The sequence below is a fragment of the Rutilus rutilus genome, assembly GCF_951802725.1.
Source record: "Rutilus rutilus genome assembly, chromosome: 15".
Classification (NCBI taxonomy): domain Eukaryota; kingdom Metazoa; phylum Chordata; class Actinopteri; order Cypriniformes; family Leuciscidae; genus Rutilus; species Rutilus rutilus.
Genome location: NC_140220.1, coordinates 12,962,659 through 13,372,658, shown reverse-complemented (window position 1 = coordinate 13,372,658; position 410,000 = coordinate 12,962,659). Strand labels below are relative to the sequence as shown.

The 410,000-nt window shown below is 38.2% G+C and overlaps 15 protein-coding genes and 4 long non-coding RNA genes across 31 annotated transcripts in view; 13 read left to right on the top strand and 6 right to left on the bottom strand.

Annotated features, from left to right (window-relative positions):
* Positions 1–81,290: 81,290 nt before the first annotated feature.
* On the top strand, positions 81,291–84,087 carry LOC311304463 (uncharacterized protein; the record flags this gene model as incomplete). The annotated part of the gene is made up of 3 exons (XM_084431458.1): positions 81,291–81,372; positions 82,429–83,013; positions 83,212–84,087. The coding sequence occupies 3 exons, from the start codon at positions 81,291–81,293 to the stop codon at positions 84,009–84,011; spliced, it is 1,467 nt and encodes a 488-aa protein (XP_084287584.1). The 3' UTR covers positions 84,012–84,087.
* A 7,441-nt stretch (positions 84,088–91,528) lies between these two features.
* LOC311305034 lies at positions 91,529–94,675 on the top strand. Its single transcript, XR_014629970.1, has 3 exons — positions 91,529–91,896; positions 92,299–92,454; positions 94,487–94,675. It is a non-coding gene; the product is annotated as an uncharacterized lncRNA (long non-coding RNA).
* A 25,003-nt stretch (positions 94,676–119,678) lies between these two features.
* Positions 119,679–129,889, top strand: LOC311305033. 2 transcript variants are annotated; one of them, XR_014629969.1, is made up of 5 exons: positions 119,679–119,764; positions 120,115–120,283; positions 122,436–122,520; positions 123,598–123,654; positions 129,498–129,868. It is a non-coding gene; the product is annotated as an uncharacterized lncRNA (long non-coding RNA). The 2 variants fall into 2 exon arrangements; XR_014629968.1 differs by lacking the exon at positions 122,436–122,520 and having other exon boundaries at positions 129,498–129,889.
* Positions 129,890–133,720: 3,831 nt separating this feature from the next.
* Positions 133,721–178,755, bottom strand: rock2b (rho-associated, coiled-coil containing protein kinase 2b). 3 transcript variants are annotated; one of them, XM_084432807.1, is made up of 33 exons: positions 178,143–178,755; positions 174,811–174,892; positions 171,424–171,524; positions 170,816–170,953; positions 169,799–170,059; positions 168,512–168,656; positions 168,274–168,412; positions 166,731–166,822; positions 164,887–165,049; positions 163,765–163,849; positions 163,336–163,409; positions 163,014–163,062; positions 162,772–162,907; positions 160,770–160,861; positions 159,704–159,950; positions 156,040–156,146; positions 155,768–155,927; positions 155,228–155,388; positions 154,206–154,390; positions 153,500–153,569; positions 153,276–153,379; positions 152,875–153,061; positions 149,986–150,079; positions 149,784–149,878; positions 149,452–149,634; positions 149,164–149,335; positions 145,033–145,100; positions 144,856–144,944; positions 142,253–142,331; positions 141,894–142,158; positions 136,662–136,938; positions 134,844–134,939; positions 133,721–134,457 (listed from the first exon to the last, which is right to left on the bottom strand). In XM_084432807.1, exons 1-32 carry the CDS (start codon positions 178,239–178,241, stop codon positions 134,861–134,863), a joined length of 4,278 nt encoding a protein of 1,425 aa, XP_084288933.1. In that variant the 5' UTR covers positions 178,242–178,755; the 3' UTR covers positions 133,721–134,457; positions 134,844–134,860. The 3 variants fall into 3 exon arrangements, with proteins under 3 accessions (XP_084288933.1, XP_084288932.1, XP_084288934.1); XM_084432806.1 differs by having other exon boundaries at positions 134,858–134,939; XM_084432808.1 differs by lacking the exon at positions 134,844–134,939.
* A 1,539-nt stretch (positions 178,756–180,294) lies between these two features.
* On the top strand, positions 180,295–201,884 carry ak9 (adenylate kinase 9). Its single transcript, XM_084432805.1, has 36 exons — positions 180,295–180,417; positions 180,566–180,629; positions 180,716–180,768; positions 180,868–180,964; positions 181,067–181,179; positions 181,587–181,754; positions 184,373–184,495; positions 184,575–184,649; positions 188,263–188,364; positions 188,441–188,580; positions 188,659–188,981; positions 189,106–189,150; positions 190,456–190,586; positions 190,667–190,817; positions 190,979–191,096; positions 191,445–191,524; positions 191,681–191,728; positions 191,865–192,059; positions 192,172–192,299; positions 193,338–193,541; positions 193,827–194,132; positions 194,211–194,332; positions 195,730–195,949; positions 196,091–196,183; positions 196,262–196,489; positions 196,647–196,865; positions 196,977–197,190; positions 197,924–198,125; positions 198,214–198,360; positions 199,379–199,596; positions 199,729–199,925; positions 200,006–200,175; positions 200,371–200,469; positions 201,058–201,160; positions 201,291–201,405; positions 201,507–201,884. The coding sequence occupies exons 1-36, from the start codon at positions 180,298–180,300 to the stop codon at positions 201,728–201,730; spliced, it is 5,355 nt and encodes a 1,784-aa protein (XP_084288931.1). The 5' UTR covers positions 180,295–180,297; the 3' UTR covers positions 201,731–201,884.
* A 2,862-nt stretch (positions 201,885–204,746) lies between these two features.
* On the top strand, positions 204,747–206,756 carry ppil6 (peptidylprolyl isomerase (cyclophilin)-like 6; the record flags this gene model as incomplete). Its single annotated transcript, XM_084431453.1, has 8 exons — positions 204,747–204,824; positions 204,945–205,040; positions 205,141–205,329; positions 205,489–205,551; positions 205,651–205,798; positions 205,967–206,026; positions 206,174–206,309; positions 206,447–206,756. 8 exons carry the CDS (start codon positions 204,747–204,749, stop codon positions 206,556–206,558), a joined length of 882 nt encoding a protein of 293 aa, XP_084287579.1. The 3' UTR covers positions 206,559–206,756.
* A 3,109-nt stretch (positions 206,757–209,865) lies between these two features.
* On the top strand, positions 209,866–215,403 carry henmt1 (HEN methyltransferase 1). The gene is made up of 6 exons (XM_084433227.1): positions 209,866–210,660; positions 210,793–210,908; positions 211,068–211,202; positions 211,312–211,494; positions 212,052–212,232; positions 214,738–215,403. The coding sequence occupies exons 1-6, from the start codon at positions 210,577–210,579 to the stop codon at positions 215,227–215,229; spliced, it is 1,191 nt and encodes a 396-aa protein (XP_084289353.1). The 5' UTR covers positions 209,866–210,576; the 3' UTR covers positions 215,230–215,403.
* fam102bb (family with sequence similarity 102 member Bb) lies at positions 215,392–238,749 on the bottom strand. 2 transcript variants are annotated; one of them, XM_084433228.1, is made up of 11 exons: positions 237,966–238,747; positions 230,761–230,881; positions 230,636–230,665; positions 229,861–229,977; positions 225,926–225,972; positions 225,322–225,425; positions 222,216–222,311; positions 219,408–219,603; positions 219,173–219,309; positions 218,292–218,361; positions 215,392–217,750 (listed from the first exon to the last, which is right to left on the bottom strand). In XM_084433228.1, the coding sequence occupies exons 1-11, from the start codon at positions 238,097–238,099 to the stop codon at positions 217,708–217,710; spliced, it is 1,095 nt and encodes a 364-aa protein (XP_084289354.1). In that variant the 5' UTR covers positions 238,100–238,747; the 3' UTR covers positions 215,392–217,707. The 2 variants fall into 2 exon arrangements, with proteins under 2 accessions (XP_084289354.1, XP_084289355.1); XM_084433229.1 differs by lacking the exon at positions 222,216–222,311 and having other exon boundaries at positions 237,966–238,749.
* A 1,862-nt stretch (positions 238,750–240,611) lies between these two features.
* LOC311305343 lies at positions 240,612–243,985 on the top strand. 2 transcript variants are annotated; one of them, XR_014630000.1, is made up of 5 exons: positions 240,612–240,901; positions 242,035–242,108; positions 242,170–242,304; positions 242,431–242,533; positions 243,356–243,985. It is a non-coding gene; the product is annotated as an uncharacterized lncRNA (long non-coding RNA). The 2 variants fall into 2 exon arrangements; XR_014629999.1 differs by lacking the exon at positions 242,170–242,304.
* Positions 243,986–254,626: 10,641 nt separating this feature from the next.
* Positions 254,627–260,990, top strand: olfml2ba (olfactomedin-like 2Ba). Of its 2 annotated transcripts, none has more exons than XM_084432802.1 (8): positions 254,627–255,306; positions 256,162–256,425; positions 256,537–256,644; positions 256,718–256,882; positions 257,856–258,039; positions 258,383–259,396; positions 259,587–259,763; positions 259,846–260,990. In XM_084432802.1, the coding sequence occupies exons 1-8, from the start codon at positions 255,151–255,153 to the stop codon at positions 260,463–260,465; spliced, it is 2,688 nt and encodes an 895-aa protein (XP_084288928.1). In that variant the 5' UTR covers positions 254,627–255,150; the 3' UTR covers positions 260,466–260,990. The 2 variants fall into 2 exon arrangements, with proteins under 2 accessions (XP_084288928.1, XP_084288929.1); XM_084432803.1 differs by having other exon boundaries at positions 254,929–255,306; positions 258,386–259,396.
* atf6 (activating transcription factor 6) lies at positions 260,991–312,944 on the bottom strand. Its single transcript, XM_084432804.1, has 16 exons — positions 312,580–312,944; positions 311,883–311,962; positions 311,613–311,676; positions 311,304–311,401; positions 309,916–310,042; positions 309,613–309,816; positions 307,192–307,373; positions 284,249–284,434; positions 283,342–283,433; positions 282,952–283,092; positions 281,155–281,265; positions 277,318–277,417; positions 275,059–275,129; positions 273,674–273,785; positions 269,785–269,869; positions 260,991–263,251 (listed from the first exon to the last, which is right to left on the bottom strand). The coding sequence occupies exons 1-16, from the start codon at positions 312,668–312,670 to the stop codon at positions 263,049–263,051; spliced, it is 1,947 nt and encodes a 648-aa protein (XP_084288930.1). The 5' UTR covers positions 312,671–312,944; the 3' UTR covers positions 260,991–263,048.
* Positions 312,945–317,374: 4,430 nt separating this feature from the next.
* On the top strand, positions 317,375–342,569 carry rxrgb (retinoid X receptor, gamma b). Its single transcript, XM_084432247.1, has 10 exons — positions 317,375–317,566; positions 336,319–336,551; positions 338,451–338,595; positions 338,705–338,884; positions 339,567–339,727; positions 339,872–340,001; positions 340,568–340,700; positions 340,799–340,890; positions 341,882–341,987; positions 342,080–342,569. The coding sequence occupies exons 1-10, from the start codon at positions 317,536–317,538 to the stop codon at positions 342,225–342,227; spliced, it is 1,359 nt and encodes a 452-aa protein (XP_084288373.1). The 5' UTR covers positions 317,375–317,535; the 3' UTR covers positions 342,228–342,569.
* A 2,411-nt stretch (positions 342,570–344,980) lies between these two features.
* On the top strand, positions 344,981–355,054 carry lmx1a (LIM homeobox transcription factor 1, alpha). Of its 2 annotated transcripts, XM_084433291.1 has the most exons (8): positions 344,981–345,041; positions 345,604–345,784; positions 351,434–351,651; positions 352,504–352,685; positions 352,992–353,069; positions 353,392–353,476; positions 354,432–354,590; positions 354,693–355,054. In XM_084433291.1, exons 2-8 carry the CDS (start codon positions 345,606–345,608, stop codon positions 354,827–354,829), a joined length of 1,038 nt encoding a protein of 345 aa, XP_084289417.1. In that variant the 5' UTR covers positions 344,981–345,041; positions 345,604–345,605; the 3' UTR covers positions 354,830–355,054. The 2 variants fall into 2 exon arrangements, with proteins under 2 accessions (XP_084289417.1, XP_084289418.1); XM_084433292.1 differs by lacking the exons at positions 344,981–345,041; positions 345,604–345,784 and adding an exon at positions 350,824–350,878 and having other exon boundaries at positions 354,432–355,054.
* Positions 355,055–358,071: 3,017 nt separating this feature from the next.
* On the bottom strand, positions 358,072–377,906 carry selp (selectin P). The gene is made up of 20 exons (XM_084431573.1): positions 377,815–377,906; positions 377,496–377,562; positions 376,982–377,350; positions 376,637–376,744; positions 376,367–376,552; positions 372,466–372,654; positions 371,904–372,089; positions 365,603–365,791; positions 365,041–365,226; positions 363,184–363,372; positions 362,622–362,807; positions 362,268–362,453; positions 361,969–362,157; positions 361,611–361,796; positions 361,039–361,224; positions 360,614–360,799; positions 360,220–360,405; positions 359,674–359,877; positions 358,877–358,999; positions 358,072–358,222 (listed from the first exon to the last, which is right to left on the bottom strand). Exons 2-20 carry the CDS (start codon positions 377,560–377,562, stop codon positions 358,158–358,160), a joined length of 3,366 nt encoding a protein of 1,121 aa, XP_084287699.1. The 5' UTR covers positions 377,815–377,906; the 3' UTR covers positions 358,072–358,157.
* A 199-nt stretch (positions 377,907–378,105) lies between these two features.
* On the bottom strand, positions 378,106–382,582 carry LOC311304518 (P-selectin). 4 transcript variants are annotated; one of them, XM_084431577.1, is made up of 10 exons: positions 382,207–382,582; positions 381,577–381,667; positions 381,067–381,130; positions 380,611–380,976; positions 380,369–380,473; positions 379,977–380,162; positions 379,695–379,874; positions 378,541–378,618; positions 378,403–378,424; positions 378,106–378,299 (listed from the first exon to the last, which is right to left on the bottom strand). In XM_084431577.1, the coding sequence occupies exons 2-10, from the start codon at positions 381,634–381,636 to the stop codon at positions 378,224–378,226; spliced, it is 1,137 nt and encodes a 378-aa protein (XP_084287703.1). In that variant the 5' UTR covers positions 381,637–381,667; positions 382,207–382,582; the 3' UTR covers positions 378,106–378,223. The 4 variants fall into 4 exon arrangements, with proteins under 4 accessions (XP_084287703.1, XP_084287701.1, XP_084287702.1 ...); XM_084431575.1 differs by lacking the exon at positions 378,403–378,424 and having other exon boundaries at positions 378,106–378,313; positions 378,530–378,618; positions 382,207–382,373; XM_084431576.1 differs by lacking the exon at positions 382,207–382,582 and having other exon boundaries at positions 381,577–381,969.
* Positions 382,583–383,275: 693 nt separating this feature from the next.
* sele (selectin E) lies at positions 383,276–389,703 on the bottom strand. The gene is made up of 22 exons (XM_084431572.1): positions 389,498–389,703; positions 389,349–389,406; positions 388,867–389,253; positions 388,609–388,719; positions 388,326–388,517; positions 388,044–388,235; positions 387,750–387,938; positions 387,466–387,657; positions 387,172–387,360; positions 386,888–387,079; positions 386,594–386,782; positions 386,312–386,503; positions 386,018–386,206; positions 385,734–385,925; positions 385,440–385,628; positions 385,156–385,347; positions 384,695–384,871; positions 384,271–384,450; positions 384,049–384,171; positions 383,880–383,901; positions 383,685–383,758; positions 383,276–383,578 (listed from the first exon to the last, which is right to left on the bottom strand). Exons 1-21 carry the CDS (start codon positions 389,498–389,500, stop codon positions 383,701–383,703), a joined length of 3,408 nt encoding a protein of 1,135 aa, XP_084287698.1. The 5' UTR covers positions 389,501–389,703; the 3' UTR covers positions 383,276–383,578; positions 383,685–383,700.
* A 3,677-nt stretch (positions 389,704–393,380) lies between these two features.
* LOC311304474 (14 kDa phosphohistidine phosphatase) lies at positions 393,381–394,705 on the top strand. 2 transcript variants are annotated; one of them, XM_084431474.1, is made up of 4 exons: positions 393,381–393,604; positions 394,002–394,126; positions 394,421–394,533; positions 394,659–394,705. In XM_084431474.1, the coding sequence occupies exons 1-3, from the start codon at positions 393,463–393,465 to the stop codon at positions 394,499–394,501; spliced, it is 348 nt and encodes a 115-aa protein (XP_084287600.1). In that variant the 5' UTR covers positions 393,381–393,462; the 3' UTR covers positions 394,502–394,533; positions 394,659–394,705. The 2 variants fall into 2 exon arrangements, with proteins under 2 accessions (XP_084287600.1, XP_084287599.1); XM_084431473.1 differs by having other exon boundaries at positions 393,401–393,604; positions 394,421–394,705.
* Positions 394,706–399,249: 4,544 nt separating this feature from the next.
* On the top strand, positions 399,250–399,909 carry LOC311304475. The gene is made up of 4 exons (XR_014629930.1): positions 399,250–399,374; positions 399,503–399,616; positions 399,684–399,775; positions 399,863–399,909. It is a non-coding gene; the product is annotated as an uncharacterized lncRNA (long non-coding RNA).
* Positions 399,910–401,164: 1,255 nt separating this feature from the next.
* Positions 401,165–410,000, top strand: part of firrm (fignl1 interacting regulator of recombination and mitosis) — a 27,770-nt gene continuing 18,934 nt past the window's right edge. The window contains exons 1-8 of one of the 2 annotated variants that reach the window (XM_084431470.1): positions 401,165–401,271; positions 401,362–401,456; positions 401,665–401,753; positions 402,402–402,506; positions 402,599–402,739; positions 404,774–404,936; positions 405,059–405,143; positions 405,618–405,756. In XM_084431470.1, coding sequence (XP_084287596.1) covers positions 401,411–401,456; positions 401,665–401,753; positions 402,402–402,506; positions 402,599–402,739; positions 404,774–404,936; positions 405,059–405,143; positions 405,618–405,756 — 768 coding nt within the window. In that variant the 5' untranslated portion in view covers positions 401,165–401,271; positions 401,362–401,410. Of the gene's footprint in view, positions 401,457–401,664; positions 401,754–402,401; positions 402,507–402,598; positions 402,740–404,773; positions 404,937–405,058; positions 405,144–405,617; positions 405,757–410,000 lie in introns of both variants that reach the window. The other variant, XM_084431469.1, reaches the window with a different exon arrangement.

The window sequence follows — 410,000 nt, the reverse complement described above, 5'->3', positions numbered from 1 at the left end:
TTTGATGTTATTTATTGAGTTGTTATTAATCAGTTGATGTTACACATACCAAAAAATTAAATGATGCATAATTTTGAGCTAGGATTGTTTTTATTTGTTCATCTAATGTTTTAGTGAAATCAAAGTCACATTTCAACAGAAAAATATTAAGAATATAACAATTATATTTAATTTGATGTTTAAGAATATGTGGGAACACTAAATTATTTACATACTATTTACACATTATACATTATTTACATACAAAACATTAATTCATTCACTCTTCAAAACAAAAAGGTCCTTGATAATTTGCCAAAACACAGCAGTTAAGCCAGATCTGATTCACACTGCCAATCAGTGTGAGCGGCACGGGAGAGTCCCAGATGTGAAAGGACTTTACCCTACCGATCACTCTCTCCACTATAATGCGTGGTGGGCTGGGATCTTGGCAGCCTTCCTCACCTGCCCTCTGTGCTTTGGTCCAGTACACCAGTCTAAGGGCAGAGGGTGCAATCGACTCCCAAAAAATAGTAAAAAATCCTCAAAAGTAATTAAATACATGTAATTAAAATAGGGGAGAGCGGAGCACAACCTAACACAGGGCCAGTTGTAACACACTTGTTTTAAATACTTCCACACATGCTAGTATGATGAAACTTGGTGTATTTACTAGCTGCCACATCAATAAATTGTTTCATTATTTAAAAAGAAATTACATTATTTTATATGAACACTTAATAATTGTATTTTATTGAGAAAATATTTGAAGATTTCTTGTGTATTTTTTTTATTAGATCAGATTACATTTTAAACTGTTATATGGTCATGGTATAAAATTAATTTGGGGAAAAATAAATACTCTGAACCCAAAGTAGGTTTACAAAAATGGAGAAAGTCAAAAAGCGTTAGGTTGTGCCTTACTGCCCATCTCTGGCCCCTTACAGCTAGACAGCATAAGACTATGTTACAGATGTAGGCTAACGTTAGTTGAATTTCGTGAACAGCTTATATTATAAACATTAATTTGTTCAGGTAGAAATGCATTTATCCAATAACGGTACACATAGTTGACTAGCGTTAACTAAACACATTATGAACAATCTTACCTGCAGGTGGGTGTAGTCGTGACCATGTCGCTATCTTCACAGCATAGCGGTATAGACTGACGTTTGAAGGTTCTGTCATATACTGACTCCCTTCTCAAAGGAGCAGTAAAGTTGTTCCAAGGGAATAGGCTCGGGACAACACCACTCTTCAGGCGACGAACGACGCAGCCACCACTGTAATCATCCGGAGCGAAGTGCCGGCTGCAGACATAGGTGCTACCTGTTTTTACATTAAAACTATGCCCTTCCTCTCTTCGGATCGCCTGTATCCATTTGGGTTTCAGGTTTGTATCCACAGGAAAAGAATGAAATGAAAGGTAGGGTTGTTTTTGATTGGAAGACGAACAGCCTGGAACACAACAGAAACTGCGACTCTTCGACTCTGCCATTTTTCGTATCTGCCGCTATGATAACAGGAAGTTCTAATACACTTAATTGACGTATTTCCGGTCGAAAAATGCGGAAGTGCGTAAAAGGTCTATTCAATTCTGCATCCTCCGAAGTCCGTATTCGAAGGCCGGTTGTGTCATCGCTGCGCGACGAAGGCTAAAGCGACGCCAAATGCACCCTTCGTTTTCCTGTGAAAGGAAGGATACATAAATGGACACTTAGCGGACTATCTTACCAGAGCCCGTCTACGGAGAGCCTGCCCACTCCCTATTAAGTCCTATTGTACCGAATTTTGGTTGTAGTTCCACCAGAGTTCCACTGGGGGCGATCGCCCATGAGTGCAGAATGAATGGGAGTCTATGGGGCTAGATGGCTAAATTTGTCTCTTTCACCCGATTGCCGTTGAGAAATCTCAGATTCGATAGTAGGTTTTGCAAGTTCAACATGGGTTATAGGTCGAAAGTTGAATGAACGAGTACTTATGTCCTTTCGATTTCTTACAGGTTGAGTTGTTGTTGCCCATAACACGCTAGCATTCTGCTAATGAACGCTGATTGGTCAGTGAAGGACTGATTACGACCAGAGATACCGCTTGATGGCATCGTGGCATCCGAAGCGGGACCAGAAACAAACAAAACAAAAACTCGTCTAGCACGTGTATTTACCTGTGTTAGCTGTGTTGTCAATGCCTCAAGAGAAAAGAAAGTGCAGAGCGCAAAAGCACCAAAGTGACTGAAGGATTTCCGTAAAGCAGTATCTCTGGTCGTACGATGTGTATGACGTCATTGACACTTTAAAAGACTTTTTAAAGCAAATAAGTGACTCTAAAAAATCTAACACCCAGCAATGTGTAATTTCTTTGCATCTCCTTTCGAATACAATATTCAAATTACTTGACAAAAAATTATATCCTGAGAAAAGTGGATTTTGATGGGTATACTGCCATAGACCTCCATTCATTCTGCACTCGTCCTGTGAGCGCCCTCATACGGAATCAAAGTGGAACTGCAACCATTTCAGAAGCCGGAAGTGTACTGAGAGTGAAACCTCTCGCCTTATTAGACATTGGCCGTTTCTCAATATGCGTTCTTGTCTGTACTTGTGTTCTTGTGGACTTGTGAAACATCATCAGTCGCTGCCCAAGTACTGTTCCAATTCAAAGTTCACATCTAGCCAAGTCCAGTTCAAATCCCCAGATGTGTTCTTGATCCGCCCCTTTTACCGAGGATGCATCGAGAGGTGACTTGTGCGGACTTGAGGCAGCCAGGTATCCCAGAATGCATCTCACACCAAGAGAGAAACCCGCGTAATTTAAAAATACTGCTGTTATTGTGTCACGAAATGTAGTTTTAAGAGTATTTCAGGCGAGAATGTAGTTGTTTAAAGCTCAAATCTTTGGTTTATTTATAAAGATAGCGCCTATTTGAAAATTTGATCTGACGTTTTCGGAGTTGTGAGATCCAGGCAATCGGACGCTCGGCGCTCATGTACCCCGCCGAGAACAGCCTTTCCTCGGCTAGTGCTGCTGACGTTTAGCCTGACTTCTTACTTCCGCTCAATTTCATTTCGCTTCTGTACTCAGTCTGAGACAGCGTAATAGATTTCCGTTTTCCTCCGGCCTGAAAACAGCCGGCCAATCAACGAACAGAGGGCGGGCTGAGAGCCGTGATGTAGACACTGATTGTACAGTGGATGCTAGATTTACTTCACATAATCTGCAAAAGTCGTTCACAGCCATGTTCACTCCGGTATTTCGCTCGATGGTTTTGTTTTCGCATCATACTACATGTGTTTACAGTGGAAGTTAGATGCGGCTGAGCATGCGCATAACACACGCCATAACCAAACGTTATGTGATTGGCTTACGGGAACCAATGATTTTAAACTTCAGACAAGCCCCTCCCCTCGAGAAAGAAAACGCTTTTCAATTATGCCATGCCAGACTCTGTCTACAAAGCAAAGAAAAGTAGCAGAGTTTGGTATTACCAGGCTAGCTGACGTTTGCCGCTGGCTCGGATGTCTCTAGTCTAGTGGTTTAACATGAGATATAAATCGTCTTGTGTATATCTAACGGGCGATTTATTTATTTATTTTATTTGTCTCATTAATCTATAATTTGTTCCATGGCAAAACGTTTTGGCTGAGGGCAAAGTGAAGTTTCATAGCTTTATATATTTAGTCTATTTAACTTTAACGTTGTAGCCTAGAGAGCTGACTTATGTTTGACTGAATCGTTGCTATAGCTTCTTATACCTTTTAGGCTACTTATACTTTTATAATGGCTATTATTGATCATTAAAACTGACATTTAACAAAAAAGGTTATGTCATTTTATGTTATATATTGTAGTAAACCTTTCTTTTTCTTTAAAGAGGTTTAACCAAATGTTATGGAGGACAGAGGGTACATCGCACACCAGACTTTATGGAAAGATCACTTCATTAACAAGTTCATTTAGAAAAATATACTCATGATGTAAAGCAGCATTTAAAGAAGTTTAACAAACATTTACTCAGTACGCTCCCACCAGGACAAACGGCGATACACAAGTGAAACTCCAAAACGTCACTACACTGCACTCCAGTGGTTATCCTCAGCCCCACACGGCACAATAGAAATCGTGATCAAACAGCAATCAGTTTATCAAGTGGGAAAATCAGCACGTCCCTAGTCCAGCGTACCCAAAGTACAAATGTCCATATAACTTCTAAAACTCAAAACCACAACATCACACTCACTCACTCACACATACACCACACATGAAAGAATTAAAATATAAAACACTTCCCCGTTTCCAGACCCCATCCCGGGGTCTAGGGAAAGGAATCAGCCGTGCCGAACTTATCCACAGAGAAAGCACGCGCTCTTCTACGCGTTATTCCCGTCCCCGCAGTCACAGCGATTAATCACAATGGAACTGGCATTGATTTGTCCTCTTTGCGCAGCACGCTTCTCTTTGGGAATCACAATGTCTCTTTGAGCAACATAGCTCTTAAAACCGCTCCTGGAACCTGTGGCCAGCGCTCCTACACACCCCGTCCCAGCTATTATCTAACTACACCGATACGATATATCTATCTAGCTATCTTCGTTGCCGGACAAACCCTAGCGGTCTCGAGCAACACCAAGCGTCCCCATTTATTTGCCGAGCGCGGAAAAGCCAGTCACGTTCACCACTGTCGAGACCCCATTCTCTCTTAAATGTCCTCCACTCCAGGGGAAATCAATTATCCCTGCCTTCAGTCAATACAATGACAAAGTGCTGCAGAAAGGTTCAGATGGGCGGAATCAAAGCCATACAAAAAGATAAATCCCCGCATTCATCACAATATAAAACATATAAAATATTTTATTATACATGTTGCCTACATTCTCTTCACTGTATGTATAATAAAATAAAATAAAATGACACAACCCTGTCTCTTTTTGCTAAATGTCAGTTTTAATGATCAATATTATAATGTTTTTTATGTATCATATTTTAAAAATGAAAACAAAAAGAGTTTTATACAGGATTGTGTTTTATATTTCGTGTTGTTATAGCCTACATATATGCAGTGACGATAATCAATTGCGTTGCCTGAACCACATTTGTGTGGCCATTAATATGTTTAAGATTTTTTTAAATGAAAATGAAAAGAGGCAGAGTGGTGGTTTATAATATATTTTGTTTTATTGTAGCCTAATATATATAAAGAGATAACCAGAGTAGCCAGAGCGAGTTGAGTGACGCTATCAAGTAGGCTACGCCGCTGTTCCATTTGCAGAATTATCGGACTTGCGTCCTCCCGTCCTCGGGAGTTCGTTCTCCTGAGTCGAACTTGTCAAGTCCGAACTACCAAGGTGGACGGTGGTGGACGAAGTTTGCGTACTTGGTTTTGAGAAACGGCCATTCTCTGATCTTACCCTATTCTACCCCATAAGTCATCGCGCGCCCGGTGACGACAGCATTTTTATTTATTTTAAAAAAATGACGGCCTAGACATTAACACCGCCGGTGGTGGACGACAAATTCACATTTAAATGTAAGTATTATGTTTTCATTTACTCAAATAGCTAGTGAAACCTGAGTTAAAAGCCACAAGGTTTTCTTTCTTAAAACTTCATCTTAACTCCTTCGTCACCAGTGGCTTCTCATTTGTCAGGTGGTCTGAGGCAAAACTTGTGCTAATGTTAGTTTAATAATTGTTTCAGGGAGCAGACAGCCCAATTTATTAAATTGCAATTAAAAAAATGAATAAATAAACTAAATAAATTTAATTAAAATTTATTGTAATATTTGCACTAGTCTGTCTAACTTGTGTAAATAAGAAATATCACTCACCCTATAAAGCCCACAAACATAAAAGCAGTAGATATGGCAATGGGGTTTCACTTTTATGTGTTTTTGTAGTGCTGTCATGCAAGCTATGTCTACAAAGGTTTTAACCAAATTTGAGTATTCATAAATATGATTTCTGAATATGAATATGATTTTAAAAATACAAAGTAAGAAAGTTGAGATCACATCTTTGCTGAAATGTATTTTGCTGTTGTTGTTAACAAGCCATGGTTAATTTGCTCTGCCTTAGGATTGCACATGTCCTGGGACAGGTGAGGGTGTGAGTGGGAACCCACTGCTGAAACTTGGCCCTGGTTTGTCCTCATGGATGAGGTGTTGGGACAAGAGGCATTGCACCAACCCCCTGTCCTCATTGCCTCAATCCTTGAGGACAGACCAGGGCCGAGTTCAGCAGTGTGTGACCAAGAAGAGGAAGAGCCAGGGGCAACACCAGCACCTGCACCCGCACCAGCACCACGAAGAAGGCGAGACAGAGAGGACGAGTTTTTGGACTTGATTAGAGAAGACATGGGACTGCAGAGGCAAGGAGAGCACAGGAGAGTAGGGAGATAATGGACAGGCTGTTTTCTCTTCTTGAAAGAATGATTGAGAAATATATATATACAGTATATATTCTTGTTTAACTTTTTTTCACTTATATTTTTTAAAAGGAAAAAAAAAATCTGTACATTCATTTATTTTTATGCAACTTTAAATGTGTAAATGAAAGAGAATTCATTGCTCTGGACATTGTTTATTTTTGTAATGACAGTCATAATTTCTACATGAAACAAATTCTTCTACCTTTTTTCCCCCAACTATTTACAACATACGTTAAACATCTCAAAATCAACATAAACATTTAAATTTACAGTACATAAAATAAGAAAAAATGATGTAGACTTTTATTCAGCTGAGTGGGAGACCCTGGTGTGCTGCTGGACCAGGATGGGCTCCACAATAGAGACCCTGGTAAGGCCTCCTGCTGGTGGGACATCATCTGGGATGGTCTTCAGAGTGTTTGACTGCATATTTTCACTATCCACTAAGTTGTCTACCAACAGGTTTGCAGGGCTAACTCATGGAATAAATATTGAGATACTTTATTACACTAAAGTACTTTTAATAACCACTAATACCACATTGGGGAAAAACTACTAGTCATATATTTAAAACCTTAGTTAAGCAAAATTATCTTGCATACTCTAATGTACTTAAGGCATCAAGAGTAAAAGTAAAGGAATTCTGCAGGAAAAAAAAACCTTGTCAGGGTTTTTATGATGGTTCTGCTTTTATATTACTGCATATGTTGCATTTTACTTCTGAATATTTTCAAGGTTGATACATTTAAACTATATACTTTTGTGTAGTTTAATGTAAAACAATGCATCATATTGTAAAATAACAATTTTGTAGTGTTGCTGTCCTGTGTGGGAAAATTACTTCGAGTATTAACGAAGTATGTAGTTCCTTACATATCACCACTGGTTATTTTGAAAATTAAAGTAACAAAATGTAGGCCTATTGTCACAATATTAACAAATTGTTGCTAACTACAGCTCCGTCCCATTTCAAAGGGCGCATCTGAAGCGCTCGGACCGTCTAGCCCAGTGGTTCCCAATTCCAGTCCTCGTGACCCACTGCTCTGCACATTTTGTATGTCTCCTTTATTTAACACACCTGAACCAGATCATCAGCTCATTAGGAGAGACTCCATGAACTGAACTGAGTGTGTCAGATAAGAGAGACCTACAAAATGTGCAGAGCAGTGGGTCACGAGGACTGGAATTGGGAACCACTAGCCTATGGAGGAATGTTCTTGTCGCCTAGCAACAGTGACTGACAGCTGCCAATTATGGAGCTTAAAATATGACAAAATGATTTGAATTTGAATTGTGTAAATTTGAATTATTTACAAGTGAAATCTAACAAAATTGAATTTTAGGTGGTAGTTTAAATAGTTCTGAATTTGATTTTTTTAAACGAATATTGAACATTTGAAATTGAACAAATTGAAATGTTTTTATGGCTGAATTTTATAGACATGTATTTTCAAACAGCTAGTTTTTTTGTTCTGAATTCTTATACTGCAAATATTCAGTTTTAAGAAATACAGATTCAAGTTTTCAAGATGAAGAAATTCGGAACTTCAAATTCAGTTTTCTAAAATTCAATCTCAAAAATTCAAACTCAAAAATTCAGATCTTACAGAAAGTAGGTCACAGGTCATCCAGTAAAGGATCTCAGAAAAGTCGAACGGAGCATTTTGGCTGCACTGCAGTAGTTTTCTGCCGTAAACGCGGTGGTGGTTCAACAGAATTCGTGTATCTTTCGTTCAGTCGTTTTTTTAAATTTAATATTAAGAGTAGAAAAATGAGAAAACAGCTTGAGTATTAGATTTCTAATATTCTAGTAATAATAGTCCACTGCTGCAGTTGCACGGAGCTTACAAAACTTAACTATTGCAACTATAGGCTACATTTAATTTTCTCATCAAACAACTAGACTAACGAATGGCTCGGCACAACAGAAGAGCCTAGACAGGGCTTTCTCTCTGTGTTGATCAGCAGTTGGTCTGAATTTGCTATAACCTATACTGTAGCCTATTTTCCGGACTGTAAGTCACGTTTTATCATGAAACACACTGTGATTTATTCCAAAGTGACTCAGGCATATATAATGCATTTAACGTTAAATAATCTAAATGTTGACTTTCAAAAGTAGGCGCGCCAAGAAGGCTATTCTCTGTATTTTAGTTAATTTTTGGTGTGCGCCAGAAAGATCTAAAGAGACCGAGACGCGCTAAAGCAGCGCATCATGTTGTTTTATTTATTTTTCAATGGCATGATATTTTGTAGTCATTTTGAATGTACACAAATAAAAATATACATTTACTGTTTCGAATGATGTCATATTATCTGTATGACTATAAATAACAGAGTATTAAGTTATTTCCCAGCAGTGGAACAAATCCAAGTGATGGCGCAGGCGCATCGCGCTCTCACACAACATAGTATCAGTTCTGGCGTTGCTTCATATCGCAGACTGTTCATTATCAAAATGAAACACAGTCAACCAAACATATAAAAAGTCATTCTGCCTAATTGAATTGGTCTGTTGTACAATATAAAGGGCAAGCTGTGCCGCACACAGTCCTACTTGTTATTCCAAACATTTCCCTTGCTGGGAAGACGCTGATTTAGCCTATACATGTATATTGGGACTCGACTGAAGTATGACGCCTTCTTTATATTAATAGTTAGCATCCACATGTAACATTGCAAATCTGAAAATGTTTGACTAATGAGAGATGCGCGACCGTTTCGATTTAAATAAATTTGTTTAGGCTTGGCGTTTAAAATAGGCTAAATGTTGTTTGTAATAAAGGGCACAATATGGGCTATTTTTATAGGCTATGTTGCCTATATATTATTTTATTATACATGGCTACTTATTTTTCATTCTTGTTGTTTTCTGCATTCATTTAAGGATTTGTCAAACAGTAAGGGAAAGTAAAATAGGCAACATATAGCCTACATGTTAATAGTGTTTATCATCTAAATTTTGTATTTTATTTACAGTTCTTTACACTATTGCTGAATAGGCTAATATTAAAATGCGTTTTTTTTATGACGATTTGACGCGCGCGTTTCTCTCTCAACATGATCCGGTGTGACTTGCACTCAGGTGCATGCGACTTATTTTCTGGCAAATACGGTCAGTTAAAAAATGTTGCTGTATTATTACAAAATGCATAGAGTGGAGACCATTTGAGCAAAAAAAATAAAAATAAAACATATTGTGTTCATTACCCCCACCGACATTTGGGCTTAATCACTGTTATTATTAGGGGGTCCTTGGAAATGTATTTAGGTGTACTGTAGACAAAATCAGTTATGTTTATTCATAAATATGAACGTACCTCGCATCTCCCGGACACTAGCCGTTAGTCTACTTCTTTGGCCTATTTTTTTTAGCTGGCCAATTCTCAAAATCTGTGTGGAAAAGCTGCGGAGGGCGGAGAGAACGCAAAATGGCTTTGCTTTGGAAGTTTTTGTTTTATTTTTGTTTTTTTATTATTATTTATTTTGGAAGTTTAGTTGCCAGAGAAAATAACACACAGTTTTGTTTGACATCAATTGATACCCAATATTAATGAAATAAATAAATGTAATGTCAGAGAATGCACAAAGCGCATCCTTTTGAGATGTAAATTATAATACATTTTAATTTAAATAAAACACACAAGGCCTACATCATAAAACTCAGAAGATTATGTATTTTAATATATTATATTATAATACAAATAAAAAGGTATAACTTCAGTCGAGTCCCAATATACACGTATAGGCTAAATCAGCGTCTTCACAGCAAGGGAAATGTTTGGAATAACAAGTAGGACTGTGTGCGGCACAGCTTGCCCTTTATATTGTACAACAGACCAATTAAATTAGGCAGAATGACTTTTTATATGTTTGGTAGCCTTCTTGGCGCGCCTACTTTTGAAAGTCAACATTTAGATTATTTAACGTTAAATGCATTATATATGCCTGAGTCACTTTGGAATAAATCACAGTGTGTTTCATGATAAAACGTGACTTACAGTCCGGAAAATAGGCTACAGTATAGGTTATAGCAAATTCAGACCAACTGCTGATCAACACAGAGAGAAAGCCCTGTCTAGGCTCTTCTGTTGTGCCAAGCCATTCGTTAGTCTAGTTGTTTGATGAGAAAATTAAATGTAGCCTATAGTTGCAATACACGCGTTAAGTTTTGTAAGTCCTGCTGCAGCGGACTATTATTACTAGAATATTAGAAATCTAATACTCAAGCTGTTTTCTCATTTTTCTACTCTTAATATTAACCCTCTGATGGTTTACGGGGTCTTTTTGACCCCAAATGACTTTTGCTCAAATTAAAAAAAAAATTCCCTCTGTCCAAATGGTATGAAACCTTCTACGGCTCTCAACACTTTCTAGATCTACAAAAAAAAAAAAAAAATTGGAATGATATCTGTTTTTATGTTAGCGTGACAAAACTTGTGACACAATCAAAATAGACAAAATTCATCATCAAAATCAGAAACAACGCATAATACATCGACAGAAATGACAGAAATAAAGTGGCACACTTCCACCAATTCAAAAAGCATCCACAATGCTAAATTATTTTGCCCACCCCAGGTGTAAAAAAGTGCCTAGATGTGCTTAGATGCTAAAAATGTGTTATTATTGATCATTATATCACACTACAATTAAACATAATGAAACATTCATTTGAATTGAAATTGTTTTATTAGCTTAGCTAATATTATTTATTAGCTTTTTCTAGAGATTGCAGTCATGCATGACATGGTGAAAAATGACTTGAAATAATACTGAAAATAGGGTAAGATGAATGTTAAAGGTGTGCCCCCTAAAAGCACAAGTGGCCCCTGCCTGCCCCATCATAAAACTGCAATTTAAATATATTATTTCTATAGGTTATACAAAAAAAGGACAAAATAAATAGGCTGAATTAGCTGATCTATAGCATGTTAAATGGTGGTAGTCTAGTCCAGTGGTTCCCAATTCCAGTCCTCGTGACCCACTGCTCTGCACATTTTGTATGTCTCCCTTATTTAACACACCTGAACCAGATCATCAGCTCATTAGGAGAGACTCCATGGACTGAACTGAGTGTGTCAGATAAGAGAGACCTACAAAATGTGCAGAGCAGTGGGTCACGAGGACTGGAATTGGGAACCACTGGTCTAGTCTATGAACGGTACACCCCCCTAAGCTCACAGAAATGGTTAGACCCAAGTCTTCAGCAGCCAATGATACTGACGCGTTCAAACTGATTTTTAACGCGTATTTCACGCGTATTGTACGTGTATTTCACGCGTGAAATACGCGTTGAATACGCGTATTTAACGCGCTAATTTGTCACGCGTAAACAACACGTATTTAACGCGTATTTGACGCGTATTTAATATGGCGAGTACTCCGTGCCAAAATCAAACATCCGAACGACCGACCGACCGATAGAACGTCTATCCGAACATCTATCCGAACGTCTTGAACTTTCAAACGGGTGGCCCACGTGACGACCTGACGTGACGCCATCGTCTTGAAATTTGCAGCTTTTTAACCATACAAGTATACAAGCTGATCTGTAAAAGCTATAAATGGACATGATAGGCAATACATATAAATATTGTACCCCAAAAACAACTTTCCTGAATCCTGTGCTTGTGGGGCTATGTGTTTTACTTTCAAAGAGCAGAAATACTGCCTATAGGCTACAGACATTCAATAGTCTTGACCAGTATAATCATTTTAACCATTTTTTATTGTTAATTTTATTGCCCAATGTACAAAGTTCCCACAGTCCATAAAAACACTCAAAATCAATGTAGTCTAATGTAGTTTTATTTTTTACTTTTTGATCCAGAAGGTTTTCATATTAGATTTATATATTTGGACTGAAAGATCTAATGAATGCTCTGTAGTGTTTATGATATTGAGCTGTGTGTATGATCTGAAAGCATTGTTTGATTTTGAGCACAGATAAAATGGTTTTGAGTAAATTTCTTTATTTTGACAAGCATCAGATGTTCTCTGGATGTAGTTTGAAGATTTGGTTTTGTGTTTAAGGTTTTGAGAAAGTGGGTGATGGTTCCAAGAAATGTATTTTTAGCAATTCAGGAAAACTGTATAGATTAAAAACATGCATTATTTTTTTTATACATAACAAATAAAGTAATAAAAAGTAAATCTAATTAAGCATCATTTTTTGTTTCAAGAACTTAGAGATCTCAACCCTTACTCAATCTTAATAAAATTACTAAATTATCATAATCTTTCACAAATAGGCCTAAACATCATAATTTTAAAGTGGAAAGGTTTATTAAAAAATATAATAGTTCTAATATTACATTTAGACAAGATCAGCTGAATATACTTTACTTTGTAATTAAGGTTAGTTGATTTTCATGTCTGCCACATATAAACAATGAGTCAAAAAAAAATGTAATGATCATTTAAATAAAATCATATGTAACACGTTCCTACATGTGCTTACGTGTTGTTAACGCGTTCCCATGGCGACCGGTCGGAAGTGCGAGTAACTGATCGTCTTCACAACGTGTTGTTTATGTGTGAAGACACGTTGCAACACGTTTTTTTTTTTTTTTTTTTTTTTACCTTAGTTTAACTTCTTATTCTTCAGTTGTATCCTCTAACAACTTGTCCACATTTGATTACTGCAATGGCTGATTTAGAAAGTTATGTACGGTGTATTATTAAAGTTAAATGAGGCTAAATATTATTGACAAACCTGACATGCTTAAACGGTTATTTTGGAAAAGCACGATATTCTACATAATTTTTCTCCATCTCCCATTAAATCGGGAATAGATCTAATTTCTGAATGTGTCTTATTGAATAGATATAAATATAAAAATAATAGGAAATGAATTATATAGTAGGCTACATAAAATATGCTGACCATTTATCAGACAAATTGACATTTCAAATACAAAGCTGGCCTACATGTCTACTTTATGATACAGAGTGTAATGTAACCCAGACTTAATTTCAGGAGTCTCTCGTCTCAGGGGGACATGAGGGAGGAAATCATGGTAATTCGAAAATCCTACAGGTTTTCTAATAATACAAAGCTTAATGCTAAATCCTGAAGTATCCCTTTAACTATCAACAAAAAAGGTTCTTAATATGACAGTTTTTTTCTACTTGTTACATTTGTTAGAAAATTATTTTTATTGTTTGATTATGTTATAACATTTTCAGTAACAATAATTAATATTGTAGTAGCCTAGATTTTTTTTCCCTGAAATATCCTGTAATTGGACCACTAGGAGGTGCTCTACAATTCATTCACAGGTGACCCCCAAAACAGAAACCCTTATTCTCAGCATAACATAACACTTACTAACAAATGACTGTTTTTATTCACCTCACAAAACAATACAAAAACAAAACAGAGATGCATAAATAGGTCTTAAGGTCAACATTACACTTTAATGTTAATGCAATCTTACAGAAATCTTTATGTAGGCCTATTAACAAGGATTTGGGACGATTATAATGCCATGCTGCAAACCACTTTATGCCCCTTTAGCACTTTATTCAATAATATGTTTACAAGATGAAAACACGAGAGAGTGAAAATGCATGTTAGAAACAGTGTTTACATGACCTCTCTCTATGACAGAATTTATATATCAAAGTTCATCAGAGTAAAAAAAAAACATCAACATCTTGTTATGTTAGAGGAACTCACTGTCTTGCAGCCCAAGAGTCAGCGGAGTCAGCAAAGTAAATTTCAGAATGAAGATGAAATCATGGTAAAAATGAACAAAGTAGCCTATAGGCAATAGATTATATTGGATAATCTTAACTGCGTCTTTCTCAATGTGTTACTACCATGAAAAGTCAATGGGCAACTAATGACAACATGGTCCATGGCATTGAAAACTTTGAAATTAAAACCCTTTATCTTATAACTTTTAACTCTTACTTGTAAAACAACATATCAGACAATATACAATTAATCCGTTTGACAGATAAAAAAAAGGAAAAATACAACAACATTAATTAAAAGCCTACCACTGTAGCCTATACAGTTACAATAGGTGAGTCTGGTGTTTGAAACATTAGAGTCATGAAATACACAGAAAGTCATGATATAGCCTACAGGTGGTAACTTGTTCAGTTCATCACTTAGAATAGCCTACAACACTAGATAGGCTTATTCAGGGAAGTGCAGGAAATGGTTGAGTATTATTTTAGGTATAACATCTGTAGGCCTATTTAGTGCCTATCATATCCATTTATAGTCTTTACGCATCAGCTTGTATACTTGTATGGTTAAAAAGCTGCAAATTTCAAGACGCTGACGTCACGTCAGGTCGTCACGTGGGTCACCCGTTTGAAAGTTCAAGACGTTCGGATAGACGTTCGGATAGACGTTCGATCGGTCGGTCGGTCGTTCGGATGTTTGATTTTGGCACGGAGTACCCGCCATAATTTAACGTGTGAAATGCGCGTTAAATACGCGTCAAAAACGCGTTAAAATTCACGTGTTTTTGGCCCTAAAGGCTTTCCATATTCGCGACCGTTGGCGACTGGATGGGGCGTGTCTGGCGACGCGACAAAGTTGAGAAATGTTTAACTTTATGCAAATGAAGAGCGACTTTCGGGAGCGACAACCAATAGGAGTGAAGTCAGTGGAGCACCCGTGATCCGTCACTCTTCAGTGCTGCGTCAGGCCGAGGCAAGATGAATGAGAAGTTTATTTTAGCAGTCCGAAACTGTCCAATAATGTATGATATGTCTCCGTGTACAGTGGTACTCGCCGTGCTGACTCCGAGCCTGAATGGTTTCGTGAACTCAGAAAGACCAGTATTTGCCCATTTGCTGCAGTTAAATAGCCGCGATAGCACAGGGCACTCGCTGTTTCTCATTCATCTTTAATATTATGCATTTAATGTACTGATTCCATTTATATTTAGACTTTTCCTTCAAAATGTTAGCTTGTAGAGGCAAGAAAACAGATTTGTTGTCTACAACATGGAGTAACATCCGTGAATGTCACTCACAAACATTACTAGGCAACCAGTAGTGGGAACGCCCACTAACGACCTCACCGCCAGCCACTGGCGACATGCAGCGACAAAGTCGCTTGTAGTGTGAACGGGGCTTTACTCAGGGAACTGAAGAGTTATTCATAAAACGGCAGCTTGTGGTTATTTTTCGCGGTCATTTCGTACTAGCCTACTGTAGCCTATTTAAATTTACAGTAACACCAATGTCCCAAACTACATTGAAACCTAGAGTAGCCTATTGTACACAGCTTATAGTAAAATGTTGAGAATAAATTAAATTAAATATCTAAATCCTGGTCATAATCTCTAAATCATTTTAAAGTTATTAGCTAGAATCCATGCATACAAATATTAAGATTTATTACTTACCATATCTGACGAAGTTCCAGGTCGGCAGAAACGACAGGTCTATCGATGTACTGACACAATAGAAAAACTCATTCAAATGCGCTCTCATGCACCCCCCACTGACAGAAATTAAGACTGTTAATGGTCACCCAGTCCTGAAAATGTTTTATGTAAGGATAACGTTAGTAGGCTAGCAATTTTACTTGTGGAATTGTGAAGTGGTGTTTTTCGCGGTCAATTTGCACTGCTGTATTTAGATTTACAGTAACTAATAATTTCCCAGAATGCATTGAAAATCTACAGTAACATACTGTCAACTGTGTGCACAGTACATAACTGTTGAAAATACAAAATAATACTGTGAAAGCAACAAAATCTACAATAACATACTGTACATAGGTTATACAGCAAGAAACTGTTGAGAAAAACAGTATAATGCTGTGAAAACAACAGAAATCATTTACAGTGTAGGCTGCATCATTTGAAGTCCGCGGCCTTTGAAGGAGGCAGCCTTTAACCTGTTAAGCTGCAACCCCACTTTTGAAAAATCCCCAGAAATGACATACCCAAACTGAAACAGATACAGTTCAAGAACCCTTTGTACTAAAAGCACAAGTATGATCTCATTTGAAAGCTGACACCTGGCAGTTTATTGTAAATGTAGAATTAAGTATTGTCATAATGAAAAAAATTGTTATAAATAGCGTTTTGTAAAGTTATTAGACATTTATTTTTATGAAACATCCTCATGAAAATAAAATTGAAGTTGGCACTGTAGCAATCTAGAAATGCACTACAGCTAAAGCCATATGTCTTGACCATGTTATATGTAAAATCTGGAGATGATAAGTCTAAAACTCTGTATTTAGTTAAATGTTTTTCAAGATCATGTCATGTGACTTTTTTAGAGTCTTATCAAAATATGCAACTGATGTTTGTCATCATCTAAGCATCCATTCAGTCTATTGTCTCTATTTTTTTGTGGTGCAAACGAGCCCCATTCAGTCTCAGTCTCCCCATGCACACATTCACACCTCTCCAGCCTGGTTATGGCTCTAAATATGCATTTCTTTTGTCTGCATTATAGTTACTAACGACTGGCTATTCACATGCTATTCATAGGGTTTCAATCCCTAATTTCTTTTATCAAAGTTCTCAATTCAAATGCCCTTCTTGAATAAAGAAACATTTCAGTAAGCATTGCTATTTAGAAAAAAATCATAAAAGAATAACTGCTAACTTAGGTGGCAGGTGCACCTGGGCTAGCTAGCATGTTAGCTTAGCACACCATCAATACACAACCATTTATGAGATTAAAACCATGTTTGTGCTCCAAACTTCCATTATAACGCAAGTCAAGTGTTTTAAATAATCTTCTGTGATCTAATTTGGCTTCAGATAAAAAAAAATCAGACAAAAAATATATTAGTTTATAGTATTCTGCACAATGATAAAGTCTATATCGATTAGCATTACATTATAAATATAATCTATTATTATGAAAAAACCTGGCATGGCTTGAAGAACACAGGCAAATCAAATATCATTGCAATCATGTTTATTGTCTTCAAAACGTCTTTATCTGCATGTTACAGCGATCTGTGTTAGCTGTGTGTGTATCAGTGACGTCCTGTCATATGATCATGGCTCTTAAGAGTTCTTCATGTTCCATATATGGACTATTATTGTGCATATAGCGCCCTCAGGCTGCTGGTATGGATTGAAAACACAATAGATCAGAGTATGAAAGAGCTCATAATGATTACATCGACGCATTTGGGTATAAATTCAGTAAATATTATTCCATCCATCCATCCATCCATCCATCTTCTACCGCTTATCCGGGGCCGGGTCGCGGGGGCAGCAGTCTAAGCAGGGATGCCCAGACTTCCCTCTCCCTAGACACTTCCTCCAGCTCTTCCGGGGGGACACCGAGGCGTTCCCAGGCCAGCCGGGAGACATAGTCTCTCCAGCGTGTCCTAGGTCTTCCCCGGGGTCTCCTCCCGGTGGGACATGCCCGGAACACCTTCCCGGGAAGGCGTCCAGGAGGCATCCGGAAAAGATGCCCGAGCCACCTCAACTGACCCCTCTCGATGTGGAGGAGCAGCGGCTCTACTCTGAGCTCCTCCCGAGTGACCGAGCTTCTCACCCTATCTCTAAGGGATCGCCCAGCCACCCTGCGGAGAAAGCTCATTTCGGCCGCTTGTATCCGGGATCTTGTCCTTTCGGTCATGACCCACAGCTCATGACCATAGGTGAGAGTAGGAACGTAGATTGACTGGTAAATCGAGAGCTTCGCCTCCTTCTTCACCACGACAGACCGGTACAGGGACCGCATTACTGCAGAAGCTGCACCGATCCGCCTGTCAATCTCCCGTTCCATCCTTCCCTCACTCGTGAACAAGACCCCAAGATACTTGAACTCCTCCACTTGAGGCAGGAGCTCTCCACCAACCTGAAGCGGGCAAACCACCCTTTTCCGACTGAGAACCATGGCCTCGGACTTGGAGGTGCTGATTTTCATCCTAGCCGCTTCACACTCGGCTGCAAACCGTCCCAGTGCATGCTGGAGGTCCTGGTCTGATGAGGCCAACACGACAACATCATCCGCAAAGAGCAGAGATGAAATCGTGTGGTCCCCAAACCCGACCCCCTCCGGCCCCTGGCTGCGCCTAGAAATTCTGTCCATAAAAATTATGAACAGAACCGGCGACAAAGGGCAGCCCTGCCGGAGTCCAACACGCACCGGGAACAAGTCTGACTTACTGCTGGCAATACGAACCAAGCTCCTGCTCCGGTCGTACAGGGACCGGATAGCCCTTAACAAAGGGCCCCGGACCCCATACTCCCGGAGCACCCTCCACAGGCCGCCGCGAGGGACACAGTCGAATGCCTTCTCCAAATCCACAAAGCACATGTAGATTGGTTGGGCAAACTCCCATGAGCCCTCCAGCACCCTGTAGAGGGTATAGAGCTGGTCCAGTGTTCCACGACCAGGACGAAAACCACACTGTTCCTCCTGAATCCGAGGTTCTACTATCGGCCGGATTCTCCTCTCCAGTACCCTGGCATAGACTTTCCCAGGGAGGCTGAGAAGTGTGATCCCCCTATAGTTGGAGCACACCCTCCGATCCCCCTTCTTGAAAAGAGGGACCACCACCCCGGTCTGCCAGTCCAAAGGTACTGTCCCCAACCGCCACGCGATGTTGCAGAGGCGTGTCAGCCAAGACAGCCCCACAACATCCAGAGACTTGAGGTACTCAGGGCGGATCTCATCCACCCCCGGTGCCTTGCCACCGAGGAGTTTCTTGACTACCTCGGTGACTTCAGCTTGGGTGATGGACGAGTCCGCCTCCGAGCCCTCAGCCTCTGCTTCCTCAATGGAAGACGTGACGGCGGGATTGAGGAGATCCTCGAAGTATTCCTTCCACCGTCCGGTGATATCCCCAGTCGAGGTCAACAGCTGCCCACCTCCACTGTAAACAGCATTGGTAGGGCACTGCTTCCCCCTCCTGAGGCGCCGGACGGTTTGCCAGAATCTCTTCGAGGCCGACCGATAGTCCTTCTCCATGGCCTCACCGAACTCCTCCCAGGCCCGAGTTTTTGCCTCCACAACCACCCGGGCTGCAGTCCGCTTGGCCCGTCGGTACCCATCAGCTGCCTCAGGAGTCCCACAAGCCAGCCAGGCCCGATAGGACTCCTTCTTCAGCTTGACGGTATCCCTTACTTCCGGTGTCCACCACCGGGTTCGGGGATTGCCGCCTCGACAGGCACCGGAAACCTTACGGCCACAGCTCCGAGTGGCCGCGTTGACAATGGAGGTGGAGAACATGGTCCACTCGGACTCAATATCTCCAGACTCCCTCGGGATCTGGTCGAAGCTCTGCCGGAGGTGGGAGTTGAAGATCTCTCTGACAGGAGATTCGGCCAAACGTTCCCAACATACGTTTGGGTCTGCCGAGTCTGTCCAGCTTCCTCCCCCGCCATCGGATCCAACTCACCACCAGGTGGTGATCAGTTGACAGCTCCGCCCCTCTCTTCGCCCGAGTGTCCAAGACATACGGCCGGAGGTCGGATGAAACGACCACAAAGTCGATCATCGACCTCCGGCCTAGGGTGTCCTGGTGCCATGTGCACTTATGGACACCCTTATGCTTGAACATGGTGTTCGTTATGGACAAGCTGTAACTAGCACAGAAGTCCAATAACAGAACACCACTCGGGTTCAGATCAGGGGGGCCGTTCACGCCCCTCCAGGTGTCACTGTCGCTGCCCACGTGGGCGTTGAAGTCCCCCAGTAAAACGATGGAGTCCCCAGTCGGAGCACTTTCCAGCACCCCTCCCAGAGACTCCAAGAAGGCCGGGTACTCTGCACTGCCGTTCGGCCCGTAAGCACAAACGACAGTGAGAGACCTATCCCCGACCCGAAGGCGTAGGGAAGCGACCCTCTCGTTCACCGGGGTGAACTCCAACACATGGCGGCTGAGCTGGGGGGCTATAAGCAAACCCACACCAGCCCGCCGCCTCTCACCATGGGCAACTCCAGAGTGGTGAAGAGTCCATCCTCTCTCGAGGATTGTGGTTCCAGAGCCCAAGCCGTGCGTAGAGGTGATCCCAACTATCTCTAGTCGGAATCTCTGAACCTCACGCACAACCTCAGGCTCCTTCCCCGCCAGAGAGGTGACATTCCATGTCCCTAGAGCTAGATTCCGCGTCCAGGGATCGGGTTGTCTAGGCCCCCGCCTTCGACTGCCGCCCGATCCACTTAGCACCGGCCCCTTACGGTCCCTCCTGCAGGTGGTGGGTCCACGGGAGGGTGGCCCCACGTCACTCCTTCGGGCTGAGCCCGGCCGGACCCCATGGGGGGAGGCCCGACCACCAGGCGCTCGCATACGAGCCCCAACCCCGGGCCTGGCTCCAGGGTGGGGCCCCGGCTGCGCCATACCGGGCGACGTCACGGTCCTCCTTTTTTTGGGCATCATAAGGGGTTTTGAACCGCTCTTAGTCTGACCCGTCGCCTAGGACCTGTTTGCCTTGGGAGACCCTACCAGGGGCATATAGCCCCAGACAACATAGCTCCTAGGTTCATTCGGGTACTCAAACCCCTCCACCACGGTAAGGTGGCAGTTCAAGGAGGGGTGCGTAACGGTGCGTGTCCACTGGCACGGTGCGAGCAGAGCGGAGCGAGCGTTTTCAATTCATTCCTATGGAAGTCGAGCTTCACGCTCGCGCAATGCATTTTGGGATTGACAGCGGACCGGAGAAAGCGTTGAGAGCGACCGAGAGCGTCAAAAGGTTGGGCAATTCTAGACTTTATGCAAATATCAAGCGTAAAACGCGGTCGGCAGCCAATTGCTGTGAGGTTCGGGATGTGACGTCTGTCTTGAGAGTTTAAACATATGCAAATTGTGCCGGTGTTATTGCTGAATTTAGTACGTAAATCGTTTTGTTTACGAATTAGAGGCTTTGCAGTTGTTATATGTTAAATATTTCATTTTGGATGTGTTATATTGGCTGGTTTTATAAAAGTGTATACAATTGAAAGGATATCTTTGCTTGGTGCATTTGGAAACAAAGCTGGTCTATTTCTAATGTAATCCCGTGAATCTCTAATGATTATACTGTGTGTGTGTTGTAAAAAAACTTAGATTAAACACACTCGTAACAGACACACCCCAAAGCGGACGCGTTATAGCGTTGCCAGCGGCACTGAGCGGAGTTTTGCCGCTGTAGTGGACTCTCACCGTAAGCCGCTTGTCCACCAGCGTCTCGATTTCTGACGCGACGCCAAAGCCCATTCATTTCCTATGGAACTACGTCGGCAGCAAAAACGCCCCCGCAAAGCATGATGGGTCGCGTCGCGTCGATTTGGTCAACAGCGGCGCTGCAAAAAAGTGGGTGTTTCTCAATATGCGTTCTTCAGCGATCTTGCGTCCTTGTGTTCTCGTTTTACGTCATCATTAACCGTCGAAGTTCAGACCCAATTCTCAAGAACGCAAGTACAGAGGACGCATGAAAGAACCCGGATGTGTTCTTGATACCTGTGCTGCGTTCCAGTCCAAAACTGTCATGCCCTTCACTCGCAAATTTCCCTCCGTCTCGTTCACTCGGATGTACGTCATTGCGAGTGCCCACTACTGGCGGAAACTGCAATGGGCTGAACTGGAACGTCCTAAGCCCTTGATCACTTGGAATCAGCTGTGGAGTTGATTTATTATTTACATTTTTTTTTCCTTTAAGAATTTGTTTAATGCAGCATCCAAATGTTTATGTGTGTTTGGGTTGTTTTAAACAAAAAATATATATAATTAATATATCATAGAGTTGTCTGTTGTGGTGGTGATTAGATGAGATATGTGGTGACGTCACAATCGTACTGCATTGTGGGACATATAGGTGCCTGAAGTGTACATTTGAAGCAGGCTCGCTCCCTCTGTCAAAATCGAGGGAACGAGGGTCTGTCCATATAAACTTCCCTCATCCACTTCACGAAGTGGAACGCACTTCAAAATGGCGGCAGGGATTCCCCCAAGGGGAAGTGCTTAGGGAAGTTCGCAAGTGCGTGTCTAAAAGTGGACTGGAACGCAGCACGAGGATGCATCGAATGCAGACTTGAGCTAGTACTCGCCTGGTGTCCCAGAAGTCATTGCGGCCAGTTCCGAGTTCGTTCTTCCAAGGAAGCTTGGCAAGACCGGTCTCCACGAGAACACAAGTCCGTTCTCTGCGTTCTTGGAATTGAGAAACAGCCACTAGGCTTGTTTGAGATGCGCCTTGCCTCGCCTGAAATGTAGTCGAGAGTAGGCGGCTGCAGTGAGAGGAGGAGTGAAAAAAGCGCAGGCAAGCCGGACAGATCTCTCTTCTCGTAGTGGATCTGACACCTGCGAGATCAAAGATGGATATCGCGGGATTCACGCTCGTGCACAGTGTTGCTAATAAACTGGATGTAATTCAATTTATGTTGCTTTTATATGAAAATAAATAAAATGAACAAGACACCCAAAGTACTTGTTATTTAATTCCATTCCAAATACATGTTTATCAATATTTTTTTCTTTAATACAGACATATGTGTTTTTATTTATTTATTTTTTATAAAAATTAAATTGCATAACCCATAGAGATCGCACTGTTAGATAGTTTGGGAATATTCACACATAACGTATACACATAAAACATGATATCAGAGTTTTAAAATCAAACATTTTAAAAGAGAACAATACATCACGGTTGTTTAAACCAATGAACATTAAGCTGTGTCGTCAGCAAGTCGTTTCCCATCATGCTTTTGATCAGCGCAGTCGGTGGAGAGCAACTGCGCTCGACTGCAAAATCCGACAGGTGTGCCTTGCGCTCGCGAGAGATTTTTGACATACGTCGGCATGACATCAGAGCAAGGCGGACCGCACTCGGACACATTTCTAACCGGCATGCATCTCGCGCTGATCACCGGTGATCGATTCTGCGCAGATTTTGCTCATCTCAAACAAGCCTAATTTCAGTCTCGCGCGAGAACTGCGGTCTTACGCACGCGGGATTTTGCGCTATTTCCTTATCACTTCTCGCGTGTGTTTGGTTGCGAAACGTAGTTTGCGGACCAGACAGAAGTTGTCGGCGATTCTTCCTCCTGAAAGTCATGCAGTGTGAAACCTCCTGTCGCCGATGCATCGTGCAGTGTGAACACACCAGAAACTGAATGTTACCCCAGATAGTCACGCAGTGTGAAAAGAACAGTGACCCGACTACTTTGAAAATCGTGCAGTCTGAACTCGGCTTAAATTGCGTTCTTTTTAACGCGTTAATTCCCCCAGCCCTAATATATATATATATGTATATATATACACACACACACATTTATATATATACATTTATATATATATATATATATATATAGGCCTATATATAGCACACATTTATATGAATATACAATTATACAAATAGTTATTTAGTTAATGTAGGCTAATATGTATTCCTTCATTTTATGGAATATTCTTTAATTTTAGAGTTTAGACACATATCTTTTCAAAATGTATACTTTTGCTCTTAATTTCACGTTATCCTCTCCATAATGTACTGTATAAACTAAATCTAACCAAACATTCTTGCTTTCTCCAAAAAAACAATTATTGCTTTAAAAGCTGTAATTCTCAGCATTCTAAATAAATAAGCATAAGTCATCTTTGTTAAGTAGCTTATCCTAAACCCAAACCTATATTTTGTATCTTTATTATATTTGGTTTCTTAAAAAATTCTTTCCTGAATTACTTCTGTTAATTTTTATTATTATTTTAAGTATAAAATATATGAGTGTAATGAGCTATAAGTTCACTGCAACTTATCCAACATCCTAAAGATAAATTATTATAATTAGAAGATATTTCTGGTGTTATAAAATATCGCATAGCCTATTAATTTTCCAAGCAAAATGTATAGGCTATATTGGTCAGAATTATTGCGCTCCTATTTGGCGCGCATTCGCGCAGCAGCGCTCGTTCAATGTGAAGTTTAGCAGCAAAATGGAAATATTTGCACGACTTTCTAAGATTTACAGATGGAGAATATTCCTGTGAAATGTAAGTTTTGCAAACACCATGTCTCAAACGCATAAAACAGCACAAAATATACGCTGTTTGATGGTGGATCGATTTGATCTATGATCGACCTCTAGGGCTGCTTAAGAAACGCATGCACACGCAGTTATCTAGACTAGAGAAACCTGGATCAAATTAGTGGGATTGCGTGAACTTGAATTACCTTTTACCAAACTAATCACTATACTGATTAATCAACGCTCTGGGTTAAGGGAATTACACGATAGCATGTTTCAGGGGCTGAGTCCCAATTCGCATACTATCCGTCCTAAATAGTATGCGAAACTAGAATTAGTATACGTCCCAAATCGCAGTATGTTGAAATTAGTATTCCAAAGATACGGATGGTCTACTATTTGCGGTTAGAATTCGAAGTGCAGATCAATGCACACTCTAACGGCTAATATTGCCCACAACCCATTGCGTGAGGGAGGGAGGAGCTTTGTGGTGATGGTGGTGATGTAAACATGGCAGCCGGATACAGCAGCGGAGATGTGCCCTCAGTTTTTAAGTGTAAGAATTCAAATTAAATTTAACCCTAATTAAAGTTATATTTAACCACACTGACTTATTTGTAGTAATACTGTGGCTGTACAAATGTTAACTTTATCAGTCCAACCAAAGAAACATGGTTACTACACTTTTACTATAGTAAAAGCATGGTTCATTTTCATCTGGGTATTTTTGAGTATTATACATAAGTAGAAAATTAAGTATAAAATACGTTAAACAATAGTTATACTATAAACTTTAAATATTTTAACTCAGAAAATGAGTAGCTTTCGTTACACACATTGCACATGAACGTCAGAACCAGCCGCCTCACAAACGACCTGCGTTTGGTTGATCTACGACGCCCTGCTTCACTCCTCAATTTGGTAGAACACATTGTATTGTGGAAAAAACCATGAGGAAAAAAAGATGGGAATAGTAAATAAAATTATACATATAAGAATGAATGAAATGTAAAATGTTTTGTTAACAGTCGCGGTGTGCGTAACTAGGCAACCACGTTCTCGTTCACATTGCATGACGTTATCGAAGTATGTCCCAGAACGTGTACTCTTTTGCTACACACTCAAAAGTATTGTTATACTTTTTTAACAAATAAGGGTACCTTATTTGGTACCAGGAGTGGGGTTCCATTGCTAGTTTCGGTAGGATAGCACTAAAACATAGACAACGGTAGTGGGGGAAACGGGTCGTGTGCCGGGGCCAGAGAGGTCGACGACGTGAAGTGTGACGTGCCTGGAGGGCCTGCGGAGAAGCAAGGGACCAGCTTTGGGGAACGCAGGAGGGTGTCTAATCGTCGGCAAGGAGACTGCAAAGAATCGCCCTTTCAGGTTGACCTGCATTGACTGTGACTGTTTCTGACTGTTTCAAGAACATGGACCACGACGACGATGTGCCAGCTGCTCGGGCTGGAGCCAGCCGTGATGTGGACAATGCTGGGCCTGCGGTCCATGATGATGAAGGTAATCCTGTGGCAGAATTGCAGTCACAAATTCTGTTAGGTCGAAGACACGACCAAGTAATGTCAACCCTGGCTACTATGAATAATGCTACTTGGTCGTATGTTTATATTCCAAGGGAACGTCAAATTGTGCCATTTAGTGGTGATCATGTTAAAGATGATCAATCTGTAGATGAGTTCATCGATGAGGTTGAACTCGGGTAAGGGGTTTGAACACTGATGACCAATTGGATTTCATACTTTCCCATTTAAGAGGGAAGCTTAGACGAAGTCAAGCTGTGTATGGGGGGGGGAGACCAAACAACCCAGTGATCTGTTTTCATATTTGAGGGGGGCCTTTAGGGAGAAACGTACTACCCCACAGTTCAAGTCAAGTCAAGTCATCTTCATTTATATAGCGCTTTTAACAATGTAGATTGTTTCAAAGCAGCTTTACAGAGATAAACGTATCATTTAAGGTAACAGAGATTGTTTTGGCTTTGGATTGTTTGGCAGACAGTTGTTGCATGCTTTCTATGCGCGTAGACGGTTAGAGGGGGAAGACCTCCGTGAATTTTCCCATGCTCTCTCCCAACTTCTTAATTTTGCTCTCCAGCAATCCCATAACGCTGTGTCTGACCCCCAGCTCGCATTGAGAGATCAGTTCATCGAAGGCATAAGAGATGCAACCCTGCGTAGGGAGCTGCGCAAACTTGTTAGAGAAAAGCCTCAGTCTACCCTGTTTAATGTCCGTGAAGAGGCCATGATGTGGGTTGTGGAGGACAGACCTCGTGGAGCTAATGTGGCCAGGAGTCGAAACATCATGAGTACATGTTCGGAAGGGATGTCAGAACCTTCAAATCCGGTCAGTACTGCACAAAGTGACATGGTTGTGGCTGTAGTGGCAATTTTTCATTAAACAATCATCAACTGCGTAAGAGACACTCTGAAATTCATTTGATCATTAAAAAGTATTTTATTCTTGCAAGAAGGCCCAGTTGCCACACAGAAGTCATTAGTACAGTCTGTGGAACAAGTGCGACAACGAGGGAGGAAGAAACAGAGCCTTTATATCTTTTCCAAGGTCTCTTACAGGCCGTCTCTTATCTATAGAAGGACAGGTTTTCTAGTGATCTAATTCTTCTGAGTTTATTCCTACAAACTCAGAAGTCCCAAATGGGACCACCTCTGATCCCAAGGGGTCAGAGGTTCCCTTTTCAGCTGTCTCTCCCCCTTTGTCTCACAGTGTTCACATTAGTTCAGAAACACAAGTCAGCTATAATATTATTTCAAAGTCTTACTGCAAATGGAGATTCATACTGCAGTCAATGAAAATAAAAAATTTCCATTACAATTCCCCCTTTTTATCATTCACTGATAAACAAAACAATAATACTAATACTACAACTCTGATCACTCTTCTTAAACTTGCAGGAACAGAAAAAGATTAAAATGAAATAAGCTTAGGCTGTTTTGTAAGGATAGGCCCTTAATTTTATAGCAAGCAAGTAAAGGTTTATATAAAGCCGGGCTAGGTGGATAAGCACTGTTATCGCACCCCCAACACAAGGTCGGACCCTCAGTCACCTCAATATAAACAAGAAATAGTATAGATTATATTTAGAAAGAAAAACATCATTAGGAAAAGATAAAAGTAAGATAAAAGTCCCTCATTTCAAACTCTGTCCTTGTACGCCACCTCGTGACACGGATGGCTGCTGTTTTTAACCCTCTTTACACATCATCGTCCTTAAAAATAAAACATACGAAAATAAGACAATAAGGAAATAGGAAAAAATAAGAAAATAAAGAAAAACACTCCCATCTACCACATGTTACTGTAGCTTCTGTTACTTGTATCGTCTGCCTAATTTTGTTCATCCTTGGGATAGGCTGTCATTTTTACCAATTGAACATTCATTCCTGCACTCACCAGTCTCTGTACTGAGCTGGAAACACATTTCAAATCATTAGATTTATATCAATACTAAGCCCTAGTTTGATTCAATCAAATAAAATCATCAAAAACCGTCACAAAACAAATTATTCTGCTAAACTTAAACCATTAGTTGGTCCACACCCTCCTCCAGGTGTGTTGATCATCTCGTTCGCCCCATGGACATTCCGTCTTCACCAGGGTGACTCTTTGCGAACCGTTGCAATGGGCTTTCCCTCGCTGGCAAGGGAGGTACGTTAGTAGCACGTCCTTGATCCCTCACTGCCCTTGATCCCTCACGGGTTGCTGAGGTTGGTTGGTGTAGTCTAAGGTGAGAGGCGTGGACCCAGGTGTCACCCTCTCCGAACATTTTTCCGATCCTTACGGGATTTTCCCTCAGATCCCGACTGCACCTCCACTGGAATGAACCATTCCCTGTCTGCTGTCACCTGTGAATGCAGACCCTAGCTATTTTGTTAGTGACCGTTTGTCTAGCCGGTCGTCCCTTTTGGTGTGACGTGTGGAATCAACAGCCTGAAACATATTGTCACCAGATAATTTTGCTCACTGTATAGCACTCAGGGTCCTTGTTTTCCCTGAAAAACACTCAACCCACTTTGCTCATGTCAACAAAACAATATTTATACATTTGGAACAGAATCAGTTCTGTTCGACACAATCCATCCTGACATTCTGCAAAAGGAAAATTTTAAGTTATGCGCTGCGCAAGGTGTGGCCTTTCATTCTGCCCTGTATCAAAAGTCTGCATGCTCTGTAAAGAAAAACAAATGTCGAGGTTATTGTCAGATAATAAAGTACGTAGTTTCTTTTGTCTGCTGTGCTGCCGCGGCCTTCGCTGCCGAATCTGCCCTGGCATTCCCTGTTGAAACGGTCCTTGTTATAAGCACTTACAGACAGCAAATTTTGTTAGGGAGAAGAACGACTTCTTGCAGGGCTTTTATCCAGTTAAACCCAGTGTCCTCCCAACATTTATCGTCCCACCTGTGCAATGGTTTTTCAGCAAATGTGAACCCCTTGGTAAACCATATTTGGCAATTGTTACCATCCCCCTTTTGATGCATGATGCACAACTCGTGCATCAATTTAACAATAGTGTTTGGGTAAACAAAGTTTTCAACTAACCCAAATGTTGTCCTTCAACCAAATTCCCCCCCCAGACATCTTTCTCTGCCTCTGAAACAAAACATTATGTAAGCCACAATCTCATCTTCTTATCTAATAATTTGAAGGGCACTGGCCCTGAGTCTCACTGCTTTTCAGGCCTGTTATTTGGTCCCTTAAGTCAGTCATCTACAAACATTTTCCAATGTCAAAGTCATCAATTGTTTCTATCAGGTCAGGTCGTGGTGTACAGACTTGGTCAGTATCAGTCAAACAACATTCTCCTCCCTTTGTTCACAATAATCTACAGAGCTTGATGACCAAATTTCTTTCAAATTTGTCATTTGCCTTAACCCATCTGTAATGATAAAACTCTCGTTCCAGAGGTTAACCCTCTGAGGTGTTTTGCTGGATTTTCTTGACATTGTAGAACTATAAACTTAAATTACTCCGTCATTTATGGTCATACAGAAAAAAGAAATATAAAAAAAGAATCTGTGATATTTCTACTTTTGTATATGTCCACTTACAATCAAATCAAAACATTGTGCTTTTGTAAAATAAAGAAAATAAACAGGGTGTGCGTTCTGCCTCTCCGTCGCGGTGAACTTTTTTTTCTTGAGCACGTCTATAAACTGAAACAAAACTCAGCGAATACTTGTCACACATTTATGAGCCATATACCTTTATAAACATTTAAGTGTGTACTTTTAAATGATCGGATTCAAACTGAAAACAAATATTCTCTGTTTAAGTAATTTGTATAAAACCAACAAGATGTCCAGCTTCTCAAACGCTTCCTAATTAGTTTTAATTTGACCACGCCTACTCGCGCAAAAGATATTCACATGCAAATCTCCACATGGAACGCGAACGCGCTCATTACCTCAAAAACAAAACACTTCATCAGTCTCTGCTTTTCGTCGAGTTTGAAAGACATGCTGTGAGCTTACATTGGCTTTACCCCAGAAGAAGAACGCGATTTGAAGACAAGAAAGATAAGGTAAGAAATTCTTACGTATTAGTTTTTTTATTGTTGCATAAATTTCACATTGCAGTTGAACTGTTGCTAGATATATGGTGAATATTATAATATTTAGACCCGTGTTTACTGTTACTGTGTTTGTGGATATCTGCTCAAACGTAGATATGTATATGGTAACCATAATGTTTTGTATTTGAGCGCGATCGCGTTTGAATGTATCATATTTTGGAAAAGCAAAACGCTCCAAACGGCTTTATGTTTTTACTATTATCTCATTTCATATCATCATAACGAATGGAAACATTTGAAGTAACATGATAATCATATTTTTCTCTAGCTTAGTTGTTACTGAAATATTTGGAAGATTTATATAGGCTGCTATATTGTTATTATTTTATGCAGCACTGCGCATAGCCTATGCCTACAAGGCACAACAAACCTGGTGTTCATTATATAATATATTGTTGGAAACATTTGTGTGAGTGTGTGTGTATTCTGTGAATTTTAAAAAGCAATTTTAACCAGAAAAATCTAAAATGTATTCCCAAAATCGTGCAGGCCTTTCTCATGATATCAGTATGTTCACCTTTTCTTTTTTTTTTAAGGGGCCAAATGTCACTGAGTCCTGCTGACTTCAACATTCACAGTACATGTCTCTGTACATGAACATGGTAAAGTGAAAATCAAAATCCTTGGAAATGAAAGGTATGTACAATGTTTTTAGGAATGGCACAAAGGTCTCTTTCTTTGGATCATTGTTATCAATAAGTGCTTTTTTGTTGTGTATCTTTGGATTATGTTGTGTTGTAAATAAATCCAAACAATCTAAAAGCCATTCTTTTTTAAATCTCCTCATTCTTTGTGCAAGGTTGCTCAGAATGATGGGCCCTGATAAGCTCCTAATAGGGCCATTAGGGAGTGTCTTTGTCTTTCTCAGGTGTGGAAATCTTACATATTAATGAGGTGATCCGCCCCTCCCGCATAAAGCTTTATCACACAAAACACGTCGTAAAATTTTTAAATCAATTTATTGTCTTCTCTGAATGAGCAGTCAGGATGATTTTCACATAGTTTTAGAGCAAATATTCTAGGCTACGTCATACAATTTTCAAAAGTCTTGTGAAGAAATAATCAGTATGGGTTTCATGACCTTATTTCAGTGAGAATTTTTTTTTGTATTTTCACAAACCACGCATAAATGTCATTATCTCAAAACTACAAACTTTTACACACATGCTGCTGATATATTATTGTAGCAGAGTTTGTGCTGAATACAGTGTAATTAGACTTTAGCCATGAAAATGTCACAAGTAACAGAAATAAGCACAAATGTCAGAGCAGGTCAGAACACCTCCAGGGCCCAGAAAACAGCTCAGACCCCAGAGGGTTAATCACCTAAATTCATTAAACATCTTCAGATCAGCAAAATCGCAATACTGAGCTTATACTCTGTGAATTTAGATCAACCGTCCATTCAGTGTACATCTGCATCTGTAGCCGGAGCCCTGTTTCATGGTGGAGGCTAAAATGAGACAAAGAAGTTACTGGTCCTAAAATAAACTAGTCAAAACGTAACCTTCTATCATTTAAGGTCATTATTATTTTAAAAACTTCAAATAATCTTTCAGTTTTACTTTTAAAACATTTACAAATTGTCCTCTAAATATAAAATCCTGTAACATTCTTTCTTTTAACATCTCCATGTCTATGATTTTCAACTGAAACACTGTGCCTTACTATATTATGACACAGGCTCAGATAACAGCCTTTAGCTGACATTGAATGAGAGAGACTCTGAGGCATTCAGGACTGGTACACTGCACTCTCATAAACTTCTAAAATCAAACTTTATCTACCATCTTTTAACTCTACTCCAGCGTAAGGCATCTTTGCCAGAAATGACATGCGTTTTGAAATAAACATAATTTTTATATTTGTCTTTTGCCCACATCAGGGAATTTAGACATTACACATTTCCACTCAGATCGTGTCTCTGTCGCACTGGCCGTTTCAGCCACAGCACACACCAGATTCAGATAAGCAAACTGTTTCAGCCAATCACAAGCTTATCTTTTGAAAACAAAACATCAGCTCCTAGTTCTTTCATGGTCAACACTATCCTCCACGTTCAAAACACTAACAAACTGTTTGTTTAATCAGATGCCTTTCTACATATTTTACATTTATCAACTATTAATCCAGTAATACTGCTTCTACTTATTTGATCACATTTCATCTAAATTTTAGTTGTCAATTACTTCAATGTTTTTTTTCTAGGAGTTTATCAATCTGCAATTAGGATTCACACTAACTTTGAAAGAGGATTAGTCTCTTTATATAATCTAAACCCTTTTAAAGTGTTCCATTAAAACACAATCATCCCTTTACTTTTATGTATTTTGCAACTCATATTTTGTCATTATCTGTAATTTTACATCAACCTGTATTCATCAATTCACTAGCTCTTTCCTTCAAAAGGATTCCCTTAAGACTTAAATCTTTCAACCTTCTTTTCTTACGACTTCCATTTATCAACTTTCCTTTAACCTCTATCAAATGGTTAGTCTGCAAATTCAACTTAATGTTATCATTATTTTCTCAGTCCCACTTATCTCGGCTGTTTCACAAAAATATTATTACTCATATCTCAATTCCTAAATCGCACAGACAGCCATTATAGCTGCTTGCTCCTTCAACTCTTGTTATGAAAATTCTCTAGACATCATTATTTCACCACTAAAATATAATTGTTCCCCATTCTGCTTAATAAAACTTTTGTTCATTCCTCATCTTTATGTCACTTAATTTGACTTAACAGGCGTTCATAAATAGTTCCATAAATTCTATCAGAAATGTTATTTTCATAACATACATTTTACTATATTTCTTCTCATCTTTCCCTACATGCTAGTTCCTTCTGCATCCTTTTCCCTTCTTTTCGCTCTACCTCATCTAACCAGTACACGATTGTTTGCTTACAATCCACACACACGTCTCTCACACAACAACCTTTTGTTGTTTTTTTCACTTCCCTCTTCCATCGAGTCTCTCACCGCTGTCAGCCTAGTGACACTTAACATTCCCTCCCTGGGAAAATCATGGTGCTTAATCTTTCCCATGTCTTTTATGCCCTTTTTCCCATGATGTTTTTTCATTGCACAGTATACTGGTGTGCAATATTTACTGTTAGATGCTCCCATAATGGCTGTTTTCTTTCTTTCACTACGGCCTGTGGCTTTTCAATTTTCAGCGCGCTTTAACTGACTTTTCACCCAAAATCAGAAGGGTTGAAATTAATTTCCGCTTACTCTCAATGTCTTTCCCTGGATGTTACTCAGTTTCGGCCTGGAAATCTCTTGACCTGCGAGGTCTTTATTTCCTGCCCTTCTTAAAAACTTCGTTCCAGTGATCAATTATTTCAGCTCCTTGAATTAATTTCTAATAACGAGTACTCGGCTTCGGTCTGGACATTATCTTGACCTTTTGTGGTCTCAATTTCCGTGCCCTCTTTAAAAGCCTCCTTTTCCTCGTACCACAGCTTTAGTTTCAGTTTTCAAATACAGCCATTATGGGTCACCCATAACATTTTCTTTTCAAAATAAATTCTCTTTTCAAATCCCCAAAAGTAAATGAATTTACTGTCTCTTACCAGAGATTTTCTGTCGCCACTTGGGTTCTTTTTTGAGTTCCCTCTGGAAGTCCTCCCGGGCCTGAAGCGGCTGGTTCTCCTTCTCTCAATGTCTACGAGGTGAGACTGAAGCCTGTTGCGTCAGGGCGATCTCCTCCACCGTCCGCTGATCAGACCCGGAAAGCCCTCAAGACCCCAAAGCCCACTCATCCCATACTCTGACACCAAAATTGTAGTGGCAATTTTTCATTAAACAATCATCAACTGCGTAAGAGACACTCTGAAATTCATTTGATCATTAAAAAGTATTTTATTCTTGCAAGAAGGCTCAGTTGCCACACAGAAGTCATTAGTACAGTCTGTGGAACAAGTGCGACAACGAGGGAGGAAGAAACAGAGCCTTTATATATTTTCCAAGGTCTCTTACAGGCCGGCTCTTATCTATAGAAGGACAGGTTTTCTAGTGATCTAATTCTTCTGAGTTTATTCCTACAAACTCAGAAGTCCCAAATGGGACCACCTCTGATCCCAAGGGGTCAGAGGTTCCCTTTTCAGCTGTCTCCCCCTTTGTCTCACAGTGTTCACATTAGTTCAGAAACACAAGTCAGCTATAATATTATTTCAAAGTCTTACTGCAAATGGAGATTCATACTGCAGTCAATGAAAATCAAAAATTTCCATTACATGGCTCTGCAGGAGGTAGTAAAGATAATCACTCAGCAGGGTAAAGCTATTGGAGAGCTTACTAATGCGGTTCGTGAACTCACCGTACAGAAGGTTGGTTCAAGTGGTACCCAGATTGGCAATCCCAAAGTTAAGCCCAAGTATACAGATGATGGCCAACCCATCTGTCTGAGGTGTGAAGGAGTGGGACATACAGCTAGCCAGTGTCCTGTACCTCATAGTTTCCAAGGCCAGCCCACTGCCACCACAAGTTCTACGGTAAAGGGAAACGGGGTCCCTCCGTTGCTGTGAGCCGAGCAATGCGAGGAAAACCAGAAGGCTCGGGATACAGTACATTAATAAAATAACGGTATCATAGGCATGAATATCACCCTGAGATGGAGAGAGTTAGCACTGACGGAGTTTGACACCACATTAGGAGGAAAGTTGGACTCTGTGTGGCTAGAAGCCTTCACCCGTGTACAGGAAGATGAGCTAAGGAAGACAATGTCAACAGCCAGAGTTAGTTGTCGGGGCAAAACCCATATTCCAGCATCCTCTGTAGCCACCGTTTATGCCAGAGTAAACAAGAGAGCCACTGGTGCCAATGCTTGACTATTGCTGGAACCAGGAAGCACCCCATTACCAGGCGGATTGATCCCCATGCCCACCTTAGTGTCGTCCAGAAGTCGAGTGTTTCCAGTTCAAATGGTCAACTTCTCCCAAGAAGATGTCTGGCTGCCACCTAAAGTTCAGCTTGGAATACTTACCCACTGTCAGTGTGTTGAGAGTGAAGCTTGTCAGGTGAGATTCCAGCGTATCTTTGCCGATCACAAAGAAGTGAGAGTCGATCAGAAGGATAAACCAGAGTCTGGTACTGACCCAAGTAATCTGTTGAGTAGACTGCATATAGGAGGTACACCGGAACAGCAAGCAAGGCTTGGAGTGCTACTTTTGAACTATGCAGATGTGTTTGCAGCCAGATATGAAGACCTGGGATATACAGATCGGGTGAAACATGAGATCCACTTGACGGATGAGACTCCCGTCGCTCAGCCATATCGCAGAATACCGCCGACTCAATTTGACGAGGTCAAGGAGCATATCTCGGGTTTACTCAGGAAGGGTGTCATCCAGGAAAGCTCGAGTTCCTATGCTTCACCCATCGTTCTTGTGCGCAAGTCTGATGGAAGTCTGAGGCTGTGCGTGGATTATAGGAGACTAAACTCGAAGACTAAACGTGACGCTTTTCCATTGCCACGCATTGATGAGAGCTTGGATGCGTTGGGCGGAGCACAAGTTTTCTTAACAATAGACCTTGCTAGCAGTTACCATCAAGTGGCGGTCCATGATAAGGACAGACCGAAGACGGCTTTTATCACACCGTTTGGCCTATATGAATACCGACGGATGCCTTTCGGGCTATGCAATGCAACATTCCAGAGGCTCATGCAGGCCATCATGAGTGACTTGGTGTTCCAGATTGTGCTCATCTACTTGGATGACTTGTTGGTGTACTCGTCCACCTTTCACACACACCTGGTGCGACTGGAAACTGTGTTTGGAAGGTTAAGGGAAACTGGACTGAAGATTAAAATAGAGAAGTGTCATTTCCTACAGCCTGAAGTGAGATTCCTGGGCCATCAAGCTTCACCCCAAGGCATGAGTACAGACCCCGATAAGATAAGTGCAGTTCGGGAGTGGCCAGTCCCTAGTACTCTCAAGGAACTCCGATCGTTCTTGGGGTTTTGTAGTTATTACCGGAGATTCATCGAGGGTTTCTCCCAGATAGCCGGACCGTTGCATGATGTGGTGAACGTGTGCCTTAGAGAGACAAGCCACGTCAAGGCAGTTCAGTTGTATAAGAGTGTTTGGACTTCTCAGTGTCAAACGGCATTTGAACATCTTAAAGACAGACTTACCAGTGCACCCACGCTCGGTTATGCTGATTTCACGCTTCCCTTTGTGATTGAGACTGATGCAAGCAACCAGGGGTTGGGAGCGGTCTTGTATCAGCAACAAAAGGGTAAGAAGGTCGCTTATGCCAGTAGGAAGTTAACCCTCTGAGGTTGGCAAACGCGCGGGCGCGTTTTGCTGGATTTTCTCCACATTGTAGCACTATAAACTTAAATTACTCCGTCATTTATGGTCATACAGAAAAAAAGAAATATAAAAAAAGAATCTGTGATATTTCTACTTTTGTATGTGTCGACTTACAATCAAATCAAAACATTGTGCTTTTGTAAAATAAAGAAAATAAACAGGGTGTGCGTTCTGCCTCTCCGTCGCGGTGAACTTTTTTTTCTTGAGCACGTCTATAAACTGAAACAAAACTCAGCGAATACTTGTCACACATTTATGAGCCATACACCTTTATAAATATTTAAGTGTGTACTTTTAAATGATCGGGTTCAAAACGAAAACAAATATTTTCTGTTTAAGTAATTTGTATAAAACCAACAAGATGTCCAGCTTCTAAAACGCTTGCTCATTACAGTTAATTTGGCCACGCCCACTCGCGCAAAAGATATTCACATGCAAATCTCCACATGGAACGCGAACGCGCTCGTTACCTCAACAACAAAACACCAAAACACTTCACTTCACTTTTCGTCGAGTTTGAAAGACGCGCCTGAGCTTACATTGGATTTAGGCTACCTCAGAAGAAGAACGCGATTTGAAGACAAGAAAGATTTAAGGTAAGAAATTCTTACATATTAGTTTGTTATTGTTGCATAAATGTCACATTGCAGTTGAACTGTTGCTAGATATATGGGGAATATTATAATATTTAGACCCGTGTTTACTGTTAGGCCTACTGTGTTTGTGGATATCTGGTCAAACGTAGATATGTATGGTAACCATAATGTTTTATATTTGAGCGCGATCGCGTTTGAATGTATCATTTGAAAATTTGAAAAGCAAAACACACCAAACGGCTTCATGTTTTTACTATTATCTCATTTCATATCATCATAACGAATGGAAACATTTGAAGTAACATGATAATCAATATATTTTTCTCTAGCTTGGTTGTTACTGAAATATTTTGGAAGATTTATACTGCTATCTATTGTTATTATTATTTTACCCAGCACTGCGCATAGCTTATGCCTACAAGGCACAACAAACCTGGTGTTCATTATATTATATATTGTTGGAAACATTTGTGTGTGTGTGTGTGTGTGTGTGTGTGTGTGTGTGTGTGTGTGTGTGTATTTTGTGAATTTTAAAAAGCAATTTTAACCAGAAAAATCTAATATTTATTTCCAAAATCGTGCAGGCCTTTCTCTTGATATCAGTATGTTCACTTTTTTTTCAGGGCCCAGATGCCACTGAGTCCTGCCGACTTCAACATTCACATGAGTCTCTGGAACATGAACATGGTAAAGTGAAAATCAAACACCTTGGAAATGAAAGGTGTACAATGTTTTTAGGAATGGCACAAAGGTCTCTGTCTTTCAATAAGTGCTTTTTTGCAATTTGTTGTGTCTATTTGGATTATGTTGTGTAAATAAATCCAAACAATCTAAAAGCCATTCTTTTTTAAATCTCCTCATTTACAGTATTGTGCAAGGTTGCTCAGAATGACAGGAGCCTGATAGCTCCTAATAGGGCCGTTAGGGGAGTGTCTTTGTCTTTCTCAGGTGAGAAAAGCTTACATATTAATGAGCTCCCGCATTGCGCTTTCTCACACAAAACACGTCGTAAAAATTTTAAATCAATATATTGTCTTCTCTGAATGAGCAGTCAGGGTGATTTTCACATAGTTTTAGAGCAAATATTCTAGGCTATGTCATACAATTTTCAAAAGTCTTGTGAAGAAGTCTTATTTCAGTGAGAATTTTTTTTTGTATTTTCACAAACCACGCATAAATGTCATTATCTCAAAACTACAAACTTTTACATACATGCTGTTGATATATTATTGTAGCAGAGTTTGTGCTGAATACAGTGTAATCAGACTTTAGCCATGAAAATGTCACAAGTAACAGAAATAACCAGAAATGTCAGAGCATGTCAGAACACCTCCAGGGCCCAGAAAACAGCTCAGACCTCAGAGGGTTAAGTGGGGCTGAGAAAAATGATCGAAACTACAGCAGCATGAAGCTGGAACTGTTAGCACTAAAGTGGGCAGTCACTGAAAAGTTCAGAGGTTATTTGCTGGGGTCCAAATTCACCATCATAACAGACAACAACCCCCTCTGCCACCTCGCGACTGCCAAATTAGGAGCCATCAAACAACGTTGGGCTGCCCAGCTCGCTGTGTTTGATTTTGAAGTCAAGTACCGCCCTGGACGGTGTAACACTGTTGCTGATGCTCTTTCGAGGAGACCAGGATCTGATGAACCGGACTCTGCAAGCGAAGACGAGTATGATGGCTGTGTGGCGATCTGTAACTTGCTCAGGACAGGAACAGCTCTAGGACCAGACCTGTTAGCAGCAGGAGTTGAGTGCAGCAAAGTTAGGCAGTTACAGGCAGCCTCGGCAAGAGAAGAGGATATCGAGTGTGAGAATACCCCCACTCTGCCCGGGTATTCAAAGTCGGAACTTCGGCAGTTCCAGGAGTCTGATCCAATACTCAGTGTGTTCAAGAAGTTCTGGAGCAGGCAAAGGAAACCTACCAAGCAAGAGAGGATAGGTTTGCCCAGAGCTGTGCGATCCCTGTTGAAGCAGTGGCCAAAGATAAGAGAAAAGGATGGTCTGTTATACCGTGTGATCAATGATGTCCACACTGGAGAATGTCATCAGTTGTTGTTACCTACCTGTTTGACAGATCAAGTCTTAAAGAATGTCCACGATCAGATGGGTCATCAGGGTATTGAGAGGACCTTAGGCCTGTTGAGACAGAGATGTTTCTGGGGAGGAATGTATGAGGATGTGGAACGGTGGGTAAAGCGATGTCAGCGTTGCGTGTTAGAGAAGATGCCGCAACCAAAAGTTAAGGCACCTTGGGCTTCATTCTTGGCCACACGTCCATTGGAGGTTGTAGCAGTAGACTTTACAATTCTCAAACCAGCCACAGATGGGCAAGAAAATGTTCTAGTAGTGACGGACGTGTTCACAAAGTTCAGTCGAGCATTTCCCACCCGTGATCAGAAGGCAGAGACCACTGCCAAGATCCTCCTCAGAGAATGGTTCCTGAAATATGGAGTGCCACAACGCTTGCACTCTGATCAGGGCCGGAATTTTGAAAGTGCTGTGATTGCGGAGCTCTGCAAGTTGTATGGAGTCAAGAAAACGCGCACAACACCGCATCACCGCCAGGGCAATCCTCAATGTGAGAGGTTCAATAGAACCCTTCATGACCTCTTGAAGTCCCTCCCACCCGAAAGGAAGCGCAGGTGGCCTGAACACTTATCAGAGCTCGTCTACGCATATAATGTGACGCCACACTCATCCACAGGGTACTCACCGTACTATCTGTTGTTTGGGATCCAGCCGCATCTGCCAGTTGATGCTTTGTTGGGCCAGGAGCCTGTAACCGATGACAAACCTGACTGGTTAAAAGTACACCAGGAACGACTCCGAGATGCCCATGTTCAAGCAAAGGAAGGCTGTGGAAAGAGCAGCGCGGCATGAGGAGAAGGTATTTTGCCCTGCTGTAGAGATTGGACAACATGTGTACCTACGACACCGACCACTAGGAAGAAACAAGATTCAGGACGCATGGTCTTCAACAATGTACAAGGTGTTAGAGGTTCAAGGGACGACCTACACCGTGGAGCCTGTCGAAGGAGGTACAGTGAAGAGGGTGCACAGATCCAACCTCAGACCCTGCAATAATCCAGCCCCAGTGCCCATGCCAAGGCGTCGGCAAACTTCTGTGGAGGAGGTACCTACCCCAGATTCTGAGTCAGAGATTACCTCATTGGAGGCTGAGTGTGTTCTAGTGGAGGAAGTTCTGTGTCTCAAGGAGAAACTGACAGTAGCACCAGCATCTGAGCGTCAAAAACAGCCAGTTCCTGAGCGCAGAGACCGTTTCAAGGATCAGACAGAGGAATCTGATAGGAGAGGTTATTGCTCGGAACCGGAGCGCAATGAGACCCCTGACGATACCCTGGGAGTAATGCCAGTATTTCTGGAGCCAGAAACAGAAAGTGTCCACTTACCTGCTGAGAATCCAGCAATGAGACCGGTGCCTACACCTAGAAAGAAAAGAGAAGAGTGTGTTAAGCCAGAAGTGCCTTGTCCTGCTGTGCGTAAAACACAAAGGACAACTGCAGGAGTGCATAGTAACCCAAACCGATTGCCCAAGTCGACGTGCAATGCAGTGTCTTTTAGTCCTGATGTGCTCTCCCAGGTGCTAGCTGGAATGGTCCTCTATACCACAGGGAAGTTTCAAGGGGGGCAAGATGATTAAGGTTGGTAGTCACCGGGGACGTCGACTATCAGCAGGGGAGAGTGTAACCAGGTCAAAAGTTACCAAACTAATCACTGTACTGATTAATCAATGCTCTGGGTTAAGGGAATTACACGATAGCATGTTTCAGGGCTCTCACTCATTGACGTAAAAATACACTAGCCCTTTAAGAAACGTGACTTTGTGACGTTCTGGAAGTGTCGCCGAAGAGGGCAGAGGGTGAAGCAACAGAGTGAGTGTTAGAGAGAGAATATAGGGCGGCTTCTGTCACTTTGAGTGATTTATTGCCCTTAAGCCCCGCCCCCTTTTGACCGTGGGAATATTCCCACGCTTGCCCCGCCCCCTCCCTCCCACCTCCGGACAGGTCACGTGACCGTGGGAATTTTCCCACGGTACCCTTCCCTACAAACATCCCCACCCATATTTTTCCATGCTTCGTTGCATCTTTGTGGAGTATCAAACTCGCGAGAGGAATATTTTACTGGATTATTTTAAATACTGGAATATTTTTCCATGCTTCGTTGCATCTTTGTGGAGTATCAAACTCTTTCCTGTAGCTCAAACAGTAGAGCGTTGGTGCTTGCAATGCCAAGGTCATGGGTTCGATTCCCAGGGAAAGCAAGGATTGATAAGAATGTAAATGTGTGTCTTGAAATGCAATGTAAGTCGCTTTGGATAAAAGCGTCTGCCAAATGCATAAATGTAAATGTAAATGTATGTAAATTATAAACTCGCGAGAGGAATATTTTACTGGATGAAGCATACGTTTTTGGGAATTTGTCAGGATGTAAACAGAGAACTTCATAATGATCTTTTAAACACTTGAGGAGAATCGAGAAATGCGTCCTGGACAACAGTTAATAGGTAACATTAACTCTTTTTTAAATGAACGTTTGAATGTTATCCAGATTATTAATGGAAAGACATGAAGCATTCATGAGAAGTTATGTTACATCTCATAATTACTGATTTCTTTTTATTCATTTGATTGTTATTATTTTATAATCATTTGACTGTTATTTTAGCGTTTTTACTTGAAAGTTATGAATATGTGTTATGAATATGTGTAGTTTTTAATGTAGGATACACTATTTTTTATTTCTGTTACGTTTTGTTGTTGTTATTTGTATTACTCCTATGGCTGTTGTTATCCGTAGTCATTAGCAAACCCCTTAAGTGTTACCCAAATCCGTTACATATTTAAAACAGTAGCCTAATATCCTATACTAAACCTAAACTAATCTTGACAAACTATATATCATTTGAAAGCTTACAATCTTTAGTTTTCATATTTGGTGACTGGTTTCTTTTTTATTCATTTGATTGTTATAATTTTTTATTCATTTGACTGTCATTGTTATTTTTATTACTGCTTTGGGTTGTTGTTATCATTAATATTGTTTATGAATGGTAGCGTGTTGGAGTATTCATTTGTAGTTTACTAGTAACACATAAAAAAAAAAAGAAAAAAAAAAAAGTCTTCTAAAAGATGCTACACTGCAGTCAGACAGTCAGACTCAGATGAAGACGTAGAACATGTAAGATCAAGGCGTCAGAGTACTAATGAACAATTACGTCTTTTAATACGTGAACAACTAGGGATGCTAAACACAAGTGAACTTTCCACATCCGAAAGATTACAAAATATTCTAGCCGAACAACGAGCATGGTTAGAAACGCCTGAACGTGATGATAATGAAAATGTACAGTCCGGTAATGGGTTTTCGAATTATAATCACCAACTCCCTAATATGGGTCTTAGTCAGGACGAAATTCATACACTAAGGACTGAAGGAGGGCGTGTAGGCAACTTTGTAATAACTCCTCGACCACGTTTCAATGGACTAGAAATCCATAGGACACTGAATCTCCGTGAAATAGATACAAACGACTTGGCAGATTTTAATATTCATCTACACAATATTTTAGATGAGATTGTGCATTTTTCTCAACTGACGGCAGGTGATACGGGCTATATTAATATAGCTCTAAATGGTACCAGCTTACCCACATCTATAAATACAGTATTAACGCCTGAGAGCAACCACGACGCATCATTATTCATTGATCAAATTGAACGTGCTGCACAAAGCAACAGAGACGTGTCAACAGATAACTCTTTATCTCTAAGAGTTTCGGTTGCTATGGACCACCAGGGAGGGGGAGGACCGCGTAGGAAAATCACAGACATTGCCATCAGTGAAGTTATAAAACGAAATAAAATGCATTTATTTTGTCCAACGAATCTGAACGATAATATGTGTCTTAGTTATTGTCTGGCATATTTTTTTAACCCGACATTCACCGATCAAGAGTTGCAAAAAACAGCAAAAGACATACACACAGTCTGTGGTTTTACACGCTATGATAAAATAGGATTTCGTGATCTGAACATTTTCGAAAGAAATTTAAATGTAAAAATTGTAGTTTTTCACAGAGACTGCTCAGGGAAACTGCAGGTTTACAAAAACACGGATGGAATACATCCAAAGACCGTAAATTTATATATTCATGAAGAACATTATTATTTGATCAAAAATTTGAAACGTTTCTTAGGCACGAGTTATGTGTGCGAATTTTGCTGTCGTGGATTCAACGACAAGAGACTCCATAAATGCAAATATGTTTGTAATATTTGTAACACATCCGAATGCCGCACACGCCCAACGTCCGGTAGACAATGTCCAGACTGTCTCAGATACTGCAGAAACGCCTTCTGCTACGAAACACATAAACAAGAGCGCACATCTACTGAGAAATCGCAGTGTGACACTTTAAAATACTGCACTAAATGCCAACGATTAAATAGGGTTGCAAGATCTGCTGATAAAATCAAACCGCACAAGTGCTCTCCAGAGTGCTGTGTACATTGCAACGAGATTTTGACAAGTGAAGGTAGTCACGAATGCTACATCCAACCTCTAAAGTCTGAAACAAATGATGAAAAATACATCTATTATGACTTTGAGACAATGTATCAGAATGATAAACATGTGGCTAATTTTGTATGTGCAATGACACAGGCAGGTGAGACGTTTGAAGCTGGGGGAACAGATTGTGTGGCACGTCTGATTAAACATTTCAGACGCCCAAAATACAGTGATTACACATTCATAGCGCACAACGCATCGGGATTTGATTCCTACATCCTGTTAGAGTATCTTAGCAATGAAGGAATAAGTCCAAAGATTATTATGCAGGGATGTAGAATATTACATATGTATGACACAGCGTTTAGACAGCGATTTATAGACAGTTTTCAATTTATCCCTTTTTCACTAGGCAAGGTACCGGTTGCGTTAAACCTAAGCGTGAGCGAAAAGGTATTTTTCCCACATCATTTCAACAGATTGGAGAATGCAAATTATGTGGGTCCCTATCCGGCAAAAGAGTTTTACGGTTATGAGGCAATGAGTGAAACCGAGCGTATCAGATTCGATACATGGTACACAGGTGTGTCAGGCAGTGTCTTTGACTTTAAAAAGGAGCTCGCTTTTTACTGTCGGAATGACGTGGTTATCTTACGACAGGCGTGTATAAAATATCGTGAAGAATTCCTCGAATGTACAAACATTGATCCGTTTAAATCTGTGACATTGGCAGGAACATGCATGAAAGTATTCAAAACTAATTTTTTGAGTCGAGATACAGTGGCACTTACACATAGTCATGCGTATGTTAATCAACACAAGACGTTTTCAAACGCATCCATTCAATGGCTCGAATATATTAAAAATAGCCAAAACATTGATGTACAGCATGCCTTAAACCACGGAGAGCAAGCCTTTGGACCTTATCATGTTGATGGGTATTATGAGTCTGGTGAAGGGGAAAAAACAGCCTTGGAATTCTTGGGGTGTTTTTACCATGGACACAATTGTCGATTTAAGCCAGAAGAAATTCAGCCTTTATCAAAAGTGTCTTTTGATACTCTCAGAAGGCAGTCGGATGAAAAGATAGAAACACTTCGTAAAGTGTATTCCTTACGAGTGATTTCAATTTGGGAATGTGAATGGGATCTAGCAAAACAAACAGATCCTGATGTCATTCGGTTCATGTCATCTTACGAAGCACCTGAGAGGCTGAGACCTCGGGATGCATTATTTGGTGGACGCACAAACGCGTATAAATTGTACCACAAAACAGCTGATGATGAACGAGTGGATTATTATGATTTCACATCGCTATACCCGTTCGTTCAGTCAAGTAAAACGTATCCTATCGGTCATCCTAAAAGAATTTTTAAGGATTTTGAACCGGTGGAGAATTATTTTGGTCTCGTCAAAGCGACCGTGTTACCACCACGTAAACTCTTTCACCCTGTTCTACCTTACAGATGCTCAGGTAAATTAATGTTCCCTTTGTGCAGGACTTGTGCAGAGAATCAGATTCAGGACCCTCAATGCAGCCACCCAGAGGTTGAGAGATGTATTACAGCTACATGGGTCAGCGTTGAATTACATCGAGCTATTCAGCACGGTTATCAGGTGGTTAAAATTCACGAGGTGTGGCATTTTCCACAAAGCTCTGACAGTCTGTTTACCGATTATGTCAAAACATTCCTAAAATTCAAACAGGAGGCATCTGGCTTTCCCTCGCATGTAGTGACAGAGGATGATAAACAAGCGTACGTTGACGATTATCTCGATAAGCAGTGTGTTCAGCTAGACATCACTAAAATAATGCATAATTCGGCAAAAAGATCCATAAGTAAACTAATTTTGAATACTTTATGGGGTCGTTTCTCTTTGCGTACCCATTTGCCTACCACAGAGCTTTTGACAGAGCCTGAAGAATTCACACAATGTCTTTTTGGTGGTGCTGGTCGGATTATAAAACACTTTTCGTTTGTATCTGATTCAGTGGCTTTGATTCAGTGGTCATATTCAGAACATGACCCGTGCCCCACACGGGACGTTAACGTTTTTATTGGTGCTTTCACCACTGCTTACGCGCGACTCGAGCTGTATAATCTTTTGGACAAAGTAGGCGAACGTGTGATTTATGCCGATGCAGACAGCGTGATCTTTGTATCAAAAAACGATGATTGGATTCCTGAGACAGGATCTTATCTCGGACAGCTCACGAGCGAATTAGTTCCAGATGATTTCATAACAGAATTTTGCTCGTCAGGACCAAAATCTTATGGGTATCAGACAGCAAAAGGCTATACATGTCTCAAAGCGAAGGGTATTACACTCAATGCAGAGAATGCACAAATAGTCACATTGCATAGTCTGATAGGGCTAGTGCGTGCGTATGTGGAATCACGTGACACGATGCAACTGTTTCCCCGCACAGAGACCATTACACGTAATAAGAGGGGATTCACATTGCACAATAGATCAATCGTGAAAAGTTTCAGACTTGTGTACAATAAGCGAGTACTCCAACCAGATTATACACCTTACCTTGCGGGTTTTAACAATATTTTGAAAATGTGTGAAACAGATGTTTTTGACTGCAGAATGCAGCACCCATTCTCGGCTGTCGTTGCCGGTCCAAGTAATAGTGGGAAGACTTTTTTTGTGAAGACTCTAATGTATAATTCAGACAAAATGTGTTCTGTCAAGTTTGACAATTTTGTGTACGTGTATACATCCTGGCAGCCAATGTATGATCAAATGTTACATGCTTTTGATATTAAATTCATTGAAGGCATACCACAGAAATTGGATGATGACTCATTATTCCCTCCTGGTAAAAGATCGCTCCTTATCTTGGACGATGTTATGAGTCAAGCTGCTTCTAACGGTGAAGTCGAGAAGATTTTTACACAATACATACATCACAATAAGATTAGCTGTTTGCTATTAATACAGAATCTGTTTTTCCAGGGTAAATCTACCAGAATGATAGGTCTTAATACAAATTATTTAATAATATTTAAAAACCCTCGCGATAAGCAGCAGATTGGTATTTTGGGATGTCAGATGTACCCGGGGAATACAACGTTTTTTATCGAAGCGTACCAGGATGCAACTGAACGTCCTTACAGTTACTTGTTAATAGATTATAAACCACAGACCCCTGAAAAATTCCGGCTCAGAACAGATTTACTGTCAGACTATCCGGTGGTGTATGTCCAGAAGTAACAATGAGCACGAGGCTTTCCAGAAATCTCTACCTCTTAAAGTTATTATACAAGAGCACACCCAAGCAGCGACATGTTATTCTGCAATCTTCACCCGACGAGTTAATATTGGCTCTATGTGAAGTGGCTCTCAATATTCTACATGGCAAAATCCCCCTAACTGCGAAACAGCACGGGTCTTTAAAAAGACGGAAAAAGGAGATAAAGTATGTTGCTAATAAAAAGATTAATATCAGCAGGAAGAGACGTATGATTAATCAAAAAGGGGGTTTTCTGCTTCCCGTTAAGCGTAGCGCTTCCTTTCATAACCAGGACTGCACCGACTCGTGAGAATATCCATACGGTCGTGGAGAATGACTTGGATTCATCTATTAGAAATATACTGCAGAGGCATGATTTGAGCACTTACGAAAAATCCAAGCTTTACACAAATGTTTTACAACGATTCTTAAGCGTGGTAAAACACAGTGAAATGGAAAGTAACACTCTAACTCTTACATTACCGGAACAAGAGACACCTCCCCCCTCCCACACCCCCGATGTTAGGAATGATGACGTCAGTGATGACCCAATCGTCTCAGAAGTTTTAAACAATATTCCTCAGAGAAGCTTAAAAAATGTAAAATATATTATGGATGAAATGTCCAAAGCCAAACACGTGTCTTCATGGACAGTTGATGGAGAATTTGTTTATAAAGGGAGAATCATTCCAGGGTCTCATATATTTGATCTGGTAAAGAGTGTAACTTCACCGCAGATGATGCAAGACAACCGACAACTGGTATGAGTTTCTGGATGCATTTGCGGGGTTAAAGATTCCTTATTCGACTGTAACCAATCATAATGTAAGACGGATGATTGAATCGTTTAAAAGAAAAACACACGCGGATGACTTTGGTACTGTACCTACTAAGTCTTTGAAAAAACGCCACACACACACACGACTCTGATGAAAATGTATTTAACTCACCCAGTGTAGATGCAAAACAATGGATGGATTTTTAACAATTATATGTAATGACATAGCTATGTTTTTTTTTTTTTTTTTTTTTTACAAAATATTATCATGCGTGAGATTTTGTATCTGTGTTTTAGTTTTAGTTTTTTAACTATGTATGTTATTGTACAACATATTGTGTTATTGTTTTTGATGTCAAATAAAAGAAAGAAAACTAAATTATTCACCTGTTTATGAGTCGTTTATTCATTACATATTCTTTATTTATTCGTTACACAGGAATTAATAAGACTGGAACATTTTACCAGACTGTACACACTGGATACATTTAAATATTTTACTATCACAGACAATGGGTTTCAATTTTTTCACAAAAAGAGACACCATAGTATCATTTCTTAATAGATTATCGTTATGGTAAAATTTCATTATATCTTCATACTCAACACCCCGTGAAATATGATACAGAAAAAAGACACAATGCTGTCCACACGTGACTGATGTAAAATCTTGGACTTGTCTGGTAGAATAATGAACTTGTGTAGTATTGTTTTTTAGAAAGTCGAGAAAAAAATCTGAATCCGGAGGATTCCCGAAGCTGTCAAAAAAACATCCGAGGCCGTTTCGATCTATGTATATGGCTAACCAGTGCCGGCCCGGTTCATCCGATCGATCCGTATTACAAATTAATAGAGCTGGGACGTCTATCAATGGTTCTTTGGGAAGATGGTCGGAAGGGAGTACTCCTAAAAAATTTATATTACACGCGATGTTATCCATAATTCCCGTTAGCTGCACAGTGTTCATTTCAACCCCCTTCAGTAGTGTTCTGCCAACACCTGCCTCCGATTTGATATTTCAAGAAGAGAATCGTACGTTGCGTAAATTAAAATGTTTACGGTGTGTTCTAGAGGCTCTCTAAAACGTGCTTCTAACCTAATATTTCCTGATCTAATCAGCGACACATGCTGCGAGCACTCTTCGTCCGGAGTAAGGTTAAAGGCAAAAAGTGTGTAGCCGTTGAGAAAATCCTCCCTGTCTATGGCCAGAGACTGATTCTTCAGATGTCTCCCCGTGGCGGTAACCAGCTGATAAAATTCTCTTACAGCGTTTCCTAAATTAAATTGTGGCTGAAATGGGCGTGTCGGGATGTGCAGTCCGTCAGAGGTGAGATTTAAATATTCAAGATTAAAATGTTTGAACGCAAATGGGTTTTTATCGTATGTAGGCTTGGGTATCGAGTATCGAGTATCGATTGGAACCGGGACTAGTTTTGCGATTTTCCCGGAATCGTTCAAAAGTTTAAATTTCGATTCCTAGTTTCGATTCACAGTCCGCCGACCGGAAGAAGAAACCGCTGTCTAAGTTACCAATTTGATCATTTCTAGCCTTATTCTGAACTTAAGTAACTACCTAATCGATTTCAAACTGCCAAATGTTAACTCACTGAACACTGACAGCTGTAGCCTACTTCCCCACATTAGTTAAACCAGTGGTTCCCAATTCCAGTCCTCGTGACCCACTGCTCTGCACATTTTGTATGTCTCCCTTATTTAACACACCTGAACCAGATCATCAGCTCATTAGGAGAGACTCCATGGACTGAACTGAGTGTGTCAGATAAGAGAGACCTACAAAATGTGCAGAGCAGTGGGTCACGAGGACTGGAATTGGGAACCACTGAGTTAAACATTTGTAAACTGTAACGTACACACGGCATGGTAAATGCGTGTATTACTAGCACAGGTGTAAGCGTATGGATTGTTATGCTAAATGGCGCAGCTAAACTGCGTTCCCTTATTAACTCACAGCGTCTCATAAAATGTATTCAGAGCAAACAACCCTGACGTTAACCCTTAAAAACGTACTTATATGATGTTTTCTTATTCTTCGGTATCTTGCAAGTTACAACCATATTCTCTCGTCCTCTGCTCGTCCGTTTGAAAACTGCGCGCGATGCCGGCGAACGTAAAACAAAAAATTCATGAAAACACATTTACACATGAGTGTAAACAACCTTATTTGGCCTATTTTACCTGATAGCCCATTTTAGCTGTGAAAATAGCAATTGATGGAGAAGGTCAGACTATTTCCTTCAGAAAGACCGTTGGGTAGCTAGCTCATTTAAAATATCCTAAAAAAAAAAGTTTAAAATAGATTTGATATTTACATTGTAGTTGAAAACAGCCCTGTGATAAATTCATAGTAAAGTTAATAAAAAGTAAAACGTTCATAGAATTAAAATTAATCTAAACTTTTTTGACCCTGCCTCTTAAAAGAATCGGAATCGAGAATCGTTAGGAACCGGAATCGAAACAAGGAATTGGAATCGGAATCGGAATCGTTCAAATTCAAACGATACCCAACCCTAATCGTATGCGCCAGTAAAAGCATCATTATCGGTCATTGCTATAATGATGGATTTTAGTAAAGTCCCGAGGAAGAGATTTTCATGGTTTGAGACGCGCGCACCTGCTGGTATAGAAAAGTTTTTCACGCATACCCTGTCAAAAGGGTACTTTGCTGTGGCCGACAGTAAAGCTTGGGCGTGGCCCAAACGAAGAGAAGGGGAGACAGACAGAGAAGCAGAGATTATTTTTAGTTTATAATCGATCGCGTCCCCGCGCATAAGACAGATCGCGTCTTTTGCTCTAGTTAAACGAATACGAATATCTACACCGTTCAATAGTAATTTCGGCTGAAAAAATATATCGCTATGTATCGGAGCCAGTAGCTCGACAACATTGCTCCCATCTGTAAATGCAGCTCTTTTTGTCAGTCCTGCATTCGCACCTGCCGGATCCGTAGTGTCCATATGACCAGCAGTATCTTTGTAAAACAATCCTGCTGAAAAGTTATTCTCTAGGGTGTCTTTTCCATAATTAATGAGCATCTCCAAAATACACCTGTACGGATACGTGCTGGATGATTGTGACACTAGCCGATCTCCTAGAGACACATCCACTTGCGAGAAAATACTAGAACCCGGGTAATTAATCAGCCCCACCGGAGCTCCTTCCGGCGCGTCATCTCCGTTTGGGAGAGTTATTTTCACACGAGTATATAATAATGTGTTTTTCAGATCAGTGTAATCTTCACAAGTCCCTGCGATGAAAAATTCAATCGGAGAAGCATCATTAATCGCTGACACAGGCGGGATTTCCACATAAGTGTTTTTCTCAATAGCTGTTTGAGTTAAAGGAAGGGTAAAAATATCCAGTTCGGATTTAATACATTCGTCTGACATACAAAGAATCAGCGACATGATTTAGAAGATAGTGTTGCTTCGTCTTTTCAAACTTGTAGATCTTTTTACACGTTTCGTCCGGCTTCTTCGTCTGCTTTTTGCAACTGGGCGTTTCTTAGTGACGTGCGTACTCTTCTTTACGCTGTGACCACGCCCCCTCCTCATACGGGTCCCAGGTGGCTTTAACCCTCTACGCATGACCATAAGTCCGTGACCGTTCTGTCCCTCAGTGTTATTATTAAATGACTTTGACAAGGCACTGGTAACTACATCACTTACTATATTTTTTGCCGCAGCTTTTATGTGCGGCTTTGCTATACTGAAACCCCTTCTTAGAAACGGTATTGCCATACGATATAATCCACGAAATAGACCCCCGATTCCTGATGCAAAACCGGAACCGTACATATCACCGCTTCCGGCATAGCCCGGCATCCCATGTCCTGTTTGGGCCTGATAATATGATATGTTGCGGTGGGGGTCTTCTTGGTACGGTGTGAGATAAGCCATTTTTTAAAACAAATGTTTTCTCACTGGTCTAAAGTGCAGCTTCGTCACAACTTTGCCGTAGGTGAATCGTACCTCTTTATTATCGTCGCCTTTAATTTCGATCCCAATGTCTGTTATGATGTTTTTATTAAGACGCACGTAATGAGACTTGTCGTACCTGACACTCACTGCTTTGTTACTTGTCGGTTCAATGTGCACAGTCTCTAATAAGGGAACATATGCGTCACCTACTGCTTGATATTCTATTATATCTATGTATACAAATAGAGTATAAAATCCTCCACTTATATCAGCCTGGTGTGGTGCGTATGTGCGTCTTCGTGTTCATCCGAACTGTTTACATTTTCTATAGGAACACCGGGTTTTAATCCTAGAATAACGGCTAGCTTTCCGTAAAACGTTATGGGTTATGCTCTCTGATTTGTTTTCAGAGATATCTTATTCTTTATATTATCGTACCTGAGCTGCACCCGCGGTGGAAGAGTTGCGTTTATTTCCTTGAGTAATACTGAAATATCCTCAAAATAGCCATATTTTATATGATTCGTAGATATTTTTAGGCCTTTCCGAAAAGTTTGAATATTATCCCCTCGCACTTTGCTACGTTCATCGTCGTTCAAACATTGTTCGCATTCAATAATAAAAGCAGCGTCTTCCTCGTTGAAAGTATGCCAAGTTTTTGGATAGTGAAACTCAACCAAGGCCACTTCCTATAATCCTTTTAAATGTATTGCTCTTGCCAGTCTAGTTCTGTAATTAGATATGGTATTCTCAGGGTAAACATGGCTAGATGCGTTGCACGGGAGCGTGACGTAGAACCCCTCCTCCTCTGACATCTCAGATGTTTTTGTATAAATGAGAACGTGTGCGACTTTCGCTATGGTTTTAAAGGAGTGTGCAGATCAATCATCTGTTTTTCAGGAATCCAACTATTGAATTTTGAAGGCCATCCAAACCATTTCACCAAAACGTACATGGCTTTTCCACGTCGTTGTTTATCCAAAAATTTTTTGACCTTAAACGATTTATCATCACTCACAATAATTTTTTGGAGTTCTTGCTCATAAAAACAGCCATCTACTAATTCACCATCATAGTCCTGTATCCTGTATACGACTGGATTTCGAGATATACACGCACTTATAGTAAAGTATTCTTCAGTATAATTCTGTTCATAGCCTTTGGCAAATATATTCCGGACTTTAGATACCCTGACGATATCTCCTACGGCAAATTTAAAACGACTTGCTAAAAACGTCTATAACGGTAATTATAAACTTGATATTGTCGTTCTCTTTCGAGTATACAGACATATCAACTAGATCTGCCTGGAACTGGTGGTCTTTCCCATACACCACTACACGGTTCCGCTTATAATTTATTGGTGCAGTTCGATGGAGAGTGTATGTGTCTTGGCTGGACAGCCAATCACTCACGTCTTTATCAGATAATCTTACACCGTATTCCTGTAACACAGCCTGTTTTAATCTGTTTTTACCCCCCAAAGCACCAGAATTCGCTGGGTCATAGACTATAGTAGATTTTTTTCATTAGTTCAGACATGTCGTCGCTGTGAGTTTTCAGACAATAATGAGCCAAGTTACAATGTTGTTGCGTTTTTATTTTACAAGCATACAAGGCATATATGAACAAACAATGACAGATTTTTTTATTTTTATTTTTATATATATATATATATATATATATATATATATGTTTTATTTCAGAATAGAAAAAAAGTACAGGGTTACAAACAAACACGGATGAATTATATTTTTCATCCAAACATCAAAATAAAATGTATACACATTTCAAAATTTCTCTCCAGGATGTGTTCAATCAGTAAATCAATAATTTTACAAACATCCTGGTGCTCTTTTCTTAACAGTTTGCAGACATCAGTTACATATGTACAAAGACATACAATATTTCCTATTCTAAGAGAGTTCTGGCACTCAAGCATTAGATCGAGAATGTTTTTGACAGTCGTACATGCTGTGAAGTTATGGCTGACAGGTATGTTTACCATATTATTCCAGTCTTTCGATAATTTCCGCACAGTGTTCATTTGAATCATTAATTTCGTTAGACGTGTATCATCCACAGTCATGTTAGTATTTGATGCATGATTATCATCGATAATCTTGTGGAGTAGGTTTGATTTGATTTCACATTTAACATACGATTTAAAGAAATATTTGGTAATCCAGACGGTGCAGCAGTTCCCCATTTTCACACTTGGGTAATCTCAGGGTTTTCAGATGCGGCGAGTTTCCATTGGTCCACGGCCGAGTAAATTATCTCCTCGCAAGATTCATCAATGAGCTTGTCCCTGATCGAGGTCAGTTGTTCCACTATGTACATCTCATCTCTGAGCTCGTATAAAATTGCCTCAACAGCCCCCAGAATCCTCTGTAGATTTGGTCTGCCTCCGTACTGACTCAAGGCCTGAGCTAATATGTTTTTTAACTCAGGTGTGAGGATTTTCAGTCTGATCTCTTCAAAACATCCATAAAAATAATATGCAGTAGGTTCAAACAAGCAGCTGTGTCTTGTTTGAGAAGGATGGTCAACGGTACAGCCGTCGCAATTCTTTTTCATCCGTTTGTCGATCAAAAATTCCAAAATGACAGCCAAAATAGCCTTGATAATCCGGTGACCTGTGCCCCCGAGACATCCGTCCACCTCATCCTCGGTTGTGCCATGGGCCTCGGCGACTGCGGCAGGTGTTGCAACTCCATAGCTTGTGAGGAACGCCAGATTGTGATATCCGAGATCTGTACAAAATTTATTTAGCCATTCGATGCTTTTCTGCGGATACCCATTTGCTGCATCCGGTAATCCATTTGGTATGTATCCGTCAGTAGTTCCCAGGGGTTGGAATGATGATGAAGAAGAGTCAGTTCCTTGAGACATGATGCGTGAATGAGGTAAGCTTTCAAGAGGAGTGTGTTTTAATGTTTGTAGATCGTAGGCGGGGCTATATGAACAACCCCTCCTACTGTCCTGTGCGAAGCGTGGGAACTGTTTGTCGTCTTTTCCCACGCCTCTTCACCACCTGACGTAGGAGGGTCTTGGTGTGGGAGGAGTCTAGGGGGTGGAGCCTAGGTCTGGCTCCTGTGCAGCGGTAGCTATTGTCAGTCTTGAATCCTTTCTCCTGTGTTCGGACGTGTTTCATTGAGCTCCCAGGAGATTACTTTACACAAAGTTGGATAACCTTTGTTCTTCTTTCAACAAACGGAATTGTAAAAAAAACGTAAGTCAGTTTTTTAAATGTACGTATGTGTTTATGCGTTTGATATGTTTTAATATTTGTTTAATGTCTTAATACTAATACATTTTGATAGCTTTAAGATAATGCAATTTAAACTTTTAACGTTTTAACATTTTACAAATGTATGAACGCTAAAGACGTGTATTTTAACTTTATACAACGTTTTATACACCTTTAAACACTATGTAATTGTGAATGTACAACTTTTCTTCAAATGTATTAGAAAATAGAACTATTTGCTCGATATAATTTTAATACATGTTGTTTTAACGTTTTAATGTGGAACGTGGGAAAATTTTCCCACGGTCACATGACCTGTCCAGAAGTGGGGTGGGGATGTTTGTCACGTGACCTGTCCGGAGGTGGGAGGGAGGGGGTAGAAAGGGGCGGGGCAAGCGTGGGAACCTTTTTATAGGGGGTGTTATTAACTAATCAATTCTACAAAAAAAATGTTTATTACTCATAACTCATAAAAAGTGTGTTTTATTGTAGCCAGTAGATTGTTACAGTTGTTCTGGTGTCATGTGTTCCAAATGTTAAGAAATAGTGTTGTATTGTGTCTATTACTGTCTACACAGGGAAATGAAGTTCATCATTCGCTGTGAAAGTGTGTACATGCTATAGAGGGTGGTGATGAACAGTAAGTTTAAATCATTTGATTTTTGTACAAGTGTTAATTCACTGTGATTGAGATTGAGTGAATATTAGCCGGTGTAATGTTTGGAATGTATCAATGTTAAATATATATATATATAATTTAACATAAATTTATATAATTTAATATAAATATATATACACACACACACACACACACATACATATATATATATATATATATATATATATATTCATTACAATTTCCAGGTATTTATTTTATTTTATTCCACAGATGATGTGTGCAGTTTATTTAGCTTGCTTAAAAATAATTGTCTCTTGTTTAATAAAAATTTTCTGATTGCAGCCTTTTTATAATGCCATTGTTTTCATTGGATTTGCTTCTCAGTTCCTTGCAATTTTAAGATTTTCTTGGTTCATTCCATGTTTTATAGGCAACCTCTGTCATGCTAATTCAGATTAACACAGTTGGTTTTAAATTAATCTGGTTTATTTTAGTTCAGGACTCTATAGTCCAGGTGTAACTAATCTGTGCTTAATCTGTGTTACAGAAAGCCATTTTTTAAAACACGATTAACTAATCTAGATTAAGGCTTAATCCTGTCTTAATTTAAACCCTGTCAGGGAAACCGCCCCCAAATGTATAAATTCAAATTTTGACAGTTGGAGAGGCTCATTAGACCCCATCAGCTGCCATTCTATGTACTATTTCTAATTCTTTGAGACTTTCTTTCTTTCTTTCTTTCTTTCTTTCTTTCTTTCTTTCTTTCTTTCTTTCTTTCTCGCTCTTTTTCTTTCTTTCTCTTTTTTCTTTCTTTCTTTCTTTCTTTCTTTCTTTCTAACCTATCTATCTATCTATCTTATATTTCTTTCTTTCTTTCTTTCTTTCTTTCTTTCTTTCTTTCTTTCTTTCTAACTCCAAACTAAATTCAAATTTTGACAGTTGGAGAGGCTCATTAGACTCCATCAGCTTCTTTCTTTCTTTCTTTCTTTCTTTCTTTCTTTCTTTCTTTCTAGTCTATCTATCTCATATTTCTTTCTTTCTTTCTTTCTTTCTTTCTTTCTTTCTTTCTTTCTTTCTTTCTCCAAACTAAATTAAAATTTTGACAGTTGGAGAGGCTCATTAGACTCCATCAGCTGCCTTTCTATGTACTATTTCTAATTCATTGAGACTCATTTAAGCTTTCTTTCTTTCTTTCTTTCTTTCTTCCTAACTAATCTATCTATCTATCTATCTATCTATCTATCTATCTATCTATCTATCTATCTATATATCTATATATCTTATATTTCTTTCTTTCTAACTTCAAACTAAATTCAAATTTTGACAGTTGACATTTTTGACAGACTCATTAGACTCCATCAGCTGCCTTTCTATGTAGGCCTACTATTTGTAATTCATTGAGACTCATTTAAGCTTTCTTTCTTTCTTCCTAACTAGTTATCTATCTATCTATCTATCTATCTATCTATCTATCTATCTATATATCTATCTATCTTTCTTTCTTTCTTTCTTTCTTTCTAACTTCAAACTAAATTCAAATTTTGACCGTTGGAGAGGCTAGACTCCATCAGCTGCCTTTCTATGTACTATTTCTAATTCATTGAGACTCATTTAAGCTTTCTTTCTTTCTTTTCTTTTTTTCTTTCTTCCTAACTAATCTATCTATCTATCTATCTATCTGTCTATCTATCTTTCTTTCTTTCTTTCTGACAGTTGGAGAGGCTCATTAGACTCTATCAGCTGCCTTTCTATGTACTATTTCTAATTCACTGAGACTCATTTAAGCTTTCTTTCTTTCTTTCTTGCTCTCTTTTTCTTTCTTTCTTTCTTTCTCTCTTTTCTTTCTTTCTTTCTTTCTTTCTAACCTATCTATCTATCTATCTATCTTATATTTCTTTCTTTCTCTCTTTTATTGTAACTCTAAACTAAATTCAAATTTTGACAGTTGGAGAGGCTCATCAGACTTCATTAGCTGCCGCTCTACAGTATGTACTATTTCTAATTCATCCAGACTCATTTTCCATTCTATCTAATATTTCTAATCTATCTATCTCATAACAACCACCCAGAACACAATGGCAACCACCTTGCAACCACCCAGAACACAATGGCAACCACCTAGCAACCACCCAGAACAATTATTTGATAATTTGATCGTTTTTCATGTGACGGCAACAAAATATTTTTAACTGTTATAAAAGGATCGAGAAAGACAAAATCAAGTAATAATGTAATATTTCAAACTACTTTAAACTTCTCGTCCAAACTTTTCCAAGCCAACTTAAAGTTTGTCTCTACGAACTTTCGCATCTAGTTATTAATTATTATTTTAGCACCAGTGGCTTGACACCAGAAGCTCACTTAAGGCAAGCCTAAAAATAATAATAATAGTAACAAATAATAATGTCTAATACAATTTGTAATTACACAAAAAAAGTATGAATATCTGTAGCCATTAAAACTGTAACAAAAAATAAATGATAAACTACACATTTTGTACTGTAATAAAATATATGTGCCTATATTATTTATGATGTAATTATATCATGGAATAGCACAATGAACTTATATGGGAGCAAATGGGAGACCATCTAGGGCAAATACAATTATTATATTATTTTCACCATGTTGAAAGAAAAAAAATCCACAAGGGCCATTGAGTTGCCGTGATTTTTCAATGTGAGGATAAATAGAGAGAGGTGGATTATGGCATAAAATAATAATAACAACAATAAATAGCCTACTTTGTATAATAAAATTGAAATGACATACATTTCTGATCAGTTTGAAAAGGATGTTGCTGTAACAAACTAATTATAAACTACATATTGTACTAATACAATGTTACAATTACATGTTGTTTCATGGTCATGATCAAGTAAGTCTAGCTCCTCTGATGGTCTTTATTTGTAGTGACACTCGTGGTCTTCGGGGTCTTTTGGACCCCAGACAATAACATTTAATTTTGTAACAGAACAATAGTTTTGTTTTGTTTTTTTACAAATATAATTTTACTCTGTTTATTAATGTTTTAATCAACATTTGTGCAGTTTTTGGAGGATTTGTGATATCTTTTAAATTTCTATAAATTAATAAATAAATATTTATTTAAATAGGCTTTTTACAACAACCAAAAAACAGCATTGTATGTAAAATTCACTTTATAAAAGACCCAGATTTCTAACTTTCATTCATGGGGAAACCATGGATAATTTTAAGGTGTAATGTAAGATTTTTGCCCATTTTTTGGAAAACAGTTTAAAAAATTTAATAAATCACTTTATTGATATATTCTGTGTGTGTGCATATTCCTCTGTGTGTGTGTGTGTGTGTGTGTGTGTGTGTGGTGACCATGATAATTTTGGATTGTGGATGTTTTTTGGATTGTTGGAAGTGTGCCACTTTATTTCTGTCTATGTGTTCTGAATTGTTTCTGATATCATAAATCCTCCCAAAGCTGCACAAATGTTGACTAAAACATTAATAAACAGAGTAAAATTATAATTGTAAAAAAATATATTGTTCTGTTGTAACAGGCTGATCTCATGAAATGGCGTATGTATGACACGCCAATTCGATTTCCATTTTTGGCGTGCTATCAACACGCATAATCGCTTTTCAGCGTGTTTATCAACGCCGTTGACTTAACGTTACATTATAAATATGACCTACCCCAACTCCGTCCCTAAACCTACCCGTCACTGGGGTTAATACCATGTATAGATTATAAATGTAAGATCCCTTAACTGTACTCCCACACCTAAACATACCCATTTTATGGACAATATTAAAATGTATAATCACAATAATTAACCTTACAACACAACATCGATTCACAAAATACACCAATTTTATTAGCTTGATGTAATCCAAACCTTCAGAATCCATTATTTGCAAGAAAAAGATCCAAACTCAGCCCTTTATCCAGTAATCGTCATCTTGACCGTAAACGTCAAACCCCGCGCTTGTTATGAATTCAAATTCAAAAATTGCGCCCTCAAGAAGCGTTACGACAGGTTACTATGGTTACGGCAGTAATATCAAACGCTCATTGGCTCTCGCCTCGCCTGCTTCGTCACAGATTGCGTCATGCACATTCACATTTGAAATGAAGCGCGCACTGCCGCGCAGGCGGCAGCCCTCAGAGCGAACCGAACCGAAGACGGATTAACATTTTCATGGATTTGAATTAATAAGTTAAATTCTGCTCTGTTACCTCATACAAAACCACTGCCAGAGAGGACACATCGTCACGTGAACAACTTTTGGTACCGATTTTGACATTTTCTCATTAAATAAATTATTGTGATTATATTTGTCTGTCTGTTGTTTTTCTTTATAATTGTAGCCAACGTAGTTTTAAGAAATGGTTATGATTAGATGGTAGGATTAGCAAACGTCCGGGGATAATGGTACGTGTAAGATTCACGTCTGAGGCTCAGGCTGTTAAAGTCCCCGTGAAATCAAAATTGACTATATTCACTTTGTTCGCCTAAATTGATCGTTTTGTGCTGAACAATTCATCCATGCGAGTCAATCCACACAAAAAAATTTTTTGGCTTCATAATCTTTAATCAAAATCTGAAAATGCCCCTCCCCTCTGCATTGGAGGACCTTCACTGATGACGTAGGCGTGAGGAATTTGGCGTCTCCTTAATCCGTAACCACGCCCCTCCAACTGACAGTAGACAGGCTGCCTGTGTGTTTGACAGCGCGTGAAAGGAGAGATGGCGAGGAGGTGCATTTTTGGTTGTGGAACTCACGGAACACTTTTCCCTTTCCCTAAAATTCCCTCGTTACGGTCCAGATGGCTCGATTTTTTTACATTTCGAGGAAGGAGGGATAACAGAGTGTTCACGGATGTGCTCGAAGCACTTCACGCGCGAATGCTTCAAAAATAGGACAGAACACAGTTGTGGTTTAATCGTGGTAAGCTAAATTATCTGTCAATTATAGATGAAGGCAACTATTCTAGACAAGGTACAAGATTCAAAAACATAAAACGCACATTACTATCATTGGTTGCAGCAGTAATAGCAAATAAAAATAGTTTTATAATTACAATTAGTATTACCATTGGGACACATCGAGATGCTCGCGAGTGTGAACTTGCTCCTGAGCCGCCACGTCCAGGTGACCATTTGAACTCTCCGCATGTAACGGCTCAAACATGTAAGGTCTGATTCCCGTGACGAAATGATCCTCCGTGTGTTCCTGTTCTTCTTCATCTTCCTCCTCCTCCTGCTGCAAACTAAATTGCGGTGATTCAGGTGGCGAGTAATCCTCAACAACCGATTGTAAACTTGCGTTTAGATCTGCCTCCATTTTTTGAATTAAACACCTACTTATCTAGATCCAATCAGGTGCTAGTTGGAAAATAAGCCACGCCCACTATTTTCCTCATTTATTATTCCGTTTCTCTCGGAAATGCGTCACTACACTGGAGAAAAGTCGTTTGCAACTTCCGGTTCACGGGGACTTTAAACTGTGACATCTACACGGTTTCCAAAGGGGACCAACATGATTAATTTCACGTATATTTTGCTCCGTTTCGCTCGGACATTTAACGGCGTAGACATACACGCGGAAGATGACGGTTCGTTTCGGCGTGAACATACACGCAGATAGCTCAAAATGCGTATAAATAACACGCCACTTTTGACTTGAAAGTGGCGTGTATGTTTACGCAAAGTCATGATGTCATGTTGGTTGTAAAGACCCCGAAGACCACGAGTGTCACTATTTGTGTCACGCCTACATAAAAACAGATAACATTCCTTTTTTTTTTTCTTTTTTTTTTTGTAGATCTAGAAAGTGTTGAGAGCCGTAAGAAGTTTCATACCATTTGGAAAAGGAGAAAACATTTAAAATTTTTAGCAAAAGTCATTTGGGGTCCCCGAAGACCATCAGAGGGCTTGTCAAGTTGTTAAGTTTTTGTTTATTTTGTATTTGTTCATGTTTTTGTTAAATAAATCTACAACTGAAGTTACACCAAAACATTTCACTTTTAGTATAAGCCTATTTCTTATTATAAAAAGTGCCATACTACTACTAATAATTATAATAATAATAATAATAATAATTATTATTATTATTATTATTATATCCCATCCAAATGGACTTTGCTTAATAATTATATAACAACAAAAAAGAGAAATTATTATTATTATTAGGGGTTCAAGCATGAAATGCTGAAACCCTATTGTAATTGTAAGGATTTGTAAAACACATCGTGCAGGCCAAACCGTAAGGCCTAGAGACTTGAAACCTGGCCAGATGGTAGGCCTCAATTTGGGGATAACCTATCAGAGTATGACCCCGAATGGCCCATCCAGTACATGATGATTTAGGGGTGCCACCGCACATCTGTTTTTATTGAATAAAGTGCTTAACAGTGCTCAATGGTCACAATGGAGATCTGAGGTAAACAATACTACAGCTCAATAAAACTGAGGTAATCTTTCTGTTTGAGGTGATCTTTCTGTGTTGGGTATGTATTATTACACATTACTATCATATCTGTAATTGTGTCTTTGTATACTTATTTATTATAAGTCATATTTATAGGTATTTGGTGCTCATTACATCTAGCAGCCATGTCACCCTGTAGCCTAAGACTGGTTGCCCACTGAAGCTAAGCAGGGCTGAGCCTGGTTAGTACCTGGATAGGAGACCTCCTGAGAAAACCAGGTTGCTGCTGGAAGAGGTGTTAGTGAGGCCAGCAGGGGGCGCTCACCCTGTGGTCTGTGTGGGTCCTAATGCCCCAGTATAGTGACGGGGACACTATACTGTCAAAGAGCCTTCGGATGAGACGTTAAACCGAGGTCCTGACTCTCTGTGGTCATTAAAAATCCCAGGATGTCTTTCGAAAGAGTAGGGGTGTAACACCGGCATCCTGGCCAAATTTGCCCCTTGGCCTCTGTCCATCATGGCCTCCTAATCATCCCCATATATACTGATTGGCTTCATCACTGTCTCCTCTCCACCAGTAAGCTGGTGTGTGGTGGGCGTTCTGGTGCAATATGGCTGCCGTCGCATCATCCAGGTGGATGCTGCACATTGGTGGTGGTTGAGGAGATTCCCCCCTTCTATGAAAAAGCGCTTTGAGTGCAGAGAAAAGCGCTATATAAATGTAATGAATTATTATTATTATTATTATTATTATTAGCTAACGTTAGCTAGCAACAGTTTGCTAACCAGTTAGCTATCTATGTTAACTAAGCTATTAAGCTTAACATCAACAGTATTCTAGAGTGGACACTGTCATATTCAGAGTATACAGTGGGGAGAACAAGTATTTGATACACTGCTGATTTTGCAGGTTTTCCCACTTACAAAGCATGTAGAGGTCTGTAATTTTTATCATAGGTACACTTCAACTGTGAGAGACAGAATCTAAAACAAAAATTCAGAACCTGTATAAAAGACACCCGTCCACACGCTCAATCAAACAGACTCCAACCTCTCCACAATGGCCAAGACCAGAGAGCTGTGTAAGGACATAAGGGATAAAATTGTAGACCTGCACAAGGCTGGGATGGGCTACAGGACAATAGGCAAGCAGCTTGGTGAGAAGGCAAAAACTGTTGGTGCAATTATTAGAAAATGGAATAAAGTTCTAGGTGACGGTCAATCTCCCTCGGTCTGGGGCACCATGCAAGATCTCACCTTGTGGGGCATCAATGATCAAGAGGAAGGTGAGGGATCAGCCCAGAACTACACGGCATGACCTGGTCAATGACCTGAAGAGAGCTGGACCACTGTCTCAAAGAAAACCATAAGTAACACACTACGCCGTCATGGATTAAAATCCTGCAGCACATACAAGGTCCCCCTGCTCAAGCCAGCGCATGTCCAGGCCCATCTGAAGTTTGCCAATGACCATCTGGATGATCCAGAGGAGGAATGGGAGAAGGTCATGTGGTCTGATGAGACAAAAATAGAGCTTTTTGCTCTAATCTCCACTCGCCGTGTTTGGAGGAAGAAGAAGGATGAGTACAACCCCAAAAACACCATCCCAACCGTGAAGCATGGAGGTGGAAACATAATTTTTTGGGGATGCTTTTCTGCAAAGGGGACAGGACGACTGCACCGTATTGAGGGGAGGATGGATGGGGCCGTGTATCGCAAGATCTTGGCCAACAACCTCCTTCCCTCAGTAAGAGCATTGAAGATGGGTAGTGGCTGGGTCTTATATATATATATATATTACATATATATAAACGTTACTATTTCACACCAAGTGCAAAGACCGCGAAAGAACCAGAGGGTATATAAGCAAGGGATATGTGCCCATCGCGCGCACAGCCGGACTCCCCTTTGAATGAGAGGTCATCGCAGGACTGTGATTTTTACTGAGGTAAAGTATTTTTTGTATATATAAGTATAAAATGGACGGACTTTATTTTAAACGTTCACATATACTGTTCTCATAAACAATGGCTTTCTGCCTATTTGTGGCTTTTTTCCCATATGGTAACTTACACTATTCAGGGCCGCTAACTTAATTACCGTTAATACCGTTATATCTGTCTGACGTCATTCACACTAGCAGCTAGGCTATATGGAGCAGATTTGCTAGGACTGCGAAAAACTATTTCGTTTCAGATTCATGTTGGTAATGTGTTTTTTTTTTTTATAATTTAAACAATTAAACGATAATTTCGGACTCAGTGTGCACGGGCCTCTCTCAGGAGCGCGTGAACTCTCTCACGCACTCTGAGCACGAGCGCACTCTCACGCACGCTGAACGTAGGATTGCGAAAACCTATTTAGTTTCAGATTCATGTTGGTATAGGTAATGTTAGTTTTTTTTTTAAGTAATTTTACAATTAAAAATATTTTACTCGAATACTCTCTCAAGAGCGCGTGAACTCCTCTCTCACGTAATCTGAGCGCGAGCGCTCTCTCTGTTTACATTTTTTTATTGAGAGAGTGAGTGAGATACATATGGAGCTTAAAATATGACAATATGATTTGAATTTGAATTGTGTAAATTTGAATTATTTACAAGTGAAATCTAACAAAATTGAATTTTAGGTGGTAGTTTAAATAGTTCTGAATTCGTTTTTTTTTAAACGAATATTGAACATTTGAAATTTAACAAATTGAAATGTTTTTATGGCTGAATTTTATTGACATGTATTTTCAAACAGCTAGTTTTTTTGTTCTGAATTCTTATACTGCAAATATTCAGTTTAAAAAAATACAGATTCAAGTTTTCAAGATGAAGAAATTCGGAACTTCAAATTCAGTTTTCCAAAATTCAATCTCAAAAATTCAAACTCAAAAATTCAGATCTTACAGAAAGTAGGTCACAGGTCATCCACAGGGAAGAGTAAAGGATCTCAGAAAAGTCGAACGGAGCATTTTGGCTGCACTGCAGTAGTTTTCTGCCGTAAACGCGGTGGTGGTTCAAGAGAATCCGTGTATCTTTCGCTCAGTCGTTTTTTTATTTAATATTAAGAGTAGAAAAATGAGAAAACAGCTTGAGTATTAGATTTCTAATATTCTAGTAATAATAGTCCGCTGCAGCAGGACTTACAAAACTTAACGCGTGTATTGCAACTATAGGCTACATTTAATTTTCTCATCAAACAACTAGACTAACGAATGGCTCGGCACAACAGAAGAGCCTAGACAGGGCTTTCTCTCTGTGTTGATCAGCAGTTGGTCTGAATTTGCTATAACCTATACTGTAGCCTATTTTCCGGACTGTAAGTCACGTTTTATCATGAAACACACTGTGATTTATTCCAAAGTGACTCAGGCAGGGCCGTGCACAGACCTTTTGAGGGGCATGTGCTGAAACAAAAAAAAGGGCACCCCACCTCCCATTTTCAATAACACAAAATAATAGTCTCAAAAGCTTTAGATTTATTCAAGATTAATAACAACCATAATAATAATAATATAGATAACATAGATAAACATGTTTTAAGGGCTTCTTTAAACCTAACAGCAACCTTCTGTGAGCCAGGGATGTTGGTCTCTTGAAGGTCTCTTATTCACTACACTTTCTCTAAAATAAGCCAGCAATAAAAAAATAAAATAAAAAATAGTGTGAGAGGTAGGCCTACAGTTGCAGTGAAAAGCATTTCTGAAGGATCACGTGACACTGAAGAGTACTGAACTGGAGTAATGATGCTGAAAATGCAGCTTTGATCACAGAAATAAATTACATTTTAAAATATATTAAAATAGAAAACAGTTATTTTAAATTGTAAAAATATTTCACAATATTACTGTTTTTGCTGTATTTTGGATCAAATAAATGAAGCCTTGGGATGAATTAAATCATGAATTACATTGTGCATGATACAATATAAAGATTTCACAGTGATCTTCTGTAATGTTTTTTTTAAGTCACTACTACAATATTACTGTAGTAAAACCATGTGAGGACGAGCGGAGAGTATAGAATAGGCTATAGATTAAAAAATTAGAGATAATACGTGCATATTAACAGCCTTGAATTAACCATAACATGATTAGTCTAAATGTTAATAAATTAAGTGTATCAGCAATCATAAATCAAAGAAGAAATGTCTTACGTCTTAGAAATATATGTTACCTAGGTGACGAGGATCACTCGTAGCTTTGTGTAAGTTCCAGTACGAAACAGCGCGGGGGCGCACCTGTTATTTTTCCGATGGTAAAAACAAATATATGTTGTTGTATTACTTATAATCAGTATATAGTTTTTGACCAGCGAATGTGTGCAAATGTGCATTTTTTGTCCGTCATTAAAACGGCGCCGGCGGTATCACATTACATTTTCATCAACAGGTTACAAACTAGTTTGTTGTACCTATCTGGGCGCTCAGTTTTTCCAGCTGTAAAATAAATTTGGCCAAAATCGCATTTTATAAAAGATGAAATGCTACTGTATGCACAGGCTATTTAAGTGTCTATGTATTGGCTATGACTAGATGGCAAATGCTAGCCGTACCTCTCAGTCTCAGGCGACGTCCCACATGTCTCAGTGAGTCAGACATCAAATAAATAAAATACTAGCCTTTATAGACATAGTGTTTAGTAGTAGCCTACTTATTCAAACAACAAGATATTTATTTACCCTTCGTAAAACTTCGTTCAGCTGCTGTCTACTGTGCGGCTGCTGTGGAACTTCAGGATTCAGTGAATATAGAGGGGGCGGAGTTATCAGCTGACAGCTTGAGGATCGAATACGATTTACACAAGTTCATTTTAAGAACTTTCATTGGCTAAATATTTGTAAAACAGACAGACAGACGTAAATGGTAACCAATAGCATTGATAAAAAAAATAAAATAAAAAAAAAACACCACCCAAAAAAGGGCACTTCGGAGTGTAAGGGCAAAAAGGGCATGTGCTCTGCACAGGTTGAGCCCGGTTGAGCCCCTACCTGTGCACGTGCCTGGACTCAGGCATATATAATGCATTTAACGTTAAATAATCTAAATGTTGACTTTCAAAAGTAGGCGCGCCAAGAAGGCTACCAAACATATAAAAAGTCATTCTGCCTAATTTAATTGGTCTGTTGTACAATATAAAGGGCAAGCTGTGCCGCACACAGTCCTACTTGTTATTCCAAACATTTCCCTTGCTGTGAAGACGCTGATTTAGCCTATACGTGTATATTGGGACTCGACTGAAGTATGACGCCTTTTTATTTGTATTATAATATAATATATTAAAATACATAATCTTCTGAGTTTTATGATGTGTGTTTTATTTTAATTAAAATTTATTATAATTTACATTGCGCTTTGTGCATTCTCTGACATTACATTTATTTATTTCATTAATATTGAGTATCAATTGATGTCAAACAAAACTGTGTGTTATTTTCTCTGGCAACTAAACTTCCAAAATAAATAATAATAAAAAAAACAAAAATAAAACAAAAACTTCCAAAGCAAAGCCATTGTGCGTTCTCTCCGCGCTCCGCAGCTTTTCCACACAGATTTTGAGAATTGGCCAGCTAAAAAAAATAGGCCAAAGAAGTAGACTAACGGCTAGTGTCCGGGAGATGCGAGGTACGTTCATATTTATGAAATAAACATAACTGATTTTGTCTACACCTAAATACATTTCCAAGGACCCCCTAATAATAACAGTGATTAAGCCCAAATGTGGGTGGGGGTAATGAACACAATATGTTGTTTTTTTTTTTTTTTTTTTTGCCCAAATGGTCTCCACTCTATGCATTTTGTAATAATACAGCAACATTTTTTAACTGACCGTATTTGCCAGAAAATAAGTCGCATGCACCTGAGTGCAAGTCACACCGGATCATGTTGAGAGAGAAACGCGCGCGTGTCAAATCGTCATAAAAAAACGCATTTTAATATTAGCCTATTCAGCAATAGTGTAAAAGACCTGTAAATAAAATACAAAATTTAGATGATAAACACTATTAACATGTAGGCTATGTGTTGCCTATTTTACTTTCCCTTACTGTTTGACAAATCCTTAAATGAATGTGTAGTACCCTCACCGCCTGATGAGGGGAGATATATGTAGCCTATATATTAACACAGGACACGGAGCTGCTGCTGCTTCACTTATCAGAGTCTGTATTGTTTTTTTTATACAATGTAAAACATGTTCAATCACTCTTATGTCAATCAATGACAGTGCATCATTTCAAGAGTAGTAATCACGAAATATAGAACAGAATTACATATACATACAGTATTTTCCCTTTACTGCTGTGTCTACAGATTAAGCATTATGTACTATGAAATATTCACTGATAACATTTATGACATTTTCCATGTGAATAAATCCTAAAAATGTGTTCATGTTTGCCAGAATTATTCTTTCTGATACACTTTTTAGTGCAGGCACTCATTTTCACAGTTATTTGGCACTTACAACTTACTCATTGTATTATTTCACCAAAACACATGTTATTTGTGGACTTTACTCTCATATTGCGTATTTTCTCTGAGACCGCATGGTCTCCATCACTAGCATGAAAATGTGTAACTAGCACGCGTGACGCAGCACACAGACGTGACTTGAAGCGAACTTTTACATGTCCGTCATAACAGTAAACTTAAACACTTTAAACAATGTAGTTAACATTTCTTAAACTCTTACATGTCAAAAAACATACTCTCATTGCTTTTATGTAATTCATACCTGATGAGGGGAGATATATGTATATATTAACACAGGACACGGAGCTGCTGCTGCTTCACTTATCAGAGTCTGTAGCTGTGTCCCAATGTTGAAGGCTGCATCCTTCGAAGGACGCAGACTTCAAGGATGCAGCCTATGCGTCCTCTGAAGGACGCATCATGTAGCCTTCCTAGGATTTCCTAATTGTGCAACCAGGTGTTCCCGATCACCGCTCCTGGCGCCAAGCAACGGTGCGAGAGGACAGCTGCTATCCTGATCATTCATTTTGATAACTGAGTCCAGCGGGCCAGTGGCGGACCACCGGTGGCAAAGTTGGCGGCCCACTGGCGGGCGCCGCCGGCGGATCACTGGCGTTTTGCTCATCGTTATTCCAGCGGACCACCAGCGGCAGTCGCCGCTTTCCCGACGGTGGTCCGCTATCGTGCCGCTGGTTTATAATGAGTGTTTTCTGGCGGACCACGGTCGGTCCACGGGTCATATTATGATTTTTTTTTTTTCATTACTGGATAATTATAATACTTATAATTAGATCCAATGTAGGCTAATATTAATCTTTTACGAATTAAGTAATCAAAATCAAAAAGTACACAACTGCTAATCATTTTAAATATATTCATTTTATTGGTAAGAAGACACATAACATACTCAAAATAAACACATGTAAATAAACATAAAATAACTATATAACCATTATGATAAATATTCAAAATATATTCAAAATATGTAGGCTACTTTTGTTAATATATCAGAATATCTTATTATTTTATTATTATTATAAATAATATTGTTTATAACATTTTACTATATACCATACATAAATATATATATATATATATATATATATATATATATATATATAGATAGATATATATTACATATATAATATATATTATACATAAATAATATTATTTGACTTATTAACAGGATATATAAGATCATAAGATTATATTATAGTACATATTATTATTATATTGTTTATAACATTGTACTATACTATAAAGAAACATATATATTTATAAATAACATAAATAAATAAATATATTTATATATTAAAAACAATATATATATTTGAGCCCCTTCAGTTTTCCTGCCGTTGTTTCCTGCCCCCTTCTCTGTCAGCAGCTCCCTTCAAAAATTTTGAAACCACTTCTTGGAGGCTGCCTTCTGTTGTCTCTCTTGTAGCGGGGTTCTTTCTTATCGCTCCTGAAATCACAGAAAACTTGTCATTAGTTTTTTAGTTCATAATTTGCCTTTCTTCATATATATAGGCCTACAGTATAGGCTACCTGTCAAAAGAAACATGTAAAAAAAAAAAAACATTAAAAAAAATTAAATAAACAGGTGCCCTGTTTCAAAGTCAAAATTGTCTCAAGAGGTAAAATGTGTTTCCAGAAATGTATTTAATTATAATAACTTAATGGCTAATAATAATAACTTACTGTGAACAATGTCTTTCAGTGCTAGCTGGCTGAAAGAGATTTTCTGTCCCAAGCCTGTCCAGTTACACAGCCTGGACAGGTCATTGGAAAACATGCAGGCAAGCATCCTTCCTATGGAGTCCTTTATTGTTTTCCCCCCTTTTGGAGCCAAAAACTTCACCTGTAACATAAACTGACATAGTTATTGATCTTTGACTTCATAAGCATGAACAATATAATAGGGCCTATACACATGTACAGAATCTCCATTTTGATTCATCCCAGACAAAGCTCTTAATATTTTTATGAAGTCGTCTAATATCTCTATAGCTTCATGTATAAACATTGTGTACACAGAAGTAGGCCTACACAAAAGACAAAACGTACTAATGCAGCATAGTTCTCAAGGTCTTTCAATCAGTAACTAATGAGATTCATGTTAAAAAATTATGTTCTTGCCAAATTACCAATTTCTCCTGAAGCTCAACACTATTAGTGAGCCGATGCTCAAGCTCCTCTAGCATCAGCCTGTTCTTCAGAGGCAGCACAGTGTCTTCTGGCAGAGCCATGTCCTCTTGCGAGCCTCTGGTCAGCTGCATCAGAAGGCTGTGGTTTACTGTGCTCTGGTACTGCAGCTCTCTGACATCCTCTGTCAGTTTCCTCAAGTGCTGAAGAATCAGTCTATGAAAATCTTAAAACATAACTTGGAGTGAATAACAAGATAAAAACCTTCACAAAAATAGAATTCAAGACACCATATATCTGTTAAAATCGCAGTTACCTTCAGACTGATGACCAGGAGGGCCCAGGGAAGATTGAGCTGTTTGGGATGAAATATAGAACATTTTGTTAAAATTTTAATTTTAAAATTACATTCAGTGTAAATGCATTTATGCCACTTAAGAGAGGCTTTAAACAGACGCTAAAGCTAAATGCTATTCATATTTTATTCAGACTTGTTTTAGCTTTAGCTGGGTAAAAAAAAAAAAAGTTTAATAAAAAATAATAACATTAAATAAAAACACTACAGGAAATACAAAATTAATCCCAGCAGTTCCTGACCAGGGCTTGACATTAACCCTTGTCATGTGTGCTTGTCCTTAATTTGAACAAGTAAAAGCGATCATTCTTGTCAGAGTAACATATGTTTTGTGTTGTAACTATTTAAGTATATATGTTTGATATTTACCCGGCCCAAGGGCATTTTTTCTTACCCTTATATAGGCCATTTTTTCCTTGATCTTATTAAATGTATGCTTCATCTGTCATTTTAAATTCTTAAATGTGATCAATAAATTCAATTACATTAATAAGACACAAGGCTATATGGCTGTTACCAATCAAATTAAATCATTTACACTGAAAATTACAACTGTATTATAATATGTTATATATTATTTATATGTTATGACATATATGTCATGTTATGAGAATGATTTGAATATTTTTTTAATATACATAATGAATGTTGGAAAGAATGATACTATAAACCGCCAGTAGGGGGTGGCAAGTGACCCTCTTAATGAGCGAGTCATTGAGTCATTTGTTCAAATGGCTGATTTGTTCAGGAATGAGGCAGTTGTCTATGAATGGGTCATTGAATCTTTAACTCAACCGATTCGTTCAAATTCTGAATCATTCAGTAATGAAAACACGTGTTCCTGTGAGATGCGTTATGGTTCTGCTGTGATCTTTGTTTGGAAGGATTGTCGCTGCTGAAACAGAACAAAAAGTCAATATTGCGTCTAAAATGTAAGTGACTTAATATTAATTACTTGTTTATTGAACTGTTGTATGAAATCAATGCCATATTTTGACCTCAGTATGTTAACTTCAAAGTTATGCCTCTTCAAAAAAATGCTGACTGACTAACGTTATATATTTAGCATAAAAGCGAAACAACTATCCTTTTCACCATTAGGCCTATTACCTGTATTTTACTAGAAGACCACAGATAAACAGTCAGTTTTCAGTTTTCTACATAACTTGCTTCATAAGACCTCAATATATGGCCAGGAGATTCATTTTGTGCTTCAGTGTCAGTTTTTTTTTTACTTGTAACGGACGCCAACGGTTGACTTGAATCTTCTACTGAAAAAAGAAAAACACCAACATTGATTGCCTGTGGGTGAGTAAATTAACAGCAATTTAAAAATTTTGGGTGAACTATTAATTTATTTAGGTATTTTCATGTGAATGTTTATATTATAACATTGCGGTTCAAATATCAATATGACATGATAATAATGCAATATTATTATTAGGTCACATTGTGCAGTATGAGTCATGATTTTCGATTAGTTTATTTTATTATATAATATTGAATAGGTAGGCTAAGGCTACATATATTATTATTATATGCCTATATACGCAGAGTTTCGGTTAATTTTCGTGCAATGGTGATCGTCAGCGCCTTAAGTCCTGATTATTGTCTGCTATATATTTGCTTATTTTTTAAATCCAGGCATATGATTGATGAAACATTGATTCAAATTAAGATAAAATGTATACAAAACGAAAACAGACATCAATAATCAGCATATGAATATGTTTCAAATGTGCTAAATAAATAGTTAAAGCACACAGAGAAAAACTAATTTTAAAGAATCAAGAGCCCAAATAAAGCTGACTCTAATCACGAAGTCAAATGAAACATTCAATGAATCAACACCAAAACAACAACATTTATTTATTTTAATGTATTATTTTATTTATTTTTATGGGATACCATAAAATATACTTGTAATTTTTTCATAAACACAAAATGCCCACCCAGTGCTATTCTATCCAGAGTTACATTTTAACAGACAGTGTGTGTTAAAAATCTATACGTGTCACAATACCATCAACACATGCCAGTGGCGGTGGTTCTAGACAAATTTTACTAGGGGGGCCAAGGAGGGGCCAGTACGGTGACCGGGAGGGGACATGTGCGGTTCACTTAGTTTTGTCGTGGCCACAACATATAAACTCGTGGGAACGGGATAATATCGTGTGGCCACGAGATATTAATTCGTGGGAACGTCATATTAAGTCGTGGGAACGTGATAATAAATCGTGGCCTCGAGATAATTTTGTTGAGGTAACGACATCCGACATCTATTTCTCGTGGCCACGAGTTTAGGGAACCGTACCGGTCTGTAACCAAGCCTACAGCAGTCGAAGATGGAGATGACTGATGAAACAACATTTTACTTTGAATTAGGAATGTCATGATAGCATAAATAAATGGCCATAACCTGCAATAGAGTCATGACATTTTGTCCGTGGTAAATTCATGGTTATTATATTTGACAGTCAGATTTTCCTAATTTACCCGTATAACATTGCGTCGCATTAGTTCCCCTTTTGGCGCTCAAAATATTAAAAAAATATATAATAAATTAATTTATTGACATTGACATGTCTACAGGGGCACGGGTCTCCCTAGGCCCCCATGTAGAACCGCCACTGACACATGCTGTTTTTTAACATCTCTCTTTTTAGAGTGAGTGGTCAAAATCATGTCTGACCAAATCCAAATGTCCTCCGATAATGTCCCCCGATCTTATGATCCTAACTTACTCATGCTCTTCACTTTTCATAGAATCAACATAGATTAAATAAGAAAATAACATTATATTATTATATATATATTATATTATATTACTTTATATTATTTAAACATACAAATGAAACATATTTTTAAGTTTTAAGTTATATTCAATAAATATAAGTGCAGTGATACAATGGAAAACTTTAAATTACCTTGATTTGCAGCCAGAAAATCTGAAGAGGGTCTTGATGCTTCTGATTCTGCATTAAAACACAATGCTTGGTTAAAAACAATGTTAACCCTTGTGTGTTGTTCAAAAACCTATAACACCTGTGATGTTCCCGGTCAAAATTGACCGGCCTATAAAAAATAGCTTCTAAATCACTTGTTATGCTATATTATCACCCAATATTGGATTCAATCTTTTTTTTCCTTTTTACATTTAAGATATTATGATGGACGTACCTTCAGGCCGGTAAACGGTGAGCCTCTGGGATAAAGAAGAGGACTGGGGTTCTGTTCAGATCAAAGTAAAGCACATTTATTTGTCTTATACATCAGAGTTCACACATCATTTTACTTCCAAAGTACTTCCAGGAATACTTGCAAACATTTAAAGGACTGCCACAGTGCAGTGCTTCACTGTATTGATAGATACATGCTATTAACCTTGTATTGCTGCCTTATTGGCACTGTAGGCTGCTTTACATCCTGCTCCTGTTTTTAAAAATACAATAGTACATAATTAATTATTTAGCAAAATGCTGTGATAGCTAAACTTTGTTATTCAACTTAAATCAAGGGGCACTTACCCCCAGCAGAGAGGGATGAAGAGGGATGGGAGGATGCTCTTGGGGATGCTATTGCAAATTGAGCAAATAACAATTAACAAAATGTAAATGTGTACTGTTCGTGAAAATTAAAATGAATATTTGCACATACTTTTTTTAGCTTTACAAAAATCCTTTTTTGAGGCAAATTTGGGGGGCTTTGGTGGTTGAGGGAACTGATTATTGTCAGCATCATCAGACTCCTCAAAATCAATTTCATTAAATTTAGGATTTCGTCTGGGAATAAAAGCAAGCATGAAGTAATTAGAGGCTAAATTGTAGTGTTGCGGTTCCATATATCTCAAACAATAAATCTTACTTTCTCTTTCTTTGATTTGACTCTGGCTCTGTTTCAATGCCAGAACCCTTTTCAGCCCGAATCAGGCATTCATGGGCCTTCTCATATGTATCTGAAATTATTTTATTTTTATTAATTGCTTTACGTTTGCAAAGTATACATTTATTATTTGAAATAAATTTAAAACACTCACTTTTCTTTTTTAGTAGATCAAATGGGTGTATCTGCCATGTGTCAGTGTTTGGCTTTTCGTGAAACATCACTGCCTTCTTTAACCTCTCTTGGCTCTTATATGGAGGCCAATAACATCCCTCCTTGGTGCACCAGTTTTCTGGGATGACAGCTAAACTGTCCTCTTCATTAGGAAAATTTACTACAGCATACATTGAACTGTGAACAAAAAAGTGAAATGGGTCAATCAATTTCACAAAATATTTCACAAACTCAATTTCAACATATATTATAATAGGGCTGGGCGATATGGCTGAAAACTGTATCACGATATAAGTGTTTCATATCGGTCAATATCGATAATTATTGTGACCTATTTAAAATAAGTACCAGGAGAAAAATATATTACATTTAAACATTTTTATTTTAAACTAAAAGGATTAGTTCACCTCAAAATGAAAATTTCCTAATCATTTATTCACCCCAATGCCATCCAAGATATCCATGTCTTTCTTTCTTCAGTTGAAAAGAAATTAAGTTTTTTGAGGAAACAATAGCAATAGCAAATTAATTGAAGTCCATTATGTGGAGAAAAAATACTTCATATTGACAAAAAAGCAGGAAAATATAAGGCGCACATATCATGACGCGGCAACAGCACGTGTGATTACCCCTGTAACGGTACTTAGGACATCGAACAAGATTTGTGTCAACACAGAAAACATTTCATCACTGGATTGGTTTTGTTCATTTATTTAAAGTGTGGTTTAAATAGTGTGGAGAATATAAGGCAACGTTTGTTATTTTAGTAGAATTCACACCCAAGCGGCAACATTCTAATCTGAAAAACGAAGCCTACCCGGAAGTGCGAAAAACTGCAATACATCGAAAATTCGCTAGGGGCAGGTCCCAAAAGGGAGCAAATGTCCATAGACCCCCTTGTTAAAATGTCCGATTTCACAGCATAAATTCATGTTTTTACAGGTTGGTCCCATGGACTTTTATTGTATTTTTTGATAGGTTCCGAGTGCCTGACAACTGTGAGGGGGGTGAATTTTTCTCTAACTCGTTAGTTTAGATCATATTTAGATATAAAATGTATGACAAATAAGGGCGTTGTTAACTTTTTTATTGATATTGATTACATGTCTATCGCGATACATATCGTTATCATTTTATCGCTCAGCTCTATCTTAAAAAATACAAACCTTTTTACAGATAATTGTAGGAGCTATACTTTATTTGTAGTAGTTCAACTTTTTACAGAGCTTTTTTTTTTCTTTCTTTTTTTTTACAGGTGCCACATCCTACAAATGGAGTAATGGCAGACCAGCAAAGTCCTCTTTGCATGGAAGAAGCACAAACTTGCGTAGCACATTTGTGGCTTGGGTGAAAAGGAGTTCATCCTTCAGTCCAGAGAGAAGGAAAATGTCTAGCTGTGATGATGGCAGGGGATAGACAAAAAGATCGGTCTTGTTCCTGAATGTGGTGTACACAATGAAAGTTTCTCCATGTTCCTCGACCACCAGGTTTTGCACTACGACAACATCCTTGTTTTTCAGCTGGACACAGTTATTCCCAGTGCACGTCTGCACAGAGAAGTGACTGAACTGCATTTTTGCATATTGTGCTTTCACATTTAGACCATTTGGGACTGGGCCTTTGTCATGTGGTTTTTGCAGAGTTTTCTCTGGATCTGACTGCATTGTTCGCATAGCCTCTCTTTCTGACAGTCTTCTTACGACTTGTTCTAAAGGCTTGTTTGGTTTTCTTATCATTCTTTTAATTTGGCCAAGGAAATTCTCAAAGGGAAAGCAAGAAATGTTGTCAAGTACACCAAATGCATGTACGTCGTGAATCAAATGAGTTAAGCAATGCATGTTGTAAGTTATGGTTTCTTTCCCATACAAGCAGCTGCAGTGGTTCACAAACAAAACCAGGAGGTTTCCAGCATAGTCTGCATAGTCTGCACACAAGGATGGACTGAGAAAGATGGTCATAGCAACTGCAAGCAGCATGAAGTTTTCATACATTGCCTTAGGAATGTTTCCTTTTAAGCAGACAGGTGCAGTGTACAAGAGAAATGTACGGAATTCTGTAGCCTTCCAGCGGTCTGACTCGAATAGTGATCTCGGTTTTCTGTTCATTTCTGATGGAGCATGAGGCCGTAGCTCTGTCAGTTGTGCAGAAACGCTTCTGACAAACGTTGGGCCTAAACGAGTCTTCAGTGGCCCTTTCTGCCATAGAGATAATATTTTGCGTGTAACCCCCAAACATACAAGGTGCATGTAGTCGAGAGGAAATGATGTCACCAAACCAATGGACAGTGATTCTAAAGGTGTTTTCCCACTGTAGTGTGAGTCCTCAGAAAAAGACTCAAAATGGTCATGGTTGGACCTCAGACAGGCTGTTGTTTCTGGGAAGGTCATACAGTTATTATAGTAAACTCCCTTTTGACTGCATTTGTCACATCCATAGTAACCATTGTGACCTTTAGAATTTCTGATAAAGGCCCTTGCTGGTGCGTCGCAAACAATGGCAGAGATCTGGACTTTAATATTGCTGTCTTCAAAAAAGAAACCTTCTTTTTCAAGATGCTGCATTTCCTCAACAAAGTCTTGTAAGTAATCAAGACTGGCCGGTTTCTTTCCCCCAAAAAACATCCCAATGACAAATGGTAACTTGTTTGTCTGGACCCCGTCTTTGTAGTTTTCTACTAGGCCTAAAATAGGCCAGAATTGAGAGTTTGAGCTCTTGTATAGAGGAAGGCCATCTATATTGACTTGCAGGGACATGGACTCGGACCACATTTGATGATTTAATGTCGTGAGTTGAGACAACAGACCATGTTCAATTCCAGCATGAAAATAAGTCCCCCCAGAGACTTCTCTGATTTCCACCACTGATTTTGTTTTCAGCAAAGGCCTAATTCAGGTAGTTTGGTACACAAAATCCTGAGTAGATCAGTCAATGATGAATGTGGAATTTGTTTTCTGACTGCCCAATCAGAAAGCAATGCTCTGATATCATCCTCCTCCTCATCTATGCTTTCATCATTGCTCTCCTCTGTGTTCTCAGCAAAGCTCTCACTAGCTCTTCCGTCACTGCTGCTTAGTGTGTAATCATCCACTCTATTGTTGTACTCTGGAGTTGTAAGAGCCACTTGCTCAAAATTGCTTATGATACAACAGTCAAGTCTCTCAGTTTTTTCATCTGTTTCTATAGATGCCGATTTCAGATTTTGCAAGTCTTGCTCAACTCCTCTTTGAATTTTTCTTCGTTTACTCCAGTAACTGGACATGTTACATGGAGATAAACTTCTGAATAAATCTGTAAAGTAAATCAAATTATAGCATCAACAATACTGGGATGCTATCCTTCCTCTCTGCATATAAGGTGATTGCTATATTCTAGGATTCATTTTGAATCTTGAAGTGCGTTTTATTATTATTAGTTAAAAAAAAATTTTTTTTGTGATAGACAGCATGTGCTGACTGGAAGCGCCGGATCTGTTTTGATTCCCGCCTAAATAAGGTGAGTCAATTTTAATTCTTAACGGTTTAATAATTGTGATACTAAACTAATCTGTTCGAATTTTAATCCTGAATAATGGATTGGTTGCAGTTTTTGCACGATAGTAGCCGTTCAGTGGCATCGAGTGATTGTATTTTAAATGTATGAATTTGTTCCGCTCTAGGACTAATATTGAATTTAAAGTTTGCTTCATTAATGTTAAATATAAGTGAATTTGTCCTTTATTAACTCCTTCACTATTGTTATTGTGTTTTCTTTAATTATAATGAACTATAAATTAAGCATTCGTTTTAAAGTAAGGGGAAAATCCAAAGACCTTTTGTGTTACAACTCGGGTAGAGGTCGACCGATAGTGGATTTTACCGATATTTAGGTTTGATCGTACTTGACGATAACAGATTATTCAACTGCTATTTTTTTTAAATGGATACTGGGATTAAAAACAAACATGACACTCCGGGGCGGTTTCCCGGACCGAGATTAAGCCTAATCCTAGACTAAAATTGCCCTTTAAACCAGATTAACAGAAATCTGCTTTCTCAGTGAAGGCTTTAAATAGTTCTAGATTTAGTTTAGTCCAGAGTTTAATAAGCTGATTTCCTGGAGGAAGACTAGAGTTACTCCAGGACTAAATCGAGGCTTAAATTAAACCTACCAGGAGGCAGGTTTAACTTCAGATTAACATTGTGTTTCAAAGTGGACACGTGTATTACTTGGATACACACACACACACACACAATTTAATGTATGTGTGTGTGTATATATATATATATATATATATATATATATATATATATATATATATATATATATATATATATGAAGAGAGGTTAATAGTTCAGATGCAAAAGCCTCTAAGTGCCATCTGAAATTTTCTTCTAGAATGATCATTTTTATCAAGCTTGTATATTTAATTTCAGTAATTTCACTTAAATTACATTTAATAGGTCATTTTCACTGCCATTTAGGTGAAATTACTGAAATTAAATATACAAGCTTGATAAAAATGATCATTCTAGAAGAAAATTTCAGACGGCACTTAGAGGCTTTTGCATTTGAACTCTTCATATATATATATATATATATATATATATATATATATACTACCATTCAAAAGTTTGGGGTCAGTAAGAATTTTAATGTTTTTAAAAGAAGTCTCTTCTGCTCACCAAGGCTGCATTTATTTGATTAAAAAAAAAAAGTAATATTGTGAAATATCCATATTTCTATGTGAATATACAGTAAAATGTAATTTATTCCTGTGATCAAAGCTGTATTTTCAGCATCATTACTCCAGTATTCAGTGTCACATGATACTTCACAAATCACTCTAATATGATGATTTGATGCTCAAGAAACATTCATTATTATTATCAATGTTGAAAACAGTTGTGTACAAATTTTTTTCAAAATTCTTTGATGAATAGAAAGTTCAAAAGAACAGTATTTATCTAAAATCTAAAGCTTTTGTAACATTAAACACTACCGTTCAAAAGTTTGGGGTCAGTAAGAATTTTAATTTTATTTTTTGGGGAAAGAAATACAAATAAATCAATACTTTTATTCATCAAGGATGAGTTAAACTGATCAAAAGTTACAGTAAAGACATTTATAATGTTAGAAAATATTATATTTTAAATAAATGCTGTTCTTTTGAACTTTCTATTCATTTTTTTTAATAATTTTGAAAATTTGTACACAACTGTTTTCAACATTGATAATAATAATGAATGTTTCTTGAGCATCAAATCATCATATTAGAATGACTTCTGAAGGATCATGTGACACTGAAGACTGGAGTAATGATGCTGAAAATTCAGCTTTGATCACAGGAATAAATTACAGTTTAAATATATATTAAAATAGAAAACAGTCATTTTAAATTGTCATAATATTTCACAATATTACAGTTTTTTTATTGTTTTTTATCAAATAAATGCAGCCTTGGTGAGCAGAAGATACTTCTTTTAAAAACATTAACAATCTTACTGACCCCAAACTTTTGAAAACTAGCCGCGTTCGTCAAGCGCATCATCTTACCCTTCACAGTGCGCTGTCATTTCTCCCTAAACCTAAACTTACCGTCAGAATCAGCACTGAGCACATTCTCCTGAGTCGGAATGGCAAGTCCAAACTTTGCGTAGACCTACTTGGCATTGAGAAAAGGCTAACGTCTACGCTTGTCTTCTTGTGACAAACATGCCGAGAAGCAAGACCAAGATCTGCTGTATGTCATCCATTGTAGTTTACTATGTTCTTCTTCGCGCGAAAATTACGTCGATTGAAACACCACGCCTATCAAGTAATGGTACTGTTGTCAGTGGAAACGCTATCGAGATCATGGTTAAACCGACCCGTACTGTACTGTACTGGACCGTACTGCTCAGTGGAAACGAGCCATTACACTATCACACTAAACTGCATTTGAGTGTGTTGAATGTTGTAAGTTAGTTTGTTGGCTGTATGAGAATAGCAGTAAGCTAGATCAACATTAAAATAACATGTAGATCGTATTCTAACATTTAATCACATTGAACTAAATAACATTGTTTAGTATTATAGCCTAAGCTATTCAATTAAAGCCCATGTTGCAGGTTTTTTTCTAATGTGAATACATCTATAAGCTAACACTGTTCTCTCGCCCTGTTCTCCTCACACCACAACTCACCGTTGTTCTGTCTAACCCTGGCCTGTCCTGCTCACTTGGCTTCATATCAGGCTCATGATTATATGATATCATCATATATATCAATTATATGAATTATATATATCATACGAGTAAACATTTAGGCTACAATTCCCCCAGCTTTCCGAGCTGTCATTGCGATCCATTGCTTTCCTATTGTTTACTTTGACCGCTCTCCCTCATGTTACGTCACTTCTGGTTCGACGGTTTTCAAATGCGGAAGTAAAATTTTACTCACAAAAACGACTCCAGAAGCCTAAATTGCGTTTTATAAGTATATGTTTATATTTAAATCTAGTTCCTACAATATTTTTCTATACATTGGCTTACTGGGTACTCTAACCTGCAACATGCCCTTTAATTTATTTTGAATATTTCCAGGCTTCAGTCAGCGCTGCTGTGGCAGCTGAAGCAGCAAGAGAGGGTCAGGAAGAGATGTAGAGAGTGTAGAGAGAGATGTAGGAGAGGAGGAGGAGGACTGCAGCCAACATGCTGCTGTGGGAGAGCCAGCTAGGGCTGAAGCAACAGGTGAGATTAACAGCAAACACAGAGACCTCTAGAAGCAGGGCAGGTCAGAAAAGTAGATTTTGATTTCATTTTCTTTGATTGCTCTGTTTTTTAGGAATGTTTTGTCGACTATGCAGACACCCAGATATACAGAGATATATTTAACCCTTTTGTTGTGACTGCGTAAGCCGGTGAGTTGCGAGGCCCATTTTCCCCCGTCTCTCACAGGTTGTTCTGCCCTGGACGTGCCATCAGTGGAGGAGGAAACAGAGGAAAGGAAGCGCGAGAGAGACAGAGCATGTGTTGGCCACTTTGTGGAAAGCTGTTGAAATTGTGTTTTCATAGCTTTTGATTTTGAAATCTGTGAAGGTAGAGTCATTGATAAAGTTTTTTTTTTCTCTCCCTCATTTTCAGATTTAACCTAAGAACAAACTGCCTGAGTCATGAACACTGTTGGAATTTATTTTTGATATATTAAAAGTTAGTTAAGGAGAAGGTCTTGTATTTTCTTTTGCTTTATTTGGTCCGGTATGATATTTAGTTTCTGTAGTGTTTTTTTTATTTTGGCCTGGCCTAGCCCTGAAATTACTTTTTACTTCTTTTTTATTGTTTTGAACTGGTCACAGTAAGTATTAGGTAGTGTTCTGGTAAAGAAACTGAATAATCAAATGTAAAATAAATTTAACTGCATACTCTTTGCTGTATAAATTAAATATAGATCAATCCTCGTTTACAAAAAGCTATAAAAGTTATTTAGTCAAGAGCAGTAGGCTAAGTGATTTTTTTTTTTTTTTTTTTTTGGTTGTTTGATTAACATTAATGACCGACAGCAGCAGGTTTATAAGGTTGCTGTCAGTTTAATACCTAATCCAATATCGTCCTGAGACCCATAACAAAAAAAAGTTTTGTGAATGTCATATATATATATTATTTGGAGTAGAAACACATGGCGGGATTTTTTTATTTAAATTTTTTTTATTAAAATTGTATCTCCTGTAGTGACCAGGACTCCGTAAATAAGAAAATGAAAACAAAACCAAAATTATTTTTTTTTCTTTAAGAGTAATATGTGACTCCTTTTGCATCTTTTTGGTCTCCGAATTCAACAATATTGCTTCAGAAGACAATATCCCACTGTTCTCCTTCTCCTCGCTAACCGAGGAAGAAGTATCTACACTTCTCCTCTCCAGTCATCCTACCACCTGCCCTCTAGACCCCATCCCATCACACCTTCTACAAGCCATCTCTCCGACACTTCTACCATCACTCACACACATAATCAACTCATCCCTCCATACTGGCACCTTCCCTACAGCATTCAAGCAGGCTCGGGTCACTCCACTGCTTAAAAAACCAACACTAAACACATCATCTGTAGAGAATTACAGACCTATCTCCCTCCTACCATTCATTGCGAAGACACTTGAAAGAGCTGTTTTCAACCAAATAACATCCTTTTTGTCTCTAAACAACCAGCTGGATGTCAACCAATCTGGCTTCAAGAAAGGGCATTCAACAGAAACTGCATTACTGTCAGTCACAGAAGCCCTACGGATCGCTAAAGCTGCTTCCAAGTCCTCAGTCCTCATTCTCCTGGATCTGTCTGCTGCCTTCGACACTGTGAATCATCAGATCCTTATGTCCAGCCTCTCATCACTGGGCATCACAGGAACTTCACTCCACTGGTTTGAGTCCTATCTCACAGGTAGGTCCTTCAAGGTCGCATGGAGAGGTGAGGTATCCAGAGCACATCAACTGACCACAGGGGTTCCCCAGGGTTCAGTTCTTGGTCCCCTCCTCTTCTCCATCTACACTACATCACTGGGACACATCATACAGGCACACGGCTTCTCCTACCACTGCTATGCTGATGACACACAGCTCTTCCTCTCGTTTCAACCAGATGATCCCACAGTAGCTGCACGGGTCTCAAGCTGTCTGGCGGACATCTCCACATGGATGAAGGAACATCACCTGCAGCTCAACCTGGCAAAGACTGAGCTTCTCATCCTCCCTGCCAATCCGTCTATACAACACGACTTCACCATCCAGCTAGAGTCATCATCAATCACCCCATCAAGGTCGGTCAGAAATCTCGGAGTAACGCTTGATGACCAGCTGTCCTTCACAGATCACATTTCAAAGACAGCTCGATCATGCAGGTTTGCACTGCACAACATCAGGAAGATCAGGCCTTTCCTAACTGAGCATGCAACACAACTTCTGGTCCAGGCCCTGGTCATTTCTAGGCTTGACTACTGTAATGCTCTTTTGGCCGGACTTCCAGCATGTGCAACAAAACCTCTACAGATGATCCAAAATGCTGCAGCTCGTCTTGTCTTCAACGAGCCCAAGAGGGCCCACGTCACTCCTCTGTTCATCTCTCTGCACTGGCTACCTCTCGCTGCTCGCATCAAGTTCAAGGCATTGACGCTTGCCTACAGATCTATCACAGGCTCAGCTCCCTACTATTTTCACTCACTCCTACGAGTCTACATCCCTACCAGACGCCTACGATCGATCAACGAGCGACGTCTCGTGGTTCCATCACAGAGAGCCACAAAATCACTTTCCAGAACATTCTCATTCACAGCTCCATGCTGGTGGAACGCTCTCCCCGGCCTCATCCGGAATGCAGAATCACTGGCAACATTCAAAAAACAGCTGAAAACCCATCTCTTCCGTGAGCACTTAACCTCATAAAAAAAAAAAATAAAAAAAAATAAAAAAAAAAAATTAAAAATCCTTTGAAACATCACTTATCAGACTTATGCTACTCTGAATAATGCCTGAACTTGTATTCTGAGCACTTCTTGCGTTGTTGTTGTTTTTGCCTCTTCATGATGACTCGCTTTATTTAGTCCTAATTTGTCAAGTCAAGTCATTTTCATTTATATAGCGCTTTTAACAATGTAGATTGTCTCAAAGCAGCTTTACAGAGATAAATGTATAATTTAACGTAAGATTGTTTGGCTTTATAGCGGTTCTTTAATAAAGTTATTTTCCAGCTAAAGTTAGTTTTGATTGATTCGCTTCCGTCGCAACGATCATTTGTTTTTAAATTAGGGCCGCCAAGACGACACCATTCTCTCTACACAGACTTTAAACGCGAACCTGTGAGAAACGCTGATGGCGTTCACATGCGCATTAAGAACGGGTTCTATAGTTATGTGCGTTTGAATATATGTGTGCAGGTTTGGAATTCCCTGCAAACCAAGCCTAAACAAATTACTGGTGTTTCCTTATAGTTTTGATTCAGAATTTTATTTTATCAATTCGGGGTAGATACGCAAATTGAGTTTTCCCGACGACGCGTTATCTGTAGAGTGGGAAAGGGATCCTCCATAGGGAGAGACTAGTTGGCACTTCAGCACTGCGTTGACATCGGGTCCAGGCGAAGGTCCTTCATCAGATCTGGAAACGGCCTGGATCCGGCAGGCTGCGGGAAAACCTTGGGATAAACAAAGACACTAAAATTAGCGTAGATGCCATTCTTCTCATGATGTAACAAGTACATCAGGATTTATGGGAAGTGTTCCCGGTTCCAGCTGACCTAATCTATGCAGCCTAATATTGAATTATAGAAGTCTATAATGTATTATGTGAACGCTATGTCAAAGAGATGTGTCTTTAATCTAGATTTGAACTGACAGAGTGTGTCTGCTTCCCGGACAATGGTAGGAAGGCTGTTCCAAAGTTTTGGTGCTAAATAGGAAAAGGATCTACCGCCAGCAGTCGATTTAGATATTCTAGGTATTATCAACTGGCCGGAATTTTGAGATCGCAATAGGCGTGAAGGAGTATAATGCGTTAAGAGCTCGCTCAAGTACTGCGGAGCTAAACCATTTAGTGCTTTGTAAGTAATCAGCAATATTTTAAAATTGATGCGATGTTTAATAGGGAGCCAATGCAGTTTTGACAGAACCGGGCTAATATGGTCATACTTCCTGGTTCTGGTAAGAACTCGAGCTGCTGCATTTGTAAGTCGCTTTGGATAAAAGCGTCTGCTAAATGACTAAATGTAAATGTAAAATGTGACCGACAGCAGCAGGTTTAAAAGGTTGCTGTCAGTTTAAGACCTAATCCAATATCCAATACCAATTTTTTTTTTTTTTTTTTTTCTTAACTCCAAACATTTGGCATCTCTGAAAATCAAAAAACAAATGTCCTCTACAAAGGAAACCTCCATTGCTGGGTCTCAGGAGGATATAATGATAACATGGGCACAGATTTATGTTTCTGCCCACACGCGCCGAGACCCGCTGTGATATCCACCGGTTAAAATAAATGGAGAATATCTCGTATTTTTCCGTGAGTGTTCGGCCATTTCCGTGGGTGCTTGAGGCGAGCGCTCATTCACGCGCAAGTGGGCGCGCTTCAGGAGTATGTAACAAATTCAGTTTCCTTTCGCATCTGTGAGGATTTGACTAGTTTTTTTTTATATTTTATGGTTGTTATCAATATTAAGTAGGGCCAAACGTTAACATGAGAGACACTAAAGAGTTTCTTTCATTCTGATTAGCTCCTTTAGCGCAAGTGACGTCACAGATTTAATGGTAACAGGTTTTTTGGCCTTGTTACTAATAATTTAATTCGATTGTAGAATTGACTATTCATTTTTAAACTGTCATTGATATTTGTATTTATAATTTGTAAAGTAATTTAAACAAATTCAATAAATAAAGTACTTACCTCAGAAAACTCAAAGTCCGTGTAATCAGTCCTGTCAGCAGGGAGTCGGCAGTTGGGATGTGGGTACGCGCTTGGCACAGACTTCAGCTTTTATACCCGCTGCCAAGTTCTTTCGCGGGCTTGGCACGCGAGTAATAATTTAAGTCTGGCAGCAAAGTTTAAATATTTTTATATTTATTATTAATATATATATATGTGTGTGTGTCATTATTCATCTTGGCATAAAATTAATATTAATACAATAAAACTGCCGTGATGGGTTAGAGGAGCTGAAGGAGAAACTGTAATTTTGACATGTTTTACTTCTGATCTGTTATAGTCCACCTCTATTTTCTTTACTTGTAGGCCTATTGAAAAATCTTGAGAACGATTTGCTCTGCTGTGTCCCAGGCCTGTTAAAATGTTTGTGTTAAAGGGCCTATTTCAGTAGCCTACTGGCAGCGGTTTCACGATTCACTAGAAGACAATTGCAATTTACTGCTATATGCACTGAAAAAAAATTAATCTGAGTGGATGTAAATAAGTAATTGTAAGTAATTGTAAATAATGGATGTAAATAAGTAAATAAGTAATTAAATAAGTAATTAAAATGTGTGATATCAACAATAAAATGTTAAGTTTGTATCTTTACATTAATATTTCTAGTTTTGAATTAATCTGCATTTGTTCAAAACACAAGACAATGTGCATTTTTTTTCCTTTACAAAATTAATCTAAGTAATCCCAGCCAAGCTTTTTAGGTACACACACACACACAACAAACAATACCTTGTTTTATTTACTCGGTACAAAAAACACCTCCCCTTCCTGTTTCGTTGGTCTGGAAACCCCTTGCAAGTTGCATTCCAAACGAAGACGATTCGGCTGAGTCCCAATTCGCCTACTTATACTACGACCTAAAAGTATGTACTTTTTTTGTGAGGAAAAAGTACATACTTTTGAGTGTGTAGCAAAAGAGTATGCACGTTCTGGGACATACTTCGATGACGTCATGCAACGTGAACGAGAACGTGGTTGCTTAGTTACGCACACCATTACTGTTAACAAAACATTTTACATTTCATTAATTCTTATATGTCATATATAAATGTATTTACTATTCCCATCTTTTTTTCCAAAATACATGTACAATGTGTCCTACCAAATTGAGGAGTGAAGCAGGATGTTGTCGTAGATCAACCAAACGCAGGTCGTTTGTGAGGCGGCTGGTTCTGACGTTCATACGTGCAATGTGTGTAACGAAAGCTAAAATATTTAAAGTTTATAGTATAACTATTGTTTAACGTATTTTATACTTATGTATAATACTCAAAAATACCCTGATGAAAATGAACCATGCTTTTACTATAGTAAAAGTGTAGTAACCATGTTTCTTTGGTTGGATTGATAAAGTTAACATTTGTACAGCCACAGTATTACTACAAATAAGTCAGTGTGGTTAAACTATGGTTAGTGTAGTAAAAGGTGTTTATTTTCATAAGGGTTTATAGTAAGGTAACTTATAAATCTAAGACAGAAACATCAGAAGAAATACATTTAAAAAAGACACTTGCATGACACTGTACTTTTTATTTCATCTTACCCTACAAGATAAACACGGTACTTTTTGGCACAACATAACCCCATTAATATTACGAGACAATAAAATATAACTTTAATAAGAGTTAAACATTTGAATTCTTACACTTAAAAACTGAGGGCGAATCTCCGCGGCTGCATCCGGCTGCCATGTTTACATCACCATAGATACCACCATCACCACAAAGCTTCTCCCTCCCGCACGCAATGGGTTGTGGGCAATATTAGCCGTTAGAGTGTGCATTGATCTGCACTTCGAATTCTAACCGGAAATAGTAGACCATCCGGGTATCTTTGGAATACTCTTTTCAACATACTACGATTTGGGACGTACTAATTCTTGTTTCGCATACTATTTAGGACGGATAGTATGCGAATTGGGACTCAGTCATCGACGATCACGCGGACTGAACTTAAAGCCCATGTTGCAGGGTTTTTTTTTTTTTTTTTTATTAATATAACCTTGTATGAAAATACCATATGAAAAGTAAATGCAGGATTAAAAATTGTTTTGCAAGACATAAGGGCACAAATTTAATAGAAAACGTGACCATTTCCTTGACCGTGTTGAAAAAGCGCTTTTTTTCACCATCGCGTCATATGACGTCACATGAGGTAGTCGTTTGGCTCTGCGTTCGCGCTCAGTGCAGAGATAGGTTGGTAGTCAGTTGGAGCGGTCATGATTCAGTGTGTTTTCTGTGCTTATTGTATTTCAATGAATCATCGTCGTGGTAAATGATTGTGAATTATGGCCTGTCAGGACATCGAGTCCACAGGTTTCCGAATAAGAAAAAGGACGGTGCAATCTTCCGTGCCAGTGTGCGTTTTGTGCCGGGTAAGAGACGGGACTTCACTTCTGCTTCTGCTTTGAAAAACGCGGTAGTGTGGACCGAATGATTATAATCCCGGCGATATGTGCACACTGTCCCAGCTCCTTCATCGGGTCGCCCGGTGACGGTCCGCCATCAGCATGTGGTTCGGCCGCCAGCGGGAAACATGACGCTCACGGATCCGTCAGAGATCACTTATTGTACATCTGTTTTACAAAATGTGCCTTGTCTTAATTTAATTTATTAACATATCCTACATAAACTTGTAATGTAATGCATTTATGTGTTTGTTATTAGTCTGCAGCCGACACTATTATTATTATTATAAATATAATATATTATGTTCTATAATTCATTTTCAATCTGTACAAACCGACTTTAATGTTTGTGTTGGCTGTTTCTACATATAAAGTTTTTATACAGTAAGACAGTTGTGATTGTGATCATTTATTTTATTCATCGTCACCAAATGGGTCAATTCAAAGCCTTTATAAAGTCCCTCTTCCTCTGGAAACTGTCTCCTAATGGCTGACACACACAACACATGCAGGTAAGGGTCTAAGTACTAGCTTTGCTATTGCCTGATACATGATGATAATAATCTGTACAGTATTGTGATCTGAGCATAGTGTTATACATATCGTCGGCTAACGTGAATACATCTAAGTTAGCTATAAGCTAACACTGTTCTCTCGCCCTGTTCTCCTCACACCACAACTCACCGTTGTTCTGTCTAACCCTGGCCTGTCCTGCTCACTTGGCTTCATATCAGGCTCAAAATTATATGATATCATCATATATATCAATTATAAATGAATTATATATATATCATACGAGTAAACATTTAGGCTACAATTCCCTTTCCGAGCTTTCATCCATTGCTTTCCTATTCGCTAGTTGATTTACTTTGATCGCTCTACCTCATGTTACGTCACTTCAGGTTCGGCGGTTTAAGCGATTTTCAAATGCGGAAGTAAAAATTTCTCACAAAAACGACCCCAGAAGCCTAAATAGCGTTTTATAAGTATATGTTTATATTTAAATCTAGTTCCTACATTATTTTTCTATACATTGGCTTACTGGGTAGGGTACTCTAACCTGCAACATGGGCTTTAAAGTCCCCGTGAACCGGAAGTTGCAAACGACTTTTCTCCAGTGTAGTGACGCATTTCCGAGAGAAACGGAATAATAAATGAGGAAAATAGTGGGCGTGGCTTATTTTCCAACTAGCACCTGATTGGATCTAGATAAGTAGGTGTTTAATTCAAAAAATGGAGGCAGATCTAAACGCAAGTTTACAATCGGTTGTTGAGGATTACTCGCCACCTGAATCACCGCAATTTAGTTTGCAGCAGGAGGAGGAGGAAGATGAAGAAGAACAGGAACACACGGAGGATCATTTCGTCACGGGAATCAGACCTTACATGTTTGAGCCGTTACATGCGGAGAGTTCAAATGGTCACCTGGACGTGGCGGCTCAGGAGCAAGTTCACACTCGCGAGCATCTCGATGTGTCCCAATGGTAATACTAATTGTAATTATAAAACTATTTTTATTTGCTATTACTGCTGCAACCAATGATAGTAACGTGCGTTTTATGTTTTTGAATCTTGTACCTTGTCTAGAATAGTTGCCTTCATCTATAATTGACAGATAATTTAGCTTACCACGATTAAACCACAACTGTGTTCTGTCCTATTTTTGAAGCATTCGCGCGTGAAGTGCTTCGAGCACATCCGTGACCACTCTGTTATCCCTCCTTCCTCGAAATGTAAAAAAATCGAGCCATCTGGACCGTAACGAGGGAATTTTAGGGAAAGGGAAAAGTGTTCCGTGAGTTCCACAACCAAACGTGTTATGGGCAACAACAACTCAACCTGTAAGAAATCAAAACGACATAAGTACTCGTTCATTCAACTTTCGACCTAAAACCCATGTTGAACTTGCAAAATCTACAATCACATCTGAGATTTCTCAACGGCAATCGGGTGAAAGAGACTAATTTAGCCGTCTAGCCCCATTGACTCCCATTCATTTTGCACTCATGGCGAGCGCCCCCAGTGGAACTCTGGTGGTACTACAACCAAAATTCGGTACAATAGGGCTTAATAGGGAGTGGACAGGCTCTCCGTAGACGGGCTCTGGAGACGCCAAATTCCTCACGCCTACGTCATCAGTGAAGGTCCTCCAATGCAGAGGGGAGGGGCATTTTCAGATTTTGATTAAAGATTATGAAGCCAAAAAATTTTTTTGTGTGGATTGACTCGCATGGATGAATTGTTCAGCACAAAACGATCAATTTAGGCGAACAAAGTGAATATAGTCAATTTTGATTTCACGGGGACTTTAAGGTAAGAATAAAGTTAGCAAATTAACAGTTAATGTTACTTGAATTGGTACATTCTTTACAGATTTCGAATTGTTGTACAAAAACGAGGCTTCAAATGTAATTTGAAGATGTACGTGGATTTTCTAATTAGCATTAGGCCGTGTGGTTACGCTGGTAGGTTTTGCTTGTAAGGGTAATTGAAACTTTGCAACTGGCGATAATAGTTCGTTCTAGTGTAATTTGAAGCTCACATTAGAATACAGCCATAAAATAAGGCATGTAAGTTAGTATAAGCACGTGGATTTTCAGAACATCCATGAATAATGTAAGGTAAATTAACGTCATTTCTTTTAAATCTGGGTCTTATTTTATTCTTAAAAAAAATGTTTTTGTGTTTAATTAAGTGACTGATGGGAACAACAATCTTTTAAATCGGTCCATTAGGCTATGCAAGACCGGAGGCGAAAAAATTAACAGTTGGCCTACGTTAATGGGCAACTGCGTATCTTTAATTTACATCCACAAAACAAAATCTGTTTATTCGCCACTGACATGCTCAGATTATTATTCTAAGTGTCTGACAACATTATGGAAAGGTAGAAGTCGACATGTTTGTTATAGAGTAAGATCCTTTTTATTTAACTCGTCCAAACTTGCGCGCATTTGTAGAAATATCGATTTAGTTTTCAAACTATTTCGTCATACAGAATGCATACTCCATTTTACCACTGAATTATGCGAGCTGAAAGAACGCCCACAGCGCGCTCTGTCTGTTTCTCTTCGTGGTTTGCGTTAGGAGGACGGTAGATTTTACGTCTATAGTTAGAGCGCTCATTAGAGGTTTACAGCTGTCAATCATCTGTAAATTATGTGACCATAATCCTGCCTTCTGTTCCCTGTACTCTTTTCTCATCTGAGCTCCGAGGGAAAACAAACACAAAGAAACATTTGATATGAAACTGAAGACAATTAGCTGTCTGATCGGCAGGTCAGCTACCTGCAGTGTTTGTGGAGAGAAAAAAACGTGGAACTATTTTTAATTATAGTTATAGTTAAATGATTTGCTATGATTTGGGTTTCTTGCATTGGTCAGTTACTAACCATAACACTGTGTCCTTACTAGGTGATTCTCGTGACAAGTAGGCTACATTGGATAAAGGTATGTAACTTTCAATATATTATATTTAAATTCTATAATAAATGTAGTGAGGAAACTAGGGGTGAAGTTATAATGGGCCAGACAAAAAGTTCCAGTTGTCCTGTTTGTTTGTTTTTTGTTTGTTTTTTGCATTTCACAGAACAATTTATAGTCCTGTGACTTGTTAACGTGTATGCACCATATGTTGCTGGCTGCTCAAAGTCTGCCATTGCATTAGTTGCATTGCATTGCATGGTAATCTATTTTTGTCTTTCCAGACATGAGGCCACCTAAATGTCGTTCTTAGTGTATTTCTAGGGTTACTTTTTCTAGTTGGTATTCTGTTTCTCTTTCCCTGTGTCTCTAATTCTTTTCTTTCAGTATCTCATGATGTCTCTCCATCTCTCTTGGTCTCTTTCTCAGATCGAGGAGGAATTTCGGAGGATCACACTGAAGCCACTACAGTCCACATTCTTTGGGAAGTTGGACGAATACACGCCTAAATTGTTGAGACTCTACAGGAGGACGGGAGGAGCTGTAGGGAAGAAACTTGATGAGACCCTTGAAATCATGAATGAGGCATGTACTTTTAAAATTGTAGCAGTTACTTTAATGTTGTAGCATTCCGATATCTGTACTTAAAGGGTCACACAAAATTTTAATTTCTGTAATTCATTTCTTACCCTCATTTCGTTCCAAAACCGTAAGACCTTCTTTCATCTTCGGAACACAAATTAAGATATTTTTGATCAAATCTGACAACTTTCTGACCCTCCATAGACCGCAACGTCATTGCAACTTTTAAGGTCCAGAAAGGCGGTCAAAACATCGTTAAAATAGTCTATGTGACTCCAGTGGCTCAAACTTAATGCCATGAAGCGGCGAGAATACTTTTTCTGCACACAAAAATAATGACATTATTCAACTATTTAATCTCTTCTATGTCAGTCTCCTACGCTGTTCACGTAGTAAACACAGCGTTGCCTTTCCGTGTTCTACTTCAAAACGCCGGCTCAGTATTGGCCTCTGGTTGGCCAGCTCCTGCGTCAGCATCACATGCATGCATCATTGTGCTTACGTGAACCGCATCGGCCAGTAGTAAGCCGTTGTTGAAGCACAACTCTGTGTTTACTACATAAACAGTGTAGGAGACTGACACCGTAGAGACGAAATTGTTAAATAAAGTCGTTCTTTTTGTGTGTTTTTTTTGCAGACAAAACAAAATACTCGCCGCTTCATCACATTAAGGTTGAGCCACTGAAGTCATGAACTATTTTAACGATACTTCCTTTCTGGGCCTTGAAAGTGGTTATAACGTTGCTGTCTATGAAGGAGTGAGACAGCTCTCAGATTTCATCAGAAATATCTTAATTTGTGTAATCTTATGGGTTTAGAACATAATGAGGATGAGTAATTGACAGAATTTTAACTTAAAGGGTCAGTTCACCTGGAAATGAAAATTCTGTCAGTAATTACTCACCCTCATGTCGTTCCAAACCTGTAAGACTTTCGTTCATCTTCGGAACACAAATTAAGATGAACATTTTTTTTGATGAAATCTGAGAGCTGTCTCACTCCTCCATAGGCTGATTGGCAATTGCATCTATCAAGACCCAGAAAGTTAGTAAAGACATCGTTAAAATAGTCCAAGTGACTGCAGTGGCTCAACCTTAACTTTTTGAAGCGACAATAATACTTTTTGTGTGAAAAAAAACACAAAAATAACGACTTTATTCCGATGTTTATTTTCTTCCGTGTGGGACTCTGACGTGAGTTCATGAGAGCATCACAACGCATGTGCGAGAACGCAGATGACGTCCTGACATAGCCGAAAGCACTTCACTGTCTGTTTACAAGCAGGGGATATACTGTGTATGTAAGCTATTTGAATTCAGCGTTGTTTATGCTTTAGGTCTCAATGTAGTGTTTAAAATGGTTCTAAAGTGTTTGAAATCTGCAGACATATTTACAAAGACAGTTTTATGTATTTGTAACCAGACAGTGAAGTGCTTCTGGCTATGAGGTCGTCATCTTCAGCATCTTCTCAGTTCTCGCACATGCGTTGTGATGCTCTCATGAACTCACGTCAGAGTCCCACACTGAAGAAAATAAATAGCTGAATATGGTAGTTATTTTTGTTTGTTTTTAGCACACAAAAAGTATTCTCGTCGCTTCATAAAGTTAAGGTTGAGCCACTGTAGTCACTTGGACTATTTTAACAATAACAACTTACTTCCTTTCTGGGCCTTGAAAGTGGTCATGATGAGCTCTCAGATTTCATCAAAAATATCTTAATTTGTGTTCCGAAGATGAACGAAAGTCTTGCGTTCAAATCCATGTGAAAAAAAATTGGCTTAAATCACAACACCGCTCAAAACTACCACAGCAACCACATAATCCCACCCAAATCCCGACAACACGCAGCACATTCTTCGAGTGACTTTCGGGCACAAATTGTACATAAGTATATAGATCAAAACTACCACAGCAACCACGTAATCCCACCCAGATTTCTGTTCAGAGGGAGAGCAAAGAGCTAAATGCATGCTAAATGCATTCTTCACATTAGCAAACAAAAAGTAGGTTAAATTCTCTCTGGTATATTTCACAGGTTTGTGATGACGATGATGCTGCAGCCATCCAAGAGGCCATCACTTCATTTGTGCTCGACATCTTTGTGGTCAGCAAAGCCAGGGATGGTGGTCTCGAGAAGCAAGCTGGAATAGCCATCGAGGGAGCAGAGGTCCTAGCACATGCTTGCACCTACCTTATGGGCCTTATTTATGCCTTGGAACTAAGCTATCCAAAGAAACTGAAATACACCTTTGAGGTATTTCAGAAGATCTTCATGTCCTCCAAATGTCTCCAAAAATCCATGACCTCAAGATCAGCTTACTGGCCTTAAAACCATGCAGACATTGTTGAAGGTAGAGGGTTTGAGTTGGGTCCCTCTGGTAAAGTTTTAAAGTGTATTTCTCAGGTTATTTCAATGCACTTTCTCAAGTTACACCAATACTATTTTATATAGTGACCATGTTTGTGAGTCTGTTAATGTTTAAGGTGCAGTTGAAGGAAAGATGACCGTTAAGAAGTCAGAAACGTTACTCAGCGAAAATATATTGCACAATGTGAGTTTATTTCAATAGAAACCCAAAGAAACTGAAATGTAGGTTTCTTAGAAGATTGTGTGAGCGTGTTTTAAAGTCTTAGAGTATGTTACTGTACAGGACTGAAAAACACAATTTTATAGAAAATATTCTGTAAAGTCTTTTTTTTCTGAAGACAATAAAGCCTGTCAACTTTCACTTAATGAGTTTTCCTCTAGCACCACCATGAAGCACAATTTTCTATTGTACACAATGTCTCAACCTGTGAGGTGGATATATTTTATTATACTTTTTTTTTTATACTGACCGTGTCAGTTTTTACTATCAAATGGCCAAAATGTCAGCTTTATGTAATGTAATAACTAGATTTTCATATTTGATGAGTACATTCTACTGGCATTCTGTTTATAAGTACCAGCGTTGAACTTTTACTATAGTAGTAAAAACTGTACTATTTGCATTTATACTTTAAGTAGAAATACTCAGTTGCTAATTGTAAAATTTGAGCACTTGTAACTTTAAAATACACTAACAAATTCTTTAAACAGTAGATCCCACTTGAAATTTGTAATCTGGAAATGTAAAAATTAAGTTGGATTCAATCAAAAATACACATTTAGAACTCTTAAAGTTATGTACACACACACAAAAATGACTAGAGCAATGCTAAAATTAAGTTAACTTTATGTGCAAATTTTATTTCAACAAACAGAAAAATTAAGTAGTTTGTACAAAGACTAGTCTTGTTGGATCTACGTAATAAAATTATGCAAAAGAATTCATCATATTTTTTAAGTAAATCAAGCAGAGAATTTTTATCAGTGTGGCACAACCTTAAAGCATAATTAAAGCAAATTGAGTTTACTTAATTCATGCCGCAATGCACTATGGGTGCCATGGGTGAGCATCCTGAAAATAGGGATAATTTTATATTAATGATTTATTAATAATTTGACATTTTATAAATGTAAAGAATTGTACAATAAACATTGAGGAAATAAATTTAAATCTCGTTTAATTATTTAATGATTAACTCATTCAAGTCAGTGAGTCAAGGTGGATATGTCAAATTTTAAGACTATCAGTTTTTGAACTGAAAAGGTTCTGTTAGTGGTGTCAAATTGTGGAATACACTAAATAATGAGTTAAAGCAATGTGCAAACATATTACATTTTAAAAAGCTGTGTAAAGAAATTAAATTCCAGAGGTAGGCCTATAATAGTGTTAACAATAACTTGAGCTTATATGGAATAACTTGTAGTGTATAAATATTGCTGTGTATGTATAATATACACTCACCTAAAGGATTATTAGGAACACCTGTTCAATTTCTCATTAATGCAATTATCTAATCAACCAATCACATGGCAGTTGCTTCAATGCATTTAGGGGTGTGGTCCTGGTCAAGACAATCTCCTGAACTCCAAACTGAATGTCAGAATGGGAAAGAAAGGTGATTTAAGCAATTTTGAGCGTGGCATGGTTGTTGGTGCCAGACGGGCTGGTCTGAGTATTTCACAATCTGCTCAGTTACTGGGATTTTCACTCACAACCATTTCTAGGGTTTACAAAGAATGGTGTGAAAAGGGAAAAACATCCAGTATGCGGCAGTCCTGTGGGCGAAAATGCCTTGTTGATGCTAGAGGTCAGAGGAGAATGGGCCGACTGATTCAAGCTGATAGAAGAGCAACTTTGACTGAAATAACCACTCGTTACAACCGAGGTATGCAGCAAAGCATTTGTGAAGCCACAACACGCACAACCTTGAGGCGAATGGGCTACAACAGCAGAAGACCCCACCGGGTACCACTCATCTCCACTACAAATAGGAAAAAGAGGCTACAATTTGCACGAGCTCACCAAAATTGGACAGTTGAAGACTGGAAAAATGTTGCCTGGTCTGATGAGTCTCGATTTCTGTTGAGACATTCAGATGGTAGAGTCAGAATTTGGCGTAAACAGAATGAGAACATGGATCCATCATGCCTTGTTACCACTGTGCAGGCTGGTGGTGGTGGTGTAATGGTGTGGGGGATGTTTTCTTGGCACACTTTAGGCCCCTTAGTGCCAATTGGGCATCGTTTAAATGCCACGGCCTACCTGAGCATTGTTTCTGACCATGTCCATCCCTTTATGACCACCATGTACCCATCCTCTGATGGCTACTTCCAGCAGGATAATGCACCATGTCACAAAGCTCGAATCATTTCAAATTGGTTTCTTGAACATGACAATAAGTTCACTATACTAAAATGGCCCCCACAGTCACCAGATCTCAACCCAATAGAGCATCTTTGGGATGTGGTGGAACGGGAGCTTCGTGCCCTGGATGTGCATCCCACAAATCTCCATCAACTGCAAGATGCTATCCTATCAATATGGGCCAACATTTCTAAAGAATGCTTTCAGCACCTTGTTGAATCAATGCCACGTAGAATTAAGGCAGTTCTGAAGGCGAAAGGGGGTCAAACACAGTATTAGTATGGTGTTCCTAATAATCCTTTAGGTGAGTGTATGTATGTGAATAGAACTTTTGAATACATATTTTCATAGATTATAGATTTTATTATCTCTATCTTTTATTTTATAGCCATTGCCTTAAATATAGTAGTAGAGGGGTATAAAGGGGAGTACATACGTTTTACTTCTTCCTATTCCCTTTTTGTATAGGCTAAATAGTTTTTTTTTTTTTTTTTTTACTATTATACATATTTTTTTCCTCTGATTTTTTATTTTATTTACATGTTCAAAATAAAGATATCAAGTCATAGATGCAAAAATGCCACCTGCACCATGATAAAAGAACACCCTTTTTAATTTGAGATTTTTGTATTGTTTTTTACATTCAACTGATTTTTATTTGATTATGTGCTTCCAGACTCTTTTACACTAAATTCTAATTCGTTAACTCCTTCAAAAAAAGAATGCAAAGTGATGGCTTTAAACATTTTTATTAAGTTGAGCTAAATGCAACTTCAAATTTCAGTTGTATTTAGTTAAACATCTTGTTAAAACAATGCAAACTGTTTGCCTTAAAATGACTTTTACATTATATTTATATTTACATTTATTCAGCAGACGCTTTTATCCAAAGCGACTTACAAATGAGAACAATAGAAGGTAGGACAACAGTATAGGACAACATGCAAGTGCTATGACCCTTCTCAGTTTAATCTTATAGGCCTATAATAAAAAAAACAGAATAGAAGATAAAGTGTTAAAGCCTTTCAAAACGTCTTTACCCCAGTAACTTGAGCGCTTCACACATCCATTATAAATCAATAAGGTTCCATATAAAAATACACAATTTACGGTAGTTAATAGGCCTTATATAAATGCTCAACAATCGGCATGCCGGCGGTGTGCCGACGGAGGACCAACCATGGTCCATCAGATTGGTCGGGTTGCCGATGGTGGGCCGCCGGAGGTCCGACCGTGTCAAGCCGCTGGTGGCGTGCCACCCAAAAAACGCTGGCAGACCGACGGCATTTTCAGATTGGTCGGGTGGCCGATGGTGGGCCGCCGGAGGTCCGACCGCGGCAAGCTGCTGGTGGCGTGCCACCGAAAAAACGCTGGTGGACCGACGGCATTTTCAGATTGGTCGGGTTGCCGATGGTGTGCCGCCGGAGGTCCGACCGTGTCAAGCCGCTGACTTTGTGCCGCCCAAAAAACGCTGGTGGACCGCCAGGTCATTGTTAGCTGGGTGAGTAAACAGCTATGGAGCCAGAATTGGCTATTGTCATTTTTATGTTTTATATTTTACTGGAGGTCATGGTGTGCCCCGGCGCTGCCGGATCATGTATTTTCGGTTTAGCCCTGTTTGAATACAAAACCCAATTTAATATAAAAAGTCCAGTATTTATCGCGCTCGTCATCTGCAGCTGTCACGGTTGCCAGGCGACAAGAACAATCCTTCGTAGGCTAGACCGGTCCGAGCGCTTCAGATGCGCCCTTTGATATGGGACGCTGCTGTAGTTAGCAACAATTTGTTAATATTGTGACAATAAACCTACATTTTGTTACTTTCATTTTCGGAACTGCATATTTCGCTAAGTATTCACCATAGACTGTAAAAAATAGGTATTCACTTACAAATGTGAAGTAACCTGAAGTACTTTTTTCCCTCACATCACAATGTGATTACATTACACTACACAAAAGTATATGTAACAACCAGATATTACTGTATATTGAAAATATATAGAAGTAAAATGCAACATAGCCTACGCAGTAATGCAGTAGTAGCCTAATATAAATGCAGTAGTTATTAAAAGTACTTTTTTCAGAAAGCCATCGATTGAATCAGCCCTGCAAACCTGTTGGTAGACAACTTAGTGGATAGTGGAAATATGCACTTTAACACTCTGGAGACCATCCCAGATGATGTCCCACCAGCAGGAGGCATTACCAGGGGCAGCCCATCCCGGTCCAGCAGCTCAGCTCAATAGAGTCTACATCATTTTTTTCTTATTTTATGTATTGTAAAATTAAATGTTTATGTTGATTTTGATATGTTTAACGTATTTTGTAAATAGTTGGAAAAAGTACTTTAATGTAGCCTAAAGAACAAATGATTTTCATTTACCAATTTTATTTGAAAAAATAAAAAGGTATATAATTTGTTTCATGCAGAAAGTATTACTGTCATTACAAAAATAAACAATGTCCAGAACAATTCATTCTCTTTTATTTACACAATTAAAGTTGCATAAAAATAAATGTACATAATTTTTCTTAAAAAAAATAAAAGTGAAAAAAGTTAAACAAGAATATGTAGAAAATATATATATATTTTCAATCATTCTCTCAAGAAGAGAAAACAGCCTGTCCATCCTCTCCCTTCTTTCCTGTGCACTCCACGCCTCTGCCTCCCTCTGTAGTTGCATTTCTTCTCTGATCAAGTCCAAAAACTCGTCCTGTCTCGCCGCCTTTGTGCTGGTGCTGCTGCCCCTGGCTCCTCCTCACCGTGGGCACCCACTACTGAACTCGGCCCTGGTGTGTCCTCAGGGATTGAGGCGATGAGGACAGGGGGGTTGGTGCAATGCATCTGTCCCAACACCTCATCCATGAGGACAAACCAGGGCCAAGCTTCAGCAGTGGGTTTCCCACTCACACCCTCTCCTGTCCCAGGACACTTGCAATCCTAAAGGCAGAGCAAATGAACCATGGCTTGTTAACAACAACAGGACAATACATTTCAGCAAAGATGTGTGTACTACTTCTCTTTATATATATATATATATATATATATATATATAGACCCATTTTTTCCTGAATTGTTCTAAAAAAGCAGAAAAGGGTACATAACACAGAGGAGCAATCTTAAGTGCATTGTTAACACTGCAAAATATGACACATCAAGACATGCATACAAAATACTTAAGAAATCATATTTCTGTATACTAAAATTTGGTTAAAACCACATACCTTGCATGACAGCACTACAAAAACACATAAAAGTGAAACCCCATTGCCTTATCTACTGCTTTTCTTATTGTTTTGGGCTTTATTGGGTGAGTGATATTTCTTATAATACACAAGTGCAAATATTACAAATAGGTCGTTAAACTAATAACGTTATTACCACAAGTTTTGCCTAAAACTACCTGATAAATGAAGCCACGCAATGGTGACGATGGAGTTAAGAAGAAGTTTATAAGAAAATTTAACTCTGGTTTCGCTAGCTATTTGAGTAAATGAAAACATAATACTTACATTTAAATGTGAATTTGCTGTCCACCACGGATCTCTAGTCTCGGCCGCCTTTAAAAATAAATAAATAAATGCTGTCGTCAACGGCGCGCAATGACTTATGGGGTAGAATAGGCCGCTAAGTGTCCATTTATGTATCCTTCTTTTCACGGGGAAACGAAGGGTGCATTTGGCGTCGCTTTTGAATCAGGGAAGCCTTCGTCGCGGCGCGATGACGCAACCGGCCTTCGAATACGGCCTTCGAAGGATGGAGAATTGATTTTGGACAGCCTTCATCGAGCCGCGGTGACGCAATCGGCCTTCAAATGCGACCTTCCAAGGATGCAGCCTTTGAATTGGGACATCCTTCGTCGCGCCGCGGTGACGCAATCGGCCTTCAAATACGGCCATCCGGCCTTCAAATACGGCCTTCGAAGGACGCAGCCTTCACTTTGGGACACAGCAGGTGTTTCTCAATGTCAAGGATACTTCCTTGGCAGGACTGGTCCTTCCAAGTCACTTCCTTCAGAGGCTAGGCGAGGCTCCTCTTTAGCATTCGGAGAACACATAAATGGAACAGGCTAGCAAGTGCACGTTAGTGCGTCATTACGTCAGTGAAAATGAAAAACAGAGCGTTGCTATGGACGCAGTTCTGTTCACTCAGGCAATATAATCGTTTTTAAATCAATAAACTCCCTTTTAATCATATTGATTATTTGACTGTTAAGTGTGTTTAAACAGTGCGGGTCAATTTGACCCAATGGATGTAATTATTTTTTAAAACAAATGTTTGGTAACGTAAATATATTTACATTTGAAAGCATATTGATCCGTTAACGCTCCGACTCCGTTAACGTCCAACATTTTGAATTTTTTGAACAAGATGGCAAAGCTGCGCGCATAGGATTGTGGGTGATTTGAGAGCACGAAGAGCGCGAAGGCTACACATATGCATCCTTTCCTGTATATGGGATATTTTTCGAACGAAGGACTCAGTCCTTGGTGGAAATTCCGAGGATCCTCGACATTGGAACAGTCCTTCGACGGATGTTGATGACGTAGCATCCTCGAAATTCTGGCTTCCGAGGATCCTTCCTTGACATTGAGAAACGCCTAGCTTGTATTGTTTGAGCAGCGCGCGCGCGCCCCGCCCCCTCCCCAAGCAGGCGAACACTCCCAAAAGGTGAAAGCAATCAAATCATAGAACGATTGAGCAGGGAACATCAATCAACGAAATAAACACATTTAAGGAATAAATTCGCTTGTCATCCATCTATCTTACATATAACATATTTACTACTATTTACTTATTTATTTACAAATGCTTATATACTTTTGTAACCACCACACTCTCCCCCTCAAAATAAGATGTCGTCCCGACATCATTAAGTAATCAGTTAGGCTACAGCAATGCTCAATTTACAATATTTAACTCCACCCAGCAGTTGTTTTATGTAACATCAGATTTCAGAACACTGTTACCAACATTTTCTTGCACAACATTCTTTTTTTTTCACAAGCAATCATTTGACCATACAAGAGTCCATATTACTTAATAGTCCAGAGGCACTTGTTCGTAAAAGTCCCATGGTTTAGTGTCAAAAAAGAAAGTTCTTTTAAAACCACAGAGTCTCTTTTAGGGAGGAAAAAACAGTCCATTAATTTGCCCCGGCAAAAATGGCATAAAGTCCTTAAAGCAAGAAAAAAAAAGATTCAAAAAGTGTCAACAAGAAAGTCTCAAAGTGACTCAAAGTGTCCACAGTTTCAAGACCGCACAACAGTCCATTTTCTTAATATTTGGTAACAGTCCATTGTTTTTCTGTTTGCTCTTTTTTTTCAATAATTTCACACTATGGGCAATAAACAGTCTCTGGGTAGTGTGGTGTATAGCGGTACTTCACCTTCAACACAGACCATACTGTAACTAGTGACGTGGGGGTTTCATGTGGTAGTGCATTTCAGAGTTAACCCTCATAAGTTCTTCGTTTCCTGTTTACAAATCTGGTCTTTGGGGTCTATATGACCCCAACAATTGATAGAGAAATTGTACAAAAAATATACATTTTTAATTATACAAATAATATATGTTTTTTTTTTGTTTACTTCTCATCTATTCATTAATGCTGTGTTTTGGGGGATATGAAGTACTTTTTTACCTATTTACTGCAAAATTCCTCAACTACACCATTAGCATACATATGAAATATACAATTTTTATGAAAAAAAACACATTAAAGGAACACTTCGACTTTTTGGGACTTTAGCTTATTCACCGTATCCCCCAGAGTTAGATAAGTCCATACATCCCTTTTTCATCTCCATGCGTGCTGTAAGTCTGTTTGACGCACCCACCGCTAGCCTAGCTTAGCACAAAGACTGGATGTAAATGGCTACAGCTAGCATACTAATCCCAATAAGTGACTAAATAACGCTAACATTTTCCTATTTACATGTTGTGATTTGTATAGTCACAGTGTGTACAAATAACAAGGTCATATGAGACACAGCCATTTTTTAAACGTTTAAATACTGGGAACTATTTTCTCAAAAGGCGAAGCACTAATACTTGGGCGGAGTGATTAGCGCAGCACCCGAGAAGCGCCGTTCTGTCAACAAAACCAACGTAACTAACTAGTAGCGAACGTGATTCGTGATCATGGCTGACTTTGAGGAATTGTCAGAGGATTTTTATTTGGTATCAAACCAAGATCCAGAACCATATTGTTTTGAGCCAGAATACACAGACGAGGAGTTACAAACTTTGGAAGCTGATAGACAAGATGCCGAACAGACTGAGGTCGAGGGGAGAATCAGAACGGGAGTAGCCTGCTATTTCACAAACAAGGTCACTGTTTCTCAAAAATTAAAACTACCCTCCAATTCATTAGCAAGTTGAACGTTTCAGTCCTGAAAGTTACCTTTAGCGACGCTTATTTGTTACTGGGGCGATAGAGCGCGTTTGTGACAACACAATACTAACATTACAGGGGATACATGGAGCCCGGGAACAACTGTAATGGAGGATAAACTGATAATCGCTGTTGCTGGGTTTCCTATCATTTATGATATGACATTATTTTCATATAGGGACCAGTTACAAAAGAGAGAGAGCTCCGGCCGCGCGCGCGCGCACTTACCTTCACCGTTTTCAAACAACACGTCTTGCTCTCTCTCCCTCGCGCATATAATCAAAATATTTTTTTTCCCGACCAAATCGGTTATAAAAATGCTGTCATTATAAAAGGTTTCTAGTGTCAATATATTCCTTGTTTTTCTATTTACATTTCATGGTGTGACACAGACTTCAGAGCGGCCAAAGCGTCAACAAGCTTCCCCGTACTTTTTGACAAGCGTCCTTGACAGGGCGGCCAGAGCTTCTTTGCAGCTCAAGTCGGCGGCGATGTGAACGTACAGTAATAGTAGTGAGCACCCTGTTCATGTAATAGTGTCACTAAGGTTACATTACATCTAGCTAATGGCACTGTAACAGTAGGCTAGTCATCTAAAAACATAACGGAACACTTACCGCAGCCGCAGGTGATCCACTTTGTCCTGTCTTTACTATCGATGGGATGGCCGTATCCTTCAGCACACGTTTCATGGCAAATTCCATTTTTTTCAAAATAGTCGTCCTCAGTGAAATGTTCTGAGCAAACGCGATAGTCCTTCCTTGATGATGTCTACAGGTGTGTTTGGATCTATTTCCAGAGCCAGTGATTTATCAGGTCAGCGTTTTTGGTTGTAATTCTATGAAACTTCATGGTATTACCTGGTCTCCCATGTTTATTGTTGCAGCTCTTTACAATACAGTAAATACTCATGATTGTAAACTTTGCATTTACTATCAATTACTGACTCTATTACTCCAACTCTGAGCGAACTCTCTGCTCCTCACCACGGCGCTTCTCGGGTGCTGCGCTCATCACTCCGCCCAAGTAGCAGTGCTTCGCCTTGAGAAAATAGTTCCCAGTATTTAAACGTTTAAAAAATGACTGTCTCATATGACCTTGTTATTTGTACACACTGTGACTATACAAATCACAACATGTAAATATGAAAATGTTGGCGTTATTTTGTCACTTATTGGGATTAGTATGCTAGCTGTAGCCATTTACATCCAGTCTTTGTGCTAAGCTAGGCTAGCGGCGGGTGCGTCAAACAGACTTACAGCACGCACGGAGATGAAAAAGGTATGTATGGACTTATCTAACTCTGGGGGATACGGTGAATAAGCTAAAGTCCCAAAAAGTCGAAGTGTTCCTTTAATGATGATCAAATTTATGAGTTGTTTCTGGATATTGATCTAGGTGTTAGATGCATAATTCTGCCATCTGCTGGTTAGATGTTTTTTTGTAGATAATATAGTTTTAGCTAGAAAGTGTAATTACCATATACTTCCAGCAGAGGCCCCATAGAGATCCATTCATTTTTCTGGATGTGACTTAATGCTCTTATAATAGCTTTTTTATGAATTACATATTTAAACATTTTAAAATACATTAAATCAGTATTTTGTCAAAGTATAGAATTATTTTTTGTTGTTGTTTGAGGTCTTTTGAAGTGTCTTGTTATTGCAATAATGCTATATAAATTTGCAATAATATCTTTATTGTTTGTTTGTGTTTGTCTCTTTGTGTGTATTTGATCTGTGTGTAGTCATGTTCTTTCCACGTTGCATTTGTGCTCTCATACCATACCTTCATTTATGTGTGAATTTTTTTAGATTTATGCAGAAATTATTGATTTTATTTCACAATTTCAGTAAAAATGCTCTCTATTGCAGTCACACCCTATCTCTGTCTATGTGTGTATTTGTGTCTGTGTCTGTGTGGGCGCATATGTGTCTGTGATAATGTTCATTCCACATTACATTAGTGCTCTAGTACCAGGCCTTCATTTATGTGTGAGAATTTTCAGATTTATGCTGGAATTATTGATTTTATTTGTCAATTTCTATAAAAATGCTTTCTTTTGGAGTCAGACCTGTGTGTGTGTTTGTGTGCGTGAACATGTGTGTGTGCAAGTGGTCATGTTTGTTCCACATTTAATTTGTGCTCTAGTACCAGGACTTCATTGTGGTATTGAAATTTTCAGATTTATTCTGGATTTATAGATTTTTTTTGACAAATGAAAAATAAAAAACATTTTTTCTTCGATTTTCCCATTCATTTCAATGTGGGGTCATATTGACCCCAAGGGACAGAAGTGTGACTTTTTTTTTTACATACCTTTAGAACGACCGAATCAAGCCCAGTTTTTTTCTGTGTGTATAGATAGGTAATGTAGAAAAAGTCACCAAATTTAATTCCACTGAGATGAAGGGAACCATTTTTTTTTATTAAAGAAAAGTCGCTTGGGGTCATATAGACCCCAAAGCCCAATTGAGGGTTAATAGCACATATATGAGGGCTGGGGGTAACAAAGTGGCGTTGCTAACCAGGGTGTCGCAGCAGTCATTCCACTAGAGGCATAGTGTGGGTAGTGGTTATTTCCCACCATTTGCACGTTGTAGCATGATGGGACCCCAAAATTGTCATATGTAAACTTTTTGGGTGGCCGTTGCTTCCTCCTGGTGAATTGGTGCTCGTTGTCCTCCTCTGAGGTCCTGTACCTGGACTCAAGCGCTACAGTTGTTTCGTCAACAGGTAAGTCTCGTTCCATTAGGTCCACAGCTGGTTCGTTTTCATGACACTCTTGTCTTATTACAGGTGCAAGGGCTGGCTCTTGAAGATTTATTTCTGACTTGACCGAAGGTGACTGTGGGCATGGTTCTGACACTGGAAAGCTAGATAGCGGCTTACAAGGTACGGATTGTGGTAACGGATCCCTGTTTCCTTGGATATCACTGCTTTCTTGTGGTCTTTTCTCATAAGGCTCCACTCTGAAGTAGTACTCATCCTCTTCACTTTCATTATCACACTCTGGCTCACTTTCTCTCTCTCTGGTGGGCTGAGTTCTGCTTTTTCTTGGTTGATGTCCTTGCTTTGGTTTGACACTTTGAGGTGGTGTGATGTTAAGAGGTAGATGGTCACAGGAAAGAAGAAGATTGCGATGTAAAACTCTTGATCTACCTTTACTCTGCTCAGGTTTAACTTCGTAGATTGGTGCATCATCTGCCACCTGGCGTGTGACAACGTGAACTTCATCCTCCCAGTAATTCCGCAGTTTCCCGGTCCCACCTCTTGGAGTCAAGTTTTTCACGAGGACCCTGCTTCCTGGGAACAGGTCTGTGCACCTCACTTTTTGGTCGTAATTCCTTTTGTTCCTTTCAGCACACTTGGTTGCCTGTTCTCTCGCTATCTCACAAGCTTCTTGCATCCCTTTCGTCCATCGTTCCATGTACTCACTGTAACTTTGAGAGTTGTTGTCGGTGTTGAGTCCGAAAAGAGCGTCGATGGGCAGCCTTGGCGAACGTCCGAACAGCAGATGGAAAGGGGAAAAGCCAGTCACGTCACATCGAGTACAGTTGTAGGAAAATATTAATTTGTTGAGTGCATCCTTCCAATTCGACTTTTGTCTTTCAGTCAGGGTTTTCAGCATCTGCAGTAATGTCCGGTTAAATCTTTCCACCTGCCCATTTCCTTGGGGGTGGTAGGGGGTGGTCCTTGAGCCGGCGACACCACTATACTTTTTGAGTTGGGTGAGCAGCTGATTTTCAAATTCCCCTCCTTGGTCGTGGTGAATTCTGGACGGAAACCCAAACTTGAGGGCGAAATCATTGAATAATCGGTCAGCCACTGTTTTTGCTGATTTTGAGGTGGTGGCATAGGCCTGTGCAAATCGGGTGAAGTGATCAACAATAACCAAAATATATTCATAGCCCCCCTTGCATTTATCTAAATGAAGAAAGTCAATGGATACTAATTCGAAAGGTTGGGTCGTTTTGATACTTTTAAGGGGTGCTCTTGTCTCACGGCATGGCTTTTTTTGTTTGATGCAGGAGCAGGTTCTCAGGACATAGTCCTCAATGTCTTTCTGCATGTAGGGCCAGAAGAATCGATCCCTGATGAGGCTTGTGGTGCGGTCGAGACCCTGATGACCCATCTCATCATGCATCTCTCTCAGAACAGTTCTTTTGAATTGTGTTGGTAACACCAGCTGTTTTCTTTGTGACGTCTGGCGGAACAGGATACCATGTTCATCTAGCTTCAGCTTCTCCCACTCTCTCAGAAGAACTTTGGCAGGGGAGTTGACTGAACGCCACTGCTGAGGAGGCCTGGATCCTGCTTGTAAGTGTTCAATGATTACTCCAATGTCCTTGTCATCCTTTTGTGCTTGTCTAATTTCTTCTTTTGACAGGGGTTTGAGGAGTCCATCATCTTCCTCCACACATACTGGAGCACTCTGAAAGGCCACAGCAAGGGACACATCTGGATCACGCTGAATCTCCACTGCTTGTACTACCGCTCCCACACAGTCAGATGAGAATTCCTCGGTACATTCTCTCATTGTCGTTTCCAGGTCGACTGGCATCCTGGAGAGTGAGTCTGCATCTATGTTTTCTCTACCGGGACGGTAGCGTATGGTAAAGTGGAAATCTGCGAGCTCTGATACCCATCTACACCCGGTGGCGTTTAACTTTGCCGAGGTCAGGACATAGGTCAATGGGTTGTTGTCGCTAAACACTGTAAAGGTTGGTGCATAATACAGATAGTCTCTGAATTTTTCTGTTACAGCCCATTTCAGAGCTAAAAATTCAAATTTCCCACTGTGCAGGTGGTAATTTTTCTCTGCTGCTGTCAATGTTCGGGAGCCATAGGCAATTACTCTCAGCTTTCCCTTCTGATTCTGATATAAAATTGCTCCTAAACCTAGGTTGGATGCGTCCGTATGGAGTATGAATGGTTGGGAGAAGTCTGGAAACCCTAGAACTGGAGGCTGAACCAGGCAATCAATCAATTTCTCAAGTACCTCCTGATGGTGTTCTGTCCACTCAATCGATTTACTTGATAGTACCACATGATTCCGTTTGTTATTTCTTATGTTGTGCTTTCCTTTCCTCTGTGGCTCACCGTCAGTGTTAGCTTTTAGCAGATCATAGAGGGGACTGGCAATCCGGGAGAAGTCTTTGAGGTATTGGCGATAATAGCTGAGCAGGCCAAGAATCTTGCGCAGCTCTCCTACTGTGCTCGGTTTCTTTTCCTTAAGTGCCGTTACAGCGACTGTGTCCGCGGGATCCATACTACTGCCTTCAGCTGAGACAATTCTTCCCAGGTAACGCACCTCCTTCCTAAAGAGCTCACATTTTTTAGGTTTTAACTTGACTCCATGGGATTGCAACCTTTTAAGCACTCTCCGTAACGCTTCCACCTGATCGTCGAAGGACTCAGTGAAGACCAGGATGTCATCTAAATAGGGTATGCAAATTTTATCTCTCAATCCTTCTAGGCATTCCTCCATAAACCGTTGGAACGCTGCAGGCGCATTCATAAGGCCGAAGGGGATACGGATCCATTCGTAGAGGCCCCATGGTGTGGTGAATCCAGTCAGATACCTGCTCTCTGGGGACATGAACCCTTGGTGGTATGCTTTTCCCTGGTCCAGTAGAGAGAACCATGCATTGCCCCCCAAGCCATCGAGGATATCCTGCACCCTGGGTATTGGCTGGCGATCAGGGATTGTTTTGCTGTTCAGGCCCCTATAGTCAATACACAGCCTGAGACTGCCATCTTTCTTTCGAACGCAGACAATTGGGGACGAGTAAGGGGAATGAGACTTGGTCACCCATCCTTGAGCAATCAGATCGTGTAAGTAGTCTTTCATTTCTTGGTATAATGGTTTAGGGACTGATGTGTATGTGCGGGCAACAGGAGTGTTATCGTTTAAATCAATGCTCAGTTGTAAACCTGGAACACAGCCAATATCATCATCTGACTTTGAGAAGGCATGACATTCCTCACGCAACATCTGCTTCACTTGATGTTGTTGGGGCAGAGTTAAATGGCTCACATCAACTGGAGGGTCCCATGAATCCTGGTTGCCATCTCCACTAGTTGATTCTGGTGGAACCTGGACAACAGAGGCTGTGGCTGCACATGGTGGGTTTGCCGTTGGTAAGACAGACTTAACCGGCTGCAATGTTCCTAGCTCTGTTCGGCCGCTGAGTGTGATGTCATGGTCTGTTCCATTCTGCACACTGATTGTAATCACCGGGCGACCACCCCTTTTCAGAGTGAGGAGGGTATCAAAAAGTTCAAGGCCATCAGGATATGGTGGGTTGACATGTGGTTCAAACAGCAGCACACTATCTCGCTTCACATGAGGCACTTTAACTTGGCACTGAATCTGCATAACAGTGTGCTTCAATATGTTCACAGGCTCCTTCGTGGTTCTTACTGTGTACTCGCTGAGGCCCTCTGCAGTCACCAGATTGATGAAGGTATTTACTCTATTTTTCTTTATGCTAGGGAAAGCCTTCCTGACAGTTCTGTACAAACATACATTAGTCACATCATGAGATCCATTTGTTTCACTCCGTCTCATTATTTGTTCTATCACGTTATACCCGATGATAGGTCTGGACAATTCTTGGTCCTTCAAGACAAGCACAGGAATGAGTAGCTGTTTCACATTCATTACAGGGGATGCTAGTTTAAAGGTAATCTCCACCCATCCGCTGTATGGCATGTTCGTTCCATTGGCTGCCACCAGATGCAGACTATCTGGTGCTTCCGTTGCCTCTGAAATGTTTCTAAGTGTCACTTCCGGTGCGTATCTGGCTTTCCACTGCTCATCGATAATGCATACTTGAGAGCCGGTGTCCCATAATGCTTCAGTCTTTTGCCCCTTCAAGTAACAGGTCACAAGACACTGTTTGCCCACTATAGACGTGACTGCAGAATGCTGGTTAACTTGACAAGGGGCTGTTACAATACTATCAAGGGACTGGAACTCAAGCGGTCTCTGGTGGCTAATACTACGTCTGTCATGTTTTTGGGACTTCTCTACTGCTCGGATCACACCCTGTCCCGTGGGGGCAACCCGCTCCGGTTTAACGGAGGTCCTGGCTGAGGCCTGGTGCCTTTGCTCCTACAGCCAGCTGAGAAGTGCTCACTGCTGCCACAGTGGTAACAATGGGTGCAAGGTTCCTCTGCTTTACGCTGTTGGCAATGGAAACATTGTCTGGCCCGTGACGGACAGGGCTGGCGGAACTGATAAGGGTGCTGTTGTGGTGGCACCATATACTGCTGGGGATAATGCTGTGATGTTGCAAAACTTGAAGGATGAGTTGCATAATTGATGGACATGGGATGCTGCGGAGGAGAAGGATACACATATGGCTGTCCGTGGTGAGTCTCTGGTACTGTATAATGCTGGCTTGACTGGAGATAGTGTTCTTGTGGAACAGGTGGACACTGAGCTGGGTTTGCAGGTGTAAGCATTATGTTCTGTTCCCTCACCTGTTTCTGACTTTGTGAGAACTGGTGTGGAGGCATGTATGGACCTGCCTGCTGTGAACATGTAGCTGTATCCGGTTTCCAGGTCTGATGCTCTTGGACTGTCCATCCTGATGTCTGTCGGGAACCCTGAGATGAGAGCTGATGCTGTGGGGACACTGCTGCTGTTGGTTCCTTATTATAGACTGAAAAACACTGCTGAGGAACAGATAATGGTTGTTGCATTGTTTCTTTAATCTGCATGATATCATCACTCAGGCTTTTCAGTTGCGACATTAAATCGAGCTTAGATGGTTTGGGCTGGACTTTTTGTTCAGGGACAGGCTCGCTTAGCTGTACAGCATGAACAGTACCACTTTTTTCAGATTTTCGTTTGTTTTGTCTTTCAGATTCATTCGAGCAAGCGATATTGAGTTTTTCCAGCAACACCTCGTCTGGAACAGTGGGATCTGAGAGGCATGTTTGAAGGTCACTTTGGACGCGATCATTTTGCAATCCGGTCAAGACTGTGTGCAAAAACATATTCTGGACCAAAGCAGGATCATATTTTAAGCCTGAATCATCCTCCTGAGAAGCAAACAGAATTTTCTGTCTAAGATCAAGGGCTCGTATTAGGAAGCTTTGTGGCGTTTCTCTACTGCGCTGAGCTTCGGTAGTGAGTTGCTTATATAGCTCAGTAGCATTTTTCTCCTGATAATGAGACCGAAGTATGCGTCTCAGCATGGGGAGAGTCAGCCCTGCCTTTCCCTCCAGATAGCTCCGCAGCTGAAGCCCTGGTGTGATAGCTCTGATGACAGAATCTATTATTTCCTGTTCTGAATAGCCCTTATTGAGTCCGCTTTCTATCTGCCTTGCCAGACTGGAAAATGAGAGACGATCCTTCTGTCCTGGATCTCCTATTAGACCAGAAATTTTGAAGTCTTTGTGCCAGGCTGAGTTAATTTGTCTCTGTGATGTATACGGAGAATAAACTGGGCCATGGTCTACATATGTCTGTCTGTTTCTTGCATTTTGTACTGTGGTAGGACTAATGTGCATGGCAGAAACCAACTCAGCTGCACTTCTTCCACTTTCTGGTATTTCTCTTTGGACTGTATGGACCTCTCCAGGTTTATTTTTCTCTCCCTCGGCCCCTGGGTCAGACTCATTAACTGTGATTCCCATGAGCTGACTCAGATTGTCATTAATGGTCAGAAGTTCAGCCATTCCGCCATCCTCTAACTCATCTAGCTCTGGTCTCAGAAGATGGTTACTAAGGCCGCCCAAAAGGGACAAACGAGTCACATTTGTCTCCTCTTCTCGTATTAGGTGAAGAGAGACACTGAGTTTTGCCAGCTTTTCACATGATAGCATGCATATTTTCTCACTAATTTCATCCTGAAGACGTTTAAGCTCATCCATTTTATTTTTTTTATTTTTTTTCTGCGGTGTAGACAGGCTTTTGAGGGTGTTTACCTTACTGACTTGACCTTGTGACAACTGTGCACACACTGCTCAATCAGTCTTTACCACCACTCATCTGGAATATCTCACACTGCTGCTCATCTGGGTCACTAAGAACGGGACGATGTTGCAAAATGGGCTCTACCGGTCAGGGAGTCACTCCATCGAACATCAAATCCCAGCGGTGCCTCCAAAATGTAGTACCCTCACCGCCTGATGAGGGGAGATATATGTATATATTAACATATGTCATAAATATGTATTGTTCCGCCCTTTGGCGTTTAGTTTGTTTCCTAGTCGGACCCGTTTTAGTGACGGACCTAGTGTTCGCCGAGCAACAGCGCTGAAATCACCCACGAGTCTGCGTCATTACAGAGTTTGGTCAAATCTTTGTCTGTAAGTAATTTTTCGTCAGAATTGTGGTTTCTGTATGATGTATATGTTTACATTAAGTAATGTGTGTTATTACGTTCGTGATTCTTATCATTTTTAGCGCATATATGCTCTAGATTGAAGCCTTTGTTTTTTTGACTCACTGATTTATCCGCTCAGCAACGAGCCTCTGCGCTTCGCCTCAGAATTATTAGTTGATTTATTTACATCTGTAGTTTATTGTGTAAAGTGTTGACATATAATAGCCTACTGTTTATCCATATTGAGTTACTGGGTAACTTTATATTTGATTGTGTAAGAAAGACAACAGACTTTACACTTTTGTAATGTTTATTTTCTGTTTACTCTTTCAGTCTTACAGACTTAAATGGGGAAAAAACATGAGAAATAAAACTGAGGAAGAAAAGAGACAAAAAGATAAAACATCAATCCTCAACAAGACTTCTGGAGTTTCTCTTCATTGCTGTTAACTATCTGTCTAGCTGTACAAATCAGACGTCGTACATGCGAGGGCAGAATAGTAAGAAGACAGTAATACGCCAAGTTCATCACGAAGCAGTTCAACACTGATTCAGCGTTGCTGACCCATCGTCATCCAAGCTACCACGATGGATGAACGGAGTAACAACGAAGAAATGTATCAGTCCTTGGTGACTAGATCCATCGCCCAATCAAGTAGAAAATCTTCAACAACAAGCTCTGCTGCACTCAGAGCTCGAGCCAGGGCCGAAGCTGCCCGTATGCAGGTTTCATTCGCTCAGAAAGAAGCAGAGATGATGGTCGAAGAAGCAACATTAAAGGCAAAAATGCACATTCTAAAGATAGAAAAGGAGGCAGCTACAGCCACAGCCGAAGAAGCAGTGTTTGTGGCTGCTGTGGAAAATGCAGATATAGATTCTCATCATGACATTGACTTACCACTCTCGCCATCCAACGCTGCACAACGGACAAGTGAGTACGTTTTGCAACACAGCAGTAGTGCATCAGAACCCATACCTATGCACAAATCTTCACAACCTGTAGTAGAGACAGTCAAACAAGAAATGAGTAGTCTCAAAATTGACAATGAAGATACTCACCTACAAACAACTCCTAAAAATGTGAAATCTCAACATTCAGCGAACGCCACACTACATACTCCTGGAAATGTTCCTTCTGTGCAGACACAGAAAAAGAGACATTTTGATCCATGTGTAAATGCAACTTACCTGAGACAGCCTGCACAGCGGAGGTGGGACTCTGACAACTCTGTAAAGCACACAGCAACCACGCCAGATATCGCAAAATACCTAATGAGAAGAGAAGTGGTTACATCTGGTTTAATGGAGTTCGATGACCACCCGGAAAGCTATTGGGCGTGGAAAACTTCCTTTCAAAGCGTCATTGAGGAACTCACCTTAACTCCAAGAGAAGAGTTAGACCTCCTGATTAAATGGCTCGGGCCAGCGTCTAAGGAACAAGCAAAAAGAATCCGAGCCATACACAGCCACAACTCAGCTGCAGGGCTAAACATGGTTTGGCAAAGACTAGAGGAGACCTTTGGAACCCCAGAGGCAGTTGAACATTCACTCCTGAAGAGGATAGAGGAATTTCCCAGAATCTTGAACAGAGACAATGTGAGATTAAGAGAGCTTGGAGACCTTTTGCTTGAACTCGAATATGCAAAAGAAGGAGGATACCTCCCTGGTCTAGCTTATCTTGATACGTCACGTGGAGTGAACCCCATTTTAGAAAAGCTCCCATTTAGTCTCCAAGAAAAGTGGATTTCCCAAGGGTCAAAGTACAAAGAAAACTATCATGTCTCATATCCACCTTTCGCCTTCTTTTCACAATTCATTCGTTCTGAAGCCAAAACCAGAAACGACCCTAGCTTTATGATATCTCAAGCTCTCTACTCAGGTCCAACAAAGTCGGAGAGACCCACAAAATACAACAACAAAGTACCAGTGTCTGTGAGGAAGACTGGCGTGTTTCCTGAAGCCAAAGCAGCTCCTACCGGTTCTGTTGAAAAAGGAGCTACAGATCCAGATCGACTATGCCCGTTGCATAACAAACCTCACGCACTCAGAAAATGCCGTACCTTCCGCAGCAAGCCAATAGAGGAGCGTAAAACCTACCTCAGGGAGAAGAACATCTGCTTCAGGTGCTGTGGTTCGACCAAACATAGAGCAAAAGACTGTGATAAAGAAATAGTATGCCGAGAATGTGGCAGTAAGACTCACACATCAGCTTTACATCCTGGTCCAGCACCCTGGTTCTCAGAAGTTCCAGCAGATCAAGGCGAGGAGGAAGAGACTCACGAGACTCCTCCTGGAACTCTCCCTGCAGTAACGTCAAAATGTACAGAGGTTTGTGGGGGAAACACCAACGCCAAATCCTGCTGTAAAATATGTTTGGTTAAAGTCTACCCAGAAGATCATCCAGGAAGGGTAATTCAGACCTATGCAGTGTTAGATGACCAGAGCAATCGCTCACTTGCTCGCCCTGAGTTCTTCAACCACTTTGGCCTCTATGAAAAAGCATCTCCCTATACATTAAAAACTTGCTCTGGTGTTATGGAAACCTCAGGGAGGAGAGCAACAAACTTTGTGGTGGAATCATATGATGGAAAGATCCAAATCAAGCTTCCAACTCTTATTGAGTGTGAAATGATGCCAGACGACCGAAACGAAATTCCCACACCCGAAATTGCTCGCTGTTTCCCCCATCTGAGACATGTAGCAGACAAGATACCACCACTCAATGAAAATGCTCAGATCCTTATCCTGCTAGGAAGAGACATTTTGCGAGTGCATAAAGTGAGGCAGCAGTATAACGGAGACCATGAAGACCCCTACGCTCAACGTCTTGATCTCGGGTGGGTTATCGTAGGAGATGTTTGTCTAGACCGGGCTCACAAACCACCCAGTGTCAGAGTGTACAAGACACACACACTGCCTAATGGACGGACATCCATGTTAAGTCTCTGTCCTAACAAAATTCAAGTGAAAGAGACACTTAACAGAAAAAACACTCACCAACCAAGAAGTCTGGACTGCGCATTCCAAGGTGAGGAGACAGAAAAACTTGGAGCCACAGTCTTCGACAGCCACCCTGATGATGAAAAAGTAGCTCTGTCAGTAGACGATCAAACATTCCTGGACATCATGGACAAAGAGGTTTATGTTGATCAAGCGAACAGCTGGGTAGCACCGCTGCCGTTCTGCAAACCCCGCCGTCGTCTTCCAAACAACAGAGAGATGGCTCTGCGACGACTCGTATCTCTCCGACGAACTCTAGACAGACGCACAGACATGAAAGAACACTTCCTGGAGTTCATGAAAAAGGTATTTGAGAATGACCACGCAGAACTAGCACCCAAGATCGAGGAACATCAAGAAAGGTGGTACTTGCCTCTGTTCGGGGTCTATCATCCTCAAAAACCAAATCAAATAAGAGTTGTTTTTGATTCAAGTGCCAAACATGACGGTGTGTCGCTGAATGACGTGCTGCTCAGTGGGCCAGACTTAAACAATGCCCTGCTGGGTGTCTTAATCCGCTTCAGGAAAGAGAACATCGCAGTCACCGCTGATATTCAGCAGATGTTCTACGCGTTTGTTGTTCGAGAGGATCATCGTGATTATTTGCGGTTCCTTTGGTACAAGGATAACGACTTGAGCAATAACATCACTGAATACAGAATGAAGGTGCACATATTTGGCAACAGCCCCTCACCATCAGTTGCCATTTATGGTCTAAGGAGAGCTGCACAAGAGCATCAGGATGAGTACGGCACAGACAGCAAGGAGTTCGTCATGAGGAACTTCTACGTGGACGATGGATTGACGTCGGTTCCGACAGAAGAGGAAGCTATCGATCTTCTACAGAGGACTCAAAAAATGTTAGCAGCATCGAACTTAAAACTCCACAAAATCGCTTCCAATAGCAGCAAAGTCATGACAGCATTTGCCCCCGAGGACCTTGCAAAAGACTTAAAAGACCTCGACTTTAGTGCGGATCCTCTCCCACTTCAGCGGAGCCTTGGACTGATATGGAATCTGGAGAGTGACAGTTTCGGTTTCCAAGTATCCCACGAAGAGAAACCGTTCACAAAGAGAGGCATCTTGTCAACAGTTCAGAGCCTCTATGATCCACTGGGCTTCGTGGCTCCCATCACTGTTCAAGGAAAAGCCCTCATCAGAGAACTGTCGTCCAAAGAATGTGATTGGGATGATCCTCTCCCTTCAGACAAGCAAGTGTCCTGGAAGTTGTGGAAAGAGTCTCTTCTGGAACTAGAGAAGCTACACATCAAGAGAAGGTATGTGCCTATCCCTCTTGTCTCATCTCAAAGTCGAGAACTCTGTTTATTCTCTGATGCTTCCACTCAGGCTATCGCTGCAGTAGCCTACCTGCGTGTCACCAATGATGGAAACCAGTGCCACGTAGGATTCATTATGGGCAAAGCGAAATTGGCACCACATCCAGCCCATACAGTTCCACGTTTAGAGTTGTGCGCCGCTGTCCTGGCAGCTGAAATGGCGGACACAATCTGCTGTGAGATGGATATTGAGATGCATGCTGTGAGATTTTTCACTGATAGTAGGAGGATTGTTCTCGGGTACATCCATAACACCTCAAGAAGATTTCATGTGTATGTTGCCAACCGAGTCAATCGCATCAGGAAATCAAGTCATTCACAACAATGGCAGTATGTTGCCACTGAACAGAATCCGGCAGATCACGCCACCAGACCCACGTCTGTAGACATCCTCAGAGCCTCTAACTGGTTCTCAGGCCCTGAATTCTTGAAAAGCAGCAGTGAGCCTCCACAAAGCGAGAGCTTTGATCTTGTTGACCCAGAACTTGATGTTGAAGTTCGAGCCCAAGTTGCTGTCAACTACACCAAAGCTACAGAAGGTCTGTTCAGCTCAGCACGCTTTGAACGTTTTTCTAGCTGGACGAGACTACTGCAAGCCATCACAAAACTTATTCAAGTAACAAGAACATACTCCAAGACTCAGAAAGTGGACGCAGTTGATGCACGTTGGCAAGCTAAAACAGTCGTCATTCGTTGTGTCCAGCAAGAGTTCTATGGAGAAGAGTTAAAATGTTTGGGAGATGGGATTCAGCTCTCAAAAAAGAGTCCACTGAGAAAGTTAAATCCCTTCATCGACGAGGATGGACTCCTTCGGATTGGAGGACGCCTTACCAACGCTGACTTACCCAGAGACGAGAGACATCCTGTCATACTGCCCAAAACTCATCACATCGCAACTCTAATAGTGAGACATTACCATGAGGATGTTTTCCATCAAGGTCGTCATTTGACTGAAGGTGCCGTCCGGTCAGCAGGAGTGTGGATAGTGGGAAGTAAACGGCTGGTGTCAAGTGTCATCTATAACTGTGTGACCTGCAAAAAACTGAGAGGGAGGTTTATGGAGCAGAAAATGGCACCACTACCAGCTGACAGACTCACCTCAGAACCCCCTTTTACCCATGTCGGTCTGGATGTCTTCGGACCATGGAGCATTGTCACTCGGCGCACTCGTGGAGGTAGTGCTGAAAGTAAGCGATGGGCAGTGTTATTCACATGCATGAGCACAAGAGCAACACACATTGAAGTGTTAGAATCCATGTCCACTTCAAGTTTTATAAATGCCTTACGCCGATTCTTTGCTATCCGTGGGCCATCCAAACAGCTTCGCTCCGACAGAGGCACAAACTTTATAGGAGCGTGCAAAGAGTTAAAATTCAACACCAGTGATCCAGAACTGACAAGTTTCCTTGACAAGCAGGGATGCTCGTGAACTTTCAACTCCCCCCATTCGTCCCATATGGGAGGTTGTTGGGAAAGACTGATAGGAGTAGCGCGTCGCATTCTGGAAGGGATGTTGCTGCGGTCTGACACGAAACACCTCACCCATGAAGTGTTGACAACACTGATGGCAGAAGTCATGGCCATTCTTAATGCCAGGCCATTGATCCCAGTGTCAACTGACCCTGACAATCCTTCAATATTGACACCTGCAATGATTCTCACTCAAAAGATAACTCCAGTGACAGCGCCTCCAGGTGACTTTGATCATAAGGACCTTCACAAAAATCAGTGGAAACAAGTGCAGTGTCTGGCAGAGAGCTTCTGGAAACGTTGGAGACAGGAGTATCTGGTGACTCTCCAGAAACGTCACAAGTGGACTGATGACAAGCCAAACATACAAGTAGATGATGTAGTTCTGATGAAAGACAGTCAGGCTAAACGGAACGACTGGCCAATTGGACTTGTGGTAAAGACATTGCCTAGCAAAGACAACAAAGTCCGCAAGGTTGAAGTTAAAGTTGTGAGGCAAGGAACAACAAAAACTTACATCAGACCCATCTCAGAGCTTGTTTTTCTTATGTCTAAGGCAGGGGTGTCCAAACTCGGTCCTGGAGGGCCACTGTCCTGCAGAGTTTAGCTCCAACCCCAATTAAAAACACCTGAACCAGATAATCAAGATCTTACTAGGACTTGATTATCTGGTTCAGGTGTGTTTAATTGGGGTTGGAGCTAAACTCTGCAGGACAGTGGCCCTCCAGGACCGAGTTTGGACACCCCTGGTCTAAGGACTGATAAAGTGATGGACATTCTGATAAGTAATAATACTGTTCATAAATGTAATTAGTGATTGATTGTATATTTGTTTGGTTGATTAATCTTTGAGTAATTAAGATGTTGATAGTGGTATAATAATATACCAGGCGAGGAGTGTTCCGCCCTTTGGCGTTTAGTTTGTTTCCTAGTCGGACCCGTTTTAGTGACGGACCTAGTGTTCGCCGAGCAACAGCGCTGAAATCACCCACGAGTCTGCGTCATTACAGAGTTTGGTCAAATCTTTGTCTGTAAGTAATTTTTCGTCAGAATTGTGGTTTCTGTATGATGTATATGTTTACATTAAGTAATGTGTGTTATTACGTTCGTGATTCTTATCATTTTTAGCGCATATATGCTCTAGATTGAAGCCTTTGTTTTTTTGACTCACTGATTTATCCGCTCAGCAACGAGCCTCGGCGCTTCGCCTCAGAATTATTAGTTGATTTATTTACATCTGTAGTTTATTGTGTAAAGTGTTGACATATAATAGCCTACTGTTTATCCATATTGAGTTACTGGGTAACTTTATATTTGATTGTGTAAGAAAGACAACAGACTTTACACTTTTGTAATGTTTATTTTCTGTTTACTCTTTCAGTCTTACAGACTTAAATGGGGAAAAAACATGAGAAATAAAACTGAGGAAGAAAAGAGACAAAAAGATAAAACATCAATCCTCAACAAGACTTCTGGAGTTTCTCTTCATTGCTGTTAACTATCTGTCTAGCTGTACAAATCAGACGTCGTACATGCGAGGGCAGAATACGGTATGTATATATTAATTTTTTTTTATACAATGTAAAACATGTTTAATCACTCTTATGTCAATCAATGACAGTGCATCATTTCAAGAGTAGTAATCACGAAATATAGAACAGAATTACATACAGTATTTTCCCTTTACTGCTGTGTCTACAGATTAAGCATTATGTACTATGAAATATTCACTGATAACATTTATGACCTTTTCCATGTGAATAAATCCTAAAAATGTGTTCATGTTTGCCAGAATTATTCTTTCTGATACACTTTTTAGTACAGGCACTCATTTTCACAGTTATTTGGCACTTACAACTTACTCATTGTATTATGTCACCAAAACACATGTTATTTGTGGACTTTACTCTCATATTGCGTATTTTCTCTGAGACCGCATGGTCTCCATCACTAGCATGAAAATGTGTAACTAGCACGCGTGACGCAGCACATACGTGACTTGAAGCGAACTTTTACATGTCCGTCATAACAGTAAACTTAAACACTTTAAACAATGTAGTTAACATTTCTTAAACTCTTACATGTCAAAAAACATACTCTCATTGCTTTTATGTAATTCATACCTGATGAGGGGAGATATATGTATATATTAACACAGGACACGGAGCTGCTGCTGCTTCACTTATCAGAGTCTGTATTGTTTGAGCAGCGCGCGCGCGCCCCGCCCATCACTTGGATTTGTTCCACTGCTGGGAAATAACTTAATACTCTGTTATTTATAGTCATACAGATAATGACATCATTCGAAACAGTAAATGTATATTTTTATTTGTGTACATTCAAAATGACTACAAAATATCATGCCATTGAAAAATAAATAAAACAACATGATGCGCTGCTTTAGCGCGTCTCGGTCTCTTTAGATCTTTCTGGCGCACACCAAAAATTAACTAAAATACAGAGAATAGCCTTCTTGGCGCGCCTACTTTTGAAAGTCAACATTTAGATTATTTAACGTTAAATGCATTATATATGCCTGAGTCACTTTGGAATAAATCACAGTGTGTTTCATGATAAAACGTGACTTACAGTCCGGAAAATAGGCTACAGTATAGGTTATAGCAAATTCAGACCAACTGCTGATCAACACAGAGAGAAAGCCCTGTCTAGGCTCTTCTGTTGTGCCGAGCCATTCGTTAGTCTAGTTGTTTGATGAGAAAATTAAATGTAGCCTATAGTTGCAATAGTTAAGTTTTGTAAGCTCCGTGCAACTGCAGCAGTGGACTATTATTACTAGAATATTAGAAATCGAATACTCAAGCTGTTTTCTCATTTTTCTACTCTTAATATTAAATTTAAAAAAACGACTGAACGAAAGATACACGAATTCTGTTGAACCACCACCGCGTTTACGGCAGAAAACTACTGCAGTGCAGCCAAAATGCTCCGTTCGACTTTTCTGAGATCCTTTACTCTTCCCTGTGGATGACCTGTGACCTACTTTCTGTAAGATCTGGGCCCGTATCCCTAAAGATTCTGAGAATCCTCTCAGAGAGCTCCTAACTTAACCTAAAAATTCCTTGCCAGGAGTTTTAGCTTAGAAGTGATTCCAGAACATTTTCAGTGAACTCTGAGCAAGGAATGGATGGAAAATCCTATCTTAGTGAGGAGGTGTGGTTGACCCCGTTGCTAGGTATGAGTCATCATTTCAAAAGCCGTGATTGGTTGATCCTACAAGTTTGATGAAAATGAACTTTTGGTGATAATGAGCAAAGGATGTACCCTCAAATCAATAAACATAATTATACACTCTAATCTTATGCAGACTATAATTGTAAATAATATTTCACATTCAAGAAAATATCTGGAAAATGAATAGTAAGCTGTAGGGGTTATAGCCTAACATTAGAATCTAAAATATGTGAAAACTTAAGCTCATTACACCCTGTTCAAATAATGATTCGTGTCTTATTTGCTCATATTAATATCCTAGCTGGCATATTTTGTACTTTCACTCCCATATGGACCCCATTGAAAACAAGATGGCCTATCTCAAGGGGCTGTCCTTAATGAAGTAGAAATTGCAACGTTACAACTCAGTGTGGTCTTAACGAGGGTAACACGGCTCAGCTTTTATCAATGTCTGTGATTGCTGGCTGGTCTATTTATGAAGGCTTGTTAACAAATATCCTACAAACACAGAAAATGGAGAAAAAAAGGAATCGCAAGCCGAACTGGACTGAGGAGCAAGGTTTGTTGCTGGCCCAGTTGGTGAACGAACATAAAGGTATGTTACGAGGAAAATTTGGCACTCCTAAGCCACTAAAAGTCCTCTTCCCTGCTCTTAGCAGATCTCGCCTTAGGAGCCCTTTTAAGCGCTAGGAATCTTGAGGAATAGCTTTTATATTAACTGGGATTTTCGTGTCACTTTTAGGGGAAGTTCTAAGAAAACGTCATGACTCTGAGAATTTTCTTAGAATTTGGCCGCTAGGAGCCACTTTTTGCACAAAAATTCTTTAGGGATACGGGCCCTGAATTTTTGAGTTTGAACTTTCCGAAACTTCCGAATTTCTTCATCTTGAAAACTTGAATCTGTATTTTTTTAAACTGAATATTTGCAGTATAAGAATTCAGAACAAAAAAACTAGCTGTTTGAAAATACATGTCTATAAAATTCAGCCATAAAAACATTTCAATTTGTTCAATTTCAAATGTTCAATATTCGTTTAAAAAAATCAAATTCAGAACTATTTAAACTACCACCTAAAATTCAATTTTGTTAGATTTCACTTGTAAATAATTCAAATTTACACAATTCAAATTCAAATCATATTGTCATATTTTAAGCTCCATAGATACAGAAATGACTAAGCATACAGGATCCTATACCCGTGTGAGATTATAATATTAATAATAATTGCACTTTTTATATAATAAAAAAATAAAGTAAGGGTACAACATTTATACAACCAGGAAAAAATATTAATCATATTCAAGTAAAATTATAAATATTTTCAAAAATGAAAATACGTTGCATTGTGACTTACTATTCCTTTTATTTGTTAGAGTTTCTTTAATACATTTTCAGATATTTTTGTATATTCATAAATAACAGCTTTTATTGATTTTATGGTGTATGGCATTTTTAGTGTCAATTTTCATCTGATTGTTGTAAGTGATCAATCTAGCAGTCATCTGCATGTATGATTTGCCAAGTTCTTGAAAAATTGATTAGTCAGTGATCATTGATGAACAATCAATACATTCTGATTTGTAAATGCAATATTTCTGAATCAAATTCAGTGTTTTTCTTTTTCTCACCTTTTCCTTGCCTTGTTTTTTTTCTTTTGTTTTTTGTCAATAGCTGTTACATACACCCAAAGGTTCTTTAGTCAAGGTCATCTGGAAAGTGTTCATCCATGTAAGTAATTAAATCTTAAATGTTGCTATAGATTAGACGTGTAAATATACAGTTTCTTTTAGGATACTGAAATCAGACTGGTACATATTTTCTTTAGATTCATTTTGTTGCACTGTTTAATTGGTCAAGTAGGACCAGTGGTACTCACATATTTATACTATCTTTACATATATTAAAACAATATTAGTATCATGCTTTTACCTATTAAGATTTGTTCCTGACATCATGATAATATAACAGAAAAATAATGCAAGTAAACCTTTTTAAAGTGCTATCAACTTTTAATTTTCAGGCATTGGAATGTTTAAATAAATAAACATTTAAAATAAATAAAACATCCAACATAAACACAATTTAACACATCACATCTGCATTTTCTCTATAATATATTTTATATAAAAAAAATGAAAGTTGGTGGTGTTATTTTTTTACAGTTTTTACCATCCTTTGGCCATAATGACTGAACGTAGGCCTGTCATGATAACAAATTTTGCTGGACGATAAATTGTCCAAGAAATTATCGCGATAAACGATAATATTGTCGATCTGAGACCATTTTCATCTAGAATAATGATAATGGCATAATAATGCACATTCACCTTTCAAAATTAAATAAACGTTTATTTCCAAAAACTATTTAACACTGAAAATGGAAAACATTTTAAATATCCACAATAACAATGAACAAAACAACCAAAAACAATAAAAGCAATGGACTCTCAGTCTCTGTTAACAAAAAATGCACTTGAATAAATACCAAAAACAATAAATAAAATGGATGTAAACAAAATTGCACTTCAAAAAATATTAAACAATAGGCTCAACATGCATTCCATAACAGGCAAAACTGCCTGTTAGGACCTTTGTAAACAAACAAACAAACAAACAAACAAAAAAGCCTCAAGCCATATGCAAAAAACTTTTGAAAAATAATTTCTCCAGCAAAAAAAGTGAATTGCAGTCTATGTACACCAAGGATGAGAGAGAGAGATAGAGATTTTATGGCAGATTCCGAGCAAGAAATAGCAACATGTTGACTTTGTGTGGCTTAAGGCAGGATCTCTCAGGAGTAGCAATGTTGCCAGCTGTGCTAAACATTCTCTCAGAGCTGGTGCTTGTAGCACAAATGCACATGTATTTTTGGGCCAACTTGGCCATCAAAGGATATCTTCTTTGATTGTCATGCCACCACACCAAGGGATCACAAGATGCATCAATTGCATCCTCTTGGAGGAACTTAGTCAGCTCCATATCAGCCTGCACTCTTTTTGGAAATGCAGCCTGGGCCTGACTGAGATTACGAGCTCTTCTGTTTTGAAGAAGGTCACTCAGCCTCTTCTTCTTGGTGAGTGCGGCAGCAGTAGGTTCATCCTCGTTTCCTCCAGTGGCTTTGCTGCAGCTCTCACCACTTGTACCTTCTCCACTTTCTTCTGGTCCTAAGTCCAGTAGCTCTTGCACAAGCTGATGTTTGACATCATCCAATGCACCTGCCTCCTCCATGCTGCTATGATACCTTGGATCCAAGATGGTGGCCTTTCTAAGTAGGACATTGATTGCAGGTGAGCTGTATTTTTCAGTCAGTACCTGCACATGTTTTGTTTAATACTGGCTGTCAGTGCAGTGTCATCAGGGCCTGGAGAGAGAAGGTCGTCTTTAATCAGTTCCAACACAGGCTTAACCGAGGAGACCGTGACGTATTTTTCCCCTGAGAGGATGTCTGTGAAGTCAGCCAGTGGTTTCATTGCTGCGTTGATAGACTCCAACACAGCAACATCCTGCCAGGTTGGGTTGAGGTGGCTATGTTTTTTGTCTTCAACCAGGACACGTCTTATGTCTGGGAGTTGCTCCAGCACCCTCTCTACCATCTTCTGCTTAGTGCCCCATCGTGTGACAACATCCTGTGTGAAAGATAATATTGTTCTTGTTCATTAGTTTGTCTATCAACATTCTTAAATAAAATAACTTCTTTTTACATGTCCATTATTTTTATTAATGCTCATATTGACCAAACGAAAGTAAACATTTTGACCGATTATAATACTATGTTAAAGTTTTTTTTTTTTTTTTTTGCTGCATGGTAATATATAAAATATATAGGCTATATATATATATATATATTATATATATATATATATATATATATATATATATATATATATATATATATATATATATATATATATATATATATATATATATATATATATATATATATAGAGTTTTTTTCAATAAAAACTAGACAAGCTGTGGATTAAGGTAGGCCTGCTATTTTTATTTGATGAAAAAAAATGCCGTTTTTTTCCCCCAAAGCTTCAAATTGATTCAGTGTTTTCTTTTTGTCATCATAATTTGTTAATTATTTAAGTTAATAAAATATATTTATTGTAGGCCTATCTTAAGTTTTTTATTTATATTATTTTATTTTATTTTTTCTGTTGTCACTGTCAGAAATGCTGCAGGTGCGTGAAAATTTTATGTGAATCCAGGTTCTGTTGTTGATCTGTTCTGCATGTTTGCACGTTAAAATAAACACGTGATTTTTATTTTTAACGGGTCACAGACACGTCAATTTTATTTTTTACAATTCAATATTATAATCTTATAATATTAACGGATAAAAATCGGATAACGAGCGGCGGTTGTCGGTCGGGAAAATTAACCGAAATGAGCATCCCTCATACTAAAAGACTAGATGGGTTATTCTACAGGCTACTATAAAAATAAAAACTCTTTAAATATTTTATTTATGAATTAAACACCACTCACCAGTATTAGACTGTGTTGGGGGAGATTAGCCTCACTCTGTGCCTTCCTCAGGTCTCTCCTCTTAAGCCAGCTCAGGTTGAATGTGTTGACCAAACCTTTACAGAGTCCTATGGCACGCGCTGTCCGATCTTTGTTGCTGTCCAGACCATGGGACACAGCGAGATGGAGGTTGTTGTGACCAAAGCAATTAACCATGGCCAGCCAAGATCCCTTATTGCAGCAACAATGTTAGCACCATTATCTGTAGTGATGCAAACTAGTTTGTGCTCATCCAGTCCCCAGTCTGCTACAGCAGACTTCAGGTTTTCTCCAAGGGTGTCAGCAGTATGGTTATCTGGGACATACCTGGTCTCTAAACACTTGGAGTGCAGGCTCCAGTCAGCACTTATATAGTGTATAGTCAAGCTCATATAGGGGGTCATGTTTGAACTTGACCACATATCCATAGTGGCAGAAAAAAATTGGATGTCTTTGATCTCGTTTAGTATGTCATCTTTAATGCTGTTGTACAGTTGTGGAATTGCCGTTTGTGACACGTATGTTCTCCCAGGCAATTCATACTGGCTGTCAAATGTTTGCAGCATTCGTCGAAATGCCGGCTTTTCGACGATACTAAAGGGCAGCATCTCTTTAGCAATTAAGCGAACTACACTGTCGGTGAGTGAGTGCACACTGCACACCATTTTGCACTGTCCTGTTTGTACTTTGTTTGTCGACTAAACGCCCCAGTTATGGTGCACTGTCGGGAAGACGAAGACTGTGTGTCTGTTGTAGTTGTTTTTTTTCCCAGCTGGGAAAACTGCAACGGATGATTGTGTTTTAGGTGCATGTGCATGTTTGTTGTGTTACCGCCTTTAGTCGATACTGTTTTACAACAAATGCGACATACCGGCTCGCTCAGGTTAAGTGGTTCACCACGGTCATTCGGTTTGAATCCGAAGTGCTCCCACACTGCAGCTGTCGCGTTTGGCTTTGAAACCAATTCCATGTCTCAACTTGCGTCTCGTCTTTTCGCTCTTCTCGGCAGTCGCCTCAAGCACTCCCGCCTTCCCACACAAAGTCCATGTGACTGACAAGCGCCGCCTCCCCACACAAAAGACAATGCAACTGACAAGAGGGTTCACTTCTCCTAGGAAACGAGAGTTGTCATTCAGTCGCGGATAACAAACAAGCATGCAAATGAAATTATCGCGGCCGGAAAAATTATCGAGGTCTTTTTTTTTTATCGTGCGATTAATTGATTTATCGACTATCGCGACAGGCCTAACTGAACGTTACTCTGAGTACATTTAGAACTCAAATAGCTACAGCCAAGACACATCTAGATTCACTCTACACACGTCTCGATAGATGAAGCTACTGATCCTACTGAAAGACAACTTCTTGAGTTTGTTGAACAAATTGCTGAGTGTAGTGGTCAAGTTGCTGATTGTGGTGATGGAGCTGAATTTGATGATCTTAGTGAGCAGGATTTGGACACAACCATGGAAACTGAATGCACAGCAGAGGCTTATCCTTCGACAGTGGGTGATGAAGGAAATGGGGATGAGAGTGAGGACGAGCAAATTGAACAGCCAACTATAACTACTAGCTTGATGAACTGGGCCTTAGAGTATAGTATCACTTTGGTTGCACTGACTGCCTTGTTGTCAATATTAAGGTATCACCACCCATCCCTGCCAAAAGATGCCAAGACACTCCTCCATACAAGCAGAAATTACACTATCAAGCAAGTTGCAGGTGGTGCATACTTTTACTTTGGAATTGTAAATTCTCTGTCACGTTTCTTGAGTAATGCTTGGTGTAAAATTCCAGACAGGCACACAATAAAGTTACAACTAAATTTTGATGGGCTTCCTCTTTACAAGAGTTCATGTGTCCAGTTATGGCCAGTTTTGGGGTTAGTTCAAGGATTTTCCATGAAACAAAAACCTTGCTTGATTGCCCTGTTTGGTGGAAGGTCAAAACCACATCCTCTGGGAGACTACTTAAGAGATCTAGTGACGGAGATAAAACACTTAGCAGCTGGATTTGCATTTAAAGGTAAAACATTGTTCATAAAAATAACATCAGTAATGTGTGATGCCCCTGCACGAGCATACATAAAAGCCATAAAGTATCACACAGGATATGCAGGTTGTGACAAGTGCACATCACATGGGTTTCATTTAGACAGTCAAATTACTTTTCCAGACAGCAAATGCCCTGCTAGAACAGATGAGAGTTTTAGACTTCAGATAGATGAGGAACATCACAGAGACATCTCCCCATTACTGAGACAGATATTGGAATGGTTTCCATGTTTCCGCATGATTATATGCATCTTGTTTGCCTTGGAGTCACAAGGAAGCTCCTGGAGATGTGGGCAGGCACACTGTAAAAAATAATTCTGTGGCTTAGTAAATATTACAGAAATGTTTAACTTTATTAACTTAATAAAATCTCTGAATATCGTTTACTTGATTGTTTGAGTTAAACATACCAAAATAATTGAGTAAAAATCCAAGTTAATTTGACCTAAAATTTACAGATATATTTATTTTCAATAAAATGATTTAGTATTTTACAAACCAATTATTTCTTTATAATATACTTAATATATTTGTGACATTTCTATCAAAATATTTGAGAATGTTGAATTAAACTGATCTGTTTCAAGAAACAAAAATAATTACTTTATTCAAATCAATATTATTAATATATTTAACACTCTTAAGAAATTGAGTAAGTTTACTCAATTAATTAAGGTTGCGTGAGCGCGGGCTGTTTGAACTCTCCAGTCCAGAACAACAGTCCTCTTCTCAGCGTCGCAGATTTGGTGCATTTCCTCTGTGAAATTCAGGTTTGTGTATATTTTATTTTTATCTATAAAATCATTACTGTGCTTTAAATCATTTTATTTCATGCAAAACAACATACAGGGGCGTAATTCGACACCTAAACGAGAGTCGCGCCTGTCTTTTCGCGTGATTGAAACGCCTTGCATAACCGCACGACTTTATTCCTAATGATAATGAATATAATTAATTTGGATGATAAAATGTCCTCAGAACTGTGCACTGTTTGTTTATTGGCAGGTTATGGAGTCAGTCGCTAGCAGTATCTTTCTGCTGTGAGTGAAACGCAGGACGGCGGTATGAAGTTCAAAGTTCACCCGCTGAGCGCGAGTCCATCTCCGGCTCGAGAACCAGCACTGATCCGGTGGAAATTGGATAACAGATCTATTGATTACACTTGAATTAGGCTACCTGAATGTTTAAATGTTTCATTTTTACTTCTAAAATGTTTTTTTAAATGAGTTTAAATGCAATATTGTATGTGTTAAACACAGTGTAAAATGTGCTGTATTGCTGTACTCATCAACAATAAAGGCCAAGTCATGTAACGTAGGCTATACTGGTTGTTGTATGGAATAGGCTACTATTTTACAAAGGTTTAGAGGAAATAAAAAAAAGTTGATATTACTCATAAATAAAAACTGTTAATATTACTCATATTGTTTTTTAAATGTTTAAATGTTAAATTATTTCTACTCATTTTTATTTGTTAATGTACCAGATGCAGTTACTCAGATTTACTTAATTTTTTTTACTTGAATTTACTCAATTCATACAGTATATTTCATTGATTTCACAGCTTTAAAATTTACTCAATATTTTTAAGTGTAAAAATGTTTCACCAATAAAATTAAGTTTATCCCAGTAATAGTTTTTAGAGTGCAGCAGTGGCCAACTTAGGTATCGCTTGCCATCCAAGAAGGTTACACAGTTGACAGAAACACTTTTGTCTTTCAAATGTCACATTCCCAGTGAATTTGCTAGAAAACCCAGATCTGTTGCAGAGAGGCATAGATGGAAGGCAACTGAATATAGACAATTTTTGTTGTATACTGGGCCAGTTGCACTAGTTGGTGTTCTCATTAATGAACACAGCTAGTTTCTTATCAGACTGAGCTGCCTCAGTTGGGAGAAAATCTTCAGGTCATCAGATGTTAATTAGCTTAAATTGCTGAAGCGGGCACTGAGGTATGTAGGGTGAAGTTAATGTAAAGACAAATTACTCTGACCTCATCGGATCTTAAGACACGTCTGCATTTTCCTGGGTGCAAAACACCACTACCAGCAAAGCAGCTCAGTATCCCTGCAACTGTTAGAAAATAATAGCTGTTCATATCTATAACAAGACGCAGCAGAAATAAGGATCCTGGTAGAACTTATTTGTCATGCAGAATTGGTTCTGCTTTTATAACCTGAATGATCGATCACATTTTACATTTGTCAACATGGAAACAAGGATTTTCCAAGTCCACATCTGGTACAAACTCTTGTTCAACAGTGGACTTTTATTAATCAATTCTTGTGACTCGTTTACTACAAAAAGCATGCTTTTTTACCCCTTAGTAGATGACCTGTATAAATAAATTAATGTATAATTGCTTTAAATGGGTAATCGGATGCCCATTTTCCACAAGTTGGTATAATTCTTTAGGGTCTTCATGTAAAGTTTGTAACATACTTTGGTTAAAATTCCTCAATGGTTGTGTAAAACAACACCCTTTTACCTCCTCAAAAACAGCTCTGTTCACAGCGACCCGTTTCGGTGCATGTCTCTTTAAATTATAATGTGCAACTGCTCACAAGACGCATAAAGTGCTGCCTTGGTGGACAGTATACAAATGGCTGAGGGAGGAAATATCATAGACAGTAAAAGAAATGGACACAGCGACCCCATTGGAACTCAATTGAGACAAGTGAAGCCCATTTTTAGCGATTTCTTAGCACTTCCTTTCCTGACGCGCAGACTCAAACCGTGCAAAGCGTTACACGGACCACGTGAGCATCCCGTCTGTCTTCTAGTAGCTGTGCCAAGAGAAATCGGAATCATTCCCTTCCGAATCTTGCAGAGACGGAGAGTGTGAGTAGGAGCTGTCCATGAGCTTGGAGCAGGAGCAACTTTTGCTAGGTATTCTGATTAATTATATTGTCATTTTGCCTCCACGTCCCCCCGATTGCCCGCGAGCTTCTCCTCCCGTCCATACGGTAATCTCTCTACTGTGCGACAGAGAGTCGCGTGGTTATGACGCAACCGTTAGCCTATTTTTACAAAAACTGCTTCTACGGGGCCATAACATAAGCTACAAGGTAATGGAGCATTTTATACATTGTCGTGTTTCTTTAGAAATAAATAATGGACAAATGGAGTCTTTAAACACCTCAGATGTAAAGTTATTCGCTGTCAAAGTGACGCCAAAATGAATGGGAGTCAATGGGATGCTAACTGCAGGTGAAGTTCTGCTACAAGATGGCGGCACGCGGCCGACTTCAACTTCCGGTCGAATTCCTTCCCCCCTGGGAAATATGCTAATATACATAGTTCCCACATGACGTCACAACATACGGGCATTTGCCGACCCAGCGCCATTTCTGAGGGCAGAACACAACATTCTTACAATGCAGAACATGAGAAGAAGAAGCTGAAACGGAAATTTTGTGATTAAAAAGTGAAAATGGTCATCTCCTGCTGGGTCAATGGATGTTCCAATCGTGCCGGAGGTTCAGTTAAATTTAGTTTTTTAGCATTTGCCGACCCGGCGCCATTTCTGTGGACAGAACAATAGTAGAAGAAGCTGAAGCGAGTTAATTTCGTGATAAAAAGTGAAAATGGTGATCTCCTGCTGGGTCAATGGATGTTTAAATCGTGTCGGAGGTTCAGTTAAATTTGGATTTTACAGTATACCCGTCATTAGACTTTGTGAATGTGAGAAGACTAAGCTTTTGTCAGAACAACGACGGAGGTTATGGCTGGCGAGGATAAACAGGAAAGAAACTCCCTCAAAACACGCAAGAATTTGTTGTTTTTTATTGCGAGTGTACACAAATATAAGTTAACACTTTGCAGTTTGAATTATGTCCTGTATGAACAAAATTACGAGATATTAAAAACATACAAAAACAACATTGTTTCCACTGTTCGATCGCGCCCGCGACTCTCTCACACACACACACACACACACACACACACATTCCAGCACGGCAATCTCAGATTATGTCCCTAAAGAACCCGCGTATAAAGTAGTTCCGCATTACATTAATTAATTTGCATGCGAGTTTTATTTATTTTCATACCGTGTATATTCATATTCATGCACATATTTCCAGGCTCGGAATTGCTCACATGTATTAATACTCCTAGCCAATACCAGATAATGATACACATGATAATACTGTATCTGAGGCAAAGCTGCATAATCAGTGCTCAGTGCTTCCTTTGTTAGCGCATACGGATCCACACCATTTATGACTGAAATGTTCGCATTGTAACTGTTACCTCTCTCTGTCTTGTGTTAATAGAGTCTCTTTATAATCTCTGTCACTTTGTCTCTTCATGATTTTCGTAACATTATAAATGGAAAGAAATATTCGAAATTTGCTTGTAAAACTCATAGACAGTATGGTAAAACATTGTAAACACAGCAGCTTTTGCCCTCAAAGATGGCGTCTCCGGGGAGGTCACGTGACATTAATTGGCCTGTGGGAACTATGTATTGGACAGTCCGTCAGTGGTTGTTGGTGGAGCATGAGCAATATGACATCATATTGCTCAGAAAATCTAAACGGCTTAATTATTGAGAGTGTTTAGGCTTTTTGAGGATAAAAAAAATGGAGTGAATGGATATTTTTCATTGTATGGTGGCTGTGTCCACACACTGCAAAGACACATTTAAATGCAAACACCATATAATTTTGCATCCGATGACCCCTTTAAGTTCTTATGAACAAGTAATGACAATTATGCTAAATGAAGACATTAATGCAATGTTTATGTTAACCTTTCCTGTTTCTGTTTCCTAACCGTGGTTGGGAGACACAGGGGAGATCCGTCTTCTCCAGGGCCGGAAGTTCTCCTCCCGGGGTTAACTCCCTAAACTTCACGCTACTTAGTGTGATGGTAGCATATAAAAACAAAGAGGCCGTCTTGCCGAAGAGTTTAGGTGCTTTATTTTGCTGGCTACACTGAAATACGCTGCACACAGCTAACTACCTGCACCGGTCACCGTATCACTCTTACACCACTCTCATCCGCTGCTTCACGGGGATCAGACAGGGGGGAGGGGCGCGCCTCGGACACGCGCACTCACTCACTCTCATTCACACACACACACACACACGCACAGCCTAGTCCACTCCAGTGGTGATGTCTGCATAGTTTTGTATCCTAGAAACATGTGTTCTATATAAATAAATATATCTATATAAATATTACAGATGATTTTGGATCATCACACACAGAGAGTCAGAGGTTTTCGATCAAATAAAGCTTTTTTATTAACAATTTCTCAACAGTTTGTCGGTGGCAACATGACAAAAAATACAGAAAATGTTTGGACTGGATGTCATCATGTTCCACTATGCATACAGTTGTGTCTAATTTTTGTTACAGCATTTAATAAAATGAACTACAAATAGCATCTTTGCATCATGTCTTCAATAATGCATATATTTTGAGCAGATAGTTCTGACAATAAGTAATGCACCTTGAAAAGCAGTGTCCTTTTATATAATGCCTGATCAAAAATATAATCTGTTCCACTAAATGTCTTTTTCCTAACAAAAAATAGATATAATACTTGAGTATATAAATTCAGATGATCATATAACTGCAGAACCTAAGTATATTCTGTTTCAATCACACACAGCCAAACAGACACACTTACTGACAACCTTGTAAGGAAGGAGATAAAAATAACCTCTGAACTTTAAAATGCTTTTACTTTAAAAAACTTTTTTTATTTTTTATTGTATAAATCTACAAAGACATGAAACACTAAAATTAACTTAAAATTGAAACTACACCCTTTAGAGAATTTATGGTTTGAGCTGTATTAATATTAGACCTACTCAGTCATTTATACTTGTGGAGTTTGGCACTTGGAAGTCCTGCGATTTGCACACAAAAAAAAAAAGAACACACAATGACATTCTCTGCTTTCAAAGTTCCCAGATTGATCATCATCTATCCAGCCTTCACCAATGTTAGCTGAAATTAAGAGAAAGGAGAGAGAGAGAGAGAGCATTGAGTAAAAAAATATAAAAAATCAATTATGGCAGACATACAGTATTGCATCCCATTTTCTTTTCAACCACAAGCAACAGTTGACATTGCCACAACACCATCAGTTTTCAAATCCACCTTGTTCAAAGTAAGCAAGATGTTTTTAATTGAGCCAAACATGTACACACAAACATGCCAACGCAGATAAGTACATCAAACACATTTGCAATATCGAAAAACTTGCCCTAGTTATAGTCCCTCAAGGGGAACAAAACACACTATTAATACCACACTTAAAAAAAATATACTTTTAAGCAATAGCATGAACAACACACAGACACAAATACATGCTAAGGCTTCACTGCGGTTACCCCACAAACTCAACTCCTCAGAAGTCTAATACATCGTCATCATCCATTTCAACATCAAAAGACCAACCCCAGTCCTTCAGGCCCAACTCAAGCAATCTGGAACAAAGAGGAGTCATTCGGCCTCATGTACAAATGTCATTAAAGAAGTCAACATTAAAAAAAATGATGGCCACCCATGTTTAACTGGAAGAATATCGTTTTTAAGTGTTTTCTTTAAGCTCTAAAAAGACGTGGGGGTGACAGATGCTGCCCTTCATATACAGATTATTGTAATGTAAAATAAAATTTTACCATGGCAATATTTGGCAGATATTTCCCCCCCAAAAAAACCTCATGATATTAGTTTTTTTCTTATTGGAAAAGTATGGGATATTGGGTTGAAAATGTCACAGTTCAGTTAGAATAATATTCCAATATTATTGAATTAAAAGAAAGATTGCATCGTTAGTGGATGTTTTTTTATGTGTTGACACTCAAGCAAAGAGGATTTCTGTTTCAGATACATATAGAGAAGAGTACAGACAGCCACACATCTGAAGGCGAGGTTTTATTTAGAGCTGCACAGGCAAGCAGAAAACCTGGTCGATAAGCAGTGATGCAGTGTACTTACTGTCCACACATATGCACAAGTGGGGAAGGTGAAATGTCAAATGTGAACAGGTCAGTGAAGAATGATACGGAGCATGGGGCCAGGGCTATAAAAGTTTAGCAGTATAATGTAAGCAATTGAGAACCTGCACAACTTCATAGCCAAGTCTAAACCAGGTCAACATATAACAGCACTAAAAACAGCAGAATCTACATTTACCTCGATTAAAGCAGTAGGTCACCCAAAAATGAAAATGCTGCCATTATTTATTCTCGCTCTCTTTTTGCTCCAAACTGGTATGTTATTTTGTCCCCATTGTAACAATTTTTTTTTTTTTACGAATTTTACGCTGTAACCACAACTGCCTAGCTCTAAAGGCCTGTTCACACCAAGAACGAGAACTATAAAGAAACAATAATTAAATGAGTATCCACTCCAGCAGACTGACTGTTCTAAGCACGCACTGCAGGTTTGCTGTCTGACACTTTAAATGCTCAAACTCTTAAAGCAGGGTGGATTCTGACTGGCTGTCAATGTTCTTATCGTTCATCAGCTGGAAAAAATACTTCTGAAAGTGATACCAATTGTTTTTCTGTGCCATTAACGTTATAGTTGTATATGAACTCTGGCTGCTATTCTTTTTCCTTTAGAACAATTTTTAGAACTACATATTTATCGTTATCATTATATTTACCGTCCTTAGGCGATAACTATAACGATAAAAATGGACAAAAAACACCATAAGATTACTGCAAGTAGTCTATTCATTCAGTTCATTTTTGGGTGAACTTTTTCACTCATTTAGCAAATGCTGATATATAAAGCAAAAATAAGGAACTATACAAATATAAGTGATTCGTTATAAGAAGCAACATCATTAGCAATGCTGAAATACACATTTTGAAAAGATGAGCAGAAGAGTTCAAGCTAATACAGAAGTGTAAGTAGGAAACAGTAAAGCAGATTTTAAAGATTATAGAAAAAGCCTTTGTATAAATGGTTATGAATTATGCATTCAGATGTTCATGGAAGAGCTGTCATCAAACACTGATAAAAGATCAGCCTATTCAGACAAAATTGTTGTTTAAAAAATGGCATGGATTTGGCCCCTACATTATATCATATTAACAGAACTGTATAATATGTTACATTACAGTGTACCTTCATGTAACAGAACTCTGCCTCAAGCTCCTTTTAATGAACCTGTTGATCTGTCAAGTGGTTCTCACCTGGTCTTGGTTGAGGGCTGCTGTCTGGTGGAATGCACTTTGACGGCTCCTCTGTGTGAAAGCCTGGGAGATGAATGGGAGGACAGAGGAGGAGAGGGCACAGGGGACAGGCCAGTTGGTGACGCCTCAGGGGCGGGAGAGGCTATAGCTATGCTTGAGGAGTGGGCTATAGGTTTACGCGGGACCCGCTTGAGTAATCGGTTGACCCATTTCTGCTGCTCTTCTGTGGAGTTGGCCAGCAGCAGCAGCTCTTTCGCAGTGGACATATCATAGTTCACTGGAGAGAGAAAAAGGCCAAACAAAACAGGTTAGTTTCAACCCAAAGTACACAATGGGGATGTACAAAATTCCATGTTTAAATAAATAAACTTTCTACAAAATTATTAAGCAGCACAATTGTTTTCAACATTGACAATAATAAGAAATGTTTCTTAAGCACCAAATCAGCATATTAGAATGATTTCTGAAGGATCATGTGACACTGAAGACTGGAGTAATGATGCTGATTTTTTTTGCCATCATAAGAATAAATTACATTTACAACAAAATATATTAAAAATAGTAAACAACAATTGTAGTTTATTTCAATAACATTTTCAGTGAATATTACAGTTTTTACTGTATTTTTGATCAAATAAATGCAGCCTTGGTGAGCATAATAGACTTCTACTCATCTACTAAATCTTACTTTTGAACGATAGAGTAAATAAATAAATACATAAACAATAAAAAAAAAAAATTTTTTGAATAAATAGTATAAAAATATTTTATAGCCATAATCTTTATCTATAATGCAGTTATAATATACTGTGTGTATATATATATATATATATATATACTCAGCTGTCGCTGAGAAACACGGAGTTTGAGCTCCCTCCAAAGATTCTCTATTGGGTTTAGGTCTGGAGACTGGCTAGGCCACGCCAGAACCTTGATATGCTTTTTACAGAGCCACTCCTTGGTTATCCTGGCTGTGTGCTTCGGGTCATTGTCATGTTGAAAGACCCAGCCTCGACCCATCTTCAATGCTCTAACTGAGGGAAGGAGGTTGTTCCCCAAAATCTCGCAATACATGGCCCCGGTCATCCTCTCCTTAATACAGTGCAGTCGCCCTGTCCCATGTGCAGAAAAACACCCCCAAAGCATGATGCTACCACCCACATGCTTCACAGTAGGGATGGTGTTCTTGGGATGGTACTCATCATTCTTCTTCCTCCAAACACGTTTAGTGGAATTATGACCAAAAAGTTCTATTTTGGTCTCATCTGACCACATGACTTTCTCCCATGACTCCTCTGGATCATCCAAATGGTCATTGGCAAACTTAACCCTCTGGGGTCTGGGGTGTTTTTGGGGTCCTTGAGATGTTCTGACATGCCCTGACATTTGTGCTTTTTTCAGTTGCTTATAAACATATTAATGGCAAAGGTGTAAATTCACTCTATATAGCACAAACAGGACTACCATAATATGTGAGCCACATGTATGTACATGTTTTCATTTTTGAGAGAATAATGTTTATGCATGGTTATCGAAAAAACTAAAAATTAAAGTTTCTGAAATAAGGCCACAAAACACATACTAAATATGTGGCAATAAGACTTTTGACTAATGGATGTCGTCGCCTAGAGTTTTTTCTTCAAATGATGTGAAAATCATCCTGCCTAATCATTCACATAAAACGATACATTGATTTAAGTTTTGTGAAACACTTTTAGTTTGGAAAGCCAATATGCGGATGGGGCGTAAACGCTCCAACAGCATTATGCATATTTAGTAGTTCACACCTGGTGAGACAATGCCCCTGCATACTTAATGAGCCATTCATTCAGGTGTGTCACCTATAGCTAACTTAAATATACAAGCTTCATAAAAATGATCATTCTAGGAGAAAATTTCAGATGGCATTTAGAGGCTTTTGCATCTGAACTCTTCATATATACACACACATATATATATATATATATGCATGCACATACATACTTTATAATCTTTTCAAAACTAGTCAACGTCTTTCAAAACTAAAGTATACATTTTATCATACGTATTTCAAAGTAAAGGATTCATTAGTTAGTTGATGACTTTATTTTTGACAAAACACATACAGTATATATTCCTCATCTCAGTATAGCAATAGAGTTTGCTAAAAGCTGTTCATTCAATACAGCAGTATTTGAAAATCGATCATATTTTGTAAAATTACATTTATATTTGCATTTATGTCAAAACCTAGACACTTTTAAACATCAAAAGGAAATTTATTAATATGTATTCGTGTCAAAATGACAAATAAACAGATTTTCCTATTCAATTTTGCATGGAAACGCTTCCAAGATGCTTGCGTGTCGCGTGAAAAATAGGCGTCGGTTCTATTTCTAGCATGCACACGTTTTCCACGCGGCTCGTGCCGCGCCTGAGACGCACGTCTCACACAGGCAGTGTGCAAACTCTAAACTGTTAACATGGGAGCCGAAATAAAAACGGACACGCCACGCAGCTGAGTCGCTTACGCCACGCATCCAGTGTGTCACCGGCCTTATCCAGCGGATGTGGGCGTTTCACAGGTTTGTATGGATCGCCTCACATTTGCGTTTGTATAGCGCGGTCTCCGTAGGCGGAGTCACATTAAAACTTAATTAGCTGAGATGAGAACGACTGACATCTCTCTCTTTACATACATATTATATAAACTGTGAATATTTGTTTTTTATAAAAAATACTTCATTTAAAAGAAGAGAATTCAAGCTTCATGCCTGTGTGACTATATGCCTGTTTGACTGAGTATTCGCTGAGTTACAGTTCATTTTCGGACGCGTTTCAGAATTGACTTCACTGACGGAGAGTAGGCAGAACTCGCATCATGTTTATTTTTCTTTATTTGGCGAAAAGCACAACACTTTGTTTTTATTATGAGCATACACAAAAAAAATACACACTAAACAGGATCGATTGATGTATAACACAAGCATATAAGATCAAAATTTATATTTTTTTTGTATTTTATTTTTGCACTCATACGGAAAAAAACGAGCCTATCGCGCCGGCGCGATAGCCAACCCCAGGGGGTTAAGACGGGCCTTGACATGTGCTGGTTTAAGCAGGGGAACCTTCCGTGCCATGCATGATTTCAAACCATGACGTCTTAGTGTATTACCAACAGTAACCTTGGAAACGGTGGTCCCAGCTCTTTTCAGGTCATTGACCAGCTCCTCCCGTGTAGTTCTGGGCTGATTTCTCACCTTTCTTAGGATCATTGAGACGCCACGAGGTGAGATCTTGCATGGAGCCCCAGTCCAAGGGAGATTGACAGTCATGGTTAGCTTCTTCCATTTTCTAATGATTGCTCCAACAGTGGACCTTTTTTCACCAAGCTGCTTCGCAATTTCCCCGTAGTCCTTTCCAGCCTTGTGGAGGTGTACAATTTTGTCTCTAGTGTCTTTGGACAGCTCTTTGGTCTTGGCCATGTTAGTAGTTGGATTCTTACTGATTGTATGGGGTGGACAGGTGTCTTTATGCAGCTAACGACCTCAAACAGGTGCATCTAATTTAGGATAATAAATGGAGTGGAGGTGGACATTTTAAAGGCAGACTAACAGGTCTTTGAGGGTCAGAATTCTAGCTGATAGACAGGTGTTCAAATACTTATTTGCAGCTGTATCATACAAATAAATAGTTAAAAAATCATATATTGTGATTTCTGGATTTTTTTTTTTAGATTATGTCTCTCACAGTGGACATGCACCTACGATGACAATTTCAGACCCCTCCATGATTTCCAAGTGGGAGAACTTGCAAAATAGCAGGGTGTTCAAATACTTATTTTCCTCACTGTATATATATATATATATATATATATACACACACACACTCACCTAAAGGATTATTAGGAACACCATACTAATACTGTGTTTGACCCCCTTTCGCCTTCAGAACTGCCTTAATTCTACGTGGCATTGATTCAACAAGGTGCTGAAAACATTCTTTAGAAATGTTGGCCCATATTGATAGGATAGCATCTTGCAGTTGATGGAGATTTGTGGGATGCACATCCAGGGCACGAAGCTCCCGTTCCACCACATCCCAAAGATGCTCTATTGGGTTGAGATCTGGTGACTGTGGGGGCCATTTTAGTACAGTGAACTCATTGTCATGTTCAAGAAACCAATTTGAAATGATTCGAGCTTTGTGACATGGTGCATTATCCTGCTGGAAGTAGCCATCAGAGGATGGGTATATGGTGGTCATAAAGGGATGGACATGGTCAGAAACAATGCTCAGGTAGGCTGTGGCATTTAAACGATGCCCAATTGGCACTAAGGGGCCTAAAGTGTGCCAAGAAAACATCCCCCACACCATTACACCACCACCACCAGCCTGCACAGTGGTAACAAGGCATGATGGATCCATGTTCTCATTCTGTTTACGCCAAATTCTGACTCTACCATCTGAATGTCTCAACAGAAATCGAGACTCATCAGACCAGGCAACATTTTTCCAGTCTTCAACTGTCCAATTTTGGTGAGCTCGTGCAAATTGTAGCCTCTTTTTCCTATTTGTAGTGGAGATGAGTGGTACCCGGTGGGGTCTTCTGCTGTTGTAGCCCATCCGCCTCAAGGTTGTGCGTGTTGTGGCTTCACAAATGCTTTGCTGCATACCTCGGTTGTAACGAGTGGTTATTTCAGTCAAAGTTGCTCTTCTATCAGCTTGAATCAGTCGGCCCATTCTCCTCTGACCTCTAGCATCAACAAGGCATTTTCGCCCACAGGACTGCCGCATACTGGATGTTTTTCCCCTTTCACACCATTCTTTGTAAACCCTAGAAATGGTTGTGCGTGAAAATCCCAGTAACTGAGCAGATTGTGAAATACTCAGACCGGCCCGTCTGGCACCAACAACCATGCCACGCTCAAAATTGCTTGAATCACCTTTCTTTCCCATTCTGACATTCAGTTTGGAGTTCAGGAGATTGTCTTGACCAGGACCACACCCCTAAATGCATTGAAGCAACTGCCATGTGATTGGTTGATTAGATAATTGCATTAATGAGAAATTGAACAGGTGTTCCTAATAATCCTTTAGGTGAGTGTATATATGTAGTATAACATTGAAAAATTACAAATATAATATGAAAAAATTATATATATTAATTATAATTATTGTATAGCAGAGCAAATTATTAAATATTCTAATGTTTAAAAAGCTACAGTGAGTGTGAGAGTGTGACCTCCTGACCTCTGCAAGGAGCAAGGACCTCTTCCTTGCGATCTATGTGGTCTTTATGGCATTTAACTCGGCAGCGCCTGCACTCCAGGGCTGGTGGGGGTTTGAAGACGTGCCACAGAGGCCTTGGACATGCTTCACAGCTAGAGGGGAAGTGGTAAAGGGTGAGCACGAACTCGTGACCTTTGTGTGGGATATAGGACGTCCTTTCAGCTGCTAATAAGGGTTCCACAGCAAGCTCCTCTTTCTTGCTCTCCCCCTCATTAGCATATAATATCTACAGACAGAACAGAAGATGAAAACTAAGGTTTAATAAGGTTCATATCAAAGCATGCTACAACATTTCTTGTAGGACAAATGAAACATGTTACCTGGAAGATGCGTGGGATTTCTCTGGGATCTGCACGGTACACGTCTGTCTGAGTGACAGGTCTCACATGGAAGAGTTTGCTAAGAGGGTAAAAGGAGACATTAAAAATAAAGGCATATGGTGTGCAAGAGAGCAGTAAATGTGTGTACTCAAAAATATTTAGGCCTAAATTTAATATTTATGTAATTGAATCACGTATAAAATTTCCATCCATTTGGATTACACAGATGTTAACATAAACAACAGATTTTCACATAAACAAACTATTAGAGTGGTGCAGGGATGATGTATTTTTGTAGGCCAAAACCTGGAAACTTCGTCCTGAAGTCAATAGGATTTTTGAATGGGTTTTTGGTTAAATGCTTTAAATAAGGACTGAGGAGAACACAAGCTCAAGATATTTTCACGTTTTATTCTACAATATGACATACATCAGTAATACCCTCTTGTGATTTTTTTAAAGCCTTTAGTTGTCTTGTAAAAGGCAGTTGCTAACAAGTGGCTAAATGGAACAACAGAGATTGTCGGGGATGTTAAACATCATCACGCCGAACAGGTAAACTCATCTAAAAAGTTAAGTTTATTTGACCATCACTTGATTTAAATACACAATAACCAAGTTTATATATTTATATACTTACTTTCAATCTCATACATTTTTACTAACAGAATATTGCTTGTTCCACAGCTAGCCATAACAGTTTTAAGCTGATTCGTTTGAATAAATGCAGTTTGAAAATATGATTTAAATATCAATATACAGTGAGGAAAATAAGTATTTGAACACCTGCTATTTTGCAAGTTCTCCCACTTAGAAATCATGGAGGGGTCTGAAATTGTCATCATAGGTGCATGTCCACTGTGAGAGACATAATCAAAAAAAAAAAAAATCCAGAAATCATAATGTATGATTTTTTAACTATTTATTTGTATGATACAGCTGCAAATAAGTATTTGAACACCTGAGAAAATCAATGTTAATATTTGGTACAGTAGCCTTTGTTTGCAATTACAGAGGTCAAACGTTTCCTGTAGTTTTTCACCAGGTTTGCACACACTGCAGGAGGGATTTTGGCCCACTCCTCCACACAGATCTTCTCTAGATCAGTCAGGTTTCTGGGCTGTCGCTGAGAAACACGGAGTTTGAGCTCCCTCCAAAGATTCTCTATTGGGTTTAGGTCTGGAGACTGGCTAGGCCACGCCAGAACCTTGATATGCTTTTTACAGAGCCACTCCTTGGTTATCCTGGCTGTGTGCTTCGGGTCATTGTCATGTTGGAAGACCCAGCCTCGACCCATCTTCAATGCTCTAACTGAGGGAAGGAGGTTGTTCCCCAAAATCTCACAATACATGGCCCCGGTCATCCTCTCCTTAATACAGTGCAGTCGCCCTGTCCCATGTGCAGAAAAACACCCCCAAAGCATGATGCTACCACCCACATGCTTCACAGTAGGGATGGTGTTCTTGGGATGGTACTCATCATTCTTCTTCCTCCAAACACGTTTAGTGGAATTATGACCAAAAAGTTCTATTTTGGTCTCATCTGACCACATGACTTTCTCCCATGACTCCTCTGGATCATCCAAATGGTCATTGGCAAACTTAAGACGGGCCTTGACATGTGCTGGTTTAAGCAGGGGAACCTTCCGTGCCATGCATGATTTCAAACCATGATGTCTTAGTGTATTACCAACAGTAACCTTGGAAACGGTGGTCCCAGCTCTTTTCAGGTCATTGACCAGCTCCTCCCATGTAGTTCTGGGCTGATTTCTCACCTTTCTTAGGATCATTGAGACCCCACGAGGTGAGATCTTGCATGGAGCCCCAGTCCGAGGGAGATTGACAGTCATGTTTAGCTTATTCCATTTTCTAATGATTGCTCCAACAGTGGACCTTTTTTCACCAAGCTACTTGGCAATTTCCCCGTAGCCCTTTCCAGCCTTGTGGAGGTGTACAATTTTGTCTCTAGTGTCTTTGGACAGCTCTTTGGTCTTGGCCATGTTAGTAGTTGGATTCTTACTGATTGTATGGGGTGGACAGGTGTCTTTATGCAGCTAACGACCTCAAACAGGTGCATCTAATTTAGGATAATAAATGGAGTGGAGGTGGACATTTTAAAGGCAGACTAACAGGTCTTTGAGGGTCAGAATTCTAGCTGATAGACAGGTGTTCAAATACTTATTTGCAGCTGTATCATACAAATAAATAGTTAAAAAATCATATATTGTGATTTCTGGATTTTTTTTTTTTGATTATGTCTCTCACAGTGGACATGCACCTACGATGACAATTTCAGACCCCTCCATGATTTCCAAGTGGGAGAACTTGCAAAATAGCAGGGTGTTCAAATACTTATTTTCCTTGATATATCGATATTTTAAATATCATCAAATAGATGCAAATTGTTAATAAACCAAATATGCCTTTTTTGAGTGCAGATATCTTGCTCGTTTCATTGATGACTGATAAATATGCATCACATTAAGTTTATGTGTAAACTGTGTAATGCAAATGAATGGACATTTTGTTATGCAATTTAAATACATAAATCGTAAATTTAGGCCAAGATATTTTTTGATTGCAAGTAGCATTTTCCAAACTCACTCTATGTCCAGAATCATGAAGGGGCTGGCCTGCTCTCTCTCTTGCTCTGAGTCATAAAACAGGATCTTCTTGCTGCTGACCACCACATACTGCAATTTACACAGAGATGCATGCAAAGATGATCAGATAGGGTTTGTTGATGTGGTGTGATGTGAGTGTGTATGTTTAAACCTTTACCTTCTTTTCCCATCCAAACCGTTTGGTGTTTTTGGTAGGCATTGAGAGCCATCCCTCAAGACTAGAATCTGTGGTTTAAAAAACAACAACAGAAGAGTATTTTATACATTAGAGAGCCACACAGGTTTGAATATGACAAGCAGAGCAAATCTTTCTTAAAGCAATTTCAAAACCTTCAGAAACATCTTTCCCAGGTGCAGAATGCAACCTGTACTAGAAGTCTCTTGGAATAAAAAGGTTTTGCTTTCCGGAGTGTTAAAAGTGCAGTATGTGATTTCTGAGAAATGCTGTTGAAAGTGGATCAGAACGTGCACCACAACACACTTATGATGGGGGAGGAGAGAGCAAGCAAGAGGGAGATTTGAAGAAAGACTTAAAAAAAGAGATGGCTGTCAAATGTCTTTGACATTACCAAAGAGAAAAGGTCAGAGGAATATCACTGGGCTATGAAGGGCTATGATCAGGCATAAGCTTTTGGACCAGCGTTAATATTAGAAAAGCTTTCCAAAGTTGGAGAGACCTAAGCGGGAAGGCCTGAAAACGGACGCAGAGATTGCGTTATTTCTGCTCCATACCTGAGTAACATTGGTTTTACTGTGTTTCATTGTCTGGAGCTGGTGTGCCGTTGGCGACTAACAACAAACTCTTACTTGTATATACTCTTGTGTACTGTATGTTCAATTTTTGTTCTTTCTTTGTAGTTCGTTAGTTATCTTCGCTTTATTTTCCGCAAAGCATTATTTGCTTCACTTCAGCTATGATAGAGACATCCACTCTTGCATTGCGTGTTTATGCATTTTGGGGGTGGAGCAATGAAGGAAGCAGTGTATTTGTTTGGGTTGATTTCAGACATCAAAACTGTTTCTCAGAAATCGCTGACTGCACCTTTAATGGACTGTTTTAAAACACGCAAGGTGAGTAGTGTGATTATGTGCAAAATGTCACAACTAATGAGCATCACACCATGTTGGAAAGTGTGGCTGTGGTTCAAAACATAGTGCAGTGGTTCCCAACCTCTGCCTTAAGCCACGTTTCCACCGCAGGAACTTACCCTAGAAACTAGATACTTTGGGGTGGTCCTCGGTGTGTTTCGACCGCAGGAACCAGGGTCTAAATTAAGTTCCGGGTAAAAATTCCCCCTCAGAAAGTGGTAGCCTGCTTACGAGGTAGTACTTTTTCAAAGTTCAGGAACTTTCAGGGGTGGGAGTTGGGTGCTGAACATGCGGATTGGTTGAGTTCATGCCGCATTTTGATTGGTTGACTCCACGCAGCATTTCATTTCAACCACCATTTTAAAAAATCTGTTGCGATGCGTGCAGTCCTACTTCACCGGACTAATTTGCCTAATCTTCACGGTACTTTAGACCACGGTGGGAACACAGAAAGCAACAGGTCTGGGGGAAAAAAAGTTCCTGGGACAAATTGTTCTGGGTAATTTCGGTGGAAACGCGGCTTTGCATATTCCAACAACCCCATTAGGGCTTCATCATCATGGAGGATATATTCTGCTACGAGCGTCATCTACACAATTAACTCAACTTAATATCTAAACTATTTTTGGTAACATTATTTTGCAGTGTTCTTGTTACATATGTTACATGTACTTACTGTAGAAATAACAGTAAATTATGCTAACGCTAAACTAAACCCTTTTCTTAACCCTAACCTTATAGTAAGACCTATTATGCCCTTTTTCAAAGACTTAAATTTGTTTTGTGGGGTCTACTAGAATAAGTAATAATGTTTGATTGTTCAAAAAACACATTCTTTTTCACACATTTTACAGCAAGCTCTTTTAATTTGCAGCCTGTCAGTAACGCTCTATTTAGTTCCAGTCTCTATGAAGCCCCTTCTTCCGAAAAGCACAAAGTGCTCTAATTGGTCGGCTGGACCAGTGTGTTGTGACTGGCCACGCCCCTTACACAACAGCAAGTTTCAACACACTACTAACGTGTCAACCAGGCCTTGCCCCTTTTATTTTGTATGCCTTGGGTGGGAATTATTTTATTGAGGAATATTGTGACATGTTTGTTCCTAGAAGAAAACTCAAGACTACAATTGAGGGGTTTCAGGGAGTTCAGGAACAGTGCTTTCTGATATAGAGAATAACTCCCTTTGGAGTAACTTTGTGCTTTGTAACTTTGCAGACCTTTTTCATGTTTAAACGACAACATTACACACTGAAGAAAGTCGAAAATGCAAAAAAGCATAGGTCCTCTTTAAATTTCTCAGCATGTTATGCCATTAAATACATAAATTAATCAATAAATAAATATTGTTGTTAATTTTTTGACATACCTAATAATTTTTAAGTCATTTTATATAGGTTGAACAAAGCAATTATAGGTTATAGGTTAAATAAAGCAAAAGATAAATATTTCCAAGTACTTCTAGAAACCTGCTTGGGGTATGTGTAAACCTGGTTGGAAATCACTGACCTAGTGAGCTGCCTACCAAGTCAGCATTTTTTGGCATCATAGGCTCATTTGAACCTTCACTACGCCCAAAAATGCTGTCTAGGTGTTTAGTATTCAAACTCCACACTGCATAAAAGTAAACGAGAGCAAGGGGCAGGGCAGTATGCGTGCTAATTTGTTTCCATGCAGGGTCACCTGCAGTCTCTTGCTCAATAGGCTTCTCATATGTCAGGGCAGGCCTTTGCCTCCACTCGTCTTCCTCATCCTCCTCTTCCTCTGAGTCGGAGGGGAAGCAAGAAGTGATCTGGCATGGCCGGGTATCAATACACACTGACTTGGAGCTCCGTTGGTACGTGAAGGACATAGACTCTGAGGTGTGTGAGTGTGTGATGCGCACTACACCGGCATCAAGGTGAGTGGGAAGGAATGAAAGAAGAATGAGGTAAAGAAGCAAAAGGATGCATCAATTTAGAAGTGAAACAGAGTGAAAAGGAAAACAGGAAAAAGAAGAAAACCAAGTAGGAGTTATGTGTATTGATTATGTTATGTGTTCTAGGTTCAGTGGATATTTGTGGATATGAAATCAGACCTGTGTGAATTTGTATGGGGACAACCTTAATAAGACATTACATTTAATTTAAATGAAGTTAATTAATGAAATAAATGAAAGAAAGGAGATATATATATATATATATATAAACAGATAGATGGATAGATAAATGGCCAGTGATGAGAATCTTTTGTGATTGATTCGCCAGGTGTTTTTAAGTTTGTTGTAAGTTTGTTTTGAAGTAAAAGTTAATTTATGAAATTAATTAACTTTACCTCTGTAAATTTGTATAGGAACAGCCTAAATAAAACTATTCAAAAAAGCTTAAATAAAGTTAATGAATGAATCAAAGAATGTATAAATAGATAAATAAATAAAATTAATGAAATTTTTTGTGATTGATTCGCCAAGTGTTTTAAAGTTTGTTTAGAAATAAATAGTTAATTAAATCAAGCGTAGTATCAGTTCTGGCAGGTCATTTTAGTCAAGCTCGCATCAGCTGACTCTCAGCTGATCCACGTCTACTGGAAATACGACGCCTATCACTGCATCCATATAAACTTCCATACTTTCAGTATTATCAACAGCTATCGCATTGCTCAAGAGCTAATTACCCTCCTCCATCCCCAGCTCCTCTCGTCCAGTCACGATTTGGCATTCTGATTCCTCTTTGAATCAGACTAAATTATTGAATTATGTTGTACAGTAAAATATTGAATTAATTATATATCTGCAATACATTCATGTTGGTTCTGTTCGGGTTACTCTAAGGGAGGTTATTGCTGCTCCTATCCATGCTAGGCTGCATGGATGCGCAGGGAGTTCTTGCCTAGAAAAGAACCCTACCGAAATGAAAGGATGAATAAATAAATGACTCTTGATTTGCTGGGTGTTTTGAAGTTTGTTTTGAAGTTACAGTGGGTGCTTCTAAAAAAAACAGTGAAGTATTGAGTCATTATATACTAAAATTATACATTTATATTGTCTGGTTTGTAATAACAGTATATATTTTATGGTTCTAAATGAAAAGACAAAAATGACTATTCAGGGCTTTACTAAAAGCATTTGGGGCTTAAGCTCACCATAGCACCAATTATGGCACATGAATGATAATAAACACATTAGGCAGTCCTGTGCTTGATGGGACGTAACCTGGATAGTTACCTGGATAAGCATCTTCACCCTCCAGGTCGTTTCCCGTGCTACTGATGCTGGTGGTGTCCAAAGAATGGATGCTCAGAGAAGTGATCTGACAGCGCAGACGCTCAATATCACTGTCTTTACTGTCCAGGGCCATCTGCATCTCCAGTCGGACCTGAGACTCCTCTGCTATCATCTGCAAAGAGAACACCACTTCTTCTGTGCTTTGTTTATTTAAGTATTGTACGTAGACCGGTGAATAGGTTTTCTAGTGGTTACGTTTCTTTTGCATTTATATTTAATGTCACTTACAGCCTGCATATCATTCATTTCTTTCTGGTATTTGAAGATGGTGTTGTTGAGTTTTTCTTTCTCGGTGCGGAGCTGCTGCTGGAGCTGTCTGTTCTCCTTCTCCTTCCTTCGGATGTCACTGTTGTTACCTTGCTGTGGCCTGACATCAGTTTTCTTCATAACCTCTGCCAGCTTGTTTATAGCCTACAATACAGACATCTGATGCTATAATTTACCTGAGACATGCTAGTAACGCCTATTTTAAACTATGAAAATAATGGAGTAACATGTACAGTTACAAACCCTTGATTAAAATTCAATAAACCTTAATTAGGTGTTTCTCCAAAACACACCTGAATCTTGAGGGTTTTCTCAGACTGTATCTGCTTCTCTAGGGACAGTGTCAAAGATTTAATCTGTTTCTCTTCTTCTTTGACCATCTCCAGCTCTGTGTATAAACATTTATAAATGTTAAAGCACATATATTATTAACATATATGGACATTATAACATCAATCCATTCATATTTTATATTAACTTCTGCAACATACTCACTTTGCTGTAGGTGTTTGAACTTATTGTTGAGCTCCTCTTTCTCACTAGCCAAGTTGGCCACATCCGCAGTGAGTGTGCGGTTTGATTCCTCCAGCTTATATTATGTAGAAGATTAAATTAAAATGAATTAATGTTTATGTTGTGTGGACACACGCACACATTCACACACATACAGTCGTGCTCAGAATTAATTGATCTTTCATTCAAAAGATTGGCAAAAATCTAACCTTTCATTGAAGTAAAAGAATTGAAAGTGGGGGGGGGGGGGGGGGGGGGGGGAATCACATTATGAAATAAATGTTTTTCTCCAAAACACGTTGGCCACAATTATTGATACCCCTAGAATTTGTTATGAATAAAATATCTCTGAAGTATATTCCCATTAATATTTACCTTTATTTAGCACACCAGGGTGACTAGGAACATGAAATTGTCTGAATTGTTTAAATATGAGGAAACACAAAGGCCAAATTCCCTTAATCATCCATCACAATGAGTAAAACCAAATAATATAGTTCTGATGTGCAGCAAAAGATTGTTGAGCTTCACAAAATAGAAAGTGGCTGTAAGAAAATAGCTAAAGAATTGAAAATCCCCATTTTGACCATCAGGGCAATAATTAAGAAGTTCCAATCAACTAAAGATGTTACGAATCTGCCAGGAAGAGGATGTGTGTCTATATTGTCTTAATGGACGGTGAGGATGAAAGTTTGAGTGGCCAAAGACTCTTCAATAATCACAGATGGAGAATTGCAGAGATTACTTGAGTCTTGGGGTCAGAAAGCCAAAAAAAAATAAATAAAAAAAATCAAACAACCCCTACATCCCCACATGTTGTTTGGGAGGTTTTCAAGAAAAATGCTCCTCGCTCATCCAAAACAAACTCCAGCATATTCAGTTGTCAGACACGACTGGAACTTCAAACGGGACTGGGTTCTGTGGTCAGATGAAACTAAAAAAAGAGCTTTTTGGCAGCAAACACGCTAGATGGGTTTGGTGCACACAAGGATAAAAAGTACCCCATGTGTACAATTTAATATACCATTGGATCTTTAATGTTGTGGGCATATTTTTCTGCTGGAGGTCCTGGACTTCTTATTCAGATACATGGCATCGTGGATTCTATCAAATATCAACAGATAAAAAATCAAAACCTGACACCTTCTGCTAGAAATCTTATAATGGGCTGTGGTTGGATCTTCCATCAGGACAACGATCCAAAACAAACATCAAAATCAACACAAAAATGTGTTAGGGAGCACAAAATGAAGCTTCTGCCATGACCGTCCCAGTTCGCTGACCTGGGGCCTCATTTATAAAGCTTGCGTACGCACAAAACGGGGCTGAAAACATGCGTACGCCAGTTCCTGCGCAAAAGGTGGGATTTATAAAGAAAACCTTGACGGGAAAATTTGCGCACCTGCACGCAAACTCTGACCTATGCGTACGAACGTTTTGGAGATGGAGCACTTTGGCGACACCGATGGTGAGCTGGAGTTAAATGTATTTTTGGTCACTTTTATACAGAAAATCTAAAGAAAATTAAACATATACAGAAAGATTATACAAATATAATTTCAATCACCAAGCCTGTCACTTGAAGCAAATATCCATTCCTTCTTAAATGTCCACGGCAGCGAGCGTGTTGAGCCGTTTAGTGAAACTGATGCAAATAACAGTTTAAATAAATAAAATACTTCTGATATAAACATTTATATTAAATATGCCATTCAAATTAATGGAGTTAAACACTTAAACATGAAATCATTACTGAAGTTACAACATTTTTTTAAATTCAATCATTAGAAATATTTGCTGTGGATGCGATTGTTTTTGAACACTTTTCCTGTGGCGTGCTTTAATGTTTTAACCACAGAGATAATTGCTTATCATGATAATACCAGATTGTCTGAGAAAATAGTTTCGTGCAAATAATGCCCAAGGCCTATCTGTTTCCATTAAAAATATAAATCAATTAAAAATACAATTCGGCAAGTGGAAAAGATTGAGAAAAACTTTCTCTGAAATGTATTTTACACTATTTGATTTATGTAGGTTATTCAAAAACAAGGCAAGGAGAGACAACTACTTGATTTGTATTAATGTAATGTTTCTTGTACCGTTTATATCATTTGCATATGATTATTCATCCACGTGATAACGTTTAAGTTATCACGTGGATGAATAATCATATGCAAATGATATGCAGATGAGGATCTGCATAGTAAAACTAGGCGTTGTAAGCTCCATATATGGTTATTTCGGGTGGAGACGCATGTACGCACAATCTTCCGCTGACTGGGATTTATAAAGTGAATTCTGCGCAGGTTCTGGCGTACGCACGGTTTTATAAGTCTGAATATTTTTTTGCGTACGCCATTTTTGGCTTTCGGGCGCACGTACACTTTTAGTAAGGTTCCTACGCACAGTTTTATAAATGAGGCCCCTGATGAGTGGAGTGAACTGAAGAGAAGAAGAGCCAACAAGGATCTGGGAATCTGAAGGATCTGGAGAGATTCTGTATGGAGGAATGGTCTCTGATCTCTTGTCAGGTGTTCTCCAAACTCATCAGGCATTATAGAAGAAAACTCAGAGCAGTTATCTTGGCAAAAGGAGATTGCAAAAAGGTATTTAATAACAGGGTATCAATAATTGTGGCCAACGTGTTTTGGAGAAAAACATTTATTTCATAATGTGATTTCCCCCCCACTTTCAATTCTTTTACTTCAATGAAAGGTTAGGATTTTGCCAATTTTTTGAATGAAAGATCAAAAGGATAAACGATGCAGATTTATTTTTTACAGCCATTTTTGATCATATTTACCAGGGGTATGATTAATTCTGAGCACGACTGTATATATCCATTCTTATACTCTCTTGTATTCTCACCAAGCTGATGGTATTGTCCTTTTCGCAGAGTTCCTGCCGATGTCTGGCAATCATATCTTTGATCTCCAGCTCCTTCATGATCTTTTCTTTCTCCAGGTCTGAGTACTGCTCCTCAGCGATGGAGCGCGCCAACTGTTCAGAATCTGCCTTCGTAAGGCTCGCCTCTAGCTGCGTTGCTAACGAGTCCCTATATAAACACACACAAAACAGTTTGTATTGAACGAGTGTTCAGCATATTGTATACATTTTTATCTGTTAATTCATCCTTAACTAATTGCATCTAATTACCTTACTTTTCATCTAACCTTTCTCTAATTGATATGGTTTCACCTTTAAAGAAAAAGGATAAGCCCTTTGATATGTCCCGACATCCTTTTTTAATAGCAACAACACACACACACCTCTCTTCTAGCAGATCCACTAGTCTCTGCTGAATATCTTTGTAGAGTTTAGCCTTTTCATCAGTCTCTTCTTTTAGCTCTCGAATCTGAGTTTTATACAGTTTCTGGAATCAAGGAAAAAAATGTACTTTAAAAACAAACATGAGCACACAGATACACAAACCAATCCAAATACATCCCTCCACATATTCACTGGCAAAACATGATAAAGCTGGCAGACATACTGTGAAGTACTGCTCTGCCTCCAACTGGTCCTTCAGCTCTTTCAACTGTATGTCAGCTTCTTCTCTCTCCCTGGTTGGACACAGAGAAAAGAGACTTTTTATAGCATGCTGATCCTCAGTGAATAATAAGAATTTGTGTGTACTATGAATTATGCTTATTAGTGTATCGCTTTGTAAGTTTAGCAAACAGGCTAAAGGCCTGTTCAGACAAAGACCGATAACTATAATGATATATAACTATACATTTATAATAATCATTCTAATTCTATGAGAATAGGGACATCCACACAACAACTATAATGATAACACAGAGGAACAATATCATTGTAATCACTTTCAGAATGATTTTGTTTCCAGCTGATGAATGATAAAAACACTGACAGCCAATTAGAAACCACCCGACTTAAAAGAACTTGAGCAGCAGCTATGACATAACTGCAAAAAATAAAATAAAAAGAATGTTATCATATGGTGTAGGTGCTAATATATTTACTGTTATAGGTGTGAATGTGCATTAACACGCAACTCTATTGGAGTTTGCTATTGAGATAATGCACAATGATGGAGTGTTCCACTATGTTCATTTAATATCAGAATTTTGCTGTACATTTTATTATCTTATGTACATCTTATCTTAGATAGATATCACTACTAACTAAACACTAGTATCAGCATTGAAAAAATTGTGGATCACTAAGTCATTCACCTGTGCAGTTCCTGATTTAGTTTTTCCAGGCTGAGTTTGAGCTCCAGCAGATGATTGAGTTCTTGTTTGAGCTGTTTCTCCGAGGAGCGTAGGGTGCTGATCTCCTCCCTCTGAACTTTGAGATCATTCTGACACAGAGTCTTCCTCTGAGTCTCCTGATGCACACGCACATTTAGCACCTCCACCTGACACACACGCACACACACGCACGCACACACACACACACACACACACACACAGACTGGATTCAATCAAATATCTTGGACTTCCCATGAACTATGTGATGCATAAATGTAATTTTTAATTGTGTTTTTAATACTTTAAAAAAATATATATATATACACAGTACTGTGCAAAAGTCTTAGGCATGTTATATATATATAGTTAATATAGTAATAAAGTGAGAATGCTTTCAAAAATAAAATCATAAATTGAATTTATTTATGATTTAACTTCTATTAACTAATTCAAATCAGTATATCGTGTAACGACCCTTTGCGTTTAAAACGGCTTTTGTCCAGGTACATTTGCGCATAGTTTTTCAGGTAGCTTTGCAGGAAGGTTTCTTCAAGCATCTTGGAGACGTTCCCGCAGTTCTTCTGGATTTAGTCTGTCTCAGTTTTTTCATGTAATCACAGACAGACTCGATGATGGTGAGATCAGATCATACCGGCTGTTGTCAGACTCCTTGTGCATACACAAATCTCACTGGATTAGTACAATTAATGGCAAAAAGAATGTTTGGAAAATATAAACTGGTATTTCCTACTGACACACTACAGCAAAAGATATAAATAACTGACTTAAAACCATTTGGGGGGGGGGGGGGGGGGGGGGGGGGGTATTAACATGCCTAAGACTTTTGCACAGTACTGGTTTTTTTTTTTTTTATTATGTAAAAGAGTGTTGAAAATATGGACAGAAGACACTACATTAACATCCCAGAGATGATATAATTAAAATCATCAGGCAGACAGACAGCTACAGCCAAGCAAGAAAAACAGACAGACAGACAGGTATACCTCCTCAGTGAGTTTTTCTTTGAGTGAGCGGAGCTCCTGAAGCTCGTGTTTGGCTTGCTTGTAATCACAGTCTAATCCTGAGTTTTCCTTCTCCAGCTGCATCAGTCTGTTTTCCAACTGTTGCTTCACAGATCGTTCTTCCAGCAGCTTATGTTCCATAACTGTCACAAAAACACAAACAACATCACCAAACTCCTTGTACTTGTACTACAGACTTCAGAAAGATTTACTCATCTAGAACAGAATGCAGAAAGGATATTTTCGTTTTTATACAGAGGCAGAGATCAGAAATGCAAGGCATGTCTAGAGGAATCAAGAAAATCTTGACGAGAACGTTTCTAATGTCCAAGTCAAGCCTTATTTTGTATTTTGTTGTGAGTCCAAATTATGTCTCAAATACTTTTAGGGAAGTAGTACTAAGGTAACCAGAATTTGTTTTCCATCAATCTAAACTGTGCTCCACATAACATTTTTTTTTAAATCTGAACAGATATACACATTGTAAGAGTTTTTAAATTAGAGGCTACTGTCTAATCTTACCTTTCAGGGTCTCAGACTTGGCCTCCTCGATGGATTGGTTGATTTTGTTGTTGTCGGCCAATCTGGCTTTAGTGGCTTTATGCTCCGCCTCCTCCTGCTCCAGACTCTGTTGAACTGCTTTGAGTTTAAAGGAGTGATCGATCTCTTGCTTGTTCTTCTCCTGTGGGTGAAGGGACAACATTAATGGGGTTTCACAAAAATACACATAACCACACAAACATCATGTGCTGAAATTGTAAATCATTCAATCACTTGCTAAAACACACAAGCACCTTTTCCAGGGCAGTAAGATCCTCCTGTAACTGTCTTTTCTCTACTTCAGCCTTTGATAGAGAACTCTTTATGTGTTTTAACTCGTCCTCCAGTCCGGAGACATGACCTGAGAATGAAAGAAAGACAGAAATGCATATAAAAAAACAGAAGACTGAAGTTAAAGTCAAATGTCAGGAATTCAGGTTAACATTAATGTTAAACCTGAAACCATAAAACCATAAATGGGCGGTTTCTTCAACTATGGACACTTTTAGGCCTGAGTGTGGACCTTTAGAAAATAAAATCTCTTACAACACACTTTACACTCTGACTAGCGGAAATGATGGTGATAGGAATGATATTTTAACCAATATCAGAATAAAAATGGATAAAATTAATTAAATATTTTGACAATAATACTAAAATATTATTATTTTTAAATTAATACTTTAACAAAATTACATATTGATCAGAAATGACTCTGATATGTCTGATCAAACTTAGAAGTGATTTTGCATTGTTTTCTTTACATATCAAACCTCATATTTTACATCAAACATAATCCTAAACTAATTTTTGATAAAACTTGTGGCAAAATCATTGGTCATGGTGGAAAAGACTGAGGGACAGTCAGAATTTGAGTAAAAATAAAAACAGATATTAATTATTTTCACATAATACATTTTCTGTGGTTCATGATTTGTTTATTTCACAATTTGTTTAGATAGATATGTGATTACAGTATATTTTTTATAATGAATTTTCATATTTTAAGATTAAAGTCTTGGTCTGGAGTAAAAATCAGTGAAATTTAAACGTAAAAGGCATCTGGAAACCATCAATGTTAATAAGCTTTGATGCACAGAAAGCATTTGACACTGTAAAGTGGGACTTTCTGTACAAAACGCTATCTGTAATGGGATTTCATCCAAAATGTGTAAATTGGGTCAGAGTTATTTACAGAAATCCAAAATCTCGTGTCAGAGTAAACGGATGCTGTTCTGAGTTCTTTGACCTACAGAGGGGGGTGAGGCAAGGGGACTGTCTTAGCCCCTTGCTCTTTGCTATAAATATTGAACCCCTGGCAGCATCTATAAGACAGAATGAGGAAATAAAATGCATAAAAGACATGGGAAATAAGGAGCACAAGGTATCTCTTTATGCAGACGATATCCTGACCTATATAAGGGATCCAATCCTTTCTGTCCCTGCACTGCTAGACACCTTAAAGAAATATGGAGAACTCTCTGGTTATCAAATCAATCAATCAATCGAAGTCAGAGGCAATGATGTTAGTTGGACATTGGCCAATCCAATTATCAGAAAGGCTTGATTTCCACTGGTCTCAGGGATTCAGATATTTGGGAATTATTATAACGACAGACCTATCAAAACTGTTTAAAGCCAACTACGGGAAATTGATGGGCCACATAAAAGCGGACCTTACAAGATGGGAAATTTTGCCACTCTCCCTGATAGGAAGAATAGAAACTATAAGAATGAACATTTTACCTAGGTTGCTCTTTCTCTTCCAATCCCTACCTATCTATGTTCCTGCCTCCACCTTTACTATATTGGATAAATGGCTATCCAAGTTTATTTGGCAAGGCAAGCGACCCAGACTTAAATTGAAAAGACTACTCTGCCCAAAGGAAAATGGAGGCCTGGACTTGACTAGCCTGAAAACATATTATTGGGCAGCCCAACTCAGATCAATGGTTGCTTGGATGTCCCAAGACACTGACACTATATGGGTTGGAATGGAGCAGAGTGAATGCCCAAATTTGCCATTAGATTCAATCCCATTGCTAAACCAAGACATATGGGGGAAAAAGAAGATTGCTAATGTATGGAGTAAAAACACCCTAAAAATATGGTCAATTGTGAGTAAAAAATTACAACTACCCAAGACTATTTCCAGAGCTATAATGATAGCAAACAACTGTGAGTTCTCCCCAGCTAGGCTGGACAAAGGATTCCTGAAGTGGAAAGAAAGAGGTCTAGTTGTATTAGACCAGCTGTTTGACAGAGCAGTCCTGAAATCATTTGATCCGCTCAGAGAGAAATATGATTTACCAAACCAAGACTTCTTTAGGTACTTACAAATTAGACATTACTTGCAAAACCTTCAAGAATGGGAAAAGCTCTGCTCCCTACCAACAAAAATAGAGCACTTTTTTATTTCAATGACAAAGGGAATAGTAAAGACAAAGTTCATATCACATATTTACAAGATATTGCAGGAAGAATTTAAAGAAAATAATTTAGATATTAAAGAAAAATGGGAACTAGAAATGAACACAATAATTACAGATAAGCAGTGGGAGACTTCATGCAGTCAAGGACACAGGGGAACCAGTAGTCCAAACTGGAAGGAATTTGGATGGAAAATTAGAATGAGATATTTTAGAACTCCATTCATAACATCAAAATGGAGCAACACCTCAGACGGCTGTTGGAGGGGCTGTGGCTTGGTGGGGGACCTATTCTAAAGATATTAGAATATTGGAAAAATTTACAAAAAGAAATAAAAAAAATGTATCTGTATAGATCTACCTCTTTAACCATCATACTTTGTGCTACGGGTACTGCCAGCTGATCTTGAAGAGAACAGCCAAACATGTTTGCTGAGAGTCCTTCTTTTAATAGCGAATAAGGTAATTATGGCCTCCTGGCTGAAGCCACACCCTCCAACGGTTGCACAATGGAGGGAAAGAATCCAAGAAGTTTATAACATGGAGCATACAACAGCATTATTACAACTGAAAGCAGATGTATTCCTAAATAAATGGTCATCCATTGGCCTACATTTTCATTTGATATGCAGAATTGTATTTATTTATTTAATTTTTTTCCATAGGGATTTGTGCATGCACATTTGTGCACACTTTTATGTTGTGTATTCTTATTTTCTTTTCTTTTCTTTTCTTTTCTTTTCTGAATATCATATATTTTCCTTACTTTTATTATTATTTTATTTATTTATCTTAATGCATTGGTCATTTGCAAATGTATTATGGTTAGGATTAGAGATGTCTGTGGATTGTTGTTCTGTTTGTGGACTTGCCCGTGGCACCTTACTGTACAATCAAAAAGTTCATTTGTGACACTGTATGACTGCACTTCATAAAATGAAATAAAAAGAGAAGTAAAAAAAAAAAAAAAAAAAAAAAGGCATCTGAAATGTCTCAAAAATGAATAAAGGCATGGTCAAAAGTTTTAAAGTGACCTTCCTTAATTGAAATCTGTTTATTTAAACCACATAACGATCTACCGGGATATTAAAGAGTCTGCAGAAACAAATCCTTTAAATTTAATAGAGAGAATTGAAAATATGACCGAAAATAAGAGATATTTCTTGTTTGCCCATTTGTCCCTGTCTAGCGACATAATATCAGCCTCTGACCTTAAAATAACGCACTACTGATGTTTACATTCGCTGCGAGCAGCTCCACCCCAACACAACAACACTGCCCAGCAGACAAGAGCCCAGTGTGTCTTTCAGCAAGAGCTGACCACTACACGCTCAAACATAAAATCAGCTTTCACTCGCTCACATAGACCGGCACACAAGTGTGATCCCTAGAATGTAACGCAATCTCCTTCTAGGAAGCTCTGTAGATGTTGATTCACAGCTACTTCTGTCTGACGAACACAAGCTGGCACAGACTCACATGCACCCACCCTGTAGTTCATTGATGGTCTCTGAGCCAAGGCTTCTCTCTCGCTTCTCCTCCTGCAGTGAGGTTTGCAGACTCAATTTCTCCTGTTCCAGACCCAGCCTGCCGCTCTCCAGCTGGGCCAGACGCTCCTGGAGCTCCCTGAGAGAGACCTCCAGCTGCTGGGACTGTCTCAACACCTCGCCCTGGGCCTTCTTCAGCCTCTCAGACTCCTCCACCTCAGCCTGAAGCTTAGCATTCACCTCCTCCAACTAAGGACATATTCATTTACTATCAGAATCCCTTTTATTCCATAATACTGAACATCTATATATCCTTAAAACAAAATATAATTTACACTACTGTTCAAAAGTTTAGGGGATTTTGAAAGAAATCTCATGCTCAACAAGGCTGAATTTATTTGATCAATTAAAAACAGTAATATTGCGAAATAATTTAAAGAGATCATTTGTATTTTTATATATTTTACAGGTAATTTATTCCGGTGATGGCAATTAGCGTCACATGATCCTTCAGAAATCATTATATTATGCTAATCTGGTGCTCAAAAAACAGTTCTGCTTAATATCTTTTTTTTTACCAGGATTCTTTGAATCCAACATAGAAATCTTTTTTAACATTATAAATGTCTTTACTATCACTTTTGCTATAATATCTTACTGACCCCAAACTTTTGTTTATAAGAAGCCAAACTGATATAAGGGCTTCAGAAATGTATAAGAATATAAGCACATTTGAATATAACAGTATTTTATTGTATTAGAAATTGTCTAAGAACATTTAAGAACAAACCTCAAACATTTATTATTTATTTATTTTACTTTTAAAAAGTTTATTTTTCAATATTTTAAAATATTTTAGCTAGGATAGGAGAAATTATTTTAACACAAATTACCTAGTATCAAGCACAAACCTCAGTAGGTTTACTATTTTATTTTTCTTATAGCCATTTTATGCTGTTTTCTAAATGTTTAAAAACTTTTTTAAATGTCCTTGCCTCTGGCTATTTGTTAAATAGTAGTTATTGTTCTGAGGTTAAAGGTTTGGTAAAGTTTTGCTGAGGGACCAACCTGTCTCTCCAGGTGAATGTTCTTCTCAGCAGAGAGATGAGAGTTCTGGTTCTTCTTCTTCAGTTCGGCTAGCTGATCTCTCAGGCTGCCCACTGCAGGACAGAGAAATGGCAAATATGTTAGCATCATAACATCAGCAAAGCAGAACTAATAGTTTCTAGATGGGAGAATGTCAGAGGTTAGTACTGAGCAAATCGTGTAGAAACTTTGGACCAGTGCTTAAAGGTCCCATGACATGAAATTTTCACTTTCTGAGGTTTTTTAACATTAATATGAGTTCCCCTAGCCTGTATATGGTCCCCAAGTTTCTAGAAATTTGAATCGGTGTAAATCGAGCTTTTGCTATCTTTCTCTGCCTTTGAGAAAATGGAGGCTCAATCAGGCTGATCTTGAATCTCCTCCTTATGACGTCATAAGGAGAAATGTTACCTCCCCTTTCTCTGCTTTGCCCGCCCAGAGTAGAATATTTCCCGAAAATGAGCTAGGAAGTAGTACGCGCGCGCGCGATTTTAGTTTGTCCACGAGAGATATCATGGCTTTTGAGCGAGTGAATAATTGCTCAATAACTGGATGTACAAATGAACACCGAAGCCTTCATCCAAGCCCCAGAAGAACCAGTGGATTAATTTAATTTTCTCTGGAAATGCGCCGACACAACTTCCCAAAGTTTTGCATGTCTGCGGCAAACATTTCACCGACGACTGTTCCCTCAACTTGGGTCAATACAGAGCTGGGCTTGCTGAACGTCTGAAACTAAAGTCTGGATCAGTAGGCTACCAACTCTCTTTGGCTCAGCTACACACCTCGGACAAGCAAGTCAACTAATGATATATATAAGTGTGTTGCTTGTTTACTGTTTATGGTTACCTAGCTTGTTACACGTAGAATGTGGACACACACACTGTAACGCGAGTGTTGTACACTTCTTTGTTATTTGGATAACCGTTTTCCTGTTGGTTATATGGTGCGCGCGATATCCGCATTTCAAGATCGCAGAGCTTGATGTTATTGTAATAAGATAAATTACAGACGTTACAGATCTCTGTACTAGAACATCTAGGCACAATAAACAGTTTCCCCCCCATGCTATATATATATATATATATATATATATATATATATATATATATATATATATATATATATTACTTAAGAAATGCCTCCAAAATGGCCGCTGATAAATTTGATCCGAGACGCGTCCGTATGTCAATATATATGAAATATAAATTATGTAATATCATTTTGTCGTTTCATAGATCTAATTTTAAGTATTATTGTTATTCACTAAAGTACCGTATCCAGACATAATATTTTAAACTAACCATTCGGAAACGTCCTGCTGGTGCCGCTGAGTTGCAACTTCTTCATCCGTTGCTTCTCTATCTGGATCCGATTCTGGGTCGAACTGAAATGCTTGAACGACTGCGTGTCTTCGTGCCATTGCAATACATCCAACGTAAACATGCATGGTACCATTGCTCTAGTTGTTCCAGCAAGATGGTCAAGGCCACACCCACCTTGTGCCGCCTTTCTACTCCTCATTAACATTTAAAGCTACAGACACCGAAACGGCCCGTCTAAAGGAAGCTCATTCTGGGACTGGCTTGTAGTGGCTATAATTCTGCACCAAGGCTGAATTTGTGGAAAAAGATTTCAGATACAGTACTAGGGACCACTAATGCCTATATTAAAGCCTACAAAAAGTAGCATGTCATGGGACCTTTAAGTGAATCAAGAATGAGCGTCAATATTACACATGCAAAAGCGGCAGAGAAGCTGAAGCAGCATATTCAGTAATGTTAAGTTAAGATGGTTAAAGATGCACCAGTTAAAAAGTATGTATGATCATGATTTTTTTGTAGCTTGATCCAGTATTATTGCATCGGTGAATAGATTTTTTCCCACCCCTAGTAAATACTCAGTTTAGTCACTGTTCAAATGAATCAGCATTCATTGTCAATGTTGAGGGTCAATGGAGTGTGTTTCTGTCTGCTGTTCTCACCCTCATTCTCAAGAAGACGCTTTCTGTCTGTCTCTTGGCCAGCCTTTCTTATGCTTTCAGAACGCTGGTGCTTCAGTAAAGCTTTCTCTCTCTCCAGTGCCCTCAGAGAGTCTTCTACCATTTGTCTCGCATTCACCTACAACAAGAAACAAACAGTTAGAGGAACTCGTTGCACTTTGTTTCTGAATGGTTTCAAATCAAGTGCCTTTGTTCGGTGAATGCAATTTAAAGATGTGTATTACTTCTTCTTCAAGCTCTTTGGATAACTTATCCAGCCGCTGATTTGCCGTCCTGTTGAGATACAACATAGTTTACATCTGTTGTAAGTGAAGATAGCGAATGTTTTGATTTTTCCATATGTGACGCAAATAACAAAAATCTGGATCTCTGAGGAATTTAAACATTCATTATTCACTATACAACAATTCAAATTCCCACGTAAATTGTTATGCTGATAATATTCTTTTTAAAAAGTTATTTTTAAAGATTTTTTTTATTTAAAAATACAAAAAATATGCATTTCAACATTTTACATTTGCACATTATGTTTACGAGTATTTGTACCGGCATTTATTTTCCAGTTCCTCCTTTGCTTGCATCTCATGTTTGACTTTTTCTTCCAACTTTTTCAGCCTCTTCTGCAGGTCACGGGACATGCAAAAAACACATTTGAAGAATCAACAAACAACTGATGCAAAGTTGTTGTTTTCAATTCTATTAAAAGCAGCACTTATCTAAAGAATGTGGAGAAACACTCCAATTATGTTGAGTAACGGCACCAAACAAAATGGTTGTGGTAAATTCTGCTGCAGAATAAGTCACATGAGCTATTTTAGTAATCTAAGTGCAAAGTTTGTGCCACACAGCTCTATCAGTAAGGCTCAAGTACCCCTTCATCAACATAAAACAAAAAGATTATAGTGGTTATCATTTAACATAAATCATTATTATTATTATATTATTTAAAAGAAAAATGAAAAAATATATATGCACCTCTGCATGGTTTAAACCATGATCCTCAATGAGACTATTAGCACTTGAGTCCTCATCTGAACAGTTATTTTTTGGGGTTAACAACCTGAAAGAAAGAAAGAAAGAAAGAAAGAGAGAGAGAGAGAGAGAGAGAGAGAGAGAGAGAGAGAGAGAGAGAGAGAGAGAGAGAGAGAGAGAGAGAGAGAGAGAGAGAGAGAGAGAGTTAGTGTTATGGAAAATGTTCCACTCATCACCTGTTAGCGTCGTCCTTGTTTTCTCAGCAGCAACATACTTTAAGGTTTTAAGGTTTCATAAATCAATTCAAGATGAAAAAGACTAAGTTAGAAGAATAAGAAAGAGAGAGGAAATGAAAGAAAGAAAATCTTAAAGCAACTTTTCAATCTCCTCAGCTCTGACAGCGGCCCATGTGGCTTCACTCAGCCACACTGGAGAAAATGAGAGAGCCAGGGAGGAAACAGTGAAAGGATAAGGGAAAAAGGAGGGAATTGTGATGGAACAAATGCACCACTCATTCACAGCTACCATAACCATGCAAAAATACTGTACATCCTGTCTCTATCAATCCATAACAGGAGATAGTTTTACAGCTTTTTAGTGTTCATCTGTGAGTGAGCGAGAACAAGACACCTGTGTAAAAGTCAAACAGCGCTACAGTGTTTAAAATCTGGTCACAGATTTCATTTATTTATCTCTTTTTACAGTATATGTAAAAAAATTTAATTCAGATTTTTTCTTTTTTCTTTTCACAGTCACGGAAACTCTTTAAAAAAAAAATGATATCCAGGCCTGGCATAATCAGAATTTTTTATGCTGAAAATTTAACTTTCTAGTTATGTTCAGCTCAAAAAAAAATTCACAGGCTAGAAACTGTTCTTTGTAAGCGCAAATCTCTAAAAACTTTATCCAGTAATCAGACACAGCAGGAAAAGTCATGGAAATTCATTGGCCAAAAAGAGTGGGAACCCTTTTGGGACTCTTTGAATCCTTTTTCCACAACCATTAGTTATTTTACATGACTATAGTATGCAACAAACAAATTATGTAATATATATTTTTTTAAAGAATCCATCAGAATCCATCTAGTCACAAACAAACACAAAATGCACACATTTTCACACTTACTGGTCCTCCCTGAAATAGGTGAAGCCCACAAACGGTAGATGATTTCCTGCAAAGGCACGGGGAGGGGGGAAGGTCTCGTTTCCTCCAGGATCATCCTTTATATCATCATCAAAGTTACTGGTGTCAATATCGCTCCTCAGCTCTGGCACCACTGGAGCCATGGCTGAGAGACAGAGAGAAACAGGAGGGGGAGGGGGGGGTTGGAGTGTGTGAGAGAATATTGTAAAAGATTTGAGCAAAAATAGTGTCTCCTGTTTGAGTTTGAGTGTATGTGTGTGTGTGAGCGAGTGAGTGAGTAGGCTCACAGTGAAAGGCTCAGTGTGTGTAGCACACAAAGCAGACACTGTACTGAAGGGAGGAGTGGCACGTATGATTTGCCAAGCTGGCCGGTGCTTACTCACTACCTACTGAGCATACACACACTCACGCTCACTTACACATCCAAAACACTCCCTGGTTCTGGAGCTAACACACTGAGCACGCTGAGAGAACATGTGTCAAACATCTAATGGGGATGAGGCTGAATTAATTACTGTAATTCCATTGTAGTACAGAGTAACCTTTCTCTGTACCACAATGGAAACACTCATATTTTCTCAATTTACTTTACAACCACTTTAGACAACTTATCAAATATGTAGCAAAGAAGAAGATAAAAAAGCATGTCAGAATGTGCCTTCTTCGAATGGGAAGAAAACCAGTCTTGGAGAGAAAATATAATTGGTTTCTTTCCAACAACACAATTTGTTGTATTTTATTCCAAAAAGCAATAAAAGTATATGTTGCCATATGGCAATACCGCACTATGCAGATATATGGATGCAGTTGCTCAGATTCCCAGAATGCTCAATGCATTAATAACAGACTACTGTATAGGCAGAGAGTACGCTAGATAGAAAGGAAATGTGTGCATTTGGGCATCACAGGAGCAAGGGACAGAGAGAAGAGGGAAAAACAAGTTTAACTCTGTGGTTTTGAGGCTCTTCTCTCGTTAGTAACTGTGTACGGGCCACATGTTGGGTTCCACCCTTACTAAAACCAACCCAATACCTCTTTAACTCTGTCCCGAGCACCATGCCCCGTCCCACGAAAGGAGCAAAAGTTACAACATGTAATGCATTACTAAGTAATCAATTACTGTAATTGAATTAGTTTTCCTTTGAAAAAAGGATTACTCTTAAATTTTCTGTAATTTAATAACAGTTACTTCTGATGTAATTATAAATACTGTATAGACTTTAGAACAATTCTATATAAAACAATAGTGGATTTAACATAAAAATGTAACATCTAATGTTAAAATGTATGTTGTTAATGTAGCTTTCTCCCTTTAAATACTTTGGTCAGTTCAAGAATAATTAATGCAATGCAGGCTTTAGTAATTAGTAGAGTAATCTAATTACACTGTTGAAGAAGTAATTAGTAGCTAGTAATTAATGACTTTTTTAAATAACTTACTCAACACTGGTATGCATGACTGAAATTACTTTCCTTTTACCAGAAGCATAACATGAGGGGTGTGAGGTGAATGTTTGCATGTGTGTGGAGAAAAATAAAAAGGAGGAATTTCAGGAAATCAAAATCAAAATCACATATCTATAATTTAAACAGTTACTGTATGAATGACTCAGTTCAAAACTCCTCACTCACAAATGAAATATCCAATTCAAGACTTGAGTATATTCTAGATTTCTTTGATTTTTATCAACCAGCACATGCATAATGTTATAGTAAGTAAATAATACTGACTCAGTCATAAATAGTGATTAGTTGTTATTTTAATGAATAAATGTGACTATCAAGTTATGATCACAGATCAGCCACACTCACACTCAGAGGCTTACTGTCTCGTATGGTGTCGAAGGTCCACTGATCGTTCTTGAAGAAGGGGTGACATTTTATTTCATCCACTCCAGTCCGACCAAGCCTCACCTCCCTGAACATATCAAAACACTGGTCAGCAAACCAAACGGAGAACCACAACCACACTCACTAATCCGCTAAGTGATGTGTGTGTGTGTGTGTGTGTGTGTGTGTGTGTGTGTGTGAGACTGGAACTTCCAACAGCGACTGGCTGACGGGAAACGGCAGAGCATGGATGAGATGAGGAATGAAAGCGACACAAACTGCAACATCCAAAAATAAGGAACAGTAATTCCCCTCCCTTTCCTTGCATCTGGATTCAAAGGGGTGCAGCAGTTTGGACTGCCACATGTGGGACATTCCTGCAGCCCAGAATGCAAAGGGAGGGGTGTGTGTTATGCTTTACATGATGAACACAAGGAGAAGAAATCATAAAGCCCCTCTCTGGATATTTGATCAGGAATGCTCGTATGTGTGCGCATGTGAGAGGGAGGAGAAAGAGAGAGGAAAAATGGAGTTATAGGAAAACGGTTTGAAGTTGTCAGGCTGAAAGAGTGACCAGGTATAAAGATGAAGACTTGAAGTTGATGTTTTACCAGTGACTGGCTCTTAAATGCACAAAATGAAAAGGTAGACCGTTATATCATCTTTAAAAAAGTCAAGACTTGAGGTGATTTTATTTTATATATTTTATACTCTACCATTCAAAAGTTTGGTGTTTGTATGATTCCTTATATATATATATATATATATATATATATATATATATATATATATATATCTTATGCTCTTCAAGGCTGCATTTATTTGATCAAAAATACAGTACAAATGTTAAAAATATTGTGAAATATTATTACAGTTTAAATTAACTGTGCTCTATGTTTTTTTAATATATTTTAAAATGTAATTTATTCCTGTGATGGCAGAGCTGAGTTCTCAGCATCTTTACTCTAGTCTTCAGTGTCACATGATCCTTCAGAAATCATTCTAATATGCTGCTCAAGAAACATTTCTTATTATTATTATCAATGTTGAAAACAGTTATGCTGCTTAATATTTTTGTGGAAACTGTGATACATTTATTCCCTCAGGATTCTTTGATGAATAAAAAGTTCAAAAGAACATCATTTATTTGAAATAAAAATCTTTAGCAACATTATAAATGTCTTTGTTGTCACTTTTAAGGTGTCCTTGCTGAGTATTAATTTCTTCAATAACAAAAAAGACGTACCCCACGGTAAGATTTCATATGACAATAAAAATTGTATTTACTTAATTACAAAACATCATGGTTAAGTCATTATTTTCTATTTTGCGATAAAGTTCAGCCCTATTTTAAATTGAATATAAAGTTTTTATTCATATTACTGATATTCACAATGTATTTATCATTATCAAAATCCACTATCAGCCAAGCTCTAGAAATGAATTAATATTTTTCCATGTTTATTTTGACATTACAGCTAAGGATAATAAGGGACTAATGTTTAATAAAGGTGACTCCATCCAAACCTTATCTCTCACCTGTCAGTCAGAAAGGCACAGATGAGGTTCTTGGCTTCCTTTGACAATTCCATATCATCTGGGAAAGTTAAGCGGTTTTTATGATCCATGATCTTTCCATAGGTTCCCACTAGGGACTCAGCATAAAATGGTGTGTCACCTGCCCAAGTCAACAGAAGAATGAATATGTAGGATGGTAAGAATAGTGAGATGAGATTACAGGAGACAGGAAGATACAGATGAAGTTGGTGCTACTCACCCACTAGCAGCTCATAAATGAAAACGCCAACAGACCACCAGTCACACTCACGGCCATAGTAACCCGTCCCTCCTTGTGACATCAAAACCTCTGGTGAAATGTAATCAGGAGTCCCGACAGCAGTGTCACAGCGGACCATACCAGTCTAAACACACATACAGATATATAATAATTACATTATATAGATTGGTTAAGATAAAGTGTCTGTGTTGTCTGTGCATATTAAGCTGAAATATAATAAGTATTTTAACATTTAAAAAAATATATACATTTCTGCTTTAAAACCACCTTATAAACAGTGCTGGGAAGATTGCTTACAAATTGTATTCTGTTACTAAATATAAATTACAGAATCGATTACATTACACCTTTTAGGTAATAAAATCTGCCTACTTTTGGATTACTTTTGACCAAAGTGTTTTTCACATCGATTTGAATATGATATCTTGTATCATATTAATATAAAAATACAGAAAGAAAGAAAATATATATAAAAAAAAAATAGTAATCAACAACGAGTGCATTAAATATTACACCAGAGATTCCCAAACTATTGCTTTTATAATTCAAACAATAATTAAAATGTGTTTGTCGGAAGTTGATAAGATATGCAGTGTTGCAAAGTTGAGAAAACGCGCCATAGAAGTGAATATGATCTGAAAATCCAGTAGTCAAATGCTGTGGCCTCTCAAATTACCATGCAACTATAGCCACGCAACTAGTGACTGGTATGTGTGTGCAATTCCCTAAAAGTGGAAACTTCCCAAACATATATATGCAATAGGCTTTTTAGATAGATGAAAAAGAAAAATGAAGGAGATTCAATAAATTAGAAAAAGGTTTTGCTATGCTACAATTTTGAGATTCATGAATCACATAATCAATAAAAAGTAACTGTAGTCTGATTATTAGTATTTTAAAATGAAATATAATCTAATTACAAGCATTTCATTTTTGGAATCTGATTACAAAATCCAGATTACATATAGTTACACCCCAGCACTGCTAATGTACTGACAATGTTATCATAATTCAGGCTGCACTATATGATCTCTCCACAAGATGGCAGCACTGACATAATTCTAACAGCATGGGGGACTTCTGCAGAGTAAATCCAAGATCGTTTTAAACAGGTTTCCTGAACAGCTTTGTCTTAAAATTGTCAATGCACACTACAATACTACACGCATACTACACAATTTGAAACGTAGACCCTCTCTTTCTCTCTCCTGCACACTCAATTACATAAACACACATCAGATACACTTATCACAAGCCAGGACACACCGAGTCCATCTTCATGCATGTTCCAAAGTCAGCGAGTTTAAGATGTCCGTTACGGTCCAGCAGCATGTTGTCTGGTTTAATGTCTCTGTGGATAAAGCCCAGAGAATGAATAGCGTCTAGTGCCAGCACCACTTCTGCTGTGTAGAACCGAGCCCACTCCTCTGGGATGTCATAGTTACTGGTCAGAGTCACCAGGTCTCCACCGGGCATGAACTCCATCACCAAATAGAGGTACTTCTCATCTTGGAATGCACAGCACAGCTATGTGGACAGAAAGAGTGAGGTGAACAGAGGTGTCATAATACCAAAATTTCAAAAGTTGGTACCAACTGTGAAATATATACGACAGCGATATTAAATAGCAACTAATAAGCTACTGAACACAGTCCTTTATTTAATAATAATTTTGTTAATAATAATATAATAATAAGTAATCACAATCGGGAATAATATATTTTAATATTAATATTAACTACATTTAAGTAAATATTTAAATGTATAAATGATCAAATAAATATTATAAATATAAAATTAAATAAGAGGGACATGTAGTCTTCAAGTATCAATTCTTGATAAACAATCCATAATAAAGAACACATTTTGTTTATTAATATTACCAGCATATCAACATAACAGCAGCTATTCTATAAGGCTTCAAGGTCTAATGAACAGATCTTACATTTATCTTTCTTACGTTTCTCTTGCCTATTTATATTAGGACATAACTGACTGTCTTTATAGGACTACAACATACACGGGTGCATCCTGTGAGGGGCAAGCATTCAAAAACAGCCACCTGTCAGTCAGATAGCACTTGCTTTGCATTTTTGCAGTTTATTATGAACTTAGCTTTGAAGTGCTGGTAATTTTGACATCCCTAGAGGTGATTATTTACTTTAATATTTTAGTGTTCTTATATGCACTATCGTTTTTCAGTTTGTTGAGTTTTCAGATAAAGATATTAAACAACCTAACTAACCATCCTGATTTACACAATACAAAAAATGTGAATCCCACCTGAACTATCCAAGGACTCTTGGAGAACGCCATGATGTCACGCTCCTCCCAGAAGAAGGCAGAGTCAGATCGCTTGACCATCTCAAACTTGCTGAGCTGCTTCATGGCATACACTTCTTGAGAAGCCTTGTGTCGTACCTATAGGCGCATATGTTCATTATCAACATAAACATTTATATAAACCCTTGAAGCAATGTGCATTCTGCAATATGCTGTTTAACACATATTTAAAAAGTATTTTATGTATCTCACTGTGATGTGTAACTGAACACTTATTTTTTTTTAATGCATGCATAAGCAACACATAATGCTCTATCATTGATAAATATTTAAAAAGACTGACTCTGACACTCTTTTCACTGACAAGTGTGAAACTATCAGCTTCCTAAAATAATAAAATATGTTGTGCCTATGCCAAGGACACAAAAGCATGAATGCTCTGTGTTGTTGTAGGTAAGTAGGATCAGGCAGAACATGTGCGTACAAGCCTCACAGGCATTACCATACACACACACACACAGACAAAAGGCTATGCCTGAAAACAAATAGCAGATAACAGGGGAAGACTCTCACATAAACACACAACTTTCTGAAATACACTCACTAACCAGCTGCACTGCGCCAAATGCTCCACGACCAATCAGTTTGACTCTTTCGAAATCATCCAGCTTCACCTGTAGTTCCCTAATGCAGCACACAGCCTTTTCATCTAGAGATATTAGACGACACATATTATATGAATGATGTTTATCATTTAATTATAAAAAAACATTATACCAGGGTCAAAAAAATAAAAATATCCCCCAATTATTTAATTAAATGTTTTAATTTATCAATTAAATTTAAATTAAAATAATTATTTGATTAAAATAATTATTTCCAAACATTCCTGATAGTTTTATCATATCATAATATAATTTTATAATACACTTTTAGGCATTAAGAAAACAAATTCTCTCAAACTAATTTCCAGGGGTCAAATGATGCCCCTTGATAAAATTATAGTGTCTGATTCTGCTTGACTAGTGAATTTAATAGATTATTTTTTAATGGTAGAAAGCACAGTGGCCGAAGGCTGATAAAAGGGATACTAATATATGCTATTTTATATGTACTGTACATATATATATATATATATATATATATATATATATATATATATATATATATATATATATATATATATATATATATATATATATATATATATATATATATATATATATATATATATATATATATATATATATATATATATATATATATAAATGTATATATATGAAGACTTCAGATGCAAAAGCCTCTAAGTGCCATCTGAAATTATCTTCTAAAATTAGCATTTTTATCAAGCTCATATATTTAGGTTCAGTAATTTCACTTTAATGACAATTAATAGGTAATTTTCATTGCCATTAAAGTGAAATAACTGAACATAAACATACAAGCTTGATAAAAATGATCATTCTAGAAGAAAATTTCAGATGGCACTTAAAGGAGAAGTTCACTTTCAAAAAAACTTTTGCTGATAATTTACTCACCCCCATGTCATCCAAGATGTCCATGTCTTTCTTTCTTCAGTCGCAAAGAAATTAAGGTTTTTGATGAAAACATTCCAGGATTTCCCCCCATGTAATGGATTCTATTGGGACCCAAACGGTAGAAGGTCCAAATGACAGTTTAAGTGCAGCTTCAAAGGGCTTTAAACGATACCAGACGATGAATAAGGGTCTTATCTAGCGAAACGATCGGTCATTTCCAAAATAAATAAAAAAGTTTAAGTTTTATAAGCACAAACGCTCGCCTTGCTCTGTTCTGTGATGCGCGTTCGTGACGTCACGTAATACGCAATTACGTTGAAAAGGTCACGCTTGACGTGTTTACAAATGTTCAGGAGGAGGACCATATACACATTTTCAAATGTATTTGTGTCAGTTTATCGTTTAAAATGCCCATTTCGTGTGCGTATCCTGGGTGTTTTAATATTAAAAAGCCAAAAAGAACATTTTCTTCAGGACAGAAATTTTTCAAGCGTGACCTTTTCAACGTAATTGCGTATTACGTGACGTCACGAACGCGCATCACAGAACAGAGCAAGGCGAACATTTGTGCTTATAAAACTTAAACTTTTTTATTTATTTTGGAAATGACCGATCGTTTCGCTAGATAAGACCCTTATTCATCATCTGGTATCGTTTAAAGCCCTTTGAAGCTGCACTTAAACTGTCATTTGGACCTTCTACCGTTTGGGTCCCAATAGAATCCATTACATGGGGGGAAATCCTGGAATGTTTTCATCAAAAACCTTAATTTCTTTGCGACTGAAGAAAGAAAGACATGGACATCTTGGATGACATGGGGGTGAGTAAATTATCAGCAAAAGTTTTTTTGAAAGTGAACTTCTCCTTTAAGAGGCTTTTGCATCTGAAGTCTTCATATATACTCACTCACCTAAAGGATTATTAGGAACACCATACTAATACTGTGTTTGACCCCCTTTCGCCTTCAGAACTGCCTTAATTCTACAAGGTGCTGAAAGCATTCTTTGGAAATGTTGGCCCATATTGATAGGATAGCATCTTGCAGTTGATGGAGATTTGTGGGATGCACATCCAGGGCACGAAGCTCCCGTTCCACCACATCCCAAAGATGCTCTATTGGGTTGAGATCTGGTGACTGTGGGGGCCATTTTAGTACAGTGAACTCATTGTCATGTTCAAGAAACCAATTTGAAATGATTCGAGCTTTGTGACATGGTGCATTATCCTGCTGGAAGTAGCCATCAGAGGATGGGTACATGGTGGTCATAAAGGGATGGACATGGTCAGAAACAATGCTCAGGTAGGCCGTGGCATTTAAACGATGCCCAATTGGCACTAAGGGGCCTAAAGTGTGCCAAGAAAACATCCCCCACACCATTACACCACCACCACCAGCCTGCACAGTGGTAACAAGGCATGATGGATCCATGTTCTCATTCTGTTTACGCCAAATTCTGACTCTACCATCTGAATGTCTCAACAGAAATCGAGACTCATCAGACCAGGCAACATTTTTCCAGTCTTCAACTGTCCAATTTTGGTGAGCTCGTGCAAATTGTAGCCTCTTTTTCCTATTTGTAGTGGAGATGAGTGGTACCCGGTGGGGTCTTCTGCTGTTGTAGCCCATCCGTCTCAAGGTTGTGCGTGTTGTGGCTTCACAAATGCTTTGCTGCATACCTCGGTTGTAACGAGTGGTTATTTCAGTCAAAGTTGCTCTTCTATCAGCTTGAATCAGTCGGCCCATTCTCCTCTGACCTCTAGCATCAACAAGGCATTTTCGCCCACAGGACTGCCGCATACTGGATGTTTTTCCCTTTTCACACCATTCTTTGTAAACCCTAGAAATGGTTGTGCGTGAAAATCCCAGTAACTGAGCAGATTGTGAAATACTCAGACCGGCCCGTCTGGCACCAACAACCATGCCACGCTCAAAATTGCTTAAATCACCTTTCTTTCCCATTCTGACATTCAGTTTGGAGTTCAGGAGATTGTCTTGACCAGGACCACACCCATAAATGCATTGAAGCAACTGCCATGTGATTGGTTGATTAGATAACTGCACTAATGAGAAATTGAACAGGTGTTCCTAATAATCCTTTAGGTGAGTGTATATGATATATATAGATATAGATACATACACACACACTGTAATAATGATGCATATTGCTTTCTGAAATTGACTAAAAAACAATTAAAGAACTAATTTTATACAATATTTACTCTAAATAACTATATGCAAATGAAAGGCATCTATTGCGTGTTGACAAGACTGTCAGTAGCGTTTGGATATGTATTGACATTTCCATGTATTGCTATACCAATATATATAGATACACAGGCTGATCTATAAAAATAATATGCCAGAAAAAAATATTAAGTAATAAGTTATTTTTATATTTTTTATATAAAAATAAAGTTATAATTAAAGAGACTTGCATTTGTTCTAAAGAGACTTACATCTGTTTAAGAAGGCATCTATGTTTTTGTTCTTTCTCAGTGCGGGATGGTTCAGATCAAGGGCCAGGGCAGTTACTGAATCCTGCAGAAGAGAAGACAAAAAAAACACACTTAAGATATATAGTTCTTATTTAACTCATATACACACCAATTTCTGTTGCTACTATGGGCTTTCCTCTTTATTCACACAGCTAAAAATACACTCTTTGAGGGAGTTAATAACTCTCCTTTAATCCCTGAACTAAGCTCACTCTGACAGACAGTACTGTTGTGTCATTTATCTTTGGATCGAAATCCAAAAATGTTAGGCCTGTATAGGCACCTTTACACTTAGAATTAAGTAACTATATTCTTATAAAATACTTTAGGAAATTAATGATGTGAATGATATACTGAATGATCCCGGAAATGACCTTACATATCCCTCCAAACACACAAAATGACACTGCAGAGCTAAAAATACAAAGACACACACAAACCATCCCCCAAACATTCCCCACCCAAACACTTCCATTTTCTCGAGCCAACATCATAAACAAGTTGGCCCAACATAAAAGGTTAATAAGGGTGTATTGCTGCAGCTGGAAAAAGAAAAACAGCTAATCCAGGGCTCAACAGAAAGAACAGTTCAATCGCACAGGGCTAATGTGAGAGAGTTTCAGGCCAGTTGACAGAACTGCGTTATATCACCGCATCTTACATTCGTTCACCATGTACATACACAAGCTTTCAAAGTCTGGGGTCAGTAAGACTTTATTTTTTGAAAGAAATGAATGTTTTTATTTAGCTAGGATACATTAAATTGATCAAAAGTGAGAGTAAAGACATTTATTATTTCATTTCGTATAATTAAATATTTATATTAATTATATATTAATTATTCATTAATTATTATTGCTGCCTCGGTAAGCGCAAGAGGCTTTTTCCAAAAACATTTAAAAAATCGTACCGACCCCAAACCTTTGAACAGTAGTCTACGTTATATACCTTGAAAACATTATTTCATTAATGATGTATTACATGAATTCTGCTTCCGTAACAAAAATCAGCACACTCACATACAAACCAAAAACACATACATGCACAATTAACAATGACAGAATCCTGTTTTCCCTGTACCACGAGTCAGTCCACAATAGTGTTCAAAAGTGCAAACACACACTCAAAGGAAGCTGGAGCCAGCTATCTCTCTCCTCAATTGAAGGATGTGACCTCAGCTTCCTGTATGACATTTCCCCTGGTAGCAACACAGCAGGACAATGAGTCTGTATCCAATTTAGATCATTAGTCATTATTTAAAAAATTGCCCATAGTTCAGTTGCATCACAAATATTACAATGAAACTAGAACACATAGTGTTAAATGACTTCAGCGTCAGAATTAGTGATATTGACAATGACATCACAAAACTAAAATGGAGCTGCTTTGTCTGACAACCATGACTTGGAAGGGCATGGGATGGAAGATAGGATATAACAAGCAGATGAGGTGGTGAGTGGATGTATTAACAAACGTGCTGTAGAACGAACCATCTGGGATTTAGTTAGGTCTTTCCCTGGGCCTCCCATAGCCAGAGAATGATGCACACAAATACGCACACCAAAAATACACCTAATCACCTCCAGTGCTTGTTCAAGGATAGCTATCATTTTCCATTAATAAAACAGTTAAGCATAGAACGCTACCTAACCAGAGATTTATAAGGGTTTGTGTGTGTTTAAATATGTATGCATGAATATGTAAATGCCAAGTTTATTTTAATTAATCATTTTAATTAGTTTGCACGCACACTGGCTGATACAGAAAGATGTCTTGAACTCATACTGACACCTAGTGGTGTGGATGCAGCATTAGTCAACAAAAGGTTTTAGGTACTGATGGCATTGAACAAATGTGCTTCAGTGAGATGAAGTGTCCAATAACAGGGGGCTTATTAAGACAGCTTCCTTGTAATAAATGCACTGTAAGATTTTGATAGTGCTGCACTGTAAAGAATCATCCAGTGAAAGCAGGGTGCGCCAACTTTCAGTCTTGCTCAAAAATGCAGTGCTTGTCTGGAATGAGGGTTTTCTTCTGCAGAGGAGAATGCTGGGTAATAAGGTGAGAGAATTCACTCTTTGATGGAAATTGACAATAGGAGCACACATTCTAGTCATTCTCACCCTGTAAAGCTTGCTCGACAAGTCCTCACATTTCACCCTAACCCAGTCATTGATTACATGCATGGTGTCTTCACACTTCGTAAAGTTTCTTCCTGCTCTCTAATGATATGTGTGTATAATTGAAAACAAGTGAAGCCTGATACTTTAGCTGCTGTATTTGGAGAAAATATTATCGTCAAAAGACAGCAACATTACTGTGGTCGTGTTGATAACATACTGATCAGAGATAAGACACAGGAACATTACCACAATCCTCTGGGACAAACATCCACTTATTTGTTTACACCCTCAACATGTAGTGCACTTTTGTTTATAGTGTTGTACAACCTATATGTGTATGAAGAGCTTTCCGGTCTCTTCAATATCTTGCTGGGTGGTATATTATAGAGTATATAATATTAACATTGTTTTGTAATATTTTGTAATAATGAACAAAATACAAGTAAACTTTTATAAACATTATTTGCAATAGCCAATGTGGCCCATATATGTAGCCTAATTTAAATACCAAAAATTTAATATTAAAATTAAGCTTGGTATTCTGGTAAAGTCTTTATTCTAAAATTAAGATTCTGCTCCACAGCTCTTTTAAAAATTCATGTACACATGTAATCATCATATTCTGAACAAACATGCAATTGCATTCTAGAAATACTGGAGATACCAGCTCTTGCTATTACTGTACATTTTAGTCATTTTGGATTGAATTGAATCAACTCATTATTATTGACAAAAATGTCATGAGAAAAATGTAGGCCAAGATGTTTATAATGTTTGTAAAATTAAATTTCACGATTTCAGCCGAGGGGGGACCCGGGACGTGATTTCGACAACCTGCAGTGGGGGCCTGGATAGGCTACACTATGGCCTGTGAATAATTATTCTAAATAAGGTGTTTACATGATCCAAATGTCAGCAGCAGTCTCGTTTTTTTTTTTTTTTTTTTTTTTTATATATAAACAACAGTAGGCTATATGTTATGGCAATATGTGTTTGTACTTTGTAAAATCAGAATATGACCAAATTAAGATATCACAGTTTGTAAACGCAATGTCATGACACTTCCACAGAACAGCAAAACCTCCCATGCCCTATGTAGATATGTCAGTTACAATGTGTACAAAAAAAACTTTTGCTTTTGTATAGCATCCCATTATTCTGTAACCTTACCAGCAAACTCTCCAAATTCAACGCTGATCGTTGGTCCTTGATGATTGCCTCCAGTTTTCTCACCCGAGTTTCTAGTCTCTTTCCTGCTCCGGTCGACATTGCGGCAGTTCGGTGTAATGAAGGTCCCGGTAGACATCAGATTACGGACTTCAAACGTCCGAATCAAACTTGTCAGACCTGCCGTACCTCAACGTTACGCTTTATGAAAGCTCACCGCAGTTCTGGATGAATGAGTTCTTTAGCCAACGACTTCATACATTGCATAAATATACCGAAAACAGTTGTCGTGTGTCCTTTCCTAGGATCCTAAATGACAGTGGCGTTCCGCGTGCTACTGCCAGCATATGAAATCAAAGGTTAGACACAAGCGTTCAGGAAGCAAAGTGTTTCTCCCGCTCCGGTTCAGGGGGAAAACCCTTCCGTCTACGGTCCGTGTTTTTTTGCAGTAACGTTATATGGTTTAAAATCACACACTTGATATTCCTGACTATTATTATTAGTAGTAGTAGTAGATTAAGCAGAGGGGAGTAATGAGAACGTAGAGAATGTAGCCTATGTAAATCTGAATGGCGTTTTTCTTTGTCGCAGCGCGTGTCCCTCCCCTGCGGTCACTGGAATTCTTTGGATCTTATCTCAGCCATCGCTTTTACCAGCCAAACGTCACTCTCTAAATACGACCCGATATACTACACTAGATATATTTAGACGGTTACATGTATTTTTGACGCCATGCGTAAAAGTGTGCTTATATTAGAGACGTCTTTCATGTGCGAAAAATTTTTATGTAAAACAATTTTTTTAAGTCATCCTCTTTGTTAACTATTATTAAGGGAAAATATTTACCCTATCTAATTCGTTTTTAGAAGCATTGTTTTAACCATATAAATGTCATCCACTGATGTCAAATAGCCTTAAACTGAATCCATTCTCAATCATTTCTCACTCATGACTGTTAAAACCATGAGTGAAAGTAGCCATAGCCTATAGAGGCCGCCCAAAATAAAATCTGTGTATGACACATATTAAAACTCATGCGGGCCCCTTTATAGCCTATGTTTGCTAATATTTTATTAACTTGTTACTCTCTGTATTAGCCTTATTAATGCTGTGTCTACGAGGACTGGACACATTCATTGTCGTGTTGTGTCAATGGAAAACAGCTGACACGGACTGACACAGCAGAAGATCATAGAGACATGATGTCTTTTATCAGCCAACAGCCGTTGATTATTCTGATAAATAAAAAAATACTTAAGTCTGAGACTGAAGGGTAATTTTGTCATGCATGTAACTATCTAGGTCTAGTAACCTACATATGTGGTAAAATGTATCTGGTTTTGTTCATGTAAATAATTAATTATGACTGAATATGATAGGTAGATGATATTCTTCTGGGAACACCCACCTCTGGCACAGAGTCTTAATGTGAGGATGGAATGAGGAAGTAGATTGTTGTAGCCATACTGTCTATGGTTGTAGCCTGTCTCAGAAAAAGTGTCCCCAGGGTTTAGCTTGCTTAATTAATTTCTATGGACTAGACTAGAGAGCACTGCCATAATCAAGCATTAACTGACCTAAAGGAAGCTAAAGGAATCTTTATTTTTTACTGCTACTAAAATCAGTTTTACAATGATCTGCATTGTAGTATAGTTTTGGTAATTGCGGGTGGGGGTGGGGGGTGGGGGCTGCGAACGCTCAACACTGGCATCTGGTGGTCATATTGAATGAGTTCATATTTAAGCAAATATGAAAACGCTACTGGCAAATTTATTGTTAAAACTCGTATCAGTCATTATATAATTTCTGGAGAAATTGTACAGTTCTTGGTAAGCCCACGTCCACATAAATAAAAAGCTCGTCAAATCTCGTTTCTCTGTTTTGTTTTGGGCTGGTTGTCATGACACCGTTCAACACATGAAGTGCGGGCAGAGAAGGAGCTACAGTCACTATTATAAAGTGAGTAAAATCATTGAACAAATAAAATATGATGATTATTTAACGTATCGAAGCATATAACGTTACAGAAGCACGAATGTTTATTGAAATTTTTAATTGATGCTCAAAAATCTAAATGTCGGATGATAATTAAGGATGATTTGATACTGAAGTTGATAGTTTGACCAAACTGAAACTTTCTGCTTTACAGTAACATACCATGTCATCCACTGTCTCGAATGCGGCTAACTACCCGTTAGTGGATAAACTCATCGAGGATGAAGCAGAGAGAGAGATTCTACTCTCTAAGCCAACATGTTTTATCATCATTGGAAAACCAGTGAGTTTCCAACATGCATAATTATATATCAGTCATGAAAGTAAATATTTCTCAGTCAAAACAAATAACAGTGTTTAAACATATGATTTAACAGTATTTAATTTAAATGTTTTGTGTTACATTGTGTGATTATTATTATTTTTTTCAGGGTGTTGGCAAATCTACTCTAGCCAGAAAATTAGCCAAGACTTGGAATTGTATCCTCATTGATGGTAAATGATCAAGTGCCTCATTTAATGCCTCCATTCCATTACTACAAATGGACTTTCTGAATATTTGTATTTCTTCACCCTTTTAGATACAGATCTTCTCAACAGCCACATCAATGATGAGACTGAACAAGGTATACAGGTGTGTATCACTATTGTTTATTTATTTATTTGATCATACTAGAAATAATTGAGTCCCTGCAAACAATTCTAGCGGTGTCAAAAAAACAATGTGTGTCAGCTCTTTAAGATTCTGGCTGAAGGGAAAGCTGTTCCAGAAGAGATGATGGTCCAGGTAATTGTTGACCGGCTAAAGTCACCTGATGTAGAACACTACGGTAAGGATATGAAACAACTAAAATAACATAATTTAATAAATAATTGTTTTAAAATATGTTAATATATATTTGTAATGACTTGTTTGAATGATGGTTGAGCAGGTTATGTCCTGGCCTGTTTGCCATCAATTTCAGAGGATTACCTAAAGATACAGGAGCAAATAGACCTGATTAAAAGCCTCGGAATGCCACCAGACTTCATCATCAACATCAAGGTTTTTCATAATCTTAATACAATCTATACTACTCTGAATTTTAAGATAAACACTATATTTCAGTGGTTCTCAACTCCAGTCCTCAGGACCCGCTGCTCTGCACATTTTGTATGTCTCTCTTATCTGACACACTCAGTTCAGTTCATGGAGTCTCTCCTAATGAGCTGATGATCTGATTCAGGTGTGTTAAATAAGGGAGACATACAAAATGTGCAGAGCAGCGGGTCCTGAGGACTGGAGTTGAGAACCACTGCTATATTTCATACATTAGCAGCCATACAATTTAATTATATTGTTTTTGTTGTGCTGTTTTGCCATGTTTTTGCAATGCTGACATTGTGCAGTTATATTCACTTCTGTATAAACACATAAATGTGAAGTGATTGACATTGAATGTATGTGTGCAGTGTGCAGACAGAGACCTCATCCACAGGCTATCAAGTGAGCGTCAACATCCGGAGACAGGCCGTGTGTTCCAGAAGGAGAAGTGGGACCCTGTGAAGAAAGAGTCAGTCATAAAAAGCAGCAGCATAGAAGATGAGGAAGAGGAAGAAATAGACGATCTGGAGGAAGAGGTAATGCTTAAAGGAACACTCCACCGTTTTTTGAAATAGGGCTTATTCACCTTCTTTCCTACATTTAGATAGGTGGGCAAATGCATTTTTGTCTCAGTGCATGCGTTGTTTTAGTTTGACAGGGTCGGCGCTAGCTTAGCTTAGCACAATGAATGGAATCCTTTGTTGCCAGCTAGCATGTCCTGAGTAAAAGTGCTAAAAAAAAATTTTTTTAAACCCACCTAATTACTTCTTGTGGCCTGCATATTCACAACAAGTACAAATAGCGATGCAGATTAACACTAGGCGATTTCCTATAGGCAGATATTGACTTGGGACTATATTAGGGGGAAGCACAGGCGAATCACTGCTGCTTAGGCGAAGCACTGCTACTTGGGCGCAGAGATATCACGCAACACATGAAATGTCAACATACCGGCGTGAATAGTAGCTGGCTATTTTTCCTACAGTACATGAATGGCAATGAACATGGCTAATTTTGTGAGAGACGAAGAGGGTGACTTCTCAGACAGTCAAGAGCCAGAGCCAGAACCATACCTGAGTTTTCAGAAGACGAGCTGCGTGCTTTGGAAATAGAATGACAGGAGGAGGAGGTTGCAATCGCTCAACAGCCTGAGGACGTGAGGATGAGAGCCAACACGAACTGGTGGTGTGAATCTGGGGGAATATGCCAATCTATCCCGACTGAAATAGTGTCTGTGCTGTAGAGGGTGGGACAAGTTTCTGCCATCCATCGATGACCAGGCTCAGCGCGTCAGATCAAGATGAGCGTGCCCGCAGTTGTGTCACAGCTACCGAGGATTTCACGGCATTGATCCATCCTGCAGTAACTTTTACTCTTATTTTTTTAATAATTTTTTATAAAAAATGTTATCCCGGTGTGATAAAGTGAACTGGAAAAAAAGCCCCACGCCGAATGGACCAAATGGACAACTGTCCACAGAGTAAGTGATTATTTTAAACATGACGCATGTATAGATCGAAAAGTAAATGTGGATATGAGCAGGCTTCACTCAATGTGTACACTTGTCAATTTTAAGAGTGCTGGCCTAGATAATTATAATACATGAAGTGGGAGAGAGGCCGCACTATGCTTAAATATATTTATATTTTTATTTTTATTTGCACAGACGCGTTTCGGTGCGTGCCGGCACGCGGCGAAACGCGTCTGTGCAAATAAAAAAATATATATATTTAAGCATAGTGCTGCCTCTCTAGATGTATAGATCGACCCATATTATACCTGTATTCACATTCACATATTATACCACATATTCACATTTCATGTGTTGCGTGATATCTCTGCGCCCAAGTAGCAGTGCTTCGCCTAAGCAGCAGTGCTTCGCCAGTGCTTCGCCTGTGCTTCCCCCTAATATAGTCCCAAGGTAATATCTGCCTAGGAAATCGCCTAGTGTTAATCAGCATCGCTATTTGTACTCGTTGTGAATATGCAGGCCACAAGAAGTAATTACGTGGGTTTTTTTTTTTTTTAGATCACTTTTACTCAGGCCATGCTAGCTGGCAACAAAGGATTCCATTCATTGTGCTAAGCTAAGCTAGCGCCGACCCTGTCAAACTAAAACAACGCATGCACTGAGACAAAAATGCATTTGCCCACCTATCTAAATGTAGAAAAGAAGGTGAATAAGCCCTATTTAAAAAAACGGTGGAGTGTTCCTTTAAGCAGTGTCCTAAATGACTATGCACTTACCATAGTGTATGGATTTTATATGGTTATTTTGTCATTCAACTTCGGAGTCTGATGGAGTCTGCATAAGGAAAGATGTGACAGTTGTGGATGAAGTGCATGAAGTCATGCACAGCATTGCTTGAAGTGTCCAAGATTCCATGTTTTTTTCTTTCTTTTCTTTTTTAGTTAATTAGGTGCTTCCAGGTATTTGAAATGCACTTTTTCTTTTTGGAATTTTCGGGGTCAGCACACTACTCACACTATTTAAATGCTAAAAATGGCATAGAATAGTGCATAAGTATGTAAACTGGGATGCACCTTTAGAGCAGCGGTTCTCAACCTGTTTAACTTGAAGACCCCTCATATAGGCTAAAATATTTCTTCCAATATTTCAGATTGTTTATTAACAAAAACTGGTATTCATTAAAATAACCAACCACAATTAATGTAGTGATTCCAGAAGTTTCAAGAACTCTATGTTCTGAAATAAAAACAACAGGAAATAAAGGAAATAAAAAAAGAAATATCATTGCAGTTTTTTAATACATTTACAAACATTTTGCATTTATGAAGTTAGATTATTTTATTACATAATCATACATCATTAAATAGATTTAAATATTATTTTATTTATAATTTTAAGTTATCGGGTGGCCCTATTTGTTTTTGTAAATTTGCTACGGCCCCCTGATTGAGAACCACTGCCAAAAGTGACAGGAATAACAAAAGTGGAAATTGAGTTCAGTATATTATTTCCGTTATTTATTTCCAAGACTAAATTTAAAGTTTAAACTCCAAGTTTAAATTATATTTACAGTAAGTTGTTTCAGAAGTTACTACTTCATGTTTCATGGATGCATTCAGAATTGACCAGTTTTGAAAGTCTGTGCACAAATGGCTAAATGCAATTTAAAAAATTGTGTTTAAGATGGAAGAGATAGAGCTACAGAAAGATATGATCACACAACTAGTAAGAGTGATCGAGAATTACCCAGAGAATGCCAAGAGCAGGATCATGTGCTATAAGGACACCATCCTCAGGCCTCTAGAGGTAATGGCACCTATTACACACACCTGAATACACACTATTATTGAAACAAAGAGCAGTTATGCTTATGCTTGATTTGTAGGATTACATGGCAGACCATAATCCCCCATATTTATTTGAGCTGGATGGAAACAAGGATCCAGAGGAGCTCTTTGAGGTGGGTGCCCTCCAACAAGCTGTTCACTGTTCACAAGCTCACACCAGGGATAACTATTATGATAATTATAAGGTTTTAATAACTGCTATAATTCTATTAGAATAATGTAGTTCACACCACCACTATAACTTAACCTGTACATACCGCACATACCTGTATTTACATCCTGTTTTCGGTCGAAGTCCACAGTAGTCGATTGTCGAGTTCACGCGCGTGATCATAGGTACTAAACCTATGCGCGTGAACTCGACAATCGATTACTGTGGACTTCGACCGAAAACAGGATGTAAATACAGGTATGTGCGCTGGCTGAATAAACATCATTTTTTATATATTTCTTTCACATCTACTGCAGTCAGATTCACCCGCGTTCACTCCGAAGGAATCACTCACATGACCTGTGCACTTGTAATGACACATCAAGGATGTTAAGAGGCTAAAAGCAGGTTTAAAACTTGCCCCATTGAAGTCAACAGGGTGCAAATTTTAAAACGAGGATAACACGGTGTAGGCAACACCGATTTTTGTCGTTGTTCTCTGTACTGACAGCACTCCAAATGTACAAAAAAATTAGCTCAATGTTAAAATTGACCGGAGTTCTCCTTTAAGGAAAGAGAAACAACAAGAACAGAAGAAAGAGAAACAACAAGAACAGAAAAAAGAGAAACACAAGAACTAAAACTGACTTCAGCCACAGTCTTAGGCTACGTTTACACGTGGATGGCTATTTTCATAAACGGACATTTCACCCCTCTTCGTTTTCAAAAATAACATCGTGCACACAAACCCATGTATATGCTGTCAAGAGCATGCCAAACTTGTAGGTGGCAGTGTAACGAGAAGCTCAAGCCCACGTTAGCCAATCAGAATCCCGAAAATAGTCACATTCTGTGACGTTGTTGCCTAAAACTCAGTTTTTCTCAGTTTACATGCAAACGTGCAAACGAAGTTTTCCAAAATCTCCACTCTGGCCGGAGTTTTTAGAAAGAATAGTTTTCAGAGGCGAATTCTCCGTTTGCGTGTAAACGAAGGGCACAAACGAAGGGAAATGTCTCCGTTTTTCAAAATAGCCATGTACGTGTAAACGGGGCCTTAGATGAAATCAACTGAAGAGAAAAGAAGACATTAAATCTGTGAAGATCTCAGCAGAGGAGGATTAAACAACTCCACAAACAGCATTACCAGCTTCACTTATTACTAACCAGACTGACTTTATTTCTGTCAGACGTCTACAGAAGTCTATTTATTGAGAATTAACAGAGGTTTAGATGTTGACGATTTATTGAAAATGTTTGGTCACCATTGTGGTGACCAGTGTTTCATTTAGTTGGACAGTTTGACTCTTAGGGTTTTTGTAACAGTTTTTACCATAACGTGTAATTTGTTGCAAAGAAAGCCAGAAGCGAAAATGATCAGGTGATACAGTTTTCAACAACAAAAAGTAGACTAATGCACTTATCTCATCACTGTCCAAAAGTGGTTATTTGATGTTAATAGATCATATTCACCAACAATACTCTCTTGCCACAGATTGGACATTCAATTTTTTATTTTTAAAAAACATAAAGGGGAATTTTTTTTTTTTTTTTAAGACACAGACATCAAGAATCAGCATATGAATCTCAACAATGGTGACATGTTTCATGCCGCAGTGCATCCTGGGAGCCATGAGTTTTATACTATTGTGGCTCCCAGCATGCATTGTGGCATGAAGCCTGTCACCATTGTTGAGATTCATATGTTGATTCTTGATGTCTGTGTCTTAAAAAAAAAAAAAAAAAAAAAATCCCCATAATGTATTTTAAAAAGCAAAATTCAGAAAGTCTGATCTGTATCAAGAGAGAATTGTTAGTGAATATAATCTATTAACATCAAATAACCACTTTTGGACAGTGATGAGATAAGTGCCTTATTCTACTTTTTGTTGTTGAAAACTGTATCACCTGCTCATCTTTGTTTCTGGCTTTCTTTGCAACAAATTACGTGTTTTGGTAAAAACTGTTACAAAAACCACAAACTCACAAAAAAACCTAAGAGTCAAACTGCCCAACTAAAGGAGACACTGGTCACCACAATGGTGACCAAACATTTTCAATAAATCTTCAACATCTAAACCTCTGTTAATTCTCAATAAGAACTTTTGTAGATGTCTGACAGAAATAAAGTCAGTCTGGTTAGTAATAAGTGAAGCTTGTAATGCTGTTTGTGGAGTTGTTTAATCCTCCTCTGCTGAGATCTTCACAGATTTAATGTCTTCCTTTGTCTTCAGTTGATTTCATCTAAAGCTGAGTTCAGACTGCACGATTTTAGCCCCGATTTTGGCTCGCCGACAGGTTTTGAGAAATCGCCGACAAATGCCCGAAATCACAGGCAAATCGGTGCTCGTTCACGCGAGTGACAATCACGCAGTGTGAATGAGCAAAGACGCGATCTGAGAGAATCGCCGACGAGTCGCCGACGCCCGTGAAATATTTGGCATGCTAAATATCTGGACCTGTCGGCGATTCAAAATCCTGCTGTGTGAAAAGTGTTCTGACTGAAAACTACATCAGCGATGACCAACAGCCAATGAGAGAGCAAGATACAGAGCAGCGGGGAGTTCGGGGAGGAGTTATAGACCAGAATATCAGTATTTTAATAGATATATTTACAATTATATCAAACAGAAACAAAGCACAAACATTTGCTTGACCAGCAGCAACAGCAGCACATTGCAAAATTATTTATTTAACCACAACTCTCTTTGCAGAACACACAGTCCTTGCTCCCCTCGTCTTCCTAACCATTTCCTCCTGCATAAACTGTTTATTTTTCTCCTTTTTGCTGCAAATCAGCGCACAGACAATTTGGATCGCAATCTTTTTGCAGGCTATCATTTTTAATAACAATTTCAGTCTTGCGAGAGCTCCGGTCTCACGCACGCGTGATCTTGTGTTATTTCCTTATCACTTCTCGCGTGTGTTTGGTTGTGAAACGTAGTTTGCGGACCAAACAGAAGTTGCCGGCGATTCTTTCTTTTGTAAAGTCATGCAGTGTGAAACCCCCTGCCGCTGATCCATCGTGCAGTGTGAACACACCAGCAACTGAATGTTACCCCAGATAGTCATGCAGTGTGAAAAGAACAGTGACCCAACTACTTTGAAAATCGTGCAGCGTGAACTTGGCATAAGGATGTGGCTGGAAGTCAGTTTTAGTTCTTGTGTTTCTCTTTTTTCTGTTCTTGTTGTTTCTCTTTGCTTCAGTGATTCTGCTTGTTGACAGCAGGTGTTCATCATTAAAGCCCAATCATCACTTAATTAATCACTTAAGTATCTCATTAACTTTAACTCTGATTCAGAGTTATTTTAACTCTCTGTAGAGAGGGACCAAATATTCTTTGAGCAGAGTTAATTTAACTGTGTACAGGGCAACAATATCGTTGGAATAATTTTTTTCCAGCTGATGAATGATAAAAACATTGACAGCCAATCAGAATTCATCCTTCTCTAAAGACCTTGAGCATCTAAAGCGACAGCTACGAAATAATTGCTGCTTATAATAAACAGATCGTTATAGTGACATGATATACCTGTATAATGTAATAATACTGAACTTTCCAATTGCCTGTGCACAGTCAGTAATGTCTCGTTTGGAGTCCATGGCTGTGAGGTGTCCAGCTATGCCTGTGCGTTTGATGCCGACAGAGGACCCAGAGCTTGCTGATCAGATGGACATGGTCAGATACTGCAAACACACACCTCTATAAAGTGACCTACATTTTACATGCCTCTTCACCATGCCTGTTTTTGTAGGAGGAGCTGTTTCGGACTCTGTCTTCCTGTAGGAATGTCGCACCAGGCTTTCATTGGCGAAGGAGTCGATGGTCCTTGAACTGCCCGGTGGCACTCAAAGAGGGCAGGATGGTCAAGGGCATACCAGAGTTCGCCGTTGGGTTAGTGAAAACGAATTTATTATACATTAAAATACTTAAATGTGAGGGACCACATTTTCTCTCTTTTCTCCCCATCAGCTTCATGGATAAGATCTACATCCTGTCGTCTCAAAATGCTCTGCAGAAGTTCACGGCGAATCCTCGTTGCTACCTGCTGCCACCCATGCCACATTTGCCTTGCAGGGTGTCCGTGATCGGCCCACGATGCACAGGAAAGAGCACAATTTGTGCACTGCTAGCAGAGTATTGTGGGGCTGTAGTGGTAGATGTTGAGGCACTGATGGAGCATACACGGAGTATGTTCACACAAGACATGTTGGACAAAGTCCGTCACAACGCCACCCTCGCAGGCCTGGAGAAGGTCAGAGCCAAGATGCAGCATGAGGCTACAGATGCATCAGGTTTGAAAGGTTATGAGGATGCCAACTTGGTAAACCTACCAAACAATAAGCTCCATGGCATGATATAATTCACTTTTAAAGCATTCTGGGACACTTTTGAGATGGTTTGTCCCCATTTTTGTAGGTAATGTGACAACCAATGAGGGAGAGTCTGATGAAACTTTCTCAGGTGAGGTCAATCCACAAACATGGACTTTAAACCCCCCTCAGTTTCACTGATAACAATGTATGTTCTGTGCTTTAACATTTTTCGTTAACTGTTATCGTTCACATCATTTTTATATACACACATGAAATAAATGAAAATGGTACGAAGTTAAATAGTAATTCAGTGGTTACAGAGAGTGTTAAAGGTATGGAGGGATATGGTGAAGGGGAAAAAAAGTAGGCAAGTATATTTATATAGCACATTTAATACACTATGGTAATTCAAAGTGCTTTGAACAAAAAGGAATTAAAATAATCACAAAATAAAAGCAAGGAAAATTAAAACAGTTATAAAAGGAATTAAAAGAGATATCATGAGATGGAGGAAATTTAGTTGTCAATGCTTTTGCGTTCTCTCGCAACAATTTTACGTTCACCTGGGAAACTTTGCGTTCCCTCCTAATTTTACAGTCTATGGTTCCCTCGCAAAACCTTTTGAATTTCGCAAAACGTTTTGTAAGCATTTGCAAAGTTTCTCAGAAGAATGCAAAACATTTGCAAGAGAACGCGAAAGCATTGACTTTTTATTTTTCCTCCCATCTTTTTTTCCACCACCATGTCCCTTTAGGGGCTCTGTCAACAATACATTGTATGGGTCAAAATTATAGATTTTTCTTTTATGCCAAAAATCATTAGGATATTAAGTAAAGATCATGTTCCATGAAGATATTTTGTACATTTCCTAACGTAAATATATAAAACATTTATTTTTGTGAGTGAATGCTGCACCGTGAAAAAACATAGACAACTGTAAAGGCGATTTTCTCAATGTTTCGATTTTTTTGCACCCTCAGATTCTAGATGTTCAAATAGTTGTATCTCGGCCAAATATTGTCCTATCATAACAAACCATACATCAATGGAAAGCTTATTTATTCAGCTTCAAATCTCAATTTAAAAGAATTGACCATGTGACTGGTTTTGTGGTCCAGGGTCACATATAAATATATTTTTACTGAAATCTGAGAGATTTCTGTCCCTCCATTGACAGTCTACGCAAAAAAAGTTGCCATTGCAACTAACAGAAATAAATTAATAAAGTTTAAGCTGAAGTACAAATTATTCAAACGGAAATCAAAAATAAAGCTAAATAGAAATATAAAAAAAAAAATCAAAAGCTAATAAAAATAACAAAAGCAATAATAGCAAACCTATTGAAATGAAAACTGAAAATATAAAAACAAAAGCCAATCCAAAATATGAATAAATACTTTAATAGTATATAAATACTAAAATAACACTGAATGTGTAATGTGTCATTTTACAGCAATAGAGGTGACAGAAGATCATCCAGATGTTCAAGCTCTTGTGGAGGAAGCTATGAAGGAAGCAACAGAGTCTCCAGTCACAGCTTTACGGGAGCTTTATTTGGAGGCCCTGGAGAAGCACATCAGAGAGGTAACTGCTGTGCTGCCACCCTCAGCTCTCATACATAGAACAACATTATTTGTGTTTTAAGAGTGCCTGTGGGTTGTCAGATTGAGGCTGAAGATGTGGATGCTGAATATACAAGAGGATGGATACTGGACAACATTCCCAGCAGTAGATCACAGTTGATAACCATTGAGGAACTACATGGTGCTATAACACCTGAAGTCCTATTCTGTCTGCAAGACAATGGTGGAGAGGGTGAGAGAAAGACATGTATTGGCATGTATACTAAATAACCAAAAAAAAAATTGGTAATTATTTAGTCCTGATTTTGACATCAAATGATACAACCTATGCTTGTTTAGGCCATGAAGTCCAATTGATTGTGATGGTCACTGGTCACTTGTTGTTTATTGAAGGAAGGACTGTACTAACCAGGATGTATGAACAGAATAAAGAAGAGGTGGATCGAGCTGTGCTGACTCGCCTAAAGAAAGATAGGAAACTGCATAAGACACAAGACAATCATGAGATACTGTAAGTGCAGCGAATATAAGGGCCCAGTTTCAGAAAATATAAAGTGGGGATTCAAAGTTTGAAACCTCTGGAGAAAATGCTTCTATTTTGTTTTTAATTAAAAAATATATTATTAGCATACTTTGAATCTTACTGACCCTAAACTTTTGACCGTTAGTGTACATGAAATTGAAAATTGAGACTCCCAAATGTCAGATGTTTGGATCTTGCATCTAAAAAGATCTCTAAAACCTGTGGAGAAAAATCAAACTCATTGTTGATTTTCATGGTTTCATGTTGGAAAGTGGTGGTTTACGTATTTCAAAATGAAGGTGTGATTCGATTCTTTTTTTGTTGTTGTTGCTGTAGGAAACCTACTGAAGCCTCAAAGAAAGATTCACAGCCTATTGACACCCAGCCAAAACTCGAGACATTGATTGAGGAGTCAGGTAGTACTCTTTCACATCATTGCATTGCTGTGCATTAACATAATGTTGAACTCTGCTCAACCTTACAGTATTGCCAGTGGTCTTAGATCTTAAAGGTATGAATACTATATGTTAAAATATTATATGTTTTGATAAATAATTGATATGTATTTACAGAGAGTTCTGATAAGTCTGATGATGAAGTCAAAAGTTTAAATGATGAAGGTTTGTAGTCTTATTATATATCTGAATATTTTTCCTTCAACTCTTACTTTTCCTTTACTTGAGTGTGAGTAATGGTTTCATGACTTCTTCTGCAAGGTATATATTTTTGTATATCTGCATATGTCTGGGTGTACAGAGTTGGTACTTCCAACGGTGTGGGAAAATGGTTATCCTGACGGCCCAGAGATGGATGTCTTTAGTGTTCAGCTGAAGCAGTTTGTGGCAGATTGGGAAAGCATGGAGCACACCATCACCTGCAGCTATGTAATACTGGACATTACCAACAAAACACCTCAGGACATCCTCCAAGAGATGATTTACCATATGGAGAGTACGTGGAGTAGACTGTCTGTCTGTTTCATGCTCTCTAAATTAGCGGTCACACCCTCTCATTCACTATATCCTTTCTGTTCTGTCTTTCCCTCTCTAAATTTCTCTCTTAGAGCCATTTAAGTACACAGCTTGGAGGATATCTAGTGCAGACCTGAAGGAGGAGGAAGAGGCTATGAATGCGCTGGCACAGGTTGAGAAACAAGATGATGTTGATGAAGAGGAGGAACAAGAATCAGAGGTTACACATCAATAATCCAGCACTGAACACGAATAAAGCATGAAATCAAAACTGAACCCATTTACTTTCTTAATACACATTTCTGGTCTTATTGTAAATGTATCAACATTTTTTTTAGCATTGAATATCCTGTTACACTTAGAAATATACATATTACAGCAGTAAAATGGTTTGTGAATATCATTTCATGTTGATTACAGCATTAGGAGCTGTTCACACAGGACACGTTCTTGCATTCAAAAACAACTAGGTGCAGAATTGCTGAATAGAATGGAATAAAATAGAAAACAGGTGTCTCAAACATGAAACTCATGTTGTAAGACAAATTGCAGCAGTCAGAGACATCTATACAGAGCATATTTACTTCCGAAATGTTTTTAGCTGCTTCTCCACCGTTGGGCCAAACCTTTCTCGTTGCTTAATCATTCCATTCCGTGCCGATCCGGCCCAGCCGGTATGGATATGGTTTCATTTTCAACCGTGAGGCTGATGACAGAGCTCTTTGGAATGTAATACAAATGCATCAGTCATTGCTTTGGTAACTCATACAATTTCCAGACTGTATGAGATGTAAATAGCCAGCCAATCCTGAGTGGCGATGTCACTACACGGATTCTACCAGCACGGCTCATCACGGAATTCAGTTTGTACAGTTTGTAATTTTACTGAGTCAAATGCCAAGCTTAAGTGGAAATGTAACCGTTCCGTGTCATTAGACACATTAGAACCATTCGGCCAAGATATCAAGTTAATATTTCAATAATGTAACACATTTGCATGTTCATGGTTCTCTGATGTTGATTAATGGTTGCAAGACATGCATGTAAATAAATATTTACAATAATAATTATTATTATTTTATTTTAATTGTTTTGAAAATGATTTCAATTTAATTAAATATTATCTAAACCCCAATTTGGGAAACCCTGACTTATAAAAAAAATAGAGCAGACCGATGTAAGAACACTTACTCTGTGTGAACAACCTGTTACTGATTCTTAGAATATCATACCACTCTTTTGTTTATGATGGTCTCAGGAGGAAGTCAGCTTTAAGAGGCAGCTGGGAGACACCAAGCATTTTTGTCCAGTGGTGCTGAAGGAGAGGGGTATGCTACAACCTTGTCTGGACGAATATGCTGCCAAGTACAGAGACAAAGTCTATTATTTCTCCAGCACGGAGGCACAAGAAAAGTTCCTGCAGAACCCTGAACTCTACATATCTAACACACAACCATTAAAGGTATTTTTTATGATTTAAAAAATAAAAAATAATATTTTGCACAATGGCTTTAATACACAGTCATTATAGTGATTCAGTCAACAGACCTTACTCAGGTGTCATATATATTTTTACAGGATAAACTCATCACATATATTTATATATCAGGATAAATTATAAAAACACGTTGGAAAGTGACAACAAAACATCTTCTGCATCTGTGAAAACAAATAGAAAATGACAAATATGTACATTATGTGGCAAACAATGTACATATAACACAAAGCTCTGCTTGTATGCAACCAGCCACCTGCGCTGCGTGTCTTCATGCTTGGAGTGAGGGGCTCTGGAAAGACCACCCATGGGAAGTGGCTTGCAGAGCAGCTGGGAGTTTTCCACATCCAGTTCCGAGAGCGGCTACAGGAGCTGATCCTACGGAAGACCCAGAAACATGTGTCATATGCAGATGATTCTGAACCCCCTGAGGAACCTCCAGAGGAGCTGCAGGGCCTGCTAGAGGCTCAGGCCCAGGGTCAGAGCGCTGAATCCCCTCCAGACCAGGAGGACAAGACCAGTCATGAGTATACTGCATCTGATAATCCTGACACAAATGTAAGGGGACTGTAAAGGCAAGACGTTTGAATTTTTGCTTGAATTTTGTTTGAATTTAATGCATTGGTGTGTTTGTAGGAAGAACCAGCATTGACTGATGATGAGGAGGCCATAAAGGCATACCTCCAGGATGGTGATCCTCTCCCTCTGGAGATACTGGAAATGGTTTTATTACAGTGGTGGGACCAGGAACCCTACAAGTAAATGTTCATTCACAAACACTCACTAATTCACACATGCTACCTCATCAAACAATCCAAAAAACAACAACAACAACAACAACAACAACAACACTTGCAGATATAGCTGACATTTTAAATCATCAAATATTCCACCTCAAAATGTAAATTTGGTCATTATTTATTCACCCTCACATCATTCCAAACCTGCACAAAAAAAGAGATAAGAAAACCTCTTTCATACAATAGCAGTTAAGGTTTTTCACCTAGATAATGATAATGAACTCATTATCAGTTTGAGCGATACTCACACTTTTAAACGGATATCATTCTTTAATATCTATATACTTTTTAAATAACTTTTTAAAGTGTAGCTTAATTACACAGCCAAAAACAGATAAAAATGTATTTGAGAGTTATTTTAATATTATTTATTTACTATTATAGTATTTATTAATATTTTGAATTCAATTTCATTTTTATATTATAATTTTCGTAATTTTATGTGCTTTTGTCATTTTTATTTATTTTTGTAAATACTTTTTATATAGCTTAAATTTATTTTCTATCAGTTTTGTTTTAGTAATTTTAGTACTTATTTCAGTTTGTTGTCTTAGTTTTTTTTTTTTAAATGATGTTTTATTAACAAGGTTCGGGAGGAGCAGGTGCAGATAATTAACCCAATTAGCACAAGTGGAGATCAATCAGTAATCAACTCAGGACAGTATAAATAACAGCAGAACCCACCTCTGTTCCTTGACAGTTTATTCAGTATCCCACCTCCACCCCATCTCCTCACTTTTAGTTCCATCTCCTCACTTCTAGTTCCATCTACTCTTACCAACGGGGGGAGTACTCTGGGTTCGGGCAGAAATTCCGAGCTCGGAGCCCTCCACCCGGACAGCATGCCAAATACGCATAACCTTTACCGTAATAATTATATGTAGATGTGAACTCGTGAAATCTAATATTTATATTTTACTCTTAACAATAACACTGATTTGAGACCATTTAGATTACAAAACTTTGCATAAATATAATGGCACAAATAAAAATAATAGTAATATAATAATGTATTATTATAAATAATTATTATTAGTAGTAAAATAATCATAATGCATGTTTTTATTGGTATCATCATGTATTATTGTGTCAAAAATGTACAAATAATAAAACATAATTAAAAATTATTATTTTATTTTTATTATCAGAAATCTGTATTGTATCGGTCATAAAAAGGTAGTAATAGTCAATCTTTAATATAAAAGCCAAGTAATCCATATGACTTGCATGCTATTTTCCAAGGAAAAAATAAGCATATGTGTTTGAATGTAGGAGGGTGAATATATAGTGTATGAAAGACACAATTGTCTTTTCTTTTTCTTTTTTTGCAAAATATTCCTTAACTTTTCTCTCAGATCCACAGGGTTTATTTTGGAGGGATTTCCCCAAAGCCAAGAGGAGGTGTTCTTCATGGTGGAGCGTAACTTGTTTCCAGATGTGGTGGCAGTGATGTTGGTAGAGGTGTCTGAGGTGGTGCGGCGTCTCCTGCCTTCGCGGCTCACGCGTTGGAGAGAGAGACAAAAGTACAGGCAAGAACAAAAGCGGCTGGTCATTAAGCTGCGGAGTGAACTCAGGGTGAGTGTTTAAGTGAAAATTTCAGCACTGATAAAAGGATGTAAAAATCCAAATAAGCAAAATAAACACCTGGCATTTACCGTAAAGCAGGTGAAACAAAGTTTTTGGAGTAAATATGCATTGGTCTGTGTCAAACTGCAGGAGCGGGCCTTCACCCAGAGAAGAGCTGAGCTTATGGCTGAACGTGAAACCAAAAAACCAAGCCCACTCACTCTGAAGCCCCTCAAAGAACAGGTCATTGATCGCTGTCGTTGTGTCTTGCATTGGTGAGTGACTGACAGATTCTGACTGGACATTCTGTTGCTTCATCAGGAGGATGAGGTTGAGGATGACGAAGAGGTGCAAGAAGAAGCAGAGGCGATGGACAAAGAAGAGCAGGAATGGGAGGAAATGGAGGCCATACTGCTGGAGGAGTTTCCTCCTGTGGAGGAGGAGGAGGAGGCAGAGGATGAAGAAACAGAAACTACTGCAGAAGAGAGGCTGGAGACGGAGATCAGTCAGAGGTTTGAGAGGGATGAAAACAACCTCACCAGTATGACAGTAAGGAGAAGCTGAAAGCTTATATTATAAACCAATTTATAATGCAATTTAAGTCCTACGGAAATGTAACTTTTGTTTAACATTATAATTTAATTTAACATTATAACTCTTGTTCAATTCTAGAAATTCTGCAGATAATACATTGTTTTTTTCATAGGACTTTCTAACAGACAACCAAATCCCCCGTCTGGTTATAAACGCCGGCCGTTTGCCTCGGATTGTGAGGTATCAGCTCCTACAGGGAATCAAACCTCTGATGGTAAACAGAGACTCAATCTTTCAGATGTGTCAGCCAACCAGCTACAGTCTCGCCAGAAGACTCCTGTACTGCTCCTTTAAATATCCCAGCGCCTTCGGGTGCTGGGATCCTATTAAGGTAAAAGCAGATATACAACATTATTGAAAATGAATTGAATAATATAAGCCAAAAAAAAAAGCCTTAACAGAGTATAAAACAAAAAAGTCTGTTTGCCGTTATGTTCTGTAGTACACAGAAGGAGATTTGATCCAGCCTCCACAAGGCCCTTTCAACACCACATTCCCTGTCATCCTACATCAGTTCATCTACTTCTTTGCCTCCAGGGAGACACGCAACAACTTCATCCTCAACCCAATCAAATATATCCGTCAACCAAAGCCCAACCCTTCCCTTCCAATCAAACTGGTTATCATTGGCCCACCAAAAGCAGGCAAAACCACAGGTCAGATTTTTGGAAATAAAATACACGTCATTATAGATGCTCATAAAAATATTGATGCCCGATTTCACAGAAGAGGCTTAAGCCTAGTCCCAGACTAAAATACATGTTTAAGCTGTCTTAACTGAAAGCAACTTGTACTGACATATCTTAAAGTCCGCGTGAACCGGAAGTTGCAAACGACTTTTCTCCAGTGTTGTGACGTATTTCCCAGTGAAAAGGTATATTGAACAGAGGGCAGGGTTTTACTCTAGCGCTCCTCCTCTCCATCTCTCGCTCATAGCAGACTAACGGTTTGAGGGGAGTGGTTAAGCGTTTCCCAAACCAAGCCGTCAAACATACGTCATCAGGGAAGGTCCTCCAATGCAGAGGGGAGGGGCATTTTCAGATTTTGATTAAAGATTACAAAGCCAAAAAAATTTTTTGTGTGGATTGACTTGCATGGATGAATTGCTCACCACAAAACTAACAATTTAGGCAAACAAAGTAAATATGGTCAATTTTGAATTCATGTGGACGTTAAAATAGGCTATGTCAGTGCTATTGTTTGGTCTCAATATGAACAGCAGGAAAAAAAAAATTAAGCTTTTTAAAATTTACAAGCTATTTAAATTACCTAATTTAACTAAGGCCTAATCCTGGCTTAATCTAAACCCTGTTTGTGAAATCAGACCATAACTTAAAAGCGTTTTTATAGATTTCAGAATAAGTAACTTTTAACTGTGTGTGCACTCAGTGGCCCGAGTGTTTGCACGCGAGTACGGTCTCGCTCGACTCTCAATTGGGGATGCAATACGTATGGTGCTCAACAGCCAGTCCAAAACTGAATTGGCTTATCAGGTGCAGACGCATTTGAACCAGGGCCTGGCCGTTCCTGATGAACTAGCCATCCAGTGCCTGGAGGTGGCAGTAATGAGCCTGGTCTGCAGCACTCGTGGGTGAGGAGGACCACATTTTTTCCAATCAAAGAAATTTACTTCTGCAAGAAAAAATAACAGTTATACAGTACATGTGTTTGATCCTCAGGTTTGTGTTGGATGGCTTCCCTGTGACCAAGCATCAGGCTGAATTACTGCAATCCTGCAGCATTATTCCTATGCTAGTGATTGAACTGCAACTGGACATGGCGGAAGTGCTGAGGAGAGGCCTGAGAGACAGGGAAAAAAACAACAGGTCAGACCAGCACAAACACTCACACACCTCCGGTGTCTTTTTTTGTATTATACTATTAATGTATTTATTAATATTTTGAATTAGCTTTTATGCTTATATTTTCAGTTAACATTTTAACTTTAAAAATGTAAACCTAAATTTGAGTTATTTTGTTATGTGCTTTTGCCGTTTTTATTCGGTTTTTTTTAATATATATTTCTGATTTCGATGACGCAAACTCTGAATCAACATGCACCAATGCTACATTTTCTTTAAGTGTAATCATTATGTTCACAACTTGTAATAATAATTACTTCAATGCCTAAAATGTATACATGATGTTAGCTAACAGCGTAATTTATGTACATTGTGAAATACATTGCTTGGACACAGTCACCTCTGCTAACAGATCACTCTAAATTTGTAAATTATAATTTAGACATGTATTTTCTGTAAAGCTGCTTTGAAACAATATCTATTGAGAAAAGCGCTATACAAATAAATGTGATACAAATGAATGTTTTATTAGTTAGTTGCCAAGGCAACAGTTCTAATTTTCGTGTACGTTTTTTTTTTTTTTAGATTAAGTTGTTTCATCTAATATTTATATTTTGTTTTATTTCAGCTTTCAGTTGAGGAAAACGATTGAAATAGTTTTATAAAAATAACACTGACCTCAACATAAATCAACGTCACTGCTAAAAACTACACCATTTTAATGCCTTAAAATATATATATATTTTTGTTTTTAGATTAAGACTAGTCATAACATTAGGACAATAAAGTCATATGGTTTCGAGAATAATGTCATAATAGACCTTTTACGAGAATAAAGTCAGAAAAAATTATTAGACGCAATGTTATGAGAATAAAGTTCAATATTAAAGCATAAAGCTAAATATTGCTTGTATCAAGTAGATTTTTTATTTTATTTTAACGTTGACAGTGTTACAAATGTTGTGGTAATACGGTCTGGCATAATATGTATATAGATGCAAATAACCACAATTTGTACGATTATGGCAACTCTCCCCAACAGGCCTTACCCAATGAATGACAGCCCCCAGGTCCTAAACATTCGAAACTCTTGCTTCAGACGGGAAGCTGAAGCTCTTAGGCAACACTTCCACCAGCAGTATCACAACTGGACTCCCATTGATGCTCACAAGAGCAAGTGGTGGGTATGGGAGCGAGTTTTAGATGAAGTTCGCATAAGCGTAAGACTCATCCATGCTTACCTGGAAAGAATTCACAAAGGTGAGAGCATGCAAATGATGCACATTTGTCAAACAAGAAGCACTAGTAATATCCATCCATGTATTAAGCATTACATTTGCATTAAAGCATCAATATGTGTAGTTTTGTGACAGCTTTCTGCCATCCCCGCAGGCAAGGCAGCCTGTATAAACAGATTGTGCATTACCCCAAGAGAGCTGCAGTCTCGGCTGGGCGAGTTTGGCCAGTACTGCCCAGTTAGCTTAGCTCTCCATCGCCATCTGGTGGACTGTTCACATAACACCTCACTTGAATTGGCTGCAGAGTTCAGGGGCCACTTCTACAAAATGGCCAGCAAGGAGTCTTTAGAGGTAAAGTGTCAGATGGTCCAGAAACATGTTCACAGAAAGTTTTGTTAACTCACTAACTCTCTTTATATGCTTCTTAAAAGAGATTTTTAGATTCCCCGGAGCAGTTTGTGGTTCCAGGTTGCCCTTACCCATTACCCCCTCCTCCACTCCTGCCTCATAAGCTCAATGCAGGCCAGGTGAAGAGCAGGTTCCCTCAAAAGGTGGAGATGAAGGGGTTCTGCCCCGTCACTTATCTAGATGGTCAACAGAGGTACAGCCAAGAAAACTCTATAATACTTTTATAGTACTTACTAATTTTTACTACAGACTTCATCATTAAAAAGCTACCTTTTCACACACATTCTATTTAAAGTAAAAGACACAATGTCATTTAAAAGCATTAGGCCTTAAGTGAATGTAAATGATTCACAGTGCAGTTCTACCATGTTTTTCTCTTCATCTGTAGGTATGAGGCCTTGGTGCGGGGGAATATGGAGTATGCTGTTGAGTATCGAAATAGGATCTATATATTTGAAAGTGAGAAGAAACAAGAGCAATTTCTCCAGTGAGTAGTAATTTGGCTTGATTGGATTTTTTTTTTGTTTAAAGAAATTAATTTGTTAATACAGCAAGGATGCTGACAGTATGCTGACAGATGACAGTATAGACTTTTACATTGTTTCAGAAATATTCTATTTCAAATAAATGCTGTTCTTGTGTTCTTTCTATTATCAAACCATCTGAAAAAAAGGTATCATAGTTTCCACAAAAATATAAAAGAGCAAATGTTTTCAGCATTGATAATAATAAGAAATGCTTCTTAAGCTCCGAATCAGCATGTTAGAAAGAATGATTTCTGAAGGATAATGTGATAATCATGGGGATCATGCGAGTAATCAGTAATGCTGCTGAAAATTCAGCTTTTCCATCAAAGGAATAAATTACATTTAAAAAAAAATCTAAATATTACTGTTCATACTGTATTTTTGATCAAATAATTCAGCCATATACATTAATAATTAATTAATAATTAATTAACAAAACTGCCATTTATATATTATCTTAACTAATGATCATATTAATAATAGCCATAGCAACAGGCTATTTGTAATACAGCAGCATGAAACATCATTCACAACAGAACTGTCCTCAGGTCACCTGAGATTTACTGGGACCAGAAACTTCCACATAAACTACCTCCGTTGGAAGATCCGGTCTTACTAACCTCTTTACCGATCATGGGCTATTTGGAACAAGTAAGAAAACACCATCAATAAACTATGCTTTTAACAAGTGGTAAAATAATTTTTTTAACCACTGATGAGATTGTAATTATTGTACATGTATATTTTTTATGTATGTATTTTTTATTTCATATTTTTGTAGAGTGTGGCAGTACCCATAATCAAAGCCATGACTGCTGTTGGTCAACTCAAGCCAAAGTTCCCCTTTCTCAGTGTGAAGAGATCTGCTTTATTGTACCTGGCCTTTCATCTGAAAGGTGGCCTTGATTTTCTTATTTTGGCTTACTTATGAATAGCTGGGGATGAAAACGGTCTGGATAATATATTTTAATAACTTTCTACCCCTCCACCCTCACAGCATTCAACACCAGGAACCCAGACTATATTCGACAGAAGTACAAAAAGAAACTTCAAAAGTTTGAAGAAGGCTGTGAGCTCATCTCATACCTGGGTACCGACATGAAGACATACAGATCCCCTCACAACCTGGCCCCAGATTTTGCACAGAAGCTGGACAGGTTTCTGGCCCTTGAGAAGTCCACCAAAACAGCCTCAGGTCTGATACAGCTCGGGGGCAGTTGAAACTACTTCAAATAATAAAAAACTTGAGTCAGCACATCACAGTATTTGATCAGCGTTGGTTGACATTTGCATGAATACATTTTGCAAGCACTTTGTTAATGTGTTCTGTTCAATTGACAATTAAATGAATGAGTCTAATAAATATGTTTTAATCTATTTTGTTAAGTGTAATTGTTTTCAACATATACCCTTGGTTTCACAGAAGAGGCTTAAACCTAGTCCCAAACTAAAATGCATGTTTTAGCTATTTTAACTGAAAGCAACTTGCACTGACACATCTTAAAATGTCTGTGCCATTGTTTTGTCTCAATATGAACACCAGTAATGTTTTTTCCTAGGGTAAGTTACGTTTATAAAAGCTACTTAAATGTCCTAATTGAGCTAAGGCCTAATCCTGGTTTAATCTAAGCCCTGAGGCCTGTTGCACAAAAGTAGAATTAAGACATCCGGGATAAATGACTCAGCTGAGCTCAATGAAGCCAAAACATGTGCGTCCAGGCTTAATTGGTTGCACAAAGACCAAGCCAGGATGAGCAGACACGGATTCATTAAGCCAGGTGAAACCAATCCTGGATAGGTGCGCGCTCACGGCTCACTCAAATAGACCCCGCCACAGATCACAGATTAACTGATTTACCATGGCAACTAGAGCCGCGTACTTTTCCCCGTCGGAAGCACAAATCCTCATGGAGGCATACGAGGAGGTAAAAGATATAATTAAGAAGAAAGGCAAAACCGCCACAGTGATAAAGCAAAGAGAAAAAGCGTGGCAAAGTATTGCAGACCGCCTGAATGTGTAAGTAGTGCACTGAGTGTGAAAAGTGCTATATAAATAAAATGTAATTGAATAAATAGATGAGCTATAATAATAATCACTTTAATTTATATAGCGCCTTTCAAAGGACCCAAGGTCGGTTGCTCACTGCACTGCAAAAATGTCTTTCTTACTTAGTATTTTTGTCTTGTTTTCAGTAAAAAAAAAATATCTAAAAAAAAATCTTACATATTTTCTTGAGCAAAATTACCTAGGAAAATAAGCAAAAAAAAATCTGCCAGTGAAACAAGAGAACTTTTCTAAAATTAAGTGTTTATGGAAAAAGTAAACTTATTTCAAGAGAATTTTTCTTATTATATTGACAGATTTTTTTATTTTTTTGCTTGTTTTAAGCACACATTTACTTAAAGTTTATATTTTTTGTCTAAACTATACTTATTTTGCTAGGTCATTTAGCAAATCAAGAAAATACATCTTTATTTAAGATTTTTTTTTTTTTTTTTTTTGATATTTTTACTGAAAACAAGACAAAAATACCAAGTCATTTTTTGCAGTGTGACTCCATTAAATGTTCTTGTGATAAAGAATGTGTGTGTGTGTGTGTGTGTGTGTGTGTGTGTGTGTGTGTGTGTGTTGAAATGACCTTTGGCCTCCTGAAGGCACGCTTTCACTGCCTTCACAAATTAAGGGTCAGCCCTGTTAGGGCATGTGATATTACTGTGGCTTGTGCTGTCCTCCACAATGTGGCCTGCCTGAGGAAGGAGAGGGCCCCCAGAGTGCCACCAGCCATGGACTGGGACAATCCGGCAATCTTCCCTGATGACGACAGTGGTCGGCTGCTGAGGGACCAATATGTGTTGAATTATTTTAGTTAGTATGTGTGCTTTCAATTTTGGTTAAATATGTCCTGCGGTGGCAGAGGAATTTGGGTTTTTTTGGGTTCGTTTTTTTACGAATTTGGCCTCTTATGATGTTTGTGCGGTATACTGTGTGTAATACAAGGCTGCAGGGAGGCTACTGCATCCATTCATTTGTCTGTTCAGTTGATGTGTATGGATTTGTCCTGCATTTATTTTAGTGTGCAGACATGCAGGGTGTGTTATATACAGACCTTTGAATGTGTATGTATCATTTTGTATAATATGCTTTGATTCTGTGCTTTCCATCTTGTAGAGTCACTGTGACTTCAGTTTCGAAAGGAGCAGATGGTTTACCTGCTTTGTTTTGTCCTTATTCAATAAAGGAACATAATGTTACACATTGTGTTTTTATATTCATATGGAATGTGTATTTGTGTATTTGTTTATATGACAGAGTACTAGGGCCACACTGAGGAAAAAGGATAAAGTCATACATTTATGAGGCTGGTTCTTTCTGCAGAAAAGCTACATATTCTTTTTACAGTTTTGATACTTATGACAATGTGATACTTAATATTCTGGCACATCAGCATGTCTTTGTTTATGAAACCATACTGAAGTACAATTTCACGAAATGCCCCACATCTGTCATTTTAACAACTGTCCTCCTTTAAAACAACTGGTTACAATATTATGACTTGTCTTTTTTTTCCCTCTGTGGCCCTATATTCTATCATTTTATATATAGCCTTATAGTCTATGGGAAACTGTAAACTATCTAATGATAGCAACATCATCTAAAAATCATTATTTATCCAAAATGATTGAAATTAATGATCACAAACGTTTAAATAATGACAGTGGGTCTAGTTATATGTGATAACAATGTATAGTGAGCAGTGAAATAACTATTGGTTTCCATTTGTGGTGACTGCTGACTGACATTAGGGATGAGATTAAATAGATCCTGGAATTTAGCCTGGTCTGGAGCAGGCTAGCTCCACAGAATAAATCTCCATGGTAATTTATACCATAACATATCCTCCTGCCCCCTATCCAGCTTTAGTGCAACCGGATTACGGATCAATTGAGCCAGGATCACCAAGATATCCTGGCTTAATCCCTTATCCTAGTTTTGTGCAACGGGCCCCTGTTTGTGAAACCTCTGCAGGCCTTGGTGTTTTTGTGTGTGTGTGTGTGTGTGTGTGTGTGTGTGTGTGTGTGTGTGTGTTTACATACATATTCCAATTGATATATAAACTTTAAGAAATATAAAATGTATGAATAAATAAAACGATAGATAAATATACGGATCGGTTCGTCATCGTTGTGCGCCACTCGCATCGGTTACCCTGGCAACTAGACTCTAACTTTACACAACATGGCATCCCCTGTACATTTAGAGATCGTCGGTCTGTTAAGCAAACACAATTTTCAAAGAGCCAAAAGCATTGCGGAGGTAAAGTTTTTTTAAGATGCTGACCACTTTGCATTTTGGCGTGGCTAACTAATAACGATGCTGACTGCACACCTGTTCACAAAAGCTATAACGTTAACGTCTGCTGCACTTAACTTACAGGGTTTGAAAAATAAATTCCCGGAGTCATTTGATGATCCAACAATTCGCCCGCTTCTTGAATGTGACTGGCATGACTATTTAGCTAACAAAAAGAAGGTATGGCACTTGTTATTTTACTGCTCGCTTGTTTTCAACACTACAGTAACATTATATCTGCGGAACAAATCAAATAGCCTACGTACGTTTTCTTCTCAAGGAGCTGAGAGGAGAGGTTTGGCAGTACACTGGATGTCTAATGTCCTTTGCAAACGGTCAGTTGCTCGGTGATGAGAGGAAACTGTCCACCTGGGCAGAGAAAGAGTGGAAGTTTTCTTTTCATCGACCACAGGCGCTTTATATGGCCCTGGCTGAGGAGTATTACACCAGCTATATGCGAAGCACAGCTGTAAATAAACACGACAAACAACGGAGCAAGACATAACTAATAATACAAACCCAGAGAAATACATAAATAAACATACTTCATTTGTATGCAAACTACAACCATTTAACATTTCTCATAATACCTCCAAGGTGTGCAACATCTGCTCTCTCTTTCTCACAGCACATTTTTGTTTATATGGATATTGAAAGCGGTGGAGAGGTATTTGGCAGGCTGTTGTTTGAGGTAAGGATATCTTCTGCTTCTTGATGAGGTAAGTTACAGTGAAAATGTATTTCCGGGCCATTCTTCTCTACTCTGAAAGTTTAAAATGTAACCTGCCAGCTGTTCTCAGACGTGTGTCCAAAGACGTGCAGGAACTTCAAGGCCCTGTGCACTGGAGAGGCAGGTTTGTCCAAGAGTAACCTTGAGTTGAGCTACAAGGCCTCAATTTTCCACAGAGTTGTGCCAAATGGCTGGCTGCAGGGTGGAGGTAAGAAGCAGTAATGCATTTACACATTTATGATAATTTAATACATATCATAAATGTGAAAAATGTAATTATACATCCATTTTATACAGTTATACATTTATGTACACACACACACACAATACCAGTAATACAATGACTGTATAAAAATGTTTATGTTTTTAATTACAGATATTTCACCTGAAAGGAAAGGCACTGGGGGAGACTCTATCTATGGTCCAACATTTGAGGGTATAGGCCTATGCTTATTAACAAATTTATGTGGCACACAAATTCTGTGTGTAATCCCTACTTTAACACAATACTTGCTTAAATGTATGATATAGGCTACATATTGATTCATGCATATAAAAAGCACTAGGCTGTTCTCTCCTCTAGATGAGAGTTTTGTCATATCCCACAACAAGCGTGGCATCCTGGGAATGGCTAACCAAGGTGCTCACAGCAACGGCTCTCAGTTCTACATCACACTACAGCCAGCGTCCTGGATGGACTACAAATATCTGGCTTTTGGGTAATGACCCTAATACATTGTCTTGATATTTGGCTTTGCATTATTAATGCAGACATCATACAAAGTTAAATACCTTTGCTATTTAACACTATTACAAAATCCAAAGTCTCCATCACAGCTTTTTCCCTCTCTCCCAGGCAACTCATTGAAGGCACTGCGGTTCTAAAGAGAATAGAGGCAGTGCCCACCTACAACGAACGTCCCAAACAGGACTGCAAAATAGCAGCATGTGGAATATTTGAGCCCTGAGTTTTCACATGTGGCCTATAGATCAAGAAAGCAATACAAAAGGAGAAGCATTTTTAATAACCATTTGTGATGTATGTGGACAGGTGTGCACCATGTGTTTTTTAATGGTCGACCCAATATTTTTGCCATATTGCCAATATTTCAGCGTAAACATTCAACAAATAAATTGACCTAAAATTAAAAACCTCTCTATATATGATTTAAATATTCAGTTTGACTTATTTCTATGGTGCTTTTCTTCCTTTGCCCATGGCAACTAACCGCTGTTGTTCCAAAAAGCAGTGATCTGCAGTGACGTGCACATTATCGTAAGCTTGGCGAAAGAGTCTGTTGAAGTGCTGCTGAGAAACAACCACGTTGAGTGTGCATTGCTGTAAAATAGATTTATTTACTTGAGAGAGAGAGAAAGAGAGAGAGAGAGAGAGAGACCCTGTCAGTTAAACCCAAAAAGACTAAAATAATGATATATTCCGAAAAAGATCCAACCACCAAGACCAACATCATAGCTTTAAATTAGACAACATGCTCCTTGAACACACACAGAACTACACTTACCGTGGCATAAATATTAGCAACACAGGAAATTTTAACAAAGCTGTCAATGACCTCAGAGATAAGGCACAGAGAGCTTTTTATGCTATTAAGAGAACTATCCAAATTGAAATCCCAATCAGAATCTGGCTAAAAATATTCAAATCAGTAATAGACCCCATGGCGCTCTGCGGGTGTGACGTCTGGGGTCCACTCACAAACCAAGAGTTTACTAAATGGGACAAACACCCAATAGAGACTCCTCAGACCGAACAATGCAAAAAACTGCAACGAGTACAGTGCAAAAACTCAAATAATGCCTGCAGAGCAGAATTAGGATTATACCCAATTATAATCACAATTTAAAAAAGGGCCATTAAATTATATGCCCACTTACAAAGCCCTGAACTACCAAGAGCTGATGCCAGAAAGAAACATCTTTGGCCAATTGGTCTTAGAGCTGACTACACAAACCAAAACATGTCTGACTGACTGAGAATAAAAACTTAGCCAGACCAAACCAAATAATTAAAACACAAAAAGAAAAATACCTCAAACTTTGGACAGACGCAACAGCCCAACAAAGTAAACTGGAATGCTATTTGGCCCTAAACAGATAGGCTACTATAATTTGGCAGGATACTGAGCAGTGACCGACCCTAAGCTTAGAAAAGTCCCGAGCATGTACATACTTCCTATGTGCTGTTGCTTGGGTATTCACAGTATTCATAAAACTAGGTGAAAAGTTCCCAGACTTTAGCAAGCTTCTGAAATGCACTGCTGAATTCGGAACCACATACGTAACATAGTAAACCACATTACTACGATTTCTTTCTGTGGTAGGCTACAGGTAAGACTAGTACGCTAGTAGCCTATGTGGTTCCGAACTTATCAAGGCTGTCCGAAATTGCATACTCTCTCGAGTAGGTACTTATTTTGAATAAGTAATTACTTCATGACCGCTAAAAAATATATAGATTCTATAATCTATATTATGAATGTGTGTCTAAAATGACCATAAATAGGTATTTTTTTCGGATGAACACCGCGTTTATTAACAACCCGCAACACACCACCTTTACTTGTGCTTCTCGTCACTGAGCAACAGTGAAACAGAGTCGCGAGAGTTTTTTGACATACGTCATGACATCAGAGCAAGGCGGACTGCAATCGGACACATTTCTAACCGGCATGCATCTCGTGCTGATCGGTTCTGCGCAGATTTTGCTCATCTCAAACAAGCCTAGTAATCAAGGGGGGTAATCCATCAGCTGGAAACCGAAGCTTCCATGTGGGCCGCCATTGATTAGCAGACCATCACTTGCTGTTAGCATTCCATTGACTCCAATTCATTTTGGCGTCACTTTGACAGCGAATAACTTTACATCTGAGGCGTTTAAAGATTCCATTTGTCCATTATTTATTTCTAAAGAAACACAATTTTTTTTAAAAGGCTCCATTACCTAGTATCTTACGTTATGACCCCGTAGAAGCAGTTTTTGTAAAAATAGGCTAAAGATTGCGTCATAACCACGCGACTCTCTGTCGCACAGTAGAGAAATTACCGTATAGACAGGAGGAGAAGCTTGCAGGCAATCGGGGGGACGTGGAGGCAAAATGACAAAATAATTCATCAGAATACTTAGCAAAAGTTGCTCCTGCTCCTAGCTCATGGACACCTCCTACTCACGCTCTCCGTCTCTGCAAGTTTCAGAAGGGAATGATTCAGATTTCTCTTGGCACAGCCACTAGAAGACAGACAGGTTGCTCACGTCACATCTACGTCGTCAAGCTCAGTTTGAGTCTGTGCAGTACGTTAAGCCATCAGGAACTGAGTGCTTCTAATTGACTTCACTTTTCTCTGTTGAATCCAATGGGGTCGCTGTGTCCATTTCTTTTACTGTCTATGCTAGTAATCTGGACGTTTTGCATTCACCATTAGTGGTTGACCGATATTGGATTTTTAATGGCGGATGCCGATACCGATACTGAGAAAGCAATTTGGCCGATTGGCTGATATGAGGCCAATACAATACATGTGAATACAGTAAATGAGAGACATAACGAATATTGGTGAAACTAAATAAACATTTATTGTACATAATATTTATGCAATATTCTTTTTGCAATAAAAAATATTTACTAAGAAATTAAAATGTAAACAAAAAGGTAACACTTCAATAAATAAAGTTTTAGTGCAGCTTCTTGTCTGCTTAAATATTTACAAAAATGAATTGGTGAAAAACTTAAACAAACAAAATGCAAACAAATGCAATGAGGTACTGTTGTGGTATTTTTTTTCTTCCCTGTTGCAGCTCCCATTTTCACCACGTTACTGCAAATATTGCACTTTGCATTCCCTGGTGTTGGCTCTGTAAAGTATTCCCACAGGGGATTTGTTTTCTGTCCAGCCATAGCAGAATGAAAAAACAAAAAAACATTTTATATTAAACTGTTATGTTTGATTTTTTCAGTCACATAAATAATCACCATGTTTTTATCATCATATGACCTAGCAGCTTCTTCACTGCCACTCATAAATCCTCTGTGGCTTCATGGGATAGAGTGTCCATCATATGCAAGCTGCGTCCGAAATCGCATACTTTCTTTAGTAGGTGGTTATTTTGAATAAGTAATTACCTTACGACCGCTAAAAAAGTAAGTTCTATGTAATATGAATGTAATCCGGACGTACTACATTCGTCATGTTATCATTATTATGTGACCTATCAGCGTCAGTTGCATCGCTTTACTGCCATAACAAATCATCTCCCGTGGCCTCATGGGATAGTAAAGTGACCATCGTATGCACACTTCAGAATCTCGCCGGAAGAAGAAGGTCCGGGTACTTTTTGCCTACTCTTTTATGAGTACTATGAATTCGGACAAACTTCTTTTGTCACATACTGTTTTCGCCTACTAACGTTATATAGGGAAGTATACGATTTCGGATGCAGCCCAATTTCATGTTTGTCAACGCAAGTTAGCTAATACGCCATTTGCGACTCAAAACACAAATAACAACTGGCTACGAAATGTAACTTTGCAGATTAATAGCAGGCCAATTAATAATATAAGAAGAATATAAATTAATACCATAATATTGTTGCAATGTTCCTTGATGCTCGGCCGATTACTTTTTGTACGTTGTAATGGACTATTTTTCTTAGCGGAAGCTTAAGTGGGTAACGTATTTTATCCCTGACAAAATGAGGGTGAAATTATTATAAAATACATTTTCGTATGGGAAACGGTTCATTGGATCACACGATATTGTGTAGCTCAACGGCCTCGTTCATGAAATACAATAGTCCATTTAAAAAAAAAAAAAAGCATTTGTTTTAATGGCCGTTGGTTAAGATTGAGTGTGTTTGGGTAAAGCACTAAAAGCACACTGCTGGGCTGAAGTGTCACCGTCCTCCTCGAGCATGCCATGTGTTTAGGACTGACAACCGAGCAGACTGACTGACTGACCAAAACACTCACCATGACCACACCGTTTTCTCCCCCGCTGTACATTCAGCGATACCAGTTTGTTATCGATTACGTGCAAACCTACCGACCTAGAAAGGTAAATACATTTCAAACTTGCATTTTAAAGTTAAGTTGCGTTGGCCTTTGACGCTTCGTTTGAACTTGCGTGCTTATCAGTAGTCTTTTTACATCTTCCTACATTAATTTGATTGCATTTCTCCGTCCGCAGGTCATCGATTTCGGATGCGCTGAATGTCGCTTACTGAAAAAACTGAAGTTTCATCGCAACGGTATACAGTTACTAGTGGGAATTGATATCAACAGTGTCGTCCTCCTAAAAAAAATGTAAGTTTGGCATTTGCCTGCGAACTACTCATGTTTGTGTAGTATATGGCATTAAAATGGAACAATCTCATAAGGCCAACGTTTTATACTACATAAGTGGAATTAGGGGCCTGCATACTTTGGGCCATCTCAAAAAGATGGCATCTTTTTTCTTGCCAGGCATACATTGGCTCCACTTGTGAGTGACTACCTTCAGCCAAGCGACGGGCCTTTGACCATTGAGTTGTACCAAGGGTCTGTCACGGAGCGGGAGCCGTGCACCAGAGGATTTGATCTTGTGACATGTGTTGAGCTGTGAGTGTGCCACATATCCTGTTTTTCAAGCATATAAACTAAACATTACTTGAAAATTGTATGTTCTACTTGAGTTTTTCAACTTGCCAACGTCTCTTACCCCTTTAAGAATCGAACATCTGGAGCTTGAGAAGGTGGAGAGCTTTTCAGAGGTGGTGTTTGGGTACATGGCACCAGGTGCCGTGATTGTCAGCACACCCAATGCAGAGTTCAACCCTCTGTTGCCGGGCCTGAGAGGCTTCAGAGACTACGATCACAAATTCGAATGGACTAGAGATGAGTTTCAGACTTGGTAAGGAAATGTTCAGTATCTAGTGTAAACATTTTCCAGTGTTGATTTAAGATCCAATTTAAGGATCAATTTTAAAAAAATGTTTTGGCTTAAAGGGTTAGTTCACCCAAAAATGAAAATTATCCCATAATTTACTCACCCTCAAGCCATCCTAGGTGTATATATGGCTTTCTTCTTTCAGCCAAACACAATCCGGAGTAAACTGTAATAATAAAAAAAAATCCTGGCTCTTCCAAGCTTTATAATGGGAGTGAATGGCACCATAGTTTTTGAAGCTCCAAAAAGCACACCCATCCATCATAAAAGTAATCCACATGGCTCCAGGGGGTTAATAAAGGCCTTGTGAAGCGAAGCAATGCGTTTTTGTAAGAAAAATATCCATATTTATAGCTTTATAAACTATAAACAATGGTTTCCGGTAATTGCCGTACTTGAGTCTACTGTAGCTCCGGCGGAAGAGTGACCTATGATTCGAAGGGTGAGTAAATTATGGGATTATTTTCATTTTTGGGTAAACTAACCCTTTAAAAAATGTCCCAATTCTGTCTCTCCCTCAGGGCTCACAGAGTTTGTAGAGAATATGGTTACTCCGTGCAGTTCACTGGAGTTGGAGAAGCTCTTGGCCACTGGAGAGATGTGGGATTCTGCACACAGATCGGTGTGTTCCAGAGGAATTTTGATGGGATAAATTGGTCCATGAGCAATGCTGAACGCTTGGAACCCTCAGTGTACAGACTGGTGAGAAATTTGTATTTTTTTCTTAAGAGGTTTTTTTCTTTTTCTCACTTGCATTTTCTTAATTGTTTAAATGAATTGTATTTTACATTCTAAATCATCATTGTGTCACTTGCACTAAAGCAATCACAGTTTAGTTTAAGCGCTGAAATGCGCTTGATTTCTTTTTGATCACAATTAGGCAAAAAACATATTGATCACACATTTTTAATCAAAATAACAACTTGATCTTCTGGTGGAACAACAGACTTTTCTCTGGTGACATGCCAGACTTCTCCAATTATTTAGTCAGTTTAAAGCCGCCCCTTTTGGACTGCAAGCACGCATTCAGATCTTCCTCCATCCAATCAACAAATCATGCATTTTTTAATAATCTGTTTCACTTGGATGTATGTAACAATACAGAATTATATAATAATCTTTTTGACGAAGAGGTTCTGAATGTTCCGTATGTTTTCATAGTAAAAATTACTCTCATCCCAGCATGAAATGGAAGTTGGGGTTTAAACAAACTAAATTATTAAAGAAATCCGGCATATGCCACAGAAGATCGAGTTATGACATTTGATTAAAAATTCAACATGCACGAATGAATCGTTCGCAATAAGATCAATAACATTGCATTTCATGGCAACTTTAAAACTCACAGGTTTAAGCTATATATATATATATATATATATATATATATATATACATACACACACACACACACATGTATATATTTATATGTATGTGTATGTGTATATATACAGGGCGTGCAGAATTATTAGGCACGTTGATTTTCTGATCATATTTTATTCCCAGGAACATTTAGCCAATTCCAAACCATATTAGACTGAACAAAAGGGAACTGGAGCGCTGCTGAAATCCCTTGTATCCTCCGGTGCTCTTGGAAGGGTAATAATTGAAAAAAACGTAGGAAAAAATCCAAGTCCAGGCACTCAGTGGATACAAAAAGTGATACAAAAGTCTTTATTAGAGGGCTAAAAAATTAAAAAACACCTAGGTATACACTTTTTGTATCCACTGAGTGCCTGGACTTGGATTTTTTCCTACGTTTTTTTCCAAACCATATTAATCTTAATAACTACTATTCATTTTGTATTTAATCATTTATAAGTGATATATAATTGTTCATGAAGGCTGGAAATGAAAAATGTCTTATTTTCAGGTGTGCAGAATTATTAGGCAAGTTTTCTATTACAGATAAAATAAGCCAAAAAAGAGATTTAACAAAGACTGAAAAGTCAAAAATTATTAAATCCCCATGAGAAGAATGCAATACTAATGCAATATTAGAGATTGCAGTTAAGGCATGACCATTGGACAGTGAAATGCTCATTGGGTCAGCAGGGTCAGACAAAAACAGGTGGAGAAGAAAAGACACATGTTAACTGCAAAAGAATGAAGAATTATGGTGAAGAATTAAGTGTGAAATCATCAGGAACCCTTTAGTCTCCAGCGCCACCATTTTCCAGAGCTGCAACCAACCTGGAGTCTCCAGAAGTGCAAGGTGTCAGGGTCTCAGAAACTTAGGTTAGGTAAAGAATCCTAAAAAATGACCCCATCTTAATAAGAATCACAAGCTGAAGTGTTGTAAAATACATGAAGACTGTTTTTTTATAGGCTTTATAGACAGACAGATTGAGAGTGACTCTTGAAGGACCAGCACCACATCCTCTTCTACCACTATTTGAAGAATTCATCGTCTAGAATACGTTTTAATAAGTTTTGGGAGATCATTTTTAGTCCATCTCTGCAAAACGGACTTCAGGGTAGGAGATGGACTAAAAAAATATGTATTTTACAACACTTCAGCTTGTGATTCTTATTAAGATGGGGTCATTTTTTAGGATTCTTTACCTAACCTAAGTTTCTGAGACCCTGACACCTTGCACTTCTGGAGACTCCAGGTTGGTTGCAGCTCTGGAAAATGGTGGCGCTGGAGACTAAAGGGTTCCTGATGGTTTCACACTTAATTCTTCACCATAATTCTTCATTCTTTTGCAGTTAACATGTGTCTTTTCTTCTCCACCTGTTTTTGTCTGACCCTGCTGACCCAATGAGCATTTCACTGTCCAATGGTCATGCCTTAACTGCAATCTCTAATATTGCATTAATATTGCATTCTTCTCATGGGGATTTAATAATTTTTGACTTTTCAGTCTTTGTTAAATCTCTTTTTTGGCTTATTTTATCTGTAATAGAAAACTTGCCTAATAATTCTGCACACCTGAAAATAAGACATTTTTCATTTCCAGCCTTCATGAACAATTATATATCACTTATAAATGATTAAATACAAAATTAATAGTAGTTATTAAGATTAATATGGTTTGGAATTGGCAAAATATTCCTGGAAATAAAATATGATCAGAAAATCAGCGTGCCTAATAATTCTGCACGCACTGTGTGTATATATATATATATATATATATATATATATATAGTCTGAAAACTTGGCTTATTGCACTCACAACTCATCTTTTTTTGTTGCTCCTCATTAAGTTGTACAAGGTGGTGTATCCGAGCCTGTGTGATAACAACATCTACCAGAAGACTTTGGTTAATGAGGTCCTGTATGAGGCACAACACCTAAAACAGGAATGGCTTAGTAGGCTGAACATGGACTCCAACAACAATGCACATTTTTATGGTCCTCCATTTATGGAAGCTTTGCAGCATGGGGATGCATGTGAGTGGCAGCCTGTCTACCAGCAGGACCGCAGCATTTGTGTGCCCTTGACGCGTGTGTGGTTCAGCCCCAAAGTGAGAGCGCTGTGCGGGAGCGTGCAGCGTCTCAGGGAGGAACTGCTGGAGGAGGAGCGGGTGAGGATGAGCGCTGATGGAACGGTGCTAAACCTGCCTGCCGATGATGAGGAAGAGGTAGAGGAAGAAAAAGAAGAGGAGGAGGAGGAGGTTGTGAAAACAGTATCAGGTGTATCAAACATTGTGGAGGAGGACTGGGATAGGGAGCTTGGGGGTTACGAAGGTGTATAACAGATCCGCAAAGCTCTGTAACCAAAATGTAAAAAAGGAAGCTGCACTTGATGTTTGTTCTGTCAAAACCATATTTGAAGGACATATTTAGATAATATGGCCAAAACTGTTATCGATTGGAAATGTTCTTGAAAAGACAACAATTAAACGTAATTAAAAATGCAAATATGTGACACCTTCTTTGGAATGTGGTTTTATTTAACAGTGTGTGGTACATACCTTACCAGCATCATAACAGAACACATGGCATGGAAGCCACTATTGGTCAAAAGTTGGAACACAACATTACGAGACATTTTAAAAGCAATGTCACCTTTAAACATCAGACACAGTACAATTACGAGGACCAAAACTTCACAGAAGAGATAAAGCCACCATGTTTTTACAACATGTAAAGTACCAGGACCTACTTACAGGTTATGTAAGAGAATTAGGGCAGAAAAATTATAGTAAAATCTTACAATATCAGTATCACTAAAGCTCAAATACATAAAAATAGACTTCATTTTGGCAGTAGATCAATTAAACAATTAAAAATCAAGTTCAAAGTAACTCATATTACTGAGTGTCTGCTGAAAAGTAATGAGGCTAACATATCGCAGATAACCTCGAAATAAATGAATATTTGCAAACATTCACTACAGAGCCCTTAAAAGGACACCTTGATGGAAAAAGTATGAGATGCTTTTGCGTTCCCAGAAGAAATGTTCCATTTGCTCACAAATTCTATGCGTTCCTGTGAGAAACTATGCTTTCGCTTGTAAAACTTCTGAGTTCTTTGCAAGTGACCGCAAAATTTCTTTTTGCAAAAGAACACAAAAGCACTGAAATAGAATTTTCTCTCCGATCTCATATTTTTTCTGTCACAGAAAACTCTTTAGGGGCTCCGTACATTTGCAGTGTGGTGCTTCGATATTTGTGCAGTAATAGTGAAAGGAAATAATAAACCTGAGATGTGTGGCCGAGTTGAAACCAAGCTTCCTGTCAGTATTTTTTTTAGTATTTGGATCTCAGCGGGCCTAGCAAAGACAAAAAAAAAAAAAACCGCTTCGGACACGTCGAGTTGGTATGACACCCATGCATTTCTACACTATAACTCTAGACAATATGATATAATCAAGTGCTACAAATAGATTGTACACACTCTCAGCTGATAATCCCCACACACACTTAAATTGCAGAGGCAAGTAAGTTTACATTTATAAAACAGTAAATGGCTTTTGAGAAGATATGGGAATACGGTCACATAAAACTAGAGAAGCACTAACTTATGCTTCTGATATGCCCTATAGCTGATCTTACAGACAGAGATACCATGAAAAGTAGTCATTAAAATACCTTCATTTTAATGATACATCAAGTAACTACAAAAACATGGATAAAAAGGTGTTTTCGTAGTGTTATAGATATGATTAGAAGAGCTACACGCTGCTTGAGAGCCTTGTGCTAAACATTTCAAGCATTGCTGACATGGTTAAATGCTTCATTCTGTGCTGCTATGTTACTAAGTGTAGCTTGAGAACAGCTTGGCTCATTTTGTCCTTGTGTGAAAGCGTAATATAGTTAGGTGATGTCATTAATGATGTCATAGACTGCTGCCAGAGAAGTACTTATCAGATATTCACCTGCCCAGATTTGAAGTAGCTAATGTGTCTATAAACTGAACTGCAAAATTACTTAGTCCCATTTAACATATAATGGAGCTGTAGGAGTTTAATCTACATTTAAATGCTCAAGCCAAAGTCATTTTCAGCTTCAAATAAAGAAGAATAACACATTTAATGTGTATGAGTTAACTTGATCAAAAGCTCAGCCTCAAAACTTCCTGCAATGTTGGCAATACATAAAAAGTTCATGTAAAGTCCTTCAATTCAAAGTGCTATTCAATTGCACATTTTTTTCAAGTCTGAAACCGGCTCCATCTGTCAAACTCATCACGACTTCTCACGCTAAAAAGTGAGACGTGGGTGGGTAAGGACGGTTTGATTTCCATTCGTACAGTAATGAAATGACAAAAGAAAATGTGTAAAGAGGTCACCTTCATCTGCAGACATGCAGATGTATATGTAATGATGTATATAATCCACCAAATGTTACTGACAGACCCCTTAAAATGGCTCAAACATGTAAACATGGTCAAAATAAACATCTCACTAAAATAATATGAAATATAATTTTTTTTAAATCAGTGAGGAAAATACAGGGAAAAGCTCTCTGATTTGCAATTGCAGACATAATATAAGATAAACTTTACCTCACAGTGAAACACAAGACACCAAATGGCAGCCTCATCCAGAGGAGCTGTCAGTTCTTTATGTAGCCAGCAGAGGACACTGTTTCATCAAAAGGCTGAAACAAGTTTGTGACTAACACTGCTAATGTGAGAGGAGACGAACATGTCTGAATCTCTTTGTCCCTTTCTCCTCCCACGAAACAGACTTTGGTTTTTGACACTTCTCCTTCTGGCATCTCCCAGCTCTAGCGTTTAATCACCACCTGTTCGTAGGCACCAGCTCCAACCCTGAAAAGAGAAGAAATCAGCATTTACATACAACTCTGTAAATGCACTGATTTACACTTTTTAAAAGCGTGGGGGAATACCACTGCTTACTATTTGATTTTGCTGTGTTATTTAAAGAGACAGTAACCCGAAAATAAAATTGTCATCATTTACTCACCCTCATGTTGTTTCAAACCTCATGTTTTTTTGTTTTTTTTTTCATGTAATGAAAGTGAATGGTGACTGGAGATGTCAAGCTCCAGAAATTACCATAGAAGTAATCCATATAAATCTATGTATTATATTTCACATCTTCATCATACAGGCTATTGTATGGCTTCAGAAGACTTAGAAGATGGCACACAAATACATTTATGATCCCTTTAGGTATTTTTTAAAGCTTGGCAGACCCAGTCCCCATTCACTTTCATTGTGTGGAAAAGAGCTGCTAGGACATTATGCTAAACTTTTGCTTTTGTGTTCCAAGGAAGAAAGAAAGTCATTTGGGTTCGGAACAGCATGAGGGCGAGTACATGATGACAACATTTTCCTTCAAACTTACCTGGCAGGAAGGTGGTGGCTACCAAGTGCTGTGCTCCCACCAGGACCCACAAACAAGCGCAGACCTTCCTCTGAAACACACACACACTTGAATCAGATATCACCTCCATTGCGCACACACAAAGTCACGACTTCTCTGGGGCATACAAAAAACAAATCGGTCCAATTCTAATGAGAACCTGTCGACAGGTCATCTAAAAAATAATACGAAAACTAATACAGTAGGACACACATATAAAGACAGGCTCTGGCACAGATACACTTCAATACACCTACTGAGTAGCAGAAGCAGCTACCGGTAAACATTGCTACCAATTAAACATACTGTTTCTAGCTCTGCGTTTTCTATTTCTGTTTGCTCTTGATCCAAGTTTGCTCTGATACCACTTCATCTCAAGCATGTCAATGACAAATAAATGGGCCAAAATGCGATTTCATGTCAGCAAGAATTCGCCATGTTACACACAGTGTGAATAGACTATTAGCAATCAGAATGAAATAAAGATGGAATTTATGCAATATTATTGGACAGACAACAAATCAAAAATATGAATGTTTAGTAACAATTAATGAGAGATGAACTTGAATCCCATGAAACTAATGATGTAAACAAATAATGGTACAATATAAAATGAGATTTATAATAATAATACATTTGATTTATATAGCGCATTTCCAGTGCTCCAGTGCTTAAGCAGTCAAAATAAAATAAACATGGATTTTTTTCAGGATTCATAAAAAAGCATTTATTTGTAATATAAACATTATAAATGTTTTTTATATTACAAAATGCCATTTAGTGCCTCTCACATACTTTGATGGAAATTTTCTAGTAGTACCTTTAGGGATGTCTGCTAATAAACATGAAGAAGCCATTTTTACCTTCAGCGCTGGAGTCCAGGATACTGTGGGTGAAATCCTGACTTTGCAGGATCTTCTCTACTACATCATCAGCATCCACCCGTGTGGCATCCACCCTTTTCAGCTGAGACTCCATGGAATCCTGTTTCACTGGGTACCTTTGTATATATGAGAAAAATAACCTATATTGATTTAATATCCTGCATCTAAAGCTTGATGAATATTGAGCATGCAGTGGTAGCAGTGTCTGTCTGACCTGCTGGCAGCCCTGTCAGGGGTTGATGGGTGTTCAGGCACAGCAGCACAGGCTGTAGGTGGCGCTGTAGTTTGGTCACTCTCCTCACTGGGCTCAGGGATGCTTGCAATGCCAGTGGAAGCACTGCCGATTGAAGTGTTTCTCCTGTGTGAGAACTCCGACAGACTGGAGGAACGCGAGTGACTCGTACTATAGCCTAAGAAAACATGACACAACATTGTTTTAAAATTAAAATTCAGTACAAAAATATTTTTTTTAAAGACAGGAAAAAGTTTATCTGCCCTGGTAATGTACAGCCTATAAACACTTTAAAAAACCTTCACAGATTAATCAATCACTATGTATTGAAGGCCGGGGAGCTTCAGAAAATGAAAACACTAGTATGGGCCTAGCCTGGTTAAAACCAGACCATTCTCAGTAGTAACTGAGTTATGGTCTGGCAAAGCTTCATTAATAACTCATTTCCAAAGGGGCGTCACCAACGGACGTCGCTCAAATGCCTCTGGGCGCAATTGGATAGACCTAAAACCAATCAGAGCGATCGTCATCGTGTAAAGCCATATGCTGCGTCCCAATTCGCCTAAGTTACACTACGCCATAAAAGTATGTACTCTTTTTGTGAAGAAAAGGTATTTACTTTTGAATGTGTAGCAAAAAAGGCAAGCTTTGGGACATACTACTTCGTCATCTTTATCGGACGGATCTGTCGCGTGCATCTTGTCACGTAAACTGCCCTGTCAATCATCTTGTCACAGTTAAAATCCTCTATTAAATCTAATTTAATTTCCTACCGTTTCGGAGAGAAATGTAGTAGCACGTTCATCTGCCAGTGGGTCTTTCTTTATAGACTGTCCTCATGTGTTTGCAATTTGAATATAATAATGCATTTAAAAGTTGGTGCGCTTCACCAACGGACGTCGCTCAAATGCCTCTGGGCGCAATTGGATAGACCTAAAACCAATCAGAGCGATCGTCATCGTGTAAAGCCCGCCTCAACGTTTCTGATTGGTGCCGCGATTTCGACGGATTAGAAATGGGCTTGAATGAGCTCTTTGCCAGACTACTTGCAGAGCAAATCTAAATTTGCCGGAAGTTGTCTGGGTTTTCCCAGGCTAGTATGGGCCACCAGTGGAGGACAAATATCATCCCATACATGCCTATGCACACAACAACTCCCATGGTCCCGGACAGATATGTGATGACTAGGGTTAGGTATCCTTTTAATTTTAGTGATTTCAATTACAATTCTGATTCTGATTCCCAGTTTCGAATCCAATATGCTAAAAAAAAAAAAAAGGTCAAACATTTAGGCTAGATAGATATCAAACATTTATTGTGTCTTTTTGCAAAACATTCTGTCGCAGCTGAAATACCATGAACAAAAATCAGTAGCCTAAAGAACAACTAACTAATAAACTAGACTAACTAATCTGAATTTCAAACATTATTAAAGACAAGTATACAGTCAGTAATAAAATAAGAACAAATAAGCAAATTAGCAAATACAAATACAACTGAACAAAGTTCAGAAATTGAAATCAAATGTAAAACACTGCATAGGTTTTATTAATAAAACATAGATTAATCCTTATTTAAGTTACAAAAGTTATTCAGTCAAGATCAGTAAGTGATTTTCTTTTTCTTTGATTAACAGTAATGACGTTAAGACCTAATGCACGGATCCAATATACTGTTACACGTGTTTTCTTTCTCAACTGTTTATGTTCACTTAAAACATAACCAACTGTGTTTACAGTGTGAGGATATTTTGACATAATTTTGTGTGTATTTGTCCATGCAAGCGCAAGAAGACGCAATAGAGAACTCAATTCAGTATTAGTACACAATATGGAAGGCGGCTTTTTGTGTGTGCGTTCTGGATGTGCCCAGCACAAAAAACAGCGCTGTAGTGCCGAATTGAGTTCTCTTTCGCGTCTTCTTGTGCTTTAATGGTTTAAAACCACATTAAAATGCGCACACAGAAATCAATAAGCGGAATCCAAAAAAAAATTGTTTAACAAGTATCTAATTCCTGACCTTAAGTATCCAATTCCAGAATTGGAAACAATTTTAGATTTCCAACCCTAGTGATGACTTCTGTTTGCTTTGAGGGACTTTAAAACTAACTTTACACTTTGAGATGCTCTAATGCAAAAAGGTCAAAGTGAGGAATGTGTAACTGAATCTAAGAGAATAGCTTAATGAAATAAGGACTGAGTGCTGTCTCCTCTCTGGAAGTACTAGAGGAAGTAGTGTTATCAAATTAGATCTAGGACATTTAATCCAGCCATTTTGTGATGGCACAGAATCTTTCTAAGAACCCAGTTTCATATTATTTAATAAAGCAAATAGCACTTTCCACAAACTGAAAACAAAATAGGGCCTTAAAATGTCTTGTTTAGCAAAATGGTCAGTGAAAGGAGGTGCTTAAATTGTTAATTGTTCAAACTCAAAAGGTCAAAATAATGGGACACCAAAAAGTACCCTATATGTGGAAAGTGCAACCTAACTAAATATAATGTGAGCTAATGAATTTGCGCACACATTCTTTCTTTCTCATATGTGCACACACATATCTCCAGTCTCCACTCCATTACACAGAACAGAGTCACATGACATGCAGCCTACGTGCAAAATACAAAATTCTTTAATCATCTTGCAATACAACGGCATGATGTTGATTGACAGCCTGATGTTACAGCCAGGGTAGCAGACAATACAATTCATTCAAGTCGAGCAAGACAGCAGTCACATCGACACATCGACAATTAGTGATCAGAGAGAAAACAGTGGAAAAGGAAAGCCTACCTGATACTTTGGACTGCTGACTAGCATAACTGGACGTTCGAGAGTGTCCGCACAGCCCCAGTTCATCAGGCAGAGAGCCACACTTCCCTGATGTCTCTGTGGACATAAGGGATTCAGTTCAGTCCTAATTAATCCTGCTCAATCGCTTTACGGGATTCAATGCCAATTTAACCCGTTCTTCTCCCATTTTTTAACCTTATAGTAGATTATATATCTGATGTAGCCATGCACTTGTCCATTGAGAGATTTCAGGCATGCAATATGATTTGGCTATTTAAATTAGGGCTGTTGATTAGAAAATCAACATTCTCAAAATAAAACTTCTCGAAATCGATTAGTCAGTGGAAATCCAATATAATTAGACTGGTTTAGGGTCATGTCCACCAGATACTGATCAGACATATAAGGGATATATACAGTGCTATGCATAAGTTTAGACACCCATGCTAAAGTTGACTAAAAAGAGGAATAAAAAATCATCTTTTGGAAATTGAACTTAATGCCTTAATTTAAAAAATTAGGAAAAATCCAACCTTTAAGGACACCAATTTTCTTTGTGAATGAATAATGTATCGTAAATAAATAAATGTTCTTCCGTAAAATACAGGGTGCATAAGTTTGGACACCCCTATGTTAAATTCCCATAGAGGCAGGCAGATTTTTATTTTTAAGTATTTTTTTATTATTTTTTTTTAGGATACTATGCATCCTGATAAAGTTCCCTTGGCCTTTGGAATTAAAATAGCCCCACATCATCACATAGCCTTCACCATACCTAGAGATTGGCATGGGGTACTTTCCATAAGATCATCTCTCAATGCAAATCAAACTAGCTATTAGGCTAACTGAAATAAAACCATGCCAATCTCTAGGTATGGTGAAGGCTATGTGATGATGTGGGGCTATTTTAATTCCAAAGGCCAAGGGAACTTTATCAGGATGCATAGTATCCTGGACCCATGAAGTAACTGGCCTTTAAAAATAAAAATCTGCCTGCCTCTATGGGAATTTAACATAGGGGTGTCCAAACTTATGCACCCTGTATTTTAAGGAAGAACATTTATTTATTTACGATACATTATTCATTCACAAAGAAAATTGGTGTCCTTAAAGGTTGGATTTTTCCTAATTTTTTAAATTAAGGCATTAAGTTCAGTTTCCAAAAGATGATTTGTTATTCCTCTTTTTAGTCAACTTTAGTATGGGTGTCTAAACTTATGCATAGCACTGTAAATGGCAAACATGGCTCAATTTCAATAAATATATTTTTATTTGATACATAAATATATATACTAAATACCTACAACCTTTTTTCCACTATAACCTTTAGTGTTCACAAAGAGAAAAAAGGGATTATGGATATTAATTGCTAAGCAAAATTCAAAATTTGTTGAATTGGTTACAAAAGTTTATGATGATTGTAGCCTTTAAAATTGCAAGCACAAGGTTTTATTTCCTGTGTTAGCATATTTGTTGAGGCATGGCACATTTTTAAATGATCCTTCTGTTAACATCACACCTATGAATCATGATTTTCTACTTGCTAATTCTAGTTGAGAGCAGGTGGTGTATTAGAAGGAAGGAATTTCTTATTCTATTAAGTATTTTATTGGCTAGAAATTTGCATATGCACATAATAATAATTTTCATTAATAATTTTTTGCCATTAATATTTTGGTCCAGGATATTTATTTATTTTATTTTATTGTAAATTTTAAGTACGCTAGCATCAGTGTATTAAATTATTAAAAATAATTGAAATAAATATTAAATAAAATAAATTATAAATATTAGATGGAAAACTTACACTTAAAAACTTTAACATTTTAAATGTTGCCTTTGACAATTAAGTTTTACTTGAACTTAAACTAATAAAATAAGTTTAAGTTCAAGTACTAAAATTACTAAAATTGTTTGACAAATGACAAAAGCAGCAATTTTTCTTTTTTTTGTACAAAAAATACAATTTAAATATAAAATAAGAGAAAATCCAAATAAAAGCTAATTCAAAATATGAATAAATACAATAATAGTATTTTTTTTAAAAATGCTAAAATAACACTGGCTAACATATGCACAGCCTTAAAGGTAACAGATTAAGCAATGCTTTTATCGCTTGTTTCTGCTCAATGCCTAATAGTGCCCCATACCGTATAACAATGAAAACACAGAAAGACGGAAAATTCCGTCAATGGCGGGAATCGTTCTCATAAATTATGTAAAATTCCGTCAATGGCAGGAAAGACTTAATAGCTACAAAACTCTAAAATATTCAAGCTGAAAAAACAATTAAAAATATCTACATCAAATCATTGCTCTCACTGACTTGTTGGGTCTTCGAAGACTAGAGACCATCCTGACCAATCTCTAAATGACACTTCTCTGCCAAAATCCCAGGCCAAATCATATTTAACTCTTCCTCTGAACAAATGGTGATACTGATTAATTCATCAATCGCCTCAGACAGCAAGCCAGTTTTGGCATCTTGTCTTGTATTGCATTAAAATTTCAGATTAAATACTATGAATATTAACATGGCTTTAATATTGTTCAGTGATCGCAACTCAAAATCACTACAGAAGAGGCACTTGGAAGTTAATCATGTTTTATGAATTGTAAGCCTGCTCTTCATCATAAGCAGTCAGTCATAGTGAATCACTATGAAAACCGAGTTAAGAGTCAACAGCGGCACATGGTCTTTAAATTATACATTAAAGACTAAAGCTTTCGCCAGCCTCTGGACAGAAAAGGCACACAGCATGTATGAGGGAAAAGAAAGGATAAAAGAGAGAGTGGGGGAGAGAGAGCACTCTTTCAAGCTCCTGTTAGTTCAGCCGCATCAAATCAAACATACAGTCTTGTTCTTTACTCCAGGACTGGATGCAGAATTAATGAGAAGCTTTTCAAAGGGTGTTTGATTTGGACAGTTGATTAGAGCAACCAACATAATGCAAACAAAAAAATATCAGAAATGCATACACATTTAAGCACATGTAAAGGACAAATGTAAAAAAAAAAAAACAACGTCTGTGTTTGGAGCTGTTGTATTTGTGTCTTATTTCGATTCATTGCAAACAGTGACCAGTGCATTTTGTGTTAAGTTTACCTGAGAGGCTCAGAAAAGGTTTCTGTGTGTCTCCTCCTTTCCTGTCTTCCAGCAGGCTCTCGGCATCACCTTGAATGCCTATCACCATGGCGGTGGACGGAGGCCTAATACATGGAGAACCCGCATTCAACAATATGGTTTAAATGGATTTGAATGAACAGATTGTAAAAAAATGCTGAATTAAAGACACTAAACCATTTCAGTCCGCCTACTGACGGTGGTCCAAAAGCAACCCCCAGAATCCCCGAACTCCATACTCTCTCCACGCTTTAACCCACACAAATGTTTTAGCAGGTTTTTGCCTTCACGCACAGTGTGAGCTACAGTGTGTGGGTGGACAGTGTTGGTTTCCAGTATGCAAATCTGTGTTCAAAGCTCTGACTTCCCCAGAGCACAAATTAACACTCCTTCCCAACACACGGGCCATTTCTGAGAAAATACTGTTATAGCAACTTCAAATGTTTAACAGGAAAGGTCTCTGTGGGTCTTTAGCTAAATCTAAATTTAAAAATGCAGATAGGATGCCATAGAGATAGAAATAGGCCCCTTTCACAACCAAACTTCAATTCTTTCTCACTTCAATACTGAATTATAACACACTCACGTTTTGAAGCAGGGGTCCCCAGACATCAGCTGTGTGCTAATAATCACCTGCAGGCAAAGACAAATGACAAAATATAAGAAACTGGATGTGTATGACATTTAGCATTTCATTTTTGGCCCTGGCAGAAACTAACTAAATAAATAATGTTTGGATGGTTTCCAGGATGTTGCAAGGCAGTTGCTAAAGTGTTTATTAGAGCATTGCTATGCGATTGCAAGGGTGTTCTGAATGGTTGCTAGGTTACTTACTGCCCAGGTAAAAAGAGAGGGACTTTTTCACCTGTTTAATCATCTGCCAGGTAAAATTCTAGGTTGAATGTTTTTTTGTTTTGTTTTTCCTCAATTTTAACAGACTTTCTAAAGCGGGCGGTGTGTTTGGTGGGGTAATTTGGTCATTAATAATGAATGGGGAAATGTCACATGAGAGGCAATGCCTCCATCGTGCTATGATTGTATATGATTGGTTTGTGCGATAAATCCCACCTCTCGTTTTCATGCATGTTCCGCACTCGCAAATCAGTCTGAATGAACAAAATGATGGAATTAATGGGAAGACTAATTAAAGAGCAAGTAAACAACTCACCCACTTAGATATCATCGCTTTGTCAAAATCAAACTTGAAATGGCCTGAAAATTTGATGACTGGGTTTTTTTTTAGTGATCAATCAGCATGGTGAAATTAAAGGTACATTTTCTGTACATTTTCTGTGATCAGTGTTTACTAGGGTGGCCAATGCCATACGTCCGGATTTTGGCCGGACAGTCCGGATTTTAAGCCCCCTGTCCGGCGTCCGGCGCAACCTCAAGCCGGACACTCATTTGTCCTCCTTTTTGGAGTTGCGCTGAATCGGCCTGAAAAAAACCCCGCTCTAGAATCTTTATTGGGACGCAGCAGCATAGTGTCTAATGCCGTAAAGATCTCTGGTCAAACAAATGATTGGCTGAAAGCGGTGTCAAATAAATATCTGATATATCATTGGTTAAAAACGTAAACAAGCCTCCACGACATGGAGTCTACGTGCTGGTTACGTCATATCATAACGTTAACATGCCGAAACGTCAGACCTCATTTAATCCGGAATGGATAAAAGAGCACGGATTTGGCCATGATGACCCTAGAGGTGCTGTTGTCGCCTGAGCTGCTGCAGAGGGTTAACTTCTTTGTTAAAGGAACACTCCACCGTTTTTTGAAATAGGGCTTATTCACCGTCTTTCCTACATTTAGATAGGTGGGCAAACGCATTTTTGTCTCAGTGCATGCATTGTTTTAGTTTGGCAGCGCCGCCGATAGCTTAGCTTAGCATAATGAATGGAATCCTTTGTTGCCAGCTAGCATGTCGCGAGTAAAAGTGATAAAAAAAAAAAAAATAAACAAAACTAATTACTTCTTGTGGCCTGCGTATTCACAACGAGTACAAATAGAAATGCAGAATAAGACTAGGCGATTTCCTAGGCAGATATTGACATGGCACTATATTGGGGGGAAGCACAGGCGAAGCACTGCTACTTGGGTGCAGAGATATCCCGCAACACCTGAAATCCCCCAACTTCCGTCAACATACCAGCGTGAATATAGCCGGCTATTTTTCCTACAGTAGACATAGTGAATGGCGATGAACATGGCGGATTTTGTGAGAGATGAAGAGGGTGACTTCTCAGACAGTCAAGATCCAGAACCATACCTCTATGAACCAGAGTTTTCAGAAGACGAGCTGCGTGCTTTGGAAATAGAATGACAGGGGGAGGAGGTTGCAATCGCTCAACAGCCTGAGGACGTGAGGATGAGAGTCAACACGAACTGGTGGTGAGTGTGATATCTCTGTGCCCAAGTAGCAGTGCTTCGCCTGTGCTTCACCCCAATATAGTCCCAAGTCAATATCTGCCTAGAAAATCGCCTAGTCTTAATCTGCCTTGCTATTTGTACTCGTTGTGAATACGCAGGCCACAAGAAGTAATTCGTTTTTTTAATTTTTTATTTTTTATCACTTTTACTCACGACATGCTAGCTGGCAACAAAGGATTCCATTCATTATGCTAAGCTAAGCTAGCGGTGGTGCTTCCAAACTAAAACAATGCATGCACTGAGACAAAAATGCATTTGCCCACCTATCTAAATGTAGGAAAGACGGTGAATAAGCCCTATTTCAAAAAACGGTGGACTGTTCCTTTAAGAACTGAAATGTGTATTTATTTATTTTTCGCATTCATTATTAAGTATTTCTGATATTTCCAGAAGTCCAGAAATGTTATGTTTTCTGGCACTGTGCCAGATTATTTGTTTATTTATGTATTTCTTTTATTTCCAGAAGTCCAGAAATGTTATGTTTTCAGGCACTGTGCACTTCGCAAGACAGGTTCATCTCAGTGGTCAGTTTTTGAAACAGACATCACAATGTCTTGAATAAATACAAATACTGTGAACAAACACTTTTTTGCCTCTTCTGTTACACATAGGTCTACATCAAGATATATCGTAGATCAAATTGTCTGGCTATGAATAGAGTAGGCTATTTCAGAATCACTGTATCATGATACCATCGATATGATGGACAAAATTGTATTGTAGTTGCGAGTACTCCAGAGTCCTATGCAATTATTCTTGCCTCACTAAATGCCGCAAAGTGTCCTCCTTTTTGGTGTTATGGAAATGGCCACCCTAGTGTTTACCAAGCTTGATGATTGAAAATCCAAAAATAAATAGACTATTAGCCTATAAAGAACAGAAAACTTCAGTTCACAAATAAAATATATTGTTTAAATTAATACTGCCGTTATATATTATTTTGGAATATATGTAAAAATGCTTAAAATCACTAATTTGATGAGATTTATACTTGGTTTTAATAAAAAAATACAGAATTGTATTTAGTTTCTTATTTTATGTAATGTAATGTTTATTTAACCAGGAAAATGTAACAACAATCAAGTGTAACATGGGACATGAATTTACATTTGATTTATTAAAAATGTATTTATTGCAGCTCCTCTATTCCCAGTCTTTCTGAAACATGCTGATTTCTACAAATCTCCTCCTTCCGAGAAGCTTAGAGTGCTCTGATTGGCCAGCTGACCCAGTGATTGGCCAAACACCTCAAGCGTGTGTCAGAAATGTAACGCCTCATGCCATAATCGTGAGCTTCAGCTTCCAAGGCTTCTAAAGCAATTTTTGTAAACAGTTAATAATAATTTTTTCTGTTTTACGGTATCAGTTCGAGCCCGAGTCAGATTCTGAAAATGCGGATGGATCAAGCCTATCGACTGGGACCAACTTTGCAAACACAACTTGTGCAGAATGTTTCACAGTGGAAAGTAATCTTTGTATATAACCTGCGTTGTACTCTCCTAGGTTCAGAAAGCTGTCCTCTGTAAAATGCCCTGTGCACAAGCAAACTTTTGGGTTGTACTGCTCAGAAACAGCTTTATAAATAAACCTTAACCTCTAAAAGCAAAAGCGATTTTGCTTTCTCATCCAAACACACGGCGTCTCCGTGATATGACGACAACACTTTAATTCACTGAAACCTGTCCTACTTTCTTTGCACATTCCTTTGGGGAAGTAGTATCTGGACTTTGATCAAGGCTTTTTAGGCAGGTCTGAATCAGTGTTCTCTGTTAGACAGAATAAATCACTTTGTGGGAGACTATGAGCTTTGTAACTTCACAGAACATATACATGCACAAAGAAAGACATTACACACTAAAAGAAAAAGAAAATATTAAAAAGCATATGACCCCTTTAAGATAGTATGATTGAAGATATACTCATCTAAGTTGAGGAGTTTGTAATACTAATTTAGTGACAAATAGCACCACTAAGAACCACTTACTAACTTATAACTTAACAGCAACAACAAGTTACATAAATCAAGACTCAAAGCATCAATGGAGTTTAGCTGAGACGAAAGATCCTGAGAGGAAGTCTGAGCCTTTCTATACCTTAAGGATGGAGTTGTCTTGTCTAGTGTTTTTGGTGTCATAACCCTCCAGCAGACACCTGCGTGTGGTGCTACCCGATCCCGCAAACTCCGCCAGGTTGAGATCAGCAAAACCCAGCTATACAGAGAGACAAAGCAGTACACATTCAGGAAAGAAATTCAGTTTAATCTTGCTTTTGCCAATAAAATAATTATTAAAAATAAAAGGCAAGGCAGCTTTTGAATAAAAAGCTAAATAAAAAGGTTAATGCCTTTATGAACAGAAGTGCCCTGCTCATACACAAACAGAAGCGCTCACAAACACAATGTTCCAGGGTGATCTATTTTTAGCTGCTACTTTGCTATCAATATTTTATAATCCTCTCAGAACTGTCTACTTGATGAATTACCAATGCCCTGTGTTAGTTTCCATTCATGAAGGGTAAATTGGTAAAAAAAAGATTTTAGCTATATGAAACATATATGAATTTATAAGTAAATGTTTATTTATTTATTTATTTTTTTCACCATTTAGAATCACATTTTAGCTTTTTTGTAGTTGATTTAAATAGCCCTGCAGTGTGACTACTATTTTAATTTCTAAAACTATTCCACATACCTTCTCAACTATCATCATGCTATAAAAAGCAAATGTGTAATAATTACAAAATAATTAGAAAATGCTTAAATCGTTTTAGATGACTTACAGCATGTTAAACATTGCACATCATGTAAGCTACCAAAATATATTGAATAGTGTTGGTATGTTTAATAAAAAAAATTATAATAATGATTACCTTTGCATAAGTCTTTCCACCTTTTAGTTCCTGTTACATAAAAAATAAAAATAAAATCATTCTCAGTATTTCAACTCCAAACTGTTTATTGCAAACCAACAGAGTGTGCAGGAGTGTGTTTGTACCTTTCTGACTGAAACTCGACACACACAGGGGTCAAGGACTCCCGTTCCAGCATTTGCGCTCATTTTACAGGGAAAGGAGAATCTTTTTCTCCAGTGTACACAGTTTGCCTGGACCGTCTCCCTGCAAAATGCAAACACACATTAGGTTGTTAATTCAAGGTGTCACTGTAAAGAACACAGCATTGGCTCAAGGCTTTAAAACAAACACGCACTCATCCAAAACAGCGTGAACCCTCTCTCACACTATCTGATCTGCATTTGCAAAATCCAACGGGTGGACAGTTCCTGCAGCATTGCTCCTCGGGGAGATTTTGAAATGATTTCACAACAGAATGAGTCACATAATCCAGCCCCAATTCAATAGAGTGATTTTAATATTCACTTCAAGTCGACTGCATTAAAAGAGTCTGACTCACATTCTGTGATTAAAAGGCCATACTGACAACAAGAAGTTTAATTAATTTCCCATCTGAAAATGGACCTCTGCTTCCTAATTAGACAGATGTTTGCAGACAGGGCAGACGAGCGATACCCAGAGGGCTTTTGGAGAGATATGAGTCTATGAAATGAACTTCAGGGAAATTGTGATGCTATTATACACACGTAAGAGAGTGGTGTGAATTTAAGGATGAAGTTGTAGTCAAAGGACAGGGCTGCTAACTCAAAGATGCATGGTCGTGCCCTTGCGCCATCTTTGATGAATTGAAAGCAGCATTGCTTGTAAAACTAGATTTTCACATCTGACTAAAATGTCAAAGGTATTGAGGGAAAGTGTACCATATTAATAAATAAATATTTTGTTAAAAGCATATATAGACTACTGTTTGGGGTAAAATAAGTCTCCTATGCTCACCAAGGCTGCAATTATTTGATCATAAATATAGAAAATATTATTACAAATAACTATTCTATTCTAATATTCTTTTAAATGTACTTTATTCCTGTGATGGCAAAGCTGAATTTTCAGCATCATTACTCCAGACTTCAGTGTCACATGATCCTTCAGAAATCATTCTAATATGATTTTTTTTTTTTTTTTTTTTTTTTAAATGAAGAAAAAAAACCTAACGTTACCCCAAAACATGACCCGTTCACAGTCACACCGCCGCCGACTTGAGCTGCAAAGAAGCTCTGGCCGCCCTGTCAAGGACGCTTGTCAAAAAGTACGGAGAAGCTTGTTGACGCTTTGGCCGCTCTGAAGTCTGTGTCACATCATGAAATGTAAACAGGAAAAAAAACAAGCAATACATTGACACTAGAAACCTTTTATAATGACAGCATTTTTATAACCGATTTGGTCGGGAAAAATTATTTTGATTAATATGCGCGAGGGAGAGCGAGCAAGACGTGTTGTTTGAAGACGGTTAAGGTGAGTGAGTGCGCGCGCGCGGCCGGGGCTCTCTCTCTTTTGTAACTGGTCCCTATATGAAAATAACGTCATACATTTTTATATAATAACGTCATAAATTTCGTCATAAATGATAGGAAACCCAGAAACAGCGATTATCAGTTTCTCCTCCATTTTCTCGGAACTAATGTTTTGGTAGGAACGAAAGTTTACATCGTATGTTTCTCCGGAATCAGCCAGCGCGAAGGACGTCTATATTCTGATTGGTTGCTGGCGTTTTGCCCAGGGGGGAAGGAATTCGACCGGAAGTTGAAGTCGGCCGCGTGCCGCCATCTTGTAGCAGAACTTCACCTGCAGTTAGCATCCCATTGACTCCCATTCATTTTGGCGTCACTTTGACAGCGAATAACTTTACATCTGAGGCGTTTAAAGACTCCATTTGTCCATTATTTATTTCTAAAGAAACACGACAATGTATAAAATGCTCCATTACCTTGTAGCTTATGTTATGGCCCCGTAGAAGCAGTTTTTGTAAAAGTAGGCTAACGATTGCGTCATAACCACGCGACTCTCTGTCGCACAGTAGAGAGAGATTACCGTATGGACGGGAGGAGAAGCTCGCGAGCAATCGGGGGGACGTGGAGGCAAAATGACAATATAATTAATCAGAATACCTAGCAAAAGTTGCTCCTGCTCCAAGCTGATGGACACCTCCTACTCACACTCTCCGTCTCTGCAAGATTCGGAAGGGAATGATTCCGATTTCTCTTGGCACAGCTACTAGAAGACAGACGGGATGCTCACGTGGTCCGTGTAACGCTTTGCACGGTTTGAGTCTGCGCGTCAGGAAAGGAAGTGCTAAGAAATCGCTAAAAATGGGCTTCACTTGTCTCAATTGAGTTCCAATGGGGTCGCTGTGTCCATTTCTTTTACTGTCTATGGTTTTGCCGCTGCTTGCCGCTGAACCGCATCATAGCTCATTACCATAAAGTTGAGCTTCTCAACTTTCAGATTGACGCTCAAAACGCCCAAAACGCGACGCCGATGGATTTGACGCTCCTTGCAGCTGAGAGAAGCCAGCTTCCATTGAAAATGAATGACTTCCGGTAACTTTGGAAGCTCAAGTCGGCGGCGGTGTGAACGCACAGTGGAGTTTATTAAGGGAAAACTCCTAGTTAATAGTGAATGCGTGTACCCTAATATAAAGTGTGTCCACACTTTTTTTTTTTACAAATGAAACAAAACAATTCCACACCACATACTAAAGTTACATTAACATCCTCATATTCTATCATTTCATAACGGTCCACAATGACGTTTGTGGGAAACACAGCCAAAATAACACATAATCGGGCACCTCCCATCCAGCTGGAGAGATTCCCTACCATAAGGCTCAAGCTTAGTGCTGATTGAGTCATTGGGTGAAACCACAGCTGGATGAAACCCTCAACTCTGATTCTCTCACCAAGGCAGCAGAGGCCAATGACTTCCCTAAACAAATGTCAATATACAGTATGTATCCTCCCAACAAGAAATAATTTTTCTTCTACTAAACATGGGCAGTTTCTAAGGAAATAAACAGTGTGAGAGTTCCTTACTAACAACACAATGACACGAGTGATTCATAATGGCTGTAATGCTCAGAATATCACACTTTTTATTTACAATAGAAGATGGGCAGAGGAAAATGATCCTGCTGTGTTAAGAAAAACCTCAGAGGACTTAGCCAGCACTGAAAACCCTGGACGTACGTTTACATGAAAACGATGTACTGCAAACAGAAAAGTTGTCCCTTCACGTTTTTTTTTTTTTTGCACATACGCATGTCTATAGACTGAACGCATAAAACGCATGCACATGACATCAGTTTTCACAAATTCTCATTTTTGTAGTTTACGCGGAAACAATGAATCCCGTTTTCAAAAGTTTACATTTTCAGGCCCCCAAAAAGCCGTTGTTGTGTAAATGAACGGCCAAAATGCAGTTCCCAAACTATCCCATTTTTAGTTGTCGTGTAAACGGCCCCTAAGGCTCTACAGATATTTGCATGACTCACTGTAAACAACAACCTGCATTTTACTTTATAAATTGAGCTCTTGGCATGCATATTACAAAAACATTGACAAGTTAAAATCAATGCAAAATTAATTTAGCAAGCCATTTTCCTCTGTAATAAGACATATTTCTGATCAAAACAGGATTCTAATATGCCATCAAATTATATTACATGTAGATTTCATGTTGATTTTAACCATTATTGCTCCCTTACCAGTCCAAAGTGCTGCTTTGCTGCCTCCTCTCACCAACATAAAAGGTGGCACTGCAAACTTATAATAAAAGGAGGACATGATAATGTCAGGTAATATGACTCCTTTCCTAACCAATATGATTATAGGCAAATTACTGGCAGTGAGACTATAAAAGAAAAACTGCAGACTCATAAATCAGACATACAACCCGGCCAAGGCCAGAGCTCCAATCGATACAAGATGCTCCATATTTGTAATAACTGCACCACAGGTCAAACTTAAGACTTTTGCTTTCCAGCCATCACATAATGAATCATGTTTAGCCTCTGATGCTCTGATATAATAGACACCATTGCTGGCGCACAGAGCTTACTGAAACAAATTTAAAATCACAATGACTCATTATAACCTTCACTACAAACACTAATGATGTGAAAACACAAAGAACATAATGAATTTAGTAGCATTAAGTGCTAATGCCAAGCATTAATAGCACAAATGAAAACAATTCTTCCTGGAATACTTTATGGTACAATACTTTTTTCCCATTGGTCCATTAGACACAATTATGCATGTGCTAGAGTCATTAGCATCACTCCTCTCATGGGGAAAACAAGCTGTTAATCTCATTGATGGGCTTGATTATGCCAAAATGTGCAACAGGCCTCTAATATTGTAATACAGAACCATACCCATGACAAGCCACTGGTCTGATTTCCGTATTTAGAATATATGCCGTTGCCATGGCAAAGTCAGTTGAACGAATGAGAGCAGGATGAGTGCGTTGGTTCTGTGTGCTTCTTCCTTGGGTTCTCCCAAAGGATGTCTGCAATGAAACAGGAGTTCTTCAAAAGGATCACCACAGGCAGATGGAAGCCTAGAAGGAGAATAAACTCACAAACCTCAAGACACTCCCTGCATACTGCAGTTGAAAAGAGAAGCTGGTGCAGCCCAAGCTAGATCTAAGCTGCTGCAGTGTTAGTCTACAACTCTCTTTCTGTATGGATGAATAAGCTACTTGCTTATGTATGGTGGGAGAGATGCTTTGAGGAGAATTTTGTCATGGTGAAGTTTGACAGCCCACTGTCACTGCCTGACACGTTAATATTGAACTGTGGGAAGCCTTTGTATTGCGGAGCTCCAAAAGCGAGTGAATGACAAACGTTGCAGCAGAACACAGACAAACTGAGAGGGAAAAGACAGCTGATTTTGTGAATAGTTTTTTAAGGGATCAATTAATTATCCATTTTATTGATTAATTGGATATTGCACATCTTGATCAGTGCACAAGTCTATATAACAAATCTAACACATTGTGTGTGCAAAAATAGTTTCAAAAATGAAAGGTAACAAATATAAATTTTAACTAACTAAATAATAAATAAAAACTACAAAACCACACACACGACCAGTCAACAATAAAATGATCTGTCAATACTTTTTATTATTAATTGTATTATTATCAATTAGTTGTTGCAGTCCTTTTTTCCTCTCTGCTGGATGCTAATGTAGAACTGTTCAATGTCACAGGGACTTTAAAAAAAAATCTGTCTGTTTTAGACTGAAACATATCATAAAGAAGTAAACAGGGACAGAAACATGAGTGACACAATATTCCTTAAGCTCAAACAGTAGAACATGGTGCTAGCAACACCAAGATCATGGGTTTGATTATCAGGGAACGAATGAACTGATCAAATGTATACCTTAAATGTACAATGTACAGGGGTTGGACAATGAAACTGAAACACACGGTTTTAGATCACAATCATTTATTAGTATTGTGTAGACAGAGTCTCTTTTTGCAGCCAATCCAGAATCATTTTGTCTTGGGAATGACAGATACAAGTTCTTCACAGTGGCCAGAGAGATTCCTCTTCCAGAACAGTTGTCAAGTAATCAAGCACAGTAGGGAATGCCATGATGTTGCAGCCCAAACCATCACTGATCCACCCCTGTGCTTTACTCTGGGCAGCAACAGCAAAAGAGGTTAAACCTCTTTGGGGCTTCTCCACACCAGTTAAGGTGAACTCAAAGAACAATTCATGTTTCACATTGTCCACAGCCCAGGATTTGCACTGTTGGAACAAATTAATCCAAACTCTGGCATTGACAAGAGTGACCAAAGGTTTGGCTATAGCAGCCCGACCATGAATATTGACACTGTGGATGTGGAGCTCCCAACGAACAGTTTTGGTGAACAGGAGAGTCGAGGTGCTCATTATATTCTGCAGTGAGTTGGGTTTATATTTTTTTGGATACAATCCAGGTTAGTACCTGGACATCCCTTTCAGACAGCTTCCTCTTGTGTCGACAGTTATTCCTGTTGGATGTAGTCCGTCACGTAGTGGTATGCTGACATTGCCCTGGATGCCATAGCTTTCGATACACCACAAAGACTCGCTGTCCTGGTCACAGATGAGCCAGTAAGACGAGCACCAACAATCTGTCCTCTTTTGAACTCTGATATGTCTCCTATTATTTTGTGTGGACTACAATATTTTATGTAAAGCTGTGCCATTGCTCTGCTCTTACTGATGGAATTGTAATCAGTGAAGATTGGCCACCAGGCCGCGCATATATGGGCGTGAAACCTCCAATACTATATTGGCCAGTGTTTCAGTTTCATTGTCCAACCCCTGTATAACCCCTGGATAAAATAATCTTTATGCCAAAACACATGAATAAATTAAACATAACACTGGAGGTTCCAGCACTTGACTGTCACATTTACAAGACATTCATCTGCAGAAATAATCTGTAACACTGTGACTGAACAGTTCTCTTTGCTGCTCTACATTTAAACCTGTGAAGCATTAACATACTGCATGGAGGTCAACCTGTGTGCAGGTCTGAGAACAGAACAGCTCATTCGCACATCAAACACACACACATACAGTTTTAATGCGTGGCCTGAAGTGACTCAGCTCAAGAAATGCTTTAAAAAAATAAAGCACAAACAGCATACAGGATGTGGTTGATTGACAAAAGTTAATGCATGATGAGGTTAAGGTCAAGCATGGTGTAATTATTCATAAGCTATGACGGTTTAAACTTCATTTGTATATAAAAATACGACTGCATGCTGATATTTGAGTAGTTTGGACAAGGGTTGACACCTAAACTTTAGGTTTTTGACAACCTAAAGTTGGCTAAAAATCTACATGAAATTAATTCATTTTGAGTAAATTCCACATAATATGGACATTATATGTAAAATAATCCTACATTACTAATCTAACATGAAAAAATGAATTCACCATTAAACTTGGTGAATGATCAGACCTACAAAGACACAAAAGTGTTGACTTCAGTCTTGACATAGCCTAAGTCACTTAATGTAGGCTAACGTTACATCTCTTACACACGAACGTAAACAACTAACAATCTTTAGACCTTTCAAACACAGACCCTTCGTCCCCCAGCTCTGAATATATACGTAACGTTACTAATGTGCACTCATTTCTGATTCTCAATATGAATTAATAGCCTAACATATGTTTTGGTTATGCTTTATTAGAAAGCAATACAGAATGAAAGCAGCTCAATATCACCTATTCCAGCAATAATACCCATCTTAATTCCTCCACATTTAACAGCCTCCTTACCGCGATGATTCCTCCGAGAATCCGCCGTCGAGCAGGCGGACTTTACAGAACAGAACTCCGTTCACGAACGGAACCGAAGACAGCTCGTCAAGCTCAAAATCCACTCTGAACTTAAACTTCTTTTTCTTCATCATCTTGACGTCGATTGCTACCAGTCCTGTTGCGCTTGATAGTAACGTTACCTTTGGTCATACGCGGTGGAGGGGCATCACTTTTATTTGCACATTTTTGGTTAAGCTCTGTTGTTGGAGCTGATAGCCGTTAGCCACTAACGTTACTAGAATCTCCCTTTGCTGATGATGATGTAAGAAAGCTAAGCTAACGATGATAATAATATAGTCTGAACGAATTATTCTGTCATCTACTACATCGTTACAGTAAAAAAAATATATATATATGTTACTGAAAATGGATAGCAGCTATGCAGCCTGTGGATGATGGACTGTTTCGCTCGGTAGAGGCTTGTGTTGTGCTGCTGTATTGTGTGTTGTCGTGTAGTAGTGGAAACACAGGCGACGCTTCTTAAAGGGCCAGTCAACTCATAAAGGTAGAGTGAAGCAGGGGGACAAAGGACAAATCATAGTTCAACCAGTTCACATCTAAAGAATTTCTATTTTATTTTTTTATTGTATATAATATTGATAGTACTACACAAACGGAGCAATCCTTAAAGTGCCCCTATTATGGCTTTTTGAAAAAGACCTTTCATGTAGGCTAGTGTGTAACGAGTGAATGAAAACATCCTGCAAAGTTTTTAAATCTGAAAGTTCGTATATAAAGTTATTGTCTTTCAAAAGTAAAAGTCTACTCTGAGTCAATGAAATGAATCGTTTTTCAAAGGAGTCATAAGCCGTTTCGTTGTGACGTCAAGACGAAACATTAGCATATTGCGTGCAGACACCAGGGGCCCGTTCTTCGTACGTCGCTAACTCGGTTAGCTGGATTTGATTGTTGACGATTTGGCATGATCTTGGATTGTTTGGTTCTTCGAAGCTCATCCTGGACTTGCTGTCATAGCAACAGGTGCGCAAGCTTAAACCTGCTCGGGAGCAGGCTTATTTCATGTAAACAGGATTAGATCGCGGCTTTATAAGCGGAGCTGATACGGGAAGTCCACTTTCTGAGATATATATTTTTTCTCGTGACTCGTGAGATTGTCGTTTACATTATTAAATTGTTAGAAACGCACATTTATTTTCGACTTGTCGGAGTCGGGCTTTAACAGCACAAACTGTTTGCATTGCCCTAAGATTATTTGCGGCTCTTTCCTTTACACTGCTGGAGATGCGGAGAACTTGATGGAAAGTGCTGTCTGTCGTGTCATTCGGAGTTTACCTGGCGCTTTTAGGTTTAAAAAACAGTTTTAGGTTTGCGGCATTTCCAAGCCACTGAAGACCCAATGTTGTAAAGCAGTTTTATTTAAAGCAGTTTTTTTTTTTTTTTTTAGGCTATCATAATTTTTTATGAAGATCATGCAATCATGACCATGCCGATTACAGTATGTGTCACTCAGGCTTCACTAACGTGATTGGTACCATAGACTATAGGCTAGACTGCCATCAAGGCCTCAATGAAGGGGATTATGTGAACAGAAAGGGGGTTCACAATGTAAATGTGCAGCCCAGTTAATATTGGGATTCTTAATATTCCAGATTAATAATATTATATCAGATAAAAACAGTTGACTAAAATCTTCCATATCACAAATGTGAAAGCAAAATGGCCAGGATCTGTGCATGACTGAAGCATTTTCAGAGATTCACATTTATGCACATTATTTGAAAGTGGCAAGAAAAGTTCCACAATTAAATATCAAGCTCACTGTATTACATACACTTATGCTGATTCTAACAGAACTGCATTTTTTCATAGGTGATTATGACATATGTTCCTGCCTGCAGACAGGTGTTTTATGACCCCATTCCCTGACCCAAACCAGTTACAATGCAGCTCTAGCCAGGGCAAGGGCACACAATGAAATGAACTTTGGCTAACTAAAGGGAAGATTTCAGTGTCTGAAAAGTCTGAGGGGTTGCACACCTGACAGGGCCTGTGACATTGTTGCATGTGCCATATTACACAACATTGCCCCAAAAAAAAAACACTTCATTAAATGTTTAATAAAAGACGAGTTTTATTTCAATTGTTCAATTTTCTTACCACTTTCAAATAATGTGCATAAATGTGAATCTCTGAAAATGCTTAAGTCATGCACAGATCCTGGCCATTTTGCTTTCACATTTGTGATATGGAAGATTTTAGTCAACTGCCTTTTTATATATATATATATATATATATATATATATATATATATATATATATATATATATACAGTGGTTAAATTGGGCCGGGGCTCTCCGGGGCTCAGCCCCGGCACATAAGCCTGCTCGTTTGCAGTCAGTTGCCTATAGGAAATTATGTCACATAAAATTTGATAAAAGTGATGCTTTTGAAAACATATTTCTGATTATAAATGAAAGATTTTGAAATGGCATGTCTATTTTGTCTCGGCGGAGCTGAGATGAGAACAATCGGAACACGGCCGTACTCTTGTTCAGCTGCTTAATCTCGTTGTCAGTCGAGTCGACCATGATCGCGCACCGCTCGCGCATGCCATGCGCATCTAGGTAGGCTACTACTCACACTGTAAAAAATCCAACTTGCAAATTGTTAACTCAGTTTAAAATTTTAAGTTGAGTGGGCAAATTTTTTACTGCAATGTTGAGTTTACTTATAAAAACTATTTAACTGCAAGTGCACTACTATTTTGTCCAATGAACACAAACAATTAAGTTGAGAAAACTTAATATTTTGATTTCATAGTTCGAACGTTTAACTTCCCGTCATCGCGCATGCGCAGTCTGTCTCGATGTACGTTACTTGGGGTTTCCTCCTCCAACCACGCTATCGAAGGGACTGGATTTCATCTGATTGCGGTAAGTTTTCTTTAAGCTTTATGAATGAAAATAGGCTATAAATTGCACACATATGTTGATAAAATATAGTATTATGTTAAAAGATATATTTCGTGGTGACGATAAGTTTCTATTGTTAGAGATTATCCACGTAGCACATTGCTACTTAACGTGCTACCCAGATAGCAACATGGTGTCGGCCCAGATCCGGCCCACATCTGGGCCGTGTGGAATCCACGTGTACCAGATGTTGGCCGGATCTGGGCCGACAGTATGTTGCTGTCTGGGTAACGTTACCCAGACTAACGTTAGAGTGAGGAAACATGCTTGAAAAAGAAGGACAAGGACGTGCATGGTGTTTAAAAGATGTTAAAAATGTTAAGCTCAGTAAGTCGTGAATAAAGACTGAAATGCGGTGCTTGCGCTGATTGAGAGACAGAAAGCCGCTTTTCTCTCGGACTCGGACATAATCTGAGTGCGAATTCAGCTATCTTTCGTGGCGTATTGCGATTTAATAATGACGTATACAATTATGTCAATAACAAAAAACAAAACAAAAAAAGTATTCAAGTAAACACAGTCGGCAATGTCTTAAGTGAACATAACCAATTTGGTGAAACCTAGATGTTTCAGTATTAGATCCATGAGCTCTTAAAGTGACCGCAGTCCGTTCAATTTAATTTCAAGTTTATTTGTCACGTATACAAATTTCAGTTACAATTTGTACATGCTTAGGTTGAGGCTCAGTCATTCTACAGTAGTGCAATATAATTAAATACAATACAATTTAGAGGAAAAATTTAATAATAGAAGCCTATGCAAAACTAATGTGTTATGTTAAAAATATGTATGTTAGCTTTGCATATCAAATAATAGAATGGGTAGTATGTGTGCAGTATGTTTTAAAGTGAATAGGATAAAAATATTGTGTATCCTTAAATATTAGGCTAAATCCTTAATGTTAATCAATTAACAAAAGACAAAATCGCTGTAAATACAGTGAAAACTATGCATTGATTCTTTTTCACATTTGATTATTCATTTTCTGTATTATTTTGCTACATGTTAAATTAACCTACTGTAACTGATTTTTTTGTTGTTGTTTTGTTTAATAAAATTATGTATCTTTGTTCTGGTGCATTTGTCCTTTTTAGACTAAAGAACATCAGTACAGTGACAAGATCCTTGGATGTGCTAAAACAGTGGCCTTTATTTTTTAAAAGATCAGGTGAGTTGAACTGAATTTACTTACTGTTTCAACAATGTTTTTTTTTTTTTTTTTTTTTCAGGGTCTCTGCTCTCTGCTGAGTATTACAGTATCACACAAACTGATCCGAAGAGCACCTTTTTCTCTTAGTTAAATGAATACACATCTAGTTGTACAGAGCAAGTGGTGGAGATGAAGATCCTCACTTGATCATCAAGTAATTATTTTGCATGTGATCATATCTCTCTGGTTAAAGGCTGAATGGTGCCATCTCTTTTTCAAGGTAATTTCCATGCTTCACTTTGTATATAACTTGTTCCGTATTTGTTTTTCTGTCTTTCAGACACAGAAACTCCAATGTGCTTCCTCAAAGAAAGTCTACAACTCTTAAAGGTCTGCCTTTGTTTATGAGGGAAAAGTCTGGAAACATCCTGAAGACTTGCCTGGTAAGAAGATCATCAGCATATACACTCAAACCTGATATATTTCACCTATTTACCAGATGCTGTTAAGAGATAGGTTTTGTGTGATATACAAAACTTATCATCAACAGACAAAGTCATGGTAAAAATTACTTTATTAAATAATTGTAGTTGAAACTTTCTCAGTGATCAGTTTGACTTCATCTGATAGCACAAATTCAACAAGCTGTTATTTTACCAAAGCAAAGACAGTGGAAAATTACTGCTTCACAACACTGTCCGGAGACATTCCCTCTGATATCTAACCTGTTAAAACAATACAGTGCACAATCATAAGGTTAAACAGTAATGTAGCAATAGCAGAGTAAATAAAATTAATATAATATGAAAGAATATGAATATAGGAGATATAAACAAGAAAAGGCAGCATGAAAGTAATCCATGTGACTCTAGTGATTTAAACCAATCTTCACTGATGCAATATGACCAGTTTTGGGTGATAAACAGAATGTGTGCCTTAATACATGTACGATTTTGGGTGACCTAAAATAACTAAACTAAAACTAAAAAAAGCATTAAATCAGAATGGCCGTGGATTCTGCTGTGGACGAATACCACAGGCAATCACATCAATGCTGATATGGCATTGTTTGGAGTTGGGAAAATGTTTTCCGTTTATCAGTTTTAGCTCTATGGCTGAATTTGAACATGCTTAAAAAACATGACCACCTTTACTTTTCAAGTGAAGTTACATAAACAGACCTTTAGGAACACTCTGTGGTCTAACATAATTCAATACAATAAAAAAATGACCCTAAATTTATGCTGATTTATTTTCTACTGCAGGACACAGAGCCAGAAGACATTCACAAGGGGAGAAGATGAGGACCTTAACTATCGTTGAAGATGATGTTTCCACTGTCCACTCAAACCCAAATATAAGGTGCCTCTCTGTAGTACTATAAGAGCAGTTTGGGCCAGATAATGTGCAAGACCTTTGCCACAGTTGTTACTCTCCTCTTTGGCTTGATTTATGGCCCCAATGTTAACTATTCTAAAGCATTAAAATACACCAGTAGTAACTGGTTAAGAAAAAAATTGTTTAGTTTGTTTAGAAAAAAAAAACGTTTATTTATCTTGACCTAAAGTGCTCCGCAAGGCTGATTTTATTTTTTTGCATAGTCCTTCAAAAGATTGTCCAAGTAGCTGCAATCCATATGGATAATTGTAAGGTTGAGCATTTATTTATTCCAGTTTGTACTCTAATTTTGTGCATAGTGTTTTTATTTTATTTTATATAAATCTTGAAGAGTGGAATAGAACTTCATCACCTTAAAATATGTGTACCTAATGCAAATAGAAAATGTGTTGTTTTGCAGAATATTTGTCAATAAATAAGTTCTGTAATGATAGCAATGTCTTTTGTATTGTGTTGTATTTACAGTATGGTTTACTCCCTGCATTTGGATTCTTAATGTGAAGGATGTACAAGTATCTGGGTGAGATATTTGAAAAAGTTGAATCAACTTAAAAAGTAAAAAAGTTGAATCAACTTTAAAAAGTTAAAAATTGAATCAACTTAAAAAAGTGAAGCAACCAGCTGCAAAGCTTTTTTGAGTTTACTGAACTTCAGGACCTCCGTAGTTGTGCTTACTCGTTTCTTTGAGTTGGACTGGTAGTTGGATGAACTTCGACCACTGAAGTTGAGTAAACTCAAAAATGCTTTGCAGCTGGTTGCTTCACTTTTTTAAGTTTACTCAACTTTTTATTTTTTACAGTGCAGAAGAACTCCGACATGGATAAATGTACGCAGCAATAATGAATGTTCCTGGGAGATCCGTAGTTGCGCGGGATGTGGAAGCGCGCAAAAGTTCCAGAACCTTCTACTGCCTTAAAAAAAAAAAAAAAAAAAACCGAGCTACTGAGCGCCGCTGCAGCAACAGGGGTGCGTTTCCCGAAAGCATCGTTGGCCAACTATGGTCGCAAGTTCCGTCGTTACCAATAGAGTTCAATGGACATTGCGATGAACTTGCGACCATAGTTGGCCAACGATGCTTTCGGGAAACGCACCCCAGATCAGTTTTGTCAAGTTCAGCACAACGTTGGTTGTACAAAAAGTGCCCTGGCCTTGAATAACAAGGTAAGGAAAAAATGTTTGGCACATTGTATGGGTCACTATATCATAACAAGGTAATACAATGTGTAATCAAGCGTTTTATATTTAATATGAGGGAAATAGGCTACACATGCCGTGGACGTGACACAAAAAATCTTTAACTTTTAGGTGGCAAAATATTTTTTTGTAATTCTGTGAATTACACTGCAAACCAAAGTACTACCCACCGGATGAAGAAGGGTTGGCTCTCCACAGAACATAACATATTCATTTTATTTTATTTTTCATGTTCGCATTTATGAGGAAAAAACCATGTCACGGACGGGACCGCTCTGAATGTGGCACTAAAAGACTGTTTGAAACTTTCACTGAGACCTCAAACAGAAAGCACAAAGCCTTTCTTTAAAATTAATTTCGTTTTGTATTAATTGTATCTTAATTTTAATCAATGTTTCATTTCAAAAATAAGAAGTAAATATAGTATATAGACAATAGATAGCCTAATCACGACACGGACGCGCCGGCGAGTGAACTGGACTCTCGTCTCATAAATGAACCGAAACTCAGCGTATAAGGGAGCCTACTTGCCTGACAGACCTGATAAATATATCTATAGAAAGCTTGGAAGGTCTTCTTTTCAAAACGAAAGAAAACAGACCGCTGCTTGTGTAGCCTAATCCGTATGAAATGTGCATTTCTCTCTGGCGAGTTTACTACTGCGAAGATTGCATCGTCAACTTCATCTATGCAGGGCACTGACACAGAAAACACTTGTTTATTAATAAACAATTAAAATGTCTCCTTGCTATATTTTACATATTCATAATCATTACTTTTGATGGTTCTTTGTGACAGCTTTTAGGTGCTTTATTGGCAGCGCCACTACATGAACGCGTCACCACCGCATCAGCACCGAAAACAGGACATTTTTTTCAATCCCTGTTTTGGCAGGGGGAAAACTGATCAGAAAATGTAACGAAACGTTGTAGAAATGTAGTGGAGTAGAAAGTATAATAATTGCTGCAAAATGTAACGAAGTAAAAGTCAAACGTATGCACTATTGATTCTACTTAAGTAAAGCCTACAGAAACGAAGTATTTGTACTTCGTTACATTCCACCACTGCTGATTAACAGTAATGTAAATGCTAAATGTCCTAATACCTGTTGATACTACAACAATGCAAATATGCTCTTAACCTTGCAGTTTTTCACATATCATGTAAGACTCAATTTCTCCATTTCTTTGCACAAAACTCTCCAGAAAATACCATTTAATAGTTTATTTTTCAAAAAAAAATCCCGGGGGGGCATACCCCCGGACCCCCCTAGGGAGAGCCCCCCCACATAATAAATCCCAATTTAACCCCTGTATATATATATATATATATAATATTACTAATCTGGAATATTAAGAATCACAATAGTAACTGGGCTGCACATTTACATTGTGAACCCCCTTTCTGTTCACATAATCCCCTTCATTGAGGCCTTGATGGCAGTCTATAGCCTATAGTCTACCAATCACGTTAGTGAAGCCTGAGTGACATATACTGTAATCGGCATGGTCATGATTGCATGATCTTCATAAAAAATTATGATAGCCTAAAAAAAAAAAAATGCTTTAAAAAAAAAAGGCTTTACAACATTGGGTCTTAAGTGGCTTGGAAATGCCACAAAAAAAAACCTAAAACTGTTTTTTAAACCTAAAAGCGCCAGGTAAACTCCGAATGACACGACAGACAGCACTTTCCATCAAGTTCTCCGCATCTCCAATAGTGTAAAGGAATTTAAAGAGCCACTCGCAAATAATCTTAGGGCAATGCAAACAGTTTGTGCTGTAGTTAAAGCCCGACTCCGACAAGTCGAAAATAAATGTGCGTTTCCAACAAATTAATAATGTAAACGACAATCTCACGAATCACGAGAAAAAAATATCTCAGAAAGTGCACTATCGCGCTGCGCTGGACTTCCCTTATCAGTTCCGCTTATAAAGCCGCAGTCTAATCCTGTTAACATGAAATAAGCCTGCTCCCGAGCAGGTTTAAGATTGCGCACCTGTTGCTATGACAGCAAGTCCAGGATGAGCGTCGAAGAACCAAACAATCCAAGATCATGCCAAATCCCCAACAATCAAATCCAGCTAACTGAGTTAGCGACGTACGAAGAACGGGCCCAGGAACTCACACAGGGTATGTTTTTGTATCGAAGAGAGTTTAAATCTTAAATCGATCCCTATGCAGAGTCTGTGTCTATATTTGTTCTTCATGCTAGTAAGTGCTAAATCTCCAATTTTACAAAGGTAGGCTACATGGTTGAGAACGGCAGTAGGCAATAGCGCGATTTGCCAAGGCAGCATTGTTGAGTGAATGCAGTCAGTTTTGACTGCAAAAGATGAGGTAATCAACGCTATCTCACGACCAGCATTTTACCTGCTAGAAATACATGGTCAGTTTTAATGTTATTTTAAGGTGGGGTAGAATTAAATTAACGCAAAACTAAGCATTTTGTTCGCGTACCCCCTTCTGTCACCTCATGTACCCCCAGGGATAGGGGAGAGCGGGGCACAACCTAACGCGGGGCTAGTTGTAACACCCTTGTTTTAAATACTTCCACACATGCTAGCATGACGAAACTTAGTGTATTTACTAGTTGCCATATCAACACTCTATAGAGAAATAATTGCGCCAAAATTCAGAAATCTTTGGAAGATATCACTGAACATTTATCTAACCATAGCAAAAGTAAATTTCTTACTTATGTTAATTTTTCATCTCTATTTTTAGTGTTTATTTTAAATTAGACAAATCTGATATTATTTTAATCTCCAATGTGTTAACAGTTGATATGGCTCTTTAATGCTTCGCTAACTAGCAAGAAGACACTAGCAGGGTTTAAATCCCAGTTGTGCAGGTGGAGCATGTTGTAACACTGCGTTACAATATGCCCCTATATGCTATTCTATTTCATACTTTTATGAATTCTATTGAGAAAACATGAGAAAAAGGTGAATAAAGACTGAGAGACACCACCGTCTCCGGAAGAGACACCAACGACTCCAGCACGGACACCACCGTCTCCGGCACGGACACCAACGTCTCCGGAAGAGACACCAACGACTCCAGCACGGACACCACCAACGACTCCAGCACGGACACCACCGTCTCCGGCACGGACACCAACGTCTCCGGAAGAGACACCAACGATTCCAGCACGGACACCACCGTCTCCGGCATGGACAACGGACCACCGTCTCCGCCACGGACATTATCGTCTCCGGTAGGGACACCACCTTCTCCGGCACGGACACCAACGTCTCCGGAACGGACACCAACGTCACCGGCACGGACACCACCGTTTTCGGAACGGACACTATGCGTCTCCGGACACCAACGTCATCGGCACAGACACCATCTTCTCCGAAACGGACTCTAGCGTCTCCAGAATGGACACCACCGTCTCTGGCAATGACACCAACGTCTCCGGCACAGACACCAACGACTCCGGCACAGACACCACCGTCTTCGGCACGGACACCAATGTCTCCGGAATGGACACCACCGTCTCCGGCATAGACACCGGCATGGACACCACCATCTCCGGCAAGGACACCAAAGTCTCCGGCATGGACACCAAGGACTCCAACACGGATACCACCGTCTCCGGCACAGACAGGCGCACGGACACCACCGTCTCCAGCACGGACACCAACGTCTCCGGCAAGGACAAGTGCATGGACTCCGCCGTCTCCGGAATGGACACCACCGTCTCCGGCATGGACACCAACATCTCCGTCACGGACACTGGCAAGGACACCACCGTCTCCGGCACGGACAAGTGCATGGACTCCGCCGTCTCCGGCACGGACACCAACGTCTCTGGAACGGACACCACCGTCTCGAATTATGAAAATCTAATTGATATAAAAAATTAACATTGTTACTAGTAGCAATTCAATTGTTGATATCAAGAATAGACATTTCAACTACATTTACATTTTACATTTAGTCATTTAGCAGACGCTTTTATCCAAAGCGACTTACAAATTAGGACTAAATAAGCGAGTCATCATGAAGAGGCAAAAACAACAACAACGCAAGAAGTGCTCAGAATACAAAGTTCAGGCATTATTCAGAGTAGCATAAGTCTGATAAGTGATGTTTCAAAGGAATTTTTTTTTTATTTTTTTTATGAGTTTAGGTGCTCATGGAAGAGATGGGTTTTCAGCTGTTTTTTGAATGTTGCCAGTGATTCTGCATTCCGGATGAGGCCGGGGAGAGCGTTCCACCAGCATGGAGCTGTGAATGAGAATGTTCTGGAAAGTGATTTTGTGGCTCTCTGTGATGGAACCACGAGACGTCGCTCGTTGATCGATCGTAGGCGTCTGGTAGGGATGTAGACTCGTAGGAGTGAGTGAAAATAGTACGGAGCTGAGCCTGTGATAGATCTGTATGCAAGCGTCAATGCCTTGAATTTGATGCGAGCAGCGAGAGGTAGCCAGTGCAGAGAGATGAACAGAGGAGTGACGTGGGCCCTCTTGGGCTCGTTGAAGACAAGACGAGCTGCAGCATTTTGGATCATCTGTAGAGGTTTTGTTGCACATGCTGGAAGTCCGGCCAAAAGAGCATTACAGTAGTCAAGCCTAGAGATGACCAGGGCCTGGACGAGAAGTTGTGTTGCATGCTCAGTTAGGAAAGGCCTGATCTTCCTGATGTTGTGCAGTGCAAACCTGCATGATCGAGCTGTCTTTGAAATGTGATCTGTGAAGGACAGCTGGTCATCAAGCATTACTCCGAGATTTCTGACCGACCTTGATGGGGTGATTGATGATGACTCTAGCTGGATGGTGAAGTCGTGTTGTATAGACAGATTGGCAGGGAGGATGAGAAGCTCAGTCTTTGCCAGGTTGAGCTGCAGGTGATGTTCCTTCATCCATGTGGAGATGTCCGCCAGACAGCTTGAGACCCGTGCAGCTACTGTGGGATCATCTGGTTGAAACGAGAGGAAGAGCTGTGTGTCATCAGCATAGCAGTGGTAGGAGAAGCCGTGTGCCTGTATGATGTGTCCCAGTGATGTAGTGTAGATGGAGAAGAGGAGGGGACCAAGAACTGAACCCTGGGGAACCCCTGTGGTCAGTTGATGTGCTCTGGATACCTCACCTCTCCATGCGACCTTGAAGGACCTACCTGTGAGATAGGACTCAAACCAGTGGAGTGAAGTTCCTGTGATGCCCGGTGATGAGAGGCTGGACATAAGGATCTGATGATTCACAGTGTCGAAGGCAGCAGACAGATCCAGGAGAATGAGGACTGAGGACTTGGAAGCAGCTTTAGCGATCCGTAGGGCTTCTGTGACTGACAGTAATGCAGTTTCTGTTGAATGCCCTTTCTTGAAGCCAGATTGGTTGACATCCAGCTGGTTGTTTAGAGACAAAAAGGATGTTATTTGGTTGAAAACAGCTCTTTCAAGTGTCTTCGCAATGAATGGTAGGAGAGAGATAGGTCTGTAATTCTCTACAGATGATGTGTTTAGTGTTGGTTTTTTAAGCAGTGGAGTGACCCGAGCCTGCTTGAATGCTGTAGGGAAGGTGCCAGTATGGAGGGATGAGTTGATTATGTGTGTGAGTGATGGTAGAAGTGTCGGAGAGATGGTTTGTAGAAGGTGTGAGGGGATGGGGTCTAGAGGGCAGGTGGTAGGATGACTGGAGAGGAGAAGTGTAGATACTTCTTCCTCGGTTAGCGAGGAGAAGGAGAACAGTGGGATATTGGCTGTGGAAGCGGTCAGTCTGGGTTCCTGTGTGTGTGGAGCTGAAAACTGACTGCTGATAGATGTTGTTTTGTTGGTGAAGAAGTTCGCAAAATCGTCAGCAGTTAAGGAGGAGGAGGGTGGTGGTGGAGGTGGGCAGAGGAGAGAGTTGAATGTCTTGAAGAGTGAACGTGTGTTGGAGGAGCTGTTGATATTGTTGTGGAAGTATGAAGATTTTGCAGCATGAACATCCACAGAAAAGGAAGAGAGGAGAGATTGATACATACTCAGGTCAGATGCGTCTTTTGATTTGTGCCATTTCCTCTCCGCTGCCCTAAGTTCAGTCCGGTGTTCCCGAAGAACCTCAGATAACCAGGGGTTAGGGGGAGTAGCACGTGCTGGCCTGGAGGAGAGAGGGCAGATAATGTCTAGAGAAGAGGTTAGAGTGGAGCATAAGGTGTCCGTTGCTGTGTTCACATCCAGAGATGAGAATTGTGAGGGTGGGGGAAGAGAAGATGACACGGCAGAGGAAAGATGGGAGGGAGAAAGTGAGCGCAGGTTTCGCCTGAAAGTGACTGGTGGGGGTGTTGGTGGTGAAGGGGTAGAGATGTAGACTGAAAGTAATGAGGAAATGATCTGAAACATGGAGAGGTGTCACCAGGATGTTGTCTGTGATGCAATTGCGTGTGTAAACCAGGTCCAGTTGGTTGCCTGATTTGTGAGTACCTGTGGTGATGAGTCGTTTGAGATCGAAAGAGGCTAGGAGAGAGGTGAAGTCTGTTGCATGCGGCTTTTCGAGATGGATGTTGAAGTCACCAAAGACTAGAAGTGGGGTGCCGTCCTCAGGGAAAGTGGACAGCAGCACATCCAGCTCATCTACAAAGTAACAATTGAATTCTTGATATCGAAAATAAAGGATTTACTAGTAAGAATTGTTTTTCTGATATGTGAAATTGGAATTTCAACTAGTAAGAAATTTGAATGGCAGCCTATGGTGACATTTCACTAGTGAAAATACAATTACAGATATCAAGAATTATAGTTTTTACTAGTTGAAATTCAATTGTTGATATCAAGAATTAGCATTTTAACTAGTGAAAATGTAATTGTTGATATTAAGAATTAGCATTGTTACTAGTGGAAATGTAATTCCTGATATCAAAAATAGCCATTGTTACTTGTAGAAATCCAATTCCAGATATCAATAATTATCATTTTAACTAGTGAAAATTTAATTGTTGATATTAAGAATTCATATCCTGGAAATTAATAAAAGTTAAAACGGCTTGCCATACTCCTTGACGATCACACTTTGACATGATTGGTTACATATGGCTCTGGTTACAAGGTAGTTTTTTACGTTAGAAACACCAGCGATTTCAAACCAATGCTGCGTCTCAATTCGCCTAATTATACTACGCCCTAAAAGTATGTAGGCTACTCTTAAATATTATATAATCTATAATAGCATTAAACACGCCAATTCCATGTTTCCTCCAAACAATATATTTTCTTAATTATCAAGACAGGCACATGAAAGGTAAATGAACAACATTTATTAATTGTGTGTGGCAGAAACACGTTTATTCAACAGAATCTCTGCTTGGAGAAAATTACCTGTTTGATTTTGGCCAAATTAAAGATCTGCATATGTGGTGCATACAGAATTGAACAGGTCACACAAACCTTTTAAATACATTTGTCCTCTGGTTAAAGAAAACAGGAATTTGGATGGCAGCCTCTCAGTTTAGTAGCCTACTTAATCAACAATTATTAAACATTTAAAGGTGAATCCAGTTTTAAGGGAAGGGAAGCTGATGTGCATTCTAAAATGCACAATAATTTGGATAAACCTTTTTGGATAAAACATTGTTTTTGAAAATCCCACTCCCCCTGGTAAACCCATCTAAATTAAGTTACAATCAAATGCTTTTGTCACCACACAATCTCTAAACCAAGATGTGACAGCGGCAGTAGTGTGGTGAGTCTGTGACCTTATAAACCTGTGCTGGTGAGGGGAGTGTGATTTTGACAGGCGGTATTTTAATGCTGTGAAAATCCCACTCCCCCTGGTAGACCCATCTTAATGAAGTTACAGTATAATTATTTTGAGGGCACAGCCTGTGTTGACGTTTACAGAAGTCATGTAGCTTTGTATTTAACCCTTGCATGCATGCACTCAATCTTTATTTTTTTGTAATATGGCAGCAGTTTTTCTTTAAAAAAGAGCACCTGACCGCAAAGCAATTGCTCCAGCTATTTTAATTGTATATCCATTAGCTATAGCCTACAAGATGTCAAATTGAAAGAATGAATTAAATAAATAATGCTTTTTGGGGCCCTAATGTGCTGGAAAATAACTATTAAGTCTAAGTTTTCTTTACATCCTTAGCTTTTTAAGTGTCAATTATCACTAATAATTTGTTTTATTTCTATTTTTAAGATGCAATTAAGCAAAAAAAACAAAAACATGTAGGCCTATTTGCCTCATATATAGTCTATTATATACAAATACAATGTATTTGATGAACTTTATATAAAGCCTACCTTCATGAAAAAAGGTTAATATTATTATTTTTAATGACATTCATGTGCAGTGGGGAGAGTAATACAGTATTTTCCTATGAACCACCGTGTGTTTAAGACACAAAAGTTAAGTGAAATTAAGTGAAATTAACAGTTTTGTTTTGACAGATGGTAGCTTTATTTCTTACCCGTCGAAGTTTATACTTTGAATCGATCTGCCATGTTTTTTTGTTTTGTTTGTTTGTTTGTTTTCATTTTTTACATTTTACATTTACATTTAGTCATTTAGCAGACGCTTTTATCCAAAGCGACTTACAAATCAGGACTAAATTAAGCGAGTTATCATGAAGAGGCAAAATACAACAACAACGCAAGAAGTGTTCAGAATACGAAGTTCAGGCATTATTCAGAGTAGCATAAGCATGATAAGTGGGATTTTAAGGGAAAGGTTTTTTTTTATTATTTTTTTATGAGTTTAGGTGCTCATGGAAGAGATGGGTTTTCAGCTGTTTTTTGAATGTTGTCAGGGATTCAGCATTCCGGATGAGGGTGGGGAGAGTGTTCCACCAGCATGGAACTGTGAATGAGAATGATCTGGAAAGTGATCTTGTGGCTTTCTGTGATGGAACCACGAGACGTCGCTTGTTGATTGATCGTAGGCGTCTGGTGGGGATGTAGGCTCGTAGGAGTGAGTGAAGGTAGGAGGGAGCTGTGCCTGTGATAGATCTGTAAGCAAGCGTCAATGCCTTGAACTTGATGCGAGCAGCGAGAGGTAGCCAGTGCAGAGAGATTAACAGAGGGGTGACGTGGGCCCTCTTGGGCTCGTTGAAGACAAGACGAGCTGCAGCATTCTGGATCATCTGAAGAGGTTTGGTAGCACATGCTGGAAGTCCGGCCAGAAGAGCATTGCAGTAGTCAAGCCTAGAAATGACCAGGGCCTGGACGAGGAGTTGTGTTGCGTGCTCAGTTAGGAAAGGTCTGATCTTCCTGATGTTGTGCAGCGCAAACCTGCATGATCGAGCTGTCTTTGAAATGTGATCTGTGAAGGTCAGCTGGTCATCAAACGTTACTCCCAGATTTCTGACCGACCTTGATGGTGTGATTGATGATGAATCAAGCTGGATGGTGAAGTCGTGCTGTAGAGACGGATTGGCAGGGAGGACGAGCAGCTCAGTCCACAATAGTTTTATCCACAATAGTTCACTTTCTGTTAATTTATTTAAGTGTAGATAAAGCTTCCATGCAGGATCTGGGTGCTTGCTGTGTGAAAAATCGCTCGATAAACGGATATGGCAAAGGGGAGTGCGATTTCGTGTCGGTGTCGGATTTCGGTACAAAACCGGCCCACTTCAAGCAGTGAGTAGGCCTAATGGCCTGGGATGATTCTGAGTCTACACAGTCACGCAATAATATGGCGCAACACTGACGACTAGTGGTTCATAGTCTAACATCTGCCATTAACAAAAGAGTAGGAACTTTGTACTGCGTATTTGTATAGCCTACATAATCTTCTGTATGACTTAACACACACTAGGTGGCGCTGCAACACTTCGATTGTGATGTTTCTGATCTAGCTAAACTTTTAGGACCAGAACAAATTGAAACTTCTGTTGAACGCAAAAATGTTCAAATGTTTGATTCGCACTTCTTGCGAAAAAAGAGACAGCCTATTTACTAAAACAAAACAAATAGTATTTTGGGGTTATTATCAGATCTAACTGCAATATTCACTGTAGCTGCGTGCATGATGTCATTTCACAGATGCGCTCCATTCTACCCGTCTCTGTAAATGTTTCTTCTATTCCTCATAAATAATTTATGTAACTCTAATAAAGGGGCAACAACAAGAAAAGAAAAAAAAGAAAAAAGAAAAAAAAAGGTTTGGAGGATTAGTAGGCTAGTTATGATGACTAGAAACAGAAGTCACGCCGATAGTGTGCATGACTTCAGCGTTCAGCGTGCTCAGTGCGTCTCTCCTCCATCCAGCCCCCTCATTTCAGCTCAAATAGGCTATCACGTCACTGTTGCTTCTTCTCAGTCCAGTTTCATGCTGAGGACCAGCACCTGTCCTCATCTGGAATTTACCTTCTGGACTTTTGCAAAACCTCATCCCGCTTCAGTTAGTTTTTCATCTGGAGGGCAGTGCAAATGGAGATGTGTTTGGCGGTGTATCGTTTTTGAAGAGGAAAAGCCCAATTTGAACGCACAATCTAAAGTGCCATATGTTTGAAAGGATTATATCAAACACCTTGCATTATGACCGAGATGGGAATTTGGTGGGTTTTATGGCTCATGGCATTCGCTCTCACTTCAGCCGCCCCGAAATCACACCAGCGACTTCTGGAGAAGACAAAGGAACAAAATGACACAATGCAAGTTGAAATAGATAATCATGAAAATATATTAAGTCAGGTAAGATACTTTTCACCAGCGCTCGAAATTATATTCCACTTCAGTTTCTTTAGCCTATAGCCTACTCTGCAAATAGTTACACGTCATAACTTTCATTAATAAGTTATTAACAATCTCTGCACAATGCCTAACATATCGGTTTTGATGTAAATTCAAGTAAGACTATCCTATATATTTTTTATTATTATTATATGAGTCAAATAATTATATGAATCAAGTAGGCTAGGCTAAGTTATGGTATTTCTAACTATTTGAATGCAGGTTGCGAATTGGGGGAAACTTACAAGTATTCAGTTTTTGGCTCGTCTCAACAGCATTCTTGAAGAAAAGTAAAAAAAAATTCAGTCCATACTATAAAGGCTTGTAGACTATCGGGCGTTGGGTTCTCATGAGGAAGTAACCATAGCAACAGTAGGCTGCGGGATCAATCGTATCGGACGGTATACAAAATAAGTAGCTAGCCTAATGACATTGTTTATCGTAAAGGCCTACACGTATATCGTAAAATTTTGATTTGGTTAAAAACTGTGCTAGTTGTGCCATCGGTGACAATCGGTTCCGCGAGACGAATCGAAAATTAGGCTGCTTACGAAAAAAAACTTTTCTTTCTTTTTTTTTTTTTTTTTTTTTTTTTTTTTAAATGCGCACTGTTTTGAATGCGAAGAATTGTGTTAATGTTATTAATGAAAGTTATTATAAATGTTCCAGTTAAATTAACAGACAACGTTGGTAATAATAAAATTGAAAAAAAAAAAGAGATCCAAATACAAACAACGACAGTCAGATATGTTACATTGCAACAAAGTGCGGTGATTTTTCTTGCTGGAAAATGCATCCGTCCTCTTTTCTTTGTAGCTGCTGGGTGATTATGACAAAGTGAAAGCGCTTTCGGAAGGCTCTGACTGTGGCTGTAAATGTGTTGTCAGACCTCTAAGCGCGAGCGCGTGTCAGCGGATCCGGGACGGTCACGCGACGCCTCAGGATTTCTATACGGTGGAGACCATCACATCAGGACCCCACTGTAAATGTCAATGCATTGCACCTCCGTCGGCTCTAAACCCCTGTGAGGGTGACTTCCGTTTGAAGAAGCTGCAACAGGCTGGGAAAGATAATGTCAAGGTGACCATATCTGAAATTGGATCTCTTATATACCAGAATATGGCAGGATAACAATGCATAACGTTTCCTATTCCAAAATAAAACCAGCTGGAATTTACTTCATTGTTACAGCTGTCAAATATACTGGAATTGCTGGAGGGTTCCTTCTATGGCATGGACCTATTGAAATTGCACTCAGTCACCACTAAGCTTCTTGATCGCATGGACACAATAGAAAAAGTAAGTGTTGTTTCCTTTGTTTTCCTACCTTATATTTTTTAAACACATTATTGATGTGTTTTATTATTGACAGATGGTCTTAAACAACCAGACCGAGGAGAAGTCGAACACAAGGAGCACCTCTCCGAGTCCACAGTCACCCACATCCTCACCTACAAATCTGTCCTCAGAACAGCAGCAGCAGAGGACGAGTTTGAGGGAGCAGAATGACGAAGCAGCTGCTTTTCGACACACAGAGGTGGGAGGTGCTATATGTAAAACAAATGTTGCATTACATAATTATCATGCCCAATACGTAACAATGGAACAATCCAAACATTATGCTAGCCACAAAAGTGAAATGGCCCACCTGTGGCCCACGTTTATTTATTTACTTAGGATCTGTCTCAGAGTCAAAAGTGACCTCATGTTGTGTTTTGAAACTCGTACTAATTTATCCTGCTGTCAACTCTTACATAATTCGGCATGAAAAGAGCCAAATGACTTGGACTATCAAAGATGATCTATATATTAATCTGCTAAAGGGATAGTTCACCCCAAAATGAAAATTATGTCATCATTCACCCTCATGTCGTTTCAAAACCATCAGTCTTTGGTTAATCTTCAAAACACAAATAAAGATATTTATTTGTTTAACCTTTTTGGCTCTTTTAAGTTTTGTTTACCTGGACTTTCAATGGAGGGACAGAAACCTCTCAGGTTTCATTAAAAATATCTTAATTTGTGTTTCAAAGATTAATCAAAGTTATGGATTTGGAATGACATGAGAGTGAGTACTGTAAATTTTGGGGTGAAGTATCCCTTTAAGAATCACGTCTTAAAGGTAGGGTAGGCAAATTCGGAGAGACTAGCAATAGCTTTCAAAACATAAGATCCCACCCTCCCTTCAGAGATCTTTCTCCAAAGCCATGCCTCCTCCAAAAGACATGAACGCGCACAGCAGAGTCTACACGAGAGATGGCGTTAAATGACCTCATGTCTCATAGCACATAACATTACACATAGGCTAACACATAATATTACATTTTTTGGTCCTGAGACTCCCACAGAAGATATATGTAAAAAAAAAAATTATACTTAGACCACTTCTATCATTGATTGCTATCAGGATGTAAAGAGTGTTTCAACCAGTATAACAAAAAGTGTTTATAAAAGCAACTGCCTACCTTTAATGGCTGCAGTAACACAGTGTCCTCTGATGTACTAAACAGAGTAAATACGAGGAAAAGTTTGTGGGAGATCTTCTGAAGAGCAGTGGATCAGACTTAAACAAGGCCGTCGCAGCTTTGCAAGAACAAGAGCGCCTGGGAAGGGAGAAGCAACCAAAATTAATTGTTAGGGGCATCACATACTATAAATCTGACCCGATGGATGAGACAGACACAGAGGAGAACTGTAAGTATAACTGTGGTTTCAAAATCGACATTAAAATTAGGACTGCACTATATTGGAAAAAAATGACTTGAATGAATTGAATAGCTCTATTTGGAAAGAATGAATCATAAACTAAGCTGATCTGAGACTGTGAAACACTGTATTATATATGATGAGCTGCACTTTTTGAGTCCAGTAGCATACTGTATATGTTTATCATATAGGTTTGTCAATCGCACTAAGCCATATTGCAATATCAATTTTATTTTTATATATGGTTCAGCCTAATTGAAAGTTCTCAGAAAGAGAAGTTTGAGATTTGTTTTCTAGGCTACTATATAAAATGATTTGCTCTTCATTGCAGTAGATGATAGTCAGAGTGGCGACAGCCCAATTGATCTTTTTGCCGACGAGCAGCTCCTTCATCACAAAGCACGCCACTTTAGGCCGGTTATCAAGGCATGGTCTGTCCGACCAAAACCCAAGAGTGAAGTTTCAAAAGGAGGAGATGCACGAAATGGCCTTCAAACTCCATTTACTGGACTGTTGGACTCTGCCCTGCCGATTAAGACGCCTATTGAACCGATATCCGTTCAGGCTCAAACCAGTCGTTCCACCACAGACAACTCTACAGGAGATGAGAGAACCACACCGACACCTGCTGTGATAGATCATTTGAAGCTCACCATCCCCAAGGAACATACCAAACCTCAAACCATCGTCAAAAAAATTGAGGCAAGCAACGTGAAGCCCACAACTCCATCTGTAAGACATGCTCAAAACATGTTGGTCAGGTCATCCAATCTGGGCCACATAAAAACAAATGAGTCAGTCACAGCAGCTGCTGCTAAAGTGGCGGCTGCAGAGCCAACCGTGACAGAACAGACCAACGGGACTGCTGAAAAGGAAACATCTGTATCTTCTGTAAACGAAAGTGGGACTGTTACCAAAGAAAATCTGAAAGAAGATGCCTTTCACACTGGGAAACCTTTTTTTTATTCTGAAAGCACACTTAGAAGATTAACACCATCACCAACTCCTCATTCAAACACTTTAACAGTCACAGAAAGCTCATTGGGAATAATTGCTCACACAAGCACAGCTGCCACCATTGTGACAACGCCACATGTCACTGAAAGCAAGACAGTTACCTACTTACCTAAGAAGAGTCCTAAACAGACATTAACCTCAGTGGCGTCTTTGATGACAACTACAGGAACTACCACAACAACAATAACAGGCAAACCTGGCAAACGCAAGTATAGCATAAGCTGGGATGAAGAGGAAGAGGTAGTGGGAGGGGAGCAGATAGACCGAGAGAAAGCTGTAAAAACTGTGGTGGAACAGAACGTTGGAGAGGAACCTCAAAAGAAGCCAGGTATAGCTTTATGATGTTCTTGTATGTATGTATATATATGTATGCAAAACATTTTCCATTATTACTTAAATCGGAGTTATATTAATGTCAAAGTTAAATTCAGAATGGGGTCTCTGCACTGAATTTGCATAGTTTAGCATAAAAAAGATTCAAACCAACGTAATTGTGAATGGTTTGGTTTTGTTTGCAGGAATATGTAAGGACACCTTGGCCACAATTTCACAGCCCGTCACACACAACACATATGGTCGTAATGAGGGCGCTTGGATGAAGGATCCGCTGGCTCAAGATGACAAGATCTATGTCACAAATTATTACTATGGCAACAATCTACTGGAATTCCGCAACATGGATGTCTTCAAACAAGGTATCTCTCTTTAATTCAAATGAACACACACATTGCACAAATAAGCAATTTTACTTGATTCATTTTCTTATTTTCATTCAAGGCCGCTTCACTAACTCCTACAAGCTGCCTTATAACTGGATCGGCACCGGCCACGTTGTCTACAAAGGAGCTTTCTATTACAACCGCGCATTCTCTCGAGACATTATTAAGTACGACCTGCGGTTGCGTTACGTGGCTGCTTGGACCATGCTGCACGATGCAGTGTTTGATAATGACGACGTGTCTGCGTGGAGATGGAGAGGAAACTCAGACATGGATCTGGCCGTCGATGAGAGCGGACTTTGGGTGATCTACCCAGCTCTGGACGACGAAGGCTTCTTGCAGGAAGTGATCGTCTTGAGCCGTCTGAACCCTAGTGATCTGAGCATGAAGCGTGAAACCACCTGGAGGACCGGGCTCCGCCGCAATCGCTATGGTAACTGCTTCATCGTGTGCGGCGTTCTTTACGCGACGGAGAGCTACAATCAGTACGACACCAATTTGTCCTATGCCTTCGACACCCACACCAACACTCAGGTGATTCCTCACCTGCCTTTTAGCAACAACTATACTTACATCACTCAGATCGATTACAACCCCAAGGAGAGGGTGCTGTACGCCTGGGATAACGGACATCAGGTCACTTATAATGTTCAGTTTGCTTATGTAGACCCACTGTAGACCCTGACGGCAGAGCAAATACGTTCTTTGCACAGAATAGGAGAAACCATTAATGTGTTTGTGGATTGTGGATCAGTTCACTCAGCTTTTATTAACTCCATGTAGTTTAATGTACTTATTAATATACTGTTATGTTTTCAAAGTGTAAAAACGTACCCATATCTTTACATGTATGGCGAAAACTAAGAAAAACACGCATATAATGCAGCTTTATGCAGTTTGCATTGACGGTCATTTCTTTAGATATTGCAGCTTGCTTTTGCACTATGAAAACGGACCTCTTTATGTTTATAGCTGTACCTGAATGACAGAATTATGAAGTTTTGAGGTATTGTATTCTTAAATCCTGTAGAATACATTGTATATACTGTAATATAAAAGCTAAAACCATGGGATTGATGAATGTAAAAAACACAATTTGTATTTTCATAAATATATCTCAAAGTTTTTTTGTTTTTTTTTATCACATGGATATATAAAAATAGTTTACAACTATAAATTCAGTAAAAGCAAGAGTAGACAGTGTTCAGGGCACATTTTTATTGTGTTTTATTTCATCAGTACGTTTGATACATTTGATCAAATTACAGTACTGTTTGTAATCTTTTTATGCATATTTTATTGCAATTTCATTTGAAACTCTTCTAGCACCAAATAAATTCAAATCTCTGTCAAAATCAGAAAAAATGGCTGCAATAAAATTAGTTGAATTAAGATTTATGGAATATGGTCTTCTTTTCATATTGATGACGTTGAGCGAGTGTATTCTCAGCACAGACCTTCTCATTGGACACTTAGATAAGAGCAAAATACTACACTGTAAACCCCTTGATCCACAGAGCTAAATCTAGACAAACAACCATACCATGTTGAACCCAAAAACATTGTTTACCCCAGCCTTTGAAATGACCTATAATTAACATGTTACAGCGCTTCAGACCCCACATTTAAACAAACCTTCAATTTCAGAGAGCAAATTAAGACTTAAGACTCTGACGACAGAAGATGCACACAATTCACCCACAACCTTGAGTCCAGTGTTTATTACTTTGTTACAAAATTTCTTTCATTTCTTTCACTGCGTGAACAAACAAACAGTATTTCCAAAAATGCAGAAATGAAATATATTAAACATAAAAAATATTGCTCAAAGGGAAAAGGGGATTTGATGAAATTAAGAGTATTAACTCATGTTTCAAACCAATTATGAACACAACAGACACATTTCTACTGAAATGTGGTTGAAATGTGATATTTTCTCTCACTAAATACTCTAATAATCATTCAGATTTTGAAAACAAAGCTCCACCTGAGTTTTTATAATCTGTGAAATTCAAATGAAAAATCCTACAACCCTCTAGGAGTTCTAATGGTGATTGGTCGGCGCAGGCAAGTTTATCTTTGAAGGGGAATGGTTCTTTGAAAGTGACAACAGGTTGGATAGGACAAGCTAATAATTACACTGCTTTCAAAGTGATAACTGACTACGGCATCCTAAACAATACAAGAATAGAGTGAACATCTAAATAGGCAAGAATAGAGACGAATACATAGTATACAAGGACAGATGAGGTAAAATATTAGCATTAATAATGTCTCTTCTACAACTTCAAATTAACCAGTGTTATGTTAACAACTGAATTTGTATGTCAAGTACACCTCATTAAAAGTGTGATCAAGCCACTAAGATAAACACGAGGTCTTAAAATATATAAAAGAACTGACAGATGTTGCCTAAACTCTAATCAGATCCAAATTATCAGTTAGTCTAAAGAATGGAAAATGCAAGAAAATGATACAAAATGCCTCTATTCACAGACACAAAAGGGAAATAATACATTTTCTTACTTTTCTATTCAACAGTTATGTCCTAACAAAACAAAAAACTTAAAAAGCACACAATTCACAGCCAAGGTGGGTTGTTTGAGGGTAGTATTGAAGAATAGTTAGCTGAATATGACCATTAAAGGTGCACCAAACAAGCTTGGTACAAAACTTCATATATATTTCAATACATTTTATAAACAAAAAAAGCACAGTGCAAACAAAATCAAAGACAAATCCCTGACAGCTACCACATAGCAGAGAAAAGTTCAATAATTGAGCCCAATTGCACTTTGGTTTGGGAGATTTGGTAGATGAATGCTCCTGTTGGCAGAGCATGGCACCAACAACACTTGTGAGTTGGTTGTGAGATCAATTTCTAGGGCGCACAAACTGAAAAGACATGTAGGCCTATATCTTGAATGCGCTCAAATACATAAGTCAAATACATAAATGTAAATGTAGATGGCCTTTGATGATAGATGTGTAACAGTAGTCTCTGGAAACAATAGCCTGGAATGAAGACTGTAATTTGATTTTCATTAGTATTGAATGGCCCACTTGATGCATTTTGAAGAGGTGACTTTAAGATAAATTGTCAATCAATTATCTTGGGGATCTTGGTAGTAGATTACCAAGATCTTGGTTTGCCACTCGAATAGGAAAAAAAGAAAAGAAAAGGAGAGGCTTATTATGAAACCAAATAGATGATGTTGGGAAAACTGGCTAATTCACATGATGATTAATGGATTGCTGGGACTAAGAAGAACCCATGAGGACTCCAACTGGGGCGGCGGGCTGGTTGTTGCTGGGAGCCGCGTGATAGAAAGAGCCTGTGTCCGTCTGATTGACCCGCAATATGGGCGGAATACTAGACGACTTGATGTGGAGGATCCTGGTGTCCATGACCTCACAGTCGATCTGCATCATCACCTCAAACTCTTTGTCTTTTATGACGCTCTCTGAAGTGAGACAGAAAAGTAATTGTATTAGCAAAGGAGAAATTAAATAGTTGTATGAAACAGCACTTGGTGCTCAGTTCTGTGTGAAAAGAAATGCAGGTGATGTGCTGGGTGGCCCGGAGAGGTTAAGAGGCATTTTAGGGGCTCCTTTCACACAGAGTTCTTAGAGGTTAGTCACACGCTGGCATTTATTTTAACATGGCAGTAAACTCAAGAGATGACGACTCCCACATGAAATAAAAAGAAAAGAGAGCTATACTTACTACCATTCCAAATATATATATATATATATATATTTTTTTTTTAAAGGTAATACTTTTTTTCCATTGAACAAGATAGCATTATTTATCAAAAGTGACAGTAAATACATATATAATGATATAAAAGATTTATATTCTTCTGTTCTTTGGAACTTTCTATTCATCAAAGAATCCTGAAGAATTTTTTTTAAATAATAATAATAATAATAGTAATAATCACAGTTTCCACAGAAATATTAATCAGCACAACTGTTTTCAACACTGACAATAATAATAATAATAATAATAATAATAATAATAATAATAATAATAATAATAATAATAATAAGAAGAAGAATAAGAAGAAGAAGAAGAAGAAGAAATGTTGTTGTTTTTTTAGCACTAAATAAGCATATTAGAAGACTGGAGTAATGATGCTGAAAATTCAGCTTTGCCATCACAGAAATAAATGATATTTTAAAATAGAAAATACAGAAAATAGAGGAGTTCTTTTTCAAATTGTAATAATATTTCACAATATAACAGTTTTACTGTATTTTTGTTTAAGTAAATAAAAAAGCCTTGGTGAACATTAACAAATTGTACTGACCACAAACATTTGAACGGTAGTGTATTAGTGTACGGATTGTATTTTTCTGAAGATCTTTGTGCAAAATAGTAATGAAATTTCATGACTGAAAATCCAATTGCCAGCATTGCAGTCCCAACACAATGGATAAAAAAACAAAACAAATTGGATTAAAATTTTTGGATTTTCCTTTTATTGACACTGTCAAAGTCTCAGACAATTGCAATATCTAGGAAATTAAATGTTTTAGAGTCAAGCAAAAATATAAACTATTATATTTACAATAGACACTTTTTAAGATTTTACTAATTTCTATAACTTTTCCAGGCCTGGAGATCACAATTTTTAAATTCCTTTTAAATTTTATATTTCCAAGTTTTCCATCATCGTGGAAAGTCAAGTCAGAGTCAAAATATTACCATAGTTCTATTACATAGCAAATCTAAACCCGACAGAATTGAACCCCAATGTACAGCATAATTCAGAAACCCAAACAATGCTTTATCATACATAAGTAAATGGGTAAATGCCAATTACCATTTATCAAAATCTACTGGTAATTAAGTACAGATTTAACACTCCTATTAGATCCATCCATTGAGACTGTTCTAAAATATGTAGTAAGCAATACTGATCAAGCTTTGGTTTACCTAACACTAAGGTCTAAGGTCAGGTTGCGACTTCTTTCCCCATGTTTTGACAGACTCATAAAAGTGCTCGTCAAACACAAGCAGTGATTATTTTGTAAGGAAGCATTAAAAGCATGATGCTTTACACTCACTACAGATGTTCTATGCCTATATTCTATAAGGACAGCTCTCTATCCCAAAAAAGATGAGAGAGCTTCACATGTATGCACAGCATATGGGTGGCAGGAAAGTGACTTTTACAGCAGACTCGAGCACTGATAAAAACTTAATAGGCTGAAGAGTATCACGGTAGGTCAATCTAAAGCACTTTTCCAGCCATTGCTGGTGAATACATTTACGCATCCTACACTTAGTCGTTCCTGATGAGTGCTTCAGCCGCACAACCACGATGATCTCAGAAGCGGTGATTTATAGTAAACTTAACTGTCTTTCAGTCTTTCTGAAACCAAAATATTCCCATCTATCTCTGATACTACCACAATGAAATGGAATAAAGTCAAAAATGTCACAGATTGTGTATTTTCACAGGTGCTTTTAAAAAAAAACTCAGCAGTGCTGCAGAAATCATCATAGATGATGGGTTATAGCAATCGTCTCACTGTATTTCACTGCAAGCACTAAAATGACACTGAACTACTGAGCAGTACACATCATCACATATTTAAAAAATGATCTTTTCCATCCTATATATAAGTTTCCAATATGTCAGAAATGTCATTTTCCATTCTTACAAAAGGCTTTTCGTTAGGTGAATTCCCTTTGGATATGTCTGGTTCTAGGCCTGACTTTCCAAACACCATTTAAACCACTGATTAAGGCAACATGTGGACTCGAGGGTAAATTCCGGATGAGAATGTGGTTGTGAACCTTTAAGGTTCCAGCCAAACTCACTTTCCCCCATAACAGCAGTGGTTTGCCCCAAAATGGTTGATATTTAACGCCTAAAAGGAATAGTTCGGCCCCCAAATTTTTTTTTAACTCTGATTTGTTATGAATTATATTGTTATGAATATACTGATTTGTGACCAGTTCCTTGATAAAAAGAACCATCTCAAAAGAATGAATCAATTCAACTAACTGACTAAATGATCCAGTCACAGTGATTTGTGAGTTAACAGTTCACTGGAGGAAAAGATAAGTAAATGTATTTTCAGATGTTTCTGCACAAAGAGCTATAGTATGGTTTCAAAAGACTGAATATAATACATAAGCTGCATGTCGTCAGTCACTATGAACTGTCTATGAACTGGACAAAAATTATTTTTGTGTCCATTTGAAACAACAAGAAGGTGAGTAAATAGCAAAAGTTTCATTTTTGGGTGAACTATTCTTTCCAGAATTAGGCTTTTTAACTAGGCTTTTGACAATAAATCAATGCCTTTCACTGATATGACTTCTTCGAAAACGTATGCAGTGCACAAACAAAAGAAAGAAAGGGGAATATTATGACGGTCATCATCTTCAACATTCACAAACGATTATAATGCTGACTCACTTCCCCACAGGGAAGAGAGTGAAAGAGAACAGATATGTACTGACTCTGCCAGGCACTGCAACAACAGTCAACAGTTATGTTTCAAACCAAACATGAAATTATTGAAATTGATGGAGAAAAAAAAAAACTAAAAAAACTTTTTTTCAGAAATCAACAACCTTGAAAGTTTTTTCCTCCATCCCTGTTGTGGAAAACACCCCGAACCCAAACACGATCTTGAGCATGTAGAACAGAACGGAATCAGCTGGGGGCAATTTCCAAAAATAAACTTCTGTTCTGAGTTGTCCAAAAGTTGTTCTTGTAATAAAACCATGTGAGGGCCAACACTGAACATGCATTTCTAAATCAAAACAGACAAAACTGATTCAGTGTACACAATGCTCAACTGTCTTCTCAAGAGGGAATACTTAGATTTGGGTTACATAAACAATTCAAGGCTATGATCTTTAAGATATGGCAGGTTTCTTGTTTTCTGGTGAGCCTCACTAATCGAAGACTATGTGCGTCAATTACAACATCATGCTCTTCCGAGACACTGCATTCTCACAGAAGAACTCACGCACATAGCAACAAGAATGTTTATTCTTCTTGTCATTAAACAACTTGGATCAAATGCCCTCATTTTTGGAGAGATTGTTTTAAACTCTGCTTTTCAGTGCATTTCTTTCTCACAATTTTATCCGCTGTGGCTAGCTCGTTGGGACAGTGCGCACACCTGACGACTAGTCGGAAAGATTTCAGACAGATTTAAAAACAGGTTTGAAATCCATCCTAATGACTGCGACAAGTTAAAGTGTGTCTCATGATTGCATACACTAGAAGAGAGACACGAACAAGGAACTATGAGATAACTACTAAAAAGTAGGGGCATTTGTCCTGATGTGTACACCATTTGTTTGCCAAGGACCCTGACATGAGGTATTAACACAATCATAATAGGAATGTCTATACTTCTATCATTATTCTCTTTCTAAAAGGCTTAAACTCTCATCTTTCACAAAAGCCTGTCCACCCTCGGACATTTCCCTGAGTGACCCTTCCTGAGATTCCCAGTATGGAAATAACTGAATCTAATACTGCAACCATAGCCAAGGAATATAAGGAGAGAAATTCAGTAGAGAATGTCTAGGAAAGGACTTTTTCAAATAGTCTTCCCAACCTCACCCCCTTATTCAAATAGTATAATTTTTTTTTTTTTTTTTTTTTTGTGAGTATATTGCATAGTTGTGCTCGGATTTAATTGTTTTATTTGTGATAACGCAATGAAACATGCCAAATTGTGTGGACATAATTTTTGGCAAGGTTGTCATACAAAGAAAATTATGAACACATGCAAAAACAAGAGAGAGTCAACTAAATATTAATAACTGATTATGTTGTTGTCAAAATATGCTTTTTTCTGAGCTTTTTGTTTATCTATGCATTTGTTTTGCATGGTAAAATAAAACCTGTAGCTGTAGTCAGGGTTCCCACACCTTGGTTGACTTCAAATTCAAGGACCTTTCAAGGACTTTCCAGGTCCAATACCCTCAAATTCAAGGACTTAATGTGAGGCCACATTTGTTGTGTCCAACAACAAACGATGAGGTACCATCGTAGTTTCATGCGCACGTGAACTTCATGGCAACTTACAACACAAAGTACCTCATGCGGGAAACACTTAACATAACTCAGGGTTTTTCCTGGCTCAAAATGAGGCGGATGTGGTAAAATCCTAATAATGTATTTTAATAATAAGATAATAAAATGTGTATTTTTTGTAGATCATTATATAGCCTAATGTGTTTCCCACATTGTTTTTGTGGGTGGAGCTTGGTACCTCTAGAGGGGTCCGGGGGCATGCACCCCCGTAAGAAAATTTTGTACATTTTAAAGATAAATTCATTAATCTGGTGCACTTTGAGTCACCCGAATCCACTGTTAAAAATAGATAATCCACCCGCAAACCGCCTATATTCTTTGATTTAGATATCTGCATCTGATCATCACAGTACAATTATTCAAATTCTCAGTGTTAAGCATGATAGTATGGTAACATATAACACTGAAGTAGGCTGATTTAAAATTAACATTTATTTAAAATAAAAGGTCTTTTTTTGGCAAAATTACATAATTCCTTAATAGCCTAAACAGAGGCTTTACTCCCTTCAAACTTAAATTGTTTAATTTCATTGTTGTTTCAATCTTTCATTACATTACTGTTTGAATACACAAATTTTTGTACCTTTTATAAAGGGCATTTTTTCCCCTAATTTTATTAAATGTATGCTCCATCTTTCATTTCAAATTCTTAAATTTGATCAATATATTCAATTAAAATAATAAGACACTAGGCTGTTACCAATCAAATTAAATAATTTACATTGAAAAATTATAACTGTATTAAATTAGATTATTTTAAATATTTTTGAATATACAAATAAGGAATGTTGAAAAGAATGATACTTTATGAAACTAAACCGCCAGTAGGAGGCGGCAGGCGACCGTCTTAATGAGCGAGTCATTGAGTCATTCATTCATTCATTCAAACGGCTGATTTATTCAGAATGAGGCAGTTTATGAATGAGTAATTGAATCTTTGACTCAACCGATTCTTTCAAAACGCTGAATCATTCAGTAATGCAACAAGTGTTGCTGTGAGATGTGCTATGGTTCTGCTGTGATCTTTGTTTGGAACTATTTTCGCTGCTGAAACAGAACAAAAACAGTCATTGCGTCTAAAATGTAAGTGACTTAATTTGAACTATTTGTTATATGAAATCAGTCTCGGTTTCAATCTTGATGGCATTCAGGCAAACAGCTCTCTGGTCGCGTGTAGCCTAGGCTATATATTGTTTCTTAACTATAATATGTTATAAATAACTGCGCGAGCCTCAACAGCGCAACATTGTTACCGTCAGTACATTAGGTAGGCCTATATTATTATCAACTATAGGCTATCAATCACCACTTACTTTAAATGAAATAAAACAGAATCATCCTCACGGTTTCGGTGATTCCCTAGTTATTTTTTATTGTCGAGAGACGGAGGCGGCACAAAATTTGACGGAGGCGGCCGCCTCATAATTCTCTATGCAGGAAAAACCCTGGTAACGTAACGTGTAAATGCGCTTAACTAGTGTAAATCAAGCAAGCTAGTATGCAAAGGCCATGAAGTGTTGGCGAAATAACACATTAGGGGACTGGAGTGAATACGGAATTATTTCCAGAAAACTTATTGCACAAAATAAATTCAAGCACTTTCAAGCACCTGTCTCTATGTATGTTTATTTTCAAAAACTTTCCAGGGCCTTGAAAACATTTTTTCAGATTCACAAACTTTCAAGGATTTCAAGGACCCGTGGGAACCCTGTGTAGTATGCATTTGTAAATATACATCATGTGTATGCATGTATAAAATATTAATATAATACAAAAATATAATATATCACATACACGCCCATCCACACACGCGCACAACATAAAATGTCAAGTCAAATGTTCTTTGTGCTAAAAAGCAGTGAGACAAGGACCAATTCATTCATTAGATAATAAGATGATTCACAACTCTTTTCTCTTACCATTGTAATTCATAGCCGGCAGGACCAAAGACATCTTGGGGCGGCTGCCTTTGTTGTGATTGTTGGCAGGAAGAAGGAGGTGATCCTATGAGCAAAAGAAGAACAGCCATAAAAACACATGAATGAGGAGAGTTTATTACTTTGGTGAGAACATAAATTACACTGGATTGGTTCTCAAAAAACAGTGAAAACAGTTGCTTCTTTATATTTTTGTGGAAACTATTATGCATTTTTTTTCTTTAAAAAAGGAAATCATACTGACCCAAACAGTAATGTATATGCAATTAACATTTGCTGAAGCCAGTTTATTTCAGTGCAAACAAGTTCAAACTTGAAGCGCTAGAGAGTGTCGTATAACAATTCTATAATCTGGTAATAAATGTATGTACATTATGTACATTTAGTCCAACTCAACTGTAACATTCGGAGACATGAACCTGTCAGGACACACACCTGTTGAAGACAGAAACCATATGGACAGGAAAGCCATGGAGCTGGAGATTATAATAACACTCATGCCTGTGTGATGGATGGGAAACGGGTCATGGATTTGTGACGTCTTGTGTCATGTAGACTTCAGTAAATGTGTTAGCGTTTAATACCATCTGTTGTCACTGTAGTAAAGATGTGCAAAAAAAACTGAATTCACAATGACAAATAGTTCACCCAAAAATAAAAATCCTGTCATTAATTATTCATCTTCATGTCATTCCAAATCTGTATTACTTTTATTCTTCAATGGATTCCAATTGTAATTGCCTTTTAAATGAAAGAAATGTAAAGTAAACGAAGACAATTTTTTCACTTTTGGGTGAAATATCCATTTAATGTTCAATTCTGGTTCTGATTAAAAAGAAACAAAACACCAAATACATCATAATGTTGCTCAAAGATTATTAAATTTGTGTTACAGCATTCTGGCTTTTTTCCCTCTTCTCCAGCCCACTGTGGTTCCCTAGACTAGATTATGACAATGAGGTCTTTTAGGAAGAGCACGGAAGATGCCACGTTCTCTCTTTGTGTACTCCAGCAAGTGACCTGAAACCTGTGGGTGCGATCCTCCGATTCAATTGCCTTCATAGTGCCAATGAGAGGGAAGGTGAAAGAGAGAAATAAAGATTGAAAGGGCCAGTTATTAACCATCTCATCAGATAGACATGAACTTTTCATCAACTCTGAAGTGTGACTGGCTCAGAGGGAGCAGCAAACTGAGGATATTGTGATCGGCTTACAATGAGGATAACAATTAACAAGAAACATCCCTAGCACAGTTTGATCGTTTGTAGTGCAACTCTGGGAGATCAGAACGCTTGATTCAATGGAAAAAAGAAAATAGCAATATTAAGTTGCAAGCACAGTCCAGACAAGGATGCTGGGCTCACTGCACAAAAGCAAACCTAAATAAGACATGCAAATTCTCAGAGACACATGCCAATAAACCTAGGAAACAAAATAAACAAACAAAAACTTCAATAAAGTTTTCGTTATTAACAATCACTTTCATCCTTTATTTGAACTGATTGTCTCTCCTCTCTAAGCTACACATTCTTGAAAAACAAATCAGAAGAGGGCTGATCTAACAAGTCAAAGGACACCAGTGTTGTTTAGCAGTAGTTCAGGGATTCATGGCTGACAGACTAAAAATGCTGTAATTAGGGTTGTTAAATGGTCAAACACAACTAAAGACTAGTTCACCCAAAATAGTTGGAAAAGTTTCATTTACTCAATGTTTTCGAACTATTTTTCTCTTTATTTTATATAAAAAAAGGTAGGTGCCAATTTTCATTTTGGATGAACTATCCATATGTCCTCTTAATAATCTTTGTTTTGTGATAAACCATAAATAACCCTCTTGAGGTTTTCTAAAAAAACATTTTGTCTTTAAAAGAAAAAATTTGGAAAATACACGGATAATGTGCACTGGGATTTGTCCCGGGATCGTTTGATTTTGGTTCATTCACACTGCCAGTGATTTTCCGGAATCTATGAGCGTGTTCACACAAATCCCCTAAAGACTCCTCTTCATCATTTCTACACGAAGACAAGTCCATACTCCCCAGTAGCGCCACTGGGTTTGCCGAGTGGCTTGTTCCGGGACTGATCCCGGCAATGTTACTAGGTCCCCATCGCTGCATCGATCCCGGCATCAATCCCGGGACGTGTTTGCGTTCACACAGAAGGCACTCTAGCAATTTTACGGCAATTTCCTGGGATCAACGTGCTGTGTGAAAGGGGCTACTGATGATCTGACTACTATTAAACAAATGGTCACACATTAGAATCGTAGGCAGACAGAAATGCAAATCTGACGGATTAGGCTTTGAGCTTTTAACGTTCATAAACGGAGGTCATAATCTGAGGATGTTTTGGAGGAGCTGAGACAATATTTTTAAAGTCTGACTTCCCAAAAGAGTGAACAAACCTAGAGACATAATGAAACACAGAAAACAGGGCAGTGACTATGATTAAACCAGTCAAACATCTTCTGGCTCAACTCACCTAGATGGGGCTGATTTTCAGGACTGATATTAATGAACACAAAAAAAGACAACTTTGATTTTAAAGTCTTTAAATCAAGACGTAAAAGCTGGCAGAAAGAGATGTAGCGTCCACAAAAACATCTTTATTTTCTAATTATGAGTCACTGACATTATGAGTCATTTCTTTGTTTTAGTTTCACAAAAAAGAGACGTGAAGACCTGTTTGCCATTAAAAAAATAAATCACCAGGATGAACTGGTGAGTGATAACCATCTACACTGTCATGCAAATTGGTGAAATATATGATGACACTAATTTCAGAGCTGAGCCATTGCAGTTTGTTTCAATTTGGGTGCGTTGTTTCCTTCGTAACAAACTTCAAACATACAAGGAATAAAGAACAAACTGATGAAAGATGACATGCAATTAGACTGAAACAAAAATGTTAGAAGATTACTACAAATGCAGTCTGACTGAAATTACGCCCAGCTTAAGATCATGTACATGTGTACAAAAAAATTAGGCCTGACTCATTTGAATAACTCTTCGTCGTTTCAGTTTTTCCCCTTTTACAAAGCTGGAAGTAGCTGCAAAAAAATATTTGTTAGCTAAAATAAAAAATTAAAACTAATTTTAATGCATTAATAAGTGACATTATGGGGGGGGTAAATCTGAAACTGAAAATCACTATAATAAACAACAATATGCAGCAATTTTTTTTTAGCATGTGTCCATGAAATGTTGCAACGACCACACAAAGGACAGAGTCTTGCTTGGTTGATCTAAACAGCCTCAAACAAACCTCTTGAATAGATTCTGATAATTATGCCACTAAGCCATGAATCTCACAAACTTGGCAAATCCAATGAGTAATTGTTCTATGATGCATGTCATCTGACATCAAATCATTTTTCAGGGTACTTTGATGAATAGAAAGCTTATTTGAAATAGAAATCTTTTGTAACATTATAAATCTCAATCTCAATTTAATGCATCCTTGTTGAATAAAAGTATTAATTTCTTTAAATCTTATTGACCAAAAACCTTTGAAATTTTGTACAGCATAATTAGTGTGATATAATCTAATTTAATTTACATGAAAAAAAAAAAAAAAAAAAAAAACATTAGTTTACTGCCTTGTATATCTTTAAAAATCAAGGTGGCAATACAAGACTCACTGTGTGTTTTATTTCAAACAAGAACGATAGTTTACAAACTGTAAAAACAGGAGTTTATAAAGACCTCCCAAGATTTAACACATGCTAGAAGATTCTCTGACAGGCCATGTGCTCTATTGTGGTGGAACCATCTCAAGTGTCTCTTTATGATGCTGTGTGGGCTCTAAAATCAATGTGTGGCCACAGGCCGATAGAAAGCAGATAGACAGATGAAAAGATAGATCAACTTACCCGGCGAAAAGAGATCACGTAGAATGTGTCCCCTCTTCTGTTGAGTTCATCAAAGAAGTCATTGTAGGTGCGGCGAGGGGCGTAATACACCTGCAGTTCGCTGCTGGGAACCCTACATACAGGATACAAACACTGATTTACATTTTATCACGGATAAGAACTGCATGTGCAAATTATGATGTTTACTGCAGGTAAAACCTTTGACTTGTACTGAAGAGGGATTTTTTATATATAATATATATATATATATAAATAATGATTATTCCATATCAAAAGGTTCCAGCTGTATCTGGTTTACTTTGCATATGTTATAATAAAAATACTAATCATCTAATCTAATTCTCACAAATCTCTTGATAAAACACTTTCTTTCCTGTGTGAATGTGGCCTTTCCCCTGTTGTCAGTGTGATGCAATGGAATGTCAGCCATGCTGATTTTTGGCCCAATGTACTGCTGAGGTCAGCCAAACTATAGCAATCAAAAATATGATTTACCCTGAGGGAGAGCAAGTGAGCCAACCAAAAACACGAAAAATAAAAATAAAATAGAGTTTTAGTATGTAGGCAGATACAGATTTTTAAGGTGTAAAAATATTCAAGAGAAGAGTTACAAAACTGAGTTTGCATTGGAGGTCTACTCCCCTCTTAAAACACACCAGCACCCACTTGTGAGGTGGCTTTGTGATTGGGACATGACAGCTGAGGGTGAATTTCACCCTTGAGACTGAGAGCATCTCGTAAAAAAAATTATATTAAAGGCTGAATGGCCTGCACGAACAGCCTAAAACAAAATATATAGCAATTCGGCTGTTGGTTATTACAGAGGTATTATAACTTCATGAAAGATTACGAACAAATAATGTTTTCTTGGAATAACATGTACGGATGATCGTGCACAAAAAGATAAAAAAAAATGATTATATATGGCATTGTTTTAAAAATTTCCCTCAGGCATTAATACTGGATTTGATGACAGCTTTAAAAAAAAAAAAAAAAAACGTAGAAATTCCAGAATTCCGCACCTCTACACGCAAAATTTTTGCCAAACCTACCACCGACTTTGGCAGATGACGAATTGGGCGTCAAACTTCAGCGTCTTGTAATACATAAATTCAAATTGTCCTCAGACCATTTCTCAGAATACACATTAGTAAACATTACAACATTTGTACAAAGTTTACATTACAAATAAAGGGACTGTTTTTTACCGTTTTGCTCACATAAGCAAATACCCCAATAAAAAGCCTGTACAGCATTGGCACAACACTGCAGAAACGAGAACTGATGACTGACTCTCATACACAGACCATGATGACAAATATGCTGATATACGAATATGCTGCTTGATGTTGCAGGAACTTCCTCACACATCTAGAGAAACTTACTTTTCAGAGGAATCCGTGTACTGGATCTGTGTCATTATCTGTGGTACCTCAGCCCGTTTATCTGCTGCTTTCTGTCGGACAAAGAAAAGAAAAATGTCACTTTCTGTTACCCAATTATACAAAATTAATATGAGCACAAGCATATTCCCATGTGTGTCACTGTACGTGCTTTAACATCTCTATGCTTAAGCTCCTGTCATCGAGTGTTAGGCTGATAAAGTGCATCTCTCTCACACTTTGTTTAGTTCTTTGCTCTGTGTCGACAGTACACAGAGTCTGGGAAATAGCCATTTGTCAGTATACCCATCCATCTGCAATCACCCAACCTCTCAGCACTCTGCATGACAGTATTTACTTAGTGCTTCAGTCCTGGTGACGGAAAGCAAACATGGCTGCAACTGGCGGTACCGGAGTACACAGCTTTGTGATTATAATGGGAGCGAACTAGATTTGTTTAGAGTTGTTGTTGTTGGTGAGGACATTATTTCTCTGGCATTAGCGGGTCCTGTTTAAGACCACCAGTTTTTCTGGGCCAGAAGGCCTTTAAATGTAGTGGAAACGCATTGGAATGACTTCAGATTGGGCGATGGGAACCTATTAGTGGAAAATGGTTATCAGTGAAAATGTGTGTGTGTTTGTGTCTGTCAGGGCAGTTTCCACACATAAGGCAGACCCTTCGAACACAGGACAGCCTTTCAAACAATCAACCTTCTGCACACTATGCTTCTCTAAATCATAACAAGCTTTCCATCCAACTGCTCTCACTATTAGTTATCTGAAAAAATAAATGATAAGGAACTAAAGCAAACAAGTACAGTCTTTCTGTCACAGTCATTCTGCCTGTACGGTGTATAAACCGTACAGATTCACATTAAGCCAAAATCAGGCTCAAGGGAAGGTTTCTGGAAATAGAATTGTGAAGCTTTTTTGCCACAGGACTATTCATGTAAAATTATTTCAGTACAGATTTGAGTAGAGATTCTGCTACCAAAGATGGTAAAATATGTTTCTTGAACATTTATGCGATGTTATGCCACAGAATACGGTCCATTATTTGACCCAATAACCTTTTTAGCTTCCAGCCTGGTTCTTCAAACCTTTAGGCTACACAATCCTGTGGCCAATAATCTCTGATCTTTTGTCATTGATTTGTGGCTGTGGTATAACCATTTCAGGAGTCAATATGGTGTATGACTATCAAATAAAGTAAAGGTAAAATGCGTGTATGCATTTCAAGACAATTATTTGTGACTAAGTTGATAGCCATAATTTGTTGCCATATTTTGTCCCCTGCACAACAGACAAGCAGTACATATTTTTCCACCATTTTGATTTCAGTGTTAATACATGTATGCTGCTTCAGTGTATTAAATAGTAATGTAGTGTTTTGAATGGTATACACTACCATTCAAAAGTTTGGGGTTAGTAAGTTTTTTGTTGAAAAATTAATACTTTTATTCAGCGAGGACACATTAAATTAATCAAAAGTAACAGTCAAGACATTTATAAATGTTACAAAAGACATCTGACCCCACATTTTTTAATAGTAGTGAAATATTAACATTAATTTATTATATGAATTGTGGAAACTGTAAACTGCATATAGGGATTTTAAAGCTTAAACAGAACAGCAAGGGTTTTTACACGCATTCAAATCAAGTAAAGCTACAGACAGAGGTTTTGAAGCGAATCAGACTTAGTGTGGCAGAGACTGTAAAGGAAAAAAAGGAAATTAGTCAGAGAGAGAAGTCAGATTGTCTGAGCAGATTGGGGTAGGGGGGTGTTTACTTTCCCAAGACTGGATTATACTAAAAGTGGGTTAAAAAGGAATGAAAGAGACAAGCAGTGTGAGAGGAGAGAGAGAGCAAAGAAAGGGGTCTCATCCCTAATGTAAACATTTAAAAAGATCTATTTAAAGAAAATAAACAGTGTTATATCCTGGTGGTTCTCAGCTGCCTGTATCCAGGTTGGAGGTATGCAACAAAGAGTCTGCACTTGAGTCGGACCAATACAGATGTCATGCTGAAGGTCAAAGAGAAAGAAACAAGACTCTTCAATGACTACAACTGGACAATGTCAAGGCCCTTAGGTGTCTCTCTCTGGCTTTGTTCACACAAATCTGATTTGGATTTCAATTTCAAATCCAATCTTTAAAACAGATTTTTAACAATATCAGAAAGACAGAAAAACATAAAGAATCAAATAAATGTAGAAAGGCAATTGGAGGCTTAAAAGAGGAAAAGTGTTGTTAGTTCATACCGGGATGGTTCTGCCTCTGTGTTGAGTGTTGCTCAAGCGGCGGGTTTTGGTCCTCTCAACCTCATGACGATGTACCCAGCCTCTCAGCTCATGCGCTATCCTATAGTTATGCAGAGCAGAAACATCATCTCAATTTTAAAACAGAGTGGTTTTGCATAAAAAACATATGGTCAACAAGAATTTATCTTTGTGGACTTATTCATTTTTGATGAATGGCTGGACATCGGATTTGAAATGGCAACCAAGCTACATGATATAAGAAAAGAGTATAGCCTACAGAAAAGAATAAAAAAATTTACTCGGAGGATCTTATTAAAGCTATAAGTTTTACATTAGCAGTTCTAAATGCCCCGATATACTCACTGGAAAGTTCTTTTTTTCTTCGCTTAGGGATAAAAAGAAGTTTGAAATGCATGGCCAGCAGTATACTATTAGCCACACTGCTGAGAGCAGCTTTTAGATGAATATGTTCTTTGAATATCTTTCCTTTTAATAACTAAAAATATGGAAGTAAAGTAATGTCAAATGTTTTTGAAATAAAAAAGCCTGTTGAATTGCACTACTTGAAAAAAATATGCATTGCATTAACCATGCTTGCATTTTAATGCATTGTATTTTTAGGGCTTGCATTTTTATGGGCTGAAATTCAACATGGTTGAATATTTAAGCTGTGAATATTTCAATTAAAAACATTTCAAAGACATTTTCATTATTCAAAATTCAATAATCCATATTCACCTTTCATATTTCACTTCCAAAATATTCAAACTGTTTAAAAATACGACCTATAATATTCAACAGGCAATTTTCGGTCTATTTTATTTTGCTTTGCAAATTCGCTTCCACAAATTCAGTGGTTCAAATTCGACAGTAAATTCAACATTGACATCCAGGAACTGCAGGAAAAGCAGTAGATTGCCGAGCATACTCTCCATCTGCTGTTAGTCGACCTCACCAGCAGGAGGTGCAAAAGCGTGTATTGTTGACGAAGACCAGCAACAGTTAGAACAAGTAATTCATTCATAAAACTCATTTACAGCAATGTAAGTGTATTTGTGATTATTACGACGGCTGTTTTATGTTAAATTCCGTGTCTTCACGGTTACTTTTCCTGTGTAGCCTACATGCATCTTTCTCTACCGTGAACGAGATTAATGTTATTCCCCGATGTGGATGTTCAGATCCAATTTTACATTTTTGAGGTTGACATATTTCTCTTGGTTGTTTAGTTGCCTTAACTTTATATTGTGGTGATGTGCTGCATGCAGGCTATTAGGGTTTCCCTCAATACTTAAGGTTTCCCCTGCTGGACATATAAAACGCTTAATGTAGCCTAATGGACTAATTACAGTGATATAAAAGACCAAACTTGCAGGCAAGCAGATGGACTCAGAATAACGCGCAAAGCTTAATGCTGAACGTTTCCCAGTGATAGACTGGCATAAAGTTGGCTTGACGTTGGACATTCGCACATTTAGGGACTGTCTCTAAAGTGTATACGACTTTGGTATACACGTTTCTAACTTCAATAGCATTTGAATAGAACGACTTACAGTCATAAAACCAACTGTAAAGTGCTCATGTAGTGTCAGGCATAATGCGCACCCTTTGGATTTTTGATATTTATTCAAATAAATTTAAGTTTGCTATTGAAGTTAGAAATGTGTATGCCAATGTTTTATGCAACTTTAGAGACGGTCCCTAAATGTGCGCATGTCCAATGTCAAGCCAATTTTACATTTAGTCATTTAGCAGACGCTTTTATCCAAAGCGATTTACAGTTAAACTAACAATAGGAGGACAACAATATGCAAGTGCTATGACTCTTCCCAGTTTAAGCTAATGCAATACACGTAGGTATACTCTATATATCTATATATATATAAAATATATATATAGAGAGAGAGAGAGAATAGAATAGAAGAGCAAGTGTTAGTATTAATTGATCAAGTGTTGATTTTATGCCAGTATATCACGAAACGCTCAGCATGAAACTTTGCGCGTTAAGTTCATATTCTGAGTCCATCTGCTTGCCTGTAGCCTATATAGTAGCCTACAGCCTACATACCCAATAAGGTGCGAGTTTAGTCTTTCGTATCACTGTATTAGTCCATTAAGCTACGTTAAGCGTTTAGGAGAATCCTTGAGTATGAGGTATTGAGGGAAACCGATTATAATCCCGTTCATAGAGAAAGCTGATAACATGTAGGCTACACAGGGAAAGTAACAATGAAGTTATTGAATGAAACATAAACACAGCTTTTGTGTGTTTTTCATCTTTTCCGCATATATACTGACAGATAATCATTTTCATTTTATGAATGAATTACTTGTCCTAACTGTTGCTGGTCTTCGTCAACAACACGCGCTTTTGCACCACCTGCTGGTGAGGTCGACTAACAGCAGATGGAGAGTATGCTCGGCAATCTACTGCTTTTCCTGCAGTTCCTGGATGTTGAATTTACTGTCGAATTTGAACCACTGAATTTGTGGAAGCGAATTTGCAAAGCGAAATAAAATGGACTGAAAATTGCCTGTTGAATATTATAGGTTGTATTTTTAAACAGTTTGGAAGTGAAATATGAAAGGTGAATATGGATTATTGAATTTTGAATAATGAAAATGTGTTTGAAATATTCACAGCTTAAATATTCAACCATGTTGAATTTCAGCCCATAAAAATGCAAGCCCTAAAAATACAATGCATTAAAATGCAAGCATGGTTAATGCAATGCCTATTTTTTTCAAGTAGTGCAATTCAACAGGCTTTTTTATTTCAAAAACATTTGACATTATTTTACTTCCATATAAAAAGCACAACAAAAATGACAGTGGTGAGAAAACAATAGTTAAGAAGCATCTGTTCATAGCGATGTGGATATGTTTGTACTAGCTCTGCACTCCAGTAAAGTCATGTCACATTTATTTATAAACCAATTTATACAATAGATTGTTTAAGAGCAAGCAGGTTTTCAGTATATAAAAAAAAAAAAAAATCTGTGTCTCTTTCAATTAGAATTAAAACTTATAAATCGTCTCTCCAGTGTATTCATGTTTTTACTTGTAGGCATCTGACCTCGACGGAATAAACAGAAGAAATGAACCGGACAACATCAAAAGCAGAGCCTCAGAGTCACACCTACCTATTACGTACTCGCCACAGACAAATGGTAGTTCGAAAGTGTTTACCAGCCAGAGGCAAGCTGTTTCAAACTCCCAAAACCAACAACAAACTTTATTTAGTTGTTGATTTTGTTAAAAAAGACGTCACACCAGTTTGTTCTTCGATTTCTCTTCAAGTATATTGGGGCCATAAAACCACTGTAAACCATGTTTTTTTTTTTTTTTTTTTTTACATTAATTGTAAAATGATATATCATTTATTAATAAAAAATTATAATTGAAAGCATTGCTGCAGTAATACTGATGTAATGAGTGCGTTGAGAGGATTATGAGGTTGAGCCAAATTTGAATCCATTGTAAAATAAAGGACTGGAACTATCAATTTTTTAAAAAGCTGGTCTAACAGCTGTTGGAGCACTGATCGAAAGACTGCTACAATTATCTTTTACTGTCATAACAACAGAGCTCAGAAGGTTATGTACCAGAGCTGTTGTTTATGGCTATTGTAATAAAAAGTGCTTCTCGGTTCAGATCAGACGGGCAAATTTAGGATACTGCGGACCAGTTGCTCTGTACTCAAAATTTTAAGAGAACTGGCTTGTCCCAGAACTGCCAGATACTACTAACACTATTAAATTTATAATAAATCAGCATTTGAATGTGAAAGAGGGTGGGGTAATGTCAACATTGATTTTAAACAAGCTCAGTACTGACTTTATGCACTTGGTCCTGTTGACGGGTGGCTGGCAGGGTGGTGCAGTTCTGAAATACAGAGGATCCTTGACCACCATCAGAGCCTTCTGCTCTGATAGCACATCCTCCAACCTATGAGAAAGAGAGAGAAAAAAACAAAAACATTAAAGACAGGAAAGTGTAAGAAGGAAAGAATGGAGAAGGGGGTTTAGAGTCTTTATAAGGACGTTTTAATTCCAAAACAATGTACGGAATTTTATAAGGCTCTTGTTTTAATCATCTCTTGGTACTGGCTTAACATCTGAAAGAATACCATGTGCAAGTGTGCAAGCCAAGATGGTTCTTTCTTATCTTGTCTACGGGAAAAGAGAGCATCTCTAAAAGCTATAAATGAACACTGCCAACAACTAATGCCAAGTTCATGTTTAGCACAAGTACAGTGAACCTGTACTTAAAATAAATCCAAGACATCATGAACAACAAAATCCTAAACCATCTCCCTGCAAGAAACTGGTGTAGACATTTACAGCTTAACGCAATAGCTCCAGAAAACCAGGAAAACGTGGCCTCTAAAACATGTCACACACTTCGGGCTGTGGATAAGTGACGGTGAAGCTCTGGGAAGCAATCTTTGCTGACATAGAGAAGCTCATCTCACAGTAGAAATAGTGAGTGGGAGGTCTGGATTACTGTGGGCTTAAATTAAAAAAAGAAAGAAACTAAGACAGCAGACTAAACTTCTTAATATATTTAACACTCAACAATAAAAATGCTTTACAAACCCTGAACTATTAAACACAATCTCTGGACAGATCCTAACTCAGACTGGGAAGCAGGCAGAAAGTTGAGGATAAACCCTTTAGAAATGTCAAATACAGGAGCAAGAGCTACGAGATCTCTGGAAATATTCTATAAACTGGAGATTTCAAAAGAGATTTCTAAATTCTTGCAGGGGTAAATAAACTCCCTATAGAAAAACAACATCTGGATCTCAATCTATATCCTTTCTCCAGTGCTAAATTACATAATTTCATTTCCTGCTTTGCTCCCCGGATAGCCAAAAAACTAACCAGCTCAAACAATCCAACCCTACGATGCCTTTCAAAGAACCTATTACACAGTTTGAGCTGGATAAGAAAACTTTAGTCAAGAGTAGGAATGGCTGTTAGTGGAAAAAACAGCAGAAATGCAAACGCCAAAGAGTAAATGAGGAGGCAGTGAAATAAAAACGGACCTAAAATTGATCCTTGTGGAACACCACCTGTTATGGCCACAAAAAAAAAAAAAAAAAAAAAAACTTACTAAAGCTGGTGATCTTGTCTAACTCAGGCCCAGGGAAGTGTGAAACATGACCCCTGGGAGTGAAGTAACTCAAAATTCACTAGACCTGCTTGATGAATGTCTTTGGGAAAACAGAGACAGGTTTTCAAAGTAATCATGTCTTCAAATATCTGTCTTTTCATGTGGGGGTATTTGAAGTCTTCTGAGTTTCATGTTTTTGAAGCAATTTCTTTGGACATGAGAAGCCAGTATTGCCTTTCAAAACATCATCCAGGGTAGATAAAATAACAAACTTAGCTAGCTGTCCAGTTTCAGTATGAAAATGTGTGTGGGGGGCAGATGTGAGAACAGAGCCTTGTTCTCTTATGTAGGCATTTGGTCAGAGTCACTCAACACCTGTGCTGACGTGTTTTGTAAAACAAAAATGGACTCTGCAAGCTTTGGCAGGAAAGGGTCTCTGGTGTTTCAGGTCCCACACAGAGGACTGAGCATGACTAGGTGCTCATGCAACTGTAGAAGATTACAGAATAGTATTACCTGTTCACAGGGTTAAATGTATCAGTCTGAGGCCTGTCTGAATCGAGGATTCTCTCTGACTCAGGGGAAAAGCCCAGCAGGTGTCTGCCATTGAACGCAGGGGCAGCAGGAAACGTAGACCCTCTGTATCCTCCAAGCAGACTTGGTGGGACACAAAAGGAAATAAAACAAGTCAGGATATTAAAAACCTTTATATAACACATTCCTACTGGTTCCTTCAGAAGAGTTACAATGGAAATATTTCCATGGGACCACCAAGTTTTTCTTATGCCACCAAGTACTTCCTTCTACAAATTTCATGCGACACAGATTTATTAATTTACCAATCTGAAAGTGCAATCTGTAACAAATTAAAATACTGAAATGGTATGATTCATTTAAATTATTTACCTCATTGGACCCAAGTTGAAGACCAAGAAGACCAGAACTGCCATAAGACAGACAGCCCTCCGTTTTGGAGCTGTTGCTTTTAGCACAGAGTTCTTAAGAGGTGAATAATGATAAAGTATTAGGCAAGGCAAGGCAAGTTTATTTATATAGCACATTTTATACACAATGGTAATTCAAAGTGCTTTACAGAAAAGCAATTAAAATAATCATAACAATCACAGCACATACATAAGAAATAAAAAATATCATGTATAAGAAATACAAAAAAAAAAAAAAAATCATATTTAACCCCTATCTGGAATGGAAGAAATAGAGATTCAGGTTCATGATTTTACACTAGACATGCCCCTTCTAGTGTCTCTACTTCACTCTCGTGAGAAGAGACACTAACACATTTTAGAGCAACAGCACACCCCATTTAAATTTAAATTCTTCATATATAATACTATATACAATGTTACAAGAGATTACTATTTCAAATTAATTCTGTTCTTTTGAATATTCTATTCATCAATGCATTCTGAAAAAAATTATTATTATCTTGATTTCCACAAAAACATTAAGCAGGACAATGATTTTCAACTGTTATAAGAAATGTCTTGAGCACCAAGACAGCATTTTAGAATGGTTTCTGAGAGATCATGTGACACTAAAGACTGGAATATCATGCTGAAAATTAAGCTTTGCAATCATAGGAATAAATTATATTTGAAAATATATAGCCTACATAAAGCAGTTATTTTAAATTGTAATATTGTTTTACAATATTACAGTGTTAACTGCATTTTACTGTATTGATCAAATGAATGCAGCCTTGGTGAGCATAAGAGACTTCTATCAAAAGCATTTTAAAAATCTTAACGAACTCAGATGTTGGAATGCTAGTGTAGAAAGCATGGACACCCACCTCACTCATCAGGCCTTCCACTTGTCTTTTCAATGTGCCGTTTTCATTCTTTAGCTTCTCGTTCTCAGAAAGCGCCACCTTCAGACGGGCCTCGAGCGTCAGCAAATACTCTTTTTTCTTCTTCCGGGAGAGAGAGGCAGACTCTCTGTTCTTTATCATGCGCTGTTGTCTTCGAGATGCATTTGACTGGAAGGAAAAAGAGAGAAATCAGGTCAATACTGCGCAACAAAACTAGTAATTACACTAGTATTTGTTTACGGGTTGTGACACACAGTCAAGGTACTTTGTGGTTGAACTTGCCCCCCGCCACACAAATGAGATCTTTGTCTCATTTATTTGTACCAGTTATAGCCTAACAGGTCCTGCAGGAAAATTGCATCATTACGATCATTTGCGACATGGTTGAGTCATACTAAAGGTTGTTTATAATGCAAGAAAATTAGAAAAGTGATTGCGGCTAGGATCTCAGATTTTTGCATTAGCTGCACCTTTGATCAAGACAAATTACGTATGGCTGGATATCCATGTGTCTCTGTCCCCTCTCTACACAAACACACACACACACACACACACACACACACACACACACACACACACACACACACACACCTAAAGATAATAGCAGACAGGACCATCTGGCATACTGTCCAGTATAGAGGAATGTGAAAAGAGAGAAAGACCTAATGTCCTATTTTCTATTCAAAGCCATGAGATTGTTTCCGGGTTTTGTAACAGTAAAGACATATATAATTTCTGTTTTAAATAAGTGCTGAAAGAATCCTGAAAAAACAATGACACAGGTTCCACAAAAACATTACGCAGCATCATTTTTTTCAACATTGTTAATAATATGAAAAGTTTCTTGAGCATCAAATCAGCATATTCAAATGATTTCTAAAGGATCATGTGACACAGAGTAATGATGCTGAAAATTCAGCGTTGCCATCACAGGAATAAATAACATTTTAAAATATATTGAAACATTTATTTTTTTAAATTGCAATCTCACAATATTACTATTTTTACCAAATAAATGCATAAGGGACAAAAAATAAATAAATAAATTTAAAAAATGTCACCGCCCCAAACTTTTGAACTGTAATGTATACATTTTATTTGTGATGGGAAATGCTATTGAAATACATGATTTTGTTTGGGCAATCTGAGCTTTCTTCATTCAAATATATAGCAGTTGGACTTTTATGACTGGACAAAAGAAATAAAAAAATGAACCATTTAAAAAACAACTACGCTTTCTAAGCAGAGACATAACAATGAGCCCTTATTCTTAAATTAAAGCTTTAAACAAAGTGCTGAATTTATGTGTGTTCCACTTTAACAATGTTCTGGAATATGATTAAAACTCCAACCTAATTAAACATAGTTAATTAAGCTTACATAAACAGGGCCTGTTCATAATCAAACCACCACCCAGTCCTGACAAAACTCAGGGGTCAGATGCTTGCAACAGACATGTTTGAGAACATACCTCACCCTAAAGAGAGGAGAAAGACAAAGGTGAATAAAAGAACTTTACAGAAATAGACTAAAGAGAAACCGAGACCAATGGTAGGGTGGGGTGGTCTGTTCTCACAGCCAGACCATTTTAAGACTATGGCCTAATAGTCATGGTGATTAAATTGCTTGGATCTCCATGTGCCTGTTTGTGCTCCCATCTCATGAGAAAGCTCTCCTAAAACCGGGAACCGGGCCACGGCCAGGGCCTGGGAATGAATAACATGTTTGGTTACAAGAGCACGGGGTGCCATCACCATGGCGATCTAATCGGGTGGGAGGGGAGGGATTGGTGGATGTTGGCACAGCTCACCAAAATTCAGCATTACTGAAGACTTGTGCTGAAACAATGAAAGATGTTCATGACATTTCAGTCCCTTATGTAATTTAACCAAAACCCCAGTATATTCAAACCAACTGTCTATCACCCAACACTCAAATTGATGGCAGCCACTTGATAAATTTACAAATATGACAGTACGACTCAACCAAACCAATCTACCAGAGCCAAGTAGGCTCAAAACACCAACCAATGGATCTTCTAACCAACCAATTCAGTCTGTCTCTGACACATTCTCACTGAATTTATTTGTTAGCTCATGGTTATTACTCAAATTCACAAAGCTGATCCAGCAGTTTTCTAACAAGATGATTGCTGAGAGCTAAATTACTGAGTTTGAAAGCTGCTTTATTTGGCATCGCCTTCAGAGATCTATGACAGTTTATTTTACCCTAAGGAATCTGCTTTAGAAAAGATGTGCTTAAGTGAGTTATTCATAATGCTGAGTGTCATGAAAAAGAAAACAAAAAAAAACACTACTACTGCTTAGAAAAAAAAAAAAAAAAAAAAAGAAGAAACTATACATTTGCCTGTTTTGTCCATCTCACAAGAATGTTTTGCACCTCATCTATATCTAAATATCTATATATTCTCATTCTGTAAAATCTGTATTCTGGAGAAATAACCGTTTCTAGATGGCATCCACAAACAAAACTATAATTAAAGATACAATTTACCCAAGAATGAAAATTGTGTCATTTTTAACTCACCCTCATGTCGTTCCAAACCCATACGCTGTTATTTTTACATGGAACAAAAATATTAAAATTTTTTATATAATCCTTTCACATATCTTTCCCATACAACGATAGTTCACAGTGGACACAGTAGTTATATATATATATATATATATATATATAAAATACTTTTAAAGCACCATAACAATAGTTCATCCTTTTTATGTGTGGGCTGGTATGTAACTATTTATTAGCAGAAAGCAGGTAATGCATAACCGTAATGGGGTCAACAGTCTGATGATGGGGCTTATGATCTGATGATCCATCATCCAGTAACCAAAAATTACTAGTCGCTCAGATCATACCCCTTCTCCAATACTACATAACTGCTAGTTTAATCAAGGCAGACTCTAATTACCCAAAGTGGTCAATGGCCAATATGCTTATATTAATAGTGTATAGTTTATACATACTTATCTGACCGCTACCATTTTGTCTATTTAAATGGAGAAAAATCGATCATAACTCCAGTAAACTATGGAGTGCCGCAGGGATCTGTGTTAGGCCCTCTGTTATTCTCAGTATATATGATGCCACTTGGAAATATTATAAGGAAACATGGAATTAGTTTCCATTGTTATGCTGATGACACTCAAATATATATTTCATCACGGCCAGATGAAAACGCTAAATTATCCAAATTGACAGAGTGTGTTAAAGATATAAAAGATTGGATGACGCGTAATTTTCTTTTATTAAATCCAGACAAAACAGAGGTACTAATCATCGGTTCAACAAACCGCCCACAAAACCTCTCGCAATACAACTTTAACATCGTAGGATGTCCTGTTACTTTATCCTCTACAGTAAAAGACCTGGGTGTTATACTCGACTGCAACCTGTCTTTCGAAAAAAAAAATTCATATGTTACAAAAACTGCCTTTTTCCACCTTAGAAACATGGCTAAGCTACGTAACATGCTATCAGTTTCTGATGCAGAAAAGTTAGTTCATGCATTCATGACCTCGAGACTAGATTACTGTAATGCTTTATTAGCTGGTTGTCCTGCATCCTCAATAAACAAGCTACAGTTAGTCCAGAATGCCGCCGCTAGAGTTCTTACTAGATCAAGAAAATATGATCATATAACACCGATTTTATCATCACTGCATTGGTTACCTATAAAGTCCCGTATTAATTACAAGGTATTGCTACTGACTTATAAAGCCCTAAACGGCTTAGCTCCAGTCTATTTAACGGATCTTCTATCGCACTATAATCCATCGCGCACTTTAAGATCACTAAATTCAAGGCTTTTGGTCATACCTAGGATATCCAGATCCACCAAAGGAGGGAGAGCATTTTCACATTTAGCTCCAAAACTCTGGAATAGCCTTCCTGATAGTGTTCGTTGCTCAGACTCGCTCTCCCAGTTTAAAACTAGATTAAAGTCGCATCTCTTCAGCCAGGCATTCATATAATATTTTTAATCTTACAGTTCAAATTACAATCCGGCCTCTAGTTAATAAACGCCAGAGGAGAACTGGCCCCCGACTGAGCCTGGGTTCTCCCAAGGTTTTTTTTTCTCCATTAGGTCACCTGATGGAGTTTTAGGACACCATTAGGTCACTTGGAGTTTTTCGGTTCCTTGCCACTGTTGCCTTTGGCTTGCTCAGTTGGGGATATTCTGGGGATATTTTATTTGATTTTATCAATCAATAAATTCCACTAGAAACAAACCTTGTTGTATTATTTTAATTTAATACTGTGAAGCTGCTTTGATACAATCTGTATTGTGAAAAGCGCTATACAAATATACTTGACTTGACTATAGTTTACTACAATATAACTATATTTAAAAATTGCCATGCCATTTTTTCAAAAGAAATTAATACATTTAATGAGCAAGGATGCATTAAATTAATCAAGAGTGATTTTTTTTAAAGGTGTATAATGTGTTGGGTGTAACTCATTAACAAGTAATTAATTACTTTATTTTTTCAAGGGAAAAAATATATTTTTAAATGATTTAAAGCAAGGCATTACTCAAATTTTTTCTGTAATTTAATTACAGTTACAGTTGATGTAATTGCATTAAATACTCAGCCTTAATAACAAGTCTACTAAAACAATAGTAGTTCTTTTGAACTCTCTATTCAAAGAATCCTGGGGGGGGATGCATAATGTATTAATAGAAAATTATGAAGCAGTTTTCAAAATAACTGTTTTCAACATTGATAATAAAAAGAAATATTTCTTGAGCATATAGAATGATTTCTGAAGGATCATGTGGCACTGAAGACAACATTCATAGAATTCATAGAAAAAGACACCAGTTGAAAAATAAATTGAAATAATATTTCACAATATTACTGTCTTTACTTTATTTTTGATCAAATTAATGAAGTCTTGGTGAACAAGACGAGAATCTTTCCAACTCAACTTTCGAACAGTAGTGTAGTTACTAACTAAAGTGACAAACTAAGTTAAGTTAAGTCTATGACAATCTGGTCCCTTCTTCACTCTAAGTCTATGGGGTTTTATCCCACGTCACCCAGACATGCACACTTGTCAGTAATATAAAATTGCTAAATACTGGCCAACTAATTAGTCAGGCTGATATATTGGTTTTCTAGTGTAAAGCATGACTATTTGTATAAATAAAAGTTGAAAGTGTCTCAGCCTACAGTCTACTGGGGCAGGGAACTAAAATATTCTCAATGCTGCACAGATTGACTTGCCAAAGATCATTAATCTTAAACTGCTATAACAAAGCATTACATCCAATCTTCTACACAGTCATCAGCATTCAGCTGTTTCAAACATCCTACGCCGCAATAACTCTCAAGCAGCCAAACATAAACACACACACACACACACACACACACACACACACACACACACACACACACACTCAAAGACACCTGCCCCACCTGCCAGTTTTACTGTTGCACTGCAATTCCTTCTAAACCCCCTCAACCCAAAACCTCCTCTGAGGCCAAACCACAAGCAGCCATAGTTAAACTACAGCTGTGCTAAACTCTAAAAATACACACACACACACACACACACACACACACACACACACACACACACACACACACACACACACACACACACACACACACACACACACACACACACACACACACACACACACACACACACACACACACACACACACACACACACACACACACACACACACACACACACACACACACACACACACACACACACACACACACACACACTTAATGGCTCTCTATGGACTGTGACAGTTTCAATGGGCTTTCACATTTTACCACTGCATGATCATGACATTATTGCTGGCAAAAAAAAAAGATAGGAAAGATAAACATAGGACTGACTCTGACCTATTTTTAATCTTCTTAACTTAAAACTAATTTGTTGGCATTCCATGAAACCTGTTTGCTTTAAAATGAGGGATACAACCCGTTGACCAAAACAGGACAAGTAAAAAGATTCACTGCCACAAATATGGTGAACGAATATTTCTACAAAATGTCAGTCCTTATGTCACGGTCTGTGACAACAAGGGTGTGATGGCGTTATTATTTTAGCTATTAATCATATCAGTGTGAAAAACATGATTAATTGTTTAGATTTTATTAAAAATAAAATAAAAACAATCAAATGTTTTAATATAGATGACAAAATATGACACGACAGACATTAAATATAACATGCAATAGGGCTTAAAGGTGCTCTAAGCGATGTCACACGTTTTTTAGGCTGAAACATTTTTTGTCACATACAGCAAACATCTCCTCACTATCCGCTAGCTGCCTGTCCTCTGAACACACTGTCAATTCCGATATATAAAATCGATTGACAGCACTAGTACATATGTGTGTCTGTGTATATACTCATTGTTGAGTCCTGTTGCATAATGTGTTTAAAATGCATTAAGGCATCAACCCATTTTTCCCTTTCTCTATGCAGCAGAGAGCATGATCATGTGTGTGTTTGCCACGTAGGAGTATAACACCCCAACCAAGAGTCCGGAGCTTAGAATAAAGGACAAAAACAGAAGCAGGAGAGAGAGTGAACATGTGGCTGCGCTCTGCTAAAAAGTTTTTTTTCTGTAAGCCAACAGACGTTGAGGCTACAGAGGCGAGTCTTTCATCATATTCCACTTATTGTCAGATCCATCTAGCGGAGTCATTGCTTACATACTAAAGACATTAGATATTCTTTAGACTTTAAAGCCAATTCATGACCTTCAAACACAGCATACAAGTCTACATTTGGAATATATTTTGGAGAATTTGATATTTCTAAAATTACATAAGGCGATTTATAATTCTAGACTATAATAAAATCTGAAACCTGCAGAATTGCAACATGCAAAGATGATGTGGATTTTACAAGGAAACCACTGGTGCATATGGAGACAATAACCGTTGCTATAAATGTGTGAACTTGTTTTTCTTCTCTTTCTGCCCAGACATTCACGACCGAGTCTAAATGACAGCTTGTGTGAACTGAATACATTCAACACTGTCACAAAAACCATGAACTACAACAAGCGTGTAGATGGGAAAGAAATGCACATTCATGGGGGCTGCTGCACAGCTGATACTAATCAACTATAAAATCATAAAATATGGATCTCATTCAACGCATCTTATTTTAACACAGTAGGAAACGGAACTCACATGGCGCTGCACTACGTGGGTTTAAGACACATGAACTTTGCATACAGTACATGGTCCATTCAGCTGAGCAACATGAGAGGGGTGAACGCTCATTCACAACAACTGTGCAACACCACATTGCATTTTTAACTGCATGTCCTAAATAATGCTTCTGTGCAGGCAATACAATTGGCTATGGATGGATTGGATATGCTGATGATTTGGAGAAGACAGCTGCAATGTTATGTGGTGATATATTATAATTTTTTTTCCTGTCATATGTCTTCACGGTGCCTCTGAATGATACATACTTATTGCAATGTAAATATTGCACTATATTTACATAATTATATTGCCCTAATAAATTCATAATTTATTCATTTGACCCCTGGGCCATCATTATTGGTGGCGAAGGCTCTTGGACAAGTAATTATCACAATGATAATGCAGATGAATCATTGACAATGAGGATAAATGAGAAGCATCATTATGATATTTAAACTTTTAACTAAAACATACTGTTGACAAAAATACTCTACTAATAACACGATATACTGTACATTATTTAATATCCTCTTAAACTGTCTTAAAAATGTCACCTTAATATACAAGAAGCTAATACACAAAGTAAAAAGTACAAGTCAAGTAATGTCTTTAAAATAGTGAATACCTAAGTATACTCATATTTCACGAGCTCAGTTTTCAAATATTTGGTTTGTTAAAATCAAAATGTAATTTTTTTTGTCCTTTTAGACAGCCATCAACTGAAGCATTATATTCGTCAACTAAATTTAGTATATGCCATGTCAAATAATATATTTTGCATGATGGAACATCACGTAACATCTAGATGAATATGAATGAACCTGTTGACAGTTTTTTTTATTTTTATTAAAACATTTGAGAAGGGTTTTATCTGGCTGACTGTGACTTTGCACATATCTAGTTAAGAATTCTGCTGTTAAACAGTAATTTCTGACATTACCCAGCAATGTTTACTACAGCGCCTGTGTCTATCAGTATTTCTATGGAAGTCCATTGTCTCTATGTTCTCTCCCAATCAATGACACTCAACCTACACACGAATCAAACTAATGTACACACGGGTGCTCTGTTGTTTGTTCGGGGTTTTTTTTTCAGAGAACTTGGAAATTGAAAAGAGCTTGGAGCGAAAGCTGTAACAACACCCAATATGGAAAAGGCAGCACTAAATGCACAGAAATTTGAGACTAATGCTGAACTCTATTTAATTAATCTGAGGTCAGTAGAATCTGTATGTCGGAACAAATACTTTAATGGAAAATAACGAGAGCATGAGCTCACTGTTGGTTGGTTGCTAAGAACACTGGGACTAATAGTTGACTCTGAGAGCCATACTCTTACAAAACAAAAATATTTTTTTGGTAACTGTTATTACAACGGATCATGCTTATCAGAATGACAATATCCTGTAAAATAAAATACACATTTTCGGACACAAGATATACACTGCCGTTCAAATGCTTTCGGAGAAGAAAGGTTTCTTAAATGTTTTTGAAAGAAGTCTTTTTGACCCCCCCAAAAAAGTAAAAATAGAAATATTGCTGTTTCTATTTTAATATATTTTCAAATTAAAGTTATTCCCGGTATGGCACAGCTGCATTTTCAGCATCATTACTCCAGTCTTTAGTGTCACATGATCCTTCAGAAATATTCTAATATGCTGATTTGCTGCACAAGACAAAATTCTTATTTATTGATATCAATTTTAAAAACAGTTTTTGCTGCTTAACATTTTTGTGTAAACAATGATAACATTAAAAAATTTGTGGTAAAATTTAAAAAGAGAGAGAAATTAACACTTTTATTCATCAAGGATGCATTAAATTGATCAAAATTGACATAAAACATTTATAATGTTGCAAAAGATTTCTATTTATGTATATGCTCCCAATGAGCCAAAATAATGAGAAAGAACCAAATTGCTTACCACAGCTATGCAGACGACACACAGCTCTACTTAGCCCTATCGCCTAACGACTACAGCCCCATTGACTCCCTGTGCCAATGCATTGATGAAGTCAACAGTTGGATGTGTCAAAACTTTCTTCAATTAAACAAAGACAAAACTGAAGTCATTGCGTTTAGAAACAAAGATGAAGTTCTCAAGGTGAACGCATACCTTCACTCTAGGGGTCAAACAACTAAAAATCAAGTCAGGAATCTTGGTGTGACAATAGAGTCTGACCTTAGTTTCAGTAGTCATGTCAAAGCAATAACTAAATCAGCATACTATCATCTGAAAAATATTGCAAGAATTAGATGCTTTGTTTCCAGACAAGACTTAGAGAAACTTGTGCATGCTTTCATCACCAGCAGGGTGGATTATTGTAACGGACTCCTCACTGGCCTTCCCAAAAAGACCATAAGACAGTTGCAGCTCATACAGAACGCTGCTGCCAGGATTCTGAGCAGAACCAGAAAATATGAACATATCACACCAGTCCTCAGGTCTTTACACTGGCTCCCAGTTAGATTTAGGATTGATTTTAAAGTATTATTACTGGTATATAAATCATTCAATGGCCTAGGACCTCAATACATTGCAGATATGCTCACTGAATATAAGCCCAACAGATCAATCTAAACATGGCGAGTCCGCTTTTAGCTATTATGCCAGCCGCAACTGGAACCAGCTTCCAGAGGAGATCAGACGTGCTCCTACTGTAGTCACATTCAAATCCAGACTCAAAACACATCTGTTTAGCTATGCATTTACTGAATGAGCACTGTGCCACTGTTCGTCCGACTGTTTGTACTGTACTGTATTTTTTTTTTTTTACTGTTTTAATTTTTTTAATTATTTTAATTTCTTCTATGTAAAGCACTTTGAATTGCCATTGTGTATGAAATGTGCTATATAAATAAACTTGCCTTGCCTTGCCTTGCCTATTTAATAACTGCTTTAATATATTTAGTAAATAAATGTAATAAATGCTGTTCATTGAACTTTCTATTCATCAAAGAATCCTGAAAAAAGTATCATCATTTCCACAAAGATGTTAAGCAGCACACCCGTCTTAAACATTGATAATAATAATATAGCTGCGAGCAGCGATTGCGGGCCCAAGCCGGTGGCACCGCCACCCTGGTGCCTTTAGTTACACTAAAGCCACCAGGGTGGCGGTGTCACCGGCTTGGGCCCTCCATCGCTGCTCGCATATATATATATATATATATAAAAAATAAAATAAAATAAAAGTAACAAAAAAAATATATATACACATTATATATATATATATATATATATATATATATATATATATATATATATATATATATATATATATATAACAAAATAAATAAATAAATATAAATTTAATTTATTAAATTAATAAATTTAAATATAAATTTAAATATAAATATTTATATATTTATGGACGCACACCATATATATATATATATATATATGGTGTGTGTCCACGGCGAGGAACGGGCAGAGAAGAGCAAACGTTTTTTTGTTAATTCCTACTTCCATAGGAATTCATTGAAAACGCTCGCTCTGCACCATTATCCATGTCAGTGCGCACGAACATATTTTACTTTCGTTTTTAAGTTAGCAATTCAAAAGCCCCCAGCGGTGTCACACGTTGATTAACCGGTGGTAAAATATTCCTCACCGTCACATACCTAGTATATTTTACATAGATACAATAGGCCTACCTGATTTTGAACACAAGAGGGCAGTATAGCACTATGAATGACATCATTTATTTATTTTTTTGGACTAAAAAAACATTCTGGATGTTTTTAAACTTAAACAATTATTAAATTGAAAAAAAAAAAAGAATAAAATATAACTTTGACTCACAATAGTTACATACATGTGATCGGCCTCTTACCATGAACACACTGCTGAAGTTTCATCAAGATCAGTTAATGTATGCAGAAGTTATAACACTTCGTTTTTATCTTTTCTCGCCATAAATTCGTTTCCTCGCCACGGCCAAACCGTTCGAGATATCAAAAATCCGTCCGCAATGTAGCATCCTCAATGTCTTGACTTCATGCTGACTGAGTTTGGAGTCGAGTGGATGAATTCTCTAGGAGGAGTACATCAAATTCCACAGCATGCGTTTTTCAAACAACCCATAATAGCCGACTTCCTGTTGGGTGGAGCTAATAACTTAGAGTGCGGAAGTTGTTCGGCCCGATGAGATCTATATGTGTACCGAGTTTCATATTAATTCATGCAAGCGTGTTTGATATATGGACCAAGTTTTCAGAACGTGTTCAAGGGGGCGCTGTTGAGCCCCCCTGCCACGCCTGGGTACCAGCTTCAGCTCGGCCCTGATGGCCACGAGTTCTGACCTGTGTGCAAAGTTTCAAGAGTTTTTGAGCATGTTAAGTGCCCCAAAAGCCCCTGAAACCTTGAAAAACAAAGATTAAATGGAATAGACAAAAATATCGGGTAAAAATAAGAGGGTGATTTCAAAGCATTTTGAAAGTGGCAAACTTCCTGCTGCCAGTTGGTGGCGCTATAACTTTGAATCACAATAGTCACATCCATGTGATCGGCCTCTTACAACGAACACACTGCGGAAGTTTCATCAAGATCAGTTAATGTACGCAGAAGTTATAACACACTTCCTGTGTCCCATTATTCGCCATAAATTTGTTTCCTCGCCACGGCCAAACCGTTCGAGATATCAAAAATCCGTTCGCAAGAATTCATCCTCAATGTCTTGACTTCATTCACACCGAGTTTGGTGGCGATCGGATGAATTCCCTAGGAGGAGTATTTCACATTCCATTGTATGCGTTTTCCAAACAACGTATAATAACCGACTTCCTGTTGGGCTGGTGTAATACTTAAGGTGATGATACACAGGGCAACTTTTTGAGCAATGTTGCTGGGCAATCTTGCAGAGCGATTGTTGCTTGGGCACTTTCCCATTGAAAATGGGCAATAAATTTCTATCTGGATAATTTAGATCGGTCGTGGGCCCTGTGTCTCATCTGGTTGCCCGTTGACAGCAACATTGCCCAGCAACATTGCTCAAAAAGTTGCCCTGTGTATCATCACCTTTAGAGCACAAAAGTTGTTCGGCCTGATGAGATCTATATGTGTACTGAGTTTCATATTATTACATGCAAGCGTGTTTGATTTATGGACCAAGTTTTCGGACACCATTCCAGGGGGCGCTGTCGCGCCCCCCTGCCACGCCCGGGTACCAGCTTCAGTCCGGCCCTGATGGCCGCAGGTTCTGACGTGTGTGCAAAATTTCAAGAGTTTTTGAGCATGTTAAGGGCCCCAAAAGTGGCAAAAAGGCAAAAAATAATAATAATAAAAAAAAATTCCTTACGAAAACAATAATAATAATAATAATAATAAATGTTTTTTGAGCAGCAAATCAACATATTAAAATGATTTCTGAAGAATCATGTGACACTGAAGACTGGAGTAATGATGCTGAAGATTCAGCTTTGCCATACCAGGAATAAAATACATTTTAAAATGTATTCAAATAGAAAACAGTTCTTTTAATTTGTAATAATATTTCACAATATTACTATTTTAACTGTAGTTTTAAATAAATAAATGCAGCCTTGGTGAGCAGAAGAGACTTGTTTTAAAAACATAAATCTTACCAATCGCAAACTTTTGAACGGCAGAGTAGGGGATTTGACAATTATTGCTCTAAAATTATTGTTTGTGAAGAAACATACAAACATGACACTCCTTCACCACCATTATTAATCCCTTCTTTAGAAATCTGGGCTCTTCTCACCAATGAGTCTCTCTCCTGTTTCTACCATAACACCTTCTCTTCTTCGCTCAACTATAAACAGCCTAATTTCTCACATTTGGGTAGGGCTTTTCGCTGATGTCAGGACAGCACATCTGGGAGAACACATGCTTTTGTTTAGGGAACCATTTGATGAGTAAATACAGATCCTTGGTCATTCAGGTTCCCTTTCTCCCTTTCTTGTTCTCCATATTTAAAGTCACAGCGTGTAATTTCTACATGACTAGCACTATTAAACTAAGATTATGAGCAAACAGGTTTCCAAAACAGGAAATCCCACCCCAAACACATGCTATTGGTTGAGCCAGTGTTGCCATGTTGAGACACTCAAACAAACAGAGCAATGTGGAAAATGCTGCACAGCCACACTTTCTTTTTTTTTTCCTTTTGAGAAAGTCAATCAATATAAAGTTTTGGGACAGGAAATAACACACAGCAGCTATAAGTCCCTGAGCAAATACACTAGAATTAGAGACTGATGCAGTACTAACCATTACTGAGATTCAGTGCTATTACTGGGTTTCTTCCATACTGAAATTACACACATCTGCACATTAAACGTCTAAAGAAGGATAATATTTTATCACAATTATACGTTACTGTTACAATAGCACAAATGTCCTTTCCATTTATAATTCTTGGAAAGTCTGAGGAATTTTTTTACAGTGAAAGGCTTAAATAGACTACCATTCAAAAGTTTATAATATTATAAAAGATTTCTACTTCAAATAATTGCTGCTCTTTTAAACTTTACTCATAATAGAATCTATAAAAAATGTATCACAGTTTCCAAAAAAATGCATAATGAATATAATAAAATAATGTTCTTGAGCACCAAATCAGCAGATTAGAATGATTTCTGAGGAATCATGTGGCATTGAAGACTGCTGAAACTTATTTTAAATTGTACCATTTCATAATGTTGTTTTTACTGTATTTTTGATCAAATAAATGCAGTCTTGAGCATAAGAGACTTTGTAACTTAGTGTAAAAAACAGAGACAGTAACTATATTGAAACTATACTGAAACAATATTGTCTGTATGAATACAAAGATTACACCTAATTTAAAGGGGTCATGAACTGAGAAATCATTTTCATTGAGCTTTTAACATATAAGAGGTCATCATACTGTAAGAACATCCTATAAGTTTCCGAAATGAAAACTTCCTTGTTAGTCCAAAAACAGCTTTTATTGAAACCAAGCCCAGCGAATGACTCGTTGTGGAATGTGCCTATAGGTGAAAGACCACCTCTGCTGAAGAAAATCAACGAATTCATCATTGCAACTTTGGCCCCACCCACTGGCGTGTTAGTGAGATGAGGAGAGAAGAGCACAGGATCACTCACTAGACAAAAAACAACATTACCTTCTAAAGGATCCTAATGCTAGGAATATGGTTATTTGTTTTCAACAATGTGAATGTCTCAGTTGAGCATTATTTATTTGTATTCGAAACATTTCACATTATTTGGTAAATCAGTCACAATTTCGGTGCAGGTTTTGCAAACAGACTTTTATGGACTCAACAGTAATGCGACAACATGTAGGTAACTGTGTTAATTAATCAGATGTTCTTTGTCTATGTGTCAGTAAATCAAACCAGTGACTAAACAGTCAACTTCACATTGTTTTTCATAGTAGGATGAAAATAATCTGTATTTAAACTGATTAAATTATTAAGAAAGCGAACAAAGAACGCAACAATCGCTGGAGCTGTCAATAAAAAAATGAGAGTTTTTCAGTGACTGAGTTACGGGCTCTCGCCAAAACTCCAGTTATAACAAAGTCCATTTTACATATAGTCTTTGGTTATAATCAACGAAATCTCTTATTAGGGGTTCAAGCACGAAGTGCTGAAACCCTATTGTAATAGTCCTGATTTTTATTATTTTTCTTCTGCCGTAAAACGCATCGTGCAGCCCAAACTGTAAGTGCTGGAGACTTGAAACTTGGCCAGATGTAAGTACAAAAATCGAGGAGAGGTTCAGAGAGTATGACCCCGATTGGCCTATAGGTGGCGCTATAGCAATCAAAAGCGCGAAACTCATAACTCCAAGACCGTATGTCGTAGACTCAAGTGTCTTATATCATTGGAAAGCTGGACTCCTGAAGAACAAAACGATGGACATCTCCGATTTCATTTCCGGTATGCAAGTTTTTCCGCCATTTAGAATTTTGTCAAAAAACTACTTTTGCAAACTAGTCCTAGGTTTGTCGCCCAATCGGAACCAAACCAGTGCAGAAATGTTCTCTGGAGTCTGAAGATCAATAATTATAGAAATAAAGTTGAAATTTCGATTCATGGTTGCAGAACGTTGTGGGAGGAGCCTATTTTACTAAAATGGCTATAACTCGAGAAGTAAATGAGATATCTTCACCAAACTTGGTACACATGTGTATGAGTTCAATCTGGGGCCACAGTAAAACAATCGTGACGATTGAACACTAGGTGGCGCTATAACATGAAAAAAACATGAAAAGAGCTATAACCACCGATTGAGTAAGAAAATTAAGTAAGAAAAGCTGTAAGTCCGATTGACTTGAAAATTGGTATGCAGTGTCTTGGTCCAAGGTGCCATGTATGTCTATGAGGACATTGGCGTATCTCAAAAAACATGGCTGCCATCGGCCAATGAAGTTGAGCACCTATTAGACAAGGTTAACGGAGGCCGATCGGAACGAAACTCGGCAGGCATGTTCAACTCTAGAGGCCCTAGAGGTCTGTAAGAATTTTGAAAGAAATCGGCCACTAGTTTTATGGCTCTGTAACCACGTGGTGTTACACTCATCCACACAATATGCATATCATTTGATAGATCTCCTCATCCTGAACAACTTTGCCTCAAGAACCATTGCTGTCAATCAAACCGTTCATTAAATATTCGCGAACATGTTAAAAACCTACTTTTGCGAACTAGTCCCGGAACCAGACCAGTCTAGGACAATTCTCTGGACTCTCTAGATCAATAATTATCAAAAAAACTTGAACTTTTGCATTTGTTTGGCTGTAATAGGGTCATTTAGTCAATGGGCATGGCAAAATACACTAAAAAGCCTATAAATCCTAAATGAAACTCAGAACTTCACAAAAATTGGTGAGCATATGTGACATAACATCATTAACAAGCATGCAAAATGTTATGGAGATCGGACCATAGGTGGCGCTATAATTGTTAAAAATCTTTAAAACCATATATTTCCTATGGTCAATCGCCTGTATTGGCTATGAATGGTGTTTTCCATCTATGATCATATAATGTTCATACCAAAATGTTCGAAATCAGTGCAGTGCAATTCTCTGGACTCTCTAGATCAATAATTATCAGAAAAAGTATAAAAAAGGTAAAAATTTAATTAATAATATAGCATATTAAGCCAATAAGTGGTATTTTACTGCCCCCTGCTGTCATTTCATCATACTACTGCCTAATATTGTTATATAATTCATATTTAGACTTTATAAAATCATTATTTAACATTTACAATCACATTTTGTCAAAATTCGTCTATTGGAATATTATTATTGACATTTATGTCACATTGAGATACTAGAAACAAAGTAAAACGGTGGCCGCCATTTAAGCCACGCCCCCCAATACAAATTCATTCATAACTCGAAAACGGAATGTGTCTGCGCGCTCAAATTTTGATGGTAAGGACCTCTCTGGGCTCTTGATCGAAACATGTCGTCGCGGGCCTCGGGAGCGCGCCCCCCCGCGGATCGCTAGTCCGCAGGACCCCTGACTTTGAACGGCCGTAACTCCCGACTCAGACCACCCCGAACCTTGTGTGGGAGCTCGTCGGAAAGGGCCCGCCCTGGGCTAGCTTCGATTCAAATGTGGTGTAATTTGCCCAGGGCATTCCAGAGATAAAAGCCACAAAATATATGCATTTGAACGGTCATAACTCCCGGCCCCAATTGCCCAAAAACACCTTGGTGGTCTCATTCAACAGGGCTCCTGAAGCACTATCTATGCTCTGAGTTTCAGAATTTTTCGCCTTCTGGTTCCCGAGATATAAGTGAAAAACCAAATTCCCATTCATTCATTCATTCATTCAATTCAACTATAAGATAGAAGCTGTAATACATACCACTGTTGTCCACTAGAGGGAGCAGCAGGATTACACCATGGATTACACATGATCTTTTTATTCGCTTTCAGTATTGGGAAACAAAAAAAATGCTTTAAAAAGCAATCTTTTTTATTATGATCTAATGGTATAGGGCTGTAGCTGTCGATTATTTTAGTAATCGAGTATTATATTCAAGTAATTGGATAAAAAATTGTGGTAAAAAATAGATTCAAGTAAACAACAGCCTTTAAAATGACTTAAAATACAAATATTTAATAACAAGCAATAATAATTGGTTCAAGTAAAGTATCAAAGTAAGTAATTATATGGGTTTTATTGAACAACACTGTTAAAATATACCCATGTAAAATAAATGATATAAACTAATATAAACATAACTTATGTACATAAATAACAAATGCCTGCAGAGGGCGCCAGCGGCCTGGTTGTTGTTACACTAAGGCATTATCAAATCCTTGTTTAATATTGGCCAAAACACATTTAATTCAAATGTCAACTTAAACTTTAATATTTGGCCACTTCTGTACGATAGAAATGCTACAGCCACTGTAATTTCTTGAACAAGAACATGTGCACATCAAAACATGCAAACTCAGAGCGAGAGTTTAAACTTTTATTTTGAAATCGCGATGAACAGCAATTCGAGAAACCGAGAAGCAGTTGGAGAAACCCGAGACGCACTCCACAAATGCAGTGAGGAAAATAAGTATTTGAACACCCTGCTATTTTGCAAGTTCTCCCACTTAGAAATCATGGAGGGGTCTGAAATTGTCATCGTAGGTGCATGTCCACTGTGAGAGACATAATCAAAAAAAAATAATCCAGAAATCACAATGTATGATTTTTTAACTATTTATTTGTATGATACAGCTGCAAATAAGTATTTGAACACCTGAGAAAATCAATGTTAATATTTGGTACAGTAGCCTTTGTTTGCAATTACAGAGGTCAAACGTTTCCTGTAGTTTTTCACCAGGTTTGCACACACTGCAGGAGGGATTTTGGCCCACTCCTCCACACAGATCTTCTCTAGATCAGTCAGGTTTCTGGGCTGTCGCTGAGAAACACGGAGTTTGAGCTCCCTCCAAAGATTCTCTATTGGGTTTAGGTCTGGAGACTGGCTAGGCCACGCCAGAACCTTGATATGCTTCTTACAGAGCCACTCCTTGGTTATCCTGGCTGTGTGCTTCGGGTCATTGTCATGTTGGAAGACCCAGCCTCGACCCATCTTCAATGCTCTAACTGAGGGAAGGAGGTTGTTCCCCAAAATCTCGCAATACATGGCCCCGGTCATCCTCTCCTTAATACAGTGCAGTCGCCCTGTCCCATGTGCAGAACCCCCCCCCCCCAAAGCATGATGCTACCACCCCCATGCTTCACAGTAGGGATGGTGTTCTTGGGATGGTACTCATCATTCTTCTTCCTCCAAACACATTTAGTGGAATTCTGACCAAAAAGTTCTATTTTGGTCTCATCTGACCACATGACTTTCTCCCATGACTCCTCTGGATCATCCAAATGGTCATTGGCAAACTTAAGACGGGCCTTGACATGTGCTGGTTTAAGCAGGGGAACCTTCCGTGCCATGCATGATTTCAAACCATGACGTCTTAGTGTATTACCAACAGTAACCTTGGAAACGGTGGTCCCAGCTCTTTTCAGGTCATTGACCAGCTCCTCCCGTGTAGTTCTGGGCTGATTTCTCACCTTTCTTAGGATCATTGAGACCCCACGAGGTGAGATCTTGCATGGAGCCCCAGTCCGAGGGAGATTGACAGTCATGTTTAGCTTCTTCCATTTTCTAATGATTGCTCCAACAGTGGACCTTTTTTCACCAAGCTGCTTGGCAATTTCCCCATAGCCCTTTCCAGCCTTGTGGAGGTGTACAATTTTGTCTCTAGTGTCTTTGGACAGCTCTTTGGTCTTGGCCATGTTAGTAGTTGGATTCTTACTGATTGTATGGGTGGACAGGTGTCTTTATGCAGCGAACGACCTCAAACAGGTGCATCTAATTTAGAATAATAAATGGAGTGGAGGTGGACATTTTAAAGGCAGACTAACAGGTCTTTGAGGGTCAGAATTCTAGCTGATAGACAGGTGTTCAAATACTTATTTGCAGCTGTATCATACAAATAAATAGTTAAAAAATCATATATTGTGATTTCTGGATTTTTTTTTTTAGATTATGTCTCTCACAGTGGACATGCACCTACGATGACAATTTCAGACCCCTCCATGATTTCCAAGTGGGAGAACTTGCAAAATAGCAGGGTGTTCAAATACTTATTTTCCTCACTGTATAAATGATAACAGTGCAACTATGAAACACAAACTGCGTCCGACTTGCGTTCCCAAATGCACTTATTGGAAAACTAAACAAACAGCACTGCAGAGACTGAGTTTGCTTGGAGCAGCGTTTACTGTGGACGGAGCTGAGGTAATTTTAACATGTAATCTGCACTCTTCTCTGTCAAAAAACAAACAAACAAAAAAAACAGAGGATATATTTATTTAACTGAATCACAGCCTTTGTGATTTCACAATAGCACTATGCTATATTATGATTGTAAACACTTCCGGTATTTTGCCGATTACTCGACGGGTAAATTGCAATCGAGGATTTTTTTAAATCGAGTACTTGACTCTAATCGAGGAATCGTTACAGCCCTATACTGGTAATATAGTTTTATATTATTTTTACTGTTTTATTATTAATTATTCTTATTTCTTTTTATTATTTTAATTTATTCTATGTAAAGCACTTTTAAATTGCACAATGCGATGATGCAAAAAGCACAATGTAAATTGCCATTGTGTATGAAATGTGTTATATAAATAAACTTGCCTTGCCATTATTAGATCACAAAGAAATGCCTATAGACAATTAAATATATTTTCTCAATAACATATCCCAAAAACATTGAAAACATATTTGTATTTGTGTGTGTGTGTGTGAGTGTGTGTGTGTGTGTGTGTGTGTGTGTGTGTGTGTGTGTAAGCATGCATTATTGAGTTAACAAGGAAAAACTGGTTTGCTTTAGTGCAGAAAACTGGTGAAAATCATGAAGTTTAAAGTGAAAGTGAGCCAATAAGTGGTCTTCTAGTGCCTCCTGCTGGCCATTCTACTTATTAATGAAGTCTTTTCACATGTGCTTTTGCATCATTCATACTTAGACACTAAAAAATCAATTATATAAAAATAACTATTATAACAATTATATTTTGTCTGTGTTTATCACTTCATTTGCACTGACACTTCACATAATTGCTAGTAATGTGGTAAATCATAGTAAATCTCGCTAGAAACATGGTAAATCATAGTAAATAATACTAGAATGTGGTGTATCATGGTAAATCATGCTAGAATCCTGGTAAATCATTCTACAATGTGGTATATCATGGTAAATCATGCTAGAACATGGTAAATCATGGCAAACTATGCTAGAAGAGGGTAAATCATGGTAAACCATGATAAATCATGATAATCTATGGTAAAGCATGCTAGAATGTGTTATATCATGGTAAATCACGCTAGAACATGGTAAATCAAGGTAAACCATGGTAAATCATGATAAACTATGGTAAATCTTGCTAGAATGTGGTATATCATGGTAAATCACGCTAAAACATGGTCTTTTCCATCTATGGTGTCAGTGGTTAAATGCTTGCTAAATAAAACTTGATGTCTTTTGATGCTTTTATGCATAAAGGCCTTAAAGGCCTTAACTGCTTGAACCCCGATAAATGCTGCTAGCAGCTTTAATTTACATTGTGTTTGCACTGTAATGAGTTGCAATGACGAGATCGATGCATTCACGAGCTCAACATGTCTGTAGTCGGCTACAATGCTCATCACTGCAACATTTCATGCCACAATCTAAATATAATGCAATAATCACCACTTTTCACAATTAGATTAGCTGTAATAGTAAAGACGAGCTAAAAGTTTCGAGAGAGTTCCACATGTAATACTAGCTATGTGAAATGCAAAGATGTTAATGCTGCCAATCACAGCAGTGGGTGTTTACACTGAAGTCTCACAGCAGACACGCCTCTTAAAATATACTTGACATCAGATTTACAAGGTAAATCATGTTGGCTTGCACCTCAATCTTTTCCCAGTTTAAAAAAATTGCTGCATGGTCTCTTTATTTTACAGTCCTTTGACACAAAAAAAAAAAAACATTTAATGTGGAATTCCACAAAGTCTTTTACTTTCACTGAAACTGAATCCTCATAGCAGCTCTTTTGTATCTGGGATAACTGCACAATAAATTGGGATGTGCAAAAATATCGGTACAAAAAAAGTTTGGGGTCAGTATGTTTTGGAATTAATTTTTTTTTTTGGAAAGTAAAAAAATGAATACTTTTATTCAGCAAGGGTGCATAAAATGTATCAAATCTGAAAGGGAAGACTTTTACAGGGTATTTCTACATTAAATAAATGCTGTTCTTTTGAACTTTGAACTTTCAATAATAAATCATATTTTAAAATATATTCAAGTAGAAAACGGTTATTTATAGAAAACTGTGATCATTTTTCACAATACTTCACAATACTTCTTTTCACTGAATTTTCGACTAAATAAATGCAGCCTTGGTGAGCATAAGTACTGAAGCCCTGAACCCAAAAAAAAAAAAAAAAACGAATATTCCTAATAGTCATAATATTTTTAGAATAACGTCAAAATTACGAGAAGTCTTGCGTAGAAGTTTGTGTGTCTCTGTGTGTGTGTGTGTGTGTGTGTGTGTAAAGAAATGCACTCGTGAAGACGAACTGCCTTGGACATGGATCTAAACAAAATAGTAGCTTTTTACTTGTATCTGGGCTTTCAGCAAAAGGAAATTCTACAGGTGCTAATCTACCAACATGGCATTACCATTTCTTTTAGGACGTTACAAAATATATTGGAATAGACTTTACAGGCGAAAACACTTTTCAGACTGGATGGAGTTATCCCGCTTTATATCTGAGGAAATCGCAGGATCCGCCAAATGATTGGATACAGAAAGATGCACTTAAAATGTATCCAGAAAGTATTTACGGTGAAGAGGGAGACAGGAAAGTTACTGTTAAGTGTTCTCGACCTAGTGTTCTTTCGTTGCCTATAAACGAGCACGAAAACAAGTAGGCTTCGAGTCAACGTGCCACAAAGTTTGGACCAGGATTGTGGTACTCCGGTGGAGTCTTTGTGCTCGTCTATGGCAACGCCATGGTAATGCCATGTTGGTAGATTAGCACCTGTAGAATTTCCTTTTGTTGAAAGCCCAGATAAAAGTAAAAAGCTATACTATTATATTTAGATCCATGTTAGAAGCATTTCGACTTCACGAGCGCATTTCTTTACAAAAAATTAATAAATAAGAACTTCTATGGAAGACTGTATTCTCGTAATTTTGACTTTATTCTCGAAAATATTTTGACTTTAAACTCGAAATGCTAGAATCTTTTTTTTTCGTTGCAGTTCAGGGCTTCCTGAACTTTTTTTCAAAAACTTTTTTTTTTTTTTATCTTACCAACCCTAAATTTTTTAACGGTAGTGTACATATTTTCCAAAAACAACTAGTTGGTGAGTTGCCTAAACAGTTAATTGGCTAAAAACTGAAAAGCAATGCAAGCTGTCAGCACATTTCCATTGCTGTTAAAAATATTAAAATGGAGCAGAACTCCGTTGGTGGACATTTAACAACTAGCTGAATGACAGCGGACTGTTGCCATACGCCGTGATGATTCCCATTCATAAACCACAAAATAAATCAGCAATTTAACCAACTTAACCAATTTAATACCATATTAACAGGTAATCTTGACAAATAAACTGTGTTTTTGCAAAACTTAAGAATTCTGGCAGTAGAAACTTACATCATCCTCATGGGTGGAATTCTGCAGTGTCATTGCGACCATAGGAGATGCTGTTACCGGGGCAACAACAGATATGGATCTGTCCTGAGCCAGCGTTGGCACAGTGACAACACGCGTGGGCACTGCCTGAGGCGTCTGAAGCTGGACAACCTGAGTGGGCCGAGATAGCAACATTTGTTGACCTGCAAGAGAAACACATTTAGTTTAAACACTTAACCATTCAAATAAATTAAGAAATGTACTGAGAGTCATGTTTTGCTGTTATTTTTCTTCACTTTTTATTGATCTCCATTAATCTCAAGACTCTGCAAGTAAACTTTTTACAGCACAGACTTGTTTAATAACCCCAAAGAGCGGTTTTAATCATAAAGGAAACAGTTGTGCCAAGCACCATCCTTCACCCAGAACAAAACACGTCACCTCCAGGTAACACAGACAAACACAATTTGTCAGGAATGACAGGTTGCTGTTGGTGTTGAGTTAAATGAGAGGAATTCGCTGCGGCTCCCCGGCGGGGTTCATTCCGAACGACTTCCATTCTCTCAGCCACCCACTGACTTACCCATTAGTCTTCCGACAAACTACAATTAACCTTGCATCAAATCTCTGCGGTTAGCCAGAAAATAATTACTGTAGCATGAACGCAATCAGTTCAAAGTGCACTTCAGCTATGTTTCTCACAGATGGATTCAATACATACATTATATATATATATATATATATATATATATATGTGTGTGTGTGTGTGTATGTGTGTGTGTGTGTGTCAGTTCTCTCTTTTTCTAATGAGAAAACAAGAAAAATATTCTAGTGCTTTGTGTGACATACAACTTAAACAGTATTGTCACGCAAGGCCTTATTCTGAGAAACCGTACATACAGTTCTCAAAAACTGAGTGAGAAAAGTGATTGTTTGGAAACACTGGAGTCCAGTGATTTGTAAAATCAAGTCTAGTGTTTTAGATCAGATGATTACAGGATAAAATTTGAATTCAGGCTGCTCTTGCTTTCTGCTCCAGTGTTTCCAGGTGTGTGAGGTAAGTGTTTATACTAGCCATGAGGAAACGGATACTGCAGCTTGCTGATTCCTGACAGCCATAGTTTAACACTCCAGACATTAAACAGAGTCACCCATTTCATCAGAGCAGTCTGTGGAGAAATCTCTTTCCTACTGTTCTCAATCACAATAAATCAGCATTGATTTATATATATATATATATATATATATGATATAGTATATCGTAGTATATAGTATATAGTATATGATATAGTTTATGATATAGTACAGGTCAAAAGTGTGGAAACTTTTTTTGAATTTTTTATGTTTTTGAAGTCTCTTGTGCTTAAAATACAGTAAATATTGTGAAATATTATTGCAATTTAAAATAATGTTTTTCTATTTTAATATACTTTAAAGTATAATTTATTTCTGTGATGCAAAGCTGAATTTTCATCAGCCAGAACTACAGTCTTCAGTGTCACATGATCATTCATAAATTATTCTAATACGCTGATTTGATACTCAGTTATTATTAATTTTGGAAACAATTGTGCTGCTGAATATTTTTTTTTGGAACCTGTGATGCTTTTTTTCAAGGTTCATTGATGGATAAAAAGTTAAAATGAACAGCATTTATTAAAAATATAAATATTTACTATCACTTTTTAGCAATTTTCCACATCCTTGCTAAATAAAAGTATTAATAATTTCTTTCCACAAAAAAAAGAAAGAAAGAAAACACCCAAACTTTTGACCGGTAGTGTATATTGTTACAAAAGATTTTTATTTGAAATAAATGCTGTTCTTTTTTAACTTTTTATTCATCAAAGAATCCTGAAAAAAAGTATTCAGCAGCATAATTGTTTCCAACATTAATAATAAATCAGCATATTAGAATGATTTCTGATATTCATGTGACACTGAAGACTGGAGTAATGATGCTGAAAATTCAGCTTTGCATCACAGTAATAAATTATATTTTAAAGTATATTAAATACAACTCTAAACCTCACATAAAAACAATCGGTGAGAAACCAAAGTGTGAATGGCTTTTTTCAAAAGTCAGAAACAAGCAGCTCATACAAATACTTCGATTCTGCTTTTTCTAGGACACGTAACAGGGCAGAAAGGTATCTTAACAGCAGTTGAAGAACAATTCCCAGTTTGCTTGAAGAGAGACTTTAAAATGAGATGCCCACCAGTAGCACAAAAAAGTTGATGCTTTGCGCCATCTGCTGGTTTTCTTATGCATGAACAGAGCACTGCAATACACCTGAAACATTTAACCTTGCAAATAAACAAATAAAAACGAATAAAAATGTGAATAAACATACCGAGACCTGTTATTACATATAAGACTTTAAAAAGGTTTTTTTTTTTTTTTTTTTTTGGTGGCAGAATAAGTGACTGAGGTTTTTTCACCTGTAGGGGGTGCTGGCTGAATAGTGACAGGTGGAGGTTTCACCACAGGTAGAACAGTGGTCTGGAGAGGTTGGATGATGATGGTCTTAGTCTGAAGCGGGGCTGCAGCATGGGCGATGGGCATCGTGGTAATGAGTGGTTTAGGCTGAATGGAAACCTTAGGGCTAACCTGAATTGGTCTCTTCGCTGGTTGCAGAGGCTTTGCTGTGAGAACAATTTGACTGTTAATCAACATTATTATAAAAAGTAACTGTTCAAATAAGGAAATTAGGGAGGTTTCATAAATTAATGTACTTCACTTACCTTTTGTCGGATTGGTCCTCTTGGAAGGCTTCCTCTCAGTGAGTGCCTCAGCAAAACCGCTCGAGTCAGAACAGACAGACAATGGAGAGGGCTGAGAATGCCATGAGACTGGAGACAGCGCCTCATCCTGAAGAAAGCATATTTAATAGAATAAAAAAAAAACTATTTTCAACACATGAAAAGTATAGCAGCATTACAGTTAGTTAGGTCTATCAAAGAAAAGCCATCCGTGCCCTTAATAGAGAGATAGAGAACTGAAAGTGCACTCAAGCATGGGAATTCTGGGTTGTGAATCCAGATGGCTAAAACTATGCATATCATTACTTAACTGTTTGCACATATCCAACGACAGATCAATAAAACCATAACACACTACAGAACACCTGTGATACCCCCCTATTCTTTAATGTGTCTTCAGTCATTATCTTGCGTCTGACTTTAACTGAGCTATGCGAGTAATTTTTTGAAACATGTTCAAAATAGCTCAACTTTTAAAATGCATTGAGTATCCAATCCATTGTTTAGTTTTATTCATTGATACGTCTATTTACTGAAAACAAGAATGTGTCCTATGAGCATGTCCCTTTACAGGATGTTGCATCATTCAGAACAGAACAGAATGTTAATAGCAAATAACTATAGCAAATATGTGGCATGTTAAATAATTCACTGACTTTAAACCGCTTTTAAAGGTTTTTAGTTCCTTTCTCATCAAGTTTCTGAGGTGACATTGAGATTCAAGTGTTTAGGTTTCCACTGAAACAATGTGTATGTGTGATAGTGACATTTCAGTTTTTCTTTGAAACCTTGAAAAGGACACTGTGATTTAAAAAAAAAAAAAAAAAAAAGCCTGGACACATCTCAGTGTGAGACATTAATTAGTTTGATGATGTGCTGAGAGCTGATTAAGACATTCGTCAACACAGTGGAGACTTAATTAGACACCTGATTCACATGGGTGTATGTGTGTGTCAGCCCTCTTGATCTCTGAACTACAGCTGGCAGGACCAGTGCAGCCCAAACACACTCCATCTGGGCACTGGATGGGCATCTGACTAATTAAGTCATTAAATAAAGGCAGAAAAAAGAACTGTATCTGTGTGTATATATCAAAAAATAAAATACATTTAAGGAAATAAAATAGAATAATATTTTTACTTTATAAATATATAAATACAATAAATATATTTTAAAATAAATCAAATATAATTGTATTGCCTCTTTTGAAATTCCTAAATGTTATATTAATGTTATTATTATTGCTATCCGTGTATGCTGATATATGCAATAAATAAATGAATAAATAATTGTGTGCACGTTAGTTTGTCTGCGATTGTAAAAGGTGTGGAGTTCAAAACCACTTTGTTTTGGGAGTGTGTTTGACTCACATGTGTGGAGTATGGTGAGTGGGGCTCAACTGACGCTGGTGAGGACGCTGAACTGAGTGTATGGTTTGGTGACAGAGAGTCCACGGTTACATCACCATCTGTGAGAGCAGACAGAGAGAACAAGGACAGAAAAAAAAAATCCGATCTTTTACCTGGACACAGTGACCCTCGAATGGTGACTGTACATGTACTTTTAAACATTTTGCTTTGGTGATATTATAAACATTTCTCAAAAATATTACGGTACTCTGACCTGCTATAGACGTTCAAAAATAGTCATGTCCAGTCCACAGAAAACTAAATTAATACCTGATCGAGGGCTACTCCACACTGGGTGCTCAATGTCAAAGTTCAGGTCAGGAACAGAGGTGTCCTAAAGAAGGAAAGATCCACAATGCTTTTGATTCATGCTTAATTACTGATGTTTTTCAACAAACCTGTTTACAGCTAATAACAAGAGCTGGACAGTCTTTCAAAGAAGAGTGTTTCCTTTACGAATGCTATTTAAAAAAATATAGATATATCAAATTCCAAGAATTGTGTGATCCGGTGTGACCTGTTTTGACAGATTTGACTTACATAGCCTACACTCTCCACCAGCGCCTCCAGAAGCTCGTCAGCATCCCCAAGATCCTCCAGATCATCAAACAAACTGATATCTGCACAAGTACAAAAGACAGTGTCCTGAACTTAAGTATGACCTAAGGCAGGTTAACTCAAAACAAAGAAGAAAAGAAAAGAAACAAAGTGCTGAAGGCATGAGAGCAAAACAGGAAACATATCAATTTCATAAACCTTCTTTTGTGTCCAGGTCAAGCAACCATTCACCCTGAGGCATTGTAAAACAGGTAATTTGGTTTCCATTCCAGTTTCTTTTATATGTTAACCTAAACCTTACTGACACACTGTGATTAACTAGTATAGTATAACTAGACCATGTTCACAAGACAATCAACATAATAACTTACAATCCAAAACATGTAGTGATGAACAGTCGAATAAACAAATGTGTTAATATTTTTAATTCAACTAACGTTACTTAAATTGATTGAAATCTTAAACCGAAGCCATAAAAACAACACTAAGGATGAATGGGAAACAACTTCACCAGTCAGTTGACGAAATCGCAAACAAACCACTATATTAAGTCGCTCCAATATGAGTTTGATCTAAACACAAAGATATTTTGCTGATCGTAAATCTAGTAGAATACGTCGGTAGTTGACGCTTCTCGAAAGCAGCACGCGCTGTTTCTAGAAAGTGTTTCTTATCTTACCCCACTCTCCATCCTGATCGATGGAAATGTCCCCTGCTTCCTTATTTATCATCGACTGATTCACAAAATCTAACATCAAATCCGACGACATTATGCCTTGAACACATTAGTAACGTTTAAAAGTGAGTCGGATGACTGGTTATAGATGAGATCTGTGTGAAGATGTAAACACGCATTTCCCGATTCTGATGAAACTACATAACAATAATGCAGCAAGTACACGTCTTGTTTTACGGTAACTCTACGGGTGCCGGAGTGGGTCTATGTCAAGCACAGGCCTGTAAAAGACTGTTGTTTTTCATCTCTACGCCACATGGTGGCAGTAGACAATAGACTGTAAAAAAATAGACTGTCTGCTTTCCAGCAATTCTGTTCTTTCAAACAGTTCATTTTAAAGAACCGGTTCAAAGACTGATTCAACTGGCACATTATATTAATTAATACGTTTTTGGCGTTGTAATAAAATAGTTTATTAAAAGCAACTTTTTTTCTTATGCGTAGGCCTATATTTACAGTAGCCTACGTTTTAATTGTCACTTCGGCTAAAATATATATTAATATATTTTAATAAAAAAATATGTAGGCCTATTAGGCGCATATTTCGCCTAATTAGTAGCCTAGCCTAAAATCTTCGGTTCACTTCAGCAATGGATCAAGTCCGATACAATTAGGCCTATTCAATCAGAATTGTCCGATTCCTATTCGTTCAGGGCTGCGTTTCTTAAAAGCATTTCTTAAATGTTTCTTAAAAGCAGACCACTTTGTGAAATGTTTCAACTGATCAACTGAAAAGATTGAAAAGACTCAGAAGAATTAGTTTGCCAATCAGACAAATTAATGAATGCACTGGAAAACCGGGTTGACATTGCATTGAGGATTTGCATTGCAGTGTTCAATTGACTTTTGTAGGCTATACCGTTTTTTTTAAACCCATGCTTTCCACAGGTTTCCAAGAGCATTGATTGCAACTCTCAGTTGAAAGACCTAACTAGGCAAAACAATCCAATTACTGTAGCCTATTAGAGATAGTATATTTACAAATATAGACATGTAGCCTAGTAGGCCTATACTGCCTGAAAGCTGACACTTTGACATTTGACTATGTGAACTATAAGCCAGCCTTGGCCACTGGATGTCCTATTTAAAGCATCAGTGTTGGATAAAATAAAAGATGCAAGATATGTAACAGCCTATTCAACAAAAATTATTGTCATTTTTTGTGGGTTTTTTTTGGAGTGACAGTAGAACAAAATATATACAACAGAACGATAAGCAGGCTCTAGACTGGAGCTACTAATTATGACTGTCAAACTGACATAGGCTACATAACATTTTGGAAAAAAATAGGAATATTAAAGTTGTTTGGTAAAAACCAACCAACTGAGCTGTAGAGTATAACAGGTTGCTTATTCATAGGCTGTTCATCTTTTCTCGTCCTTGTTAAGATACTGCATGTCAGACCAGCAGGTCACACTGGCTGGTTTGAAGATCTGGAACAGGTGTTCATAGTCATAATCTTGTTGGTCTTCCCAGGACATTGTCAGCTTAACCTGAGGTGGTCTACAGCAATCTCAGCTGGATCTGAACCTCTCTCACACTTTACCCATGGAACGTTCTTGTGTTTTCAAAAAACCTAAACCTATCGTTTAACCTACAATTTAAAATGTGGCCATCAATTTATCCAAAATTCAAGCAAGCTTACTGAACCAATTGAGTAGGCCTAAAGTCGAACAAGTCAGTTTAAAAAAAAAAAAAAAAAAAATTTGCTATATGAATATGGGTGAGGTTTTTATGTTAAGCCATGTTAAGCACAAAAAAAAAAAATTATTCATTCATTCCAAGTGTTTTAAGATAAAAGCATTCAATGAGTTCAACTAATTTGTGTGAGTGGGTTCTTTTTTGTGTTTTAGCCAATCATGAACCAGTATGGTCCATTCAGGTTAATTGTGTATAAACCCACCAGCCCCCTCACACAAACTGTCTGAGTATTAACAGGTTAATAAAATGCATGTCAAGAGCATCCATTTGGAATGGATTAGAGCTTTGAACACCATGTCTTTATGTTGCCATAGGAACTATGCTGAGGCTGACTTCAGGTTTTCAAAAGATAAAAAAAAACAAGCAGGCAAAAAAACCCTTCATTTTTGGGGGGTCATAACGCAAGTGAACCTTAATTTGAGAATGTTTGTCTATTCTTATATTTGCCCTTGAAAAAAAGCAGTGAATAATGCAATAAAAGCAGAGCATAGTACAATTTTAGAGATTCCTGCTGGAAAACAGAAAATATATCAAACCGAAGGATTCACAATTCCATAAAATCACCCCCACTCGATTTCTGTGCATTCTTGCATCTCTGTGGGTGTTTTAACTCAGCAGTCATCAGGAGAAAGCTTCAGTCTGAAAAAAAAAGATAGAAAAGAGCATAAGAGAGTAAGCAAACAGACATTTCACAAACATAGCCCTCTGCTCACTTCATCTTTTGTTTGCGTGATGGATATCCTCTGAGATTGATGAACACAGTTGTTGAGCATTGTCTCCTCAAAGCGCCAACAGAAGAGGATCACTTATCATCTCAGCTTGTGTGAGGGGGATTTGTGTTGGATTTGGAGAACAAATGAGTGGAGTGTAAAGTAGAAGGACAGATTGAAAGGAGAGCGTTTGCACATGGGTTGCCAGTTTCAGGAATAGAAAAACAATTCATAACATGCACGAGTGTCAGAGAGAAATGTTCAGTATTCACACACTGACACAAACTTGTAGGTCTTCATCCTTTGGTTTGTGTCTGGGTGTATGATGTAGAGTTAGCAGGTGGCCTAGGTCTGGTGTGCTGGGGGTGGGACGTGGCTGGGACACATTGTTTGTCTGGATGGGTTAGTGAATACAAAGGGATTACTGCATATGGTTTGGCTCACTGACAGCTCTGACCGTGTGTGTGTGTGTGTGTATTTGTTAGTGTCTTAGAAAGAGAGTGTGTGACTGATTATCTTTGAGATAAGAAGGCAAAAGAAACATGATGGAGGTTAAAAGGGGCAGACTCAGAGCAAAATAAAAACAAATTAAATAAACAATGTTGAAAAATTCATGTCGTTTCTATGGCAGCTAGTGTTAAACATGTAATCAACGTGACATGCCAAATGTTCGACATCATACTTTATTCACATTTTGCATTCAGCAAATTTATTATTAGCATGCCACAAGAAACTGACCGCAACTTGTTTCCTCGTGTTTAACCCAAAATGGCTATAATAAAATAAGAGAACCTGAGTGTAAAGAAGAGGATAACAAATTGCAGGCCTTACACCATGTGCCACCATTAAGCCCACACAAAGAGAGTAGTGACAAATGACCGTTTTAATTCTTCGGTTTGACTTTAATAAATTAACATGGTCTAATAGACTTAAGGAAGGGGGTTCAAACAGAAAGCCTTGATTGGTGTGAGATGGGTTGGAATAAAAGCCATTCATCTTGTTTACCATGGTCTTGTGTTCTTTAATAGGTCATTTACAATGAGGGGACAGAGTATGTGGGGGTTGTGGGATGGGGTGGGCTTATAGAGGGAAACTAGAGGGAAGGGCCTTGTGAAGTCACTGGTCATTTAGAGCACTAACCCTACACTAGTTCAAGACTGGTGAATGCTGGTGACTTCTGAATAACCTTCGGTGGTCACCCCTGTATGACCCCAATCTGAGGAACAGTCTGGGGGGAATTCAAGGAGTGTTTGAGCCACCCCACATGAAACCAGGCGGCCAGACAGATCTCATTCACAAAAATCATTTTATTACGGTTTTACTTTCTACTTTTGTATTATATCAAATTTAAAAACAAGTTTGATTTAGCATATTTTATATGAGTTATTATGCCGAATGCAAACAAATGTACTTAAAACAAAAAATAAACACAATATCCGCCAATTACATAGGCCTATAAATTGCAACACACTCTCATACCTATTTTAGTGAATTGGTGGCTAATTCATATTAATTAATATCTCATTCCAATGTTTTCATACTATATGCTTAGGAGTGGACCTTTATTTTCTTTAAAAAAAATAATGTTTCTGTACTAATCACATCATACAAATTCATGTGAAATTGCCAGCTCGGGAAATAGTTACATTTTCTCTTGGGATCGGGTTGATAATTGCTTAAATTCTACCATTTGCCTGACTGAAATTATGCTATTCCTTTTGGCACACACATTATAAAAAAGGAAATTGTTACCTTAAGTAGGCATTTCTATCTGGTCTGTGTTGCAAAAAAGCATTGCAAGCCTAAGTAGATCACGGAAACTAATAGCATCAATGGTCTCTATCTAAGCCTTACATTACGTTTGGGAAACACAGTCCTGATTCTTTAAAATGACTTTTGCTGGTGTAACTACATTTAATCAAGTTGTTTCAGTCATATTAAATAACATTTTTACATATTTAGGTTTTCCAGACAATGCATTTTACAGTCTCCAGCTTGGTACTGTTGCTATTGATGGTTGAATAGTTCAGTAGCCATTGAAGCCAAGATCTTTAGTTCAATTCCCAGGAAATACATTAACTTAAAATATGTATAGCCTACTTTGAATGCAATGTAAGTTGCTTATAAAAACATCTGTCAGATACATAAATGTTTGTTCTTTCTTGCATGTGTTCAGGCCATGTTATAAATAACATTGCAATATATTTACTTAAATTGTGTGTTTCTAAATAATAATTAGTCATGGTTATAGTGTTTAAATGTTATTTTGCACAAACACAAGTAGGCTACACATGTGCTTAAGTCATCCGCCTGGCTATGTGTTATCTGATTGTTGTCGTTTGTGAAACCCCTCCTCCCCCCCTCCCCCTGAGCGCGGCCCCGATCCAGCCAGCAGCGCCGCAGAGTTCAGTTCACTCGGGCCGGGGAGAGGAATTGAGAGGGGTGCCGCGCGGCTCCAGGACAAGACCCGATAGTAAACTGACTCGGAATGGATACTCACGACACATATTTACATCTCCGTAAGTCGCAGTGTCTTTTCATTTCCTGTTGCTGCTCTTCTGTATCATCTTTGCGCAGTTGCCCGTGCTGTTTGCTGCCACACGCGTGCGTGCCGTCAAAGTTTAATTAAACAACTTCGCTGATGAACTTCAGTTCAGACTGATTATTGTCCTATCAACCTGCGTGCTTTGCTATTGGTCAGGTGATCACGCCGCGGGTTACAGGCACGGTTGGCATTTTAATTGCATTTATGTAATCAATCGCCCTCAAAGCACGCCTGTTGTGTCGGATTCGTTATGTATTGCTTTTGAGAAGATTTCCAGTCGTGTACAGCATGTAATAGGAATGAATATTCCGCGACTTGTTTCAGGAGTGAAGGCGAATGACATATTACTTTAGACAAAGTCAGAGACAACTCTAGCCAGTTCTAATGTTAGTCTATAGTGTTGAGTAGACTAAAAAAAGTGTTGAGTAGACATAAGACTCGAATCAAATAAGTAGCCAGTTTGACACACCTAATTAAAGTGCATGACGCTCTTAATCCAATTTACTTGACGTTGTCATGTTAAGTTGTAATTAATTTACTAAATGCTTAATTATGTATTCAGATTAAAAAACGTCAGCAGAGTACAATAGATTAGCACATGTTATTATACCCTTAAATATAATTTAAGATGTTTTGTGTGTTGCAATAATGTAGGTTTTTGGTTGGTCCACTCTGGTTAGCTGCAATGGTTGACCAACAGCTATCATGTTTTGACCATCTTGAGCTGGTTTGACCAGTAGGCAGCTCCAAGATGATCTACTAGCTTATACCAGCTAATGACCAGCTTGAAACCATCTTCCATGTTCCAAAACACAGCTACCTGCTTAAGCTGGATTTTCCAGCAGAGCAAGAATTCAGCCTAATGTACATCCTTTTGAGGTAATATCAGATGTATTTATTATTTTCGATGAAGAATATGTATCAACAATGTTCTTACTCTATGTATTTTACAGAGATTTTTTAGAGCAAACACAAGCATAGTATGCTGTATTAATAAGTAGGGTTAAAGTTGTTGTGGATAACAGAGAGAGAGCTTCATGCAAAAAGCTTTAAGAATGGGAACTAATAATGATGAATAAATATAGAATATAAATGCTGTAAATATGATACAGTCATGTGACGTAATGATGTCCAGGTTATTTCTGTTGCTTTTAGAACCAGACAGACACTCTGCAGGTTTTGAACTTTGAACCAGGTTAACAAGGTTAAATTAATCACAGTGATTAAGTGAACAGCTATACACATTCAATTCCCTTTTAATTACATTTACATGTATGCATTTGACAGATGTTTTATCCAAATAACATGCATTCAGGGTTTATATTTTATTGGTTTATGCATTTCCTGGGAATGGAACCCATGACCTTGGCATTGCTAGCAGCAACATGCTATACTGTTTGAGCTATAGGATTTTTTTTGATGTCACTGAAGCCATCTGTGCCTTTACTCTCAGCTTATTCTTGTGGCTTTCTGTAGACTTTCAGAGAAGTGTTTATAACTGACAACATTCCTCCACCTTTAACAATGTGAACCCACTCTGCAAGTCCAAAGACACATAGATGAGAAAAAAAGGACACGTGTGTTACAGTCATCAGACAGGAGTGGCTCAGAGGCCTTTGTTATTGTCAGCTGTACACATGCTTTCAAACTGATCGCAGCGGTTTCTGTAGATTTCCTATGCGCTTAAGGCTTTCAACATGTGACTCACTGAGCAGCCTTGCCCTTAACATCACTTTCAAGAGAGTCAGAAAAGCCCAGCTTTTGGGGAAAAACAGAGGATATGCATCCATGAGAAAAGAACGTATTGGAGTGTGTTCTTTAGGCAAATGATCCTGTCAGTCTTTAGATTTTTAAAGATCATGACCAGCTGATTGTACTTATTAATTCTATTAAAATTGGATGATTATTAAGATTAGGCTAGTCCTTTTAAGGAGCAGTTTGACAATTCATATATGCACTGTCATAACCTTTACACCGGTGGTGTTGCTACTGTAGATAAATGTATAGCTGCTATAGATAAATGAACTAGATACTATTTCGGACCTCAGCTCTTATTAGCTCCTCATTCTGGATATATAAACATGCTGGAGTAATATAAGTCTGGGGTGAAGTAGACTGGGGCAAGGGTGGAAATCTATTTTGATCGCTGGACATGTTCTGAGTGCTTCCTTGAGGACATGCTGCTTTGAAATGTTTGACGTGGACCCTTGCATCACAGTAGCGGGGTTGAACTGTGTTTGCGACTTCGCGTGCTTGTCAACATGGGTTGCAGGCTGTAAAATGTTTGAGGAGAAGTCTCTATGCTCACCAAAAACGTATGCTCACGTTTATGTGATCCAATACAGTGATTTGGGGCTCACTGCTCAAGAAACAATTCATAGTGTTATCAATGTTGACAAAAGTTGTGGTGCTTATTATTTTTAAGGATTCTTTGATGAATACAACGTTCAAAGTAACAGCATTTATTTGAAATGTAAAAATGTAAAACTCTTTACTAGGAATGCACTGATTGGATTTTTTTGGGCAGATACCAATACTGATTTTAACAAACAGCTATTGGCCAATTCTGATACTGATACTTGTCACTTGCTCATTTATTTGAACCTTTTTCATTAAAATAGATTACTGTTTTGATCATGTTTTAAATGAGCAAAGTTCAAAAACACATGTATTAAGGTATACTAGCTAGTTTATTGCTGCATCATCAAATTATTTTCATTGAACATGGATTGGATCCTTTTAACATTCAACAGCCCAACATTATATAAGAGGCACAAATAAGTCAACATGGCAACCTTCAGAGATTATTTTTGCTATCAAATATTTCTTATTAACAACTAACTTATATTTGACTTGTTATTATAAAACATTACATATTTCTTTAACAAATAGAAAGACATTATAATTAACTGTCAGTTTATATATTGGCTTTTTTCATGCTATAGCCGATATACCGATGGTTTTAAATTGATAAAAAATCGGCCGATTTAGTATCGGCGGCCGAAACATCAGTCCATCTTTAGTCTTTACTGTCACTTTTGATAGAGTTAAAAGCACCCTTGCTGAATAAAAGTATTAATTTCTTTTTAAGAAAAATCTTACAGACCCCCAAATTTGTAATAGTAGTGTGTACATATTCACACCCTCTTAATTATCCCAAGTCTAAGACTTATTAAAGATGGAAGATGATAATAATGTTTGTTAAGTTTAATAATGTTTTAAGTTTAATAGTGATGTCAATGTCTAATGTTTTTGTTAGCAATAAGAAAAATGCAAGGAGATGGAGAACCTAATACTATTGTTTTGGTGATGTGAACTTCTAAGGCAGCTCCAATTGTGTCAATCTTCTGTGTGATCTCAACTCTCTTTTCATTCAGACTGATCCATGTGGGGCATTGCTTTTATTGGATGACATATTAACAAGGCTTTTTTAGATTTACCCTAAAGACATTCTGTTATAAAGTCAGCTCTCTCTCTACTGTCTCTCTGCCTCAATGAAACTGTAATGGCATCATTATTGATCTATCGTAGGCTTTAGTAGAAAGTGCTTTCAAGGGATCACTGTTTAATTTTATAATTTTTTTGCACCGTTTTTTTGCAATTAATTTGGCTCAAAATCCTCCGTTGACTTGATGCTGATATGACACTGATATTTAATTCAGTAAATATGAAGTTGCAGTTGTTTGACCTCATTATACGATGTCATAACTTGTCTCGGTTTGTGGTCGGTAAGATTATTTAATGTTTTAAAAGAAATCTCTTATGCTCACCCAAGGCTGCATTTATTTGATTAAAATACATTAAAAACAGTAATAATGTAAAATAATATTACTATTAAAATAACTCTGTTCTATTTTAATATATTTTAAAATGTAATTTTTCAGCAGCCATTACTCCAGTCTTCAGTGTCACATGATCCTTCAGAAATCATTCTAATATGCTAATTTGGTGCTTCAAAAACATTTATTATTATCAGTGTTGAAAACAGTTGTCCTGCTTAATATTTTTGTGGAAACTTAATTTATTTTTGTAATAATGTAAAAGTTATTTACTGTGATCTTTGATCAATTTAATGCATTCTTGCTGAATAAAAGTATCAATTTCTTAAAAAAACAAAACCCTTTGGAACACGGTTATGTATATTATTTGAGCTCATTTTTCTTCCTGTTCAGTGCTAATGTTGATTCATTGCACTGTCTTGAGATAGAAGTACATTAGAAAATAGCAGGTGTGTGAGAGAAGGCTGCCAGACTTGGCTGTGAACTATTCTTCATAGTGTGTGTGCATGTGTGAGAAAGAGCTGTCATTGCCAGTTTACTGACTTAAAGGATTAGTTCACTTCAGAATGAAAATTTCCTGATCATTTACTCACCCCCACGTCATCCAAGATGTTCATGTCTTTCTTTCTTCAGTCAAAACGAAATTAAGGTTTTTGAGGAAAACATTCCAGGATTTTTCTCCATATAGTGGACTTCAATGGGGTACAACGGTTTAAAGGTCCAAATTGCAGTTTCAGAGCAGCTTCAAAGGGCTCTAAACGATCCCAGAAGGAATAAGGGTCTTATCTATCGAAACGATCTGTCATTTACAACCAAAAAAATAAATAATTATATAGTTATAGATAATTATAATTATCCTTGAGATGGTTCTACACCTTCATTTGAGTCCAGCTGTGTTTGATTATACTGATTGGACTTGATTAGGAAAGCCACACACCTGTCTATATAAGACCTTACAGCTCACAGTGCATGTCAGAGCAAATGAGAATCATGAGGTCAAAGGAACTGCCTGAAGAGCTCAGAGACAGAATTGTGGCAAGGCACAGATCTGGCCAAGGTTACAAAAAAATTTCTGCTGCACTTTAAGGTAGGGTAGGTAATCCTTTTTCTAAAAAAAACACATTCCAAATTTGTTTAAACTGTCTTTATATACCAATACATAATTAAAATGTAAGTACTCTGAAAAAGAAAATATAAAAATCGAGTGACTGTAGACCTTTTAATCTGCAATAAACACAGCTCATTATTTCCATTCACTCCCACCCCCTCGGGAGATGGGAGAAAGTTGTAGTAAGTCAACCATCACTGCAGCCATCCACCAGTCAGGGCTTTATGGCAGAGTGGCCCAACGGAAGCCTCTCCTCAGTGCAAGACACATGAAAGCACACCTGAAGGACTCCAAGATGGTGATAAATAAGATTATCTGGTCTGATGAGACCAATATAGAACTTTTTGGCCTTAATTCTAAGTGGTATGTGTGGAGAAAACCAGGCACTGCTCATCACCTGTCCAATACAGTCTCAACAGTGAAGCATGGTGGTGGCAGCATCATGCTGTGGGGGTGTTTTTCAGCTGCAGGGACAGGACGACTGGTTGCAATCGAGGGAAAGATGAATGCGGCCAAGTACAGGGATATCCTGGGCGAAAACCTCCTCGAGAGTGCTCTGGACCTCAGACTGGGCCGAAGGTTCACCTTCCAACAAGACAATGACCCTAAGCACACAGCTAAAATAACGAAGGAGTGGCTTCACAACAACTCCGTGACTGTTCTTGAATGGCCCAGCCAGAGCCCTGACTTAAACCCAATTGAGCATCTCTGGAGAGACCTGAAAATGGCTGTCCACCAACGTTTACCATCCAACCTGACAGAACTGGAGAGGATCTGCAAGGAGGAATGGCAGAGGATACCCAAATCCAGGTGTGGAAAAACTTGTTGCATCTTTCCCAAAAAGACTCATGGCTGTATTAGAGCAAAAGGGTGCTTCTACTAAATACTGAGCAAAGGGTCTGAATACTTAGGACCATGTGATATCTCAGTTTTTCTTTTTTAATAAATGTGCAAAAATGTCAACAATTCTGTGTTTTTCTGTCAATATGGGGTGCTGTGTGTACAATAATGAGGAAAAAAAAAGAACTTAAATGATTTTAGCAAATGGCTGCAATATAACAAAGAGTGAAAAATTTAAGGGGGTCTGAATACTTTCCGTACCCACTGTGTATATATATATATATATATATATATATATATATATATATATATATATATATATATATAGGCCTATATATATTATCCGCAACGGAACGGATTGAAGGGCGCGTCCGAGTGAAGACAGTGCGGCGTGTGCGTGAGCCACACGAGAAAACACTGTATCCGCTGGATGACTTTGAGCGCACCGCCAACGGTGTGTGTGTGTGTGTGTGTGTGTGTGTGTGTGTGTAACCATAGCGACAAAACGACCAACTTTCGGATCCTGCACTTTAGCCTATAATTTCGTTTTTAAAAATTGAATTATGTATTTAAAAGTTGCAGAATGGATTCATTTGGAGACTCCGAAATCAGCAGAGATAGGCAGGCATTTGCTTAGATGAATTTGTGTCTTTGATATCTAACTAAACATTAGGCCTAATCCAAGTTTATAATTGTGTATCTTTAATTTGATGTTACGATTTCATCTACACATTAAGTATAATTTCAATTGGTTACATATTTCTCATTCTTTAGACAGTTGTTGGAGGAGCAAGATGGTGTTGGAGGTGTTTGATGTTTTGTCAGATGAAGATCTCAATCCTCTAATAGTGCAGTAACAGCCGTCATGCAATTGCTACACATAGTTGATCTCACCCAGTCTGCAAAAACATTTACAGTGAGCTCACAGTCACACACATGACATGGTCTGTCTCTGTATTGTTCTGCCTGTGTAGTTGAAGTGATACCATCTAATATGTATTGAATGTAAACTGCAGCTGAACCCTAGTATGCTGCTGTTCTTGAATTCATACAAGTTATAGCTTAGCTTCAACAATAGTCTGTTTTTTTTTCTTTTTTCTCCGGTCTCGACTTGGTCTCTGTCTTGGTCTCGACTTGGTCTTGGTCTTGGTCTTGGTCTTGGTCTTGTCTTGGTCTCGATACTCTCTGGTCTTGGTAGTGTCTTGGTCTCGGTTTAGGCGGTCTTGACTACAAGTCTATTGCCCAGCGACAGCCCCGAAACCTGAAGGATCTGGAGAAGGTCTGTATGGAGGAGTGGGCCAAAATCCCTGCTGCAGTGTGTGCAAACCTGGTCAAGAACTACAGGAAACGTATGATCTCTGTAATTGCAAACAACGGTTTCTGTACCAAATATTAAGTTCTGCTTTTCTGATGTATTAAATACTTATGTCATGCAATAAAATGCAAATTAATTAGTTAAATGTTCATACAATGTGATTTTCTGGATTTTTTAGATTCCGTCACTCACCGTTGAAGAGTACCTATGATAAAAATTACAGACTTCTACATGCTTTGTAAGTGGGAAAACCTGCAAAATCGGCAGTGTATCAAATACTTGTTCTCCCCACTGTATGTATATATATTCTTTTTAACCACAAATGCTCGTCTTACACTAGCTCTGCGATGTGCCACGCATTACATAATCACGTTGAAAGGTCATGCGTGTTCCAGTTCAAAAAGGTAGGGTAAAGCGAAAAACTCCATCTCATTTTCTCCGCCAACTTCAAAATCGTCCGACATCGTTGGTTTACCTTTTATTTATTTATTTATTTATTTATTGTGTAAATGGCGTTTGACTTAGTCTTTGCACGTTCACTTAATAAACACTAGGTCGGTACTTCCGCCTATGTCACGTGTGACCTTTTAACATGATTACGTAATGCGTGGCGCATCGTAAAGCTAGTGCAAGACGAGCATTTGTGGTTAAAAAGTATATCAATGTTTTTTTTTTTTTTTTTTTTTTTAGAAAGTGACAGATCGTTTCGCTAGATAAAACCCTTATTCCTCGCCTGGGATTGTGCAGAGCCCTTTGAAGCTGCATTGAAACTGCAACTGTTGTTGAAGTCCACTATATGGAGAAAAATCCTGGAATGTTTTCCTCAAAAACCTTAATTTATTTTCAACTGAAGAACGAAAGACATGAACATCTTAGATGACCTGGGGCTGAGTAAATTACCAGGAAATTTTTATTCTGAAGTGAACTAGTCCTTTAATAGAAGTATTCATATGCCCATCTTTCTGTTATATTATGGTAAATTATAGAATTTATTTGATAATCAGATGTTTACTGTAAATATAATCTTAAAATTTGAATCAAACAAATTGCTTCTTTATTTAAATCTCACACACACTTGAGCACACTTCATCCCTGGCCGGGCAACAGGTGGCTGATAGATTTAATGATACCCTGAGCCTCTTTCCGGGCAGACGTGGTCTGTGCAGAAGGAGTCTTGTCAAAGCTTGGAGGGAGGCTGATCTTTGTGGCAGTAAACGGTTCTTGCTGGATTCAATCGTTGATAATCCGAGTAATCCCATAAACGAGCAGACTCCTCCCCGCGGATCCTTCCCCTACGGCCGTCCTGTTTCGCTCATATCCCATCTGTTCCATCAGCAGAGTTAGTCTGTGTTCGGACAGGTGCTCTACTGTGCCCGGTAAGGTTTAGTTGAGTGGTGCTCGCGGTCATGTGGCATCCGCCGGTGTTGCCTCTTCACGGTCAGAGTCACGGCAGAGAGAATGGTCACTACAACCACCGTGAGTATCTGAGAATAATGGCTGGTCCCAAACTGCTATGCTTATGCTCTCAGGAACAACACGACTGGTGCATCCTAAGGGAAGATGAGATAACTGTGCTATGTAAGACAATTGGAAAAACACTTGTTTGACTAATTTTGAAATCTGATTAGATTGTGATACTTGCAGTTTTAGGGATGTGTTGGTATGTGTTTTTTTATCATGAGTAAAGCTGTTGTACCTTTTTTTTTTATTTCTAAGCAAGGGATTAACCGCTTAAATTCACAATTACAATTGGTTTGTAAAGTAATTATTATTGGTTGGACAAACGAATAGTCCCACCCCAAAACTGATTTTTTTCATTGATTGTAAAAATTTGTTTAATTGTAACTCAAAATAGTCAGGTTGATTCAATCATATTTAATAATATATTTTACTTACTCAACCAATACATGAAGAATTTGTAGTTTTTTTTGTTGTTGTTGTTGTTTTTGATTGATTGTTTTTTGGTGGGAGTTTGCTTGATTTTGGTTTATTTTATTCTGAATTTATTTTATTATTTTATTTTATTTATAATATATGTATTATACGCTAAAGGGTTTTTAAAAGTCTCTTTTACTCACCAAGACTGCATTTATTTGTTCAAACATACAGTAAAAACAGTCCTTATATATATATATGTGTGTGTATATGTATATGTATATGTGTGTGTGTGTGTGTGTGTGTGTGTTGTAGCTTGTTTGTAATTAACCTGTAACCTCTGCTCTCAGCCGTTGACAGTGAGAATAGTCTACTTGGCAAGGCTCTTTACTCTAATGCTGTTTAAATGGAGTATTGCGGATATTTTTGGAAAGTCTGCTTGGATCAATCTATTTTCGGTACATCACTTTATATCTCACACATTTGCAGTACTTCACCCCCTCACTTCTTTTCTTCTCTGTTTCTCATGTGCTCTTTCTACACATTCACCATCTCTGTCTCTCTCTGACAATAGTTCTGTTGAGGGCATTTGTGGGTGTGGGTGTGTGTAAATACTTTTACTGACAAGGACAAACTCCCATTTGATCGCACAATAGAAAGCGGTGACGGAAGTTGTCGTCGCTGATTGACGGTCAGTTACTCTCTGTTGTTCTTTCTCTTTCTGTTTCTACCTTTCTCTGAATGTTGATGCAACAAATAAAACTTGCCAATTCTTAGATAGTGAGCTTGCATTCATTAATGTTTGCATGTCTCATTTTACAAATGAATGTTAAATGAGATTACATAAATTAACCTTTGGAGGACATCTTGGTGTCTTTAATAATGGTATACTTGTTGTTTTGGAAATGAGGGCTAAAACATACATTGCAATTATGTTGACATAACCTTCTAATTATCAGGTTTGTCTAGGCTTCTTAATTCCAGTGATGACAAATATTAACCCAAAAATGACAATTCTGTCATCATTAATTTACCCTCATGTTGTTCCAAAATTTTATGATTTTCTTTCTTCTGTGGAACACAGAGAGTCAAGGGGGTTCAAAACAACATTGGACATCATCTACTTTCATTCTATGGACAAAAAACAAACAAAAAAACTATTTTTCAGAATATATTTAAGATGAATTGGAGCACCGACTCTAAGATTAACCCCATCACCAGTACCTGACCTCATTGATGATCATGTTTTTCTGTAGTTGTGTTCCAATATATAGAGGAAAACCTTCCCAGAAGAGTGGAATGCATTAGGGAAGGACCAGCATTAATGTCTGGTTTTGTGATTAAGAAGCACAAGTGGGTGTGGTGTCCACATGCTTTATCCATAGTGTAGTTTGTTTACTTTAACCCAAATGTTTCTTTCTGTAAAAGTTATTGGCAGGCAATATGTCAGCTGGTATTGTTTCTCCATGAAAATTGATTTTATAAACATACTTGAATAACTGCTAAATAGGGGCGGAATGGATCGCAGTGATCCGTACGGACCAGACCCCACGGTTCTTAAAGTGACAGCACACACCTAATATTCCTACTGTTGTCTGTGTCATTAATATTAACTAGTGCAAAATGCCCGTGCAAAATCAGTTTTTGTCTGTGTTTTTAGTAATTGTTGGTTTGGTGTGTTTGAGTGCTCATTGTTACAATTACACAGCAAAAGTTCAGTGACATTTTTATTTATACATGGTAGAAAGCACACAGTGAACTCCGAGAAAACGCTATGCTTGAGCAAACAGTTTGTGAATAGGCTACTACAAATGATGGCCGTGAAAGAGACTGTGAACGCATTGAATAGGATATGTTTAGTTGGTGAATAGCATAGGCTACTATTACACAGTAGCGATAACGTTAAGCGCACCAGAATGAAATATAATATTCAGAAGTAAACAGCATAGCTGACTTACAGATTCAGTTAACATCCACAAATGAATAAGCGCGTCGATTCAGGGAGCAGTGCAAAGTGCCCGTGCAAAAACAGTTTTTGTGAGCTGATCGCCGTCACAAAAGTTGAGGAGATATTTCTTGGCGACGGCTGATTTCAACAGTTTCAATATGATAAAAAATAACTTTTATATTGATTCAATGGATTAATTGCATTTTGAAAAAAAAAAGTGTCATGAATTTATTGCATTTTTGGGGAAAAATAATCAGTTTTTATAATAGATCTTTGAAAATCAAAATCTGGATTTGAATTGTTTATGTTATTATAACCTAAAGATGCTATGTGAAAGTTTGAAACAGAAAATAGTGGTTTTCATCTTGCCACTTTCTTGGTAAAGTAAACACATTTTTACTCAAATTAATCAAAATGGATTTATCACATTCTGGAACCAAACTATAATATTCAGAAGTAAACAGTGTAGCTGACTGAGTGTTTATGTCAGAATGTTTATTTTTAAACCACAACCTTCTTGGGGCTTCTTTGACCGATACAACCCTCTAATGTCAGAATGTTTATTTTTAAACCACAACCTTATAAAAATGATATATTTAACGATATCTTTTGCATTTCTCATCCAAACAACGTCAAACTTGGCACTGCACTTACTCGTGCCCGTGGCAAGACACCTGTCGAATTTGAAATCCATCGGACCAACGGTTCGAGAGATATGCGGTTAACACACACACACACACACACAGACAGACAGACAGACGGACATACAGACAGACAGACGTTTCTGTAATTTATAGATAGATAAAACGACAAAATACAGCTTTAAGAAATATGAAACTATATTTAATTTCTACAGTGAACAAATAGTGTTATTTTACATTTAGGCTTAATTATTAATTTCTGTACCTTTGTAAATAACTTTGTAACTTTGTTATTTAGTATTCATCTCTGATTGTAATTTGTATATTTGTTCTAATTTTCTAAAGTAAATACTTTTTTGTGTGTAAAATGTGTATGCAGTTGTTGCTCTGAGAAACTTGAGAGCTGCTTTCTTTATTGTTAGTCAATAAATAAAGTTTATTATTATTATTATTATTATTAGTTTAGATGTTAGCACATGAAGCACATTTTTGGGTTACATTTCAAGGTTTCCCTATGAAGAGTCCTCTCTGCCAGTAAAACTGAAAACATCTATTGACTTTTTATGGTTTGATTGAGATTGTTGGTTTCAGATATCCCAAGACAGCTTGTTTTCTAGAAAGTTAGAAAGTTTCGACAAACTAGAAAGTTTATTCTGAAGGTTGAGAGAGTTGTGCACATATATTGGGGTGGGTGTTAACTGTTTCTACATGTCTCTTATCTGTCTCGGAAGAAATTTGATCCTCTGTTAAACCCTCAAGAACAAGCACAGTTTCAGGAATTTTGGAACAGAAATTGTTGTCTTGGGTAATTTTCCTGGCTAGTGTGACCCTTATCCAGTGTTTCCTACTGTTTGTTTTTTTGTTTGTTTTGTTTTTGTGCAACAACAGCAGGAGATAACAGTAACAGTAATTTTTTTAAAGAAATTAATATTTTATAATGCATTTAACTGATCAAACACTTTTACATTTGTTACAAAAAAATATTTGTAATTACTACAAAAATATTAAGCTGCGCAACTGTTTTCAACATTGATATGATAATAATAAGAAATGTTTCCTGAGCACCAAATCAGCATATTAGAATGATTTCTGAAGGATCATGTGACACTGAAGACGAGTAATGATGCTGCAAATTCAGCTTTGCCATCACAAGAATAAATCACATTTAAAAATATATTCAAATAGAAAACGGTTTAAATTGTACTCATATTTAACATAACTTAATTTTACGTTTTATTTTTAATTATTATGTTTTAATGTAGTTTTTGTCAAATAGGTGTTTCGTGTAGGTCATATACATTTTGTGGCCTTGTTGAGAAAAAGAGACTTCTTTCAAAAACATTTAAAAAATCTTACCGACCCCAATCTTTTGAATGGTAGTGTACATATATTCAGTGAGTTCTATCAGTGAAGGATTAGTCAGACAAACAGTTTGAGAGTCTTTTTGACCTGGCTGGCTAATAAGACTCATCATTTAATATAAATCCGACTATTTTGGGAACCAGTGAATATAATGCAAATATAGTAGACGGGTCATCTTGACCTTGTTTTGAGGTTTGCAGTTCTCCAGAATTCAGGCTATTGAGGGTCAGCCGCTGCTTTTGAATTGTTTTCACAGAGGTCTGGCTGCCGCTGAACACTGTTACTTCACGATATCTTGTGCAATGTTCAGTGAAACAGCGAGTGGATCTCTGCTGATTGTTACATTGTGACATTTCCAGGGGTCATCAAGTGATATCACAAACATTAATCGTTTTTTTTAGTCCATTACTATACTATCCTCAATTCTACAGATTGTCAGATGTCATATGATCTCGATGTGACAGGATGTTTTGAAACTGATTAATGTTCCTTTATTTCCTGTGGAGTTTTTTTTTTTCCAAATGTCAGCATTTTTCTGATGTCCATTTTCAGACTGTAACGTTTAGTGTACAGTATTACCCATCCGTCTGTGTCGATCATTCTATCGTTCTATCATCTGTCTGACTGTCTGTTTTTCTGTCTATCTGTCTTTGTTACTTTTTCATGTGTGACTATAAAGCAGTTGTCAGCAGAAGTTATTTGAAATCTGAGTGATGCATGTGACAATGTGGTTGTTTTGAACAGATTAATACAGAGGTTACTACTGGACACACTCAGAGTTCATTGACTTCATTCCGCTTCACTCAAGTCAAAATACTCTATTATTCTTTAGTATTCACTTAACTCTTACCTTGTCAAGCACTCACCCTGTCATCCACATACAGCAGCAGTTATAGGCCTACAGTACAGTATATCTTTTGTGCAACAGAACACACACACACAAACACAAAATCAATCTAGAAAATTACATTTCATCAGTAATAGTGTTAGACAGTGCTCAATACTGCTCATGAAAAAATCCCAACATGTCCCAGACCTCCTGAGGCATGCATGAGTCCACCTCTGTCAGCGATTCTGGGGACATGAGCATAAACATAATGCATTATTACAGCAGTACTGATAAGAAAAACATGAGAGGGGGAGTGTCTGTGTACATTTGTATGCGTTAACATTTTAAGAACGGTGAATGAAATGTTTAGGTAGTAAAGATAGTATTATTGCCTGTAATAAAACATTTTTAGAGACAGATATGTTCAGAAGTAAATAAGATTACAAGAGGACGTTTATTGGCAGCACCCACGTGTAGATGCTATCTTCAGTGTATAGGTTAATCATTCACATATAAAGACTGTGTGTGCCGATAAACTAGTTTATGATATGGTTAATGAAGTAATGTTGGTAACTGAAGTATAGTGTGTGTGTGTGTGTGTGTGTGTGTGTAGTCCTGGGCTTTGGGGGATTATGGACACATGGCGGTAGTCAGGGTTGATTTAATGTCTTCCAGCTCTCCACAGCAGACTGGAATAGTGTTTGTTGCCCTTCCCTCAACCCCCATCTTCTTAGCTAAAGTGTCTGTAAATTGGTTGAGTTTACTGCCATTATTGATCAGATGCCAACTTCATTTAGGACAGAAATAAGCGATTCAAAAGATTAAGGAAGATGGGAACCTTTTTGGCTTTCATAAAGTGGGTGTGTGTGTGTTTGTGTGGTTCCAGCCAATAATATGCTGCTAAATCTAAAAAAGCTAACTGTCAAAACCTGCTTTTAGGGACGTCCTTAGGAAAAAGTCAAAAATGGACTTTAATAACATGGCTTTATTTTGAAAAGTTTTTCTTTTAACTAGCTATTTTGCATTATAACCAGCAGTTTAAGTTAGCTTATTGCAAGTTTTTACAATTTTTCTTTTCTATGGAATCACATTCAGTATTTTTTTTATTCTGAAAAGTGCTGCATTGTTTGTAGTTGATACATTCTATTAAATAAATGAATCTAATCTAATTATCTGAATCTAAAATAATAAAATGTAATAAAATAATGTAATAATAATAATAATAAGTTATATAATGTTATAAAAAAAAAAAGCACTGTAAAAATAAATGAATAAATTTAAATGCTGTGTGGTTGCCAGAATAATTCTGTTAAGAATACAGTAAAAATGTAAACATATTTACAGAACAGATTTCTCCAAAAAACAAATACATTTAAAATGGAAAATCAAACTTTAGCAAGACCACGGTGCTGCTACTAACATCTGTTTTGTTCTTTTAACATATAATGACATTCACCATAATAACACTGGTGGTAAAGAGAAAAGCCACATGATGAATCAAAGTTCATCATAAGTAGCTTTTCCACAAGCTGCCGGGAATATGTAAGATTCACACAGTGTCATACACACAAACACAAAACACCATCATGGTAACACACATGACACTAAAATAATGCAATAAACATAATTTCAAAACAAGATTTAACATTTAACTCTTAATCTACATACATAACTGATAAGAAAAACCTATGAAACATAATTATTAAAATAAAAAAACACAAAATGTGAAGTGTCACACAAGGACTTGTGGGAATGTCAGCTTACAGTTTTTCACTGTAAATTATATGTTGATTTGTTATTTTTACTTTCAAAAATGGTACATTTAACAGTATTTTACTGTAAAAAATGTTAGGTTAGATCTATTACAGTTTTTCTCCATATATAGTACGAGAACTTGCTGTTAACCAATTAACAGGTTTTTACTGTCTTTTACAGTTAATTATTTACTGTGTAAAAAAATAAAAATCACTAATTATTTGAAAACAATAGAAGTCTAAATCACTATTTATATATCTAGATAAATGTGTGTCTTTTCTTTTGTACATTTTGTAATGGCGCACTCTCTTTATGTGGTCCATGTCGCTTTCCAATCTGCTGTTCAACTTTGTAAGTATTTGTAAATCTCTGTTAGCAAGCAACATTGATTTTGTTTTTCTCTTTTTCCCATTTTGCATTTGTTTTCTCAGAGGAACAGTGTTATTAATAAACAATCGATAAAAAACAGTGAAAGAAAAAATAATTTTATTATATGCAATACACAAATAATACAATAATAATGATAATTATTGTCTATGAAATAATCTATTAATAATAATAGATTCAGAATGAAATATAGGATAGAATAGTTATTGAACTTTCCCTCTCTCTATCATGTCATTGTGAATTATTAGTTAGTTAGTTAGTGAGAGGCTTAATGAATTAGAGCCCTGCTGGAGACTCCACACATCAGCTGACCAGTAATTAACAATCAGAAGATTTTAGCTAGCCCCCTCTAAATCCTGTTGTGTTCCAGCCCTTGAATCCGTGACTAATGTGAGACTGAGGGCTCCTAGTCTTGTCATGTTCATTGAAACGTCTTTTCCTGTTTTGAGTGTACTATGAGGATACTGATCGTTTTTTGCAATGACAATGTACGTGATTGTGCCTGCACTGGCCTGTGCAATTTCATGTGGTCTCCTCTGAACTTGATTGTAGTCTACCAAAGGCTGCACTTTGCTATCAGACAGCTGGACAAAGGTCATGGGCACTGCAGTGTCATTGTGAAATCCTGATGAATGTCTGGCACATGGACTGTCTCAGAAGAATAAGACCTGAATTATCAGCCAAAGGTTGATGCATCTAAACATACAAAAGTTGTTTATAACTTTGAAATGCAAGTCTGCAGAGTTAGAGATAAAGTATCCTGCCATCTACAGGATTTCAGTTTTGATATCTTCCATTATACTTGTATATTTTTGTATGTTTTAAAGTCAAAATAAATTGCACAATCCATTTTATTTCTGTATGTCATATATTTTGGAGTTAAAGGTAAGAAATATATATATTGTGATGAGGGGAATCCTATAACCCACAAAAAATATCGGCATTAATTTGATCGTCAACATTAGTTTGCCGTGTGTTTTTTTTAGATGCAGTACCAAAGCCATAAAAATGTTGTTTCACGCATTTTACTTTTGTAGTCTGATTTGAATGTAATCGATCCGGTGGGACATTTGAGGATAGGCTGACATGTGGATCACTGGTTGGCCCTGTTTCCTAACTACCAAAGGCATCTTGACCATCCGCCACAGATATTTTCCCTTCTGCCCAGAGACTTAAGACACACACACACACACACACACACACACACACACACATGCAACCAGCTTGAAAGAAAGCAGACTGACTGTGTGTTTATAACAGTGTCTGAGTGCTGTAATGCTTGATTTTGCCTAAGTTAATAATAAAAAAATGCTGGATCTATTCAAATTTGAATGAAAGAAACACAAGATTTAAATACACTCTTATCTCTCTAATATTACATAAGAAGCTAATTAAAAAAAACTCAGGCCATGACTCAAGTACACTGAAATGTTTGGACAGAAATTCACATCATAAATAAGTTTGTATGCATTTTGTGAGCTTGACAGAAAATGCTTCTCATTTAGCAAGTTTAAGAGGTTCATTGTTCAAAACTACATTTCCCATTATTCTCAGCATGACATGAGAATGATCAAATATATAGATTAAATGTAATAATTAAAGGAAATGTTTTGTCCTGATTTGAAATGATTGTTGCGTATTGATTATATTGATTATGGTATTGTACTGTAGGTGATAGCTTGACTATTAGTAAAATACAAGAGCTAAATAAAATCTACATTAATTTTATTGTCAAAATCTTTCAAGTTCGCTGAACAATATCAAGTTGGTAATGGTCATAATTACATTAAATTGTTATGCATTTTGTGCACTGTTAGCAAGCTATAAAGCTTGATAGAATTCTTAACATGAGAATAATAGATGATTTAGATTAAAGATAATGATTAAAAAAGGAAAATGTTTTGTCTTTGTTGTTGTGTATTATGGTATTGTATTGTACTATAGTTGATAGCTTGATAGCCATTTAGTAAAATACGAGGGCTAAAATCTACATCAATGCCTGATGATCACTCTCTCTGGGTTTATTTTGCAGTAATGCATTAAGCAGTAAAATAAAATAACCTGCCAGTAAATATCATAAAGAGTTACAATCACCTGGTCAGTTTATCTGACCAAACCATGAATGAAAGTTTTGTATTGCACATCATGTCATCTTGTAATCATGTTAATTTAATCTTAGAATAATTTGATTTGATCTTCATCTTGATGAATGATGAAATGAGTTAACGGATTGCAACACTATCGGTATTAGCAAAAAGGTGCAACCTTTGCCCTGTGTGTGTCCTTGTACTACGTTAGATAGATTATATGTGCTTGTTCTGGTACAAACTACCATTACCAGTATGTAGCACTCCATCAGCTGCTGAACGAATGGTTAAAGCAGAACAGATTTAATAGACTCTGTCAAGTGTACTCTTCCATTTACTCAAACAGCACATTTTTTATTACACATTACACAGCACAGATTTATACCTTATTAATGGAGGAAATGTATGTTTTGCAAAGGCACTCATGCCTCCACAGGTACTTGATGTTCCCGCGGGCACAGCTACTCGGTTCTCTGACGTCTGGACATGCTAAAGAAAAAGTATTTGTTGCGTCCTGATATATTTATACTGACATGTCACATTTTTTTTATGTTTACACTGTAAAAAAGATGATTTTTTTTCAAAGTTGTAAATAATTCCGATTATTGGAATACGGTTTGCAAGAAAATACTATTTCAGTTTCAAATTTCACATTTCATTCAGCGTGTCACTTGCGGTTTCTTTTTATTTCTTTGTGAAATGTACTAGTGAATTCTGAGTGAATGTCATTAGCAATAATTTTTGCACTACATTTGAATTCCTCTTGTCTAATATGAATCGCTCTTTTCATCTCTTCATAGACGCTAGTGCTCTTAATTCACCCCCCTCTCAGCCGTCACCCATGAGCTCCATGGTGGGTCATCCGTCCGTCATCAGTTCCTCCCGCCCACTGCACTCTCCCATGAGCACCCTGGGCTCATCAATGAATGGCCTGGCCTCTCCCTACTCAGTCATCGCCCCGTCTCTGGTCTCACCGTCCATTTCCTTGCCCTCTACACCCAGTATGGGCTTTAACACTCTCAACAGCCCTCAGGTAAGAACCTTCCCATAATGCTGTGCTCTCTCAGGCTGAAACCAACTAAAAGCAATAAAATCAGAGTCTAGCATGCCAACTTAGAAATGAGCTTTTCTTTCTAACTTGGGTACATATACAAAAAGTTCTGTCATGAAACTCTAGATGGCACAGGCTGATAGGTCTTTAAATCAATCAGCTTGCTATCACATCATCCTCTATATGGCACAGCTGATTGGTGCCTGCTGTGTCAGTACCCAATGAGCTGAGCTCGCTGCCCAACCTTCAAACACTTGCAACGCACTATCGGTGTAAGTATTGGCAGTAGCAAGTCCCGTACTTGCTCTGCAGCAGCAGCAATAACCAATAACGATTCCAATACCATGCCAAACACTCAGAGTTGTCATGACAGAATTACATTTATTTGAATGTCGAGTACTGTATATTGTCCCCTTTTAAATAAATAAATGCAAATCTCAAAAGCCCAAAATAAATCTACTCACAAACATTTTGAAATAGCAGTTTTAAATCATTGTTATCGGACTGCCATAACAATCATTTTCAGTCAAAATTATTTAAAATAATGATAAAATGTACAAAATTAGATCATTTGACCTAAATGTAGCATGTTACTGCATTACATACTTTACAATATTTAGTATGTAGTAAGCTAGTATTTTCAATTCTGAACATTTAAGCTATGCACTGTAATGTGCATCACGTTGTATCATGAATGTCACTCATACTGTTGCCCTGGTGTTACAGAGGTCAGCTTATGTTTGTGTGTGTGTGTGTCTCATTTCTCCCTGGAGGCCAGAGAAAGCCATTGACTCAGACAAACGTTTTAGGCTATTAGTCCAATGAAAGGACATCAATAACTGTAAGAGTATGTACCGACAGACACTCAGGGTCTAAATATGCTTGAAATTATTTTGAAATGAAAAGAAAACGTGTTGAAAAGCTTGCAATGCTGCTGTAGCACACGCCATTCATTTTGCCTGGTGTTTCTTCTGAAATTGTTACATGGGTGTTTCTTGGCCACTTTTTGGAGTTTTATCTCATCAAAATAAAGGCAAAAAGTGAACCCAATATTTATTTTTTATATTAAAAAAATTTCTGACAGTCAAAGAGTGAAATTATCATATTTATTGTGTGAAAATGATCAATGATGGTTTTTACCCATATTACAACAACAGAAAGTAAAGAAAAAACAAGGTACGTATCACAGACATGGTTGTGTTATTTCCAATCAAGCTATCTTTTGTCAAGTTATTAAAAATGTCAGAAAATGTAATTGTGTTTAGGCATCATAAAATTAGCCTTAATGCGACAAAGAAGTTTCAGTTTTCTACCAATATAATTTCTGTCAAAGAATGTTATCAAACGAGTGTTATTTTATGTATATTTATGTACTTCTTGTATTCCTCATTTCTTAGTTGATTTGGATAAATGTGTCTGCTAAATTAATATATGTAAATAAATACTATTATAGTATTTATTTATATTTATATTAATATTTCAATGTTTACATTTTAGTTACATTCTTATTTGTTAAATTATTTTTGTCATTTTTATTAGTTTTTGTTTTGTAATATTTATATAGCTTGAATATTTATTTGGCCATATCCTGCCACCTGCAGGTTGAATGAAGTAGTGCAGAAAATAACGTGATGGAAAAAAAGTACATTCTCCTGAGAGAGACAAAATATCCCTCCTCCCCTTTGAAATGTGATGTCAGTGCTCTCACAGCTACGTGTGTAATGGCCTTGTAAGGGTGAAGTCTGTTTTTGTGAGTTTGTGAGTGTGTTCTTGTGGATTCATGTGTTTTGAATGTTGAACTGCTGTTTTGTGACATAAACTCTACTCGTGTTTGCACTGTATGATTAATTGTTTCTCCTCACCTCTCTTCCTGTCTCACAGATGAACTCTTTGAATGTGAATTGCTCAGAAGACATCAAGCCTCCACCAGGATTGGCTCCGCTGGGCAACATGAGCAGCTACCAGTGCAGTAGCCCTGGATCCCTCTCCAAACACATCTGTGCCATTTGCGGAGACCGATCTTCAGGTACAACTCAGAGATGTTTGGATGTTGCATTTGGTTTTGGTTTGGAAGTTAATGCAAGATACATCTCCATCTCTTCTGGGGTTCATGACAAATGTGGTTGTGTTTGCAGGGAAGCACTATGGTGTTTATAGTTGTGAAGGTTGCAAAGGCTTCTTTAAAAGGACAATCCGAAAAGACCTGACCTACACGTGTCGAGAAAACAAAGAGTGCCTGATCGACAAACGTCAGCGCAACCGCTGTCAATACTGCCGCTATCAGAAGTGCCTAGCCATGGGCATGAAGCGGGAAGGTTTGTGTTTGCTCCATAATTAAGTTTGAGCACTTAAAGACACTGAGGATAGGCCTTTTGGAAATTGTTTCTTTGACCTTTGAATTTCTGTTTTGTTTTGGGTGGGTTTTTTTTTTTTTGCTGCCTTTGTGGCCAGGTCACTCTTGTAAAAGAGATTTTGGTTGCAGTTTATTTTACAGTCCTGTCCCGCATGTGCATACTATGTACTTATTATATTAATTACAATAACTAGGTACTAACCCTAAACCTACCCCTAGACCTAACCTTAACCCATGTAGTTACATGATATTACCCTGTACTTTCTTAGGCAAGCACATACTGCAAAATAAAGTGCAACTGAGATTTGAATTTTAATATTATGCTTTATTATATTATATATTATTGGTAGTATTTCTATCATAACCTTATATGACCGCTTTTATAATAGAATATATTATATTTATATTATAAATGTGTTTTATAATAATATCTAAAATATACTTTAAAATAAAATAAATCAAACCAAAAAAAATGGAAATAAAGTAAAATATATTTTAATATAGCACAGTTAAATAGAGGTTATTGGTGCACTATAAACTGTATAGTCCTAAAGAATTTTCAAATGTGTGATAATTCTTAATTACGCTGATTTTGAATGTACTCATTTACTCTGCTCTGCTTGACCTCTGTGATTTCCCCGCAGCGGTTCAGGAAGAGAGGCAGCGCGGGAAGGAGAAAAGTGATAATGAGGTGGAATCAACGAGCAGTTTTAATGAAGAAATGCCTGTGGATAAGATTCTGGATGCAGAGCTTGCAGTCGAACCCAAGACTGAGACATACACAGAGAGCAGCCCTGGCAACTCTGTAAGACACAGACATTTGGTCAATTACAATTTACACAATACATATCTGCTGACTTTAGCCTTATGGAAAAACATTTGGAAAAAAAAAAAAAAGTAAATTACTTTCTTTCTCTTTCTCTTTACATCTTCGGGCCTCTCTCCTCAGACAAATGACCCAGTCACTAATATCTGCCATGCAGCTGACAAACAACTGTTCACTCTGGTGGAGTGGGCCAAGAGAATACCTAATTTCTCCGATCTGCCTCTGGATGATCAGGTCATTCTACTTCGAGCAGGTGTGTGACACACACTCACACAGATACACGGCCAATATACATGGCCAGGATACTGAAGTTACTGTTTACAAACAAGCGCTAAACTGAAACACACTTCAAACCACCAGCAGTGTATTTAAGTATAATTTATATACTATTATAGTATTTATTCATCTTTTGAATTAGCTTTTTTTTTTATATATATATTTTCAGTTTTTTTTTTGTGCTTTTAGCATTTTTATTACTATTTTATACTATTTTTTTATTTTTCTATATAGGTTTAAGTTTTATTTCATTTTTTTGTCATTTTAGTACTTCAACTTCAACTTTTAGTTGCAAAGGTAGCAGTTTTCATTTTTGTATTTTAAGTTTAGGTTATTCATCTAATATTTACATTTTATTTTATTTCAATTGTCCATAGTCACTCCAGGTCAAAGGGTCAGACAGAACTGTGTTGGTTGTGTAAGTGGGAATGCTGACCTCTGCTGGACAAACATCGCTAATGAAGAGCACTGTTTTGAGTTCATGAAGACAGAGGGAGATATAGAAATGATTTTCCTGCTATTCATGTCATTTTTCTCCATCAGGATGGAACGAGCTCCTCATTGCTTCATTCTCTCATCGCTCAATCACGGTTAAAGATGGCATCTTGCTGGGCACAGGTCTTCATGTCCACAGGAGCAGTGCTCACAGTGCAGGTGTGGGATCCATCTTCAACAGGTGAGGATCTTGTTTGTTTAGAGAATAATCAGAAAATCTGTAGACTTTTTTTTATTACACCTACTCTGTGTGTGTGTGTGTGTGTGTTTGTGTGACAGGGTACTGACCGAGCTGGTGTCTAAAATGAAGGATATGCAGATGGATAAGACAGAACTAGGCTGCCTTAGAGCCATCGTCCTCTTCAACCCTGGTGTGTTGCTCATTGCCATCTATAGACACTTGTCTGCCGCATAGATAAAATAAATCATTTTATTTCATTCGGAGTTCTATAATATAATGTAATACGATATAATATAATATAATCAAGTTAAAGGGATATTTCACTAGCCTGGTAATACCAAACTCTGCTACTTCGCTTTGCTTCGTAGACAGAGTCTGGCATGGCATAATTGAAAAGCGTTTTCTTTCTCGCGGGGAGGCGCTTGTCTGAAGTTTAAAATCATTGGTTCCCGTAAGCCAATCACATAACGTTTGGTTATGGCGTGTGTTATGCGCATGCTCAGCCGCATCTAACTTCCACTGTAAACACATGTATGATGCGAAAACAAAACCATCGAGCGAAATACCGGAGTGAACATGGCTGTGAACGACTTTTGCAGATTATGTGAAGTAAATCTACGCATCCACGGTACAATCAGCGTCTACGTCACGGCTCTCAGCCCGCCCTCTGTTCGTTGATTGGCCGGCTGTTTTCAGGCCGGAGGAAAACGGAAAGCTATTACGCTGTCTCAGACTGAGTACAAAAGCGAAATGAAATTGAGCGGAAGTAAGAAGTCTGACGTAGTCAGGCTAATATTTCACCCCAAAATTGTACAAATATTATATTATATTACTCATAATATAATAATATTTTAGGTGAAAAATCCCTTTAACTTATATTATATTATATTATATAAAATATTCAAGGGATAGATTATCTAATAATATACATTTTTAGGTGAAATATCACTTTAACTTTATTATATTATATTATATTAGATAACATTCTCAAGGTAAAGGGATAGTTTGCCCAATATAATATAATATAATATAATTCCCAATAATTCTGTCATTATTCTAAATCCAGTGATTTTTTTTTTTTTTTTTTTCATGTGATTACAGTGAATAGGAACTTTAGATGTAATGACATTTGTGAGATGTTGATAGACATGATTAATCATGCAAATTGCCTCTTCTCATAGACGCTAAAGGCTTGTCCAACCCAGTGGAGGTGGAGGCACTGAGGGAGAAAGTTTACGCCTCACTGGAGACCTACACCAAACACAAATACCCTGACCAGCCTGGCAGGTACAGCCCTACACATGTTTGTTCAGTAAATACTGATCATATCTATTGCTCATTCTTAATATTATCTGCTATCTTCTCTCGCTGCTTAACAGGTTTGCTAAACTTTTGTTGCGTCTCCCTGCCCTCCGATCCATCGGGCTCAAGTGTTTGGAGCACCTATTTTTCTTCAAGCTGATTGGAGACACACCCATAGACACTTTCCTAATGGAGATGCTCGAAGCGCCTCATCAGATCACGTGACACGAGTTCCAATGGACCATTTTTTTGTACATATTATTATGTAACTAATATAATAACGAACTTGATTGAAGATATTGCAGTACGCTGCATATTTTATACCAAGCACAAATTATTATTATTATTTTATTTTTTTTATTTACAGGGGAAACAGAGTAATTTTATTGGTATTGTATTGAAAAGAAATGTTTCTGTAAATAGATAATATCAGGTATACATTGTGGTAAGACAATGCAATAAAGAAATTATATTTTATTCAAGGAATATGTTTATCAAACCCAAACAATAATTTCTAAAATGAAGTTTTGAAGTTTAAATTCTGTCCAAATAAATATTTAAATATTTAAATGCTATGTCCTTTTTACTTTTTTTTTTCTTTTTTTTTTTTTTTTTTTGAATAAAAAAAGAAAGAGCAAGTTGTCATTTTCAATCAACCTTATTTTACTGAAGCATCTAACCTTTTTCCCCCTGCAGAACCAAAAGCCTTTAAAGAGCATAAATTGCAGCAAAACACTATCTCATAAACATTATCTGGTTTAGTGAGCACCGCCCGCTAGATGGCGCCATTTAACGATACAAACCATAATTTAACTTTCACTTTATAACATGTGACTGCTGTGGCTTCCTCATTTTGTGTTTGCTAATCCAGTTTGAACTGTAACATGTTAAGATTTCTTACCCAAACTTACCCAAAAAAATCTTTTGTATGAATTTCTAAAAAGTAAATTTAAATAAAAAAAGTCCTTATTTATTAGCTCATGTTAAATCATATAATCTGTACTGTTTTCATTATGTTTTTTTTTTTTAAACTTTATTTTTTTTTATTTTGACAAGAAAAAAAAAAAAAAAAAAAAAAAAAACAGACAGACAGACAGACCAAGGGACATCAGGCAAAATTATCGTGATTAACAGAATTGCTCAACATCATATGAAACAGGAAAAGAAAAAGATAAGGGAAAAACAATAAATACATAAAAATAAATAAATAAAGGCTTATACATCTCAATTTGTATTCAGATAAGATATCCATTTTTCCCAATATGCTTCACATTTCTTTCGGGCATGTCTTAGAGAAAAAGTCAAATGTTCCATAACATAAATTTCCCTAACTATTTCTATCCATTCAGCAATTGTCGGGGAATCTTTACTTAACCATTTCTTAGTTATTGCTTTCTTGCTACCTGCTAAAAGAATTTGTAACAAATATCTATCTACCTTTCTCAGCCCTGTAGGTAGATTTCCTAAATATATAACACTGAAATTAAACTCGAGCTCTGAGCCGAGTATTGACTTTATTGCTTTCACCACCTCTATCCAATACAAAGAAATAATAGGGCATTCCCAAAAGATATGAAAGTGACCAGCAGACATATTACCACACATTCTCCAACACTGCATGTTCAGAATTGTTACTCTGCGCCTTTTTTATATTAGGAGTTATAAAAAATCTTAAAGTGTTTTTCCAGGTGAATTCCCTCCACAGACCTGAGCTGGAAGTGGTAGATTGTGTCCTACATATATTCAACCAGTCATCTTCGCTTATCTCTATGTTAGCTTCTTTCTCCCACCTCTTTTTTACATACATTGTTGAGAGTCCCCTGTCTAACTGTAGACATGAATATAACCTGGAAATCAGTTTTCTGTTAGTATTACCCTTATATGCATCAACAAATACTCTAATCAGGTCCATTCCCTTCTCTCCGGTAGTTTTAATATGTTTATCAAAGTGGTGTCTCAGTTGAAGGTATCTGAAAAAGTCTTCTTTCCCTAAATTGTATGTATCTATGAGTTTTTTGAAAGTATACAAACCGTCAGTGGAGGATATTATACTGTTTTCATTATGTTTAAAATAATAAAACATGTTAATTTATAATATGAATTAGTCATTAATCAGTCATATAAATCACTAATCATCATTTAAAATTCAAATAAACAATTTTATAGCCTATATGACCCTGTTCTGGTCATGACTGAATAATATAAACCCAAAACAAATGTTTGAAATTCACTTATATGTTTCAGATCACCCAATGGTGTGTATGTAAAAAAGATAATATTAATTTAGAAATGATCCTATTTTTCAGATCTTTTTTTATATTTTTATCTGATCTAATTAAAACCCTATCTTAAACCCATCTTTTGTATAAGTACATTTGCACTTTACAGAAAAGTTAGGCTATATTATACAGAACAAACTGTAGAAAAGGAGTGCACTGCTTGTATCTGTGTCAAATGCATTGCATTTATATGCTTTAGAATTGGAACATATTTATATGACCCCAAGTTGAATTAATGTAATATGGTTTTCATGGCATGTTTGAACCATCACGTTCCTATATATAATAATATATAATATATGTGTTTATAATCAGTTATTATAAAATGTCAATAAGTGATACTTCCATCTTAAGTAGCCTAGCATGTTTTTTTTTTTTTTTTTTTTTTTTTATAGGCCTAATTGAAATGGCCTATCTCATACCCAAACAGAGCATAATGGTTCAAAATTCACGCTTGTTTTATTTCATGCTTGAGGGAGATTCATTTACCCACCTATTTAAATTAAATTGCACACTGCCTTAATAAATTCAAGTTTTTCATATAATGTAGCCATTTTCATTATAAGTTGTAAAGTTATGGCTGTACACTTACTGCGCACTCTCCACCGTTTGATGGGAGGAGAGAGAGAGAGAGAGAGAGAGAAGGTAAACTGACTCAGGTTTATTTTCATATGGAGCTTTTGTGCGCGTTTACAACTATCTAATCTGAGCATCAGTCGAAAGTTACACAGGGCTGCAAACGGATATTTTCTCCTCAATGGTAAGTGCATGTATATTTCTAATAGGTTATTGCATCTTTTAAAGTTTTTATGAAGTTTTGTCATATAGCCTAGGCTATATTAGAAGCCGTTCCTGTTGTTGAACAAACATGGTGAAATAGGCTATAGCCTATGCTATAGTATTTTGATTGCGCTCAGTTTAAAGATAAACGTTTTTTTTATGATTGAATGAATAATCTTAATAGATATTGGAAATGATTGTTTTTAACGAGACACACCATCAAATCACATCTGTTCACTGTCATTTTGCTGTTATTGTTTTTGTTATAGCCTAAAGCTTGTGAGTTCACTTTAGTTTTCGCACATTTATTTTTATTTTTCAATGATTGTTTGTCCACACATTAAACTTTTATTTTACTTTTACATTTTCTTTGGATACCTCCTATTGTAAAATAATGCCATTTGTCATATCAGCTTCAAAACCGTATCACAGTTATGTAAATTATCCATGCCAGGAAGTTACTAAAGAGTATAGACCATTTACATTTTTGAATTAACTTAGTTAAGTTACTTAGATGGATTAAAGGTCGGTCTTTCTTTCAGACATGTGGAGAAAGAGCGTGTGTGAGGGGTGTAATGAGCTCATTCGGGACAGGTACCTGCTCCGCGTGCAGGACGGACTGTGGCACGAGCGCTGCCTGCACTGCGCATCATGTCGCGAGCCTCTGAAAGACACCTGCTTTCTCCGCAATAAGACACTCTACTGCAAGCGAGACTACCAGAAGTAAGACTCTACTTACTGCTATTTGTGTAAACAATTATTTCGTTTTATGATACTATTTGACTTAGCCTAGGCTACTATTTAAAGTTCAATAGGAAAAGGGTGAAGTGAGTCCACGGTAGTCAGAAGTTTCTGCCAGTCAAACGAAGCACGCTCGTAACCTAGATATTGTGATCTTAATTTTTCGCATAAATTTCTTTACTGTTGATCTATTTTTTTTTAATAAATAACTATTATATATTTGCTAATTAAAAATATTTGTTACTGTCTTCGCCATTTATTTTTCTTAAATCAAATGTTTTAGAAAACGAAAACAATTTGATTACACTGGATTACTGCCAGAAATATTCCAAATATGTCTTTCCCTGTAGACATAAAATTACAAATTGGTCATAGAAAATGGCCATAGTTTTCTAGGAATGCTTGTGAAAGTACAATGGATTATTCCCTTTGTAAAGATTTAAGGCTTACAAAAAATAGGCTCTACTCTATTCCTCAACGAAATTGAGGTATAACAAACCAAATGTAGTTTATCATACTTAATTTACTGCAGAAATTCCTTTCATTATTCTCGAAAGAACATTTTAATGATTAATCTGCACAGGATAACGCCAAATTAAGGTTTGAATATCTGAACATCCTCCAGTAATGATACAGTAAATCATTTAAAATACTTTCCATTCACAGATGGCAGTGGTGTTTATTCTATTGATTTTAATGTTTGGATGCTGTTAAATTAATTTTGACAAGGCAACTCTGTGCCTAAAATAAAATTTGAGTGTTATTTTTACATTTTATTCCTGAAATGTTAAATCTGCATGCTTGCTGATATAATAATATGCAGGCATGTACTAATTTGTTAGCACATAATTGTTTACCGATTTACAGTAAACCTTATGATGAGTGTTGGTGTTTTGTGTGTGTGTGTCTGAGAGAGACCGTGCGTATTGAGGGACTTGGCACAGAACTCCTGAAAGACAAGGTGACTGCAGGAGGAAGGGTCGCGGTGGGCCATGGAATGCGAGAAGGCTTTCACACACAAACACACACCGTTAGATCAGGAGGACAGCACTACTGACACACTGTCAAGATGTGTTAAATTAGCAGGACCCATCGGTGTGGCAACGGCAAGCTGGGGACAGCATATGGCCACATCGACATGGTGTGCAGACCCCCTACTACCCCCAAAACTCACTCTGAGTCTCATTCACACACTCATATGCACATTCTCACCTCCAAAACAAAACAAAACAAAAAAACAGTTTGCCTAACGACAGAGCGCAATGACCCTGAAAAAATAGACAAGTATGCACACTATTTGAGTTTTCATAAAGTTTCATTTCAAGATCTGATGTATCTGCTCCAGCAGTCAAAAAGTTTGAGTTTCCAACAGAAAGGCTCTGACTTCTGCACATCATAATGCATTTCACATTAGGAGTCCATCAGCCAAAGTAGTAATTATGGAGAAGTGTCCAGTGTGCTCAAGAGAGCTGAGGCTGAGTGTATTGAGCCATATGTTCTGGGTATACAGCAGAGCCTTGTGCAAGAGAATATGAGTGTGCTTGTGTGTTCATGTTGGGGAGGGGGTGCATGTAGCGGGGATCTATGTTTGTGAAGGATGTCAAGGCATCTGGATAGGTTGGTGCCCAGTGGTGCCCCTGCTTGATGCCCGTCCGACCGTGAGATATCCGACCTGACCAATTAGCCACATATGCGGTGCTTGGCTGGCAATCCTACCCAGTAGCCCAGTGCTTATAACTATAGGCTCAGGGGTGGGGAGCTCGCTGACCCAGCACTTACTGACCAGGTAAAGGAGCTGCTTTACTGTAAATGGGTCAGCAGGCTGTTCACATTCACATTTTTAATGTCTCTGTAACTCATCTATATATTCCACAGACAGTAGTGATAATTAAAACAGATACTTCACTGTTTTATAATGGTGATTAATTTGATTTGGATTTAAAGTGATGCTTAGACTGTATAGGAGTAGTGGGGGGAAAGCAGTAAATTCAACTAAAATAATGATCTCCTCCAGACTTTTGATCAATAGATGTCTTGAACAGAGGGCATAGAGTGCGATTCCCAACCAGGAGTACTTAGAAAGATGATTTTAATGTTAGATTGTTCAACATTTACACTATCGTTAAAAAGTTTGGGGTCAGTGAGATTTTTTTAATATATTTGAAAGAAGTCTCTTATGCTCACCAAGACTGCATTTATTTGTTCAAAAATAAAGTAAAAACAGTAATAGTATTACAATTTAAAATAACTGTTTTGTAATTTAATATATTTTCAAATGTAATTTTTTCCTGTGTTGGCAAAGCTGAATTTTCAGCATCATTTCTCCAGTCTTCAGTCACATGATCATTCTGCTGATTTGATGCTCAAGAAACATTTCTTCTTATTATTATTATCACAGTTGAAAACAGTTATGCTGCTTAATATTTTTGTTAGGTAGGGTTATTCTTTCCAGAATTTTTCAATTAATAGAAAGTTCAAAAGAAAAGACATTTTGTTTAACAATGTGAAAGGCTTTACTTTTGTATCAATTTAACCTTGCTGAATAAAAAGTATTAATTAATTTCAAAAGAAAAACTTTTGAACGGTTATGTACAATAGAGCTTACTGTGACTTTCATTATGATATTATGACTGTCAAAAGATTGATTTTCTTTAATACATTTCTAATTCTAACATTTAAAAAAATGCAAATAACTTCTGTCAGCATCTCTTCTGGTTTCACTTATAAATCATTGCAATTCATATACAAATGTGTTTTTCACCTACAGTTTTGATTGGTTTTACATTTCAAGTAAATTATTGTAATAATGGGCATTTTATTAATATTAATGGTAATGCTAAACGACATAGCCTATATTATGATGAACACATTTCTAGTTTGTTGTCCAAAAGAATCAGGTTCTGAAGAGCAGGTTGCAAAAATAGTGGAAATCAACATTTTTATAGCATCATAGTTGTTTCCTGATAAAAATAGCGGTAGTTTTTATCTTGTCAATGCAACTTTTAAATAACTCTACTATATGTAAATATCTTGAAGCACGTGTCGCTTCTAATGATAATACACAACATGCAATTGACATATTCTGCTATGCATTCACACACCACAGATGCTCTTGCGGATAATGGAGTAGCGAGCAACACTTCTTTCTGTCCCTCCTACTGAACCCTAAAGAACTCGCAGCGGTTTCCCCAGCAACCCCAGGGCAACACTAATAGTTCTCAACAATGCAAGGCTTTGGGATGTTTCAATCCATACTTACGAAGGAGGAGGAATTTTTGCTGTCTGTACGTGAACACTGCAATGCTCCCATGCACCTATAGCTGAGATACACGTCAACAACATCACCCACTGATCAATAGCCAAAAGCCTATAATTGGTACAAATTGTAGCAACACAGCTATCTTTAATGCATCAACATACAGTAATCATAGCGCTGTCATTTAAAGAAACAGTGTTTGATGAGTCCAATCCAAATCCCAGTGACTGAAATTAAAACTTGGGGTCCTTTTAAAGCAAGACACCATAGGTAAATAAGGTAAAAACGAATTAATTTGGCAATTGTTTTCTGAAATGTTATGTTTAAATATCAAGCGTAGCGTTAGTTCTGGCAGGTCACGTTAGTCAAGCTCGCATCAGCTGATCCACATCTACCTATAGGAATACGACGCCTATCACCGTATACATATATAAGCTCCTTCAGTGTTATCAGCAGCTTTCTCAGGAGCTAATTACCCTCCTCCATCCCCAGCTCCTCCTCTCGCCCAGTCAGGATTTGACATTCTGATTCCCCTTGAATCAGAATAATTATCGAATATGTTGTACTTTTAAAATCTTGAATTAAATATATTTGCAAATGTTCATGTTGGTTCTGTTCTGTTTACCCCAAGGGGGATTATTGCTGCTCTCCCTGCTCTTATCCATGCTAGGCTGCATGGATGCGCAGGGAGTTCTCGCCCAGAACGGAACCATACCGCCAATCCAAACTGTATGCTAATTGTCAATCATATTTGACAGAAATGCAAATGAAGCATTATCTAATTATATATGTGCTAATTTGCATGCACTTCCAGAATAAAAATCTGAACATTGTTTGAAGCCATTGGTTCAGAATTCTTGTTTCATTTTGTTGACATATTAGTGTTAAAGTTTTTTACGCGATTTTGGATAAGTCAGAAAATACTGTCAACAGCCAGAAAAAAAAACCATGTTCACCACGTTTTCAGGAATACAATTTTATATAAATCACGCAAATGTTATATGAACAAACCTCTCTGTAAAAACCTTCAGAATATAGATAAAGTATATGTAACTGGAAAGTAAAAAAAAAAACACTTGAGTAAAAATATGTATTGTAATTTAATTCTACAGATGCAAATAGATAATATGTCTACTTTCCACTAGTCTGAAAGAGAACATGTTATGGAAGCCAAATAGCCCAATATCACAAAATTGAGCAGTACATGAAAAAAACGATGTTTTTTTATCCTTTAGTGTCTTGCATGCTATAAGGAGTAACCTGTCAGCCCAAGTCTGAAGCTGTCACACATCTGGGGATGATTCTCTCTAAGCCTCCCTGTCACGCTCGCCATAAACCTTAAACATACAGCTCCACTCTCCACCCCCCTCCGGGCACGGAAATCTCAGGCCAGTTTGACAAACAGAAAATGTGGTGTCTGCCAGGGCAGGACAATGGCAGTGAGGCGCTGGGCCAGCTCCCTCTTTTGTCTGGGTTTGGTTAAGTCGAGTTAAGATCATTCCCTGGACCAGCCTCGCCCGCCGGGTGGCGTGATTCTTTCCCTCCGTCTGGAGCCACGGCATGCCGAGCTCCTTTCTCCCCCCTCCCCGGGAGTCCTGCCCCGGACACAGTCGTGGAGCCGGCCGCCTCTGTCTAACCCACTGAAACCCAGCTCTAGTTGCCAGGCGCTAAGATGCACACTCACCATGCTGGAGGTATGCGTCTGCATGCTTGTTTTTGGGGTGGAGGGGACATGGCAAGTTCTTGTCTCACTCCTTGATGGACGGGGCGACTCAGCAACATTCCTGGAATCTCTGATGGCACACTGTAAAACTCAACAAGTTAAGGAAACCAATTACGTTTAAAATACATTATTTATGAGTACTGTGATTTATACATGATTTATCCTTGCATTTTTTTGAATTCATGTGCCTTCCTAATCTTTAATCAAAATAACTTCCCCTTCCTCTTGCAACGACACCTCTTTTCTGATGACGTGTTTACTGGCGTGAGGGTGGGTCCTGTCACTCATGACATCACAGCAATAACAAATGACAACAATTCAACGATCCAGTCCATTCCCGATGAACAAAATCAAATCTCGAGTCCAACATTTCTTCTTGTTTCGCTTAAATACATCACAATAGGGAATATTTGGCTTGCTGACTTTGACCGTCTAAACTCTAAAGCAAAGCATGCTGGGAAAATGAAATCTGCTGGAACTCATTCAGTTTGAGTTCTGCTTAATATTATCAGTTATTGAGCTCACGTAACATCTCTTCTATCAAGTACAATGAACTTTCAGTATTTGAGGTTTTAAAAGAGTAAGAAGAAAATAATTCTCCATGCTGTTCATGCAAGCGATTCTGAGAAATGCATATTATTTATCCTTTCAGATTGTTTTTAGTACGGTGCAAGGGCTGCGCAGAGATCATCTCTCCGGCCGAGCTGGTGATGCACGCAGGCCCTGCGGTTTTCCACCTGCGGTGTTTCTGCTGCTGTGTGTGTGCCTGCAGGCTGCAGAAGGGAGACCGATGTGTGCTTACAGGGGACAGGCTTTTCTGTGCCAGAGACTATCACAACCAACTGGCCAGCGCAACCACCTCCGACTCAGGTATTGTTTTAAAACCACAGCACTGCTCATCCAGGCCTTCCTTATACACTCAGTAAGGTTATGGTGCCTCTGTAAATTATCGAATTATATAAATCAAGTCTGGTAAATAAAGGAGACGTCCCAAATGTGCAGTGCTTGGGCCCTTTATACCAGGACTGAAAACCACTGTTTAAAAAAGAAAGAAATAGAAGCTTCTTCTAGAACACCTTACACTCACTAGCACAGCAATGCTGAGACTAGATTAAAGAATGAAATTGATTGTATGTATTAAATAGTACTATTAAGAACAAATAAATAAAAAATATTAGTATAACAGTAAAGTACTGTATATATGAATCAATTATATTAATAAAGCACTATGGTATAATGTTATAAATGAATCAATAACAGAATATATTAATATAATATATACCAATATTTTTTGATAAAGGTTACATTTATTTAATAAAATCAGTAAAAACAGTAATATTTTGAAATATTATTACAACTGGAATGAACTGTTTTCTATTTTAATAAATTTTAAAAATGTACTTTATTCCTGTAATGGCAAAGTCTCTTCAGTGCCACGTGATCTTTCAGAAATCATGATTTGATAGTTAAGTAACAGTTTCTAAATCTCTCTTGAAAACGTATTTGTTTTCTTTAGCTGTTAAAACATGTTGATGCTCTTATTTTCTTGTGTGTTATTTTTGTTTTGATCAGTCCTGTACGGGGACTGTTTTTAAATGTGCTTTATAAATAAAAGAAGTAGAACTTGAAAATGTATTTCAATTTCAGTTCACTATTATTACTAATATTATTATTATTTATTATCGGTTATGGCACTACAAACATCTGTTTCCTTAACTACAGGTAAAAGTGAAGATGTTGAGGAGGACGATGATGAAGAAGACAACATTAGGACTGCAGGGGAGTCTAACACAATAGGAGACGTGGAACACAAGAGGCCTAAAAGGCCTCGTACCATCCTTACAACACAGCAGAGACGTGCTTTCAAAGCTTCTTTTGAGGTCTCATCCAAACCATGTCGAAAGGTCAGCCATTTAAACCGACAGCCTGAAAGTTAAATATAATAATAATAATAAATTCATATAAAATGCATGAAATATAAAATAATAATTCCATTTTTTCCTATACGTTTACATTTTATTTCAATTATAATCTTTTAAATTTTGTGAAGGAGGTTTTTGTGTAGCCACAGCTGGTTTGGACAGCATTGCTGTATTTATCTCTGTTGATCTGATACTCTAGTGTGGGTCAGTTCATCAGTTAGCCTACATGACCCATAGACCATGAAGGTCACACTATGGCTTTCTCTCTGTCTGTCTCTCTATTGTAAGGTAAGGGAGACGCTGGCAGCAGAGACAGGATTGAGCGTACGAGTCGTTCAGGTCTGGTTCCAGAACCAAAGAGCCAAGGTAATGTGATGCCCACCGACACAGACAAACACAGTCATTGAAAGAACATCAACTTATGCAATTGATAACAGATCTCTTTCTGCAGTATATGAGCTTGCCAATAAGGAAACAAGCTGTGTTATTGCCTCATAGGAAACTGATGACATATTATGTATAGATCCCCGTAGATTAGACTTGGATTTCCTTTCAGTGTGTTGTGTTTTCTGCCTTTCTTCGCATTACAAAGAGATTTTCTCTTATTAGTTTTCTCATTTCTATATGTGAACGTGGACATGTTTTTATTAGGCTATAAGATTCTCTTTCACACACATTGTCTCTTTAGATGAAAAAACTGGCAAGAAGACAACAGCAGCAGAAGCAAAGCGTGTCCTCTCAGGAGAAAAGGGATAGCCAATCACAACACACTGGTATACAAAGTTCACAACAATTTAACACTTTGCTTCACCCCAGGTTATATTCTCTTTTTAAACCCCACTTTTAAAGTAACGCTTCACACTTGTAATAAGCACAGCTTTAACCCTATATTATGTAAACGATTCCCTCTCCAGTGAACATGATTTCACCAAGTACAACATCATTGTTGATCCTGATCAGATTTGAGGGACAAGTTTACAAATGTCAATTTTAGGCTTATGTAGGCTAAGTGTAACTGACCAATCCTTTCCCTCTGGTTTTAGGGAGAAGTTATGGGTAGGGTTAGGTTTAGGGATAGAGATAGGGTTAGGACTAAATATTTGGAATTTTGTTCCATGATCAACAAAATATGTTGATCCAGGTGAGAAACATACCGTCATCAGAATGTAACGGCCAGTTGTTTAGCAACAACCAATCATAAACTGAACAGCTCATGTATCATTAAATATTCATGAGCTTTGAACACTCAGAAATGTCTCACGCTGTAGGCCTATTCCATTTTCCACAAAAAAAAAAAAAAAGTGGCGGAAAACGCGTCAATCGGGGTGGAGAAAACTACTTTATTTAGTAGGCTACTTTATTACAGTACAAAAAGTTTCTTAAGGTCAAACTGGAAGATAGCTATAGAAATAAGCGCAATGCCCAAGCACGAGACGAGACGTTTTTTAATCAGGCGTGCTCTATGTAGCCTATTTGTCCAATTCATAATACTAACACCGCATATATTTACATTAGAACGTTAATTCGGGGTTTACAAAAGTGTGAAACGTGGAAAAAATATTATCCATTATTCTGTTAAACCAAAAATTAGAATGACCTGGGGTTAACAATTTTATATGTGAAAAGCATATGTGGCTTAAATTCATCCTTTAGGCGAAGATATGTAAGTAGCCTAGGCTATCTACACTGCACTAAGATAATCTTTTCTTGCCATTTGTGTGACCACAGCGCCTTCTTGTGGAGGTCTGCCTGCTGAGCTGGAGTGCGCAGGTTCATATTCACTTACCCAGCAGAATATCAGTCTAGACTCACAGAGCTTCAAGCTGGACCCCTTCAGACAGGGCCTCACCCCTCCTCAAATGCCTGGAGACCACATGCATCCCTATGGTATAAAACAGACTAGGCTCACAGTCAAAAATACAGGACTGGAGATAGGCATACTCTTTGCTCCTTGCCCATCCCATTCATTTATCATTTCTCTCTTTATAGGTTGTGACACAATCTATGATGATACAGACAGTGACCCTCTGTGTCATTTTGGAGACTGTATGTCGTCGAGTGAACCCTCACTTTTAACACCGATTGACCGATTGTATTCAATGCAAGATTCTTATTTTGCCTCTTGAGTGTCATACAGACAGCTCAGGAAAGATTTATGGGGAGAGAGTGCACGTGTATGTATGCTGTGTGTGTATTCTGCTTATGCATGTTTTTAGTGTGGTGACTGGCGACAATGGAAATGTACTGTGATGAAAATGTCTTTGTGTAATTTGTATTTATTATTTTATGTGTGTAAATCTGGACTGAATTACAATAAAATGCTGCAGAGAAAAAAAAATGATTTAAAACTGTCAATGCATTGGCAAGATTGTTTCTTAATTTATTTGACTTTGTTAGAACTTAAGTTAACTTAAGTCAAAATCGACGTAAATTGCCATTTGCAGAGTTTTTACTCTGATATGCAGATGCATTAGTGATATGGTAATTTATAACAAATTCAAGTATCCACAAACAATCACTATACTGCGTGCAGTGAGGTGCAGAACTGGCATTTTCCAAACTCAAGGTCATAGGCAGTCTAGGCTTTCAGCACCTCCTATCATTATGCATATCTTTATGGCTCTTTTTCAGAGCCAGATGGTGGTCCACCACAGGGCATATCATCGCCCAGATCTTCAGACTCCCACTTCAACATCAGAAATGGGGCCTACCCATAAATATACTCCACATCCGGCCATCATGAATGCCTATACTGTGATTTTCTTTTGCAGATATATAGCCAAGCTGCATTCTTGCATTTTCAGGGGCTTGTTTGTGACCACCCAAAAGCTAGGCCATTGGGGCTGCGACTCTGGAATGTGTCAGTGTTATAGTTTGGTGTATTGTACTGTAGAGGTTGAGGATAATATCAGGTGAAAATGAAAGGCATGCTGCAAAGATAGGAAGCCCTTCATACTGTGCCTCTTTGCCCCAGCAATGAACCTTCTTTCTGTCTGTACCAGGTTCACATTTCTTACTCCGATATCAGACCTCCAGATGTAAGTGCCACAAGTCACTGGGCAGGAACAATTTAACTGTCTGTTCCTGTCATGTGGACCTGTCAGGAGATGTTGCAGAGCAGAGGTGAGATGAACAGTGTGTTTGCATGAGCAAACGTTTGTTTTAAGATTATTCAGATAAATAATAATAAATAGCCAAATATAAAAATAAATAAATAAATATGTACGCCATGAGAATAGTTCCAAACAAATCCACAGAGCCATTGCGCATCTCTGAGTAATACAGTGATGTTAACTAAATTAATTTCATTACACGTTTTTAACGAATCATTTGACTAAATGATGGGGGGCCTCCAACTGTTTCTTTGAAACGGACCTCTGAATTGCAAATGCCGCCTTTGTCCTGGATCAACATTATTTTGTTGATCCTGGAACAACATTCCTGTCCAAAAACATATTCCTTGCCCTATCCCCACCCCTAAACCTAACCCTACCCATAATTTGTTCCTAAAATCAGAGGGAGATTATAGGTGAATAAGAATGGTGTAGAGCCTTTGACATTAGAACTGTAAACCCCTCAAATCTGAGTAGAATGTTGTTCCAGAATCAACAAGGATGTTGATCCAGGAGGAATATGTTCTACTTGGTAAAATCACGTTTTTGATTAAACTGGTTAACGAATTACTCTTCCTGGTTTTCACGTTATCCCTGCAGCATGTGAACGAAAAAAGAGGCCTAGACGTTGGAACAGGGGGGGCGGCCGCCCCCCTACCCACCTACCCACCCCTCTAGGGGTCAGCCAGCTGTTTTTTTCGTTGGTTTTGGTTTCCGTTGTTGTTGTTTTTTAAATATATAAATACAGAATCTGAATTAAAATGTGTTTGATTTAAGCCTACATTTCAAAATTTTGTGTCATAAAATTTCTTGTTTTTAAGCCTTTCGCACGTACGATCACACCGGTGTAATCAGTCTAGGCTCGGTGGGGAAGTCCTGCTCTGGGGAAGTGACCAGCCTCTGTCCGACTTTAGAGCGCTCCGTGGATAGACTGAAGGAGTGCTCCGTGGAGCTCTCTGAACTCCAGACACACACGGCCACGTTTTCTGCGCGTTTATGACCCTGCTCTGCGTAAATGCATTGGCTCTTTTGACGCGTTTTGACATAGATTTCATTGAAGGTAAATTAGAGCGGCCACACTGAGCTGTGCGTAACGCCCACAGACGTGAAGTGAACGAGACAGAGGCTGTCCGGTAGGCTACTGTCTGAAATGGTTAACTCTGTGGCGATGCATGTGCAAAACAGATTTAACTAATCATAAAGTCAATCAGAATACAACACAGCCTACTATAGGCCTACATGAGTTTTAATGTAATCAGCGAAATAATATTTTCTGACTGTAGTGTCGACTGATGAGTGGACGGGTCACTGTTATCCGCTTAAAACAGCACTGGCACGCATCGCAGTCTCTCGTGCACTTATTGGCGTGATACTGTCAGTTGGCAGGCCAAGCAAACGAAAAATAATCAAACGGCTATCATACGGTCACAGCGGGCAGCAATAGCCTCGTTATTATTACGATAGCAGCCAGGAAGCATCCACTCATCTGATCGGTTATTTATTACGCATTTCGTGCCAGGATGGACTGCAGACCCGCTCCCTCTTAATATAATATAATTGGCGTCACGCTGCGTTAATGCCCGGACAGATGCGACTGGTTAGGCACCCGTGCAACTCTTCTCCTTCTGTGCTGAAATGCAGAAGAGCTCCTACTGTCCAGCAACAAAAAACAGAAGGGCCATTCTTGTTAAGCAGTAGCCTACATTTGCATATTTCTTAATATATTGGCTCTAAAATATGAAGCTCACCATTTCACAAAAGTAATTTACAAAACAATAGCTCAGAAAAATCATATTGTTTTATCACATTTAAGTGAACATAGTGTGATTTTTTTTTTTAATGTAAGTAGCCTATAAAACTCTTAGCTGTTCTCATGCCTATTGTTAAACCTAGACATCATGGCTATAGAAAATGCTCATTAGCTAACTCTAAAGCCTCTCACATAGAAGGAACAAGGTGAAGGAGCAACTAGAGGCCTACATACTGTCAGGCATAGTGCCCAGAGGCAGCACGTCCTGGCCTGGGTGTCTGATCTGGGCAGCACGTCCAGCGTGAGGCTATATGAAACAGTGGGTGTGTGAGCGAGTGGACAACAGGGTGTTTCTGGCAATGTTTATACTGTCTCTCACATACTTAGTGAGGGTGCCACACAGACACTAAGAAATGAACCCACTAACACTAACTAATATTACATTCTTAATGCTGGAAACAAAAAAATTCTTATATAGTGTGCAAATGACTCTTTCAAACACCAATTCTAATCAAATATTCATTTATTTCAAGCACAAAACAACATGGAAAATATTGGTCACTTTTCTCAGAATTTGAGTAAATTCGTCTTTTAATTGAATTCAAATGCTGGGTTCAAATCCCCTTCCCACGAAGAGTCATTCAGACGGTAATGAGCTGCAGTGGAGAAGAAAAAGTGTTATACTGTTACAACTGACACAAGTTAAAGGGTAAGTTCACCCAAAAATGAAACTTCTGTCATCATTTACTAATCCTAAAGTTGTTCCAAACCCCGTATGACTTTCTTCTGCAGAACACAAAGGTTGGTAATCAAACCGTTTTGTTTACCAATAGCTCTGCAGTTGCTATTGCATACTACAGTAACTATCATGCATCTTGTGTTTTAAAGAGCAAAAACACATTCTGTGTGATCATCCCCTTATGCCTGTCACTCATGTTGTCAAAAAAAAAAAACTAAGACCTTGACAAAATATATATATATTTTGTTCCACAGTAGAAAGAAAGTCATACAGGTTTGGAACATGGTTTGGAATGGCATGAGTTCGTAGTCCAAGTATTGGTCCTTGTTGCATTACTTATTACAATAACCTAAGATAAATTGACTTACTAAAGCTAAACATACAACCTTGCAAGCACGAAAGAATCAAATATAACAATGAACGACTTGAGGCATTTGTCAAATACCAACCAAATAATGTTGTTATCAAATGCTATTAAATTACACCTTTTAATTGATTAATGCTTTTAAAAAAAAAGGTTATGCCAACAGTGGAACGGGATTGTAAAAAAATAATAATACTTTTTTTTTACCCTTTTTGGTGAGTTGGCGCATCAACAAAAACATTAGTCCTCCAAGCAAAAGTAGTCCAGCTGAAGAAGCAACTCCCACAGCTGCATACATTAGCATGCCGGCTCTCACTGACATCTCCTGTACTGAAAGCACATACTAAATATGTTATAATGCAGAGATTCACAAACTTTTTTGACACCCGAACTCCTTTGACATTAAATATTTTCAAACCAGTGTGATGTTAACTGCCGGTTGGCCTACAAAGTGACGTCATACCTGCACCACTCTATTTACCCCACCCCACAAATCTAGTGTATGATATTTGAGTTATTTAATATCTGTAGCTACCTTAAGCTGACTGTTTTTTTACACAGTTATAGTTTATTGTATTGTTTTCATTTGTGAATTATTTTTATTTTTATTTAATATACATTTATTAATATAGTAATATTTAATATTTTTAACAGCCCAAGCATACATACAGGCCTATAGAATGGAGTTTCAACAAATTTATAAGGAAAAAAACCTATAAATTTAAACACTCCCAGTTCCGCCAGTAGTAGGCACTCATGCAACGTAAGCAATGATGCACATCCGAGTGAACGAGACAGAGGAAAGTTAGCGAGGGAAGGGCATACACATTTTTTTGACTTAAACGAGGCCCCTGTCATAATGTTTTAATGGCCTTCCAGTGTAATTATTCACTCTGCATTTTGTAATGTAATATGTAATGCTAGTGATAGTTATGTGCATGCAGTACAATTTTTTAAAGAATTAATGCACCAAAAAAAGATGGGTTAGGAGGAGTTGGCCTTACCAACACAACTGGGTGGAGAGTTGGTCCAGTACCCTTTGGAGGTGCAGATGAGCTGACTGGTTCCATTGAGCTTATGGCTCGTGGCACACTGGAAAAAACACTGAGATCCAAAACTGAAGTTTCCATGTGGGTGAGAGCAGTTCATTGAGGGTAGAGGTCCCAGCTCAGGAAGTTCAGAGAATGAGAGGAGCTCACAACGAACAGCTGCCATTTAAAAGATAAACGATAGCAAAGCATTTAGTGATTCATGTTTTTCATGTCCCAGTATTGTAACTAATTTCAGTTTTAAATGATATGGCCTGATCATTTATATTCATCAGTGTTTAACTAGCTAACAATCTTTGGTTCCCAGAACATTCTGGGAATGTTCATTTTTTGGTTTGCTTATGTAGGTCTTATTAGATTTACCTCCCTGCAACTTTATGAGAATGTTAGTTCGTGGTTACAAAAATAGAACCTAAAGAGAATGTTCCTTTAATGTTAAGAATGGAAAAATCTACCAAATGGGAACATTCCATTTTTGTATTTTTGTCGAGAGGTAGATACCAGTGCAAGAGGGCATCTCCTGACTCCAGTTCCCAGAAGCAGAGCACTTCATGCCTGGCTCTCCTGTAATTTCAAATCCAGCCTTACATCCCAAGAAGCACTGTGAGCCGTAGCTAAACAAGGAGTGAGGATGAGAACAATTCATCCAGCCATTTTCTGGAGCAGTCAAAAGGGGGCACTGTTGAGCTATGGACAATAAAAAATAAATGTCAACATACATTATAATCAGCTGCCTTGGGTCATAAACTTCATGACATGAAGTTTTAGATCAAGTTGGTTAGTTTAATCTCATTTTGCTTTAATGGGGTGACAGAGATGAATACAGGATATCAATAGAGGACACATCATGATTCATGATGCCTGATGTGAAATAGGAAGACCCAAAAGTGATTACCCAAGCAGAAGGGTGGGGTGTCTGTCCACTTCCCCATCTCCAAGCACTCCATTCGGGGTGTGCCATGCAGTTTGAAGCCTGCCTGACAGCTCACTTCACACACTGTACCGAAGCTGAACTGCCCGTGAGGATGCGTGCAGGTTACAGTACCATGAGAAGGGTCGATTAAGAGGCTGCACTGCCGTGCTATTGGACAGAATCAAAAGATATATGATAAGGCCTTACTGTCCATGACTTTATAGTAAATTGAAGATGTCAGTGCTACATTGTTCTTTATTTATGATAGGACAAGACTGGAGAAGGTGGCAATACAAATAACTTATCTATTGTCTGTTTTGTCAGATCTAATACTCTTGAAGACCCAATTTCCTCCCTCAATAACCTTCCTATTTAACCATCACAGAGTATCAAGCGTGTTTTCTAACCTTGACAAACAGGAAGGTTTTGGCTCCATTTCCCTTTTGATGTGCAGTAAGTGGAATTACTTCCATTCAGAGTAAATCCAGCTACACACTCCAGCCAGCACAAAGAGCCATAGCTGAAGTTCTCCAAGCGGTCCTGGCACTGCACAATGCCATGCTGAAAAGACTCCAGAGCATCACATCTTATAACTGAAAAGAGTATAAAACGGCATGAGAGCATGTTTATGCTGATGGAATTATTTAATCATTGTGAATGTGTGATGTTGCTCTGTTGATGACTTTTGTAAGCTGCAATAGGACAATAAATATTTTGGTTTAATCAATTTGGATTTATTAGCAAATCAAACACAGATTTGTATGGTTGTCCTGTAATAATTTACAGAAGCCATCGAGGAATGTAGGGTTAATGAACTATGTATTATATTTTATCTTTACAAATAATAATAATTGGTGTTTTATTTAGGCCTATATCACAGAGCCTCAACAGTTACATTTCCACAAATAAAAACACACACACACACACACTTAAAACGAATAATTAATATATTTTTTAATTGGAATAGATTTAAACCTACCTTCACATTCAGGCGTTGGTGCTGACCAGTTGCCGTCACTCAGACAGGTGAGTGTGGATTCTCCTCTTAGTGCGTATCCCTCCTCGCAAGTAGCATTGCAAGAAGAACGAAAAGAGAACTTTCCCAATGGATCAGCACAGGTCAGGTGACTCTGTGCAGGGGCCACAAGAGGGTCACAAGCCACAGCTTAAATTTTAAATGAGATAATAAAATATATTTAATATATGATGGGAAGGAACCCCTAAAAGGTTCTATATATGAAGCGCCTGATAGAACCTTTTCTTCTAAGAGTGAATATCATTTAATCAGTAGTTTAATGGTATTAGGTAAACAAGAATTATATGAACTGTTGCCAAACCTGTACAAATAGGTGTACTGTGTGTCCAGAGCCCAGTATGGTCACAGAGAGTGGAATCTGCACCTTTAAGCACAAAACCCTCTTCACACTTGAACTCACAGCTGGAGTTATAGCTATTGTTGGAGAGGGGGTGTGTGCAGCTCATACTTCCATAATTTGGTGCATTAGAGAAAGGTGGACACTGTATAGCTGTGGGAAAATCAGAAGCAACTCATAAAGTGAATCTGTTGGACCTATGGCATAAACTGAAAATATGTGTATAAATATATGTGTGTGTGTGTGTTTAAGAAGCAGGTTACCATTGCAAACAGGCAGGGTGTGACTCCAGTTCCCATGTGCGGTACAGTGAGTTGCATTTGTACCATTGCGCACAAAACCTAAGTCACATTTTACCCAACAAGTGGAGCCATAAGCAAACTCCTCCACAGGATCATAAGATTGTAGGGAGCCATGTGGGCTGGGCTTCAGTGGGTCACACTTTACAACTGCCAAAAACAAAACAGGCAAGACAGATTGTAGACTCAAAAGAGTCTGTGGTAGTGTAAAAGAGCATTGTTTATGACTCTTTTTTGCAATACACTTACAGTTAAGAGCATAATGGATTCAATAACTCTCTATGACACTGAGAAATCATGTATGCTTCAAAATCCCACCTTCACATGCAGGTGTGGCGGCTGACCAGTTGCCGTCACTCAGACAGGTGAGTGTGGCTTTTCCTCTAAGTTTGTATCCCTCATCACAGGAGACATTGCAAGAAGTACTAAAAGAGAAGTTTCCGAATGGATCATCACATGTCAGATGACTCTTTGCAGGGGCCAGAATGGGATTACAGGTCACCACTGCAACAAATGCATAACACATTGATTAAATTATTAACCATGTCTGTTCAAACGCACAAACACCTTAATCACCTCTTTTCTTTATAACACTGTTATTGTGTTCTTTTTTACAGAAAGTGCACTCCAGGATGCAACTTAGCAGTCTTACATAACATTAAAATGTTTCACAAGAACGAAAAGGAAGGGCACTGTTGTGAAAAGGAAGTGCACAACCTTTGCTTTCAGCACTTTTTGAACTATTAAAAACTTTGGGGTTTTTAGATAATATTTTTTCCCAACATGTAGCATTTGTTAAATCATGTCAACATGCATATTCAGCGCACTTGTATGAACCAGCAACTGATTCATTGAGGAATGTTCTGCAGATGTGCTGTACCTGTGCAGGTGGGGTTTTTGTGTGTCCAGTGCCCAGTGTGGTCACACTGAGTTGTATTTGAGCCTTCGAGCACAAATCCCTCCTCACACTTGAACTCACAGCTAGAGTTGAAGCTATTGATGGAAAGGGGATGAGTGCAGTTCATACTCCAACCACCAGGGGCATCAATGATCGGCAGACACTGGACAACTGTAAGGATAATATCATTTTAAACAAGTAAACACATCAGAAATTGAATATAATAATAATCTAGGCTACTTATTTTTATTACCTACACTGAGAAAAAATGGCAAACAAATTTCATTCAGAAATTTCTAGTAAATTTCACAAATACAAAGAGACAGCAAAATTACGGACTGAATGAAACGTGACTTTTGGAAGTAAAGATAGAAATAGTATTTTCTTGTTAAACATAGGCCTACTCCAATAATCTGTGTATTTTTTACAACTTTGAAAAAAGCATTTTTTTTTATTATTTTTTTTTTTTACTGTGCACTATCAAGCTATAAGCAGAGGTGGACAGTAACAAAGTACATTTACTTGAGTACTGTACTTAAGTACACTTTTTGAGTATCTGTACTTTACTTTTTAAACTTTAACTTCACTACATTTGAAAGACAAATATCGTACTTTTTACTCCACTACAATTCTGTCAAGGTCCTTGAGTAGAAAGTAGTAACGTCAGTCAGTGTCAGGGTTCTGTCACTTCGGTCTAGTTAATTTCTTGGTTTTGTGACAGAGCTCTGACACTCCCTGTTTTGTCTCGTCTCTGTGTGAGTGCGCGGTTCCGAGCGCGCTCGGGCCGTGCACTCACTTGTCTACGTGCCTTGTTAAATTTGCGGGGCATGGTGTTTGGATCCCGACACGTCTGTCTAGTTAGGTTTCGGTTCTGTGTCGGGATTCGGACATCAATGCTCTGCGTGTTTGTTTTCTTTTGTGAGCGCACGGAATGAGCTTTCGCTCGTTCTCGTGCGCTCTGTCTTGTCACGTGAGCGCGCGCGGTTTCGAGTTTGCTCGAGCCGCGCGCTCTTCTGTCTGCGTGTGTTTTTTCTTGTCTTGTGCTGTGTAGCACACAGCTTGTTTTTCACTGGCTGTGTGCTTTCATGTTGTCATGTTTCGTGTGAACACGTGGCTTATGAGTTTTCACTAGCTGCGTGTTCATGTCTCCTTTTGTGTTCTAGTCCTGTTTGTTGTGAGCACATGGCTTGTCATGTGTTTCCTTGTGCCATGTGCTCTCCTGTCGATTGTCTAACCCCGCCCACCTTGTTACCTGATTATTGATTCATTTTCCCCACCTGTCCTCCCTCGTTACCTGCTTTGTTTGCTCTCCCTATTTATTCTCCTTGTGTTTGCAGTCCTGTGCTGGTTTGTCGTCGTATCTATGCTGTGTGTTTCCCTGCTGTCAAGTCAAGTCAAGTCAAGTCTAGTCTGTTTTTCCCCCTCGGGGTAGTTTTGTTTGTATTTGTTTTATTTTACGCTTAATAAAAGCCCATTTGATCTGCATGTGAGTCCTCGCTACTTCCACCTACCCAAACCCTGACAGTCAGGGGATGATTTTGGTTGCAGGGGTTGCATTTTGGTTGGAAATTAAAGTCGTTTTGAAGTCAGAACCCGACGTCAGATTGACGTCAACATCCAACGTCGGACAGAAGTTGGATTTTGGTTGGAAATGAAAGTCGGGTTGACGTCAGACCCCGACAAAACAGACAAGACAGATTGTAGACTCAAAAGAGTCTGTGGTAGTGTAAAAGAGCATTGTTTATGACTCTTTTTTTGCAGTACACTTACAGTTAAGAGCATAATGGATTCAATAACTCTCTATGACACTAAAAAATCATGTATGCTTCAAAATCCCACCTTCACATGCAGGTGTGGCGGCTGACCAGTTGCCGTCACTCAGACAGGTGAGTGTGGCTTTTCCTCTAAGTTTGTATCCCTCATCACAGGAGACATTGCAAGAAGAACTAAAAGAGAAGTTTCCGAATGGATCATCACATGTCAGATGACTCTTTGCAGGGGCCAGAATGGGATTACAGGTCACCACTGCAACAAATGCATAACACATCGATTAAATTATTAACCATGTCTGTTCAAACGCACAAACACCTTAATCACCTCTTTTCTTTATAACACTGTTATTGTGTTCTTTTTTACAGAAAGTGCACTCCAGGATGCATCTTAGAAGTCTTACATAACATTAAAATGTTTCACAAGAACGAAAAGGAAGGGCACTATTGTGAAAAGGAAGTGCACAACCTTTGCTTTCAGCACTTTTTGAACTATTAAAAACTTTGGGGTTTTTAGATAATATTTTTTCCCAACATGTAGCATTTGTTAAATCATGTCAACATGCATATTCAGCGTACTTGTATGAACCAGCAACTGATTCATTGAGGAATGTTCTGCAGATGTGCTGTACCTGTGCAGGTGGGGGTTTTGTGTGTCCAGTGCCCAGTGTGGTCACACTGAGTTGTATTTGAGCCTTCGAGCACAAATCCCTCCTCACACTTGAACTCACAGCTAGAGTTGAAGCTATTGATGGAAAGGGGATGAGTGCAGTTCATACTCCAACCACCAGGGGCATCAATGATCGGCAGACACTGGACAACTGTAAGGGTAATATCATTTTAAACAAGTAAAGACATCAGAAATTGAATATAATAATAATCTAGGCTACTTATTTTTATTACCTACACTGAGAAAAAATGGCAAACAAATTTCATTCAGAAATTTCTAGTAAATTTCACAAATAACAAAGAGAGCAAAATTACGGACTGAATGAAACGTGACTTTTGGAAATAAAGATAGAAATAGTATTTTCTTGTTAAACATAGGCCTACTCCAATAATATTTGTATTTTTTACAACTTTGTAAAAAGCATATATTTTTTTGTATATTTTTTTTTTACTGTGCACTATCAAGCTATAAGCAGAGGTGGACAGTAACAAAGTACATTTACTTGAGTACTGTACTTAAGTACACTTTTTGAGTATCTGTACTTTACTTTTTAAACTTTAACTTCACTACATTTGAAAGACAAATATCTGTCACGGTTGTTGAATGCATTGTTTCCTTCTTGCCTCGTGTCGTTGTTGTTTATGTGTGAGTGGGCGTTGTCCCGCTCACGTGTCTGTCAGCGCTCCAGCTGATCATCATCATCATCAATCACTGTTCACAGCTGCTATTCATTTCCATTCCCTGCATATACTCACACCATTCTCTGTTCCAGTGTCGGATTGTTTGTTGAGGTCCTGTGTTTGCCGTGTCTGTGTTTCCCGTGGAGTTGCCGTGTCTTTGTTCGCCTGCCGTGTCTTCCTGCCGTTCCTGTTCTTTGTCATTGGACTCACCGCACTCCAGCACCGGGATCGGGATTCATCACCGTCACAGCACCAGCGCACCACAGACCATCAAGTCCCTGCACGAGCCTGAGTCGCCGCCCTTCGTTGTTCCGAACTGTTTGTCTGACCCTTTTGAGCTTAATAAACACTTTTGAGAACCTGCAACTGTTTCCAGTTTTGTCCGATCATGACAGAACAATCCGACCAATCCATGGAAGCAGCAGGTGCCGCCGCCGCAACAATGGATGACTTTGTTCGTGCAAGTATTCAAAGGATGGACGCTCAGGACCGTCATCAAGGGGAAGCGGCGCGCGCGATTCAGGCTCTCGTCACGCAGGTGTCCGAGCTGACCCAGCGTTTTCAACAGCTGCAACCTCCCGCTGCGCCAGCCGCACCGCCCGTCCCTCCCACACCACCGATGCCCGCCTCCCAGTCGGAACCTCGCCTTCCGACTCCTGAGCCATACTCTGGTGAGCCTAACTTTTGCCGGCCGTTTTTGACTCGATGCGGCATGCATTTTGCACTCCAGCCCCGGACATTTGAGAGAGAGGAGACGAAGGTGGCATTCGTACTCACTCTACTGACTGGGAGAGCGGCACTATGGGGGACGGCGGTGTGGGAGAATCAAGAACCATGCTGTTCCTCGTTCCAGGCGCTCTCTTCGGAGATGAGAAGAGTTTTCGACCGCGCGGTCGCGGGAAGAGAGGCTGCCAGGGTCTTGTCTGATCTACGCCAGGGAGAACGATCTGTTTCAGATTATGCCATTGAGTTCAAGACCCTGGCGGCCGAGTGTCGCTGGAACGAGGAAGCGCAGTGGGATAGGTTCCTGCATGGGCTGGCCGACCGCGTCCAGAGGGAGATCTACGCCCTGGACCTACCCCCCTCACTGAACGGACTCATCGATCTGGCGCTGAGGGTGGACGCCCGACTAGCCCGGGTCGGACCACGCGCTCCACCCAGCCTGCCTCGTGGGGGGGTGGAACATCAGTGGTCCAGTGGCATGGACGCGGCCGGTCCCTCCGATCCCGAGCCCATGCAGGTGGGTCGAGCTCGACTTTCCCGGGAGGAGAGGGAGAGGCGGAGATCCCTTGGCCTTTGCCTGTACTGCGGGAGAGCGGGACACTTTGCTAACAACTGCCCGGTAAAAGGTCAAGCCCGATAGTAAGTATGAGGCTACTATCGGGTGGGATCTCCGCCGAAAAGTCCTCATCCACATCCACCATCCTCCCGGGAAGACTTAGATGGTCTGTCCACGATCATCACTGCACCGCACTGGTGGACTCTGGGGCCGAAGGTAATTTTATGGATCGCACCTTTGCACTACAGTTTCAAGTCCCACTCAGAACACTTCCCCAGAGAATCACTGTACATGCACTCAATGGACAGTCACTACCCACCATCTCCCAGGCCACCGAGAACATTACACTCATCACCTCAGGAAACCATGCAGAGACAATATCATTCTACATCACGGACTCCCATCACACCCCCATTGTCTTGGGTCACCCCTGGCTCCATCAACACAACCCCCGCATTGACTGGAAACAGAGAACCATATCAGCCTGGAGCGCTGAATGTCATAGTTCTTGTCTTGTGTCTGCCTGTTCTGTTGTCTCTGTTCCTGTGTTGCAGGAGGAAGCAGTGGATTTATCAAACGTGCCCGCGGAGTACCGTGACCTGAGGGAACTGTTCAGTAAGTCAAGGGCTGCTTCTCTCCCTCCGCACCCTCCCTACGACTGTGCTATAGATTTACTGTCAGGTAAGTCTCCGCCTAAGGGCAAGATTTATTCACTCTCGGTTCCGGAGAGGGAGGCTATGGAGAAATATATTTCTGATTCTCTAGCATCCGGGTTCATCCAACCTTCCTCATCTCCAGCGGGGGCGGGGTTATTTTTTGTGGGGAAGAAGGATGGATCGCTGCGACCTTGTATTGATTACCGGGGGCTGAACAACATCACGGTAAAGAATACTTATCCTTTGCCGCTGATGTCTTCAGCCTTCGAGAGGTTGCAGGGAGCATCCATCTTCACAAAGCTGGACTTGCGTAATGCTTATCATTTGGTCCGTATCAGGAAGGGGGATGAATGGAAGACTGCCTTTAATACCCCTAGGGGGCACTTTGAATACTTGGTCATGCCCTTCGGTTTGTCCAACAGTCCCGCAGTCTTCCAGGCACTCGTCAATGACGTGCTGCGAGACATGATCGATCAGTTTATTTATGTCTACCTGGATGACATTCAGATTTTTTCCTCGTCTCTCCAGGAACACGTGCAGCACGTCCGACGAGTACTCCAGAGGTTGCTAGAGAATGGGCTTTTTGTCAAGGCGGAGAAATGCGCTTTTCATGCACAGTCGGTTCCTTTCTTAGGACACATCGTGTCGGCTGAGGGTATGCGTATGGATCCTGACAAAGTTAAGGCTGTGGTAGAGTGGCCAAACCCAGATTCCCGTAAGGCCCTACAGAGGTTTCTGGGGTTCGCCAATTTCTACCGGCGTTTTATTCGCAACTTTAGCCAACTAGCCGCACCTCTGACTGCCTTGACCTCCCCCAGAACTGCGTTCAGGTGGTCGGAAGCAGCCGAGACTGCTTTTTCCAACCTCAAGAGCCGCTTTGTTTCGGCTCCCATCTTAATTGCCCCTGATTCCTCACGTCAGTTTGTGGTGGAGGTCGACGCGTCAGAGGTGGGGGTAGGCGCAGTTCTTTCACAACGCTCACCCTCAGACAACAAGATGCATCCATGCGCGTTTTTATCCCATCGCTTATCACCAGCTGAACAAAATTACGACATTGGCAACAGGGAGTTGTTGGCGGTCAAGTTAGCCTTGGAAGAATGGCGTCATTGGTTAGAGGGGTCCGGGGTACCCTTTATTGTCTGGACGGATCATAAGAATCTGGAGTACATTAGATCCGCTAAAAGGTTGAACTCCAGGCAGGCGCGGTGGGCACTTTTTTTCGGCCGTTTTGATTTTACCCTCTCGTATCGTCCGGGTTCCAAAAACATCAAAACCGATTCTTTGTCGCGTATTTTTGATCGATCCGAACACGCACCTACTCCCGAGCGTATTTTTCCTGAGACCCTAATTATCTCTACGCTCACTTGGGAGGTCGAATCGAGAGTCAAGAAGGCTCTAGAAGGGGTAACGCCCCCGATCCGGTGCCCACCGAACCGCTTGTTTGTGCCGGAGGAACTACGTCCAGACGTTATTCGGTGGGGCCATTGTTCTAGTCTAGCCTGTCATCCAGGAGTTAGTCGCACCCTCTATTTGGTCAAACAACGATTCTGGTGGCCGCTTATGGCTCGCGACGTTCACGATTTTGTTTTGGCTTGCTCAGTTTGTGCTATTGGTAAGCCGTCTAATCGACCCCCAGATGGGTTACTCCAACCGCTGTCGGTGCCTTCGAGACCCTGGTCCCATATCGCTCTAGATTTTGTTACCGCCCTCCCACCCTCCCAGGGTAACACGGTAGTTTTAACCGTGGTGGACCGATTCTCGAAGGCAGCCCACTTTGTTCCCTTGCCCAAATTACCCTCAGCCAAGGAGACAGCGGTTGCAGTCGTTAATCACGTCTTTCGGTTACATGGCCTCCCGACAGACGTGGTTTCCGACAGGGGTCCCCAATTTGTGTCCAAATTTTGGCGAGAGTTTTGTAAGTTACTGGGGGCGACGGTCAGTCTGTCTTCTGGGTTTCACCCTCAGAGCAATGGTCAAACTGAGAGAGCCAACCAAGACCTGGAGAGAACCTTGCGATGTACGGCTGCCAGGAATCCTTCCTCCTGGAGTCAGCAACTGCCTATGGTGGAGTACGCCCACAATTCGTTGCCAGTGTCAGCTACGGGCCTTTCTCCTTTTGAGTGTAGTATAGGATACCAGCCACCGGTCTTTCCTAGTCTGGAATCCGAAGTCGCGGTCCCCTCCGCTCACGCCTTTGTCCAGAGGTGTCACCGCACATGGACAAGAGCCCGTGAGACTCTCCTCCGTGTGCGGGCGCGCATCAAGGCCAAGGCCGATCGCCACCGGTCTAGGCCTCCCGTATACGTCGTCGGTTCCAAAGTGTGGCTTTCTACTAAGAACATTCCGCTCCGCTCCGTATCCAATAAACTGGCTCCTAAATTCATTGGCCCGTTTTCTGTCACCAAAATTGTTAGTCCGGTGGCAGTCCGCCTCAACCTCCCTCCAGTGTACAGGAGAATTCATCCGGTATTCCACGTGTCCAAAATTAAACCCGTTTTTTTTTTCCCGCATTAATCCGCCTGCCCCGGTTCCCCCACCGCCGCGACTCGTAGATGGGGAACCATCCTATTTGGTCCGTCGCATTATGGACTCTAGGCGGAGGGGACGCGGATTCCAGTACCTGGTGGACTGGGAAGGTTACGGTCCGGAGGAGAGAAGTTGGGTTCCGGCTCGTGACATCCTGGATCACTCTCTTATCGATGATTACAATCGACAGGTAAGGGAGTCTGGGAACGCCGTGAGGCGTTCCTAGAGGAGGGGGTACTGTCACGGTTGTTGAATGCATTGTTTCCTTCTTGCCTCGTGTCGTTGTTGTTTATGTGTGAGTGGGCGTTGTCCCGCTCACGTGTCTGTCAGCGCTCCAGCTGATCATCATCATCATCAATCACTGTTCACAGCTGCTATTCATTTCCATTCCCTACATATACTCACACCATTCTCTGTTCCAGTGTCGGATTGTTTGTTGAGGTCCTGTGTTTGCCGTGTCTGTGTTTCCCGTGGAGTTGCCGTGTCTTTGTTCGCCTGCCGTGTCTTCCTGCCGTTCCTGTTCTTTGTCATTGGACTCACCGCACTCCAGCACCGGGATCGGGATTCATCACCGTCACAGCACCAGCGCACCACAGACCATCAAGTCCCTGCACGAGCCTGAGTCGCCGCCCTTCGTTGTTCCGAACTGTTTGTCTGACCCTTTTGAGCTTAATAAACACTTTTGAGAACCTGCAACTGTTTCCAGTTTTGTCCGATCATGACAATATCGTACTTTTTACTCCACTACAATTCTGTCAAGGTCCTTGAGTAGAAAGTAGTAACGTCAGTCAGGGGATGATTTTGGTTGCAGGGGTTGCATTTTGGTTGGAAATTAAAGTCGTTTTGAAGTCAGAACCCGACGTCAGATTGACGTCAACATCCAACGTCGGACAGAAGTTGGATTTTGGTTGGAAATGAAAGTCGGGTTGACGTCAGACCCCGATGTCGGTTTGACGTCAGAACCCGACAAAACAGACAAGACAGATTGTAGACTCAAGAGTCTGGTAGTGTAAAAGAGCATAGTTTATGACTCTTTTTTTGCAGTACACTTACAGTTAAGAGCATAATGGATTCAATAACTCTCTATGACACTGAGAAATCATGTATGCTTCAAAATCCCACCTTCACATGCAGGTGTGGCGGCTGACCAGTTGCCGTCACTCAAACAGGTGAGTGTGGCTTTTCCTCTAAGTTTGTATCCCTCATCACAGGAGACATTGCAAGAAGTACTAAAAGAGAAGTTTCCGAATGGATCATCACATGTCAGATGACTCTTTGCAGGGGCCAGAATGGGATTACAGGTCACCACTGCAACAAATGCATAACACATCGATTAAATTATTAACCATGTCTGTTCAAACGCACAAACACCTTAATCACCTCTTTTCTTTAAAACACTGTTATTGTGTTCTTTTTTACAGAAAGTGCACTCCAGGATGCAACTTAGCAGTCTTACATAACATTAAAATGTTTCCCAAGAACAAAAAGGAAGGGCACTGTTGTGAAAAGGAAGTGCACAACCTTTGCTTTCAGCACTTTTTGAACTATTAAAAACTTTGGGGTTTTTAGATAATATTTTTTCCCAACATGTAGCTTTTGTTAAATCATGTCAACATGCATATTCAGCGCACTTGTATGAACCAGCAACTGATTCATTGAGGAATGTTCTGCAGATGTGCTGTACCTGTGCAGGTGGGGGTTTTGTGTGTCCAGTGCCCAGTGTGGTCACACTGAGTTGTATTTGAGCCTTCGAGCACAAATCCCTCCTCACACTTGAACTCACAGCTAGAGTTGAAGCTATTGATGGAAAGGGGATGAGTGCAGTTCATACTCCAACCACCAGGGGCATCAATGATCGGCAGACACTGGACAACTGTAAGGGTAATATCATTTTAAACAAGTAAACACATCAGAAATTGAATATAATAACAATCTAGGCTACTATTTTTATTACCTACACTGAGAAAAAATGGCAAACAAATTTCATTCAGATATTTCTAGTAAATTTCACAAATACAAAGAGACAGCAAAATTACGGACTGAATGAAACGTGACTTTTGGAAGTAAAGATAGAAATAGTATTTTCTTGTTAAACATAGGCCTACTCCAATAATCTGTGTATTTTTTACAACTTTGAAAAAAGCATTTTTTGTATTTTTTTTTTTTACTGTGCACTATCAAGCTTTAAGCAGAGGTGGACAGTAACAAAGTACATTTACTTGAGTACTGTACTTAAGTACACTTTTTGAGTATCTGTACTTTTGACGTCAGAACCCGACAAAACAGACAAGACAGATTAACCAAACACCTTAATCACCTCTTTTCTTTATAACACTGTTATTGTGTTATTTTTTTTACAGAAAGTGCACTCCATGGTGCATCTTAGCAGTGTTACATAACATTAAAATGTTTCACAAGAACGAAAAGGAAGGGCACTATTGTGAAAAGGAAGTGCACAACCTTTGCTTTCAGCACTTTTTGAACTAGTAAAAACTTGTGTTTTTTTGATAATATTTTTTTCCCAACATGTAGCTTTTGTTAAATCATGTCAACATGCATATTCAGCTATAAGCAGAGATGGACAGTAACAAAGTACATTTACTTGAGTACTGTACTTAAGTACACTTTTTGAGTATCTGTACTTTACTTTTTAAACTTTAACTCCACTACATTTCTGTCAAGGTCCTTGAGTAGAAAATATAACTTAAGTCAGGGGATGATTTTGGTTGCAGGGGTTGCATTTTGGTTGGAAATGAAAGTCGTTTTGACGTCAGAACCCAACGTCGGATTGAAGTCAGTTTGACGTCAACATCCTACATCGGACAGAAGTTGGATTTTGGTTAGTCGGGTTGACGTCAGAACCCGACGTCAGATTGACATCAACATCCGATGTCGAACAGACGTTGGATTTTGGTGTGAAATGAAAGTCGAGTTGACGCCAGAACCCGACTGACGTTGGTTTCTGTCGTCAACCCGATTTTCATTTTCAACCACAATACAACGTCTGTCCAACGCTGGAGATTAACGTCAATCTGACGTTGGATTCTGACCTCAACCTGATTTTCATTTTCAACGTTGGGTTTGGTCTTCTAAATGTGAATTTTGTCATTGTTTTGGAGCACATTAGCTTATAGATAACAGTAAGGCTAACATATTCATACTTAAAGCCAAAAAACTTTAAATAGGGCACTATTTAAATATTTCTTCACGCCCAGACGAAACTTACCAATTCACAAAATTAACGGAATGCATAGCTGATATAAAAAATTGGATGACTAGTAATTTCCTACAACTTAATTCTGAAAAAACAGAGATTCTAATTATTGGACAAAAAACTTCCTCACGTAATAACCTAGAATACTGTCTAACACTTGATGGCTGCTCTGTCAAGTCTTCGTCGTCGGTTAGGAACCTGGGTGTGCTCTTTGATACCAATCTTTCATTTGAAAGTCACGTGTCTAGTATCTGTAAAACCGTATTTTTCCATCTTAAAAATATATCTAAATTACGTCATATGCTCTCATTGACAAATGCGGAATAATGCGTTCATGACATCAAGGCTAGATTATTGTAATGCTCTACTGCGTGGTTGTCCTGCATGCTTAATAAACAAATTACAGCTGGTCCAAAACACAGCAGCTCAAGTTCTTACCAGAACCAGGAAGTATGACCATATTAGCCCGGTTCTGTCAAAACTGCATGGGCTCCCTATTAAACATCGTATAAATGTTTAAATATTGCTGATCACTTGCAAAGCACTAAATGGTTTAGCTCCGCAGTACTTGAGCGAGCTCTTAACGCATTATAGTCCTTCACGTCTATTGCGATCTCAAAATTCCGGCCAGTTGATAATACCTAGAATATCAAAATCGACTGCTGGCGGTAGATCCTTTTCCTATTTAGCACCAAAACTTTGTAACAGTCTTCCTAACATTGTCCGGGAAGCAGACACACTCTGTCAGTTCAAAGCTAGACTAAAAACACATCTCTTTGACCTAGCATACACATAACACATTATAGACTTCTATAATTCCATATTAGGCTGCATAGATTAGGTCAGCCGGAACCGGGAACACTTCCCATAAATCCTGATGTACTCGTTACATCATAACAAGAATGGCGTCTACGCTAATATTAGTCTCTCTGTTTATACCGAGGTTTACCGCAGTCCGTCGGATCCAGGCCGTATCCAGATTTGATGAAGGACCAGCGCCTGGATGCGACGACAACGCAGTCCTGAAGTGTCAACTAGTCTCTCCTCTTCCGCCGGATCCAGGCTGTATCCAGATCCGATGAAGGACCTGCGCCTGGACGCAACGACAACGCAGTACTGAAGTGTCAACCAGTCTCTCCGTTTCCTGAAGTGAGGTGGACCCCGGCCGTATCCAGATCAGATGCTGGATCTGCACCTGGACCTAACCATGACGCATCCTGAAGTGCCAGCCTCATCAGCCCTGTGAAGGCCTCATCGACACGACCAATCTGACTTCTGACCTGTAATGCTGCCTGGATCATAATCATACACTGTTCGCTGGTTGGCCAGAGGAGAACTGGCCCCTGACTGAGCCTGGGTTCTCCCAAGGTTGTTTTCTCCATTCTGTCACCTGATGGAGTTTTGGTTCCTTGCCACTGTTGCCTTGGCTTTTGGCTTGCTTAGTTGGGGACATTTAATATTCAACAATATTATTGATCTGCCTTATTATGGGTGGACGATGATGCAATTTTCTTCTAGAAACAAACTTTGTTGTATTATTTTCATGTTATCAATGTGAAGCTGCTTTGATACAATCTGTATTGTAAAAAGCGCTATATAAATAAAGGTGACTTGACTTGACTATTTGAGGGAACAGCCATTTGGGTGTCCGAAACCATTGTGGACGTTATTGAGTGCACTTATTCAATCTCACAAAACACTACTGGAACTGTGTTCTAGAAATACATTTGATATTGATATGAGGGTAGGTAGGCAGGCATAGATTCAGAGGCATAAGGTAATGTAAGTATTACATAGGCTACAACAATGCAATAATAATAAAACAATGCATTGACATTTACTTTTGATAGTTAAGTACTTTTAAAAACGTGTACTTCTGTACTTTTACTTAAGTAAAAATCGGTCTTTACAACTTTTACTTGTAACGGAGTAATATTTGGATAAACATCTGTACTTTCACTCAAGTAAGGAAGTTGTGTACTTTGTCCACCTCTGGCTATAAGGCCCATTTACCTCAAGAACGATAAATAAAGAAAACGAAAACTTGCATCCACCAGCGGATGATATCGTTCTCTAAGCGTGTGCTGCAGTTTTGTTGTCTGTCGATTTAAATGCTCGATCTCTTTAAAGCAGAATGGATTCTGATTGGGTGTTTTTATCGTTCATCGACTGGACAAAAATCGTTTTGACTGCGATTCCAATGATATCGTTTCTCTGTGCCGTTATTGTTATAGTTGTGATATGGTTGTGATATACAGTAATAGCTCTGCTATTCTTTTATATTTAGAACGATTTTTAGAGCTATATGTTTATCGTTATTGTCCTTGGTGTGAACTCATAATTGGCTTTGGCAATGTATTCTGTTCCATACCCTGACAAACAGGAAGTGCGTTATCCCAGTGCCCAGATGCCAGGCAGCGTAGCCTTTGTTCCCCCTCCAGCTTGAACCCTGTGGCACATTGGAACTGGCATGACGAGTTAAAATAAAATGCTCCAAAGTCACCATCACACTTCACAAAACCTTGCTGTGGACTTTTAACTGGCCAGCACTGGACAACTGCAAAAGTAAAAATGATAACTTAGTGACAAAATGCACAAACACACAATGAAGATATTTGAACTTGAATGGGTTCTACAGAACCTTCCTCACAGCGCGGGCCCATAAAACCGGGGTCGCATTGACATTTGTAGTTCCCAATAGTCTCCACGCACTCCGCGTGCTTACTGCAGGATTTATCTGAACAAGAGGCTACACAGAAAAATCATGACAACAAATGAGTGCTGGGGTTTCAATCAGAAATGGATACATTATACACTTATTTTACAGCATCTATAATGTGCATTAAAGAGCAAATAATTATCTCTCCAGACAAACTGCATATTCATACAAAGGATTTGATCTGATTGAGCAGCTTTATATAATTTGAATTCATTTTTAAAATAATCTCAACTTAAATCAATATTTCATGTTATCAAGTGTGTTCACCTAAATAACAGAGAGCTGCTTTCTTTTTGCTGCACCTCTCATCATTCCACTTGGCTGTGTCTTTTTGCCTCTTAATGTAGATCTCTACACAGTCTTCTCCAGTTCCCTGGTTATTCGGTTCATTTTTCGCCCAGTTTGCTGCTTCAGGGACCAAGCGCTTTTTGGTCCCAACCCACGTCCATTGGCCTTCAATCTTCCTAATGCCAATCCAGTAGTATGTCGGATGTAAGGGTAGAATTTGGTTAAGGTATGCAACTTCTGCCTGGTTTTGGATGGCCACCATATCTGTGAAATTCTTTTGACACCACTGACGAGCTTTTGTCCAGTCCACATCAGTGTCTATGTTATAATGGTATGTCCAGGCCTTGACTGATAAACACAGTTGTGTTGCATTAAAATGTAGTTTATATACAACATTTTAATTTGCTATTTTGTTCAATTTACTTTGAAACTTTGTAGTTTATTATCTATTTAAGAAACATGTTGATTAGAAATAGATTAAATGAGAACATACCATTATAAATTCCAGTTATAAGGACAAGACATCCAGAAAATAGTCTAATATTCACCCACAAAACCATCTGAAGGATGTGAGAAATGCATATGTGTTTATTAAGACACTATTTGTATTCTCATTTATGCATGTCATCAAACCAAAGGGTCTAGAGATCCAAATGCTATTGATTATTTTATCTGCTATTTAATTTTTTTACTTTCTGGGGTATGAATATAAAAATATTACTCTAAAAAGCATTTGGACCCTTTGGTTTGATGAAATCCAAAAATACTCTATACATATATATAAATAAAGTAAAGCAGAATGTTCATCTTACCTTTTCTGCAACTATGCAGTTTCATTTAATCTGAGAGGAAATCTGAGAGGACCTTCACAGTTTAATGCTTACGAAATTGCTGGCAAATATTCAGACAGTTGCAATTGCATGAGAACTAAGTGATGGGAAATTGTGTAATAGTGCTGCCATTGAAGGAAAAGTTACAGCACAACAGTGTATATATTGCTATTCTTATTAAATAGTTTTAATGTCATTCTGTAGCTCACACTGAATAATGTTTTTTTTTTTTTTTTACAGCTATACATCAAGCATTTTTGAGCAAAAGATAACAATGGGATAATTGACTTTATTAATTTTTTTCACATACAAAGTATCAAAATAAGAATGAACTGAAGAAGATTTGACAATAAAAAAAATCTAACATCAATCCAGTTATTGTCAGACATCTTTATTCTGAACATAGAGGTCCATCAAGTGGTGTGTGTTCAGCTTCAAATGCTGGATTCAGCATTTCCTGTTGAGTTCTGCAAGAAAACATCTGGAGTAAGATTTATGTATGGTTAATTGTAATCTAAATCATCTAAATCAGTGAAATTGGCTAGAAAATTTAAAGTAAACACAATTTACCTCAATCTCACTGCCTTTTTATCTACAACCAAATTTAAAAAGGAAAAAGAAAACATTTAAAAATATATATATTTTTCTCTTTGGAATAATTGTTTTCAAATATTTGATAAACCTTTCAAAACTTCACTCTATACTCACTCTTTCTGCAACAAAAACAGCCACAAAACACTGAGATGACAACAGATGCCAAAAGAGCAATTTGAAAATGGACAAGATCTGAGGAAAAATATAACAAGATTCTAAGTATTCTTTTTATATAAAAATTTAAAAACAACAGTTGATTCATTTTTTTGTTCCCTGACATTTCTTCCCTTTAAAAATAATAGAGTTGAGATTATGCATTTGGAAAGGATTCATTTTATTAAGGAAAGAGCATGTTTTTTTGAGCATGTGGAGGTCATTTACAATGGGCAAATTTCCAGATTGTGTAAGTGCATCTCAGTTGCTGAAATACTTGTACTCAGATCTCTTCTTTTGTTGTTGTCATTGTTTGTTTGTTTTATTGTTTGATTTTGTTTGTTTGTTTTATTGTCCTTATTATGTAACTGTGTAAATAAATAAATAATGGGTTCATTTAATCATATTTTTGACCATTGGGTTCATACATCATATAGAATAATGTTAATTGAAACCTCAAAATATTTTAAATGTAACGGGTGGTTTTTGAAAGAGAAATTGTTTGTGTGAATGATTCAGAATTAAATCAGTTATGTATTCAGATTATAAATATATTATTATTCATATAAATAAATATGAAAGCATACTCTAATGGGGTTGAAATAGAGGCTTAGGGTAAAAATAAAGGTTCCTTATTGCCATTGATGGTTCCATAAAGAACCTTTAACATCCATTGAACCCTTCCATTACACAAAAGATGCTTTAAAAGGTTCTTCAGATTATTAAAATGTTCTTCACACTAAGAGAAAATGGTTCATGTATAAGAACTTTGACAGAAATTATCTTTGGGAAAACAAAAAATGGTTCTTCTATATGGCATTGCAGAAAAAAAGCCTTTTGGAACTTTAGTAAGTTTAGTAACAATTAACAAAATGTTTTGGTTATTTCCAAGGCTGCATATTCATGATTAGGAATATAGATGGTTGGTAGGAATATAGGAATATAGACCCTGGTTGGTAGGGTGAATATTTCTAGGATATGATCTTTTAAAATGAGTAAATAACCAATCCTTTTCAAATTAAATTGTTAGAAAAAAATCACACACTGTCAAGACCAACATGCTCTCATTATACCCCATATCTGTGGGGCACAACTGAAAAGTGCGAACTCCTTACTTGCACACATCAATGGAAAGGAAGACTCCCACATGCCATCAGCTCTGCAGGTGAACTTAGTAAAGCCCAGAAGCAAACGTCCAGGTGGACACTGTACTCTACAGGCAGATCTGAAGCTGTCATGTTCTTCAGTGCAGTTCATCATTCCACCACCAAACAAAAGAAGGGGAAAACACTCCTCTGCAAGCGGAAGGCAACTCAATCTTGCATGCATATATTGATATCTATTAAGAGATATATCAGTGCAAACACAGAATCCTACTATTGAAATATATATTGTACCTGCACATGAAGGTGGAGGTGCATTCCATGCACCTGATGAATTGCATTTGAGCTCAGCTGTGCCACTCAGCTTATAACCACCAGCACAGGAAAATTTACAGTTTGAGTTGAGGGAATGATTCCCATACAGACCGGAGCATTTCATCCAGCCATGCGGTGGTGCGGATAGTTGCTCACACGACACGACTGGAGAGAGAGAGAGAGAGAGAGAAAATGTCATGTTTAAGGAATGTCATAAGTAAAGATTTTCGTAATATAAACTATTCAGGATTATATCCAGTTTTATCCATTTAACATTGTTTTTTTCCCCACTAATTTAAATTATAATATATTTCACTTCATAGATAGATATTTCACCACTTTACATTTGTTTAAATACTGTTTGTTCTGACCTGTTTCACACCGTGCCCCAGAGAAACCTGGCTTACATACACAGGTGAAGTTGTTGACTTGTTCTTTGCAGAGCCCATTACTGCATGAATTGTTTAGACATTGTGCTGAAAGAAAATATATAGATTTATAAGAAACATCCTTTCTGGACTGTTAATAACTCAAGAGATGTATTATAGACTATAGTGCTCTAACTGGAGATAAATGAAATTGAAAAATTAAAAAACTAACTCAGAATCCTTACCTTTGTAACACACAGGATACTTTTTTTTACCGCAGCCGTCATCGTTCCACTTGCCAACGTTGACACCGCTGTACATTTCCACACATTTTTCATCAGTCAGAGCATTGTTGGGCTCTTTGTCTGCCCAGTTTTCATAGTTCACGATCTGTCCATTGGCAACCCACGTCCAATTGCCATTGATCTTTTTGAGTCCAATCCAGTAGTAAGGACTCGAGGTTCTATTTTTCAAATGTGTTTTAAGGAAATGTGTTACATTTTCATTGTCAATCACTACAATGTCTGTGTAATGTTTTTGACACCACTCCCATGTCTCATTCCAGGTCATCGTCGTGTTATCTGAGTGATACGTCCATCCTTCAACACTGACTGTAATGTTTGGAAATGAAAAGTTCAAGTTAAATCTGTTTCTCAAGTTTATTTTATTCTTCAAGGTTCATGAATGTAGAATACACTTACCCAGTATCAGCCAGAAAACTCCTATGTGCACAGATATAGCTCTAAGCTTCACAATACCTCCAGTCTAAACAATAAAAACAGCCACTTAATTCAGTTCACCTTAGCACTTTTTTCAATACAGATTGTTTCAAAGCAGCTTTACAGTGATAACAGGAAAATAATGCAGCAAAGTTTGTTGCTGTACAGCAGATCTGAGAAAATAGTGTCATAGTCCAGCATAAGTAAGTGTTGTTCAGTGATGTTTCTTTTTTATTGTAAAAAAAGTTAGTAATTTAGTTCATTTATATATATATATATGTATGTATGTATGTATAGTCGCTCTGGAGAAATCAATGATGTCATCGTCCAGCTCAGTTCAGTTCTCATATAATGGTGTCAATGCAGGAAGATCAAGAAAGCCAAAAGCCAAAGGCGACAAATTACGCATATAAATGCAGTTAAAAAAAGAAAAGGTTTTTATTAAACCAAAAAGCTTATAATAAAATGCAAAGACTCATATTAGATACATACCGTGGTCTTCTTTCGACTCCTTTCGACTGAATCACTTGTCGTTAGAGGAATTTTGTTCATAGTTGCTTTTCAACATAAAGTCTCTTCTGCTCTGTAAGCCAAGTGGGTTTTCCCACCATATATATCAGTCGTTCGCATTAAATTGCAGGATGTTTTCTTCTCAGGTTTGAGAGAATAAACATTACGTAATGAGAATAAAAGAATGCCACTTTCTAGAAACTTGATCTTTTTATAAAATCATCTCATTGAATGGTGCTGAGATGAACATGATGATTAGATGATTTTGATAATCGAACAACAGACTTCATTTAAAAAAAGAATTACAATATTAAAATGAGGTACATTTCAAGAGACACTTTAACCACTGTAAGGTATAAACGAACTAAAAAATATATTATATAACAAACATACACTCCCTGATAATACGCAGCTTCAGGGAAGGACACAGTCACAGGAAACGACCAGATGAACATGACCCGGGTTATTTAAACAAAACCTTTCACTGCACTCACAATGCTATTGGGTTTATGCACTTAAGATAAAGAGTGCAGTGACTTAAATTCCAACCTTTATTTAGGTGTTAAAGGGATAGTTCACCCTAAAATAAAAATGATGTCATTATTTACTCACCCTGGTGTTGTTCTAATGCCATAGCCTATGCCTCTTTCTTTTATGGACCACAAAAAGGTGAATTGTTAAAAAAATGTCCCGTTTGCGACTATGCGCTCATCCATATAATAGTGAATAGCGGCCAGCATATTACAGAATTCCCATGTGACAAGTGCCATATTCCAAGTGTTCTAGGGGTATACGAAAGGGTTTAGTGAAAAACAAACCAAAATGCAATGTAGGCCTATTATTAAGTAAATATTCTTGACCATGTCCGTTGGTCTTCTCTGCACGGCTGCACGATGTTCGTGAGACTAATAGCGTTGCAGTTCACTCCAAAAAAGAAAAAGCATAGCCTACAATTTGTGAGAAATCAAAAAAATACACGTGTACTTTCGTCACTGAGTAAAATATCACTGGGACTCTGTTTGTCTGATGTAAGTCTGACAGTTGACACAACGGGTATATTCATTTAAGAGAAGAAGACGCATGGGTTGTATTTCATGTTATGTTTTTGTTAATATTGATTTCTCACAACTTGTGTGCTTTTTCTGGGCGAGATGGAGTGAACAGTGGTGCTAACAGTCTCACGAACGAGCATGTCGTGCTGCAGCCGTGCAGAGAAGACCAATGGGCAAGGTCAAGAATTTTGTTAAATAATACATTACATTTCGGTTTGTTTTTTTACCAAACTCTATCGTATACCCCAGAACACTTGGAATATACGGAATGGGATCATTTTGTGATACTTCAAGTTCTGCGTCTTTTTAAAAAAGATTGATGCTGGTCGCTATACTGCGAGAGTGGGACATTTTAAGAACAGAAAGAAAAGCATGAGGTGAGTAAATGATGACTTATTTTTTATTTTATGGTGAACAATCTCTTTAAGATTAAAATATTCTGCTGATCATTCTACAAATGGAATGATCAATCACATTGAAAGTTTTTTTTATATATTTGATATTGTAAAATAATAATGCTTTATATGCTAATGATGTATGCTTTAGTGAAGATTTAGGCACTCATCTGAAAGAGGAAAAGGCATTGAAACACCCAAGTCATGATGTCATGTAAATGTAGACCAACAAAGTTTGACTTTCAAATAGTTTAATTTGACCAATACTGTTTTGGAACAATAAATAGTACATAAAATAGTGTACATTAATAACATTAAAAATATTTAAACCATACAGAACAATATGTTCAGTCAAGTATATAATAAAAGCTTCCATTGGGAAGAAGACATCAAATTCAATTAGGACTGTTGCCTGATAAAATGGTAATGTCCATCAGATTGAGTATAAAGAATATCTTATCACATTAAAAGTGTCAAATCATTTGGAAATGAAATTACATGAATTTTCCTGTCCAGCGATGCAGCGGTGATAGATTCCTGTGAAAAGGAAGGTTGAATTAGTTTTTCAATGAATTGTTCACAAACTACATTACTATCATTAGCAATACTGGCCTGTATATGTGCATGAGGGATATATCCTCACCTTGTGTAGTTTGAGACTATATGAGACTGTCAACACTCTTATAAACCTGTGGTGGATCCTCAATATCCGAGGTACTAAAAATGAAAATAGACAAAAGCAGAGTTAAACAGGATTAAGCCTGGATAAACCAAATGCCATAAACTGATATATAACAAAAGTAATAAGGATATAATTGCTAAATAAGCCATATCTCACCTGTTCAGGTCAAACTTGTTAGCTGAAAACAAAAATACATAAATTAGCATTTTAGTTTTGGGTATATTATTAAATAATTATATGGAAGAACATATTCTAGTCAACTATATGAAATATGGGATCATCGCATGTAGCAATTAAAAAAAACTCAGTAGGCTGTTTGACTCACCTTTACTCCTCAGTCTCTTCAGTATCCAGTAGACTAAGAACAGACTGGAGCTGCTGATAATACCAGCAACCCCAAGAGTCACTTCTGTTGCTTTGATAAGTGATGCAGAAGGATCAGGATGAGCTGAAAATACAGATAAAAGGAAAGCTGTAGAATGTCTTTCTCACTTCAACAATGAAATGACATATCTGCATCCCACAACAATCATTGTTAGCTGTTTACCTTGACACAATGCCACTTCCCCTGACCAGCTCCCATTGAGGTTGCACGTCATTATCTCATCACTGATAAGTTGGTGGCCGTCAAGACAACTGAAGGTGCAGACAGTGCCGAAGATGAGAGCTTCAGATGAGCAGTTCATATGCCCATTAATTGGCTCAGGAAGTTGCGGACAGACCACTGCTACAGAGTTGAAAAAGATAAAGTGTTTTGCATGATAAAAATGCATAACATTTTTAAGTACAATAAACTTGACTGTGTAAGTAATTTCAACTTAAATTACATTACACTGACTTAAAAATAAAGTTTAAAATGGCTTAAATTATTTTGATGAGTTGAAGTAATGTAAAAACATATGCTGTCATGACTGTAATGTCTTTTTCTACAGTGTGTAAATCCACAAATGAGACATGAGTTTGTTTATTACCTTCACAGTGAGGTGGTTCCTGACTCCACTTTGCCATTTTTGTACAGCTGATCTCTAAAGCCCCCTGGAGGAGGAATCCTTCTACACAATCGAAGCTGCATTTGCTCCCATAACTAAAGCTTGAAGTACAACTCAGCTCTCCATTGACAGGACTGCCAAGGGCTGGGCAGTGATGAACTGAGTGGGAAGAAGAAGAAAAGTTTTTCTAATGAGTTTTTCTTTGTAAATATATATCTGATGTGTTTTGCCTTGCACAACATAAATTCCATTCATGTTTTCAGCTTAATAAATGATAAAGAAATATTTAATTAAAACTAAGCAGTAATATTTACAACAACAAATAAAAATGACAAAAGCATAACAAAATAAAAAAAAATGTAACTAAAATTAAAACTACTAAAAATATATAAAAATAAAAAAAGCTACAAGAATACTAAACCAACACTGTTACAACTTCTTACTTTCACAAGTGGGTTGTGAATCATTCCAGTGTCCCGTGGCTCCACAGAACAGTGTAGAGGAGCTGTTGTCTCGCAGCTTATATCCTTCTTCACATACAAACTCACAGGTGGATCGGTAGCTGAATCGGCCCATCGGATGATTACACTGCATTTCACCTTCCTGTGGTTTGATCAGCTCTGAACATTGAACAACTGCAAAAAGATTCACCGACATTTCAAAGAAAATGAGTTTAGGCAGTTTTGAACAGCATCTGTAAATGTTCCCTAGTGTAAATTAAACTCACGTTCACATGTTGGTGGTTTGCTTGACCACTCTGTTGTAGAAGTGCATCTTGTTGTACTGGAGCCCTTTAGTTCATAACCCTCCTCACAGGAGTATTCACACTGAGAGTCATATGAAAAATCGGTAGGATCAGAGCACTGGACGGTAGCATGATCTGGTGGCGTGACATCCTGTGGTTTGCATTTTACAACTGAAAAACAAAAAACAGGACCATCATTAAACTCTTGTGCCTAGTTTCAAAGAACTAAAAGCAGACCTGCAACTAAACTTTATGTAAAAACATGATGCTTCTTACTTTCACAAGTGGGTTGTGAATCATTCCAGTGTCCCGTGGCTCCACAGAACAGTGTAGAGGAGCTGTTGTCTCGCAGCTTATATCCTTCTTTACATACAAACTCACAGGTGGATCGGTAGCTGAATCGGCCCATCGGATGATTACACCGCATTTCACCTTCCTGTGGTTTGATCAGCTCTGGGCATTGAACAACTGCAAAAAGATTCACCGACATTTCAAAGAAAATGAGTTTAGGCAGTTTTGAACAGCATCTGTAAATGTTCCCTAGTGTAAATTAAACTCACGTTCACATGTTGGTGGTTTGCTTGACCACTCTGTTGTAGAAGTGCATCTTGTTGTACTGGAGCCCTTTAGTTCATAACCCTCCTCACAGGAGTATTCACACTGAGAGTCATATGATAAATCGGTAGGATCAGAGCACTGGACGGTAGCATGATCTGGTGGCATGAGGTCCTCCGATTTGCATTTTACAACTGAAAAACAAAAAACAGGACCATCATTAAACTCATGTGCCTAGTTTCAAAGAACTAAAAGCAGACCTGTAACTAAACTTTATGTAAAAACATGACGCTTCTTACTTTCACAAGTGGGTTGTGAATCATTCCAGTGTCCCGTGGCTCCACAGAACAGTGTAGAGGAGCTGTTGTCTCGCAGTTTATATCCTTCTTCACATACAAACTCACAGGTGGATCGGTAGCTGAATCGGCCCATCGAATGATTACACCGCATTTCACCTTCCTGTGGTTTGATCAGCTCTGGACATTGAATAACTGCAAAAAGATTCACAGACATTTCAAAGAAAATGAGTTTTGGTGTCTTGAACAGCATCTGTAATGTTCCCTAGTGTAAATTAAACTCACGTTCACATGTTGGTGGTTTGCTTGACCACTCTGTTGTAGAAGTGCATCTTGTTGTACTGGAGCCCTTTAGTTCATAACCCTCCTCACAGGAGTATTCACACTGAGAGTCATATGATAAATCGGTAGTATCAGAGCACTGGACGGTAGCATGATCTGGTGGCGTGACATCCTGTGGTTTGCATTTTACAACTGAAAAACAAAAAACAGGACCATCATTAAACTCATGTGCCTAGTTTCAAAGAACTAAAAGCAGACCTGCAACCAAACTTTATGTAAAAACATGACGCTTCTTACTTTCACAAGTGGGTTGTGAATCATTCCAGTGTCCCGTGGCTCCACAGAACAGTGTAGAGGAGCTGTTGTCTCGCAGCTTATATCCTTCTTCACATACAAACTCACAGGTGGATCGGTAGCTGAATTGGCCCATCGAATGATTACACAGCATTTCACCTTCCTGTGATTTGATCAGCTCTGAACATTGAACAACTGCAAAAAGATTCACAGACATTACAAAGAAAATGAGTTTAGGCAGTTTTGAACAGCATCTGTAAATGTTCCCTAGTGTAAATTAAACTCACGTTCACATGTTGGTGGTTTGCTTGACCACTCTGTTGTAGAAGTGCATCTTGTTGTACTGGAGCCCTTTAGTTCATAACCCTCCTCACAGGAGTATTCACACTGAGAGTCATATGATAAATCGGTAGGATCAGAGCACTGGACGGTAGCATGATCTGGTGGCGTGACATCCTCTGGTTTGCATTTTACAACTTGAAAACAAAAAACAGGACCATCATTAAACTCATGTGCCTAGTTTCAAAGAACTAAAAGCAGACCTGCAACTAAACTTTATGTAAAAACATGACGCTTCTTACTTTCACAAGTGGGTTGTGAATCATTCCAGTGTCCCGTGACTCCACAGAACAGTGTAGAGGAGCTGTTGTCTCGCAGCTTATATCCTTCTTTACATACAAACTCACAGGTGGATCGGTAGCTGAATCGGCCAATTGGATGATTACACTGCATTTCACCTTCCTGTGATTTGATCAGCTCTGAACATTGAACAACTGCAAAAAGATTCACAGACATTTCAAAGATAATGAATTTTAGGAGTCTTGAACAGCATCTGTAAATGTTCCCTAGTGTAAATTAAACTCACGTTCACATGTTGGTGGTTTGCTTGACCACTCTGTTGTAGAAGTGCATCTTGTTGTACTGGAGCCCTTTAGTTCATAACCCTCCTCACAGGAGTATTCACACTGAGAGTCATATGATAAATCGGTAGGATCAGAGCACTGGACGGTAGCATGATCTGGTGGCATGAGGTCCTCCGATTTGCATTTTACAACTGAAAAACAAAAAACAGGACCATCATTAAACTCATGTGCCTAGTTTAAAAGAACTAAAAGCAGACCTTTAACTAAACTTTATGTAAAAACATGACGCTTCTTACTTTCACAAGTGGGTTGTGAATCATTCCAGTGTCCCGTGGCTCCACAGAACAGTGTAGAGGAGCTGTTGTCTCGCAGCTTATATCCTTCTTTACATACAAACTCACAGGTGGATCGGTAGCTGAATCGGCCCATCGGATGATTACACTGCATTTCACCTTCCTGTGGTTTGATCAGCTCTGGACATTGAATAACTGCAAAAAGATTCACAGACATTTCAAAGAAAATGAGTTTAGGAGTCTTGAACAGCATCTGTAATGTTCCCTAGTGTAAATTAAACTCACGTTCACATGTTGGTGGTTTGCTTGACCACTCTGTTGTAGAAGTGCATCTTGTTGTACTGGAGCCCTTTAGTTCATAACCCTCCTCACAGGAGTATTCACACTGAGAGTCATATGAGAAACTTCCTTTGGGATGAAAGCACTGGACACTAGCATGACCTGCTGGTGTGACTTCATTTGGTTTGCATTTTACAACTGAGAAGCAGAAAGACGGTAATATTATTAAATTTCACTTTTCAATGACAACACAGATACAGTCAGCAGTATGTAGAGAATTATTACCCACCATGTTCACATCGTTCTCCATAGAATCCTTTAAAGCATGAGCATGTATGATTGTTTATGGTTTCTACACATTCTCCTTGACCACTAACACAAGAGTCACCCTTGCAGGACGCTGAGGGAGAAAATGTGCATAACTATTCATTAATGTTTGCATTTATACAACAAAAACCGCAGAATGACTCTTCTTATTTCATTCCAATTGAAAATGCATTGGTTAGAAGATCTTACAACACCTTATAAACGCTTAAATGCTACCTACCCGTGTAGCACAGTGCAGTCTTCTTCTTTAAGCAGGATTCATCATTCCATTTGCCTTCATCTTGATCTCTTTTAATATATATTTCCACACAGTCTTCATTATTCCTTCCGTTATTGGGCTCCTTATATGCCCAGTTCTCAGCTTCCTTGGTAAGTGTCTTGTTAGTTCCCACCCAGGTCCACATGCCATCAATTTTACGAATGCCAATCCAGTAATATCCACTGACTTTTGGAAAGAAGTTGTTGAGGTGAGAGATCTCCTCTTTGTTCTGGATGGCCACCATGTCAGTATAGTTCTGCCTGCACCACTGTCTGGCATGTTCCCAGTTCATTTTGGAGTGGGAGGAATGGTATGACCAGCCTTCAGAGCCTCTCCATATGTTTAGCACTGTGGAATTAAGTCATTGCAACTTTGAATGAACTATGTTTACAGGTTGTATTTACTCAGTAAAGTTTACATGCTAGAATGGTTTACTTTCTTACCTGAAGAAATAAGAACAAGGGAAGCAAAAAAGTGCAAAGGTACTTTGACGCAAACGCCCTGCAAAATTAAAGAACTATGTCAATTGGATAAACATAATTTTAATTGATACTAAAATGATAGAAATGCATATTTTTAATGCTTTACTTACCATTGTCAGTACAGATATGAAATGGTCCTGTTGACTGTCGTCTCCTAGGTCTTCTGATTTGAGATTCTAGTCTGGGAATCACTGTGTTAGGGCATTTATATAGGAGCTCAGCTATGGTTCAGGACTTCCCTTCCCGGATCCACTTGTGAAATCAGCCAGTAAAAGCAGTGGAATTCCTTTCTCTGGAAATACCCCTCTCTAACACTGATCAAGGAGGAAACTGCTTTCACTTAAATTTTTGGGGGGAGTTTAACATTCTCAGGGTGGTAGTGTGAAGAAGTGACCTCTCAGGAAATGTTGTAGAGCTTTTTGTCTAAAACAGCCACAGCAGGATGACTGTATATTTTTATATTTAGAAATGGAATTAACACTTTTTTTTTATTTGACAAATTATTGTATAGTAATCTGACATTTCTCCTATGCATATTGTCCATTTGTTTCAAATCAATCAACTGAATATGTAACTTTTAAAGAACAATTCCGACTTTCACTTTTTGGTGTGAAAAAGTAATCAGCAGGGAGATACTTAAATTTCCTGTGAATATCTTCAGCTCTGTTTATAAAGGAAATAAAGAAACAATATGGGTCGAGAGGGGCATGATAGGAATTGTCATGTTGCCAGTAATCATTTGGCACCTTTACTGTTTCTTCCATAGAAATACAGTTAATAGTAATTTTTATACACCTCAGTGAAGTAAAGGTCACGTAAATATGACATAAGCATATATGAAGATTTTAGGACAATGAATTAAGTCTAGATATTAAAGGCAACTGCAACAAAGCGCCAATTCGCGCCAGTGACTTCTAGCAAGGTTCCGGAGGTAGGCCATTTGTGATATATTTTGAGATAAGTTTGCTTAAATGGTTAGCAATATGTGAAAAATGCTTTGGAGCCACTGGTGCAGACTATAGGTAGCTTACAATATCTTATAAAATCTCTATAAAATCGGCTAACTTTATATCAAATAAGTGACCTTTGCATCATGTCTAACTTTATATTTATTACACAGCAAATGAACCAATCAGAAGATGGACCATTTTCTTTGTTCAGTCTCACCAGATTAAATGTATCCAGGTAAGCACTGCAGTAAAACTTTCACTAATTCATTCATACCAAATCTAGCATTCTAAACTACTTAGGTTTATATTTTGCATTATTTTGATATTTTATTAGGCAGAGGACTCTCTACCATTGCAGTCCCACCTGAACAGGAAGGTCCTAATATCACTTTCACTTTTTGACTTTCACTTTTTGGTGTGAAAAAGTAATCAGCAGGGAGATACTTAAATTTCCTGTGAATATCTTCAGCTCTGTTTATAAAGGAAATAAAGAAACAATACGGGTCGAGAGGGGCATGATAGGAATTGTCATGTTGCCAGTAATCATTTGGCACCTTTACTGTTTCTTCCAGAAATACAGTTAATAGTAATTTTTATACACAACTCAGTGACGTAAAGGTCACGTAAATATGACATAAGCATATATGAAGATTTTAGGACAGTGAATTAAGTCTAGATATTAAAGGCAACTGCAACAAAGCGCCGAGCCAGTGACTTCTAGCTAGATTCCGGAGGTAGGCCATTTGTGATATATTTTGAGATAAGTTTGCTTAAATGATTAGCAATATGTGAAAAGTGCTTTGGAGCCACTGGTGCAGACGCTTACAATATCTTATAAAATCTCTATAAAATTGGCTAACTTTATATCAAATAAGTGACCTTTGCATCATGTCTAACTTTATATTTATTACACAGCAAATGAACCAATCAGAAGATGGACCATTTTCTTTGTTCAGTCTCACCAGATTAAATGTATCCAGGTAAGCACTGCAGTAAAACTTTCACTAATTCATTCGTACCAAATCTAGCATTCTAAACTACTTAGGTTTATATTTTTGCATTATTTTGATATTTTATTAGGCAGAAGACTCTCTACCATTGCAGTCCCACCTGAACAGGAAGGTCCTAATATCAGCGCACAGGTGGGTTAACTACTGTAGGAAGGAGAACGATCATCACACAGTGATTTCTTGCATGTGTCTTGCTGTGTATTTGTCTCAAACAGGTTCACTGCAGACAAGCTGAAATGGGTTAAAATCAAATAAGTGAAATTATTTTTAAGGTGGGGTTATGTGTCATGTATTGTGAAAGTAACTGTGTTTTGTCCTGTGTTGGACATTTTCTTTTTGACTGCATAAAAATGTATTTATATTCTGCAGTTTTATGAATGTAATGGTTGATATTTCATTATAATACTTGTATAAGCTAAACAATCAATGACTCTACATTCATTTTGTCAAATGCTAACGTTTTGTTTATGGTTTTATGTATGTTTTTAACAATGTGTGCAGTGAAGGACAGCACATAATGTGTTAATTTAACACGTTTACACATATTTGTGCTAACCTTTCTGACAGATTTACTTTGTTAAAATCATTAACACAATCAATGAGTTAAAATGAACACAACAAACGTTATCCCTAAACTCACCCATTCATGTGTAAAAATCACATCATTTCCAGCATTGACTGTTTATTTTGTGATATATATGAAATGTTTAAATAAAAAAATAGTATTTTGTGATAACTTTTGTCTAATTGGTTTGTATGTCAGTAGTACTTATAGGATACAAATAAAATTATGACATCTAATTTATGTTTAGTACAAATAAAATAAAAAATTACAGTAGTGTACTGATTAGCTTCGTTTTTACAGTAATGCACTGTATTACACAATTACAGTACGGTACTGTAAAACTGAAATACGGTTTGGTACTGTAAAAACCCCTTGAAAAGTCTAACAGTGAACTTCTAAAGAACAGAGGTATTTCAGAACTTACATAAAATATTTAAAATTAAACTGAATTCAATTCAAAAGTAAGAAAGGAATATGTGTGTGAGACTATTTAAATTAGTTGAAATAGGCTATAGCCTAGCTGTGCTGTTTAAAAAATTGCTTTGTTTAAAAGCTGTTATTGTACTTCAGCTCCCCAAAGGTTTCTCTGAGACCTTGAACCTTGGACCCTTCTCGGATGCCACTCAGTTCAGTGTGTTTGCACAACTGTTGCACCCACCAGCTTCCGTATTACAGAAATAGCTGTAATGAGGGCAATGACTAGTGCGAGCAAAGAACAGAAAAGTAAATAATGCGTGTCAAAATAATATCTTATAATATTTAAGCTCATACAAACGTATCCATTTGAAAACAAATATAAACACACTCAAATTGAGTAGGCTATGATTGTTTTTATTCATTTTTCATGTGCGTAGTTACAATAAGCTATAAGCATAGCTGGTCACACACGAGACTGAATTAGAATGTAGAATGAATGAATTACAATGTATTTCTTCAACTAATGACACTCTTGGACCTGTGGAAATTACATTTCGCATTAAAAAAAAACAAAACAAAAAAACATCTGAAGGTTGGACATCTGAAGATCTCTTTGAAAAATTTGTAAAAAAAAAAAAACTAAAAATCAAATCTTGTTTTTCATGCCCTAAGAGCAATAAAAACACATAGGAAAAACAAACTTGCTTGCTGGTGGCGGCTGAGAGGGAAAGTCCGCCGCGGGTCAGAAAGGAAGGGGTGGTCAAAGCGAGATAACGTGCACAATGATACACGACGAACTAAAGTCTTTTTTTATTTTTTTTTTATTTTGACATAAACTGCATGTAACGTTAAAACCAGATCTGCCAAATAATAACTGTCTGAATTTATATAATATTTTGTATTAATTTTTGTATTAACACCTTTCAGTAATTTCTGCTCCTTTTACAAACGGTTTAACCATATTTCTAAAAAGACATACTTTACATGTTCTACATTACCAGATTTATTTGTTTATTTATTTATTTTCTTCGTGTTATTTTTGTTGTATACTTCCGGTTTGTAGTTTGTTGCGTGGTGACTGTAACTGTGACGTTATAAAGGTTCGTCTGCTGTCTGTAGCTGCCACAGCGAAGATGGCAGACGCTCTGAGCAAAGTGCCCGATGTCGACATTGATCCAGAGGGACAGTTTAAATACATATTAGTGAACATAAAGGTTAAAGGTGGAACTGAACATAAAGTGATAGTGAGGGGAACTAAAACGGCGGAGTACCACAGTAAGTGTGCACGCTAGTGCAATAGCCTGAATGTCTGTACGCAAGCCAGCAAGTTAACTTTATCCTTTTCAGACAGCTATTTATACATCAGCTGGTAACATCCACTCTGTTCTTCTCTGTTTATGGGCACTGAGTAAAAATATCTGTCAACATAAAAATGTTGGCATAAATGATTGACAGCTAACATTGAATTGATTTTGTGGATTGATTGAGATGCTAATTTATGAAGAAGTTATAGTAATAGCTATATTAATGTTTAGTTGAATACAAAAACTGTTGACAGGCTCACGAGACTTGTATCTGTTTCAGCAGATCTCAAAATAAACGCATGGGTAGTATTGCTGGAATGATTTTGACTCCTTTTTTTTTTTTTTTTTTCATTATTTATTTTATTAAGTTCACATATTTGAAAAAGTGAATCCTGCTATGGAGGCCTTGGGACTGGAGTGTAATTGTCTTGGAGGTGGCAAGATTGAGCACAACAACACAGAAAAGAAACTTCGGGTGTTTGGAGAGTCTACGGTAACACACTTTACCATTATAACAACTACTTAAAATGATGAGATAAATTAAGGTTACAGCAGGGGTTACACAGGCACACACAACAACTATAGTGTTTCATAGAGACTAGGTAGAAGTAGGCCTACTATTCAGATATTAGTGAACAAGTCGCAGTGCATCAATAAGTGTAGTCTTCTTTTTGGGCATGAATATTTGGGGGATATATGAATATTCTTTCCTATATTTTAAAATAATCAGATGTTGCTTTTAAGCTTGCTTTAAAGAGATGGTCTCACATATCTTTTCTTTTTCTAGGGATATGGGAAGGCTGACCATGCTGTCACGGTGGAAAAGCTCAAATCTGTCTTTAAAGACTATGAAATCACTATGGAATAGAAGACTCAAATCCATGAACCTTTCGTGAAAATGTATATTTTTTATAACTCTTTAGCTATACCTCATTTTTATTTGGATGTAAATTAAATAATTGTCCACCACAGTGTCAAAGTTGAACTTTTTCATTAACTTTGATTTTTGGGTCTGACCTGCACAGGAACTCTGCATGCTTTGCACAGCGATAAACATATCCTGTCTCCTGTCTCTGTCATGGAATGTGTCGGTTTAGAGATCAGGAACAGATAGAAGAGCATCTGTATGATTCATGAGTGGTATGTCTAGTTAACTTCTTACTAGACTTCATTGAGAAATTTATGCACACATATTTGGTGAAAAACATTTCACAGAACCAAACACTATGTTTTCACCATTACAATTAAATTGTAAAAAGACCCATTATTTTAAAAAGCATACATTTATATGGTTACATATGTGATTTCATGTGTATTGTGCATAAGGGATTTTTCCATCCTGTTTCTGAAGTTGAAACTTTTACTAATTTCCTGTATCCTGAGACCCTGAATAAACGAATATGACCCTCATTGTCTATTAGCATTAAGAGGTTACATGAGAGAGCATAGACAGCCTTACACTCTAAAAAAAAAAAACCTTCTTCAGGGGTTCTTTGTGGTGGTTATGGTGTTATATAGCACCACTACCATTTGAAAAGCCCAGTTTGGTTCTTCAGCGGTTCTTTGGGGTGGTTAAGGTGCTATATGGCACCACTGCCATACAAAGAACCCGTTAAGTCCCTACAGTTCTTCAAAGGTTCTCTCTCTCTCTCTTAGTCTCTTAGTTTAGTTGGTGATAGGATTAGAAAAAAAAAACACTAAAATAATTAATTATCCATCTTTAAGTAAAAGTGTCATTTAGAAGCATATTCACTCATCAATTGTAGTTTCTGGCATGATAATGGGCCCTACTACCTCAAAAAAAAAAAAAAAAAAAAAGGTTCTATACAGCACAAATGTGCTATAAAGCTTCTTAAAGGTCCCATTGAATGAAAATGTCACTTTATGTGGTTTTTTTTAACCTTAATATGAGTTTCCCTAGCCTGCCTATGGTCCCCCAGTGGCTAGACGTTTGGATGGGTGTAAACCAAGCTCTGGGTATTTTTGAGAAAATGAAAGCTCAGACGGGCGAATCTAGAAAGGTTACCTCCCCTTTCTCTTCTTTGCCCGCAAAAAGAATTTGGCCCGCCTATGAGAAAATGAGCTGCGTGAGCGCGATATTGTTTTTTCCTCGAGAGACATCATGGCTTGCAACGAGCGAAGCGTGGCAGATGCTCAGTGTTTGGATGTACACATGAACACAAAAGTATTTTTTTATTTCCTTCATCCGAGCCTCTGAAGAACCAGTGGGTTATGTGAATTTCTGATGTGTAATTGTTCAAGTTCAGACAGATAATCTTTCTCTCAAAGTCGTTCAATACTGTTTATGCATCAGTAAATCAAGCCAGTGACTAAACGATCAACTTCACATCATTTCTCTTACTTAAACTGTGATTAATATATATACAGGAAGCGATCAAAGAACAATCCCTTTCCAATCTTCCAAGCTGTCAATCACACAGCGTGAGTTTATCTGGACACTTGCCAAAACTCGTTATGAAATAAATGACGCTGTTACACTGCACAACAAAACTCTAACTGTACTTACCTCATGTTTGCGTTGGTGAAATCATTAGTGAGAGTGCAGAAACTGCGTTGCAATAAGATCTTCATTCACGCGATCAACAGGCTGTCATCTGCTCAATGCTCATCACTGCAACCTTTTATGTGATGGGAATAGATCTAAATACTTTTAAAAAACTTCTCACAATTCGTTAACCCCGACAGCTGTAATAGTAAAAACGTATAATAGTTGTAATAGTAAAAGTTTTCGAGAGAGTTCCACATGTAATGCTAGATATTTCATATGCAAGCATGTCAGCCAATCACAGCAGTGGGCGTTTACACTTAAGTCTCACAGCAGACACGCCCCTTCTAACAGAGCGTTCAAATCAGAGGCTAAAATCAGGCTAGGAAATATGCCTTTTATTTCTAAATTATAACAACTTTTGATCTAAAAAACATACTAACATTATAAGGGCACCCCAGGAAACATTCTAAAATAATAAAATAATCCATGCAATGGGACCTTTAAGTGCCACCTAGTACCAAAAGTGGTTCCCCTATTATTACGAGCCAAAGAACCACTGTTGGGTACTGTTGAGCACCATTTTTGTTGAAGCAATTGTAAACAATCAAGGTGCTATATGGCACCTCTTATGAGATTTAGCACCATTTTTGTTTAGAGTGTATGAAAAAGCTATTCAAATGACCAGACTGGACTTTTTTTTAGTCAATAGTGTATTATTGGTTCTAGTAAAGTTATCGTAATAGGTGCCAGTGCAAAGTGATTTGTTTGAGCAATGGCCTTCTCAAAAAAAATTGATATCATTTTGAAATCATTTTTAGTACAGTGTCAGTGCCTGTGCTTTAGTAATTAATTTTAATTCAAGGTAAGTATTGTTTTGTATTTGTAAAAAAATATGTAGTAAGGCTGAACAAGGAAAAGTGCTGTAATTTATTGCGTTTTATTTTCCTTAGGAAATTTCTGTCTTCCTGTGACACGTTTGGAGTCTGGATTGAACATAATGGTGCTGTATTTGGAAGTTCCTGTAGATGTTATCTTCATCATAGCCTTCTGTTAATAGGTTTTTGTTTCCCTTAGCATGTGGCTGGCGCATGTGTTCGCACTTACCGTCAAGGATGTTAAATGAAAAACTGTCACTTTGAAGTTGAGAGGTGTGGCATAGTTGAACACAATATTGGCAGACAACATGCATTCTCCAGACAGTAACAGTGTTTTCTGGTAATTTGTAGTCAGCTCACTGTTCCTGCCTTCACTTACAGGAACCACTGGAGAATTTAAATCCATCTGAATGTGTACTGTAAATCAGTAAATCAGTCTTAAATCTGTCTTAATTACAAATAATAAAGATATAATTATGAAAACGTTGAAGATTAACTTGTGGTGGAGATAAGAGCTCAGAAATGAATGGTAGGCCTATAAGAAATATTAATAATATCACCAAGAAACCTCAAGAACTTCAAGGTCAAATACTGTAAATTTCAAAATAGTTACAATCAAGAGTGGTTTATCGTTTTTTCTTCTCATTTTATTATAGACCCCCTGTGGTAAAGTTTGTAATGTCTATTTTATATGCTTTAAGACAAACCATGTGCAAATTCAAAAGTCAACACCATTTGTGTAGTATTTTCTATAAAACTGCAGTGAACCAAAGACAGTCTCAAAAATGAGGTTTAAAATCACCAGTGTCTCTTACGTCACAAAGTACCTTGTAACCAATCCCGTTAACATGCGCGCAGGCGCACAAACAAAGCGTTTGTAAGGATGCTGCTTTTTAGAAAGCAGCTGTCTGAGATGGCGAACGGGAACATGATGTTAGTAACATTAGCAACACATTATTAGCTGTTTGATAATGTAGTCAAGCAAAATGCTAATCATATTAATTACCGCTATGTGTCTGGCGTAAAGAGCGATACCATTGTGCAGCATTTACTACAGTAACTTGAGTAAAGTTGATCGAGTGGATCTCTCAGCTGGTGTGATCGGAGGCCGCGTTAATTTGCATATCAGCGTATACTAAATGAAGCAAGGGAGTTACATTCAAGATATCTTAAGGCATGAAGACATTTTTTTTCACAGGAAAAAACATTTAAATATGTAATTTTGGTGATTAAGATAAGTTTAAAGGGATCAAATTATTGACTACAGGGGGACTTTAATTGAGTTTTGCTTGTGTTGTGAGTGTTTGCTTGATGAGTGAACTTTAATGCAAGTGAGACATTGATTCTCTGATTAGGATAGTCCACTGAACAATTAATCTTGTTTGGGGCTGGGAGGGGACAGTATTCATGGCACTATAAACAAGCTACTGCAATGTGGCTGTTTGGTGGTTACAATAATGGGACTAAGGCAATGTATACTTGGGCTTTTAGTGGTGGTGGCATTTGATCATGTGTATAGTACTAGCCTAAAGGCTAGGTCGCTTTGGCCCCCGGGTGCTGATGCAAAAGATTCAAAAAGATGATTCTTTTTGCAGTGGAAACCAATCCAAGCTCTTCATTGTGTTCAATCTCAGAGACCCCAGCCTGAATGCCTTCAAGTATTCAGTCTAAACAAGAGTTGCAGGGCCCAGTCAAGGAGCTGACCTTATTTCCCATTGGCCCCAGAAGAGCCAGCACAGACATATTTTAATTTAGAGTTTCAGCAGCCTAAACCTTCTAAGAGCTTAGCAATCCAGTGTTGGGAAGATGGGGTACACTTGGAAGTGACGCTGGACTTATTTGGTACTGGTCAACTCCTTGAGCCCTCTCTTATTTCCCTAGGGGGCTGTGTTGTTGTGGACATAGATGCAGCTGCCAGAGTCCTCCTCTTTCATTCGGCGCTTCAGGAGTGTGGTGGCGAAATAGTTGTATGTCTAGTGGCTTCTTAACTGAATTGCTTATATGCCTGTGAGGCCAACGCCCTGCTGTATTTGTCTGATTCTAAACTCCCTTTCACAGGTGTCTGAGGATCAGCTTGTGTATTTCTTTACTCTTGATTATAGACCAACAGCACTACAGTGCACTCCAGTTGTAAGGTGGTGTTACAATTGGCATTGAATGCTACTACCCCAGGTCAAGTTTTCTTCTTGCACTACTAATGTCATTTTGCCTTTCAAGTCTTTTGGACATGAATAAATAAGTATTTCACTACAGGAGACAGAATGTGAGCAGTAATGACCTGGAGCCAACGTGGATCCTGTTTATAACCACCAAGGTTGCAGAGGACATTCTGGTTTTCTCTCTGAATCTCATGACTGGTTTGTGTTGCCTTCCTCTATATTTTCATTATTAGTTTCTTTACAATGATTTTGTCTTTCTTTAAGATGACTGGATGTTTGAAAGGCCTTTGAATGTTTTCTTTCTGGGTGACAACTTGAATATTCAGACATCTGTGAAGCCGTACAATGTTCCCCTTCGTATATTTGTGGACAACTGTGTGGCCACTGCAGGCCCTGATGTGAACTCCGCTCCTACGTATTCTTTTATTGAAAAATCATGGGTAAGTCCTATGCTGAACTTTCAAATAAGTGGGAAAACTGAGATCCTCATGAAACCTCATGTCTTAGGTGGGTCTCTTCTGATGGAAGTGATCGGGTGTGTGGCTGCTGTGACACAAGCTGTGGATTGAGGACAGATAGTGTGTTATCCAAAGTTTTAGGTATATCTTGCATGTGACCTAGCCCAAAAGGACACGGAGTTCATATTCGGACTTATGTTGACTGGTTTCCTCTATTTGTCACTGCAGGTTTCCAGTGGGAGGGGAAAAGTCCAAGTTGGTCCCCTTCAAGTCTGGGAGAGCTAAAGTCATGCAAAAAATGTGGTTATATATATATTTTTTTAATAAATATTTAAGTAGGCTACCATTCAGTCTCTTTACTGTTTGGTTCAGAATCCATGGACTCCTTTTTGTGACTTAAGATCTGCGATCTATAAGTAATAAACTTTATTTCATATAGTGCCTCTAAAGCAGCTTCTCAAGGCACTTTACACACAAAAATACACCGATAGAAATACAAAGTGTACAAAAAACCCCACTGGAATACAAAATAATTAAAACCATCAAGAAAAAGCTCATTTAAATAGGCATAGATTTTGCACCTTTAATATGAGAAGAGTGTGTTAGCGTTTCTGGAAGTGGGATCTACTGTGTCCCCAGCTTAATAAAATCCATAGTTCTGAACTGACACCTCTAAATGTGAGCTTAACTGGAAGCATGCATGGACGATACACTGGGGGGAAAATACGTTTGTCCGAGTTAAGAAAAATATTTTTCCAGCAATTTGAGGTAAAGGCACTTTCACGGACAAATCTCCTGTGAAATTATCTCTATGGAAATTATGTATTCACCGTTGTTGCGCTGTGTCACCGCCTCGTACATCGATGAAATAACATTACTTTTGTGATTGGGCCATAAATGGAGTATACCACATTCTGACCAATCACCGTAGAGTGCGGGGTAAATGAGGTGAATTAAAACGGCGCGAAGTTTGGAGCTGTACCATATCAAGTTTATAGGGGAATTCGTAAGCATCGTACTATTAATAAAGTACATTAGTTAAACGAACAAAAACTTAATGGTCCAATTTGATTTGTTTATCGTTATATATGACACACATAGCTTTAAACAGTCTCCAAACAGGTTTCGTTTTGATAAGGAAACCCCATCCAGTGCTGGCAAATGTAATCACCCAGCACTGCGGCATAAGGAAACGAGGAGAATTCAAAACAGAAGCCCTAAGTATGTCCAGGATCTCATCATTGTCCATAATTATCACATGCATTTGATATTAAGCGCTATTGTATCCATCTGAGTGAGTTGGTAAGTTCTAAGTAGCTATTAGTTTGAAAACGGCGTATGACGCTAGTTGTAGTTGTTAGTGTAGTAACGTTAAGTTAGTCTAACCTGCAAATTGAACGAATAAAATAACGGTTACCTTTTACCACCTAATCATGTTTGGCCGTCGATACATTTGTTACGTAAATATAAAAAAATCGATTTAAATCGGAACTTTGTTTTCAACACAGGTGTGTTTTGAAAAAAGTTACCACAATGTCTCAAGTGACTCTTTTGGATGAGGTCTCTCAGTGGAACCAGGAGACCTGTCAACAAGAACTCAAAACTGTCCTACCTAAACTGGTTATATCCTTTCCTGAGTAACTTACCTCTTCAAATTCATTTCTTTAGTAGTTTAAGGCAATGTATGTATGTAGGCAGGAGTTACAAACATGTATTTGATTGTTTAGGACTGCCTTATTTGTCATGTATTAAAATGATTAAGACTGGCCTTGACACATGCACGCCATGCATCATGACACTGACAGCTGGGAAGAGCACACAAGTAAGTCTAAACTGTTTTCAGTAACTTATCTCACTTTCTGAACTGGCACATCTCAGGTGCCTCCAAACATATGTTTTATTTTACTTGATATATGTAAACCTTTATTCATGTTAGGTTTTGAGATATTTAATTGGCTGATCTTTATCAATTTCTGGTGAATTGTATTCTACTTTGTTTTAATTTTAATAAAAAAAAATTTTCTCCACAGATATTCTGCAAATAATCACAAGCAAGTTCCTCCCTCATCTTTCTTTATCTGAACTAGAGACGGGATGTTTCTCCACTGTCTTACCCAAGGTTTGATCTTTAAATTCCCACAAAATGTCTATTTAAAAAAAAAAAAAAATCCTTTCAAGTATTTGATAGCTCATTAGAAAAACAACAACATTTGAGTACCCAGGGTATCATGCCAATAATGAAACGATTTTAATTAAACCATACTGTCAATGAAAACAGTACGAGAAAAATAATAGGCCTACTACTAATTATTATTAATAATTTATCAATGTTTTTATGCAATGAAAGAAATACGATTATTTACAAAAAAAACTATCGAAGTAAAAAATGTTGTGACGTCGTTTCAGCTGCTGAAAACACTGGTAAACTGGAGCACTTTGGTAGCAGATGAATGAACTATATGTTTCCAAACTCCAAATGCATCCTATATGAGATTAATCGCAGTGATTCACTGTCCACTTTCCATAGTCATAGTCTCAATTTAGTTATCTGGTATGGATGGCATGCTGTCTTTATGCTAACCAATTAGACCTCAAGGTATTGCCCAAAATGGTGCTATAACCAATCAACCAAAAAAAACAATGTTTTTTTAATGATCAATCATCGCTGTCACTTTTAATTACTGGAGTACTTGTGCCAATTCCTTTTCTATAGCTTGAAATATTCAACACGAGGCACATTTTATATGTTGTCATGATCAATCCACAGGTGGTAAAAGTGTTTGCAGGACTTTTGGAAGAAATCAGCAAGCAAATTGGAGGCCTTTCTAGTCAGAACACAGAGCTGCATGTATTTTTGAGAAATATACTGAAGGTTTGAATATGCCTTATTTGATCATATTTCAAGCTTATGTACAGCGGTACAGATTTCTTCATAGAATTTTCTGCTGATGTGTTTTTGGCTAGATGATGGTCCAGACCTTGGAGTCACTCTCTGGCTGTGTGCGTCATGTCAGTTCGTTTGAAGAGTCTGTCTCCTTTGACAACATACGCTCTCTGCCCTCTTGCATCCTTAGAGTCCTAAAAGACACCTTCCAGCACTGTAAGGTACGTTATTTTTAAATTGTACACTGGACCTATTTTGGCACCATCAGGCATGACCTGTAAATTCACCAAACAGGCTGTTGGCAGTTTTAGTGTGTTTGTGCTATAGTGGTGTAGTATTCTTACGTTTTGCTATGAACCAGAGACAATGTATTCTATAGTAGTGTTGGGCGATATGCTCCATTTTCATATCGTCCTATCGTCAGCCTGTGAGATTGGCGATACACGATATTATCGTGAGGGGGGCGGGGCTTACTTATTTGATTATTAACTTACTCATCAATTTGCTTGTTTTATTCGTTTTATATGAGAATCTTTTTCTATTTTGCTTGTAAACGCGCGCATTCCCTGAAAATGAAAGCAGAAACGAACTGAGCTTTTGCTGCATTAACGGCGCGTTCTCTCAGAGACGACGGTGGAAATAACGGTATAGCAACTATCTTAATTTACCGGCTTAATTTCTCTTGTGGACTTACATTACTGACAGTGAAAAAATTAGAAGAATATTTCTTATTAAACAAGTGTTTGAAGTAGGGCTGCGCGATTAATCAATAAAACCGCACGCGATTTGGCAAAGGCTGCGATTATTTTAAGCGCAGCTTGTCAGTGGAGTGCGGCTGATCGGTAGTAAACACTGCCCCATTTGAACACCAGAGGGCGCTGTCACGCAAACACGCTAAATATGCCCCGCCGCAGAAGTATAATAACGGCGCATCATTCCAGGAAATCCCTGTCGCTGTAGCTGAATAGTCAGAAGATTGAAACGCTTTGATTAAACATGACTTATAAATGCACGACTGCCTTATTCTGTGTCAGAAGCTCATCATCTCACAGAAGGAGGAGCTCAACTGTCCTTATGAAGTGAGTTTGGAGTAAATGCATGTTATTAAATGTTGCATGTTATTAAAACGAGGTTCATAAATGATTCTCGTGTTTGGAAAGATATTTGACTCGTGTTGTTTTTTTCAAATGCACGTTATAAGTGACTCAAACTCACAGTGCTTTCAGATGGAGCAGCGTTTACAGAGCCGTACATCAATGACAAACTGCGCATAAAAAATAATCGCAGCCTTTGCGATTTTTTAAAATCGCGATAAGCGATCTCGATTTAAGTGCGATTACATGGAAATTGCGATTAATCGTGCAGCCCTAGTTTGAAGTTGCTTTTGATTTTCACAGATGGCAGAGTAGTGCTACGTTTGTGAACTAAAGACTTTTATTAGGCCTATAGGCCTATATCATTTTATTGATATTATTAATATTTTGTAATTGTATTGTTTTTAGTGTTATTAGTGTCATTAAATGTTTTGTTAATGTGCTATGGAAACAAAATACTGACGAACAACGATGCCGTCTTCATCTTGGCTCTGTATAAGAATGATGCGTCTGTTAAAACAAGCACTCTTGACAATTTGTGAATGGATCACCTTGCAATAAAATTTTGTTGTAGGATGTATTTTTTTAGTCTGTTTTAAAAACATTTTCTTTGAGGAGTCCTCATACGTGCGTGTCGGTGAAGAAATACGATTATTTATCGTAAAGTGTGGTTTATGTGGTCAAGTGTGGTTTATGTGGTGATGTCGTTATGAATTTAGGCAAGGCAAATTAATTGTAGTTCCTAATTAATTTAATAACAATACTAGCTTCATAATAATAATAATAATAATAATAATGATTTAATACATTAATGGGAAACCGAGCCAATTATCGTATTGATATCGTCAAAGGCATCTGCCAGCAGCGATATCTCTGACTATCGTCGATACACGATACTATCGTCTATCGGCACAACCCTATTCTATAGCACTTGTTAGTACGGTTTATGCAAATTAGCCCTTGAAGGTTTGGTTGTGTACTTGTTGCTGATGAGTTAGTACTCATGTTGCGTATCTGAAAAAGCGTTCAATAAATCCTCATGTTATAGTAAACTCTGTGCACCCAGAGCCTCCTTGTACACATTATCATCTTAACGCAAACATAAAAGTGTGGAGAATTGTATTTGTTGTTAATTTCAGTATGATGTTGATGTGTTTATAGGACAGTGAGGTCATGTACAGTGGAAGGCTGTCATTGGTGGGCGATTTACTTCAGGGCCTTTTTAAAGAGGCCTATTCTTTGCAGAAGGGTCTGATGGAACTATTGGACAAAATTAACTTGGAGGACACTGCATCTGAGGAGCTAGTATCGGATATTGTCACAGGTTTGTGTTTTTTCTATGTGAGGGAAAGGTTCAGTTTGTTTCATGCATGTTTCATCTCTAGTGAAGAGATGGATGTGATTTGCAATAGTTATTTTGAATTTTTTGTTTGGCTTGCCTTGCAGTGATTCACAGTCTGCTGGACATATGCTCGATCATATCCAGATTGGACATTGCACTACATGCCAACACATGGAAATTTATCATTAAGTGAGTATAATGTGCATCATGAATAGAGATGCACTGGATAGAGGCTTTATTCGTTTGTTGTCATATACATACAGCACTTCACAGCCATTACATAACACATACCCAGCAATTGATTGGTTGTTTAAATATTTCAGTAAAACGCTCCCACACGGATCTGTTTTTCCTTTCATTGCTGCTTAAACAAGTGGACCCCGTAACTGCGTAGTTTAAAGGGACAGTTCACCCAAAAAATCTGTTATCATTTACTCACCCTCAAGTTGTTCCAAACTTGTATGAGCTTCTTTCTTCTCTTGAACTCAAAAGAAGATATTTTGAAGAATGTTTGTAATCAAACATTTGACGGTAGCCATTGACTTCCATAGTAGGAAAAAAATACTATATTAAATATAATAAGGCTTTATTCAATAAAAAATTTGTATGAAGAAATAAATGATAATTTTTTTTTTTATACTAACAGTTTGTATTTGGTTTCAGACAAAGCGTGAAGTACCAGTCTCTTGTAGAAGATCAGCTTCATCACACTGACATAGCCTTCTCATTGTGTGAAGACCTGTGTACGTCTGTCCAGAACTGTCTTGAGCTGGCTCAACAGATCCAACAGGCAGACCTACTGGTGAAGTAGACTCCTCAGTTCAAATACGTTCAAATAACTAAGAACTTTTAATTCTAAAGAATAATTAGATGCTTGAATTGAATGATAAAAATAAATAAAACTTGAATAAATGATATAAAAATCTTTTTAAGCAGAAGTGCAAAGTAACAAGTAGAAAAAACAAACTAACATGTTTGACATTGTCATTTCTGGGTTTTAAAGTGTCTCATTCAGATGTCCATATGAACATAGGCACAGATGCCTCATCAGACCTACTGCAAAATAATTTTTTCTTGAGACGCATTTGAACTTTTAACAGGTTTATAACACCGTTTCATGCTCGAGACGCTGCAAAAGACGCAAGCACAACAGTCAAACACATCTGTCATATCCGTTAGAGGAAAACAATCAGTGATATGAATGCTATCGGTGAGCGTGCTCCATTTCACGCTGTCACATTTATATTTGCAGCTGAAACGGTAGGTTGCGGCTTTAAAACTAAAAGTGTCCATTTGGCTTTCTGTAGTTGTCATGAAAAAACTATAATGCCATGAGTAATGTCTTTTCTTCACCTGTTGGTGTCCGATCTGTGTGTGTGGAGGAGCTGCCTGAGCCCGGCTTTCGCCTCTTACACAAAAAGCAGATGAGATAACAGAAGCCGCGTGATCGGCTAAAATGTTGATGACATTTTCATTTTATATAAACATAATGGGCAATAAATTGTGTCAGCAAAAATTTGAGGTCATGTCCATATATCGTGCAATAAGACGATATAGTAATTATTAGGGCTGGACCCGAATATTCGAATATTCGTTCGGTGGGTTGGTATTCGATTTGAAAATTTGACATTCGTTCTTTGTTTTTGTTTTTGTTGTTGTTGTTTTTTGCACACCTGGCATCCCCCTCGAAACGGTTCTCATTCGCGCTTGAATATGTTGTCTACAATTGAATACAGTTATCTTATATAGCCTAGCCATTTTTAATAGGATGGACAGTTGAAGGAACCCAACCTCGTTATACTTAATAAATATATTTGCTGCTTCTTGGCCTACTAAAGAAGTGTTCCTGCAACGGGAGTATTCTCTGGCTAGAGTGCAGAACAGCGGAGTTTGTATGGACAGAAGTGCATGCCTGAGCTTGTATTTTGGGTTAAGCTACGTTGCTTTGACATTGTGGAAAACAGAATAATAGAAACAAAATGTATTAAGCTTTTTACCCGTTATTATCAATCTAAATTAATCTCGTTTTTAATTTAACTTAATTTCGTTTTTCTTTATTTAAATTTCGTTTTTCTTTATTTAAATTTCGTTTTTCTTTATTTAAATCTACCCTTTACTGTGTCAGTAATTTGTTAGTCAGAAAAATATTAGACTACCTTATTAACAGTATTGCTTAAAGCTGCATTCAGTAACTTCGGGATTTCTTCGCTGTATTCTCGCTTTTTGCTCGCAGGTTTCTCTCTAGAGCTCCCCCCACAGCTTCGGAATAGATATTTGACAACACTGTTGTAAAAACTCGTTGGCTATTCTCAGACACCAGAGGCTAGCAGATCAACGACATCAAAGCAGATGGGATATTCTTTAAAACGTCTTCTTCATTCGGGTTCGAACAGCGTGAGGGAGCGCAATAATGACGGCATTTTAGCAGATTTCTTTTGGCCGTAAAGCAATTGTTTACATCGCGAGACCTGATATCACGCGAGACTTCCTGACGCGGCGGCCCGCCGCCCCAAAGTTGCAAGTGCGTATTTTCCGCTCACGGGCACCAGGGGGGTGCGAAACTACCACCATTCAACCCGAAATAAGTAATATAACCATTCCAATGACTCCGAAGCTGTTCAGTTAAGGTAAAAAAAGTTACTTAGTTCACCTTTAAGTTACGTGCAAGTGTATTTACTTTGTGTTGTTCATGGGGAAGATGTGTTTTATATCACTAGTGCAATGTCCGTTTTCAGAGCATATAAGCCCTGCCTGTGTGAGGTGCGCCGCTTCCCGCTCACGTTGTTCTGTAGTTTATTAAAAGTTTATTAATTCTGAACGTGTCGCGTCTAGCGTGTCTATCTATATTGTACCAAATGCGACACTGCACTCCCTTGTGAAGTCGATTGGATGAACGGTTCTCGAAATAATCAAAATGCAAATGGACAGACAGACACATATAGATTCCTGCCTTTATTAGAGAGAAGAATATGTTCAGACCCCTCTCTCCGAAGCTTCGAATATTTGATGTTCATTACTACCGAAGCTTCGAAGCTCAAAAAATGGTATTCGGACCAGCCCTAGTAATTATTGCGACAGGCCTAATTCCCAGTGTGCAGACTGCACACAAACTTGCCTGATTACTGTGCCCTGTTCATTAGAGTGTTTACTTCTTTTTATTATTATTTAATTTAAATTTAAATTGAAGTATTTTCAACAAATAAAGAAATTGTTAAAAAAACTAATTTAATTACAAAATCAAGAAGATTCCATCTAAAGTATGAGACACATACAGATTTATTTTTTTGTAATTTAGTAAATATTAAGTAAAAGAAATAAATTTAGCTTAAGCAATTGTTATGCATGTGTTTTTGCTATTTCTAAATTAGTGAGAGATTATTTATTTTTATATATATATATATTTCGGCTTTATATCAGCCATCGACCAGACAACCACCCTGCTCTAATATATTTTAAAACCTTAATAAGTTAACCTTATAAGTTAAAACCACTAGTTAAAATTCAACAGAACAGTGTCCATGTTATATATATATATATTAGTGCTGCACGATTAATCGTATCGCAATCGCGATGTCAAGCCTACGCGATTATATGACGCAAAATGCTGCGATTTTATATTAAATAAACAAATTAGCGCTATTAACGCAGCATCTGTTAATTTTTGGCATCCTTTGGCTATAGTGTTACATGATCCTGCTCTTATTCATGCAAATGCTTTTAAACCATTCATGCGCGATAAGACAAAAAAGAACGCGCTGTCAGTGAATGTCCTCCTGACACACACACACACACACACACACACACGACCCACGACCCACAGATAGACGCGCGCCAGTATCAAGTTCTCTTTCGGGGTAGAACGAACAACACACATGTATGCCAAAATGAACGCGCTGCCTGTGAATGTCCTGACTGTGACACACAGAAAGACTTGCGCTAATATCGTGCGTGCGCACAAAACAGCATGCCAGAATACAGTTCTCTCTCGAGCTTGAACGAACAATAACACACACAAAGCACATTTATGCCAAAATGTCTTTTTGTTGAGTATCTTCATAACATAAGAGTAGTCTTATTCTTCACGTCACAATTCTTCACGTTCATCATGAGGCGTGTGAGGTCCGCGTCTCTGACAGCAGCAGCTGGTCTTAAAGGGACAGTACACAGTAGCCACTAATTATATCTGTCGCTAAAGTTAATCAAAGAACAAAGGGAACAGAGAAAAACACTCACTGCTCTTGACTAGGGCTGCACGTTTTCAAGTTTTTCATTAACCGTTAACCGAGGCCCTTAGCGGTTAATACTCGGTTAACCATAGTGTGCGCGCCGCAACCCCGAGATAGGCGTAATTTGCGGGTGAGACATATCCCCACGACCCCACCACTATTTTCTAAGGTCGATATTGTATTGTCCCCACCACTTTTGAAACATCTCGCGGCAGGAATACCAATACAAATAAACAAAACATCTCCAGTTAACTAGCAGAGCATTCATTTCGTTCGTTTTTTTTTTTTTTTTTTGGCGATCTAGCGCTGAAATGTTTTGTTTTTTAAATCAAGTGATCAAAGTGCTCGTTGCCGCTGCGATCGAGAAGGGTCTTGTAAAACGTGCGGAGCTATTATTAATTCGTGGCCACGAAACAATTCACCTGAATATTCACCCGTTCACACACACACACACACACACACACACACACACCAAAAAAAGGAATAAAAAGCTGTACGAGAATAGTCGGCCTTCACTGAAGAGCTATCTTCACAGGTAAGAAAAACAGTTTAATAATTATTATTAATTCGTGGCCACGAAATAATTCACCTGAATATTCACCAATTCACAAAAAATAGGTCTTTAGCATTCACTAATTAATAGTATCAAACTGTTTTTGGCCACGTTGTAATTCGTTAAATCAAAATGAGGGAGGGAATTTGTTCAACGTGTCCACGATTTATTAAAACGAGGGAACAAATAAGTCGTCGTAACAACTAATTATTTAGATCAGTGGACAGGGAGCATAAGAACAAACAGTGAGAGAGCCCCGGCCGCGCG

What these genes read in the sequence shown, in the direction of transcription:
- rock2b (XM_084432807.1), bottom strand. Translation starts at nt 178,241, where the DNA reads ATGTCGACCGGAGCAGGAAAGAGACTAGAAACTCGGGTGAGAAAACTG. An exon ending in CTAAATCAGGAACTGCACAG is followed by an intron (nt 153,570 to 154,205) that starts GTGAATGACTTA and finishes GTGTCCAACCAG; the next exon opens with GGAGAGAGAAGAAGCTGACA. An exon ending in AGGCAGAGCAGTACTTCACA is followed by an intron (nt 153,380 to 153,499) that starts GTATGTCTGCCA and finishes CCTTGATTCCAG; the next exon opens with AAACTGTATAAAACTCAGAT.
- ak9 (XM_084432805.1), top strand. Translation starts at nt 180,298, where the DNA reads ATGTCATCCACTGTCTCGAATGCGGCTAACTACCCGTTAGTGGATAAA. An exon ending in GCAAGACAATGGTGGAGAGG is followed by an intron (nt 190,818 to 190,978) that starts GTGAGAGAAAGA and finishes TGTTTATTGAAG; the next exon opens with GAAGGACTGTACTAACCAGG. An exon ending in CCTGGCCTTTCATCTGAAAG is followed by an intron (nt 201,406 to 201,506) that starts GTGGCCTTGATT and finishes CCACCCTCACAG; the next exon opens with CATTCAACACCAGGAACCCA.
- henmt1 (XM_084433227.1), top strand. Translation starts at nt 210,577, where the DNA reads ATGACCACACCGTTTTCTCCCCCGCTGTACATTCAGCGATACCAGTTT. An exon ending in GTCGTCCTCCTAAAAAAAAT is followed by an intron (nt 210,909 to 211,067) that starts GTAAGTTTGGCA and finishes TTTTCTTGCCAG; the next exon opens with GCATACATTGGCTCCACTTG. An exon ending in AACCCTCAGTGTACAGACTG is followed by an intron (nt 212,233 to 214,737) that starts GTGAGAAATTTG and finishes CTCCTCATTAAG; the next exon opens with TTGTACAAGGTGGTGTATCC.
- fam102bb (XM_084433228.1), bottom strand. Translation starts at nt 238,099, where the DNA reads ATGATGAAGAAAAAGAAGTTTAAGTTCAGAGTGGATTTTGAGCTTGAC. An exon ending in GGGGACCCCTGCTTCAAAAC is followed by an intron (nt 225,426 to 225,925) that starts GTGAGTGTGTTA and finishes TCCATGTATTAG; the next exon opens with GCCTCCGTCCACCGCCATGG. An exon ending in ACCTTTTCTGAGCCTCTCAG is followed by an intron (nt 222,312 to 225,321) that starts GTAAACTTAACA and finishes TTATGTCCACAG; the next exon opens with AGACATCAGGGAAGTGTGGC.
- olfml2ba (XM_084432802.1), top strand. Translation starts at nt 255,151, where the DNA reads ATGACCGAGATGGGAATTTGGTGGGTTTTATGGCTCATGGCATTCGCT. An exon ending in GCATGGACACAATAGAAAAA is followed by an intron (nt 256,645 to 256,717) that starts GTAAGTGTTGTT and finishes TATTATTGACAG; the next exon opens with ATGGTCTTAAACAACCAGAC. An exon ending in GACAGACACAGAGGAGAACT is followed by an intron (nt 258,040 to 258,382) that starts GTAAGTATAACT and finishes TCTTCATTGCAG; the next exon opens with TAGATGATAGTCAGAGTGGC.
- atf6 (XM_084432804.1), bottom strand. Translation starts at nt 312,670, where the DNA reads ATGTCGTCGGATTTGATGTTAGATTTTGTGAATCAGTCGATGATAAAT. An exon ending in ACATTTAACCCTGTGAACAG is followed by an intron (nt 281,266 to 282,951) that starts GTAATACTATTC and finishes TCTTTCTCATAG; the next exon opens with GTTGGAGGATGTGCTATCAG. An exon ending in AACAGGACCAAGTGCATAAA is followed by an intron (nt 277,418 to 281,154) that starts GTCAGTACTGAG and finishes GCATAACTATAG; the next exon opens with GATAGCGCATGAGCTGAGAG.
- rxrgb (XM_084432247.1), top strand. Translation starts at nt 317,536, where the DNA reads ATGGATACTCACGACACATATTTACATCTCC. An exon ending in CATGGGCATGAAGCGGGAAG is followed by an intron (nt 338,885 to 339,566) that starts GTTTGTGTTTGC and finishes ATTTCCCCGCAG; the next exon opens with CGGTTCAGGAAGAGAGGCAG. An exon ending in GTGGGATCCATCTTCAACAG is followed by an intron (nt 340,701 to 340,798) that starts GTGAGGATCTTG and finishes TTTGTGTGACAG; the next exon opens with GGTACTGACCGAGCTGGTGT.
- lmx1a (XM_084433291.1), top strand. Translation starts at nt 345,606, where the DNA reads ATGTGGAGAAAGAGCGTGTGTGAGGGGTGTAATGAGCTCATTCGGGAC. An exon ending in TGCAAGCGAGACTACCAGAA is followed by an intron (nt 345,785 to 351,433) that starts GTAAGACTCTAC and finishes TTATCCTTTCAG; the next exon opens with ATTGTTTTTAGTACGGTGCA. An exon ending in TAGCCAATCACAACACACTG is followed by an intron (nt 353,477 to 354,431) that starts GTATACAAAGTT and finishes GTGTGACCACAG; the next exon opens with CGCCTTCTTGTGGAGGTCTG.
- selp (XM_084431573.1), bottom strand. Translation starts at nt 377,562, where the DNA reads ATGGTTTTGTGGGTGAATATTAGACTATTTTCTGGATGTCTTGTCCTT. An exon ending in TATAACTGGAATTTATAATG is followed by an intron (nt 377,351 to 377,495) that starts GTATGTTCTCAT and finishes TGTGTTTATCAG; the next exon opens with TCAAGGCCTGGACATACCAT. An exon ending in GGGCCCGCGCTGTGAGGAAG is followed by an intron (nt 376,553 to 376,636) that starts GTTCTGTAGAAC and finishes TTACTTTTGCAG; the next exon opens with TTGTCCAGTGCTGGCCAGTT.
- LOC311304518 (XM_084431575.1), bottom strand. Translation starts at nt 381,636, where the DNA reads ATGAACAAAATTCCTCTAACGACAAGTGATTCAGTCGAAAGGAGTCGA. An exon ending in TGGGGCACGGTGTGAAACAG is followed by an intron (nt 380,163 to 380,368) that starts GTCAGAACAAAC and finishes CTCTCTCTCCAG; the next exon opens with TCGTGTCGTGTGAGCAACTA. An exon ending in CTTTCCATTGATGTGTGCAA is followed by an intron (nt 378,619 to 379,694) that starts GTAAGGAGTTCG and finishes ATTTTTCCTCAG; the next exon opens with ATCTTGTCCATTTTCAAATT.
- sele (XM_084431572.1), bottom strand. An exon ending in CAAACCACCAACATGTGAAC is followed by an intron (nt 385,926 to 386,017) that starts GTGAGTTTAATT and finishes ATCTTTTTGCAG; the next exon opens with TTGTTCAATGCCCAGAGCTG. An exon ending in GGAAGTGGCATTGTGTCAAG is followed by an intron (nt 384,172 to 384,270) that starts GTAAACAGCTAA and finishes CTGTATTTTCAG; the next exon opens with CTCATCCTGATCCTTCTGCA.
- LOC311304474 (XM_084431474.1), top strand. Translation starts at nt 393,463, where the DNA reads ATGGCAGACGCTCTGAGCAAAGTGCCCGATGTCGACATTGATCCAGAG. An exon ending in TAAAACGGCGGAGTACCACA is followed by an intron (nt 393,605 to 394,001) that starts GTAAGTGTGCAC and finishes TATTTTATTAAG; the next exon opens with TTCACATATTTGAAAAAGTG. An exon ending in GGGTGTTTGGAGAGTCTACG is followed by an intron (nt 394,127 to 394,420) that starts GTAACACACTTT and finishes TTCTTTTTCTAG; the next exon opens with GGATATGGGAAGGCTGACCA.